At 39.9% G+C, this 576716-nt stretch overlaps 2 protein-coding genes and 2 non-coding genes across 9 annotated transcripts; 1 reads left to right on the top strand and 3 right to left on the bottom strand.

The window, feature by feature from the left end:
- Window positions 1-108583: 108583 nt before the first annotated feature.
- Window positions 108584-412539, top strand: KCNMB2 (potassium calcium-activated channel subfamily M regulatory beta subunit 2). 2 transcript variants are annotated; one of them, XM_006054311.3, is made up of 5 exons: window positions 108584-108972; window positions 376026-376148; window positions 393388-393558; window positions 396498-396693; window positions 412019-412539. In XM_006054311.3, exons 2-5 carry the CDS (start codon window positions 376093-376095, stop codon window positions 412301-412303), a joined length of 708 nt encoding a protein of 235 aa, XP_006054373.1. In that variant the 5' UTR covers window positions 108584-108972; window positions 376026-376092; the 3' UTR covers window positions 412304-412539. The 2 variants fall into 2 exon arrangements, with proteins under 2 accessions (XP_006054373.1, XP_006054372.1); XM_006054310.3 differs by lacking the exon at window positions 108584-108972 and adding an exon at window positions 140095-140211.
- Window positions 412540-481938: 69399 nt separating this feature from the next.
- On the bottom strand, window positions 481939-482011 carry TRNAG-UCC. Its single transcript has one exon. It is a non-coding gene; the product is annotated as a tRNA-Gly (tRNA).
- Window positions 482012-523818: 41807 nt separating this feature from the next.
- Window positions 523819-559930, bottom strand: ZMAT3 (zinc finger matrin-type 3). 5 transcript variants are annotated; one of them, XM_025288078.3, is made up of 7 exons: window positions 559679-559930; window positions 556434-556535; window positions 555459-555785; window positions 535278-535397; window positions 531995-532161; window positions 531773-531873; window positions 523819-529469 (listed from the first exon to the last, which is right to left on the bottom strand). In XM_025288078.3, the coding sequence occupies exons 3-7, from the start codon at window positions 555726-555728 to the stop codon at window positions 529258-529260; spliced, it is 870 nt and encodes a 289-aa protein (XP_025143863.1). In that variant the 5' UTR covers window positions 555729-555785; window positions 556434-556535; window positions 559679-559930; the 3' UTR covers window positions 523819-529257. The 5 variants fall into 5 exon arrangements, with proteins under 5 accessions (XP_025143863.1, XP_025143869.1, XP_006054368.1 ...); XM_025288084.3 differs by lacking the exon at window positions 559679-559930 and adding an exon at window positions 558138-558569; XM_006054306.4 differs by lacking the exon at window positions 556434-556535.
- Window positions 537714-537786, bottom strand: TRNAW-CCA. Its single transcript has one exon. It is a non-coding gene; the product is annotated as a tRNA-Trp (tRNA).
- Window positions 559931-576716: the final 16786 nt, after the last annotated feature.

Genomic DNA, 576716 nt, shown 5'->3' with positions numbered 1-576716 from the left:
CTGTGGCCAAAACTTCCAAAGCTATGTTGAATAGTAATGGTGAAAGTGGGCACCCTTGTCTTGTTCCTGACTTTAGAGGAAATGTTTTCAATTTTTCACCATTGAGGATAATGTTTGCTGTGGGTTTGTCATATATAGCTTTTATTATGTTGAGGTATGTTCCTTCTATTCCTGCTTTCTGGAGAGTTTTTATCATAAATGGATGTTGAATTTTGTCAAAGGCTTTCTCTGCATCTATTGAGATAATCATATGGTTTTTATTTTTCAATTTGTTAATGTGGTGTATTACATTGATTGATTTGCGGATATTGAAGAATCCTTGCATCCCTGGGATAAAGCCCACTTGGTCATGGTGTATGATCTTTTTAATGTGTTGCTGGATTCTGATTGCTAGAATTTTGTTAAGGATTTTTGCATCTATGTTCATCAGTGATATTGGCCTGTAGTTTTCTTTTTTTGTGGCATCTTTGTCAGGTTTTGGTATTAGGGTGATGGTGGCCTCATAGAATGAGTTTGGAAGTTTCCCTTCCTCTGCAATTTTCTGGAAGAGTTTGAGCAGGATAGGTGTTAGCTCTTCTCTAAATTTTTGGTAGAATTCAGCTGTGAAGCCGTCTGGACCTGGGCTTTTGTTTGCTGGAAGATTTTTTATTACAGTTTGAATTTCCGTGCTTGTGATGGGTCTGTTAAGATTTTCTATTTCTTCCTGGTCCAGTTTTGGAAAGCTGTACTTTTCTAAGAATTTGTCCATTTCTTCCACGTTGTCCATCTTATTGGCATATAATTGTTGATAGTAGTCTCTTATGATCCTTTATATTTCTGTGTTGTCTGTTGTGATCTCTCCATTTTCATTTCTAATTTTATTGATTTGATTTTTCTCCCTTTGTTTCTTGATGAGTCTGGCTAATGGTTTGTCAATTTTATTTATCCTTTCAAAGAACCAGCTTTTGGCTTTGTTGATTTTTGCTATGGTCTCTTTTGTTTCTTTTGCATTTATTTCTGCTCTAATTTTTAAGATTTCTTTCCTTCTACTAACCCTGGGGTTCTTCATTTCTTCCTTTTCTAGTTGCTTTAGGTGTAGAGTTAGGTTATTTATTTGACTTTTTTCTTTTTTCTTGAGGTATGCCTGTATTGCTATGAACTTTCCCCTTAGGACTGCTTTTACAGTGTCCGACAGGTTTTGGGTTGTTGTGTTATCAATTTTGTACCTATATTTTCTTTATAATTTTCGCGACCTTGTTTGTTTTTGTTTGTTCGTTTTTTTCTCTCTTTCTTTTCCTTCTTTTCTTTAACATCGTAGTTTTGAAATTCCAAACTCTACTCTAGATTTTTAATTTTTGCTTTTATGTATTTGTTACCAATTTTGTACCTTTAAGAATCCAATCTTCAGTACCCATTTTTCACTAGGGAGTGAGATTACTGGCTTGACTGCTCTCTCTCCCTTTGGACTCTCCTTTTTCTCCACCAGGTCGCCTGTGTCTCCTCCCTAACCCCTCTCTACTCTACCCAACTCTGTGAATTTCTGTGTGTTCCCGATGGTGGAGAACACTTAGGGAACTGATTACTGGCTGGATCTGTCTCCCTCCTTTTCATTCCCCTCTTTTATCCTTCTGGCCAGCTCTGTCTCCTTCCTCCTTCTTCTCTTCTCTGTATAACTCCGTGAACATCTCTGAGCGGTCCAGTTGTGGAGTGCACATAAGGAAGTGACTACTGGCTAGCCCACTCTCTCCAGTATTGATTCCACCTCATCTCATTTGGGTCACCTCTAACTCCCTCCTCCCTCTTCTCTTCTCCATGTAACGCTGTGAACTTCTCTGAGTGACCCTCACGGTAGAGAAACTTTTCATCTTTAACGTAGATGTTTTATTAATGGTGCTGTATAGAAGGAGAAGTTTTGAAACTACTATAAAAATAAGACCGATAACTGGAAGCAGGAGGCTTAAGTCCAAACCCTGACTCCAGGGAACTCCTGACTCCAAGGAACATTAATTGACAGGAACTCATCAAACGCCTCCATACCTACACTGAAACCAAGCACCACACAAGGGCCAACAAGTTCCAGGGCAAGACATACCAAGCAAATTCTCCAGCAACAAAGGAACACAGCCCTGAGCTCCAAGATACAGGCTGCCCAAAGTCACCCCAAAACCATAGACATCTCATAACTCATTACTGGACACTTCATTGCACTCCAGAGAGAAGAAATACAGCTCCACCCACCAGAACACCAACACAAGCTTCCCTAACCAGGAAACCTTGACAAGCCACCTGTACAAACCCACACACAGTGAGGAAACACCACAATAAAGAGAACTCCACAAACTGCCAGAATACAGAAAGGACACCCCAAACTCAGCAATTTAAACAAGATGAAGAGACAGAGGAATACCCAGCAGATAAAGGAACAGGATAAATGCCCACCAAACCAAACAAAAGAGGAAGAGATAGGGAATCTACCTGATAAAGAATTCCGAATAATGATAGTGAAATTGATCCAAAATCTTGAAATTAAAATGGAATCACAGATAAATAGCCTGGAGACAAGGATTGAGAAGATGCAAGAAAGGTTTAACAAGGACCTAGAAGAAATAAAAAAGAGTCAATATATAATGAATAATGTAATAAATGAAATTAAAAACACTCTGGAGGCAACAAATAGTAGAATAACAGAGGCAGAAGATAGGATTAGTGAATTAGAAGATAGAATGGTAGAAATAAATGAATCAGAGAGGATAAAAGAAAAATGAATTAAAAGAAATGAGGACAATCTCAGAGACCTCCAGGACAATATTAAACGCTACAACATTCGAATCATAGGGGTCCCAGAAGAAGAAGACAAAAAGAAAGACCATGAGAAAATACTTGAGGAGATAATAGTTGAAAACTTCCCTAAAATGGGGAAGGAAATAATCACCCAAGTCCAAGAAACCCAGAGAGTCCCAAACAGGATAAACCCAAGGCGAAACACCCCAAGACACATAGTAATCAAATTAACAAAGATCAAACACAAAGAACAGATATTAAAAGCAGCAAGGGAAAAACAACAAATAACACAGCACTGTTTATAATAGCCAGGACATGGAAGCAACCTAGATGTCCATCAGCAGATGAATGGATAAGAAAGCTGTGGTACATATACACAATGGAGTATTACTCAGCCATTAAAAAGAATACATTTGAATCAGTTCTAATGAGGTGGATGAAACTGGAGCCTATCATACAGAGTGAAGTAAGCCAGAAAGAAAAACACCAATACAGTATACTAACGCATATATATGGAATTTAGAAAGATGGTAACAATAACCCTGTGTATGAGACAGCAAAAGAGACACTGATGTATAGAACAGTCTTATGGACTCTGTTGGAGAGGGAGAGGGTGGGAAGATTTGGGAGAATGGCATTGAAACATGTAAAATATCATGTATGAAACGAGTTGCCAGTCCAGGTTCGATGCACGATACTGGATGCTTGGGGCTGGTGCACTGGGACGACCCAGAGGGATGGAATGGGGAGGGAGGAGGGAGGAGGGTTCAGGATGGGGAACACATGTATACCTGTGGTGGATTCATTTTGATATTTGGCAAAACTAATACAGTTATGTAAAGTTTAAAAATAAAATAAAATAAAACACACACACACACACACACACACACAAGGGAATTCCCATAAGGATAACAGCTGATCTTTCAATAGAAACTCTTCAAGCCAGGAGGGAATGGCAAGACATACTTAAAATGATGAAAGAAAATAACCTACAGCCCAGATTATTGTACCCAGCAAGGATCTCATTCAAGTATGAAGGAGAAATCAAAAGCTTTTCAGACAAGCAAAAGCTGAGAGAATTCTGCACCACCAAACCAGCTCTCCAACAATACTAAAGGATATTCTCCAGACAGGAAACACAAAAATTGTGTATAAATTCGAACCCAAAACAATAAAGTAAATGGCAACGGGATCATACTTATCAATAATTACCTTAAACGTAAATGGGTTGAATGCCCCAACCAAAAAACAAAGACTGGCTGAACGGATACAAAAACAAGACCCCTACATATGTTGTCTACAAGAGACCCACCTCAAAACAGGGGACACATACAGACTGAAAGTGAAGGGCTGGAAAAAGATTTTCCATGCAAATAGGGACCAAAAGAAAGCAGGAGTAGCAATACTCATATCAGGTAAAATAAACTTTAAAACAAAGGCTGTGAAAAGAGACAAAGATGGTCACTACATAATGATCAAAGGATCAATCCAAGAAGAAGATATAACAATTATAAATATATATGCACCCAACACGGGAGCACCGCAGTATGTAAGACAAATGCTAACAAGTATGAAAGGAGAAATTAACAATAACACAATAATAGTGGGAGACTTTAATACCCCACTCACACCTATGGATAGATCAACTAAACAGAAAATTAACAAGGAAACACAAACTTTAAACGATACAATAGACCAGTTAGACCTAATTGATATCTATAGGACATTTCATCCCAAAACAATGAATTTCACCTTTTCTCAAGCACACATGGAACCTTCTCCAGGATAGATCACATCCTGGGCCATAAAGCTAGCCTTGGTAAATTCAAAAAAATAGAAATCATTCCAAGCATCTTTTCTGACCACAATGCAGTAAGATTAGATCTCAATTACAGGAGAAAAACTATTAAAAATTCCAACATATGGAGGCTGAACAACACGCTGCTGAATAACCAACAAATCACAGAAGAAATCAAAAAAGAAATCAAAATTTGCATAGAAACGAATGAAAATGAAAACACAACAACCCAAAACCTGTGGGACACTGATGTCCTTTTAAAAAGGGGAAATTTGGACACAAAGATAGAAGGACAGTCACGTGAAGACACAGAGAGAAGCAGCCACCGTAAAGTCAAGGAAAGAGGCTACAGAGAAATCAACCTGCCAACAGGTTGATCTCAGACTCCTAGCCTTCAGAACTGTGAGGAAACACATTTCTGTTGTTTAAACCACCCAATATGTGGTATGTTGTTACAGAAGCCTTAGCAAGCCAGCGCAACTATTTCTACTTTTCTTATGCCCTTAAAATAATTTGATAAGGAAAATTGATATTATTGTTATTTTTAATGATATACAAAACATGGCCTGAAAAGAAAAAACAGAGGCACTTGGGAGTTCCAAAAACATTTAAGTTATTTTTATAAAACAAGAGGATTGCATGATGTCAGAGAACAAACCTTCATTCTAAATTCAATTCTTTCTTCTCTCTGAGGCTATGCTAAGCAAAATATCTTTAAAGCAGAATCACAGAATATTAGAGAATGCTGTTTGAGATTATCCTCTCATTTTATAGATGAATAAATAAAAGCCTGAGGAGATATTTTTATGTCTATTGTACCAGGATTTATTCCTTCCTGCAATGCAATTGAAGGGACTATAAATCAGCAAGTATTGGCAGCTATATAGCTAATTAGCTAATTAGTTGTAGTACAACTCTTACATACTTAGCAGTGAACAGAATGGTCTTATTGTTTTCTATACTGAAAAAAATAAACATTAAAATAAAAATGCTATTATTGTGTTATAATAAAAACTATTGGTCCATTACCCTCCAATTCCCAAAGAAGCACAAGGGTTTATAAGATCTTTGCAGAATCCTCAGGATCGTCTTTAAAAATACTTAAATCTTCTATTGTGAGTTTTTTCTATTATGTCCAGTAGGTGGCACCACTTTAACCACACAAAATGAGAGCTTTGAAAAAGCCAGAGTACTTGTGATCAGCGATTCTCAAATCTTGGTCTCTAGACCTGCAGCATCAACATTGCCAGGGAACTTGACAGAAATGCAGAGTCCTGTTCCCACCCAATTGATTATATAATCTCTAGGGGTGGGGCCTGGAAATCTGTGTTTTTAACAAGCCATCCACTGATTCTGTTGATACTATATCGTGAATGAAAAGAAAAGTCAAAGTGTTAGTCACTCAGTGATATCTGACTCTCTGTGACCACATTAACTGTGGCCCGTCAGGCTCCTCTCTCTGTCCATGGAATTTCCCAAGCAAGAATACTATAGTGGGTTGCATTCCCACCTCCAGGGGATCTTCCCGACCGAGGGATCAAATCTGCATTTCTTACATCTCCTGTCTTGGAAGGTGGATTCTTTACCACTAGCGCCACCTGGGAAGCCCTATCTATCCTCAGTTAAGCAAAAGTAATATATTTTCATCTGTTTGGTTTTAAGTAACAAACTTTTTCTGCTTTAATAAATATTTATCTGCTGTATTATTTTGCTCTTTGACATTAATTTACACCTGGCTTAGCTTCACCGGTGGCTCAGATGGCAAAGAATCTGCCTGCAATGCAGGAGACCTGGGTTCAATCCCTAGGTCAGGAAGACTTCCTGGAGAAGGAAATGGCTACTCACTTGATTATTCTTGCTTGGAGAATTCCATGGACAGAGGAGCCTGGCAGGGTACAGAGTATGGAGTTGTGAAGAGTCAGACACTACTGAGTGACTAGCACTTTCACTTTTCGCTTTAGAAAGAAGTACTTCATTAAATATTAACTGTGACTCTTAAGAAATTGGGATTTCCAAATTACTAGTACTATCAAACAAATGTATACCACCATGGCTTCATATTCGGGGGGCTTCCCTGGTGGCTCAGTGGTAAAGAAGCTGCCTGACAGTGCAGGAAACCCAAGAGATGCCAATTCAACCCCTTGGTTCGGAAGATCCCCTGGAGGAGGGCAGGGGAACCCACTCCAGTATTCTTGCCTGGAGATTCCATGGACTGAGGAGCCTGGCGGGCTACAGTCTATGCGGTTGTAAACAGTCAGACACCACTGAAGCAGCTGAGTACACAGCACTTTGTATTTGGCTCACAGAGGTTCCCATTATGAAAAGAGTTTAGTGATTTCTTTATTCTCAGATCCCCAGGTGCTGTTTTTCATAAATTCTTACAAGCAGTCTACAAATGAAATACTGAACAAATGTATGTTGCACTATTTCACTGAATATACAAAGTTATTAAAATGCATATTTATTCCCCAAACAATAATCCAGGCTCCAGTACTTGAATAAGCATCCCTCGGGGACCTCTCTCTCCTTTGTGCAGTGGGAAACACCTACAGCGGGGGTGAGTCAGCATGAGTGCTTATCTGGAAGGAATAGACTGCCGCTTATGCTAAGTCTTGGGGGATTTTCAGTCATTTTGTGCTATGCTCCCAGGACTCTACAACACCAGTGGAGTTTTCAATGTCTTAGCAACTCTCTGGAGGAGTTCAAGACTATTTTAAGAGACATGGTGGGTAAGGGAGCTAGGGACAAACCATGCCATTCGACTCACTCCTCTACCAGGTTATTAACCATAATAGTCCCCACTCTGGGCTAAGACCTGGACTAGATACTTAATATTTTGTCATTTTTTCCCCTTACAAATCTACCTAAAAATATGTGTGATAATCTCCACTTGACAGAGGAAAATAAAACCCAAGGTCAGTGGATGGTAAGGGGTATGTAAGCCAGATATGTCTAAGCTGAAATCAGTTCTGTGTTCACCAAGATGCACTACTTCCCTACTCCATGTAAAAATATGTGTGTGTGTGTTTGTGTGTGTGTTTTAATCAATAGCAAAAGTACATGTGGAAGGAAGACAAGAGGACTCTAGTGTGTGGACAACTTTGGGCCTGAGTGTGGAGCAGGGTGGAGCTCAGAGTAAAGTCAGGCCCACTGGCAGGTTACAGAAATGAAAAATGTATTCCCACCTGTGCAGGTTAGTCTCCATTTGCACTGGGTGGGAGGCAGGGCCATTCTCTACCCGTCCTGTGACAGCTTTTGTACAAGGTGATCTTCTCAAGGACGTGTGCACAGCAAATAGCCTTGGAAGGCAGAAACAGTGTCCCCTTCCAGGGCAGAGAGAAGGCTTGTTTTCTGACCAGAACAATGTCAATCATGTCTTCCTTGAGCATACTGTTGGCATCCTCCGAGGGGTTTCCTGAGCTTGTTGTTCCTCGGAGTGGCATAGCTCCGGTATCCACCAGGACCTGCTCCCACATGGCCCTCGTGGAACTTGGGACAAGGGGATTGGGCAGACAAAGCTCATACTGTCTGTAATGCTCTGAGTAATCAACTGTCCATCTGCATTTCTTGCTTCCTTACCAAGCAAATCTGCACAACTGCGCTACCCACTGCTGCTGCTCTCACCATCTGCTCCTGCACCCGGTCCATTCTGCACACTCCTCTGTCCTGGACTAATAACTGTATCCCCAACCCCACCTCCCAGGCCTCTGGCTTCCTGGTGAGGACTGGCCAATGGGAGGTGCCAGGGGAGGATCGATACAGGTCAGAGTATTAATTTCCTTGCTCCTTCTCTGCCGCTCTGGCTATGGCTTCTGTTGGCAGTCTTTCTATCATAGCCACATAGGGCTCTCCCTTCACCCTCAGACCGAGGGAGGTAAAGAGTGTGCCACTCTTGCTAGACCTTGAGCATGTCACCATCCCTTATTGGATCCTTAGACACTAAACCTATGGCTCAGATGGTAAAGAATCTGCCTACAATGGGGGAGACCTGGGATCGATCCCTTGGTTGAGAAGATCCCTAGCTGCCTACTCCAGTATTCTTGCCTGGAGAATTCCATGAACAGAGGAGCCTGGAGGGCTATAGTCCATGGGGTCACAAAGAGTCGGACATGACTGAGCAACTTTCACACACACACACACACACACACACACACAGAGCCTGCCCAAGTCTCTGTAAACAGACTTCAGGAAAGTTATCTGCAGTTAAACTCTTTTGAATGTGCCATTTTGCTTTCAAAAGTAATTGAAGGCAGTTTTTTAAAAATGTGTATGGAACACAGGTTATATATATTTACACACAAGACTACATTTTAACCTGAACTTACCTCTTCTTCCTCATCTTACCAAGTCATTGAGCCACTTTGAACTTAGAACAGCCAGAGACCTCTACAAAGACAAAAATATTTGCCTTGATTTCTAGCATTCTAAGAATGGTTCCAACTGAACGGTGTTACAAATGCATTTTTTCCTATTCCTAGCTATTTTTGACATAGAAGTGCTGTGGATGGGCATATTGGTAGACACAATAGAGATGTTCTCTTTACCAGTATGTTCTCTTTGCCACTGCCCATCTTCTGGCAATAGTTATCATTCCCAGTGTGTATTTAATATACTCTAAGCTTTGGTTTAGTTAAATAAAACCACAGCATTAAACCAGATCACTTGGGGAACTTAGGATCACAGTTTCTAGTTAGAAGAGATTGTTAAAGATTTTAACAAAATTCCTTTATTTGATAGTCCATTTAATTCTGGAAAAAAATATTGTTTAAATTCATTTTAATTTCTTTCAAAATTCATTTTTTCTTTTTAAGTATTATTTCTACAACTCATCGAGAGGCAGGGGGGGGGAGGGGGGAGGGGCTACAAGAACAGTTCTAAAATTCCAAACCAGTGGAAGAGCATATTATCCCAGTACCACATATAAAGAGAAACTTAGTAAATAAACTGTTTCCTTCTGGTAATAATAATGATGACCTTGACTGAACTGGGAAACTATGTTTGCTCTTTGTCTTCAAGTATGGGCAGGTATTAGGCTGGAGGATGGACTGTGCAAGGACAACTCAAGCAGAGGAGACAACCCCGGCCAAGGCCTGGAGCTGAGAGAGAAGTTAATGTAGCTCCTGGGAGCTGTATCCTGGCAGTTCAGAGTTAAAGGAGCATAAAGGGTAAGCTAGAATGAGGAACGACAGAGGAGAGAATGAAATTATCTGCTTCTAGCTGTACTCCTCGGCTCTTCTCTCTATAAATGTCAACCAGCTCAGGGCTGGAGAACAGCCATAATCAATGAAATTTAGGTTCCAATTGACCAAACAATCATGATCAATCATTTGGGGATCCTTATCTCCATTGAGTCAAGAGTAATTTAGCATCTGTTATACACTAAGCACAATGATAAGTGATCCTATCAAAATCCTAAGTAATTTTAAGTCTAATTAAATGGTCATTATGAACCAAGGTCAATGCATCTATTGAACCATCTCCACCACTGCTGTCCCTTCCAAGAACTGGTTTTTGATTCTCTTCCAGGAAGTCTAAATCCACAAAGCATCTAGAGCAATACAGTTCAAGGTAAAACTGGGTCCACATTGATGAATGTGAATCTAAACAAGGGATAACTGGCAGACAATTTAGCCCCTCCATTATCTACATCCAGTCCTATCACTTCATGGCAAATAGATAGGGAAATGGTGGAAACAGTGACAGACTTTATTTTCTTGGGCTCCAAAATCACTGCAGATGGTGACTGCAGCCATGAAATTAAAAGACACTTGCTCCTTGGAAGTAAAGCTTTACCAATCTAGAGAGCATATTAAAAATCAGAGACATTACTTTGCCAATGAAGGTCCATCTAGTCAAAGCTATGGTTTTTCCAGTAGTCATGTATGGATGCGAGAGTTGAACTATAAAGAAAGCTGAGCACCGAAGAATTGATCCTTTTGAACTGTGGTGTTGGATAAGACTTTTGAGAGTCCCTTGGACAGCAAGGACATCCAACCAGTCAATCCTAAAGGAAATCAATCCTGAATACTCACTGGAAGGACTGATGCTGAAACTTAAGCTCCAATACTTTGGCTGCCTGATGTGAAGAAGTGACTCACTGGAAAAGACCCTGATGCTTGGAAAGATTGAAGGCAGGAGGAAAAGAGGAAGACAGAGGATGAGACGGTTGGATGGCATCACCAATTCTATGGACATGAGTTTGAGCAAGCTCCGGGAGTTAGTGCTGGACGGGGAAGCCTGGCGTGCTGCAGTCCATGGGGTCGCAAAGAGTTGGACACGACTGAGCAACTGAACTGAACTGACCTACATCAGAGTCTGCCCCTACCACTCCTCCAAATAACCAACGACACATGGAAGTAGAAACAGAATGCTTTTTATGCTATCACAATTTCAAGATCATCACCTATCACTTAACACAGTCAGACTGTCTTCTCTAAGCTTCATCTATGTGGAAATGTTACCTAAGTATAATTTCTGCCTAAAATGTTGTTTTATTTCTAATGTGGAAGCCTTGAGGATGGGGAAATGGTCTCAGAAATTGGAATAAAGGTAAGAAAGAAAAAAAAAAAAAAGAAGTGTCTGCTAGCCAAGAATTTGTATTGCAACTAGATACATTATTTTTAACAGTACTTAATAAGAGATGGTCATACAGGGCCCAGAGAAGGGCCACTTTTGGTTTAATGCACTACTCTCACCATTTTGAAACAGTTAGTGATTTTTGAACAAAGGGTTCAATTCCTCTTCAACTGTGCTCCATGAATTATGTAGCTGCTCTTAACTATATGTGACATAAGAATCCTTAGAGAAGTGGTCACTGAGTGTACAACTGATCAGGGAAAGCAAATGGAATAAGACTTATACCAGGGTTAGAGTAATATTTCGGATTCAAATAATTCAGATAATATTCTTTCTGGGAAAACACTAAATAAATAAATAATACAGATAAACTAAAATTAAATTCTGAAATAATCTCCCAAGATGGTTCCAAAAAATTAAATTAACCTGCTTTTGCTCTGCCCATTCTTCATTGACTTAAGTAGCTGGTAAATTACCCTCAACCTGTGTTACTGGTTCAGCCTCTAGAAATATTTAGTACCATAGAGAAACCAAGAAATAAGTGCCTAGTTGTCTGAGAATTCCACAAGGTGTCATCCTTGAGCTAAAATGATAAGTCCAATACTGGAAGACAGTTTTCATTTGAAAATTGAAGATTCCAAGCCTCCATTTTGAACTCTGTGGGTTTGGCTCTACAGTCTTACAGCAAGTCCCCCTTATTGAGTACTTAGTATGAGCTAGGCTCTTAACATACATTATTTCTAATCTTTTAAATAACCTTGTATTGATCTAAGCTGGCATTTTACAATGGAAAAAGCCAAGATTCATAGACGTTAAGTCAGTTTCCCAAGGCACACATCTAATAAGTGCCAGAGTCAATATTCAAAGACAGAACTAGCTGAGCCCAAATTCTGTGCAATTTCTGCTTAACTATACGGTCTCAAAGTATCAAACAAAGAAAATAGGCAAAGGAGTTCAAAGAATGAACAAACAAATTCAGGGATCTCCCTCCTGTCCAGGCTGTCTATTCTACACCAGCTCAGTGGCAGCCGGAGCGCTGCATGGGCATTGACCAAGCAGCTGCCCTCTCCTGAGTTTGTGGGCATAACAGGAGCCCTCACCAGACCAAACCTAGGGATATAAAGCCCTGAAAATGGGTGTTCCAGTACACCCCACCTGTTTTGACCATCATCTATTATTGTTACTTAATGTCAGAGGTGATGTTCAGAATAAGCTATGGACATGAAAACTACTATTGCCTCCAGATGTTCCTAAGTGGAAAATCATCGGCACGGCTTCCTACTGTCAGGAGCCTCTCTACATGTACAAACTCCCCCCACCCTCAAAGCTCTGGGGCCATTCTCCATTACTAACAAGGTAATATGGCATTCAGTTCCCTCTAATGGCTATTCTGGTCAGCACTGTAGCTGAGCCTTATCCCCAAGACAAAAACCCCTCTTTGTATCAGGTTCTTGTCATTTAGATCCAGTGCCTTGTTGTCCTGAACCTGAATCTCTTTCCTTGGGAAGGCAGTAAAAACTACAAGAAAAAATATCTCAGGCTCTGAGTTTGCATCCTTGTACCATCACTTTTGGAGAAGGCAATGGCACTCCACTCCAGTACTCTTGTCTGGAAAATCCCATGGACGGAAGAGCCTGGTAGGCTGCAATCCATGGTGTTGCTAAGAGTCGGACACGACTGAGCAACTTCACTTTCATGCATTGGAGAAGGAAATGGCAACCCACTCCAGTGTTCTTGCCTGAAGAGTCCCAGGGACCGGGGAGCCTGGTGGGCTGCCATCTATGGGATCACACAGAGTCAGACACGACTGAATTAACTTAGCAGTAGCAGTAGCAGTACCATCACTTTTAGGGTGACCAACTATTCTGTTCTGCTTGTAACTGTCCTGGTTTTAGCATCAAAAATCCAGTGTCTCAGGAAATCATCAGTCAAGGGTGAACTCATATGGCTAGTCACCTTAAATCCCTTCCTAACTTAGCCACCTTGAACAGGTTACCTAACCACACACCTGACAAGGAGAATGGGCAAATTACTAACACTTACCCCATCCGGTCATTGTGAAAATCAAATGAGGTGTGTGTGCAGTACTTAGCACAAAATAAGCATGTCAGATACCTTAGCTGATATTATTACTCTTGACCTACTCAGCCCATAATTCTTCTAGAGTATCCAAGACTGGAAGGCTGCTCTGATCTTACAAATCTCCTCCCGAAGAGATAATTCCTGCTCCAGAGCCTGAGACCTGGGGCCCTTCCAGATCTCACCATCTCTTGCTTTTTCCATATTGCTTGTCACTGCCCCATCAGCCATCCTACTTAAAAAGCCTCTGGGATCTTCTAGTTTTTAAGCATCAGTAACCACTCTGACAGCTCACACTTCCAAAGTCTCAGTGACCATGAGAATGTCCCTCTCAAGGAGGTACAGCCAGTGATCAAGGGGACAGTAAGGAAGGGTAGACCCCTGCTGGTGCCTAAACCTTGAAAGGGTGTACTGAAAGTACACCCTTGCTTCCATTCACTCGTATAACATGGATCTATCCTTGAGAATAATTTTTGTTGATTTGGCCAATAATTCTTTGCAATCCAACTGTATCTAATGTCCTGTGTAATTAAAGATCTTTCTCCAACCAAGCATTTAATGGCTGTCATGTTTGACTACACTTTGACACATATATCTTCATCATCCTTGCAAAGATTGCTTTTCACTACTTTATAGAAGCACTGTGCATAATTAGATTCTGTTTCACATTATAAAATACATTTTTCTTTGCAACAAGATAAAAGAAAATATGATTAAATGTGTTGCCTGCTATATTTTCTTTTTCCATCTTGTGTACACTCATGTTTATGTTCAAACCCATTAAAAAACATGTACCTATTGCCTCACTTTAGGATAGCCTGCCAAGACATTCTGGCCATGTTACCTACCACTCATGAAATCATAACCAAGAATCTACAACTGAAAATGATATGCTTAATTTCTATCTTCTAAAGAGATACTAAGAGGTTATATATCATTTTCATAGGATACCATCTTCTAAATTTTTAGACTTTGCCATTTTAAGTAAAATCAATACCTTGAGAAAATAATATCTGTATTTGTCCTTTGTCTCCTCATCCAAAATGTCTTAGTCATCAGCTGAATGCCTGATTTTCACAGGAGAGCTAGTCTGGATGATTTTCAATGCAGATTTCTGTGGAACTCAAGTATACCCTCTTCACAGGATTTGACTGGTGTTCTCACAAGACTACACAGTAGACTTCACTCTCCCACTCCAGCCCAATCTCTAATCCCTCTCTGGAAGAGGAATACAAAACAGCACCTCTGAGAGCTGCAGTCCCCACTGACTTTGGGGGAGGGACATCCCCTGTCTACACAGCAGCTAGGCCTGTTCTCCCAGCTAGCTGTGTAGACCCAGTTGGAAGGAGCACCTGGAGGGTGGGGTATTAATTAGTTCAGTTGTTGAGGCTTCAACTGAAGTGTGTGCCTCTGGTGAAGCATCTGAATCTGGATTTCCAGTCCACATGTCACACAATTTAACAGAAACTCTTAGAAAATTAAGGTATTGCAATATATCTCCTTATTAACTTCCAGCCTTCAGATTTTATGACACAGTAGTTTAAATAGAGTGAGTGGACTAAACTAGGTAAATAACAATAGGCATGGTGAAGAATAGATTTGTAACACTGCAATTATTTTACAATTAGGCTCTGGTTTTTGGAAGAGTCAATCAGGAAATTACATAGTAAAGATAATGATGACATGAGCTTGAAAGTAAGGTGAGAGAAGAGGACTTCCAGGTACTTCCCTTTGACATGTTCCAAGCTGACTCCCTCAGTTTAAATCAGCAGTTAAGATCACCAATACACTGTCAGGAACACCAGAGGCAACAGAAAGTACCCACCCAGTGGAATACAGGCTTATAGTCTGCTTCTAAGTCAGCCAATCAGTCAATCCATTAATTAAAGAATCCTGTAAAAGTGATTTATCAACATCATACCAAGGTATATTTTCCGTGTTGTGAACATGTATTCTTTAGATATCTATGGAAATGAAGCTTCCTAGGATACAGAATTCTAGACCTTTAGAATATCAGAGCTAAGGACATCAGGTAAATCACTTGTGCAGCCCTCTCATTTTAAAGATAAGAAAACAGTACAAATTGTGAAACGCAGGTTTACCAGATAGGCCTTAACCTCTCCAGCAGGTTTCAGAAATAGAAGTCTTCATTATTAGAAAGAAGAGAGGAAGGACTTCAAAGGCTTTAAATGTGATCGACATCGAAAAAAATAAATATCCATTGATCTTGATCTCTGAATTATTGGACCAGTTCCAATTAATTGAGGTCATCACTAAGTTTGAACTTAAACCCAAAAGGGACAAAGAAAGCTACATGATCTCTAAAGAGAAATACATGAAAAATTTTCTAGCTCATCCTGCATGACTTTTTGTGCCTTTACACGTTCATAAATCCTAATTTCACTCCTGTGACCTGTATCAGCACACTCCATTTGAAGTAACTCTCTTTACTAGCTTAGATCCAGCAGAGAGTTCCTAACATACCTCTATTTCTAGAGGACATGGAAACTTTCTGAATGGCATAAAGTTTTGTGCAATCTCACATTTGTCCATTAACATCATTGTTTCAGTATCAGGGAGCCAGATTCAGGAAATTTAAGATGTTTATATGTACAAATAGCTCCCTAATAGTCTCTTTGACCAGATAGCATGAAAAAAACAAAACACTGATTTATTGCCTAGCACCATCTTGCATGTGTGTCTGCTAAGTCACTTTAGTCGAGTCCAGCTCTTCAGGACTCTCTGGATCATAGCCTGCCAGGTTCCTCTCTCCATGGGATTCTCCAGGCAAGAATACCGGATTGGGTTGCCATGCTCTCCTCCAAGGGATCTTCCCAACCCAGGGATCGAACCCACATGTCCTATGTCTCTTAATTTGACAGGGGGGGTTCTTTACTACTAGTGTCCCTTGGGAAGCCCCGGCATCATCTTATCAATACTCAGAGGAGTTTCAACTTCTTTAAACTATTGCTCACAAGTGTTGTTATCCTGCCTATAGTTTCTTTCCTGAAAAAATTCCATTCCATTTATTCAGAAATTCTAACACTTTCATATACTCAATCTTAAACTCACCTCTGCTGGGAATAATTATTTAATAAGAAATGAGTTGATGACCCTGAAGAATAGCTTAAGAGTCTGGCAACACCAGTTGTAACCAATATCCCAAACTCTAACTCTATGGATTAATCACTATCAGAAAGAAACACTATCCCACACTGAATAACATGTAACTAACAATGATATAATGATGGTGTAGATCTTTGTATAACCTTATTTCATTTTCAGATTTGTTATATGACTTATTGTCAAACCTCTGCCCACAAAATCAAAGTTGATAGCTTGCCCTCCAAAATAAGAACATCAAAAAAGCCTTGGATCCTTCAAGTGTAGTTATGAAATGAGTTCATGCTCAGTAGAACTCCCTGATGCCTCAGTGGTAAAGAATCTACCTGCAATGCAGGAGGCACAGGAGATGCAGTTTCGATCCTTGGGTCAGGAAAAGCCTCTGGAGGAGAAAATGGCAACCCTCTCCAGTATTCTTGCCTGAAAAATCCCATGGACAGGGGAGTCTACCAGGCTACAGTCCAAAGGGTAGCATAGAGTCAGACATGACTGAGCGACTGAACACAAGCATAGAGCAAAAAAAAAAAACAAAAAAACTTACCCCTATCTGACTTAGAAGAAATTTTTCCTTCCAGGCACCCATTTATTCATTATTTAATTCATTTAACAAACTTTTAGTGATCACCTACTCTATTCCAGGCACGGGTCAATATTGGGAATTCAAAGACAAATGAGGTACATTCCTTCTCTCAAGAAGTTCATCATCAAACAGGTTAGCAAATAATCACATTGCTTTACTCACATCTATCAGTTCAGTTCAGTTCAGTCACTCAGTCGTGTCCGACTCTTTGCGACCCCATGAATCGCAGCACACCAGGCCTCCCTGTCCATCACCAACTCCCGGAGTTCACTCAGACTCACATCCATCAAGTCAGTGATGCCATCCAGCCATCTCATCCTCTGTTGTCCCCTTCTCCTCCTGCCCCCAATCCCTCCCAGCATCAGAGTCTTTTCCAATGAGTCAACTCTTCGCATGAGGTAGCCAAAGTACTGGAGTTTCAGCTTTAGCATCATTCCTTCCAAAGAAATCCCAGGGCTGATCTCCTTCAGAATGGACTGGTTGGATCTCCTTGCAGTCCAAGGGACTCTCAAGAGTCTTCTACAACACCAGAGTTCAAAGGCATCAATTCTTCGGTGCTCAGCCTTCTTCACAGTCCAACTCTCACATCCATACATGACCACTGGAAAAACCATAGCCTTGACTAGATGGACCTTTGTTGGCAAAGTAACGTCTCTGCTTTTCAATATGCTATCTGGTTGGTCATAACTTTCCTTCCAAGGAGTAAGCGTCTTTTAATTTCATGGCTGCAATCAGCATCTACAGTGATTTTGGAGCCTAAAAAAATAAAGTCTGACACTGTTTCCACTGTTTCCCCATCTATTTCCCATGAAGTGATGAGACCAGATGCCATGATCTTAGTTTTCTGAATGTTGAGCTTTAAGCCAGCTTTTTCACTCTCCTCTTTCACCCTCATCAAGAGGCTTTTTAGTTCCTCTTCACTTTCTGCCGTAGCCTACAGTAAATGCACTGATGACTTCAACCTAGATCAACCTTCAACCCTTTTCAGTAATAAGTGGATTGGTATTATAATCTTTGCATATCTTCTCAAAGTCTAACAACTTCACACTTTAGATGACTCAATAGCATCTAGCCTTTTATTAAAATAATCACCCCCTTACCACAAAGGTGCCCCAAGTTATTGATTATCCAACTTCACAGCTTACAGGAATTTATAACCCACCTCCCTAAACACACATCCATCTATACACACACACAGCCTTTGTCTCATAGCCTGTCTAGTGAGTGACTCTCTTGAGTGCTCAGATTCCTCCAGTCTTCAGTAACCACACTAACAAGAGTAACAGGCAATGAGTTCACTTGTCACTCTACACCCCCAGTATACTTTAGAAATGTCAGCTAAGCCCGATGACCTCAGGAAAACTGATAATAGTTAAACCAAACCCCAGCCATAGGACTGGGGTTTAGAGGCACGAATCTTTTACTTGTAGAGACATTATAAGATCTAGAAAATAGTTACTGAGATCTTATCATGTGTCACACACTGTGTGCTGAGTATTTAGTCGGCATTATTTAAACCTCACAAAAATGCTACTGTCACCATTTTAGAGATAACTGAGCCCAAGTGACTTGCCCAAGGCTGCTGCTGCTGCTTCTAAGTCGCTTCAGTCGTGTCCGACTCTGTGTGACCCCATAGACGGCAGCCCACCAGGCTCCCCTGTCCCTGGGATTATCCAAGCAACAATACTGGAGTGGGTTGCCATTTCCTTCTCCAATGCATGTTAAGTTGCTTCAGTCATGTCCGACTCTGTGCGACCCTATGGACAGCAGTCCACCAGGCTCCTCTGTCCATGGGATTCTCCAGGCAAGAATACTGGAGTGGGTTGCTATTTCCTTCTCCTGCCCAAGGCTACACAGTAGCAAGTGGTGAGGCCTTGACCAAAATTCTAACAAGCTGACTTCAAAGCCACTCTGTAAGAGGAGAGAGAAACTGCCATCCAAGATCTTAGGATGTCATTGACTTAAGATACCTGAATACTGAACTTAATACATTTCCTTTGAGGACAAGATTGTCCATAGACTGTGGTGAAAGCCAAGTATTATGGGAAATATCCATTAGCCACACTCTTTTGTCTTTGCCTTAGTAGAGCCTGATGTGCACAGACAGTCTGCTTCCAAATTCTGCTCTTTCTGCTGTACCATGATGTCTGTTTATAAAATGTATCTGCATCACAGGTATAGAAGAGAGTAAAGAGTTATGAAAGATTGGACTATGAAAATGAACTATAAAAAAAATAGATGTTCAACTTTCATCATCACCGGCTTATTAAAGTTAACCAATTGCTTTCAACTAAATGTAGAATGTCTGTCTGATTGCATTGGAAGAACATTTTTATTCAACTTCTGAATCTTGTAATACCTTGTCTGTTAATGAGGATATCATTCTGAGTGCCTCATGTTCAGGCTGGTACAGACCCCATTTATTACCCTGAATTTCCACTAAAGTGAAGCCAAAGCTCACCATCTTTAACATCCAGAAATGAGCCTCAGAGACACATAGAACTGTGTCTAGTTGAAAGCTGTGTGTCAGACAGCCATGGGGCCCCACTATGATTAATGACACCAATATGAAGTCTCCTGTCTGCCATTTGGGGGAAATGTTTGTGATGATGGCACATTCCTCCTTTCAATCCTCGCTTTCCTCTTAAGGAAGACTGCTCATTTATGTCCTCTGAGGACGCTCCTAACAAGATGGATGTACCATCATATGTTTAAGGAGAGAGGAAAAAAGGCAATCGCAGGAGTTCAAGAAAAAAATGAAAGCTGAATCATTCTCAGTAATCTCCCACATTTATATCCCTCAGTATCACAAACTGAATTACCCCTATAAACATTAGGTTAAAAAGCCAACTTTTCTCTTACAGCTGCATGGTGAAGTGCCACATCACATCCATATAGTAAGGATTTTATTTTCAATCTAATGTGCCAATGGCAGTTTCCAATGAGAAAAAGCAATTTGCTAGTCTAGCCAATTACGATTTGTCCTTGGATGAAGATGACAGCAAAGTCTGTGCCTCTGGTTCGTTGAAAACATCAGAAAGATATCCCCAGTTCTCAGTTTGGTTCTCTGTGAAGTTAAGCATTAAGGAGGTGATTAAAATTCAGTTTAACTTTGGTAGCAAATCAAAGGAAAGGCATTGCTATCTGATGGTAGGAGCAGGTTTTCAGAACAATCCGAAACAGCAGTGGCCTGCATTTTAATTATGAGGACAATATTGAAGCTCTGTGCCTCCAGTTATGCCCTCACTAGGAAACCTTTATTCTGTACCCTGAGGGTATTAGGACTACTTGACGTATTCACACTACCACATATGGGTGTATTTAAACAGACAACCATTGCTTTACTTGATACTTCTGTTATCAAAAGATGACCCATGACTATGAATGAGAAGTTTGAAAAAAAAAAAAAAAAAAAAAAAAACTCCTGACTATGCCATTGATTTCCTATGTCATGATCAGAAAATCATTTTCCTTCTTTTTGCCCAAGCCATAATGTTAGAACACATCAGAGAGCTGATTTGTAAGGTTGTTATGCTGATAGAATCAGATTTTAAAAAGCAGATCTGGGATATTTGCCATTAATATGCTTTTAAAGATGAGAAAACTGAACAACTCTTGAATAATTAATTATCCAAGTCAACACTTTTGAAGTTCATCTACCACTATTATATCAATGCAATACCAGGTCATTAGTGTGAGGATATGGGAAATTTTGCTTGATAATTAAAGACCTTTCCTATATCCTGGCCCTGGATTGATGAACAGAATGTTAAGCCTGAATTATCTGCTCTAGTTCAAGCAGCAGACGAAAGTCCTGGGGAGAAGCATGATCTGCTCATTCATTTACTAATGTAGCAAATCTCCACTGGATGTTTACTCTGTCTGGCTCAGTTGCACTAGAGGAACAAAGATGAGTAAGACTTGGTTCCTGCCTCAAAGGATTTACAGAGGAGTGAAGTGGATTTACCTGCTCTCAATGCCCTAAATGCCTGTGCCCTCACTTGGACACTCACTCTCCATATGCCTGTCTACCAGCTTTCTGTACTGGTCTCTCTGGCAGACCCACTCTATTTCATTCTTTACCTAAGTCACTTCTATTCATCATTTTATCTTTATGTCTGGCACATGGCATTTGCTCAGTAAGGATTACTGAATTCATTATCATACAATATGAGAAATTCTTAAATAGAGAAGGAAGCAAAACATCTTTGGGGCACAGAGACCATGGTAAGGGTGCCAAGGAATGCTTCACAGAAGGCTCTTGGGTTGGTGATATTTGAGATGGACTTGCAGCATGAATACAGGTTAATGGTGAATAGGGACAACATGAGAAAAGAACTGTAAAGTGGTGAATCAGCATTAAGGAAAATCGAACCAGACAAAGGGAACATCATCTGTACATACATGAAGATACTAATGAGGATGCGATGTTTGCAGTTTGCAAACTCAACATAGATAACATTGAGTACAGTACAGAATGGAAGGTACATTTGAGCTTACATGTCATGTTTAGAAGTATAGATTTTTTTTCCTAAGGTGATAAGCAGTCACTGAAGGTTTATCGGCAGGTGTGTCAAATGAGATTTAGAGGCAAGGTAAACACACACAGAAATTGTAAACACTCTAGCTTAAGGTGATAAAAAAATAATTTATTATACAATGTTGAGTAGGGCAGAGACATTCTGGAAGGCACAGAGAGTCCAGACTTGCAGGCTTTGCCCAAGACCACTCACCTCCACTGAGTACATACTCCAGCAGCCACACCAATGAACCTGGGCACTAGTTGAACAAACCTCCACCAATCCTTTCAAGAAAGCCTATGACCTTGGACAGAACTGAATTCCACACAACACTTCCCTTCTCACATTGTTGTCTTTAAAACCAAAGTCTCACACATATTCTTCTGAATGATGGAGCCCAAGTCACATGCCAGCACCATATATGGAAGGGAGACTGAAAAAATGAATTTCTAGCTTCCATCTAGGCGGGAAGGACCCATAATGTGAGAAATGCCCAAACCTACAAAAGATGTTCTAAAACAGCTTCAGTTCAGTTCAATTCAGTTGCTCAGTCATGTCTGACTCTTTGCGACCCCATGAACCGCAGCACGCCAGGCCTCCCTGTCCATCACCAACTCCCAGAGTTCACCCAGACTCACGTCCATCGAGTCAGTGATGCCATCCAGCCATCTCATCCTCTGGCATCCCCTTCTCCTCCGGCCCCCAATCCCTCCCAGCATCAGAGTCTTTTCCAATGAGTCAACTCTTCGCGTGAGGTAGCCAAAGTACTGGAGTTTCAGCTTTAGCATCATTCCTTCCAAAGAACACCCAGGCTGATCTCCTTCAGAATGGACTGGTTGGATCTCCTTGCAGTCCAAGGGACTCTCAAGAGTCTTCTCCAATACCACAGTTCAAAAGCATCAATTCTTCGGCGCTCAGCCTTCTTCACAGTCCAACTCTCACATCCATACATGACCACTGGAAAAACCATAGCCTTGACTAGACGGACCTTTGTTGGCAAAGTAATGTCTTTGCTTTTCAATATGTTATCTAGGTTGGTCATAACTTTCCTTCCAAGGAGTAATTGTCTTTTAATTTCATGGCTGCAATCACCATCTGCAGTGATTTTGGAGCCCAAAAAAATAAAGTCTGACACTGTTTCCACTGTTTCCCCATCTATTTAGAGACCACAAATCATGAAACTGTCCCTACCATAGGGAAGAGCATAATTAGACTTACATCATAAAAAAATTTCTCAGTGTTGGCAGTGGACAGAACAGAGCAAACAGAATACAATATTCTAGACAGCAAGGATTTGGTCTACCTTTTTAATTGCAGAAATAATAACGATTCCTTCCACATAGAAGGTACTCAACAAATTATTTTTCTCTTTGTAAAATTAAGAAAAATTTACATACAGTAAATTTCACCTTGTTTGCAAATTTTGACAAGTACATCCTATAGTATAACCACTACCACAATCAAGATATAGACTGGTTCCATCACTCCCAAAATTTTCTCATGCTGCTCCTCTATAGTCAGTCTCTCCACCCCAACTCCTGGCAACCATATACATGCAGTATGTAGCCTTCTGTGTCTGGCTTCTTTCACTTAGTGTAATACACTTGCGATTCATCCATGTTGTGTATATCAGTAGTCCTTTTTATTGCTGAGTGGTATTCCATGGTATGGGTGTACTAAAGTTTATCGATGCCCCAGGTTAAAAAAAAAAATATTAGAATTGTTTCCAGTTTGAGGGATTACAAATCATTCACACTTTTTCCATGAAGATAATTTTTCAATTCGTTTGGGTGAATACCTAGGAGTGGGAGTGCTGAGTCACATGATAAGTACATGCTTAACAATAAAAAATTGAAAAACTCTTTTCCTAGTTTTACATCTACATTCTACGTTCCCATCAGCAATGTATGAGAGTTGCAGGTGCTCCACACCCTCATAAGCCCTTGGCATTGTCATTTCTTAAAGCCATTCTAATAGGTGTCTACTATTAATAGTACCTTATTGTGGTTTTCATTTAATTTTCCTAAATATTAGTGACATAGAATATCTTTTCGTATTCTTATTTACCTCTGCTACTGCTGCTGCTAAGTCGCTTCAGTCGTGTCCAACTCTGTGCGACCCCATAGACTGCAGCCCACCAGGCTCCCCCATCCCTGGGATTCTCCAGGCAAGAACACTGGAGTGGGTTGCCATTTCCTTCTCCAATGCATGAAAGCGAAAAGTGAAAGTGAAGTCGCTCAGTCGTGTCCGACTCTAGCACACGGACTGCAGCCTACCAGACTCCTCCGTCCATGGGATTTTCCAGGCAAGAGTACTGGAGTGGGGTGCCATCGCCTTCTCAATATTTACCTCTAAGATATCTTTTTTGTTAAAATGTTCAAATATCTTGCCTATTATTTTTCAATAAATATTTAATTAATTTATAATAAACTGATTTAGAGATATTTAGAAAAATACATATATAAAGAGCTTCCCCAGTGGCTCAGTGGTAAAGAATCCACCTGCAATGCAGGAGGTGCTGGAGATGTGGATTCAATCTGTGGGTGGGGAAAATGCCCTGGAGGAGGGCATGGCAACCCACTCCAGTATGCTTGCCTGAAGAATCCCATGGACAGAGGATTCTGTCAGGCTACAGTCCATAGATGTGCAAAGAGTTCATCGGGTCGCGAAGAGTTGGACACGACTGAAATGATTAAGCACAGAAAAATAAAATAACCTCCACCTGGTATAACGTGACATTGCTAATGAGATAGAAAGACTTCTCAGGTGTCACTGAGGTTAATGAAACCACCTGCCAATGCAAGAGACTTAAGAGATGTGGGCTCAATCCTTGGGCCAAGAAGATCCCCTGGAGGAGGAAATGGCAACCCACTCCAGTATTCTTGCCTGGAGAATCCCATGGACAGAAGAGCCTGGCAGGCTACAATCCATATAGTCTCAAAGAGGCAGACACAACTGAAGTGACAGCACATGGTGAGACAGAAAGGAGGCATTGAGGATGATTCCAAACTTTTAAGGTGAATATTGGTTAAGAAAGTTTAACTGACTGACTTAGCAAGCATAATCAAAGGTGGCTACTTCAATGCCCTCCAATTTGGGAGGGCATTGAAATACACAGTAAAGAATCTGCCTGCAGATGGAGGCTTAGACAGTAAAGAATCTGCCTGCAATGCAGGAGACTTGGGTTTGATCCCTGGGTCTGGAAGATCCCCTGGAGAAGGAAATGGCAACCCACTCCAGTATTCTTGCCTGGAAAATCCCACGGACAGCCTGGTGGGCTGTAGTCCATGGGGTTGCGGAGAGTCAGACAACTTAGCGACTAACACTTTATAGGCTTCCCTGGTAGCTCAGCTGGTAAAGAATCTGCCTACAATGTAGGAGACCCTGGTTTGATCCCTGGGTGGGTAAGATCCCCTGGAGAAGGAAATGGCTACCCACTTCAGTATCCTAGCCTGGAGAACTCTATGGACTGTATAGTCCATGGGGTCCCAAAGAGTTGGGCATGACTGAGTGACTTTCAATTTCTTCAATTGATTTTTGTCTTTCAATAATTTGCAGTCAAATCTAAAATACACAGAATAATGTTCTTAAGTTTTGGGCATCTGCAAAAACAAGTAAACCTCAATTGTTTTTTATCTTTTGCTTGTAAGAGAAATAAATAAATCTCAAAACCCAATCCCATATCATCCCCCAGGAAATCCTGGAAGTGGCTCATTATTTACCCCCTCTGAAAGAGTTCTAACTTAATACCAAACCAGGAGAAAGAGGAATGTGAAACAGAAAGCTGTGGGCCCTGGAAGTTAATTAAATGGCTGATCCTTTGTAATCACCTTCTCTACAGTGAAGAATGCTGAAAAGCAAGGTTGGGAGATGGTACTATTTTGCCTCCTGAATCACAGAAGGACCAAAGGCTCTTAGACAGTAGCAGGTAGCTGGTAGCTGATAGAGGAAGAGTTCCTTTCTTTCCATGGAACTGCCAGATTGTGAAACTAAAACTGTGAGTTGCATCTGAGCCAAGACAAATCAACACTCCATGGGGTCAACTGCTGCTGCAGGAGTGAAGCTTACCCAATGGCCAGAAGCACGTGACCGTCGAGGGAAGCTGGAGCCATAGGGTGCACATAGATCTGCCAGGACTGGGGGACTTCCTCAAGGATCAACTAACCGTGGTCTCCAGTTCACATGGTTCTGATAGAACTTTAGACACCAGGGCCAACCAAGAGAAGAAAAGAAGTTATTGAATAAGCAACAGAACATTACTTTAGAGAAAAACATTGGCTGAAAGAAATACACTGTGCCTTGAATAAGCCCAAGAAATACTCTGAAAAGGCTGGTGATTATAGATTCTCTCCATTCTCAAGTGATTCTTCCACTGGGGAAACAATACGGACAGGACCTCATTAATTCCAGCCTCCACCCCTTCAAAAATACAAATGACAGGTCATAGACGGGATTTCTGACTCCCCGATACATGGGAAGTTGCTTAGTGGCATCACCTGAATTATAACTTAGATCTGGTGATTCTACTCAGCCACTCTGTCAGCAATGTCAACTGGGAAGAATGAAGCCTCAGCAGAGATTCCATGTCTGGCACTTTCCAAAATTTTGTTCAGGGCTTTTGATGAAGCTTTTGCATTACCCCAACTTCATCTCTGCTACCAAAAAATAAATGTTATCAAAGAAGTTATTTAATAATTTTTAAAATTTTATTTATTTAATTGAAGGATAATTGCTTGATAGAATTTTGTTGTTTTCTGTCAAGCCTCAACATGAATCAGCCATAGGTATAAAATGCATTTTATACTTAGTATGATGAAAGTCCTATCAATATTTAGTACTAAGGGAAGAGAAAAGAAAGAGAAGAAACAAAATTAATGGAAAAGAATCTCTGTAGCTCTGTCAGGTGCTACACTGTACACTAGAATGTACAGAATCTCTGCACACTGTAGCACAAATGACTGCTGTGTCCTAGATTTGCCATATGTCAGCTCATGAACCTTGGAAAATTATTTACTCTTCCTGAGGTTCAACTGGTTTGCTTCTAAAATTGATATAATAGTGGGAGTGATGGAACCAGTCTATATCTTGATTGTGGTAGTGGTTATACTATAGGATGTACTTGTCAAATTTGCAAACAAGGTGAAATTTTCTCATGCTGCTCCTCTATAGTCAGTCTCTCCACCCCAACTCCTGGCAACCATATACATGCAGTATGTAGCTTTCTGTGTCCGGCTTCTTTCACTTAGTGTAATACACTTGCGATTCATCCATGTTGTGTATATCAGTAGTCCTTTTTATTGCTGAGTGGTATTCCATGGTATGGGTGTACTAAAGTTTATCGATGCCCAGGTGGCTCAGTAGTAAAGAATCTGCCTGCCAATGCAAGAGATGCAAGAGATGCGGGTTTGATCCCTGAGTCAGGAAGATCCCCTAGAGTAGGAAATGGCAACCCACTCCAGTATTCTTGCCTGTAGAATCCCAAGGACAGAGAGCCTGGCAGGCTACAGTGCAAAGAATCACAAAGAGTCAGACACGACTGACAAAGCACACATACACACATTAGGGCTGTTTGATGGCTTCTCTGAATCGCCAGGATTCAGAGGGCCATACCATCGGAGCATAGACTCAGAAGCACCTGCAAGAGAGAAAGTCCCCTCTACTTGGAGCATCTGTTTTATTCTTTATTAACTTTAATTATTATGATATATCAAAGTAAATACACAGATAATAGATAAAAATGCAAAATTCAGAAGAATTTTATAAAGTATAGGATTTTCAAAAATTTGGAGGTCACAGCAAGTCACTTGGACATGCCCTCAGTCATAATCACTCTCCAACAATAGCAAAAAAGAAATCACACTCCAGTGGAGTGCTGGTGGCCGTTTAGTGAAAGGTTTTGGGAAAGGAAACGCTCTGCTTAGCATGTGGCATCCATATGGTTTCTTTCCATCCTCTTGCAAGTTGTTCTAATGTGGGGGACTAGATGTCATGCATGAATTTGACACTGCTTGGAAATTATACAACTAATCAAAATTTCAAAGTGACAGCATGAATGGAATGACAGGCCATCAGAGAGCCACAGAGGTGAGTGGGTGTCGTGGGGCCGGGACCAACTGAAAGAGAGTTGTGGTGAGCTTTCCAGCTGCTTTCGGACTGCAGTGGGGACAGAATTCACAGACAGAAGCCCATACTTGGTGCAGAAATGACAGTTTTAAGATCTACAGCAGTCCCCTGTTACTGAGAGGGCTTAGTTTCATATTCACAAGGGCTTGTCCCTGAACTAGGTAACTGTCCACATTATTCTTCTTTGGTAAATCAAAGCCATCAATTATCACCTCCTACTGCAGCTGCTCCAGGTGCTGTAGGACAGACGGGCTGAAAAGGAAAATCATTGACCGTGCATGGCTCCTTTTGGAAATGTTTGCTGCCAGTGATGGTGTCAGACAACTGCTGAAGGCACTGTTTAATCCCTGCCCCATCCTGAGCTGGGACCCCAACCGAGCACTTACCGGGGCCTGCTATTCATCACTCGGCCGCAGGCGTCTGGACCTGGAAGACCTCTACAAAGCCTTCGTGGAGGTGCAGAAGCAGGATTCCCTTGACCTCCTGCTGGTTTTGCAATAATTAAAGCTTCATTCACTACTTCCCCCATTAGTCTCTTGGTTTTAATGATACTACAAACACAGGTAGGTATAATGACCAAACTCAGAGTATATGGGCTCCTACAAGCCCCAAAGGACCCAGATTAAGCTAGAAATTTCTAGATGATAATTATGCAATGAAAGATTAAAAAGATATAGTTTTATAAGTAGAGGTTTGAATTGTTTACAAATAGTTGTTAGTAACTATTAGAAATCATTTATTCAGACAATAAGTATTGGTATTACTACTTTAAGTCAGGCTTCCTGGCTTTCCTGGTGGCTCTGACAGTAAAGACTCTGAACGCACGAGACTGGGGTTCGATCCCTGGGTGGGGAAGATCCCCTGAAGAAGGAAATGGCTACCCACTCCAGTACTCTTGCCTGAGGAATCCCATGGACAGAGGAGCCTGGCGGCCTGCAGTCCATGGGGTGGCAAAGAGTGGTACACGACTGAGCAACTAACACTTTCACTTTCACTTGAGTCAGGCATGTTTCTAACCTACAGCCCAACACTCTTTGAAGATTGTGTGTGGGCACTGAGCCTGAAAGAATAATAGTTTTATAAGTAAGCAATTTGTACATGCATGTAAAGAATAGGTACAAAATACTTGAGAATATGAAAAGTATATCTTTCCCATGACCATCACTCTCATCCCACCTATCAGTTTAGTCAGTTCAGTTGCTCAGTCATGTCCGACTCTTTGCCACCCCATGAATCGCAGCACGCCAGGCCTCCCTGTCCATCACCAACTCCCGGAGTTCACTCAGACTCACGTCCATCAAGTCGGTGATGCCATCCAGCCATCTCATCCTCTGTCGTCCCCTTCTCCTCCTGCCCCCAATCCCTCCCAGCATCAGAGTCTTTTCCAATGAGTCAACTCTTCGCATGAGGTGGCCAAAGTACTGGAGTTTCAGCTTCAGCATCATTCTCTCCAAAGAAATCCCAGGGCTGATCTTCTTCAGAATGGACTGGTTGGATCTCCTTGCAGTCCAAGGGACTCTCAAGAGTCTTCTCCAACACCACAGTTCAAAAGCATCAATTCTTCAGCACTCAGCCTTCTTCACAGTCCAACTCTCGCATCCATACATGACCATCCCACCATTAGTAATCTATTAATTCTCCAGTAAATTTTCTCTGTGTGTGAAATGTGTGTTTAAATATAAACTAAATGATATTTTTTTTCTTTTGACAAAATGTTGGTACACATTTACTTAAGTTTTTCATTTAATACTATATTGTGGACATTTGTCCATAAATCATACATATATTTTTAATACTTTTATAGCTATATGATGTTCAGATCAGATCAGATCAATCACTCAGTCGTGTCCAACTCTTTGCGACCCCATGAATCGCAGCACGCCAGGCCTCCCTGTCTATCACCAACTCCCAGAGTTCACTCAGACTCACGTCCATCGAGTCAGTGATGCCATCCGGCCATCTCATTCTCTGTTATCCCCTTCTCCTCTGGCCCCCAATCCCTCCCAGCATCAGAGTCTTTTCCAATGAGTCAACTCTTCACATGAGGTGGCCAAAGTACTGGAGTTCAGCTTCAGCATTATTCCTTCCAAAGAAATCCCAGGGCTGATCTCCTTCAGAATGGACTGGTTGGATCTCCTTACAGTCCAAGGGACTCTCAAGAGTCTTCTCCAACACCACGGTTCAAAAGCATCAATTCTTCAGTGCTCAGCCTTCTTCACAGTCCAACTCTCACATCCATACATGACCACAGGAAAAACCATAGCCTTGACAAGACAAACCTTTGTTGGCAAAGTAATATCTCTGCTTTTGAATATGCTATCTAGGTTGGTCATAACTTTCCTTCCAAGGAGTAAGCGTCTTTTAATTTCATGGCTGCAGTCACCATCTGCAGTGATTTTGGAGCCCAGAAAAATAAAGTCTGACACTGTTTCCACTGTTTCCCCATCTATTTGCCATGAAGTGATGGGACCGGATGCCATGATCTTCGTTTTCTGAATGTTGAGCTTTAAGCCAACTTATTCACTCTCCACTTTCACTTTGATCAAGAGGCTTTTTAGTTCCCCTTCACTTTCTGCCATAAGAGTGGTGTCATCTGCATATCTGAGGTTATTGATATTTCTCCCGGCAATCTTGATTCCAGCTTGTGTTTCTTCCAGTCCAGTGTTTCTCATGATGTACTCTGCATATAAGTTAAATAAGCAGGGTGACAATATACAGCCTTGATGTACTCCTTTTCCTATTTGGAACCAGTCTGTTGTTCCATGTCCCGTTCTAACTGTTGCTTCCTGACCTGCATATAAATTTCTCAAGAGGCAGGTCAGGTGGTCTGGTATTCCCATCTCTTTCAGAATTTTCCACAGTTTATTGTGATCCACACAGTCAAAGGCTTTGGCATAGTCAATAAAGCAGAAATAGATGTTTTTCTGGAACTCTCTTGCTTTTTCGATGATCCAGCGGATGTTCACTATTTGATTTCTGGTTCCTCTGCCTTTTCTAAAACCAGCTTGAACATCAGGAAGTTCACGGTTCACATATGGCTGAAGCCTGGCTTGGAGAATTTTGAGCATTACTTTACTAGTATGTGAGATGAGTGCAATTGTGTGGTAGTTTGAGCATTCTTTGGCATTGCCTTTCTTTGGGATTGGAATGAAAATTGACCTTTTCCAGTGTGGCCACTGCTGAGTTTTCCAAATTTGCTGACGTATCGAGTGCAGCACTTTCATAGCATTATCTTCCAGGATTTGAAATAGCTGAATTGGAATTATGTCACCTCCACTAGCTTTGTTTGTAGTGATGCTTCCTAAGGCCCACTTGACTTCACATTCCAGGATGTTTGGCCCTAGGTCAGTGAGCACACCATCGTGATTATCTGGGTCCTGAAGATCTTTTTTGTACAGTTCTTCTGTGTATTCTTGCTATCTCTTCTTAATATCTTCTGCTTCTGTTATATATGATGTTACAGTAAATTAATTTAGCATATTCAATTTCAGTTTCCTCTATCAATGCAAATTTTAGCTGCTTCCAACTTTTCCCTATTACAAATAAGCCATCCATGAGCACCCTGTATTTATAACTTGTGCACTTGTGTGACTATCTCTCCTTGATGGTTTCTAGAAGTGAAGTTGTTGAGACCATGAGTATACATAATTTAAAATTATTTTGAAAGGTTATACAAAGAGTTCTAAATTGTCCCACCAAATATCATACCAATTTATACTCTGACTAATATTATATGGAACAGTTCAACTCCTCCCACCCATTTTAACATTGGACATTATTCATTTTGTGAAATTTTTGTCAGTCGAAAATTATTTTAAAATACACGTCTTAATAAGCATTTTTGTTGTCCTAAAATAATATTTCCTAATCACTATTGGAGGCTGATCATTCTTGCATTTTGTAGGCCATTGTTATGTTTGTTCTATAAATTGTCAATCCATATGATTTACTTAGTGCTTCCATTGGGCCCAGCTCCAAAGAACAAAACTTTATCTTTTCACATTGATTTGCAGGAGCTTTTTGTAGAAATATTTACCCTTAGTCTTCCAAACATCTTTCACAAGTTAGTTTTTCTTTTTTCCCCTATTAATTGATTTTCTTCTTATTCTCTCTTTCATGTTGTGTACTTTCAATAATGTTTGCTGACCATTAACTGTTCTTATTTCAAAACAAGTCACTTAAAACCAACTAGACGCTCCGGTGGCTTCCCTGGTGGCTCTGTTGGTAAAGAATCAGCCTGTAATGCGGGAGACCTGGGTTTGATCCCTGTGTGAGGAAGGTCCCCTGGAGAAGGAATTGAGTACCCACTCCAGTATTCTGGCTTGGAGAATTCAACGGACTATTCCATGGGGTCACACAGAGTCAATGGATACAGAGGAGTGGAGTTCACTGTGAGATCCTAAGGAAAGCTGCTTCGGAGAATCCCAAACTGTCAATGCCTTCAGACCTTTTACTCTGAAGCTGCCCAGTTTTTCCAGAAAACAGTGTGTCTCTGCCTGAAAGAATTGGTGAGGTCAAAGACTTTCACAAGGATCCTGGAAGCCCATCTAGAGAAGTGGGCTTGAGATTTTACTTTTCAGTATTCAGATTTTCATCTAATTCCCCTGTTTTCAGCCTGGGATCTCACCACTTACTGATCTCCCTAAATCAAGGGGCTGTCTGGTCTGTTCCTCCAGAGTATAAGGCCACCATCTCCTACTGAACTGGGGAGGTGTATTCATCTGACTTCAACGATGAGGGGTGGGAAGCTGGGGATCTGACTATCCTGTTGGGGCCCTTCAATAAAATCCCTAGAATTCAGCCCACACTTCCTCTAACCAATATGGTCCCTGATGCCTTATTCCAGAATGGCTATAACGTTTTTCAAGATGAATTCCCGTGGGTGTTGTTGCAACCTATTCTGAAAACACCTCCATTTTTACCCCTCTCCCAGCTGTCTTTCCATCTTCTAAATACTTACTAAAATGTCATGTCCACGGTTGTTTCCTCTTATGATTCTTTTTGTTTTCATGAGTTTATGCCTTTTAAAATCCTCTACTGTTGTCTTAGTAAAATGAGGCAGGAAAAAAATGTTACAGCTCTGTGTCCAACCTTACCTGTCAACCGGAATTTTTCTGGAATGACTTGTCTTAAAAGCAGGAGTCTCTGAGAGTCTTTACTCAACAGAAGTCAAAAACAATTTTCTTTAGTTCATTTAACTCATTAATTAATGTGATGATTTTTCTCTTTGCTTTTTATTGAAGTATAACTGACTTCAATATTATATTAGTTTGGGGCATATAACATAACAATTTTATATTTTCAGACATTACAAAATATTTACCATGATAAGTCTTGCTACCATCTTTTACTATACAGAGTTATTAGAATATCATTGATTATATTCCCTATCCTCTATGTTATATTTCCATGACTTATTTATTTTATAACTGGGAAGTTTGTACCCCTTAATCTCCCTCACCTATTATACTCATTCCCTTTCTCTGTCAACCACTAGTTTGTTCTATGGCTCTGTTTCAGTTTCTTTACGTTTGTTCATTCTTTTTTACTTTTTAGATTCAACATATGAGTGAAATGGTTTCTGTCTTCATCTGACATTTCATTCAGCGTAATACCCAAGTCCACCCATGTTGTGTGACAACTTTTCTTAAGGAATATTTAATAAATGAACAGAAACATTGGGACCAACAGAAAAAAAACTCTAACCTGGATTCAATATACAGGCTTTGGTTTTGATTCTGCCAATTATTAGCCTGTATTTTTAAAGATACCTCTTAGAGTGCTTCTGCTTCAGCAAAAATGGAGTTTAACTCCACAAGCACTTCTGTGATGGATATTTGAATAAAAGATGTTGAGACTGGCTGCAGGATGTTTCTGGAACACAGGGAAGTTTCCACAGAAGGCAGGAACTCACAGGGCCCTGCCATTTAGGACGCCGCTTCATAAGAAGGCAAAACGATGCAGTAGAATTTGGGAATTTGGAATCACCGAGGCCTGTATTCAAGTCCTTGATTCATAAAACAGCTGTGCGATAGTTATGCAACTCCTGACAATCTCATTTTCCTCACCTTAAAATATAATTATAATATTTTACAGGAATGTTAAGTAGATTAAGAATCAAAATATCTGACACATAGTATATAATTGGTAACAGTGTTTGTTTATGTTTAATGTATCCTTGCTGATTGCCGCTTGGAATTCTCCCTGTAGCTACTTCTGAACAACTTTTCTGATACACCTCTGCTTTCTGAAGCCTGAGATTCTCTTTCTGTGGCCTGATGCACAGGAATCCAACCTAACTCAAGTTGGGAGCTTGGTTACAAGGTATGCTGGAATCACTAAAATATTTGTGCTGCTAGATAACATGGAGTAGGGGGCTGGGAAACAGCAAGTCTGTTGGCCTGGAGGTAAAGAAATGGATCTGGTGATAGGGCTGCCCACTGGAGGTCAGCATCCAAAGGCCTTGACCAATCTGATTGTTCTTCTGTCAGCATTGAAAGGTCCAATTCACTAGGTGAGGCACAGCTGCAGAGGTACAGATGATGCATGAGCCGTAGGATCAAGGGTGCAGAGACTTGGAGTAGGCAAGACTATTTGGAGCAGTATCAGTCTTTCTCCTAATGCGGTGACTAGGGATTAAAAAATCAATGCCTAAAGAGAGAGCAAGCAAGAAGAAGGCAGAAGGCCAGGTCCCAGCCAAGTATGCTGAGGCTATGAGGACAGGGTTGTGGTTGTGACAGGAACTTAGAAGTTCAATAAAATAAACTGAGGCAGAAAGCCAGCCAATCAGGGTGGGCATACAAGACTGGGTTAAAAGACGATGATGCACATTATGCTTCCATGTGTCCAGGGCACCCAGCAGATCCATTTTGTAGGGAACACGCAGCCAGGATTAAATGCACTTCCTTTGGGTTCAGTGCACCGCCTGCCTGGCCCTGGATGTTTCATTCGCAGTGCAGGGCTATATGTAACACCTGGATGGCTGGGCTCAGATGTGTCAGGCAAAGGACAGGCAGAACCATTACACCTGTATTGATGTTCCTGCTCAAAGAGAGCTCTGTGCTGTGCTTAGTCACTTAGTTGTGTCCAACTCTTTGCAACCCTATGGACCACAGCCCGCCAGGCTCCTGTGTCCATGGGGATTCTCCGGGCAAGAATAATGGAGTGAGTTACCATGCCTTCCTCCAGGGGATCTTCCTAACCCAGGGATGGAACCCAGGTCTCCCGCATTGCAGGTGGATTCTTTACCAACTGAGTCACCAGAGAAGCCCAAGGATACTGGAGTGGATAGCCTCTCCCTGCTCCAGGGGATCTTCCTGATCCAGGAATCAAACTGGCATCTCCTCATTGCAGGTGGATTCTTTACCTGCTGAGCTACCAGGGAAGACCCAAAGAGAGCACAGCAATAGGTGATTGTATTTTACCAGAAACCGAGGGAGGATCCTGAGAAAGGACTGTGACTCTTTCAGGTGTTGCACAACATACTTGAAAGAAAATTGTTACAGGAGACTTCTTCATGATTATCTCTTGCCTAGTAATTCTCTTCCCGGAAACAGAAGTAGCTAAATGAAGAAAATAGCTAGCTCGGTGTACTGCATAAGAAAATCTCAGAATTTGAAATTAGGAGAATTTCTTGGAAGGCCGTGATCCCTGGATCTTTGAGTTCACTGAGTCTAAGCTCAGAAGCAGCCTGTCTGTCTGGGACCTTATCACAGGCTCCAAACGTTTAGTTTTGTGGACATCAGGCTTTCAGTGGAAACAGAAAAGGGCACCTTTTTAAAAAAAAAAAAAAAAGAAAGTTTCTTTTAATGTTGGTAATCAAGTTTATTAACATTCTCAAAGTTCATTTAACAATGAAATTTCAAAGAGCTGCTTCTTTTTCAATTACTCAAGCTGACAGGCCCATTTTTGACGTGTCATTTATGATGGATTAGGTCAGTCAAATTGCGTTAGATTTTGAGTAAGGCTCAGCGCAGCATTAGTCATATAATTGAACAGGACATACATATCGGTGACGAGTATACCAGAAATGCTGTTTTTCTGGAAGACTTATGTATCTAGATATCTATTTCTCATCTCTGATTGCTTTTCTCAAACTTCATTTTCTCTGAGGTTTGCTTTTTCTCATATTTATCTTAGTTTCTTGGGAGCATTTTCCTGCATACTTGGCTTCCTCTAGTTTGTCCACCCTGCAGAGAGAACTGATTAGGGAAAAAGCTTCTTTTCTTAGCTTACCTTGCTCAGGCTCCATGTGAACACTACAGGAGAAGAGGGCATACATGTGTAGCTTGATTTACCTTGTCAAAACTTAAATAGCATGATTGGAGATTCCAGAATTTCTACTGCTAATCAACTTCACTTCAGGTTATTTCCCTTTAAACAACAAAAACCTATTCTGGCATCTCTTTAAAAAAAAAAAAACAACCTAATGATACAATATGGGCTAATTCACAGCATAGAAAGGACAACTAAAGAATCAGTCTTCAAAAAGAACCAAAGACCTCTTGTGGGGAGATTGACTCGCATTGTGGGGATGTGACTCTCATAAGAACTCCAGCATTTTCAGGTGTTGTGTTTTCTGCTCTATGTATTAATTCTAAGGGAGGTCTGATGGTCCTAGTGAGTCTTTTCCCATTATTTGGCTAAGGGTGAAAAAAGCTTGATTCATCATCCTACCAAGTCTGTACTTATTGGAGGACAGGTGGCTCCCAAAGTGGTTGAGACAAGATGCTTGATCTGCAAACTTCCAAATATCCACTGCAGCCCCAAAGGAGCTGATTCCCATGAAGCCAGATCTGGTAAACAAAATGTGCTAGAATCACAGTAGTTTTGTCCCACATGAAGCCAGTGAAGCCATTATTAAAAGTACTAAGTGATAAGAGAAGCTGAGGATGAGAATCAAGTCACAAACACCAAATGAAGGCGATAACAATACCTACTCTAGAGGACATGTGAGGAATACATGAGATAATGCCAGCATGGCACACACTGTAACACCCGATACTTAGTAAGCAGTCATGTGTGCTATCCTCCTTGATACAGTCCCCAGATTGTCAAGTGAACATTATTTCCCTGCAGCTTATTCCTTTCTGATGTTTTTATGTTCTTACTCCATCTCTCCTAGCATGGAAGTTTTTCTGCATAAGAGAAGCTGTACACAGAAGACACTGTTAGACATCTGCATAGTTAGGTTTGGAATATAAAAGCAACAAAACCATTCATTTTGCCCCCTCTACAGAAAACCTGACCATCGCCATGCTAAATACACTTCCCTCCTGTCTGTCTTCACTCTGGACTTCAGGGCACCATATAGCGTAAAAATGTGGAATAAACATTTGACTGAAGTGGGAAGAGGGGAAGGAGAAGAGGAGAAGAAAAGTGGATGAGATCAGGAGTGACATGCATGATGAAGCTTTTTGAGAGTCTGCAGATTCTTAGAAGCCAAGAGGGAAAATAAACCTACTCAAGAGCACCCCTCACCCACAATCCTTTAGAGTCTAGCATCCTATGGTCAGGAATTTTTAATGAGCAATTGTCTTTGAAGGCACCAGACTTATAGGACCAAGACATATGGAGCTTCCTTGCTGCCCAGTTTCAGCCTAAAAACTCTGGAGAAACACTTGGTTCCTCAGCCCCAATTAGCTTCAGGCTGTTAAAATTCTCTCTCTGCTGATTGGAGAACTGCTAGCAACTTTCTCTTCTCCAAAGGCCATTTAAGCTTTTAGGAGGTTGTTTTTCTACTAGGTCAATATTAATTGGAGCTGGTGCTGACATCTGTAGATATCAGAGTGACAGGCATTGAAATGACTGCTGGTCTTCCTTCTGATCTTATCCAGAAACATCTTTCCCTTGTGACTAACAGTTCTTACCTTCTCTTTCTCTATGACTGATTATAAAATTTAGCTCATTAATTGTGTTATATGGTGCTGTAAAATATCTGGGAAGAAAGTTCATATTATAGCTTGTCTGAAACCCAAAGAATATAAAGCACTGTTACTGGCAGAGGAGAGATACAATTATAGTGACTGAATTCAGGAGACAGCATGTTTTTCATAGCCTAGGGAGAGAGTACAATCTTAGGCTTTATGAAATTTTAATTAAATGAATATATAGGAGCAAATAATATATAGCAGACACAAAGCATGCAGACTTACAATTGATCCCCACTGAATTTTCTGTTCTTGAGATGCCATAAAGGGAAATATTTGACAGATGGGCCATCTATGCAACACATGAGGCTGATACCCTCAATTTGTTTTACATACTACAGAAAAGTTGAATCTGAAACTATAGTTATATGTATCTAACTGACTATGCATAAATTTATTTAAACAATATGTTTACATAATCAAGAGAACCCTAAATACAAGGCAGTTTTTAGACCTAAATTCCTTAAATGTCCAGGATTTAATGTGCAGCTTAATTCATAATAACATTGCTATTTGAACACTTTTGGTAACCTGTTTCATAGGCTGCATCTTATAACTGGATTATAGATATCAAAACTTGGAAACTGTTATATCTAAACAAAATCTCTAAATGAGGATCAATTCCATTACCAATAAGAAAATTGGGTTTTTCCCAAATTTGTATAGTCTACCTGAAATCTTTCAGAAGACTGACTTTAATAATTAATTAGACATCATGAAGGCAATCTAGTCTACAGAGAAACAAACATTAAACTCTAGAAATACTAAAGACACTGCTTATTAATCACTATCATTAATCCTCCTGCTTAAAAATGAAAGACATAGCCATATGTTCTGGAAGCCCTATTGCTTCCAAATAGGGGTTTATCAAAAAAGTATCTGGACTACTGAAAATGTCACCTTTTGTCCTAATATTTTGGCACCAGAAAGATAACCTCACATGATATACTCTGCAACTGCATCAACCCTGCCTCATTTCAGAAAGAGTATTTGATCAGAAGTTTGAGCCTCACTCAGTCATGGCTCTGGCTTCCACTCCCAGTCACTATGGATAAATTAATACTCCTCATCTAGGCCCTGCTTCCTTCAGCTCTGAAGGGAGATAAGAGTACCTCCTCTGCTAAACCGATTTATGGTGTAAGAGCCAAAAGTGATCATAGATGGAAAATACCTAACAGTGATTACAGATGGTAAAACAAATGAATCTATTATACATTTGCAACCACAGTTCCTAGCTGTTGCAAATCTCTCTAAATCGTCTGGCTACCCTATTACCATCCAATAGTGAGTGTAAAGCCTTTTGGTTTGAAAATCTCTTATTGTTTTTCATTTTCTCAAGAGATAATCTCTCCAGTCTTCTTGATATGGCTAACCAATGGAATTATGACATTTCCTGGTGTGAAGACAGAGTACCAAGTTTTATGAGGTTGTCTCCCAAACAACATTGACTTCTTTGCATCTTGCTCCTCCAGGCCCTGTCCCTCCTTCCTCTCAAATATCAATAGAACCTCACAGTTCTCAGAGAGGGAAAGCTGTCAGTGCTTTGCAATAGCTCAGGAGTCACAGTCACTTTATGTGTCAATGTGACATGTCTAGACATAACTGGCTTTATTGTTTGGATCTGCCTTGGAGATGGGGCATTGAGTGCCTTCCGGACAGGTGGTAGGTATTAATGAATGAGATGGTTGCCATGCAGATAAACTAGGTTGGCAGGGAGAACAATTAAAATGATCTTGCTGCAATGCCAATGTTATTTTAAAATTTAATCATGCTGTAGGGTGGCTTAATGGGAATTTCTTTTCCATAATAAAGAAACCAAGCCAGATGCCAGTGCTGTGAATGAGCGTCTATCCACACGACACAAAGCAAAATGTTGTTTTGGTGATGAATCACAATAATTCATAAATGTAGACAGTAAAGCAGCATAATTCAGAACCCAAGGTTGGGTTTTCTCACTCGGATTTAAGTTTGTACTTTAGCGAAGCCAACCCAGTAATTACAAAATATCTTCACTTTTACTGTACAGACTCAGCCTAAAGAGGATTATACAAGGGAGAAAGAGATACAAACACATGGGAGAACTCTAAGAAAGCAATTGATCAACTTTTAACTTCAAAAAAAAAAAGAAAATAGTCCTAATAAGCAGTAACTTCTGATCATAGTAATTAGCGTGGTCCTAAGTGGAATACGTGGAGAAGGCAATGGCACCCCACTCCAGTACTCTTGCCTGGAAAATCCCATGGATGGAGGAGCCTGGTAGGCTGCAGTCCATGGGGTCGCTAGGAGTCGGACACGACTGAGCGACTTCACTTTCACTTTTCACTTTCATGCATTGGAGAAGGAAATGGTAACCCACTCCAGTGTTCTTGCCTGGAGAATCCCAGGGACGGGAAGCCTGGTGGGCTGCCGTCTGTGGGGTCGCACAGAGTCAGACACGACTGAAGTGACACAGCAGCAGCAGCAGCAAGTGGAATACGGGGTTCCCAGCTGGCTCAGTGGTAAAGAATTCGCCTGCAATGTGGGAGATGCAGGTTCAATCCATGGGTCAGGAAGATCCTTGGAGAAGGAAATGGCAACCCACTCCAGTAGTCTTACCTGAAAAATCCCATGGGCAGAGGAGTCTGGCCGGCTACAGTCCATGGGTCCGCAAAAGAGCCGGACACAGCTTAGTGACTAAACAACAACAAAGTAGAATTAAAATTACTTATCTTTATTAGGTAACACCGTTAGTATAAGACTAACTGATTTTTCACTTTTCAGTCTGGGCAAGTGAGTAGGAGCACAGAGGCTAGGATCTTTCCCTATAGAACAGGAGTCCACAATCTGTGCACGTCCTGAGGGCAAAGTGTGGCCTGCTGATTGTTTTTATACGGTCCATATGTTTAAATAATTACTACATTTTTAAATGATTTTTAAAAATCAAAAGAAAATAATATCTTATGACAGGTAAAAATTACATAAAATTCAAATTTGTGTCTGTACATTACAGTTTATTGTAAAACAGCCACAGCCAGTCATTTATGTCCTTATTGTCTGGGGCTGCTTTTGCACTACAGCCGTTGAGTTGAGTAGCTGCAACAGAGACCACACAGCCGGCAAAGCCTAAATTATTTACCATCTGAAGATTTGTAGAGAATGGTTGCTAAACCAATGTCCTAAAACCATCCTGCATATTGGCGTGCGTTCTCAGTCATATCTGACTCTTTGCGACCCCATGGACTGTAGCCCACCAGGCTTCTCTGTCCATGGGATTCCTCCAGGCAAGAATACTGGAGTGGATTGCCATGGATTCTTTACCACTGTGCCACCTGGGAAGCCCTAAAACTATCCTGCTGAGATTCAAATCCTGCTCTCCACTGATTGGGTGGGTATTCTTGAGCAAGTTAGACTTCTTGTTCCTTAACTTCTTCATCTGTAAAATGAGAATTACATTAATGCTGCATAAGTTATTTGTGAGAACTAAGTAATTTAAATGTGTAAAATGTGCTTAACATAGTAAGAATTCTATAATCATTATTTGTCATTGCTATTACATTTTGTCTTCTACAAAGTTCAATGATTACATATTAGCAGGTCTGGAAATTGTTAGGAGAGTCTTTATTAAGTGAGAAAATAATTGAAAATGCAAACTTGATTATAAACATACTGTTTTACGTAAGTTCCGCAAATAACAATGCATAGGAAAAAATAGTATATGTGTGTTTATTATTCATGCCATCACTCAGAAATGTTCTTAGCCAAAAATCCTAGTATAATTTTGAAGACCATTGATCAAGATTGAAAATATAGTTAGGCAAAAACAGTTGCTTTGGTGCATTGGCTATATTCCTTGGAGATTGGATTAAGGCTCCTGGAATTATTTCCCTAATAAAATACATAATTAGGTATTGATTACTTGGCTAAAACACCAGCTGCAATTTTAACAGTTATGATCAATTGTATCCGCTCACTGTGTTACCTTAAATATTATAAAATATAGAACAAGTGCCTTGAAAACTAAATATATTTTAATTTCAAAATTTTGCACTAGAGGGCTTTAAACAAACACTGTTCTATCTCAAAGCAAATTTAATATAGGTTATAGCAAAGTAAAGGTGATGATAGAATATAATGGTCCACATAAATAAGTCCTTTGAAATTATTAATGAATGGAAAGTTAAAACTGGAAAGAGAATATGAATACAAATGTGAAGAAAGAATTCAAATGATAAATCAATAAAGAACATAAGTGGTAAATAAATGAAAAATCACTGTTTTTCATGATTAAATTAATTCTGATTAGCATAAGAGATATTTGCTTATGGACTGGAAAATATCTTTCCTAAGTGATGTTAGTGCTGGGTACAATAATCATACAAAAGATTGATGCAATGTTTCCTGGGGACCATATTGTCTTCTATATGTTTTATACATATCAACTCAAGTCAACCTCAGAACAACCATCTAAATTCTGTATTATTATTAAAGATATTCTAACACTAATTTACTAAAATAGAAATGAGCACCCCAAATCACATATCTAGTTGGAGACAGAGCTGGCATTTGAGCCCAAGCTGTCTGGCTCCACAGTTGCTGCTTCAAACCACTATGCTACTGGTAAAATGATATGGATACACTCATACTTTTTCAGAGGAAAAAATATATACATTGTGAGTTAAGGACAGGCAAAGAGGGGAAAAGATGGTCTCCATTGATTTCCTCTTCAACTTAACCCCTTCTAAGAGAATATGTGCTCTTAATTTACAGTTTGTCCTGGGTCAATGGTAAATATGTTTTCAATGATATTTTTAAGACAATACAGCAAAAGTCTTGCCAAGACATATAGTAGTAGTTTCTGTCAAGTCAGACATGCTACACAAATATGCTCAGATTTAGGGTCAGAAGAGCAATCATGAATTAAGGTTACAAAAGAGTTTTTTGTGTGTTGATATGCACAAGATTGGAGGGACAAATATTTTTGGAGGATTTGCCAAGTTCTGAGAGCTTAATGTGTGTGGACTTATGGTAACCTCATAACTCCATGAATTGAGTTATTAACTCCACTTAAAAAAAAGACAGCTCAGATTAGCTGAGTTATTTGAACTTAACTAAGTGGCAACCCACTCCAGTACTCTTGCCTGGAAAATCCCATGGGCGGAGGAGCCTGGTAGGCTGCAGTCCATGGGGTCACACAGAGTCGGACAGGACTGAGTGTTGTCACTTTCACTTTCATGCATTGGAGAAGGAAATGGCAACCCACTCCAGTGTTCTTGTCTGGAGAACCCCAGGGACAGGGGAGCCTGGTGGGCTGCCGTCTGTGGGGTTGCACAGAGTCGGACATGACTGAAGTGACTTAGCAGTAGCAGCAAGCTCACACAGCTAGAAAATGTCATAACCTGGTTTATCTGAACCCAAGATCTCTATTCTTTCTGGACACAGCATTGCCTGCTCTCTAACGATTATTATTTCACTTTAATCTCTATACCAAGAGGAAGTGGAATTCTGATGTGTGTTGTTGGGAGCTAGGGTATAAAACCAGGAGCGTGTGAAAGGAGGAACAAATGCAAGAGCTGGAAAGAGCATAGGAACAGAAAAGGGAGACGAGAGCCTGGATAAAAACTGGGGTCAGGAAATAAGAGCTCACAGTTGGCGTTACATGTTCCTTTAACATGACATGTGAACAGACAAGATCAAAAGGTTGAAGACAAGAAACATTGCCTAAAATTTGTATTAATATGTTGGGAAGCAGCATAGAATGATTCCTGTCATTTGAACCACTTTATAGCTAAAACCTGATGAAAATATACAAAGAGAATGAAAATAAACACCCAGCCACTAGACAGAGCCACAAATAGGAGGAGGATGCAGATTTTCAAGAAGGGGTAAGACTCCAGCATGTGGTCAGAGATGGCTCATTAGTAAGTCAGGCTAATGGTGGGAATCCTGCCTAGTCAGTACAACTGGGAGGCAGGCCCAACCAGCAATCAGTGCCAGAGAACCTGCCATGAGTAGCCAGGATCCCATGATGGCAAGAATTTGGGTCCAGATAACAGAACAAGAAGAACCAACTCATTGAAAAAGAACTTGATGCTGAGAAAGATTGAAGGCAGAAGGAGAAGGGGGCAACAGAGGATGAGATGGTTGGATGGCATCACTGACTCAATGGATATGAGTTTGAGCGAGCTCTGGGAGATGGTGAAGGACGGGGAAGCCTGGTGTGCTGTAGTCCATGGGCTCTCAAAGAGTCAGACACAGCTTAGTGATTGAACAACAATAAGAGGTAAATTAAACTGCAGGTTGATTGTTACAGCTCTCTTAAGACATTTTAATAAGCTCTGTCCATATACAGTGATGTGTCTGGACATATCTCTCCCACTAGACTAGGAACTCTTAGAAAGTGGATGCTATGATTTATCCATCTTTAAGAACCCAGACCCTGACACTGTAGATTTAATATAAATATTTTATGGAGAATGGGGAAATGAATGAAAAGAATTAATTAAATGAATTTGATGGAAAACCATTTACTATGATTGAGTCACAGAATCCAGAATAGTCTTAGCAGTCAGGCTGGCTCATTGCTGAATCATAAGAGCTACCAAACCAGACCTCCTGTGGGTCTGTTGACTAGGGTCAGAGCTGTTGTAATGGCCTTGCAGGGCTGGGTCCTCAAGTGGGGCAAGTGGGGCTACTGGGCCACAGTAGCAGGATAGGAGGGCCCTGCAGGTGGGGAATCAACCTGTGGAATGTTGCCAGTTAAAGTCATTGCTTAACTGTAGATGAACAAACTGGAGCAAGTTCAGAGAAGTGAGGGCACAGTGGTGCGGGCATAGGAACCCATACTGGGAGTAGGATAATGAAAAAGCTAGGGCCATATATCTAGAAGACAGAATAATTTGTGGAGATGGTATAGCTCACTTCAAGAAGATTCTTTTCTGCCTAATATTTCAGGGCATACCTGAGACCAGTAAGTGGAGAACAAACAGGTTGACTTCACTTGCTATTAGCATGCATAAGCCCATAGCAGGGAAATTACAGGTGTCATTCCTAAATGGATGAGAATTGGTGACATTGACATGTGGAACCGCATGATCTCTGAGGTCTTTTCTTATCCAGGGTTCTGTACCTCTGATTTCTCATGTTTTGAGGATGCTCATCAAAATCTCAGAAAGACAAAAATCATGTTTCGGAACAACTGGAGAGAGAGAGAGAGGGAGAGTGGGAGGCAAAGAGAGACAAGAAAAAGAAGGAGAGGTATATGGCATCCAGAGCTGGAGTGTCTTTCTGCAGTTTTTAATCTGGATTCAATGAATATTAATAAGGCTCTCATTCTAAACAATGTAAGCTTTCCAGAGCTTTGTGCCACTTCACTGAAGTAACATGTCCCTTATGTTGCTCTTTAACTAAAAAATTCTGAATCTCAAATTTCATCCATCCATGTAGTAGTCATACTTTCGCTTTTGAAATACTAATTTGCTTTAATGATCCTACTCATTACCCCCTTATATCTATGGAATAGTAGGTCATACAAACTAATTAGCTGATGCCCCCATGACAAATATCATCCCTCCCTCTCAATCTCAAAGCTAATTTTAATTGTCCAGAGTCACACTGAGTCAGCGGCAGACCCAGTACGTGAACTTGGAACTCTGACATCCAAAATGGGTGCCCTGCCCTTTAAGTGTAAGGATGATGCCTGACAGCAGGATGTGACTTGGTGACTTTTGTTTTCTTTAGATGATGAAGCTGTATATAATCACCAGCACTCTATGACCCAATCATTCATTCATTCATTTATGCACTATGCTCTGCAAGTACAAGAGGAAAACACTATTCAGTTCAGTCCAGTCTCTCAGTCATGTCCCACTCTTCACACACCCATGGACCACAGCACCAGGCATCCCTGTCCATCACCAGCTCTCAGAGTTTACTCAAACTCGTGTCCACTGAGTTGGTGATGCCATCCAACCGACTCATCCTCTGTTGTCACCTTCTCCTCCTGCCTTCAATCTTTCCCAGCTCAGGGTCTTTTCAAATGAGTCAGTTCTTTGCATCAGGTGGCCAAAGTATTGGGGTTTCAGCTTCAACATCAGTCCTTCTAATGAACACCCAGGACAGATTTCCTTTAGGATGGACTGGTTGGATCTCCTTGCAGTCCAAGGGACTCTCAAGAGTCTTCTGCAACACCACAGTTCAAAAGCATCAATTCTTTGGCGCTCAGCTTTCTTTATAGTCCAACTCTCACATCCATACATGACTACTGGAAAAACCATAGCCCTGACTAGATGGACCTTTGTTGACAAAGTAATGCTTTTTAATATGCTGTCTAGGTTGGTCATAACTTTTCTTCCAAGGAGTAAGTGTCTTTTAATTTCATGGCTGCAGTCAACACTGCAGTGATTTTGGAACCCCCCAAAATAAAGTCAGCCACTGTTTCCACTGTTTCCCAATCTATTTCCCATGAAGTGATGGGACCAGATGCCATGATCTTAGTTTTCTGAATGTTGAGCTTTAGGCCAACTTTTTCACTCTCCTCTTTCACTTTCATCAAGAGGCTCTTTAGTTCTTCACTTTCTGCCATAAGGGTGGTGTCATCTGCATATCTGAGGTTATTGATATTGATTCCAGCTTGTGCTTCATCCAGCCCAGCATTTCTCATGATGTACTCTGCATAGAAGTTAAAGAAGCAGGGTGACAATATACTGCCTTGATGTACTCCTTTTCCTATTTGGAACCAGTCTGTTGTTCCATGTCCAGTTCTAACTGTTACTTTCTGACCTGCATATCGGTTTCTCAAGAGGCAGATCAGGTGGTCTGGTATTCCCATCTCTTTCAGAATTTTCCACAGTTGATTGTGATCCACACAGTCAAAGGCTTTGGCATAGTCAATAAAGCAGAAATAGATGTTTTTCTGGAACTCTCTTGCTTTTTCCATGATCCAGCGGATGTTGGAAATTGGATCTCTGGTTCCTCTGCCTTTTCTATATCCAGCTTGAACATCTGGAAGTTCACAGTTCATGTATTCCTGAAGCCTGGCTTGGAGAATTTTGAGCATTACTTTACTAGTGTGTGAGATGAGTGCAATTGTGTGATAGTTTGAGCATTCTTTGGCATTGCCTTTCTTTGGGATTGGAATTAAAACTGACCTTTTTCATTCCTGTGGCCACTGCTGAGTTTTCCAAATTTGCTGGCATATTGAGTGCAACACTTTCACAACATCATTTTTTAGGATTTGAAATAGCTCAACTGGAATTCTATCACTTCCACTAGCTTTGTTCGTAATGATGCTTCCTAAGGCCCACTTGACTTCACATTCCAGGATGTCTGGCTCAAGGTGAATAATCACACCATAATGGTTATCTGGGTTATGATGATCTTTTTTGTACAGTTCTTCTGTGTATTCTTGCCACCTCTTCTTAATATCTTCTGCTTCTGTTAGGTCCACACCATTTCTGTCCTTTATTGAGCCCATCTTTACATGAAATATTCCCTTGCTATCTCTAATTTTCTTGAAGAGATCTCTAGTCTTTCCCATTGTACTGTTTTCCTCTTTCTTTGCACTGATCACTAACGAAGGCTTTCTTATCTCTCCTTGCTATTCTTTGGAACTCTGCATTCAAATGGGTATATCTTTCCATTTCTCCTTTGCTTTTTGCTTCTCTTCTTTTCATAGCTATTTGTAAGGCCTCCTCAGACAGTCTTAGCCCCTACTTTCCCTGAGCCCAAAAACGTTTCCCAAAATTTAGAAAAGATGTCCAAGATCATAAGTTGAAACATGAGTAAAAATAATTTTCTAGGTGGGGGAAGATTTAGCACATAACTAGACACATTTGACAAAATGTCTAGCTTTTGTGGCAAGGCATTTATGTTATTGCTCAGTCCCTTATAATAAGACACAACTATTTGTGACCCCATGGACTGCAGCTCATCAGGCTTCCCTGTCCTTCAACATTTCCCTGAGTTTGCTTAAACTCATGTCCACTGAGTCGGTGATGTCATCCAACCATTTCATCTTCTGTTGCCCCTCTCTCCTCCTGCCCTCAGTATTTCCCAGCATCAGGATCTTTACCAATGAGTTGGTTCTTCAAAACAGGTGGGCAAAGTATTGGAGCTTCAGCTTTGGCATCAGTCCTCGCAACGAGTATTCACGGTTGATTTCCTTTAGGGCTGACTGGTTTGATCTTCTTGCTGTGCAAGGGACTCTCAAGAGCCTTCTCTAGAATCATAGTTTGAAAGCCTCCATTCTTTAGCACTCAGCCAAGGCATTGTGATGATGCTAAATGGAGCTCAGGTTGAAGAATTGCCCCAGCACATTCTGAATCACTAAAAATTTAAAGGCCTTTAAACTGCATGGGAGCTCAAATTCTTAAGCCTTCATGACACAACTTTTTTTTTAAATTATGTATTTATTTATTTTTGGCTGTGCTGGGTCTTCATTGCTATGCCAGCTTTTTCTCTAGTTGTGGCAAGAGGTAGCAAGTAGTTCTCTATTCTTTGTTGCACTGTGTGGCCTTCTCGTTGTGGTGGCTTTTTTTGTTGTGGAGCATGGGCTCCAGGCTCTTGGGCTTCAATAGTTGTGTGACATGGGCTCAGTAGTTGCAGTTCCCAGGCTCTAGAGCACAGACTCAGTAGCTGTGGGGCATGGGCTTAGTTGCTCCTCAGCATGTGGGATCTTCCCAGACCAAGGACTGAACTCACATACCCTGCATTGGCAGGGGAATTCTTTACCTCTGAGACACCAGGGCAGCCCCATGGCACAACTTTTCAGTTCAAACGACTTTTGAGTTTTTATCATATGACAGGAAAATTTGCATGAGTGCCACTATATCCCCAAATAACCCACAAGGAATATACATACAGTCAAGAATCTCTCAGACCCCAAAAGGTAGGAACAAACTGACAGAGGTAGGATGGAACCCAGAGCTCTCGGGCTTCAAAATCCATGGTTTCTTCACTCCTCCCAGCTATTCCCCTTATAGCAGGTTAATTACAACTGAAGTGGGGAAAGTGCGTCTCCTGAAGTACTCGGGTTTAATGCTGTCTGATTGTAGTGGTTAATGTGGTCAACTCTGGAGGCCCACTGGGAGTGTGCTCAGAGCTTTGGGGCCACTCCAGGGGAATGGATCTGTGTGCTGAGCAGCCAGGTTCTACTAATAGCTGGAGGAGACGGAGACTAAGAGGTTGTTTGCTTTGTATTGGTACATAGGAGACAGAGGCATCCAACACCTTTACAGTAATCTACATTCAAAGGGGACATGTTTGAAGGGGATGTGATCTAATTAATACCTTTGAGTTTTGTAAGACAGCTCGACCCTGTGGAAAGGGTGAGAGTGGGTCCAGGGGAGCAGGCTAAGCCAGCAGTCGATGACCTGGGTTTAAGTCAAGCTCTGCTGGGATGCCAGCCAGCTATAGGCTGGTTCTTTATCTATCCCTGTGCTGCTGTTCAGGGAAGCCACTCGACTGCATTAGGCTTCAGGTTACACAATAGACTTAAATGCATGGGAATAATCTGATGGCACCTTGAAATAAATGCAAACAATGCAAAAGCATTACACAAACCCTGGAGCATTATTTTTCCTTTAATATTTTAAGATTGTCTGTCAGATAGGCTTGTCAGATAGGAGCTCGGGAGGGTCTATTATCCATCCCAGATCCAAGCACGTGCTGTAGTCTGCACTGCAGCCCACCTGTGCAGGCATGCTAAGTTGCTTCAGTCGTGCCTGACTCTTTGTGACCCCATGGACTGTAGCCTGCCAGGCTCCTCTGTCCATGGGATTCTCCAGGCAAGAATACTGGAGTGGGTTGCCATGCCCTCCTCCATGGGATCTTCCCAACAGAAATCGAACCCTCATCTCTTATGTCCCCTGTATTAGCAGGCAGTTTCTTTACCACTAGCACCACCTGGGAAGCCCATCTACCTCCATATATGCATAGCTCATAACTAAGAATAAGACTTAGTTATCAGTATTTTCCATCTGACTGCATAATTATAAGAATTGATTAGAAAGTCTCTTTTTAGTTCATTCATATCTCCAGGGTAGACAGAGACTGAGGCAACTCTAATTGCAGAGGCTAGAGAAAGTGTGAGGCTTTGAATTGGTGTATATAAAATGAAAAGAAAAAAAAAAAAAAAACAAAGTTGTCCAGTTAAATTAGTGTGAGTTTTTATTCACTTGTTTGTGATTCTCTATTATAGCCTTGGAGACTCATAAACAAATTTTCATGTAATCTACTTTTTCTCTTTCTCTCCACATGTGCATAAGGATGAAATTGTTGTAAGGATGAAATTTCACAAACCAAAATTAATCTCCTAATATGTATTTATTCCTAATGCAATAACTGGCTAGAACATTGGAAGATTATTTGAGCCATACAGTGTGATCAAATAAATATGCAGGGACCTAAATTGCAGAAATGAAATCTTGACGTCTAGAAACTTCCCTCAAGATGTGGCTTAAAGAATGAATCATGGCCCAAGAAGCATAGAGAGTCCTAAGTATATGGCAGAATTTGACCCTATTTTATTCTTACTCATACTTTGTAGATTAAAATAGTATTTTAACTTGAAATAAACAAATACATGTATCTTGCTTATTTCTCCCTACCCCCCAAAAGATAAGAGCAAAATAAAGTTATCTTTAGTGTGCAGCTGCTCCCGGAACCATCAAAAGATAGCACCAGTAAATAATGCAGCCCATAAAAAGCTTTGAAGTCCACAAAGATGTTCTTCCTTTGCAAGAGGTGGGGCAGCAGCATTAAGTGAACAGAATGAGAAACAGTAAAGCCCATCATCTCTAATGACGGTCTATGCATCTATCCACAACACAACGTTCTTAGAAATATGAGTCCCATTATTTTAGTTGCTCTGCTCACCATAAATCATTAATTTAGCAAATACAAATGGGGTTTTACCCTGAACTAGGCAGGTGGGTTTTAATAGCAATATGAGCACAGGGGAAGCAAGTTCGTCTATCCAGGTAAGTCAGGGGTTTCTTAAAGGAAGTGATGCTTTATGTGAGCCTGATGATCAAGTAAACAAATGTGGACACATGTTCCAAGGAGAGGGGGAACATGAGTAAAGTCTTTTTCAGAAATATTTGTTTATTTATTTGGCTGTGCTGGGTCTTTTTTCCAGCACACAGGATCTTTAGTTGTGGCATGTGGGATCTGGTTCCCTGACCAGAGATCGAACCCGGGGCCCCCTGCATTGAGAATGTGGAGTCTCAGACACCAGGGGAGTCCCAACATGAGTAAAGTCTTAAAGATATACAAGTGCATGGGAGACTAAAGTAATGGGTAAAAAAACTCCAGTGTAGCTAGAGCGTAAGATACTTAGCAGGGAAGGGTAGAAGATGGTGCTGGAGAAATACATGGGGATAGAAAAGTTCATATTGGAAGCTAAGGAATTTAAGCTCTAACTTGAAAGCTGTGCACAACCATTGGAGGTTTCTATACATGAGGGTGACATGATCAAAACAGTGAGAGTTTTGTTTATTTTATAAATTTTGTTGAAGTACAGTATAGATAAACTATAGGTTATAGAATAAGTGTACACTTGTAGAATTGCACAAAGTGAATGCAGCCATGCGACACAGTACCAGTAACCAGTAACTATCTAACCAGTAACCAAGTAACCAGTAATCCGGTCAAGACACAGAATACTGTCAGCTCCACAGAAGACTTCCCACATTCTCTTCCTATCATTGATAGCCCCTCCCCCTCCAAAGGTCACCACCATTCTCCTAACTTCTAATACTATTGATTAATTTTGTTGGTTTTTGAACTCCATATCAGTGGAACACCATGGTACATGCGTTTGATTCCTTTTCCTCACTATTTGTAACATTTATACATATTGTGGCAGAATTGAAGTTTATTCATTTACATCGTTGTATTGTATCTCATGGTACTAATATGCCACAAATTAACACTTGTAATATTGAGAGAACCATTTGGGCTATTTCCAAATTGAAACTATTAACAACGCTGTTATTAGCATCTCACACATCTTTTGGTATATGCTTTCATTTCTCTTGAGTACATACGGAGTGCATTTACTGGGTCAAATGGTATGCCATTAATCAGCTCTAGTAGATACTGCTGAACATTTGCCCAAGACCTGTTCCAATTCACACTCCCCCCAGCAGTCTATGTAAACGCCCAGTTGCTCCACCACCTCACCAATCTTGGTGTTGTCCTTTTCATTTCAGCTTTCATCCATGTGTATCGTAGTATCCTGCAGTGTATTTTGAACAGTGGGGTAGTGGAGAGAGACTAGAGGTGACCAGTTAGAGAACTGTGGAAGAAAATCAGGAATGAAGCATTGCAAGCATGGATCCAGGACAGTGCCAGTAAGAAAGTAACACCCTCTTTTGTCACCTGTCATGCACACCCAGATGAAAGAGTATGTGTAGGAACTCCACAATTCTGTGTGAAATGCTTCTCACCGTCTCATACATACCTGCACTTTCTACCTTCAATAAGATAATTTCCGTTTATATGAAATCCTTAATCCCAAAGCCCTTTCAAATGAAGTAAAAGAAATGCAGCCCAGTCCATGTCAGTTAGCAGAAGAGAGAAAACAAAAGGCCCAAGAGTGCTTTTCCCACCAGCCTGGTCAGGGCCAAGAGGCAAGGCTTGCCAGGTTGGGGAGCGCCTTCCTGCACCCTCCCTTTGCCTGCCTGCACCCCAGGCAGACTTGTGCCCAAGTGCCAGCTCTTCATCAGACATTCAGGAGGGTGACAAGGAGCTTGTGGGGAGACCTAGGAGAGAAACTGCACCCAGCTAAGCCCCTTCACCAGGGCAACTGGGTGAGGACAAGGTGAGTTCAGCCCAGGCACCTGACTTGAGAGAGGGGATGTCACTGTCCTCTGAGTAGCTTGACTAGTGATGATCACTTGCTACGGCAACAGAAAGGGTTTTGTTTGTGAATTTTAACCTTCAGTCCTCGGTGCTTTAAGACAGTTTTCAGGAAGTTGGCAGGCCATAGAATTTAGGAAACCACTTCAGAGGCCAGGGTCTGAGAGGTGTCAGAGAGGCAGTCTGCTCTTGGACCACACCCTGGGCTCCTGGGCCAGACCAAGGCAGCAGCCCCTCCCATTGGTTCACTGTTCAATAATTTCCCTACCATCAACTTCAGAAACCAGTTCTGCTGGGGCACAGCTCTTTACCACCCACACAGAGGGGCATTTCCCGAGCTGATCCCTGACACTTGGTGTCCTGCAGGGGGTCTCCTTGGGAAGGTCTCAAAGGCAGCCCAGTCCATGTCAGTTAGCAGAAAAGAGAAAACAAAAGGCCCAGGAGTGCTTTTCCCACTAGCCTGGTCAGGGCCAGGAGGCAAGGCTTGCCTTTATATTTATTTTATAAAATAAATAAAATAAAAATTACACTATTTGGAATTGGAACAGTGAAGGAAGTTCATAAATGTCTTTCCTACTGGACCATCTTACAGAACTGGAGGGTATTCTTTTTTTAGATGCATGTAAAAGTAAGCTTCTTCTTTCTTTCTTTCTTTTTTTTTTTTTTTTGTTAACTTCTTTCAAAATGTATCTCTCAGTCCATTGATGTGTTTTTAGCTTTCCTTGTGATCCCTAAGTAATTTGAACTCTCAAGTCTGTACCTTATATTCTCTCAGCAAATCATCTCCTTTCTCAAATCTGCTGCTTTTCCTTCTGGGTTGCATTTCCCATCTCTACTAATAGCATCATTTTGCCCCCAGTCACTGACTCAGAGCCTTGGGGCATCTTTAATCCCTGCTTCTACCTCCACCCCTGCCCACATGCTCCATCCAAGTTCTCTCACATCACATCTCACCTTCCTGCTTCTACCCTTCTGGCTCAAGTCCTCCTGCCTGGGAACCTTGCTAGTCCCCAGGCTGGAGTGCTCACTTCCAATGTCACCATTCTGATTGTCTCACTGCAAGTTCAACCTTCCATATACATGCATAATTTATTTTCAAATTCTTATATTTATAAATGTCAAAGGTTCTCCAATGCTTCCAGAATAAAATGCAAACTCTGTTACATTACCTTCAAAGCCTTCTGAGTAAATGCTCTAACTCACCCTTCCAACATTTTCCACTTCTCCTCATAGGTACTTTAGAGTCTGGTCCAATAGGCTTCAAATTATATACATTTTTGGAACCCTAGTGTTTATGGAAATGCTATAGAATCCATGTCAGGAACTAACAGTGGGAAAGGAGATGCTGAACAGCTAAACTTCTGTCTCTAATTTTATTATATTTATTAAATTTAATATTTATATGATACTTACTGCATATAACTATTATACTTAACTCTTACATACAAAAGTTCCACTGTTTTAAGAAAATAGTAATGAGTTGTAAACCACCACTCTCCTATAACTGCAAACTTCAGAGAGAGCTCTGAACATCTGACCCCAGGTAACCATCTTTTGCCACTGTACTCTCCAGAACTGCCTGAATTGCCCTTCATTCTCCCCACTCTGTTCCATATCTCCACATCAGCATCTCTTCTAACCCCATCTTAAATGCCTGTCTTCCATCACTAATGCCAGAGAGGCCCTTTCGGTTTCAACTCTGGAGCCCTGAAGGAGAGGCTGCAGAAAAGCTCTGTATGTTGGCAGGTTTCTATTATGGTGCACACAGGGATCACAGGCAGGCAAGCTGGAGAATCCCCCCAAAAACTCAAAAAAGGGAAAACCTCTTTGAAGCACTCTGCCTCTCCACTGAGGCCTCTCTACTTCTTTCAAATGAAATTCTTATGTTATCAACAGAGAGGCAAACTCTGTGGTCAGAAGGCTCACTCATGTGGCCATTTCCAGCCAATCACCTTAGTTTCTATCTATGACTCTACTTTAACTCCTCATACCCATCACCCTTTTGGGGGAACATCCTTTGAAAAGAGATTCTTACCCTTATTATAAACTTCCCCCCCCGTATGTGCTCTCAGCTATGCCCCCCCACCCATTTATCCAGCCATCTTTCCCGCCTATCTTCCATAAATTCACCCAGAACCCTCCGTCTCAGTGTTTTGAACTAGAAATCTTCACACTTGGTTGAATTCATGTTTTTGATGGAATAATTTCAAAGACTCAAATATCAAGTTGAATTAGGGAAGATATCTGAGGTGCAAACTGGTCAAGAGTTAAGGAAATTCAACAGATAAAAAGGACTGAGTAAGAAACTAAATGAAGAGCCAAAAGGAAATGAATCAAACCTGTGTTGGACAAAATTGAAGACAAAGCAAGCAAAAACCCTAGGTATTCTGGAAGCCAAGACAGTAGCATGAGACAGGAAAGACGAATATCTGAGCCTGATGCTAAAATGGGGGCAGCCCAGTCTCAGTCTTTTCCATGGTTCTTCTGGGAATGAGAAGTTCTTACCAACAGATGTTAAAAGGAATGGCAAGGACTTAACCTGGTATAACACCAAGTGTGGTAGCAGCAGGAAGTTCTATAATTCTTACACTACTTAAGTGAAAAAAAATGTTTCCCATAGAGGCAGCATATGATGTCATTAACTTACTTCATTCAGAAAGATTGTGTTCAGATGTTATTAGACTCCTCATACAACCATGAAAATAATGAGAAAGGCAAAGATATTAACATGCAGCTAAAGCCTTGTCTGTATACCCAAACCAATGTGATGACTTTTATTGATAATCAGTTGAAGTCCAGGGAGGAAAAATGGTTACTTCATTCAACAAGCATGCACTGATCAATTAAGTGATGCATTAAGAAACAGTTCCATAAAAAATGGTTGACATTGTGTCTGTCTCACTGTATGTTTGTCTATGTATTCAATCAAAACTAGGAAATGTCAATAAAATAACAAACCTTTGGCTATCAGGCCAGCCAGAATGCACTTAGATGCTCTTGATCTATGACTTCTAAGGGCCTTTGGTCTTAAAAACAAGGGACCAGAGCAAAGATTTGTTTCTAAATCCACTCTTAGGAAAAATAATGAAAATAACACAGTCTGGAAAAGATGATGCTCTATGTGTGCATACGTGTGTGTGCACTTGTCCCACTAGGGGTGAAAGGACACCAGAGCTCAGAAATGAATCACCACCTCTAGAACCGAAGCACCTGCAGCCACTGAGTCTAACTTCATTTCCGTGGAAATGAGGTGGTTCAGCCATGCACAGAAATTAAAGTGTACAGGGGAGGAAAGTGCTAAACACAATATGAATTGCAATAGAATCTAAAATGCCAGTGGTTCTATTATTGTGTGCTTTATGCCATCATGAGGCAAAACAGTCTGGGTAATGAGAGGTCATGACAGCTAAAAATCAGACCACTGAAAATCGAGTGGAAACAGTCCATCTGGAAAAGGCTGGCATCTGTATTCCAGGAAAATGGAGAGAAATAGAGAAATCTTCTCAGAAATCTATTGTTTCAACAAAGAATGCCCTTTTAAATCAGTAGGGAAATTTCTGCTACAAGAACTTGTGTCTAAATCTCCTTCTACATAGACTCTGATCGTCTGACTTTCCGTTGAGTGAATCAGCCAGCTGTGTCTGTGCCATTCTTGGGAACATTCTTGGGTATGGCAAATGTGATCAGCATGGCCACGAAATAAGAGGCTGTGGTTAAATAGTGTGCAGGAAGCCTGCTGAGGAAGAAAAGATGACCCGTTAGGGCCAACAATTACCTAAGGCTTTAAAAATATTAAATATTACCTAAGGAGCCCTGGTCCTCCCCCAATAGCCTGCATATACTCAGGGTGAGGCTAAAAAAGATTAGAGGGACTTTCCTGAAGACAACTTATTATTCTGAGGACCCTGAGGGGAACTGGGTTTAAGTAGGAGACGCCATGACTCCATGCAGACTTGGGAAGATCACTCAGGTGGGTTGGATGGCTTGCAATAGGAAAAGAAAAGACAGACAGTTCAGGTAGTTAGTGTATGTGTCCCTGCTCCCAGACAACAAAACCCTCCTGTTGCTCTCTGGCTACTCAGACCCAGTTCCGTGGTCCTCTGCCTCCTCTGAACTAAGTGTCAGGCTTTGGTTCAGAACTGGGGATCATAAATTGGAATTCTACAACAGTGATTTGAAACCAAGTGTGATCAGGCATGGGGGTTATGTCTGCAAGGGAGCACAGGAATTTCTTAGCAAAGAGATTTCAAATTACATCAGCAACTGACTGGGCCCCCCAACACCTCTGCACATCCCCTATACACACCTGGAATTCTGGAACCTCCTCTTGGAGAAGCCTGTATCTTTTTTGCCACCCTCACAAGGAGGATTCAAGCCATGACCAGCTGTGAGGATGATGGGAGTGTCATTTGCTCAGATGTGACCAGAGGCAGGAGAAGACTGAAAATCAGTCAGCTGAATGTGGGGTGGTGTTGCTCTGCTCCCTGTTTTGAAGCCCAGAGAATAACTTATTCCATGTGGGCTATTGTCTTTCCCCCATTCTAAACAGCATTTTAGGATTTGAGGAAGAGGAGTCAAAGGATGGTTATCACTGGTTAACCAGTGAATTCTATTAAGAGAGGTATATGATCCTGATTGTGTTGCCTTTCAATAGCTTGTGAAAACAACAGGGGAGCTATGAAAGTAATTCACAAAACTAATTTACCCGCTTTGACTAACACTCTGTCTGTAAACCCATCTGACTCCTATTTCTGTGTCTTCTCCCGCATCCCCTATTTCTTCTTTTCAGGTATTCCTTCCATCTCTTAATCTCATCTTTCTCTTCATCTCTACCTATTCTTCACAATGACTTGCCTCTTCATCCAACTAATAACCATTTGAATAGTAAAAACAATAACTAAAATTTCTCTTTATATGAAATTATCAGGTGAAAATATTCCAATTTAGACTCCAGAACATTCTATCTGCCGATATGGAGATGAACTGCTTATGTGTACAAATTCTCACTGTCAACCAAAAGAAAATAGAAAAAGAAGACTTTATCCAGGGTCTTAAGAGCTGCAATTCAGGGATTCCCCTGGTGGTCCAGTGGTTAAGACTTCACCTTCCAAAACAGATGATGGAGGTTTGATCCCTGGTTGGGGAGCGAAGATCCCATATGCTCTTGGCCAAAAAAACAAAAACCACGGAAGCAATATTGCAACAAATTCAATAAAGACTTAAAAAAAAAAAAAAAAAGACTTAAACAAAAAAGAATTGCAATCCAAGATACACAGATTTGGGTAAAACCAAAAAGAGTGTCCCAGGGAAGAGACAGGGTCAGGGGTTTATAAAGGCAAAAGCCAGGAAGTTGTGCTCTGACACAGGAAAGAAAATATTTGTCCTTAAGGGATGGCTGTCAGGAGTTTTTTTTAAGGTAAGTTCCGATAGGTATCTTGAGTTCCTGGCAGATGTCCTGGATGCCTTTCTTAGGAAAATATGAGGTCAAAAGGACAGATTCCATCCAGGCTGAGACTGCAGAAATCACACTTTCTCAAGGGCCTCCTGGCTCCATTTTAGAGAGCTCCCTTAGCAATACCTAGTTCATTTGTATTTTATTTTCACATCACAAAGAACAGATGACTGAGTAAGAAATGAGTATACTGTCCATTCCCAATATGATTCCACAAATGGAGATGGAAGGATCCATTCTCTTTTTACTTCCTAAATACATGTTCTTCTCTCTTCTCTGTGTGCCTCTGTGTATAGTTCACCATATTTAAAAAATTCTTATTTCCCACTCCCCTTTCAATTTACCATCATATGTATTTCAGCAATTTTGATATATGATAACATTTTACTGTTTAATTCACCATCTTTCTCCTGTGTGGAGATCATCATACTGAGTTACAGGGCATAATTTTTTACAAGTTTAGACTCTTATAAAAGTCTTCTCTGTCCTCTGCAAGATATAGCTTCCCTTCCCTCCCTCATTCTGTCCTGTCAACGTCCTTGCCATTATTCAAGACCTAGCTCAAATCACACATTCTCTAAGAAATGTCCCTAAATCTTCGAGTCAAAATTAATCTTTTCTTTCCATTTATTTTTATAGCACTATGGACTTATATTTTTTACTCCCCCTTCCATCCAGTCATGCATTCACTCACTGTTATGAACTGAATCATGTCTCCTTCAAATTCATACATTGAAGCTCCCATTTTGACTACATTTGAAGACAGAACCTTTAAAGGAGGTAATGAAGGTGAAATAAGGTCATAAGGGCAGGGCTCTAATTCTATAGGACGGTGTCCTCCTAAGCAGAGGAAGAAACATGTGGTGGGCGGGGCATGCACACAGAGAATGTGGTCATCTGCTAGCCTAGGAGCGAAGCCTCAGGAGAAACCAAATCTACCAACACCCTGATCTTGAACTTGCAGCCTCCAGACTGTGAGAAAATAAATTTCTGTTGTTTTAGCCACCCAGGATGTGGTGTTTTGTTATGGCAGACCTAGCAAACTAATAGGATTATCCAGTGTTCACTGTGAGCTTACTGTACCTGAGGCTTCTTCATCATGGCCCCTATAGGACACAGACTGCTCAGCAGGAGTTATACCTATGCATGAGACTTCTCTCCCCTGCCCAAAAGCAAGTTCTTTGTGGACAGGTCTGACTCAGAGCTGAGCACAGCCCTGTGGTAGACTAGAGCCTTACTCATCTGCTGAACTCAGATGAAACCTGGCTCAAGATACACATGGACTCTGGGGAAGAGACAGGCGTTCAGTTTGACAGCCGACATTCCCTTTCCTTGGGGCATGTCTCAGCCCCTTCTCTGAGTAGTCACATTGCACACTTCTATCTGACATTTTCTGCCTCAGCCCTCCTGACACCTGAACTAAGAAGTTTCTGGGCTCAGGGAGTACATTATGATGAGGTTTTTGGCCATGGCCACAGTTACTAGCTTTGCCTCCCACCCAGTTCACTGTCAGCCTAAGAAAGTCAACAATGTTTTATGTCCACTACTTTTCCTCTCATGCACACCTTGCTTTCCTTTGTACTAATTCAGTTTGTTTTCTCATTTGAAAACAAAGAAACAAGATGTATAAAAACCCTCTCTCTTCACCCCTTTTAGCTTTTTACAGTTGACTGTGAAAGACTGTCCAAGTTCAGGAAAATTTATTTTTGCCATTTAAATAATCTAATCTTCACAAACCTTTTAACACTCAAACAAAAACCATTTAAGGCACAGCAAGGTAATTAATATTGAAAATAGTCTCCACAGGGGATCTGCATACCTACCCGCCCACACTTTGCATTTGGAGGAAGTATCCAGTTGTAGTTTTAAGTTGAAAGGTTTGTCTCACCAACATGAATTCTATTTTAATAAACCTTTCTTTCCACGAACTTTACAAATTGATTAACTGGCCAAATACTAATTAAAAATGCATTAGGAAATGGTTTGTATTCAACAGCTTTGCTAATATTCTTGTTAATGTTTTCAAAACCCATTGAGTCAGAAAATCAACACCATGGAGTCTCTTTCTCTGCCGCAGTCTCCCTCGTACTGTACAAACTCAATGGTGTTGATGGGAACTGCCCTGGGAGACGAGAGCCGAGCCAGGAGGAGGAGAGAAGTCATTATCTAAAGGCCAAATGCCACTGGAAGCATTACAAGCAAATTCAAGATGCACACAAGCATGAAAATATCCCTTCCCCTAGTATTCACCTTGACTTCCACAAACTGAGAGCTTTCAGTGGAACTGGAGCAAGACTGATAAAAACCCTGCCTAGTAGGAACCCCCTGCCTCCCCCTTCCTACAAACACTGTTCCTCCCTGACTTCTCTCTGTGCCAAAACCTTTTTTTCTGCCAGAGAGACAGTTCCAATTCGTCTGTCCCTAAGGCAGAAGTTCTTACTCTGAAGTTCATGAGCAGGCTTGTGCAAATCTATGAACTTCCAAAACTGGGAATGTATGAACATATTTCTGGAAAGAGGATGCATAACTCTTAACAGATCTTTAAAGATATCTATGACCTTAGAAACATCAGAAATAAGAAAAATCTCTTCACCCCACAGGATGCTCTTTTCTCCCTTACTACACTCCAGTTAAACTGACTTATTGCCTTTCACAGACAAGGTAGGCAGTGCCTTCTCCCCATCAAGTCTCTGTGCACGTGTGTCTTCAGTTCAGTTCAGTTTAGTCGCTCAGTCTTGTCCGACTGTTTGCGACCCCATGAATCGCAGCACACCAGGCCTCCCTGTCCATCACCAACTCCCAGAGTTCACCCAAACTCACGTCCATCGAGTCAGTGATGCCATCCAGCCATCTCATCCTCTGTCGTCCCCTTCTCCTCCTGCCCCCAATCCCTACCAGCATCCGAGTCTTTTCCAATGAGTCAGCTCTTCGCATGAGGTGACCAAAGTACTGGAGTTTCAGCTTTAGCATCATTCCTTCCAAAGAAATCCCAGGGCTGATCTCCTTCAGAATGGACTGGTTGGATCTCCCTGCAGTCCAAGGGACTCTCAAGAGTCTTCTCCAACACCACAGTTCAAAAGCATCAATTCTTCTGCGCTCAGCTTTCTTCACAGTCCAACTCTCACATCCATACATGACCACTGGAAAAACCATAGCCTTGACTAGACAGACCTTTGTTGGCAAAGTAATGTCTCTGCTTTTGAATATGCTATCTAGGTTGGTCATAACTTTTCTTCCAAGGAGTAAGCGTCTTTTAATTTCATGGCTGCAGTCATGCACTCCAAAATCTGCAGTGATTTTGGAGCCCCCAAAAATAAAGTCTGACACTGTTTCCACTGTTTCCCCATCTATTTCCCATGAAGTGGTGTGTCCTACACCCAGAATATTCTCCACGAAAAGTGAAAGTGTAGTCACTCAGTTGTGTCCAACTCTTTGCGACCCCATGGACTGTAGCCTAACAGGCTCCTCCATCCACGGGATTTTCCAGGCAAGAATACTGGAGTGGGTTGCCATTTCCTTCTCCAGGAGATCTTCCCAACCCAGGGATTGAACCCAGGTCTCCCATGTGGTAGGCAGACGCTTTACCCTTTGAGTCACTAGGGAAGTGGAATATTCTCTACATCCGCAGTCTAATTCTCTTACTCATCCTTTGGATATTTGCATAACTATCAGTCTCACTGCCTCCTCCTCCACATTACTCCCCCTCTTTTCTTTCAAGACACTTATCACAGTCTATAACTTAATATCTGTGTAATTATATGACTACCATTTTGTCTCACATTAGACTGTAAGCTCCATAAGGATAGGAATCATGCCTGTCTCCTTCAACATTTTATCAGAACTTAGAACATTATATACAACTCATATTTTCTGTGTAGATGGAAAATGCATGAATAATAAATGAATTAATGAGTATCCCAAACCCTACTTTTCACAAAGCCTCCTATATCTAAACTGACTTATGCAATCTTCTTAATTTTATGAAATTCTAAGTTCTCAAACACATAGAGAGTGACACCATTTATTTGAACACCGTTTCTTATCACCTGCTATTTCATCTAAGTAAGTGTACTCAGCTGACCTAAGAGTTCTTTGGGATGGAGATGGGCCTTACTCTCCTTTCATAGCTCCCATCTAACTTGGCTCATTGTTGCGAACATATTAGCAAATAATCAGATGCTGTCTGATACCCCAAAGTAAGTCAGCCAAATATAGCTCAGTCTGTTCCACACTAATTTACAGTAATGATAAAGAAAACATGAGACTTGCCTCCTCCATGATCATCAGCTTCCTGAAAGCCTGGCTTTTCCTTCTCCCCTAGAACATATAGGGTGGTACAGGATCCTCAGCACATTCAGCCAGCTCTACAGAGGCCGTAACATGTAGCACAGGACTAAGCAGTCAGTAGACATATTTTCCAGAGACCTTAAAAAAAGTTTAAATAGGAAAAATATTAAGACCAGTCTGAGTTTTCTTACCTCCTTTGCTTTTCCTGAGTTGCAACTTCGCCACTTGACTTCCCTGGTGGCTCGGTGGTAAAAAATCTGCCTGCAGTGCAGGAAACCCAGGTTTGATCCCTGGGTCAGGAAGATCTCCTGGAGAAGGAAATGGCACTCCAGTTCTCTTGCCTGGAAAATCCCATGGAGAGAGGAGCCTGGCAGGCTACAGTCTACGGGGTTGCAAAAGAGTTGGGTGTAACTTAGCAGCTGAAAAACAAACTTTCCCACTCAGAAGACTGAAGAACATCACAATATCCCCCACTGGGGCACCTGACTGGGCATCCTTTGGGGCACCTGGCCCCGTGTCTTACAGCTATATTTGACTCAGTTAATTTGTATCACTCAGTCTTCGTGCTCCAACAATGTGTTCTTCTCAGTTAGAAGCCTGCGATATGAACTACAGGAATAGTCCATATCTTTCTCACTTACTTCCCAGCTTTTGTTCATGTTCAAGACAAACCTATATACTTAACCTGGCAGTAGACTGACTGATGGGTAAATTCTGGACAGGTTAGGAAGAGAAGGATCAAAATGGATTACTGTGCCTGGATGCCCAGAAACTCAGGCAATGGGCATATTTCATAACTCAATCACAAGGACCTGAAGGCAGCATTTGTCCTGTATCATTATTTGTGATCAATAAAGCAGGGGCAAAATGCACAGAGTTTGTGAACCAGAAGAGATCCTGTTTAATACCCTGAAAAGATATTAAGATATTATAGCAACTATAAAGTCGGTATTGTACTTGCGCCTTGGGATGTACCATGCACTCAGAACTAGAACAGGCAATGGTACACCTCCTTTGGGAGGTCATGATATTAAACTGTGTGTCTTTTTATTAAGGTTGGCCATATTTCTATCTAGGAGAGCAAATAACAGCACCAATTTCCAGGTAGAACATCAAACATAAAAATTCTGCAGGTAGCGTACTGTTTTGTCACAAAATTGCCCTAGTATAAACCCCGTGTATTAATTTGCTTGCGCTGCCAGAACAAGATGCCACAGATGAGAAGACTTGAACAACAGAAATCAATTTTCTCACAAGTCTAGAAAAACTATGACTTGAACTATGAGTTCAAGATCAAGGTGTCAACAAGTTGGCTTCTGAGGCCCCTCTTCTTGGGTTGCAGATGGCCACCATCTCACTGCGTTCTCACACGGTCTCCCCTTGGTCTATGTGCTGTCTGTGTCCTAATCTCTTCTTCTTATAAGGACATCAGTCATGTTGGATTAGGCCCCACCCATAAGACCTCCTTTTACCTTAATTACATCTTTAAAAGCCCTGCCTTGAAATACTCACATTCTGAGGCATTGAGGCTAGAAATTCAACACATGAATTTGGGAGAGACACAGTTCAGCCCATAACACCCTTCTTCCTTGGACTCACATTATCTTCTCCTAACCAGTCTCTCCACACCTTCAATCCCTTCCCCATCAAAATCATACTCTGGTCAGAAATCCTTCTTAAACACAGTTCTGACCTCCTCATGCCCCTGCTTGAAAAGAAATTAAAAACATATTGCCTGAAGACAATGGAATGAAGTCCACCCTCTAGCTAACTACACAGTGTTGTTTCAGGTTCCAGTCTCATGTGTGTCTCTTCCATTTCCCAACTAACTGAAAACCCCGCCTTCTCTGTACAGGTCTCTCACTTTACAGCTTGTGGGCAGGTCCTTTGATCCAGACTTCTTTCTGTAATACCCTGCCCTCCTCCACCTCCATCCCAGACACATCTACCCCAAACATCCTCCACCACCACCACCCTCCAGCATCACTATCATCCATGCCATCTTTCTAAGTCCAAGTTCAATTCATTTTTAGAAGAATTCTCAAATTCTTCTTTCTGAAGGTATTCTCAAATACCTTCTTCCAGGTAAATAATGTATATCTTGATACCTCCAATAGAAAGCAATAGAAGCAATGTCTCCTTCCAAACTCCTACTCTAATCAAATTAAGGCAACAATAGAATATAGAAAAAAAATATGTTCTCTTCCTTGAAGACAGGATCTGTATTAATTTCCTGAGGCTTCTATAACAAATTACTACAAATTTGATAGTGTAAACAACATAAATTTATGCTGTTCTGGAGGCAAGAATTTTGAAACAAAAGTAATGGCAGGGCAGTGCTCTCTCTTGAGAAATTAGGTAAAATTAGTTTCCTTCCTTTTCCAACATCTGGGGCTGTTAGCACGCCCCGACCTGTGTCCACATCATTCCAATCCCAGCCTCCTCTGCTGTCTCCCTCTGTCTGTAAAATCTCCTTCTGACTTTCTCTCATAAAGACACTTCGGTGGGTTTAGGGTCCACCCACATAAATAACCCAGGATTCTCTCCTCTTTACAGAATTCTTAACTGTATCTGCAAAAATAATGTCATAGATTTAGGGAGTTAGGATATGGGCATTTCTTTTGAGGGTCATCATTCAAACTACTATGGAATTCTCAAGTCTGATCCCAACTGTATATCTAAACTGTATCTAACAGTGTCTTATATAACAGGAGTGCAACAAATATTTATGGTGTGGATGAATAACCAGTAAAGTAACCTGTTAGTTCAATCCTAACCATCGACAAATTGTTCATTGAATGAACAAACCGTTAGTCTGAAATAACACAATCAGTGGATTGATTTAGTGTTGCCAAGATAAAGCTTTTAAGCATCCCTGATGCAGCACTGAAGAATTGATGCTTTTGAACCATGGTGCTGGAGAAGACTCTTGAGAGTCCCTTGGACTACAAGGAGATCCAACCAGTCAATCCTAAAGGAAATCAGTCCTGAATATTCATTGGAACGACTGATGCTGAAGCTGAAACTCCAATGCTTTGGCCACCTGATGCAAAGAACTGACTCATTGGAAAAGACCTGAAAATGGGAAAGATTGAAGGCAGGAGGAGAAGTGGACAACAGAGGATGAGATGGTTGGATGGCATCACCGACTCGATGGACATGAGTTTGAGTAAGCTCCAGGAGTTGGTGACGTACAGGGAAGCCTGGCATGCTGGCCCGTAGGGTCACAAAGAGTCAGACACGACTGAGCAACTGAACTGAACTGAACTGATGCAAAAATCAAATGAAAATAATTGGTGGATTCTTGGTATAAATCTCTAAGTCAGATAAATTACTTATTGATAATTTTTACAGCCTTTTAAATTTTTCGTCTAGACACTTTTCACTCTTTAATCAAAGAGAATTTTTTGTATGTTTTCATTACTGTTTCAGTATATTCTAAACACTTTAGTGCCAAGAATCTTGAAATGTCTGATGACATTATTCTTATACAAAACAAAATAAAATTGACTCATACTGTTTTAATTCCACATGTTTATGAACATTTCTTACAGAGCACCAGATTTGTATATTCCAATAGTAAGGTACAGATCATTAAGAATTTAAAATATAGCATCATTTTGCATGAAATCATCATTTATTTTGTAGGCAGATATTATAAATAGCATATATTACAGCTTACAGTGAATATTTTAAAAAATAAATAAACTTTTATTTTTATTTTAGCATATCTACATTTTTACAATATAGAAAAAACCTTTTTAAAATAATACCTTATGAGTGGGCAACAATTTATACCCTTCAACTATATTCTTGTGTTAATTTATCCCATTAAATCACTTAACAATCCTGAAAGGAAATTAAAACCCACTTTATTCAAATACCTAATCACTGACAAGGTTCCTTTCAGAATGTAGTCTTGTAATGATAAAATCCCTTTCACAGAGAAGAAATATTCATCAGAACAAGTAAAGATAAAGAAAAATTTTTCTAGAGTTTCTTAAAATCCAAGATCTCTCCATTCTGTCCCAAGATAAAAAGACATGTGACCCAGAAAAAAATCAGTGGAAAAGTTACATCTTTGCATCACTGAATAATGACTTCTAGAGTTTCTGACAGAGTCTTGGGAAACCCAAGGGCTCAGACTTAGTTGTATCTCTAAGGGGCTAAGTGACTTTTCCAAAGTCACAGGGTTCTTGGAGAATCAGAACCACAATTGGAATCACCTGATTTCCAGTCCCACGAGCACACAAGGACAGTCAGAATCTGCCATAGACTTCAAGGTACATCATCAGTATATTACAGGGAGCAAGCAGAAGATGAGATTGTATAGTTCTTGTGTGTTATTTGGGTTCAGGAAGAGAAGAAATGAAGGTGTGCTGAAGGTGGCTCCTATCAGCTGCAATAGTCACTTGTTAGTATCTCTTCAGCTCTGTGTTCACTGGTGTCAGATTGGTAGACTGAGTGGTCAGAGTGGGAGAATTTATACCATGAGATTAAGCCTTTATTGGGGGAGGGGAAGAAGCTAAGCACTTGTTAAGTTTTATCAACTCACCACTGCTAAACCCTCTCTTTCCCACCTCTGTAAGAGCAGTATGTACCTTTGTTTCCCTGGCACCACACGCATCCAGCCTGGGATGCTATTGTGTTGCTTTTTCTACTGTTAGCATGGTAAATTGCTATTCATCTCCCAAGTTTCAGCTCAAAACAGTCCTCTCCGTGTCTCTCTCACACACATATACATGCCCTCTGGTGTAGTCTTCTTATCGTCCCTACACTCCATAAATACTTCCACAAGGTCAAGAAAGATTGGATTGCAAACATGTTATGTGTCTATCCCCTCTTACACACACACACACCAGACTGTGAACCTTTGAGGTCATAGACACAGGAGTTTCTTCCCTATGATCTTGGCACTTGATAGAGGTAAACATCTCTTGTCTTAGTGGGTAGGTCTAGAGTCAGGCCATACCTGTTTCCTCCTGTCCACCTGCTCTGGGTTGATAACTGAAACTGGTCAGATGATAGAACAGCTTGGAGGGAACTTGTGAAGGAACAAAGGAAAATAGATATCCAGGGCGGCAGAGGATCACATTTTACACATTGCACTCTACTCCACCAGGCATCAAGGAGGCAAGAAATTGCACAAGAAAGTATCTACTTGCTCCTATGTTAACAGTTATCATGCTGTTTTGTAATTTAATTATCTCTTTATTAAATCATAGTCTTTATGGGGTTTAGGATTGTGTGCTATTTTGTTTTGTGTTCCCAGATCCATCTCAACTTCTATCCTTAGAATGAGTCCTGAGCCATTGATGGCTCCAGCTAAGGGCCACTGTCCACTCTGTCACCATGCTGCAGTTACCCCACCTCCCCCAAGGAATTAGAGGGAGATGTATCAGGGGGCTTTGGGGAAGAGGTTATATGGAGTGACTGAAGTGTGCCCAAAGTGGGCCCTGTGCACCCCCTGAGACTTAAACTCCAAGAATAGCTGACCTTTTATCTCTAGTCAGCATCTGGAAATGTATCTTTGATTTTAAGGAGGGCACTGCATCTTGGAAAAGAGACCTGCCACCTCCAGAAATCTCAGGTTTCTACTGGGACAGGAGGGCAACACAAGGGGTGGGACAATTAAGACATCACCTAAAAAGGAAAGAATATTCGGCTCATCTCCCAACTTCAAAAAAACACAAAACCCATCAGCCTAAAGAAACTTTAGAAGTTTATGATGCAGAAATAAGTAGCTTGTGTGTGACGCATTTCCAATTTATGGCAAGGCAGCTATTAGAGTGGAATGCTCTCCAATGGATGGGACCAGATTAGACTCCATTGCTACCAGCCAAACATGGTTTAGGAAGATTGGCAATTGCATGCAAATGTGAAGTGATTAGCATTACCTCCGCTGTTAGACTCTTCCCAATGGGAAGGTGACAGAGCATTCGTTTGCAATAGACTATGAGAAAAAGCAGACATGTGTCTGGGCTTTCTTTTAAAGATGTCACTTTTTCTCTGCATCTTTTCCTGGATAGGGTTAGATTATTGTTTCATCATTTATTCAGCAACATTAACTGACCATCCCCCAGTGTCAAGCAAAGTGCTTTAACCTGTAACTCAAAAATAAATAAGATACTTACCCTAAAGGAGTTTATAGACTAGTGGGAAATAAGAGTAAATAAGCAATAAAAAATTACAGTAATGGAGGCATGCTCAGATGCTAGAAAGCAAAAAAGGCCAGCTAAATCAGACTTTGCTTTTAGCAGGGAATGTAGAGGAGAAGTGTCCAGAGGGGTGGATAAGGTGTATGGTTTTCTGGTGGAATCTGTTATTATAGTGAATCCTGAAGTATATGCAAGAATTAGACAGGCAAAGGGAGGTTGGTACACCAAGGTGTGAAGGTGAGAGAGGGTCAGGCTACAGGCACCATAGCTCTTCAGATAGCATGGGGGAAGAAAAAAGGCATGGGCAGGAGAGAGGCAAGGATAAGGTGGCTCCATAATTCAATCCTCGGAAAATCTGAAGAGATTCTGCCCAGCTGAGGGTTTATTTTAACTTAAAGACAAAGGTAGTATTTGAAGTAGATATTAACAATCCATTATCAATCTGAATGTGGAATTTGTATGTGGGATGTAGTCTATTTTTCTTTGCTTGCTTTGTTTTTGTTGGGGAGAAGGAAAATGGCTAGATACTATTTATAATCCCCTCCGGTATCAGTGCTTCTCATCTCATGGGTATCAGAACTGCAAGGGACCTTAAAGATTGTTTAACTCAGTCTTTCTCCTTATTTTACAGATGAGGAAACTGATCTCTACAAAGGTTAAAAGATTTACTCAAGGTCATATAAATAATGATAGCAATAGAATCCATTTCTCTTTCATCCCAAATCCTTTGAGTCTATGAGAAAAATTTAGAAACCAGCCTGATTCTTGGAGTGAGCCTCACTTCTCAGGAAGTTAACCTCTTCTGTTTACTCTCCATTTATCAGCTTTCACTTCAGGTGCTGCCCTTGACCTACATGCTTCTCCATATTCCATACTCCATGTTCCTTTAGTAGGTTATGAAACATCTCCTTCCTGCCCCCACTCTGTCAGATCCACGTGGCATACAAAAAGCACAGAAATAAATCCTTATCCACCAGGCATGGCTCAAAGAGACAGGTTGCCAAGATGTGGGGGTGATATGGCCTAATATGGGGGTGATATGGGTGATATGGCGCTTCAGCCCTCATTAAATCATTTGGCTGGGTTTTTTAATAAAATTTAAGTAATCGTCTCTGTTTAAACATTCTCTGGAAATAGGAGACTCCCAGACCCAGATCTTTGAACTCTTTCCAGCACCACTCAGAGATCTTATCCTTTTCTTTGGCCCTCATGTCTTCCAAACAAAGGGTTCAGTCTAGTAAAATGCAAATATTTCTTGATCTAGTTTCTTCATTTCACAACTTTGAGGACATTCTTATAGTCTTTGTAAAGTTTGGTTCTCTACCATGCTTATCATTAAAAGTGAGTCAAAATAGTTTTTTCTTTTTTTAATTGTAGGCTAGGTGGAGCAGTGGTAAAGAATCTGCCTGCCAATGCAGGAGATGCAGGAGATGTGGGTTTGATCCCTGGCTCAGGAAGATGCCCTGGAGGAGGGCATGGCAACCTACTCCAGTATTCTTGCCTAATAAATCCCATGGACAGAGGAGCCTGGCAGGCTACAGTCCATGGGGTCACAAAGAGTCAGACATGACTGAGCTACTGAGCATGGCAAGCTATATTTTAAGGAAGTGATTCAGATAATGGAAAATTTCAGCTAGGTTGGCTTCCTTTGACAAATCTCATATCAGAACAGTGTTCAAGAATAAAATCTAAAAGAAACCCCCCTGGAATGATGTGGAAGTGTCCTTGTTTCTTTCAAGATAAATGGCCAGAACTCTGGTATATGCATCACTTTTAAGATGGCAGCTGTGAACTTGACCATCAAAATCAGACTATAGCCTGCCCCACTTCATCCCAGCTAGTGAAGGCTGAAGAAAGTGGAATACTTATCTATGCTTATATAGCAAGTTCAGTTATTTCTTCAAAGGTTATCTAATACATAGTAAGACTGTAAAATAAGGGAAATGAAGAATAAGAAGGAAACTTGCCAGGCTTGAATCATCCTGACACAGAGGTAAACTAATAAGCCTAGCATTACAAATGTGTCCCTTGGAGAACATATTTATGTAAAACATGTCTCTTGAGATCTGCGAGTAAAATTGTTGCCATGAACTTCTCATCATGAACTTCAGATTCAAGAGTCAAACATTTGTGGTGGAAACTACGTAGATGTTTTTAGGCCTGTTGCCCACAGTGTCCCATAAGAGAAAATGTTATGCTGAGAGTGTGTGTGCTCATGCTCTTTACCACTGAGATTTGAATCCCTGCTTTTAGAAAATTCTCCAGGGAAAGCATTTGCCAGCTCCTTGGATTGGTTAATAAAATGGAGTTCTTTAGGATTTTCCCTTGGGCACCGTGTTCAAGAAACCAGGTACTGATTTGACGGTTATTTTAGACATGTGATTTCCAAAATTCTCAATGGGGAAGTAATATCTTGCCTCAGTTCAGTTCAGTTCAGTCGCTCAGTCGTGTCCGACTCTTTGCGACCCCATGAATTGCAGCAGCCAGGCCTCCCTGTCCATCACCAACTCTCGGAGTTCACTCAAACTCAATAGGAGATGTTAATTTTTTCCACTGATACCTGGATCTAAATCTCATCTAAGATCCAGGCTTCCTACCAAGGTAGAGACACTCTCAGGTCATTCTAAAATTAAAATAATATAATTGTGCATGTTGACACAGAAAGATACAATTTAACATAGGATAGCAATGAATGCAGTTCCACATATTATGGAGTACTTATGGGTACTTGTAGGGAGTATGGGTGGGGTTGGAAAGATGGTGAATGATACTACTGAAGCATTAGACGGACAAGAGCACAAAGGGCCTTGAAACCCATAAAGAATCTGGGATCAACTACTCCTGCCCTCATACTCAGCCTGTTCTGTAGTCAGTGTTATCAGTGTATTTGGAGACTTTATTGCTCTCATTTATTTATGTTTGTATTTTCCTGCTAGACAGTAAGCAACATGAAGACAGAGCCTGTATCCAAGTTGTCTTTTTTTCTCCAGTGCTAGCAAAGTGATCAAGGTAACCATCCATAAACATTACCTAGTATCAATATTTCTGTTATAGAGATGCAAAGTAAGGTTGTTTTAAGAACATATTTATTAGATAAATTAAGGTGTGCTTTATCATTAAAAATGAATGCAAATAGATGCATGGGGAGAGAAAAAACTGGGGAAAAAAAAACCCAGATATATCCATTTTGAACTGGAGATGTAGTTAATAATGTATCCAAAAGTTTTTTAAGTTTTGAACTATTATTTCCCCAAAATCAAATATTTAATTTTCAAAAGTAAAAAGTTGCCTACAAGAAATTTTAAAAGAACTTAAATAGGGAAACTTTGAGAGGGTGGAGGTATTATTCCAGTGCCCTTGTGTTGGAAATATGAATAAAATTTAAGTTAATAAGCAAAAAATGAGAGGGAGAGAGTGAATGCAGAGTCTGAGTATCTGCTGTGTGTGTGTGCGGGGGGAGCAAATATCTGACAGGGTGGGACAAGTTTAAGTGTTTCTCACAACAACACAGCAGTATACATTACTCTACAAAAGTGGATCAGAAAGGAAACTTTCACTGAACTCAGGCTACCTTGGTCACCACAGTAGTTCACTTCAGTCATGTGGGATGTACAGCAAAATTCCACGCAGTAAAAGCTCTTTGCTCATTGACTTTTACATTAAAAGTAGATTAAGAGGGGAGTTAATGGATTCTGCAGTGCTGCTTGTACTAACCAGCTCCTGGAGAGTGTCATTTAGGCAGATTAATCCTATGGGTCAGTGTAAAGTAAATCCATCTGACATTCTAAACTGAATTTTACTATACTGGTATGAGATTCTCCGCAACCTTATGAAGTAAAAGCAGAACTTATAGACTCTCTCCCTTACAGGAAATGTTTCATTCTTAACTCAGCCAAAACAGAAAGAGCTAAGTTCTTTGACTTTTTCATATTTGGGATCTTTGCTAACAACAAACAAATAATAATAAAATAACAAAAACAACAATGATGATGTTTTTGTTTGGTCGCTAAGTCGTGTCTGACTCTTTGCGACTCCATGCACTGTGGTATGTCAGGTTCCTCGTCCTTCACTATCTCCTGGAGCTTGCTCAAATTCAAGTCCACTGAATTTGATGATGCTATCTAATCATTTCATCCTCCACCACCCCCTCTCCTCCTGCCTTCAATCTTTCCCAGCATCAGGGCCTTTTCCAATGAGTCAGCTTTTTGAAGCAGGTGGCCAAAATACTGGAGCTTCAGCAGCAGCATCAATCCTTCCAATGAATATTCAGGACTGATTTCCTTTAGGATTGATCTGTTTAATCTCCTTGCAGTCCAAGGGACTCTCAAGAGTCTTCCCCAGCACCACAATTTGAAAGCTTCAGTTCTTCAGAACTCAGGGTTCTTTATGGTCCAACTCTCACATCCATACATGACTACTGGAAAAACCATAGTTTTGACTATATGGGCATTTGTTGGTAAAGTTAATACAGTCTAGGTTTGTCATAGCTTTCCTTCCAAAGAGCAAGCATCTTTTACTTTCATGGCTGCAGTCACAATTCAAAGTGATTTTGGAGCCCAAGAAAATAAAATCTGTCATTGTTTCCATTTTTCCCCCTTCTATTTGCCATGAAGTTATAGGACTGATGCCATGATCTTGGCTTTTTTAATATTGAATTTTAAGCCAGTTTAGTCACAATCACAACCACTTTTGAGCACCTGTTACGCATCAGGAACTTTGCTAGGTGCTACTCAATAAGAATATTATTCCTGTTTTCCAGATAGGGAAAATGAGTCTCAAAACAAGTTAAAAGTATTTGCATAAGATCAGCTAGTAAATGACAGTACCAGGAGTAAATCCCTTGGTCAGTCTGGTTCTAAGCTTGAACTCTTTCCATTATGGCACTTCCATTGTTGCACCCTTTCATGTCCTTTCTAACAAAGGGTTCTATTCAAGTCAACAGATATGGCCAGTATTTAATATGGGTTCAATTCCAATGAGGATACAGGAAAATTCACAAGCCACTGGCAGCAAGGATCTTGGTATGAGGAGTGAGCATGTTTGGGGTGATATTATGATAATCTTAGTTGAGTCATTTGGCTTTATTGAATTTATAGGGTCACAAAGAGTCAGACACGACTGAGCGACTGAACTGAACTGAACTGAACTGAGGGGAGCAGCAGTTCAAGAGAAACAAAGCAGCACAGGGGGAAAGCACAGGTGATTTCTTTGGCCTTGCCTATAATTTCAAAGACCACAATACCATCAAAAGGAAAAATAAAACTACCAATACATATAAGATAAATGGCAACCTGAGAATATGTACATCCTATGATAAGCTCTAATATATTTGCCCCAACATATGGAGAATAGGGATTGGAACTGGGGGGAAACAGAGAAGTGTGTGAGTGTGTGTGACAGAGTGTGTGTGTGTGAGAATGGGGAGCAGGTGGGCTTTTGTTTGTGTGTCTCCAGCATGTTTACATGCTTTACAGTAAATACAAAGAGCATGTCATCTCTTTACATCAAGTCATATCAGCTGAGGGTTTGAGGCTCAGTCTTGTCCGACTCTTCACGACCACATGGACTGTAGCCTACCAGGCTCCTCTCTTCGTGGAATGTTCCAGGAAAGAATAATGGAGTGGGTTGTCATTTCCTACTCCAAGGGGTCTTCCCAACCCAGGGATCAAACCATGCCTTGAGAGCCCACATCTCTTGCGTCTCCTGCATGGGCAATCAGATTCTTTACCACTGCACCTCCTAGGAAGTCCATTGAGACCAGTATCAGCTCTTCTTAAACTAAGAAACCCAACCACATTAATAAACATTTCTTATATATGTCCCAAATTTGCATTTAAAAAATATTTATTCAATTTTTTCTATATTAGAACCCATTGCTTCTTATTCATACTTAAATATGTACGGAGTAATTTAACTTAAAATATATATATATATATTTAGAAAGAAGCAGAATGTAGGCAAAAGTTCTCAAACAGAGAGTCAAGAAACTTAGATTCAAGTTCTTGCTCCAGGACATTCTAGAGACATATGTGACCTTGGGCAGTTAGTTTAGCCACTCCACTCATAATTTTCCTCCATTCCAAAATGCGGTTATTATAAAGTGTGATAGGCTCCTGACTGATTAAATAAATGAAATGGCAATGAAACAAAACAAACATTAGACAGCATTTGTCTATCATAAAGTAATATACAACATAAGGGACTGTTTTGTTATTTATTGTTTACTATGGGAGAGATTAAGAGAAGGCAATGATATGCCACTCCAGTACTCGTGCCTGGAAAATCGCAAGGATGGAGGAGCCTGGTGGGCTGCAGTCCATGGGGTCGCTGAGAGTTGGACATGACTGAGTGACTTCCCTTTCACTTTTCACTTTCATGCATTGGAGAAGGAAATGGCAACCCACTCCAATGTTCTTGCCTGGAGAATCCCAGGGACGGGGGAGCCTGGTGGGCCGCCGTCTATGGGGTCTCACAGAGTCAGACTCGATTGAAGTGACTTAGCAGCAGCAGCAGCAGCATGGGAGAGATTAATCATGCCCAGCTTAGAAATATCTGTCTCTCATTCAATAAAATGATTTAAGTGACACTATAAATCATTCATGAGGATTCCAATATCATCAAAACATTATCTGAAAGTCAAAATTAAAATATAAAAGCGTGTCTACTTTTGGTGCATGCACCAAATTCTTCTACTATCCACTAGATATAATTATTTTTAATGAGACTCTCAAGATATTTATCAAACAGTGATCAGAAATTAGATTCATTGTCTTTAAAGTAAAAGGAAAACATTTAACTGTAAGCTAAAAACTCAACTTCTTCAGTTTTTAACTGTCTTAATAAAATGAAATTTGAAAGGGAGATAGTACAGGATGATATTTAAAGCATATAATTTAAAGGATATCAAAGAAGCCTCAACCCATCCATTTGTCCTCACCCAATGGCATCACTGACTCAATGGACATGAGTCTGAGCAAACTCAGAGAGATAGTGAAGGACAGGGAAGCCTAACATGCTGTAGTCCATGGGTTCACAAAGAGTCAGACATGACTTAATGACCGAACAAATTTTCTCTCCTACTCTGATAACTTTTTGCTGTCAGCAAGTTCTTGTTTTTCATTAAATATTGTTCTCCACCATAGTTTTCTTGCATTTGTAAAAATTACTGGGGGACTCACATTACAACTTATGAAAACAAGCTGGAAAGAGACAACCAGCCAATTGACAAGAGGTGACAACTTGTTTGTAACTACCACTTAATTGATCATTTGGAAATACTCTTTGGATTGAAAAAGACAATAAAGCCAGACACTGTTCTGTGGGACCTAGATCCATGCCTGATCCATACCATCCAGCATGGAAGCAGGACAAAAGAGAGGGGTGCACTTGTCAAGAGTCACTCTCCCCATTCCAATACACTCAGGTGAGAACACCTCAGCCCAGACTAACAATGGTTTGCTTCATGCCCCTCAGCCAACCCGGAGACTCGACAAGGACATTAAAAGCAAAAAAACATGGAGCTTTTTAAGCAGCAAGCACAATGCTCTTTTACCTCTAATATATTTTATTTCATCTTGTTATACCACTTTTTATTTTGACCATATGAACAGAGACACTACGTAGTAGAAAGAAGTGAGGGGAAAATTGTAAAACCTCTGAAGTTTTGGGCAAATGGTTCTGTCTAGAGTTGGTTGGTCCAAACTCAGTATAACAGACTTTATTTCAAAAAGAAGACAATGAGACCCCAAAACACTGTGAACCCTAAGACAAACATATAAACTATAGGTGCCCATGGAACATCATATTCTGAAATGATGGGGCAGTTTGTACAAGCAATCTAAGTAAATATAAAAAAATATTCTTATGGCATTTCCCAGACAACTGACCTATGGGATAAGCAGAAAATAAGTGGGAAATATTGCATGCCTCTGCTGTGTTGTCAAAGATGAAACATATGAAAGGAAAGTGTTATGAGGAAAAAGAGAGGGGAAAAGAGGGGGGAACCTATCTCTGAGTTTCATAAAAATAGCTTATTATTGATGTACACATAAAGGTCTCATATCCAACTTCTGTGCATGATTAGGTACATTAGCTGATTTTGCAAGATAGACTCCCATATCCCACTGATGAGAATCAATTGACTCGTTTAATTTATTTAACAGTAGCAATACACTTAATCATCTACAGGACTGACTCAGAGCTTTTCTAAGAGGTACACATTTATTCTGACTTAGAAAATCACAAGTCCTCAATTTTCAAATAGTGCTTTGTTTGCCTCCCAAAACTATTCCTAAGACTATCTAAAAATAAAAGCTGTACCCCGTGAAGATGTTTGATTCATACATCCATGCACCAATCCTGAGTAATAAGTGACACAGAAAGAGGGGCCTTTCAAACGCCCTTCTACAGGACATGCCCCAGGCTTGGCATGTTCAAACTGGTCACCTGGAGAGGACAAATGCTGATGGGATACCCCAGGGCCAGTGCTTTGTTTACCTTCCAGAGGGGAGCCTTTAGAAGAACAAAGACTGTATTGACAAGAAGGAAAAAAACTCTAAATTCTCATATGTAATAGCTGCGCACAGTCTTTTAGAATGTAAGTATAAGCATTGCAAACATAGCAACATGCCTAATACAAGTATTTAATTTGAAGTATTCAGTGAAGAACAAATTACAACCATATCATAGCTTGATAGAGGAGAAAGTACATGGCTTTTATAGTAAATTGATCTTCATGACCCAGGTAATCATGATGGTGTGATCACTCACCTAGAGCCAGACATCCTGGAATGTGAAGTCAAGTGGGCCTTAGGAAGCATCACTACAAACAAAGCTAGTGGAGGTGACGTAATTCCAATTCAGCTATTTCAAATCCTGGAAGATAATGCTATGAAAGTGCTGCACTCGATACGTCAGCAAATTTGGAAAACTCAGCAGTGGCCACACTGGAAAAGGTCAATTTTCATTCAAACTCCCAAAAAAAGCAATGCCAAAGAATGCTCAAACTACCGCACAATTGCACTCATCTCACACGCTAGTAAAGTAATGCTCAAAATTCTCCAAGCCAGGCTTCAGCAATACGTGAACCATGAACTTCCTGATGTTCAAGCTGGTTTTAGAAAAGGCAGAGGAACCAGAGATCAAATAGTGAACATCCACTGGATCATGGAAAAAGCAAGAGAGTCCCAGAAAAACATCTATTTCTGCTTTATTGACTACGCCAAAGACTTTGACTGTGTGGATCACAATCAACTGTGGAAAATTCTGAAAGAGATGGGAATACCAGACCACCTGACCTGCCTCTTGAGAAACCTGTATGCAGGTCAGGAAGCAACAGTTAGAACTGGACATGGAACAACAGACTGGTTCCAAATAGGAAAAGGAGTACGTCAAGGCTGTATCTTGTCACCCTGCTTCTTTAACTTCTATGCAGAGTACATCATGAGAAACATTGGGCTGGAAGAAGCACAAGCTGGAATCAAGATGCCGGGAGAAATATCAATAACCTCACATATGCAGATGACACCACCCTTATGGCAGAAAGTGAAGAGGAATTCAAAAGCCTGTTGATGAAAGTGAGAGAGGAGAGTGAAAAATTTGGCTTAAAGCTCAACATTCAGAAAATGAAGATCATGGCATCCGGTCTCATCACTTCATGGGAAATAGATGGGGAAACAGTGTCAGACTTTATTCTTTGGGCTCCAAAATCACTGTAGGTGGTGATTGCAGCCATGAAATTAAAAGACGCTGACTCCTTGGAAGGAAAGCTATGACCAACCTAGATAGCATATTCAAAAGCAGAGACATTACTTTGCCAACAAAGGTCCGTCTAGTCAAGGCTATGGCTTTTCCAGTGGTCATGTATGGATGTAAGAGTTGGACTGTGAAGAAAGCTGAGCACCGAAGAATTGATGCTTTTGAACTGTGGTGTTGGAGAAGACTCTTGAGAGTCCCTTGGACAGCAAGGAGATCCAACCAGTCCATTCTAAAGGAGATCAGTCCTGGGTGTTCTTTGGAAGGACTGATGCTAAAGATGAAACTCCAATACTTTGACCACCTCATGCGAAGAGTTGACTCATTGGAAAAGTCTCTGATGCTGGGAGGGATTGGGGGCAGGAGGAGAAGGGGATGACAGAGGATGAGATGGTTGGATGGTATCACTGACTCAATGGACATGAGTTTGAGTAAACTCCAGGAATTGGTGCTGGACAGGGAGGCCTGGTGTGCTGCAGTCCATGGGGTCGCAAAGAGTCAGACATGACTGAGCGACTGAACTGAACTAATGGATTTAAATCCAGGTTCAGTTACTCACTGTGTGAATGCAGGTTTATTGCTCAAATTCGAAAGACTATTTCGCCTCTATAATACCTACCAAGCTAGGTGTAGAAATAATATATGTACAATACATGGATCACGGTCAATGCTAAATGAATGGACAATATTATTTTCATTATGATTGCAGAGACTATGCTAAAGCCTTGACTATGTGGATCACAATAAACTTCTTCAAGTGATGGGAAAATTCTTCAAGAGATGGGAAACTAGACCATCTTACTTGCCTCCTGAGAAATCTGTATGCACATCAAGAAGCAACAGTTAGAACCAGGCATGGAACAACAGACTGGTTCCAAACTGGGAAAGGAGTACGTCAAGCCTGTATATTGTCACCTTGCTTATTTAACTTATATGCAGAGTTCAGTCCAGTTCAGTTCAGTCACTCAGTTGTGTCCAACTCTTTGTGATCCCATGGACTGCAGCACACCAGGCCTCCCTGTCCATCACCAACTCCCAGAGTTTACTCAAACTCATGTCCATTGAGTCAGTGATGCCATCCAACCATCTTATCCTCTGTTGTCCCTTTCTCCTCCCACCTTCAATCGTTTCCAGCATCAGGGTCTTTACAAATGAGTCAGTTCTTTGTATCACGTGGCCAAAGTATTGGAGTTTCCGTTTCAACATCAATCCTTCCAATGAATATCCAGGACTGATCTCCTTTAGGATTGACTGGTTGGATCTCATTGCAGTCCAAGAGACTCTCAAGAGTCCTCCAACACCACAGTTCAAAAGCATCAATTCTTCATCACTCAGCTTTCTTTATAGTCCAACTCTCACATCCATACATGACTACTGGAAAAACCATAGCCTTGACTGCTGCTGCTGCTAAGTCGCTTCAGTCATGTCTGACTCTGTTTGACCCTAGAGACAGCAGCCCACCAGGCTCCCCCGTCCCTGGGATTCTCCAGACAAGAACACTGGAGTGGGTTGCCATTTCCTTCTCCAATGCATGAAAGTGGAATATGAAAGTTAAGTCACTCAGTCGTGTCTGACTCCTAGCGACCCCATGGACTGCAGCCTACCAGGCTCCTCCAACCATGGGATTTGCCAGGCAAGAGTACTGGAGTGGGTTGCCATTGCCTTCTCCAATAACCTTGACTAGACAGACCTTTTTTGGTAAAATAATGTCTCTGCTTTTTAATATGCTGTCTAGGTTGGTCAGAACTTTCCTTCCAAGGAGTAAGCGTCTTTTAATTTCATGGTTGCAATCACCATCTGCAGTGATGTCGGAGCCCAGAAAAACAACGTCAGCCACTGTTTCCACTGTTTCCCCATCTATTTGCCATGAAGTGATGGGACCAGATGCCATCATCTTAGTTTTTGAATGTTGAGCTTTAAGTCAACTTTTTCACTCTCCTCTTTCACTTTTATCAAGAGGCTCTTCAGTTCTTCTTCACTTTCTGCCATAAGGGTGGTGTCATCTGCATATCTGAGGTTATTGACATTTCTCCTGGCAATCTTGATTCCAGCTTGTGCTTCATCTAGCCCAGCACTTCTCATGATGTACTCTGCATATAAGTTAAATAAGCAGAGTGACAATATACAGCCTTGATGTACTCCTTTTCCTATTTGGAATCAGTCTGTTGTTCCATGTTCAGTTCTAACTGTTGCTTCCTGACCTGCATATAGATTTCTCAAAAGGCAGGTCAGGTGGTCTGGTATTACCATCTCTTTCAGGATTTTCTACAGTTTATTGTGATCCACACAGTCAAAGGCTTTGGCATAGTCAATAAAGCAGAAGTAGATGTTTTTCTGGAACATATGCAGAGTACATCATGTGAAATGCTGAACTGGATAAAGCACAAGCTGGAATCAAGACTGCAGGGAGAAATATCAATAACCTCAGATGCGCAGATGACACCACCTTTATAGTAGAAAGCAAAGAGGAACTGAAGAGTCTCTTGATGAAAGTCGAAGAGGAGAGTGAAAAAGCTGGCTTAAAACTTAACATTCAAAAAACTAAGATCATGGCTTCTGGTCCCATCATTTCATGGCAAATAGATGGGGAAACAATGGAAACAGTGAAAGACTTTGGGGGGGCTCCAAAATCACTGCAGATGGTGACTGCAGCCATGAATTAAAAGACACTTGCTCCTTGAAAGAAAAGCTATGACCAATCTAGACAACATATTAAAAAACAGAGACATTACTTTACCGACAAGGGTTCATCTAGTCAAAGCTATAGTCTTTCCAGTAGTCATGTATGGATGAAAAAGTTGGACTATAAAGAAAGCTGATCGCCAAAGAACTGATGCTTTTGAACTGTGGTGTTGGAGAAAACTCTTGAGAGTCCCTTGAACAGCAAGGAGATCCAACCAGTCCATTCTAAAGTAAATCAGTCCCAAACATTCATTGGAAGGACTGATGCTGAAGCTGAAACTCCAATACATTGGCCACCTGATGCGAAAAACTGACTCATTTGAAAAGACCCTGATGCTGGGAAAGACCAAAGGTGGGAGGAGAAGGGAACAATAGAGGATGAGATGGTTGGATGGCATCACCAATTCTATGAACATGAGTTTGAGCAAGCTCCGGGAGTTGGTGATGGACAGGGAGGCCTGGCAGGCTACAGTCCATGGGATTACAAAGAGTTGGACATGACTGAGTGACTGAACTGAGCTGACTGATTATTGCAGTGGGATGCCATTGCTCATATCCACTTCTAGAGGATTGAGGAGGGTCTGCATTCATCTTGAAGCAGTAGAACCCTTTCATTCTTTTCTTGAATGGACCCCTTTCTCAGCCTTGATCTGACATAGTTTGGAATTCAGTCTTTGCAGTTAAGCAATGCTTGAGTTCAACTGTACAACTGCATTTCTATTTTCAAAAAAAAAAAAAAAACCTCAGTAATATAAAACAAAGTAGTGCTGTTGTTGTGCAGGAAGTCTCCTCCACCCTATCTTGCTCTATTCAGTGTTCTTTAAGACAAAGGCAGAACCCCCAGTACTTTTTGAATTATGTCCAGTGGTTTTCAGCAAAGGAGGTAGTGACCCGCAGAGCCATTTGGAAATGTACACAGGCCCTGATGGCTGAAACAGTGGTGGGCGGGGACAGGATTGTCAGCCGGGCAGGGAATGAGGAAGGCAAACATCTTGCAAAGTGAGGGCTGTTCCCTCCCCACAGGGAGCTATCACTTCCCATCTGCCATTAATACCCGCACTGAGAGAGCTCCTCACACTTGCCATTCTTCTCATTCTTGCCAGAACCCCACAAAGTAGATGAATCATTCTTGCAACACTTTCCACATGGTGCCCTCTACTCAGCTCTGCTTTAGGATGAGGGCTGCTGTGTATTTCCTTGGCTTTAACCTGGAACAAAAGACTGTCTTCTAGGGCAAGTACCACCTACCTATAAAGTCTTGTAGTCTCAAAATTGTGATAGCAAAGCAGGGCCAAGCAGAAGTCTGAGAGAAATGATTTAGCTTTTTCCCAAGGTGACACACATAAGATGGAGGACCTAGATCTATTGGACTCCAAAGACCATTTTTCTACTCTCCAACAAACTGCCTCTCAAGCAAATGATATTAATCTCCATGTAACAACAGATGCTCCATTCTAAGCACTATGGAAAATTCAAAATAAAATGAAAGCACAGTTTCTGCTCATAGGAAGCTTACATTCTGCTTGGGCCTACGAGACTACAAATCTGACACAAGTTCCAATGTGTGTTTTCTCCCCCACACTAAGTGATCCTTGGACACCAGCTGAGTGTCCTATAATTCAACTCTCTTCTGACAATATCTAGCCAGAGACAGTATTGCCTAGCAATACACAATGAGCACTTGTTGTAGCCTATGCTTCTGGACCATTGGCTTTAGGTTGGAGGTTTTATAGCCTCCCCTGGGAAGCAAACAAGACCCTCCTTTGTCCTCCTCTCTGCACTTGATTAGTTTACTAGAGCAGTTCATAGAACTCAAAGAAACATTTTACTTACTAACTTAATGGTTTATTATAAATGTATATAACTCCAAAATAGCCAAATGCTAGGTATGTGGAAAGGAGAGAAAGTTTCCATGTTCTCTGGGCTCAACATTCCCCACATCCCCACGTGCTCTACAAACAGGAAGCATTCTGAATCCCAAATTTACATATTGACACCCTTACCACTAGTACTTAAGAATGTGACCTTATTTGGAAATAGAATCATTGCAGATATAACTAGTTAATACGGGGTCACCCTGAAGCAGGGCAGGCTTTAATCCAACATGACTGGTGGACTTATAAAAGGGGAAACTTGGGCACAGACACACACACAGGGAGCAGGCTCTACGAAGATGAAGGCAGAAATTGGGGTGATACTGTCACAAGCCAAGGAAAGGCCAAAGATTACCCACAAATGAGCAGAGCTAGGGGAGAGACCTAGAACAGATCTTCCCCTTCAGCCTTGAGAAGGAAACAACCCTGCCTTACCTTGATCTTGGACTTCCCATCTCCAGAAGGCAATACGTTTCTGTCCTTTAAGCCATCCAGTCTGTGGCACTTTGCTAGGGCCATGCTAGGAAACTAATACATACCCCAAACTTCATCTCAGTGTTTACTGCCAGAGGAACAAAATCTGTGACAATATTATTTTAATAAAAAATTAAACTGAAAATATTAAATAATAACGTGGCATCCCCTAAAGAGTAAGACACAATCTTAAACAAGGTTTAATGTGGGCTTTTACATTAATACATAAGATTGCTGGGAGAAATATCAATAACCTCAGATATGCAGATGACACCACCCTTAAGGCAGAAAGGGAAGAGGAACTAAAGACCCTCTTGACGAAAGTGAAAGAGGAGAGTGAAAAGTTGGCCTAAAGCTCAACATTCAGGAAACTAAGATCATGGCATCTGGTCCCATCACTTCATGGCAAATAGATGGGGAAACAATGGAAACAGTGCCAGACTTCATTTTTCTGGGCTCCAAAATCACTGCAGATGGGATTGCAGGCATGAAATCCTTGGAAGGGAAGTTATGACCAACCTAGACAGCATGCTAAAAAGCAGAGACATTACTTTGCCAACAAGAGTCCATCTAGTCAAGGCTATGGTTTTTCCAGTGGTCATGTATGGATGTGAGAGTTGGACTATAAAGAAAGCTGAGCACTGAAGAACTGATGCTTTTGAACTGTGGTGTTGGAGAAGTCTTTTGAGAGTCCCTTGGACTTCAAGGAGATCCAACCAGTCAATCCTAAAGGAGATCAGTCCTGGATATTCATCGGAAGGACTGATGTTGAAGCTGAAACTCGAATACTTCGGCCACCTGATGCAAAGAACTGACTAATTTGAAAAGACCCTGATGCTGGGAATGATTGAAGGTGGGAGGAGAAGGGGACAACAGAGGATAAGATGGTTGGATGGCATCACCGACTCAATGGACATGAGTTTGAGTAAACTCCAGGAGTTGGTGATGGACAGGGAGGCCTGGTGTGCTGCGATTCATGGGGTCGCAAAGAGTCGGACATGACTGAGCGACTGAACTGAACTGAAAACACCTTCAGATTATTTTTAATTTACATAATGAAAGATATTGGTAGGTATGTTTTTTAAAAGAAAGCAAGTAAAACATAAACAGAGGCCAAAACAAAAGTAGAGGAGCAGAGGCAAGAATGTGGGAGGATAACCAAAAGCATAATAGCAATATTTTCCTAAAATATCAAAAGCATGGGTTAATTAGGTAACATGAAATTGCTGATTGTGCTGAGTATTCATAATGTAGAGAGAAAATAAACGTTCTGGGTAAGAAATTATGCTTTGGTCTATCTTTATATAGAAACCACTGAGTTCCAAATTATTTAATATATTCACATTATGAACTTCCTACTAAGCTTTTTCTGCTAGAGGCAGTAGTGAAGATGCTTTCTTTGTTCTAAAATGCTTAGATAAAACATAATGCAACTGATTTTTCCATACATATATAGATAATTTCTTCAAAAGTTTTATTTGTGACACACATTTGTGGTTCTGTTACCTGGTGGTGATAAAATTAGGTGTTACCAAACTGCTTCAAAGGTCTGAGTCTACCTTACTGTCACCCAAGCAGATCAAGGGTTAAAGTGGATGAAAGAAGTAAGAAAGAGAATATGGCATTTAAATATGACCGTCTGGATTCTCGGAGAAGGCAATGGCACCCCACTCCAGTACTCTTGCCTGGAAAATCCCATGGACGGAGGAGCCTGGTGGGCTGCTGTCTGTGGGGTCGCACAGAGTCGGACATGACTGAGTGACTTGACTTTCACTTTTCACTTTCATGCATTGGAGAAGGAAATGGCAACCCACTCCAGTGTTCTTGCCTGGAGAATCCCAGGGATGGGGGCTGCCATCTATGGGGTCTCACAGAGTCAGACATGACTGAAGCGACTTAGCAGCAGCAGCAGTCTGGATTCTATCTCAAGTCAACCTCAGATGAACATGTGACCTTAAGTAAGTTACTTCTTCTCCTTGAGTGTTCATCGTCTCATTTGTAAACTTGAGGATTGAACCAGATAACCTCTAAATGTTGGTGGTTGTAGGATTTAGTAACAGTGGACAATGAGCAAAAGAAAATAGAAAATACATGTACAGAATTTAAGGGAAATGCTTGCAGAGCACCAGTGTACAGCTGGAAGCCATGTCCCTCCACAGCCCATCACAAATTCTCATGCTCCAAAAGGAAAAAACCCACCCTCTGCATGCTCAGAGTAAACTAGATCACTGATCTCACATTCCTTCTCATCCTCCAGTGGTCAAGTTATCTCCCTCAAAGGGAACCTAACGGACAACACACAATCCTTTAGGTAAATAGATCTGGGCTTGTGTAGTGCTTTTACCATAAACAAGAGGTTCCTTTGAGCATATGACATAAATTGTGTAAGAGTTTTAATCCTTGTTGCTAAAAGATGACAGTGTGAATAATATCTCAATAAAGCTAATTTTCTTTTTAAAAAGATGGCAATGCCTACCTTAAAAGGTCACTGTGAAGAGGGATCATGATATGTATAGAGAATCTGAACCTAGAAGGTAGTCAACAAATCAGCAGCTACCAAGAGTCTCCTCATGATAACATATGTTAACACTGGCATTTTAGAGTTTTTAATTCTTTCACTAGCATTTGCTTACTTAATTTTCTCAACAGAATTAATCAGTCTAGAAAGCAAATAATAAAACTAGGGAGAATTCCAAAAATATACCCACAGAGCACATAAAATCAGGAAAGTAGCTTCTCTTTCTCGCTCATGCCTCAGCTGATTGGGGAAATAAATAAATCTTCAGTAAATATTTCTGGCATCAGATGATATTTCCAAGCATTGTATTATGCCTCCAAATGCCTAAGTTAATTATGTTCATGAATTTTGGTAATTATTTGGAAAGTGTGACCCTGAATCTACTTGTAGCAATGTTGAGGACTCAATTAGGAGGGAAGTCTATTTGTACTCAAAATGGATCTGAAATAAGTGTCTGCTCTATATGCACTCTAATTTCACATGAAAATAGGGTGATTGGTAAAGGGTACAGGTTTATGTTAGTGAAGGGTTTTGAGGTCTTTTTAAAACCATTGAGTATTAGACCTGGGAGAAAATATAGACATATAGTAATTTTGTTGACTCATTTTTATTTGAAGTCATTGGGGCACATGGGGTGGGGATGGAGGGTTAAATGATTTATCCAAGGCCACATCTTTGTGGTGGTGCAACCTGGACTAAAATCTTCATGGCCTAACCTCCCAATTAGTCTCCTTTCCACATACTACCCGGCTTCACCATGACAAAATAAGAGAAAAAAAATAACACATTCTTCATGTTTTAGGGCCACATTAACATCTGGAAGTATAATCTTATTATTGTTGTTGTTCAGTCACTAAGTCATGTCTGATTCTTTGAGACTGTAGCCTGCCAAGCCCCTCTGCCCGTAGGGTTCTCCAGACAAGAATACTGGAGTGGGTTACCATTTCCTTCTCCAGAGTATCTTCCCAGACCGGGGATCAAACCTGCATCTCCTGCATTAGCAAGCAGATTCTTTACCACTGAGTCACCAGGGAAGTGCATAATCTTATCACATAACTATGTCTATTTCCTCTCATCTTCACTTTGATGCTAAGGAAAATGAAAACAAGCCAGAAGATATAGGCATGCCCTAAAGAACTATGCCGTATCATGGGAAGAGCCTGGGCTTTGGCTCCAGAAATAATTGAGTTTAAATGATAGCTCAGTGCAACTCCGAGCTAGTTACTCAACCACTATGATCCTCAGTTCCCTGTGGTTCCAATGGAATGGAGACAAAATCTATCTCGAGGACTTTACAAGAGAGCAGAGATTGCGCATGTCAGGATTATGACATGTAGTAAGCATTCAATAAATATCAGCTATTGTTATCTCTGAGGCCTTTTCATGGTTCCGCCGTTTGGTTCCCCAGTGCCCCCACAAGGCAATGTGGCAAGGATTTAAGAATATCAAATTGAGAAAAACCTCAGGCTCAGGTCCAACTGCCACCAGCTGTCACAGTTAAGAGATGGTGGCCTTGCTCTAGTCTTGACTCCTATCTGTCAATGGGAGCTAAATTCCACCATCTCCAACAGGTTCTAAGCTATCTGGGAGATGTTATTGTTTCCCTAGTGCCTTTTCTGAATGATACAAGAAGAATACAGTGGAGCCCACAGCAGAGGAGAACTGCTGTCCCGTACCTCCCTCCTGTTTCTGGAAGGCTCCTCAAGGAGGCGTTCTCATAAGCACCTTGAAAACCCCTACTCTGAGATATGAGGAATGTTACTGTCTTTGCATTGTCCATTTCAAACTCATACACCTGACACAGAATCCCGCCACACTCATGTGTCCAATTTCATGTGAAAAAGTCAGGTTTTTCTCAAGAAAACCAAGTTCATGTGCTTATGCAATTAAAAATAACTTCCTTGTTTACTCATTTCCTCCTCCATTTCCGAGCCCCATATTGCATGCCCTGGTTTGATTTGCAAAAGCTGCTCTCAACAACTCCTCCCCCTGACATCTCTTCATTCAAAATATAGCATGACATTAGTAACCAAAAACACATCTGCCATCTGGTGAAGTCCTATTTTTACTGCCAAGGAACCTAAAATATTAATTACCTTAAAATAGCAACACCTTTTTTTAATTTTTACTGATCCTATTTATCCTTTTTTGTAAATTTCTTTTTTTTTTTTTTATTTTATTTTTAAACTTTACATAATTGTATTAGTTTTGCCAAATATCAAATGAATCCGCCACAGGTATACATGTGTTCCCCATCCTGAACCCTCCTCCCTCCTCCCTCTTCTCTCAAATATAATTATTTGTCAGAAAATGTGTTGGCATGGTATTCAAGACTAAGAGAAGGTCACCCAAACACAAATGGCTGTGGATATTCCTGCAATTTAATTATTACCCAAGTGTTTACATAAAATAAAGGCCCAAGACACATATTTAGACATTCAGAAAATAAATGATAAATACACTGTCTAGATTTACATAGAATGGGCTTTCTATCCTCAATGCTGTTACTAGAAAGCCTAAACAGTGAGGCTTTCAGCTGTTTTTTGCTTTTTGAGAAATTTGAAAATTAACACTGTGAAAGACTGCAATTGTTCCCATCTTAAGAGGTGGAATTTGTTTTTATGAATAAGGATTTGAGTTCACCAATCAAGGAATGTGCCTGTCAGGATCAACCTACCAGTTAAAAATTTTTATCCTCAATTCCTTCATCATCATCATTTACCAAGAATTTACCATGACTCTAAAATTGTACTGACTCTTATTTGTAGTGACATTTAATTTTGACAATAACTCTACAAAGGAGATAACGTCAACCTTATTTCATAAATGGGGAAGCTGAGGCACAGAGCAGTTTTTTCCCCAGTCATGAGGCTAGAACACTGTAGTTATTGCTGTTCAGTCCCTAAGTCGTGTCCAGCTCTTTGCAACCCCATGGCCTGCAGCACACCAAGCTTCCCTGTCCTTCACTGTCTCCTTAAGTTTGCTCAAACTCATGTCCATCGAGTCAATGATGCCATCCAACTATCTCATCCTCTGACGCCCCCTTCTCCTCTTGCCCTCAATCTTTCCCAGCATCAGGGTTTTTTCCAATGAGTTGGCTCTTCACATCAGGTGGCCAAAGTGCTGGAACTTCAGCATGAATCCTTCCAAAGAATATTCAGGGTTGATTTCCTGAATTTCCAGGAAATTTCCAGGTTTGACTAGTTTGATCTCCTTGCAATCCAAGGGACTCGCAAGAGTCTATCTTCTTCAGCACTACGATTCATGTCAATGTATGGCAAAAACCACTATAATACTGTAAAGTAATTAGCCTCCAATTAAAATAAATTAATTAATTAAAATGGAGGGGAAAAAGCATCAATTCTTTGGTGCTCAGCCTTCTTTATGTCTCAGTTCTCACATCCATGCATGACTACTGAAAAAACCATAGCTTTGACTATACGGACCTTTATCAGCAAAGTGAACATGGGAGAACCCAATTTAAATATAGGTAAGTCTGGCTCCCAAGCTCACGCTCTCACCACTACCAGATCCCTCACTGGGAGCTTGATATCTGTGACTGATATCTTCTAGACTGTTAAGAATTCAGCTATAAATTGAAATATCCATAATTTATTTGTTAACCAAAGGACTAATAAAATGATGAGGCACTGTAAAAATCATGACATTTTTAGATACACAATTAAATCATAACACTAATAAACTTGTTGAGAGTCTAAGGCTTTTTTAAAAAATTAACTAATATGTGCTTTTTAAACTCACTGCTTGGAGGGGAGTCTTCTCTAACTGTCAGGGACTAGAGATTTCCTGCTGCTGATGTTTGCTAACACCCCAGTCAGCCTGTTAGGAACATGTTGACAACATTAAAGACAGCTGAATGTACTCATGGAAAGATTAATATTAAAAACAAGCTGGAGGGAAAGAAGGAGACTTTCTGCTGTTGTTTTTAACACAAGCCATTAGGCAAACAATGCAGTTTTCTGTTGCTGTATTTGCTTCTGAAACAAAAATGGTGGTGGATGGAGGGCGTCACGTCCCAGAGATCAGCAGCTTCAGTGTTGGGAACAGATCATTAAAATCCCCAACAGGCATCACATGCTTCATTCAAAGGACAGAAACAGAACATGGGGAGACAATGATATGGTAAAGATTTTTTCTGTTTCCCTCTGGTCAAATTTGCCTTGAGGAAAGAGACTTACAGAATAGAAAGGACACATTTGTGCATTGTAGCCTTCAAAAATACAAGTGCTGGCTTCCCAATCATCTCCATTGTAAATATGTGACAATACGAAAATTTCATCACTTGTCCAACTTTTGGACCGTTTCAACAGAGGAAGCCTCTTGCAGGTTGCTCAGAGTGAAATTGTGCCCTTCAGGCTGATTCTGTCTCCATCATGCATCCTCAGCACACTGATCCAAGCAAAAGTAAAGAAAGTGCTGGGGTTTAGCATGAGATAACAAAGGATCTTAAGGTTGAGAGGGACTGTCTAGCTCCTCCCCTGTAGGTGAAGGGAGGAAAGGATATGCCTAGTTGTTACTAGCAAAGACTGGAAACTCTTAAAATTCAGCTGAAAATATAATACCCTATGTACCTGTGTGGTACACACTAGGGAATGCACAAATTTGGAGGTTCATTTTTGAGTTAAATGCCAGGCTTTTTTTTTTTAATCTATCCACAATAAATCTTGTTATTATATACTTACCTTCATTCACTCCTTCATTTAATCATTTAATAAGTATTTATTGAGCACACACCATGTGCCAGGTACCTTTCTGGGTGATTACAATACAAAGATAAATAAGATTTTATCCATATCTTCAAGAAGCTCACATTCTAAGTCTATCCACTGTGATTAATGAACCTCTAACAAAGGAACGTACAAGATGCGGCAGAGGCAAGCACAAAGGATGTAACTCTTCCCAGGAAGGTCAAAAAGGGCTTCACCCAGAAGCAGGGCTTGAGCTGAGACCTGAAGGATGAGGAGCAGCTCGGCAGGAAGACAAAAGGCAGTGGGCCTGTCTGGGAAGGAAGTGAGTTTAGACAAAACAGCCGGTCTCTTATACACAGTACCCTAATGAATGTAAACTTAGGGAATTCTTTATACAAGAGATGATAGGGACTTAAAATTAGGGTACCCTAAAATATTTTGCAAATTTCTAGATAAATCACAAATAACTTTTTAATAAAAGGGTAAGATGGTTGGGAGAAGTGGTGGTGTAGCATTCACCTTTCAGATAACTGCACTCTCCCATGTGTAATTCATCCCTCTAGCACCCATCTTAACCCTCTGCAGAAGTAATCAGGGGAGGTATCCTAAACAAATATTTTCAGGTATTTAATCAGAGGCAGAATTCTGAGTTGAGAAGACCAGAAGGCTCCCCAAATGAACCATGCAGTGTGGCCTGCCCAGTTCTCCCTCTAAGAAGAGCTGCACCCTCGGCGTTTGCTCCATGCCGCCTTCCTGCCTTGCCCTGCAGCACTCGGCTCTCTTTCTCACTGCAGTGCCGCGTTGCTGACTCACAGCAATCTGTAACAACCCAGAACCTCACTCTCTCTTTCTGCTTCCTCACACATAGCCTGGTCTTTTCCCCATAAATATGGGCACATCTGGGCCTTGTTCCCATCCTGTGTCTACCTCTGCTCCTAGTTGGACAAAACCTTATTGAGTCTTTTTCCGATCTCTTTTCTAAACCACCAAGGTCACTCTGAATTCTCAATTTATCTTTAATCAAAGTAGCAGAACCCAGTTCATACAGTCTTGTCACTGGAATACTTAAATAACTTAGTCTCACTGAACTGTTTGTGTGTCATTGATTGAAACTTACCTTGGTGAGTCACCCTGGTTCTAAGACTTCTTCCCATTGAACATCACTTGTTACTTACCTCTCTGGACCACCATTTATTTTTAAGGACCATTCTCCGATTGTGTTTCTAACCAGGTGTTACAAACACACTAAGGAACTGTATGTGCTCTCAGTCATATTCCCATAAGGGTTGATATTGTGCAACAAAGCTCCATTTAGAAACATTGCCAAGATCAAGGGAAATGACATCTACAGGAAGCAAAATTGTCCTCCTGCTCTAAATGAGATTAGATTTTTTTGACAGGATTTGCTCTTGATAAGCAATAACCATAATGCTAACTAACTAACATTTGTATGATGCTTTAGAGTGTTAAAAAATAAAACTTTCAAATAACCTAATGACATCCCTGTGAGGTAGGTGTTATAAGTCCCATTTAATTGATGAAGCTGAAGTTCCAATATTTTGGTTATATGATGCAAACAGCTGACTCATTGGAGAAGACCCTGATGCTGGGAAAGACTGAAGGTAAAAGGAGAAGAGGGCAGCAGAGAATGAGATGGTTAGATAGCATCACTGACTCAATGGATATGAATTTGAGCAAACTCCAGGAGATAGTGGAGGACTGAGGAGCCTGGCAAGCTGCAGTACATGGGGTCACAAAGAGTCAGACACAACTTTATGACTGAATAGCAACAATTGATGAGAAAACTGAAACATGTGAAAATTAAAGAGTTTTCCCTGATTTACATAAGAGCAAATGGCAAAACTCAGATTCAAAGGCAAGTATTATTAGGCCAAATTCTATATCAACTCTAGGGATCTGGAAATGTAAATTGTATGATGGTTTTCTCCATCAAACATGAGGATCACAGGCCTATAATTTACCATTTAATCTCAAGCATGTTTCCAGACTTCTATTAGTTTCGTTAATTGAGCTAACATCCCATCAACCGCAGCAGGCAACTATTTTATTGTCCTGGAATGCAATCCAGCACAGCTTTTCAGACAAGAAACAAGACCAGAAAATGATCCTTAAAAATAAATGCTAGCCTAGGTTCATAGCAAGGGATATTCAGTAGAATGAATTCTTGTGACCTAGATAAGTAATGTTTGAATCAATGACATCTCAAAGAATTTAGTAAAGAAATCTGCAACATTTTTACAAATCTTTCTTTGAACTCATCTTTACTGAATTTTTGTCTCTGCCCTCCAGTCTCTTCTGTCTGCCCATTTTCAAAGAACTGGTCTGTGCTGTTTTATCATATTCAGTTTTTAGTATGTTGGTTTTAAAACACCAAGTAACAGTGATTTTAAAATGGCAATAAGGAGATGAGATCAAAGGAAATGAAACAGATCTTGAATCTTTTTTTTAAGATAAAAGAAATAAATTAGTCCCTCATACTTTGATAAGTACGGCTAGTTGGCATGCATGTGCGTGCTAAGTCACTTCAGTCATGTCTGACTCTGTGTGACCCTGTGGACTGCAGCCTGCCAGGCTCCTCTGTCCATGCGATTCTTCAGGCAAGAATACTGGAACGGATTGCCATGCACATCTCCATGGGGATCTTCCTAACTTAGGGATCAAACCTGCATCTCTTAAGGGTCCTACATTGGCAGGTGGGTTCTTTACCACCTGGGAATCCCACCAGTTGGCATAAAACTAATTTAAGGTCATAGACAAAAATGTCTGTTCTAGGCGATGAAGAAAGAAGTTCAGAGACCAGATATAGATCCTGTGTACCATATTTTCCAGAGTAGAGATGGGTACAGTCTCTAAGTAGTTTTTGATTATCACCACAAAAGAACAGTGGTAATAGCAATTGTATGGTTTTGAATTAGCAAAGAGAGGGTAGTGATTGTGAGACTTCCAAATGAAAGTAAAATTTGAAGTTTTCTAAGTCATTCTAGGCCCTCTCAGAGAAACAGGGCTTGATTGGTAAGCCATCACTTAACAAATGAAAGGCCAGCAGGCATCCATCAAACTGGGCAGAATATACAGATGGAGGAGACACTGAAGCAATCTCTCAGTAGCCACATGGGTCTGTTTGAAGCCAAGTGAATTTTGTGACCTCATATCAAGAAGGGCAAGAGTGTGAAATTCCCTTGGAATTACTCAATAAATGTCTTATACAGGTAGCCTGATTTGGTCAGATGCCTCCTATGTATGTGAATATAAGGAATTCCGTTTAGTCTCAGATAAAAGATAGATAGTCAGCAACAAGTTTTGCAGAAGGATGCTGCAACTCTTTATTTGTGTTTCACTTTTTATAGCCTGCCATATTTTCATCTTTGGGCATTTCTAAGGCCTTGGTTAGGCCCAAAAGGCAAAATCACTCTCATCATCTCCTTTGAAGTCTGAATACTCCTTGTGTGATATATCATTTTTTAAAATAGTATTTAAGTGTAAAAAATTAAAATATCATATGACCTATGTAAGTGCATTAAATATGTCAAAATGAGCAGAAGCACCTTCAACAGCTTTCTTCTGCATATTGCTTGAAGTTTTATCAAATATCCTTTTACTCGGTTCTCACAAAACCTGTATGAGGTGGCCATGACATATTAGTATTTCCATGTTACAGATGGGAAAGTTGAATGTACATGACTTTCCCAAAGGAGACATAGGTCAAAAATGGTAGCCATGAAACCCAGATTTTCCAACTACAAATCCAGTGTCTTTGCCTCTAAACCAAGCTTCTAAAGGATTACTGGAAGTTTCTTATCAGGATATTCCCTCCCACTGGTTTTCTGTATTTTTTAAGGACACACAAGGATAGTTATGAAGAGTTCAACTATTGTAGCTGGTTGGTCAGGCTACATGCCTTTACTTAACATGTGCTAATTTCTAAGCTCTTGCTAATTGTACTAATAAATGAGGTTACAAAGTAAAAAGACATATCCAACCCAGCTTCACTGCTTAGTAAATGAGATACAAATAACTATAATAAAATATGTCACATTTAAAATACTGACATAAGTAGAAGAGGAAATTCTGACTTATGCTAGATGGAGTCAGGCAAGACTTCCCAGAAAACATGATACTTGAAATGAGTTTTATAGTTAGAGGAGTATGATGTAGATTTCCATATGGTACATTTTACACACCCAAATAAACTGGACAATTGAGTAAATTAAATAAATTATTAAAATGTGTGCACATTGAATTAGGAGAAAGCAATTAAACCCAAGTTAATGACTACAAAGCACATTAGCTATTTCTCATTCCCCTTGGAGAAGTAGCATCTGGAGCAGATGTTTTGAGGAATGGTCAAACCATCAACAATTTGATAACTAATGACCAGATAAATAAAGGGGATGGCAAAGCCATGTTTACAGGAGAACAAGAAAATCTTGCGCACCTGTGCTACGTTACAATGGCAGATGGCAGAAGCTAGAATGGGAGACCAAAGAAATTACAAGAAGTGGCAAATTCCAGCAGCTGAAAAATCAGGCTCACCGACTGAACTCTTCTGAATCCATTCAGGGTCAATTTCCCCCTACACAGCCTTAGGGATGTAGTTAAAGCACTAAGGTGTCTACTCTACAAGCAACGGTTGTCAAAATGTCCAATGAGTTGTTAGCCAAGAAAAGCACCCCAGCAGGACACTAGAGAATTTATATGAAGCACCATCTGCAAGGTAAAGAGTTATTCTGGGTCATTTAGCAGAGCTTCTGAAACATCTCTTCTGCCCTAACCCTCACCCCCTCAAACTGTCAGCACCCAGTGGTGAAAACAAAGAAGCAGGCAAAAAAACTTAGCAGATATGGACACAATTGGCACTTCATGAAGCAGAAGGCAAGTAAAATGCATTAACGACATCATTTGCCAAGTATGCATATGGGTCATAAAACAAAAGAGAATTCATCTATACACAAAGAGATGTTTAGTCATCAACCTGAGCGAGCCTCTCAGCAGGAAGTCACACCATCACTGTTACTAGGAAGAATAAACCCAAAGGAAGCAAGGCAGCAGCAGTCATAGTATTTATGGATTTGTTCATCTCTTCATACATTAATTCAGTTAACATTTATTACATGTATTCTATGTGTCAGGCACAGTGGTAGACAACGGCCAAACAGAAGAAAACAGGACCCCATTTTTGTGCTCAAGCAGCATTACTCCAGAGCAACACTGGAAAAATACAAGGGCATATGTGGGAGAGTGGGAGCTGAGTCTAACGATGAGGACTTGCTCAGATGAAGATGAGAGGATAGGGATAAGCAGGCACCAAGGCAAAAAGAAGGCAGTCTGAGAAAAAGCAAAGAAGTATGAAACAACATCCTTTCGGGAGGGACTAGATGCAGATGTGGATGGTGATGACCTATCTGTAAATTAAGGATAGGAAATGAGACTAAAAGAAGTAGGCAGACGTCACACAGGAACGACTTCATATATCAAGAATTTTAAATTGAGAATCCCTAATTCCTTATTTTATTTGAAATGACTTGAGTTTCACATTTAGTATATCTACTGTTAGATTTTGATAAATAGTCTTTTTATATTTAAGTAGTTTTCTATGACTACAGATATGCAAATAACACCACTCTTATGGCAGAAAGTGAAGAGGAACTAAAAAACCTCTTGATGAAAGTGAAAGAGGAGAGCGAAAAAGTTGGCTTAAAGCTCAACATTCAGAGAATGAAGATCATGGCATCCGGTCCCATCACTTCATGGGAAATAGATGGGGAAACAGTGGAAACAGTGTCAGACTTTATTTTGGGGGGCTCCAAAATCACTGCAGATGGTGACTGCAGCAAAGACACTTACTCCTTGGAAGGAAAGTTATGACCAACCTAGATAGCATATTCAAAAGCAGAGACATTACTTTGCCAACAAAGGTCCATCTAGTCAAGGCTATGGTTTTTCCTGTGGTCATGTATGGATTTTAGAGTTGGACTGTGAAGAAAGCTGAGCATCGAAGAATTGATGCTTTTGAATTGTGGTGTTGGAGAAGACTCTTGAGAGTCCCTTGGACTGCAAGGAGATCCAACCAGTCCATTCTGAAGGAGATCAGCCCTGGGATTTCTTTGGAGGGAATGATGCTGAAGCTGAAACTCCAGTACTTTGGCCACCTCATGCGGAGAGTTGACTCATTGGAAAAGACTCTGATGCTGGGAGGGATTGGGGGCAGGAAGAGAAGGGGACGACAGAGGATGAGATGGCTGGATGGCATCACTGACTCGATGGACATGAGTCTGAGTGAACTCCGGGAGTTGGTGATGGACAGGGAGGCCTGTTATGCTGCGATTCATTGGGTTGCAAAGAGTCGGACACGACTGAGTGACTGAACTGAACTGAGTTTTCTTCTTTTCCCATTTTACTTAGAATTTTACTGACTGGCTGATTACTTTTATCAAATGTCTTTCAACATCGTTCAATAAGATCATATGGCTTGTTTTCCTTGAATTTGTCTTAGGCTTGTGTTAATAGATTGATGGTATGTTGCATTTCTTGAATAAAGCCGACTTTGTCACGATATATTTTGATACCTTGCTGTATTTTATTTTCTAATATTTTATTTAGAATCTTGAATCATGTTCATTAATGATTCCTGATCATTCATTCCCTCTGCATAGTTTTCGTTTCCTTTTTTTTTTTCCTAGAAATAGCTTTATTCTGGTTTGGTATTAAATTATATTAACCTTATAAAATCAAATCAAATGATTTACTCATTCTCCTATGATCTGGATTAGAAACAGCTTTATAATGACCTGTTCTTTCAGGTTGAGATAAAATTTCAGCAATGAACATGTGTTTCTGGGCTTTCTACATACCTAGATATCTAATCTCTGGTCTGATTCTTTCTATGATGATTGCTTTATCAAATTTTTTGTTTTATTTTTGAGTCAGCTTGTATTTGAGCCAACTTATATTTGATAGCAAATCATCCATTTCATTGGGCTTCCCTCATAACTCAGTTTAAATCATCTGCCTGCAACGCAGAAGACCTGGGTTTGATCCCTGGGTCGGGAAGATCCCCTGGAGAAGGAAATGGCAACCCACTCCAATATTTTTGCCTGGAGAATTCCATGGACAGAGGATCCTGACAGGCTACAGTCCACAGGATCGCAAGAGGTGGACACAACTTAACGACGAAGCCACCATCGCCACATCCATTTCGTTTTCAAATGTTTTATTTCCTTTAATTATTTTAATCTTATATATTTATAGTTATATCTTTCTCCTCACTTATATCTTACACATATTCATTTACTTTGTTCTCCTTAATCATCTCATAACAGGAAAATCTATCCCATTAGATATTTAAGGTTTTGAATTTAGCCTTCCTCCATTTCTTATTTTCCATCTTAGTAACTTCCGCTTTTATCTTTAATTTCTGCTTCTTGCTTTTTAAAATTGCCTTTCTAGTCTCTTCAGATGCATACAATTTGCTTTACTGTTTCATCGTTCTTCTTTAATAGTAAAGAAGTTTAAAGCTGTGCATCTTTAGAGTAACAGGGTATGACATCTAGAGTCCTTGGTATTCTCTACATAGTAACTATTTCCATTTCACTCTCCCTTGATCCAGTGATAATTCAAGACTGCTGTTGGTTGGTTTGTTGTTTTTTCATTTTATCATCAGTGTATTATTTATTTCTAATTTCATTTGTAAGTGATATAAAAATGTGGCTCATAAAAAATCTAATTTTAAAACATGTATAAGGTTTTCTGTGTAGCTAAGTGCCTTGTTATTATTGCTATCATTGTTGTTATTATTTTTCTGTTATTATTTTAAATTTTAATTCTCTATTTCAAAGACGGAAGCCTTTTAAAAATACTGATGTGTGATGCTGCTTATCTATGATTTTGCTTATTTTTTGTATGTTTATTCTGTCAAATTCTTAGCAATGTCACTGGCTTAAAATAATGTCACCTATTATACTATTTAAAAGTTCTTTTCTGATTTCTAGTAGTTTTTGCTTTGTGTATTTACTGATTTATTTTTTAATTGATGGGAGAGTGAATATAGGCTTATGACTATTATAGCTATTTCAGAAATTATCAATTTGACCATTACATAATGCTTATTTTTATCCTCTATGGTACTTTTAAGTTTAAATATATTGACTTTTATTAATATTGCAACCTTTGCTTTTCGTTATCCTATATTTTATTGGTATCTTTTTTTCTACTTCTTCATTTTCAATCTTTATCACTTTGACTTTATTTTTCTATCAATAGTATAATATATACAAGAGTTAAATTTGTTCTCAACCCAATTTGATAGACTCATTCTTTTAAAGGGAAAATTCTATTTGCAAATTATAAGTGTTTGTAATTTATTTCTTCCTTTCCACTTTATCGGAGAAGGCAATGGCACCCCACTCCAGTACTTTTGCCTGGAAAATCCCATGGATGGAGGAGCCTGGTAGGCTGCAGTCCATGGGGTCACTAAGAGTCGGACACGACTGAGCGACTTCGCTTTCACTTTTCACTTTCATGCATTGGAGAAGGAAATGGCAACCCTCTCCAGTGTTCTTGCCTGAAGAATCCCAGGGATGGGGGAGCCTGGTGGGCTGCCGTCTATGGAGTCACACAGAGTCGGACACAACTGAAGTGAGTTAGCATAGCATACCATTCCACTTTATCTTATTTATTTTATATTATTTTTCCTTCTTTTTTATTTTTCCTGGTTTTGATAGTTTAATCATGGTGTCCAGTGTGGTGGGGTTTTTGTTTGTTTGTTTGTTAGCTTGGAAATTCTCTTGCACTATTTCATTACATCAGAATATGTTTCCTTTCCCCATACCCACTACTCTTAAACACTGTTCTGCCACTGGAACACTGTTCCCACAACCAAGACGCTATATTTCTCATTCACTTATCCCCTTCCTTGTCCTCTATAATATGAGATTTAAAATACTTGTTCTTCTCTTCTTTTCCCTGAGAAGGGGTCCTCTGGAATGCTTGTACTCGTTCTGTCCCCCTCTGTCTCAGGCTTTTATCAGCATCCCTCTTTCAGCGTGACCATTCTGCTTCTGGTGACCTCACAGGGCATTTTCACAGCCTGGCGCCAGTCAGCCTGTCCCTATCCAGTGTGTGTGTGTGACTGTGCGAGGGGAATGTGGATGAAATGTCACGGCTTCGAAGTCTTCTCTTCTTCTGCCTGCATTGCTTGTTTGTTTCATTCAGTAAATACTCACATAGCAAACAAAGATCTATTGGGTACTGCTATTTTAAGACAATGATGAGAAAATAATGTGAGTTCTCCCTGAAACCAAAGGATTTCAGGTCTTTCTTCTGATCACAAAAAGCAATTTCTTGGTATCTTTTAAAACATATTGCCTCTTTATCAAATTTTCCTTCTTCTGCCTCTGTAACACCTGTTTTTACCTGTTTGATTTTCTGCATTAAAGGCCCATGTCTCTTATGTTTTCAGCCTCTTTATTAATATATTTTCATCCTGTACCTTGACATATATCTTGTACTTCACTCTCCATGTTAACGGTGACCAGCCCAGACACTTCAATACCCAATAAGTTTAGTTGAAATACCATGTGTTTAGTGGGCTTTCTCTCTGTCTCTCTCTCTATATATAAATATATGTATGTATGTATGTATATATAGGTATGTATGTATATAATGTGACTATGTAATCATGAATTATCAAATGTGTCAAAATTATTAACATCCAAGCTATCATGAAAATATGAAGAAAAGAGTAGGGTTAATTTCAGCCTTCTTAAATTCGGCAGCATGATTTTTGCCTATGCTACCTCTTCTTGGTTAAGACATGCAAAACCACTGTGTATAGTCATGCAGATCTTCTACTCTGTAATTCTGGGGCCATAATTTATTTCCTAGATATCAGAATTTTTTCCTACCTATTGGGACAATTTCTTAGGAGGTGGTTCATAAATGTTCTGATGAAGAGGTAGTTTTTTTCTAATTTTCACAAAGTCCCCATCTGACCATGTTCATTGTTAAGATTTCACCAAATTATCTTCTATTCCTTGAGCTTTGTTCTCTAAGTGAAAGTGAAGTCACTCAGTCGTATCCAACTCTTTGCGATCCCATGGACTATAGTCTACCAGGCTTCTCTGTCCATATGGATTTTCCAGGCAAAAGTACTGGAGTGGGTTGCCATTTCCTTCTCCAGGGGATTTTCCTGACCCAGGGATCGAACCCAGGTCTCCTGCATTGCAGGCAGATGCTTTACCTTCTGAGCCACTAGGGAAGCAAGAAATGGAAAAGATAATATTTTGAACTTAAAGATAATGTCAAGTTGTTTTGACTGACTTGCTTGACTTTTATAATGCAATGCATTATTGTAAATCTACCTAAGACTTTCTCTTTTTTGTTGATAAAATTCTGGGGACTTTTTTCTTCAAAACCTGTATGATTAGTTTTCAAATTTCCCTGCAGAAGTGATGACTTTGTGGAATCCTTATCCAGTATTTTCCATTTTATAATGTTAATTTTCCATCTCCATAAAACAAACCCATAATTTAAAAAATATTGGGGGACATTTAACAGGTTTTTGATTGACTGCTTCTCATTACTTTGTTGCTACCAAGTGCTTTGTGGCAAGTTTTGGGAATGTCAGTTCTGACACGTCCCCATGATTTCAGGTTATTCTGCATTTCCTTCCTTCCTTGCACATTTTCTGATATTTCAAGCTCACTTCAAAAGAGGATATTGTTTTAACTACCAGTCAGTGATCCCAGTTGAAAACATAATTTTAGAATTAGGATAGTTTAAAAAGACAAACTAAAAATGCAACTGAACTCTCTCTGTCTGTCTCTCTGTCTCCCTCTCTCTCTCTCTCTCACACACACACAATTGGAGTTACTTCACTAACAGGAATTAAAACAAAACATGGACTCCTGTGCAAATTAAAATTTGAGTGCAATTCTGACGGATGTTGATCTGACTCGTGTGTGGGCGATTTCTGAGTGTGTGACATAAAAAAATCACCAAATCTTAGAAAGATTACAAACTTCTTTATAAACCAAGTGACACAGGTCTCTTCTAACTTGTCAGGAAAATTTTCCCACCCTTTGTATTAGCATCACTAGGTCTCACTGAAGACATGTTATTCATTTTGATGAAAGAATTCCTTGAAGAGAAAAAATGTTCCAAACTTCCTATGATTTCCAGTTCATAAAAATGTTCTGTTTGTTGAGCTTATCTGGACAAGTCTCAGGTTTAATGATGTTAAGAAAGCAATTCTATTGGTTTATGTATGCGATAAAAACACTGCAAAACACAAAAATGCAAAACTCCTGCTCCCAAAATCATTAAGTAAACTGGTTTTCCAGAAAGACACACCATATTTAACTTGTGGATTTATGAATCCTTGGCATACAACAGAATCCTCCTAGAGAAGGCATATCCCAGGTTTCAAAGGACATGGTTGGGAAGAGAGACTGCTCTGAGCCATAGGAACACTGTGAATGGTGAACGCAACAGGCTCTGTAGCCAGTCTTTACTTCCCTCCTTCCACAAGGGAAATAAAGACATTTCCACTTCAAGAAACCAAAACAAAAATTCCAACATTAGTAACCATCTTCGTTTGCCTTTCTCTCCTCTCTTGTTCTATGACTCTTGGCTTCCCGTCAGTCCCCAAAGCAAAAAGAAAGTGAAATAAACCTCTATGTGTGAAAGAGAGGAACAAGGCATTCTTTTCCCACCACAACGAATACCCTGCCCTGGGCTGGTCAGGCAACACCGGTGGGATTTGGAAATGATACAGCCCTTCAAGAGAGAAGCTTCGAAATACATACCAAAAGCCTTTGGAATAGTCACATGTTTCAGGCCAGTGATCCAGATATGAAACTCTACCTTAAATAAATATAATCAGAGATGTAGACAGAGATTTATGTAAAAAGACCTTCACCAGAGCACTGTGCTAATGGAAAATAAAAATCACCTGGGTGTTCAAAAATGGATTTCTTAAATAATTTTGGGAAGGTTCATATGATAAAATATTATGCAACCATTAAAAATATTGAAGATTTTTAAAAATAAAATAACATGAAAAACACATTATAACATTAAGGATGAAATTAACATATAAAACCACATATGCAATATAATTCCAGTTGTTTAAATTTTGATAATACATATTAATATAAGTTAATGAGACTTCCCTGGTGGCTCAGACGGTAAAGCGTCTGTCTACAATGTGGGAGACCCGGGTTCGATCCCTGGGTTGGGAAGATCCCCTGGAGAAGGAAATGGCAATCCACTCCAGTACTATTGCCTGGAAAATCCCATGGACAGAGGAGCCTGGTAGGCTACAGTCCATGGGGTCGCAAAGAGTCAGACACAACTTAGCAACAGGGCTAATATAAGTTACCTGTGGACTGTAGCATCTCAGGAGACTTTTGTTTATATTTTCTACATACTCCAATTTTTTAATCATGAGCAAGTGTCACTTTTATAATCAGAATTAAACAGTGTTTTGTTTTGGGGGGTTAAACAAGGCATGTACCACCGTGTCTAACTTATACCCTTGGCAAAAGTAACTTTACAGATACTTTTCACTATACAAAACATATTTGTTTATATCCATTTTGCTGATTCTGTCCCTAAGTAAATTATGAAATGTAGAAATATTTATTAACATGTTCCTAGATGTCTAGCATTCTGTAAACATTTAGAAATTCTCCAACTAACAAAGAAGTAAGAGATTTTGCTGTCGTTTACAAAACAGGACCTTTTACCATGAATATTCATACACCTGCTACAAAGCATTTTGTTTGTTAAATGATTCTTCTTCCACCCTAAGAATCTAGCAACGGTTAGTGAGTTATTAAAATATACACATGAACATAAACGACAACAAATAAGTCTTTATCCTCTTACCCAACCTTCGAGACTTCTGCATACCAGGGATTTTTGTTTTGAAGACAGAAGTGTTTTAATTAACTGATATTGAAAGCACAGATATCATACCTAACGCTATAGTGTGCAGCAAGTACGTATTACTGCAGCACCATAAGTCATAACGGTAATAATAGCGACCAGAAATCATCTTCTCCTTGATTGCTCGTAGATACCCCGAGCCCGGAGTGTCACATCGGTATAGTAAGTGCATGTTTCCAGGAGGCAGAAAGATTGCACTTAGGCCACAGAAAGTAAGAGAAACCAAATGAAATAAAACTCCAACAACTTTCATGGCTCTATTTTAAGTTTTATTTTAAAGCTGATTTATGTCCAATCCCCTGACAGGCTTCAGAAGAATGGAAATGCAGTCCCAATAAGCTGTCTGCCGAAGACAGTGGCTCAGCCAAAGAATGATGGCTTTGGAAAGTTGGTTAAACTGTCTGTGCCAGTGCTCTCTCATGGGCAGCCAGGCAAGGGCTCAGGCATCTTTATCTGTGCTTGGTGGTGGGAGTGGGGATGTTGAAGAGGATGTTTCTCCTCTTCCAAAAATTCACCTAAGTCAATTAACATGAATAGTATATTATTATCTACCTCCTATTCTCATTTCAACCACAGGCATACAGAATGATAACTCTCTGAAACTGCTGATAGGGCTAACTACTGACAAAAGGGGTGGTTTCCTGCAGAATTTCTCTCCTAATTTTTATGAAGACAGACAGAAATTCAATCAAAGAATCCAAGAAAGTGATCCAAGTTATGACCTCACTAGATAGGTTTCTGCTTGGAGCCTATAGATTGGAGAGCCCCAGGCAGCTGCCATAATTAGTATAGAATTACATCGTGTTGACACTGTAATCAGAAGAATTCTGAAAACCTATAGTTTATCTTTTAAAAAGGTTTACCAATTCCACCTTAAAAACATGAAGAGCTGCAAAACCAAAGATTTAACAACAACAACAAAAGAACAGGCATGAATATTTGACAGATAGGAAGAGAAAAAAAAAAAAATGCTGGTAAGCTCCATACAGTTTTTTTAAAAATTCACCTGGTGTTCAAATTTCTAGATATTTCTAGGAGGAATATTAGGAGCCAATCTCAAAGTTTCATGAAACAAATATAATGCTGAATTATGAGTTACAAAACATAGGCTATGTGATCTTGGGGAAATCCTATAACTTCTCTCATCCTCAATTTTTCCAGATGGAATGGAACTACTAATACTTGCCCTGCCTCTCAGTCACTTTGTTCTGAGACTCAAATATGATGTGTGTGAATATATTCTATAAATACAAAGTCTTAGAAATTCTCATTCCATTAGTAAACTTTTAAAACTGTCCAATGAGAAGGAAAATCTTTATGAAAAGTGTGATAGACAAACGAAAGGCACTTCATTCTGTCTTGGAAATCAGACACTATTTTAAATATTAGATTTTCATCAATTGTTTTCTTTTAACTACTTTCTAAGCCTAAAACTTCACATTTATACTAGAGAATGCCTCTTTTGTAGATCTAAACTGGGACTTCAGAGTGGGTCATCTTTCACAGGAATATAACAGGAAGGAAGCAGTTTCTAAGCTAACTTTCCTATTGTTCCTAGAAAAATAGTCACAACAGGGCAAAAGCAGTTACTCTCTGTATTATTCAGAGCATAAATTATATACTCCAAAATACAATTAGCACTTGTATCTCTAACATATAACTACACTTTCTGGTATGTATCTATCAAATTTTCATCTTAATAGTGATGACTCATAATAAAATTATGCATTCATCATTCCATTCATTAAATCGTTTAACTTGAAGGCTGTGCATGTAAACTGCAAATTCTCTGCGGGTGTGATGGCATCACTCTCACCCAGGCTCCAGTTCTCAACCTAGTATTTGTTAACATACTCACATTCTTTCCAGAACAAGTTTTTTTTTAATGTGCATTCAGAGAGCAGATGCCGTCAGAACTGTTATCAAGTCACGGATGCAGAGAGTACTCCCGCTGAATGTTTTGGTAATGTAGTTCTGAAATATCACTTTAGTTCCTGCCTTCTGCTGCCCCAAACTTCATTCTCCAGGGAACCATCCAAAAAAGCAATGCTACGAATAACCAGATTCAGTCCTCAGATCAGCTGTTTGTGAAATGGTAGAACACGCTTTAAACAAATCCAACATAGGTTCTCTCTTGTTGAAGGAGGTGTAAGCGCCAAAGATACTTTATTATCTGAAACTTCATTATAGGGAGGAACTAAGGGGACAGTTATTGGAATGTGATCCAGAAAGCAAAACAAAAACAAGAAATTCTACCTTTTATGACCCAACAAGAGAGATTCTTCTCGTTCCACACTCCCTCTCTTTTCTCTAGCCAGGCCACCTTTTCTGCCCACTTTCTTTTCGCCTCTTTCCTATCATACCTCCTACCTCCTTCAGTGATAGGACCAGATCGTGACAACCAGTCCCATCCCTTCATGGCAAATAGATGGGGAAACAATGGGAACAGTGACAGACTTTATTTTCCAGGGCTCCAAAAATCACTGAATATGGTGACTGCAGCCATGAAATTAAAAGACGCTTGCTCCTTGGAAGAAAAGCCGTGACCAACCTAGACAGAGTATTAAAAAGCAGAGACATTACTTTGCCTACAAAGGTCCGTCTAGTCCAAGCTATGGTTTTTCCAGTAGTCACGTACAGATGTAAGAGCTGTACAATAAAAAAAAAGCTGGAAGTCAGCCCTGAATATTAGTTGGAAAGACTGATGCTGAAGCTGAAGCTCCAATACTTTGACCACCTGATGCGGAGAACTGACTCATTGGAAAAGACCCTGATGCTGGGAAAGATTGAAGACAGGATGAGAAGGGGACGACAGAGCATAAGATGGTTGGATGGCATCACCAACTTGATGGACATGAGTTTAAGCAAGCTCCAGGAGATGGCGATGGACAGGAAAGCCTGGTGTGCTGCAGTCCATGGGGTCACAAAGAGTTAGACACGACTGAGCAACTGAACAATGATGACCTCCTCTCTAATCATTTATCTTCATCAATAAAAACCAGCACTTATTTTAGTATTTCTGTTCACAAGAACTACTCTTCCCTTTCTGTGTACCCTGTCTCATTATTGCTGAGTCTTACAATAGTCATTCTTGATCACCCCATTTTACAGGGGATGCTAACAGAGCCAAGTTTCAAAACCAGGCATCCTATTTCATAGCCTATATCCTCTTCCAATACCATGCTACTTCCAGAAATTCTTTCCTTCCTTCTTAAAGATCTCCTTCTCTCTTTCCCTCCCTTTAGCTTCCCTTCCTCATTTCCTGCTCTTTCTCCATTACCTCAACGAGCCATCTTTCACCCCATCCCACTCCCATCTGAACTGCCTCTTCTGGAAACCTGCTTCATCCTCAGAGAGGTCAAGTGATTTTTGCTCCTCCAGAGACAAAGCCTCTCTAAAGCATCACCAACTATCTCTGCCCCAGTCCCATCTTCTTCATCAATGTCCTATCCATATCTCTTACATTATAAACAGCTATTTCCTAAAATGATCACACTTAAGACTGGAGGGAAGTATCCAGCTGAGGAGGGGAGTTTCTCTTTCTATCTCTCCCCACAAATCAGATATGGCGCTGTTAAACGTTTTTAAATTGTCATTTAAATACTTCCTTACATTAAAAAAAATTATTTGAGATATGCAATTTATAATATTACTCTTGTCATTTTTTAAAGAGAATATCATAAATTCATTTTCCATGAAATAATATTTTTCCATTACAAAACTTCTAAATGATATGCTTGCCTATTTAAAAATAAATCCACTGAATTTTTATTAAATGCTGAAAAATAATCTCCCAACAATTTCATTTTGGAATTTCAGGCTCTTCCTTCAGTGGTGTGAGTTACTCCAATTACAAACTGAAAATGAGTTACTAAAGACAATAATTTTGTATTCCCCAGACTCCTTAAAACTGTGAAATTTAATTACTTGGCTAAGAAACAGTTTATCTTGCATGATCATGAGGCTAGTGAAAGGTTTTGGACAAAATACAAAAAAATTACTTTTTTTCTACTTTAAGAACTGAAAATTTGAAAAAGCCTTTTTGTCCTACCAACATAATGGGAGCAGAATTATTTTTTGAAATTTAAATTATAATATTTTCTAATTTTGGCCCGGGGAAATCACTGTAAGAATACTTAATCAGAATGAAATGTGTTTACAGTTTGTGATACAAGGAGATTTTCTCACTAAGTCACACTTTATTCTTGAAAAGAAATTGTGACCAAATAGCAGCTAAAATTCACATACAATTAGGGCAGAATAAAACCAACAACCAGAAGTTTAGGAAAGGAAAAAACAGAGAGAAAGGGAAAAATATGTCTTTAAAAAAAATCAGATATCTGAGCAATTCAGATATTCAGTTCTTGCATATAATAAATAATGGATGCTATAATCATAACAATATTTCCAGATAACAAAAATACCAGTAATTAAATAGTGTTGATCTGCAATCATCTCCTTTGAGATTTTGTTTTGCAGTAGTTTTTGTTTGTTAATCCCACCTCATTTTCACTTCTATAGGCCAGAATAGTAGAGTTTCTTCGTATTCCATCTGCTGCTTTCTCTAAGCCCCTCCCCTGGAGCAGACCACTTGGTTTCCATAGTAACCAGTATAAAACTTACTGCTCCTGGGGTAGCAGGAAGGGAGAAAGAGCAGAAGGAAAAGACTAAACCTGAGTAGTGGAAGCAGATCACATCCTCTGCGATACTGTGAGCCACCAAGAACTTTCTTCTGCTTCCCTACTTGGAGAACTACATAGAACTTTTCAGAGTAGCACTTCTAGCAAGTAATTACCGTCTTCTCTGACCAATGGTAAGAAATCCCTCTTCCACCTTCCATGATCACAACGGTCCAAAGTGGATCAAGGTAGTGTACACTTCCCCATCCCTTGCACCCATCATTCATTCTTTCCATTTGGACAGTAGAGCCGGGCACATGACTGCTTCAAACTGGGACATAGAGCTTTGTAAATTAGTATGAAATAATGTGCTCATCGATACTTTCAATCCCTTTTATAACTCATTTGAAATTTTATGTAAATGTATGCCCTGAATCCTACCTCCTCCGTAATGATGAGAACGTTTCCTATGGGGACTGATTCTTTTACCTAACTCCAGAGAATTCTTATTTTTGTAACTGAGAAGGGAAGGATTCCCTTGCTGGGAGTGAGAATTGTTTGGGGAATCCTAGAATGTTTATTCTCAACTTCACTTTCCATGTAAAAACACCAATTTGCAAAAGGAATTCTCTCTCCTTTAGTTAAAAAGAATTTGGCAATGTGATCCAGTAGGCAGGGTGGTGTCGACCTCAGTCTCGGTAAGGAAGTCTGAGCCCTCTCTCTCTTTTTAATATGAGAATTTGAAAGCAGTGGGGAACTGATGTTGGACCTATCACAGCATTGCTAACAGACAGCCTATTACAGTATTTAATAAAAACAGAAACAGCGTGCCCATCATAGGCTAATAAATCCTACCTCCTGCACGCTTTAAAAACAGTAAGAAGCAGCTTTAACGGAGCTTCAGATAACTAATTTCAAGCATGGCTGTCTAGCGTGCCTGTCACTCCTATTGTCCTTCCAAACTCTTTCAGACATTTTGAGCAGGGAGTATTAAAGCTATGAGTTAGCAAGGGTTGTGACATTAATGGTCCAGGAAGGCTTTAGGCACAAGAGGTAATGATGATAACCGGTGGCTATTTGGAGGACTGCACTGGATCGCTGTCATTAAAAATTAAGCGTGGCTTTTGAGGAAGATGTGACAACTACCGGAGGTAGGATTTGCATGTAAAACAAAGGAATCTGTTGCTGTTTCGTGCTTTTTTGTTTGCTCTGTGCTGTGTGGGTCGTGTATTGCAGGCAGGTGCAGAGTGAGAAGCAGGAAGGGGAGAGAGGGAGTGGGAGACCGATCTGCTTAAAGCAAAACACAGTGGATACTATTATGTTTTATGGCAGCAATGCCTCGAGGACAAACTGGCTCCAGACTCTTAGCCTGCTGAGTGTGCATTCCACGTTGCTTTTCCCATGGAGTAGAATGCTTAGAGGTCATGGAGAAAACAGTTTGCTTCTTATCTGTGGTGCCAGCTGGGCTGTTGGTAGGGTTGAGCGAGGACTTTGGTGGGTGGGAGGCATAAAGGTCCGAGAAAAAAAAAGAGGAAGCTGTCCTTAAGACTTGAAACCTGTTAGATAAATATTTTATTCCTATGGTTAGTGTGTTTTGATAGCCAGAGACTAATTTTTTTAAAGGGAAATTAGAAGATTACAGTGGATTTCCCTGATAAAACTACTTTGAATTTAATCTATTATAAAAGAAAATTGGGTACCTTCGTCCATTTTGCATATTGAAAGGCTGATCCACACTGTATAAATGGTTTGGTTAAAGCAGATCAAGAGTTCTGCACTAAAGAAGGGGCTTTCTCTCTGTTCCTGCTCTTGCTTTTAAACAACTGCCAGGGCTGCAGATGGAAATGGTGATTTGTTAGAGGTTATGGACTTGGTTCAGTTTTTTTTTCCTTTTTTTTTTTTTAAAAGAACAGCATAAAAGCACAGTCCTCCTTGTGAGATGAGAGGGGCAGTTGGGTTCCAAAGTCCAGCGGATAATGAGTGGATTTGCAGGGGGAACTTACACTGCTTTGTACTTTATTATGGGATCAGTATAGTTCAATCAGAAAAGGAAATGTCAGGAAATCATAAGCTTTTTTTTTTTTAAGCAAAAAATGCAATGATCAAAAGCCAGTGTTTCTCCAACTTGATGTATGGTGCAAGTTTCAGTATTTGTCATTGCATGTGACCCTCAATGTGAAGTGGCAGAAACGTAGTGACTGAATTGCTCCGTGCTATTGTGTTATTTCTCTATTAGACTTCACAAACTCCAAGATGTAAAGATGTTACTTTAGATTTTGAAAAACTATATTCTGATGCATTGTTTTGGTTATAATGAATGGTGAAGATACATAGAATAATTGTATATTCATAAAAGAATGTAATATTTTTCAGTATATCTCAAACTTCTATAGTAATGTAGTATTAAGTAGAAATAAAAGTGACAGACAATTATGTTTTCAGCTAAATACTAGAATCAAGGCTAAGTGGGGCTTTTTCTCTTCTATGATGCAGTTGAGTTTGCAAATTTGTGACTTCTGTGTATTCAGAAACGTACAAAGTTGAAATCATTGCCCTGTAGTGTGTGGCATCTATGCTTAAAGTTGTGTGTTCCTTTATCCTAATAGTGTGATGATTGTTACTGAACCAAACTCCCTTGGCTAGTCTTTATGTGACCAAGAGCACATGTCCAAAAAACAATCATCAGAATATGTAGTGCAATTGAGGGGTATGACATTGTTTTCTGCTTCTATGGGGCTAGTGGAATGTGTGACCTTGACCTTGTAAAGTCTCATTCTCTAGCCAACTGTGTTCACCAATCAAGAGCTCATATACAGAAAAAGAGAGCTCATAATACATAAACAGAAACACACACATTTAGTCACTACTGTCAGATTACAACTGAATATTGTTTCTGTTGTTTTCATTAATTTCATTCATTTGAAAAGCACTTTCATTGGTTCTGGTTTTACTAATATCTTCTGAATCTAATCTAATTAGGCATTTATTTTAGAGGCAATGTAAGACATCAAAGTTGTCAACAGAAGAAATTATTTTGCAGTGGTCATACCCATAACATTTTACTGATCAACTAAAATCGCTTTTCATAATTTTTACAGATTTGTGGAAAAAGATATTATAAATATCTATATAATATTTTGGTGGTGTATTTGTTTATACTGAAATCCCTACAACATGAAAATTACAGGGGAAATAAGATGATTTTTTTTCTTTCTCTGGTAGGGAAAGCCAAACCAAGTAATTTAGTCAAAATAACCTACTTTGTGTCACAAGTTAATTTTGTTACCTGTTTACATAAATAGATATCAACCAAAACATTTCCAAATATCCTTTCCTTTTAGTTTCTGCTACATCTAGTAATGAAGAAGCAACAATGCTCCAGTTACACAGAAAGCAAGTGTGAAATCTACCCTGACATGAAAAAATAAGCAAAGCTTTGGTCAGTCTTTTTTTTCTCAGTCCCCATGGGTAACCCAGCCCTTGTATCAGTCACCAAGACACAAGTTACTAAGGCCAGTCTCATCATCTTTGTTCTCTGTTCCTCTCATATACACACCCAGTCATCATTCTACTTTATCAGTAGATATCAGACCAGACATTTCTCAAACTAGCACAATCTTCTCTTTGATCATCTCTCTCCTTGTACCAAAATATGAAAATTAAATCTAAAAATATTCCTGCTATTATATAAAATAAAACAGAAGACCACAATAATGTACATATAATCCTGATTTTAATATATATGTGTGTGTGATAAAAAACTAGAAAAAAGCTGCACCAAAATGTTGGCAGTAGTTATCTCAGTGTGGTATTATTGATGTATTTTATTCTTTTTATTTATTTGTTGCGAAGATTTTTAGAGTTCTTAATATTTTTTCAAAAAGAAAATATTATATTAATTGTCACAAGATTAACATCAAAATTTATCCATGTTTCTTTTCCAACCATGCTGCCATCTTTTCTCATTATCATACATTATATCACACACTATGTCTTCACCCTAAATTCCAAAGTAATTTTTTGATCCAAGCAAGACTGAGGAGAAGTTCTATTTCCTATTAGACACCTTCCTCCTTGGGTTTCTTGTTGCATCATGAAAAATTCAGCATCACCCTTTCTCAGAGACTGATTCCTACCTCAACTTAGATTTCTTAGAAAAGGAGAATGTGTGTGTGTGTGTGTGTGTGTGTTTAATTCTATAGACAGAGTAATTTTTTTAATATCCATCATTTACTGGTTCCTCATTATCTCCTAAATGTTTAAATGTTGGACTGATTTGTGACTCAGTTATAAATCCCTTTTTTATCTATACTGTTGTTCAGTTGCTAAATTGTGTCCGACACCTTGCAGCGCCACAGACTGCAGTGCATCAGGCTTCCCTGACTCTTGTCTATATACTTACTCCCTAAATGAGTCTCAGGTCCTTAGAAATTATAAACATCTCACAAATTCTAATTCCTAACCTAGACTTTTCCCCTAACCTCCAAACTTACATATTCAATTTCTTACAAAACTTAAATGCCTTATAAGCACCTTATACTTAACATGCTGAAAGTCAAATTTCTGAATGTTTCCTCCCATATTTCCCCCATGTATGTAAGTAGAAACTCTATTCTTCTACTTACTTGAATCCTCTCTTCCCTTGACACACCACAAAAATCCCATTGCCTCCACCTTTAAACTGTACCTAGAATTCAACTACTTCAATATTCCCACTATAACCACTCTGGGCAAGTTATCACCAACTCTTAGATTACTACAGTGTTTTCACCATTGATCTTTTGCTTCGTCCTCCCTGTGCTCCCATGTACCTATTCTATTCTGTACCCAACATTAGTGGACATTTCAAAATTGGTTATATCATAACATCTTTTGCTCAGAAGTCTCCAATATCTTCCCATCTTATTTTACGGATAAAAGCCAAATCCTTCCAATGGCACACAGGCCATGCATGATCAGCAGCTGGGTTCCTCTCTGGACCCTTCTGCTATGACTGTACTTCATTTGAGCCATACTGACCTCCCAGCTATTCCTCAAACATGCCACACACTCAAACCCCAGAGCCTTTAACATTTCTGTGCTTGCAAAATTCTTCCCTCCATAGCTACTTGATTAAGTTTCTCACTTTCTTCTGGTCTCAGCCAAATGCCACTTTGTCAGAGAAGACTTCCCTGAAAACCTTGATTCAAATCACACCCCTTGCACAGTTCTGATTCCTAGTCCCTGATTTTTCTCTATAGTATACCAAATAACCCCTCCACATATTGTACGTTGAGTTTTTATTGCCTGTCTCTCTCCTATTAGAATGTAAATGCTATGAGAGTAAGGACTTTGTTTTGTTCCCTGATGTATCCTATAGCACCAATAGTCAAGTGAATGAATAAACTGTTGAATGTAGGAACTGAACGTTTTCCCCCATCAAAATCCATTGTGTTAGGCTCCACGCAGAAGTTTTTCAACCTCAGGGTCTAATCTTTATGTCATAACATCTTTTATTTTTTTCAAAAAAAGATACTGAACACCTTGAAGAAAGTCAAGGAGATTTATCAAGATGATTTTCTTTCTCCTCCCTACATAGGAAGGAAAATAATCACATCACTGATCCCAATCTATGTCAAACCAAATAAAAATTCAATTTGCCTCAATTTGATCTTATCCAAAAGTTGACTTCTATTTCAAAAAGGCATCTTCACAGATCTGTATAAATGACTGAGGACACAGACGCATCCTGCGTTTCCTGTGCTCTTCTGGTGATGGGGAAGGGGTGGCAAAGCTAGGCTGAAAGGTACAGTTGGAGTCAGTATGCCTCTCGGAGCCTACAAGGCCCAGTGTCCTGTGTGGCACTAGGAATCAATCAATAACAATCAACAACTGTACTATTCACTTACATGCATTTCTTTCTCTCAAAATCAGCATGATCAGTCTCCTGGTCTGGTTAACAGTGATCTCTTTACCACTCATAAAGTACACATTTTCAAATAAGCTGTAACAAAAGAATCTTATTTTCCCAATTGAGTACAAATAATAATTCCCAGTATTTCTTGAATGCTCTATAGTGAAGAGAAGTGTAATCTGAAAAGTATATAAAATCGGAGACAAACGCAGGCTTTAGGAATAGACGGGTTTGGTCTGAAACTTACCTTTTTCACTTCATAGCTGTGTGACCAGATTTTAATTTTAACAAGTCTCAGTTTCCTCACTGGTAAATGGTGATAATAATATCTACTTCTTTGGGTTAAAGATTAAATGTGATAAAGTATGCCAGTGCCCCCATTAGAGTATGGGGCACGGAGGAGATGCTTAAAAAGTAATAGTGTTTTCATTGTCATTTGATCTTTACAGTGTGTCAAAGTAGTAAATATACTTTTCATTGAACAGGTAAGAAAACCAAGGTGTAGAGAATTTAATCATTAAAACTGCTCAAGGTCAAAAAACTAGTAAGCTATTGAAATTTACTCGCCCTTTAGCCATAGAGACTCCTAATAAATAGGATGTCAGATTAACTATCTTTAATATATTTAGTGAGTAAAGGCTGCCAGTGATTAGGGAAATTTTTTTAAAAGGGAGAACCTGAAGAAAAGATTTTTCTCTCCTCTATGACCATGTGTATGCCTCAGGGATTCCTCCCTTAAACAAAAAGTTGACTCAAACCACAGTGAAACTACTTAAATGAACGCTAACTTGCTTCTTAAGAAAAACCTCAGTCTCTAGAATGCAGTATAATGCAGCATGGAAACACCAGTTTCACAGCCATGAAGACCTTAGTTTGGATCCCAGATCTGCTCATTCCTGTTGTTTAAACTTAGTTTGAGTCTCCTTTTCCTCAGCAGAAATGCAGATAGTCATAGTACACACTGGGGTCATGAGGATTAAATGAGATAATCTATGCATAGCTGTTAGCCCTGTGCTTGGCACAAATTAAGTACATAATACATATTACCTATCACCACTTTAACTATCATTACCTAAAATGAACTTTAAACATTATATGTATTATGACATGGTCTTTCCAGGTGGTGCAGTGGTAAAGAATCTGCCTGCCAATGCAGGAGATACGGGAGACTCTGGTTCAATACATGGATCAGGAAGATCTCCTAGAGGAAGAAATGGCAACTGACTCCTATAATCTTGCCTGAAAAATTCCATGGGCAGAAGAGCCTGGTGGCCTACAGTCCATGGAGTCACAAAGAGTCGGACACAACTGAGAGTCTGAGCATGCACATATTATGACACTGAGAGTTTTGATTTCAAGTATCTCTTTAGTTCTTACTTCTTCTACATGCCTCTAAGCTCGTTCAGTAGATATCATTTAAGAGTCATTTAAGCATTTAGACATCATATAAGAATTCAAAGTGTTTGAGCATCTGGTCAGCACTAGAAAAAGAATTTCCTGAAATGTATGACATTTGCTCATTTCTTATTAGAAATAAAATGAGAGATGCAAATTTGGAAAAATTAAGAAAATATCTGCTTTTTGAGCTTGATTTGTTTTTAAAGGACTTTAACCAAGTGTCTTTCTTCAGCCTTGTTGAGCTCTAGTTTCAACATTTCCTGTCTTCACTCTCCTTAAGGCTGTATGGGCTGAATTACTGGTAAACTGAATGCATCATCATCCAGTATGACTTTTGTGCAGGGCGTGCATGAAATTGGCAATTAGCATTATCAATTATTCTAGATTTATATTACTAAATTCTTAATGCAAAGCAATTTAACTTCATTTAATTGCTCAATAGAAATGAGCACCACCAATTAAACTATTGGGAAACTCAAATACTAATCTACTGCATAGGCTAAACTTGAATCAGTTCTGAACTTCATCCTGCACCAAACAACTTCTCAGATTTCATCTTCTTGAAGGTTGGTTTGGGCCAGTAACTCTTGTATTGTATGGATGTTTCCTTTAATATTTTGTCATTTCTCAAATCCACATGCTTAAGTGCAACTGGTCCCCACGTGATAGATCTCTCCAAAAATGGAGACGTGCCATTGCCATAAAAATGTCACAGATTTTCAAGGTTTGATTTTTTAAAAAATCTTCACAAGAAATTGCTCCTTTTTGCTCTAAAATACTCTGTACATATTTCTACCGTGGCCCTTAGCATACTGTGCTATAATCTTTGGTTCACTTATCTGCTTGCCTCCTCCCCAGTGAAATTCTAAGTCCCTAGAGGTTAAGGACTGGGTCATAGTCATGACAATATTTCCAGCACCTAGTAGAGCTCCTGGCAGTGGTTAATGCTCAATAAGTATTTCTTGAATAAATGAATCAATTATGTCTGTATTAGATTTCTTTCTTGAATAAATGAATCAGTGATGTCTATACATACAGCAGAAAGCGAAGAAGAGCTAAAGAGCCTCTTGATGAAAGTGAAAGAGGAGAGTGAAAAAGTTGGCTTAAAACTCAGCATTCAGAATACTAAGGTCATGGCATCTGGTCCCATCACTTTATGGCAAATAGATGGGAAACAATGGAAACAGTGACAGACTTTATTTTGGGGGGCTCCAAAGTCACTGCAGATGGTGACTGCAGCCATGAAATTAAAAGACACTTGTTCCTTGGAAGAAAAGTTATGACCAACCTAGACAGCTTACTAAAAAGCAGAGACATTACTTTGCCAACAAAGATCCATCTAGTCACAGCTATGGTTTTTCCAGTAGTCATGTATGGATGTGAAAGTTGGACTATAAAGAAAGCTGAGCACCAAAGAATTGATGCTTTTAACTGTGGTGTTGGAGAAGACTCTTGAGAATCCTTTGGACTGCAAGGAGATACAACCAGTCCATCCTAAAGGAAATCAGTCCTAGATATTCATTGGAAGGACTGATGCTGAAGCTGGAACTCTGATACTTTGGCCCCCTGATGTGAAGAACTGACTCATTTGAAAAGACCCTGATGGTGGGAAAGATTGAAAGTGGGTGGAGAAGTGGCAACAGAAGATGAGATAGCTGGATGGCTGACTCAATGGACATGAGTCTGAGTAAACTCTGGGAGTTGGTGATGGACAGAGAGGCCTGGCGTGCTATAGTCCACGGGGCCACAAAGAGTCGAACACAACTGAGCAACTGAACTGAACTGAACTGAACTGATGTCTACCCCAGGTTTCTTAGTATCCGCTTTGACCCAACGAGGGTAAATGACCAAGTGGACAACTCAGTCAGGAACCTCAGAAACAGTGCCGCATGGAAGGAATTGTATTTTTAATAGTGAAGCCTGGATCTTCCATGGGCTTACTCACTTCTTGTTCACCTGTTGTCTCACCTCTTTTTACACTTAGGTCCTTTCAGGTGCATTAGTGACTGTTCCTCCATCTTTCCTTGCTACTGTCTATCCACAGTCACTACCCGATCTTGTGAAGAGTATGATGGGACGTTCCACTCAAAGCCAACTTGGAGTCTGACAGCCTCAGACGGCAAATTCCTAAACTCCTCCTCATCAAAGCCAGGGTGACAGACGAGCCTGGGTGAGGATTTCAGCTCACAGGGAGGGGAGGGAATAAGTCAGTTGTCAAAATGCCAAGCCTGTCGACTTCTTAGGAAAGAAAGAAGATGCTTATATTACTAGACAGGAAGGCTTTGGTTTGCATTTGCCAGCGTTTGTACTAAATGAGGAAAATGTCAGATGAATCCCACATGCAGGTTCCTTGTCACCTTGGTGTTTTCCTGTGTGAAATTAAAACCCCAGAACACTCTGGACATAAGAGCTCATTTTCAGCATTCAATAATTCCACTTAATGAGTAAAAAAAAATAGTTAGGCAAGTAGTAAAATATATAACTACATTTTAAAGTATAATTTTAGACTAGATAATTAGGTTGCAAACTCTTTGAGAGCAGGCACTATGTTTTTTTACAATTCTCAGATGAATAGAACTATATTAAGTATATATCATGCTTTTAAAGTAACTTTTTGACTGATACACACTCCCGTCTTAACACTATGCTGTTGTTCAGTTGCTCAGTCATATTTGACTCTTTGTGACCCCATGGACTGCAGCATGCTAGGCTTCCCTATTCCCCGAGGTAAAGCCACATTACAGAAGTTATATTACCATGATAAGAATTTAACATCTTATCATTATTTACCAGGCTGCTGGACTGGACATTTAGGGTTCTAGAAACTACACTAGTCTTAATTCCACTGGACCCTCTTCGTGCACTATGGTGTAGACAAGGCTGTTATGGAAGAGGAAGGAAAGAAGGGCTTGTGAATCCTGAGGTTGCCCGTTATTCATAGAATTGTATTAACTCACAGGCATTTGCAATTGGAAATGATTTACAAAACCAACCCATGTAGGCTTCTACTGAAGGAGGATTCAATTTGGAACTTGGTCAAAACAAAGCCTTTACAACACTATGCAGGTCTGGGGGATTCCACTGTATTTTGTGACATAGTTCAGGACTTTAAAAATAATTAGTTTGGTTTTGTCAGACTAATTTTTTTATTATTATTATTGTTTAATTTTTTTAACTGGGAAGCTGGTAAAAGTCATGTGCCTGACTCCATAATTCTTATCTACAAAAGTAAAGTATCTTTCAAAGTGAAACTCAGAAAGTTGAAAAATAGGCAGCAATTCAAATGCAAATCTAGAACTTTTCTTGCTCTGCATCAGATGCAGAGGATCACTGTGGCCATGCTGCATAAAGCACTTTATGAGAAGGAGAAAGAAACCCTTGGTAAATCTTTCCCATGACATAATTTTTGAGTTTGGTTGTGTATGAGCACCCAAAAATGTCTGACCATAGGAAGAATTTGTAGCTCTATGAAGCTGAACTATAATTTTCTCAAAGGGATTATATTTCTGAGTATATCTGGGACCACTGATTTTCTTTGGATATTTTTAAATTTTCCATTTATTCCAAATGAAGAAACTGGAGGCAGGATGGGGAGGGGACAACAAGCTGAAATCCAGAAGAAAATAATACCTAACTTTAGACAAAATTGCAACAGGACTGGTCCAGTTTCTTCCTCTCTGTGAGGATGATCAATGACCGGTTTAACTTCACTTCCTGGTGGTTTTTTTGATCCTGCGTGGTGCTTGGGAACAGCCATGTGGGGCTCTCTGTGTAGACAACTCAAGGTAAGTATTTGCCTTAAAAACATAAAAATAGAACAGCACAGGACTCAACTCTCTGCTGGAATGAATCAAAAGAAAAGAGAGGGAAATAAAGTTCATATCAAAAGGAAAAGGAAGGCCTAGATAATATGTTACCAAATTTGAGAAAATCTTTCCAGGTGTATGAAAGACAACAATAGCCCTGATGTGGAGAAAAGCGGCTAGAGAATATCTATTATGACCTGCTTCTCAATCTTCCAGGCCTATTTCCTCATTGACAAGTGGATTTATTATTGCTAAACTGAAACTGAAAAAAGAAAAAAACTTGGTACAAAGAAAATAGAAGATGATTCATGTCTATATGAAAAGTTACCTGTGTGCAATTTTGATTTCAAATAGTTTAGTAGAAGATTCTTCCCATTGGCCTATGAATGTGTTCAGGTGTCCATGTCCGTGCTTAAAAAAAAAAAAAAAAATCTATTCTCCATCTTCCCACTCTTTATCAATCCTCATTTTATATCTGCATTCCTTCAAGTATTCATTCATTTATTTATTTAACAAAACTGAGTTGAACTTTCACTGTGGGCTAAACACTGTGATGAGTTTGGGGGTTACAATGTTGAGCCAAATCAAAACAAAGCCCTCCCCCTCAACCATGGAGGTGACAGTCCTGAATGAGAAAGATAGTATTCATGTGGTCCCACAAATAAATATACAATCTCAAAGGTAATAAACACTAAGATTATTTAACTGGAGACATTAGGGTAGGGTAGTCAAGGATGTCAGGGAAAGCTCTGAAAAGGTGACGACTGAGTTGTTTAATGAAGAAGCATAAAAGTGAAAGCAAAAGAGCAAGTGTAAAAGCAGCAGGATGAGAAGAGAAGCTTTCTAGGCAGAGAGAAAGCATGAGCAAAGGCTAACCCATGGCTGTTCACTTATTTAACATCGACCAAGTGCCAAGTGTATGTGTGTGTATGTGTGTGTGAGGATGGGGAGCAGGGATGGAGAGGGGGAATTTCTGGCCCTCATGGAGCTTGTTGTTGTTCAGTTGCTAAGTCATGTCTGACTCTTGGATACCTCATGGACTGCAGCACACCAGGCTTCCCTGTCCTTCACTCTCTACCAGAGTTTGCTCAAACTCGTGTCCATTGAATTGGTGATGCCATCCAACCACCTCATCCTCTGTTGCCCACTTCTCCTCCTGCCCTCAATCTTTCCCAGCATCAGAGTCTTTTCCAATGAGTCGGCTGTTCACATCAGGTAGTTACATTCTAATGAAAATTAGTAAATTAAAAAATTAGTAAATAGATAAAAAGGAAGCCTGTTAGAGTAGATGAGGACTGTGCCTCTAATAGATGGCCAGTACGGCTGGAGGGCAGGAATCAAGCAACATGTGGTTAAAGATAAGGCTGGAAAGGCAGGAAGAGCTTGGATAGTTAGGACCTTGCTGGCCATGTTAAGTGTTTGCTGCTCTTTATTCTAAGAGCAATGGAAAAGTATCCACAATGTTAAACAGGGGGCTGACTAGATATTTGTGCTTTGCAAAGGTATCTCTGCTGCAATGTGATGATCAAAAGGGAGAAGATCAGGAGTGGACACAGAGAAGCCAGTTGAAAGGCTGTAGTGTAATCCATATGATGGTATCCTGGATCAGGAGGCAGCATGATGGTGAAAAGTGGACAGAAGGGGACGTGTGTAGGCAGCCACATCAGAGAGTTGGTGAGGGGCTAATTCTGAGAGTAGATGGGTGAAGAAGGAGGTGTCAAGGATAATGTTAGATTTCTGGCTTGAATAACTGGATAGATGGTGAGGTTATGGAACACTGGAAAGTTACTAGAGTTTTCTTTCATCAAAAAACATTTTGAAATTGTGGTTTGTACTTACTATCTCCACTTTATTGCTCCTCATTTATTTTTAAGGCACCGGTGCATCATTTCTGACCACACTGCATTCCTGTGACTGCCCTCTTCACCCTTTCTAAGAATCCTTTATCATCCAATTTGTTGACCTTTTCACAACCCCCAGGATTCTTGATCACTCTACAGCATTCAAAACTGTGGACTATCCTCTCTCTTTCTCTCTTTCTGGCTCTCTCTCTAATTTTTTTTTCTCCTTTAAAATCCTTTCTTCCTTTGACTTTAATCATGTTTAACTTCCCAGGTCCCCTCCTGCCTTATGATTTTTTTCCTATCTTTCCTCTTTACTGGGTCTTCTTTTTCCTTTTCTATCTTTTTACATTCTTTCAGTAATTGAAAGTATTACCTGTCTACACCTATAGCTTAAACCATCTCTCTAAGTGTGACCTGGCCCCTAAGTCAAGTCCTATGTTGCCTGCTACCTGGTAGACATTTCCCTGTGGCTGCCATTTTACACTGTGAAATTCATTTGGCAAAACTAAGTTCACATTAAGACCTAATAAATCCACTGTTTCATGTTTCTATCCATTGGGCCACTTGTTACCCAGGTTTTGACACCAACCATGGTCTTTGAATCCTTTTCTAACTGTAGACCTAACCAACCTGAGTCCTATTGATTCTTCCTACAAAATATTTTTTACATCTGTGCCTTTTATGCCTCCCTATGCAAATGAGAACCTTCAGTCTCACACCTTGGTTATGAGGATAGTTTGCTAGCCAACCTCCTTGCTCCTGGTCTGATTTTTCAAAATGCTGTCCTTAAATCACCTACACAAGAATGACCAGGGAAGTTTTTAAAAAATATCAGTTTGTGTGGCTTACGTTTAATCAGAATTTTTTGGGGTGAGACCAGAAAGTTTATCGAACACCCAAAGTAGATCTATTACACATAAATTTTGAGAAAAACTGCTCAACCCTTTCCCAGCCTATTTTCTTCTACATAGATCTTCCTGTACTTTAGCATAGTTACCAAGTGTGACCTTGGAGCTCCCCTAATCACAGCCCTTCCACGACTCTTGTTTAATCAAGCAAATAAAGTCTTCTCCCAGGACTGGAAATCAAGATTCTCCAATTTCTGGTATCCTGATAAGTTTCCAGCCTAATCTTTACTTTTCTCCTCTCACTCTGTGTTACAAGTTTGCTCCTTGGCCTAATGCATTTCTGACATCCAAAGATGGTCTCTCACCCACTTCAATGTCATCTGTCAAACTCCTACCAGCTCTCCAATGGCCCCTTCTGGATATAAACTTCTTCCATCCCTTTTCCATCTCCTTTACCCTTTGCATTCCTTGCCCTCCAATCTAGAAGGGACTTCTCTCCAGTCTTTGAATTCTTTCAGCAGATTTTGCCTTTGGCTAGTTCCTATCACACATTAAAACATCATTTTTATTGTTTATATTATTCAATTTATACATTTTATAAAGAGGGGAACTGTATTTTATAAAAAGACAGACTTAAGGAATAAAAAGGTGACTTGAGTTTGAATATCATCTAGTATGTGTCCTTTGGCAAATCATTTAATTTCTCTGAACTTTGTCTCTATTAGTTATATGGGATAGTATCACATACATTACAAGATTTTGTTCAATATAACAAGGTGTCTTTAAAACATTGAGCCATGTGAAATTTCCTATATTCAGTTATTTTCACCTACAGAAAAATGGTCATTTTATTAGTAGTAGTCATCTATATTTTAGAATGTGCTGTGCTGTGCTTAGTCACTCAGTTGTGTCTGCCTCTTTGTGACCCCATGGACTGTAGCCTGCCAGGCTTCTCTGTCCATGGGGATTCTCCAGGTAAGAATACTGGAATGGGTTGCCATGCCCTCCTCCAAGGGATCTTCCTAACCTAGGGATCGAACCCAGGTCTCCCACATTGCAGGTGGATTCTTTACCATCTGAGTCACCAGGGAAGCCCAAGAATATTGAAGTGGGTAGCCTATATCCCTTCTCCAGGGGATCTTCTGCATTGCAACCAGATTCTTTACCAGCTGAGGTTCCAGAGAAGCCTATATTTTAGTATACTTTTCTTTAAAATATTGTTGTGTCCCATTTTATGCTTTGCATTCACTTCATACATCATCCCCTTGCCCACTGAATATGTATATATAACCCCTTGCCCACTGAAAGTATCTAACTATTGTTGTTTACTTGCTCAGTCATGTCTGACTCTTTTGAGACCCTATGGACTGTAGCCTGCCAGGCTTCTCTGACCATGAGATTTCCCCAGGCAAGAATATTGGAGTGGGTTGCCATTTCCTTCTCCAGGGGATCTTACAGACCCAGGGATCAAACCTGCATCTCCTGCTTGGCAGGCAGATTCTTTACCCCTGAGCCATCAGGGAAGCCCTATCTATCTGTATATCTTTGTTATTGGCCTGAAGAGAGAGAGAGAAAAGAACATTGCACAACATGAAGCAGGCAAACTATTAATCTCCCTCAGTGGTTGCCCTTGCCTGTTCCTTTTTCAAAGCAGGTGAACAAATAGCAATGTTAACAATAAGCTAAAGCAGGCTCTTTTCTAATGAGAGAATTCTGTTAAATAAAGGTCAGCAGGAAAAGTAACAACACTCATTGTCTCTTGTTTACGGTCTACCTGGGCATCACACAAACTTGCTCAAATTTCTCTCCTGAGCATTACCTAACCTAGAGTTTATCTAAATCAAAATACACTCCACCCTGGCTGGGATTCTTTACCATTAATCCACTAATCAGAACAGCAATGATGTTTTCAGATGCAACCTCTAAGGAAAATATGCACATTTTATCTCTTAAGATATCTTTCTCTACCCCTGCAATACTATGAAAAAGTCTCTGGACCAGTTAACCCAAAGGAAACTCTTAGTTTGAGAAAATCACGGTTATGTTGTTATAAAGGTAAATGAACAAGGAAGGAAGGAGTTTATGTTGTTTGTATGTTCTTACTTGGTGGTGACTCTTTAGACTTAGCAGCCCAAAGAGAATTTTCTGTCTAATGTTCCCTTTGTAGAAAAATAATTTATTTCAGCAAGGCATTATGCTAAAGGAGGTCCTCCAGGAGATTACAAATTTATCAGAAATTATTTCAAGTTGCAGGAGTTAAGAATGAGACAAATGCCTTAAGAAATGTACAGAGTACTTTGAGTGTTTTAATAGAGAAATACTACAAATAGAAGCTAGTGTAAGTGAAAGAAAATGAAAGTCTCTCAGTCGTGTCTGACTCTTTGTGACCCCATGGACTATAGTGCATGGAATTCTCCAGGCCAGAATACTGGAGTGGGCAGCCTTTCCCTTCTCCAGGGGATCCTGCATTGCATGGGGATTCTGTATCAACTGAGCTATGAGGGAAGCCCCAAATGGAAGCTAGGAAGAGGACAAAACCCCAAGAAGAAACTGCAGGGTTAACAGGGTTTCAATCTCTCTACAGCAATTATGTGACAGTTAAGTTACACTAAGCAAGTTAGTTCACAACTATGTGCCTCAGCTCAGTTTCCTCTTCCATAAAACAGGGCCATAATACACCTAGAGAATTTGTGTAAGTTACACAGCATCACAATGCAAGGGAGCTAGCATAGTACCACACTCAGTGGCCTCTCAAAAAATGGCCCCTCTTGCTTTTATTAATGTGGGAGTAAGTCATCATGTCAAATACTACAGAGTTCAAAGAGGTAGAAGGGCTTTGGATTCTGTGATTTGGGATTGTGAAGTAGGAGATCATTTTCCAAAACAAAGGTAAAGCATTAAAATCAGTTTTAATGGCATAAAAAGACTGAGCAGATGGTGAGGAAGCAGACCATTCTTTAAAGGAAATTTTCCCCCAAAGGAAAGCAAGACTGAGAGCAGTTGACAAAGAGCCAATAGGGACAAAGGTTCTTTCTTTTGATAGGCTGGCCACGAGGGCCTCTTGGTAGTTGATGAACGAGCATCTTATCTTAATTTTCCGGTAACATGTTGAATTCACACTGAATTCATCTCCTAGAAGTCCTATAACTCTGGGCAGTGGGCATTATCACTCTCGTTTTAAGACAGGGAAACTGAAGTCCAAAGACATTGAAAGTCCTGCCCCAAGTCCCAGAGAAAATAATTGCAGAATCATCAGTCCAGCCAGTTCCTCTGACTCTAACCCCTGGACCACATTGCCTGCCTAAATATGGACCCATCACCTCCGCCTCTGGAGCCTGTTTCAACAATCACAGACATTTCCAGAGAAGATTTGGAGACAATAACCATGGAGAAATATTAGCTCGTTTTTGATATGGTCACTGCTAACAAGACCTTAAAAATGTCCACAATGATACACACCATTTATTGAGCACTTTGTAGATGGCAGGCCCTTTATACAATATCGACTGTAGCTTGTGAGCCCATAGTAAGTTCAAAGCATAGTGCTAAGCATTTGACACACATTCTCTCATGCATACATCAGAACAGCTCCAGGAAATGAGTGCTCATAATATTCCATTTTATGCTTGAGAAAACTGAGGCTCAGAGAGCGTGGGCTTACCCAAGGCAATACAGCTTATAAGTAGCGAAGCTGAGGTTCAAGACGAATCAGGCTGTTTCCCAAATTTTCAGGCATTTTATTTAACATCCACTGGCCATTTGACACATATGCTACCCTGGTGCCAACCTGCACAAGCTCCCCTGTGCAGGATGGACAGTGAGGTCCCAAGAAGACCATGCCCAGGGTTCAAGAAAAAACAGAGGGAAGCAGAGGACTCGTGCACAAAGGTCTTGCTAGCAGCTGACCCAGGCAATCTGCTTTTCTGTGGATTAACATCTATCTCTGCTCTCTCCTTACCCACTAAGTAAACCCCTAATGCATGGTGCTGGCCCTCAGCCAGATGCTGACCAAGGTTTACAGATATGACTCTAAATGATAACTGTCGAGGAAGGATTTAACAGCACTTGCACCACCAGCTTCTACACTGAGAAGTAGTAAAAGACAAAGGAAAGTTAAGTAAAGGAGCAAAATGATTCATAACAGATTTTACATTTTTTTAACATCTCATCACATGATTTTTCTATTTTTTCCTTAATCTTATCTTTTGAATAACAAAACAAAAAAAAAATAATTCTATTCTTCTGCCAACCAACCTCCAAGCTAATTCAGGTTGACAATCCATTTCAGATAAAATATAAATTATGTCCTAATTCTCTTTACCTAATACTTTCCATAACCTAATACATATCAGTGTCATCATAAGCTTTATTTCCTTCCCATCCCATTTTCCCAAAATTGACCTTGACCTTATCAGTGTAGTGCATGAGCTGCTTCCCTGTAAAATTACCTTTCCTCAGTCTAAGTAGAATTTGGATCACAGGTCCTTCCACTTCTATTGTTGTTTTTGCAACTGTTTTACTCAAGCAAATATAATAATTATCCTTGCTTTTCCTTAAATTATAGAAATTTAAACACTCTTACCCTGAAATTATTATAATTTGTATTCAAAAGTAATGACCTAATAAACTATACATTTTAAGCCTCAGTGGTCTGCTGGATTTGTGAATAAATGCCACAGTCAATTCTAACAGCACCCTTAATAGTGTTTAGATTTCTTCCTTCTTACCTAGGTAGTACAGTTTGATGTTATCTGTATTTCAAAGGCATATTAAGAGCTAAGGGTTTCTTACTGGTATCTCCTCAATAAAGATTAACAAGAGAAAAAAAAACAAAACCATCTTATGCCAAAGTGTTATCTTAGCTGAATTTTTATCACTGCTTGTCAACAAATTTCCTCTAAAATGATATCATATTAATTCATATTCACCAAAGCAAATCAATTTTAATAAAACATTAAAATGAAATTCAAACTGAACCTTCACCTGAAACATGAATTTCTAAATTGTTGTTCAACAAAAGTCAGTTATGATTTATGACAGATATATAAAATGTGAGGAAGAAAACAGATTTTCTTTATTATCCTACCTAAGTACCATCTGGCATCATGCTAAAAAAAATAAAAACCAAAGAATTTGATTTGGGGCTAGCCTTGGTCTGGATGTGTTTACAAGATTAGATGAAAAATTTTTGAAAGATGTACTAGATATTGGCCAACATAAATTTTTAAGGATGCCTGTTGAGAACAAAATTAAAAAGCAGATACATGGGCAAGCCACCTGAGTGCAAGAAATGAGGGGGAGTGTGCCCCAGAGACAGAAAGAGACAGAGTATGGGGCTGAGGACAGGAAGGTCACCTAGCACTGGGCATTTGTTGGCTGGTTAACTTCAGAGATTCTTACACCAGGGATTGTTCATATTGGCTTTCCTGAAAATAAACTCAAGAGAGGTGATGGTAGGCGGAAAAGAGAGAATAGATAACTGAAAGAAAGCATTGCAAAAGAATATCCCAGGACCAAACTATTTTAGCAAAAAATATTAAAATTAATAGCTAACATTTATTGACCAGACAGAATGTAAACCACAATCATAGAAAACTAACCAATCTGATTAGTTTAACTCAATAAAACTTGTCTAACTCAATGAAACTAGGAGCCATGCCATGTAGGGCCACCCAGGATGGATGAGTCATAGTGGAGAGTTCTGACAAAATGTGGTCCACTGGAGAAGGGAATGGCAAACCACTTCAGTATTCTTGCCTTGAAAACCCCATGAACAGTATGAAAAGGCAAAAAGATGACACTGAAAGATGAACTCCCCAGGTCGGTAGGTGCCCAATATGCTACTGGAGACCAGTGGAGAAATAACTCCAGAAAGAATGAAGAGACAAACCCAAAGCAAAAACAACACCCAGATGTGGATGTGACTTGTGATGGAAGTAAAGTCCAATGCTGTAAAGGCAATATTGCATAGGAACCTGGAATGTTAGGTCCATGAATCAAGGCAAATTGGAAGTGATCAAACAGGAGATGGCAAGAGTGAACATTGACATTTTAGGAATCAACAAACTCAAATGGACTGAAATGGGTGAATTTAACCCAGATGACTATTATATCTACTACTGTGGGCAAGAATCCCTTAGAAGAAAGGGAGTAGCCATCATAGTAAACAAAAGAGTCCAAAATGCAGTACTTGGATGCAATCTCAAAAATGACGGAATGATCTCTGTTAGTTTCCAAGGCAAACCATTAAATTACACAGTAATCCAAGTCTATGCCCCAACAAATAATGCTGAAGAAGATGAAGTTGAATGGTTCTATGAAGACCTACAAGACCTTCTAGAACTAATATCCAAAAAAGATGTTCTTTTTTTTATAGGGGACTGTAATGCAAAAGTAGGAAGTCAAGAAATACCTGGATTAACAGGCAAATTTGGCCCTGGAGTACAGAATGAAGCAGGGCAAAGGCTAGTAGAGTTTTGCCAAGAGAATTGCACTGGTTATACCAAACACCTTCTTCTAACAATACAAGAGAAGACTACACATGAACATCACCAGATGGTCAATACCAAAATCAGATTGATTATATTCTTTGCAGCCAAATATGAAGAAGGTCTATGCAGTCAGCAAAACAAGATCACTCACCTAGAACCAGACATCCTGGAATGCGAAGTCAATGGGCCTTAGGAAGCATCACTACGAACAAAGCTAGTGGAGGTGATGGAATTTCAGTTGAGCTATTTTAAATCCTAAAAGATGATGCTGTGAAAGGGCTGCACTCAATATGCCAGCAAGTATAGAAAACGCAGCAGTGGCCACAGGACTGGAAAAGGTCAGTTTTCACTCCAATCTCAAAGATTGAATCAAAGTCTTGATTCACATTAACTCTGTATCTTTGGGTGAGTTGCTGGATTTTTCTGTATCTTTGTTTATCTGAAAAATAGATAAATAGAAAAATACTCTTAATCAATATTTTGAAGAAATTCCAAAAAACTGTATTTAATAATAACTTTAAGATGATATGGTTATAAGTAAATTTGAATGAATTTCTAATAAAGATTCAAAACAAATTCTTATTAGATTTAAATCTTGAAACTTCAATTGGTAGCAAAGCACTATGCCTATTCCTCATATGTCATTAGAGAAAGTAACTTAAAATCACAGTGAGATTTAGAGAGTACATAACAATTTATATTTAAAGAAAAAAATGTTTGTTCTCTCATCAGAATCACCTAAAATCATATTAGAAAAGATATCAAAAAAAAAAAAAAAAAAAAAAAGACAATTACCTCCTTTTTCTCTGATATAGAAAAAGTCACCCAATGGTAAATCAATTTAATTGCATCCTTTTTAACAATTATTGGACCGCTTTCAAGACAAAGCACTTATGCTTTTGCTTCTTTTTTAAAAAACTCAAATTAACACTACTTCTATTAAATTAGTATAATTTAAATTCAGAATCAGTAGCCTAGTAAGATACTTAAAATGGGTAAAAAGATTAGAATGTGCCTCTCTGGCCTCAAGTTGTAAGCAAATAGTGATTACTACTCAGAAAAAGTACTATCTGTGTTATCAAAAGCATATGGGTGTTATGTAAGGACATAGGTCCCTGCACATGACTTTATCATGGGTAGGAAGGTCAAGGGAGGACTTCACAAGGCTGTCAAACAAATTCTTCCTCAATTGTTAGCTGATAAGAAAATATGACCAAGCCCAAAGTCCATGTTACTTTAACCTGGATTTCTCAAAGACAATGCTTTAGGATGAAAAGAGAGATGATATAAAGGGTGGACCTACAGACTATAGGAGCTGGCAAGTCCATGTTACTTTAACCTGGATTCCTCAAAGACAATGCTTTAGGATGAAAAGAGAGATGATATAAAGGGTGGACCTACAGACTATAGGAGCTGGCGTATTAGAGCGTCCTCGCTGCAACTGAAAGCCCCCATGCTACCTCCTGCTCAGGTTGACTCTTTGGAGTCAATTGGAAAGCTGCAAGAACAATGAGAGTCCAGAGGAAGAATGCATAAAATATTTTTACTGTTTTTCAGCAATAAAACATCTCTTCACCATCCACAAAACTTTCCCTACCAAAGGGTCTGCTTCCCTGTCTATCAACTCCCTGTGCACAAGAGCAAATGATATGATTTAATCTAATGGAATCAAACAGGGTTATGAACTTAAGATTTTTTTAAATCTTTTTTTAAATCTCTTGACCACACTGTATGGCATGTGGGATCTTAGCTTCCCCCTGACATCAACCTGTGGCCCCTGCATTTGCAGCTCAGAATCCTGGCCAATGGACCACCAGCAGAGTCCCACAAGCATGAGCTTTTTCATCTGAATTTGATCTCTGCTCTTCCATTACTAGCTGTGTCACCTTGGGGAAGTCACTTCATGTTTTCAGTACCAGTTTCTGAATCTGTGGATTCTCATAATATTGACCTTGGAGGGTCTGGGGAAGTTTGCACAAAATAACACATAAAATATGTGCTGGTATGATGGGTGATCAATCCAAACTTGTCAGGATTATAAATGTATCACTTATTTTCATGAAGACCTGTTTCACCGTTACACTTACTGGGCATAACTATCTCCAATGTATTATAATTGTGGGGTGTGCATGTTTGTGTGTTATAAAGTATAGTTAACTTACAATGTTGTGTTAATATCTGCTGTACAGCAAAGTGATTCAGTTGTGTATATATATATATATATATATATATATGCTGTACTTAGTTGCTCAGATATGTCCAACTTTTTGTGACCCCATGGACTGTAGCCAGTCTGGTTACTCTATCCATGGGAATTCTCCAGGTAAGAATACTGGAATGGGTTGCCATGTCCACCAGGGGATCTTCTCAACCCAGGGATCAGACCCAGTTCTCCTGCATTGCAGGCAGATTCTTTACCATCTGAGTCACCAGGGAAGCCCAAGAATACTGGAGTGGGTAGCCTATATCCTTTCTCCAGGGGATCTTTCTGATCCAGGAATCAAACAGGGGTCCCCTGCATTGCAGGTGGATATATATATATTTCCATTCTTTTTTATATTCTTTTCCATTATGGTTTATCACAGGATATTGAATATAGTTCACTGTACTATACAGCAGGACCTTGCTGTTTACCCATTCTACATTTAATAGTTTGCATCTGCTAATCCCCAACTCCTACTCAATCCCTCTCCCAACCTCTCTCCCCTTTGTCAACCAGAAGTCTGCTCTCTATATCTGTGAGTCTGCTTCTGTTTCTTATACACTTTCATTGGTGTCATATTTTAGATTCCATATATAAGTAATATCATATGATATTTTTCTCTTTCTGACTTACTTCACTTAGTGTGATAACATCTAGTACCATCCATGTTACTGCAAATGACATTATTTCATTCTTTTTTATAGCTGAGTAGCCACATTTTCAGAGAAGGCAATGGCACCCCACTCCAGTACTCTTGCCTGGAGAATCCCATGGGCGGAGGAGCCCGGTAGGCTGCAGTCCACGGGATCACTAAGAGTCGGACACGACTGAGTGACTTCACTTTCACTTTTCACTTTCATGCATTGGAGAAGGAAATGGCAACCCACTCCAGTGTTCTTGCCTGGAGAATCCCAGGGACGGGGGAGCCTGGTGGGCTGCCGTCTCTGGGGTCGCACAGAGTCGGACACGAGTGAAGCTACTTAGCAGCAGCAGCAGCAGTAGTTTTTTGAATTATAGTTTTGTCTGGATATATGCCTAGGAGTGGGGCTTCTGAATTGTATGGTAATTCTAGTTTTAGTTTTTTGAGGAACCTCCATACTGTTTTCTATGGTGGCTGTGCCAGCTTTATGTGTGTGTATTTTTGTTTACTCAGACACATTTTCTCTTATTCTTAATACTAACTCTATCCAAGAAAAAAAAAAAAAAAGAATATGGTTTCTGAGATCAAGGGGTTTGCAATTAAGTAATGAAAGTGTACGAAAAGTGTGCAAGTGGTAATACATTGAAAAATAGAATTGCCAAATCTCGTACAAGACCCGTGGCTTTGGGACCACTAAGAAGAATGCGAATTCTGACTGTTTGGAATGACTATGATATGCTATACCATAGAAGGTTGAATATTTTATTTTCGGCCTAAAATAAGGGTTTGAATAAAAATTAGCAGTGAAAAGTAAAAAATAGATGCCCTAAAAATTAAAAAGTTGAAAATAGATACAACTGGGAGGTTCAAGGGATGTAGGGAATAAATAGAAAAAAACTGACAGATGAGCAGAATTTTAAAGCCCAGGAAATGGGGGAAACAGTGCTGGGCAGAGTTCCTTGGGGGATCAGAGAAGGAGTGGAACTGGTAGAAGATGGACCTGCTTTGGAACATTTTGCGTTGAGACAGAGAAAGGATGTCCAGATGAGACTGGCTCCCTGTGAGGGCAACTTGCTCCTCAGGAGTCGGATGTAGATTTCAGAGCCATTTTTCATGGATGTGATCACTTAAACTTAAGCAATCACTTTGCTAGAGAGAAAAAAATCAAGAATTTAAGAACAATTAGAATAAATCTGTGAGAAGTGGCTACCCCTTTGGGACTCACAGAGATCCAGTATTAAAGTTTTGGGGGGAATGTGTAATTTCCTTGGTTCTGTCTCGTCGCAGCAAAAATTTGAAGTGATGGACAGACCAGTGTTATAGCTCAGTTTTATTAGGAAAAACAAAGGATAGTACACCCTCGAGGAGTGAGCGCAGACCAACCCAAAACACGCGAAGAGAAGAGAATCCCGCGGCTCAATTTTGGCTCCTCTTTTTATATGTTTTTTCTCCTCCCCCTATGCCTGCCCTATGCAAATTGGGCTAGCCAGGAGGGCTGCTTGTTTTACCTGAGGTCCTCACTCCAGTCCTTGGACCTTCCTTTGTTCTATTTTTGTGGACTTTTCTTTTCTTTGTCTTTTAGCCACCGCCAGTTTCGACTTCTTTTTCCTATTCTACCTACCTAACATTCCCCACTCAAGGGATGGGAGGCCCAACAGAATTGGCTACTTCCTGCTGAACTGGGACAGCAAGGGGCATTTGGCCTCCCCCTCTTGCTAGTCTCAAGCCTCAGAGTCCTTAGAGTGGTGTCCATCTAAGGGTGAGTGATATTTTCTGTGGTCAGCTGTAGCTTTATATATCCTTGTTGAACTGGCACTGCATGTTGTAGCTTGTTGACCTGGGCAGAGACAAAGTAGGTTAGACAATTGATAATACATGGAGCAATCATAAGCAGCATCAATATGGTGATAACAGGGATTAGTAGGGGCCTTAGCCAACTCCAAATTGCCCATAGCCAGGAGAAGGATCTCCCCAAAGACAGACTGTAGCTATCCTGAGAACTCTCCAGCCCATTCTTTGAGATCCAGTAGGATCTGAGTGTTTTTCTTGAGGGCTGTGAGGGCCTTCTCCCCTAAATGAGTGGTGGCATGTAAGGAATTAACCAACTTCCATTGGAGATTCCCAGGCAGAAAAAGGAGTTCCTCCTTTTGGAACCATCCCTTATTATCTTCTTGAGAGCCCTCACTCTTAGCTTTAAAAGTCAGTAAATGAAGGAGTTTCTGGCACATTAGTCTGTGGAACTAAGGTGGCAACCTCTATTAGGTGATTATTCTGTAATACTGCTCTCTTAGCTGCCGCTGCTTGGTTCCCTCATGCCATTTTCGTGTTCCCTTTTTGGTGTTCTTTACAATGGGAGATGGAAACCTCAGTGGCAGATGAATTGCCTCCAAGAGCCTAAGGATTTGATCACCATATTTGACTGGGGGCCCTTGGGTGGTCAATGGCCTCTTTCTTTCTAAATAGCAGCATGTGCATGTAGCACCAGAAAGGCATACTTGGAGTCTGTGTAAATGGCTACTCTTTTTCCTTTTCCCAGGTCTAGAGCTTGAGTCAGGACTATGAGTTCAGCCAATTTCAGCCAACTGGGCTGAAGTACCTGGTGGCAAAGGTTTAGCCTCTATGGTCTCAGAATTGGAGACTACTGTGTACCCATGTCTTCTTTTTCCACCCAAGACAAAGCTGCTTCCATCCGTGTACCAGATTCCTTCAGGACTGGTCAAAAGATCTTCTGACAATCCTTCTCAGGTTTTGTCCAATGGTCCAAAGTTTCTAGCCAAGAGTGACAGGGGAGAGAGCCCTCAGGTGTAGGCAAGTGGGTAGCTGGGTTAAGAACCTCACAAGGAGATGTAGTCAGGCCTGGATTATCCATCAGCACTACTTGATATCTGAGGATCCTTTGATCAGACGTCCATAAATGGCCTCTCCGATTCAGGAGTTGTTTCACTTGGTGGCTGATAAAAATAGTTTGCCCCCAAGAGAGAGTTTTAAAGCATCTTCTATCATGTCTGCAATAGCTGCAAGATTTCAAAGGCAGGGAAAGATCTCATCCCAATACGGGAGTTGGATACTATGGGACCACCAAAAACTGATGGGAAAACATTTGTCTATCCTAGAAATGAAGAAGTGCTTGGGTGAATCTTTTCTAATTATTTTTCCTGTAGCACCCAAAATGGTACAAATTTGGGAGTAGAAGGCTCTGGAGTAGGAGGTCAGGACAGAGTAGGAAGCCCCTGTGTCAACCAAGAAATTCTCGGACCTACCTGCCACACTCAGTTGCACCCTTGGCTCCAGGCCCATGATGGTTATCTGTGACAGGTGGGCTGGCTGGAGTGGGTGACTTCAGTCGGTCCTATTGAACCATAGTAAGGGAAGGCTTGGTGCTTGACTTTGAGGCTCTTGGGTTCCGAGGGAGAGTGCCACCCAGTGTTCCAATTGATGATATTCATAGACTTTTCATGGTTTGAACACTCTCTGGCCCAATGTCCCACCTATCTACAGATTAGGCATTTGCCTCCAGCATTATCCTTTAAAGACTCGGGGTTTACCATAGGACTTCCTTGGATGGCGGCCAGCATCTGGGCATGGCTTGTCTCTTTCCTTTTCTCCCTTTCCTAGGCCTTGGCATTCCTCTCCTGTTCTCTGTTATAAAAGATATTGGTGGCTGTCTGGACCATCTCATCTAAAGAGGCAGCAGGGTCTTGCTGCTGGACCTGTTGTAACTTTATCCTGATGTCTGATGCACATTGGGACAGGAATTTGTTCTTTAAAATCACCTGTCCCTCATAGGAGTCTAAATCCAGATTGGTAAACTTTTAGAGGGCCTCTTTTAGCCTTTCCAGAAAGGCAATGGGGTTCTCATTGGGCTCCTGAGTTATTGCTGAGACCAGGCACAGTCCCACAACTAATAGGCTTCCTTTTATTTTTTATGGGTGGACTTCATTAGGGGTGAGTCTTTCTGAAGCTTATCCTACCCAGTACTGTTGCAACCTGAGAACCAGGCGTCCTCAGTTCAGTGTGCAGATGCCCAGGCATATTGAGTCATGACAACCTCCTGGATATCGAATCCCTGGGCAGGTCGAGGCATGTCGGCCTCCTGAGAATTGGGTCCTTCAGCACGTCGCATGTTGACCTCCTAGGACCCTTGGACTGGCAGATCCCCAAGCAGGTTGAGGCATGACAACCTTTTGAGAACCATATCTCTAGGCATGTCGAGGCAGGTCGACCTCCTGGGACCCCTAGACTGAAGTTGGGAATGCCCAAGGTCTCCAGTGTGACCAATGCTTGATGGGATTAAGGGGTTATAATTTTAACTAATTACTGGTTTGTCCACCAGGATGGGAATAGATATCATGATGTAAAGCAATCCAGACTTCCCTGGTGGCTCAGACGGTAAAGCATCTGCCTACAATGCGGGATACCTGGGTTCAATCCCTGGGCTGGGAAGATCTCCTGGAGAAGGAAATGGCAACCCACTCCTGTAATCTTGCCTGGAAAATCCCATGGACAGTAGAACCTGGTAGGCTACAGTCCATGGGGTTACAAAGAGTCTGACACAACTGAGCGACTTCACTTTCTTTCACTTTCAAAGCAATCCAAGCCTGTGCCCTGAGACTGGGAACCTGGTGAACAGCCATAAGCCTTATCCTCTTGTTGCTCTGAGGGAATATAAGTCACTGATTTCCTCCCCTAGTCCTCCATAAGAGCAGTTTAGGGTATTTCCAATGGTAAACGTTTCATTGTCATAGACCCACTTTAGGTAATAACAGAAGTAATGACAAAGGAGTGGGTTATCTGGTCCTGTTAGGGACATTAAGAGTATTTTAATAAGTGGGGTGGAGCAATATTGTCTACAAGGGGCAGGGTCCTGGTAGTAAGAGTTAGTAAGTAGCTTAAAAACAAGGCAACAGACCAGATGTTCCATAAAAGCAGAGTGGAGATTTGATCTGGGGGTATGTTTGTAACTTTAGGAGAAGGGTGGTAACAGTTTGGGCCCAAACGGCCTGCAGGGCAAACTCCCAAAGTGGTAAACATTATCCCTGGAAGCCCAATTTCCCTTGAAGGGATGCCACCCACAAATGGACTTCTAGCAGGCATTGTGTGCCTGTCACCTGCCCTAGCGGGTTCACTTCTGCTGTTGTGGCACTTGTTGTAGGAAACATGGAAGATGAGGCCTAAATATTGAGAAGGATTGGATATTATATAGTATTTCTCTTCCAAGGGCCAGCTATTTTCTGGTTGTCCCTCCAGAATATTATAGAGGCAACACTGTGGGCCTGGACAGGGCTCAGGAGAAGAGCATGAAACAGGAAGGAAGGGGGCAGGGCACAACTTTTGAAAGAATGACATAGCCCAAGGGCATAACATAAACCTATTACTATCAAATGGGGTCCAAGATGACAAGTCAAATTCAACTAAACCTTGTTCCTCAATCTGCAAGATAAACGACACACCCAGAGGCACCAGAACAGTTCCAAGTCACTGTCCAAAGACTGAGGAGTGGGTGGTCCCCCAGTTGTTGGAATGATCCTCCGGCTCTTTAGCATATGAAATCACCCAGCCCCTAAATAATCACATCACACTCCATGGCCACTCCCCTCCGTGATGGCCCACACTCTTGGAGTGTGCTTCTCTCTGAATCCAAACAAATCCACCTCTTACCTATCGCTGCGTCTCTCACTGAATTTTTTTCAATGAGACATAAAGAACCTGAGCTCCATTACATCCTGAAACCAGGCATCATGGGTTTTGGCTGGGCTCAAGCCTCGGGAGAGAGGAGCTGAAGGACAGAAGGAGAAAGCAGTAAGAAAAACATGCCAAGGAATCCCCATTATAACCTGCCAGAAAACCTGCTAAATACCTGACCTGTGCTCACAGTTTTCCTTGGCCTGATCCTTGGCACAAAGAAGATTAAGGTCAGAAGAACCCCCACCTGCTTGGGCAACAGCTACTAAGTAGCTCCTGCCAAAGTCCCTCAATTGCACCCACTGCCACTCGCCTGTTCATGGGGGGTTAGAGGAAACAAGAAATAAGAGACTGTAAAGGAATTAATATTTTGTTAGCCATATGTCCTTTCAGCCATAGGGGTGAGGACTTCCTACCCCAACCGGAGGTCTTCTGGAATCTGAGAATGAGCCGCGTGAGCTTTCTCCCAAGTTAGTTTTGCTGTCCTGATTTCCAGCACGCTGGGCTTCTTGTCACTGCCACTGTGCTGGGTTTTCTTCACACTCAGCTTCTATCATGGGAGCTTTCACCAAGTTGGGCTTCTGCTGTGTTTGGCCTCGCCTCACGGGGGCTGAGCTGAGGTTGTTTGAACCAGGTTAAATCTGAGTCACAGCACCATATATGTCAGGGGAATGTGTAATTTCCTCAGTTCTGTCTTGCTGTAGCAAAAATTTGAAGTGACAGACGGACCAGTGTTATAGCTCAGTTTTAGTAGGAAAAATAAAGGATAATACACCCTTGAGGAGTGAGGGTGGGCTGACCCAAAACACACGAAGAGAAGCCTGTGGCTCAATTTTGGTTCCTCTTTTTATATGTTTTTTCTCCTCCCCCTATGCCTGCCCTATGTAAATAGGGCTAGCCAAGAGGGCTGCTTGTTTTACCTGAGGTGCTTACTCCAGTCCTTGGACCTTCCTTGTTCTATTTTCGCGGGCTTTCCCCTTCTTTGTCTTTTAGCCACCGCCATTTTGGACTCCTTTTTCCCATTCTAACTACCTAACAATAGGAAGCTTTGGGGGCCTGGGGAAAGAAGCCAAGAGTATGTGGATTTCCAGAAGCTGACAGGAGAGAGAATTTCACAGAGGCTGTGATGATGGGGAATGTGATCCTGCAGAGAGCCTGGGGAGGATGAAGACATGTGGTAACCCCAGAGAAAGTCACATCAGGGCTGGCCTGGAGCGGAACTGTAGAGAGGGAAAACTAGGAGGGAAGACAATGCAGGGAATAGTAAGCTTGAGGGACAAGGGAAGGTGTTTTATTAAGATAACAGAAGGCTGAACACATTTGTGGATTGATGAGAAGGAGCCAGTAAAATGGATTAAAGTTGAAGAATAAACAAAGATTAATTAATATTCCAAGGCCTCAGAGCCTTGGTTATCAACACTTTCTGAATACTAGGCTCAACTAGGACCCTTAAAATAATGCTAATGTCTAGTCCTGATCTGCAGAGATTCTGATTAAATTGTTTTTGGATAGGACAGGCTCATCTATTATTAATTAGTTCTCCCGGGTAATTTTAATATATTTTCAGGTGAGGGACCCAATGACTTATAAGAATTGGGCACTGGATTAAGGCCACAATAGAGGGTCACTTTGGATGACAAAGGCACTCTTCTTCCTCTAATATTGGGATGGGGAATAAAGAAAAGATGAATTAAGAGCAGAAGAAAAAATACTGAAAGAACTCAAGATGCATGATTTCAGTCTACGAAAGGAGGTGAGATGCTTCAAATAAGGGGGAAGGAGTGACATTAAGTCATAAAAGAAATTAAAATGTCCTGAACAACTACCAGGATTCCACCAGGAATAAATAAGGTAATTATCCATTTCCTGCTTCATTCTCTCCACCTTTATTTGTGAGCCAACATAGAAACATGTCTATCCTGACATAGAAAGGCATTACTGTCTTTCTGGTTCCTCTTCAGAAAAAGAGAAGGAAAAGAAAATTTATAAAGAGGAAAGATCTAGAAAAATTAAATTATAGAACCTCAGTGAATGATGTCTCAGCAGTGAAGAATCCAACTGCCAGTTCAGGAGACTTGGGTTCCATCCCTGGGTCAGGAAGATCCCCTGGAGAAGGAAATGGCAACCTACTCCAGTAATCTTACCTGGGAAATCCCATGGACAGAGGAGCCTGGCAGCCTACAGTCCATGGGGTCACAAAAGTGTTGGGCCCAACTTAGCAACTAAGCAATAACATTAATTAAGAGGGAGAACATATAAGTTGCAGACTCGGATCTCTGTGAAATCACTTTGATTTCGTCCATGGAGGGATCTTGAGATCAATTCATTCAGCTCTTCCAGTGTCAATGATGAGTAAACTGAGATGCAGAGAGATTCTGTGGTTCAACCAGAACAAATAGCAAGGAAGTGCCACCAAGACCCCTTGAAATAAAATCTTCTGATTCTCAGCCTGGTGCACACCATTCCTGTATACACTCAGCCTCATGAGCTCTGTGGTTGAGTTCCAGTAAGCAAAATGGCAGTAGCTCCTCAGGGAGGATTAATAAGAAATCTGTAAATTGCTTTTAGCTCACTGTGAGGGAAAAAAAAATGTTCATTTTCTTCTTTATTACTATTATTATGTGAAACAGATTGAACTGCTGCCGCTCTTAAGAGTTTCTTACGATAGTGTGAAGTTTCCCATTTTAACCCAAGCCAATGCTTTACCATCTGAGCCACCAGGGAAGCTCTATAAAGTACACAGATAACTGTAATAATTCAGTTGCCACATTCAGTACATCATATGAAATACAGTCAAAGAGAAAGAGGAAAACTTGCAAGCATAGAGAAGCAGCAAGACGGAGCCTGGAAAATTATAAAAACCAAACAAATAAAATAAACACATTCCAGGTAATTAAGAAAGAGCAGTGTGTAGTGACAAGATCAGTGTGCCTCCTGAACTGCCTAGCTGCAGTTCATGGGCAGAGGCTTTCACCCCCTGAGCCTGAGTTTTATCTGGAAAGCAAGATGAATGAGCTATCTATCTGTCAGATCCTTTCTATTTTTGACTGTCTGTATTCTAATTTTTGCCATAATCCTCCACAAAAGTGTTCTGAAATAGCTTAAAACAAACTACATAGACTATCTCATGGATCATGTTTCCAGTTCTTTTTAAATTATAAATAAATTTATGTCTCAACTGCAGGTTTCTTATCTGTAAAGTAAAGGAGTCCTGGGTCGATAGTCTCCCCTCGCAGCTCTGTGCTTCCATGGCCTTTTCCCTGCTGTCGGTTAGTTGCACCAGGCGCAAGGTTAGCTGCACCAGGCGCAAGGTTAGCTGCACCAGGCGCAAGGTTAGTTGCTGTTTACCTTACATGGTTGAATGGTCTGTTCCCTCCTCCCACACAGCCAGAGAGGGCACTGACCAATGAGTACTGTATTTTGGTACAAAGGTCCCCGGGCACCTTGCTCCTTCCTGTTTTTCTTATCCTATTCGAGTGTTCAGCACACTCTTGGGTCTTCTGAGGAGCCCTGTGGGCACGGTGAAAAGAACTGAGAGAAAGAAGCAAAGCACAGAGTGATATGACAGGGTGCCATGCACTGTAGGTAAGCTGACTCTCCTGGAGAACTGTGTTATTTTTATATTCATCCACTTGAATTAGACAAGGAATCCGTGGTGGTTGCTATTCTGCAAGAAGCTACAATTAAAGAGAAAGGGACTGGTTTCAATGTTTCAGAAAATGGCTAGAAGATGGAAAACTAGAGAATGCCATGTTTCCTGCCTCTGGAATTAACTGTGTGACAGCTGACTTACAGCTGAGGGAGATGATAACTCATGGGAATGCCTCTTTCTTAGGGAAGGGATTTGCCTTCTCTCAGTTGGATTTAGGGTTGTTTCTTGATTCTTGTGTGTACGAGAAATATTTTCAAAAATGGAGTGATGTTAATTCATAAGTTGCAGGTTTCAACTGTAATAAACTCTCAGTCTTTCACATTCTCAATTATTTTACTGTCAGAATTTTATTCTGTTAGATCAAATTTTTGAAAGAATGTCTGTCTAGACATGCAAATTGACTTGGAGAAAGAATACAAACATCTAGATGACTAGAAAAATATTTTAATGGGTGGTTGTAGGCAACAAGTCTTTGATCTTTACTAATATCAATTATTCAGTTATGTGTTTAGATCTCTAATTGGTATTGCACACTCAGAAATTTTCTTACACAAACATATGTAACAACAGTGTTATTTTATAGGAGACTTTCTTGCTCTGAAAACTAGAGCACAGTCATTTTATTGATGAGAAAATATTAATATATACAAATTCAAACCGACAGCAATTCACAGATCCCTAATATTCCAATATGCTCTGCTATATCTCACCCATTTTGCAAAATGATTATTAATAGCCTGACTGCAAAGTTGCTTAAGATATATTTCATTTCAGATTAGGCATAATTTTTTTTCTTTTAGATATTACAGATGCATTGTTAAGGTCATTTTCATTCCCTGTATTTGGTTTATTTTCCTTGTTTTAAAAAAAAAAGTGTATATATATATATATATATATATACATACACACACACACACACACACCCCCAAAAAAAAAAAAACCAAACTTGAAAGAAAGGGGGAATGAAGGAAAGGGAGAAAAGAGGGGGGGAGGAAGAAATGAAAGTAAAAAAGATTTGGCAAGTAATTAGTTCTTTTGATTATTTCACATCACCAAATGGAATACTTCAGGTCTTTCTAAAACCTGTGCACCATTTATTTCAAATGCTTCACTCTGAGGGGCAGATTTATTAGCAACAACTGAGAGTACTAGCGATAAGGCAGGTGGAAACCCAAGTAACTGACAACCCATCAGGAGGCCTTTGTCTGAGAACCCAAGATGAACAGGCAACACTGACAGGCAAAGGGACAGAGACTTCTATCTGGAGGACATTTCTCACAAGGCCAAATAATTCAAAATTAAACTGAAGATAACTCCCCAGCAAAGCAACTGCTATCCCAAATTTACCCTTAGGATTCTTCTTTGAAGCTTGAGATCACCGTGGTGGGCAAACAAGCTACTCTGAGCCCTACAACAGAACTCAATCAAACAGTGGTCAGTCAATCAATAAAATGTAGATATTTCAGATCCAAAGCCAAAGTTTTCTTCCCCTAAATGTACTGAAATAATTGGCTTTTCTCTTCTTCAAAGCACATTAGACTTAACTGACATACAATCATAAGGGTTTTAAACATTAGGTAACATTTTTGAACACTACAAGTCAGACATATGCTAAGTGATTGCTGTCTTGTCTTTTAACAGAATCTTTGAAATTACTCTATGAAGTGCTGTTTTTTAATCCTCAGATAAGGACACTGCAACTTGACTAAAGTTGCCCAAGATACCATAGCTAGTAAATAGAGGAACCAGGGTGCAACCCTAACACTGCCTGACTTCAAAGTCCATACTGTCACCCATTACACCTTTCCACTCCTTAGAGACACACTTCCTTATTTTCCAGATGTTCCTGGACACACAGAAGCCCACAGTAGAATATTTTCTGAGGCTAAAAGTGCTGCCACATATTTAATGTCAAGGATAATAAATACTAGGCATACAGTTCAGTTCAGTTCAGTTCAATCACTCAGTCGTGTCCAACTCTTTGCAACCCCATGAATTGCAGCACGCCAGGCCTCCCTGTCCATCACCAACTCCCGGAGTTCACTCAGACTCACATCCATCAAGTCAGTGATGCCATCCAGCCATCTCATCCTCTTTGTCCCCTTCTCCTCCTGCTCTCAATCCCTCCCAGCTTCAGAGTCTTTTCCATTGAGTCAACTCTTCACATGAGGTGGCCAAAGTACTGGAGTTTCAGCTTTAGCATCATTCCTTCCAAAGAAATCCCAGGGCTGATCTCCTTCAGAATGGACTGGTTGGATCTCCTTGCAGTCCCAGCGACTCTCAAGAGTCTTCTCCAACACCACAGTTCAAAAGCATCAATTCTTCGGTGCTCAGCTTAGGCACTTGAAAAATGATTCTTGAATTGAATTCACAAATGAAAACTCTATTCTCATGTGTTATCCTCTCACTGTGCTATGAAACAGTATGAATTCATAAAATTTAGTCATAAAGATAATGTTATTTGAAGAGGAACAAGATGGCATTATGAATAATAGATTTCAATCTATTAAGCACAGAGCTACAGCCACAGTTTAACAGGATAATGCAAGGATTATTATAAAATCTTAAGAGATTACTGTAAGTGGCACATGATCTCCTTTGCTATCAATAATCACAAAGCAATGCTGAGAACTAGGCTTTCTTGTTTATTTGTTTTTATATAAAAGCTCTATGGAGTGTGCAACTACACTAGAATTGGAACAGCCAGCTTCCAGTTTCAGTTCCAAAACTCAGTGGCTGTTTGACACAAAGCACAAAACTGATCCCTTTGAGCCTAAGTCTCCTCATGGTTAAAAGTAGAGGTGGATCAAAAAAAAAAAAAAAAAAAAAGTAGAGGTGGATCAGACTAGATGATTTATAAAGTTCTTCCTACTCTAACATGCCATCATTCTGTAATATTGCTGCATTAGATTCCAGTATTAGCACACGTGGAAATGCCCACTTTGTAATTTTTTACCTTTTGCAAAAGGTTCTGTGTCAGGAGATCCAAAAGACACTTAATGGCGCAACTCAGTAGGAAAAGAAATACAGCAGCCTTTTAGCCACAAAGCTGTGATGCAGCAGCGATAGCGTGTAGGTAAGGGGGCAGGAAATTCAGTTGTCTGATTTGGTATGTGTGTGCGTGTATGTGTGAGTCAGTTAGTCATGTCTGACTCTTTGTGACTTCATGGACTGTAGCCCACCAGGCTCCTCTGTGCACTAAATTCTCCAGGCAAGAATACTGGAATGGGTTGCCTTTCCCTTTCCCAGGGCATCTTTCCAACCCAGGTATCGAATCTGCATCTCATTATGTCTCCTGCATTGGCAAGCGAGTTCTTTACCACTAGCGCTACCTGGAAAGCCCTCTGCTTTGGTTAAGTCAAGGTCAAATCTCAAATAATATCACTAAGACTTAGCATACTTGGAATTAGTATAAATACAGTTTCTAGTTTTATAGGGAGACACCTGGGAAGTACCAGTGATGCCTTCTATGGCTACCTCTCTGATCATTATCTTAAGTAACTAATGTAACCTTTCTGAATCTGGATTTCTCCATGAGAAAGAAGAAAGAGCTGGCATGGATAAGTTGTCTAGCTCTAGAACAAGGAGCATTACTGTGTTAGGAAAAAAATGTTTGGATTTTGGTGATCACTTACTGCCTTCTATGTGTAGGGGTTCCTGATAAATGAGACTCTGCTGTTGACTGAGCAAATGGCAGCTATGACCACTAGCATAACTAGACCAGGACTAAACTGCTCTACATAATTAGGGGGGAGACTGAGAAGCCCCACAGAGAGGATTCTGGGAAAGGAATCAGTAAAGCTACATGTTGGCACCAAAGAGGGGGTAAAGGGATAGAAAAACCCAAGAAATAAAAGGCTATGAAAAGAGACCTGGGGGAAAATGCTAGGCTTTATAAACTCTCTTTTTTGCCTCTAATTTTAAGATGTCAGTAAAGTGTACACTCTTCAGTAATGCTTTGGTGCAAATGAGTTCTTTATTTTGAAGGTAAAAATTATTAATAAAAATTATTAAGTCCAACTTCAGAGGCTATATGGAGGAATGGCTGGTATGTGACTTATAAAGCACACCAAGGACATGCACCGTTATCTATTGATGAATTCGCAATATTGATAGCAACATAGAACAAAAGTTCTCCTCAACTGAGTTGTAACCACACTGTGTCTAGGTTCAGGTCTAGATAAGACATTTCAGCAGGGCTCTCAACCCTTTAGAGGCCGTTAGAGGCCAAGTCCAGTGAAGCTGGGATTCAGACAATAGGTACTGATGGGAGCTTGGAGCTAGAGACGCATGCCTGTGGAAAGGCATTCACATTCCTTTTGCTTTTTATTTTTTGTTTAAAAACAAAACAAATAAAAAAAGACATTGTGCCAAGCAAAACACATCTGTGGACCAGAACCAGACAGCTTGCAGTCTCTGAAAGGGTCATTATCAAATCAAAGGACATTCAGAGGAGAATGGTCAGGATAGGAAATAACACACAGTCATGCAGTATACGAAACAACTGAGTAAACGGAATGCTTTAATTTGAAAACAAGCAGCCCCTGGGGAACCTAGCGATTGTCTTCAGAGTATTCAAAGACTGTACACAAAGCAAGTGTTTAAGTGTTTTATATTCCCTTAAGGTGCAGAACCAAAAAAATAGGGGGCAACCATTAAGGCTTAAATGAGCTAATATTTGTAAAGCACTCAGAGCAGTGTCTGCACAGAGTTAGCACTGTACAGATATCTAAATGCACTTGGAAGTCAGAGTTGTTCAAGGTTTAAATGGGCTCTCTGATGGGTGATTGGAAGGTACCTCATGGGATGGTTGGAGGGCAATATTCTGAAGAATAGAAAGGCCACTCACTCTTGGATATAGTGTCCAGACCTGGCTAGTTCTCTAAGGTAACCTGTAAATTTGAGTTCCATTGAATGGGCATAAAGTAAACAAAGTGAAAGACATCCCTCCTACTGAATGGTCTTGCATCACATTTCCCTTCTCAGGTAAGACTCATCCCAGCTTTTAGATGGTAACCAATTGAAGTTCTACATCAAGTCCCCATAAAAAATAAAGTATGGGGGTGGTATATACAACCATAGAAAGTAAAAGTAGTCTCAATGGACATGTGGGGACTGTGGAAAGGAACTGTCAGGGTGCCCCCAGAGTCCTCCAGCTAAGATCTGGCGGGTACAGGCACAGTGATGAAAAACATCAGCATTTAGCTTCTCTAAATCTCTCAGAGATTTTTTTGTCAGACCTTATAACTTTTTGTCAGACCAAGTTGATATTGGATCATTCAAAATACAAATCCATGTCTCAAAACTCCAAAACTATGGAAACTAAGAGTCACAACAAAAAGACTAAGATGTCTACAAAGTACTATACTTGTAAAATATTGAAATTCTGATTATGATGGGTACCATATATCACAGAAGGATAATGATCAATATAAGGACTGCTGCTGCTGCTAAGTCACTTCAGTCATGTCCGACTCTATGCAACCCCATAGACGGCAGCCCACCAGGCTCCTCTGTCCATGGGATTCTCCAGGCAAGAATACTGGAGTGGGTTGCCATTTCCTCCTCCAATGCATGAAAATGAAAAGTCAAAGTGAAGTCACTCAGTCGTGTCCGACTCTTAGTGACCCCATGGACTGCAGCCTACCAGGCTCCTCCATCCATGGGATTTTCCAGGCAAGAGTACTGGAGTGGGGTGCCATTGCCTTCTCCATTATAAGGACAATAGTGTCCAAAACTAACTTAAGAAACTCAGTACTGATGTAGGTGTAGATAATAAACTGCTGAGACCATGGTATGTAATCTGGGGGGAGGGGTCAGGAACTGGATCCAAATAATAACTGCTGCATTGTTGCTTTGTGTAAAGTGGAAGAGTTGGAGAAGTAAAATGCTGGGAATAAGGATTTATCAAGTACCTGCTTTTGATCAGGTACCATGCTGAATGCTTCACAAGCATTACTTTATCTAATCTTCACATTAACCTTGAGAAAAAGATAATTTGCCCCATGCTATTCACAAGAAAATTAGAGCTCAACTTAATAAACTTGCCCAGCTCTTACACACTTTTGATGGGTTATGAATCGATAAAAACTCTTTGGAGAGTAATTCAGCAGAACTTATCAAAAATTTTAAGGAGCAAAACTATCACCTCAGCAATTCCATTTGTAGTTGTGTACTCCTTGGAAAGACTTGCACAAGTGTGTAAGGGTATTATGTGCAGTTATTTCCACTGCAGCATTATTTGTAATATTGAAAATCTGGAGACAACCTAAAGGTTCTTCAGTAAAATAACCAGTATATGTCTATATTCCAGCATATTTGGAATCCAATAAAAAAAAACTGAAACAGATGAAGTCAAAAGTAAAAATATTACATGTAGCAAATCAACTTTTATTGATAGTATATATACTTCTGTATGTACATAATAAAAGACCTGGACTAGAACCTGCCAAGTGATTGATAGTAGTTATATCTAGAGAATAAAAGTGAGAAGCTGGAGTGAAAGAGATCACTTACTACCTTCTACTCTTCTGTATTATTTAAACTGTTAAACAAACAGGCTCTGTGCTGTCCCATTTAAAAAAAAAAAGATGGAAAGGCATACTGAACGCAAGATCACACAGTCACTAGCAGTCACAACTCTGCACGGTTCTTCCTCCAGGATCTACTTCTATGTTTACAGGTTGGGAATTCTACCCCCAAGAATTGTGTATACGCTATCTAGGACAGCAAATGGTGTAAAGTAAAACTACCTGAGAGAGCAGGCAAAAACTTTCCAAGGAAAATCAATTAAAGCATGGACAGAGGCCATGGAAGCCACCATAAACACATTTTCCTGCCAAAAAAATGAATACACATTTCTAGACGTGAAGCTTTATACAAAACAGTGCTGTGTCATATGAGTTTGTTTTCCCAAGAATGCAGCTCTTTACAGCATTTCCAACTGTTAAATTACCCTGGCAGGCATGACCAGGTCCACGCAGTTGTCACTGTTACCCCACTTTCACGTACTCTATTTATCAAGTCTTTATATCTCCAAATTTAAACCTTTAGCCTCTCCTCTGGCTTTTCTCAGATAGTATCGTGCTGAAATTCAGTATTCTAATAAATCACATTGTCACAGTGTAAATCTCATGGCTGGCAGAAGAGTTGCTGCTGCTGCTGCTGCTAAGTCACTTCAGTTGTGTCCGACTCTGTGTGACCCCATAGACAGCAGCCCACCAGGCTCCGCCATCCCTGGGATTCTCCAGGCAAGAACACTGGAGTGGGTTGCCATTTCCTTCTCCAATGCGTGAAAGTGAAAAGTGAAAGTGAACTCGCTCAGTCGTGTCCGACTCCTAGCAATCCCATGGACTGCAGCCTACCAGGCTCCTCCATCCATGGGATTTTCCAGGCAAGAGTACTGGAGTGGGGTGCCATTGCCTTCTCCAAAGGAGAGTTGAGGTGCTTCCAAAAAAAACTTTGGTAGAGAAAACAGGAATGCTAAAACCCAGGAAGCCTGTAACAATCTACAATTGGTCCAAGTTAAAGACAAAACTGTCCAAACAATTTTGAAGTCTAAAGGAAGTTGAAAACTAGTTTGTGAATTTTTGCTCTTGTAAAAAGTTACAAAATGTGGGTTTGGTCTCTTTTGCAATGTTCTTATTATATTCATTTTTAATAAGAAGAAATAGTTGGGTTTTTCTCTCCTACCATGTTCTTCTAGCACAACTGATCAGCAATTTTCTATTTCAGCTATTTTTATATGTACCTGTTAATCAGCACAGTAAACTCAGGGCTGAACCATATACACACATCTCATAAATGGAACATTTTAGGATGTGTGTATACAAGACAATATGTAAGCAACTGTCCCTCTACTTGAAAACTTGTTTCCAAATAAAAATTTTAAAAACATCCCTTTCAGTGTAACAGAACATTACTTAGTAAAATATCAAGAGCTATGACAACATGTTTTTCTCTTCAAGGGAAATCATAAAACAGGTGAACAATCAAGTCCAGGGTGGTTTTTCTATTTGATAAATACATCCAGAACTCTGTACAGCAAATAAAGTTTGCATGCAGTTTCAGTTCAGTCTCTCAGTCGTGTCCAACTCTTTGCGACCCCATGAATTGCAGCACGCCAGGCCTCCCTGTCCATCATCAACTCCCGGAGTTCACTCAGACTCATGTGTATCGAGTTGGTGATGCCATCCAGCCATCTCATCCTCTGTCGTCCCCTTCTCCTCCTGCCCCCAATCCCTCCCAGCATCAGAGTCTTTTCCAATGAGTCAACTCTTCGCATGAGGTGGCCAAAGTACTGGAGTTTCAGCTTTAGCATCATTCCTTCCAAAGAAATCCCAGGGCTGATCTCCTTCAGAATGGCCTGGTTGGATCTCCTTGCAGTCCAAGGGACTCTCAAGAGTCTTCTCCAATACCACAGTTCAAAAGCATCAATTCTTCGGTGCTCAGCTTTCTTCACAGTCCAACTTTCACATCCATACATGACCACTGGAAAAACTATAGCATTTACTAGACAGACCTTTGTTGGCAAAGTAATGTCTCTGCTTTTGAATATGCTATCTAGGTTGGTCATAACTTTCCTTCCAAGGAGTAAGCGTCTTTTAATTTCATGGCTTAAAGCACCATCTATGGTGATTTTGGAACCCCCCAAAATAAAGTGTGACACTGTTTCCACTGTTTCCCCATCTATTTCCCATGAAGTGATGAGACCAGATGCCATGATCTTAGTTTTCTGAATGTTGAGCTTTAAGCCAACTTTTTCACTCTCCTCTTTCACTTTCATCAAGAGTCTTTTTAGTTCCTCTTCACTTTCTTAAGTATCTTTAAATGACATTTTAAGCAAATAAACCTTTTGCTTCATAATTAAATGGAGTATAAGAACCCCCTCCTCCTTCTTTAATAGCCATAAGGACCTCTTCCCCAGTTCCAAATAGGAATCATGAAAACGGGGTACTTTCTTAAAGAGTTTTCTTCACTTCGTACTAAATAACATGCAAAGAGTTCAACAACATTCTTCTAAAGGTAAGTATTACTCTTTAATACTTCCCTAGTGGCTCAGATGGTAAAGCGTCTGTCTACAATGCGGGAGACCCAGGTTTGATCCCTGGGTTGGGAAGATCCTGTGGAGAAGGAAATGGCAATCCATTCCAGGACTATTGCCTGGAAAATCCCATGGACAGAGGAGCCTGGTAGGCTACAGTCCATGGGGTCACAAAGAGTGACCCCTATGTTACTCTTTAAATGGGCATGTTAACCACTGAAAAGTCATTCAACTATTCCCATTACACTGCTTCATTTGGTCATTGGTAGTATATGGCAACCCACTCCAGTACTCTTGCCTGGAAAATCCCATTGATGGAGGAGCCTGGTGGGCTGCAGTCCATGGGGTCACGAAGAGTCGGACACGACTGAGCGAGTTCACTTTCACTTTTCACTTTCATGCATTGGAGAAGGAAATGGCAACCCACTTCAGTGTTCTTGCTTGGAGAATCCCAAGGATGGAGGAGCCTGGTGTGCTGCCGTCTATGGGGTCGCACAGAGTCGGACACGACTGAAGCGACTTAGCAGCAGCAGCAGCAGTATAAAAGAATTCAAACAACAACAGTTTAGTTTATCCACTGGCTGAAGAGTTAGCTTTCTAGAAATACTACAATATTTAACCACACTGATGATTATAATCATTAATGAGGTACAGAACCCTACAAGAAGGCAAACCAGACAGAGTAGAACATGAGTATAAGAAGCTAATAGATATTCCCAAAGTTCCAAGAATAGTGACTGGATTAATATAATAATGAAGTATCACTTCAAAGCAGGGTGGACACTTACTGGCAGGGAATATCATGATGCTAAATTGAAGCATCAAAAGATTGTCCAACTAGATGCCCTTTAAGGGTCTCCCTTCCCTTATGTGCATTTCCCCTAAAACATCCAAATAATAACATTGAGTCTTGGCATGTTGCGTGGGTGAAGATATTTCAGCAAAAAATAATTTATTAAAGATACATTTACAATTCAAACTTTTCAGAAAGTTGTCAAGCAGCTTTGAGCTTTAAAATGTGTATTCATATTCTACAGATTAACCACCTAATGGCTCCAAAGGAACAATTACAGCAAAACACATTGGTGTTAGGATAACTGAGAAGCATTCAGTTAAAGATAAACTTTCTACCTTTTGTAGCTCTAGGTACTGAGGATACATAATAATGTATAATCATATGAATTAATGAGATGCTTTCATGTTTCAGCAGTTAACAAAGTAGTTAAAATCATTTCCCAAGCAGGACATGGTGACTCTATTGAAGGTGTCCTTGGCATATCATTTTGTTCTGGGTTTTCTCAGTTCCATGTTTACCCTTGCCAATATTTGATCCAAGGCAAAAAGGCTTGTGTGAGTAATTAGAGTTCCTGAGTGTCCATATATGTGAATATAAATACATACAATATATATGTAATATGTCTAAGTACCTCACTTATCATCTGTTTGAAATTTATGTGAAATCTAGAAAATAAGGGGCCAGAGTCCTGAGTAACCAACAGAAATGTCTAAAATGAGGATTAAATAGAGCACATGTGTAAGACATCTGGTGGTTTATAGAAGATATTCAAGAAATAATCCCCACATTACTGTCATCATTATTGCCTCCACATGGCTTCAAAAAGGACCTGAAAGAACATCCTAGAAAACCTACTTAGATTTAAAGCAGCTAAAAAGCAATCTACTGAAATGGAGGATACATTTTGCTACAGCTAGGCCTACTTAAAACAGCAAAGTTACAGTTAACATTCTGACAACAAGGGGGAAAATATTGAAGAAACTATAAACGGCAGACATAATTCACAAGAAAGAGCAATATAAAGTCATTTGCAGCAAGACAAATATTCTGGAGTAATTGAAGCCAAGGAGAGCATCATTTGATCTTTGTAAAGCACATGCTTTGTGTTCTTAATGATGATACTATGGAATAGCAGCCATGGAGTCAGATAGGTCTGAGCTTAAGTCCCAGCTCCACCTCCAAGTCTGTGATCTTGGCTAAGTTACTTAACTATCCTGATCCTCAATTTACTCCTCTCTTAAATGAGGATCATAGTATATCTCTTCCCTCACAGGAGTAGCTCTAAATGAAAGGTTTTATATAAATGGCTAACATAGAGACCACTACATGGAATCCACTTGATGGCTAAATAGCAGCTTTATTATTATAATAATGCTTTGCTTAAGAAAACAGCTAATGCATTTTAAAGGAACTTTCCTACACTGTTGATGGGAATGTAAATTGGTACAGTTACTATGGAAAACAGTATGGAGGTTCCTTAAAAAAAAAAACTAAAAATAGAGTTACCAAATGATCCTGCATGCCTACTCCTGGATGTATATCCTGATAAAACTCTAATTCAAAAAGATACATGGACCCCAGTGTTCATAGTAGCATTATTTACAATAGCCAAGACATATATATACAATAGAATATTACTTAGCCATAAAAAGGAATGAAATAATTCCATTTGCAAAAACATGGATAGACCTAGAGATTTTCACGTTAAGTGAAATAAGTCAGACAAATACAAATTATCACATGATATCACTTAAATGTGGAATCTTAAAAAAAAAATGATACAAATGAACTTGTTTACAGAACAGAACTACACTCACAGACAGAAGACAAACTTATGGCTACCAAAGGGGATAGATGGAGTGGGAAGGAGAGATCAATTAAGAGTTTGGGCAATGGAACCCACTCCAGTACTCTTGGCTGGAAAATTCCATGGACGGAGGAGCCTGGTAGGCTGTAGTCCATGGGGTCGCTAAGAGTTGGACACGACTGAACGACTTCACTTTCACTTTTCATTTTCATGCATTGGAGAAGGAAATAGCAACCCACTCCAGTGTTCTTGCCTGGAGAATCCCAGAACGGGGGAGCCTGGTGGGCTGCTATCTATGGGGTCGCACAGTCGGACACGACTGACGCGACTTAGCAGCAGCATATGTAAAATAGGTAAACAACAAGGATCTACTGTATGGCAGCGAGAACTCTACTCAGTATCCTATAATAACCTATAATGGAAAAGAATCTGAAAATATATATTTGTGTGTACATAACTGGATCATAGTGCTGTACATTTGAAACTAACACAACATTGAAAATTAACTATACTTAAATAAAAATAAATTTTAAAGAAATAAAAATAATAGATTTCTTTAAATAGTTTAATGATATAAAGCAACTTGTCACTTAACAGAGTAATTTTCAGTTATCTAGAAAATTAACATATAGATAGCCTAATTCCCATATGATCCCACCATGAATATGAAGATTTAGTTTATAATACAATATATAATGACACAGGTAGATGAAAAAATGTATCATCAAAATGCAAAAAAGAAAGAATACTGTCTTTTTCTCCCCCTTTATCTGAGTCAAAGCAAGTTCACAAATGTCTCAGCCATAAAAGACTGTTGAATTATTGAAACTAGAACAGTCACTACACTTATATAAGTGTAACTACACTTGCTTGGAAGTATCTTTCTGTTGCTCCTTTCATGACACTTCTATGTTTATCCATTTAAAATCACAGACAAAATGTGAATGCCTCCAAATATACACATACAAATGCCACTGATATTTTGTATATCCAATGTGAGAAGAAGGAATTCCTTTATGAAACAACACAAAATCTTCTGATGACATTCATGCTATGATCATGGGGATATTCAATCAGTTTAATATTCTTTCACAGCTTTTAAGTGGCGTAGGAGAAGGCAGTGGCACCCCACTCTAGTACTCTTGCCTGGAAAATCCCATTGATGGAGGAGCCTGGTGGGCTGCAGTCCATGGGGTCGCTGGGAGTCGGATACGACTGAGCGAGTTCACTTTCACTTTTCACTTTCATGCATTGGAGAAGGAAATGGCAACCCACTGCAGTGTTCTTGCCTGGAGAATCCCAGGGACGGGGGAGCCTGGTGGGCTGCCGTCTATGAGGTCTCACAGAGTCGGACACGACGGAAGCAACTTAGCAGCAGCAGCAGCAGTAAAAGGAAAGGAGAGAACAGAATAGCCAGTGCCTCTCCAGTGCTTGAAAAGCACTATGGAACTAATAAATGTATTTATCCTACCTGGAATGGTCAGTGAAATCTTTCATGATAGATAGATAAAATTACGACTTGGTTCTAAAGAATTGAGTCTTTCTATTACTCAGAACTCTGCATTTAAATGGCAGAAAACAACTCAAACACATCCAAGCAAATATGAATTGTATGGGCTTATGAAGTAAAAATGTCAGGAGTGGCCTAGCTTTGGCATACCTTTGGCACGGCTAGATACAACTGCTCAAAAATGTCCTCTCCTCATTTCTTGGCTGTTTTTCTTATGGTTTGGGTATGTCTTTCAGAAGTGACTCTCCATGTCTTAAAGAGTAGATAGACATCAGCAGCTTCAGACTTATATAAATTTTGTCTTCAGACAGACTTTGCCCTCTTTTTAAACACCCAAATATTACCTCAAAGAATGAAAGGAGAGATAAGAAAGCCTTCCTCAGTGATCAATGCAAAGAAATAGAGGAAAACAACAGAATGGGAAAGACTAGAGATCTCTTGAAGAAAATTAGAGATACCGAGGGAACATTTCATACAAAAATGGGCACAATAAAGGACAGAAATCGTATGGACCTAACAGAAACAGAAGATTTTAAGAAGGGGTGGCAAGAATACACAGAAGAACTATACTAAAAAGATCTTCATGACCCAGATAATCATGATGGTGTGATCACCAACCTAGAGCCAGACATTCTGGAATGTGAAGTCAAGTGGGCCTTAGAAAGCATCACTACGAACAAAGCTAGTGGAGGTGATGGAATTCCAGTTGAGCTATTTCAAATCCTGAAAGATAATGCTGTGAAAGTGTTGCACTCAATATGCCAGCAAATTTAGAAAACTCAGCAGTGGCCACAGGACTGGAAAGGTCAGTTTTCATTCCAATCCCAAAGAAAGGCAATGCCAAAGTATGCTCAAACTACCACACAATTGCCCTCATATCACATGCTAGCAAAGTAATGCTCAAGAGTCTCCAAGCCAAGCTTCAACAGTACATGAACTTCCATATGTTCAAACTGGATTTAGGAAAGGCAGAGGCACCAGAGATCAAATTGCCAACATCCATTGGATCATCGAAAAAGCAAGAGTTCCAGAAAAACATCTACTTCTGCTTTATTGACTATGCCAAAGCCAAACGGTAGAAAATTCTTCGATAGATGGGAATACCAGACCACCTAACCTGCCTCTTTAGAAACCTGTATGCAGGTCAAGAAGCAACAGTTAGAACTGGACTTGGAACAACAGACTGGTTCCAAATCAGGAATGGAGTATGTCAAGGCTGAATATTGTCACCATGCTTATTTAACTTATATGCAGTGTACATCATGAGAAACACTGGTCTGGATGAAGCACAAGCTGGAATCAAGATTGCCAGGAGATATATCAATAACCTCAGATATGCAGATGACACCACCCATATGAGAGAAAGCAAAGAAGAACTAAAGAGCCTCTTGATGAAAGTGAAAGACGAGAGTGAAAAAGTTGGCTTAAAACTCAACATTCAAAAAACTAAGATCATGATATCCGGTCCTATCACTTCATGGCAAATAGATGGGAAAACAATGGAAATAGTGCCAGACTGTATTTTGGGGGGGGGCTCCAAAGTCACTGCAGATGGTGACTGCAGCCATGAAATGAAAAGACACTTGCTCCTTGGAAGAAAAATTATCACCAACCTAGACAGCATATTAAAAAGCAAAGACATTACTTTGCCAACAAAGGTCAGTCTAGTCAAAGCTCTGGTTTTTCCAGTAGTTATGTATGGATGTGAGAGTTAGACTATAAAGAAAGCTGAGTACTAAAGAATTGATGCTTTTGAACTGTGGTGTTGGCAAAGACTTTTGAGAGTCCCTTGGACAACAAGGAGATCCAACCAGTCCATCCTAAAGGAAGTCAGTCCTGAATATTCATTGGAAGGACTGATGCTAAAGCTGAAACTCCAATACTTTGGCCACCTGATGCGAAGAACAGACTCATTTGAAAAGACCCTGATGCTGGGAAAGATTGAGGGCAGGAGGAAAAGGGGACGACAGAGGATGAGATGTTTAGATGGCATCACCGACTCAATGGACAGGAGTTTGAGTAAACTCTAGGAGTTGGGGATGGACAGGGAAGCCTGGCATGCTGCGGTTCATGGGGTCACAAAGAGTCGGACATGACAGAGTGACTGAACTGAACTGAATTACCTCAAAAGAACTCCAGTAAACCTCACGTGAGTTAACTGGTCCTGCACTGATCACAGTGGATAGAAGGAAAGGTTATTGTGATTTGCGACTATGTGACTACGTCTGTAGGGTAAGGGAGAGGAGTGCCCTTTAATTGATATTCTTACCAGAATTCCATGATTAGAGAAAGAAGCAGTTTCTAAAAGAGAAGGATGTAAGAAAAACAAAATAATAAATGTCAACCACAGTTCCCTACCATGATTATTTTCATTCTCTCTTGGTTCCCTCCATGAGTCTCCAAAAATTATAGTCAGTTATTTACATACCCCAGACCTCTGAATTTACACTTTCTTGGGGTAGCGAATGTGTTTTCCTCACAATGTGGATCATTGAACATTGTAGGCACTCTCTAATTTAAAGGAATAACTTACACAAAAATACTTTGTAAATTGTAAAGGATGATACAAATGTAAACATTCAGGGGAAAACATTTAACTGTCTTTAACCTTCTGAGAGAGTTGAAAGCATTGGAACTTCTGTCTCAAAATTCAGTGATCCTAGGAGATCAAGCAGGACTGTTTCTGCCAATGGCTTTTGTAACTATGCTTCCTTCAACTCATATCTTTTTATTGCTTGCCTTTTTCCTGATTTATATCATAAAGGAGCTGAAAATAAAATAACTATGTTACTACCTGGAAGTATAACTCTTAGAGCACCCATTGTAATATTGTTCCTATTCCTGGCAGTGAGCAAAATACCTGGACTGCAGCCACATCTACTTTCCTTTTTGTTAGTTATAACACCTAATCCGGTCTGCACAGGCTTTCTCCTATAGATGATGTTTCTCTTAATGCTCAGGACGAATTTGTTTGTGACTAATAGTCTCAAAATATTTTCGGTACCTATAAGTCATTGCCACCTTGAAAGTTTCATCTATCACCTATTTTCCTAGAATTTTATTTCTAAGCTTCTCTCTTAAGGCTTTCTGATTATCATGCATGTACAATTACATTAGGGAGACAATTCCAGGACACAGTGGAGGACAGAGGAGCCTGGTGTGCTGCAGTCCATGGGTTGAAGAGTTGGACAGGACTTAGTGACTGAACAACAACAACAGGGAAACAAATTGTTACTCTCTAAAGGAGGGCCATGCTTTACACATTGTTTTGAAACCATTCACCATGCCCCGCCACACACACACACACACAAAATTGCCCTAAAACTGAATTTTTATTTAACCTGAGAAAGGAAAAAGTAAGCAGAGAAAATGTGAGAATATTTCAGTAAAGATAAGACTATAAAGTCAAGTCTCATTAAAATTAACATTACAGCAATAGTTCAGTTCAGTTCAGTCGCTCAGTCGTGTCCGACTCTTTGCCACCCCATGAATTGAAGCACTCCAGGCCTCCCTGTCCATCACCAACTCCCAGAGTTCACTCAGACTCACGTCCATTGAGTCAATGATGCCATCCAGCCATCTCATCCTCTGTCGTCCCTTCTCCTCGTGCCCCCAATCCCTCCCTGCATCAGAGTCTTTTCCAATGAGTCAACTCTTCGCATGAGGTGACCAAAGTACTGGAGTTTCAGCTTTAGCATCATTCCTTCCAAAGAAATCCCAGGGCTGATCTCCTTCAGAATGGACTGGTTGAATCTCCTTGCAGTCCAAGGGACTCTCAAGAGTCTTCTCCAATACCACAGTTCAAAAGCATCAATTCTTCGGTGCTCAGCTTTCTTCACAGCCCAACTTTCACATCATACATGACCACAGGAAAAACCATAGCCTTGACTAGATGGACCTTTGTTGGCAAAGTAATGTCTCTGCTTTTGAATATGCTATCTAGGTTGGTCATAGGTTTCCTTCCAAGGAGTAAATGTCTTTTAATTTCATGGCTGCAGTCACCATCTGCAGTGATTTTGGAGCCCCCCAAAAACAAAGTCTGACACTGTTTCCATTGTTTCCCCATCTATTTCCCATGAAGTGATGGGATCAGATGCCATGATCTTCATATTCTGAATGTTGAGCTTTAAGCCAACTTTTTCACTCTCCTCTTTCACTTTCATCAGAGGCTTTTTAGTTCCTCTTCACTTTCTGCCATAAGGGTGGTGTCATCTGCATATCTGAGGTTATTGATATTTCTCCCGGCAATCTTGATTCCAGCTTGTGCTTCTTCCAGCCCAGCATTTCTCATGATGTACTCTGCATATAAGTTAAATAAATAGGGTGACAATATACAGCCTTGACGTACTCCTTTTCCTATTTGGAACCATTCTGTTGTTCCATGTCCAGTTCTAACTGTTGCTTCCTGATCTGCATATAGGTTTCTCAAGAGGCAGGTCAGGTGGTCTGGTATTCCCATCTCTTTCAGAATTTTCCACAGTTGATTGTGATCCACACAGTCAAAGGCTTTGGCATAGTCAATAAAGCAGAAATAGATGTTTTTCTGGAACTCTCTTGCTTTTTCGATGATCCAGCAGATGTTGGCAATTTGATCTCTGTTTCCTCTGCCTTTTCTAAAACCAGCTTGAACATCTGGAAGTTCACAGTTCACGTATTGCTGAAGCCTGGCTTGGATAATTTTGAGCATTACTTTACTAGCATGTGCTGCTGCTGCTGCTAAGTCACTTCAGTCGTGTCCGACTCTGTGCAACCCCGTAGACAGCAGCCCATCAGGCTCCCCTGTCCCTGGGGTTCTCTAGGCAAGAACATTGGAGTGGGTTGCCATTTCCTTCTCCAATGCATGAAAGTGAAAAGTGAAAGTGAAGTCGCTCAGTCATGTCCAACTCTTAGTGACCCCATGGACTGCAGCCTACCAGGCTCCTCCGTCCATGGAATTTTCCAGGCAAGCGTACTGGAGTAGGGTGCCATTGCATTAGAGATGAGTGCAATTGTGCAGTAGTTTGAACATTCTTTGGCATTGCCTTTCTTTGGGATTGGAATGAAAACTGACTTTTTCCAGTCCTGTGGCCACTGCTGAGTTTTCCAGATTTGCTGGCATATTGAGTGCAGCACTTTCACAGCTTTATCTTTCAGGATTTGAAATAGCTCAACTGGAATTCCATCACCTCCACTAGCTTTGTTCATAGTGATGCTTTCTAAGGCCCACTTGACTTCACATTCCAGGATGTCTGGCTCTAGGTCAGTGATCACACCATTGTGATTATCTTGGTTGGAAGTACTTTTTTGTACAGTTTTTCTGTGTATTCCTGCCAGCTCTTCTTAATATCTTCTGCTTCTGTTAGGTCCATACCATTTCTGTCCTTTATCGAGCTCATCTTTGCATTAAATGTTCCCTTGGTATCTCTAATTTTCTTGCAGAGATCTCTAGTCTTTCCCATTCTGTTGTTTTCCTCTATTTCTTCGCATTGGTCGCTGAGGAAGGCTTTCTTATCTCTTCTTGCTATTCTTTGGAACTCTGCATTCAGATGCTTATATCTTTCCTTTTCTCCTTTGCCTTTCACTTTTCTTCTTTTCACAGCTATTTGTAAGGGCTCCTCAGACAGCCATTTTGCTTTTTTACATTTCTTTTCCATAGGGATGGTCTTGATCCCTGTCTCCTGTACAATGTCACAAACCTCAGTCCATAGTTCATCAGGCACTCTATCTATCAGATCTAGTCCCTTAAATCTACTTCTCACTTCCACTGTATAATCATAAGGGATTTGATTTAGGTCATACCTGAATGGTCTAGTGGTTTTCCCTACTTTCTGAACAACAACAACGGGGAGAGAAATTGTAACTCTCTAAAGGAGGGCCATGCTTTACACATTGTTTTGAAACCATTCACCATGCCCTGCCACACACACACACACACACAATTGCCCTAAAACTGAATTTTTATTTAACCTGAGAAAGGAAAAAGTAAGCAGAGAAAATGTGAAAATATTTCAGTAAAGATAAGACTATAAAGTCAAGTCTCATTAAAATGAGCATTACAGCAATAGTAGCGCCACTGTAATTAAAATATTTCCTAGCTGCCTCTGGTCAGTGATCAATAGTAATGATGCCTTTCACTCTTGCTAAAATAAGTCTCCTTTATTCAAATCTTAGCATAGCAAAGGCTTTATCTCTCAGTTCTTGTCCACTTAATTGTCAAGAGCCATTGTGGAGGGAAAGAGCCTGAACACTTGATTCTAAGGTGAAAAGTAAGTGGAAAGAGAGCAGAAAGCACTACTTACTACAGCAAAAACCTCCTCAAAAAGAAATGCTGTCAAGAGAAATATGAAACATGGTAGTTTCATTCTTTAGCAAAGGAGGAGGAAATCAGTAATAGAACCCATGGACTCTGCCAAGAAAAAAAAGGACTTTGACCAAAAAGATATTCTATCTTACATAACAGGTTACACAAAAGTTTTACCTGTATCATCTGACAAGGTGTAACTGTTCAACATATTTATAAAGTAGATATTATATTATACTTTTATCACTTTGCAGATTGAGAAACTGAAATTCAGACTTCAAGTGATTTTTCTAAGAGAGAAAGCTAGCCATCTTCTGATTTGAACATTTTGTGCTGTTTCCATAACACCACATCTCTTCTGTTGCCCTCCACAAATTAACCACATATATTTAAAACACTGAGGCCCTGTGTGCCTTTTGAGTATAATCTCAAATGTATTACAATTTCATTCTTTCTACTTTTTTTAGTTGTCCCACATATATATGTATATGCTATGGCTTTACTCCTCAAGTATTTTTTTCTGTAGCTCTCCTTTCAACTAGCATCATCTTAGATGTAGAGGACATCTAATAATTTAGATCACGTGTTGGAATAAGATATAAATTATGGTTATAAAATAGCCACAGCTTTTTTCTTATGGTAGATGCTTAATAGTATTATATAAGAAGAATTGGAAAGCATGTTATGCAGTGAAACAAGTCAGCATTGCCTACAATCAAATAATTTAGATCTAACACTGGCTTTATCATCAATTTGCAGCATTGATGAGGAAATAAGGGCAGAAGGAAAAGTCTATGTAATGTGTAGGCATGTAAAGAGGCCTCAACGTGGTTGTATCCTAATTATGAAGACAAGGAAGATCCACTTACAACATTCATTTTGTCTCTCCATTCAAGTTTAAATAACTGAGGAGGAAATGGCCTCAAGAACTCAAGTTCCATTACTTCTATCATCTTTATGATATGGGCTACTCAACCTCTCAATTCAGTACATTGGACAGCATCTTGACTTGAGTAAAAAAAAAAAAAAGAGAGAGAGAGAGAGAGAGCCATCTACTGGCCAGGAACCTGAGTGGTCTTGGTACAGAATTGGTTGAAGTAGCTCAGCTGGTAAAGAATCTGGCCACAATGTGGGAAACCTGGGTTTGATCCCTGGGTTGGGAAGATCCCCTGAGGAAGGGAAAGGCTACCCACTCCAGTATTCTGGCCTGGAGAATTCCATGGACTACACAGTCCATGGGGTTGCAAAGAGTTGAACACAACTGAGCAGCTTTCACTTTCACTTTTTTCCCCCCAAAATCTTTAGATTCTAAAATGAAGGAGAAAAATAAAATTCATTTTTCATCGCATGTTTTTCATCATAGCAAGATCTACAGATATCCATTTCCATTCCTCAAACAGGAGAAGCCAGTTCATACAGCCCTGGACAAAGGTAACTGACTGGGGCACAACAGTTCTACTGGGCTCTAGTCAGTTCTAAGGGCTTCCCAGATGGCTCAGGTAAAGAATCTGCCTGCCATTGCAGGAGAGGCCAGAGACATGGGTTCGATCCCTGGGTTGGGAAGATCCCCTGGAGAAGGGAGTGGCAACCTACTCTAGTATTCTTGCCTTGGAGAGCCCATGGACAGAGGAGCCCAGCAGGCTGTGGTCCAGGGGGTCGCAAAGAGTCGGACACAACTGAGCATGAATACATGCAAAACTAGTGAGTTCTGTATGATCTTGCCATACTAATTACTTTGCAGATAAAAAGAGCATTAAAAAATGGCTAAGCTTTTGACTTTGCTCACTTTTCAAATGCTTTGAAGTTTTACCAGAAATGCTTTGAAGTTCCAATTCTGATGTTGCTAATATATCTTCCCAAGCAACCTCTGATAACGTGTTACTTGGTGACTGAATGTTGAAGGAATATTTGTAAGTGGGGTAAACTGTGTGGATATGTGAATCTACATTTTCCCTGTGGATATAATTTCATATCCTAATTAAGCCAGTTAAATGAACAAGAGATATGATTCCACCCGAAATTCTCTTTCCTCAGCACAAAAGTATTTCACTTTTTAAAAAGTAATTAAACTTTGTGTCTTGACCCAGCCACCCTTCCTTAGTATATATTCCATGCAGCTAGTCCTAGAAAATGTCCCAGTGCTTGAAGAAATAATCATGATAACATTCATAATGGTAAAATTTTTACCACTATTCATAAAAATTCTTACATTTGTACATCAATTTATAGAGGGAAAACAGATCAGAGAGGGGGTAAACCCAAGTTTCTAGAGCAGATACTTATACGAAAGCATTTTGAACAAAGATTCTCCTGTAATATTTATGATCTCTAGCTATTGATATTCTTCAAGAATACCTTGTTTTGAAAGCATGCATAAATTCAGCACTTCTAATACTGAAGACATTGTTTCCATGGATTATTATAGTGACCATCTAAAATAGTTGAAGCAGGAATCAGTTACCCCATTTTAAGGATGAACAAACTGAAACTGAAACTCAGAGAAATCAATTTCTGTAAGTCACGTAACTAGTGTGAACAAGGGCTGGGTCTCAAACCCAGCTCCACCAATTCAAGCACTAATCTACACCACTGTTTCTCATGTACCTATGGACATACATATCGGACCCCTCCTCCACCAAGGTAGACAATAATCTACTTGCCTCTCTTTTCACGTGTTCATATATCCTTCAGTGCATCTTCACTTTATTTTCCAGTGCTGAAGTGAAAATAAGGATAATAAGTAGGTGGACAAGTAGACATAATATGCTTTTTGGAATGGTATTTAACCATGTGCGCAAACTTGTTTTAGCCAATAATGCTTAATGTTTGAACTTTAAAATTGCTATATATGTGAACAACAATAATAGCAATTTATAGTGAAGTACTAGTTTATTTGCAATCTTGTCTCTAAAATGTTCTGACAGCACATATCAACTTGAGGAATCATCTCTCCCTATCCCAGTTTTGCCCCCACCAAGTTAAATTTCACATTGTGAAGCTCTGGCCTTGTTTTCCATTTTTAAAACCTCCCGATGGCTCTCTATTGTCCTCAAGATAAGGAATAAACTCCTTAGGATGATGTTCCATCTATCCATGAACTAATCATCATTTCCTCTCCAAACTCCTCCAACACTTTCCTTTCTCTTTCCAACTAGAACAAACAACTTTGCAGTTATCCAAAATAGCCCAAGTCATTTTATATCACCATGCCTTTGCCTATAGTCAACCTTCTTTCTGAAAGGTCTCTTCATGCCTTTTGGGTACCCCAAAACTCTACTCTTTCTTCAAAGCCAGTTCAAGCATCTGCCTGTAAAACTCCTTGAGCATCTTCCTGCTCCTCCACAAAGCAGGGTTGACGATTCTCTTCTTTGTGCATAACTAGACTCGAGTGAACTATTAGGTTCTATGTTGGCACCTATCACAGGATTTTGTAATCAGTTGTTTGTATGTATCCTTCCATGTTTAATCTTATTGCCCCTGTTCCTGGCACAATATACAGAGATATAGTAGGTGCTCCATAAATGTTTGGGCTTCCCTGTTGGCTCAGACAGTAAAGAATCCACCTCCAATGCAGGAGACCCAGCCTTGATCCCTGGGTTGGGAAGATCCCCTAGAGGAGGGCATAGCAACCCACTCCAGTATTCTTGCCTGGAGAATCCCCATGGACAAGAGGAGCCTGGCAGGCTACAGTCCATGGGGTCACAAAGAGTCAGACATGACAGAATGACTAAGCACACACGCCATAAATGTTTACCATATGATTAATGAATGCATGAATACCCATTTGACAGATGGGGGTTATAAGCAAACATGTTCTTAGTCACTCAGTTGTGTCCAACTCTTTGTGACCCCATGGACTGCAGCATGCCAGGCTCCTCTGTCCATGGGATTCTCCAGGCAAGAATACTGGAGTGGGTTGCCATTTCCTTCTCCATATAAGCAAACATATGGGTAACTAATAAAACAGAAATTCATTGATTTTTCTCAAGGTCACAACCATCTGAAGATAAAATATTATCTTGTCTGGTACTTCTTATACCCTATTCTAACTAATGTTAATGTAAGATTATCAAGGATCTCAAACATATGATCTTGGTATTTAATAACATAGTTGTTTAGGACCTTATGCCTAATGAGAATAAAAAGGAGATTTATTCATGTTAGCAAAATTCTAGTGCCATCTCTTCTGCACCTTGGCAAGACTTGTGATCTCGCACATTCTAGTTGTTGATACACTTTGCATCCCCCCTCTTCAGTCCTGCATCTTTAAAAATAAAATAGCAAGATGAAACAAAGGGAAATTCCAGTGTTTTTGAGGCAAATATGGATCCTTTGGATAATGAATGACCTTAATCACTCCAGACTCTGTCCTCTGAATACCACTTACATAGTAAGAAATGCAATCACCAAATCTAAAGAACTTCGTTGAGACATGGAATGAAAGGTTATGATTTTGAAGAATAAAATCTAAACAAAGCCTTGAAAAAAGAAATAAAAAATGGATCTGGCACCTAGTTCACTAATTTTATAATTGAACACCTATCTTAAGTTATTTTTGATCATTTTTTCACAAATTCATACAACAATATGGGAGGTTCTTCAAAAACTGCTGTGGACATTGTGTGGGTTATAATGCAAATATATCTACAGATAGAAATATTTTTTAAACAAATATATTTGAAGAAAGAAATATTTTAGTAACAACTCCCAAGTTTATAATTTAAGGTCTCTTATTAGCATAGATAAGTGCAATCAGAGTTCATGGAATTGCCTTGCATTCAGTCTTAAAATCAGTTTAATATTGAAACAAAGATTTTATTTTGTAACAATGTTGTGATGGACCATAAACACTGTGAGCAATGCAATAACAGGATTTAGCCTCTGCCTTCTAGACGCTTAGTGTCTAATGGCAACGGTAAAACATTTATACAAATAAAGCCTATGATTCATGCTAAAAGAGAGATCAACATGATAAAGTACATAGAGAAATTCCCCACCTAGAGGAAATCAAGGGCTTTCCTGATCTCTCAGTTGGTAAAGAATCCATCTGCAATGCAGGAGACCCCGGTTTAATTCCTGGGTCGGAAAGAGCCTCTGGAGAAGGAATAGGCTACCCACTCCATTATTCTTGGGCTTCCCTCATGGCTCAGCTGGTAAAGAATTCACCTGCAATGTGGGAGACCAGGGTCTGATCCCTGGGTTGGGAAGATCCCCTAGAAAAGGGAAAGGCTACTCACTCCAGTACCCTGACCTAGAGAATTCCATGGACTGTGTAGTCCATGGGGTCGCAAAGAGTCAGACACAACTGAGTGACTTTCACTTTCACTTCAGAGGAAATCAAGAACCATTTTATGGAGAGGAGTTACTTTCAGGAACAAATAGCATAATATATATATTACAGCACTTTGAAACTACAAAATCCTGCCCCAATATTAGATGATTTTTTTTCCCCAAGAGCTGAATGGAACAGGTTACACTCTAGAGCACACATCAAGAAGGATAGCTGGATTAGGCACTTTTGGAGGTAAAAACGTAGGTCCACTGCTGCTGCTGCTGCTGCTAAGTCGCTTCAGTCGTGTCCAACTCTGTGCGACCCCATAGACGGCAGCCCACCAGGCTTCCCTGTCCCTGGGATTCTCCAGGCAAGAACACTGGAGTGGGTTGCCATTTCCTTCTCCAAAGCATGAAAGTGAAAAGTGAAAGTAAACTTGCTCAGTCATGTCCGACTCTAGCGACCGACCAGGCTCCTCCGTCCATGGGATTTTCCAGGCAAAAGTACTGGAGTCGGGTGCCATTGCCTTCTCCGGCTGCTGCTGCTAAGGGCACACAAATCAAGAAAATACACTACACTCCAGACAAAGAGATGCCAGGCAGAGCAGGTCCTCCTGGAGGAAGAGCTGCAAGCAGAAATTAGTTTGGAGACCCAAGTTGCCCTGAGGCCCTAAGCAGCAAGACTTGTACTTCTTCACTCTTTGTCTCCACCCCTTTAACTTGACTCTTCACAGGGCCCCTCTTCCTCTCACTACAGAACCTCATGAGCTTTCTTTTTACCCGGCATGTTTTCTCTCTCTGCTCTGTGAGCATTTCTCCTCCATATTCTACTTGCCCTTACCCAGCTTGGTCTCAGACTCTACATTAGGGCTCCCCTCTCTACATATATCTTTTTCATGCCAGGTCATGTCAAATATCCCTGTGGAGCTTAAGGATGGGCTGCCCTAGAATGGGGTGCCCAACCATTGTCTAATCAGCTTTGATCAAAGGGAAAGGGTCAAGTGGCTAAAAATGTGACTGTTTGGTCTTTCTTTTCCATTCACACATTTATTTATTCATTCTTCACCTATTGTTTCATGTATTAGATGATACAATGTGAACAAGACTTCTTGTTAAAAAAGTCCCTGTCTTTATCACGCTTTCATTCTTATTTGGAGAGACAATAATAAAAATAAGAAAACAAGCAAGATAAATTCAGCTGGTGATAAATGCTACAGAAATACTACTAATAATATAATACTAAACAAGAATAACTGGAAGTGCGGAAGAAGAGATGCTAATTTTGGCTGGGTGGTTACATAAGGAAATGGTATTCAGTAAGTAAAGGAATAGAATGAGTAGTGTGGTTCAGTAATGGGTTATTTTATAACCACCAGTAACATGTATCTGCTAAGTCATCATACCAGTTCTCCTCCCAACCAAGATTCAAATGAATATATCAAGCTTAAAATGTACATACAAGTTATTATAAGTAATGAAGAATCAACTTACAAACATGTAGAAGCACAAATCCAATACAATACAGATATTCTTGTGATAGTAAGAAATAATGGCAATCAGCTAAGATTCCTATTCCACAGGATTGTTAACAGGTTAAAAGCCAGTATGATATCAAGCATGTAAAAGCAATTTTAGATATGGGGGATCACAAGCTTTACTATTAATAAAGTAAAATGAAGTAGAATGAATCCCAAGCCAAGTAAATACCACCAATTCCACTTTTTAGAAATTCTGAGTAACCTAAAAATGCTTATAATATTTCCCTGGTGGCTCAGACAGTAAAGAATCCATCTGCAATGTGGGAGACCTGGGTTAAATCCCTGGGTTGGGAAGATCCCCTGGAGAAGAGATTGCCCACCCACTCCAGTATTCTGGCCTGGAGAATTCCATGGATGAGGGCAGGCTACAGTCCATGGGATTGCAAAGAGTCAGACATGACTGAGTGATTAAGCACAGCACATCAGTAAGTTATTTAACTTTTCTAAAACTCAGTTTTTTTTTTCATTGGTAAAATTTATGATTGAAAGAGATGGTGTATATAAAATTGGGGGCACAAAATAAGAACTCAATGATCTTAGTCCTCTTTCAAGATAGAATAATTTTCTATATGTACAATTGATTATAGTAGAAACAGAAATAATGTGCTTTGAGTTCAGTATAATTTATGGTTTAGAACTTTAAGTGAACAGACTAAGTGCACGTTATTTACTTGATGTATGAAATGGCTGCCTTAGAGTTATTAATATATTTTAAAATACATGTTTCAGAAATAAAAAAGCTATTATAAAAATTGCTATTATACTGACAGGATAATTGACTGTTTAAAATATGATCCATTTGCTATTTGCATTTCACAAAGTAATGTAAGCAATTACATTATATTCATTGGCTAATCCTATTCTAATCATTGGCTAAATCTCATTTTCTCATCTAAACCAGAATTAAGTTATACAAACACAAAAAGGAAACTCAATAATGTCAAGTTTCAGTCTCTTTTTGGCTGAGAACTTATGATAAATATTATTTAATTCAGTAGCTGGAGATGGTATTCTGTGACCATGAAGATGCAGTTCAAAAAATTGAATGATATTATTTTCAAATATGACTGAGTCACAAAATGTTGGAACCATAATGACTTGCCTTTGATTAGAACTTACACCATGATGGCCTCAAGAAGATAAAATTTGGAAGCAGAAGATAAAATTCCTTCCCAAGATTAAAATTTAAAGTCTTCCCTTGGGACTCAGATGGTAAAGAATTTGCCTGGAATGTGGGAGACCTGGGTTTGATTCCTGAGTTGGGAAGATCCCCTGGAGAAGGAAATGGCAACCCACTCCAGTATTCTAACCTGGAGAATTCCATGAACAAAGAGCCTGGCGGACTATAGTCCATGGGGTTGCAAAGAGTCAGACACGACTGAGCGACTAACAACAAATCTAAAATTTACTATCTGTGTAATCCTGGGAAGCTACTTAAACTTTCTGAGCCTCAGAACTCTCATTTATAAAAAATGTCTACCCTACTCTCTTCACAGGGCTATTCTGAGGAACAAATGAGATAATGCAGATAGAAGCACTCAGAAAACTCTGAAACACTAAAATAGAAAGGAAGAAACAGGCAGAGATAGTGGCTCCTTTATTTGAGCTCCCATGGAAGGCTATTCACTGCAGTCCATAGTATTATAATCACCTGTGCTCATAGTCTGAAAGGGATACTATAGCAGGAGGAGAGTAGAAACCCGGAGTCTGTGCAGCTCTGGACTAAACCATCTGCTCTCAGCAGCCAGGAAAACCTGGGCTGAAATCAATTATTTAACCAGAAACGGTGTTATTTGGTGATGTTCTGTCTTGTCCAACTTCTACAAGAAAACTCACAAAGGAGATATACAGAAAGAAAAGAGCAGCTAACAAAGAGGTTCTCCTGGCTGAGGGGGTTAACATCTCTGCTTCAGTAAGGTGATGAAAGGGGTAAGCTTATAGTTTTTCCATCCCAGACAACAGACAAGTTTAGTGGCTTCAGAGTAGTCCATTGTTCACTATAAAAATCCTGAACAAGAATGAGAAATTGGTCCAAGGTTCCAGTAGTAAAGAACTCTTACATTTATAGGCTAAGATAAATTGGTCAGGCTTAGTGGGAGATGTTGCCCCCAAGCAATATGTGTTCTGATGTTACAAAAGAGTCTGTTCAACCTCATATAAGTCCTCTCTCCCCACTTCCTTCTCCAAGAACCAAAGTTTGTATTGAAAACTCAGAAATCTCTATTTCTTGATTTGAGACCGAATAGTCAGATTTCTATGATATTAATATCAAGTAAGCAGGACCTACTCAAATGCACTCTCTTGATGAAAGGGTAAGCTAATTATTACACCTGTTGTTTTGCACTGGCAAAAGATTTCAAATATCTTCCTCCATTCAACTCAAAAAACAAACAGAAACCATCTGAGGCAGAGCCACTGTTTACATACTGCAGTTGTGTGCACCCATCACTGTTCGTACTTCTAACAAGGAGTGTTTGCCAACATTTTCAGATTCAGCAGCAAGGCTCTTCTTGACAGACTGTGAGAAGGGTCCACAGAGGAAATCCATCATCTGATCAAGGCTAACGGGCAAATGAAAACTCTCTGGGCAGGATCCTCTTTCTTTCACTTAGATTTCAGAACAGAAACACACTTAAAACAGAAAGCAGATTATCTCCCCCATGCAATTAGCAATTCTAAAAGTGTTTGTGGTTTTAAGACTTTGGCAGAACTTGATGAAAACATCATCATCATCATCATCATCATACACTTGTACAAGCTCTAATTTCAGTGGCTCTTTTGTCCCACATGATGCATGATGAAATTTATGGTCTGTTTTCCCCCCTCAGGCTCATTTCTTTTTTTTTTTTTTTTTCCACAGAGCCAATCTGCATCATTTAAAATCAAACTATTATATTAGCCATCCTTTTCACTAGACTAGAGAACTTCTTTTTAATTGTCCATATCATGGCCACCATGCATCAAAGGTAGGATCATTATTTTCCACTTACTTTCTCTTCTAGAGACCCAAATTCGTATAGGAAGAGTTTTTAGGATTAGGAAGAGGAGACAGTCAGAGACTGGGAGCAGATTTCATCAACAGCAATTTGATCTGGGTTTTTTACTAAACCAAGCCTGGGACACTTCATATAATACCATATTCAGGGTTCAGTCTGACTTGTTTTCCTTACTTACATAGGCTGGACTAAACAGGACCTGACCTAGAGACTTGGGCATCCAAGAAAAGTTGCCTGAATAATTTTGCGTTTTTATTATTAAAGCAATATAACGTTAGTTTCCTGGGGCATTTGTAGTCTCACTTAAAACATGTGTAAAGTGCTTTATTGGAGATTATAGCACTATTGGGAGAGCGAGCAAAAGTGATCATTTATATGATAATTTGAGACGATAATTTAGGAATGACTCATTCTCATAAATGTTCCACACTGTGTGTAAGTTTATTACTTACAGAGGTCCCATCCAGAAAGTAACCCCTTTTAGAAAGCAATCTTTAATTTCCTTTTGTGTTTTCTATATTGGTAGAGTGGCATATAAAACAGTGCGTTTTTAAGGGGTGAGGTCTGCCACAGCTCCCTGTCCTGCTGCGTCTCTGCGCCATGCTCTCTGCCTCATTCACACAGACTGGGGTAACTGGCATGAGCACATTACTGGAGCAAGAAGGGATTCTGTGGGGGGATTCAAGTGTGGAATGGAGGTCTGACTAGGTGAATTCTAACTTTCCTTCCCATTCTGACTTTCCCCTGCCCTAAACAGGAGTTGTAAATAATTTCTGGCTGCAAAGATGTACAGAGATCCAAATCAAAACAGAATTTTGTGGTATGTCATTGGCCAGAAAAAAAAGATAATAACTGTGGCTATAGGTCAAACAGGAAGGCTAAGGATGTACTATTTTAGTCAACATTTTATTTCAGCTTAAAATAAATCCTGGGTCTTTAGCAGTTAGTTTTAAAGGCAATCTCTTATGTTATGGTCTTTCTCAGAAGAAGAGGGGAAGGCAGGAAGTTTCTAGAATCACGTAAGATGAAAATAATAATCTCTACTAGTAAAATAAGTAGAGGGTTGATAAAAGGTAAAATTGATACAAGTTAAAGGTGGCTAAAGATCTTATCCTTTTTTTTTTTCAGGTAGGTAGATAAAAATATATTTTCTCTAAACTTTTTTCTTCTCAATGTTTTTCTGGTAGCCTGAGTTATATGTGATTGCATGCCCTTTACCTAAGATGTTATTGAATATTATTTTCTGTTTGTATGTATATTTTGTGTTAGGGTTTTAAATTTTGTAGTCAAAATGCCAGTCTTTTCCCTTATCATTTTCCTTATGGTTTCAGGGTTAGATGTCAAGATTATAAAATTATTATCCTAAACTATTTCTAAGACAATATTTTTTTTGGATTTAGAATTTCAATCTACCTAAAATTTGTTTTAAATTAATTAAAAGGAATATTCTTTTTTTTCCAAATGGTTATAATAAAATAGTCACTTCTTCCTTACTGATTTTAAATGCCATGATTATTATATAAACATAATATTGGGATGAAGGATATTTGTATTTGTATATACAGGATATACAGAATTTGTATCCTATTCTACTCCATTGGTCTATTTATCTTTTCTTCTACTGATCCTGTATGGGTGTTAATTTCTGGGGATATTGTAGTATTTTTTCTGTCTACTAGGGAAAATTTTTAACCATTCTTGACAGATAAGTCCTAGTAAATTTTCCAGCAGAGATGAACTATCCCAGGTTGAGCCAAAGCCTGGGAAGTGTTAGGAAATAGAGGGTAGAAAAAGGAGCCCTGGGGTCCAAGGCTCTTTCTCCTTTAATAAACAGAATTTGGTGGGTTGACCATATTTGCCAGTGATCTTTCTGTGGGAGGTGTCAGGGGAGTTTACCTGACCCGCTAGGAGATAGCAGGTGGCAGAGTATTCCTGACCAGATTCAGTCCCTGCCTCTAAGAGCACACAGCAGGGCAGGGGTAGACACCAGGAGAGAAAGGGGTCTCATTCCAACTGGAAGCTGAATGTGAGGTTAAAAGCCCGGCCCCTACCACCGGAGGTTAAAAACAGAAGAGCTTTATCAACAAATAAATCATTTAACTAATGGGCTGAATGATTTTCAGGAAACTGTGAGCAGGGAGATGGCAGAAAGTAACTAGAACTCTGTCAGTGGAGTGTGTTACAAACCACAAATGAAGCCTCTTCATTTACTTCTCACCACATATGAGTTTATAGAAGTAAAATTTTGGTCTTTGTAGGAAGGGTTCTTTGTTAAAAATAATGTTATTTATTAAATGTTTATTATGTATAAGAAACACACAAACATAAGTGTGTGAGTACAAATATTTAATTTTAGAATTTATAATTTTAATTTACATATCTATATATCGTGTGTGTGTGTGTGTGTGTGTGTGTGTGTGTGTGTATACACCTTCATTTATTCATGATAAGCACCCTGGGAGGTAGCTACAATTGAAGATGCTGAGGCTCAGCAACCCAGCATCATCACACTACTTAGAGGACCTTAGGTCATTATTGCACTCCTCCAAACCTCAGGCTCCTCACAGAGAAAACACAAGCATCTATGCAAAGCACTGTCATGAGTAATTTATGAGATAATGGATACAAAACATGTGGCACAGAGCCTGGCACACAAAAAAAGAGCTCAACAGCTAATATCTGTTCAGGTCATACAACTATTAGATGACCACATAGAGTCTATGTGAGTAAAATGATTCCCTCTTGGGCTCACATCAAACACTAAATACTTATTAGGTTGGGATTTTTAACCATCTCCTGCAGAATAAAAAGGTACTTTAGTAGAAAGAAAGGTAAATATTTACATAAAAAGAAAATTATTTAAAATATAAGCTCACTATGAAACACATGTAATAGGTTTTTACTCCAACATTTCAACAGCTCAGCTTTCATCTTCCAAGCCCTCCAGTCAGGTGAGCAGATTTCCAGACCCCAGATTTCTGACAGAAGCACTAAAAATTACTCAATTTTGCCCATACACTTGGTTCCACCCAAGGCTACATTCACACTCGGAAGGCTGTGCTGATCCAAAGGGATACTGTCTCTGCAGCCTACAGAGCAACCCCGTCTCTTTCCAGATGGACCATAGTGATGGCTTAGAGGTGGCCTGTACATTCCAGAGCTCAGACACAGCTCTTTCAGCTAACCCAGCCAGGGCCCATTTGCATCTGTAAAGGGTCTGTGTGAGGCCATCTGGAAGGGTCTGAGCTGGTCATCTCAGAACATTCTAGCAGGCATTCAATAAGCACTTGCTGGTTAACTGATTGAAATGGCAGGGCAAGGCAAAAGCTTGGGCTCAGAACTTCATTCTGCCATTCTCTAAAGCAAGAGGCCTAAAGAAATTCGAAACACTTTGAATTGTTTGTTTTGAGCTGTGAATCTTTCTAATGACCTTCTTAGCTAAAGCCACAAAGAGATGGGATCAAGTCAGATTTGTTTGCATATCAGCACACTAAAAATGACTGGCCCCAAAGAGTGACAGTGAGAGGAAACACTTGGCATGAGATTAAAATGATTGCGATTTAGGAAGTTTTCACAGAGAAATTGCATCTACCTGTTTTCTTTCTTCCTCTTCTCTCCCTCTTGTTTAGTGCTACGTCATAATACAGACGGGAGGAAAGAAGGGAGAATGGATTTTTCGAGAAGAGTTGATGTGACAATTTTTTCTGTCCTTTTGTGCCCCCCTCTTTTCTCCCCCTCATAGTAAACACATTATGCTACTCAAGTGGAACATGAATTTGGTTGACATTGGGTTTAAGAAAAGGAGGAATTCTCAAATTTTCAATTTTCAAAAAGGGATACTTTTCTATGTTTTATATCTACAACTTTAGTTTCTGTCATAACAAAACAGATAACATAATCATATGAAAATTTGTTTTGGAAAATTAAAAGAATTGCCCACTGTCCCACTACTTAGACATAAGAGCTGACATTTATTGAGAACTTTCTACATTCCAGGCACTTCAGCAAGAGCTTGTTTACTTCTTACAACAACACCATGAAGTAAGCACTGTTATCTCCCATCTACAGTTGAAATTAAGGCACAGAGTAGTTGAGTAACTTGCCCAGAGTCACACAGCTTGTATTGGTAAAAACAATACTCCAGCCCAGAACTCTGATTCTGATGCCCATACTCTCAGCCACCCTACTTTCATCTAATACTTTAATTATGCTTTAAAATAAAGTTAAACCCATACTACAATTAAAAGTTTGGAGCAGGATTCATACACTTTTTTCCCCAAAACAAGAGAGAGTTCCTAGACCCTATTTGAATGAAAGAAAAGGCATATCTATTAACTTAATTGCCAAATTTCTATGATGTTTCATGAGTCACTATAAAACAAAGACCATAAGATTAGTAACTGAAAGTAAATTACTTCAAAATTTTGCCTAGGAAACATTAAAAAGTGGTATGGTCTAGAATGGAGAAGAGGCTGATGTCTCATAAATCCCTTTTTGATGGAACTTTTTAATTTTAATTTTATTCTATGAATTGCATGATTACCAGGATTTCACTGCTTTCCCTTCTTCAGAGCTCACTTCTTTTCTAGAACCTTCAGCTCTACCCAGGGAGCTCTAAGGTATGCAATTGGAGCTTATGGATTCTGCTTCCTCCAAAAATGTTTCCTGTGCTCAGCCCTGGACCCCCTTTGGGGGAGGAAGCATTCCCTATCCTCCTTGCTTTAGACCAATTTTCCCATGGAAACTCACTATGAAGAAAGCAGCCCTCAGCCAGAGCTTCCCATGAGTAGTACAAAGAAATCACCCAGCATGCATTTATATAGTAGATCCTTGGATCCACATGTAACTTATAGTCAGCCTTCCTTATCTGAGGTTGCTCCACACTCCCAGGTTCAATCAACCACGGACCAAGTATTAATAGTAGCATATTTACTATTGAAAAATACCCGCAGATAAGTGGATCCACCACAGTTCCAACCCCTGCTTTCAACAATCAACTATAATCCAATGTCTGTATCAAGGGCTGAAGGGCAGCTTGGCCTCGGGAGGAGAATGCTGGTATCTGGGTTCTAAGTTTGACTTTAAGGCACCACCCATTCCTGCTATAGGCAAACCCTTTAACTTCTTTGGTCATAATCAGTACTCTCAAAAATGAAGGCATGGACTCAAACAGTGCCTTCCTGTGACACCTGGGGCTCTGATGTACGGGATCAGGTGCCAGTCGACAGGCTGACAAAACCAGAACTAGCCTTTCCCAATGTCCTAGCTTCATTCAGAGCAATTATGCCTTTATCTTTTTATATTTGGGAATTCTATATAAACTTTGCTTGAAAAAAGATTCTGCAGCTAAATTTTTTTTTTAATTACTGGATTACATTATTCCTAAAGTCTGTTTCAGCCCTATGTGATTTTTTGAAATAATAACCCAATTGAAGTTTGTATATTTCTGTGCAAGACCAAGAGAGTGCGTCACCGTCACGTCTGTAGCATATACTGTATTCTAGAAGCCTTTATTTTTTTGGCCTTTTGCTTTCATTGGCCATATTTACGAAGGGTCTGAATTATCTTAATCATACCAGCAGCTTTAGATCTGGTTCAGGCTACATAATGTGTGATCTCTTACTCCTAGCCCTCAAGTAAAGCATTTCCAAAGGCATAGTTTGACAGCATTATTTCAGACTCTGGAAAACCAGGAATTCTAAGTGGAATACAAAGGTAATACTGATGAGCCTTTTCCTCCCCCAAAGGACTGATCACATCTGGTTTCCTAGACAGACGTTCACTGAGGACACAGACATCATTTAATGTTTATGTTTATCTCAGGCTCTCCTAAGAAATGATACAGATGTAAAATGCATCAAAATTAGGAGAACTTGATACTCAAATTGCTGGAAAGGGATGGTTGGATTTATAATTATCATGTTATGCTGGCATCAGCCATGAAATATTCCATGATGGTCTGTATTTTTCATAAAAACAGATATTTAGTAGGGAAGAACTTTTTTAAAAGTATAATGTTTGTCAGCCTAAGATCTGGGAAATACTATAGTCTATTTGTAATCTATATGCTTTTTTTCTTTTTTTTTTTTTTGGTAAATTCATTGTTCATGCCTACATATTTTGTTTCATTTAAGTCACTCCCAAATTGTGGTACATAGACCATCTATATTAGTATCATGGTGGAGAGGTACTTTATAAAAGTGGAAGTTTATGGTGAATCAGAACCTCTGCAAGAAGAAACTGTATTGTTAGCATGCTTTCTGGGGCTCCTAAAGCACAGTAAAGTTCTTTTACTTTGTGCGTGATTCTTTTGCTGTAATATGGCCTCAGAATACATCATTTGTATATTCCAAATGTTTTGGCCACCAAAGGTATGAGGTTGGCAAGTCCCCTGGCCATTTAATTTAATTTTTTTAATGAATTAGGGACAGTGGAGTAGGGTTGAGGTGGAGGTGCTGCAGATTATCTCTAAGGTCCCTGCCAATTCAAACATGCTACTCTTGATGCTGTTAATATTTGGGATCTCTTCAATAAAATTAGAGATACCAAAGGAACATTTCATGCAAAGATGGACACAATAAAGGACAGAAATGGTATGGACTTAACAGAAGCAGAAGATAAAAAGAGGTAGTAAGAATATACTGAAGAACTATACAAAAAAGATCTTCATGATGCAGATAATCATGATGGTGTGATCACTCACCTAGAACCAGACATCCTGGAATGGGAAGTCAAGTGAACCTTAGGAAGCATCACTATGAACAAAGCTAGTGGAGGTGATGGAATTCCAGTTGAGCTATTTCAAATCCTAAAAGATGATGCTGTGAAAGGGCCACACTCAATATGCCAGCAAATTTGGAAAACTCAGCAGTGGCCGCAGAACTGGAAAAGGTCAGTTTTCATCCCAATCCTAAAGAAAGACAATGCCAAAGAATGCCCAAACTACTGCACAATTACACTCATCTCACACACTAGCAAAGTAATGCTCAAAATTCTCTAAACCAAGCTTCAACAGTATGTGAACCTCGAACTTCTTGATATTCAAGCTCGATATAGAAAAGGCAGAGGAACCAGAGATCAAATTGCCAACATCTGTTGGGTCATCAAAAAAGCGAGAGAGTTCCAGAAAAACATCTACTTCTACTTTATTGACTATGCCAAAGCCTTTGACTTTGTGGATCACAACAAACTGTGGAAAATTCTTAACAGATGGGAATGCCAGACCACTTGACCTGCCTCCTGAGAAATCTGTATGCAGGTCAGGAAGCAACAGTTAGAACTGGACATGGAACAGACTGGTTCCTAATTGGGCAACTAGTACATCAAGGCTATATATTGTCACCCTCCTTATTTAACTTTTATGCAGAGTACATCATGAGAAATGCTGGACTGGATGAAGCACAAGCTGGAATCAAGATTGCAGGGAGAAATATCAATAACCTCAGATATGCAGATGACACCACCCTTATGGCAGCAAAGAAGAACTAAAGAGCCTCTTGATGAAAGTGAAAGAGGAGAGTGAAAAATTTGGCTTAAAATTCAGCATTCAGAAAACTAAGATCATGGCATCTGGTCCCATCACTGCATGGCAAATAGGTGGGGAAGCAGTGGCTGACTTTATTTTTCTGGGCTCCAAAGTCACTGCAGATGGTGACTGCAGCCATGAAATTAAAAGACACTTGCTCCTTGGAAGAAAAGTTATGACCAACCTAGAGAGCATATCAAAAAGCAGAGACATTACTTTGCCAACAAAGGTCCATCTAGTCAAAGCTCTGGTTTTTCCAGTAGTTATATATGGATGCAAGAGTTGGAAAGTTAGAAAAAAAGTTAGAAAGTTAGAAAGAAATCTGAATGCCAAAGGATTGATGCTTTTGAACTGTGGTGTTGGAAAAGGCTCTTGAGAGTCCCTTGGACAGCACAGAGATCCAACAAATCCATCCTAAAGGAAATCAGTCCTGAATATTCATTGGAAGGACTGATGCTGAATCTGAAACTCCAATAGTTTGGCCAGCTGATGCGAAGAACTGACTCATTGAAAAAGACTCCGATGCTGGGAATTTTTGAAGGTGGGATAAGGGGACGACAGAGGATGAGATGGTTGGATGGCATCACCAACTCAATGGACATGAGTTTGAGTAAACTCTGGGAGTTGGTGATGGACAGGGAAGCCTGGTGTGCTGTCGTCCAAGGGGTCACACAAGTGAAAGACTGAACTGAACTTAGGTTTAGAGGCCAGAGCAGCTTACTACTTTAGGTACTTTTCAGTTAGAGCTAATAGCCATTTTGCTGTTGCTGTTGCTAAGTTGCTTCAGACATGTCCCCCTCTATATGCGACCCCATAGACGGCAGCCCACCAGGCTCCTCCGTCCTTGGGATTCTCCAGGCAAGAACACTGGAGTGGGTTGCCATTTCCTTTTCCTAATAGCCATTAAATTGCACATATTCAACCTGGATAAACAGAAACTTTTAAAATATTTATGCACATATTTATGATGTGTGAAATAGAAAATGATACATCTGGGAACAAGTTCCGGAAATGAGAAAGTATCTAATAAAGTAAGTGAAACTGCTTCCCTTGTGGATCAGCTGGTAAAGAATCCACCTGCAGTGCAGGAGACCTGGGTTTGATCCCTGGGTTGGGAAGATCCCCTGGAGAAGGGCAAGGCTACCCACTCCAGCATTCTGACCTAGAGAATTCCATGAACTGTATAGTCCACGGGGTTGCAAAGAGTCGGACACAACTGAACGACTTTCATATAAGAATTCATATATCACTCGACTCCTAGAGAGACAATCAAACGAGATGTCTTGAAATTCACATTTAAGAGATACTGTGGAGTCTAGCCAGAGAATACCCCGTCAAAAGACATGATTTGTTCCTTTATAAGTCTGCATTATTATTGGATCAGTTAAGGTTTCTGAACTTGTTTCTAAGTAGTTTTTTTTTGTGGGTTTTTTTTGTTTGTTTTTTGTTTTTGAGTCACTGATCTGAATCTCCCCCCGATATTTTCTCTAAAACTAGATGGTGACAAACTTTTATTGATTTTGACCAGTAGTTATTCCATGTCTATAGTGTGTCATGTTGTACTTCCTGAAATCCTTTAATCGTCTTCTTTTTCCTGTGTCCCAGCCATAGACCCGTTGCACCAATGCCTGTGCCATTGCCATGTCCTCCCAAGGGCATACCCAGTTTCAATACATCTTCCTCTCTAAACCTCTAAAATTTAAATCTGACTGTCACTCTTCTGCCTAAAACTCTTTATGGGCTACTCATGCCCTGTTGGGATAAAGTCTAAAGTCTTGAACATGACATGATGGACCATTCATTACCTGGCTAAGCCTATATCTTTTGTACAGGCTTATCCCTAGATATGAAATTCCAGTCATGCTAAGTTCTTATATAACTATGAATTTGAAGATGCTGTTCCCTTCTTCTGGGATGCTCTCCTCCTTATGTACCCAATATGCCTGGTATGTTTGATCAATAGTAGGAAGACCACTGAGGCAAGAGCAAAGTATGCAAGGGGAAGACTATTAGGAGATAAGTTGGGAGATAGGAAATAAAGAAGATCATACAGCATCTAATACTCAGAGTGAGATGGAATGTCATTGGGAGGATTATAGCAAAAAAGTAGCATCATCTGTTTTGTATTTTATTTTATTTTTTATTTTTTTTAAAGTTTTAATGTGGCCCTCTTTATTTGTGTTGAATTCTATTCATCTTTAAGGATCTATATAATTATAGTTCCAATAGCTTCCCAACTGGAAACAAATCTTTTTTTTTTTTTTTTCCATTTTATTTTATTTTTTTTTCTTAATTTTTTTTAATTTTATTTTATTTTTAAACTTTACATAACTGTATTAGTTTTGCCAAATATCAAAATGAATCCACCACAGGTATACATGTGTTCCCCATCCTGAACCCTCCTCCCTCCTCCCTCCCCATTCCATCCCTCTGGGTCGTCCCAGTGCACCAGCCCCAAGCATCCAGTATCATGCATCGAACCTGGACTGGCAACTCATTTCATACCTGATATTTTACATGTTTCAATGCCATTCTCCCAAATCTTCCCACCCTCTCCCTCTCCCACAGAGTCCATAAGACTGTTCTATACATCAGTGTCTCTTTTGCTGTCTCGTACACAGGGTTATTGTTACCATCTTTCTAAATTCCATATATATGCATTAGTATACTGTATTGGTGTTTTTCTTTCTGGCTTACTTCACTCTGTATAATAGGCTCCAGTTTCATCCACCTCATTAGAACTGATTCAAATGTATTCTTTTTAATGGCTGAATAATACTCCATTGTGTATATGTACCACAGCTTTCTTATCCATTCATCTGCTGATGGACATCTAGGTTGCTTCCATGTCCTGGCTATTATAAACAGTGCTGCGATGAACATTGGGGTACACGTGTCTCTTTCCCTTCTGGTTTCCTCAGTGTGTATGCCCAGCAGTGGGATTGCTGGATCATAAGGCAGGTCTATTTCCAGTTTTTTAAGGAATCTCCACACTGTTCTCCATAGTGGCTGTACTAGTTTACATTCCCACCAACAGTGTAAGAGGGTTCCCTTTTCTCCACACCCTCTCCAGCATTTATTACTTGTAGACTTTTGGATCGCAGCCATTCTGACTGGTGTGAAATGGTACCTCATAGTGGTTTTGATTTGCATTTCTCTGATAATGAGTGATGTGGAGCATCTTTTCATGTGTTTGTTAGCCATCTGTATGTCTTCTTTGGAGAAATGTCTATTTAGTTCTTTGGCCCATTTTTTGATTGGGTCATTTATTTTTCTGGAGTTGAGCTGTAGGAGTTGCTTGTATATTCTCGAGATTAGTTGTTTGTCAGTTGCTTCATTTGCTATTATCTTCTCCCATTCTGAAGGCTGTCTTTTCACCTTGCTAATTGTTTTGTATTTTAACACTGAGTTCACTATGGCTGCTGTGGTGAGAATGGTCAGCGGGAGTGGGGAAATGTGATAATTGCAGAAGCGGAGAGATCACTTAGGAAGACTTACACTAATTGGAGCAAAAAATTAGTGTAGAAACAGTGGAGATAGTGGGAAGTTATCAGACTGGATATATTGTGAGTCTAGAGCCTAGTATTTGCTGATGAATTCATGTAGAGTGTGGCAAAAGGAAGAAATCAAGGATGATCCCCAAATTTCAGGTCAGAGCAGTTGGAAAATGGAGTATTCATTTTTTTGAAACACAACAAGTGAAACACATTTGCAGGGAATGGTAGCAAAATCAGAAGTTCAGTCTTGAGGGTGTTGAATTTAAGGTGGCTATAAGACAGCCAAGTGGGAATGCACTATAGGCAGTTGCATGTACGAGTCTGGAAATTAAGGGGGGGTGGTAACGATGATCATGGCATCCGGTCCCATCACGTCATGGGAAATAGATGGGGAAACAGTGGAAACAGTGTTAGACTTTATTTTTCCGGGCTCCAAAATCACTACAGATGGTGACTGCAGCCATGAAATTAAAAGACACTTACTCCTTGGAAGGAAAGTTATGACCAACCTAGATAGCATATTCAAAAGCAGAGACATTACTTTGCCAACAAAGGTCCATCTAGTCAAGGCTATGGTTTTTCCTGTGGTCATGTATGGATGTGAGAGTTGGACTGTGAAGAAGGCTGAGCACCGAAGAATTGATGCTTTTGAACTGTGGTGTTGGAGAAGACTCTTGAAAGTCCCTTGGACTGTAAGGAGATTCAGCCAGTCCATTCTGAAGGAGATCAGCCCTGGGATTTCTTTGGAAGGAATGATGCTAAAGCTGAAACTCCAGTACTTTGGCCACCTCATGCGAAGAGTTGACTCATTGGAAAAGACTCTGATGCTGGGAGGGATTGGGGGCAAGAGGAGAAGGGGACGACAGAGGATGAGATGGCTGGATGGTATCACTGACTCGATGGATGTGAGTCTGAGTGAACTCCGGGAGTTGGTGATAGACAGGGAGGCCTGGCGTGCTGCGATTCATGGGGTCGCAAAGAGTTGGACACGACTGAGCGACTGATCTGATCTGATCTGGTGGTGGTGGTGTATCTAAAGAAATTAATTTGGAAGTTGTCAACATACATTATTTATTAGTGAGTATAGATATAAGAAAGAAATGCCAGCACATAAAAACACTGAAAAAGTGAGGTGAATGAATAAGTGAATGAATGAGTTATACTGATTGAGATGCCAACTTGCAGAGAGAAGTAAATAGTATAAAAGTCTCATATCAGTAACATTCACAGGATTTCATTCTTTACCTTCTTCTCTAATGGAAAACTTGTTGGCAACTCTCATTTTCTAGAATATACCACTAATGCATATAGACATAGTGAATACAAATATCTTTTTTAATATATCAAATTACTGATGCCTTCTTATTCTGTAGTGGCCATATATTTGCAAAAAGAAAAAAATCAATACATCGATATGATGAGGCTGTAGAGTTTTACATGTGGATATAACAGCTTCCTGGTGTAAAGAATCTGCCTGCAACGCAGGAGAGCTGGGTTCAATCCCTGGGTCAGGAAGATATCCTGGAGGAGGAAATGGCAACCTATTCCAGTATTCTTGCCTGGAGAATCCCATGGACAGAGAAGCTTGGAGGGTTACAGTCCATGGGTCACAAAGAGTAGGACACGGCTGAGGGACTATCACTTTCACTTCACTTTCATCACAGCTACAAGAGATATTTGAACACATTAAAAATTCCTCACATCCTCACATGATGGTTTCCAGTTTACAATGTGCTTTAACTTCATCCCCTCTGACTTTGAGTCTTATGACATCCATACGTTTGGCATATGGGCAATATTGTCCCCTACTTAAATATGAACAAACTCAAGCTCAGGAGGCAAAGTTATTTGTGTGCTTAGATGAGTGAGTCCTCCTGGCTTGAATCCTGGTGATCCAATGAGTGCCCCACTCCATTTCTGCATGTCACCTTCATGAGGATCTCAAGGTCTGCCCCATCCTTAGCTGCAGCCCAATAAAATTTTCACAGAGTGGGAAGAGGCATGATCCCACTTCCATTTCATAGAAAATACAGAAAATAACTGGTCTTCAGTGGATACCATTAAGCAGCTCAGTTGTTCTGCATATGTCTTGGAACTGGGTTGAATCACCTGAAACACCCTCAGGCATAGGATCCCAGGCTTTCCAAAACAGTGCTGGGAAGGAGAATAGTGACCCTGAAACGTGTCTGGACTCACCAACCACTTAACCACCTCACTCCTGTCAGCTTTTGCCTCCTTCATGCTTAGATTTGAACCCTCAGACGCCGAAACATACATCTGTCCCCCCCTCAGATCTGATGTCTCTCCAGCATTAGCCTCCCATCTTGGACACTTTCCCTTTAGGAACTAAGTTTCTAAGTCCTACCTACACATTCCCCCACATCCAGATACAGATGACCTATTTTAACAACTCCTCAATGACAATGCAGAATAAGAGCATAAACCACTGCTTTTACACTTGCTACACCCTTATCCCTTACCTATGTTATCTATGCTGCATGACAGTCATAAGCAGAAAGACATTATTTTACAAATGAAGAAACAAACTCAGAATGACATGAACAAACTCCTATGGTCAGATATCTGCTATTAATTGGAAGAATTAAGATGTGAGTCTAAGTCCTCATTACTCCAAAATCCAAACTCTTTCCTTAATCCTTAACTCTGCACTACTTCCTCCTCTCATTAGAACCGTTTCATTCTCTGTAAGACAACATCAACCCAGTCTAAATTATATCTATTTTTGCCCTCTAGATGAGGTTAATTGTTTCTTGATTCTGCCTTAAACAATCCAACAAAATTTTCCATGGTCTTCTCCCTTCTTTATCTCCACATCCCCACTACCACCACCTTGGGGGGTGTTGAAACTTTGTTAGAATTGGTGAAGTCCAGGAATGAACCAAGGATCTTTACAACTGCCAGACTGAAAGGAACTTCCATACGTCTAAAAGACAGAAAATTCAATTTTGTATCAGTCTCCAATCTGTTTCTCAAACAGCTCCCATAAATCTGTACTAAAATCAAAGGAAATGATTTAAAACAGAAGCTTTTTCAGTTAACACCTCCATCCCATTGTTTGCTTTAAACCAAGGTTTCTGTGTGGCATATGGCTGGAAAGGAGAGAAGAGGGTCAGTGGGATTTCTATCCTGAGGCTCAGTCTTCCCAGGTGTGCCTGCTGTTACTCTCTACGCAGACGCCAGACATCATGGGGGCACATATAAAGAAACAGGATTAGTCACACAGTCTCAAGCTACCTGCCTTAAATGGGCATCATGGGCAGGAGTTTAAGTCACTAGCTGACATTCTCATGCTTTTTGCCCATAATGCACTTTTATCACATCATAAAGGAGCTCCTCAGCCAGGTGGAAATCATTGCCTGCTGAATCAATTATGATTACAGGGCACTCTGGAATGTTCTGTTGATTGTGATGTTAATAGGTACAAAGGTACACAATGTGCAGCTCAATAACCATTCCATTAACGTCTAGTTTAAAGTTTATTTCCAATATCATCATTACGAAGGAGAAAATGACCCTTAGGACACATTACTGGGAAAAGCATGCAGGCATCTAAAAGCCACTTGCCTCTCCCCAGCTTCATTCCTCACGAAATGAGCACGACACTGAGTTTGCACAGTCAGGCGCACTGAATAATCAAAGGGAAAGTTTTGACTGAAATGAAATTGACATGCAAAGCATGAAAGTGGGGACAAAGTCACATTGTCATTTCTATTACCGACACAGTGATAAAACAAACACACCATTCACCATGAATCGCATTAGGACTTCGGAAGCAGAAATACTGGAGGTGCTGGAATACTACCGTGTCAGGAATTTCATGTAAATTTATTTGAATAAATTCATTTTCTGGACTGCCATGATTCTGTTTTACATGATTATAGCTAAGGTATTTCAACACTGGTTTTCATCTTTCCCTCTCTGCCTGAGCTATACTAACTGACCCTGTATATAATCTCCCTGGCTGCAATCCCCTCTTTTGTGTTGGCTCTGAAATTTTCCAAAGTTAAAATCCGGGGGGAAAGGGAATGACAGGAAAATCAAATGATGAAGCCTTAACAAAAACTCAGATGCTTAAATTCTAAAGGGACGGTAGTTTGATGACAAGAAATCTGTAGAAATATAAAAGCAAGGTATAAAGACCTCAAGTTTTTAATTAGAGTCTGACACCAGCATCAAAATCTCTGCAGAGTACACAGTTATGAGCTCAGATTATCTGACCTTTTAGCTACGCTCTCTTCATCTGAACCAAGAGAACAGTTCTGGGTAAAAAAGGGTTTGGTGAGCTGAGATTGGGATTTATGGAGGACTCTGCATTAGAGTACAGTCAAGTGGTAACTATTTATGGGCACTTTTCTGAGATGCAAATTATAGATAATTAACATCCATAAAGCATTACAGAATATAAATTGTTAAACAGAGGTAGAGTGATCAGTCTTCTCAGGGATCTGATAGATGTTCTCTTTATTCATTCATTTGTTCATTCATTCATTCAAGTAAGGAAACTTATCCAGGGAATACACATCAATAATAAGCCAAACAGCTGGTGAGGCAGAGACGAAAAGAAAAAGCTATGATTACAGTAGTTTGTTCATCGATCAGAAGAGAGAAGAGGGGAAGGGGTAAAGGAAGAGACCAAAATGAAACTGGTGATATGTGAACTGTGTTTTCAACATGTATTGTCAATCTGTCAGGGGATAGGATGGAAAAGGCTAGAGTCAGAGGGAGCATCCTGAACAGAGAGATGGGGTAGAGTGAGCATGTGCCCAGGGAATCTCATTTGATCTGAGATATTCAGGGCTATGCTGAAGTTGAGCACTGAGGAAAGACACCATCCTGAGGGTCTTGTGAGGTGTGTTAAGGAGGGTGTACACTTTCCTCTAAGTCAGTTCTTTTCAATTCTGGCTGTACCTCACACTAGAGAAGCTTCTGAAATATACTCAGATCCCATTCTAAGAGATTTGAATTGTTGGATTTGGGGAAGGTCTTGAAGAAGTCATTTTAAATGCTAACCAAGTGTAGCTAGAGCTGAGCACCACTCTACAGGGATAAAGTTATGCTGAGAATCTTTGAGCAGAGAAATGTCAAGGTCAATTCTATGGTTTAGAAAGGTGAGTCTAGCAGATGTGGGGAGAAGTGATGGAGAGAGGTAGAAATCAAGCAGGAATCTAATCTGTCTCTTAGAGCAGTGGTGTTCAAACCACGGTTCATCAAGACTTTAAAATTTTACAGAGTTTCTGCAAGAGGTAAAAAACACTTGCTTCAACTTTTTAAACAAGCATTTAATTACTGTCAAAAAGAATAAAAAACCTCAGAGTAAAACTACCAAAGGAGGCAAAAGACCTGTACTACAAAAACTGTAAGACACAGATGAAAGAAATCAAAGATGACACAAACATGGAAAGATAAACCATGTTCTTGGATTGGAAGGATCAATGTCCTACCCAAGGCAGTCTACAATTCTATATAATTTCTGAGATCTTTAATAGGTGAACAGCCTGGGATTATATGGCAAGCTGTTTTTTTTTGTTTGTTTGTTTTTTTGTTTTAAAAAGGTGAGGGGGTGAAGGAAAGCATCATCAGGCTACAGGACTTTTTTAATACTATACAACCAAACCATAACACACATTGAATGTTAAAAATGAATGGCCACCCATGACCCCAAATTTCCTTTTTTTTTTCTTTTTGGCTGTCATGTGGCTTGTGGGATCTCAGTTCTCCAACCAGGGATTGAACCCAGGCCATGGCAGTGAAAGCCAGAGTCCTAACCACTAGGCCATCAGGAAACTCCCCCAAATTTCAAATATTTGTGTTCTTCAAACTCTTTATCATACGTTGACTTTTTTTCTTGTACACTTACTTTCAAGTTGTGCCAAAATACATATAAATAAAATTTACCATTTTAACCATTTTTCACTGTACAATTTAGTGACGTTAGTATATTCTCATTGTTGTGTAACCAGTCTCTGGAGCTTTATCATTTTGCAACTGACACTCTATTCCCATTAAACAACAACTCCATCCCCTGGCAACCACCACGCTTTCTGTTTCTATGAGCTTGGCTACTCTGGATATCTCATTAAAGTGGTATCATACAAAATTCACCTTCTTGCATCTAGACTATTTCACTTAACATAATGTCCTTGAGGTTTACTCATGTTTCAGCATATCTCAGAATTACCTTTCTTGTTAAGGCTGAATAATAATACACACATACATAAACATTTCATCATCTATTTGTCTGTCGATGGGCATCTGGGTTGCTTTCACCTCTTGTATATTGTAAACAGCGCTGCTTCGAACATGAAGCTATCCACTTTAAGTTCTTTGGGATATATATCCTGAAGTGGGATTGCAGGATTATATGGAATTCTATTTTCACTCTTTTGAGGAATACATTGACTTTTAATAAGTTAAAGCTGCACATTGGGAAATAAATGTATCCTTATAAAAAGCAGCTTTATCTATAATAAAGTTCTACCTAAGAATTTATTGAAAATTGAAGAGGGGGTAACTTGCTGCCTTGGACAGAGAGAGGGAGCAAGAGGGAGAGGAGGAATCATAGGACAGCAGCTCCGGTAAATTTGGCCTTTGCCTAAAAGTTATACATCAATAGAGAAGGTTCCTATCAGAAGCGGAGAACTGACAGCGTCACTAGCAAGCAATTAGTTGGGACCAGAAAAGAACAAAGGCAACAAAAGGAAGCCATTATGCAAATATCTGGCCAGTAATTGCCTGCCCACCTTGAGTAGCCCTGGCAAAGAATAGAGGTGAGTAACTGACTTGTAGCTACTTGAATTCTACCGGACTGAATTGTTAGGCCTCTGTATAATTGACAACAGACTTCTGCATAACTTTTCCTCACCAGGCCTATTGTGCGTCTTGATCTGGTTGGAGAAGGAGGGTGTGAAAAGGAAGGATCAAGGATAATACCCTAGTCACCAGCTTAGATGCATTAGCTGATATGGCAGAGGCCTGGGAGTGGAAGTGTTAGCCATTCAGTTGTGTCTGATTCTTTGTGACCCCAATGGACTATAGCCTGCCAGGCTCCTCTGTGCTTGGGATTCTCCAGGCAAGAATACTGGAGTGAGTAACCATTTCCTTCTCCAGGGGATCTTCCTGACCCAGGGATCAAATCCAGTTCTCCTGCATTGAAGGCAGATTCTTTACTCTCTGAACCACCATGGAAGCCCAGCAGAGGCCTGGCGTACATTCAGTGTGTAGCCACAGGGCAACATGAAGCTGGAATGAAACATGCTTCAAGCTAGAATCATTTGTCCAAACCTTGTTTTGTGTGGATCACCTGCTATGTGCCTGAAATAGGTCTAGTTGATGAGAAAGCTTTAGTGAATAGAACAAACATGATCCAAATCCTTAGGGAGTTACTAGAGGATGTGACAGGAAAGTAACCAGCAATTATGACAATGCAGGGTCAACAAAAAGTCTATGTTGGAACCTTGTGGGACACTGAGGACAAGCCCCTGCTTGAGCTCTGGGTACTGGGGGAGGCCCTCCAGGGGACACAGCACCTCACTAGAACCTAGGGGATGAAGAGTCAGCCAGGGGAAGAGGAGGAGGAAGTAGCGTGTACAAAGGCCCTGTGGCTGTAGAGAGGCTGGTGTGGTGGGTAAATGACAGTAGTTCAGTAGGATGAACGTGAAGTGACTTGGACAATGAAGCTGGTGAGGCTCACACCAGTGAGCGCCAAAGCCACCTGGAGGGCTTATTAAATCTTGGAGAGCTCGGCCCATCCCCAGAGTTTATGATGTTTAAGCTCTAGAGGATTTGCATTTCAAACAAGCTCCCATGTGATGCTGATGAAGCTGGCCTGGGAACTTACTGACAACCAGCAACACGGTGGAGTTGGGGACTGGAGCACACCCCCAAAGTGGCCATTATAGTAAGAGATGTCATCAGCCTGAACTAGAGGGGTATGAGTGGTGAAGGAGCGGTGTGGAGACTGCAGAACTGACAACTCTCAACGACCCAGTGCGATGGAAGACGATGATGTGTTCTGAGGGTGGAGTCAGAAGTGTGCTAGTCCCTGAGATGGGAAAAAGAGGAAATGACTGGTGCAGAAAATGACATTGTGTCTTGTGGATAGTGCTAATGGGTCACAGAAGTAGGAAGTAATAATTAAATGGATGTTACTTCGAATGCATATATCAAATGTATGTTGTATTTAGGAGCTAAAGGAAATTTTTCAATAGATTGGAGATGCCGGCTAAGGTCCCAGGAAGGTATAACCTAAGGATCAGAGACAGAGATTGAAGCTGTAGAAATGGCTCAGAGAGAACATGTAGATAAGAATAAGCTGAGAACAAAATCCTAAAAGGAAAACAAAATAAAACAAAGCAAATAAAAAATAAACAATCAAATGATAATTTGAGGAACGGGCAAAGAGAAAAGCGAAAAAGGGAGATCAAAATGGTCAGAGAAGTAGTACCCAAGAAATGCACAGAATAGAAGAGAGAGTTTAGAGAAGGAGGAAGTAAAGTGAAAGTCACTCAGTCATGTCCAACTCTTTGCAACCCCATGGACTATACAGTCCATGAATTTCTCCAGGCCAGAATACTGGAGTGGGTAGCCCTTCCGTTCTCCAGGGAATCTTCCCAACCCAGGGATCAAACCCAGGTCTCCTACATTGCAGGTGGATTCTTTACCAGCTGAGCCACAAGGGAAGCCCAAAGAAGGAGAAAGTGCCTCTGTAAATAGGACAGAGCAGAGAGGGGCATAGACAGTCGCCAGCCTTAGAAACAAGAAGTGCTATGAGTTTATGGGGGAGTAATGTGAGTTTCTGCTTTAGTTGCATGACAAGAGGGATAACTGGATGTAGTACCAGGCTGATGAGACCATATTCTATGCAGTGAAAATTCTGTTGTGAATTGGAAATTCTACTGCTGATTATCTAGTTTAAGCACCTTAGTTCTAGGTTCAGGGACATTTGAAAATGTCATGTCTATGGGAAAGTAAATTCAAGTGCTGATAAGTGAAACTGATGTTGTACATATATTGGTCTGAAAAGAAGAGAGTGCCTGTAACATAGTTCAGAGCCCCAGAACAAGAGTCCTCGCATGGAGGAGTCCCAGAGTCATTTCAAGGCAGCTGTAGTAGCCTTTTTCTAGACAAGCTCAGCTGGCTGGCTTGATGGCTAGGACTCTACTCACTTCCTCCCTGAGGAGCATCTTGTTTCTGCTCTTTTTCTCTCACCTTCTCATCCTCAACACACCCTTATCTCTGACAACCTCTCCCTAATAGTCTCACCCTTCTGGGGCAAAGCAAACAGGAGTGCTATTCCCTACTAAGTGTAATAACTATCTAGGGGCGAAAGAACTAGACCACAGGAGAGTCATGAAGGTGGAGCAGAGTGTGCAAGTAGTGTGGAAAAGAGACAAGACTATGTCAGTCGTGACCCAGAGAAATTACAAAATTAATTACAAAACACAAAAGACAATGCCACAAACAAAGTTTAGCTGAATTCTCATTCAATACAGAAGCATGCTGAAAGAAGAGATTAAACCTGGGGAAAAACACAATATAACACAGAACCATGAATATTTTGTAGCATATATCCAACAGCACTTTGAAATGTCTGAAATCTACATTATTCTTGCCTCATAACCTAAGTTTACCCTATGGTCTTAGTTCAGAAATTCAAGTATAAGTTTAAAAGTTTTATGGATATTTTAAAATGAACTAAAAAGTATAAATGAAATTCACAAGTTTGGGCTGACAATATTTGATTTTCCAGAAAATCTCATTTTAACTAATACCTGCTAGCATTCTCCTTACTAAATCATTCATCTGATGATGATATTCATTTTGAAGTTATTTGCCTTAATAGAAAGTTCAGAATCTGGTCCTGTTGTTGGATGACTTATGTAATGCCAATTAACCAATTAATCCATCAGTCTCCTAGTTAGTAAAATTACTCAGTTTGTTTAAATGATCTCTAAGGTCCTGGCTAGCCTAAGAACTCAGTTACGGCACATTACTGATAACTCTCATACAATAGGTGACCAGCAGAATTATAAGGTTGACGAACATTCAGACATTATCAGACTCAACCCACTGTTTTTACTGATCAACAATAAAAGTGGGCCTAAAAGATTTAATGCCTTGACTACTGTCAAGAAGCTTTCTAAGACAAGATCCAGAACCAGATTTAGGACCAGTACTATTTCCGCTGCAGCATATGGTTCTTACAGGGAGGTGAAGATGACACCAAGGATTTAACATGAAAACTCAGTGGTGAGTCAGGTGTAAGAAAAGGCAGTGTATGGTGACAAATGGGCTGGATTTTCCTGAAGAAAGACCTTTTGACTAAGTTCTAAATAATTTGAAATGTATGGAATGGCTGAGGAGAAATAGATAATAAATTAAGAAAACCAAAAGACAAGAAGAATTGTGGGTGGGATACAGTATTGCATGCTTAAAATTAATGTTTGTGTGTTTCAAATACCTTCGAACTCCTTTAAGACCTCTAGTTACAACATTTTGTTCACTTGTTTTTAAAGGGTTCACGTTTCAGGGCTATAATTAGTGCTGTTTGTTTCTCACTTTCAGCAATGGAAACATATTATTTTAGTTGAGAATTTGTATATAGGATCACCAAGGTGGAGACGAAAGTAAACGCCATTGTCACTTCAGTTAGCATTAGTCCTTCAAAGTTTGTGCAGAAGATGTGTGTGCATCTTCATATGTGTCAGCTTTGCAAGTTGACTTATCAACAAATACTGAAAACAAAGAAACTATTCATAATTGCTGAGGTTAAACCAGGGAAAATCTAACATGAATGATTTCCTTCTGTGCTCTGGTATCTTGTAAATACAATCCTTTAAAACCATACTTTCTTTTCAAGTTTTAATAAAAAGAGTGGGTCAGCAGTCATGGGATTCCTGTTGCTACTCAGCTTGCAGGAATGCCATTTCTGTGGCGGTTCCCAGGTTTGCCTTTAAATGAAATTTAAATATGGAGGTGGTAGGAGACTCAGAGAACACAAAGGGAGTAGGAGAACTTAAAAATATGGGTTCATGTTATAAAAATTCTAAACAAATGTGTTGAAAATATATTTTGAGGAGAAATAAAATTATAGATAGTCACAGGATATGGAGGCTCAAAGAGAAGTCAGAGTGAAAGAGACAAGATAAGAAAATTAAATTCAAACTTCTAAAGGAAAACAACAAACAGCATAAATGCTCTGGGACAAATAGGACTTCCAAGAGATTTTTAGCCCAAGAAAGATTTTACAGTTTCACCCACAGGCTGGTAAAAAATCATTTTGTCTTTCAAGACATAGTGTTAAAATTGAAATGCTCGAATTTTTCTTATTCCCTTTTTAAAACAACCCTAAACTTTATTCAGGGTTGGTTTCATAATCCCCATTTCAGAGATGGAAAAGTGGAAGAAGAGAGTAAGCTCTCATGATATGCCTATAGATTTATATCAAATCATTTGTGAAAACAATTTGATATAATCATTCCTTCAATCCATTCCTTTCTCACTAGACCAGGCTGGAATGAATAACCAGAGGAATAATTCTGTTTTCTTTCCTAGAGGGATTTTAGAACTAGACAGACATCTATCTCTCCCACTAGGGAAATGTGGAATGGGGCAGGGCTGATGGTCATGTTTTATTTTTTTGTTTGTTTGCTTAGATATCAGCACTCTTTAATTTGACTCTTAGTGTGATATTATATCCTAAAAGGAATATAAAAACAAATCAGAATTATCCAAATTCTTATGATGCTTCTAATAGTGCTTGTTTTTAAAAATCACCATGTTATTCTAAAGAAATGTTGTTACCAGTTTTTAATTGTATGTTTTAAAAAATTCAAGAGTGAAAGTTTTAAAGTAACTTGAAAGGAAATCCATTGTCAAGAAGAAAGTATCCTTGACCTTAAGAAAACATCATTCATGATACATTTCAAATGCATATATACCTGTAGAAAATTCAGATAGATATTTCAATAAAATTACTATCATTTTATAGATAGTATTTGTAAGTAAAAATAATAAACTTCATTTTATTTCCTATAGGTAATAAGTAAGGAAACATAGGAAAAATTTTTTAATCAATATCAAATTATGTTTCTATAAGTTTAAATTCTTTTCCACATTAAAAAGTCACCTTAAACTTGAGTTATATACATTAAATATATATAGCTCTTTGTATGTCAATCACATCTCAATAAAATGGTTTCAAAAAATCAACACAAGTAATACAATCCTTTTACTAGTTTTAGCGGGCTTTTGCATCTAACCACCTCCACCACACCATCATCATCATCACCAGTCATTATCATAACTGTTGCTATTATGTGGGGCACACTGTGTTTCAGATCCTACACTAAGATTTTCTTTATATGCATTATTTAATTCTATCCTCAGAACCCATCTGACCACATATGCATGCTGAACCATATTCCCTAATGCTATTCTTCATGCATGTGTACTAACTCGCTTCAGTCGTGTCCAACTCTATGACCCCATGGACTGTAACCTCCCAGGCCCCTCCATCCATGTGATTCTCTAGGCAATAATACTGGAGTGAGTTGCCATGCCCTCCTCCAGGGGATCTTCCTGAACTAGGGATCGAACTCATGTCTCACATCTCCTGCATTGGCAAATGGGTGGTGGTTTAGTTCCTAAGTCATGTCCAACTCTTGGAACCCCATGGACTGTAGCCCGCCAGGTTCTTCCATCCATAGGATTCTCCAGGCAAGAAAACTGGAGTGGGTTGCCATTTCCTTCCCCAGGAGATCTTCCCTACCCAGGAATCTAACCTGGATATCCTGCGTTGCAGATGGATTCTTTACCAACTGAGCTATTAGGGAAGCCCTGGAAAATTGGCTCTTTACCACTAGTGCCATCTGGGAAGCCCCAATGCTATTCTAACCTCACCCTATTTCTAGAGACAGACTGACCAAAAACACAGCTAACAAGACTCGTCTTGCAATGCAAGCCTCATTCTTGCATTCAGAAAACAAGCATGGAGAGTTCTGACATTTTCCCTCACTCTCTTCATGCCTCTTTCTCACTTGAAAATCCCAACTGAGAAATAGGAAAGTTAAGATAAGGTAATCTGTCTGACTGACAAATAGAAACCTCTTTTTGTAAAATTAAAGTTACTGAAAGAAAATAAAAAAGAGGTTTGGATGCCCCTGACACTTTATCATCTTTCTAATGTTTTATAGCCTTCCCTTTACATATTTTTGTTCTCTTATGAATTTTTAGTTTCAGACAGAGAAAAGGCAAAGAGAATAAAAAGTGTAATTTGAATTGAGAAGTCTCCAAAAGAAAAAAAAAAGATGTCTCTTTTTATTGTATGTGTGCTATGTGGCAAACATACTATTTCCTTTAGATTTTTGGTGAGGTAAGAGTTATTTTCCCCAGAGTTTGGGTAAGAAATTGGGGCTAGGAAGGATAAATGATTTGTCTAGGAATACACAGCCAATGATGAGCTAAACTGGGATTAAAACCTAACTCTGTTTGATTCTAAAGCCTATGTCCTAAAAAGATTCTATAACTAATAGGGTGAAAATGCAATAGTCATTGTTAATTAATTCTGTCATCTAATACTTTAATTCTGTCACTAATACTTCTGCAAAGTTACCATGTATCAGACTCAGGTTAGGTGTGAGGATACAGAGTAAAGCATTACATGGCCTCTAGCTTCAAAGAGTTTGAAGTCTTGTGAAGGAAGGAACCAAGGTTAGACGGCTTCATATACTACCCTCCATCCATTGCAGGTATTACAGATATATTTAAAATATGGAACCATTCATATCTTTTAGAAATAAAAGCAGAAGTCACATGGATATCAAAATGCAGAGAACATAAGTATCTTCAAACAGCCTCCTCAATTGCGGCCAAGAGGACAGAAGCCTAAAGAAACACCCAAAGGACTAAACATGTCATCTTGGCTAAAGATCTCTGCCAGGTGGAATTATCAAAGATTTATAGGCTCTGAATACCAAGAGGGATGCAAAAGCACTTGAACTTGCAATCAAGTTGGGAGTAATGCAATAAATAAGACCACCTCCAAGACATTTCATTATGAAGATTTATTAGCGTATGAAAAAAATAGGCCCAAAGGTAACTCCATTTGCAAAAATCAAGCAAGGAAAGTCTAAAGTCAGTTCACAACTGTATATGGAAATAAGTTAATTTAATCACTGTCATCAAACCACATCTTTGTGTGTGTGTGTGTGTGTTCCAAGAGTCATTTTCTTATTTTTTAATTAATTTATTTATTTTAATTGGAGGCTAATTACTTTATAATATTGTGGTGGTTTTTGCCACACATTCACATGAATGAGCCATGGGTGTACATGTGTTCCCCATTCTGAACCCCGCTTCCACCTTCCTCCCCATCCCATCCCTCAGGGTCATCCCAGTGCACCAGCCCTGAGCACCCTGTCTCATGCATTGAACCTGGGCTGGCGATCTATTTCACATATGGTAATATACATGTTTCAGTGCTATTCTCTCAAATCATCCCACCCTCACCTTCTCCCACAGAGTCCAAAAGACTGTTCTTTACATCTGTGTCTCTTTTGATGTCTCACATATAGGGTCATTGTTACCATCTTTCTAAACTCCACATATATGCATTCGTATACTGTATTGGTATTTTTCTTTCTGACTTACTTCACTCTGTATAATAGGCTGCAGTTTCATCCACCTCATTAGAACTGATTCAAATGCATTCTTTTTAATGGCTGAGTAATACTCCATTGTGTATATTTACCACAGCTTTCTTATCCATTTGTCTGCTGATGGACATCTAAGTTGCTTCCATGTCCTGGCTATTGTAAACAATGCTGCGATGAACATTGGGGTACACGTGTCTCTCTCAGTTCTGTCCAAACCACATGTTTACTAGAGCTTCCAACCTCTTTCCTTGACCCAACAAACTGCTAAGAATACAAATTTGCATTTCTTGGATAATTTCACTGAGTCCAAGAGTCATTTTCTTGTGGGAGAAGTGGATGCCTTCTGTTTTTCATAGGCAGAACCATTTTTATTTGAGGGGCACATGGAAGCCCGTTATATAAGAGAGTCCTCTTTCTCCTAACTGCATGTTCTATCTCTCAGCTGAGAGCAGATGAACCCTGGGGAAATTTTCTGACAAAATAAAAGGAACTATGGTCATCATTCACTGAGTATGAGCACATTCTAGGTACTATGGTAAGGGCTGTAATATATATATCATTCAGTCTTCACAGTAACCCTAGGATAAAGGTATTCTCATTGACTCTTTTTGTAGATAAAGACTCTGAACCTCTCATAGGGGAATGGTTACATAGGCTATGGTATAGTCCTACATTTGAATATTATGCAGCCCTTAAAATGAGATTTTTTAAAATTTTATGGACATGAGATTTTTTTAATATAATTTTTATTTATTTATTTATTTATGGCTGCACTGGGTCTTCATTGTTGCACACAGGTTTTCTACCCATTTTTCTTAAAGTTTTTCCCTTTAAAAAAAATTATTTATTTATTTTAATTGGAGGCTAATTACTTTGCAATATTGTGGTGGTTTTTGCCATACATTGACATGAATCAGCCACAGTGTACATGTGTCCCCCATCCTGAACCCGCCTCCCACCTCCCTCCCCATCCCATCCCTCTGGGTTGTCCCAGTGCATCAGCTTTGAGTGTCCTGTTTCATGCATCAGACTTGGACTGGTCATCTATTTCACATTTGGTAATATACATGTTTCAATGCTATTCTCTCAAATCATCCCACCATCGCCTTCTCCCACAGAGTCCAAAAATCTGTTCTTTACATCTATGTCTCTTTTGCTGTCTCACATATAAGGTCGTCATTACCATCTTTCTAAATTCCATATATATGCATTAAAATACTGTATTGGTGTTTTTCTTTCTGACTTACTTCACTCTGTATAATAGGCTCCAGTTTCCTCCACCTCATTAGAACTAATTCAAAGGCATTCTTTTTAATAGCTAAGCAATATTCCATCGTGTATATGTACCACAGCTTTCTTATCCATTCATCTGCCGATGGACATCTAGGTTGCTTCCATGTCCTAGCTATTGTAAACAGTGCTTCAGTAAACATTGGAGGACACATGTCTCTTTCAATTCTGCTTTCCTCAGTGTATATGCCCAGCAGTGGGATTGGTGGGTGGTATGGCAGTTCTATTTCCAGGTTTTTTAAGGAATTTCCACACTGTTCTCCATAGTGGCTGTACTAGTTTGCATTCCCACCAACAGTGTAAGGGGATGCCCTTTTCTCCACACACTCTCCAGCATTATTGTTTGTAGACTTTTTGATAGCAGCCATTCTGACCAGTGTTAGATGGTACCTCATTGTGGTTTTGATTTGCATTTCTCTGATAATGAGTGATGTTGAGCATCTTTCCAGGTGTTTGTTAGCCATCTATATGTCTTCTCGGGAGAAATGTCTGTTAAGTTATTTGGCCCATTTTTTGATTGGGTCATTTATTTTTCTGGAATTGAGCTGCAGGAGCTACTTGTATATTTTTGAGATTAATTCTTTGTCAGTTGCTTCATTTGCTATTATTTTCTCGCATTCTTAAGTCTGTCTTTTCACCTTGCTTATAGTTTCCTTCATTGTGCAAAAGCTTTTAAGTTTAATTAGGTCCCATTTGTTCATTTTTGCTTTTATTTCCATTATTCTAGGAGGTGGGTCATAGAGGATCTTGCTGTGATTTATGTCAGAGTGTTTTGCCTATGTTTTCCTCCAGCAGTTTTATAGTTTCTGAGCTTACATTTATATCTTTAATCCATTTTGAGTCTATTTTTGTGTATGGTGTTAGAAAATGTTCTAGTTTCATTCTTTTACAGGTGGTTGACCAGTTTTCCTAGCACCACTTGTTAAAGAGATTGTCTTTTCTCCATTATATGTTTTTGCCTCCTTTGTCAAAGATAAGGAGTCCATAGGTGGGTGGATTTATCTCTGGGCTTTCTATGTTGTTCCGTTGATCTGTATTTCTGTCTTTGTGCCAGTACCATACTGTCTTGATGACTGTAGCTTTGTAGTATAGTCTGAACTCAGGATCGCTGATTCCTCCAGTTCCATTCTTCTTCTCAAGATTGCTTGGGTTACTCAAGGTTTTTTGTATGTCCATACAACTTGTGAAATTATTTGCTCTAGTTCTGTAAAAAATACCGTTTGTAGCTTGACAAGGATTGCACTGAATCTATAGATAGCTTTGGGTAGTATTCTCATTTTCACAATATTTATTCTTCCAATCCATGAACATGGTATATTTCTCCATCTATTTGTGTCATCTTTTATTTCTCTCATCAGTGTTTTATAGTTTTCTATTTATAGGTCTTTTGTTTCTTTACATAGATTTATTCCTAAGTACTTATTCTTTTTTGTCTCAATGGTGAATGGGATTGTTTCCTTAATTTCTCTTTCTGTTTTCTCATTGTTAATGTATAGAAATGCAAGGGATTTCTGTGTATTAATTTTATATCTTGCAACTTTACTATATTCATTGATTACCTCTAGTAATTTTTTGGTGGTGTCTTTAGGGTTTCCTATGTAGAGGATCATGTCATCTGCAAACAGTGAGAGTTTTTCATTTTCTTTTTCAATCTGGATTCCTTTTATTTCTTTTTCTTCTCTGATTGCTGTGGCTAAAACTTCCAAAGCTATGTTGAATAGTAGTGGTAAGAGTGGGTACCCTTGTCTTGTTCCTATTTTAGGAGAAATACTTTCAATTTTTCACCATTGAGGATAATGTTTGCTGTGGGTTTGTCATATATGGCTTTCATTATGTTGAGGTATGTTCCTTCTATGCCTGCTTTCTGGAGAGTTTTTATCATAAATGGATATTGAATTTTGTCAAAGGCTTTCTCTGCATCTATTGAGATAATCATATAATTTTTATCTTTCAATTTGTTAATGTGATGTATCACATTGATTGATTTGCAAACATTGAAGAATCCTTGCATCCCTGGGATAAAGCCCACCTGGTCATGATGTATGATCTTTTTAATAAGTTGTTAGATTCTGTTTGCTAGAATTTTATTGAGGATTTTGCATTTATGTTCATCAGTGATAATGGCCTGTAGTTTTCTTCTTTTGAGGCATCTTTGTCTGGTTTTGGTATTAGGGTGATGGTGGCCTCATAGAATGAGTTTGTGAGTTTACTTTCCTCTTCAACTTTCTGGAAGAGTTTGAGTAGGATAAGTGTTAGCTCTTCTCTAAATTTTTGGTAGAATTTACCTGTGAAGCCATCTGGTCTTGGGCTTTTCTTTGTTGGAAGATTTTTGATTACAGGTTTGATTTCATGCTTCTGATGGGCCTGTTAAGATTTTCTATTTCTTCCTGTTACAGTTTTGGAAGGTTATACTTTTCTAAGAATTCATCCATTTCTTCCAAGTTGTTCATTTTATTGGCATATAGTTGCTGATACTAGTCTCTTATGATCCTTTGTGTTTCTGTGTTGTCTGTTGTGATTTCTCCATTTTCATTTCTAATTTTGTTGGTTTGATTCTTATCAAGATGAAGAAGTAGTCTGGCTTTTTTTCTTGATGAGTCTGGCTAATGGTTTGTCTATTTCATTTATCTTCTCAAAGAAGCAGCTTTTAGTTTTGTTGATTTTTGCTATAGTCTCCTTTGTTTCTTTTTCACTTATTTCTGCTCTAAATTGTATGATTTCTTTCCTTCTACTAACCCTGGCATTCTTCATTTCTTCTTTTTCTAGTTGCTTTAAGTGTAAAGTTAGTTTATTTATTTGATTTGTTTCTTGAGGTAAGCTTGTATTGCTATGAACCTTCCCCTTAGCATTGCTTTTACTGAATCCCATAGGTTTTGGGTTGTCATGTTTTCATTTTCATTTGTTTTTATGCATATTTTGACTTCCTTTTTGATATCTTCTGTGATTTGTTGGTTATTTAGAAGCGTGTTCTTTAGCCTCCATATGTTTGTATTTTTAGTAGTTTTTCTTTCCTTTAGTTGACATGTAATCTTTCTGCACTGTGATCAGAAAAGATGCTTGAAATGTCCTACAGATATCAATTAGGTCTAATTGGTCTATTGTATCATTTAAAGTTTGTGTTTCCTTGTTAATTTTCTGTTTAGTTGATCTATCCATAGTGTGTGAGTGGGGTATTAAAGTCTCCCACTATTATTGTGTTACTGTTAATTTCCCCTTTCATACTTGTTAGCATTTACCTTACATGTTGAGGTTCTCCTATGTTGGGTGTGTATATGTGTGTATATATATATATAATTATTATATCTTTTTCTTGGATTGATCCTTTGATTATTATGTAGTGTCCTTCTTTGTCTCTATGTACAGCCTTTATTTCAAAGTCTATTTTATCTGATATGAGTATTGCTACTCCTACTTTCTTTTGGTCTCCATTTTCATGAAATATCTTTTTCCAGCCCTCACTTTCAGTCTGTATGTATCCCTTGGTTTGAGGTGGGTCTCTTGTAGACAGCATATATAGGGGTTGTGTTTTTCTATCCATTCAGCCAGTCTTTGTCTTTTGGTTGGGACATTCAACCCATTTACATGTAAGGTAATTATTGATAAGTATGATCCCATTGCCGTTTACTTTGTTGTTTTGGGTTCAAGTTTATAAACCTTTTCTGTGTTTCCTGTCTAGAGAAGATCCTTTAGCATTTGTTGAAGAGCTGGTTTGGTAGTGCTGAATTCTGTCAGCTTTGCTTGTCTGTAAAGCTTTTGATTTCTCCTTCATATTTGAATGAGACCCTTGCTGGGTATAGTAATCTGGGTCATAGGTTTTTCTCTTTCATCACTTTATGTCCTGCCATTCCCTTCTGGCCTGAAGAGTTTCTATTAAAAGATCAGCTGTTATCCTTATGGGGATCCCCTTGTGTGTTATTTGTTGCTTTTCCCTTGCTGCTTTTAATATTTGCTCTTTGTGTTTGATCTTTGTTAGTCTAATTAATATGTGTCTTGTGGTGTTTCACCTTGGGTTTATTCTGTTTGGGACTCGCTGGGTTTCTTGGACTTTGGTGGCTATTTCTTTCCCCATTTTAGGGAAGTTTTCAACTATTATCTCCTCAAGTATTTTTTCATGCCCTTTCTTTTTGTCTTCTTCTGGGACTCCTATGATTCTAATATTGAGGTGTTTAACATTGTCCCAGAGGTCTCTGAGGTTGTCCTCATTTCATTTAATTCTTTTTTCTTTTTTCCCCTCTGCTTCATTTATTTCCACCATTCTTTCTTCCACCACACTTAGCCTATCTTCTGCCTCACTTATTCTACTGTTGGTTCCCTCCAGAGTGCTTTTGATCTCAGTTATTACATTATTCATTATTGATTGACTTTTCTTTATTTATTCTAGGTCCTTGTTTAACATTTCTTGCATCCTCTCAATCCTCTCTAGTCTATTTATCTGTAGCTCCATTTTGTTTTCAAGATTTTGGATCATCTTTACTATCATTATTCTGAATTCTTTTTCAGGTAGACTCCTTATCCCCTCCTCTTTTGTTTGGTTTGGTGGGCATTTATCATATTCCTTTACCTGCTGAATATTTCTCTGCCTTTTCATTTTGTTTAGATTGCTGTGTTTGGGGTGCCCTTTCTGTAGGCTGGAAGTTCATGGTTCCACTTTATTGTGGAGCCTGCTCACTGTGGGTGCGGTTGGACTAGTGGCTTGTCAAGGTTTCCTGTTTCCTAGCTAGGGGAGCCTGTGTCTGTGTTCTGGTGTGTGGAGCTGGATCTCTTCTCTGAAATATAATCAAGTGTCCAGTAGTGAGTTTTCTAGTGTCTATGGGCTTGGCATGGCTTTGGGCAGCCTGTCTTTTAATGCTCAGGGCTGTATTCCTGCTTTTCTGGAGAATTAGCATGGTATGTCTTGCTGTGGAACTTGTTGGCTCTTGGGTGGAGCTTGGTTTCAGTGTAGATATGAAGGCTTTTGGGTGAGCTCTTGTCTATTAATGTTCCCTGGAATCAGGAGTTCTCTGATGTTCTCAAGTTTTGGAGTTAAGCTTCCTGCCTCTTGCTTTCAGTCTTATTCTTATAGTAGTCTCAAGACTTCTGCAGCCACACAGTACAGATGGTAAAACATCTAGGTTAATGGTGAAACAATTCTCCACAGTGAGGGACACCCAGAGAGGTTCACAGAATTAAATGGAGAAGAGAAGAGAGAGGAGGGATACAGAGGTGACCAGGAGGAGAAGAGGGGGAGTCAAAAGAGGAGAGAGCAATCTAGCCAGTAATCAATTCCCTAAGTGCTCTCCACAGTCTGGAACACCCAGAGAGATTCACAGAGTTAAGCAGAGAAGAGAAGCAGGAGGGAGGAGATAGAGGTGACCTGGTGGAGAAAAGGGAGAGTCAAAAGGGGAGAGAGAAATCAAACCAGTAATCACACCTCCAAGTAAAAATGGATACAGAAGATTAGATTCTTAAAGGTACAAAATTGATAACAAATACCAAAAAGCAAAGTTAAAAATCTAGAGTATAGGTTAGACTCTCAGAAATACAATATTAAAAATAAAAACAAAATCAATCAGAACAACATATATATATATATATGAAATTTGCTTTTAAAATAGGGTCTTTTTTTGCAATGTAATAGTAGGTTATAAAAATGCAAAGTAAAGGAGTAATAAAGGACTTAAACTAAAAAAAAAATAAAAAGTGATAATAGTAAACATATATCTAGGAATTTCTCTGGAGCTGTTGTGGGAAGTGTGGGGTCAGTTCCATTTCGGAGAGTTCCTTGTTCCAGCTTGTACTTGTTCTCAAGGTCTATGCTGCTGCTGCTAAGTTGCTTCACTCGTGTCTGACTCTGTGCAACCCCATAGACGCCTCCACCAGGCTCCCCCGTCCCTGGGATTCTCCAGGCAAGGACACTGGAGTGGGTTGCCATTTCCTTCTCCAATGCATGAAAGTGAAAAGTGAAAGTGAAGCCACTCAGTCGTGTCCGACTCTTAGCGATCCCATGGACTACAGCCTACCAGGCTCCTCCGTCCATGGGATTTGCCAGGCAAGAGTACTGGAGTGGGGTGCCATTGCCTTCTCCGAGGTCTATGGACTCCCTCCAATGCTTAGTCAATGTTAACTACAGGGTTTTAATCTGTTGCACCTGTCACTTCCAGAACGGTTCCCTTGTTTATTTTGGCTTCCTCTGTTTGCAAGTCTCTTCATTATCTAATTTCTGCCCTGACAGAAGGGGGCAAAGGTGGCCCCTTATTTAGGCTCACTTATTCACTTGTGTTCTGGGGAGGGAGGGACACTGCAAACATATATCACTGGTGTGTGTGGGGAGTGCTCACAGTGTATGGACCACACTTGGTTTGCCCCAACTCAAGGTGGTGTGTGCTTCCCAGGTCTACACTGCTCAGGCTCCAAGGTGCCCTGCAGGGGCACTGTCCAAAGCAGGCCCTGCATTTCCTGTACTTCCCAGGTCTAAGCCACTCAGGTTCTCAGGAACTCTGCAAGGGCACAGACTCGGTTGGGCGTGTGTTTTGTGCCCTCCCCAGGTCCAAGCAGCTTGGGTGACCAGGTGACTGGCGAGCACACTGTCCCAGGTGAGCCGTGCATCTTAATCACCTCCCTGGTTCCAGCCACTCAGTTTCCCAGGTGCGCTGCGAGAGTACTGTCTCAGGTGTGCCATGTTTCTCTTCGGGGGAGCCGACTCAGACTGCGACCCTCCTAGCGGATGTCAACTGTCCAGGATCCCAGGAAGATGTGGTTAGCAACTGGGACCCTGCTCACAGTTTGGTGGAGGATGCCAGTCTCTAAGGCCGAGATTGCAGCAGCCCCTTGCCTTCTGGCTCTGGTTGTCACATGCCTGCCTCTCTGCTTCCTGGTGGGGGAAGGGTGAGGCAGGGCTGTATACAGCCGCCTAGCTCTCTTTTGGTACTGGCTCAATCCTTTATTCTGTGAGCAGGCCAGGCTACACGTTAGAACCTTTTGCGGGAAAGTTCTCGTTTTCTCTCTCTCTCTCTCTGGCGATCACACAGTTTGGGCTGCTATCTCAGGTTAGCTCCCTCAGATTGTCCTCAGGGCATTCAGGCCTGGTCCGTATCCTAAGCACTGATTATGCAGCTTGCACCTCCCTGTCCATCCCCTGCTCGCTGGTGGCAGAAGTGAGCCTCTGGGCTACCTCTCCACTGGCAGTTGCGGTTAGGTGCATATTCTGTGTGTGTTTTTTTTTCTCCCAGTTATTATGTCCTCTGAAATTCCAAAACTCCCCACAGACCCACCTGTGAGAGGGTTCCCTACTGTTTGGAAACTTCTCCCTCTTCATGATTCCCTCCCCAGGTCGGATCTCTGTCCCTAACCCTTTTGTCTCTCTTTTTGTCTTTTATATTTTGTCCTACCTCCTTTCAAAGAGAATGGGTTGCCTTTCTGGGTGTCTGGTGTCCTCCACCAGCCTTCAGAAGTTGTTTTGTGGAAGTTGCTCAGCATTCAAATAAACTTTTGATGAATTTGTGGGGGATAAAGTGGTCTCCCCATCCTATTCCTCCACCATCTTGGGACCACCCCACTGGACATGAGATTATAATGAAAGTTTTTTAAGAATTAAGTTCATACTCTCCAATGTGCCACTAGAAAAAAAAAATCTAAAAATGCTAACTATTGTTTAGCAATTTAGACCTAGATTGGGTAAGAAAATTTTGGATGATTTTTCACACTTTTCTATATGTAGTTTTTTAAAAGTAAAAAAAAAAAAAAGTTAATTTATTTTTTATTGAAGGATAATTGCTTTACAGAATTTTGTTGTTTCCTGTCAAACCTCAACATGAATTAGCCATAGGTATACATATATCCCCTCCCTTTTGAATCTCCCTCCCATCTCCCACCTCATCCCACCCCTCTAGATTGATACAGAGCCCCTGTTTGAGTTTCCTGAGCCATACAGCAAATTCCTGTTAGCTATCTATTTTACATATGGTAATGGAATTTTCCATGTTACTCTTTCCATACATCTCACTCTCTCCTCCTCTCTCCTCATGTCTATAAGTCTATTCTCTATGTCTGTTTCTCCACTGCTATCCTGTATATAAATTCTTCAGTACCATTTTTCTAGATTCTGTATATATGCATTAGAATATGATACATCCTATTGTTCATTGCAGCACTATTTACAATAGCTAGAACATGGAAGCAACCTAGATGTCCATCGACAGATTAATGGATAAAGAAGTTGTGATACATATACACAATGGAATATTACTCAGCCATAAAAAGGAATGAGTCAGTTCTGATGAAGTGAATGAACCTAGAACCTATTATACAGAGTGAAGTGAGTCAGAAAGAGAAAGATAAAAATTTTTATTTTTTAGAGGAAAAAGTTATACCTAGGAAATAGAACAAAAAAGATTTAACATTATAAATACAAGAATATAACTTCTGGCTGACATAATCTCAGTTGTTTTCATGGAAGAGATGATATTTGATAGACATTGAAAGATAGATAGGACTTACATGAGTCCATACTCCAAACAAAGGGAAGAAGGGTATATTCCAGGCAGAGAAATGTGGAGCAAAATTGAGAAAAGTTTTGCACAACTTGTGGGGGAAAAAGACCCAAAACAGGTAAAAGCCAGTTTGAAAATGCCATTGCATGTTTGGTTAATGAGTTTGGAGTTTGATAGACAATAACAAATTTTTGAAGGTCTTTGGTAGGGCAGTGCCATGATCAAAGTAATGCTCTAGGCCCTTCATCTGCCCGGTACATGCACAATGAGTGGAAGATATAAGAGAGTACAGACAGGAAGAATACTTGCAAAGTAACAGAACTAATTTAGACCTGAGATAATAGGGCTTGAATTCACATGATGGCAGTGGAAATGACAAGGGAAGAACTAATGGAGGAGAAGTTCCCCTCTTCACCTCTCCAGCCTAACTCCCCATTTCTTCCTTCCTTCCTTCATCCATTTCAGCCACTCTGGCTTCCTCTCTGTTCCTAGAAGGCGCTAAAGGCTTTCTTGTCCAGTGTACTCTCACACCCAGCTCCTTGGCCTTTCTCCTTCTGACACCTTTGTTCTTATTTCATCCTTTGGGTCTCAGCTTAAATATTTCTTCCAGGATTATTATCTTGCTCCTTTCACCCAATCTAGACTAGGTCTTCCTGTTTTACTTCCTGGTAGGAACCTGCACTTTTTTGCCATTGCTTTTACTATAATCAGTAGCTTAAGTGATTGTTTATTGTAGGTTTATGATGTCAGTTACTGTGTTAAGTCCTTTACAAGTATTATCTTGTAAAGGAAATAAGTACTTATCTAAAAGTAAGTATTAATATTATCCCCTATTTCCAGAGAAGTAGTTAAATACAGAATCCCAATGGTTGCTCTCGCCCACCAGATGTACTCGGTTCAAACCAGTTTAATAGGCTTTAGTAAAAGAAAATTTAATTTTTCAGTTCAGTAGAAAGTAAAAACAATAGTGTTTTTATGTGCTTTCAGTTCAATTCAGTCGATCAGTAGAGTCCGAGTCTTTGCGACCCTATGAACTGCAGCACACTAGGCCTCCCTGTCCATCACCAACTCCTAGAGTTTACTCAAACTCATGTCCATTGAGTCAGTGATACCGTCCAACCATCTCATCCTCTGTCGTCCCCTTCTCCTCCCGCCTTCAATCTTTCCCAGCATCAGGGTCTTTTCAAATGAGTCAGTTCCTCATATCAGGTGGCCAAACTATTGGAGTTTCGGCTACAGCATTAGTCCTTCCAATGAATATTCAGGATTGATTTCCTTCAGGATGGACTGGTTTGATCTCCTTGCAGTCCAAGGAACTCTTAAGAGTATTCTCCAGCACCATAGCTCAAAAGCATCAATTCTTCGGCATTCACTTTTTTATAGTCGAACTCTCACATCCATATATGATTACTGGAAAAACCAGAGCTTTGACTAGATGGACCTTTGTTGGCAAAGTAATGTCTCAGCTTTTTAATATGCTATCTAGGTTGGTCATAACTTTTCTTTCAAGGAATAAGCGTCTTTTAATTTCATGGCTGCAGTCACCATCTGCAGTGATTTTGGAGCCCAAAAAAATAAAGTCTGACACTGTTCCCATTGTTTTCTCATCTATTTGTCATGAACTGATGAGGCCAGAGGCCATGATCTCAGTTTTCTGAATGTTGAGTCTTAAGTCAACTTTTTCACTCTCCTCTTTCACTTTCATCAAGAGGTTCTTTAGTTCTTCTTTGCTTTCTGCCATAAGTGTGGTATCATCTGCATATCTGAGGTTATTGATATTTCTCCAAGCAATCTTGATTTCAGCTTGTGCTTAATCCAGCCCATCATGATGTACTCTGCATAAAAGTTAAATAAGCAGGGTGACAATATACAGCCTTAATGCACTCCTTTCCCAGTTTGGAACCAGTCTGTTGTTCCATGTCCAGTTCTAACTGTTGCTTCTTGACCTACATACAAATTTTTCAGGAGGCAGGTCAGGTAGTCTGGTATTCCCATCTCTTTAAGAATTTTCTACAGTTTGTTCTGATCCACACAGTCAAATGCTTTGGCATAGTCAATAAAACAGAAGTAGATATTTTTCTGGAACTTTCTCGCTTTTTCTATGATCCAACAGATGTTGGCAATTTGATGTCTGGTTCCTCTGCCTTTTCTAAATCCAGCTTAAACATCTGGAAGTTCACGGTTTACATACTGTTGAAGCCTGGCTTGGAGAATTTTAAGCATTGCTTTGTTAGTGTGTAAGATGAGTGCAATTGTGCAGTAGTTTGAGCATTCTTTGGCATTGCCTTTCTTTGGGATTGGAATGAAAACTGAGCATTTCCAGTCGTGTGGCCACTGCCGAGTTTTCTATATTTTCTGGCATATTAAGCAAAGCCTTTTCACAGCATCATCTTTTAGAATTTGAAATTAGCTCAACTGGAATTCCACCACCTCCATTAGTTTTGCTCATAGCGATGCTTCCTAAGGCCCACTTGACTTAGCATTCCAGGATGTCTGGCTCTAGGTGAGTGATCACACTATCATGATTATCTGCATCATCCAGATCTTTTTTATATAGTTCTTCTGTGTATTCTTCCCACCTCTTCTTAATATCTTCTGCTTCAGTTAAGTCCATATAATTTCTGTCCTTTATTGTGCCCATCTTTGCATGAAAATTTCCCTTGGTACCTCTAATTTTCTTGAAGAGATCTCTAGTCTTTCCCATTCTATTATTTTCCTCTATTTCTTTGCATTCATCACTGAGGAAAGCTTTCTTATCTCTCCTTGCTATTCTTTGGAACTCTGCATTCAAATGGGTATACCTTTCCTTTTCTCCTTTGCCTTTAACTTTTCTTCTTTTCACAGCTATTTGTAAGGCCTCCTTAGACAACCATTTTGCCCTTTTGCATTTCTATTTCTTGGGGATGGTCTTAATCACTGCCTCCTGTACAGTGTCATGAACCTCTGTCTATAGTTCTTCAGGCACTCTGTCTGTCAGATCTAATCCCTTGAATCTATTTGCCACTTCCACTGTATAATGGTAAGGGATTTGATTTAGGTCATACCTGAATGGTCTATGGTCATACCTGAGTGGTTTTCCCTACTTTCTTCAATTTAAGTCTGAATTTGGCAATAAGGAGTTCATGATCGGAGCCACAGACAGCTCCCAGTCTTGTTTTTGCTGACTGCATAGAGCTTCTCCATCTTTGGCTGCAAAGAATATAATCAATCTGATTTTGGTATTGACCGTCTGGTGATATCCATGTGTAGGGTCTTCTCTTGTGTTGTTGGAAAAGGGTGTTTGCTATGACCAGTGCATTCTCTTGACAAAACCCTATTAGCCTTTGCCCTGCTTCATTCTGTACTCCACAGAATGAAGGCCAAATTTGCCTGTTGCTCCAGGTATTTCTTAACTTCCTGCTTTTGTATTCCAGTCTCCTATAATGAAAAGGATATCTTTTTTGGGTATTAGTTCTAGAAGGTCTTGTAGGATTTCATAGAACTGTTCAACTTCAGCTTCTTCAGCATTACTGGTCAGGGCATAGACTTGGATTACTGTGATAGTGAATGGTTTGCCTTGGCAACAGAGATCATTCTGTCATTTTTAAGATTGTATCCAAGTACTGCATTTGGACTCTTTTGTTGACTATTATGGCTACTCCCTTTTTTCTAAGGGTTTCTTCTGCTTAGTATTAGATATAATGGTCATCTGAGTTTAATTCACCCATTCCACTCCATTTTAGTTCGCTGATTCCTAGAATATTGACGTTCACTCTTGCCATCTCCTGTTTGACCACCTCCAATCTGCCTTGATTCATGGGCCTGACATTCCAGGTTCCTATGCAATATTGCTCTTTACAGCATTAGACTTTACTTTCATCACCAGTCACATCCTCAACTGGGTGTTGTTTTTGCTTCAGCTTCATTTCCTCATTCTTTCTGGAGTTATTTCTCCACTGATCTCCAGTAGCATATTGTGCACCTGTCAACCTGGGGAGTTCATCTTTCAGTGTCCTATCTTTTTGCCTTTTCATACTGTTCATGGGGTTCTCAAGGCAAGAATGCTGAAGTGGTTTGCCATTCCCTTCTCCAGTAGACCATGTTTTGGCAAAACTCTCCACTATGACCCATCCATCTTGGGTGGCCTGACATGGCACGGCTCATAGTTCATTGAGTTAGACTAATCAGATTGGTTAGTTTTCTGTGATTGTGGTTTTCAGTCTGTCTGCCCTCTGATGGAAGGGGATAACAGGCTTATGGAAGCTTCCTGATGGGAGAGACTGACTGAAGGGGACACTGGGTCTTGTTCTGAAGGGCTGGGCCATACTCAGTAAATCTTCAATGCAATTTTCTGTTTATGTGATTTAAGGTTTAGCAAATTTACGTAATTCATTCCAAGTTTTCCCTCATGGTTTGCCTATGCATTGACTACAGGGGAAAATGCCCTGTAAATATCTACAAATCAATACTGGTGGACTGTATTCAAGGTCTCGACTTAAAATGACATCTCTGAGCCATCCATGATGTCATGGGTAAACCCCAACTAGCCCTTTCCTTCAGTTCTGGGCAGGACTTTGGTCTAATTTCATAGGGAAAGCACCTGCCCAGCTCTCCTGAGAGAAGGTCACAGATCACAGGATACCCAAAGGACAGTTGCACTACAGGGATGAGAAATTACATCAGACACACCTGCCCACTTCAGAGCCTTGAGTTCCACATGGATTAGCACCTACTTGTTATTTCTGTCTGGGCCCAATTCCCAGATCTCTTAGTTCACCCAAGTCCCCTCATCCATATGAGACTTGAATCATGCCAGGGAAAATTTAAACTGCCACAAGCATTCAAGTAAGGGCAGATCCTCACTTCCCTTTAATCAAGCCTCAGAGAATTAAAAACAAACCAAAACCTGCTTCCAGTGTATCTATTTCTTTTTATCCCTTGATTCATTGGTACCCAGCCCACGAACAGCTCAGTTTTTAAAAAATGTTTCTCATTATTGCCTTGGCTTTTTGAAAACACACAAATTCATTTTTGCAGCTGCAGAATGTCTCCTAACTAAAGAAACTAAAGAAAATGGCTTAATTCCACTGCAGAAAATGTATAATGTTGCCTAGAGTCAATTTCTCCCTTTTACACACACTCATTGAGAAGATACATCATTTATTCAGTATGATCCATCTTACCTCTATGTTACTAATTTTTGTAATACCTCAAACTGGGCAGTGGGGAGGGCCTCTCAGAAGAAGTCAAATAATGGTAATGATAACCCTGTATGCAAGACAGCAAAAGAGACACAGATGTATAGAACAGTCTTTTGGACTCTGTGGGAGAGGGAGAGGGTGGGATGATTTGGGAGAATGGCATTGAAACATGTATAATATCATATAAGAAACGAATCGCCAGTCCAGGTTCAATGCAGGATACAGGATGCTTAGGGCTGGTGCACTGGGATGACCCAGAGGGATGGTATGGGGAGGGAGGTGGGAAGGGAGTTCAGGATGGGGAACACATGTACACCCGTGGCGGATTCATGTTGATGTATGGCAAAACCAATACAATATTGTAAAGTAATTAGCCTCCAATTAAATAGATTTAAATTAAAAAAATAAAAAATAAAAACAGTAAAAAAAAAAGAAGTCAAAATAGTTTTCCATTTTCTAACCTATACCAATTGCTCTTTCAGAACATAGAGAACAGGTTGCTACAAAGAAGGCTGTGCTCTATTACGATGCCTAGAACAGTGTGAAATAGGGGAAGGGAGGTAGGGCCAGGAGTCAGACACCCTTGGGTTCAGATCCCAGCTCATCACCTACTTGATATGCAAACTTAGGCAAGTCACTCAATTTTTTTGATCCTGCCTCCTCTGCAAAATGGACTATCATATGGATTAAAAGAAATACTGTGCCTACCAACTTAGCACATAGAATATGCTCAGTGCACCTCTGTTCACTTACCTACCCTGCTCAGATAAATTAGGGGTCATCTGTTCATGTCTGTCCAGGTGCATTAGCTGCCAAAGGTAAAGCCTTGACAGGAAGCCTACAAAGTGAGACTTGAATTTATCCTAGGATACCACAGTGGAAAATGGAAAATAGCAGGAAATGTTTCTGTAAACTTTTATTGCTTGCAGTGTTCACTCAGGCAATATAAAAGACCTTGCAAAAAAGCAAAAGGGACCTGGAATCAGAGACTTGAATCTGAACATCAGTTCTGCCACTGATTAAATGTCAGACTTGAGCAAATTATTTAATATTTCTGAGCATTTATTCTTTATCTGTAAAGTTAAAATTATAATAAACTCTTCCATACAACTCCAAGATGAGAAGATTAAATAAAACAAAGTGCTAGTCACATGGTAAGCATTCAACAAGTGATCATTATTACTAAAACTATGTTACCTCACACTAGCTAATGGTGCAGTCCAAGATTATAAAAGCAATTTATAAATGCTTATGTCTCCTTTGTAAAATAATAAAGTACTATTAATACCATCTTGTTGATTGCCTCATTGAGGTTTAAGGGCTTGAGTCAGCTAGATTACTGACAAACTTAGAGATTTATTTTATTCTCTCTTTATTAAAAGCCTAAGCTTCTGAAGTGACTAGAAAGGAAAGTTGAAATTCTTTATGTTCATTCATTATTGCCCCAAATTGTTTTGTTATCTGGTAAGGCTTTTTCTTAAACGTACAACTTTGAAGAAAACACCAGATCAATTTATACCATGTCATTTCATTAACTTTGCCTCTGAAACTAGTTTGAAGTCTGAGTGCATGACTTTGAATAATCATCTAGGAATTATAATGGAATGTCCCGGGAGGACATTTTTATGTTCCAGTCCAGATCTTTATCTTCAAACTGATGTTAAAATCCAAAGCCGCTGGTCTTTTAAAAGGAACTTTCAGATTTGTTCTAAGTGCATCAGAAAAATATCTCACTTTGACTTATTTGACTTTTATAATAACACTCTCCAGGAAATAATTTTTCCCAAAAATGTTGAGATAGCTCCTCAACTTTGTCCCTGAAAACCTTTTGTTAACTTGCTCTCATCAGGGTGACCATGTGATTTACAGTCACAGGTGGAAAAGAACAGACCACAGCTGCTGATTATGCTGCTCTATTTCCACCTATATTTTATGAGCCGTTTCAACCATGATTACGCTAATCAGATAACATTGTTGTTTGAATAAGTTGTTGCTTCTCAAAGACTAAGAACCACGTTACAGAGATAGTACCCAAAGCAATCAAATCCAGATCTTGTATTTCAGTCACTGGTTTTCATAAGGAAAGCCAAGAATATAAATTTTGATAGAGGAACAAAAGCAAAACTTGAAATCCAGAAAATGCTAGAGGCCAGCTGTAATTGTGTGGAAACAGCCAGTGTGAATCTTCTGGCCAGTGTCTACAAGTGCAAAATAACAATTTTAATTGTTTTAATCAAGTTTTAATCTAGTTTTAATCAAGTAAACAGTTTAGCCCTGATTTAACTATATATAAGATCTTGATCCATATTTTTACATTTTTGAAATACATTCATACCCACACTTTCAATGTGAATGATTTTAGAGACAGGTTACTATGTGACTCATACAGCAACCATCCCCCTTGCCCTGCCCCCATTCTGCTAACACCCTCCTCCTTAAACACCCCTTTGTTGGATTCTGCACCAATATTTAATGCTGAAAGGAAGATAAAACACAAGCGAATTGGGCTTTCCTCTGTGAATACCAAACTCTATTCCCACTTGATCTCATAAATAAATATTTCTTGCCAAGTTTCCTGCAAAAGGAAAAATAGTGATCCTGGTTTCCACCAATTAAACTGCCTTTAACTTCCTATAACACAGGATATAAAGAATAAATGTTGTCAAATATGGGTGTGTCAATCATCATTTCTGAGGTTAGAGAATGAGGTTTGATGATTGGTGACCTAGCAATATACTCAGTGAATTACAGTCTGAAACTATAGAAAAAATTGATGAGTTTTTGTAAGTGCCCAGCTTAGGTTATAATTCAGATGAATTGAAGAACCATTATTGAGAGATGCAATTGCAAAAAAGACCCTCAAGGAACAAATATAATTGACTCTGCTGTGAGAGGCCATTTTCTGACTTTTGTATTAAGGAACACTGTATGGTCTCCTGGGATTTGGGAAAGGGAAAAGCAAATGAGAAAGGCAGATGCTCAAATGCCTATATCTTTTATAGAATTCTAGTTGGGTTGCCCTGAATAAAATATTTCCAACTGCGTGTGCTTTTTCACTATTACATTTATATCTAAGAAAACATACTCAGTTTCAAATTGCTCTTACACCAAAAATATGGACTACTTTCACTATAAGATCTCTTCTACTTAAATACCTTCTACTGACATGATCTCAGAAATACAATATTCACTTGTCTAACTGACATAAATTTAATTGAGCTTAATGTATGTAATGAACATTTTTATTCAGAACACTTCTTTTTGCAAATATTGTTTAAATCGCCTCATTATCTATATCACAACCCAAACTCCTTCTTCCATGTCCTAGTTAACTTTAAAAACTTCAATTCTTTGACTTCCTGCATTTTCAACACTAGCCATATTGAATTACTCACTGTTCACTATAGAATGTCCTTAATTTTCCTACATTTGTACATATATTCACACCACCTTCTTGCCCTAGATTTGTTTCTTTCTCATAAATAGTGGGTTCTGCAGTATAGAGCAAGCAAGGATGAACTGAAAGCAATTCTGTAGGAAAAATTAACAAGGGTAGAAGAAATAATCTCTCTTAGGGTAAAGGGCAAATTCTCTATCAAAAGGCCAAGGGGCTGATCAAGTTCAAGGTCAAGACCTGATCTGTAGTGTCTGCTTTGGTTGGGGTGAGGATGTGAGGTTTGAGGAGGACAAGAGACATTGGAATCATATTAGGAATGTCTGCCATGAATCAGAGACGTCCATAAAAACATAAATAGGATCCTGCTCTGAGGAATATGGCACTAATATTCTATGATTATCATCATCTTTGTACTTCATTATGAAACATTTATTGAGTGCCTGTTATGTGAAAAGTGTTGACAAAAAATTAATTAGTCTGAGCTAAGCAAGAGATGGAAAAGTTTATTTTCCATCCTCAAGCCAAATTTGAGGATTATAACCCAGGAAGAGCATCTCAGAAAGCTCTGCTAACAGGTCTGCCCATGAGAAGTCAAGGCACAGTTATATAAGTTTTTTGAGACAGAGGGCTGTACATTAAATGATGTATTAATATCATTTGACAATTTACATAACCCATATCTATGCCCCCTTAAAAGATCAAGAAAGAAAATTGTCTTTTAAGGAGTTGTCTTGTTGATGCTAGGAAAATATTGCTGTCTACAGTTGAGCAGGTATTTCTGCCAATGGGGACATTTTGGCTGATGCATAACACAGATACACAATACACAGTGAGGGGAGAGGGGAGGCCAAAGGACAGAGGAAATTTTTTATGTTTAAATTTTTCTCATTTTGACATAAAATATGAATTTTTACTTCATAAAAGCTTTGCGCCAGCCACTGATAGATACAAAGATTAGTAAGAGAAACTCTCCAACCTCAAAGAAATATCCAAAGAACACAAATAATTCAAGAAGTGAGTAAAAGCCTAAGGAGAAGAAGTGGTGAGGTTCCAAACTGAACCTCCTCAGGAAGTTTGGACCCATGTAGAGTAGTAAAATGTTCTTCTGAACTTCTGTACCCTTCAAGGGCAGTTCTGTATTACAAATCAGTACACAGTAACCTGGATAGACAGGTAAAATTTTAAACACTGAGATAATGTTTAATATATTTCCAATGCTAACAGGCATTACCAACAGATTCACATTTATGGTTATACTCAAATACAGTTCTGAATCTCCACGCTAAAGAAAGACCTCACTCTATCCCAGTGTCCACCACACTGCTTCTCTCTGACCTTACTTCCATGCATGAATGACCACAAAGTCCACTTCCCTGAAGTTGCTTTAAAATACCCTCTGCTACAGTTAATCTATTTCTGTTCATGTGAGAACCATAGCAAACAAGTTGGTCTCAAGGGATAACCTGAATAGGCTGCTGTTGCCTCCTTCCCTGACAATTTCCATCAGTGCTCTCCTAGAATCTGCTCCCAACTAAATCTACAATCTAAGTTAAAATGTGTGTTTCAAGACAAAATCAATATCAAAATATGTGTTTTAGCACCCTCTTCCGATAAGATTGCCACCCCTGTAGAGCTCCCCTGGAAAGTCACCATTAAAGCCAAGATTATGGACTGTTGAGCTCTTTTGATTACAGTCACAGACAAAATGACACCTTCCAAACTCGTTGCTACGCTTTTTCAGCTGGACGCTAACCAGACTCAGGTTGGGTCTGGAATATCACAAATAATCACAAAAAACAGTTGTGCTGGCCTCTGGTCCTTATAGCTATACTATGGGCTTCCGATGCCAGTTCACAGTAAGTACAAGGGAGTAACAGGGTAACAGACAGGACAGCACTTCCTCCATCCTTCTCCTTCCCTTCTCTTTCTTATCTTTCCTTCTCCAAAGAACATATTATAGGTATCAGTAGATACAAACCAATGTGGAAGATAGGGGCCTGAGCTTAAGATCTGCCAAGAAATACGTTCCTTAACACTAGTGAACTCAGCTCTTAAGGCCAAAATGCTGGAATAGTTTTTAAGAATATTTCCATGAAAGACTAACCAGCTTTAGTATCTTAAGAAGCAAATCACAAGTACCTGGAACACCTTATTCTTTGGTAGTGCTCAAAATGTGAGGCATGACTTATAAGCAAAAAACCAAAAGAAAAAAAAAAAGCAAACAAAACAAAAACACTTAGTAAAACTGCACAGCAAACTGCACAGCATCTCTAAGACAGTGGAAACTGTCTCCTAATGGAAACTTAGCTCTCAAAAGAATCTAGATAACTGAACCTCAAGAAAGACTGAGACCCCTTCTACTCTTCCTGACATGGTCTTTGGAGGAGAAAATTACTTCTCACTACCCAACCCTCTTGGCTGTCTTCCCATTGGAGTTTTGTTCCTCTGTGTGACTGATAAACCTCTCAGTGCTTTCTGAGACTGCTGTTAAGACATCATTCACAGGACTGCTTCCCACCTAAAAAGGGCCAAAGAGGGGCTGACAAGTTATTAGTGTCATCAATCATGGTTACACTGGGGAAACAGGCCAGGGCACCCAAGCTTCTTAGCCAGAGGAACCTACATCCATTCACCCCACAATGCCCAACAAACCAACAAAACTTCTCAGCTTCTGCCTGTCCTGTTGGTATCCCCTTTCGCTGCTATGTTTAGGCACAAATAGCACATGGTAGTTTGCTAACCAAGAATTCCAAGGGCAGAGACCCCTGGTTGAGGCAGAGAAAAAAAAAAAAAGGCGTTTATTTAGGGTTTGTTAGGACTGCAGCACAGGAAACACAGTTCCAAGAAGCACTTGAATTGTGTTCCGCTGGACTACAAAATGCAGCAAGATTATAAAGGCAAAAGAACACAAGGTTACATAAATTATTAATTGTTCATCAGGAAGTAAGATTGGAACTGACTAGAAGTAAGTGTATTTGTTAAGCAGAGATTGGTTGGGGTTCAAAATGTTTAGAGTTGTGAAGCTGGGAGGTGAGGACTTTGAAATGACAAGGTTGCAGCTAGCAGCAGCTAGGAGATACTTTTTGAAAACAGCTGGTGGTGTCATTGAGTTGGATGCAGTTCAGAAAACTCAAGTTCTCAGTGATGTGGGAACGTGTCTGAAAGCTCATCCACAATGGCCCCCCGGCTCCATATTGGATGCCTGAACCGTGTGTACTCAGTCACTCATTTGTGTCCAACTCTTTGAGACCTCATGGACTAAAGCCCACCAGGCTCCTCTGTCCATTGAATTCTCCAGACTGGAGTGGGTTGTAATTTACTTCTCCAGGGGATCTTCCCAACCCAGGGATCAAACTTGCATCTCCTGTGGCTCCAGCATTGCAGGTTGACTCTTTACCACTGAGCCACCAGGGAAGCCCCCACATAAAACATAGTTATTCCATTTCTTTTAATGTTTGCAGAATATTTTTTTATTTTTTAAATTTATTTTTAATTGGAGGATAATTGCTTTACAATATTGTATTGGTTTCTGCCATATAGCAACATGAATCTGCCATTGATCTGAAGTATACCATCAGTGGAAGATGCATGGATGGATGGATGGATAATGACTCCTGACTAGAGCCAGGGTATTTAAAGAATGAGAAAGGGAAACTCACATTCATATGTTCTGTTTCTTGCAATTCTAATTAAAAGGTTTTATGATAGAAGGTGAGACTAGAACTACTGACTAAAATTCAGCTTACAGATTTCAGCTTCTCTTGCCACTCCTTTAGCTAATTTGAGTTAAAGCTGAAACTCCAGTACTTTGGCCACCTCATGCGAAGAGTTGACTCATTGGAAAAGACTCTGACGCTGGGAGGGATTGGGGGCAGGAGGAGAAGGGGACGACAGAGGATGAGATGGTTGGATGGCATCACTGACTCAATGGACGTGAGTCTGAGTGAACTCTGGGAGTTGGCGATGGACAGGGAGGCCTGGCATGCTGCGATTCATGGGGTCGAGAAGAGTTGGACACGACTGAGCGACTGAACTGAACTAAATTGAAAACTTAATCACTTTAATATTATTTTCAATCCATACAAGCGTATCTAGCCTACTGGATCTAATTGTTAGTTCTCCTATGGAAAACATAGTGATTCTAGCCACAGCTTCATGTCACTCATGGTTTCCAGCTTTGCCTGGAAAATGTTTTCCTTTAAAATAAAAATATGGCCTACTTAGTTGGCATTCACTGCAACAGGTTGACAGTGCAACAGGTTTGGGAGCAGTTTAATTGAAATCATGAATTATTCTGTATTATCTGGGAGGCAAGACCATTTATTCTGATGTTTTTATTTCCTTTGGAAACAAAATAACGTGATGCCTCAGGCCATGTACACATCTCAAAACAGAGGTTCAAAACACAGGTGTCTGATGGTGGGTGTGTCCTTCTGCCTTTATCCCCATAACAAACAACAACACTATGGCACAGAGTGCCTAGATCAAGGGAGAAAGGCAGCGCACAGAGTATGTTCTTAAACCCCTCAGATCAAACTAAGACCCAGAATTTAGTTCACTGTTGTAAAGCCCAGTGCTAGACTCGAAGGCCAAATTGCATAGCTGCCATCTTTCTGATACAGGATCTTAGGGAGAGATGTTTAAGATGACAGGATGGGGATAACTGAGATTGAATTCATAGGGCATCTATGAGTTCATTGGCCTCTGTTTATTTGAATCAGTGAAGTCTAATGAAGAGGCCTCTGAGGTGGGAGGCCTTGGTTTTGCCAGGCCTGGGGTGAAACAAGGAGATGGAGGCAACAGAGGACACAGTGGTGCACGTCCAGGCCCAGAGAAGAGGGAAAGCCCGTGTGCAATCAGCTGAGGCTCCTGGACTGTGGAGATGAAGGGGAATTGTTCTCTTCTGGTGTGTGATTCTTCAACTTTGGAACATAGCTGGAGATAGCACCTTAGACAAGGCAGCGCTCTTCTTCAGGAGGAAGCCTGGAGGAAGGCCAACAGTGCCTGTGGACAAAGACGCTTCTGAACAAATGCTCAACAGTCTGGGAGGCAGCCAAAATGCCTGCCGGGGGAGGATCCTTTACCAGCGTGCTCAGCCTGGGGAGAGCTAACAGCCAGCACAATTTGGAGACAAACACTGACTTTTTTCTGCTCCCTACAAATAGGCTAGTGAGGCCTGGGGACATACAGGTTGCTAAGACAAGTCTCCAACAGAGGATTCCACTTTTCAATTGTTATGATATCCTTTACACAAGCAAATAAATAAAAGCATATACACACATATAAAAACATAAGTCTTCCACAATGAGCTCAGTTTTCGCACAAGACAGAAGTAAAAGATGCGGCAGCAGTGAAACGGTTCTGAGGCTCCATTTCATAGATTTCTATGAATTAACAGATATATCGTTTGGCATCCTGCAATCCTCTCCACACCAGGTTCTCATCCCTCACAATGTAGCTCTGCCTGGTCTCCTTCTTCACAATTCCTTTCTCAGTCAGGCTATGTGGTCAGTTCAGACAGATGGTAAATTTTACATTCAGATACACATTCTGTTTCTTTCACACACGTATCATTCATCCTTGAGTTCATAAGGCCACATTTAAACATTTATATTTTGGTGTAAAATTATTTTTTAGTTCATTATCATTATAAAAATCACTGTTTGGTAAATGTTCTATTATTAAAAAAACTTTGGTTTTAGCTCATTACCTACTCATTCATAGTAATTAGTATCAGAAACAATTATTATTGCTAGGGGTTCATAATTATGTTCAGAGAAGGCAATGGCACCCCACTCCAGTACTCATGCCTGGAAAATCCCATGGACAGAGGAGCCTGGCCATGGGGTCGCTAAGAGTCGGACACGACTGAGCGACTTCACTTTAACTTTTCACTTTCCACTTTCATGCATTGGAGAAGGAAATGGCAACCCACTCCAGTGTTCTTGCCTGGAGAATCCCAGGGACAGGGGAGCCTGGTGGGCTGCCGTCTATAGGGTTGCACAGAGTCGGACACTACTAAAGCGACTTAGCATAGCATAATTTTGTTGATATTGTTTTTTTTAATTTTTTTTATATTGGAGTATAGCTGATTAGCAATGTTGTGATAATTTCAACTGAACAGTGAAGAGACTCGGCCATACGTATACATGGATCCATTCTTCCCCAAACTCCCCTCCCATCCTGGCTGCTATTTATCACTGAGCAGACTTCCCTGTGCTCTACAGTAGGACCTTGCTGGTTATCCATTTTCAATATTGCAGAGTGTACATATAGATCCCGAACTCCCTATCTCTTCCCCTCATTCCTCCCCTTTGGCAACCATAAGTTTTACCTTTAAGGCCTGTGAGTCTGTTTTGTAAATAAGTTTATTTGTTTGGTTTCTTTTTAGATTCTTCATATAAGGGAGTTGACTTCACTGTTTTTGAGATACAAAAAGGATATTCCATTTGTACACCTCATGTAGTTTGTAGTTTGTTCATTTTTACTGAACTACAGTAATACTGGACTTCAGGCTTAAATTAGATATAATAATTCATTGTTTGAGTATTTTATGTGATTTATAATCTGTGACTCAGATATGACAGTAAATCTGTCTCATTTCTTCCCAATTCTCCAACCCCAAGCTAGAGTCACAGCAAATTACTTCTCACACAATATGTTCCTTCAATTTAAATGAAATATGTTTTTCAGAGGTATCATTTAAAATGCAAATAGAGGGACCCATTAATTAATTGCTGTATGAGATCACTGTCAGGGACCTAAAAATATACATGATCAGAAAGAAAAACTCCACTCCCTCAGCCTCTTGGTACCTGACGCTTCCAGTGTTGTATTCAATTTCAGGTGGAACAATTATGCAAAACTTGCCTAGTTCAGTTCAGTCACTCAGTCATGTCTGACTCTTTGTGACCCCATGGACTGCAGCACGCCAGGCTTCCCTGTCCATCACCAACTCCCAGAGTTTACTCAAACTCATGTCCATTGAGTCGGTGATGCCATCCAACCATCTCATCCTCTGTTATCCCCTTCTCCTCCCACCTTCAATCTTTCCCAGCATCAGGGTCTTTTCAAATGAGTCAGTTCTTCACATCAGGTGGCAAAACTATTGGAGCTTCAGCTTCAGCATCAGTCCTTCCAATGAATATTCAGGATTGATTTCCTTCAGGATGGACTGGTTTGATCTCCTTGCTGTCCAAGGGACTCTCAAGAGTCTTTTCCAACACCACAGTTCAAAAGCATCAATTCTTCAGCACTCAGCTTTCTTTATAGTCCAACTCTCACATCCATACATGACTACTGGAAAAACCATAGCTTTGACTAGACAGACCTTTGTCAGCAAAGTAATGTCTCTGCTTTTGAATATGCTGTCTAGGTTGGTCATAGCTTTTCTTCCAAGGAGCAAGTTTTAATTTCATGACTGCAGTCACCATCAGCAGTGATTTTGGAGCCCAAGAAAATAAAGTCACTATTCCCATTGTTTCCCTATCTGTTTGCCATGAAGCAATGGGACCAGATGCTATGATCTTAGTTTTCTGAATATTGAGTTTTAAGCCAACTTTTTCACTTTTCTCTTTCACTTTCATCAAGAGGCTCTTTAATTCTTCTTTGCTTTCTGCCATTAGGGTGGTGTCATCTGCATATCTGAGGTTATTGATATTTCTCCCCACAATCTTGATTCCAGCTAGTGCTTCATCCAGTCCAGCGTTTCTCATGATGTTCTCTGCATATACATTAAATAAGCATGGTGACAATAAACAGACTTGATGTACTCCTTTCCCGATTTGGAACCAGTCTGTTGTTCCATGTCCAGTTCTAACTGTTGCTTCCTGACCTGCATACAGGTTTCTCAGGAGGCAGGTAAGGTGGTCTGGTATTCCCATCTCTTTAAGCACCTGAGGAAATCATCTGGGGCCTCTTTCCAAGCACCATCTTTCTCTATCATTAGGGTCTCTTCTGAATATTGTTTTTTATTTTCCTCAGGACAGAATTTTCTTGTGACATGCCAGTTGTTGTTTTTCAGTTGCTAAGTCATGTCCAATTCTTTGTGACCTCATGGACTGCAGCATGCCAGCCTTCCCTGTCCTTCACCGTCTCCTGAGTTTGCTCATATGGGTGAGCAGAAGTATATTATGATACAAGGATGGTATGGTGAGAGGTATCTCATGACACAGCAGAACTGTCACTGGAAGAGGACAGGGGAATATGTTCTTCATCAATATCTAATAACATTTAAAGGTTACTCAGTGACATTGTGGAGAAGGCAATAGCAACCCACTCCAGTACTCTTGCCTGGAAAATCCCATGGACAGAGGAGCCTAGTAGGCTGCAGTCCATGGAGTCACGAAGAGTCCGATACTTACTTGGCGACTTCACTTTCACTTTTCACTTTCATGCATTGGAGAAGGAAATGACAACTCACTCCAGTGTTCTTGCCTGGAGAATCCCAGGGACAGGGGAGCCTGGTGGGCTGCCGTCTATGGGGTCGCACAGAGTCAGACACAACTGAAGCGACTTAGCAGCAGCAGCAGTGACATAGATCTTTAGTTTCCTCATCTCAATGATGAAATTAGAGAAGTTGAAAATGTCTGAGGTTCCACACCATCTGATTCTAATAGTCTTTGGGCTGGTGAATGTGAATAATCTAACATAAGTAAAATGAAGATCATACAGGGAGTGTTTATAAAGAAACCATTAAAAAATTCATAGCCGGAAACTGGGGACACTATTCAGTCACAATGATGATAGAAGAACCCCAAGGCTCATATGAACCCTGCAGGTGGTGATTATTTTCCATCTCTGATAAACCATTATTCCCCCTTTCTAACATCTTATGGGATCTTCTACTTGGAGGTTCTATAAGATGGACTTTAAATTTGTGATGTCCTACAGTGCTTTCAGCATTTCTGTTGGTTCTGCTCCTTCTACAGTCTCTGTTTCTAATGAGGGTTCCCAGCACTCTCTTAGCGACACAGCTTTGAAATGTGTTAGACTCCTCTCTGTACCTGAAAATTCATCCAAACATGGCATGATCCTGTTGGTTTTACTCCACAGGTCCTTACAGGGGTGCCATTTGCATCATCAGCAGCTTGTTACAGCCCTCATTGTGGATTTCCACAATACCTTACTTAACTCTTTATCACTTTCCTTTCTCTTGCAGCCCAGTCTGTAAATGGCCACCAGAATTGTTTTCCAAAGGGCAGGTCAGAGTCTATTATTCTTAAACACACTCAACTGTACCCCTTAGCCTCTACATAAAATTCAAACTCCCTAGACTGGTTTTGATCCCCACAAACTGATTTCAACAAAACTTTTTTTGTTTGTTTTTCATTGTCGTCACTCTATATTTGTCCTGTTCTTATTCCCCTCTAGATAGCCTTCACCATTATCTCTATACGCCTAAATCTACTCTTAGGTCAAGGCACAAATCAAGTGCCACCTCTCTTCTAAAGCTTTTTCATAGCCTCCTGCTGGAAGCAATCTTTTCTACCTCCTAACACCTACAGTGTTTAATCTATACCTCTCTTATAGCACTTCTCACTTTTATGTTAAAATATTAAAAAAAAAAAAAAAAAACTTCTGAGAAGAATGTAAACTCCTTGAGCAACTAATGTAGTTAGTTATATGTAGTTATATATGTTGTGGCCCCAATTCACATGTAGATTTAAGTTAAGTGTTTTATTGGAGGAGACAGATACCAAAAAAGTTACATTTCATCTTGGAAGTATATTGGAAAGAACATATGAATTAGACAGTTTAGATGGGCTATTCTCTTACAGACTAACAATTGTTGTAGAACACCTCCCATACAAGCCTTCTAAAATGAGACTGCTTGGTCATTTATTTATGGCCCTTTCCAAGATTGGAGCTCTTGTTGAGATTTTTTTTTTTAATGTCTGTGAATCCAAGTAGCATCTTACAATATTCTTTTCTCATTATGACAAAGCAAGGTCATGTTAGAATAATTCTGGCTGATGTGTATTGATCTTTTATTGTGTACCATACAATATACTAAAGTCTTATTATGTTTATTTAATTCTCACAGCAATCTGATGAGATCAGATGATTTTCACTATTTTTCATATGGGAATTTTGAGGCACAGATTTGGTGAATGAATTGTACAGGGTTAAATAGCTAATGGGGGTTTCCCCAGTGGCTCAGCAGGTAAAGAACCTGCCTACAGTGCAGGAAACAGGAGACATTGGTCAACTCCTGGGTCAGGAAAATCCCCTGGAGGAGGAAATGGCAAGCCACTCCAATGTTTCTTGCCTGAAAAACCCAAGGACAGAGGAATTTGTAAGGCTACAGTCCAAAGGGTCTCAAAGAGTCAGGCATAACTGTGTAGACACGACTGGCTGACTGACTGAAACAGCTAATAAATGGAAATCCCAGAAAGTAATCCAAAGTAACTTGACACTGGAGTCTATTCATTAAATCATTATACTACGCTGCCTCTGGTAGAGAAGAAAGAATACTGGGGTGGAGTTAGACAGCTATTTAATTCTGCTGTTACCACTGGTTCTGTGATTTTGAAAAACAAGCACTTATCCTGTCTGAGACTCACTTCATTGTCTATAAAATGGTTAAAATAACACCTAGTTGGCAGACTTCTTCATAGAAATAAAGAAGAAAACATCTCTGTAACCCAACTCCAGGTTCCTCACCCTCAAAAGTAGCATTGCCCTTTGGGAAAAAGAGCCTCTTCTCAACCTAATCCTAAATTGTCCATTTTCCTGCTGCATGTTCCTTCCTAACTCCCACTGTCATGAGTCATCACTAACATCTAAGGCCTCCTGGAACATTAAAAAAAATGGGACTCACTATAGCACCTTCATAGCTATATCTACCACTTAGTTCTATAAAGTATCAGAAGAACCTTTGAAACTAAAGTTTTTCACTGTTTTCTGGTCAAATTTTTTGTGTATCCTACAGAATGTTCTCCTGTTATTTCTGTATGAAATGAGGGATGGAATCAGTGAACGGTATGAAGATATATTAACCTCATGGCTAAGATTTCCTCTTGCAATTTTATATTGCAGTGTCTAGTATGATGCCAACATAGAACAGATGTTCAATAAATATCAATTGCCTTGCCTTGCCCTAGAAGGAAAATGTACCATGTAATACTGAAATATTAAAAAGGAAAAAAATCACCACATACTCGTTCACTTTGTATATTGCAATTTATTACAATCCAATGAAACGGGCACAAGATGCAACTGTTGTTGATAACCCTCAAATGGCTTGAAAGTTTTTTCCTTTCCTTGTTAATATATATTTGAAAATTCATTTGGATTAAGATTTTAATATTACTTACAACCAAAAATTAATTCCCAACTCACAAAGCCGAAGTGCTCGTTCTTCAGAACAATACAACATATCAATTTGTCCTTTATGGATGGCTCTTTGGGGGCTGTAACTAAAAACTTCTCACTAAATACAAGGTCACCTAGGTTTTCTCCTATGTTTTCTTCTGGAAATTTTTTAGCTTTGAGTTTTACATTTAATCTATGATTCACTTTGAGTTAATTTTTGTGAAAGATATAAATTCTGGGTCTGGGTTTATTTCTTTGCATGTAAATGTTCAGTTTGTCCAGTAGTATTTATTGAAAAGACTACCTTTTCTCCACTGAATTGTCTTTGCTCTTTTGTCAAATATCAGTTGACTATATTTGTTTAAGTTTATTTTTGGGCTCTCAGTGTATTTATAGATATCTAGATATACCTTTATTTCACCAATATCACACTGTCTTGATTACTTTAACTTTACAGTGAGTCTTGAAATCAAGTAGTGAAAGCCCTGTTCTTCAGTACTGTGTTAGTGATTCTAGGTTTTTTGTCTTCTCGTATAAACTCTCATTAGTTTGTCAATATCTACAAAATAGCTTGCTGGAATTTTGACTGGTATTTTATTAAAGCTATAGATGAAATTGGGAAGAACTGATATCAATCCTGAGTCTTCTAATCCTTGAACATGGAACATCTATTTATTCAGATTTTCTTTATTCATCAGAGTTTTGTAGTTTTCCACATAACAGTTTCTGCATATATTTTGTTACTGTTATACCTAAGCATTTCTTTTTTTTTTTTGGTTGTATATTAACTAGTATGAGTTTTCTATATTTTTAAATTAATTTGTTTATTGCTGGCATATAAGAGATAATTGGTTTTTGTGCATTAACCTTCTATCTGCAACTTGGCTACGATCACTTATTAGCTTCAGGAGGTTTTTGGACAATTCTTTGGGATGTTCTGCATAGACAAGCATATCATCTGCAAAGAAAGTTTTATTTTTTCCTTCCTGCTGCTGCTAAGTTGCCTCAGTCGTGTCCGACTCTGTGCGACCCCACAGACGGCAGCCCACCAGGCTCCGCCATCCCTGGGATTCTCCAGGCAAGAACACTGGAGTGGGTTGCCATTTCCTTCTCCAATGCATGAAAGTGAAAAGTGAAAGGGAAGTAGCTCAGTCGTATCCAACTCTTAGTGACCCCATGGACTGCAGCCCACCAGGCTCCTCCGTCCATGGGATTTTCCAGGCAAGAGTACTGGAGTGGGGTGCCATTGTCTTCTCCGTTTTCCTTCCTAGACCTTCCTATTTTCCCTGCCATCCTAAACTCTAGACCTTTAATTCTTTTTCAGGTCTTATTTCAGTAGCTAGGACTTTTCAGTAAAATGTTGAATAAGAGTGGTAAAAGAAAATTCTACCCTTGCTCCTGATCCTAGAGGGAAAGCAACTGATTTCTCATCATTAAGTATGATATTGTATATTTTCTGTATATATTCCTTAGCAAGTTGAGGATATTCTCTATTCCTAGTTTACTGAAAGTTTTTTTCATGAGTGAAAAGATATTTTTAAACACTCAAACTTCTCTCTTAACTCTTATTTTTTCATCTCTGTATGTTTCCAAATTGTGCTTACTTATCCATTTTTATTTTTATACACTTGGTTTCTAAAATGGTATAATCAAGCCATCTGGAGATTTTTTTTATAAAACTTAATAGCTGGGATTTTGCCCCCAGGTAAAATAAATTACTGAAATCATGTATAATAATATACAGTAGTTTATTCTAAGTATCTCTAAGATTTGTTTGAGGAAAATCAATCAAGACGGAGCTTCTGGTTTTTACAAACATATGATTTTCAGCAAGTCAATGCTGTAGAAATACATACATGGGATAACTTTGACGTTGAGATTGTGAGACTCAAATGATGAAAATAGTCTCCAAGTAAAAAAGAAGAGATTTCTCCTTTTTAAAAAGAGTTTACTTACACATGAAAAATAGCAGTCTAACAGGTTGAATGTAGAATTAAAATCAGAGTTGGGACTTTCCTGGCGGTCCAGAGGTTAAGACTGTGCACTTCTACTGAAGGAGGCATGGGTTGCATCTCTAGTCGGAGAACTAGTGTTCCATATGCCACATGGCCACAAGAAAATATATTAAAAAAATAAAGTAAAATCAGAGTTCTAGCCAGATTCATTCATTAGGCAGTTATAAAAGCTTGGACAAATCATCTGACATCTCTCGGGTTCTGTGGTCTCATTTGCCAAGTGCAACGACAATAACACGTACCACCAACCACCACTGTGTGCTTCCGCCTCATAGCATCACTTCAGGGCTGACGGAGATGGTGGCTGTGAAACCGCCTCTTTGTAATGTTGAAGCACAGCAGAAGGGAAAGCATTATTATTATTAGAAGTGTAAATTAGGAAGAAGGAGTTCTGACATTCTCTTATCAAATTTTTACACTTAAATTCCATCATTAATACAGTTACACTTTCTAGGATTTCAAGTTTTTAGGTGAACTTCACTGCCAGGGTAAAAATTATTCAGGGTGATCAAGACACTAAAGGTTGACGTTTTCAAAATGAAAGTGAAAGTCACTCACTTTCTTTGTGATGACTTTCCTTGCATCGTCGACTCTGCAACGCTATGGACTATACAATCCATGGAACTCTCCAGGCCACAATACTGAAATGGGTAGCCTTTCCCTTCTCCAGGGGATCTTATCAACCCGGGGATCGAACCCAGGTCTTCCACATTGCAGGCAGATTCTTTACCAGCTGAGCCACAGGGCAAGTTTTCAAATGTATTATCAATTATAAGCCTGGGCAGATCACATTGGCATGCAAATTTCAATTTGTGTCAGTTTGTCTTATTTGATCTACTTTTTCTCCAGTCAAATGAGGTGACTGTTCATTTAGAAGAACTCGCAGTGGTAGGTTTAAGTCAGAAGATCAGAAATTTGGCTCTGCTAAACGATGTGGAAATAAACTGCTTTAGCTTTTCCCACTCATGCAAGGCATTTGACACAGCAAGTTATTTGCAGAGTCAGTTATCCCTTCACATAGTTGACACTGAGCTCCAACCACATGCCAGGTACCATGCAGGACATACAGAAATAAAAAGACAAGGTCTCCCTGTACATATAGATCATGAAATATAACTCAGCAATAAAAAGGTAAAAACTACTGCAGGCAACAACCTGGATGAACCTCAAGGAAATCATGCTCAGTGAAAAAATGCCAATCTCCAAAGGGTATCTACTACATGATTTCATGGAATAATGTTCATGAAAAAATGTAATCATAGAGTTGGAGAACGTATTAGTGATTGCTAGGGGATGGGGATGGGAATAGAAGGGATGGAGTGACTATAAAAAGGTCACATGAGAGGGTCTTGTGATGGTGGTACATTTAAGTATCTTGATTGGGATGGTAGTTACACAAACGTGTGATAAAGTTATGTAGGCTATATAAACACATCCATGGGTACATACATACACAAGTGCATGTATAACTGATGGAAACTGAATCAACTCTAGGGATTGTACCAATGTCAATTTCTTGGTTTTTATATTGAACTATATATAAAATGTATAAAATGCTAACATTAGGGGAGACTGGGGGAAGGGTTCATAGGACTTTCCTGGACCTTTCTTTGCATTTTTTTGTGAATTTATAATCATTTCAAAGTATTAAGTTCAAAAAAGAGAAGATCCCTTTAGAATATACAATACCAAGAGTGAATGATAATGTAAACTATGGATTTGGGGTATTTATGATGTGTTTATGTAGATTTATCATTTGTAACAAATGTACCACTTTAGTGAGTGATGTTTATAATGAGGGAGGTTGTGTAATGTGTAGGGGTAGGGGATGGTCAGGAAATCTCTGGTACTTTCCTCTCAATTTTACTGTGACTCTAAAACTGCTCTCTGTTGTTCAGTAGCTCAATCGTGTCCAGCTCTGTGATCCCATGGACTGCAGTGCTCCAGGCTTCCCTGTCCTTCACTATCTCTCAGAGTTTGCTCAGACTCACATCCATTGAGTCAGTGATGCCATTCAACCATCTCATTCTCTGTAGCCCCCTTCCCCTCCTGCCCTCAATCTTTCCCAGCATCAGGGTTATTTCCAATGAGTCAACTCTTAAAAAGGCTCAATTTTTAAAAACATCAAAAGGAGAATAGAATTTTGTGATGTAAGAATTACAGGAAATTTAAATGTTAGCAATCATAATAAAGTTTTATTGGAACACACATACACATTCAAAGAGACAAAGGTTGCTCCCCTCCAGGGGTTAAAAGTCAGCTCTTATCAGTCTCCTTGGCTTGTAGGAACCAAAAATTTCCAGTAACAGAAAAGGCTCAAATGTTCAATCCCTCCAGCCTCACCCTCCCTGGGTCATACCATGCTATTTCTGAGAGCCCTTCAGGGACTCCTCACACGTGCTCCCTTCTCCCTTAGCAATCTCCATTGCTTATCGAGTCACCACTGTCTACTTCTCAGATCTAAGTGCCATCATCCCTGAAGAGCTCAGACTTTGTCCATGGACCTACTAGCAGGATAGGCTACTGTCTTCACATCCCACACCTCTACACATCCAAGCAATAGCCTTCTCACAGACCACTTCCCCCAGTCCACACCACCGTGTAACATACACCCGCAAGTGTGTCTACCAATTCCACCACTTTGCTGACCGAATCTGATTGTCAGTTCTTTAGGGTCTGATAGGAATGATAATACCCAAAGTGAAAACAAGTACTTAACTAGAGTACCCAATCAGGGAAGCCATCCAAGAAGACAGGGCTTGACTGAGACATTCAGGTAAGGGAGAAACTCTTCAGGGAGAAAGGAGGCAAGAGAGAATTTCAGGCAAAGGAAACCTGTGTGATAAGACACTGAGAAAGCACACCGTGGCCATGAAAGGGACACGGTGCATCATTGGAGTATTGATACTGGGGGAGCCCAGGTAGAGATGAGGACTAAAACTCAGCCCTAGTGATTTCCAAGGCCCATGTCCCCTGTGTTGCCATGTGACTGAGGAGCATGCTCAGACACAACTTCACGAGTACCACTGTACTCTGTCACATCTAGGACTTACATCCAAATTGAGATGTCACATCCATCTAGATCCATTCGAACCAGCCTAATATGGCAGCCCATCCTCAGCACGAGAGCAGCAGTGAGAGTACTGAGACTGAGAAAAGACTGCTTTCACTCCAGTGCACTCACAAGCTGGCCTTAAACTAAATGCACGTGTACGTGTGCCTCACCAGCTTTACCTCTTGACTTTCTGTTGGTTTCTGCTGTGGACCCACCCTTCTTTCTACACTCTATTCAAAGCAAAGCAGCAGACAAACATGGTGTTATATAGGCCTTGGAACCAGATGATCTCAGTATGAGCCATACTGAGTATGATCTCAGTATAAACTACGTCCTTTACAAGCTATGTGCATTTAGTAAGTTCATTTTACTGGGCTTTATTTTACCCATCTGTAAGATGGGGATAAGAATCTTTCACACAGGACTCTCCTTAAATTAAATGAAGTACTATAAGTGAAAATGCCTTTCATGGGGCTTTGCCCCCTAAGAGAGATGGTCTCGTTTTTTTTTAGAATTTGGCTTTTCTTTTTCTTTTTTGTTCCTGTTTTGAATGTAGCATTATTTACTCACTGTCCAAAGAAATTCCTCTTGAATTGCTATGTAAAACAGAATATGTACATAATTAGGTTCACAAGCAAAGTGAAAGAAAGTGAAAGTGAAGTTGCTCAGTCGTGTCCGACTCTTTGCGACCCCATGGTCTGTAGCCCACGAGACTCCTCCGTGTATGGGATTTTCCAGGCAAGAATACTGAAGTGGGTTGCCATTTCCTTCTCCAGGGCAAAGGATGAGCTAAAATAAATGTTTACTGAGCACTTTCTCTGTGCCTGTATGTGGCCTCGTCAACCAGCACCACCCTTTGAAATCACTGTCATTGTTAACCTCACAGGAGAGGATTGAGAGCTCAGAGGACCATAGAGATACTGTGGATGTTGCTTAGCTTGCCCTGTGGGCAGATTGCTTTTCTTTTTCTAATGACAGTTCCTCTCCCTCCAAAGGCAAGCTAAGCTCTCAGAGGTACCGTACCTCTGAGCTCTCATTCCTCTCCTATGAGGGTGACAAGGACAATGATCTCAGAGGGTGGTGCTGAGACTTCCCTAGTAGCTCAGGTGGTAAAGAATCTGCCTGCAATGCAAGAGATCTGGGTTTGATTCCTGGGTTGGGAAGATCCCCTGGAGAAGGGAATGGCAACCCACTTCAATATTCTCGCCTGGAGAATTCCAGACTGAGGAGACCAGCGGGCTACAGTCCATGGAGTCACAAAGAGTCAAACACAACTGAGTGACTAGCACTTTCTCTTTTACTCCCTTGCTCAAGATCCAAGGTTCTCACATGTTATCTTACTACAGCTCATATTTGAAAATCTCCCAAAGCAAACCTCTGAGAAGTGGTTTTAGTGCCTCTTTTAGTGCCAGTTGTCTCTTTGGGGGGAAAAGAACATCTGCAGGGTGGGGGGACGCTAATTAAGACTGGTAAGGAAGAGCAGCCAATGAAGGGGCAACATCAGCCTAGCTACCTCTTTAGATCACTGGTGTAGAGTCACACCAGGAAAACCCTAGAAGCCAGTAAAGAAGGACACTTCAGAGAAAGAAGGAATTTTTTTATCCAGTCACTGGTTAAGGGTGCACCTAGTAGAGTAAAATGTCACTTCTTAATGGAACTTCTGTCCTGCTGAGCAAGCCCATAGGGAATACACAGTTGCTCACAGCAAGCAGTTGGAAGTTGTGCCCTGAAATGGTAAGAGAGGGGATTAGGGTGAAACACTAAGCATGAAAGGGTCTGAAAAACACATGTGTGTCATGGTAATAAGTCTTAGTGTGTACGTTTACCTTCCATAAGAAGAAAACTCAGTATATATTTGACAACTCTAAGAGCAGCTTTTCTGGCACATTTGGGGTGGGGAGAACACCAGGTGTTTTATGGGGTCCTCCTGGAACCACATCATGAGGACACATATTTTTTCCAGTAGAAGTAAGGCAGGCCTCCATCTGTGGCATCCATCTGCATGCATTAACCTGCATCCAAAGTTATCATCACTTTCAAAAGAGACTTTCTGATAGGAGCACAAGAAAATGTGGTTTGTATCACAAAAGGTGACAATGTCCAGAGAAGTGGGTCTGGGAACATTTGTTTCCTGAGGGCATCTGTCTCCCTGCCTAGATGATAGTCCTGGAGAGACAGTTTCAAGATCACAGGGAAATCAAACAGCTGTAGGGCAGAGCCCAAGGCACATTACCACCTGCACTGGGCTGTAGTCTCTATTAAGAATCTGAAAACAGAAATGGATCTGGCAGTAGCTCTCTATATGTGACACAAGTTGTAATGAATAATCATGCAGGTTAATTTTTTCCTCCGAATTATAAAGCTTGGTTTAACTCCTGGCTTCATTTTGGCCCAGATGTAGCATAATTTAGCTGCACAGGTCAGAGAAGAGTAGACTGAGTCTCTGAGGGGCAGATGGCATCTGATCTTCTGACTTAAAGGAGAATGGGAAGGAAGTAGTTTGGGGATGGTGGGGTGTAGTTCAAGGAGATAGTAACATTCGCCTTAAAGTCAGGATCTTCTATTGTGCTTCAGCAGCTCCTGCAGGCCAGAAGATTGGAGCATTAGTCAGATAGGCCTGCAGAAGAGAGTGGAGGGAGCACTCTCTGGAATCCATCTTCCAAGCCACAACTCTGGATAGCAAGCTAACCGCGAGTCAGGCTGTTAATGAACTTGGTCTGGCCATGGTGACAAGAGTTCATTAGAGAACATTTATCCTCCACTCAAGAAGGAGAAAAATGACTTCAATAAAAACTATGCCAGGGCCACAGATACATGATCTTTATTAAAAAGGCATTTTCAGTAGTAAAATTCATTACACAGTCATATAAGTAATCTGGATCCACCTCTCCCTTCACTATGTTATTGTTGGAAAATGCTATTAAGTTTTAAGGAAAACAAATAAGATCCTACAGCCATACTGTAATTGAAAATAGAAGTAATAAAAAATACAGCTATAAAGTATGTTTATATTTTGATTCTTCTGGGTCAATTTATAATCTATCCAGATCAAAGTCAAGGCCCATCCTGTCTTCTGATGAATTGTTCTGCACTGCATGTATACTGATATCCATGGAAGAATAAACTAAAAGGAGAATATTCTTCTCAGGCAACTAAAGTTTGTAACTTATATGCTTTTTCTATCTTTCCCTTTTTATATTCTAGAAATAGACTCAAGGCAAAATTTGGAAACCAAAATGAATGAGAAAATAAGAGTACACCAGGATCTGGCAATGTCTTGTAGAATCAAAACAATCTGAGTTAAAATCTTAGTCCTACCACTTTAAAGTGTAGAAAAATTGTTTAAACTCTCTGAACCCAAGTTTAATCCATTTATGAGACACAAATGAGAAAGCTCACATCAGAGTGCTTTGAGGATTAATTGAGAATATATATTATTCACCTATAGTATGTTTGAGGCTTCCCTGGTGGCTCAGATGGTAAAGAGTCCACCTGCAATGTGGGAGACCTGGGTTTGATCCCTGAGTTGGGAAGATCCCCTGGAGGAGCACATGGCAACCCACTCCAGTATTCTTGCCTGAAGAATCTCCATGGACAGAGGATCCTGGCAGGCTATAATCCATGGGGTAGCAAAGAGTCAGACACGACTAAGTGACTAAGCACAGCACAGCATAGTATGTTCAGTGCCAATACTTTGGCCACCTGATGCAAAGAACTGACTCATTGGAAAAGACCCTGATGCTGGGAAAGATTGAAAGCGGGAGGAGAAGGGGACGACAGAGGATGAGATGGTTGGATGGCATCACCAACTCGATGGACATGAGTTTGAATAAGCTTTGGGAGTTGGTGATGGACAGGGAAGCCTGACATGCTGCAGTCCATGGGGTCGCAAAGAGTCAGACATGACTGAGCAACTGAACTGAACTGGGCTTCCCAGGTGGTGCTAGTGGTAAAGAATCCACCTACCAATTCAGGAGATGCAAGAGATGCAGGTTCAATCCCTGGGTCAGAAAGATCCCCTGGAGTGGTGGTGGTTTAGTCACTAAGTCGTGTCCAACTCTTGCAATCCCATGGACTGTAGCCTGTCAGGCTCCTCTGTCCATGGGATTCTCCAGGCAAGAATACTGGAGTGGGTTGCCATTTCCTTCTCCAGGGGATCTTGCTGACCCAGGAATCAGAGCTGGGTCTCCTGCATTGCAGGCAGATAATTTACCAACTGACCTATGAGTAGGAAATGGCAACCCATGCCAGTATATTTGCCTGGAAAATTCCTTGGATGGAGGAGCCTGGTGGGCTACAGTCCACGGGGTCACAGAGTCAGACATGACTGAGCACACTGTGTTTAGTGCTTAAAGACAGTTAAGTAGGCTTAACTTCATGTTGTTTTGGATGACCTAGTCAGTTTATTTATTCAAATAAGTTTTACTGGACATCTAGCATGTAAAGTTTTAGGTTCTGGGGATATAGAATTGAACAGTATGCACATGATCCTGACTGCCTTAAAGTAGAGAAGATAGTCATTGAGAAAATACTTACTAACAATTCATGAAGAAAAAGCATCTTGTTTTAAACTGAATGATTAAAGATATAGTGACCTATTATTATTATTATTTTCAGACATAGAAGTATCAATAATGCTTTAATATAATAATATATTAAAATAACTAATTCCATTTATACAGTATACATTATTTTTTCTTGTCTTTGTTTTTCTTTTTGACTTCAAATGTACAAAACTGAATTAATCATATTTCTCAGTTCATGACACATTCTAAGTACATACAAGAATCTGTTTTTTCACTTAACCTCTATCAATACTCCCATTCCTCTCTTCATCATAGGCACTCACTCTAAATTATTTAATATGTGTCCATTCACGCCATTTCTACACATTCAATTAGAAATAGATGTATTCTTAAAATATATTGGGTTGGCCTAAGAGTTCATTAACAGTTTCCATAACATCTTATGGAAAAACTTGAACAAAATTTTAGGCCAACTCAATACATAGGGTTTTTCATATGTGATATACATAAAAAGTATTGTTAAACATAAGTTGTTTCTTTGTCCACTTAACACTCTTCTAGAGAGAAGTATTCCTGTTTTCACATTAACCTAACTTACTACCAAGTGCTGCTTAGTATTCCATAGTATGCACAGATCACATTTTATTGATCTGTTTCCCTAGCAGTGGGCATCTGAGTTGCTTTCCCTCCTTGCTGCTATAAGCAATGTGACAAATAAACACCATCACATCATATATCCTTATGAATCTGTTAAAGAGCTTCTTGGTACAGACACATTTCCAGGCATCAGATTTTGCACACTCAGTGTCACAGATGGATTGCTGTATCATTTTCCAATTCTCCATATCCTTGCCAAAGCATTGCATTATTTGATGTGCTAATATTTATGTTATCTGATGGATAGAAAGTAGTATTTCATTGCTTTTTAAATGTGCATTTCTCTAAATAGTTGTGATATTACTCACATCTTATCAGGTAAATTATATCCCTCATTTCATGGCACATAGTTATCCCACCTTCTTAACAACATTGCTCATGCTTCTAAGAGATTTCCTACCATTTCTGACTAAACTGTAATTGCCTATGTGGTTTAGATGTTAGTATTCCTTGTCTATTTTACACTTTGAAAAACATTGCTCTTGGCATGTCATCTGATAATTTTGCCTATGGATTATATTCATTAAAAATAATCCATGTTATGATATAAGTAAACCTCTCACCTTTGCCCTTTATGTTTTAAGCTCTGGTCTCGTTTGAGACATTCTTCCCCCCTAAAAATAAATAGACAATAACTGCATATTCTCAAACACTGTCATATAAAATACTTTTATGTTTTTACTGCTTGCATTCAGAACTTATTTCAAATAGAGCTGTTTTTACATATGATGTAGGTAGGGACCTAACTTTTTTTCCATTATAATGAGCTAATTCTCCTAACATCAGCTATAAAATCTGAGATAATCTATGAGATTAGTTGGAATATTTTCCCTTTTATTCTATTTTCTAAAAATATTTCCATAAGTTAGAAACTACCTCTTTCTTGTAAGTTTTGTCTCATTTGTAAAATAAGCTGAACCTACAGCCTGTAGGTTATAGGTCCAGACAAATCTCTTTTTTTCTTAGGTCAATTTTAGAATTACATACTTTTCCAGAAATGCATCCATTTCCTTTCATTTGACTTTATTGGCATGCAATGATTCATTATATACTTTTTATTTATTTTTAATATATCTTTTGTCCTGATCTTTGAACTTCAAGTATTTTTATCTTCTTTAAAAATTAGTCTTACCATAGGTTGATGTGTCTCTTGTTTGTCTTTTCAGTGGTCTTTTTTAAGCATGCTTATAAAGTACTTTAAACTGAAGGATAGTAAAAGTATCTCATGTCAACATATGAAGGACATAGCTAAAACAGTATTTACAGGAAATTTTATCATTTTTAATATATTTATCATAAAAAAGAAGGACTGAAAATTTAAACTGAACATTTCAACTCAAGGGAATAATATAGAAGACCCAAAGAAATAGGAGGAAAGAAACAGTAAAACTAACAACAAAAATCAATGGATATAGAAAGACAACAAGAAATAGTGAAAATCAACAATTTATTCTTTTTAAAATGCTTTTACATATGTGATATTTCTTGAGACATGACTTTAAACTGTAGACCTGCAGTTGGACTTAAAAAACTCAGATTTTTGTTATTTGCCTTCACTGTTTTTTTTTTTTTAATATTGAGCATTTAGTTGAGGAAAACCATAGGGGCAAAGATACTTCAATCAGCAAAAAGTAAAGCTTTATTTCTATTCTTATTGAAAGATGGTATGAAAGTGAAAGTGTTAGTCGTTCACTCATGTCCAAATCTTTGCAACCCCATGGACAGTAGCCCACCAGGCTCTTCTGTCCATAGAATTCTCCAAGCAAGAATACTGGAGTGGGCCACCATTCGCTTTTTCAGGGGATCTTCCCAACTCATGGATCGAACCTGGGTCTCCTGCACTGCAGACAGATTCTTTACAGTCTGAGCCACTAGGGACACCCCTAGAAGATGAATACTTATTTAAAAGACTTGGCTGTCTGTTCAATCCTATGCTTGGTTCTGTCACTTCTTCGCTGTGTAATCTCAGGCTCTTTAAGTCTCAGATTTCTCATTTGCAACATGAAGAGGATAATAGTTTCTACCTCAGAAAGTACTTAAAAGAATTAAGTAAAATTTTAAAAGTAGTATACAAAGTGCTTAGCATAATGTTCAATAAATGTTAGCTCTCTGTGGGTCTTACCAAACTGTATTATATTTAAATACCCTCTTCCATGAAAAAGAAAACCTTGGACAAACTAAGAATGTATACTTGAGTATTAATTTTAATTCTCTCATAAATGTGATCACACTGTGTAAATAAGAATATACCCATATCCAGTCTTCAAGTGGTGTAAAGCAGCCTCAAACCGTTGGTGAGAAATTCAATGACAAAGAGCTGATGCAGCGTAAGTTTCAACCACAGGTAGAGAGCTGAATGAGAAATTACACATCCCAGCTTCAGTCCACATGAAGTGCTGAGAAATTGAAAGGGACTGCTTTTTAGAGCAATTGGAAAAGAACCACATACCTACAAAGGCAAGTAGAAACCTTCCCTTGATTGATTTTCCTTTAAGTTTCTGCAATGTTTTCTAGAGTATTCTCAGGAAAAGACAGAACAAGAAGAGAGAAATGGGGAAATGAGACAGCCCCACAAAAGAGGTGACAGTGTTGTTGTTTACTGGTCCAAGGACAGGGGTTTCCAGAGAGGCAGGGAGGTTCAGTCCCTGGGATCCCGACAGTACCAGCTAAGAACGCCCTGCTGGGTGATCCTCAGCCCCAGAAAGCATGTTTAGAAGCAGATGCTTCAGTCCTCTGAGACTCTCCTGCAGAGCCCCATGCTGGAGAGTTATTTCTGTAAAGCATGAGGAGCTTAGACTCCTCGAATTTCACAACCTGCCATCAGATTCACTTTCTTTACAGGGAAACAAGGTCTGCATCCCAACAGCTGTCAGTCCCCTTTAACAGGAGATGGAACAGTCACGAAACCTAGCGGGACTGGCACATTCTCCACAAAGGAGCCCGCAAAAGGCATACTCTTACCTTTTTGAACATGGCAAGAAGCGTCCCATACCCAGACATGTAAATATACTACAAAAACGATAAAAGGTTTGCATGTAAACATGACCTAGAAAGTGCCAACTAAGACCTCTATTATATTACGTTAATATAAACGGGAATCTCTGTATAATTTCTTCTGAGATATCTTCGTGGTCAACTAAATGTGAATGAAACTCTATTTCTGACAACTACACTCCAGCAGGAATGAAAGTTAAGAGTTTCAGAACTGGTTCTCCAGGAACAGGCAAGTTCTTTTTTTTAGTAGGTTAATGAGCATTAATGCTAATAAATGTGGAATTAAAATGATATTCCTATAAAGTGAAATTACCTGAGAATTCATCTGAATAATGGCATTATATAATAGCATATGTCAAAAATGTGTTCATCAGTCTAATAGAAAAGGTGACAGGGTGTTCTCACAACTATCTCAAGCAATGCTGTAGTCAGCCAATATTCTAAGTCTCATGTGTGAAGCTAAAATAGCATATATCAAAATGATTAAAACATGCCTTCCTTGAAGTAAGAGAGACAAGAAGCAGGCACAGCTGGGAAAAAATTAAAAAGTACTCGGTGAAACCCAAATGCACACTTTATCTAGTTTACACTGAGCATCTACTGTGCACTGGCCCTCTGCTTGTCTGCAACATGCTCTCTGTCTCTCGGTCCCTCACCCGTCACTCCAACCCCACAAAATGCAAAAAATAAGGCTCCTAGTGGGGAAGCAACTTGCCCAAGGCCACACAGCCAGGATGTGGCAAGGCACTTACTGATTCCAAGGCCTATCTACCTTCCCTCTGCTATGCTGCCCCCAAAAGGGCCCACAGCACACATGACAGGCCTGTGAATTCATTTGTCCAGACTCCCAGGTTTCACAGCTCAGTGCTCTGCATCCTTTGTAAGATGACATAAGAGTTGTTTTAGATGCTAGTCCTCAATCCCTCCAGCTTGGATTCACGGTCTCTTGCTCTCAGCCTAGGGCTTAACCTTTGGAGTTGGACTGTTGTTGTCCAGTCACCTAGTTGTGTCTCTTTGTGATCCCATGAACTGCAGCACGCCAGGCCTCCCTGTCCCTCACCATCTCCTGGAGTTTGCCCAAGTTCATGTCCATTGCATCAGTGATGCCATCCAGCTATCTCATCCTCTGATGCCTTCTTCTCCTTCTGCCCTCGATCTTTCCCAACATCAAGGATTTCCAGTGAGTCATCTGTTCGCATCAGATGACCAAAATACTGGAGTTTCAGCTTCAGCATCAGTCCTTCCAGTGACTAGTCAGGGTTGATCTCCCTTAAGATGGACTGGTTTGATCTCCTGCTATCCACGGGACTTTCAGGAATCTTCTCCAGCACCATAGTTCAAAGGCATCAATTCTTTGGTGCTCTGCCTTCCTTCCTTTCAGAGCTCTCACAACTGTACATGACCACTGGGAAGACCATAGCCTTGACTATTTGGACCTCTGTTGGTAGAGTGATGTCTCAGCTTTTCAACACACTGTCTCGGTTTGTCATAGGTGTCCTGCCAAGAAGCAATCGTATTCTGATTTCATGGCTGCGGTCACCATCCACAGTGATTTTGGAGCCCAAGAAGAGGAAATCTGTCATTACTTCCACCTTTTCCCCTTCTATTTGCTATGCAGTAATGGGATGCCATGATCTTAGTTTCTTTAATGTTTAGTCTTAAACTAGCTCTTTCACTCTTCACCTTCACCCTCATCAAGAGGCTCTTTAGTTTCTCTTTGCTTTCTGCCATTATAGTGGTATCATCCACATATCTGAAGTTGTTGATGTTTCTCCCGCCTATCTTGGTGGACTGACCTGGGAACAAACCCCACCTCTCACCCATGTGATATTGTTTAAGCTATATCATCTCTCTAAGATTCGAGCTTTCTCCATTTTATAATGGAGACAGCAACACCCACCTCATAGGGGTCCATTTTAAAATGAGGTAACTTGGCACACAGCAAGCTTTCCACCAATGCATGAAGGAGCCCATTATGATGGTAGCTCTCATCAGCTATGCTTTTGCTCATAATTAACATTTTGCTCCATACTTTCCCAAGTTGCTGACCTTGGCCTGCCCCCATTTCACCATTACTTCCATCTTGGAACTAGTACTTTTAGAACCCAGTTCTAAAAGTCCAGGAAAGAGAAATAAGTAAAGCAAGAGAAGAAAAATAAGAGGATGGGAAGAGAAACAGCCATTATTGGCTTCAAAACCTAAGATCTTTCCCAAAATGCCACTTTTCTGGCCCATTTCTCAAACTTCCAAAGTATACACTCTAAGAAACAGGTTTTCCTCCTAATATCATCAGTAAGTTCCTAGCCTTTTCATCACTGAGGAAGTTAGTCAAAGCCATCTGTTCACGAGTGAGAAGTAGACCTTTCTTATTGAATCAAGATAAAGTTACCCCTTCTTTATAGCCTGCTCTCCTTTTCTCAGGCATCCACCTGGAAGGTCCACCTTACCAATTACTCCAGGGGACTTTTCTAGGGCTTGTGCTGATCCCTTTCTTCTGTTGTTTTCCCTTTTCCCTGAACATTTGTGTCACATTCTCCAGTAATGGTTTAAAAGCTGAGTTACTTCACTGATTAAGTGGTGTATGGTTGGTTGCAAGCCAATCTAGATGGAATGCATGCCAGCCAATGAAAGGCAAGCCCAGGGGCCATGCTTTCTGCTTTCATTACTTCACCCCAAGCCTCCTATAGCTGGTACATAGCGTGAACATAGTATATTACTCAGTTGATGATGCTCAAAACAATAATAAACCTAAAGGACTGTTCAGACAACTATACCAAAGGCTTATGATATGCCCAGAGGTTATCCTCTTGAATTAGGATAACCTCACTAAGTCAGGTGCGCACAGTGCTGAGTGAATAGGAATCATGCTTGGCAGACAGCTTCCACCCCATCAGACCACTGCAAACACCATGTTACTTCTTCAGATGCATGAGTTTGGGCCTCAATGGAAATCTAATAGTGAAATGAAGGACCCTCAAAAGTCATATATTTCCCTCTAGTCCCTATTCCTGCTAAAGGAGCTTTGCAAAGCAATGAGCTAAACCTTAACATTTCAAATAGCAAAGTCCGTTCATCCGTGAAGCACTCACTCTGGAATTCTGTGCATGTTTCCAGCATGGAAGCCAGATCCAATGTGACAACTGCCAGGTGAAAATCACAGAAGCATAATATTATACAATTTGATTTCAAGGCAGAATGTTCTGAATCCTCAGGTTGCCAGCCAGACAAAACATCTATGAGGAATAAATCCACATTGAGACATGGAGGTTTCTCACCTTTAAATATTTGGATGAATGTTATGAACTCTGAAAGTTAAAGCTTTCAACATGTTCCTAAAAACTATCATTCTTTAAAGTTTAAATTTCTCCAAATAGCAATATTAGTTGTTTGGCATAAATTTCATAGAATCTTACAACATTAGATCTAGTATATTCATGAGATACTATTTGATGAAACTACCTTTGTTTACAATAAAGATATTAAAACTTCAGTTCAGTTCAGTCGTTCAGTCGTGTCCAACTCTTTGCCACCCCATGAATCACAGCACGCCAGGCCTCCCTGTCCATCACCAGCTCCCGGAGTTCACTCAGACTCATGTACATCGAGTCAGTGATGCCATCCAGCCATCTCATCCTCTGTCGTCCCCTTTTCCTCCTGCCCCCAATCCCTCCCAGCATCAGAGTCTTTTCCAATGAGTCAACTCTTCCCATGAGGTGGCCAAAGTATTGGAGTTTAGCTTCAGCATCATTCCCTCCAAAGAAATCTCAGGGCTGATCTCCTTCAGAATGGACTGGTTGGATCTCCTTGCAGTCCAAGGGACTCTCAAGAGTCTTCTCCAACACCACAGTTCAAAAGCATCAATTCTTTGGCGCTCAGCCTTCTTCACAGTCCAACTCTCACATCCATACATGACCACTGGAAAAACCATAGCCTTGACTAGACGGACCTTTGTTGGCAAAGTAATGTCTCTGCTTTTGAATATGCTATCTAGGTTGGTCATAACTTTCCTTCCAAGGAGGAAGCGTCTTTTAATTTCATGGCTGCAGTCACCATCTGCAGTAATTTTTGGAGCCCAAAAAAATAAAGTCTGACACTGTTTCCATTGTTTCCCCATCTATTTGCCATGAAGTGATGGGACCGGATGCCATGATCTTTGTTTTCTGAATGTTGATCTTTAAGCCAACTTTTTCACTCTCCACTTTCACTTTCATCAAAACGCTTTTGAGTTCCTCTTCACTTTCTGCCATAAGGGTGGTGTCATCTGCATATCTGAGGTTATTGGTATTTCTCCTGGCAATCTTGATTCCAGCTTGTGCTTCTTCCAGTCCAGCGTTTCTCATAATGTACTCTGCATATAAGTTAAATTAGCAGGGTGTTAATATACAGCCTTGACGTACTCCTTTTCCTATTTGGAACCAGTCTGTTGTTCCATGTCCAGTTCTAACTGTTGCTTCCTGACCTGCATACAGATTTCTCAAGAGGCAGGTCGGGTGGTCTGGTATTCCCATCTCTTTCAGAATTTTCCACAATTTATTGTGATCTGCACAGTCAAAGGCTTTGGCATAGTCAATAAAGCAGAAATAGATGTTTTTCTGGAACTCTCTTGCTTTTTCCATGATCCAGTGGATATTGGCAATTTGATCTCTGGTTCCTCCACCTTTTCTAAAACCAGCTTGAACATCAGGAAGTTCACGGTCCACGTATGCCTGAAGCCTGGCTTGGAGAATTTTGAGCATTACTTTACTAGCATGTGAGATGAGTGCAATTGTGCGGTAGTTTGAGCATTCTTTGGCATTGCCTTTCTTTGGGATTGGAATGAAAACTGACCTTTTCCAGTCCTGTGGCCACTGCTGAGTTTTCCAGATTTGCTGGCATATTGAGTGCAGCACTTTCACAGCACCATCTTTCCGGATTTGAAATAGCTCCACTTGAATTCCATCACCTCCACTAGCTTTGTTCATAGTGATGCTTTCTAAGGCCCATTTGACTTCACATTCCAGGATGTCTGGCTCTAGGTCAGTGATCACACCATCTTGATTATCTTGGTTGTGAAGATCTTTTTTGTACAGTTCTTCTGTGTATTCTTGCCACCTCTTCTTAATATCTTCTGCTTCTGTTAGGTCCATACCATTTCTGTCCTTTATCGAGCCCATCTTTGCATGAAATGTCCCCTTGGTATCTCTAATTTTCTTGAAGAGATCTCTAGTCTTTCCCATTCTGTTGTTTTCTTCTATTTCTTTGCATTGATCATCAACTGAGGAAGGCTTTCTTATCTCTTCTTGCTGTTCTTTGAAACTCTGCATTCAGATGCTTGTATCTTTCCTTTTCTCCTTTGCTTTTCGATTCTCTTCTTTTCACTGCTATTTGTAAGGCCTCCCCCAGACAGCCATTTTGCTTTTTTGCATTTCTTTTCCATGGGGGTGGTCTTAATCCCCATCTCCTGTACAATGTCACGAACCTCAGTCCATAGTTCATCAGGCACTCTATCTATCAGATCTAGGCCCTTAAATCTATTTCTCACTTCCACTGTATAATCATAAGGGATTTGATTTAGGTCATACTTGAATGGTCTAGTGGTTTTCCCTATTTTCTTCAATTTCAGTCTGAATTTGGCAATAAGGAGTTCATGATCTGAGCCACAGTCAGCTCCCAGTCTTGTTTTTGTTGACTGTATAGAGCTTCTCCATCTTTGGCTGCAAAGAATATAATCAATCTGATTTCAGTGTTGACCATCTGGTGATGTCCATGTGTAGAGTCTTCTCTTGTGTTGTTGGAAGAGGGTGTTTGCTATGACCAGTGCATTTTCTTGGCAAAACTCTATTAGTCTTTGCCCTGCTTCATTCTGTATTCCAAGGCCAAATTTGCCTGTTACTTCAGGTGTTTCTTGACTTCCTACTTTTGCATTCCAGTCCCCTATAATGAAAAGGACATGTTTTTTGGGTGTTAGTTCTAAAAGGTCTTGTATTTCTTCATAAAACCGTTCAGCTTCTTCAGCGTTACTGGCTGGAGCATAGACTTGGATTACTGTGATATTGAATGGTTTGCCTTGGAAATGAACAGAGATCATTCTGTCGTTTTTGAGATTGCATCCAAGTACTGCATTTTGGACTCTTTTGTTGACCATGATGGCTACTCCATTTCTTCCGAGGGATTCCTGCCCGCGGTAGTAGATATAATGGTCATCTGAGTTAAATTCATCCATTCCAGTCCATTTTAGTTCGCTGATTCCTAGAATGTCTACATTCTCTCTTGTCATCTCTTGTTTGACCACATCCAATTTGCCTTGATTCATGGACCTGACATTCCAGGTTCCTATGCAATATTGCTCTTTACAGCACTGGACCTTGGTTCTATCACTAGTCACATCCACAGCTGGGTTTGTTTTTGCTTTGGCTCCATCCCTTCACTCTTTCTGGAGTTATTTCTCCACTGATCTCCAGTAGCATATTGGACCCCTACTGACCTGGGGAGTTCCTCTTTCAGTATCCTATCATTTTGCCTTTTCATACTGTTCACAGGATTCTCAAGGCAAGAATACTGAAGTGGTTTGCCGTTCCCTTCTCAGTGGACCACATTCTGTCAGATCTCTCCACCATGACCCGCCCGTCTTGGGTTGCCCCACGGGCATGGCTTAGTTTGATTGAGTTAGACAAGGCTGTGGTCCTAGTGTGATTAGATTGACTAGTTTTCTGTGAGTATGGTTTCAGTGTGTCTGCCCTCTGATGCCCTCTTGCAACACCTACCATCTTACTTGGGTTTCTCTTACCCTGGGCGTGGGGTATCTCTTCACGACTGCTCCAGCAAAGCGCAGCTGCTGCTCCTTACCTTGGACGAGGGGTATCTCCTCACCGCTGCCCTTCCTGACCTTCAACGTGGGATAGCTCCTCTAGGCCCTCCTGCGCGCTTGTGCAGCCCTGGTTCCTTGGATGTGGGGTTGGTCCTCCGGGCCGCCGCCCCTGGCCTCCAGCGTAGGGTAGCTCCTCCCACTGCCGCCCCTGGTCTCAGGCTTGGGGGCGTCCGGTAGCTCCTCCTGGCCGCCACCTCTGACCTCTTTCGCAGGGTATCTCCTCTCAGCCGCCGTCCCTGACCTCGTTCGCGGGGTATCTCCTCTCAGCCGCCGCCCCTGACCTCGCACTTAGGTAGCTCTTCTCAGCTGTTCCTGCGCCGTCGCAGCCTGGCACTCTTAGCCGCTGCCCCTGACCTCCGACATGGGGTAACTCCTCTTGGCTGCTGCCCTTCGGGCATGGGGTCCTTCCGGCTTCTGCCCCTGACCTCGGACGTGGGGTAGCTTAGAGAAACATAATTTATCCAAGCTCATCCAGTTAGCCAATATCAGAGCGAAGATGTGCTTCCAAGTTTGTCAGTCCCTGTGTTCCATAGCTCAGCAGATCTGCACATAATGTAAACCACATGGGCTTTGTGAACAAGCTACTCAACTTCTATGGGAATGTGTAATTCCTATTTCATAGGGAAATTATGTTAATTAAGTGAGACCGTGGAAGTAGCACATGGCCCATCACAGTACTTTATAAATGGTAGTTATTGTTAACTTCATTATCATTACAGTTATTATCCAACCTACAATTTAAGTCTCACACAATTTCCTGTCATGAGCAAGCCTGGTTGTATTTTTAGGAGACCCCCTTTGAGCAGTGAATGGAGCCTGCAATTTATGTTCCCACAATTATCTAGAGTTCCAACAGGTCTGGCACTAGTCTCTTACCAAGCTGCAGCCCTCCTCCTAGCCTACAAGAGAGCCTCATGGACTCAAGAAAGACCATAAGGTCTTTCTTGAATCAGAGAGCTCTGAGTCTTAAATCCAATTCTGTCACTTATTACATGGTAGACCTTGGATTAATTACTTAATTTTATGAGCCTCAGTTTTTTCCTTTCTTAAGTTAAGAAATTTGCATTACAGAGTGTGTAAAGAAGACTAAATAAAGTAATATAATGAAATCACCAATAGGGCAAAGTAGATCATTCCTAACTTTATTCTCCCTCACAAGAAGAACAACTAACAATTATTCAAGTACAAGACAATCCTAAACACAGCGGGGAAGGTGAAGCACCCCCGGCCACACAGAGACCAGCAGAGACTACACCAGAAGGGTAAGACAAGCAGCCACACGGTGACCAGATTGCCCCTCCCCCAGGCCACCGCAGCACCCCATGGAGAGATCGCCCCTGAGCCTCTGGTTCCTCTAGTGGGAAAAGAGAACCCAGGGGGAACAACCATCCTTGGGGTCAGTTGGCAGGAGCCCCTGTTCTGATTTCATGTCACAGGGATTGCAAAGAATCTTCAGGCTCAATCTCCAGGAATCCGACTGTGAGTGAGAAGGGTAGAGGGGCTTGCAGCAACCAACATGTGGGTCATGGCTGACTGAGTTCACACCTGCAATGCACAAGTAGTAATCCCAGTCAGTGACTTTGCTCATCTGCAGAACCAAATCAAGGACACACTCTGACCAGGAAATTTGGCAGGATGCGATCTACCTTATTCAGATCCTCAAAGGGAGAGTTTATCCAGCCCTAGAGCCTGGCTTGCCTTTTCTTATTGTTATGGAGTTCTCAAAACAAGAGACAATTCATTGGAAAAGATACTGATGCTGGGAAAGATTGAGGGCAGGAGGAGAAGGGATTAACAGAGGATGAGATGGTTGGATGGCATCCCCAACTCAATGGACTTGAGTTTGAGCAAACTCCAGGAGACAGTGGAAGACAGGGAAGCCTGGCATGCTGCAGTCCATGTAGTCACAAATAGTTGGACACAACTTAGTGACTGAACAACACAAGAGCCTGGTTTGCCCACATCCAGACAAAGAAGCTGAGACAGAACCTCACCCACTGTGGAAAATGTTTTCTAGCCCCTTATGACCAGAAGGGCTGGTGGCAACTCCTGGAAGCTATGTGGCCCAGTGGTGTTCCAGCCAAAGGTGGGCAGGCGGAGCTGATAGCCCCCCAAGCAAAGCCAGTACCGAGGTGGAGGGTTCACATGCTATGCACAGGACTAATTTATAGCTAAGGCTAGCCAAGGCTGAATGTAGCTCCTGGAAGCTTTCCCAACCAAAGAGCCTATTGGAAATTGAGAGCAACCTGGCACAGCCTCTCCCCTTTGTGCCCTGGCTGAGATACAGTCCCATTGCTATGAAGAATGTCTTCAGGGCCCATCAGATCAAAAGAGCAGCAACTCCTGGAAGCTGTGCAGCCAAGTTGTTCTCAAGACTAGAGAAAGTCGGGAAAGCTGATAATTTGCAAAGAAAAGCCAGTGGCTCTGTTCAACCAGGGAACCTGAGATGTAGGTCAGCTTGAGTTAAGATAACAACGAGATTTACAGGCTTTAGAGCTGCCTCCCTCACTGTGCCCAGGCAGGGAATTTGTGGCCCCACTGGTTGCTAAATACAGCTTTCAGCCTGTCCGACCTAGAACTTAACCAGAACACACAGGAAACTGTGTAGCATATTCAACAGCCCTACATACAGTGGTATTTGAACAGAGAGCACAGTCTGTGGCCTCCCTCACCTGCAGAGCAAAATCAGTGGCCTCACCTGACTAGTGAATTCAGTACACACTCAGGTCCAATTTGGTTCCCCAAACAATGAGCTGTACAGGACCTGGGTCCTGTCCTGCTGCCCTGACAAGGAAGGGAAGCTAATTCACATCCTATCTGCTACTAAGCATAGTACTCCAGCCCCAACCATCTAGTACACCTGACCAGAGAATCCAGACTACTAAAAAGCACATCGTCCAGCCTGACTTGGGTAGGGAACAAACCAGCAATTCTGTCCAGCTTCTCTTAGCCAGAGGCACACCCACCATACCTGTCCTTAGAGCTCAAACAGTGGCCTATTCTCAAAATGGACAATAATAGCAGGTCCCACCTGCCCAAGGTTATTACCAGCAGATACACCCAGGACCGCAAACTGAATTGACTGGTAAAGAACAGTCTCTGCCAAAGCAAATGTGCCAAGTCTGGAAGAGGAGACTGATATATCAGATGTACAGGTAACAACATGAGGAATTAAGGATGCGCACAAAAAAATAGGTAAATATGACACTGCCAAAGGAAACTAATAAAGCTCCACCAGCTGCCTCCAAAAAAATAAAGGCCTATGAACTGTTTGACAAAGAATTTAGAGCTTCCTCTTAAGGAAGTTTAGTAAACTATAATAAAACACAGACAATTAAATGAAATTTGGAAAACAATGCATGAACAAAATGAAAGTTTGACAAGAAAATAGCAGCCATCAAAAAATAAATAAATAAAACAAACAAACTTTCAAAAGTAGACTTGACAATGCAAAAGGAGGAGTCAGCAGTTTGGAGAATAGGAATTAGAAATTGCCCAGGCAGAAGAGCTAAAAGAAAAAAAGAGTGAAAAAGAGTAAAGAAAGTCTATAAGAATTATAGGACACAATGAAAAGGAATAATGTTTACACTATGTGAATTCCAGAAGGAGAAGACAAAGAGAATGGAACAGAAAGTATATTTAAAACAATTATGCGTGAAAACTCCCCAAACCTGGGGAGAGAAATGGACATCCAGATCCATAAGACCCAAAAGATCCCAAATAGGCTGAACCCAAATAAGGCTACACCTAAATATGGCTACATTGAGACAGATTATAACTAAATAGTTAAAAGTCAAAGACAAAGAATTTTAAGAGCAACCAGAGGAAGAGAGAAGTTATATAAAAGGGAACCCCATATAATTATCAGAAAATTCTCAACAGAAACTTCCCAGTTCAGTAAAGAATTAAATGGTATAATCAAAATATTGAAAGAAAATAACTGTCATCCAAGAATTTCACACACACAGAATCTATCTTTCAGAAACACGAATTAAAATCTTTCTGAACAAACAAAAGCTGAGGGAGTTCATTATCACCACACCCACCTTACAAGGAGTGTTAAAAGGAGTTCTTTGAAAGGAAAATAGGAAAAAATTGAGCCCAAAATTAGCAGTAGAAAGTAAATAATAATGATTAGAGCAGAAATAAATGAAACAAAGGATAGAAAAACAATAGAAAAGACAGTCTGTTCAATAAATAATTCTGGAATAATTGGATATTCATATATAAAAGAATGAAAAGAGTATCTATATCTTACCACTCACAAAAATTAATTCAAAGTGGATTCAAGACTTAGATGTAATATCTGAAACCATGAAACTTCTAGAAGAAAGCATAGGAATAAAGTGTCTTGGCTTGAGTCTTGGTAATGATTTTTTGGATATGACCCTAAAGCATAAGCAACAAAATAAAAAATAAGCAAATGGGACTACATCAAACTAAAAAGCTTCTGCCCAGATGAAACCAAATACAAAATGAAAAAAACTCCAGAATGGGAAAAAATATTTGCAAACCATATACCTGATAAGGAGTTAATATTCAAAATATATAATAAACATACAATTCAAAAGCTAATAGTGATAATAATAATAACCAAATTAAAAATGGGCAAAGGATCTGAATAGACAAGTCTCCAAAGAAGATATACAAAAGGCCAACAGGTACATAAAAAAGATGCTCAGCATCAATAGCCATTCAGATCAGATCAGTCGCTCAGTCGTGTCCGACTCTTTGCGACCCCATGAATTGCAGCACGCCAGGCCTCCCTGTCCTTCACCAACTCCCAGAGTTCACTCAGACTCACGTCCATCGAGTCAGTGATGCCATCCAGCCATCTCATCCTCTGCCGTCCCCTTCTCCTCCTGCCCCCAATCCCTCCCAGCATCAGTCTTTTCCAATGAGTCAACTCTTCACATGAGGTGGCCAAAGTACTGGAGTTTCCATTAGGGGAAATACAAATTAAAACCACAATAAGATATCACCTCCTAGACTGTCCATTGTCAAAAAGATGAGAATTAACAAATGTTGCTATGGATCTGGAGGAAAGAGAATGCTTGTGCGCTGCTAGTAGGGTTGTAACTTGGTATAGCCACTATGGAATACATTCTGGAGGCTCCTTAAAAAATTAAAAATATAACTACCATATGATTCAGCAATTCCACTTCTGGGAATACATCCAAAGGAAACAAAAACACTAGCTTGAAGAGATATCTGCACCCCCATGTTCATAGCAGCATTATTTACACTAGCCAAAACAGAAAAACCTAAATACCCACTGAAATTGTGGTATCTAGACACAGTGAATTATTTTTAATTGAAAAATAATTGCTTTACAATATTGTGTGGTTTCTGCCATACATCAGCATGAATCAGACATAGGTTATACATACGTCCTCTCCCTCTTAAACCTCCCTCCCACCTCCGATCCCATCCTATCCCTCTAGATTGTCACAGAGCCCCGGCTTTTCCCTGAGTCATACAGCAAATTCCCAATGGTTATCTCTTTTACATATGGTAGTGTATATGTTTCCATGCTACTCTCCGCATTCATCCCACCTTCTCCTTCTTCCCACCCCAGGTCCATAAATCTGTTCTCGATGTCTGTGTCTCCACTGCTGCCCTGCAGATAGGTTCATCAGTACCATCTTACTAAATTCCCTACATATATATATATATATATATATATATATATATATATATATACACACACACACACATTAATATACAATATTTGTTTTTCTCTTTCTGACTTACTTCACTCTGTATAATACACTGTAGGTTCAGCCACCTCAGTAGCAGTGACTCAAATGTGTTCATTTTCATGGCTTAGTAATATTCTAACTAGATACAATGGATTATTATTAAGCCATAAAAGACAAGGAAATACTATCATTTACAACATAAATGGACCCTGAAGCCATTATATTAAGAAAAGCAAATACTGTAAGATCTCACTTACGTGTGAGATTTACAAAAAGAAAAAAAGAACCAAACTCATACAGAAAGGGATCAGACTTGTGGTTACCAGCAGCAGACAGTAGAGGGAAGGAGAACTGGAAGGAGATGGTCAAAAGATATGAACTGCCAGTTACAGATGAACAAGTACTAGAGATATAATGTACAACAAGATGAATATAGCTAACACTGATGCATAAGAGATAGGAAGGCTGTTGCATGTAAATTCTAAGTGTTCTCATCACAAGGAGAATTTTTTTCCTTTTTTCTTTTTTTTAAATTATATCTAAATGGGAAGATGGATGTTTGCTAAAAACCTACTGTGGTTATCATTCTACTATATATATATATCAGTTCAGTTCAGTTGCTCAGTTCAGTTCAGTTGCTCAGTGGGTCCGACTCTGCAACCCCATGAATCGCAGCATGCCAGGCCTCCCTGTTCATCACAAACTCCTGGAGTTCACCCAAACTCATGTGCATTGAGTCGGTGATGCCATCCAGCCATCTCATCCTCTGTCATCCCCTTCTCCTCCTGCCCCCAATCCCTCCCAGTATCAGAGTCTTTTCCAATGAGTCAACTCTTCGCATGAGGTGGCCAAAGTATTGGAGTTCCAGCCTCAGCATCAGTCCTTCCAAAGAACACCCAGGACTGGTCTCCTTTAGGATAGACTGGTTGTATCTCCTTGCAGTCCAAGGCACTCTCAAGAGTCTTCTCCAGAACTACAGTTCAAAAGCATCAATTCTTCAGCACTTAGCTTTCTTCACAGTCCCACTCTCACATCCATACATGACTACTGAAAAAACCATAGCCTTGACTGGACGGACCTTTGTTGGCAAAGTAATGTCTCTGCTTTTTAATATACTATCTGGGTTGGTCATAACTTTCCTTCCAAGGAGTAAGCATCTTTTAATTTCATGGCTGCAATCACCATCTGCAATGATTTTGGAGCCCCCAAAAATAAAGTCTGACACTGTTTCCACTGTTTCCCCATTTATTTCCCATGAAGTGGTGGGACCAGATGCCATGATCTTAGTTTTCTGAATGTTCAGTTGTGTCCAACTCTTTGCAACCCCATGGACTGCAGCACATGGATGTTTCCCTGTCCATCACCAACTCCCGGAGTTTACTCAAACTCACATCCATTGAGTCGGTGATGCCATAGAACCATCCATCCTCTGTCATTCCCTTCTCCTCCTGCCTTCAATCTTTCCCAGCATCAGGGTCTTTTCCAATGAGTCAGCTCTTCGCATCAGGTGGTCAAACTATTGGGAATTTCAGCTTCAACATCAGTCCTTCCAATGAATATCCAGGACTGATATCCTTCAGGATGGACTGGTTGGATATTCTTGCAGTCCAAGGGACTCTCAAGAGTCTTCTCCAACACCATAGTTCAAAAGCATCAATTCTTTGGCACTCAGCTTTCTTTATAGTCCAACTCTCATATCTATACATGACTACTGAAAAAACCATAGCTTTGACTAGATGGACCTTTGTTGGCAAACTAATGTCTCTGCTTTTTAATATGCTGTCTAGGTTGAGAATACAGCTTTTCTTCCAAGGAGCAAGCGTCTTTTAATTTCATGGCTGAACCATCTGCAGTGATTTTGGAGCCCCCCAAAAATAAAGTCTGCCACTGTTTTCACTGTTTCCCCATCTATTTGCCATGAAGTGATGGGACCGGCTGCCATGATCTTCATTTTCTGAATGTTGAGCTTTAAGCCAACTTTCTCATTCTCCTCTTTCACTTTCATCAAGAGGCTCCTTAGTTCCTCTTCACTTTCTGCCATAAGAGTGGTGTCGTCTGCATATCTGAGGTTATTGATATTTCTCCTGGCAATCTTGATTCCAGCTTGTGCTTCATCCAGCTCAACATTTCTCATGATGTGCTCTGCATATAAGTTAAATAAGCATGGTGACAATATATAGCTTTGATGTACTCCTTTTCCTATTTGGAACCAGTCTGTTGTTCCATGTATATATATATATCAAACTATATATATATATATATATATATATATATATATATATATCAAATCAACATGCTAAGATGGGAACGTGGGAAAATGGATGTTTGCTAAACATATTATGGTCATCCTTCTACTATATATATTATATTATATATATAGATATATATATCAAACCAACACATTTAAACATATACAGTGATGTATGTTCATTATTTCTCAATAAAACTGAGGGGAAAAAAAGAAAATAATAATGCATGCAAAATGCTTAATAAAATAGTTCACAATGGTGGGCACTCAATTAAATCACCATGATTTTTATTATCATGGACCTTCTATCACTGTAATAAGACTTCTGTCTTGGGTTCTGAATTTTACCGTCATGACTGGAGCTCTGACGTGAAGTCTCATCCACGTGGCTAAGTCTAAGCTCTCATCGGGGCTCGCTCTTTCTCAAGAAGGACAATGTAGAACCAGGAAACAGTTACCCACATGACTCAGAATAATAAAAGCTGTGAATTCCAGCAGCCATGTCTCTCACAGCTGACAAAACTCTCTCCTCGGCCAATGCAGTAGTAATAGTTTCTTAGCCCATTCAGGCTGCTGTAACAAAATACCATAGACTAGGTGGCTTATAAACAACAAAATGTTGTTTCCCCCAGTTCTAGAGGCTGGAAGGCCCTCTTCTGGGCTACAGACTTCTCGTTGTGTCCTCACATGGCAGAACAGTCTAAGGAACTCTTCACAGGCTCTTTTATGGGGCACTAATCCCAATCTTAAGGATAGAGCCCTCATGATCTAAACACCTCCCCATCCCACTGTTATTTTCTACTCTGTAGCAGGTTAAGTGTTAAATATCTTTGTTACATAATCACATTCTCTAAAGGAACCTGTGAGCTGGTTTGATGAATCCCATTTTATTGATGAGCAAACTGAGGCTCAGAGAGGTTAAAATGACCAGCTCAAGGTCACAGCAGTAGTAACTAGTAACTGGCAGGGTCAATACTCTAATGCCTGCTCACTTGTCATCAGGCCTGTTGCCTTCTATATATATAGTGCCTGACACTCATGGGTCAAGTCACACCCACTCCCAACATCTTGCACTCCCTATACTGAGGCCCCGTGAGATCCATAGTAACCTGATTCCTCAGACAGATCATTCCGTCATCCTCTAATAGCATTACATCATCCTCACAAGGTATTATGAACTTACAGAGCTCTATGTCAGGGGTCAGTGATCTTTTACTGTAAAGAGCCAGACATTAAATATTTTAAGCTATGTGGGCTACACAGGGTCTGTTGCAACCACTCTACTCTGCCACAGAGACAATATATACACAGATGAGCATGGCTGTGGTCCAGTAAAACTTGACTTACAGAAACAGGCAGCTGGCTGGATTTGGCCTGTAGGCTGTAATTTACTGACCTCTGCTCTCTATGCTTAGTGTCTCTGGACCATAAGCACCAGCATCTTGTGGGAGCTTATTGAAAAGGCAGAATCTCGGATATCACCCTAAACCTATGGAGTCAGAATCTGACTTTTCAGAAGATCCCCAGGTGAATCACGTGCACGTTAAAGTTTGAGAAGTTCTGCTCTATTTGTCATCAGCTCACTGACTGCCGCCTGTAGTCCAAGCACTGTTCCAGTTGCAATCCACACTTGCTCTAAAACGCTCACAGCATGGCAAGGTGGCTGCTACTGTCCTACTTTACAGATGAGGAAACAAAAGTTCAGAGAAATTACATAAATCAAGAAGACAACAGATGGCACTGAGATTTATCTAGAAATTAATTTATTTATAGTCATCTCAAAAATTGTCACACAGAAAATTTCAGAGACACAAACTCTGAATCTGAATAAATATTGCTTTCATGAATATGGTCACAGGTGTATTTATTCTAAGGGATGGAAAATAACACACACTCACAGAAATAATTTTCCACTCTTATAGATAATCCTTAAAATAGCATACACTTGAGCAAACTATTCCCTTCACCTACTGCCCTTTACTCAACTTTATCTAACACCCTAAACTCTTCAAAGGGCCATGTCAACTTAGGTAGTATTTTATGTATTTTTATATTGATTCTTTTTTCTAATGTCTCAAATTTTATAAAGAATTTGAGCTAACTTAGAGACACAGATAAAATACAAGATAAAAAATGAAATAAATGATGATGCAGATTATTGAGGGCTGTAAAATATGCCCAAGGATGAAGATTGTGTACAAAATGCATACCATAAGGCCCTGTGTATTTTCCATGGTATTTTACTAAAAGAAAAGAGTAGCCAAGCTTTATCATCTGTTTCATAATACAAAGAGGCTACACTTGGAAACACTAGCCTATCAAGCTATCATTTAACTTCTATTTGCTCACATATTAAAAGCAGATAATAATATCAGAGAAAAGATATCAAATAAGAAATATAAAAACATTGTATTATTTCACTCCAAATTTTAGTGACTTTTTAATCCTTATAATAGTTACTGATATAAAATACAATATCAAAATAACTAAGATTTATTGATTTACTTATTGTGTTAAGATCTCTGAATGATCTCTTTGAATCATCACAACAATCCTAAATTTCTAAAATTAGCTTTATTTAAAAATGATAAAATGGGCCTAAGAAAAGTAACTTGGTCTTCCAGTGTATCAGGAAGGTATTGCTGTGTATACCACCACCCCAAAACATAGTGGTTAAAATCAATAATTATTTGTTCCCAGTTCTTTGGGTCAGTGGCTTGGGCTGGGCTCAACTGGGATGGTTCACCTCTGCCCCATGTGGTCTGGCTGAAAATAAAAGTGAAAGTGTTAGTCGCTCAGTCTTGTCCAACTCTTTGCGACCCTGTGGACTGTAATCTGGCTGGGCTCTCTGGTATATATCTAGGCGAAGCGGGACAACAGAGCCTCTCTCCAGGTGGTCCACGTGGTCTCTCATCTTCAAGGAGGCTAGTCCAGATGTCTCCACTTGGCAGAAAAAGGGATCGCAGTGAGCAGCCCCAAAGTTTCAATGACTAAGCAGTCTTCCAACCTCGTTTATATCACTGATGTCCCAAGCCTACAGTGAATATGGGATAGAACTCACAAGGGTATGCACACAAGAGGCATGATTCCTTGAGAGTCATTACTGTAATAGGCTACCTTTGTTGTTATTCAGTCACCCAGCTGTGTCTGACTCTGCAACCCCAGGGACTGCAGCACACCAGGTCTCCCTGTCCCTCACCATCTCCCAGAGTTTGCCCAAGTTCACATCAATTGAATCAGTGATGCCATCCAGCCGTCTCATCCTCTGCCACCCTCTTCTCCTCCTGTCCTCAATCTTTCCCAGGATCAGGGTCTTTTCCAATGAGTCAGTCAGCTGTTCACATCATGTGGCCAAAGTACTGGAGCTTTAGCTCCAGCATCAATCCTTCCAATGAATATTCAACATTGATTTCTCTAAGGATTGACTGGTTTGATCTCCTTGCTGTCCAAGGGACTCTCAAGAATGAAAAAGGCTACCTTAAGCAGCAAATAAATGAATGTTCTCTGTGTGGCCCTGAGACACTATAAATTCACATACCCTGTTCTTAATCACCCCACCATGCTTGCCTTCAAGAAAATTCCCCCTCATATTCTCTAGATGATGTCAATGTCTTTATTAATTCCTAAGCTGCCACCTCCTGCAACATGAAAACCTAGCTGATCTCACCTCTAAGTGATTTCTTTCTGACAGAGCTTCCATGAATCTCACTGTAAGTTTCACAAAGTACAAATTAAAGACAGATTATTTTTCACTCCTTAAGTCATTAATATTATTAGAAAGTGAATTCAACATAATTGCTCTCTAGGGACCTAGCTCATGCCAAAAGTGGCATCAGTGCATTAAAAGACAACAGTGTTACCTCACTTTGTGGAACACTTTAACTGTCAACACAGGACTTTCAGAGAGAAAGTGCTTTTGGGCTTTCCATGGGCATCTGGAATGCTGGCCACATGAGAGGAGGTCGGGTTTGGAAAGTCACTCAGGAAACAGGGTATGGAGAGCTTGATACGCCACACTAAGGACTTGGGGAACTTTAATGAGAGTAAAGAATGAATGACACCATCAAAGTGGTATTTTAGGAAGATCACTCAGGCAACAGAGGGAAAGGTGGATTCCAGTGATCAGAGACAAGCAGGGAGAACGATTAAGAGGTTTTACAGTTATCTGGGTGAACCCCTGTAAAAACTCGAGACCAAGTAACAGAGAGGATGGCTCTGATGTCAGACAACCTGGCCATACACTCCCTGTTTGCTGCAGATGTGGTTTTTTAAATCAGGAATGGCTGGATAACAGAATCATGGTAGTGAGGTGGAGAGGAAGAATACAAAGATTGATCTGTTTGCTCCATAACTATTAGGAATCCTTTGTACACAGAGGATTGAGAAAGGACTCCCCATACCCTGAAATTTATGTCCTCTACTGCCCTTAATATAAATCTTCCACAGTTAAAATTAAAAAAAAAAAATTGCATTGTCATGTAAACAACATGTGGCATCCTTCTTGGAGAAAAATAATGGAAGAAAATTAATGTAGCATTAGATTAAGCTCTGTTAGAGTAATTATACAACGGCTGTCCTAAAAAGATATGTCACGCAGACAATCTTTACTGTCACAGAGGACAATCTACACAAAAAGAACAAAGGAAATAATTTTAATAAAACATTTTGCCCTGAGCAAGAAATGTGCTTCATGTATCATACATGAGAAGGCATAGTTTGCTATAAAATGGAACTGTGACCTTGCCTAAAAGGGTGTTCATTACTTAATGCTACAGAAAGTAAATTAATGGACTTCCAAAAGATGTAAAATTCATTCTGCTTTGTGGATTTGTTTGCTGACAGGGGAGTTTAGGAGCAATCTTTTCATGTGATTATTTAAACAAAGAGCTTCAAGGAATTCTTAGCAACCTTTCGAGTTTCACCAAATGGCATTTCTTACAAAAGGATTCATCTGAGAGGAAAGACCCACCTTTGAAAGAGTTTATTAACAAGGAAATATGGGTTCATGTGCCACTTACAAATTCAACAATTTATGCTATAGCTATCTTCTTTTAGGTTTTTCTAATCAAATTCAACATTTGTTTGTTTGTTTTAAAAAAAAAAAAAAAAAATAAAGGAAGCTGAGTTGTGAGCTGGCAACCCAGGAAGTGAATTGATTCTTTTGAAGCATTGATTTGTACTTCACCAAGTCCGAACACTTTGTGTGACATTAAAGCTCTTCTTTATATATGTCTCCTTATCTTGTTTTCCTATCAGTCAAAACCACATCATCTTATAGTTGCTTACCTTATTCTCACAGGCCATTTTACCACTTATAATTGCGCTTACGTCTCATTAGATGTTCTCAATGACCTTGAGGTTAGGAAGAACAAATATTGGTATTTTCATTTGACATATGAGCAATTTTAGCTTCAAAGTATCTAAGTGGCTTGCTTAGTATCAGGAACTTATCTGATTGCTAAGCAATAGAGCAGCAAACAAGACAGGCAAAGTTCTTGCCCTCAGGGAGTTTGCCTTCTACAGTGAGAGTACACATAAATACACGAATAAATAAATATGTAATATAATGTCAGGAGAATTACAACTGGCAAGAATGCGACCACACGCGTCATCTGTCTCAGGCCTGAGCTTTTCTTAGCATCCATCTCTGTGTGCATGCATAGTCACTCAGTTGTGTCCAACTCTTTGCAACCTGGCTTTCTTTGAAAATTCCATGGAATTTTCCAAGCAAAAATACTTGAGTGAGTTGCCATTTCCTACCCCAGGGGATCTTTCCAATCCGAGGATCAAATGCATATTTCCTGTGTCCCCTGCATTGGCAGAAGGATTCTTTACCTGGGAAGCCCAGCATCCATCTCTCATTAGAAAAATTATACAGTGACTGTCCTAGTACAACATTCACTATTAAGCATTTCTAAAATGGCAACCCACTCCAGTGTTCTTGCCTGGAGAATCCCAGGGGCGGGGGCACCTGGTGGGCTGCCGTCTATGGGGTCGCACAGAGTCGGACACGACTGAAGCGACTTAACAGTATGACTCCAGCTAATCCCACTGCCCAGGGGGCAGCTATGTAGCCCTCTACATTTTAGCCCTACTTGTCTATTCAATGTGGATGTTTAGGTGTCATCAGGGAGCTGCAGACCAGGGAAGTAGATGTCAGTGTTCCAGAAAGGTTACTTAAAATGTGGTTTGTGGACACTAGAGAATGGCAATTACGAGGCATCAGTATGGTTCACTGAGAACACGTCAGACAACCCACAGCCACACTACTTGCATTTGCAGTAAGGTCTTGAAATAAAAGTAAAGATGAAACGAGAGACATGCTGTGTCTACATTAAAAGACCCACCCCAAAGTCCTTTTTTAGGAATCAGTTTGACGATAAACATATAAATGAAAATTTCATGAAGACCCTTGGTGAAATAAATGTGTAAATGAAACATTTTTGTGGAGAAATGTGCCTTGCATGGCAATAAAGTTAAGTGGGTTTAAAATTAGCTAAATAAACCTACCTAAAAATCATGGTCCAATGCTCAGCTCACAGGGCGGCTGCACAAGGGAAGGTGGCAATCCTTGATCATAGTGTTTTCAGTAATTATTTAAATAAGAATGTCAACATAAATCACATTTTAAAAGATTGAGAGGGAAAGCTTATGTTCACATTGAAAGGAAATAATCAGAATCTTATTCCAGTGCTAAGTGGAGATTGTCACTCCATTCCAAAACATGTTTTAAATGCCATCAGGACTTACTTAGTGTGAAGGACGGCAGAGGCGAGGCATGACCCCTCCCCTTGGGGGCTCCTGCGAGCAGCCTCTGCGGTCCCACTGCTTCCCCACTACCACCCTTCATGGGCTGCTTGTGTCCTCCCCAAAATTCATATGCTGAGGTTCTAACCCCCAGCACCTCAGGACTGACTGTATTGAAAACAGGACCTTTAAAGAGATAATTACATTAAAATGAGGTCATTAGGGTGGGCCCTAATCCAATCTGACTGGCATCCTTGTAAGAGGAAATTAGGACAGAGATACGCACAGAGGGAAGATGGGAAGACACTTAGAAGATGACTGTCTACAAGCCAAGGAGAGAGACCTCAAAAGAGGTCTCTTTCAAAAGAAAATACCCTGCCAACACCTTGATTTCAGACACCCAGCTTCCAGAATTGTAAATTTCTTACAATTGTTCAAGCAACCATCTGTGGTTGTTATACCAACGCTAGAAAACTAGATACCAAAGCTCCATCAGAACCTCCACCATCCCAGGCCTCTGCCCTCAGAGCCTCACTCCTATAATATTGACTTTCCTGCCCAAACTTCCATTCCTCTCCCTGCTCCAGTGTTTCTGTTTCCCTGGCAGACAGAGCAGCTGCCTTCTGGGAAATAATTACTGTAAGGATTATCAATGAAGAAAGGTCCTCCTTTGCTCCTGGGATCTTTTAAGGAAATAAACAATATATCTGTTTTCATATAAAAGCAATACGATACACAGATTAGTCATGCTGAGGTCAACTAACTTATAAACATCCATAACATAACACAACCCATTTAGAAAATTTGCAAACTCAGTTGTCTGTTCATTTCTTCAACATGCGTTTATGGAGCCCTTACTCTGCACCAAGCCATTTGCTAGTCCTTTTCACATTTATCACGTCATAGAAGGAAGTGTGAGGGCATGTCAAGAGGAAATGGGGACAGGCCAAGCCTTCCAGAAACAGGAAGCTGGCTCAAAGTCACAGAAGGGTCCCAGCATCTTCAAAGAGGAGAAAGAAGTTTGCCGCAGCTGGAGTAAAACGTGTACTGAATACGGGAGCAGGACATGAGGCCCAGAGATATATTGGTGTGGTGTACAAGAGCTTTTTCTGCCACACTACGTGGTTTTGGATCCCATTCTATACATAATGAAGAATCAATAGATAGTCTTAAAGGAACACAGGACGTGATTACTTTTGAAATTATAACCCTAGCAGAAGTGAGGTGAAATGGAGGTAGAGAAGTGTCAGGGGGCTAAGTTCTCAAGTTCTTTAGAAACTGAAATAATGAATCTCATTACTACGAGGTCCTAAAGTTATGAATCTGTGCATCGATCTAATAGAATTGCTTCAGTGTATGCATCTGAACCGCAACTTCTACATATATATGTGTGGTCATTTTGTGTATTTATGAGCTGACCTGAGCTTAATTCAATTCATCAGCACCAAAAATAAAGCTATTATTGCTTTTAGCAACTTACTGCAATTGTCCCTGTCTGCTGTTCCTCAATAGCAAGCGATTATAACATTAAATGGTTTATATGTTACTATGATTTTAAAAATACTTAAGACTTTATAAAACAGCACATGTCCATTACCAAATCACAGGGGCAGAAGGTTCATTTTTCCTTCATAATGAAGCTCTCATCTCTAGAGGCCCAATTCATGAAAAGATATTTACATAGTTTAGTGAGGCTTTTTTCTCTTTCTTCTGTTTTTTTATGAGAAGAAAAGAGAAATAGGGAAGGAATCGAAATCACATGGAAAATTAAAGCCAAGGCAAAAATGAAATGAAAATCCTTAATGATTGGTAGAGTGAATTGGCTGAGTGGCGCGGTAGGAAAGAAGGAAATCACAGGGTCTTGCAGGAAAAACCTCTTTCAAACATAAATGAAGATGGATGGGCACGTGACCACAGGGGAATTCAGTCCCGCTTCTTATTTTATAAATAGTAACTGTCACCTTTTGTTGCATTCCCAAAATAGCTTGCATGTCGCTAACAGAAGAGAACAGACAAGCAAAGTGTATCCTGGCAGATTTTGTCAATGAAAATAATTAACCTTCAACAACAAAAAAAAAAGAGAGAGAGAGAGAGGAGAGGCGGGAAAGTGGGGGAAGAGTGTGGAGGTTGTGAAGGTGGTAACTAAGAATATTCAAACAGCAATCCTAGCGCCACTGCAGTGGCCATGTGGGGTTACAGCTTAGTCATGGGGACACCCCTGTAACTCAGCAAACGTGACTGGGCCCTCCCTGTGTGCAAAATTCTACACTTGATTCAGATATGAATAAGAGGCACTTCCTGCCTTCCAGGGACTCATCATTGACCATAAGTGATTATACAAGAATATTGACACCTATAATACAACAGGATATGGGATGCATCATAAGACATAAAAGCATAGGGTTCTAGGAGTCAGAGGTAAAAAGGAAACACTCAGATGATTTGGAAAAGTATCAGGGAAGGAGTCATGCACGAGTCCTTTCCCACTTAGAGGATGAGTAGGACTTTAATACAGAAGCTGAAGGGGATGAGCCATAGAGGGAAGCAACATCCCAGGCAGAGGATCAGGTTCGAAGAGGAGCAAACCCAGAGATAAGAAAACCAAAGCAGATACAGCCAAGGAAAGTCTTCTTTGTAGGCAGCCAGAGTAGATCTTGCTGATTTTTTTAGATTAGAAAAAAAAAAAGAGTATTTCTTTGGAAGAGAAGAATGAAGTTAAGCTTTCCCACAGAAAAGCTAAGTACAAAATGGGCAACCACCCTCCTCCATCCACACACACTGAGCCAGCAGCAACACCACTGCCAGTACACACTAATTTGGCAAAGGAAAAGAAAACAAATCTCCAACAGATTCTCAAAACAGTGTTTAAAATCCTTCTCCCTCCCTTTGAAGCAGAGTAATTCTTCATTGGTGGAAAGAAGCACTATCCTGTTCCCTGTAGGATGTTAGCAACACCTCTGGGCTCTACCCACTGGACACTGACACCAGGGGCAACAAAGAACTTCCAGAAGGGAGGGGGACTGAAGAAGTCAGGGATAATAAATAAAGTAAACAAAGGGAAAATCTTAAACTAAAAGATTCCTTGGAGGTATAATGATAACAACAACAACTAACAGTTTTAGTGATACATGCCAATGTTTTAGGAGAAGGAAATGGCAACCCACTTCAGTGTTCTTGCCTGGAGAATCCCAGGGACGGGGAAATCTGGTGGGCTGCCATCTATGGGGTCGTACAGAGTCGGACACGACTGAAGCGACTTAGCAGCAGCAGCCAATGTTTTAAATTCTTCTATATTAATACGACGTGTTGGTTGCTCAGTCATGTCTGACTTTTTGCAGCCCTATGGACTGTAGCCCACCAGGCTCCTCTGTCCATGGGATTCTACAGGCAAGAATATTGGAGTGGGTTACCATTCCCTTCTCCAGAGGATCTTCCTGACCCAGGGATCAAACCTCAGTCTCCTACATTGTGGGAAGTTTCTTTACCTCCTGAGCCACCAGGGAAGCCCAGGTGAATTTAAAATTAGTTGAATAAACCTACTAAGCTTGTGGCCCAGGGTTCAACTCATGGGAGGGATGTACAACAGAAGGCCTCAATTGTTATAAAGTAGATACAATTAATATCCCCATTTTACAGGGGATAAAATTAAGGCCATATACTTTGTAAGTTCTGAACCCAAGATTTGAACCAGATCATCTGATTTCTAGCCCAAAAGTTTAATCTCTCTGATGCATTGCTTCCACTGTAAAGCAGTGGATTGAGGAGGTGATGAGGTTTGCCCAAAGTCACCCATGTGGTAATAACTGTTGTGTGGCTAAAAGCTAGGTCTTCTGACTCACTCTTCCATGTTTTTCTACTGAAAAAGTGCTCCAGGGATGTGCTCACAGGAGATTGCTTCCTCCTCCTGGGAGACCTGAGTGTAGGGGAGGATAACAAAGGTATGGTCTCCAGGTAACAAAGGAAAGGTCTCTGGAACAGAAAGCAGTTTCAGGTTAAATCTGAACCCATATTAAAAGAATTGACTCCTAGAAGTGCCTACCCCCCCCCCCCCCGCCCACCACACACACATGCAAATACACAGGCTACAAGGAAATAGAGCACATGGTTGATACTGGTTTGAACTTGTAGAAATCTAAAGAGCTCTAGCAAGAGTCAAAATGCCCATATTATTTCTCAAAAACATTTAAACCCATTGAAAGAAAAACATTTTCATGATTACAGTTTCCAATTCAGGGTAATTTCACTAAAATTCCAATCTAAAATATAAAAAGACGCATTTTCAGTTGCTTTGAAGGATGACATAGATGTTTTGACTCTCCCTTAATTGTGCAACCTTGTGACATTTAGAAAGAGAAAGAGGGCCGAAACCACAACCACTGCCCAACCTCTGGAGAGGCAGGCTGCCTGCACCTGACGGGTGCTCCCGTCTGCGAGGCAGAGAAGATGAGCAGCCCGGACTCATTATCTCAGCCCGCAGTGTCTCAGGGCGGCAAGCTGAGTGTAGGGAGAAAACACAGAATACAGACAGAAGGTGAAATTGATGATCCACAGCACAGTTTTCTGGTCAATCAAAAGGGGCTTAATGAGGAGCAGAAAAGGGCTGCATTGCATGAGGAACTGTACATTTTAGTTCACCTCCCCCTGTTCTGTGTATATCCTGGTTGCCCTAAAAACCTAGAGCCCTGGAACAGTTATGTGCACCTTTATGAAACAGTTGTTTCTTGTTTATGAGCATTTATCATATCTGTGTGCTCTGGTTTAATCAATGTGTGATGTAATAGTGTAATCACTGACAACAGCAGCAGGAATTGGCAACATAACTTCAGCTCATTGGGTAACTAGGGAGACAGAGACATTGCATCTCATGAGCCACAAGTACAGAGGGGCAAACACTTTTGGCCAAGAGACCTCAAGAAGTCTGTTCTACAAACAGAAAACAGAATTGTTCGTTTATCATCTCTCACTGGGCATGTTACCACATCACTGGAGACCAGAATCAGCTTGCTCCTGATACCCTTTTTCTCTGAAGGACTGTCACACAGTACTGGGTGAGGTAGAATCGTGTCACTCAGGAGATAACCCAGTCAAACATAAAGTTTTATTGCTTTCATGCAAGTAGTTAAATTTTACTAAGCATTATCCATGCACCAGGACTATACTGACCACTCTATCTGTGCAGCTTTACCTTATTAACTCTTTACCATATCCCGGTTCAATCCCTGGGTGAGGAGGTTCCCCTGGAGAAGGAAATGGCAACCCACTCCAGTATTCTTGCCTAGGAAATCCCATGGACAGAGGAGTCTGGCGGGCTGCAGTCCACGGGGTCACAAAAGAGTCCATCACGACTTAGCAACTTAACAACATAAAGAAGTGTTACTGCTGTCCCATTTCATAGATGAGGAAATGGGCTCAAGTGTCTCTTCCAGGGATGCATGGCTAATAAGAGTCAACTGGGATTAGAACCCAGGTATGTCAGACTTCAGAATCAGTGTTCTGAGCATCTGTATAGCTGTGGTGCCACCCTCTGAGACTACTGTGAGTAGTGATAATGTCTTTGTCCTTAAAGAGGTAGCTGGGTTAGGAAGACAGATTTTACTTAAAAGAATGACTGCAATCTACTGCTAACTTCATAGAGCACAGAGATCTTACAGAAGTATAGAGAAGAGGTACCTGATCCGCACAAAGGTCTGTTCTAACGTTCTTGTTGTTCAGTTGCTCGGTTGTGTCTGACTCTTTGCAACCCCATGGACTGCAGCACACCAGGCTTCCCTATCCTTCACTATCTCCCAGAGCTTGCTCAAATCCATGTCCATTGAGTCAGTGATGCCGTCCAACCATCTCATTGGTCACATGATTTCATGTACCCATAGTAACCTACCACAGTGAACATTTGCCTTCTGCATGCTGAGGAAGCTGAGACTGCATTCTAATCTAATGTTTTCCATATCTTCACTTAAGTTTGGAGAATTCTTTAAATTCTTAGCAATATTCAGTTTCTGAAACTCCTCTCCTCCAATGATGTCCACCTTCCTGTCTCAGCCACTAGCTCCCAGGTCACACCTCCAGTCATATCCTTAGCAAAAAATGAAACCCATAATCTAAATTTGAAGTATCTGACTGTGTGACCGCTGACTCCAGTCTCTCTACCTCATTTCCTCTTGCACTTTGCTAAAAACCATTGGTGGTACCAATATCTACAGTCCATTGTTCATACTGTCCTTTCCTTGTCTCTTGCCTCCTTCCTGTCCTTATTTTACCTTCTATCTTGCCAGCTTAAAGTCCACAACACATTATTTTTCATCCTTCCCTTGCATGCATACTCAGTCCCCTGCCCTCACATACTTCACCAGTCTTGGCAAAACCTCAAGCCTGATTAAATTCAGCTCTCCACTTATTTTGCACTTGTACTGTGCCCTTGAAAATAGCTGGATACAAACATACAACCATGGAAAATAGTCTCACTTTGTATTCACAACCATGAACCTCACCTGTGTCTAAGGGTGAGCATATCTGGTTTCCCTAACCTATTACCAAGTATAATATTCTTTTGATTCATATTTTATAATTTCTCATATCTCCAGCCACTACTCTTGCATTTACACTCTCAGTTCATGATTTTAACTCCTACTTCAATAGAAAACAGAAGCAACCAGGGACTTTCCTGGTGGTCTAGTGGCTAAGACTCCATACTCCCAATGCAGGGGGCCCAGGTTTGATCCCTGGTCAGGGAACTAGATCCCTCATGCCACAAATAAGACCTGGCATAGCCAAATATATAAATTAAATGTTTAAAATTAAACAAAAACAAAAACAGAACCAACCATGAGAGAACTCCTTCAAGTTCATACTTAGCATCTGTGGTCCTGAGTCCAGCTTTCTATCTTCTTACTATAGATTAACTGTCTGAACTCCTAAGAGAGGCCAAACCCTCACTTGGGCACTAGATTCCATGCCCACCCAAGATAGTGCTGCAACACTGCATCAGTAAGTTTTTCTTCTCCACAGAACCTTTACTATCAGCATAAAGGCGAGCTACTCGTCTTCAATCCTTCACGAGTTCTTCCCTGATTCCACCTCCCTAAAGCAACTGCCTTATTTTTCTGTCTTTCTTTACTATACAGCTTCTTTTAAAGTCTGTCTGTTCACTCTCTCCAATTCTTCTCGTCCCTGTCTTTCTTAAATTCACTTCAATGAGACTTTTGCCCATTTAACTCCACCAACCGTTTTCATCAAGTTTACCCAGACCTCTATTTGTTAGATCAAAATACCCATTCTCAGGCCTCATTTTATTTCCATCTCAGAAGCATGTGACACAGTTGATTTCATCCCTCCCTCCTCTTTTCTTCACTTGCTTCAGAACACCATGCTCTTCTGATTTTCTTTTTACTCCATTAAGCACTCAATCTCATTTATTTATTCCTCATCTCTCCAACCTCTTCTTTTCTCTTTCTACACTCACTCCCTGGATGTCTTAACCCTATGTCATGGCTTTAAATATCTTTTATATACTCCCAGCTCCTTATATTTCTACCCCAGACTCCAGATTCATAGATCCAGTATGACGCCTCCACTTGGGTACCTAATGTATATCTTAAACTAAACATTTTGAGTTGAAGACCTGATTTTCCTCCAAACCTATTTCACCTACACTTATTGCTTCTTAATTAATGGTAACTTCTCAATTGCCCAAGTCAAAAGTTTAGAAGAGCTCCTTGCTTCCTCTTTCTCATTTCCTTCACCTAATCCATCATGAAGTCTGATTGACTTTACCTTCAAAATAGAACCAGAATCCAACACCACGGTTTCCACCACACTAATCCAAGCTGCCTTATCTCCCACCTCAATTACTGCAGGTCTTTTTGCTTCTAACTTTTCCCGCTATAATCTCTTACCAACAGGGCATTTGGAATGACCCTGCTAAAGGGCAAGGCAGGCTCCACTGTTCATGGGATTCTCCAGGCAAGAACTCTGGAGTGGGTTGCCATGCCCTTCTCTAGGAGATCTTCCTGACTTGGGGATAGAACCTTTATCTTTTACATCTCCTGCATTGGCAGGGGGGTTCTTTACCACTAGCACCACCTGAGAAGCCCCAGCTCATGACACTACTCCTCAAAATGCACCTCTCCCAAAATAGAAGCCCAAGTCTTTATGATGGCCTTCCAGACCCTTCACAATCTGGCCACCACAACCTTACCTCATCTACTGCTCTCTCCTTGCTCGTTCCAGTTCAGCCACCAGGACCTCCTTGCTGTTCCTAGAACAGGGTGGACATGTTCCTGCCTTGGGGCCTCTTTTGCCTGCTGCTTTCCTTGCCTAGAAAGCTCTTCTCCCAGAATTCCACATGGTTCACTCCCACATTCTCAGCGAAGCTTTCTGACCACTGTAATTATACTTGCAACTCCTGCACTTCCTATCCTCATTTCCTACCTAATGTCTCCTTAGAACACTTATTACCTTCAACTCTAACATATAACGTGTATTTTCTTTAATAATCATTAAGACAGAAGGGAAGCTCCAGGAGAGCAGAGATGTATATTGTTTTGAGTCCTTGGCATAACAGGTCTGGCACACATATTCAGCAGATATATTTTAAATATGTTGAATGAAGGATAATATAACTTGAAATAAGATTTTGATTAATTTTTAATGCACTCATCAGCACGTCCTGTTATAAACGTCATTGGTATTTAAAAGCCTAATGAGCCTTTTAATAAGCAGTGGTGAAAAGTCTAGTGAATTTAAATTACAGAGAAGTAAACACCACCTAAAACTTGTAGAAACTCATGAGAATTAAAATAATAGAGTTATTCCTCTAGGTTCAATTGAGCTAATTACCAGCAACCATGTCGCTGAGGGCACTCTAAGAAGAACAAGGTGAAGTCAAGTTTAGAAGGCTGTACTGCCAGTTTCCCACCAGGGTTTTCTATAGATGTCAGGATTTCTGACACACCTCCTTGGAGTAGAGTCAGGGAAAAACCCAAGTAAAGGTGAATTCAGTAAATCAAGACTGAAGGTTAGCACTGAAGCACCTTTTCCTTAGGTATTAAAAAAAAAAGTCTGCTTTGAAAAATACAGGAAAGCCTTGATCAGAGTTCACACGTTTTCTTGGAAAAACATATCTAAAAGTGAGACTATTTACTCTGCTCTAGACCATTACCTGATCTTTCTATGTGATACTGCATGGCCAAAGTATCCACTAGAGGATGCCCAACGGTGGCCGGTTGGAGGGTCTCTTAATTATAATACTGTTTACAATTAGACCGGTTCTGTAGAAAACAAGGGAAATGGGTAGAAGTAGCATATGTGTTATTGGAGAAAGAAATGGCAACCCACTCTAATGTTCTTGCCTGGAGAATCTGAGGGATGGGGGAGCCTGGTGGGCTGCCGTCTATGGGGTCGCACAGAGTCGGACACGACTGAAGCGACTTAGCAGTAGCAGTAGCAGCAGACCATTTCTGGGGATAAGAGAATAGTCTCAGTTTTAGGCATCCCATTAATAGCAGAGACAAGAGTATAAATCAGAGCATCCACAGCATAATTAGGAAACAAGGACTGATACTGAAACTTTCATACCAAGTGGCTGGAGGAGTCTCTGACCTCCTGTCAGACACGTAGCAGCATGCTGGTTCTCAGGACCCTCTCATGTGGAATAACCACAATAATCATAATATCAACCATTTATTAACTACACATTATGGGTCAGGTCCATTAAGTACTTATATTTTCTCATAAACGTTCAAATCATATTATTTCCATTATAAAGATAACAAAATTTCAGTTCATTTCAGTCACTCAGTTGTGTCTGACTCTTTGTGACCCCATGAATCCCAGCATGCCAGGCCTCCCTGTCCATCACCAGCTCCCAGAGTTCACTCAACCTCATGTCCATCGAGTCGGTGATGCCATCCAGCCATCTTATCCTCTGCCGTCCTCTTCTCCTCCTGCCCCCAATCCCTCCCAGCATCAGAGTCTTTTCCAATGAGTCAACTCTTCACATAAGGTGGCCAAAGTATTGGAGTTTGAGCTTCAACATCAGTCCTTCCAAAGAACACCCAGGACTGATCTCCTTTAGGATGGACTGGTTGGATCTCCTTGCAGTCCAAGGGAATCTCAAGAGTCTTCTCCAACACCACAGTTCAAAAGCATCAATTCTTTGGCACTCAGCTTTCTTCACAGTCCAACTCTCACATCCATACATGACCGCTGGAAAAACCATAGCCTTGACTAGACAGACCTTTGTTGGCAAAGTAATGTCTCTGCTTTTCAATATGCTATCTAGGTTGGTCATAACTTTTCTTCCAAGGAGTAAGCGTCTTTTAATTTCATGGCTGCAGTCACCATCTGCAGTGATTTTGGAGCCCCAAAAAATAAAGTCTGACACTGCTCCTACTGTTTCCCCATCTATTTGCCATGAAGTGATGGGACCAGATGCCATGATCTTCGTTTTCTGAATGTTGAGCTTTAAGCCAACTTTTTCACTCTCCTCTTTCACTTTCATCAAGAGGCTTTTTAGTTCCTCTTCACTTTCTGCCATAAGGGTGGTGTCATCTGCGTATATGAGGTTATTGGTATTTATCCCGGCAATCTTGATTTCAGCTTGTGCTTCTTCCAGCCCAGCGTTTCATTCTGCATAAAAGTTAAATAAGCAGGGTGACAATATACAGCCTTGACGTACTCCTTTTCCTATTTGGAACCAGTCTGTTGTTCCATGTCCAGTTCTAACTGTTGCTTCCTGACCTGCATATAGGTTTCTCAAGAGGCAGGTCAGGTGGTCTGGTATTCCCATCTCTTTCAGAATTTTCCACAGTTTATTGTGATCCAAACAGTCAAAGGCTTTGGTATAGTCAATAAAACAGAAATAGATGTTTTTCTGGAACTCTCTTGCTTTTTCGATGATCCAGCGGATGTTGGCAATTTGATTTCTGGTTCCTCTGCCTTTTCTAAAACCAGCTTGAACATCTGAAAGTTCACGGTTCACATATTGCTGAAGCTTGGCTTGGAGAATTTTGAGCATTACTTTACTAGCGTGTGAGATGAGTGCAATTGTGCAGACTCTGAGCATTCTTTGGCATTTCCTTTCTTTGGGATTGGAATGAAAACTGACCTTTTCCAGTCCTGTGGCCACTGCTGAGTTTTCCAGATTTACTGGCATATTGAGTGCAGCACTTTCACAGCATCATCTTTTAGGATTTGAAAGAGCGCAACTGGAATTTTATCACCTCCACTAGCTTTGTTCGTAGTGATACTTTCTAAGGCCCACTTGACTTCACATTCCAGGATGTCTGGCTCTAGGTCAGTGATCACACCATCGTGATTATCTGGGTCGTGAAGATCTTTTTTGTACAGTTCTTCTGTGTATTCTTGCCGCCTCTTCTTAAATATCTTCTGCTTCTGTTAGGTCCCTACCATTTCTGTCCTTTATCGAGCCCATCTTTGCATGAAATGTTCCCTTGGTATCTCTAATTTTCTTGAAGAGATCTCTAGTCTTTCCCATTCTGTTGTTTTCCTCTATTTCTTTGCATTGATCACTGAGGAAGGCTTTCTTATCTCTTCCTGATATTCTTTGAAACTCTGCATTCAGATGCTTATATCTTTCCTTTTCTCCTTTGCTTTTCGCTTCTCTTCTTTTCACAGCTGTTTGTAAGGCCTCCTCAGACAGCCATTTTGCCTTTTTGCATTTCTTTTCCATGGGGATGGTCTTGATCCCTGTCTCCTGTACAATGTCACGAACCTCATTCCATAGTTCATCAGGCACTCTATCTATCAGATCTAGTCCTTTAAATCTATTTCTCACTTCCACTGTATAATCATAAGGGATTTGACTTAGGTCATACCTGAATAGTCTAGTAGTTTTCCCTACTTTCTTCAATTTCAGTCTGAATTTGGCAATAAGGAGTTCATGATCTGAGCCACAGTCAGCTCCCAGTCTTGTTTTTGCTGACTGCATAGAGCTTCTCCATCTTTGGCTTCAAAGAATATAATCAATCTGATTTTGGTATTGACCATCTGGTGATGTTCATGTGTAGAGTCTTCTCTTGTGTTGTTGGAAGAGGGTGTTTGCTATGACCAGTGAGTTCTTTTGGCAAAATTCTATTAGCCTTTGCCCTGCTTCATTCTGTATTCCAAGGCCAAATTTGCCTGTTACTTCAGGTGTTTCTTGACTTCCTACTTTTGCATTCCAGTCCCCTATAATGAAAAGGACATCTTTTTGGGGTGTTAGTTCTAAAAGGTCCTGTAGGTCTTCATAGAACCGTTCGACTTCAGCTTCTTCAGTGTTACTGGTTGGGGCATAGACTTGGGTTACTGTGATACTGAATGGTTTCCCTTGGAAACGAACAGAGATCATTCTGTCATTTTTGAGATTGCATCCAAGTACTGCATTTCGGACTCTTCTGTTGACCATGATGGCTACTCCATTTCTTCTGAGGGATTCCTGCCCACGGTAGTAGATATAATGGTCATCCGAGTTAAATTCACCCATTCCAGTCCATTTGAGTTCACTGATTCCTAGAATGTTACATTTACTCTTGCCATCTCCTGTTTGACCACTTCCAATTTGCCTTGATTCATGGACCTGACATTCCAGGTTCCTATGCAATATTGCTCTTTACAGCATCGGACCTTGCTTCCATCACCAGTCACATCCACAGCTAGGTATTATTTTTGCTTTGGCTCCATCCCTTCACTCTTTCTGGAGTTATTTCTCCACTGATCTCCAGTAGCATATTGGGCACCTACTGACCTGAGGAGTTCCTCTTTCAGTATCTTATCATTTTGGCTTTTCATACTGTTCATGGTGTTCTCAAGGCAAGAATACTGAAGTGGTTTGCCATTCCCTTCTCCAGTGGACCACATTCTGTCAGACCTCTCTACCACGACCTGCCCATCTTGGGTGGCCCCATATGGCATGGCTATAGTTTCATTGAGTTAGACAAGGCTGTGGTCTATTACCAAGGCTCAAAAAGGATAATCAGCAGCCTAAACTCACCCAGCTAATCTGAGAGGAGATGAAGATCCAAACTCAAGTCTCCAACTGCAGGTCTATGTGAATGCTCCTATACTAGGCTGGAACAGGGGTTTTGAGAAAGCACTCCATTCAATGGAGAGGAGCAGGTTAGAGAAGCAGGCTGGCACTGTGACAGGACTCCGATCCCAGTAAGGAACAGGAGGCCACCTAGAGTGCAAATCTGGTCTGAGAGCCTGAACACACTTAGTGGTTCTAGTGACAAAACTAGTTGGGTGAGAACAAATGACCAAGCCTGCAGGCCAGTTTTTGGCAGACAGAGAGGGGGCCAGGCCATGGAGACACAGATACACAGAGATGGATAGAGTAGGCAGGGACCAACAGGAAGGCTCCTTGATTGCTCTCCTCTCTCCTTAACCTTCAAATTCTGCCTTCACATCCTCCTCACCATTCATTTTTCTCCTCCAGCTTCAGCCACTCCCTCCAGGCTCACCCCATTGCTTCTGCAAAAAGAGGGTCTTGGGCTATTTGGTTTGATTGTACCATCTCCCTCCTCCTTAGGAGACCCCTAGGCCTCCCCTGGCTTCATCAAATATTCTACCCTAAGCTCCAAATTTTCCACTGGCGCCCAGGTAACAATAACCCACAAACAGAACATACCCACTTGAGGGAAAAGTAACCCCTCGCAGCAGATGTCTTGAAGGCAGTCCCTGAGGCCTGGCACACAGATCTGAGGTAGCAGAGTCCATATGTTTATACCCTAAGCAATCTCCTCATGGTTTGCCTGGCACTCACTTATTCCTCACCTTTCCACACCAGGGATAGGTAATACCTCTCATTTGTTTAGCATTTTACAGGTTACAAAACACTTTCAGCTGCATCACCTCACTGAATCCTTCCAAGAGTGTTGGAGACATTATCCCCCAGGTCAGATGAAGAAATGGAGATTCAGAAAGGGCAAGAGGCCTGCCCTGGTCAGCCTCAGGCAGCAGTCAGACAGAGCCCAGAGCCAACTGCCCCCTTCACCACAGCCAAGAGACTGGCTCAACCCATCAGAGAAGAGAAGGCTTCTTCAGTCCAATGTCCATTTCCTCATGACATAACCTTTTTTCCCATCAGTATAAGCAAAACCAAGTTAAACAAAAACAGTTGCTAGAACTCTGGGAGTGGGAAATCAAACTCTCCTTGGCTGACATTAATTCACGATCCATGGCTCAGGGATTTTTCTCTATCCTCCGTTTATTTGTAGTAGTTTTATAAATGATATTGATTTGTTGTGTGAAAACACTGGGAGCCATAAGAAGAAAATTTACTTGAAGGACAACTTAAGACTCTGGACAACAAAAGAAATCGCAAGAGTGAGGACAATGAGAAGGACAAGACATAAGAAGACAGAGGAAGGGGCTCACACACAGAAAGCCCAGAACCTGCAGGAAGCTGGGGCAGGACGTGGCCCTCTCTCTTCCTGGGAAGCAACCTGTGTTGGCTCAAACGAAGCACCACAGTCCCCCTTCCCCACCCCTGGCTTCATGTGCTTTGTCTTCCAACCAGTAGCTCTGAACTTCATTTCCCAGCCTTCTCCTGAAACTCCTGGCCTGTGGTCTATACACCACATAGAGAAAACAAGAGTTTATCAGAAATTAGCCAGAAAAGGCATAGAAAGAAGAAGAAGGTGGGGGAAAAAAAAGATTAATATGTATATTCTTAAAAGAACTTAAAACCTAAAACTGAAATGGAGCTTCTTTTTGTCTGTCTTCACGGAATAGGAATGGCTGATCAAAATAGGGGTGCCTTGGGAAATGTTTAGAGCAGGCTGATCATCTCATCCCTGACGTAAGTCTACAACACATGGTCACCAGCACATGAAGACACAGAAGACCTTCCCCACTGGGATTCTTCTGACTGTATCAGAAAGACAAAGGGCAGAAATATATGCAAACATTTTTTGTGTTTTATGTGCAGGCACTTGAGTGGGGGAGGTGGGAGGAAGAGGAGACCCACATGTCCTAGAATAATGTAGGGACGTGTAGCATTCTGTTACCCTAGGCTTCCCTCAGTCACTGGCATGACTGTGACTTTCCCATCACCTTACAAGGCTCAATTTAAATAAGACCTATTGACCTTTCCTGACCCCCTTTCTAAAATAGATCCTTCCATCATTCTCTGCACAGCACCATGTCTACACCTTTCTTAACACTTAACAATAAGCTGTAATGGTTTTGCTCATGTATCAATGTGTCTGTCGGCTTGCTCCCCCAAAAGATGTAAGCTACATTAGCGTGTCTACTTTCATTACTAATGTGATGTATTATTAAGTAAGGGCTCATTTTATACCAGTGGAATGAATGAATATTAAAATCTCTAGCACAGTGCCTGATTTTCACTAGATATTCCATAAACCCAAGTTTTCCTCTTAGAGCCTACAGTCTATTTGGGTGTATGGACACAAGGAAATACAATTCTACACAAGACAGACTGAATATCATGCTGGTTTAGAGCTAACCTAGGTGGCCCAGTGGTAAAGAATCTACCTGCAGGAGACACAAGAGATGAGGGTTAGATGCCTGGGTCAGGAAGATCTTTGGGGTAGGAAATGGCAACCTACTCCACCATTCTTACCTGGAAACTTCCATGGACAGAGGAGCCTGGAGGGATACAGTCCATGAGTTGCAAAGAGTCAGACATGACTGAGCACACACAAACACTTTGATACTGAAAAGAAAAGAACAGGTGGTGTGGATTACATTCCAGGTCAAGGAGTGGCAGGAGAGGCAATAGGCACATTTCAGGATCTCTAGAAACAGAGGGAAGCCATACCCAAGTTCATGCTCACCTGCTCTGCCCCATTTGACCTCTGTAGTTGACAGGTAAAACAGTAATGGCCAGAAATTAAAACAAAGGGGCCAAGAAATACCTACAAAAATGTTAAGATCTGAAAACTCCTTGGTGCAGTAAATCCTGGGCTGTGCCCTCACTATTTCAGGGCTCCCACCGTTCTATTTTGGTGTATATTTCCTTCATTTGTTTCTGACAAGGAATTGAGGCAAGGTGGCTTCAAATGCCCCGATTCATAGATGCTCTACCCTTAGAAACATCATCTAAAGATACAGCCTCCCCAAGTATCTGGAGGAGGGCATAGAGTCTGCCCTGGCCATGTATCAGTGAGGAAGGAAGGATAGGACCCACTCCAGGCTGCAGGAGACCCTGAGGAGCCCTGAAGCATCGCCCTGCACACAACTTAGCAGCTGACTGTTGCTACCCCCCACTTGCTCTCTTTCTGGAGTGAGACTGTGCATCTTCCCCATTCCCAATAAAGTTGAGGCAAAGCCTGTGGGAGGGAGATAAGGTCAGAGGGACCTAGAGATGACAGAAGGGTTGTGCCTTTCTTATTAATCCGACTCTGCCCGCGACTGCCTAGGGAGGCCCCAGAGGTCTCTTTAAGGCCTGTCTGGCTGAAGCACATTTACTCCAGAGCAGCCCATGTCTTCCAGCTTGTGTTGACAGCTTCTCCACATCCCAGCTAGGCTGTCTGGAGGCAGGCTGTCGCTCACTTGGGCTGTTCTTTATCCAAATCTTTTTTTTTTGGTAAGAGTTTTGTTTTGTTTTTTATGATTTTGGGAGTTGAAAAGGCAAGAAAACAGAAATAACTAAAATATTTTATATTTTACTGAAAAAAGAAATATTAGAACCCAGTTCCAATACCAGTAATTTTTTATTTCTTTTGACTCCTAAAGCTACTGAGGTTGTTTCTCTGACACCTCTCCCCTCTGTGCTGGCATTTATACATATCCAATCTAGGCATCCAAAATTCTCCCAGTTTTGCTCACTCCTCATTTAGCTATTTTATCAGGGATTCATTCCGTAATTCTCACCTTTCCATTCTCTTGGCAAAAAAAAAAAAAGTGATTCAAGGAAGAAAGCAATAACAGAGTGGGAGTCTAAAAACTGTGTTAGACTATCTCTTGGGAAGGGGGCCCAGATGCCTTCTACAGGTGATCTAGGAACCCTTGAAGAGTCTGAACGACTGTCACTGAAAAATTTTTAGGCTGCCTAGTATTCCTGGGGATAGGATTGAGCCAAATCAGTAGAAGGTCCTCAAAGTAGATTTGGGCTATTCTAACAGTTAGAGCTCCCAGTTGCCTCATAAGACAACACGTCCCATAGATGTTCAAGAGCTTGCTAGAGCAGTGGTTCCTGAACTTTCATCCCTATTGCAATCTCTAGGAACTTTAAAAAAATATATAGACACTACTGTGATACCCTACTTCAGACACAGGACAAAATTCTTGGAGTTAGAGGCAAGAGCAAAGAACTTTGTATGAGAGAAAACATACATTTAAGGCCTCTTACTTAATAAGAGAGTTACTTAATAAGAGGCCCTCTTACTTAAAAGAGCTACCAAAACTCAGAGCTTTGGTTTTTTTAATTAGGAAAATGTAACTAATAATGCCAACTTTACAGAGTTGTTTTAAGAAGTAATAATGAGCTATATGTGGCTCAATAGATGTTACTTTTAAAAATAGCTAATTCAGTTGATGGAATTCACATATAGACGCTACTATGGAAAAGACTCTGATGCTGGGAGGGATTGGGGGCAGGAGGAGAAGGAGACGACAGAAGATGAGTTGGCTGATGGCATCACTGACTCAATGGATGTGCGTCTGAGTGAAGTCTGGGAGTTGGTGATGGACAGGGAAGCCTGGCGTGCTGCGATTCATGGGGTCGCAGAGAGTCGGACATGACTGAGCGACTGAACTGAACTGAACTGAGGGATGATTCAAAAGCCTGACCACGTCTGTAGATTTAATAAAGGTCTCCAAGAAACAATGGTCCTTTACTTGTCTAACCCAGTAACAGCTGATAAATGTGTTTTCAAGTCAAGTACAGCACTTTACAATTCATAAGGCATACACATGGTTTCATTTCGATTTTGGTCCTTACAATAGCCATGAAAGGTAGGAAAGATAATGTTATGCTAACTTTACACAGATAAAAAAACTGAATATTAGAAAAACTAAGCAATTTTTACAAGGCCACACCACTAGTCATCCAGAGATCCTAGGTGAGAAGGAATTTATACCACCCAATGCCTGCTGCTGCTACTGCTGCTAAGTCGCTTCAGTCGTGTCCGACTCTGTGCGACCCCATAGACGGCAGCCCACCAGGCCCTGCCGTCCATGGGATTCTCCAGGCAAGAACACTGGAGTGGGTTGCCATTTCCTCCTCCAATGCATGAAAGTGAAAAGTGAAAGTGAAGTCGCTCAGTTGTGTCCGACTCTTAGCGACCCCATGGACTGCAGCCCACCAGGCTCCTCCGTCCGTGGGATTTTCCAGGCAAGAGTGCTGGAGTAGAGGGGCTTTTGTCTCCATTACCCTAGGCTTTGTTGCCAGGCAGTGGTTTCAGAGGCTTATTTCTTGCCTTCCTCAGTAGACAAGAGACTAGAAACTATATTTTATGATTCATTATGCCTCCCATGTTGCTTGTTTTACATACAGCAGAAGCACAATTAATATATGTTATTGGAATTAATTCACAGATTGGGTTTGAAGAAAATAGTGCTTTTTCATCGGGATAACCCCCAATGTGGGACTTGAGACTCTATCTCACCTCCCTCTATGTCTCCAGGGCTTTTGATTCTAAGGTTGGTTTAAGTCTCTTTTTTCCTTAACCATTTACACTGGGCTCATCACAAGGCCTGCTCATTCTTCCGCTGTAGCACTTACTCGGTGTCTCCCATCTCCAGAGTCGTGTCCCTAGAAGCTCCTACCATTCTTCTCCATTGCTCTGGTCAAATAAAAGGACAGGGAACAGATCTGTGTTTGAATTCCTAATCTTCCCTCATTAAGTTAATTTGGGGTAAATTACTTAGCAGCTTTAAACCTCAATTCTCCCATCTGTGAAATAATATTTATATACCAAGGTGGTTGTGAGGATTAAGAAAGATAATGGACCAGTGTGCCTGGCAAAAATCAAGGCACAATAATGATTATCAGGTATCTCTTCCTCTCTTCTGGTGGTTTCTGCCTGAAAATTTTTCTAGGCTGCGAAAGCCACAAAAACACAATCCTCAAGTACAATTTTCATTTTATCACTTACCTATTTAGATCTTTCTTTCAGCATCTCCTAAGTAATATTCCCCTCAAGTTCAATCTTTAAAGCAACACTGTCAAATAGAAGTATAACTAATGCAGGCCATAAATGTAATATATATGTAATTTTATATTTAAATATTTGTAAGTAAATTTTCTAATAGCAACATTAAAGAAAAATAGAAATAGCTGTGACTAATTTTTATTATTTTATTTAATGTAATATATCAAAAATATTATCATTTTAACTTATAATCATATAAAGTTCTTAATGAAATAATTTAAATTATTTTATACTAAGTATTCAAATGCAGGTATGTGTTTTATGCATACAGAATATCTCCATATAAATTAGCCACATTTCAAGTGATTAATAGCCATAGGTGACTACTGGCTATCATATCAGACAGAGCACCCTAAACTTCAGTTTAACCTTTGTGCACTAACTGCTTTCTCTTTGCTAATGACCCTGATTTCACACTCTTATTTATTTATCTGCCTGATATTATATTTATTTATTTATCTGCCTGACATGATGTATAAAATAGAAAGTCCTAATGATGCTGCCAGAAAACTACTAGAGCTCATCAATGGACTCAGTAAAGTTGATGGATACAAAATTAATACACAGAAATCTGTTGCATTTCTAAACACTAACAAAAATATCAGAAAGAGAAATTAATGAAACAATTACATTTACCATCATGTCAAAAAGAATAAAATACACAGGACTAAACCTACAAAAGATCTGATCTGATCTTATAGTTTTTGGAGTACAGGTCTTTCACCTCCTTTTGTAGGTTTAGTCCTGTGTATTTTATTCTTTTTGACGTGATGGTAAATGTAATTGTTTCATTAATTTCTCTTTCTGATATTTTTTTGATGAAAAAAAATTTTTAAACTATAAATAGATGGAAAGGCAATTGTGTTCTTGAATTAGAAGAATCAGTATTGTTAAAATGACCATACTATCCAAAGAAACCTATCAATTTCATGCAATCCCTATTAAACTACCAATGGCATTTTTCACAGAACTAGAACACAATGTTGTTGTTTTTTTTTAATTTGTATGAAAACACGAAAAGTTACAAATAGCCAAAGCAATCTTGAGAGAGAAGAATGGAGCTCGAGGAATCATGCTTCCTGAATTCAGACTCTGCTACAAAGCCACAGTAATCAAAACAGTATGGTACAAGCACAAAAACAGACATATAGATCAACGGAACAGCCCAGAAATAAGCCCACGCACTTATGGTCAATTAATGCATGACAAAGGATAAAAGGATAAACAATGGAGAAAAGATAGTCTCTTCAGTAAGTGGTGCTGGGAAAATTGGACAGCTACATGTAAAAGAATTAAATTAAAACATTCTCTAACACCATATGCAAAAAAAAAACAACCTCAAAATGGATTAAAGAACTAAGTGGAAGACCAAATATTATAAAGCTCATAGAGGAAATCATAGGCAGAACACTCTTTGGCATAAATTGCGGCAATATCTTTTTGGATCCACTTCCCAGAGTAATGAAAATTAAAATAAGAACTAACAAATGGCACCTAATTAAACTTAAAAGCTTTTGCACAGCAAAGGAAACCATAAAGAAGATTAAGAGACAACCCACAGGATGGGAGAAAATATTTGGAAGCAACGTGACTAACAAGAGATTAATTTCCAAAATATATAAATAACTCATGCAGCTTAATATCAAAAAAACAAACAACCCAATAAAAAATGGGCAGAAGACCTAATTAGACATTTATCCAAAGAAGATAAATAAATGGCCAGCAGGCACAAAAAAAGATGCTCAATGTCACTAGTTATTCAGTTCAATTCAGATCAGTTCAGTTGCTCAACTGAACTGTCCAACTGTGTCCAGCTCTTTGCAACCCCATGGACTGCAGCACACCAGGCTTCCCTGTCCATCACCAACTCCCAGAGCTTGCTCAAACTCATGTCCATCCAGTCAGTGATGCCATCCAACCATCTTATCCTCTGACGTCCCCTTCTCCTTCCGCCTTCAATCTTTCCCAGCATCAGAGTCTTTTCAAATGAGTCAGTTCTTTGCATCAGATGGCCAGTGTATTAGAGTTTCAGCTTCAATATCAGTCCTTCCAATGAACACTCAGGACTGATTTCCTTTAGGATGGACTGGTTGGATCTCCTTGCAATCCAAGGGACTCTCAAGAGTCTTCTCCAACACCACAGTTCAAAAGCATCAATTCTTCAGTGCTCAGCTTTCTTTATAGTCCAACTTTCACATCCATATGTGACTACTGGAAAAACCATAGCTTTAACTAGATTGACCTTTGTTGGAAAAGTAATATCTCTGCCTTTTAATATGCTGTCTAGGTTGGTCATAACTTTTCTTCCAAGGAGCAAACGTCTTTTAATTTCATGGCTGCAGTCACCATCTGCACTGATTTTAGAACCCAAGAAAATAAAGTTTCTTACTGTTTCCCCATCTATTTCCCATGAAGTAATGGGACCAGATGCCATGATCTTAGTTTTATGAACGTTGAGTTTTAAGCCCACTTTTTCACTCTCCTCTTTCACTTTCATCAAGAGGCTCTTTAAGTCTCCTTTACTTTCTATCATAAAGGTGGTGTCATCTGTATATATGAGGTTATTTATATTTCTCCTGAAAATCTTGATTCCAGCTTGTGCTTCATCCAGCCCAGCATTTCTCATGATGTACTCTGCATGAAAGTTAAATAAGCATAGTGACAATATACAGCCTTGACGTACTCCCTTTTCCTATTTGGAACCAGTCTGTTGTTCCACGTCCAGTTCTAACTGTTGCTTCCTGAACTGCATACAGATTTATCAAGAAACAGGTCAGGTGGTCTAGTTTTCCCATCTCTTTCAGAATTTTCCACAGTTTATTGTGATCCACACTGTCAAAGGCTTTGGCATAGTCAGTAAAATAGAAGTAGATGTTTTTCTGGAACTCTCTTGCTTTTCAATGATCCAAAGGATGTTGGCAATTTGATTTCTGGTTCCTCTGCCTTTTCTAAATCCAGCTTGAACATCTGGAAGTTCTTGATTCATATACTGTTGAAGCCTGGCTTAGAGAATTTTGAGAATTCCTTTGCTAGTGTGTGAGATGAGTGCAATTGTGCGGTAGTTTGAACTTTCTTTGGCATTGCCTTTCTTTGGGACTGGAATGAAAACTGACATTTATCCAAAGAAAATAAATAGATGACCAGCAGGCACATGAAAAGATGCTCAATGTCACTAATTATTAGAGAAATGCAAATCAAAACTACTACAATGAGGTATCACCTCACACTGGTCAGCAAGATCATCATTAAAAAATCTATATATAATAAATGCTGGAGAGGATGTAAAGAAAAGTAAACCCTCTTACACTTTTTGTGGGAATGTAGATTAGTGAAGCCATGATGGAAAACAATTGGAGGTTTCTTAAAAAACTAAAAATAGAGCTATCATATGATCTTGCAATTGCATTCCTGAGCATATATCTGGAATAATTCTAATACAAAAAGACACAAGCATGCCACTATTTATAGCAGCACTATTTATAGTAGCCAAGACATGGAAGCAACCCAAATGTCCACCAACAGACAAATGGATAAAGAAGATGTGGTGTGTGTACACACACACACACACACACACGAATATTGCTCAGCCATAAAAAGAATGAAATTTTGCCATTTGCAGTAACATGGATGGACCTAGAGATTATCATATTAAGTCAAGTAAATCAGACAGAGAAGGACAAGCATTGTATGATGCCACTTACATGTGGAATCTTAAAAAATGATACAGATGAACTTATTTACAGAACAGAGACAGACTCATAGTTGTGAAGAGCAAAGCTGTGGTTGCCAGTGGGGGAGGAGGGGTGAAGGAAATAGACAAATTAGGAGTTTTGGATTAACATGTACACACTGCTATGGGCCTCCCTGATGGCTCGGCAGTAAAGAATCTGCCTGCCAGGAGATGTGAGTTCAACCCTTGGGTCAAGAAGATCCACTGGAGAAGGAAATGGCAAATTACTTCAGTATTCTTGCCTGGGAAATCCCATGGACAGAGAAGCCTGGTGGGTACAGTCTACAGGAGGGAAGAGTCAGACATGACTTAGTGACTAAAAAACAATTAATAGGATAGATAAGCAACAAGAATCTGTTGTATAGCACAGGGAACTATATTCTATGTCTTGTAGTAAACTATAAAGGAAAAGGATCTGAAAAATAGGTACACATATATATTTATAACTGAATCACTTTGCTGTACACTTGATATGAGCATAACATTGTAGATTATCTATACTTCAAATTAAAAAACACATTCTCCCTTTCCTACCTAAATAAATATATAAATCCTTCACCCATCTGGATGGAGCTTTCTCCTTCCACTTATACTTTTTCAGTACCTTGAATGATACTCTAGTTTAGCCCAATAAACTCACACTTGAGAATGCTTCTTCCATCAACTCTATGGAGTAACTATTGTCTTGTGACATTGAGGCATAGGGCTGCTGCCGCTGCCAAGTCGCTTCAGTCATGTCCGACTCTGTGCAACCCCATAGACAGCAGCCCACTAGGCTCCTCTGTCCCTGGGATTCTCCAGGCAAGAACACTGGAGTGGGTTGCCATTTCCTTCTCCAATGTATGAAAGTGAAAAGTGAAAGTGAAGTCGCTGAGTCGTGCCCGACTCTTAGTGACCCCATGGACTGGAGCCTGCTACGTTCCTCCGTCCATGGGATTTTCCAGGCAAGAGTACTGGAGTGGGGTGCCATTGCCTTAGCTTTTGAGTGGTAGTACCATGAAAAAGCAGCTGGAGATCAAAGCAGCTATTGCTCATCCTCACAGAACCAGCCAGTCACATTAACACTGGTTCCTTTTTTAAATTAAAAAATTAATACGTAATACTTCAGTCACCTTGCTTTTGCTAAACATCATCACATTGCCTCACAGGGCTGTTGGCATGCAGGTGGGAAGATTTCTGACCCAAAGTTATTAACGCCAAATCTAAATAGTCTTTCATTTCCTCAGTGTGAAGTTTATCAATAATGTCCCCGTAATCTGGCAAGTCCTGTCACTTTTAAATAGCATCAGTTTGAAGAAATAAGCCATGATACATAGAAAGCAAGAGAAGAAAACCTAGTTAAGCATTTAATAGCTCAGTCAATATTTTCTACATAATCTATTCCTTACCTTTTTAAATCAGAGATAAGTGCCACACAAGTTGCAAATTCTGGTTAAAGCAGAAACTTCCCTAGGCTTCTTGGAAAAGTACTGACCTTCATGACTCTATGTTCTTTTGAGCTTATTATTATGATATATAATTTAGAAACATAATTTTAAAAACACACTACCTTACCTTTAACTAATGTTCTCCCATAATCCATTCCTAAGCATTTAATCATGTTAGAGACAGAGAGACCTTGATATTCCCATGCTTCTGCAAATAGGAAACAATCACTTTTTAGTAATACCTCTTTAGGTAAGTCCCAGTTTCATATTTGTATAGGGTGTACAACTTTTAATTTGTTCATCTTTAATCAAAGAACTTTCTTAAAGTACAAATTATCAAAGAGATAAAGCTAGGGACCAGGGAGATTCCCTCATGAATCAGTGATATCTAGAAATACTGTATCTGTTTAGTCCAGGAAACCTTATATTTAAAAGAGGAGTAAAGTATATCCCAACCAACTGCGGATCATGAATTTCTACTGGAAAGAAGTACAGACAACTTTTTATTTAAATGGCAACTGACTCCAGTACTCTTGCCTGGAAAATCCCATGGATGGGGAAGCCTGGTAGGCTACAGTCTGTAGGGTCACAAAGAGTTGGACACAACTGAGCAATTTCACTTCACTTCACTTTAACCATGGAAGCAAATTAGCAAGTGCTCCTTATATGGAGTCTGTGAATAGATTTGGATGCATGGGAATATCTCTTGAGCATGTTTGATTTAGGAAAACAAATACCATCCAAGGACAAAGTGGCCCAGTGGAGGTGGCTAAGGATGCCAAATGCCAAAAAGCTTGGCACCCAGGAATCTGCACAAGGACGCTCTTAGAAATGGAAACTAAGAGACCTTTACATCTTTGGCTGCAATTGTGGCATTTTCCAAAATTAAGGCAGTGACACTAAAAAAGGGTTGACTCCTGATTTTCCTCTGGATGATGAGATTTAACTGCATGGCTAATTTGGAAAGTCAGATCAGATTTTCTGGTTTATGGCCTGATAAAGGAAGATTAATGTTCCTATCCAAAAGTTTCTTCATTGATTCTCATCATACTTCTGTAATAAGCTTTGGTGTGTTTGTGAGTCTGGAATTTCTACATGGCTGCACAGTGGGAATCAAGTAGCTATTACAAAAGAAAGACTTTTGCAAAGATAACATGAAAGGTAAGACAGTATCCAGTGGCATGCTGAAGCTCCCGCTGTTTGTGGAAATTAGAATAATGCTTAGGAGTCATAAGCATAAAATAATTAGAGGAGGAGGAACAAATAACACTGAATAATAGGGAAGAAGCTTCAAAAGCTGTGGAAGTAACCATGTGTTTGTAAAATAAAGTTTGACTGCAGAACCTCAATATTTATTATTTACTTTGATGACTGCTGTTTTTATTCCTGAGCAACCAACACAGAATATTAGGAAAACATGATTTTGGAATTTTTAGTATTCTTATTAAATTACTTTTGTCTTATCTGAAAATACCCTTAAAAGGAAAACCCCACAAATACTTGGAAATAGAAGATTTCTATAAGCTACTTATTTTTAAATAAACCTTCTTCCTAAAGTGGAAACTATTGATACAGATGAATATAATTGGAAGGAAAAATATCTTTGCCTGACACAAATGAAATCTTACTGAGACATTTGTGTCTACTATTGACACAGTAGCTAAGGTAACTCAATCAATTAAAGTTTGGGTGATATTCCTGAACTTATTAATAAAATATGAAAGAGGGAAAGGGATTAAGTTTAGGGTGAGAAAGATTGGGAATTAAGAACTAAGTGGGTTACAGCAACTCTCTCCTTTGCTTTTCACATTACAGATAAGAATTCTCAAAGCCCAGCAGTTTTGAATGATGAAGAACTAATGAGATTCTAAGTACTCAGGTGAAAGATATTTTATAGGACAACAATTTGAGAGTTAAAGTTATGACATAAATTTTGCTACTTCATTTCTAGAATAAATAAAATTTATGGCAGCTGCTAAACTCTGAATTTTTAAAATTCTAGTATAGAATCATATCTTTCTGACAACTTTATGGAATTTGTCATCAAATCTTATTGATCTATATGACCTCAGGCTTCAAATTAAGTGAGAACACAGTAAATAACATTATTTTAATGAAAAAATATGATGATGCTTTATAGAGGGAAGAACACATAGAACTAGAAATTGCACAACTTGTATAGCATAAAAACAGGTAAATGTGTTAACTGTGAGGCTTAGAACTCCCTAACAATGCTTTTGCATTTATAACTTGTTCTATTATATCTCAAGAGTACATATCTCAGAGATCTGTAATTATATTGTCCTAATTACAGGGACAATGAAAAGAAACCAAAAAAGTTACCTAAAGATAGAATTTGGAATGTTTAATTTTGTTTTTTACTATTGAACTTGTAGCTCAAATTTTGCCTTTATAAGATTTATTTATATTTGCGTAGTCTTTGATTCTTGTGGAAGGGACAAAAATTGTTGAATATGAGAAAAATAGAGTAAGACAAGTACATCTGGTGAACTCCCCTCATGTTTTTTTCAAAAAAATGTGAATATTATGTATATTATCTTTGCTTTCAGTGTGTATCCTTATTTGAACAGTGAATGTTTCAGTCTTCCACATGTAAAAAAAAATACTCTGTAAGATTTTAAAAATATAAGAAACAGAAAAAAGGAACCTTTAGCTCATCATCAGTTTTGGCTTAAGTCAAACAAAAGTATTCAGAACATTATATTATTGTCTATTACAAGGCTTTAAATGAAGTAACATTCAGAAAATCCTAAGAATATAAAGAAAAATATATGAGTGTAAAGAAAAGAGTATATAAAATAATATAAAGTGTATAAAAGAGTATAAAGAAAATACTTTGCAGCATATTACAGAGTACAGGATGGGTTGGATGAAGCACAAGCTGGAATCAAGATTACCAGAAGAAATACAATAACCTCAGATATGCAGACACCACCCTTATGGCAGAAAGTGAAGAGGAACTAAAGAGTCTCTTGATGAAGGTGAAAGAGGAGAGTGAAAAAGCTGGCTTAAAATTCAACATACAAAAACGAAGATCATGGCATCCAGCCCCATCACTTCATGGTGAATAGATGGGGAAACAATGGAAACAGTGACAGACTTTATTTTCTTGGGCTCCAAAATCACTGCAGATGGTGACCGCAGCCATGAAATTAAAAGATGCTTGCTTCTTGGTAGAAAATCTATGACAAACCTAGACAGCATATTAAAAAGTAGAGACATTACTTTGCCAACAAAGGTCCGTCTAGTCAAAGCTATTGTTTTTCCAATAGTCATGTGAGAGTTGGACCATAAAGAAGGCTGAGCATCAAAAATTGATGCTTTTGAACTGTGGTATTGTAGAAGACTGTTGGAGAGTCCCTAGGACTGCAAGGCGATCCAACCAGTTAATCCTAAAGGAAATCAACCCTAAATATTTATTGGAAGGATTCATGATGAAGCTGAAGCTCCAATACTTTGGCCACCTGATGCAAAGAGCTGACTCACTGGAAAAGACCCTGATGCTGGGAAAGATTGAAGGCAGGAGGAAAAGGCGATGATAGAGGATGAGATGGTTGGATGGCATCACTGACTCAATGGACTTGAATTTGAGCAAGCTCTGGGAGATGGTGAGGGACAGGCAAGCCTGGCATGCTGCAATCCATGGGGTCACAAAGATTTGGACACAACTGACCAACTGATCAGCAACAATAGGGTTCATGTGGGGTTCCCAGGTGGCACTAGTGATAAAGAACCCACCTGGCAATGCAAGAAACATAAGAGACTTAGGCTGGATCCCTGAGTAGGAAAGATGCCCTGGAGGAGGGCATGGCACCCACTCCAGTATTCTTGCCTGGAGAATCCCATGGACAGAGGAGTCCCGTGGGCTACAGTCCATAGGGTCGCAAAGAGCTGGACACGACTGAAGCAACTTAGCATGCACTCATAGTGTACACATATATTCTTATAGTGAATTTGTGACATTTTCTCCTCCAAAATGGTAGTAAAAAATATAGATTGACCTGATAATGGTAAGCATCTTGGTAATCACAGATTTTTAAGAAATATCATTTTTTCTCATTTATTGTGCTTTGAGTAGTATCCAAAGAAGATATGCTTTACTAGTAACAACACATTGGCATTTGTATTGCATACCACTTTAAAAGTTAAAGAATGTAGTCATCCAAATGATCTTATTTGACGCCCAATGCCTTGGGAAATGCCCTGGGCTCCTATCAGTAGTCTACAGTGAAATATTACCGTGGAAACAAAAGGAAGAAAAGATGCATTAGGGGCTCCAGTAGAGGTTGAACCATTAGCTAAACTGTAGCTGGACCTTATAAAGAAAACTCATATGTTGAAAAAAGTTGAAAATATCTATTTATTCAAGTCTTTTCATTCTTTATTGCTTTCTTCTAGGCTGCTGCACTGTCATTATTAAAGTCTTAAGCTTAGCTACCCAGGTTTCCATGAATAAATTTTGATAGGCATTAGGGAAAGCCCCTGTTGTAAGAGTGGTAAGCACATGCTACTTAAAATGTAGTGTTATTGTCATTCTGTGCATGTTTAGATTATACAAATTTGAAATAATGTGACACAGAGAATATTAGTGGTTACTTTATTTACAAAATTGCATATAATGAAAATCTATATTTTTAAAAATCTGGAACCACACAATTTCAAATTTAGCAAGCCAAGTGAATTATAGGCTTATTAAGCTTTCACCAAATGGCATTAATAATTGATACTCTTTGCCAAAATCATGTGAACCATGTTCCTGTATGCATTAAAACTTAGCTAGATAATTCTGGTGACTATTTGGCTGTTATCTTAACAAAATTGCATATAATGAAAATCTATATTTTAAAAAATCTAGAACCACACAATTTCAAATTTAGCAAGCCAAGTGAATTATAGGCTTATTAAGCTTTCACCAAATGGCATTAATAATTGATATTCTATACCAGAATCATGTGAACCATGTTTCTGTATGCATTAAAACTTAGCTAGATAATTCTGGTGACTATTTGTCTGTTATTTTAACATTCACTGTTATGATTATATGATTCTTTTTTATATACTATAACAATGTTTCTAATCATTCATCAAATCACAGTGTTAGTGCGAAAAAACAAAAACATAATAAATCACTTTGAAAGAAAGGTCAGGTATGCTAAAGCTCTTTAAAGAAGGACAAGCAAAGAGCCAACAAACAATAAGCTGCTGATTTAGGAGAGAGAGATCAAATAATAGATGATTATATATCTAGATATATAAAAGCAATTCTGAAGGGGGAGGAGGAGTGGCAGAGAAAGAAGAGCAAGAGGAGGAAAATGCAGAGGACAAAGGAAAACAGTAAACCAGGAAGAGGAAAACAAGGGAGAAGGAGGAGGGAAAGAGGAAGTAAGGGAGGAAATGCCATAACAGTTGTAGATTTCTGTGCTTTGACAATTCACTCTCCTTCTTTACACTTAATAATTTGGAAAATTAGCCTTGTATTATTCAAAGCATGTATTATGCAAAGTCTTTAAGAACATGCCACTCATAAAATATGATTTCCCTTTGTAAAAGAATTCTATCATATTCAGCCCTATGGATAGTTCACCCACAGAAAGATTTAATGCTCACATGGTAGACTCAAGGACAGAACGAAACTTAGAGGTCATCTGCTCCAACCAATTTGGGGCAGTATATGGAATCTCCTCTAAAACATACCCCCAAAGTGATCAAAACAATCCAGAATCTACAGGGTCTATTAAAAGCCTTTGAATTTGCAAAGTATTTTCATGTGCATAAACTCATTTAATTGTCACAATTATTCTGTATAGTCATAATTACATTAATTTTACAATTAAAAAAACTCACTCAAAGTCCCAAAGAGTTTGTATTGGCTGCTTGTGGATACAAAATCAGCTAGAAAAAGACCAGGTTTTCTGACACCCAATTCAATACTTAGCTCCTGTCAATTAAATAATTCCACTTCACTGTCTAAAACATTTATCAAATTTCTTTTAAATTCCATTTTATGCCTCAACCTTAACCGGTAAACAATTTTTTTTTAAGTATACGGATAATCTCTCTTCCAGTTTATCATCCTCTCATCCAGGTGGTTAATTGTATCACCTGACTCCTGGAATTTAAACGTTCACTGAGAACAGTTATATAGCCATGCAGTGCTAGCCCAATGCCCTCCTTTCTCAAAAAGGAAACATAGCTTCAGGGAGGTGAAGAACATTTTTTTCATGTCATCACATGATGTTTCCTCACAGAACCTAAGAGTTCACAATATTCTTCCATATCCAATGGGACAGGTTTAGGAAGAGACATAGATACCTCCAGCTAATGGTACTCCCGATACAGAAACGAGAGCTCCCTTATTTTTCCACCTCATTCTCAACCACAGCATCCTCTTAATGAGTAGAGTTTCAAAAAAAAGAAAAGAAACCTAGGAAATTGTTCAAGTTTTTAAAATACTCAAAGTCTTAAAGCTGTAGAGAGTTTGCTTGGTTGAGTGTGACATTGAGTCCCACTGAGCTGTATTATAAGGGCCAAAGATTCTCCCTATAGGGTTTTACTGTGACAGCCAATCTAAGCTCACTCAATTAACACTGCTTACATTCTAGGTGGATTTTTTCAAAGCAAAAATAGATTTAGTCTGATGATTTTTCTTTTAAATTCTAATAGCATTGATTTCTAAATAAGTACCAAAAAGTACTGAGAAGTGTTAATCAAGGACTATGAACCTAGCCAGAGTGCATCGTTGTCTAATCTCTGTGCACAGAAGCAGCTGGATGTAGGGTACACCGAGCACATAGTCCTTCCTTGCTGAATGGATCTAATTCCAGTGCCTAATACAAAGTGGGTGCTTGGTCATTTTTTACTTGCTTTCAGTTTTACCCTACAACTTTATCTATTTTAAAAATATAGATAGATATAGATTGGTAGGGATAACCAAAGATTTGTAGACTAAACAAAAGAAGGTAGACAAAGAAGAAAGAATGAAGAGAAGGTAGACAAAGGTAGTTACTTATACATACAGCCTTATCCCATTAAAGTTTTAAGGTTGCCAAGAAGAATATGAAAAAGGATGACTCAACAGAAAAGGAAGAAGGAAAATGAGGAAAACAAAAGGGATAGAGGATCAGAAAATAAATAAAAGAGACAAAGACAATGAAGTCTGGCCAATAATAACCATTTATTAAAGGGTTCTTGTTTGCTAGGTACTGAATACTCTACATTCTTACCTCTACAGATATTTGTATTCTCATTTTGTGCAAGAGGACAGCGGAGTTGGGCACAAGGTCACAGAGCTCTAATGTTTTTGGAGTTGGGAGTTGCCTATGTGCTTTCCACCATTCCACTATTCCCAAAGCTTTTAGGAAAACAAAGAAGTGGTTGGAAGAAAAGAAATAATGGAAGAATAGGAAAATATCTAGTTCTCTATTTGTGCCCCTTTTGCTTCAAGATGATCATTTCAGTTGAATGATTATGTAGGGACCCCAGTAAGTCCCCCTCAGGTGCCCTGAAAAAAACAACAGCCGTTCAAGCCCATTGTTTATGTTGAAATTTACAAAGAAAACAAGGATTTAATCCCAGAGGGAAAACCTGTTTTTTTTTTTTTAACTAATGGCAATCAGTTAACATTGGGCCAAAATTTAACATTGGGCCAAAATTGTGGGAAAAAAAATAAACAAAAGCTTTGAGTCACATGAATATATAAACATTCTCCATAGGTCTTGTTCATAAAAACATGTATCTACTCACATGAGGGTATATATCTTGTCTCTTCCACATAGACCATTGCTAGCTGCAGACCCAAGCTCTTTCTAAATAATAAATACTTCAAAAGTAATTAATCTATGAGTAATTCCAAGCTTTTATTATAAGATGTTAAAGTGAAGAATAGAATGGTTTGAATGTGACATAAATTAACACAAATTTCCAGAGTTTTAAGCCCGAAAAACATTATTTGGTAGGTCTCTGGTATATTGCTAAGCAATAAAGAAAATGCTTTCCTTTATAGACTATGGACATTATGCTCTGAAGAAGAGAGTCTTCTCAATTTATAATGTTGGAATTTGAAAAATGTTTCTTTAGTCACTCATGAAGTGCTTTTATATTTAATTTTATTTAAAATCTCCATCTTTCATAGAAAACAACTGAGTTTCAAGTGCCATGATAAAAAGTGACATGCCCTATGCTTAATTTGCTATGTAAATTACACTGTCAAGTAAATATTCTCTCACAGTTCAAAACAGGGAGTCCCCAGGGAGAGAAGGCAACTAATAAGAGAGAGTCTCTTTCCTGTTTTATGCCATTTATAAAATATTTTGGGCATCACCCCATGCAAACATTCCAAACTGAGAAGCATACTCTGTTCCAAAGCTATCTAGGCCAGAACTGTCCAATATGATGGTCATTAGCCACCTAAGGCTGAAGTAATTAAATTAATTTTATTTCACTTAAGATTCTGTAGCCTAGTCTCATTAGCCACGGCTTAAGTGCTCAGTCTGAGCCAAATGTGGCCACTGTCTACTATATCAGTCAGTGCAGGGTCATAGAACACTTTCATCATTGCAGAAAATGTATCCTGGACAGTGCCACTCTAAATAAATATCCTCCCTTCACAAAGGTGAAAACTTTTTTTAATGGTACCTTTTCAGAAAGGAGAACAAAAAAATCTATCACTTTTCCTCCTTTCCAAGAATTTAAGAATATGAGACTCAAATGTTTAACAGGCTTTCTCAAGGTCACAATACCAGTTCATGAGAGAACCAAGACTCAAGTCCTCCTCTCTTTATCATGTTCAGTCCCAATCCATTCACAAGACCTTTTCATTTAACGTGAACATGAACGTGAAGTCGCTCAGTCGTGTCCGACTCTTTGCGACCCCATGGACTGTAGCCTACCAGGATCCTCTGTCCATGGGATATTCCAGGCAATAGTACTGGAGTGGATTGCCATTTCCTTCTCCAAGGGATCTTCCCAACCCAGGGATCGAACCTGGGTCTCCCGTGTTGTAAACAGACGCTTTACCATCTGAGCCACCAGGGAAGTCATAGGCTAGGAATAAATGGCTTTCATTTAAGGCTAGGAGTAAATGGCTCTTTTGAGTGGCTACAAAAATTTCCAACCCGCATCAGTTCCTGACTTCTATGAAACAAAACTTCCACAGGTCTCCAGCCTCCTTCATTACTATTCTCACCTCCCTGGGCACCTACCACCACCATCCTTCTCCCCTCTTCAAACTCAAATCCAAGTTGGCACAAAGTCTCCTTTGATCTCCTCTCAGGCTTCCCCGGTGGCTTAGACAGTAAAGAATCCACCTGCAATGTGGGAGACCTGGGTTCAATCCCTGGGTTGTAAAGATCCCCTGGAGGAGGGCATGGCAACCCACTCCAGTGTTCTTGACTGGAGAATTCCATGGGCAGAGAAGCCTGGCAGGCTGCAATCTATGGGGTCACAAAAAGTCAGACATGACTGAATGACTAAGCACAGCCCCAATGTTCTCTAAGTCAAAAAGCTATGCCCTTTTCCATAAATCCATGGTCCCAGGTCTCAGAAGAGATCCAAACTTCCAACCCCAGCCCTCAAGCTGAGGTGCTCATCCAATCTTTTCTGGGGAACCCATCCACAGAGCCTATACAGCCCCTCTGCTGCTGCTGCTTCTGCTAAGTCGCTTCAGTCGTGTCCGACTCTGTGCGACCCCATAGACGGAAGCCCACCAGGCTCCCCTGTCCCTGGGATTCTCTAGGCAAGAACACTGGAGTGGGCCGCCATTTCCTTCTCCAATGCGTGAAAGGGAAAAGTGAAAGTGAAGTCACTTAGTCGTGTCCAACTCTTAGCGACCCCATGGACTGCGGCCTACCAGGCTCCGCCGTCCATGGGATTTTCCAGGCAAGAGTACTGGAGTGGGGTGCCATTGCCTTCTCCATACAGCCCCTCTAGTACCAACCAACTCTAAAGCAGAGACATGCCCTGAGTCCTTGGCCCTTCCCCTAGCAGTATCCATATAGAGCAGTTTCCTTGGACATATTCCTAGGTGATCAATTTTGAGCCCTAGCCCCGTGACAGCCATGCTGTCACTGTGCAGAAGCTTCTTGGGAGTGGGAGATATTGTCCTGCCGTGGGCAGAAACCTGTCAATAATCAAGCTGGACTCATCTTCAGGCTATCCTATAGGCTAGGAGTGGCCTAACTAAGAGTCCATATCAGGATGGTGAATTCTTGATGGTATGTCATTGTCTACTTTCAAGTAATATAAATAAGACAGTGGATTTTATTTTTATGAAATTTATGACTTCAGAAATGTTCAAATTAATCACACAAGGAAGAAGGTCTGAAAGTAAGCCCCAGATGCATATACCTGCAAAAATACACATATACTACAGAAGAGTTACAATGTTTATATTGGGGGAAAGACCAAAAAAGAATGCTTTTTATAATTGTCTATAATTTTTTTGCTAACAAAACCTTTTAATTCATATTATTCATTCCTATGTTCTTTGAATTATTATTTAGATTTAGCACACCTAAAATAATTATAGCTAAAAAGAAACACAAAAATCCGAGTCAAAGCCATGTCCTCTTCTAGAAAATAGAATGCCAAGTACCTTGGAAGCAATGTTAAGAGGAAAAGAACCCCACCTCCCTTCTTCCAAAAAGAGTTTACATAAACACAGAAACAGAGGGGCAGAAGTACAAATGTGGAAGACATGCTTTGACCTTGGTTCTACCAAGTCCCTTCCTCCACCACCCACGTGTCAGGCCACAGGAGACACATTTAAGTATTTGGGGGGAGAGGGGAATGTTGGCTCACTCGTCAGATCTCTCAATCAGTTGTCTGTGGTTGAATACGAATATCCACTCCAAGATACCCACTAGTCAGCGGCCTCCTTGCCTTTGATGTTGACGGCCACAGTCAGGAGGCATTTGCTTAGTTCTCAAATCACCAGCTGCTTGATCTGCAGCAAAATACTTATAGTCCTGGAGATTCAGCGCTTTTATTTGTAGCAAGATCATGATAATTCCAACCTCATAGGATTTTTTTAGTAATTAAGTGAAATAATATATGCAAAGTGCCTGGCACACAGTGGGGCCTCCACAACAACAGCTGCTGTTCCTTTTGTGATTCCATGCTGCCCTTTATATGGCGACATTAGCAAACCTCGCTGACATGGTTTTTTTAAGTGCTCGGAAACGACCATATTTAGAAGGTCTACACCATTTCCAAATGGGTCCAGATGAAAATTGCCTAGACACAAGTTCTGGCCTTGTCTCCCTTGTCTTTCTAACCTCAAACCTTCTACTCCCAACCCAGAACAGCACTACTGTGCCCAAGGGAACTTCATAAAGGATGAGGTTGTTCTTTTCTGGCTTGTGGTCCCTATGCCAGGCCCAGACTTCTTCCCTTAATGAACAAGAACAAATCTCTACTGCTAAGTCGCTTCAGTCGTGTCCGACTCTGTGCGACCTCATAGACGGCAGCCCATCAGGCTCCCCCGTCCCTGGGATTTTCCAGGCAAGAACACTGGAGTGGGTTGCCATTTCTTCTCCAATGCATGAAAGTGAAAAGTGAAAGTGAAGTCGCTCAGTCATGTCCGACTCTTAGCAACCCCATGGAGTGCAGCCTACCAGGCTCCTCTGTCCATGGGATTTTCCAGGCAAGAGTACTGGAGTGGGGTGCCATTGCCTTCTCCGGAACAAATCTCTAAAGAACCCCAAATCCTACCCAGCTCTAATGGCTAACTTGCTTTCCCTACCTCGCAACCCCCCAGTACTCTGCATGTTCACACTTTGGTCCACATAAATGCTGCTGTATCCGCAGGGAGACTCCAGGCTTCTCTCCACCCAAGAGGCCTCACTGTTCACAGTCATTCAGGATTACAGAGCGAGCACACCTAGTTTTTTCTATTTGAAAGCGGAGATACAAGGAGAAAGATCTGAGCGAGAAGGTTACTGGCAAGTAGTCTGGATTTCCAGTGACCAATCTCAGGGTCTCTGGTATGAAATGATAGCTTAGAGCTGAGTTGAGGATTGCTGAGATGATAAATTAGAAGCACTTGGTACAGCGCCTGGCACATAGTAAGTTCCAACTAAGCGACTGCAGTTGCTCTCAGTATTAATTATTACTGCTGTACTACCACCTGGAAAAATCAGAGGAATTGCTACTATTGCAGGTACTACACTGGAATGCTCATGGCCAAGTAGAGATGGCAAAGATAAGAACCTCATGGCTCCTCCCAAACACTTGTGCCAATTCTGCAGTAAATATGATCAGCATCAACACTCAGCTGCATATTAAAATCATCCAAGAGCTTTAGAAAATCTTGGTGCCCAGGTTATATGCCCCATACCAATTGTCAGAAACTCTAGAAAGGGAACCCAGACATCAATGACTTTTAAAGGTGATTCTAATGTGTAGCCAAGTTGAAAACCATAGTTCTAATGGCTGCCTTAGGAGGGTAATACCCTTATTGGAATTTCTACAAACTTGTGTTTATAACTCTATTATCATACTAGTCCCCTTCTAGGTAAATACTTTTAGGTGCTCCAGTGAATATGTGTACCCCCACAAGACTACTCCAAACCAGGGACTATGATTTATTCATCTTTGTAACTCCATAGGCAATGATGCATAATCATAATAATGATGGTATTCAGCTTTTGTGGCACACTAAATAACCCTGCATGCCTCACATTAGGCTATAGTCTTCACAAACATCTCTCATTTAATTCTCACAAAACCTATGGGGTAAAATGCTATTGTTAGCCTCAGTTTACACCTAAGAAAATCGAGCCACTCATGGGTTAAGCAACTTGTTTGAATGGGTAGTCGGACTTCAGAGGCTATGCTCTTTCCCATTAAGTTACAGAAACCTCAGTGTCACAAAGTGGGCATTTACCAACAAAATAACAACATTGGTAACAGTATCACCCACACTTATCGAGAGCTCCCTCTGTACCATGAACTACTTTGATCCCTTTAACTACTTTATTTCATTTAAGTCTCACACACACACACACACACACTATAAGACAGATCCTACTATTATTCCCTTTCATGAGGAGGAAATGGAAACTTGGTAAGAAGTTATATAATTTCAAATGAGTTCATTCAGGATAAGATAGGGATTTGAACTCAAGTGTGTCTGATTTCTGGCTCTTAATGGCTAAACAATACTGCATTTATTTGTTAATTCACCAACAGATGAATGAAAGGACAAGTGAATAAGTGAATGAATGAATGATCTTCTTAAGTCTCTCTCTATCCTTGCCTTCTTTATCAACATTCTCAGCAAGCCTGCCTGATTTATGAGAAGCTTAACTCCTCTTGTAGGTTAAAGGAGGAAAAAATAGCAGTGAACTAGTTCTATCTGAGGGAGGAGGAAAGGGAAATCAACACGGAGGAAATGAGTCTCTGCAAATTCCCAAAGATTTGGAGCAGAAGCCAATTTGTTAGTTTGCAAATGAAAGTGCCGTCTCCGCTTTTCACTACTCTGTTTCATGCCTTTAAAATTTAAACAGGAGGCTGAACATCTGCTATGTGTATTGGAAAATCAGAAGGGCTGTGAACACTAAACAGAAGATGCACTGGATATTTTCAAATGTTTCCAGTTGCTAAGCAACACACTTCCTGCTTTCCAGGCACCTTAGTTAAGTCACCTGCACTTCAGCTCTGAGGATGTCTTGAATTAAACTTCCAGCCATAGGCTGTGATACACGAAGTATTGAAACAGAACCACAATAGAGGGCATTTGATTTTATACCATTTTTCTGAGACTTGTTGCTAGCAGCTATCACTGTCAGTGCTGAATCAATAGCAAAAGACAGGTTAACACAGTATTTTTTTTTTTTTTAGAAACTCAGTTTTTTATACAGTAAAACTCCTTAACGCAATGAAATACCAGGAAGGGCATTTCTGAAGTAGTTTAAATATAAATTACGGAATATTTTTAAATAATAGAACTGTGTTCCTTTGGTCAAGTTCATTCATTTCAAATGAAATGACAGAACTGTGAAGTAAAAATTGAATTTTGGTGAGAGTTCAGAATTGTTTTTAATTAACACATTAACAACCAGTCTAAGCAATTCTAGTACTTGTTTATCAGTCGCCTCAGGATTTTATTTGTACTGCTCATTCAAGCAATACATGTAGATCTTATTCCATCTTCACTACAATTCTGGGAGAAAATATTTCAACATTTTTACAGATAAGATAGCTAAGACTATGTGGATAAGATCCCTGTCCAGAATTCATAGTTGGGTCCCAAAGACTTTTAAAGGAGCTGAGAATAAAAAGCAATTTCTGCCCTGTGCTTGATCCCAGCCTACACCCTGAAAACACAATTACCTTTTCTGGTGCCTGAAGCCTGCCCAGAGCCACAAGACCCCAATCAGTCCAAACCAGTCACCTGGGCCTTGTCAATGCTTTGTCTGTTCAGTTTCCTAGCCCTAGTATATGCCCCCAGGGATCTGAAGTAATATAGTTAAACGAAAAATACCATTGGCATGAATTATATGAACTCGATGACAACTTCAGGCCATAGGAATAAAGTTGGGGCCAGCTCCACCTCATTCACGGAGGTAGATTTTCACAGATCCCCGGATTCCAAATTATAATCACTTCTGAACTTCTCATTTCTTCCTTTCCCCATCACAGTCCCTTAGGCACTGAAATCCAGATTAGGGAAGGAGACAGAGCCTAGTCAGGGACTTAGGGGAGAACCTTATCAGATGGACATGATTCTCAGGTTCCTCATTGCAAACCTCAATACTCTACATTCTAGATTTGCATGCCACCAAGAGGAAATCTACCCTGTGTTTCTCCCTTGTTTATGTAAAGTGTTATAACTGGGCCCAAGACCAGGAGACAGATTGTTTTCACGGAGTTTCTAATGCAATTAAGTGTGTGTGTGTGTGTGTGTGTGTGTGTGTGTGTGTGATTAAGGCAACAAAGAAAAGCCATTTTGCATACGAAAGCTATTCAAAACATTCAAATTTTTCCTGGTACTAAATGCAGTAGGGAGCAAAGTTTGAAAGTTTTCAATCTTTTCTGAAGATCTTGCTTATTTTATTTTAATATTTAGACCTCCTTTTAGGTATTATAATTCAGTCTCTTTTGTCTCTGCTGAGGCCCTGGCCTTCAGCTGCTTCCTCTGTTATATCCATTATGCATTCACTTATTTAACCCATATTTCATATTTGTTGAGTACCTACATTGCACATGGAGAAGGAAATGGCAACCCACTCTAGTACTCTTGCCTGGAAAACCCCATGGATGGAGGAGCCTGGTGGGCTACAGTCCATGGGGTCCCAAAGAGTCGGACACGACTGAGTGACTTCTCTACATTGCACAAGGAGCTGGGGCCCAGTGATGAACTAAATGGACCTGGGTTCTGCCCTCTCAGAGATTGCCATCGAGGGGACATTAATTGAGCACCACTTACTGAATACCAAGAATGATGCTAATTGCATTATTTCATTAGCTTATTAAGTTTTCATTGCATTCAGTCCTCACAATAACCACATGAAGTGGATATTATGATTAATCTCTTCTTACAGAGCAGAAAACTGAATCTCTGAGAGGTGAGGAAAGGGCGCTTGTCAATAGTAAGTCAAAATTCAAACCTAGGTCTTTCAGAGCACAGACACTTAACCACCAAGCCATTATGCCTCTATGTGTATGGCAATTTGTACATATTTTAATTGTGAAAGTTAAAAACCATAGTACAAAAAAAAAAAAAGAAACCCTCTTAACATCATGCCTGGCATATAGTCTGCAGCAGTTATTTTTATTCTCTCATCTTGCACAGAGAGAATGTAACTAATCCTGAGATCTCCCAAACTTATATCACAGCCATGTCATGTCCCCTTGCTAAGTCCCAGACAGTCTTCCTTTTGGCCTGGCCCTGTTTCTCCTCTCAAAACAGATTCCCTACTTCAGACCTGCTGCTGCTGCTGCTAAGTCACTTCAGTCGTGTCTGACTCTGAGCAACCCCATAGATGGCAGCCCACCAGGCTCCCCTGTCCCTGGGATTCTCCAGGCAAGAATACTGGAGTGGGCTGCCATTTCCCTCTCCAATGCCTGAAAGTGAAAAGTGAAAGTGAAGTCGCTCAGTCGAGTCCAACTCTTAGCGACCCCATGGACTGTTGCCCACCAGGCTCCTCAGTCCATGGGATTCTCCAAGCAAGAATACTGGAGTGAGTTGCTATTTCCTTCTCCATCAGGCTTGCTAGTATTCTAGTATTTGGTCTACACTGGACATAAGCTGCAGTCCTTGCCTGGAGGGGTTCACTAGGGATGTAGACCCTCAAACAGGTATATCATAAGTGCTCCTCTAGACTCGAGACTCGACCCTTGTGCTCACAGGGTAGCGGGGCAGTGGAGAGAGCAGCTATTTCTTTCTAAGACAACTGGGGAAGGCTTCAGAGAAGAAGCAACTTTGAACTAGGTCTTAGAGGACCAGTGGGAATTTGCCAAGTGAAGACAGAGGAGGCCACTTGGGACATAAGGAAAAGTATGTGTAAGGATGCAGACAAGGGAGAAGGCATGATGTGGTTATGAAGGAGGACCAGTGAGCAGGAGTGAGTAAACCAAATTTGAAAAGGTAGGTTGTTGCAATGCTATCAAGAAGGGTCTTTGGGGTTAGACGAAAGAGTTTGTACTCATTATCCTGCAGGTGGGCAGTGTCGCTCCAGTGGAGGCTTCTCAGCAGCAGTGACCAGACAAGATCCAGTTTACTAACATCTAACGTCTGTCAGCATGTGGCAAGGCTTTCGCACTAGAGGCAGGGCACCTCTCTTTTTGAGAGATTGAGAAGAGATTGGCCATGGACATCACAGCCAAACCAGAGTCTTCTGTCTAGAAATAACTGCTGCTTTCTGAAACTCTTCATCTCTGATTCTGAAATTCTGTATGTCTGCCCTGACATTTCTATAACACTGAAGATAAAAAAGTATTTGACCACTTTATTTATTTTGGACATAAATTACAGAGATTTTTGAAGGTTCCAACCTATTTTTTCAGTTTGAGAATTTAAAAAAGAGAGAGTCTGGGGCTGATCTGAATAACGACTTGTGTTCCCAAGAGCGTTGTGCTTTGGTAAGCAATGTTGGCTGATTATTGCCTCATGCGTTTCTGGAACAGCTGCCTGTCTCCTTTTAGAGCTCTATTCTAGGGGGATTGCAAGAGCCACAGAAGAGAATTTAACTCCTGAATACTCAGTTCATTTGGGTAGAAAAGAGATGAAAGAGCAGTGGTACAGTTGTGATTATTCATTTCAGAAAGTTGGTGGTTTTTTGAGGCAAACAGTAAAAGCTCCTTCTGTGGACTCAAATGAAAGTTTTGTGTGAGCAATTCCTCTGAAGTCCACCTGCTCAATATTTTGATGTATGTCTGCCAGTGTCTTTGAACCAATTTGATTTTCAGCGAGGATTCAGAATTTATTTCAAGGAAGGACAAGTTAAGGCCTGCATCACTGAGCTGTCTTTCTGTTTTCTGAGTCCTACTATAAATCTAGTTTATTTGGAAAACCACACCACGCTCCTGTGGTTGGATTTATTGCCACATCCAGCAAGAAACCAGCTTTCACTCATTTAGAGATTATTAAACACTACATACTTGGCTTTCTTTAGATGCTCTGTGTATTTAATCAATGGAATTTAGTTTCCTACCCACTTCTAATTTTAATCACATGATATAATAAAGGGCTCTAGACTTAGTAAACTTCCCTTTCATGGTCAGATGACAACTAAACAGGACTGACCAGGACTCTGCATGAATAGAAGCTAAGATTTTGCAGGAAGCAAGACAGAGGTTGACAGCAGTCCTATGGCCCTGATTGAGGTCTGGAAGGGATGTTGGAATTATCTACCCCTCTCCCATGCTATGGGCTTCCCAGGCGGTGCTAGTGGTAAAGAACCCACCTGCCAATGCAGGAGACATGAGAGATGTGGGTTTGATCCCTGGGTTGGGAAGATCCCCTGGAGGAGGGCATGGCAACCCCCTCCAGTATTCTTGTCTGGAGAATCCCATGGACAGAGGAGACTGATGGGCTACAGCCCATAGTGTCCCAAAGAGTCAGGCACAACTGAAGAGACTTAGCAGGCACACTCCCACTCCTTATAACCATTCTCTACAGCCCTCCTCTCCCTGCTTAGGTGTCTGTTCTTAGTGCCAGTTGTTCTCCACTGAATGCACACATCCCTCCTCCCCAAATTTACAATTCAACCAGCTCCCAGTGGTTCTTCCGAATTAACCATGGACTACTCATTCCCAAAGAATGGAGCAGATCATTCTTCAGCTTTCACTCACATACTTTAGCAATGATCTTGCATTTCTTCTACATTTAATATTTCTGGCATTGCTGAATGCTTAGATAACAAGCAAAATAACAATAGTATCAAATATTTATGGAGTACTTATTATATGGGCTTCCTTGGTGGCTCAGGTAGTAAAGAATCTGCTTGCCATGCAGGAAACCTGGGTTCTATCCTTGGGTTGGGAAGATCCCCTGGAGAAGGGAATGGCTATCCACTCCAGTATTCTTGCCTGGAGAATTCCATGGACAGAGGAGCCTGGCAGGTTACACCATGGGGTCGCAAAGAGTTGGACGTGACTGAGTGAACAACACTATTACATGTAAAGGGCATGCTAAATATTCACATGCTATATCATTTTATTTCCCTCACAACAAACTTACAAGCTAAATACTGTTAATCTCCCCCATTTTGTTGGTGAGAAAACTTAGAGAAGTGATTCATTGATGGTCACAGAACAGGTAAGTCAGAACCAAAATTAGAACTTATATTTCTTAATACCACAGCACGTGGGATCATCTCAGAGGTGAGAGGTTTTCCCAACACTTGCATTTTAGTTACTACAGGGAGTTCAGCTCTCTCTGGACCAGGTTGCATTTGACCGAGTCAGAGGCTAAAGAGTTTGCTCCCAGGCACATGCCCTCTCCCTTCAGGACTGGCTCATAGAAAGAGAAGAGCTCATACTCACAGATAGTAGTAGAGTCAGTCTTTTTCTGTAGGCATTGCTTTTAAAAACACAAAACACTACTTTTTTGGAAGTTAAATGAGTAGCTTGTCAGACTCACGTTGGTGTTTTGGGGCAAATTTCAGTAACTTAAAAAAGATGAACTATTCAAGTTCCAACATGTCTAACCTAATACACACACACACACACACACACACACACACAGACTTGTGTGTGAGAGGCAGAACCAAAATTAGGACTTATATTTCCTAATATAAGGGTTCACACTCCCTGGGGTTTGCTTCAACTAACTCCCCCAGCCAAAATTGGACAACTGAGATTAAGATTCCCTTCTCTTCACATTAGGCAAGATAACTGGCTTCCATGCTTGGGAGATAAGACAGCTTCAGGGAGGTAACCTCTCAACAAACACAGTAAACCCTCATACTGATGTGTCCCTTTAGGTCTTACAAAGACAGCATTATCAACTTATTCAGCAAGAATTTATTGAGTGTTTGCTGTATGTCAGGCATTCTCCACTAAGGGGTGCAAAGATGAATAAGAAAGCCTTTGTCAAGGGACAAAGGTTAGTGATGGGAACTTACCAGGAACCGAAAGGAGAGTGAGAAGTTCTGTCGGCTCTGGCATCTTTGGTTACAAAAGAGGCAACTTGATCTTCAATGACTCCTGAGGATCAGAGGTGAGAGCATTACTCCCCAAGCCCTCCATCTTCCAGTGACTTGTTCCACTTCCACCACTTATTTATCACCAATAAGTGAATATGTCCCATCCTTTATTTAAGTAAAGTTTGCCTATACATTTTTCCTTCAGGATTACCTTTATTGTTTCTAATTGTCTGCCTTTCTAACTGCAGTCTGTATTGTGAGCTCCTCTATGAAAGCCACTCTCCTCCTCTTTTCTGGATGTGCTAGATCAGAGCAACAACCTCTGGCCAGTTACCACTCATGTACCTGGGATATAATAGTGTCTTATTGGGCTGTGCCTGGAAAGGGGTGTTTTCCTATTACTTCCTCTCTTGCTTGTAGGTGTAGTTTTATTGCACTGTGTTATATTAAGGTAAAGAAAAATAGCCTTGCCAAGTACCTGAGATTTTGTCTGTCTGTTTATCTGTCTATCTAACCTACCTAATTTTCCCCCATGAGAAAGAAAAGTTTTCCCTCATAAGTTAGATAGGCCTATAAGATTAGGAACATTTTTTTTTAATCTGTTGCCTCACTCTGGAGTTAAAAGATCAGCTTTAAAGCCAGTGTGAGCATTAATGACTGTGCTACCTAAGGCAACGCATTCAGTCTTTCCTGGCCTCAGTTCTGGGTCTGAGACACAGGATTGAGTGAGTTCTAAATTGGAATACAGTGGACAATTGTTTCAGGCCACAGGTCAAGTTGGGACAACACCAGGGCTTAAAAAAGGCCCTAGGGTTTATCCTCTGCCCCACACCACCAGAGAAAGCTCACCAGAAAATAGCCAGTATACTTTAGTCTGATATGCTTCTCCGTATCACTTGGGCATTTTGCTGACCTAACCAAATAAATGGTCCTACAGACATCATGGGCTTCCCCAGTGGCTCAGAGGTTAAAAGAATTCACCTGCAATGTAGGAGATGCAGGAGAAGTGAGATCAATTCTTGGGTCGGGAAGATCCCCTGGAGGATGAAATGGCTACCCACTCCAGTATTCTTGCCTGGAGAATCCCTTGGACAGAGGAGCCTGGCAGGCTACAGTAAATGGGGTCACACAGAGTTAGGTAGATACGACAGAAGGGACGGAGCATACATGCACACACAGACATCATAGGGACACAAATTTCTTCCTGCCTCGTGCTAAACTCATAGACACGGATGTGGGATCCTGAGTGTTATGAGACCGATCCCTTCACAGAGGCAGCCAGGCCTCCAAATGGCAGTTCAACTTGAGCTAGGGACCTCCAGCAGCAGGGGAGGGTCCCTGAGCTGAGGGGCTCTCACAGCTTCCCGTCCCGCCCATGACTGTTTCAGAAGCATCACTGCAGTAGGCTGGGCCTAACCAGTTCTTTCCAGATCAGGGCTGCTTATGGAGTACAGAGTGTTACAGCTTAACCCAGTTTCTCACATGTTCAACGCTCGCTTTATTCTTTCCCGTGAGTCACAATTCTTGAGTGTCAACACACTCTTCTTTCAGCATACCAAATCCTGCATGAGGGAGGGCTGGCGTTGTTCCAAGCAGGCCAAAGTCATGGGTTCTCTCTCGTTGATGTCTTTTAACCACAAGGGAGTTGCAAGATCTTTGAACATTTCTGTGGATGTATTTCAAGATTCTTCTCTTCAGGCTCCGGCAGTTCCACAGTTTACCTTGATCCCAGGTGAACAGGTTGGGAGAGCCTGTCATTATGACTCTTACGTGGTGCTCTGGGCTTCTGAGCCCCTTCACGAGTGATTAATGCTGCTCTCCAAGGGCAGGTGGTGGCATTTGTCTTCACTGTGTTCTTTCTCCAAATTTGACTTCTTTTTCTTTTTGACTCCTTTTTTGCTTCCAAAACATGTTTTCCTCCAGTGACTTGGGAATGTGTATGATTTTCAAACAGAACAAGTTCACAGTTTTTATTTTCTTCTGTTCAACATCAAAACACCATTGTAAACTGGAGACATAAAGCAGATTGATCAGCTTCTACAGCCTTTATGTCCAAATATTTCTCTTTTTTCCTTATGTTTTAAAGGCATCAGATAGTAAAATTGACTCTTTTTTTTTTTTTTTTTTGGTGTTTCATTCTATGAATTTTATCATGTCTATTGATTCATGTGGGCTTCCCAGGTGGCACTATTAGTAAAGAACCCACCTGCCAATGCAGGAGACATAAGAGATGCAGGTTTTATCCCTGGGTCAGGAATCCCACTAGCAGGCTACAGTTCATAGAGTCACAAAGAATCGGACATAACTGAAGCATGCACACACATGCATTGATTCATGCCACTACCATCATAATCAGGACAGAGTTTCCTTAACCTGTTACACTTTTATTCTCAAATCTTTCCCGCACCTCCTATATGACAACCACCATCATATAGGATCAGCTTTCCCAGAAGACATGCAAATGGAATTATACAGCATGTAATCTCCTGAGTCTGACATTTCCATTAGCCCAATGCATTTGAGATCCATTCACTTTGTAGTATGTTTAAAGAGTTTATTCCGTTTTACGGCTGTGTAGTATTCCATTGTATAAGTGTACAATAGATGTTTATCCATTACCTTCTGAAGGATATTTGGGTAGCTTCCAGTTTGTGGCAATTATAAATAATTTGCTATACTAATTTGCATATAAATCTTTGTGTGGACGTGCGTTCATTTTTTCTGGGATAAATGCCTTAGAACACAATTAATCAGATCACATGGTAAATGTATATTTAACTTTATAAGGAATTGCCATTCTAAAGAAAAGAGTGACTATACCATTTAGCACTCATACTAACAGTTTACAAGAGTTCCAATTTTCCCTCATCCTTTCAAGCACTGAGTGTTACTGTCAGTAGGTTTCAATTTTAGGCATTTTAATAGATGTGTAGTGCTTCCTCACCTTGGTTTTAATTCACATTTCCCAAATGGCTAATGATGCTGAATATCTTTTCATGTGTTAGCTTTCCATCTTTATATCTACTTTGGTCAAATATCTGTTAAAGCCTTTTGCTCATTTTAAAAATTGTTTATTTTCTTACTGTTGAACTTTGAAAGTTCTTCATAAATTCTGAATGCAAGTCCTTTGTCAGATATGTGATGTGCAAATATTTTCTCACAGTTCATAGCTTTTATTTTCATTCTCTTAAAAGAGTCTTTGCAAAGCAAAAACACTGAATTTTGATGAAGTGCAACTTATCAATTGTGGTGTCACATCTAATAACTCTGTTTACTTCTAGGTTACAAAGATTTTCTTCTGGTTTCATTTTTTTTCTGAAACTTTATAGTTTAATGCCATGAGTTTAGATTTATCATTCATTTAAAGTTAACTTTTGTATAGAGGAATGAGGTTTAAATTTAGTTTCCTTTTTCTGCATGTATATGTCTAATTGTTTTAATGCATTGGTTGAAAAGACTATCCTTTCTTCATTTAATTGTCTTTGCATTTTTGTTAAAAAAAAAAATCAGTTGGCCATGTGGATTGATTTCTGAATTCTCTACTCAGTTAGTTCCACCTGTCTATGTGTCTATCCTTTCACTAATACCACACTGTCTTATTACTATAGCTTTATGGTAAGTCTTAAGATCCTCTAATTTTGTTTTTCACCTTTATAATTGTTTTGGCTACTCTAATTCCTTTGCCTATTTACATAACATTTAGAATCAGATTGTTTATATAGTTAAGATATTCTGCTAGGATTTTGACTGGAATTACACTGTATCAATTTGGGGACAATTAGCATCTTTACTATATTGAGTATTCATTAACACAATATGTCACTCCATTTATTTTTGTCTTCTTTGAATTCTTTCACCAATTTTTTGTATTTTGCAGCATACAGAACAGGTATGTGTTATTTAGAAGAATGTTTCTAGTTTCCAAGAGTTTGGAGATTTTTCTGATATCTTTGTGGTATTGATTTCTAGTTTAATTCTGTTTTGGTCAGAGAACATACTTTGTATTATTTCAATTCCTTTCAGCTTGTTAAGGTTTGTTTTGACCAAGAATATGGTCTATATTGGTGAATTTCCCATGGATACTTAAGAAAGAATATTTCATATGCAATCACCAGGTTGGAATATCCTATACATGTCGATTAAATGTAGTTGGTGGATAACACTGTTTAGGTGTTTTATGTCCTTGCTGATTTTTTGTCTACTATGTCTATAGATTACTGAGAGAGAAATTTGGAAATCTCAAATAAGAATTATGGATTTGTCTGCTTCTCCTTTAAGTTATATCATTTTTTGTTTCATGTGTTTTGGACCTTCTAAATAAGTACGTCATCACATTTAGAACCACTAGTTCCTCTTAGTAAATTGGCCCTTTAATCATGATGTCATTACTCTTTACCCCTGGTAATTTACTCTGCTCAAAGGTTTACACTGTCAGATATTCAAATAGCCACCCCCATTTTTTTTATTAGTGTTTAAATGGTAAATCATTTCCCACTGTTTTATTTTTAACCTCCCTATATCATTTTGTTTAAAGTAAGTTTCATATAAACAGCGTGTAGTTTGTTCATTATTTTTTAACCCATCCAGACAATCTGTGTCTTTTAGTTGGTGTATTTACAACTTTTGCATTTAATATAATCATGGTGAAATTTATCATTTGTTTTTTGTTCATTTCCTCTATTACTCATTTCTTTTTTCCACTCCCTGACTTCTTTTGAGTTATTTAAACATTTCTAGTGTTTAATTCATCTAATGTGTTTTTATTATATCTCAGTATAATATTTTAGTCATTATTCTAGGGATTATAAATACATACTTCTTGTAGTCTATATAGAATCAACTTTACTACTTCAAGTGGGATGTAAAAATCTTACTACCATAGAAGTCTCTTTATCCTTCCCCTTTCTAACTGCTTTATCTATTATATCTACACTCACTAAAAACTTCAATGACGATATTCTAATTTCTACTTTCAAGCATCAAGCATATTTAAAGAACTCGGGAAGAGAAGAATAGCCTTATATATTTACTATTTTTGTTACACTTTCCTCATTCCTTATGTTCCACGTTTCCTTCTGGTATCATTTCTCTTCTGCATCTATAGAATTTCTTTTCATTCTTTCAGAGTAGATCTGCCACCAATAAGTTCTTTCTTTTTCCTGAAAATGTTTTTATTTCACCTGATTCATTCCTGAAGGATATTTTCAGTAGTTATAGAATTCTAGGTTCACAGGCTTTTTCCCTCAAATATTTCCTCAGATAGTCTCTGTGAATGTGTGTGCATGCATGTGCATGCCCAGCCACTTCAGTCGTGTCTGACTCTTTGCGACCATATGGACTGTAGCCCACCAGCTCCAGGAGAATCCCATAGCATTCTCCAGGCAAGAATGCTAGAGTGGGTTGCCATTTCCTCCTCAAGGGGATTTTCCAGACCCAGGGATAGAACCCACGTCTCCTGTGTCTCCTGCATTGCAGGCATATTCTTTACCACTGAGCCACCAGGAAAGCCCAGAGAGTCTCTAATATACACTAAATCTTAAGAATGTTGAAATTGCTTTTAGGGACCCAGAACCTGTTCCATTTTGACTTCTTATCAAAAGAAGATATATATTGAATAGATATTCAAATATAGTATGTCTTTGTACTTCTACATTTGCCCTCAAGAACTTAGAGTAGAAAAGCTGCCATAGCATATATAAAATGTTCACTTATGATGAGCTATTGAGCCAACATAGCTCAAAATCACAACCTGTCACTGCTTTCATTAATTTGGTCTTTCACAATTAACTAAAAAGACATACTGACTCTCTTATTACAGTTTCAGTTCTCATTTCACTTGATTTCCCCATCCTGTTATAATCACACTGGCATCATTACCCTGGCTAGAGACCACTAGTTTACAAGTTAAAATAATCTTCATTAATAATATCTACCATCTCCTCCCACATTGGGCTTTGAATTAAATAAAAATTCATAAGCTAATCATAGCAAAACTTTTGACTTTAGATATTTATTGAAATAACAGGTAATAGTCATATACTTTTTTTGAAAGACCAAGAAAATATCAGTTCTAGCTTACATTATATCTTTAACTCCATATACTGTCCTCAAGATATATTTCTCCCTTGTAAGTTGAGATTCTTACCTGGCCTCAAACACCTTCCTCAAATCCCTCCTGCCCCATTCACCTCAAGAGTTTCAGTTTGGTCTTTAGGACTCAAGTCAAAATGTCACCTCCTTAAGAAGGTTTTCCTTCACTTCCTCTTTACCCACTGTGGTAAGACAGAATAGTAGCTCCCACAAAGATGCCCATGCCCTATTCCTGGGAACCTGAAAATATGTTACTTTTCGGATGACATCACCCTTATGGCAGAAAGTGAAAAAGAACTAAAGGGCTTTTTGATGAAAGTGAAAGAGGAAGGTGAAAAAGTTGGCTTAAAGCTCAACATTCAGAAAACTAAGATCATGGCATCTGGTCCCATCACTTCATGGCAAATAAATGGGGAAACAGTGGAAACAGTGGCTGACTTTATTTTTCTTGGCTCCAAAATCACTACAGATGGTCATTGCAGCCATGAAATTAAAAGACGCTTACTCCTTGGAAGGAAAGTTATGACCAACCTAGACAGCATATTAAAAAGCAGAGACATTACTTTGCCAACAAAGGTCCGTCTAGTCAAGGCTATGGTTTTTCCAGTGGGTCATGTATGGATGTGAGGGTTGGACTATAAAGAAAGCTGAGCACCGAAGAATTGATGCTTTTGAACTGTGGTGTTGGAGAAGACTCTTGAGAACTCCTTGGACTGCAAGGAGATCCAACCAGTCCATCCTAAACAAGATCAGTCCTGGGTGTTCATTGGAAGGACTGATGTTGAAGCTGAAACTCCAATACTTTGGCCACCTGATGCGAAGAGCTGACTCCTTTGAAAAGACCATGATGCTGGGAAAGATTGAGGGCAGGAGAAGAAGGGGACAACTGAGGATGAGATGGTTGGATGGCATCACCAACTCAATGGACGTGAATTTGGGTAAACTCTGGGAGTTGGTGATGGACAGGGAGGCCTGGAGTGCTGCGGTTCATGGGGTTGCAAAGAGTCAGACACGACTGAGCGACTAAACTGAACTGAACTGAACTTCATGTCAAAAGGAACTTCTCAGTTGTGATTAGGTTAATGACCTTGAGATGGGAGATTATCCTGAATTATTCAGGTGGACTTAGTCTAACTACATGAGTCTTTAAAATTAGAGAAACTTTCCTGGGTCAGAGAGGTACAACATTGCCAGTTTTGAAGATGGAAGAAGGGATCCATGAACCAACACATCTGGGCAACCTTTAAAAGTTGGGAAAGACAAGGAAAGGGTTCTCTTCTAGATAGGAATGCAGTCCCGCTGACATCTCAAATATGGCTCAATGATATCTGTATCGGACTTCCAACTTACAGACTATAAGGTTTATATTGTATAAATTTGCACTGTGTTATGCCACTAAGTTTGTGATAATTTGTTACAGCAGCAGTAGAAATCTGATACTAGGTTGGGTTAAATGTCCCTTCTATAACCTTTTTTACTCTCCACACATACTGCTAATAATATGTACATGCACCTATCATGCAGTATTGATAGCACCTGCTTGCTTGTCCTCTTGTAACAGACTGTGAATGCCTTGAAAGCAAGTATAGGTCTTATGTGGAATGTGGTTAAATGTGAATTCATTCATTCATCACACAAAACAGCTACTGAGTCATTCCTTCACACCTGGGACAGATTCTGATAATGACAATGAATATTAACACCACTTTTTCATTCCAATCCTTCTCCTGCCTATGATTTTTCATTAAAGAAATGGAACAGGAATCAGGCATAATAAAGATGGGTGACTTCACCCAGACGTGGACCCGAATGACATTCATAGCTTTAGATCCAGCAGCCAAAGGACGTTAAAGACATACTTGTAACCACAAAATATTTCCAGCGAATCAGTGAGGTTATTTTGGGAATAGTCCAAGGAGAAGGGGGAGAAACTGAAGAAAGAAAATGCAACTGCTTATTTTCCCACAAAGATTGTCAGGCAGGAGGCATCAAGCAGTGTTACCCATGACACCATCAGACAGATGACTATTTCTAAGCCAAGTTATGAATCATGTTATTGCTGTCCGTCCAAGAAGCAGAAGCGATGAGACCGACTTTGGAATGAATTTGTGTGCTTGTTGGCTTTTTGCAAGAGGCACCGACCAGTCGCCTCTGTCATCACCAGGTCTAGGAGTGCTCAGCTCTCTTTCATCCACTTTTTCCCTCTTCACCTGCTATACTTTTAAAGCAGGAGAATGCCTGCCTCCACCCCTAGTTGCAATTAAAATCCTTGAAGTGACATTTTTAATAGGGATATGAAAATGAATGTGAAAGTGCTAGTCACTCAGTTGTATCCAACTTTTTGCAACCCCAAGGACTGTAGCCTGCCAGGCTACTCTATCCCTGGAATTCTCCAGGCAAGAATTCCAAGAAAAAGAATTGCCATGCCCTTCTCCAGGGAATCTTCCTGATCCAGGGCTCAAACCCAGGTCTTTCACATTGTGGGCAGATTCTTTACCATCTGAGCCACCAAGGAAGTCCTATAGGGATATACTCTACCTTTAAAAAATAATATATACACTTCAGACTTTGCATCTCACCCTTTATTAAACTGAGAACACTCCTGGAAAGTTACCCAGGAATGTAATTCCTATTTCATCATTTGCACCTATCTCATTCTCCTGCAAGCTTACCTAATCTCCTATTTTCAGCCCTGAGAATCAAGGAATCAAATATATAGGCCTGGTTAACTCTTTTGAAGAGGGGTTTGTGTGTTACTCTGGCTTATCACATAATTTTCCAGAAATAAAACATAGGTATCTGTTTGGTGCTAGGTTATAAAACCTTTCACAAACACTGCAAAAGGAAATAAATTCTGGTCAGATTTGTTAACCAAGGGGACACTAAGACATAAGGGCGGGGGGAAAATCCCTTGGTACTGTATTTTTATTGAAACTGACCCCAATGTGGCACAAAGGGAGGGAGTGAGTCAGGCCAAATATATCATGGTGTCTAGGTCTCATCAACTCCTCCCAGACTGTGTTTCGTGTACTGTAAAATCAATTTGGTCCTGGTTTGCAGTATTGATTAGGAAGGTGGCTGAAATGATTGTGTCTTCCAGACTCAGTCTCAGCAACTACAAGCAGACCAAAATCCAGTCAGGTATTTCATTAATTCTCTACCTTTTTCTTCTACTTTTTTTTTTTTGTTTGTTTGTTTAATCTCCAGCACCACCCATGATCTTGAAGTCCCTTATCTCTTTCTCTTTCTGGGTTCCTGCTGTCTTGACTTATATTTTACGTGGTAAGATTTTCAATTAGCCCAGTGCTGGACCGAAGTCAGCCAGGTCAAAGATTCTTTCAGAAATTCCTTTCCCTAATAAATAGGCTGATAAAAATACCACTCTTGGAATATTACATTTTTAATCTCATGTCCAGGCATATTTTATGCTTTTTTTATCCCAACTTGTTAATGTATTTGTCTCAAAGGCTGTGGAGACCATCTCTAAATGGTGGTCATTCCCAGACACTTCCTGGGAGATGTCTTGGTTTTCCCATCTTAAAGATTTTGCCCTTTGTGCCATGTAGCAATCATAATGAAGTAGATTATGCTGCGATTTTTTAAAAACCTAAAATCAGAGTGTTTTATTACTCATGCTACATGCCCCTTGCTGGTCGACGGTGAAGGGTTCTCACTATAGTCACGGGGGTGAAACCCAGGCTGACAGAGCAGCCGCCATGTCATCATTACAGTGGAAAGGAGACCTTTAGAGTCTCCCACGGACACATATCAAGTGCTCCAGGCCTGTGTGACACATATCACTTCCATTCACAACTTACTGGCTTCAACCAACCATAAAGAAATGAGGGAGCGCATTCTACCCTTTCCAGTAAGGTAGAGACTGAAAATATTTGACAATGATAATGACAATCATGTGCTGCTGTAAGAATTTATGCTTTGATGTAGCCTCTTCCTTGATCCATAAATTATCAAATGCATACCTTGCCCATTGTACAAGTACTTATCATAATAACTTTTGAGACATCTTAGGTAATTGCATATGTTGTCAGAATATATTATATGTTTCTGTTTTTTCTTTCTGTTTCTCTTTCTCCATTGTCACTTTTCCCAACACACACACACACCCCACCCCATCTAACTTTCAACTAACTGCAAAAGATTCCTAACTAATCTCCTTGTTTTCATCCTTGTCCTCCAAAGGCCACTTCCTCACATAGCACTTGAGTGTTTCTTTTCACAATATAAATCAGATCAAGTCTTCTACCTAAGACCTTCTAATTTCTTCCCATCAAACAACAGAATACAAACTCTTTACCATGGCCTATGAGAGCTCCACCCTGTCGACGTCTTCAGCTTCACATTTCACCATTTGTTCTTGCCAACCTGCTCCAGCCACACTAGTCTTCTTTTTGATCCTCAAATAAGCCAAACAACTTTATGCATCCAAATGTTTGCATTAAGACTTCTGTTTAGAATACTCTCTCCCCAGTTCTTCGCGTGGCTGACACCTCTTGCCACTCAGGTCTTATATCAGTGTATCACCTACAGAGACTATCCCTGATCACACAATCTAAAATAGTACTCCCTCCAATCAGTAACTATTATTCATTCAGTTAATAAATATTTAAGCGTCAACTATGTGCTAGATAATATTTTAGATATTTAGATTATATTCATGAAGAGAAAACAAACAAGCATGCTTTCTCCAGTGGCGGGGGAGCGATATACAATATATAGTAAATATATTAAATAAGTATGTCATACATTTTTTTAAAAGATCGGAGAAAAGGTGGAAAGGGAGGAAAGAAGGGGAGAGAGAGAGACAGAAGGAGGAAAGGTGGGAAGGAAGGAAGGAAGGAAAACAGACCAAGGCAGGAACATACTTGAATAGGCTCCTGCTGGCCAAAGATAGAAAAATATTGAACACCACTGTGTTTAAATTCTGCCACTTCAATATGATTTGTACCTCAGGGTAATCCAAGTTTATAATTAAACTGCGAGAAGAAGTTTCTCCCTATAAAAATACTTCAGCTAATCAATAAAGCAGGAATGATAGAATTTGAGTGTCACCCTGCTCCAGCGTTTCTGTCTGAATCTTTGTTGTGGGAGCCGTCTTGGGCCTTATGCAATATTTAGCAGCTTTTCTGGCTCTACTCACCAGATGCTGATAATTGTCTCCAGACATTGCCAAATGATCCCTGCAAGGAAAAATCACCCTGCCTGAGAACCACTGGTCTAGGAAACGAGTATCAGAGGCAGTTTACATGAAAAAGTGAGAGTTGGACAGACATTATGTGCTTTCTGATGGAAGTACAAAATAAAACCTATAACATAATCTTTGTTGTTAGACACTAAAACACAACCTCATTATTTATAGATTCCATGTTTATAATTTTGCCTACTCACAAAAATGTGTTTGTAACCCCAAATCAAATTAATGCTTTTGCAGTTATTCATGGACATTCACAGGGTAGCAAAGTATTTGAGTCACCTGACACAGAAGATCCGGCCGAGGTTAGACAAGGCTGTGGTCTGCTTTCTTGTTTCAGTTTTCATGACTGTGAACAAGAGGCCTTTCCACGGTCAATTTAGTGTCACATTTTCATACTTTTTGTGGGTGATTTTCCTATTCAAAACAGCCCACAAGTGTAGTGCTGATGTGACTTATTGAGAAAATACATTTGTTAGATATGCTTCATTCAGGCCTGACATAGTATTAATAGCTGTGGGCCTTGAGTTCAATGCTAATGAATCAACAACATTTATTAAATAAGATGCCTTTAAATAGAAACACACATAAACAAGGTTATGTATTGACCAGTTGATGAAAATCTTGTGACCCGAGGCTCACAGAATCCTAACTCAATCTGGCATTTCCCTGAGGAGCAATGGTTCAGTGGTTATTAATTCAGTGTTCACAGCAACTTTATAGAACAAAACTACCCAAATAATGAGAACCGACTGTATAACAAATGTAATTATATGATTTTGTATTTCCACACTTTGATCTTGTAGAAACTAATTTTCCAGTAGGCACTTAATGTTGTCCTTAAATAGCTATCTAATCCATGTATATAAAATACATCATACATGCACTTATAAATCGGAGAAGGCAATGGCACCCCACTCCAGTACTCTTGCCTGGAAAATCCCATGGACAGAGGAGTCTGGTAGGCTGCAGTCCATGGGTTTGCTAAGAGTCGGACACGACTGAGCGACTTCACTTTCACTTTTCACTTTCATGCATTGGAGAAGGAAATGGCAACCCACTCCAGTGTTCTTGCCTGGAGAATCCCAGGGACATGGGAGCCTGGTGGGCTGCCGTCTATGGGGTCACACAGAGTCGGACATGACTGAAGCGACTTAGCAGCAGCAGCACTTATAAATGTATATGTAATGCTTACAAAACAAGTTATTCTAAATCATAAAAAAACAACAATTTACTGAATAACAAAGTTATATGACTCTGGACTTGCTTCAGAATAATCTGGGGAGTTGAGCAGTGGATAAGGGTAGATGAAATAAGACTGGTTATAGTTGAAAACCATTGAAATTGGGTGATGATATATGGAGCTTCATTATACTCTACTCCTGTAAATGTTTAAAATTTTTCCATAATAAAAAAGTTATTAAAAATAGAGCAAAAATAAAATAGGGATTTCAGGAAGCAGTCATCAGAAGTTAACAATTTTGATTAAGATGGTAGGATAGGTCTTGTAGAAAAGATGATGTGTTTTTAAAAAATGAGAAAGTTGGCCATATAGAGAGTTGGAACAAAAGCAATTTCAGCAGAAGGAACAGTCAGTGCAAAGGCTGTGAGGCAAAGTATATCCTATATATTCAAGGCGTTGCAAAGAAACCAATGATCAGTGAGTGGAATAGAGTGAGCAGAAGGAGATGACACTGGAGAGGTGATGAGAAGTCAAACCAGTCCTTGTAAGGGCTTTGACTTTTATTCTAGATTGGCTGGGCAGTCACTGGAGGATCTTATGCTCATCTGGCCTCTGTTCATTCTAAACTCTAGACTGTGAGGAATCTGAAATAAAAGCAAAGAGACCCAGAACATTGCAGTAATCCAAGTTAAGAAATGACAGTAACTAGGGCCATGGGTGGTAGCAGTGGAAGTAGTAATAAGTGGTTGATTCTAGGTATATTTTGAAAGTAGAGTTAACAAGAGGACCAAACAATTGAGTGTGGGAGATGAGAAAAAGAAAGGATCAAGATTTTAGACTTCAGGACCTACACTTGGGGGCCATTTTAAACAGCAAAATCACCCAAGAAAAGTACAAAAATGTGACACTCATAAACTCATGTGGAGAGGAAAATATTTGCAAAATACAGATGTAGCCACTGTTAGAGATGATTTAGTTATGTCCAATAAAATATTTACATGAGTACAAATAAAATGTGCTGTTTGTTCCATGTATGCTGCACACTTAACACATGTGACACATTCTTTCAATACTCGCAGCGTATCTGAGGCTCAGGGGGTCAAGAGGCTTCTCCTGAGACACAAGGCAACTCAAGACAGAGCTCAGCTGCAAAACCAACCTTTCTCTGGGCACCAAGAAAATGCCTTTTCCAGAATAACTCATTTGTTTGAAAATTAGTATTTTAAGTATGGCAAAGAAGAGAACTTTCAATTAATAAAAACAATTAAATAGGAATACCCATCTCATGCCAGATAAGAGGACTCAGTACTACTTAAAAGATAGCTTATTTAAAAGAGTTAACCACTTATATGCCACAGGGCCACACTGAATATTGACTTTGGACATTAAAAGGTCCTGCTTCCAATTCTGCCCTTGTTTTGCTAGTCTAATACTCACACACTCACGCCCACTCAGGCTTGCTTGTCTTTCTCATCAGAGAACAGCCTGTACTCTCCTTTCTGGATCTTGCCACTCTGCAACTAAAGACAAATGTCTAAGACCAAGCCCAGAGAGCTGCAAAAGCACCTGATACAATACCAGCGGCTCATCCACCTCTGCCCATGGGAGGGCTTGATGGATGGCTCTGTGTGACATTCAGAATGGGCACCAACTCTCAGGAAAAGGGTTTTGAACAGAGCCTCTTGGATACACAGACTAGGCAAGTTCCTGGTGAACTTACATCAGTTGTCAAGAATAAGTTGGAAGTTCCGGGAAAGGAATAACATTAACAAAGTATTAAAAAAAAAAAAAAAAAACTAACCAAGAAAATGTAATATTTTAAATTAATTGATGTATTGGTACCAGACAATAAACTGTGATGCTTGAATGTCCCTGACCAGGTAATTATAAAAAAGTTTGTAAAATGATGACAGAAAGGCTGTCAGCTATTACCAAAGGATGGTAGGAGCTGAGGTAAGACCCGGCCCCAGTTTATTCCCCTCTCCAAATCTGTTACCAAATATTGTTACAGTAATAGCATTATGGCAAAATTTAGCTCCAACTCTGCTCCCAAATCAGGTGCCCAATGGTTCTAAGCATTTTGCATTTCAGAATGCAGGACACTAAAAGAGCTTTTCTTTACACTGTAATGAACTACTCTCTAAAGACTTCAATTTAGTTCTCAAACTTCAATTTAAGTCTCAAACTTCTTTATCACAACTTTCTAGGAATTGTTTCTACAGTCATTACAGTACATTGTTAGGGGGACAAAAATGAGACTAACAAATGACAATTTTAAAACTTGTCTGTGACATAAAACATTCACTCAACAATCATTTGCTGCCTAAACCCCATGTACTGGGCATAGTCTGGACACCTAAACAACAAATGTGACTGTGATGTGGTCCTTGCTCTCAAGGAGTTTCCAAAGTTGTGGTGGAAACAAAAAATTACAATTTTATATGAAAAGAACTATAATCGATTTAGGCATAGTGTGCCTCACAGAAAGTGTGAGTTGAGAGTGATGCTGATGTTGGAGATGATAGGATTATTCAGGATTAAATTATAATTCTTCTACTGGGTACATCTCCAGTCCCATGACTTTTGCCAATGAAACCCAAGATGTTCATATTGAGGAGGGCTGTATAGTATGAAATATCCACATTTGCTGATAAAACTGATAGTAAAAACTCAAGTAAATGCTTACTGATTGAGTTGCTACAAACTGGCAATAACATCTTCCCACCAAGAAATCAGAGTACACTGGTGATTCTATTGATCAATAAAAGTCAAACCACTGGCATTAATTCCTTAGTATTTAATCTCTCCTTCCCAACAAACGCTCCCCTCCATCATTCCTTATCTTGATAAATGACACCACCACCACCCAAGACAAAAACCTAGGAGTAATACTGACAGTCTCACTCTCAGTCTTTGTCTCTAATGCAATACCAAGTCTGCCCTCCAATTTCACTCCCCACCTCTTGATCCCAGCCACCGGGACCACTGGCCTTATAACCTGTCTACATCCACTATTGGGCCTCCTCCATCAGTCTATTCTACTTTTTAAAATCTGTAAAACTGATGTTTTCAAAATTCAAATCTGATCTAACTGCTCACTTGCTTAAAACGATGACTAACTCCCCATTGCTTTCAGAATACTGTCCAAGACCTTCAACATAGCCCCAAAGTTCTATGTGATCTGGCAGCTTCAAGCTGTACCACCTCTTCATTGTTTGCACTATAACCCACTGGTATTCTCCAGCTTCTCCAATAATCCAAACTTAACCCTGCTGCAGGGGCTTTTCACAACCTCTTTCCTCTGCCTAGAACTGCTGCTGCTAAGTCATTTTAGTCGTGTCCGACTCTATGAGACCCCATAGACAGCAGCCCACCAGGCTCCTCTGTCCCTGGGATTCTCCAGGCAAGAATACCAGAGTGGGTTGGCATTTCCTTCTCCAATGCATGCATGCATGCTAAGTCGCTTCAGCGTGTCCGACTCTGTGCAATGCTAAGGACAGCAGCCCACCAGGCTCCTTTGTTTACAGGATTCTCCAGGCAAGAGTACTGGAGTGGGTTGCCATTTCCTTCTCCTATCTAAACCCAGCCCTACTTTAGACCTCAAGTCCCATTTCATTTCCTAGGAAATTTTCTCTGGCTCTTCCTTGTAGAGCTGCCCTTCCTACTCCCTAACGCTTTCCCTTTCACAACCCTCAGTGCGTCCCTTCACTGGAATATAATGTCTGTATCAATTACAGCTTCTAATTTTACACTTGTGATTATTTGAATAATATCTGTCCCCCGTCCTCCCCAGACTGTAAGCATCATGAAGTCAGGGACCATATCTAACCCATGGTATGCCTACAATGAATATTTACTGAACCACTCTGTCTCTCAACATATGGAAGGTGATGAAAGCTCATGGCAAGTTTAAATACACAATTTCCAGTGATCAATTGATATGCAATAAGTAAAAAGTCATAAGGTATATGGTGTGTGCATGAGGGGGCCTCTTGATTAGAAAAGTGTCCTTAGATAATAGAAAAAAAAGTTATACATGCATGCATGTTGGGGAAGAGGAGTGCAAAAGAACTGAGGGCCAGCTACTTCTATAGCCTATGAGCTGGGTGACTTTAGGATATGTCACTTAACCTCTCAATCAGCTTTCTCATCTATAAAACTAGAAGTAAAAGCACTTCCCTGCCCACCTCACATGACATGTTGAAGGAGAAGCTTCTATGTCAAAGTAAAAGATCTCTACAAAAGTAAGAGGCCATTATCCTATAGCAATGGAAATATTATCTTATTTTCACTCTTTGAATGTTTCAAACCATTTGCCTCTGGGGATAACTCCAGATATTTTTTCCTTGCAGAGCTAATGACTTGTCCTGCTGGACAGTCTAGGTCTGACCAAATTTTCCGGTGAATCACCGTGGCTGGTGGGAGCTCTCCATAGGGCAGGTGCCACTTCACAGGACATTCCCCTTTCCAAGCATTCAAGAGTGACTGGTGAATACAGTTTCTGAAGGTGGAGAAGCTAAATCTTTCTGACCTCCAAACTCAGGCATTCTTTGGAAAACAGAGTGGTATTGAAACAAAGTCAAGAGGAATGAAATGTTCTTAAAAAGAAATCAAATTCAAATGCTTACAGAGACAGGCAGATAGGGTGAAAGGCAACCTGGGTTAGGGGCTAAAGACACCACAGCACACTGGATAAGAGGGGACTACATAAAATATTGTCCAAACCAAAGAGAAGAGGGATGTTATCCATAATTATGCTAAGAAAATTGGCATCAACCAGGCTGTGCCAGGCAAACCAGGACATGCAGTCACCCTGACTAGGCAACAGGACTGCTCGGCTCCAGTTAACCTCAAAACTCCAAACTACTATTGACAACTATTCCCATTTTTCAAAAGAATCTGTTTCTTTCTTTTGGAAGTCCAACTTTTAGAATTTGAATTTTTGTGTAAATTTTTCTTATTTGAAATGTTGATTGATAACAATTTTTTTTAACACTAAGTATACCACACAAAACATCTATTTAGGCAGCCAGCTGATGACCTCTGTCTGTATTTGCTTCATCATTATTCACCATCATCACCACTCTATTGTTCTACAAAGAGAACCATGTCTGTATCACCTTCTGCTGCAGAGAGAATCTTTGGTGAACACATTAATGAGCAGGAATCTGAAAAGAACCTCCCAGCCACCCAACAGATGCTCTCATAAGTACTACCTCTTTTAAACTATCCAATATTGTGGGGTAGGAATTCTTAATATCCTCCACTTAACAGGAGACAAATCAGAGGCTTGATGTAACAAAATGATTTATATTTCTCAAAGAGCAGACCTGGGATATAAAGTCATCAATTTTTCATAACTAACAAATTTAGAAGAACTTAAAAGGATAAGAAGCAGAAGGCTAGAGAAAAGAGTAGTTTTAAAACAGGAGTGAGAGAGAAGTAATTTTAACTGTCAGGCAAATAACTGGGTCTTAGCATTTGCTGAATGAATGAATGAACATATTTGTAAATTTTCAGTTTCAGTGCTGGCATCTGTCAAGTGAAAGAAAATACATTTGAAGTTAGATCACTTATATTTGCACATCATCTTCACTGTGTACTAGTGAATTTTGGTAGATATTTAACATTTCCAACCTCCATCCTTCACCTATGAAATGAACATAGCATCTCCTTAGAGGATTGTTTTAAGACATAATTGGAACAGTATTTATTAGAGGACTTGAATAGTGTATGGCACATAGGAAAAAAGTCAATGGATGTTTCCTTTCTCCTAGTCCTCTTGGAAGGAAAGAAGATATCCCTTGTTTTTCTTTTCCTATTGATTTTATTAGTTTTGTACAAGCACTACTTACCTCCATCAAGTGTGCATGCATGCATGCTAAGTCACTTCATCATGTCCAATTCTTTGTGACCCTATGGGCTGCAGTTCTCTCCAGGCTCCTCTGTCCAGGGGATTTTCCAGGCAAGAATACTGGAGTGGGTTGCCAAGCCCTCCTCCAGGAGATCTTCCAACCCAGGGATCGAACCTACGTCTCATGTCTCCTGCACTGGCAGGCGGGTTCTTTTACCACTAGTGCCACCTGGTGAGTCTCTATCAAGTGTCAGGTCAGGTCAGTCACTCAGTCGTGTCCAACTCTTTGGGGTCGGACCCCATGAATCACAGAACGCCAGGCCTCCCTATCCATCACCAACTCCCGGAGTTCACTCAAACTCATGTCCGTCGAGTCAGTGATGCCATCCAGCCATCTCATCCTCTGTCGTCCCCTTCTCCTCCTGCCCCCAATCCTTCCCAGCATCAGAGTCTTTTCCAATGACTCTTCAACTCTTCAGCTCTTCGCATGAGGTGGCCATCAAGCGTATCTCTATCCAAATCTTTTTTATTTACTTTCTTCCCTTTAACTGAATCTGGTTTGCCCCTAACAGAGCTTCCCTCTCTGCCTTCTTCCTTGAAGGCTTTTTGCCTCTGGGCTGGAAGTGACGGGGTAGGAGGTTAATATTCTCCAGGCTCCCCATTGCTGATTTCAGGTGAAGAGTACACACTCTTCATTCATCTATGAGACTGAAAGCCCTTCAAGAGCTAGACTGTATCCTACTGATGGTCCAACACTCCACTCTGGGGTGTGGCAGGGGAGGGTTTCACCATCAGTATACAATCAGTAGATGTGTGCTGAGTGACTGAACTTGTCTTACAAACTATTTAAATCCTTCTCTTATAAATCCCAAGGATAGGCTAGATTTAGAGTTGTCCGTTAATTATAGAGAAGTTCAATATTAGTGGGTAATTAATAAGGACCGTCCAGTTCTTAAGCTTATTATGTGGAAGAATAAACGTATGTTTTAAGAAATTCATCTTTCTTAATTATTGTAGATGCACTGATTTATGGATATGATGGATATAAAGAGTCTAACCAACTGTTAATATCCATCATAAAAATACATTTTACTAAGGAATAATAGCGTTGAAAGTCATAGAACACCTTATAATGGCAATTTCACTGTCAGTACGTATTTCAGAGAGTATAGCCATTAAAACTATTCTGCAGTGAATGATAAGGGAGATCAGTTACATTAATTTTGGAAGACTCAAATGCTACTCACATTCATAAAACCTCTAAAGGAAGAGCACATTCTTCCAACAAGGTGGGGTCATTATCAGAATGGTTTAGCACCTGCATACCCAGGTCTCACAGTGGAACTGCTCTCATCTGATGCTCATTCCACGCTTGTAGAGTCAAGATGGTGGCAAAGCAAATAACTCTCATGACAGTGGATGCTCCTCAAAATGTACACGCATTTGGCCCCTGACACATCACTACCCTACACATGGGCATAATGATCATTTTCTGTTCAAGGTGAAAATGAAAGCAAAATTTTATAAGGCTGCTTTGTTTAGATTTTCTGAGATTGGAGCGAGGATGCTACTAAAGCCCCATTCAGGCAGATCTGTCACCAGAATAATTAACATCTTCCCGTTGATAACAGAGGCTCATTCTCAGAGCCTCCCTGCACAGCAACAAGGCAGTCAATGAAACGCCCTTGTCAATGGAGCAAATGGGAGTGTAATGGAGACTGCCAAAAATACCCCTGAAGTGATACAGGAAGACAAACATAGCTGAGGTACTCAGCAGATGGCTGGGGAAGAGAGAATCCATGAAAAGGTTTTGAGCTGATGGCCTCACACACCTTGCGATACTTTTTTTAATATGGCTGTGGGGCACCATCTCCCATCAGTGTGCTCTGGGATATGATGGCCAAGAAGTATCCAACCCCGACCTGACACAGGGGACTGGGCAGTTGGGAGGAAGGCCCTGGGCCTTGTGTAGGTGTGTCTCACCTATGTTGAACCTGTGTGGCATTCAGGGCAGGGTACACTTTTGGAACCTGGGGTTCTTACAAGAAACAGCATTTCAAGGGACTACTAGGACCAAGCCTGGTCTGCAGATTGAGTGGTATTCCTTGAGGGAAAATAAAGGGAAGATAAAACTTTAGATGTGACTACTGTGTGCTCCACAGAGGTGCAGCAGAGAGTGCAGAAAGGCAGTCCAGGGGGCTGTGGCCATATAAGGCACAGTGTTCTTCCTCTCAGCACATGCCCTATCCCCAAATTTCCAGCCCCAACTAAGGAGTTACAAGTGTCTAAATACATTAGCATAAAAAACCAACTTCAGAATTATAAACATAAATGCGTACAGTTATTATCAAGATAAAAACAAACAAAAATTATAACAGCAAACTATCAAAGCCACATCAGCTTATTGGATGATATTCACACCCCCACATCTCTACTCCAACACTCCTTCCCCATCCTCTCTTTATAGCTCCATCCTCCAAGGTTACAGAGGCTCAGAAACTCAGAGCAGCAGAGCTTTCTCATCTTCTGAAATTTCCCCAAGAAAAAACAAACATAGACTCTCAAGTGCCACTACAAGTGACAGGAATCCCTAGGCTCCTGCTGTGTTGACAAAATTCTGCAGGCACAAATGGACTTGGTCAGAGAGGGCCCTGGTTACTGTAATTCTTTAATGGTGATATTTTCCAATCACAGCATCGCAGAGATCACCAAATTCCTCTGACAGGAGACCATTCTGACAGCAAACTGTTTAAGTCACCCCCAGAGTGAGGAGGGGGAAACAAACACAAAACACAAAAGCCTGCACAACAATACAGCCTGAAAGGCTGGCTTTTCATATACTTCTCTCTCTGGAGCTCATGGTGCTATAAGCTTCAGCATTAAATTTTAAGCGTTTAATGCCTGAGGATCAAGGGAAAGCCAGAGAAGTGTTCAGAGTCATCGACCGCTGGTCTTGCTGTGAATTTTCAGCAAGGAAAAGAGGGGCATTGCTTGAAGAGAATGCAACATTGGTCAGAATGCAAAGCATCTATTTCTGGAAATTTGTGAAATGATATCAACTGATTTTAGTTTGGAGTGTACAGACATGTGACTCTTGAGAAGGTCAATATTCACCAGAATATGATTTGCTGTAGTGATAGAAGTTAAATCTTATTTTAACTACCAGGAGGGATGGAAAGAGACTATGATTTCTTTGAAATTACTATGGTTAGAATGAAATACACTTAATATAGCAAGCTAATAACACAGTATTTCACATGAAATGAAGCTATAATGGGCCTTTTATGGTTAGGCATTATGCCTGATAAGTTGTTGACATGATAAATATAAAATAATAACCTTAAATGTCTTTTTGCTCTCTTAGTCCTTCAAGTGAAAGCAATCTAAATGACTTAGTTTTGTGCCTATGATACACATTTTTGGTTTTCTAGCAGGAGGTCCTTTTCTGTAACTGTATAGACTGGTACACAAAGAACTAGTCTTTAAAGAAAGAGAATAGTTACATCAATCAGAAGAAAGCAATGATACTTTATATTTCTCCAATGTTTCACAGTTTTTCACTCATTCATTCACTGAGTATTTTAACTCTTTATTATGTGCTATGCTAAATGTTTGGAGAAGGCAATGGCCCCCCACTCCAGTACTCTTGCCTGGAAAATCCCATGGATGGAGGAGCCTGGTAGGCTGCAGTCCATGGGGTCGCTAAGAGTCAGGAACGACTGAGTGACTTCACTTTCACTTTTCACTTTCATGCATTGGAGAAGGAAATGGCAACCCACTTCAGTATTCTTGCCTGGAGAATCCCAGGGACAGAGGAGCCTAGTGGGCTGCCGTCTATGGGGTCACACAGAGTCGGACACGACTGAAGCGACTTAGCAGCAGCAGCAGCATGCTAAATGTTAGATGGGTGGTGGTGATTGAAATAAACTCATCTTTATTTCCATGTAACAAAAACCTTTCACATGTCCCAGAGGAAAAAATAGAACAAAAGTTGACACCCCTTGGCTCAGTCTCATCGACTCCTGTTTTTTGGTGTTGTGCTTAGAAGAGAAGCTCCTTGGAGTCCTCTTATGAAAGGGACTGATTCCTAGAAGGACACAGGGATTTTGTGGGATCCCAAGAACAGGGGTCACAAAGAGTCAGACACGACTAAGCCACACATGCACATTCATACACACACACACACACACACACACACACACACACATACACACACACAGGAGCATGTACAGTCAGGCTTCCTAGGACCTATAATTGGACCCAGGGCAACCATGAATCTCCACGAGCTTATTTTGCTCTTTCTTTGTAACATGTGTCAGCCACCTCGAGGGCTCAGCCACTCTGCTCCTCTGCTGTGCTCTCCTTTTGTTGGGACACATCAATCATGGGAGGCAGTAGAAGGCAGTGATCCACAAGTCCAACAGCCCGGGTGACAATGCCAACTCTGCTACTTACTAGCTGTGTGATAGTGAAGGTATCAGTTAACCTCTCTGTGCCTTAGTTTCCTCACCTGTAAACTGGAGCTATTGATAGAACCTATATAAAGTTGTTGATTGTTCACTGACATATATCTCATAAAGCACTTAGTATAGTGCTTCTCATTAAATAAAAGTTGTGGCAATAAACACTGACTTAGGATTTAGTCAGACATGACTGAGCAATTAAGCACAGCACACAGGATTTAGTGAAGTGCCAAGCTCTGTTTTTAGGATTTTCCATATGTTAATTTATGTAATCCTCACAGCAACCTTATGGTGAGAATACTATGATTATCTTCATTTTACTGACAAGAAACCAGAGCTTTAGAGCTGACAAGAGTCCGCATCTATTTCATTCCAAAACCTGGGGTCTTAATGACTGTGCTAACATAGTAGCAAGACTAAGAGTCTTGTCCTTGAATCTATAAAACATTTTCTTCATCTCAATGTTCCTTGATTGAGGAGCTCATAACTTCCACTCACCTTGACTTCTCTTGGCCCTGATTCTATTTAAGGGCTCTACTCCATGTTACCTATTTCAGCTCATCTTTTCATGACAAATCCCCTCAAGATTTGTTAAACCACCTTCTGTCAGTGTCTATTCTGGTCCCGTTGGCTCTGACTGTAGGCAGTGAGGTTATTTGGTTCAAAAAGGACCAGATAGAAGGGGTTGTGGGCATGGTATGGCTGATATTTCTAAAGTACCCATTCTATGGATACAATAAAAAAGGTTTTTAAAAGTCTGGAGACTGACTCGAATTAGTCTGTTAATTATCACTGAAGTAGGACTCCAATCTGGTATGTCTTGACTCTAAGACCAGTGAACCTTCCATAATTCCTCTGGGATATGTCTCTCTGTGTATATGGAGGCCTAATTCTGCCTAGCTAGGAGCCATCATTTTACTCAAACGCGACTTCAGCCAAAATGATGTTCAATAACAGCAAGTAAAAAGAGAAAAAACAACAAATACTTCAGTTATTTTCATACACTGGAGCTTAAACCACTGTAAAAGTACATTGCTCACCTAATACAATAAATTTTCTCTGGTAAATATTTGTTCTTTCTCCCTTATGATTCCTATATCAAGATTTCCTGCTTAGGTACTAAAGAGAGAGAAACTTTTTATAGCTCTATCAACACACAATTCTTGCCAGCTTAAACATTGCCAGATGCCATTTTGGGGAGGGTAGGGAAGCTACAGGGATACTAAGAATCCCAGAATAATTCGCACAAATTCAAAGTTTAGAAAATAAAAATGATGGCTTATGAGTGGGAGTAGGGAGTTGGGCAGTGTGGAGTACAATCTGTTTTCCTAGTCCTCAGTAGAAAATTTGTTTATAGTTTGTTTATACTGACTTTCCATAAAGAAATTGGACTTTAGTGTATATACACTTTCTACCAGATCTCAAATGTTTTGACCTTTATGCTTTTAAGAGTTTTGGATTAATGTTCACAAACAGAAGCTACCTATTAAAACTGAGAATGAAGTATCAAACTTGAAATTACCTTGGAACACAAAACTATTTCTTAGCTATCCTGAGGCCTTCTGTCTTGGTGACACCATGTCCATTATACTGAAATATTGACTGAGACTCGTCCTCTGCTGGGAGAGGTGAGACAAGTACGTATTTTTAAGAAACTCAACAACCTAATTGTTGCTGACAAGAAATAATGATTGCAACAAACCAAGAAGACCTTAGTTTAACCAACGGATGGTTCCCTGTGACCTCAAGGATAATAAGAACTTTATTAATGACTTTCTTAGTGGTGGAATCCTGTTTATCAAATTACCACAGGGTGTGAGTGCATGCATGCATGCTCAGTCACTCAGTCATGTCCGACTCTGTGACCCCATGGACTCTAGCCCACCAGGCTCCTCTGTCAATAGGATTTCCAGGGAAGAATACTAGAGTGATTTGCCATTTCCTTCTCTCAGGGCTCTTTCCAACCTAAGGATCGAACCTGTGTCTCCTGTTTGGCAGGTGGATTCTTCACCACTAAGCCACCTGGGAAGCCCCACCACAGAGGCAGTATGGTCTAATGAAAAAAGCAAGGCCCCAGAGTCTGATAAGCCTGAGTTCAAATCCTCCATTTGGCATGGTTCTTCCTCTGACTTAGTTTACCTTTCTGAGTTTTAGCTTCTTTATCTGTAACAATTGGGATGTTAATACCTATCACACTTGTCCTGGAAAATACATATATTAGAATGCCTCGAGAGAAAAAGAAAGTAAATAAAGGTTATTTCTTTCCTTCCTTCCTTCATGAGAAATTCCTTATAAAACAAATTTCCACTACGACAGGGCAATTTAGCATCATTATATCTAATCTCAATTTGTAATACCTAGCACAGAGCTGTAAGAAATTTGTCCTAAGAGGATTTCTACAATGACAGTTCTAATCCAACTTACTCAAAAGCTGGTTGCAACTTGTCCTCCAACCTTTCTATATTTTCAACAAGGTAAGTGAGGATGTTTCTAAACACCTGTCTGCTGGTTGAGAGTGAAAACATCATCTAGATACTTTCTGTACCATCTGGTCATTCTCAGAACAGTCCTGTGGAGGGGGGAGACTGAAGTCTTTGAAGATCTGATGCTGGCACTCACTAAAAATGTTCATAATTTGCATCTAGGAAATGCTTAAAGCCATAAACTTGGGTAATTAACTAACTTGGCATTGCTCAAAGTTCTGAGTGCAGAGAATTAATTAAAAGCAGCATTTCAAGTGTTTGCAAGGGGTAAATTGGGATGAAATTGTGACAGCCGATTTGAACAGATTATAGATGTGTCAGAGCAGAGGTGTCTGAGAATTATTTCTAACCTCTGGAAAGCTGATTAAATTTACCATCTCAGCATTTTCTTCTGCCTTTAATTTGGTGATGACACCCAGAGTGACTATGTAAGCCTACAGAGTGGGGCTTTGTCCCATGAGCATAGGTGTGAAAATCACAGTGGACTATAGCAGAGCTTTCTCTGAATTCAACACATGTCTTCAAGAGGCAATGACTCTTAGCCCCAGGACATGTGTTTTAAGAAGCATTCAAATAATATTAACTGTTAAACTTTTAAATGCCAACCAATCAGCAAACATGAATCAAAGAACTAGTATTGTTGGGCACGGAGGCAGAGACACAAAGAGAAGATTAGACATATCTTTATGAAAGAATAAGTAGGCAGACATTGTTATTGTTCAGTTGCTAAGTCCACCCTAAGTTTTTGTGACCCCATGGACTGCAGTATTCCAGGCTCCTCTGTCCTCCACTATCTCCTGGAGTTTGCTCAGATTCATGTCCATTGAATCAGTGATGCTATCAACCATCTTAATCTGTACTAAATTGGTACTGAGAGATGCATCCATTATATACTTTTAGAACACAGAGGTGGGTACACTTACTCACAGCTGAGGAAGTCACCTGGAAAAGAGGTCAAATGGGAATTAAAATACTTCATTCACTTTGCTATTAAGATCCCATGGTCTTATTAGTATATAACCTTGACCAAAAAAATTTTGGAAAAATAGGGCATGTAGGCAATGTAGAGAACTTAAGAAGGGAAGGAAAAGGAGATAGCTTTGGTATTATTTTTTCCAAAAAAAGAAGATGAAGTAGGTGATTATGTTATAACCTCATGGCATTATGAGATTATTATTTTGTTATAATCATAAAGCATTATGTCAGCCATAATGTGGCATATAGTGGCAGCCATCAGCAAAACACCCACTGCTCAGTTAACTCAGCTTCTAAACACTTTCCACTGATGGGGGCAATAGAATGACCCATTAGCCATTACAGTCTGAAGGGGAAATCCAACAGCACCTTATTCCAGGGTCTGGTACAGGAAAGAGTTTACTCACAAATTTAGCTCCCCACTGGCTCAATGAGTGTTTCAGGAGTCACTGTGGAGGCTCTCCTTGTCGTTTGACATGCACTGCCCAGAAGGACCCAGAAAGACCTTAGAGTCCAGTTTTCTGGTAAGAATCCTGACTTCACACTGCTTTTCAGATGGTGGGAGTTTATGGGTTTTCTGTTTGACAGAGCCTCATTAGGTAACGAGAGAGGGAGCCCTCCTAAAGAGATTAATAGTCAGTGATTCCCCAGTGTAACTTCCTCATCAACTCCAGCAGACGAATTAATTTCCTGCCTCATGTAATGCTCATGTTCTTTTAAACTCTGGATGCATCCACCATGGCACTGCTGTCTCAATGGATCTATTTGTTATTTTAGGGAGGAGTAGACACATCTGCCCCAGGACAGAAAAGCATTACCACCTACACTGCCTAGAAGCCCTATGTAGTTGCGCATGACTGGTTTGGACAACTTGTGTAATAAATAGCTTGTACTTTTTTGCCTACTAGGAGTATGGAAGCCATTCACTTATTCCCCAGTCATTGTGTCAAGAAATATTTGTTCATTTTCTACTATACTTCAGGGCTTCCCAGGTGGCACTAGTGGTAAAATGCCAGGGATGTAAGAGATACAGTTTCCATCGTAGGTTGGGATTCCCTGGAGGAGAGGATGGCAACCCACTCCAGTACTCTTGCCTGGAAAATCCCCACAGACAGAGGAACCTGGTGGGCTACAGTCCATGGGGCCACAAAGAGTCAGACATGACTGAGCTTCTAAGTACCCCCGCCACACACACACACACAAGACATCATCATCATCATAACTCTTCAAAATGAAAAGCACTTAGAAGATACTGTTAAATAGATTATTTGCTCTAGAGTAACTGGAAACATAGTGAAGCTACCTGAAGGTACTACAGGAAAGAGAGGAAGAGGGATGTTCTTTTGGGGAGTATTCTAGAATTAAACTGCACGTGTGTTTTATTGTGGGAGACTGGATGACTCAGGCCAAGTCTCAGTCAAGTAAAATGATGTGCCAAAGAGTTCAAGCATAAAGCTAACCAATCAGTTGTTACCTCTATTGAACCTGAACTGTGCATCCAGTGCTTTGCAGATATTACTTCTCTTAGCCCTCATAGGGATCATTGGAAGTAGGAATTACAGTTAATAGCTTTCTTTTGATCCGCTACACAAGCATATGAAATGGTAGAAGCAACTTTGACTGAAGTAGCTCAGTCGTGTCCAACTCTTTGCGACCCCATGGACTGTAGCCTACAAGACTCCTCTGTCCATGGAATTTTCTAGGCAAGAGTACTGGAGTGGGGGGCCATTGCCTTCTCCAGGGGATCTTCCCAACCCAGGGATCGAACCCAAGTCTCCTGCATTGAAGGCAGACGCTTTACCATCTGAGCCACCAGGGAAGTCCCTAGAAGCAACTTTAGAGTCAACTAAAGCTCCACACATAGCTAGCTCATATTGTAAGCTTACCAAAAGTCTATAGTCTTTATGGGGAAATCAGTCCTACACATTCAGAAAACAAAAAAAATACAGAACAACTGTGCTAAGGTACGTAGCTACGAAGATGAATTTTTTCTGAAGTTTAAGAATCTTCCAATGTATTATGGAAAAGGCATATTTACCACCCTTAAACATAAAATAAGTGACAGAGGAAAATCATAAACACAGAGTATTAGAAATAGCAATGATTTCTAGTTTGGAATAAACAGGAAATAACATTTGAGCTCACTTTGGCTGGGAAATAGATGGGGAAACAGTGGAAACAGTGTCAGAGTTTATTTTGGGGGGCTCCAAAATCACTGCAGATGGTGATTACAGCCATGAAATTAAAAGACGCTTACTCCTTGGAAGGAAAGTTATGACCAACCTGCTGCTTCTGCTGCTGCTGCTAAGTCGCTTCAGTCGTGTCCGACTCTGTGCGACCCCAGAGACAGCAGCCCACCTGTCCCTGTGATTCTCCAGGCAAGAACACTGGAGTGGGTTGCCATTTCCTTCTCCAATGCATGAAAGTGAAAAGTGAAAGTGAAGTTGCTCAGTCGTGTCCGACTCTTAGCGACCCCATGGACTGCAGCCTACCAGGCTCCTCCGTCCATGGGATTTTCCAGGCAAGAGTACTGGAGTGGGGTGCCATCGCCTTCTCCGTGACCAACCTAGACAGCATATTAAAAAGCAGAGACATTAGTTTGCCAAAAAAGGTCTGTCTAGTCAAGGCTATGGTTTTTCCAGTGGTCATGTATGGATGTGAGAGTTGGACTGTGAAGAAAACTGAGTGCCGAAGAATTGATGCTTTTGAACTGTGGTGTTGGAGAAGACTCTTGAGAGTCCCTTGGACTGCAAGGAGATCCAACCAGTCCATTCTAAAGGAGATCAGTCCTGAGTGTTCATTGGAAGGACTGACACTAAAGCTGAAACGCCAGTACTTTGGCCACCTCATGTGAAGAGTTGACTCATCGGAAAAGACTCTGATGCTAGGAGGGATTGGGGGCAGGAGCAGAAGGGGATGACAGGATGAGATGGCTGGATGGCATCACCGACTCGATGGACGTGAGTTTGAGTGAACTCCGGGAGTTGGTGATGGACAGGGAGGCCTGGCGTGCTGCGATTCATGGGGTCACAGAGAGTCGGACATGACTGAGTGACTGAACTGAACTGAACTGAAGAAAATTAAATATTTTAACAGATGGAGAAGGGAAGGATTTTTTTCCAAGAAGGCAGGGTATGTGTCCTGGGGACATGGGGGCATATGATCCATTTCAGGAATGACCAGTGGCCTAGTGTGGCTACAGCATACAGGGTTAATAAGGACGTACGATGGGAGATGAAATCCAAAGAGCAGATTGGGGCTCTATTGTGGAATGCATGAACCACCATGCTAAGAAGTTTATGGTCTATCTTGGAGGCAATCTAGTGCCATTAATGGCTTTCTACGGGAAGGGATATTATCAGATGTGCATTTTATAAACATAAGTTACAGAAGGGAAAACTGGAGGAAAGACTAGGGTAAATACAGGTCATAGACTGGGATGCCAGTTAGGAACCTATTACAGTGATGTTATCTGAGTTACTAAAGTTAATGACAGTCAGAGTAGAAGGGAGAGGATATCATTGAGAAGCACTTAATGGGCAAGATTTAACCACAAATTGAAGGACAAACTGAAGATGAGCCTATGCTATTTAGCCTAGGTACTAGATAGAGTTTAATGAGAGTGAAGATAAAGTCCATGAAGAATCAGCTTGGGGCACAAAAGGTAACAGATACATAGTCTTTTAGGGAGGAGATCACAGTGGGCTGAACCAGCAGTCAGAAGACATCCAGAACTGGCCTAAATGCTGTGACCCTATGAATGAGAGCAAGAAATCAGGGACGTTTTGTTCTAGTTCTCCTACAGCTGAACTTACATTTTATATTAAGTCTGATCAACTCTGGTCAGGTGCTTGCTCCCTGTCTGTTACTGAACTCCAAGATCAAAAGTAGAATCCGTAGATTTCTTTCCCCCAATATACTGTAGAGTGTCCATTGTAACCCTATAGTAATAGTTATGTCTGTAGCAAATGCAGTAATGACTTAAACTTATGAAGTACTTAACACATTTAAAACATTTGAATGTTCATCACTTGTTCATTCAACAGTCTACCATGGGAGGTGACCATGGGGATTAAAAGTGTGTGCTCTGGAGTCAGGCTGCCTGTGTCAGGCTCTGCCACACACTCACTGTGTGACCTTAGGCAGGTTATGTAACTCCTGTGTGCCATTCTCTCTTCTCATCTGTGAAATGTGTATGATAGTAATGTGATGATGACTGAATGCGTTAATTCATATAAAGCATTTAGAAGAATGCGTGGCACTAGTAAATGTTCACTGTCATCACTTTCCATAGGGCATGCTGCTGAATGCTTTGAATAGCCAAGGAGTTTTTCAAGGCAGAGACTCCATCATGAAGAATCTATAAATCCTCAAGAACTTACTTATCTTTGTATCTGATTCTAATACACCTCTGCATTCACCTTCACTGAAATACTTAGAATATTTACGTTGAATAAAATACTTTGAACAAAATGGACACATCTAATAAATACTCGCTAATGAATTTATTATATGTTCAAAGACAGAAATGCTCATAAAATGCCAGTGGAATTTAAAAATAATGATTACTCTTTTGAGGACCACAAAGCAGGCTGCATTGGTGCTGTGCTCTGATGAGTGAGATTTGATATTATGTCACATGTCCCCAAAACAGTCAGGGGATATAGATAGAGTACATTCTATAATCTGAAGTTGACAGATGACATTTTGCTGTGACAAAGCATGAAGGTGAAGTGACTGGCCCAAGGTCATACCACCACGAAGATGGAACCTGGTTGGTTCCATCTATTCAGGCCTGCCTAAAAAGCCGCAGCAGCCTGATGAGCAGGTCTGGCCCTCATTCTGCATTATGGGCTACAATCAGACTAACCAAAGTTCCTCTCCCATGGCCTCTGCCTAGATGGCCATTGCATACCCTGTGTTCAAGCAACTGCTTTGCAGCCATCTCTGGTGATGAAATTAAAGCCCAGCACAGAGCAGATGGGCCATTTTTCCATTCTGGCTGGCACACATTAGGCTCCCTCTGCATCCCAGAGATGCTAATGCCAACAGCAAGGAAAGGAAGCATGACCAATGGCTCAAAGAACACCACTGCTGCACGCTCAGAGGCAACGTCAGCAGCTCCTCCACCAGCGAGGCAGCAACAGGAGATGTGCCTGAGTGATGCAAAGCGGGGCACCCAGTAAATGCTCCATGACAGAGCCTGACATTTAGAAAAGAAAAGGATTCAAAATAGTCATGATAAATACCATATAGTGAATTTCTTCACACTTGTTTTTCAGGTTAGCATCATTTTTCTTCTCTATTACATAATTGGGGTGGGAAGCACAATCACCTTTCAGGTTTGGACGCTCTAAAAGTCATAATGTTTGAATTTTTGTTTAGAGTTTAATGTGGAATTGGAAAATGCATATTAGTATCTTAGAAATATTTTGTCTTTTGTTTGTGGCCATTTTAATAATAAAACATCAAAAATCTTTACCCTCAGTTAGATTACGACCACCTTTATGTATCAAGAAAGTACAACAAAATGTCAGTGCTGTTGCTGTGCTATTTTTGGTTTTGTCCAAAGTACTTCAAAAATTGATTAATTTACAACTACAACACAACCTCCTTCCAAGTGTCATGCCACACTGTTGTTAAAACTAGAGAAAGTCCTCAAAATTAGCCTCATGCCTAAAGTATCCTATTTCAAAATTTTAACTGCAGTTCATTCTGAGTAGTAGCTTGTCTTTCTTCCTCTATTTTTCTTTGTACATACCAGTATTTGCTAAAGTTTCTTCTGTAAGAAGAAAATAAATTTAAGGAAAAGAGAGAAACAAAGACACTGGACGGAAGAGTATAGAAACTAAGCAAGGATGGGTGAAACTGGCTATTGTGCTATGCTGCTTTAAATAGCAAATCTAATTTCTAAATAAAACTATTTTTAATGCAAACACTTCCTTAGAGATATGTAACAAGTAGGAAAAATATGCAAATATTGGCCATCAAATAAAAAGATGCTCATAAAAAAGATATTTAGGGTTTACTTTTTTATTGCTCATACCACTTTCTGATCAACGTATCATCTAATAACCTGACCCACTAATTAGGATGTACATCATTTGAAATTCTGGGATTTAGAGCCTTGGCCTTAAGACATTGGCTGATTTCTTCAATCTTCTGAATTTAATGAAAAAGGGAAGATATGAGACCTTCAAGGTAGTACGAAGTGAAGTGAAGTCGCTCAGTCGTGTCCGACTCTTTGCGACCCCATGGACTGCGACCAGAGAAGTCTGGTGACTCAGATGGTAAAGCATCTGCCCACAATGCAAGAGACTCGGGCTCGATCCCTGGGTCTGGAAGATCCCCTGGAGAAGGAAATAGCAACCCACTCCAGTACTCTTGCCTAGAAAATTCCATGGACAGAGGAGCGTGGTGGGCTACAGTCCATGGGGTCTCAAAGAGTCGCACACGACTGAGTGACTTCACTTTCACTTTCAAGGTAGTATACCTTCAGATAATTAAACTGAGATGTAGGCATTTTTCTGGATCTGTATTAACCCTGAGTCTGAATGCCCTTTGACTTACTTTTAAAGAAAATTTTCAAGTTTGGACAGAGACTCTAGAACCAAATCAAGGTGAGTGAGACTCTCGAGTGATGCTCTTTGATTCTCCTTCCTCGCCCCTATGACATTAGAGTTTCAAGGTCACTTCTTGTGGTGCTAGAGCACTAGCGTGTATGCTGCTCAAGCCGGCATCTAGGATACATAATAGAAGTCCAAGATTATGTTTTTAAAATCTCAGAAGAAATAAAAGTATATTCATCCTATGCAATGCCATTTCCCCATAAGTCTTTCTTAATGGTATTATTTACCTGAGTCAACATTTCCAAACAGTCTAGCCACATCACATGTGTTCTAGTTTTGATTATGCAAAGCAAGATAGCTCTTCCTGTGGGCAAGAAAGCCATTGCAGGGCAAATACAGTCAATATGGCTTATCATTATAACTTTTTTTTAACCCAATACACACCACTTGTGTCGTTGATCTGTTAAAGTAATTCTGCTCATCTGTGAGGAGTAAAATGTGTTAACCAGCAGAGCACAATGGACAGTTTCACTTCGTTATGTTTATGCATTCATTCAACAAGCATTTTTACTGAGAGCCTACTAGACATGGGGAAAAAAACAAACACTGAAGAAAAGCTATAAAAAAAAATACATTGACTCTCTGGTTGAAAAAGTTTTAGTCACTTAGTCATGTCCAATTCTTTGTGACCCCTTGAACTGTAACCTGCCAGGCTCCTCTGTCCATGGATTTTTCCAGGCAAGAATACTGGAATGGGTTGCCATTCCCTTCTGCAGGGGATTTTCCTGACTCAGGGATCAGACCCAAGTCTCCCACATTGCAGGTAAATTCTTTACCATCAGAGCCACCAGGGAAGCCCAGTTTATGTTTTGAGAAGGATGATCAAGAAAAAAATTTAATAGTAGAAAGCAATTTGAGTAAAAAAGGAAAAGCAAGTGGCCTCTTAGAGGTGTGGTGACTCAAAGCTTCCCCAGAGTACATGATATTGATCTGAATACAAAAAGACAAGAAGGATTAAACCAAAGTAAGAGCCAGGGATGGAGCAATCCAGGCAGAGAGGACAACATGTGTAAAGGCTCTGGGGAGGCTTGGCATGTCCAGCAGACTGGGTAGAGAAGAGTGGGACATGATAATGGTAGAGAGAGCACACGGGGCCTATAGAGAGTTCAAATTCAAGACCAATGGAAAACTATTCGCAGATTTAAAACAAGAAAAGGCCTATTCTAATTTCCCCTTGTAAAATATCTTTCTAACTGCTGTAAGGTGTAGATGGTAAGAGGAACATCAAGAAAGCAGAGATACCAGCAATGAAGTTATTACTGCAGTCCAGTTGAGATAAATGTTGATAGCTTAAACCATGATTATAGTAGTAGTAACAGAAGAAAACTGGTTAGAAAGATACTGATGATAGAAACAGTGGAATGTGGAGATAATCTGGATATGGGAAAGCATGGTAGAGTAGAGAAAGGAATCAAATGTTAGTCTTAAATTTTGACTTGAGAAACTAGAGTCTGGAGCTCAGGAGATAAATTTAGAGATATAAATTTAGGAGTTGCTTAGCTATAGATGGCATTTAAAGCTGTAGAACTGGATAAGGTCATCTAGGAAGCAAAGACTGAGAAGCCATTTCAACATTTGGAGAACAAATGGAGACTGAAGAGCCACCTAAGAAAACTGAGAAGAAACTATCAGACAGAAGAAAAACCAAGAGTGTGGTGTTATGGGATCCTAAAGAAGAGAATTGCTCCAGAAATAAATACAGTACTCAACTGTGTTGAGTGCTGCTAAGAGCTCAGGTGAATTTAGAATAAAACCTGTACACTGGATCTGACATGCTTATTATTATTATTTATTTATTATTCTTTATTATTAATTATTATTACTTCTAATAATAATTAGAAATCATTATTGACATTGACAAGTTTCAGTGAGAGATGGGAATTAACATCCAAATGGAGTATATGAAGACTGAATGGGAAATGAAGAAGAGAAAACCCTAGGTCTACCCAATTCATTTGAAAAGTTTTACTGTGAAGATGAACAAAAATAAGGAGTTAATTAATGGGAATTAGAGAACCAAGAAATAATTTTTTAATATGGAGGATTCCAAAATCCTGCTGATTGGAGTGATCAAGTAAGAGGAAGGGAGGTGGAGAATAACTTAAGGAGAGAACTCTGTCAAAAATAGGAGAGAAGAGGATCTTCAGTGAGAATAAAGGGGAAAATCTTGAATGGTAGCAGGGCAAATGTTCCATGAAGAAACACAGAAAAGGTGAGAACAGATGCCAGCAGATGTGTAGATAAGGGGGGAAAGGCAAGATCATCAGTTAGGGAACCGGAAACTGGGAAGTCTGACAAGAGAGGTGAAGATCTGAATTGTTTCTAAGAGAGAGAAATGGAACTCACTAGGGAACTGTAGGTGGTGGTTGATGCTGTTTGAAATTTAGTCATTATTTAATGTGAAACCAGTACATCAGCCTTTGTGATTGTCTTTAGTAAAGTTTGCTGTCACTGCACAGAAACAGGAAAAAAAAAAAAAAGGATGCTGCTTTCACTTAACACTGGAGTTTAGTCTGACAAATACAATGAAGGAAAAGTGAGGCAACGTAGTTAAGGAGTTCTGCGGGGAAGGAGTATGGCCTCCTAGGTGGCGCTAGTGGTAAAGAACCTGCATGCCAATGCAGGAAACGTAAGAAACGTGGGTTCGATCCCTGGGTCGAGAAGACACCCTGGAGAAGGAAATGGCAACCCACTCCAGTATTCTTGCCTACGGAATCCCCATGGGCAGAGGAGACTGGCGGGCTACAGTACATAGGGTCAAAGAGTTAGACAGGAGTGGAGACTGAGCATGCATGCATGGGGAGAGGACATAGTAAAGACCAGGAAATCGATTCAGGTAACCACAGAGGTAAAGGGAAGAGATGGAGGTTGACAGCTAATGGACTAAGGCAGTGTCACTGGATGAGGGACTCAATAAGATTAAAAGAATTCATTGCAGAGAGACTCTTAGAATAAATAAGCTTCAAAACTGTACTTATTGACCAGGGAGTAGGATTCTCAAAGTCAAGATTTCTAAGATGGTGCAATTACTGGTGATGATAAAAATTTAAGGGTGTGACCATGAAAGTCAGTGGCTGAGGTGAAGAAGAAGACTAGATTATACCTTTTGATTCTCAGCAATTTCTTATAAGGGAATCAAAGCAAAAACCCACTGGGGAATGGTGGAGAATATCTTCTATTTGGAAGTAGGAATCTAGCGATCATGTTATACTTCTATATTCTAGCAGCATGACTTGGAAATCCCCTTAGTGCCTCAGTTTTATCATCTGAAAAATGGAACTAATCATGACTAAGTTGACATTCACAAGGTTATTGTCACTTTTAAATAGAGTAACAGATATCAAACTCATTTTAAACTATGGGATCACTGTAAAATGCAAGTCATCATTTGGATTATTTTATAGGTAAGGAAACCAGGCCTCAAGAAAACTAAATGATCCAGGTTAGACAGTAAATGAAGAATTAAATTCCCACTATTTGACTCATAGTCTACTGCTCTTTTCATCAAACCATTTTGCCAATCAAACTCAAAATCTAACTCCCATTTGCTAAAAACAAATGATTTTTATATACTTGAATCTTTGTGTAAATAAATTCACTGAATTACAAACTGATTTTTCATGAACTGTGAGCCAAAGCATAGACATCCTTAATACCCTACCATCACAACATATTACCTCTTAGGGTCAAGGAATGAGGATCAAAGCACTATCTTGAGCATTAATGTGCAATGTAGATCATCATAAGGCTGATGTGCATGCAAGAGCAATCCACCTTATCAATGCTGGGAGTCTTCCTGGGTTTGCATTACCCAGAATGACATCCATATATTGAAGCTAAACTTTAACAAAAAACAATGAATAAAATCTCGTCTTGGCCCAGAGCATTGTATTAGCCATAGGATAAAATGGATATAGAAGCAAAGCATGTATAAATAACTATTTAACTCAGATAACTGAACCTGTCTAAGTTAACCATAATACTCCATGTGACTCCATGAAAATTAATCAATGGGAACAATAAACTAAATTTAGAACAGCAAGAAAAAGAAAGAGTGTATTTATTGTTCTCCTTTCACATCTGGAATGAATAATGTAGTACGGGAATCCTGACTAAATTACAGTGTGTGTACATCCGACTAAAATTGCACTCTACTACTTACAAATAACCCTTTGCTAATCAGGTAACGGTGGTCGTGCCCTCTTATAAAGTAAGCACCAAAGAAAAATAATCATCCCAGAGTGTGAGACCAGGGATTTACCTCTGGAGTCCATTCTTTGTTTCCTAAAGTGCACTGCTGTGGCTATAAGACCCTCACAAGTGTTATCAAATATACACTGAAAAGAGATGCCTGCCATCTACTAACTACTGTAGCCACATCCTTAAGAGATGGGCTGAGTGGAGACTTGTCACAACCTTGCTCATTTTCTCTTTTATAAAAGAAACCCGCCTCCCACTTCTTGTTGACTTTTTACATTCTACCTTTTTTTATTTTTCTAAAGGGAGCATGAGAGGTGATAAGAAAAGGACACTCACTTTAGTAAACAAGATTCAACTTGCCTCCTACACAACCTGTCAGCAATTTTCCACCCACAACTCCACCCACTTCCTCTTCAGCAAAAGGAGCCTGAGTCAGGCTTCTAGACCTGCTCTGCTAGAATCTGGGTGGGTGTGTGCACACATGTGGTGGTACAAGGCTGAAGTTGTAATCTTTCTGGATTTATACAAGGAAATGCTTTCATTAATCACTTGTCTGTTCCCTATTCCCCAGAGAGAGCCCCTCAAAACTTCCTATTCTCTACCTTCTCCCTGTTCATCAAGCCTTCAATCCTGCCTCTGCTCCTCTCATGTCTAAATGCCCTTTCCCCTATTTCTACTGAGAAGATGGCAGTTCTAAGACACAAAGTACCCTTATCTTTCCTATCCAAATATTCTTTACCTTCTTCTGTCCCCTTCTCCTTCCCTCCTTCCTTCCCCAACACAACCTCCCTACAATACACCTAGGCTTTTCTTCCTTTCCACATCTACCTCAGTATATCTTCGCTCCTCTCTTCCTCTCCAAATGTTATTGAAACATAAAGTTTCATCTCAAATCCCACCTCCTGTATAAAATCTCCCCTCACCTTCCCTGACATCTCCCTCTTCCAGATTCCAATTAAAAGTATGTTTTATAATAGTGATTTGGCAATTAATTTAACTGCTTTGTGACAATTGCATTGTTATCTTTCATTGTTATATTTCTTTATTTATTATTTTATTTCTGCCATGTCTATCCATATATTGCAAAAAGAAGCACACACCAAGTCTTAAAAGTAATTATTTGTGTAAAACTCAAAGAAATGTCAAAGGTAGGAACTTACTGTACAAGGAGCCAGTGCCTGAAATATCCTCTTCATCTATCTACAACCCTTGTAAGTAGGACTAGAGATTAGGTCTTATTTTTAGATTCAGGATCAGGGGCCACAGCTAGGACCACTGTTCCCCATGCACCTTATCTTCCTTCTCACCCACAAAATCTCAGTCAAGACAAAACTGATTATCTATTACCCAATGCCTGTGGTTGTATGCAGGTCTGTGTCTCTTTAGCCCTGAGAAGATGCATACACACACACTCCACATTGGGCCAATCCATCAGACAAGACTTTTTTGTCCAGACACTTTCTCCTTTGATCTGGTCATTTGCTTCACCTCAGGCTGCAGTGTCTGCGTTCACTTTGGCTGATGCTCAGTCTGGCTCCTGCCAAGGATAATCCTCTATTATCCACTGCACGCAGATAGGAATCTAAGTACAGACAGATCCCTAGAACAGTTTATTCAAAGATTTTTCAGCAACCCTTTATTAAGCACCTGCTCTGTCCTGGACCTCCAACCTTGATGCCTGAGTCATCTGCTTCCCCACAACAGTGGTAGTCCCTCTCCTAAGGTAAGTTTTTCCCAGTCGCTGTTAAAGTGCTGCACTCAATATGACATCAAATTTGGAAAACTCAGCTGTGGCCACAGGACTGGAAAAGGTCAGTTTTCATTCCAACCCCATAGAAAGGCAATGCCAAAGAATGTTCAAACTACTGCACAACTGCACTCATCCCACACTCTAGCAAAGTAATGCTCAAAATTCTCCAAGCAAGGCTTCAACAGTACATGAACCGAGAACTTCCAGATGTCCAAGATGGATTTAGAAAAGGCAGAGGAACAAGAGATCAAATTGCCAACATCTGTTGGATCACCAAAAAAGCAAAAGAGTTCCAGAAAAACTACTTCTGCTTTATTGACTACACCAAAGCCTTTAACTGTGTGCATCACAACAAAGTGGAAAATTCTTAAAGAGATAGGAATACCAGATCACCTTACCTGCTTCCTGAGAAATCTGTATGCAGGTCAAGAAGCAATAGTTAGAACCAGACATGGAGCAACAAACTGGTTCCAAACTGGGAAAGGAGTACATCAAGGCTGTATATTGTCACCCTGTTTATTTGACCATCATGCGAAATGCCAGGCTGGATGAAGCACAAGCTGGAATCAGGATTTTCAAGAGAAATATCAATAACCTCAGATATACAAATGATACCACCCTTATGGTAGAAAGCAAAGAGGAACTGAAGAGCCTCTTGATCAAAGTGAAAGAGGAGAGTGAAAGAGTTGGCTTAAAACCAGAATTTATTTTCTTGGGCTCCAAAATCACTGCAGATGCTTACTGGAGCCATGAAATTAAAAGATGCTTGCCTCTTGGAAGAAAAGCTGTGACAAACCTAGACAGCATATTAAAAAGCAGAGACAATATTTTGCCGACAAAGGTCCATCTAATCAAAGCTATTGTTTTTCCAGTAGTCATGTATGTATGTGAGAGTTGGACCATAAAGAAAGCTGAACACCAAAGAATTGATCCTTTGAACTGTGGTATTGGAGAAGCCTGTTCAGAGTCCCTTGGACAGTGAGAAGATCAAAAGGAAATCAGTCCTGAATATTCATTGTAAAGACTGATGTTGAAGCTGAAGCTCCAGTACTTTGGCCAACTGATGCGAATAACTGACTTACTGGAGAAGACCCTGATTCTGGGAAAGATTGAAGGCAGGAGGAGAAGGGGATGACAGAGGATGAGATGGTTGGATGGCATCACTGCCTCAATGGACATGAGTTTGAGTAAACTCTGGGAATTGGTGATGGACAGGGAGGCCTGGCGTACTGCAGCCCATGGGGTCGCAAAGAGTCAGACATGACTGAGCGGACATGAACTGAACTGAGCTGCCTTAGTTCGTGAGTTTCTGCCTGACCCTACTTCCTGTCCTTCCCCAACTCCATAGATTGAGACCATCACAGACATCCCAGACTAGTTTGCTCCCCACTATGTTTTCCATCATGAAAACTGCAGCACCCTTAAGAATTTTGAAGTCATAAAATCTTCCAAGCAGTTGGAAGACTACATACTGCACTCTAAACACCGACCTCCAATCAAAGAAAGAATGTACAAATGGTTTGAAAAAAAAGGTATATTCAGTATTTTTTTGTTTTCTGTAATATGCATCATCAAAAATAAACCTTGACAGAATTTTCTAGGTTGACAAGGTGTTTTGGGTTCCTGGACTCAATTTCCAAACAAGGAGTGTGTGTATGGTCGGGGTCGGGGGTGGTGTTGGGGCGGTCCCCACACAATGCTAAGCAATTTTGGACATCAGCAAGGTGTCCTACAATTCAACTCAATTATGACATTATCTACCTGGAGATTGCATCAGATTCCACAGGTTCAGAGTTAGTCCTACAAGAGTGTCTCCCACATTCAGATGCCACTCAGAAGCCTGTGCTTCTGACAGACCAGCTACAGAATGGAGGTTCCAGCAACCTCCTCTTTGGCAACTCAGTACAGATGCCAGTTGCAAACTCAGGCTGTCACCTGTATTTCTGACCAATTCATTATAAATCAGGGGTCCCCAAGATCCCTTCTGTGGATTCATCAAGAAACATTTTGCTTACTAGGTCACTGGTTTATTGTAAAAGGACATCAGGAACAGCCAGATGGAAGAGATGAATAGGATAAGGTATATGGAAAGGGGACAGAGCTCCTATGGCCTCTCTGGGCACCACTGTCCCCAGTCTCCATGTTCACCAATCCAGAAGTTCTCCAAACACCATACTTTTGGGTTTTTTATGGCAACTTCATTACGTCAGCATGATTGATTAAACCATTAGTAGCAGTATTAGTCACCCAGTTGTATCTGACTTTTTTCCACCCCATGGACTATGTAGCCTGCCAGGCTCCTCTCTGAATTAAAATGGACTGGAATGGGTTAATTTAACTCAGATGACCATTATATCTACTACTGTGGGCAAGAATCCCTTAGAAGAAAGGGAGTAGCCATCATAGTCAACAAGAGAGTCTGAAATCCAGTACTTGAATGCAGTCTCAAAAATGACAGAGTGATCTCTGTTCATTTCCAAGGCAAACTATTCACTATCACAGTAATCCAAGTCTATGTCCCGACCAGTAATGCTAAAGAAGCTGAAGTTGAATGGTTCTATGAAGATCTACAAGACCTTCTAGAACTAACACCCAAAAAAAAAGATGTCCTTTTCATTATAGGGGACTGGAATGCAAAAATAGGAAGTCACGAAATACCTGGAGTAACAGGCAAATTTGGCCTTGGAGTACAGAATGAAGCAGGGCAAAGACTAACAGTTTTTCCGAGAGAACGCACTGGTCATAGCAACCTCTTTCAACAACGCAAGAGAAGACTGTACACATGGACATCACAAGAAGGTCAATAGCGAAATCAGATTAATTATATTCCTTGCACCAAAGATGGAGAAGCTCTATATATTCAGCAAAAACAAGACTGGGAGCTGTCTGTGGCTCAGATCATTACTCCTTTTTGCCAAACTCAGACTTCAATTGAAGAAAGTGGGGAAAACCACTAGACCATTCACGTATGACCTAAATCAAATCCCTTATGATTATACAGTGGAAGTGACAAATATATTCAAGGGATTAGGTCTTATAGACAGAGTGCCTAAAGAACTATGGACAGAGGTTCATGACACTATACAGGGGGCAGTGATCAAAACCATCCCCAAGAAAAAAAAATGCAAAAAGGCAAAATGGCTGTCTGAGGAGGCCTTACTAATTGCTGAGAAAAGAAGAGAAGCTGAAGGCAAAGGAGAAAAGGAAAGATATACCCATTTGAATGCAGAGTTCCAAAGAATAGTAAGGAGAGATAAGAAAGCCTTCCTCAGTGATCAGTGCAAAGAAATAGAGGAAAACAATAGAATGGGAAAGACTAGAGATCTCTTCTAGAAAATTAGAGATTCCAAGGCAACATTTCATGCGAAGATGGGCACAATAAAAGACAGAAATGGTATGGACCTAACAGAAGCAGAAGATATTAAGAAGAGGTGGCAAGAATACACAGAAAAACTATACAAAAAGATCTGAGTGACCCAGATAACCACTATTGTGTGATCACTCACCTAGAGCCAGACATCCTGGAATGCAAAGTCAAGTGGGCCTTAGGAAGCATCACTACAAACAAAGCTAGTGGAGGTGATGGAATTCCAGTTGAGCTGTTTCATATCCTAAAAGATGATGCTGTGAAAGAGCTGCACTCAATACGCCAGCAAATTTGGAAAACTCAGCAGTGGCCACAGGAATGGAAAAGGTCAGTTTTCATTCCAGTCCCAAAGAAAGGCAATGCCAAAGAATGCTCAAACTACTGCACAAATGCACTCATCTTGCATGCTAGTAAACTAATGCTCAAAATTCTCCAAGCCAGGCTTCAGCAATATGTGAACCGTGATCTTCCAGATGTTCAAGCTGGATTTAGAAAAGGCAGAGGAACCAGAGATCAAATTGCCAACATCTGCTGGATCATCAAAAAAAGCAAGAGAATTCCAGAAAAACAACTACTTCTGCTTTATTGACTATGCCAAAGACTTTGACTGTGTGGATCACAACAAACTGTGGAAAATTCTGAAAGAGATGGAAATACCAGACCACCTGATCTGCCTCTCGAGAAACCTGTATGCAGGTCAGGAAGCAACAGTTAGAACTGGACATGGAACAACAGACTGGTTCCAAATCAGGAAAGGAGTACATCAAGGCTATATATTGTCACCCTGCTTATTTAACTTCTATGCAGAATACATCATGAGAAATGTTGGGCTGGATAAAGCACAAGCTGGAATCAATATTGCCAGGAGAAATATCAATAACCTCAGATATGCAGATGACACCACTCTTATGGCAGAAAGCGAAGAAGAACTAAAGAGCCTCTTGATGAAAGTGAAAGATGAGAGTGAAAAAGTTGGCTTAAAACAACATTCATAAAACTAAGATCATGGCATCAGGTCCCATCACTTCCTGGCAAATAGATGGGGAAACAATGGAAACAGTGACAGACTTTATTTCTTTGGGCTCCAAAATCACTGCAGATGGTGACTGTAGCCATGAAATTAAAAGACGCTTGCCCTTGGAAGAAAAGCTATGACCAACCTAGACAGCATATTGAAAAGCAGAGACATTACTTTGCCAACAAAGGTCTGTCTAGTCAAGGCTATGGTTTTTCCAGTAGTCATGTGTGGATGTGAGAGGTGGACTATAAAGAAAGCTGAGCACTGAAGAATTGATGCTTTTGAACTGAGGTGTTGAAGATTCTTGAGAGTGCCTTGGACTGCAAGGAGATCCAACCAGTCCATCCTAAAGAAAAGCAGTCCTGAATATTCTTTAGAACGAATGAAGCCAAAGCTGCCAATATTTTGGCCACCTAATGGGAAGAACTAACTCATTTGAAATGACCCTGATGCTGAGAAAGATTGAAGGCAAGAGGAGAAGGGGATGACAGAGGATAAGATGGCTGGATGGCATCACTGACTCAATGGACATGAGTTTGAGTAAGCTCTGGGAGTTGGTGATGGACAGGGAAGTCTGGCATGCTGCAGTCCATGGTGTCGCAAAGAGTCAGACATGACTGAGCAACTGAACTGAGCTGAACTGAGGCTCCTCTGACCATGCGATTCTCTAAGCAAGAATACTGGAGTGGATTGCCATTCCCTTTTCCAGAGGATTTTCTCGACCCAGGCAGATTCTTTAGCATCTGAGCCACCATTGAATCCCAATTGGTCATTGGCAATTGATCCAACTTTTAATCTCCTCTTCTTGGAGGTAAGGGGGTGGGGGGTAGGTCTGAAATTTCCAAACCTCTAATGGAAGTGTTGGCAACCAGTCCCTATCCTTAAGTGAAAGTGAAGTCGCTCAGTCGTGTCCGACTGTTTGCCACACCATGGACTGTAGCCTATCAGGCTCCTCTGTGAATGGGATTATCCAGGCAAGAGTACCGGAGTGGGTTGCCATTTCCTTCTCCACGGGATCTTCCCAACCCAGGAATCGAACCCAGGTCTCCCACAGTGTAGGCAGACGCTTTACCATCTGAGCCACCAGGGAAGTTTTGGCACACAGCCTATGCTTAGGTGTGTGCCAAAAGTCACCTCTTTAACATAACAAAAGACACCTTTACTACTCTGTCACTTAGGAAATGCCAAGGGTTCAGGAGTTCAGTGCCAGTGGGGAAGAAGATCAAATATCTACTTTATATTACAAATCACAATATCACACAAGACTAGTCAGAAACAGAATGAAAAGCACTGCAGGAGGCATGGATTTTAAAAGGTCAAGAAGCTTTACCCTCAGGATACCTGCTTTGCCATTTTATTTCTCTAAAGGGAGCTCTACCTTTACTAGGGAGAGACAATGAGCATGTATTAATATTTCTGAGGCAGTAGTTCTGCATTTTTTCCTCATTTATCCCACTGACCTGTGTCTTGGTGGTGGTTTAGTTGCTAAGTCATGTTCAACTCTGCAACCCCATGGTCTGTAGCCTGCCAGTCTCCTCTGTCCATGGAAATTCTCAGGCAAGAATACTGGAATCCCTCTCATATAAACAAGGAGAATAATAAAAGGATCCCATCTCTAGTTCACAGAGCAAATAAAAAGCTAAGCCAGACTCATCAAATTCAATGCTTCTAATTTTCACACATTTATTTTCACACAAGTGAAGCCTGAAAGGGAAGAACGCCCAATGATGTACTAACATTGAACAGCAAGGGGACAGCGGTATCCAAAGTTTCCCAGAGGGACTCTCTAACGTTCAAAGGGAAACAAACCCAACAGCACCACCGATCCCTCCCCTAAGGAAGCCGCGGTTACGTTTACACGATCTGTGAACACTGAACATACCTGCAGGAAAATGTTGAAATGTAGCCTGCCACTTGCGGTGCAAAGTCTCCTTCAGTTTTCCAAATTCACCTTCCTTAATTGACCTTATCAGTTTAGCTTTTCACCCCTGGCATGTGTGGCCTCTAATGTATTTTGAATGCCTTGGAATCATTTGATTTTTTGACCATTATTTTCCTATTACAGAATATATCATGTAAATGGATTTTCAGGTTTACTACAAGTAGAGAAGGCTTGCATGGCTTAATGAAAGTATATTTTTATCACGTCTTGAATTTGTCCTTGAATATCTGCTTCTTTTATCAGCTCACGGAGAAATGGAAAAGACCAGGACCTCCTTGCTGCAAGTGGTGGTAGGGGAGAGTAGAAGCAGGGTCTGACCCAGCGGAAGGCCTGCAGGATGATGCCATTTATGCAAGGCATGAGACCCAGTATGCAGTGAAAATAATAACTATGGGCAGAGGCAACAAGTACAACAACTGCTGCTGCTGCTGCTAAGTTGCTTCAGTCGTGTCCGACTCTGTGCGACCCCATAGATGGCAGCCCACCAGGCTTCCCTGTCCTTGGGATTCTCCAGGCAAGAACACCGGAGTGGGTTGCCATTTCCTTCTCCAATGCATGAAAGTGAAAAGTGAAAGTGAAGTCGCTTAGTCACGACCCCATGGACTGCAGCCCACCAGGCTCCTCCGTCCATGGGATTTTCTAGGCAAGAGTACTGGAATGGGGTGCCATTGCCTTCTCCGAGTACAACAACTAGGGTATCCCAAAAGGTGAACAGAGTATGTGAATTACAAATCCACAGTTAGTGATGATACTTTGAAGTCCAGCAGGAAGGCACAAATTATAGAAACATTTGATTTGGTAAAAAAGGTGATTCTCCCCAAATTAATCCCCAAATTCAGAGAAATTGCCAACAAAACACTGATTTTTAAAACATAAATTTAGCAAGCTGCTTCTAAGCTTCATCTGGAAAGATAAATACCAAAGAATAAATAGCCAAGACATTTTTGGTGGGGAAAAAATTGATGCACTAGTTCTCCCACATATAAAAATATACCATAAAGGTACTTATCAAAACTTTATTGATGCCAGAATAAGAAAATTACATAAATGGACTATTGTATGGTTTAGAAACAGATCCATGTATTATATAACATTAGTCTCTGGTAAATTAGCATTTAACAGAAAAACATCTGTCTGTAACTCACTGGGTAGGTTATACAATTTATTGTCCAAATCAGGACAATTTGAGAGTGAAGGGAAGTTACCAATGAGATGCTGGGACAACCACCAAACATTGGACTAAACCACCAAACATTGAGTGAAAGTCACTCAGTCATGTCTGACTCTTTGTGACCCCATGGATTGTCCATGGAATTCTCCAGGACAGAATACTGGAGTGGATAGCCTTTCCCTTCTCCAAGGGATCGTCCCAACCCAGGGATTGAACCCAGGTCTCCTGCATCACAGGCGATTCTTTACCAGCTAAGCCACAAGGGAAGGCCATCATGGACTGGACTGCCCTATGCCAATCCAGACACATGGTTATGGAGCTAAAGATAAGGTTGTCCCTGCATAATTATTAATAGCTCCACAATTCATTCTCAAAGGTGTTCCAATCTGGGCAGTAAATCTTACGGTTGCTCTAGTAATAGGGTCCTGGTCACTAGGCAGGTATTTAAGAACCAAGCCCCAGGCTCTCAAGGAAGCTATGACAAGAAGAAAGCAAGTCCCCAGTTCACACACTGGAACAAATGGTAATATTTAGTTTACATCTATGGGAACTGAGAGAGAGCAATCAAGGCAGAATCCTAGTTTTGATGACTTAGCAATACAGAAGACAGAGCATCAAGGATACTTGACATTGAATACCAAAGTTCTGGTCAGGAGAGGCTGCCTCAAGTCAGAAGAAACTAGAAGGTAAAGACCAAGATTGGCACTGTGCAGGGGCAAGGAACCAGACAGGGCCTAGCACAGCTTTTGCTTTATTACTTTTATTTACCTTATAAGTATTACAAAATTTTAGTGAAATTTTTGAGACAGACTGGCCAAGATTTTTCATCAACGTTTTTAAAAACCACCATAAAATGGTTCTCAGTATAAAAGTGAAAGAGGTTAAAATAAGGTAAAATATGTGAATGTGTTGCAGAGGACTGCTAAGACTGCCAATACTGACCGTATATGTGTTATTATCACTGAAATCTACATGCAATATTTATTGCTAGACAATTCTACATACATTATGGTATTTAACCATAATCACCACTCCAGGTTAGTTTTGTTAGCTTCATCAAGCAGAGTAAGCTAAGGCTTCCAGAAAAGATACCTTATACCATTGGTCAGTGGCAGAGCCAGAACTGAGGTCTGACTCTTAGCCTTCATGTCTTGTTGGTATCAATGTTACTCTTTGTGTAGATGAATAGAGATGCATAAAAACACAGGGTATGTTCAACAGACACACTTGGGAAAAACAAATTACACAAAATCTAGTCAGAGATTTTAAGAGCATACATACTCATTAAATTATAATTATCTGTTTGCTTGATAATTTATGTGTTTACCTGACATGAGCAAAACTGCATTAATCAGCCTCATCCGTGCCTCCTCTTGTTTTTACACACTCCACAATCCACTCTCAGCAAATCCTGTCAGCTCTACCTTCACAGTGTTCTCAGCACCTCCACACTACCAATACTGCTCCATGAGTCTGTCATCTGTTGTCTTGACTATTTCTACAGCATCCATACAGGACTCCCTGCTTCAATCCTTGCCCTCCACAGTCTGTTCTCAGCACACCAGGCAGAGTGACTCCAGCAACATCTACATGAACCATGTCTCTCCGACACTCAAAGTGCTGTAACAACTCCCCATTTCACTCAGAGTGAAAGCCAAGGCCTGACCACTGCCCACTAGCCCCGCAGTGATCTGTTGCCTCTTAACATTCTAACTCACCTCCAACCACATCCTCCAAACTCACTTTGCTGCCGTGCTGTTCCTCAAAAATAACAGTACATGATCATCTCAGCATGTTTACACTTGCCATTCTTCTGCCTTGAATGTGACATCTCTTTATTTTTTGTGTGCTTGCATTGCTAAGTCGCTTCAGTCCTGTCTGACTCTGTGCAATCCTATGGACTGTAGCCTGCCAGACTCCTCTATCCATGGGATTCTCCAGGCAAGAATTGGAGTGGGTTGCCATGCCCTCCTCCAGGGGATCTTCCTGACCCAGGGATCGAACCCGCATCTCTTATGTTTCCTGCATTGGAAGGAGGGTTCTTTACCACTGGTGTCACCTGGGAAGCCTCTCTTTATCTCTTAAACCACTGGCTAAATCATGTATCACCTCAAGTCTGTACCAGCACACCAGCTTATCATCGAGGTTTCCCTGACTGCTGTAAATAAGTTATCAACCCCCTCCTCCCATAGCATCACACACCTCACTCTGCGGAACATTCTTCCAGGCGCTTACCACCAATTGACATAATATATATACAGTCTTCTTTATCTTACCTCTTAATCTGCACTTGGATGTGTTAGGTTGAGCCACATGAAATTACCATTTGCACAGGTCAAAAATGACTATCTACAATTTCATTTGGTTTAATAATATCTTTGTATGTGTGCGTATGTGTGTGCATGCACTCAGTCATATCCAACTCTTTGCAGCCCCATGGACTGAAGGCCACCAGGCTCCTCTGTCCATAGAATTTTCCAGGCAAGAGTACTAGAGTGGGTTGCCATTTTCTCCTCTAGGGGATCTTCCCAACCCAGGGATCAAACCCATGTCTCTTGTATTATCTTCATTGGCAGGTGGATTCTTTACCACTAGCTCCACCTGGGAAGCCCAGTCTGTTTTATTCTCTGCTAAATTCCCTTACACAGATTATAATGTCTTACATACACATAACATTTGCTCAAAAAATACTTATCAAAAAGTTATGTGATTGAGGCAAATTGTAAAGAACTATAGCATACAGGAGTAGTCAAGTGTCTTATCTAACTGGTAGGAATCACTTTCCATCTTAGCTCAGTTTGGTCCTTGGTCACCATCTCCTGTGCCCACCCAAATCAGGGTGCCGGTCTGCCCTGAACCCTCTTGTGGTTTCTTGGGAACTCAAAGCCAGAGGCAGCCATACCATATGTCTCTGTTACTTTGTAGACTTCAAAGCTCTGGGTCCTGTTGACATTTTCAGAAAAAGAAACTCTGTTACTTTTGCTGCTGGTTCTCCTTGCATGTTCCATACATGCAAAAGGGAAACCTGGCACCAGCAAGGGCATCTTCAGGCCCCGGGCAGGCTCCCAGCTCCACCAGTCATGCCTCTCTTCTGAGGGAGGCATAGGAGCAAGAGAAAAGGCCTAGGGTCTTCCCTTTCTGCTCCCTTCACTCAGGCTTAGAGAGTCCTGGTTTCCAGTCTTAATACTTATGAAACACATTTTATTTTCTTATTTTCTTTTATTTATTCTTAGCTATTTACTCCTCTCTTTGCTTTCTTATAATCACTATGACCTTTCCATATTTGCATGAGTGATCACATCTGTATAGTAGTAAAAGCTCAATAATCTCAGGCTACTATTCTCCCCTTTTTGAATTTGAGTTCAGAATAATTAAATAGGCTTCAGCCCTTTGTTCAGCCAAGTGTTTTTTTGGTTGTTGTTTTTTTTGTTTTGTTTTGTTTTTTGTCAGAACAGAACACTCTTACCTTCAGAAAAGTGTACGTGATTATTACTGGATGCAGGGAGGAGAATGTACATGTTGTGGAAATGACTACAATGCATGTTCACTGCCTCTTCCTCTTCACTCTTCTCACTAATCCATTCTCCAGATCAATTTCCCCACTGGGGACTCTAAATATGCACTGGGCACATTCACCTGGAAGTTTATACCTCATTTTCCTTTACTGAAATAATTGCTGAGTTGCATGAGGTAAAGAGTTCCCCATTTGCTGGGTCTCACTTACAGAGGGAAAGTCATTAAATCTTCATTTCCACTACAAAGCAAATGTTCAGAGTGCCTCTATTCAAAAATATTAACTCAACTTTTTTTTAGGATAGGATTTTCTGCTTCAATTAGTCCAAGCCTTCACTGCCACACCTTTCTTCACACTAAGCCTTGGGAAGAGAGAAAGTAAAAGAAGTAAGGGTGAGCAGGATAGGAAACAGACCTCCAGAGCTCTTATTATGTCTGTCTTAGTCCATTCAGGCTGGTATAATAGAATACCACAGACTGGGTGGCTCATACATAAAGAACAGGAATGTATTTATCACAGTTTTAGAGCCTGGGAAGCCCAATATCAAGGTGCCAACAGACTGGGTGTCTTGTGAAGATCCACTTCCTGAGTCACGGATGGGCCGTCTTCTCACTATATCCCCCCATGGCAGAAGACCTGAGGGAGTTCTCTAGGGTTTCTTTTGCAAGGGCACTAATCCCATTCCTGAGGTTCCCAGCCTATGACCTAATCATCTCCCAAAGGTCCCATCTCCTAATATCATCACCTTTGGGGTTAGGATTTCAAGGTAAATTATAGGGGGACACAAACAGTCAATCCACAAAAATGTCTTGGGTCCCTGTTCCTAGATCCCCTTGTTTCCATCTTGAGACATTGGTTAGATCTGGAGAGTCTGAGGAGGAAAAGACCTGAGGTTCAGGGAATAAGGTGATCCAAAATGGCGGCTCTATGAGAAGTTACACAGAAAGGAGCTCTGATCCACTGTTGAAACCCTCTGCTCTCATTTGTAGTCCAGGAGAGGTGTAGGCAAGAAGTGATTCTAGACGTGCAGGACCTTCCTTTTCTCCATTCAAACTTGGAGCAGCTTTACCATCATTTTCTCCCTCATTGTCATTAGAATGTTACTTGTGCAGTCACGTCCCACTCTTTGCAATCTCATGGTCTGACATGGAATTTTCCAGGCAAGAATACTGGAGTGGTTTGCCATTCCCTTCTCCAGGGGATCTTCCTGACCCAGGGATCAAACTCAGGTCTCCTGCATCACAGGCAGATTCTTTACCATCTGAGCCACCAGGGAAGCCCCATTGTCTTTAAGGGTATATCCAAAATTAGCACAAAGTAGGGATAATAGCTCAAAACTATACACATTTTATTGTCATTTTAAAACTTAGGACAATTTTAAAGGTCAAAAGTATATTCCTTCTGTCTGCCATCTCAGTATTTTCCTTGTCTCTTTGGCCTTAATTTTGTCTAGAAGCCCTTCACTAAGGTAGCAAGATTTCAACTTCCAGGAGCTAACAGGTCTTCCAGAACCATCCTCAAACAAATGCAGGTAATAGAACTGCTTTCTGAACCAGGCTCACTTTTGTCTCTAACATATAATGCCTGCAGCCTGATTCCAGAAATGCATCCAAAGTTCAGAGACATAGCATCTTTGACTTTTTGGAGCAAGAACTAATATTCAATTCACACAAGAACAAGAAGGTTATTAAAGATGGTCAGAAGTTCACCAATTACTATTTCTTGCCAATTCACCAAGTTCATTGTTATGCCTATGCACTCGATTTTTTTTTAAGATTTCCCATGTTCCTGATACTGGCCAAAAACAGGAAATTAAGCCTTCACCTATAGTGTAGTATCTGATACCTTGCACATTCCTAACAAATATTATATAAATGAAGGTTTCAATAAAAGAAAACCCTACAAAACCTGTTTAAAAGATAAAGAGAATACATTTTTTAGAAAGGGTTTCGAAGAGGAATGATCTAAGACTCACATACTAAATAAAATAGAATTTTAACTCCTACTTTTCTGAAACCTAAATTTCCTGTATTTCATACCAAAAATATTGGATTCTTAAAACAGACATTCTTTTTCTTGAGAGGTAATCACTTACCATCATCAGACATATCATTTATATCAAATGGTCACCCTGCTAGAGTATGTGGGGAACATTTTGAAACGATGAATAAGGCTCTTGTCAAACATGTTGCTCCTTATGTAAATACAAATTCATTTACAACTGACAAGGCAATGAAGAAAATTAGAATCATTTGCTTGAGTTTTGACACAAGCAGACATCAAGGGCAGCTCAGGGACTTCTCCTCTTGTCTGCACCTGCCCCACCTCCTGAATTTCTGCATACATCCAGCGCCTGCTTCCCTTTCTCCTGGGTGTTGTGCTTGGGGTTTTCTTTACCATTCTCAGTCCTTCCTCACTTTCCCCCTAAATCCATTCATGCACCCCTGTCCCAGAGCACCACTCCTTTCACTATATTCCCCATTGCAGTTAACGATGCTACCATCCACACACTCCCCAATGAGAAACCTCGATATTGTTTTTTTTTTTTTTATTTTTTATTTTTTAACCCTCTTACCATCACTTTTTCTCCATTTCATCCAATCAGCCACCAAATCCTGACCTTACATCTTCCAAACACTGCCTGGATTTCCTAATTCTCTGTTGTCCCAACTTCCTTCAGCTCTGGCTTGGTTGATTGCCATCACCATTTAATGTCATGTTTATTATTTAATTCTGCTTCATTTAACCTCAACACTACCTTCAGAATGATGCTTCCTAAGGCCCACTTGACTTCATATTCCATGATGTCTGGCTCTAGGGGAGTGATCAAACCATCACGATTATCTGGGTCATGAACAAAACTAGTGGAGGTGATGGAATTCCAGTTGAGCTATTTCAAATCCTGAAAGATGACACTGTGAAAGTGCTGCACTCAATATGCCAGCAAATTTGGAAAACTTAGCAGTGGCCACAGGACTGGAAAAGGTCACTTACATTCCAGTCCCAAAGAAACGCAATGTCAAAGAATGATCAAACTACCACACAATTGCACTCATCTCACACATTAGTAAAGTAATGCTTAAAATTCTCCAAGTCAGGCTTCAGCAATACATGAACTGTGAACTTCCACATGTTCAAACTGGGTTTAGAAAAGGCAGAGGAACCAGAGATCAAATTGCCAACATCCACTGGATCATTGAAAAAAAGCAAGAGAGTTCCAGAAAAAACATCTATTTCTGCTTTATTGACTATGCCAAAGCCTTTGACTGTGTGGATCACAATAAACTGTGGAAAATTCTGAAAGAGATGGGAATACCAGACCACCTGACCTGCCTCTTGAGAAACCTGTGTGAAGGTCAGGAAGCAACAGTTAGAACTGGACATGGAACAACAGACTGGTTCCAGATAGGAAAAGGAGTACGTCAAGTATATTGTCACCCTGATTATTTAACATATATGCAGAGTACATCATGAGAAAAGGCTGGGCTGGAGGAAGCACAGCTGGAATCAAGATTTCCGGGAGAAATATCAATAACCTCAGATCTGCAGATGACACCACCCTTATGGCAGAAAGTGAAGAAGAACTAAAGAGCCTCTTGATGAAGGTGAAAGTGGAGAGTGAAAAAGTTGGCTTAAAGCTCAACATTCAGAAAATGAAGATCATGGCATCCAGTCCCATCACTTCATGGGAAATAGATGGGGAAACCGTGGAAACAGTGGCTGACTTTATTTTTCTGGGCTCCAAGATTGCTGCAGATGGTGATTGCAGCCATGAAGTAAAAGACGCTTACTCCTTGGAAGGAAAGTTATGACCAGCCTAGACAGTATATTAAAAAGTAGAGACATTACTTTGCCAACAAAGGTCCATCTAGTCAAGGCTATGGTTTTTCCAGTGGTCATGTATGGATGTGAGAGTTGGACTATAAAGAAAGCTGAGTGCCAAAGAATTGATGCTTTTGAACTGTGTTATTGGAGAAGACTCTTGAGAGTCCCTTGGACTGCAAGGAGTTCCAAACAGTCCATTCTGAAGGAGATCAGTCCTGGTTGTTCATTGGAAGAAGTGATGCTGAAGCTGAAACTCCAATATTTTGGCCACCTCATGTGAAGAGCTGACTCATTTGAAAAGACCGTGATGCTGGGAAATATTGAGGGCAGGAGGAGAGGGGGATGACAGAGGATGAGATGGTTGGATAGCATCACTGACTCAATGGACATGGGTTTGGGTAGACTCCGGGAATTAGTGATGGACAGGGAGGCCTGGTGTGCTGCAGTTCATGGGGTCACAAAGAGTCAGACCCAACTGAGCAACTGAACTGAACTGAAGATCTTTTTTGTACAGTTCTTCCATGTATTCTTGCCACCTTTTCTTAATATCTTCTGCTTCTGTTAGGTCCATACCATTTCTGTCCTTTATCGAGCCCATCTTTGCATGAAATGTCCCCTGGTATCTCTAATTTTCTTGAAGAGATCTCTAGTCTTTCCCATTCTGTTGTTTTCCTCTATTTCTTTGCACTGATCACTGAGGAAGTCTTCCTTATCTCTCCTTGCTATTCTTTGGAACTCTGCATTCAAATGGGTATATCTTTCCTTTTCTTCTCTGCCTTCAGCTTCTATTCTTTTCTCAGCAATTTGTACCGCCTCCTCAGACAGCCATTTTGCCTTTTTGCATTTTTTTTCTTGGGGATAGTTTTGATCACTGCCCCCTGTATAGTGTCACAAACCTCCGTCCATAATTCTTCAGGCACTCTGTCTATAAGATCTAATCCCCTGAGTCTATTTGTCACTTCCACTGTATAATCATAAGGGATTTGATTTAAGTCATACCTGAATGGTCTAGTGGTTTTCCCCACTTTCTTCAATTTAAGTCTGAATTTGGCAAAAAGGAGTTAATGATCTGAGCCACAGTCAGCTCCTGTCTTGTTTTTGCTGACTGTATAGAGTTTCTTCATCTTTGGCTGCAAAGAATATAATCAATCTGATTTTGGTGTTGGCCATCTGGTGATGTCCATGTGTAGAGTCCTCTCTTGTGTTGTTGGAAGAGGGTGTTTGCTAGACATCCTAGAATATGAAGTCAAGTGGGCCTTAGGAAGCAAACTACGAACAAAGCTAATGGAGGTGATGGAATTCCAGTTGAGCTATTTCAAAGCCTGAAAGATGATTCTGTGAAAGTGCTGCTCTCAATATGCCAGCAAATTTAGAAAACTCAGCAGTGGCCACAGGACTGGGAAAGGTCAGTTTTCATTCCAATCTCAAAGAAAAGCAATGCCAAACAATGTTCAAACTACTGCACAAATTCACTCATCTCACACGCTAGTAAACTAATGCTCAAAATTCTCCAAGCCAGGCTTCAGCAATACGTGAACTGTGAACTTCCAGATGTTCAAGCTGGGTTTAGAAAAGGCAGAGGAACCAGAGATCAAATTGCCAACATCTTCTGGATCACTGAAAAAGCTAGAGAGTTCCAGAAAAACATCTACTTCTGCTTTACTGACTATGCCAAAGCCTTTGGCTGTGTGGTTCACAATAAACTGTGGAAAATTCTGAAAGAGATGGGAATACCAGACCATGTGACATGCCTCTTAAGAAATCTGTGTGCAGGTCAGGAAGCAACAGTTAGAACTGGACTTGGAACAGCAGACTGGTTCCAAATTGGGAAAAGAGATACGTCAAGGCTGTATATTGTCACCCTGCTTACTTAACATATATGCAGAATACATCATGAGAAAACGCTGGGCTGGATGAAGCACTAGCTGGAGTCAAGATTGCTGGGAGAAATATCAATAACCTCAGATATGCAGATGACACCACCCTTATGGCAGAAAGTGAAGAACTAAAGAGGCTCTTGATGAAAGTGAAAGAGGAGAGTGAAAAGGTTGGCTTAAAGCTCTACATTCAGAAAACTAAGATCATGGCATCCACTCCCATCAGTTCATGGCAAATAGCAGGGGAAACAGTGGAAATAGCGGCTGACTTTATTTGGGGGGGCTCCAAAATCACTGCAGTTGGTGACTGCAGCCATGAAATTAAAAGATGCTTACTCCTTGGCGGGAAAGTTATGACCAACCTAGACAGCATATTAAAAAGCAGAGACATTACTTTACCAACAAAGGTCCATCTAGTGTAGGCTCTGGTTTTTCCAGTAGTCGTGTATGGATGTGAAAGTTGGACTCTAAAGAAAGCTGAGTGCCAAAGAATTGATGCTTTTGAACTGTGATGTTGGAGGAGACTCTTGAGAGTCCCTTGGACTGCAAGGAGATCCAACCAGTCCCTCCTAAAGGAGATCAGTCCCCAGTGTTCATTGGAAGGACTGATGTTGAAGCTGAAACTCCAATACTTTGGCCACCTGATGTGAAGAGCTGACTCATTTGAAAAGACTCTGATGCTGGGAAAGATTGAGGGCAGGAGGAGAAGGGGATGACAGAGGATGAGATGGTTGGATGACATCACCGACTCCAAAGACATGAGTTTTTGTAAACTCCAGGAGTTGGTGATGGACAGGGAGGCCTGGGGTGCTGTGGTCCATGGGGTCACAAAGAGTTGAACCTGACTGAGTGACTGAACTGAACTGAACTGTACCTTCAGAGTAATATTTCAAGTATATAAATATGATCATGTTGCTTGTTCTCATTTAAAAAATGTGTCATGAATTTCAAAATAAAAAGTTTTTTGAAATGCATTGTAGGACTCCATCATCTTCAAGATGAAGCCCAGGACCTCTTCATGGCCTTTACAAAGAAGGATCTGACTCTTGACTTTAAATTTCCTACATGGGAGATCAGCCCTGGGTGTTCTTTGGAAGGAATGATGCTAAAGCTGAAACTCCAGTCCTTTGGCCACCTCATGCGAAGAGTTGACTCATTGGAAAAGGCTCTGATGCTGGGAGGGATTGGGGGCAGGAGGAGAAGGGGACGACAGAGGATGAGATGGCTGGATGGCATCACCGACTCGATGGACGTGAGTTTGAGTGAACTCCGGGAGATGGTGATGGACAGGGAGGCCTGGTGTGCTGCGATTCATGGGGCTGCAAGGAGTTGGACACAACTGAGCGACTGAACTGAACTGAACTGAACTGAACCAAGAAACAACCATCCCAGACAAAAATTTAATGTGATCTCAGGATATATAAATAGAAGGAGGTAATAGGTTTGCCATCCTCAACACTAACCAAATGACACTATATGCAGAAAAACAGAATTTTACATTGTTTAAGAGGGAAGCCTCTGAATGTAGGCTGCTGGAATTCATGTCCTGTCTCCTCTACTTTCAGCTCTGTGACTTTGAGCAAGTTATTTAATGTCCTTATGTTTTAGTTTCCTCATCAATAGATAGGAATAAGATTATCTGTCTTATAGAGATTTTGTAGGAACTAAATTAGGTAGAGTGCTATTAAATAATAAATTTTAGTATTCTGATGTATGTGGTACTTTAGGAGAAACATTAACTAATGGAGCATAGCCTGGGAAGGTGACTAAAATAAAAAAGACATTGAGTCATGTCATGTGAAGAACAGTTAAATAAAATGCAGTACATAGTGAAGAAGTGTTGGCAGGATAATAAACTGTACTAAAACATCTGGAAAACAATCCAGAGTGTAGACTCAGGAACAATAGTGGAACTCTATGAAAATAGACTCCAATTCAAATTCTGGAAACACTTTCCATTAGATACAAATGTCCATTGATGGGAGGGGTTTTCTCCAGAGAAAATGGGTTCCCCAGCAATAGAATTGTTTTGGTTAATCAATAATTAGATAACTCCTTGTTTAGAATATTCTAATGGGATTGAAGCACTAGATAGAAGGGAGAAGAATAATTTCTAAAGGTCTTATGAGTCTCAGATCACAAGAGCTTAACCTATCAGTTGATAGTAAGTAGGTGTTTCTAGAAATTAATTATTTTTGGTAAATTGTATAAAGCATAAATATCACTAACATCAGCTTAAACATTGCTCTTTGGGGTCGAAAAGAGTCAGACACAACTGAGCAACTGAACTGACCGTCAGCTTAGGTTGATTTATCATCCAGTTTCCCTCATTAAGGGCTTCCCAGGGGACTCAGTGGTAAAGAATCTGCCTGCTAATGCAGGAGGTGTGGGTTCCATCCCTGGGTCAGGAAGATCCCCTGGAGGAGGAAATAACAACCCACACCAGCATTCTCACTGGGAAAACCCCTTAACAAAGGAGTCTGGAGGGCCAGTCCATAGGGTCATAAAGAGTTGTACACAACTGAGTGACTGAGTAGGTTAGCATGTTACCTCAATAAACAGTGCTGTGTAAACTCAAGGTCTAGCATATTCCCCAGTATCTGAGACAACCTTCCTGGCCCAAGATTCATAATGGGCAATTCTAGCCAGATGTCCTCAAGTGGCAGCTATCACAGCTGCATTTCCCTTTATTTCTTACAAAGTTCCTTAAACAATGACAATTTTCCTTTGCTACCACTGGCTTGCCATGCTTATTTTCATTCACTGACATGTTCTGAAAGCAATATAGCAAAAGTAAGTTTGAGAAGAACTTTACTTTGACATTACATATCAGTTTAAATAGAATAAGAAACTTCAGAAACAAAGAAGTGAGTCTTCTCTTGACTCTGACACAACTTGAAGCTTTGCGATAAGTCCATTAAAAAGAGCTATTTGAGTTCCTTCCACGTGCTCAGTCACTTCAGTCATGTCTGACTGCGACCCCATGGACTAGCCCAGGCTCCTCTGTCCATGGGATTTCCCAGGCAAGAATACTGGACTGGGTTGCCATTTCCCTTCTCCAGGGGATCTTTCTGACCCAGAAATCAAACCCAGGTCTTCTGTATTGCAGGCAGACTCTTTAACATCTGAGCCACCAAGGAACCCCAATAATTTCATTTTAAAAATAAAGAAGCAGGCTAAGTTATGCTTAATTGCCAACTCAGAGCCACATGGTCAGTAAGGAAGAAGGCAGAGAGTCACACAGTGACCAATAAAAATGGAATACGCTTGCCTCCTGGTCTGTGTTAGTTGTGCCACAAACATCTCCTTACTGTTCTATGCTCTCTCTCTGTATCATTTACCCAAACAAGCCTCAAATCATCTCAAATGTTTAGAGTAGGGGAGGCCTGCTTGTTGTTCTCCATGGTCCCAATCTCAGAAACACACCAAGACCAGTCTTTAAATCTGAGTATAAACCTAGATGTTAGAGTTTGTACTTGTACTTCATTCTTTGACCTGGATTTGCCTTGACTAGCAAGTTAGGACGTCTCCCCCATGTAGCTAGCACTCAAACTCAAACTCCTGGTCCCTGACACTGGACTCTTCCTTACCAATGCCAGCACAAGAGAGATGTTATAATTTAATCCTTAGTTTTCAGCCAGCATGACAAGGCACACTGAGCTGTAACTGATTGTGAATGGCACAGCATCAAAGTTAGTACATAACTGAGAGTCTATGCTGCAACTTGACCTTCAGAACTTGGTACTGCCCATGCAGTGGAGTCCAAGAAAATTAATGTCATGAAGGGAATAGGACCAAGAATCACTACTTTAAAAGAAAGGCTCATCTTATATTGATACTTAAGAAGCAAAAGGCAAGGGCAATGATGAACCCCAGTGCACCAATTATCAACTCCTCCCAGACTTGGTTTTCACAGCTCTTCACACTACAGTTATATAACATGGAGTCTCCACTTCAAGAACTTCTGACCTCTCACCCAGCCACCACATACTATCCTCACATCAATGAGCCTATTCAATTGCCCTTTTCAGAAAGTCTTCCTCTTCTTTGGCTTTCAACTCCCCCTGCCTCCAATTGTTGGAGGTAGGTATTACAATCTTCATTTTTGCAGATAGGGAAGTTGAGGTTCAGAGATATTGATTAACTCATTCCATGTCACAGAGCAAGGAAGGAAGGAATGAAAATGAGAGGTAAAAGCAATTCCATCTGCCTCCCTGTTCTTGCTGCCTCTTTCCAATTTAGGGATAGGCAGGTGGGTTGAAGAAAAAAACAGGATTCCAAATTCTGTCAGTCACTCATTTTCTTAGGTGGTTTATCTTAGGCCCATAGGTTCTTAGTGCATAATGTAGAACCCAAGATCTTATATGCTACAAAACATAGGCAATGGGAGGCTTTAATCAAACTTCTTCAAGGTATTTATATTATTTATGGGGCTTTCTCGGTAACTATATTATCATTACATCAGGCATTTTCCAGACAATGGCGAAAACTTAGGTTTAAAAGAGGACTAAATATTTAGTTTAATATCTGTAAGAGTCTTTCGCCACAGAATCCAAGCAGTAAGAATAGGCTTTTCTTCAACCTGTATCCAATAAGAAAGAGTCACTATTCCTATTGCTGAAAGTTTTTTTTTTCCTTTTATCTTTAAATACAGGCCTTTCCACTAGGTCAAAGAAGGATTTAGAATTTAAAATATATTTTCCTTTGCCTGCTTAGTGCTTTCTGAATTGTAAAACTTTCTTTTACAATTAGATCCATTTACCTTTTACCTGCAGCTTAAAAAACTATCCAAGAAAACTAAAATAATCAAGTCTCAATATTGACATGTGGCCTAGAATATCTCTGATAGCTCTTTCAACTTTAAAAGGCCAGTATTCAGACTTCTCTGGATTTTGTTTCAAATCCCTTCAGTGAAAATAATGGTCTTAATTTGGCATATTAGATTTATTAGAATATTTAAGTAAATAAACATTTATATACATATAAACAGATGGCTGCCAATAGTGCCAGATTACTTATTTTAATTAATCCTCACACAACAAATTTTGAAGCTTGCATTAGTATTCCCACTTTATAGATAAGGAGATTGAGACTCAAAGAAGGTAATTAGCTTGCATCCTTTAATATTAATAGGAAAAGAGCAGAGATAGAGTTTGAATTCAGTTTCTTCTGCTTCCATAGTTAATGATTTCTTTTTTTAAGTTTGCTTTACATTTTTATTTTTTTTAATTTTTATTGGATTTCAGTTGATTTATAATCTTGTGTTGCTTTCAAGAATACAGCAAAGTGAATCAGTTATGCATATACATATATCCACCCCTCTTTTCTTCTGAATTTTTAATTATTTTTAATGGATAAACACTTTTTACCCAAAATTTTGAAAAGTATCAGTACAGAACAGTACACAATGAGAAGTAACCCCAGCCCACAATTCTCATCCCAGCCACTCAGTTCTCCTCAGAATCAGTGATCAATTTCCAGTATATTCTTCTACACATATTTTTATACAAATGCAAGCAAATGTTTTATATTTTCCTTCTTTTAATTCAAATTAAAATTAGTATTCTAGTATTAGAATTATATTAATCTAGTATTTAAATTATTAATATTAAGCACATAAAATAAAGCTTGGAAGCAAATCTTAAACACATATTTTTTGAAAAGCAATGAAATAACTCTATCTCAGATTGCTATCATATCAGTGCAGAGAAAGAAGAAAGAATTTCACTAACTTATGAACCCAGTGTATTCTGACCCTATACCCTTAAGGGAGAAATGTTTTAAGGATAAAAAGAACTGTAAAGAAATCTGAATTTTACTTATTTGTTTCCTGTTGGTAGTGGAGCAGGGTAGTTATTCTAAAACTATTTTGAGTATATTGTAGAATAGAGAAAAATAAACAAACTAATGTAATTGGAAATCATAGGTTATCATGTGAGAGAAGGAGACATAGACATGAGAAAAGTGGGAAAGAAAAGCCTGTTCTGCTGGATTAGAATATTATGGACTGAACATTTGTATCCCCCCATTTATATGTTAAAGCCCTAACATTCAAAGTGATGGTATTTGGAAGATTTCCCTGGTGGCTCACATGGTAAAGCGTCTGCCTACAATGTGGGAGACCCAGGTTCAATCCCTGGGTTGGGAAGATCTCCTGGAGAAGGAAATGGCAATCCACTCCAGTATTCTTGCCTGGAAAATCCCACGGACAGAGGAGCCCAGTAGGCTACAGTCCATGGGGTTGCAAAGAGTCGGACACAACTGAGTGACTTCACTTTCACTCTTTTTTTAGATTCTTTTCTCACATAGGTCATTACAGAGTATTGAGTTCCTTGTGCTATACAGTGGGTTCTTATTAGTTATCTATTTTATATGTAGTAGTGTGTATATGTCAATCTCAATCTCCCAATTTATCCCTCCCACCACTTACACCCTGGTAACCATACTTTGTCTCCAACATCTGTGACTCTATTTCTATTTTGTAAATAGGTTCATTTGTACCATGTTTTCAGATGAGAGCATGAGTTTTGGAGTTGGACAGACTTGGGTTGAAATTCTGACTCCACCACTTAACAGCTATGTGACCTCAGAAATTTACTCCCTTTTCTGAATATCAGTTTCCTCTCCTGGTAAATAGAAAGAGCTCTCATAAGGGTTACTGTCAGAATTATATAAAGCAATGCATATAAATGCATTATTTATATGGATCTAAAGAAATACTTCTTACCTTTATGTTTATTATTATCATTTCTAGTTTTTCTCTATTAAAAGCTCCTATTATAGTTTATCCTCCTTGATTTTTGCCTGAAACAGAGCAAGAATTGACCCACATTCACCAAGAGGAGATGGATGGTTTCAGCATAAATATGTCATTTGTACCAATCTAGCAGACACGTGTGAGTTGTGAGCAGGTTTTCTCACCCCAACTGTGTATGTGTGATGCCTGATAGAATATTTAACAATTAAAACTGGTTTTAAATATGTAGCATGAAGAAAATCAAACTGAACATCAGATGTGGTTATCCACTTGAAAAGTTCATTAAGAAATGAATTATTGTACAGTGGAATAATTAAGACCACGAAGAAATGTATTTTCCATTTCTGCATAGAACTTTTCGAAAAATGAATTAAACAGAAGAGCCATTGATTAATATGGCCAATTTGGAAAAAAAAATTTTTTTCTCCAATTTCCTCCAAATTGAAAACACTATTTGCTGAGTGTCTACTCAATGCCATTCAGTATTTTAAATCAGCTGTATGGCAATTCTTTATGATATTCATTCAGTTCAGTTAAGTTCAGTTGCTCAGTCATGTCCGACTCTTTGCGACCCCATGAATCGCAGCACGCCAGGCCTCCCTGTCCATCACCAACTCCCGGAATTCACTCAGACTCACATCCATCGAGTCGGTGATGCCATCCAGCCATCTCATCCTCTGTCGTCCCCTTCTCCTCCTGCCCCCAATCCCTCCCAGCATCAGAGTCTTTTCCAATGAGTCAACTCTTCGCATGAGGTGGCCAAAGAACTGGAGTTTCAGCTTTAGGATCATTCCTTCCAAAGAACACCCAGGACTGATCTCCTTTAGAATGGACTGGTTGGATCTCCTTGCAGTCCATGGGACTCTCAAGAGTCTTCTCCAACACCACAGTTCAAAAGCATCAATTCTTCGGCACTCAGCTTTCTTCACAGTCTAACTCTCACATCCATACATGACTACTGGAAAAACCATAGCCTTGACTAGACAGACCTTTGTTGGCAAAGCAATGTCTCTGCTTTTTAATATGCTATCTAGGTTGGTCATAAGGAGAAGGCAATGGCACCCCACTCCAGTACTTTTGCCTAGAAAATCCCATGGACAGAGGAGCCTGGCAGGCTGCACTCCATGGGGTTGCTAGAGTCGGACACGACTGAGCGACTTCACTTTCACTTTTCACTTTCATGCATTGGAGAAGGAAATGGCAACCCACTCCAGTGTTCTTGCCTGGAGAATCCCAGGGACGGGAAGCCTGGTGGGCTGCCGTCTATGGGTCGCACAGAGTCAGACACGACTGAAGCGACTTAGCAGCAGCAGCAGAAGCAAGTTGGTCATAACTTTCCTTCCGAGGAGTTAAGCGTTTTTTAATTTCATGGCTGCAGTCACCATCTGCAGTGATTTTGGAGCCCAAAAAAATAAAGTCTGACACTGTTTCCACTGTTTCCCCATCTATTTCCCATGAAGTGATGGGACCAGATGCCATGATCTTCATCTTCTGAATGTTAAGCTTTAAGCCAACTTTTTCACTCTCCACTTTCACTTTCATCAAGAGGCTTTTGAGTTCCTCTTCACTTTCTGCCATAAGGGTGGTGTCATCTGCATATCTGAGGTTATTGATATTTCTCCCAGCAATCTTGATTCCAGCTTGTGCTTCTTCCAGCCCAGCGTTTCTCATGATGTACTCTGCATAGAAGTTAAATAAGCAGGGTGACAATATACAGCCTTGACATACTCCTTTTCCTATTGGAACCAGTCTGTTGTTCCATGTCCAGTTCTAACTGTTGCTTCCTGACCTGCATATAGGTTTCTCAAGCGGCAGGTCAGGTGGTCTGTTATTCCCATCTTCTGAAGAATTTTCCACAGTTTATTGTGATCCACACAGTCAAAGGCTTTGGCATAGTCAATAAAGCAGAAATAGATGTTTTTATGGAACTCTCTTGCTTTTTCCATGATCCAGCAGATGTTGGCAATTTGATCTCTGGTTCCTCTGCCTTTTCTAAAACCAGCTTGAACATCTGGAACTTCACGGTTCACGTAGTGCTGAAGCCTGGCTTGTAGAACTTTGAGCATTACTTTACTAGCGTGTGAGATGAGTGCAATTGTGCAGTAGTTTGAGCATTCTTTGGCATTGCCTTTCTTTGGGACAGAATGTGGTCCACTGGAGAAGGGAATGGCAAACCACTTCAGAATTCTTGCCTTGAGAACCCCATGAACAGTATGATATTCATTACTACTTCGATTTCCTTGATGAGAAAAAAAATGAGGCTCAGGGAAGTTTAACAATGTATTTAGATTATATAATTAGTACATTGTGGAGCTGTAGTAATTAGGGAGGGATTTCAACCTGAAACTAATTTCAAATTTCTTTCAGTTACGCCCTGAGATCATCATTTCTGATAGCTGTTATGACTGTAAATGTGATGCAAAACTTATTTCATCACATGACATGCATAACAATCTTATACTAAACCCCATACCCACACTTGTCTGACTAGTCTGTCTAGATACACCATAAGCATCATAGAGAATGGTCATGCAGTTGTGCTCATCACTATATCTCCAACACCCAGGCTCAATGCCTGCCACAGGATTACATCTTCAATAAATATTTGTTGAATGAAGAAATGAATGCTGATTTAACTGAAAGAATAGAGTGCAGCTCCACAGTCATCCTTTCACTGGTGGCACCCTAAAGGTTGGGGAGTGCAAGGACAGAGTGTTTTGTCTGCACTTAGTGTTTTGTCTTAAATTAGTGATAGAATGGAATGGTAGAAGCCCAGATCCTCCAGATGGCTGAGCTCAATGAGCCAAGTTACTAGCAGGTTAAAAAACAGGTACGTTATTTAACTTGAGCTGTGTCCTCCTGAAACAGAAATCAAGCACATCACAATTACATGAAAAAAAGTTGGTCCACGTGCATGACAAAAGTTATAAGTGACTCCCACACCCATCTCCAGGCAGAGGAGTCCACACGTGGTCAACCAGCTATTAAGAAACAGCCTGCACTAACAATTCAGAGAATCATTCCTACCTGATCCTTTTCAAAGAGGCTACAATGTTCAGTGATAAACTTCTTTACCTCTACAGATGAAGAGCAAGTGGAACTATTCACTCAGTCTTCCAGGCATCAAATAGGGGAGAAAGGTCTTTAGATTCCTGTTGTGAGACATTGTCAAGAGGCTATTCAGTAGCACTTGCTAGTCCTTCAGATGGTAACATTTAAGGTGTGAACAGAGAAATAGGAACCCAACAAAGAAATGGAATAAGGAACTCGGGAGTAAGAAAGAGAACCAAGTGAGCATTGCTCTTTAAGTCAAGGTGGTAACACATTTTTACCACATTTTTAGAAGGAAACAACCAAAAATATCAAATTTGGCAAACTGAGAGAAATAACAAATTCAGCAACCTTATTTAAGGCGTGGAAAGACAAGAAGCTATTGGACAAACCCACTGGGAAGTTGTAGCACCCTTAGAAAGAGCATCTTGGGTATAGTGCAAATGTCGATGTATTATTCTGACTCCTCCATGAACTATCCTTAGAAGCAGAAATGGGTGGCTTGGTGCCTGCACATGGAACACACTTACAAATGCTGTCTAACAGATACTCAAATGACTTAATTAAAACAAGGTATAGTAGTTCACTTTGGAAGAAAACATTCCAAAGCTATTTAAAACTGCTCTTAATAAGAAATACCAATGTTTTCTAAATTAAATCACTAGGTCTAAAATTATCACCCTGCATTTGGCTTCTCCCTCCAAAGGTGCTGGAGCCGAAATAACTCAATTCCCGGGGAGAACATATAATTTGCCGTCTGCAAGAGATAAAGTCCCATGTTAGAAGCATTCCTAAATTTCTGTGCTTCAAGTGACCTTTTAAGTTGCTGCTGTGATGTCATTAGTGTTACAATTTTACACAAGATTAGACATGTAATTAGGTGTTAAATAGGTCCGCTGACTCCTGCTTGCTATTTAATAAAGCAGAATGCATTAAGAGCACCCCATATGCATAGCTCAAGGCCACTGACACTAAAAAACTGCATCCACTTGGCTCTTTCCCTGCCTTGCATGCCGCTTGTCCTTGCAGCTGTTACCTCGAGGCTTCGGTGCTGACAGGAAATGAGAAGCCACGGCACAGTATCACTCATAGAACTGTGACTCTCCAGCTGAAGCTTCTAGAAGCAAGGGGAGTCTCCATAAAGAACTCAGGTGAAACCAGAACCTGAGAATTTTTAGCAGAGTTTCCCACCTTGGCTGCACATCAGAGTCACCCAGAAAGCTTTTTAAAAAATTCTGACCCCAGGGACCCACCCCTAGAGATTCTCACTGGTCTGGTTTGAGATCTAGGCACCAGGATTTTTTTAATTCTTCCCAATGATTATATTGTTCAGCCAGTGTTCAGAGTCACTGCATTTATGCTCCTTTGGCTCAAGATGGGTATCAAGGTGACTGAGGAAGTATAATACTTCAGATTTCATTATCTCAATACCTCAGAAAATTGTTTTCTCTCTGCCTCTGACCAGTAAGAAAAAGAAAATCAATAGTCTCAATGTACAAGTACAAGGCTCCTTAATTAGATTTTTTTTACAAAAAGATAAATCTAATTCACTACTCATGAACAGGGGGGAAAAGAAGTAAACTAATGTTTAGCATGCACCTTGATTTACTCAAGGTACTTTTGCATCGTTAACTTACTAATCTTCCAAGCACCCCAGAAAGATAAGTATTATCATTCCCCATTTTTACAACTGGGGAAACCAAGACACCGAAATGTTACACTGACTTGTTCAAAGTCGCACGGTCGGTAGGTGGTGATGCCAAGAAGCAAACAAACATCTGACTCTCCTGCTCACATTTTCATTACAATATGCTGTCATTTCTAAAGAAAACCTTCCTGAGTGGTAGTTCAGCAAGTAATAGAAACTTTCTGTCCAAGTCAACAAAAGAGACAGAGGGAGGGGCTTCCCTGGTGGCTCGAGGTAAAGAATCCACCTGCCCATGCGGAAAATATGGGTTCCATCCCTGGTCCAGGAAGATTCCCTATGCCTCAGAGCAACTAAACCCACGTGCCACAAATCTAAGCCTGAGCTCTAGAGCCCAGGAGCTGCAACTACTAACGCCTGAGCACTCCGAGTCTGTGCTCTGCAACAAAAAAAGCCACCGCCATGAGAAACCCACACACTGCAACTAGTATAGCCCCTGCTCACTGCAACCAGAGAAAGCCCACGCACAGCAACGAAGACCTAGCCGAACCAAAAATAAATCTATTTTTTTAAAAATAAGAGGAGAGAGAGAGAGGCAGAAGGAGCAGTACAATTAGGAGAAGGAAAGTGAGGAGGTAGGGAATGGGAAAAAGGAACCCCATCCTGAGCTCAGGAAATGACCTGGAATGAGGCAGCAGCTCGTGCAGCAGTAGGGAGCCACAACACAGGAGGCCAATGTCAGAACCTATGGTCTTGTTACCAAGCAAGGGCCCATACAATGGCACCAGCTTTTGAGAAAAGAAAGCGCTTTGTTGTGAGGTTGACCAGCAAGAAGACAGGAGGCAAGTCTCTCAAATCTGTCTCTGAGATCCAGGGATCAGGGTGGATTTTAAAGGGTTAGGAGAATTGCAAACTTGGAAGCTGATTGGCTATTTTCCAGTCTATAGAAGCTCCTAGTACTGCTGGAAGCCAAGTTTTCCTTACTGAAGGACTTCTTGCTTCATAAAGGGCTCTGGTGGCAACATTTTTATTCTTTGAGTTCCAGAGACTGAAGATTCTTGGCTCAGGGTCATCTTGAAGACCACAGTTTCCATCCTGCACATGAACAATGCCGTCTCTATAAAATAACTGCAGGTTTGATTAATCACCAACCTGCTTTAAGGAAGCAAAACCAGTTTAAGCTGGTCAGTATTTCATGTGCCATTTTGGTCGTACTTTCCAACAACAGATACTTAGATGTCAAGGCAGGCAGTGAACATGACCAGTGCATCACTGTGGGTCCTGCATTGTGCCAAAAGAGGGCATAAGACACAGCCCTGCCTGGAAGGCCCACAGCATTGCTCTACCAGAGGTGGGTACCAAGAACTGGGAGCCGGGCTGAGGAAGCTGTTTGTGGGGGGTGAGAAAAAGCTTCACAGAAGAGATGACACCTGAGATGGCCTTGGAAACAGAGGAACTCATTTCCTCTCCTTCCTCCCGGCAGGAAAGGGAGGCAGAGGGGAAATGTGAGCTGAGTCAGAGAGGTAGAAACCCACCAAGGTGTATGCCTGAGAAATGGAAAGAGGCCCTCTATAAATTCCTGAGGCAAAGAAATTCTTACATTCTCCCTGATTCCTGCTTTCATTCAAAGCTGAGATTATGTCTTTTAGGGCATCTGGTTTTCAGACCATACTCACCTGCAATCATATAGTCGAGGCTCAGCCAGGTTCACCCCAGTTCCTGGTCTTTGGATGACAGAATTCGTTCCAGGTTTCCTCCCCCTGACCTCAGCCCCAAACATCCACCATTACAGACCTCTTTTCCATACTAGGATTCCAAATTACAAAATTTTATAAAGTGGTTTATTTGTCTCCATATCAGTTTTCTAATTACAATTCAAATGAGGTGTTCCTTGTCTTATAAAGTGAACAGAGTTAATTACTTGAGACGTTCAGGAGAGCTGCCTTTGAGCTGAGGGACCCACCAAACCAACTCCTGTTAACATATTCTGGGTGTTTCTTTGAAGCCTGGAACTTTTTTCAACCTCCACAGGACCTTTATACTGTTGTCCTTAAAGCTACTCATTTAATTTTAATTAACAACAAACTTAGCAGGTTTTAAATAACAGTTTGTAAAAGGAAACTGGGGTGGAGAAACTCCAAATCCACTTCTTAGGATAAGCTGAGGAGTCATTAAGTCCTTTCCAACAATCGTTAGACAGTTAATTAGAATAAGTATACCTTTCATCTCTTGCCTTCTGTATCATCTTCAAACAGCAGCGCAAGAGTGCAATGCTGAAATGGCACATAGTCTGAAAAGCATTGTTAAGTATATTAAAATCACCACAGCCCCTTTCACTTGGAATAATTTCAAATCATTTATAATATGGATGGTGTGTCTATTAAAGCCTGGCTTATAACTAGTAACAGGATGGTGGGAGCTCAGCAATTAATTGCTTTACCTGAATTCAAAATATGCCCCTTTTTTTTGTCAGCTCCAACCCAACCCTTGAGGAATGACTAAAAAGATCAGAAGATTCCACCAGAGTCAGTGTTGAAATACCTTCCTGAAGGTTTAAGCCAATCTTCATTCTTATAAAGTAGGTCATTTAGCTTACACGGTGGCTCAGGTGATAAGAATCTGCCTGCAATGCAAGTAGACCCGGGTTCAATCCCTGGGTCAGGAATATCTCCTAGAGAAGCGAATGGCAACTCATTGCAGTATTCTTGCCTGGAGAACTCTATGGACAGAGGAACCTGGTAGGCTATAGCCCATGAGGTCGCAAAGAGTCAGACGCGACTGAGCGACTAACACACACACACACACACACAAATCATTCTTATTTCTTAAAGACTGTCTGGGCTTTCCTAATGGCTCAAAGGTTAAAAAATCTGCCTGCAATGCGGAGACCCATGTTCAATCTCTGGGTTGGGAAGATCCCCTGGAGAAGGAAATGGCAACCCACTCCAGTACTCTTGCCTGGAAAATGCCATGGACAGAGGAGCCTGATGGGCTACAGTCCATGGGGCAAAGAGTCAGATATGACAGAGCAACTAACACTTTTACTTTCAAAGACTGTCTAGTTCTAATAACAAATTTAATTCCTATTCTACCTTATGTGTTTTAAAGATGTTCAAAAGGAAATTTAAATAACTTTAAATGTCCCAGATCCCAGAGCTAAGCAGATTCAACTTCTAAATCTTTTTGAAACTGTCCAGGGTATCCATTCAGGTGTATCTTTTCATTCCTATCATTCATCCTGAGAAACCAAGGGTAGAAGTATTATATCTTGCATCTATACTGCTTGTCAAACCCCAAGCACTTCCCATGGCCTCTGTTCCTTCTATCTTGACCCAAGGGTTACAGAAGGAGATCTATTCCCAGACCTATTTCCGGAAAGTCAGAACACAATGATTTAAATACACTTTAATTCATCCTTCAATGTACTGAGTCACAAAATTTTGAAGCTGAAAAGGATCTCAGAGGTTATCAGTTTCAAACTTTTCATGTTACAGATTAAAAACAACTAAGCCCCTGCAAAGATAAGTGCCCTTCTCAAGGCCACACAGCTAATTAAAAAAAAAAAAAAAAAAAACTAGGCCAATAACAACCACTGATTCTGAGTATATGCTCTGGGTCCTAGGTGCTTCGTGTTTCCTCCAGCAATATCAGCATCATCAAGAGCCTACTAGAAATGCAAAATCTTGGGCTCCCTCCCTAGACTCACATGAATCAGAATCTGCATGGTCACAATACCTCCAGATAAATCCTGTGTACATTGAGAATCTCTGGGCTAGACTATAATGTATCTTTCTCCAGAAAGCACAAGGATTGGAGACAAGCAGACATGGCTCCACCTTTTCTAAATGTGAGCAAATAGCTCAGTCCCCTAAAAACATCATTTGTAGCCTGGAAATAATAGCATTATCTACGTTGAATGGTTTTCAAAATATAAACATCACATAGATATTGGTATACACATTTCATGACACATACATAGATAATATATGCAAATTGCCTGGCATGTAGTAGCTAATATAGTGTGCATGCTCAGTCACTTCAGTCATGTCTGACTCTGCAACGCTATGAACTGTAGCCTTCCAGGCTCCTCTATCCATAAGATTCCTCCAGGCAAGAATATTGGATGGATTGCCATGCCCTCCTCCAAGGGATCTGCCCAACCCAGGGGTGGAACCCAAGCCTCCTGTGTCTCCTGCATTGCAGATGCATTCTTTACCCGCTGAGCCACTGGGGAAGCCCAGATATAGTATATAGTACTTAATATCATTTCCAGTCTCATGCTTACCAATAATATTACGCTCAACCTAAAGGAAATCCATGAGTGACCACGCATTCATGAAGGAATCACCTTTCTTCCTTTTCTATATTTATTAAATATCATTTTAACTTTTATATATGTGACTAAGAGTGTTATGATATTTCATATTTCTAAATTCAAGATGAAAGAACTAATCCCCAAACCATGTCATAACCAAAAGAACACAACAATCTTCTAACATCTTGACTCAGGATCCTATAAACCTGGCCCTTAGGAGCAGTGACTATCTGCTGCCACTGATGCCATGATTTTCTCAGAGGCTCAACTGCAAGGGATGAACTTTCAGCTTTGGCAACAGCAGAACACATTTAAAAGATGATCTGTCATCACTAACACGTCACATCTGTCAGCATCAAGGAAAACAGCTTGAAGAGGAACAGAGGAATAGAGCCAACCCTGAACCAAAACTTTGGAAAAATATAGAATGCTAAACTGGACCAAATATAGAGAGTTCCCTGCTGGTCCAGTGGTTAGGATTTGGCACTTCCACCACAGGGGACACAGGTTCAATCCCTGGTTGGGGAACTAAGATCCCACATGCTGCACAGAGTGGCTAATAAATAAGTAAAACTCTACCAAATTATATTTTTGGAGGAGACATCTTGGAGGGAATATGATAATAACATCAATTAGAAAACATGTTTCCCTAAAGGAGTGTCTCTTCATCCTAGCAATGCATTAGAAACAACTAGGAAGTTTAAAAAAAAAAAATCTGAATGCACATTTTTGAGGGAGAGATCCAGCCTTCAGTATTTTTTAAGATTCCCCTTTGACTTAAATGCACAGCCAGAGTTGAAAACTGCTGCCCTACAGCAAGAGAAACCTGGTCTTATTTCAGATGGTCAATCCACCGAGATTTATTGGTGCTATTGATACAGAGGGGTTACCTAGGGGACACTAGTGGTAAAGAATCTGCCTGTCAACGCAGAAGACACAAGAGACATGGGTTCAATCCCTGAGTTGGGAAGATCCCTTGGAGGAAGGCACGGCAACCCACTCCAGTATTCTTGCCTGGAGAATGCCATGGACAGAGGAACCTGGTAGGCTACAGTTCAGGGTGTTGCAAAAAGTCAGACAGGACTGAAATGACTGAACAGGCATTGATACAAAGTTCCCCAAACTTTAAGTAATGGCTTTAACTTCAGTGTGTATCTCTTCTAGGTCTTTTCGCCACTCCTCCAGGACTTCCACCGTAAGGAAAGAAGCCCCTGGACCAACATCCTCTAAGATGTTTATATGGACCAGTGGTCGGACTTCTTCATCTTACAGACATGATGAGAAGAGGTAAATCACTGGGACTCAGGAGGCTTTTTGGAATCATTTAACCAGAATACACAGAAAGCCCACCAAAGAGAAAGCATTAGGCAACTGAGCCTTCTATTTTGTGAGTGTTAAGGTAGAATGGGCTCTGGGTTGAAGGAACAAGGTTTCAGACACTTTGGCCTTCTCCTCCTTGTACTCTCCATGCTCACTCCTACTACATAGCTTTGCAAAAGCTGTTGCCTGTCAGAAATGCCCTTTGGTGGTGGTGGTTTGTGGTGGTTTAGTCGCTAAGTCATGTCTGACTCTTGCGACTTCATGGACTGTAGCCCGTCAAACTCCTCTGTCCATGAGATTTTCCAGGCAAGAATACTGGAGTGGGCTGCCATTTCTTTCTCCAGGGGATCTTCCTGACCCAGGAATTGAACCCAGATTTCCTACATTGCAGGCAGATGAAGGAAGCCCAAAATGCCCTTTACCCCTGCACTTATACACACACTGGTCTCTTGGTTACTTCTATCTCTGTCTTTGGATACCCATTCAATCAAACCTCCCAATATCCTCTTGACCAGCACAAAATTTGTGTTTTAGTCTCCCTTGAATTTTCACCTCCTACCGTCATACCTGGCACATAGTAGATGCTCAATAAATACTGAGCTTAAATGATGAAAATTCTTCAAGGGACTGGACATACGGCAGGGAAGGAAAGCAAAAACTAATAGAGAATGAAAAAAGGATGGACACGTCCAGGGAGCCTTCAAACTCCTTGGAAAAGTAGCCTGGCATTGGGGAGAAATGGGGAGGGGGGTAAGCAAAAAGATTAAAGGGCAAAGGCAGTGTTAATGAAAGACAAAATGACAATTATTCAGTCCAACCCAGTCTTCTGCCTTGGAAATAAATGCATTCACAAACTTCTCTGGCCATTTTGAATATTTGATTTCTCTTTTTTCTTCTGTGTCTTTTTCTTATTGACCTGGTGCTGTTTCTTGGGTTTAGTGAAGCTAAATTTTAAACACAATTGACTATACAAATATACTGCAACTTAAGCAAGCCTCATTTGCCTGCAGAATCTGATAAAAATTGATAAATGGCATTGGGCACAAGAAAAAGGACCTGCAGGAGGTTTACTTGAGTGTAAATTCTAATAACTGGTACTTCTATTTTTCCTTTTAAAAATATATATTTCCCTACAGATAAAATCCTTTTAAAATTCTAAAAGCAATATTCCTCACAATAATTTTGTATTATAGCAAAAGTTTGGAAGCAACTTTAATATTCACCATAGAAAATCTCTTAAATAAATCATAGAATGTAATATGTCACTTAGCAGCTCAAATTGTTTAAGCATAATATTAACTGACAATTCAAGTTGAAAATTGCATACAAACTATAATTGCAGCCACAAAAAATATATATATACGTGGGAAAAAGCATGGAAGTAAAAGTATGTTTTCTACTCCTCCATTTTCCAAATGCTTTTTAATGTTATATTATCTTAATTATAGAAAAAATAATGATATGATGTTTAAGTAAAATTACAGCTCAGAAGGCAACTAGTGTTTGATCAAAGTCTTGGTACTCATCATGAGAGAAGCAGATCAACTGAAAATTTACTGTCTTTGTTCATCACTAGGTTTTCACATGGTTTTTCTCAATGCTTAATCAAGTTATTTTTCATTTGCTTTCAGGTAGCTTAGCTGAATCATCTTTCAGCAAGACTTTTACAATAAGACTAAAATTTGATGTATTATTTTTAAATTCCACATTTTGTATAAAATTTCCTCATTTCTTAAAAAAAAAAAAAAAATGTCACTACCAGTGATGGTGTGGAAGGCCGAGTTTTCGGCGCCCTATAGGAATGCTGTGACTTTCACAGCCAGTCCTCAGATTTTGAAGGTTTTATCAGAGCAGGTGGAAGCATGGTGCATTTGTTTCACCTTTCATTTATTCTCATTGAGTAACTTAATTAAATATATATTGCTGTCTATATAAATTTTACAAGCAAAAGGATTAATATTTAAGAAGCAATTACTCTGCACTACATGTTTTCATAAACTGTCTCTTCTAATTTATAAGATAAGGATTATTATGCCCATTTTACAATTGAGGAAGCTGAAGATAAGAGAGTTTAAGTAAACTTCCAAGAGTCCAACAACTAGCCAGTGATTGAATCACGATTTAAACCCAAGGGTGCACTCTGTCCCCTTCACCCTATGGCTTAGCTAGGCCCTTATCAAACATGAGACAGCCAGAGCAGCAGTGAACAGCTAAGCCCATAGGGGAAAACACTGTCAGAGTAGAGTTGAAAACTGTGTATCAAAGGAGATAATAAATATGCTAACATGATATATTGGCTATATTTGTGGAATTAAAAGGAGCAAATAATTAGCTTCATTTTCTGCACAAATTAGATTCTATAAAATTCTTAAATCACTACTTTCATGGTTTTATTTCCAGAGCATGATTTCAATAATCATGGGATTTAAAATAATTAAAATATTGACTATAAGTAAATCATTTTCATCAAGCTTTATTTATGGGATGAGGATGTCAAGGTTTATGAAATCAATCTGAATGACTTTGGCCTACAAAGTCAAAGACAAATGGAACAACAGCCAAAGAATACAGCAATAGAATCTGGCACTATGCCAGTATCCTTAGTTTGATGTTGGTTCATTTGTCTATACCTCTTTCTTGACCACATCTCCATTTTCACTGCCTAATTCACAGACTCTTGTAGGACAAGACTCAAACAGCATGACTTTAAATGGCAGCTATTGCTCTGCTTAATTATCTTGGTGGCAGTAGTCATGGTGATAAGGAAGCCAATGATGGCTGATCATAAATCTAGATAATCAAGGTCCTCAAGTTAATTACTTGGAAATAAATTAACTAGGTTATCTGGAACTACTGCCCATAACTGCTTGTAATAATTCCACCCTCAGTTTCTTATCCTGCAAACCTGGCCTCTATACATCCAGCTTCTCCAGCTACGTTCCCCCCAACAATCCCAGGGGCCAGGCTCTCCACACTGCCTGTTCTGAGACCAGAGCCAAGCCTGTCAGGATATCGGCTTCCCTAGGATTCCTCAAGAGATAGAACATCAGGAAACAAGCTTATAGGCAGGCAGAGCAACTAAGTGGAAGGAAAAGTCCACTGAAAATTTTGAAGCCTAATTTTTATGGTTCAAAGGAATCTGAAGTCAACTTTACATGTTTTTCAAAAATGTAAATTTTTTGAATTATTTTAATTCAAAGCCAGTCCTGTTTTTGTGATCATCTGCTATATGCAAAATACTGGTTTCTATCCTTGTGCTTCATTTCACATGCCCAGCAATGTGAAGGAATACTTTTCCTTCTTTGATCAAATTTCTTTGTTGGGTGAGCCAATGTTATTCTCTAAATTGCAGGAAGCAAAATAAAGTTTTGCTTTAAATAAATAGAGCTACAGCAAAATAAAGTTACAGCAGTAATAACTATTCGAGAGAGGTTATTGACTAAGGATATTACCACTGAGTTCATAAAATATTCTTTGGATTGCTTCTATTAAATGTTGAATTAATATAAAGTAACATTTATCACATGCTAACATACAGAGAGGGCTTTCCAGGTATCGCTAGTGGTAAAGAACCTGTCGGCTAATGCAGGAGACATAAGAGACTCAGGTTCAATCCCTGAAGATCCCCTGGACGAGGGTATGGCAATCCACTCCAGTATTCTTGCCTGGAGAGTCCCATGAACAGAGGAGCCTGGCAGGGTACAGTCCATAGAGTTGCAAAGAGTCAGACACAATTAAAGCAACTTAGCACGCACACAAAACATACAGAGAATGATGACAAAATAAACATCTGAATACCCTTCACTAAGATTAAAAAATAAAACAACTGGAATTTTTGAAGCCCCTGAGGATGCTTCCTAAACTGCATCCCCCTCCCTGCTCCAGCCCCCACCCAGAGATAACCACCCTCCTGTTTATTATTCCCTTGCTCTTCTTCATGAGTTAATCACATCTGAATGCTTAAACAATACATTGTTTACTTCTGAATGTTTGAAGACTTTATACAAATGGAAACATACCATATGAATTGTTCTGCAGCAGGCTTTTTTCACTAAACATGATCCCATGATTTATCAAGTTATCAGTGCTGATGTGAGTAGCTGTAGCTCATTCTGTCTGCTGTGTAGTATGCCATTATATGAAGATACCACCATTTATTCATCCAGTCTACTGCCCATAGATATTAGTGTTATTTCCAGTTTTGTACTGACAATGCTGCTGTAATACTTCTTGTGCATCTGCCTTTGTACATATATACAAATATTTCTTAGGCTGTACACCTAATGGAAATAGTTGGTTCAAAAGTATGCACAGCTTCTACTTCACCACACAATGCCATTGTTTTCCAAAGCAGTTGTAGATGTGATTCCGTTGTTCTCGAGTTTGGGTGTGTTCAGTTCAGTTCACTCGCTCAGTTATGTCCAACTCTTTGCGACCCCATGGACAGCAGCATGCCAGGATTTCCTGTCCATCACCAACTCCCAGAGTTTACTCAAACTCATGTCCATTGAATCAGTGATGCCATCCAACCATCTCATCCTCTGTCGCCCCCTTCTCCTCCTGCCTTCAATCTTTCCCAGCATCAGGGTCTTTCCAAATGAGTCAGTTCTTCACATCAGGTGGCCAAAATATTGGAGTTTCAGCTTCAGCATCAGTCCTTCCAATGAATATTCAGGACTGATTTCCTTTAGGATGGACTGGTTGGATCTCCTTGCTGTTCAAGGGACTCTCAAGAGTCTTCTCCAACACCACAGTTCAAAAGCATCAATTCTTCAGTGCTCAGCTTTCTTTATAGTCCAACTCTCACAACCATACATGACTACTGGAAAAACCATAGCTTTGACTAGACAGACCTCTGTTGGCAAAGTAATGTTTCTGCTTTTTAATATGCTGTCTAGGTTGGTCATAACTTTTCTTCCAAGGAGCAAACAACTTTTAATTTCATGGCTGCAGTCATTCATACATCTGCAGTGATTTTGGAGCCCCAAAAAATAAAGTCTGTCACTGTTTCCATTGTTTCCCCATCTATTTGGGATGGGACCAGACGCCATGATCTTAGTTTTCTGAATGTTGAATTTCAAGCCAACTTTTTCACTCTCCTCTTTCACTTTCATCAAGAGGCTCTTTAGTTCTTCTTCACTTTCTTCCATAAGTGTGGTGTCATCTGCATATCGGAGAAGGCAATGGCACCCCACTCCAGTACTCTTGCCTGGAAAATCCCATAGACGGAGGAGCCTGGAAGGCTGCAATCCATGGGGTCGCTGAGGGTCAGAAACAACTGAGTGACTTCACTTTCACTTTTCACTTTCATGCATTGGAGAAGGAAATGGCAACGCACTCCAGTGTTCTTGCCTGGAGACTCCCAGGGACGGGGGAGCCTGGTGGGCTGCCATCTATGGGGTTGCACAGAGTCGGACACAACTGAAGTGACTTAACAGCAGTATCTGCATATTTGAGGTTATTGATATTTCCCCTGGCAATCTTGATTCCAGCTTGTGCTTCATCCAGCCCAGAGTTTCTCATTATGTACTCTGCATAGAAGTTAAATAAGCAGGGTGACAATATATAGCCTTGACATACTCTTTTCCTGATTTGGAACCAGTCTGTTGTTCCATGTCCAGTTCTAACTGTTGTTTCCTGACCTGCATACAGATTTCTCAGGAGGCAGGTCAGGTGGTCTGGTATTCCCATCTCTTTAAGAATTTTCCACAGTTTATTGGAAAATTTTTAATTTTTATTTATCCAGAGGATATTGTGCTTTCAATTCCCATTTTTCAGATTAATAAGATCATGTGTACTTCCCTAGTTCTTTTCTGTGAAGTGCCTGTTCAATAATGTGGCCCACTTTTCTACTGAATTTTTGTCTTTTTCTTATTGACGTAGAAATTCTTTATAAAAGCCTCTATTTTCTTTAATTTAAAAACTTAATAGAAGATAGAATGATAACCATAGAGAATGGCTGAAAGCAAAATGAGAGAACTGGAAGATAAAGTGAAAGAAATATCTCAAAATCCAGAGAGAGCGTATAAAGATATGGAAATCATAAGAAAAAGGATCAGAGTTACATGTGAATAATAAGAATTCCAGGAGAAGCAAAAGAGATGGAGGAGAGAAATAGCAATATGACTTCCTTTCCTGACAGTATAGTAAACCAAATACTGAGACCAATGCTCCTGCAGCAATAATTTAAAATGCTTATTAATTATAAAAAGGGGCTTCCTTGGCTCAGTAGTAAAAGAATCTGCCTGCAATGCAGGAGCCACAGGAAATGCGGGTTCAATCCCTGGGTCAAGGAGGATCCCCTGGAGGAGGGCCTGGCAACCCACTCCAGTGTTCTTGCCTAGAAAATCCCATGGACAGAGAAGCCTGGTGGGCTACAGTCCACGGGTTCGCAGTCAGATACAACTGAAGTGACTGAGCACGCATGTACATACATAAACTATTAAAAACTTTTGTTAAGTCCCTGTTAACATTTTGTCTGTTTATTGTCTACAAATAGCTTCTTCCGTTTACTTATATTTTCACTTTATGATATCTTTTCATACACAAAAGTTCTTAATTTTAGTATGATCTCAGTCAGCAAATTTTCTGAGCATTCTGAAATCCCTTCCTATCCCAAGTTCAAAAGGGTAGGCTCTGGTACAGGTAATTTACATACAGCCATAGGTTTGCCTCTCACAACTAAATCTTTAATCACCTGAAGTTGATTTTTCTTTGTGGTGTGAACTAGGCACCTCTTTTTTTCTGTATGGAAAACCAATTGCTCAGCACCTTTCATTGAATAGTTTTTCCTTTCCACAATGATCTAAAAGTACACATGTATCATGTATTAGGTTTCCACACACGCATGGATATGTTCCTGAATCTCTATTCTGTCCCTCCAGTCATTCTGTCTACCTCAGACAAACACCACACCGGAGCTTACCAACTTTAGCACAATAATGCATCTTGATTTCTGGAACAAAAGTCACCCACCTTGTTCTTTTGTAATCAGGATTGTATTTGCTATCCTTAGATGTTTGCACTCCCATATAAATTTTTAGAATTAGCTTGTCCAATCATTCCTACCCTACTTCCCAAAAAACTCTTATGATTTCTTATTGAAATTTTATGAAAGCTATTAATTTGTGGTAAATTTCTGTCTTTATGTCACCATGTCTTTCTCTGAATATGATTCTTCAAACAATTTGTACAATATAGGTAGAACTTACCTATAAATCATCAGAGCCTGGTATTTCTGTTTTGAGGATATTTTGTATTGATTCAATTTCTTAATGATTTAGAACTATTCAGATTTTCCAGCTATTTCAAAGCAGTGTCAATAAGCCATAAGTTTGTTAGAATTTCTTTATATATTTGAGTAAAAATTTCCTATATATTTGAGTAAATTATATATCAAAGTTTTAAAATATCCTGCTTTAAAGTTGTTTTTAATATCCTCTATCATCTTTCTAATTCATTCTGTATCTATATCTTTGGTTTTTAAATGCCTGATATTTGAGTCTTTTTGAGTTTTTTATTCTCATCAGAGGTTTGTCCATTTCATTAGTCTTTTCAAAAATTAACCTTTGATTTCATTGATTCTTTAATATAATGCATCTTTTATTCCATTTATTTTTACTCGTGTTTATTGTCTTCCTTAAACTTTCTTTTAATATATTCTATTAATCTTTTAATAACTCCTTACGTTGGATGCCTAGCACATTAATTTGCAAGCTCTCTTCTTATCTAATATAAACATCTATGTAGTTCTAGATTATGTAGTTCTATCTGTTTTGCTTTAGCTGTAGCCCACATAGTTGATCTATATAGGTTTTCTTCTCATTCAATTCTAAACAAATCCTAATTTCTATCATGTTCTATTCTATGACCCCTAAGTTCTTTGGAACTATATTTTTATAATATTTTTAATTTTAATTTTAAAATTTAATATTAAAAAATTTTTAATATTTTTATTTCCATATGTAGAGTCATTCTAGCTATTTTTAAAATTATTTCTACCACTGTTGCACTGCTGCTGCTACTGCTGCTAAGTCGCTTCAGTCGTGTCCGACTCTGTGCGACCCCATAGACGGCAGCCACCAGGCTCCCCTGTTCCTGGGATTCTCCAGGCAAGAACACTGGAGTGGGTTGCCATTTCCTTCTCCAATGCAGGAAAGTAAAAAGTGAAAGTGAAGTCTCCCAGTCATGTCCGACTCAGCGACCCCATGGACTGCAGCCCACCAGGCTCCTCCCTCCATGGGATTTTCCAGGCAAGAGTACTGGAGTGGGGTGCCATTGCCTTCTCCAACTGTTGCACTAGAGCCAAATAATGTGGTCAACACAAAGTCTCTTCTCAAAGGCTCTTTAGGTTACAAGGATATCCTATCTTATGCGAATGATTCACATAATCTTCTATTCCTTCTATATTTTTCACTAAAGAATTGTATCAAATGTAATATGTTAATGGATCAGGTAAAAAGAAATGAGGATTAGATATTAAAGTATCATTGGGAAATTGATCTGGTAATTTAAAGGCAGGAGTAAAAACAAAGAACTTCTACTTTTGTTTCCATAATTTTACTCTTATCATTATTCTCTTATCCATAAAGTACTAAGACTTCCTGTGAATTAATAAGCTGACAATAATAACATTAGGTTCATAGACAAAACCCCTTATGTTAATTTTTATGACTCTATTAAGCATGACTGTCATTTGTTCCCATGAGCACATTTCTCCCAAAGGAACATATACTTTAAAAGAATGAAAACAGAATAATAATTAATCAAATTGGACCATATAAATATATACCTACTAGTTCAAAGGGAAAAAAAAAAAAACCATGAGATCTGGAACTAGTAGAAGATGAGGTTATACACACATCTCAAAAACACAGAAGACTTTGGCGGGCAGAAGGCAGAACAATAGCTGTTTGAACCCATGCCACTCCCAGCTCGACCGTATGAGATGACAGACTCAGTGCTCCTGGGGCAGAGATACATAGCAACTCTGCCTCTTTCAGCTCAGCTGGCATTCAGCAATCCATTTCCCCCCAGATTCACTTCCTAGTGCCTAACAGAAGGCACTTTTCCTTGAAGTCTGGTAACTAAAGCTCTCAGTGCCATTGAAGTTTGACATTTTTCTAGAAGGAATACTAAATACATTAGCAGTAAAATGCAGTGGGCGCTGATAGGAAGAAAAAAGCCAGGAGTCTCTTCTAGCCATGGTTCTCTGATTTATTTGGTTTCACTTGGCCATGGAGCCTCCCTGTGCTGGCTGCCTCACAACCTAAGCATATTGAAGCCATTTCTAGCCCACACAAAAGGGAAATACTTTGTGAGTATAATAAATGCAAGAGACTGAGCTTACAAAGGTGAATGCATTCTGGCTCTCACTTCTTGAGCAGCTCAATATTCACTGGGCCAGAGAGGCATAAATATAAATAGTGTGCTAAGTATTATGGTTATTACGGTTATGTTTCTGAAGGGCCTCCCTCAAATACACATAATTCTTTATTCACACCTTCCTTTCTTCTCTTTCCTACACCTTCCAGTGCCCCTCACCTCTCTGACTGCTTTGTGACCCTTGGCAGACCTGTCTTCTTGTCCTTTCCTAGTTCTAATATGCTAGCTAGGTTTTGTTTCTCTGACAACCTATAGAGTCTCATTAAAATCCACAGTTCATGGTTATACAAATGATGTCTGGATCTAAACTTTCGTCTCCTCTACCACCCCTTTTTTTTTCAACTCCTCTTTATCTAACATCAGAAATGCTGGGAGAGCTTCGGAACGAGTCTCTTAGCCTCCAGATATAAACCAACCGAAACGGTCAACCACACTAACATGAGGCATCTTTCTAAAGAAGCAGATCCCAACCTCTTTGGCACCAGGGACTGGTTTCTTGGAAGACAATTTCCCCAAGGACTGGGAAGGTGGGGATAGTTTGGGGATGATTCAAGTGCATTATATTTACTGTACACTTTATTTCTAATCTAACGTCACTGCTGATCTGACAGGAGGGTTAGGTCTGCAGCCTAGAGGTTGGGGACCCATGTTCTAAAGTGCAACCTAATTATATCACTCTCTTACTAAATTCTTCTAGTGGCTCCTCTAACTTCAGAAGACATATAAGACCCTTTATCTCTGAACCCTGCTTATCTAATGAGTTCACTACCTGTCATCCTCCACCCACTGAATGCTGGAATCCAACCACATTCAGCTACCCTATTCTCTCACATTCTGTCTGGATACTATTCACCTTATCAATTGTTTGCTCATTGGAGACTTAATCCAGTCTCTTACTGGACCCTTTAACCATCACCACTTAAACCAAGTCATGGCCACATTGGTTTTATTAAACATAAATTAAAACCATTTATGCTCATAAATCACAGTCCTGAGTCAATAAATCCATCACCAATCCACCAGTTGCCCAGTTCAAGGAATGCCCAATACAATGATAGCCATTTTGCCAAATATTAATCCATTTGCAAATTGACCTTTTTGGTGAATTTATCAAATTTAGTTATGTACCAAAAACACATTTCTATGGATTAGCAGGGACCAAAAAGGCTTCAGGGAACCCAGATTTGGGGCCTTCAGACCCTCTGTCTCTCAGTCTCTGCAATCATTGTCTCTCGGTCTCTCTGCCTCTCTGCCCTTCTGTCTGTGTTCCAGACACCCTCTGCCTCCAGGCTCCCCTGTTCTCTGGTCTTCCTCCCCTTTCCCCACCCAGCCATGCCCTACTGCTCTCTGTGTTCTTTGTTTCCTTTCCTCTCTGCCCCTGGGTTTCCCTCTCTCTAGGATCAGCAAGTTCGACTGCATTATGCTGATTCTGCTCTTCATTTTACCCCCAGGAGAGGGTCGCACCTGCTTTATCCAGATCCCTCCTGTTTCAATAACAGGACAAGAGCAGAGACAGATAAACATTTTGTTATAAGGACAAAACTGTTGTTGTTCAGTTGCTACGTCATGTCCAACCCTTTGCAACCCCATGAACTGCAGCACACCAGGCTTCCCAGTCCTTCACTGTCTCCTGGAGTTTGCTCAAACTCATGTCCATTGAGTCAGTGATACCATCCAATCATCTCATCCTCTGTCTCCCCCTTCTCCGCTTGCCCTCAATCTTTCCCAGCATCAGGTTCTTTTCCAAAGGACAAAATAAAACTGTACAAATAAAACAATAGAAACTTCAAAAAGATATTAAAAATTCCCACCAAAAATCAATGACTGTATTCTTATGAATAGTTAAAAGAAACACATTTTTGTTAATTGATAAAGTTGCCAAATCTGTCAAAGTAGTCAACGTGAAACTTGCCACAAGAATTTCAGTGATGCTAAAATGTTAGCAAAACAGCAAATGACTCTAAAAAGGACTTGAAAAAAAAAAATCATTATACATGGAAAGGTTCCCAAGTGAAATGCTACATTTTTGCTATATCTATTAGAAGAATATATTCATACAGAGATTCAAAAAGATACATCTATGAATATATTCATAAGAATATGTTTATAAAGAGAATAAACCTCCCTAGGAAACTTACTTAGCTTTAAAAAAAATCAAACAGATCTTAAAATACTGTTGAAAAGAACATATTTATAAGAAGAATATAATTGAATGTACTTTTAAAATATCATTTAAAAATATTCATAAGAAAATATATTCATATTAATTTACTATACTTAAAACAATGCTCGTTAAAATAAGTCTTTTTCAAATCTGTGATTAAGTGGGCAAATTATTCATTTAGCAAAGTAATCCTTCAATAAACTGGCAAATGGGTTAATCTTGTACATCAGCCATTCAGTAACCAAAACTTCATCAAACTGGCCCCTAGCATATTGACTTGCTTCCCTTCTGTACTCACTATAAGTCTCCTTATGATGCATTGTAATGACTGTGTCTCACCCAACTCCCTCAGGACATCTTATTCACTTAGTATTCCCAGAACTTGGCAGAGAATGTTTCATCTTATGAAGACTAAAATGTTGACAAATGAGTAAACAAATGAATTAATGAATGACCTTTACCCCGCCTTAACCTGAAGTTTTCTTCCTGCAGGCTAAATACCAAGGTAATCTGAATTTAAATGGGTAAGCCCAATGAGAAAAAAAATTTTTGCACATTTCACATTTTATGTCCATGTTTGTAGATGTACAGCCTCATAAATAATTTGCTTATGAATCATAGGAATAATATGAATCATAGGAATAATATCAGACTTTAAGCTTCTAGTCAAATATGGAACTTGAAATAAAATCGTATTGTGTTGACTATTGCTTGGGGTAAAAATACAGCTTTATTGGACAATCAAAACTTATATGCAAAATATTTTGTTATACTTGAATTTGCCTTGTAGTTTTACGAATAACTCACATTCTCCAAAAGGATTTGGGCAGGATGCTCCATATACATGTAGAAAAGACTGCACATACGTGCTATTCATTGTTGCAAACATGTTTAAGTGTTGCTTTGTATTCACCATATTTATTCATGGTTCAGGATGAACCATGAAACCACAACTGCTCCAACAGAGCTTAAATATACTGCTTTTCCAGGACATACCAAGGCTAGATTTCCTTCAGACTAACAAATTCAAATTCCTGCTCTGTACCTGCTGTTGCATATCCTTCATATTTGAAACTGATTTTGTAGTTGTGCCCCATACTCATCATTCCTCCTTAGAGGTCTACTTCAGTAAACTCTACTAACCTTCTCTTATTTCTCCCCCAACCCCCTCGTAAGTAGATTCACAGAGAATAGACACAAAGGGTCAAAGAGAGATGAATCATCCACTCTGTTAGTAGTGGCAGTGTGTGCGAGTATGCTAAGTCACTTCAGTTGTGTCCAACTCTGTGCAACCCTGTGGACTGTAGCCCACCAGGCTCCTCTGTCCATGGCATTCTCCAGGCAAGAGTAGTGGAGCGGGTTGCTATTCCCTTCTCCAGGGGATCTTCCCAACCCAGGGATCAAACCCATGTCTCCTGCAGCTCCTGCATTGCAGGCGGATTCTTTACTGCTGAGCCTCCTGGGAAGCCCCTGTAGTGGCAGAGTAACAACCAGTATAAAAGGCTTCCTTGTATGAAGCATGATGTTAGGCATGATACCCAAAATATAACATCATGTTCCTTCCCCCAGCTCTGAAGACAACTCGACATGGGAGGGGCACCTCACTAACCCACTTAGTCTCAGACAGTGGACACTCCCTCCCAACCTGGGGCTTATAGAAGGCCGCTTATACCAGGCCTGAACAAAGGCAAGTGCAAGAGGATAGGGAAAGGATTGTGCCACAAGATCAATAAACAGTGATCTTCAAACCAACAAAAGGTAGACAGGGCCTCTGACAGTCAGGATCTCATCTATCTCACCAATCAGATCAGTCACTCCTCACCTGAACTCAGGACACTATGTCTGTCAGGGAGAAAATCTATAAATGAACAATCAGCCTCTCCCTTCTTAGCCAAGGCAACAAAAGTCCCCTCTTTGGTATCCTGAAGAACAGGGAAATAAGGACCCCTACTGTAACACCCTCTACCATTTCCCCAGTCATTCAAGCCAAGTTCTTGAGCATAAATCTAAACTATACCCTTTTTTTCACTTCCTCGTCATCCCCTATATTTTATCAGTCACCAAGTCCGAAAGTTTTGTCTCGTAGATACTTCTCCATACATCCTTTTCTCTCCATCTGTCCCACCTGATTCCTACATCGTGGCCTCATCATCCTTTGCCAGCACTGCAGCAACAATGCCCTAATTCTTCTTTCTGATTTAAGTCTGGTTCTGTCTTTAATCTAATCTCCACTCTTCAGCCAGAGTGATCATTCTGAAACTCAGTTCTGTCATGTCACCCTCTACCAGCTTCCCATTAACTAAAGGGTAAAAGCCAAGCTCCTTAAATGGGCTACAAAAGCTCTTCATAACCTACTACCTTTCCAAAATTACTTGCCCCATTTTCGCTGTCCCACACTCATCCTACTAATGGTAAAACTGGTATGGTTTCTGGCAGTCAGCAAGTAGTTGTAAATCTCCATTCTTTGTTCATGTGACTTCTGTCTGAAATGCCTTTGGCTTCATGTCTCATTGGGTTAACTCTGATTCAATCTTGAATATTCTGTTTAAGGCATTTCTCCTCCAGCAAGGCTTCCCTGACCTCAATCCTTGCTCCCTGTCCTCATCCCTCAGGCTGGGAAAATTATTCCTCTTCTACACTCACTCTGTGAATGGCTCTGGCACTGAGTTTACTACCCTGTGTCGATTTTTTTTTTTCATGTCGGTCTTCCTATTGGGTAAGGGCCACATGCCCAGTAACTAGAGATTACTAGCACTCAAAATAAGTTTGTGGACTATGTATTTTCTATTGCTTCAAATCATTCATTCATCCTTTAACTTATCCATTAATTCAATTATCACTTACTGATGAATTTCATGAGTATGTCCCATCTCACTCACCCAGGTTCATTTTGCTGAATAATATCCTGATTTCCCAGATGTGTTTAGCCTGCGTGGAAACCAATCATTTTCCCTCTTCTCTACACATTCCAAAGCATGTGAAGAACATTTGTTAACTATTTCCAAATTGTGATTTGTTTTTAAATTACCCATTTGAATCATTTTTATATGCTTCTTGTTCTAGTGACAGAACTGACTGATTACTCTGCGTCTTTTTATGGGTATAGACTGGCATAAGTGATGCAGTGTAACAGCCTACTATTCTGTATCTGAGACTGTGCTCCCTCCTTTCTGGCTTCACCTGCAAGAAATTCAAATCTCAGTATAGTCATTAGAATTAAATACATGTTGATAAATAACAACAGGGAAGTAACATCAGTTTATTATTTTACAGTAGGTCTTTGAAGCCATTCAGACTGCCTTTTCTTGTTTCGAAGTCTGGCTTTAGATGAATGGGCACGGATTTTTTTTTTTATTCAGGTTCATAGAGAATAAAGTTTAAGAGCTTTCATATAAATCTTATATTTTCCAAATAAAATCTCAGAAAAGAATGGGGAAGCTTAGGGAATGTGTGGTGGCCAGTCTGTGGAAGTCAGAGGCAGGGCAAACCAGCTTGTCCAGAAGCACTGGGCTTGGGAGCTGGAGAGTAATGAAAATGATAGGCTCTCAGAGCTTCTTCCTCACCCTCTCGATGAGGAGAAAGAATGGCCAAGAGTGACTGAGAGTAGGGAGGAGCTGGGAAGACATGGCCATGAAAAGACGAGGAACAAAGGCCTCTATTCAGCTATGATCCTCCTACTACAAAGGACCCACTCCTCGAGGAAAAAATTTGTATAAACTATATCATGAAGAAAACTTTTAAATAATAATGACAATAAGCTAATTGGTTAATTTTTTACTCCAGTAACCAGATTGATATGTGTGTGTGTTAGTCACTCAATCGTGTCTGACTCTTTGCCACCCCATGCACTGTAGCAAACCAGGCTCCTCTGGCCATGGGATTCTCCAGGCAAGAATACTTGGGTGGGTTGCCATTTCCTTCTCCAGGGGGTCTTCCTGACCCAGAGATCAAACCCAGGTCTCCTGCATTGCAGGCAGATTGTTTACTATCTAAGCCACCAAAGAAAATTAATATATACTCTTCCTTAAACACTTTTGGAGACATGCTATGTGGGTGCTCTTACCCTTCTGTAGGGAATCAAAATATCTTAACAACCAGCCCAGAATGAACATGCCACCAGAATGTATGCCTGCTGTTAACTCCAGTAAGGCCATCCTGGAGCATGAAGCTGAATAGAAGCCCCAAATATACATACAATTATACAAATAACAGATATCTCTTTCCTCCTCTGCAAAGTTCCACATTGGATTCTAGTTCTTTTTCAAGCAAGCAGAGTGACTTGTCATGAAAATTTGAAAGGAAAATCTGAAGTCTGTCTCATGCATGTTGACTTTTCATCTGAGGATTAAAATAAAAATGGCATAAGAGTTTTTTCCTTCATTTTCATCATTCTATCTGTCCTCCTCTCTGTTCCCGGGCCCTGAAAACTGGCCACTCCCCCACCAAACTCAGTCCTGCACCCTAAAATCCAAAGCTCCCTTCTCAAAACAGAAACCGGAAAAGATCCCCATGGCTCCTTGGTCTCCTGCCTTCCCAGAATCCCCGCCTTCCTGCCTATACTTTTCCCATCTCTCTCCCACCAGCCAGCACCTCCAGCAATTTTTCACTTCTTTTCTGCCTTCTCCTTCAGACCTACTTTCAAATTCAACCCTCCACTAAGAAGCTTTTTACTTCATTCACTCCTTTGCCATTCTGTCTTTTAGGAATTCTTTGGAGAAGAACAGCAGTTTGGGATGTTCTGATGCCCATGTCATAAAGCTGTAGCTCCCCACACCATTTTTATATGGGAACATTTGTTAAATACTTCAAGTCAGTCATTCTCCACCTACTTATGTCATCTCATTTAGCCATAACAGTGTAGTTACACATTATATCCACTTTTCAAGGAACTAGGAATTAGAAAGAATAAGGAAGTTGTAGAGCTCACACAGCTAGTAAGCCATGAAATCAGGTTTCGAACTAGGAGACAGTGACTCCAATCTGTTTTGTTCTTTTAATCATCGAAAAATTTTACAGATAGTAATAAAACTATCCAAACTTTTTGAGTCTGGCCTTGATCTGACTGACATTTTTGTAAACTTGCTTAAATGTTTACCATACAAGAAAAGAAGGCTGGGTCGCCACTGGACGTCTCCACATTTCTAACAAATCTCAAGTCAACAGAGCTCTAAGCAACCCTATGCTTAAGAATGTTAACCAGAATAAATTCTGTCTATTACTACTGAGGGAAAGTAAAACATTAAGTTGATAGTTTCCTGATATATGTTGCCATTTATTTGAAGTAATGTTCCATTAGGTATTAGGGCTATAGAAAGATCAGTGATGATCAGCTGGGGGTTGGCAAAGGAAACAAACCCAAAGCATTATCTAAACAACTGAGGGCACTGCTTTCTTTCTTTAGACTTAGAAAAAAGAAAAAGTATTGACAGCTAGACATACACCCCAAGTAAAGACGGGAGACTTGTTTCTGCTCAGGGTTGGGCGTGTGTATGTGTTGGGATGCAGTGGTCACGTGCTGGGGTCCAACTGCACTCAGGCAGGTTTGGAGGGCCCCTCTCGATTTCTCTGCCTTGGGAAGGCCTGTGCAGAGACTTATTCTTTAGGGCTGTACTGACTAACTGTGAACTTCATGTAAAACTGTATTATTTTCAACCTCAGAAATATTTACCAAAAAATCAGGGACCACGACCTCCTGGACAAAAGGAAAACTGTCACAGCGCTGAAAGCAGGAGAGGACCGGGCCATTCTCCTGGGACTGGCCATGATGGTGTGCTCCATCATGATGTACTTTCTTCTGGGAATCACACTCCTGCGCTCATACATGCAGAGGTAACACCCCTGGGGGCTTGGGATGCTGTCTTTAGTCTTCCTTCTCCATCCTCCCACACAGCTTACCAATTCCGAGGTCCTCTTTCTTACCTTCTTTGCTATGAACCACTTAGAGCAGTGCCTGGCACATACTACTGTCAGTGAAGTTATCTAATAATAATCATAAAAATAGCTCTATGTGTAAACCACCTACTATGTGCCAGGGACTTGCCGTACATTACTTTTTAAATTTTCACAACTATTCTATAAGGTAAGTGTATATATACTCATAAAATTAGCAAAATTGAGGTTCAAGAAAGATCTAATATGCAGTGTCATTATTGTTGTTCAGTCACTAAGTCATGTCCAATTCTTGCAACCCCATGGACTGGAGCCCGCCAGGTTCCTCTGTCCATGGGACTTCTCAGGCTAGAATACTGAAGTGGATGGTCATTTCCTTCTCCAGGGGATATTCCTGACCCAGGGATCAAACCCAGGTCTCTAGCATTAGCAGGCGGATTCTTTACTAGTGAGCCAGCTTTAGTATTTGGCAGGAAGAGCCAAGGTTCAAACCTACATCCTGTTAATTTCAGAATCCCTGTTCTTGGCTCCTAACACCTCTGTCCATTCTCCACCCGCGTTCCTTTTCCTCCACAGCCCTCTCTTCCATCACCCCACACGCTAGCAGTTCTCAGCTGCACATTTCAACTTCCTGAGAATCTTTTTAAAATATTGACAACCAGGCCCCACCACCATCATTCCATAATGTCAGATTTAATTGGTCTGGAGTGGGACCCAGTCACCAGTAACTTTTAAAGTTCCCCAGGTGATTCTAACAGGCTGAAAAACACTGCTATGCACTTTTTAAAAATTAATGATCTAGTTTTATTGGGAGATAATTGCTTTACAATATTGTGTTGATTTCTGCCATATATCAACATGAATCAGCCATAGGTATACATACATCCCCTCCCTCTAAAATCTCCCTCCCACCTCCTACCTCATCCCACCCCTCTACATTATCGCAAGGAGCTCAAATCTGATATTCTTTGCACTTTCTAAAATAACAGATTTTGAACTTTTCCTATTTAAGTATTTCCCCTGGGTTTACCAAATAGATACAGAGACAAACACTGAGTTGGCACGTGTGTTCCCCCTTAGTAAGCCACGAAACTCCCCAGTGTTTCTAGCTGTTGTCCATATTGGACACTGAGCATGGGAAAGCCCAGCATTGCTTAACTAATCAAGAAAGTCTCATGATGCTTCAGTTTAAAAAAATGAGGCCCTTTCAAATGAAAAACTGAGGTTTCAATCCAAAAGAGAATCAAACCATTTTGTGGCATTCATTTCCCCACTTAAATAAATACTTTCATTTTAGAAGCAAAATCTAGTTGAAACACAGTAATTTGCTAAAATTAAGGCATCATCTTTCCCATTTATGGCTGTTCTACTCTGTTTCTTTGATGCTTTCAGCTCTACTCCTTCTCAGTGAAGGCATGGATGTCTCAGGCCACAGAGTTCACTGATTCGAAAACCGTTTTCCAATACTCACAAATGCTTAGCACCATCTAAGACTTTTTTTTTCTTCCTTGTATAAGCAAAATCTGACCACTCAAGTCCCCAGAAAATTTGCCACACCAGAGGGGGTCAGGGCTTGAATCCTGGCTCTGTACAAAATTGGACATGAAAAGGGGGCCCTATTAACACACATCCAGCAAAAAGAAGAGCTATTAATCTGCAAAGAAACGTGCTATTTTCTAATCACTCTGGTAATCAGTTTATATCCAGAAGTGAAACATCGATTTTGGGTACATTACTTCCTAATCACAAATATTACTCTTGATCATAAAATTATAAATAGTTTAGAATGAAAAGCTGACCAATGGGCAGCTCGAGGGGTTTTCTTCGTTTGTTTGTTTAATCTTTCTACCTGAGAGGTCTCAGGACATGGATAGGAATCCGCTAAGCTCATATAATAGCCTCTTTTCCACTGTGGGGAAGCAGTGCAGTACCACACAATGGGCCTGGGCTTTAGAGAAATACAGGACTGGGTGGAGTCACAATTTCCACCACCTAATAGCTATGTGTCCTTGCATGCATTTGACTTCTCTGACCGTCAATTCACTCTCCTTTAAAAGAATTTCATATCCAACATATAAGACAAAAAAGATAATGTATGTAAAGCGTCAATTAGGATGAAAGGGGTACAATAACTGATGGCTCTTGGTATAATCAAAAGGCGAAGTTATCTTTTCTCCATTTTTAGGAAGACCTTAAAGAAATGCATCATTGTCCTTTCACCTATCACACCAGACCTTAAGCCCCTCCAGTTTTCCTTCATCTCTCCTCCCCTTCTCCCTTACATCTTCTCTGCCTGCAAAGTAGGCAGGCATTGTGAGGCGAGGACCAAGGCATGACAGGAAGCAGGTTACAACGTAGAAATGCAGGGTGGGTACAGGCTCTGATGTAAAAAGATGCTGCCTTACCCTTACTGGTGAATTTTATAAGGAAAAAAATCTAATTTAAATCAAGCATTGGAAAAGATGATACTATATTTGATAGAAATCATTGGAAAAGTTCTCAGATGCCGGCAAAGTTTATCTACGTTTATATTGTAGTTAGCTTGTGGCTTAGCTGGTAAAGAATCCGCCTGCAATGTGGGAGACCTGGGTTCAATCCCTGCGTTGGGAAGATCCTCTGGATAAGGGAAAGGCTACCCACTCCAGATTCTGACCTGGACAATACTATGGACTCTATAGTCCATTGGGTTGCAAAGAGTTGGACATGACTGAGCAACTTTCACTTTGACAAAGCTGCTCTATGCAAAGGCATACACGTTACAAGTAGGTTGTATTATAGATTTGGAAGATTCTTCAGGTCAAGGAACTGACAAATGATCTCCTCTGCTTTCAGTTTCTGTGCCCTTGGCATCTGTTCTTACTCTTCTCCTCTCTGTGTAGTGTATGGACCGAGGAGGCTCAGTGCACCTTGCTGAATGCGTCCATCACAGAAACATTTAACTGCTCCTTCAGTTGTGGTCCGGACTGCTGGAAACTCTCTCAGTATCCCTGCCTACAGGTGTATGTTAACCTGACTTCTTCCGGTGAAAAGCTCCTTCTCTACCACACAGAAGAGACAATAAAAATCAATCAGAAGGTAGGAGCTTGGCACACACTGCATCTCGTTCACCCTCATGTAGCTCCACACCAGTTCATCTCTCTCTGTAGTTCCTCTGTGCCAGCATTTCAAAGCAAACATGCCACTACAAAGTCAACCCTGCCTCATCCAGTCACAGAGTTCATTGCACTACTTGACTCTTGCTTGAGAAACATTTATTTTCTGTGCAAGTCATGGTCAAACCAGTCCCCATTGTGTAGCAGTGAAGATTTAGCCTGTACATCCATTTAGAAGGGTAAACATCACATCCTTATTGATACACAAATAGATTAAATTTTTCAAAGCAAATGTGCAGCTTAATTGGAGTTATATAAGCCAAAAAAAAAAAAAAACCCAACAGGTATTTGTCATATACCTGGGAACCATGGAGTTAAACTGTATTTTGCTTTCCCAAGGTCATTGTCACTTAGTTCTATGGTCTTGGAGATGTAACTTAACCTCTCTGAGCCCATCTTCTTCTCTAAAAACGTAATAACAATGACCATCTTGCAAGGTCATTGTGAGAATGAGAAGAGAGTACAGAGAGTGCCCAGCAAAGCACAGGCAAGACCTTCAACCCATGGTCACAGTACGTGTGCCTGTGCCTAATTCTTCACATATGTTAGGTTCATCGAGGCTGAATTTTCCAGCAATAATATATTCAAGTGCACCTGTTAAATGTTTAGTATCTCTGCATTAAAGCTGCAAATAAAACTTGCATTTAAAAGGTCTGGGATAACCAGTAACGTGTCGGCAGAATCAACCTGCCATTATCAATTTTAAGTTAAATACATTGTGTTTTCGATTTATGGCAGCAGTACTTTCATAAGCCAAGACAACCTGATGCCATTCTCTAATAGGACAATTGGCCCTCGTCACCAGGATCAACTCTCACAACTCTAGTCTTTCTTGTAAAAACTCTACAATTATCAGCAGTTAAATGATACAGATTATATGTATTGATAAAACTCAATAGCTGTGGAGCATGGTACTAGAACATAGTATTTGCTTTCTGATTAACACAAATAAGGAAACCCTTGCCTTTTGGTTACATTAACTTTAAAGAGTTCTTGCAAATATCTCTGAAGACACAAGGTCAGCTCTGATTCCTTTCATTTGTGGAAAAGAACATAAACGATACCAGTCTTAATCCTATTCTACAAATATACATAGCTAGTTCTCCCACAAAATGTGTGTTTTTCGAGATCCCTCAAGTCAAGTTTTTAAATAAAAACTGACCTGTAATTATGGATACTTATAAAATTCTCAAATCTCCAAGAAACTGAAAATTGGCCAAAACTGAATAGACATGAAAAACTGAAACATATTTCCATTTTCTTGTCTTGATGTTTTATTAGTACAGCCCTGTGAATGCAATATGTAAGCTATAAACTGGGAGTGAAACTATCATAGAAAGTTTCTGCTAAAATTTTAGAACCAGTATTTTGTCTGCTGTCAGCATGATATTAGGTCATTGTTTAGTTTATTTACCTTGTTTTTAACTGTGAGACATGCAAGAAATGAAAAAGTGCAGCTTAAGCACCTATAGAGATCCCCTACGTAATTACTATGAAAGCAAAGAAATAAAACATGTCCTGCACTGCAGAAATCAGAACCTTACGGTTCTGATGACTAACGCCATCAGAAAGCACCTTCTCATTCATTTATTGGCATTTTGAATATCTTTTTTTGTATAATGTCTGTTCAAGTCCCTTGTTTTCTATTGAATTGATTCCATTGGATTGTTTCTTCTTAGTACTCATTATAGGAATTCTTTAAATCTAAATGCAAACCTTCCTTGATTGTTGTATTGCAAATATCTTCTCTGGATATGAAATGTCATCTTTTCACTCTCTTAATGATGTATCTGAATGAAAGAAGTTTCTAATTTTAGTGCAACTGAATCTTGTCCTTGTCAATATTTATTTTTTTCTTTTTTCCTTTCTTTCTTCTTTCTCTTCCTCTTTCTTTCTTTCCTTTTCTTTCTTTTTTTCAATCGTTTGACTGTCCTGCTGTCTGTTTAAAAAGTCTTTACCTGGAGAAGGCAATTGTACCCCACTCCAGTACTTTTGCCTAGAAAATCCCATGGACGGAGGAGCCTGGTAGGCTGCAGTCCATGGGGTCGCTAGAGTCGGACACGACTGAGCGACTTCACTTTCCCTTTTCACTTTCATGCATTGGAAAAGGAAATGGCAACCCACTCCAGTGTTCTTGCCTGGAGAATCCCAGGGATGGGAAGCCTGGTGGGCTGCCGTCTATGGGGTCACACAGAATCGGACACGACTGAAGCGACTTAGCAGCAGCAGCAGCATCCAAAAGTCATAAAGCCATTCTCCCAAATTATCTTCTAGAAATGTTATTTTTTTTCTTTCACATTTTGAGTACAATCTGCCTGGAATTGATTTTCATGCAAGAGTCAAGTTTCTAGATTTTCTTTTTATTCATATGGACAATCATTTGCCCAAGTCCTTTTATGAAAAGACCACCCTTTCCTCACTGGATTATTTTTATGATTCCATTTTCCCCTCTATTTTCTTGGAAGTTATCTGTTCTGTTACTGCTCTTTTAGTGTTTAACTAGTCATTACAACTTGAAATCTTGACTAATAAAGGTTATTAAAACATTTTACCTTCATTTATTCTCTTTTCAAGTTACATATCATCATTTTTATTCTATATGTACCTTAAGCCCTTGTAGATATTATATTGCTTTTGTATATGCTACTGCTGCTAAGTCACATCAGTCGTGTCCGACTCCGTGCCACCACATAGACAGCAGCCCACCAGGCTCCCCCATCCCTGGGATTCTCCAGGCAAGAACACTGGAGTGGGTTGCCATTTCCTTCTCCAATGCATAAAGGTGAAAAGTGAAAGTGAAGTCGCTCAGTCGTGTCCAACTCTTCGTGACCCCATGGACTGTAGCCTACCAGGCTCCTCTGTCCATGGGATTTTCCAGGCAAGAGCACTGGCATGGGGTGCCATTGCCTTCTCCGGCGATTGTATATCATAGTTATCTATTTAGTTGCGTCCCCATCATTTTCCATTTCCTTATTCTTCATTCCTTCTTTTATCTTTGGTCTTTTATCTGGATCATTTTTTTCTACTTCCTGAAGAACATCCTTTAATATTTAGTACAATATCTTCTCTAAAGAAATCTCTGAAAGTATTCATTTGTCTGAAAATATTTTCGTTTCATTCTCAAAGTTTCTATTCATTGAGTATATAATTCTAAGTTGGCTGTTTTTTTGTTTCTGTACATTGAAAACATTCCATTGTCTTCTGGTAAGAATTATAACTATTTGGAAATCAGCTCTCAGTCTAATTGCTACTTCTTTGAAGGTAATCTTGGTCTGCTTTAAAGATTATTTTCTTTAATTCTTCACAGTTGAACTACTATTATGTGCCAAAGTGAACATTTATTTCTATCTTGCCTGCTTAGTGTTCCAAGGGCCTCTCCTGCCGTTCCTTGATGTTCTTTGACAATTTTAGGGGGTCTTCAGTCATTATCTCATCATTATTTCCTCTGCTCTCATTCTTTCCTGCTTCTCCTTTTTAGACTCCAATGGACCATGTTAGGCATTCTCATTATATCCCCTGTATAACTTCCTGTCTCTTTAGTATTTTTCCCTCCTTTTGTCTCTCTGTGCTTCTTTCTAGGTATTGACCTATCTTCTGATTTGCAATTCTTTCCTCAGCTCTGACAAATCTATCATTAAACCCATAATCCATTGAGCTCTTAATTTCTCTTACTGTATTTTTCATTTCTAGAATACCTGTTTCAACCTTATTTTATACTTTCTAGTTTTCTGCAATATTCTAATTTTTGTCTTTTAAATTCAACATAAAAAGTAAAATTGTAGTTATTTTAAAGTTTATTTTGTTGACTTCAAGAAATCTGAAGACCCTATGGGCCTCTTCTGTTTTTTGTTTCTTGATTGTTTTCACACTGCATTGTAATGTCTGGCTATTTTTTATTAGAGGTCAGACATCGTATCTGAAAAAATATTTATAAAAACAATTTTAAGCCTAGTTTGATGTCATGATGTCATCTTTTCCAAAACTTATTTCCATTTGCTTTTGCAAGGCCCCTAGCTACAAATCATGATCACCTCATTCTGACTACATAAACTGAAATATTCAAGTTTGAGCTGAAGTCCCTGTGAGGACCTGTCTTCTTCAGGTTGACCATGATTCCTAGGATGCAGCCTTGAACTGTTCCAACCCAAGTGAATATGGGCCCACACTGTGAAGAAGGCTGAGCACCAAAGAATTGATGGTTTTGAACTGTGGTGTTGGAGAAGACTCTTGAGAGTCCCTCGGACTGCAAGGAGATCCAACCAGTCCATTCTGAAGGAGATCAGCCCTGGGATTTCTTTGGAGGGAATGATGCTGAAGCTGAAACTCCAGTACTTTGGCCACCTCATGCGAAGAGTTGACTCATTGGAAAAGACTCTGATGCTGGGAGGGATTGGGGGCAGGAGGAAAAGTGGACAACAGAGGATGAGGTGGCTGGATGGCATCACTGACTCGATGGACGTGAGCCTGAGTGAACTCCAGGAGTTGGTGATGGACAGGGAGGCCTGGCGTGCTGCAATTCATGGGGTCGCAAAGAGTTGGACACAACTGAGCGACTGAACGGAACTGAACTGAACTGAATGATAATTCCTACCCCTAGCTCTACAAGGCTATCAAAAATTCCATCCAGCCTTCTGGGATCTCAGTCCCTTTTAGAATCAACAGACACTCTAAGGGGAAAGGTAACACGGAACAGTAGGCCCACCTTCTTGGCCCAGTGATTCTTCACTCTCTGGTTAGCTGTCCTCTGCCTTTGATTAGAAGCATAATACATACATTGAAAATACAGTTATTACCATGTCAAAAGGTCACTAAACCATGATCTTAAGGTAGCATGAGAAACATACAGAATATTCCTGGGGAGAAAATTAAAATATTCTCCATCTTCACCTCTCCTTCCTATTACTATTCCCCAAGCTCACCAAAAATAGTAACCTTTCCTATAGTTACCAAGGAATGGGCATGGTTTTACTGATACATAAAGCACACTACTGAAAATGTTTGATTTGAGACAACAGGAGGCAAAGAGATATCAGTCAAGCTTTCTGCTTCTTTATAGAATGAGATTCAAAAGGATTTTATTTTTAAATTTTCACACTCTCTCATATATTCTTTTTCTTTAGCTTTTAAGCCCAGTGACCAACCTCTTGTCACTAGTACAACTGAAGCTGCTAAGCTGATAAGCTGGAATGCTCTGGTGGAGCAACTGACTGGCTAACAAGCTCTAGGAGCTGCAAGTAGGTTCAAGGGCCCCTGCCTCTCCTGGCAACAAGGCTGCCACTGGGATCATAAACAGTGGCTGAGTATTGATTCACTGTGGTTGTTAAACTTCTCAATGCTGATCTCCTTTGAGAGGTTAAAACTTTGTTTACCTACCAGGGATCCCCCAAAGTGCCCATCTGGTTTAAGAGAATATTTCAAATGAATTTTTGTGCAAAACCAGAAAATATATCCATTTTTGATATGTAGTATAATACTATATGGGCTTCCCAGGTGGCACTAGTGGTAAAGAATCCACCTGCCAACGCAGGAGACGTAAGAGACGGGGATTCTATCCCTGGGTCAGGAAGATCCCATGGAGAAGGAAGTGGCAACCCACTCCAGTATTCTTGCCTGGGAAAATCCCATGGACAGAGGAGCCTGGAGGGCTACTTTAGGGTCCATAGGGTTGCAAAGAGTCAGACACAACTGAAGCAACTTAGCACACACACAAGCACAATACCATATTATATACATGTATGTATATAATTATAATAAGGAAGACAGCTATTCTGAGTGGAGAATAACTTGTATGAATTAGCCAATTATTTAAAGCTCCAAACTCAACATCATCCTTCATTTTGTCACCCACTCTGAAGCTTTCTGGTTTCCCCACATGCAGAGAGTATACATATTTGGACCAGAATTTTTCAACCTCACGACTACTAACATCTGGGGTGGAATATTACTTTGCTGTCTGTGAGAGAAGGGTGGAGACCTGATTTGTAGGTTGTAGGATGTTTAGCAGCATTCCTGGCTTTTACCCCCTAGAAGACTAGTATCATCCTCCTCCACGTGTGACAACTAAAAGTCTCCAAACAGTGCCAGAACCACTGTTTTCCATTTCGTTTAGCTCTTATCTTGAATGCTGGGAGATTCTAAAATTTTAATCAACGCTTGTAAGCACTGAGTTCCTCTGCACAGCATTTAGTAGGATAAGGATAAAAGGGAAGAAATAAAGTGAGGTTGAGAATCTACATGAGAGAAAAAGAGGGACCCACATTTATTAAGTGTCTATCATATACTATGTGCCAGCACTATGCTGAGAACTTTACAAAGATCATCTCATTTAATCCTGACTAAAACCCTACTCCTAAAGCAATAATAGCCATATTTTATCAAGAGCTCACAATATGCCAGGCACTGTATAAGGCTAAATATTTTATATGAACTCACTTGTTAAATGCAGCAGCAATCCCACATATTAGGTACCACTACCATCACCGCTTCACAAAATGAAGGTGAACTCAGAAAATGAAATAATTTTTGCAAAGTCACACATTCACAACTTAGGTCTGAATTAAAACTAAATCTCTTTACCTCAACATGATATCTCTTAAAAAGCAAAACAGCACATTCTCTTGAGAGAGTAAAGATAAGAGCTTTAAAAATTATAAATTCTATGAAATATTTACCCTTCTGATGGTATATTTTAGTGAATAGGTGAGAATCCACGCCATCCCATCATATGTCAAGAGGTGTTTAGGATCAGGTAAAAGGCCATGAGCAAGGAAGAGAACCATCTGTGTTCCCCAGGGACAAAACTGTATACTCAACACCAGTTTGCACAGAATGGATATTAGACAGATGTGCACCCTGCAAAGAGAGGGGGGAAATGTGCCTGGAAATTTGACATACGACATCCCCATAATTAGGACCTTAAACTTAGGAATATTTATTGGATATTTGCTGAAACTGCCTGTGTACCATAGATTCAGAAATGATTCTGTGATTGACCAAATTTAGTCACTACTCACCAAAAGTGAATTGTTGCACAGCTAAGGGCATCTTTATGCAGAAATGGAGGGAAGACTGTTACCACAAACAGCTTGCACTGAGCATCAAGAAGAAAAACCTGGAAAATGAACCTAATTCTTTCCATTGCTGAGAAAGAGGACCAGGGTGAAGGGCAAGGTCAGACTTGATATCTGACTTTCTCAAGGCCTAATTGGACATATCATGGACCTGAACGCTCCCCAGTTCAATCTACTGTGGTTACTGACTAATCCTGAGGGTACACACAGATCCTATTTCATTAGTGAATTTCCTGGGTCTTTTAAGCTTCCTGTCTACTCCACATCAAGCAGAAATGCCATAACAAATGTAAAAGCTCTGGGAAACACAGAAAAGGAAAACCTCTCTTGAGGGACCTGTGTCTCAATGCTGCAGGAAACCATATCACATAGCAGACTGTGAATACTGTTTTCCTCTCCTCTGCGAAACATTTCAAACAGTCCCACTTGCCAAAATCAAGCAGATACTACAAATGCAAACTTAAACTCTACACTAGATTTTGTGAGATTCACTTTTTTTTTTAAATTTTATTTTATTTTTAAACTTTACATAACTGTATTAGTTTTGCCAAATATCAAAATGAATCTGCCACAGTTTTTAAAAGTCTCAAACGGGAATGAAAATAACATCCCAGTTTACTCTCTCATCTCCTCTGTCCATCACTAGAGTTCAAAGAATTCAAAAGTTCAGAATATCCCTGTGGGCCAGAGTGCTCCAAGACAGACAGTTGGGCATCTCTACATCCTTTTAACGTAGGGATTATGTCCCCTTCTCCAGCACAGAACACAAAGCCTGGCACACCATGTATGCTTAATAAACATGTATACAGCATTCATTGTTTGAGGACACTGAAGAAGTCCTATCTGACTTCAGAACCAAGAATATTTATGTTTCACACAAGCAATGCTTTTGTTTATATCTCATAGGCATTGTGAACCAGCATGCCCTAGATACCACAGAGTTCTGACAGCAAATTTGTGGCCCACCTCAGTGAAGTGTAGAGTCTCCCTTAGTGGCTCAGAGGGTAAAGAATCTGCCTGCAATGCAGGAGACCCAGGTTCAATCCCTGGGCTGTGAAGATCCCTTGGAGAAGGGAATGTCTACCCACTCCAGTATTCTTACCTGGAGAATTTGATGGATGGAGGAGCCTGGTGGCCTACAGTCCATGGGATCCAAAAGAGTCAGATACGACTGAATGACTTTCACTTTCATGTCCCTTTCTGCAAAGTGTAGAGTTTTTACTGAGAGCCTTTTCAGCCTCATTGCTGTCCCATTTCATTCCTCCCAGCTTTGTCCTATTTCTCTCTAATGATCTGTTTCAAATTGCTTATGTTTTTCATGCCTATGCCCAGCATGCAACCTGGTACTTTAGAGGTACTCAAAAAGTATTCATTAGATTTCATTAAACTTAAATCCTCTCTGAAATAAGACACTGCCTTTTTAATAAAAGAACAAATGGAGAACAAACCCTTTCCCTTAGGTGATCTTGAGGATTGACAGCTCCCTTCCTACTGTCATAAGGGAAAGGAGGCTGACCAGTGAGGCTGTCCAGCCAAACATCCCCCTCTTACTGCCCACACTCATCCCCATGGCTTTTATTTTTGGGTTGAAGGCCTGTCACTTTTTGCTTCACACTTGCCTAGTGAAGCATGTCTAAGCAAACACCCAACAGGTACTCTCTCAAAACTTCTGTCCATCATAAGAATAAAAATAACTCTATCCATGTGAAAGATTCTGGTAAGGGAGGCTAAGAAACAAAAACTTTCATTTCTTTTCCAAAGAACGGGAGAGGAGATGCAGTTGCTGGATCTTTGTTGGAAGGGAAAGGACAGTCAGAAGAAGGTGACAGGACCCAGGTTTCCTCAGCTGGAAGATGAAAGGTCATGCTGTGGGGCCATCTCTGTATTTTCAATACTAAAGAGAATTTAAGAGATCGGGGAAAGTACATAAGTTTATTAACAGAATTCAGGATTGAGAAGAAAGATATGAGTCTAAATCTTCCCCGGAATGGCTGCCTCAGAGTTTTGCTAGGTTTCTATAGTCATAGTGTTAGTTGCTCAGTTGTCTCCAACTCTTTGCAATCCCATGGACTGTAGCCCAACAGGCTCCTCTTTCCATCGAATTCTCTAGGCAAGAATACCGGAGTGCGTATCTGTTCCCTTCTCCAGGGGACCTTACCATCCCAGGGATCAAACCCAGGTCTCTTGGCATTGCTTGAAACTTCTTTACCATGTAAGCCACCAGGGAAGCCCCTCTGTAGTCATATGTTAGGCACAAAAGAAGGGCCTATAGCCATGTTAAAGGAAAAAAGAAAAAGAAAGAAATATATATATATATATAAACAAATTTTAAGTGGTATGCAAGTGTCTTCAGTTCAGTTCAGTTGCTCAGTCACGTCCTACTCTTTGCAACCCCATGGACTGCAGCATGCCAGGCCTCTCTGTCCATCACCAACTCCAGAGTTTACTCAACTCATGCCCATTGAGTTGGTGATGCCATCCAACCATCTCACCCTCTGTTGTCCCCTTCTCCTCCTGCCCCCAATCCCTCCCAGCATCAGAGTCTTTTCCAATGAGTCAACTCTTCACATCAGGTGGCCAAAGTACTGGAGTTTCAGCTTTAGCATCAGTCCTTCCAAAGAAATCCCAGGACCTATTTCCTTTAGAATGGAGTGGTTGGATCTCCTTGCAGTCAAAAGGACTCTCAAGAGTCTTCCCCAACAACACAGTTCAAAAGCATCAATTCTTTGGCGTTCAGCTTTCTTCACAGTCCAACTCTCACATCCATACATGACCACTGGAAAAACCATAGCCTTGACTAGATGGACATTTGTTGGCAAAGTAATGTCTCTGCTTTTGAATATGCTGTCTAGGTTGGTCATAACTTTCCTTCCAAGGAGTAAGCGTCTTTTAATTTCATGGCTGCAATCACCATCTGCAGTGATTTTGGAGCCCCCAAAAATAAAGTCTGACACTGTTTCCACTGTTTCCCCATCTATTTCCCATGAAGTGATGGGACCAGCTCAACTGGAATTCCATCACCTCCACTAGCTTTGTTCGTAGTGATGCTTTCTAAGACCCACTTGACTTCACATTCCAGGATGTTTGGCTCTAGGTGAGTGATCACACCATCATGATTATCTGGGTCATGAAGATCTTTTCTGTACAGTTCTTCTGTGTATTCTTGCCACCTCTTCTTAATATCTTCTGCTTCTGCTAGGTCCATACCATTTCTGTCCTTTATCGAGCCCATCTTTGCATGAAATGTTCCCTTGGTATCTCTAATTTTCTTGAAGAGATCTCTAGTCTTTCCCATTCAGTTGTTTTCCTCTATTTCTCTGCATTGATCTCTGAGGAAGGCTTTCTTATCTCTTTTTGCTATTCTTTGGACCTCTGCATTCAGATGCTTATATCTTTCCTTTTCTCCTTTGCTTTTCACTTCTCTTCTTTTCACAGCTATTTGTAAGGCCTCCCCAGACAGCCATTTTGCTTTTTTGCATTTCTTTTCCATGGGGATGGTCTTGATCCCTGTCTCCTGTACAATGTCACAAACCTCCGTCCATAGTTCATCAGGCACTCTATCTATCAGATCTAGTCCCTTAAATCTATTTCTCACTTCCACTGTATAATCATAAGGGATTTGATTTAGGTCATACCTGAATGGTCTAGTGGTTTTCCCTACTTTCTTCAATTTAAGTCTGAATTTGGCAATAAGGAGTTCATGCGGTAGTTTGAGCATTCTTTGGCATTGCCTTTCCTTGGGATGGAATGAAAACTGACTTTTTCCAGTCCTGCGGCCACTGCTGAGTTTTCCAAATTTGCTAGCATATTGAGTGCAGCACTTTCACAGCATCATCTTTCAGGATTTGGAATAGCTCTACTGGGATTCCATCACCTCCACTAGCTTTGTTTATAGTGATGCTTCCTAAGGCCCACTTGACTTCACATTCTAGGATGTCTGGCTCTAGGTGAGTGATCACACCATCGTGATTATGTGGGTCATGAAGATCTTTTTTGTATAGTTCTTCTGTGTATTCTGCAAGTGTCCTATATATAAAATTATTATTCCTATGTTCCTTTATGTTATATATCATGCACTCTAAAATAAAAATTTTCCTAGACCACACTTTCCATCAAAAAAGAATGATTTAAGAACTCCAGGATTTTTATCTTTTCAATCTACATTACATTTTTCCAACTAAGCGTAGATCACTTACTCAAATTTTCATTTGTTGAAATGCATTCTACATACTCCAAACTAATCACATAAATGATGAAATCATAAGATCACTAAATCCTTACCCCAAATTCATACCAGTCTTAGAAACAAATGCATGGCTATACTTTGAAGCAGAAATATAGAATCCTAATGTAGGGTTTAGCATAATGTCAGATCTCTTTGGACACAAAAACAAGGAACATGTGACAAGAGTTACCAAACAAGTCTGTTCCTGTAGTCATTTTACCATCCTTAAAGTTTTTGTTCTTTACTATGGGGCATGTAGTTAAAGACTTTATGGATCATACAAACAAATGGGACATTTCAATAAAAAATTTATTAGTAAAAACTTATTGAGGCTTTATGCATATTCATAATTTAACCCTCACACACCCCTGCCAGGAAGCCTCCTGGCATCAATATATACAATTATTAATTATGTATAACATTAATTAATTATATATAACATTAATAGCTTAATATATATATTATATATATAGTATAACCGTATTATATATATATATAAAGAAGTTGATTCTGAGGAATCAACAAGCCAAGTAACTTGGTTATAGAAAAATAGTAGCACAGTAACCAGATCTCCTGATGACATGTCAGGGGCTTGTTATACTACCTCATACATTCACAAGCACAAAATGTCTCACCAATAATAAAAGCAAATGAATTATTGACATATGGTAGAATTTCCAGGGATAATATTAGTCTAGTGTGAGGCAATTTATGTGTGCTGAAAGATGGAGGGTGGCATGGTTAGAAAAAGCTAAAAGCACAAGAGCAGAGGAATCTTTTCTCCACTAGTAACGTGGAGCTACATTTCTAAGTGCCACTGGCCATGAGGACCCACATCCAACCATATGGGACACGCCTCATCTGGCTAGTCCAAACACTTGCATTTGAGACCTTGATGGCTTCAAACTTTAATAAAGCAACTTCTCTATTACAGCCTTGCTAAATGGTCTCAAAAATAATTTATATCTCATTGTATCTGGAAGAATCTTATGTAGTGACAAAATTATTGTCATTGGCTATAAACATTTATCCAAATAAATTTTAAAATCAAATCAATTCACAAGAGCATAAGAAATGAAAAAAACTATTTTTAATGGAATGCCATTTTTATTGAAATCATTTCAATAACTTAGTACTGTTAGCCACTAAAACTACTACTATAAACTCTCTTGGTGCCAAAATATAAAGAAGCCTGATGCATTTATATTCTAAAGTGGCTCATTTTTAATTCAACCACAAATGTCTTTAAATTTTTTTAATGCTTTCCGAATCAAAGCATTAAAAAAAAATTATAGACATGATCTGGGCAGCTCTAAAGAAGGAAAAATATAAAGGTATCCCCTTATTATTTTAAACCCTTTTGATCCAGAAAGCATCCAACTGGTAGAAAATTTGTTTCACAGCAGTCATAGGCCAATTTTTATACTAAGTTATAACTCGCTGAGAAATTCTGCTTTCCTGGGGACACTTTCAGACCCTTAATGTTGTGCTAGCACCAGGTCTCTGCAGTACTCACATTTATGAGTGTACTCACATTTATTCTTAGCTGATTAAATCTGAAATTATCAACCAGCCCTTGTATGAGAACATTGAGCCTTGTTTACAATGAATATCAGTATGCACATTCTCCTTTCTTAACTAATTGCAGAATCTTCCTGATGTTTATAGAGAAATAATCTAATAATTATTGCACAGTAAAAAAAAATATTGAGGTGCCAGAATACCCACTAAATGGGGGGAAAGTGAAAGTGAAAGTGAAGTTGCTCAGTTGTGTCCGACTCTTTGTGACCCCATGGACTGTAGCCTACCAGGCTTCTCCCTCCATGGGATTCTCCAGGTAAGAGTACTGGAGTGGGTTGCCATTTCCTTCTCCAGGGGATCTTCCCGACCCAGGGATCGAACCCAGGTCTCCCGCATTCCAGGAAGACACTTTAACCTCTGAGCCACCAGGGAATCAGGGAAAAGAGTCATTCAAACATACTCCATTAGCAAAACTCATTCCATTTCTTTTATATTTCCTTTCCATGAAATATACAAGTCTAAATTGGTGTCTGGAATTCCAGAATCCTGCCCCAAAGCTTCCATCAGTGTCCCTCGAAGTTCACCAACAGCTCATCTCATCTGTGTCTATTTATACAGTCCTATGAGTTGTGTACAGTACTGTACAATCCTAGGAGTGCCAGTGACACTGTAAAAGTCATGGTTGTCAATATTTAAATCACATCTTATAAACTGGTAATTTCAGTAAGATATATGGGTTTTTTTTCATGAAGTCAGTGTAGTATGACAATTTTTCAACAGAGAATAACAGTGTTTTAATGATGCAGCATAGTTTTCTAATTCACATTAAAATAACCAGTTCATCAGCAATCTTGTCACTAACCATCTTAATTCAGATAAATCAATTAAATTAACCATTTGATAATGCGTATAACAAGGAATAGGAATTTTTTTCCTATTGGGAGGCAATAAAAACCCTTTTTTACCATAAAGAGGGTAAAGACTTGACTAAGGCCCACGTATGTCCCAGAGAAGTGACTTAAATCACTTTTTCCTAACTTTTTTAAAAAAATAGATTCATTGTTATATCAGTTTTTTCACTGCTCATTTACAGACCAAGGAAGAGGGTCACCAAGATTTCATCTCCTCAAAGACTGCTTTTTTTTTTTTTTAATTGGAGTATAGTTGATTTACACTGTTGTATTACTTTCTGTTGTATGGTAAAGTGAATGAGTTATACATGTATCTACTCTTCTTTAAGGTTCTTTTCCCATATACATCCTTATAGAGTATTGAGTAGAGTTCCCTGTGCTATATAGTAGGTCCTTATAAGTTATCTGTTTTCTACATAGTAGTGTATATATTTCAGTCCCCATGGTTTCCTACATCTGTAACTTTATTTCTGTTTTATAAATCAGTTCATTTATACCATTTTTTAGATTCCACATATAAGCAATATCATACAATATTTATCCTTCTCTGACTTATTTCACTCAGTATGCTTTTTAATTTAGGAAAATATATGCAAAAACATATCTATAAATAATAAGAAGAAAAACTACAAAGTTCCTTAATTCCATCTGTACCCAGAGAAGAGGGAGAGAGAGGAGAAAGAGAAAGAACAGGAAGAGGGAAAAGAGGGGGAAAATATCATCGGGAGGGGACAGGGCAGAAAAGGGAAAGAGAGATACAAAGAAAGAAATCAAAGGATATAAGTACGTAGGAAAAAAAGAGAGGCATATAGAAGAGAGACAGCAAGAATGATAATAGGTGAAAAGATCAAAGAAAAGATATTTTAAATTCTTAGATGAGTGCTAGTTTAAGAGTAAACTGAATTAATTCTGCTTTATTTGTCCGTGCTTTATGGAAAAATTTACTTTGTCAGTGCTAACTAGGCATGAACTATTTATCACAGCTCTTCAACTATTCAATATCCCTACACTTTCCAAGATTCGTTTTTAGCAACTCATCAGGGGTATAGTTGTCTTCTTGGCCAAGGTGATTTGACTGCAAATAATCAAGCCAAGCCAAAAAAGACAAGCATAAACTACTTTCCCTGAGAGAACTGGAAGCTTTTGATATTACGTGGACAGTTGTGGACAGATATGATGAAAAGCTGACTCTATTCTGTGGAAAAGTATATTCAATGGAGAATAACACCATGCTTAGTTGTGACAAAATGAATCCACTTGAGTTATTTGATTTTAATCAATATTTAAACTATATGAATGAGCTATCAAAGTACATCTTGGTCAAATACCTTAAAGCATTGTTTTAATTAGTGTGTGAGTTCTCAGAGTTTCTGGAGGCACTAGTTTGAATACATTTTTTTTTTTTAAATCATGCTTATTTCACAGATCATTAAGTTGGCCTCTACACCCCTCCTCGTACCAGATACACACACACACATACACACAGTATTTTCTGGTGACAGTTTATCTCATTTTCCACAGTGCTCCTATATACCTAAGTGTGGAAAAAATTTTGAAGAATCCATGTCCCTGGTGAATGTTGTCATGGAAAACTTCAGGAAGTACCAACACTTCTCCTGCTACTCTGACCCGGAAGGAAACCAGAAGAGTGTCATCCTAACCAAACTCTACAGTTCCAACGTGCTGTTCCATTCACTCTTTTGGCCAACATGTATGATGGCTGGGGGCGTGGCAATTGTTGCCATGGTGAAACTCACACAGTATCTTTCCCTGCTCTGTGAAAGGATCCAGCGGATCAACAGATAAAATCAAAGTGGATGAGATCATTTTCTTTAAAGCTCAAATACTGTTTTCTTTCATTCTTCACCAAAGAACCTTAAGTTTGTAATGTGTAGTCTGTTATGAGTTCTTTAATATATTCTTATACGTAGAGCAATAATGCAAAAGCTGTTCTATATGCAAACATGATGTCTTTATTATTCAGGAAAAGAAATAACTGTTTTTTGTTGGTTGGGTTTTTTCTTAATCTTGGTTCAATGCTGGAACTAGTACTTCCTTCTCTCCTTCCGCCAAAATCGGGCTCAGTTATTTATTTGCCAAGCTTCATGGAGGAACATAGGCAATATCAATGGGACAAGATCTGTGCTCAGAGTTGTCAGATCTCTTGATATTTCTGCAATATTTTTTGTCATTCATTGTTTACTAAAGCTGCAGCCAAAAATATTTTTTCTTTCCTTACTCTAAACTGAGCCCTGTAGCAAGCGAAGGGACCAGATTTCCTAACTAAAGGATGTTGTGCGTTTTCTTTGTATTTCTACCATATCACTGTAAAAAAGAGGGGATTCCCAGCAGCTATTTTTTTCTTTTATTACTTTATACTCATAACTTTAGATTTTTTAACTGATTTCCAAAAAATAAGCTGTTTTCATTAACCAATTCTATAATCTCTTCCTGTGATTTAATAGAAAATGAACAGAGCCCTTTTCCATGTAAGACCCTGCTACTGTGTGAGAAGCTAACATTTACCAGGAGTTTCATTACCTGTGAACTGACAATGTTGAATACAATCCAGGAAAGTCTATGTTAGTAAGATATTTGTGTGAAAATCTTTATTCCATTTCAATTGAACTGTTAGAATTAAGATCTTACTTGCTGGTCAAGACTGGTGGACTGGTTTCAATGGATAAATCTATCATGGCAAATTAACATGTTAGAATATTGCTTTTGAGAATTCATGTTTAAATTAATGAGTATGTAGTCTCTCTTTCTGACAAGTATACCCCACTGGGATTTTAAAATTATAGCAGAGAATATTTGTCTCATCTACATGCTTTACTTTTCTATTTACAATTCTCTTTTTTTGTTGTTAGGTTTTATACACAATTTTTCCCTAACACACACTTAGACTGAATAACAGATTTAAAGGAAGCTTTTGTTCACACTGCCATTCACATTGTGTTTGGAGTCGGGAGGGGGAAGGAAAATGAGGAAATGGTTTTAGACAAAAACATTCCATCTTTTATTTAACATCAGTATCAGAAGAAGAAGAACAAACATCTGTCTTTCTCATCTATATTTAAGTACCTTTTTATATATAAGTACCTTTTATAATCAAGGTTTTCTAGGTATTGCAGAATTTTACAAATCATATGTGTGGAATGAACAGTGAAACTAACCTGATGAAATAGAAAGGATTCTGAGATATTGTAATTCTTAGTTTGATTTTCAAAAACAAATCCATAGGGTATAATCAGGACTTCAAATGTGTAACCAAAACTTTTTTAAAAAATCCATTACATTGGAAAGATTTCACTACCTCTTGCATTCTAAGTTGATAAGCCCAAGGTAGTCCAAAAACCTATGATTCACTATTTTTAAAGTTATTTTGGCTTCCCTGATGACTCAGCAGTAAAGAATCTACCTGCAATGCAGAAGACCTGGGTTCAAACCCTGAATTCAGAAGATCCCCTGGAGAAGGAATGGCAACCCACTCCAGTATTCTTGCCTGGGAAATCCCATGGTCAGAGAAGCCCCTAGTGGGCTATATGTGACCCATGGGATCACAAAGAGTCAGACATGACTGAGCAATTGAGCAAAGAGATTATAAAGAACATTCCCTTTTTAACTCTCAAACACATACACATGATATTATAAATACTTGGAAAATATGATGGAAAACTCAATTCTGAGTTTATCTTAAAAACTTAATTCTGACGATAATAGAGAAATCTTTGTGACTACAGAGCTAAAAATTTGTAACCTTTAATGCATCTTGGGCTCCCTTCAAGTGATCCAAGAGTGAAATACATGCAAGTAAAATTATTAGGTGAGTTAATTTTTCTTTCCCTCTGAGATTTTTATTAAAAATTCCCAACTGATGTATCAGATAAGATTGTAGAAATCTCAAAATAATGACACCCAGAAGAAGTTAACTAGTGCCTTCTTGAATTCCAATAAAGGAACAACCTCTTGGAGTAACTTAAATATATACAAAACTGAATACTCATTATTAAATGAGAAAGAACTGAGGCTAATAATGTTTTAAATGCTTTGCATGTGTTAAATAACTTAATCTTTATAACAATCCAATTAAGGGAGCACTATTATTATCCCATCCTACAGATGAGAATGTTGAAGCACAGAGATATTTTAAGTAACTTCCCCAACAGATACTAGTATGAGAAGTGAGAAAATACCTAGCTTGTAGCTTTCGAATTGTGGCAATCATTCCCGTGGCTTTGGAGTTTTTCAGGTAACACTCACAAAGTTTGGAAGGGAAGCAGGACTGAGCAGACAATTTTTAAGCTGAACCTGTTCTATCCTTTCACATTTGCAGCATAAGGAATACTACAAAGTATACCATTGACTTCTCTCTTAAGAATTAATTTATAATCAACTGGAAGGGTCAAGATAATAGATACCAAAAAAAAAAAGCAGAGAACAGGTCTTTAATCCGCATCAGTGTGGATAATATTAATATCTACAGAGGGTTGGTATGAAGCTTAACCAAGGAAGGTATAAATTAAATGCTTAGCACTGTATATAATATATAATAGATGCCTGCTGCTGCTGCTAAGTCGCTTCAGTCGTGTCCAGCTCTGTGCGACCCCATAGATGGCAGCCCACCAGGCTCCCCCGTCCCTGGGATTCTCCAGGCAAGAACACTGGAGTGGGTTGCCATTTCCTTCTCTAGTGCATAAAAGTGAAAAGTGAAAGTGAAGTCGCTCAGTCATGTCTGACTCCTAGCGACCCGATGGACTATAGCCCACCATGCTCCTCTGTCCATGGGATTTTCCAGGCAAGAGTACTGGAGTGGGGTGCCATTGCCTTCTCTGATAGTAGAAGCCTACCAAATGGCAATTATTACTATTAATAGTAAAATGAAGAAGTCATTTAACAGTATAACCTTTAGTAGTATATGGTCTCTTGAATTTGTTGTTGTTGTTGTTCAGTCGCTAAGTTGTATCCAACTCTTTGCAACCCCATGAACTGCAGCACACCAGGCTTCCCTGTCCTTCACTATCTCCCTGAGTTTGCTCAAACTCATGTCCATTGAGTCAGTGATACCATTCAACCATCTCATCCTCTGTCGTCCCCTTCTCCTCTTGCCCTCAATCTTTCCCAGCATCAGAGTCTTTTCCAATGAGTCGGCTCTTTGCATCAGATGACCAAAGTATTGGAGCTTTAGCTTCAGCACCAGTCCTTCCAATGAATATTTAGGGTTGATTTCCTTTAGGATTGACTGGCGTTAGACTCACTTAAAATGTCATTATGCCCAAAACTCACACTAACGCATAATCCTTAGCAGGGATTCTAATCCTTAACAGGGATCATCTAGCAATAGGGACAGTTACTACTTGAATCCTATCAGAAATGAGATAGGTTACCAGCTAATAAGACAATGCTAAATGTTCTTCTGATAACTTTTTGAAATCTGCCTCCCTGTATCTACTCACTAAATCCACCCGAAACCAGATCAACACTGCTATAACTAACTTATTCCACTAGTATTCTTTTATTTAAAAATGGAGGGAGGGTAGGAAAGAGCAACTTCTATTTGCTTAGAATATAAGATCATGGAAAATAATTCAGCCAGAATTAGGACATAAATAAAAATTTATAAATGTAGCATAAATGACATCAATTTTAAAAGGTTAATAATATAATCATTAGAACCTAAGCAATCACAAATGACTTAAATTGATAAGCTAGTCAAACCCTTTAATGTCCATGTGAATATTATTCTTACAATGCCTCTCAAGTATGAATAGGCCTTCTGAAAATTAGCACTATTTGAAATTTTACATTATGTCCTTATTCAACTGTGTGACAACCAAACTAAGTTATCTAAGTAACCAGATTACTTAGGAGAATAGATGTTTTCCTAACAAAATATTGCTACAATTGCACCATGGGTTCATCTTGGCTAGGGTGTCATTCTCCAGTGCAATGCCAAGGAATTGAAAGGAAATGTCAATCTCTGCATTTTTGATAATGACTTTATGAGCAAGTGTTTCATTTAGGTAGGAAAAGAAGTTGTTCTCTCAAACAATACAATCATTTACTTAGGGCTTCCAGACCTATTCTTTAGCCAAGTTCTAAAACAAACTTAATCCCCAAACTCTTCCAAGTTGTAATATGACATATTTCCAACATAGTATGAGATCCAACCGTAGAGGAAGTTTCAAGGTCCTCTGCACAATCCCACCAGCTATTAGCACAATTAGTAGTACCAGAAATTTTTGTAGGTAGAAGTCACAATGTCTCTTCATAAAAATCTCTCCCTCACACTACCTCTGTCTCTCACTATTTGGCTCCCTTTCTTTCTCTCTCCCCACTTCCCCTATTCTCTTAGCTCTATTTCTTCTCTTGTTAAATCTCTGTACACAGCAAAGATGACCCCCTGCAATTACATGTTCACAAAATCCCTTGTGGTTATAATCAAAAAAGGAGAACCATACTCAAATTTTACTTCACAATTTTTCTATGAATCTTCCAGTTATGTCATAAATTGTTTTAAATTCTAATGTTCACTCAATGAGAGATACGGGAATATTTTGGCTTCTATCTGAAAGGTTCTCTTAGGGGCAACTGATATCATCCTAAGAGGAAAGAATTAACAGGAAAAAGAAACTAGTTTAAAAGAAAGGATATGGGGAAAGGATATTTGGAATTAGAAAAGCTAATGTAAGCAACTATCACTATTCATCAGTTACTAAAGAATTTCTCTGTGTTTTTCTTAAGGGCCTTATGCTTCGGGGCTGATGAATACCCATTTAGACTAGCACAGATTCTGTTGCCCCATTTATTCCTTGTTTTGGAATAAATTCATTCAAGGAGCATATGAAGAGACACAGAGACAGGTTCTCCCTACCCCTTGGGTTTCTCACACATCATAACATTTAAGCTAACAGTTCCTTTTCAGACCGTGCAGTGAGAGAGCTGGTCACAGAGACAGCAACAGGAAGCTTCACTCACCATCTGCAATACTACTGTGAATTCAACATCTAGACATTCATATGATACCCTCAGCTTAGGCCCACCCCAATTCATCTACCTCCTCCATTAGAGTGTCATCAAAGCTCAGCTGTTTTATTTGCTGTGCTAAAACCCAGCAGTTTGTGAGGCAGCTGCAAGCCCTGACACTTAACTCCTTCCCATGGTGAGCGAACAAACAGACTGTCCTGTTGCCATCCTTGAGCATGACAGAGGCATCATTTCAAAACAATTCACAGTGTCTGTCTTCAACCAAAAGCACTCAGCTGCTGTGGCCGACATCTAACAATGCTGAGAAGAAAGCCACGTTCAGATTAGGGACTCAGACTTACATGTAAAATATAGTCTTTCCTTTCCAACAATTGTGACAGACACAGAATTTGGTGCAATTGCTACACTTAGGTCCATTTCTAGAAAGTCATAATCAGCTGGGAAATTTCAACTTCCTAGAAAAAGAGAGCACCCTAAATACAGCTTGGGCAACTGTTGATGGAAATCTCAGGAGCCAGGTCCAGCTCAGCCAGTCAAGGCCACTCAGAGCAAACCAGTTTTGTGTTGTGTGCATGCTTAGTCACTTCATTCATGTCCAACTATTTGCGACCCTATGGACTGTAGCCCCCCAGGCTCCTTTGTCCATGGGATTTCCCAGGTAAGAATACTGGAGTGTGTTGCCATGCCCTCCTCCAAGGAAGCTTCCCAATCCAAGGGTTAAAACCACATCTCTTACATCTCCTGCACTGGCAGGGGAGTTCTTTACCATTAGCACTACTGGGGAAGCCACCTGGGTTTTGTGTTAACACCAACAAAAAAAAGCCTTCCAATTCTCAATTTCTTTGAAAATGTCATGATATCTGAATGAATAAATAACACTTTGAATACTAACAAACCCTCAAGTTATCCTGGCAAACATCCAAAACTATTTAGAGGATTCCACTTGGTATTTGTGAGAAGTCCCACGTCCAAATCATCCAACAGTGGAAATCAGCAACTCTCTCCACTTTTAAGAATGAAGTATTTTAATAGTTGAGTAGCCTCAGAAACTTCCAGCATTTACCACTAAAATCAATTAAAAAAAAAAAAAAACACCCATGGAAATTGGAACAAAGGGGCCCTTTGAAAGATCAGGTAGAGCCAGCAATTTACTTTACCTCTGATATCAGTGTAGTTTGTGATCCCTGAAGAGCAGCCACTGGGCAAACTACAACCTACCTTCACATGGGCATTCCTCCCATTTCCATTTCCATTTTGCAGAAAGTAGGAAATCAAACCCAGACCAGCCCTGACACTGACAGGCATCAAGGCCTGCTAAAAGGAAGGGGTTCTCATTCAACAATAGCATATAGACCAGCATGATGTTCTGCCTTTACTTAGGAAAACTTACATCCCAAGACATAGGGATGTTACAGCCAAGTTTGCTGCTGTAAATGACTGGGATCATGGAGTGAAATGACCTTTAAGTCTGTTTCTCACGGTCATCCCCACACCTCTTATGCTTCAGCCATCTAATCAATGTTCATCCCTAAGTTCCCAAATTCTTTCACACCTCTGGGCTTTTGCATCTACTGTCTCCTCTGTCTGAGACTCCCCTCTCTGATCTCTCTTCTTTTATCCATCTGGCTAACTAATAATCACTCTTCAAGATTTATCTCAAACTTCGTCTGTACCAGGCGATTCAAGCCCAGGATAGGTGCTTAGCGTCTATGCTTCAATAACATGCCACTGCACCCCTCTATAATAACGATTATCATACTACATGATAGTTGTAGTTTATTTTTCTATTACCCCTAAAAGATTCTTGAAGACATGGATTTATTTTATTCATCTTCATTTTGAGTGTATATTCTCAGCCTCTAGTCTAATATAATTCCTGGCAAAAAGGAGGGTGCAATAAATGTCACTTAAATGAATAAACAATTAATTGAATTATTATTGAATAATAAAAAGTAGGCAAATTAAGCAGATTTCTCTGTATTGTGATTTGAAAATCTTCCCATCAAAAAAAAAAAATAAAACCTGAAGAGCCACTACTAGAAATCAGTATGTTTAACTGCAGATTCTTGTGACCTGGCAATAAAATTGCAGATGGCCCTGAACAACAGTCTTTCTCAAAAATTCCTCATCACACAAAAGTACCCTAGAATCATCCATCACCCCAGAAACCTAAGAGCAGGGCTATGGAAGAACATAAAAGGTAAGTTCTGATAAGAGATAATTAGTCTTACATTTACAGAATGGAATAACACCCAAGAGGGGGAAGGTCTAAATAAATGATGAGTATTCAGGCTTTGGGAACATTCAGACCTGAGTTTGAATCCTGGTTCTATGAGATTTGGGGAAATGTATTTACCTTACTCGTGCATCAGTTTCTTCATCTGGAAAATAGCAATAGTAACATGAGATAGTAGCGTAATCAAATCATAAGATTAAATAAGATATATATAAAATGCTTATCAAAATGTCTAGCACATAATAAACATTCATAAAATGACAGCAATTGTTTTATGATGATTACTAATAAAAGGTACAGACTATTATCATTTTTATGACCGGGCACTGGAAATTTTGAGCCAAAGGATCAAAAAATGGATGCAAGTTAAGTAATGAAGATTAAGACAAGCTTCATCTCTCTTACAATTCTCCCAGGACTACAATTTTTCCTCACCACTCCCAAGTGAAACCTCATAACTAAGGTCAGTTCCTGGGAGATTTGAAAGCTTTCCTGTCAACAGAGGAATGTGGATGGGGAGTCAGAGATTGATTTGAGATGTTATATCACATGCTCCTCATCTTCTTTGGAGGATAAATCTCCATAGAAGATTCCTGTTCACTCTCCCTAAGTGGTAAGAAAAGGAATTCAGTCCTCATATTGAACCTCATCTAGGTAGTGTGTGAAATTCCAGAAAACTTCTTTGAAATACGGGCATAAGTGGCTGAGCAAACAAGCATGAGTTTAAGGGCTCCAGAGAACTACCCGTAAAGAAAACGAGGGGTTCAGGGCAAGATGCAGAGGAGGCGGTGACTTTGAATGTATACACTTAAACCAGAGGCACTGGTAACAAGACCATATTCAAGGAGCTGAATCCCAGTTCCTGTCTCTTCCTAGAAAAGAATGGAAAACTTGGCTCTAATTAACCACACACTTATCCAAGTATATTGATATTTTTGCACAAAAGATTACCAGGCACTTACTTTAACTTGAGGCTAAAGACAAAAACATGAAACATCAACTCAGAAAATGAAAATGTTGTTTATTCCTTACTTTCTGTCTCCAATTTCCAGCAAACTGGAAAGAATGAGAAGAAAATAACATAATATGTGGCTAATAGCATCACACTGGAAACATTTTTATCCCTCCCCCCAACCCCACAAAAAAAAGGATGTTTATAAGTAGAATACTTCCTGCCCTCATAAAAAATAATTTATGGATATCCCTGGTGATCCAGCAATTGAAACTCCATGTTTCCACTGCAGGGGGTATAGGTTTGATCCCTGGTCCGGGAACTAAGATTCTTCATGCATCAGGGCCAAAAAGTAAATAAATTAATTAAATTATTTTCAAATTGTATATTCAGGAGGTCTGGTGTGGCAGGCAAGAACCATAGTGCTTAAGATGTCTATATACAGATACACATTTCACCCTTCTGAAAGAAATAGCTTATTCAAGTATTACCAGTTAGGGCTCATCTGCTTCCTAATAAGTCATTATCATGTAGTGACTCTACTCCAGGCTATTTTATTTATTTATTTATTTATTTATTTATTTATTGGCCACATGGCATGTGGGATCTTAGTTCCTGCCCAGGGATCAAACCCATGCCCCCTGCAGTAGAAGCATAGAGTCTTAACCACTGAACCATCAGGGAAGTCATCTGTTCTAGGCATTTTAAAGGGAGAAAATCAAGGAGAAGGTAGAGGACAGAAGTTCCATAAACTGTTTCTTCTCACAAATAAATCATCATCTGATTCTATCACAATTAAACCAGAATAGCAAACTCTGGTATTCAAAGAAAAGGTGATTGTTTCTCTGCCTAAAATAAAACCACTAATATACTCAGACATCAGCAAAACTGACTGAAAATGTTAAAATAGCAGAAAACTGAAAAAACACAACACAGAGGATGCCCTGCCGTTGTCTGGGATCATTCTCCCCCCATCCCTTACCATATGCTTAAAAAGCTGGGAAAGCAAATTGCCAACCACAGCATAACACGACAAGCCCCCTTATGCTCTCTCTCCATGAGCTGCTCCTTCAGTCTGTTCAGCTAAGTTCTGGCTGCAGCGGCCCCAGGGATTTTATAAGGGCTTGACACATTTATCCATGTGTCACATTGTCTGGGTTTTCCCCCAGATAGGTAAAATATACAACAAATCATGTAATAAAATATGCCACAATCTGTCACATTTGCAACATTTCCAAACGTCAGTGTTATCTCCCTCACAAATAAGAGAGGGAAGTATGTTTTTTCCAAATCTAGCCAAGGATGGTTGTGTTCTCTGGAACTTTCCCGGTGGTCCAGTGGTTAAGACTCCATGCTTCTACTGCAGGGGGTGTGGGTTCAATCCCTGGTCAGGGAACTAAGATCCTACATACTGTGCAGCATGGCCAAAAAAAAAAAAAAAAAAAGGAATGGTTGTGCTCTCTGTATTCAAAGGCTGTTCTGTGGCAGGATCCTTTCCTGGCATGACTTACAGTACTATTTGGGGAGCACTCTCCCCAGAGCATAAAAGCAGGAAGAGAAACCTCAGGAAGATTTGCTGTGGTCATTGAAGATGTCCAGTGAATAAATGTGAATTATGACTGCCTAAAACTTAATTTTACAGAGGTTGGGTGCTTAGCACATGGTCAAAATTAATGAAAAAGGAGACAACCATCATGACAGGTGACGCAGGAATGAATGGACCAAGAAAAATGACCATGCGGTAGCCGAGCCTAAGAATTCACCTGCAAAGCAAGCACTGCTTTGACAAATGAGATTTGATGTCATCTATGCCTGTGTCCAAATCACTATGTTAAATATTTGTCAAATTATCAGTAAAGCAGTATACAAAATACAGAAGGGAACATTATACATCATGATTTGACACATGTCAGATTTCCACAATGTAACTGAGATATATACATAACAGGAAGAAGATACGATGCCCTCTTTTTAAAAAGCCATTTGTGGAGAGGTCCTGTATCACTTGATGTAGACATACAGATACATTTGGGAGGGACAGTGTGGTGTGATAAGAGAAGCACTGGACGTGGAGCCAAAGGACCTGTTCCTTGCCTTAGTTCTTCCCCTTTCCAGCTAAGAGACAAGCCACTGAGCCTCTCTCTGTGTCTTGATTTGCTTCCTCACAAAGGTGTTAATGAAAAAAAAATACCTTTTCTCTTCACCTCAGATGGTTATTATGAAGATCGAATGAGATAATGAGTGTGAAAACATTTCATATACTTGACACGGCCTTTTTTCCCCCTTTCCCAAGGAATTCCATCCATGCCGATGGCTTTACAATCTTCAAACATGAATTAATATTTCAAAATTTACACACTTAGTTGTGGGCTCTTTCCTCAAAGTCTCAAAGCTCTGTCTTTGTTTGGCTCTGGATATCTCCACCTGGGGAGTCTTCAAGCATTTACAATTCAGTATGTCCAGTGGAAATGGCCCTCTTTCTAACCCCCGCCAAACACTCCTGCTCAGTGCGCCCCAGTCCTGCCTGCCATTCACGCTGTACCCCTTGGTCTTTTTGGCACATGACCTCACCACGCAGTTTCCATGTTGTGCTGACCCTATGTGCTAAGCATCTGTCGGGTCAGCCCCTTCTTTTCTGTCCACACTGACACTCCCCTGGTAGTTGCAGCCTCAGAATCAGTCTTCCTACCACCAGTCTCTCCACTGCCCCCACCTCACCTTCTTTACACCAGAAGGAACTTTTACAAGTGAGTATCTGATTATATCCCAGCCTGAGTAGAACCGTGTGATGACTTCCCACCACCTTTGTGATAAAGGTCAAATACCATGACTTGACCGGCAAGTGGTTCATGAATTCATCCCAGGTTGAATTTCATTTCCAGGCCCATCTTCCCCTACCCACATCCCACTCCCCAGGCCATCCTGTTCTAGCCATAGTGAGCTATTTCTTCAAACCCACCAAATTTTCTCAAGCCTCTGTGCCTTTTTTCTTGCTCTCTGCCTAGCCTTCCTCCTAGTGTCAGCAGAGGGATTGGTAAGAGCATGGACTCTGGAAACTGAAGGCCTGAATTCATACCCTATCTCTGCCCTGGGCATGACACTTGTCTTCCTTGGGGTTCAGCCAGAAGCAGACTCAGAGACAAAGAGCCAGCAATTTATTTGAAGGTTCAGAAAATACCAGTAGGGGAGTGAGGAAGTGAGAAAAGGAAAACAGATCTCCTTAATAAAGGGGATGCTATCAAACCAGCTACTTTGGTGCATGGTTTATATCTTATCCTACAGGGACACTCTGAGAAATAGTGAAGAGCTCTTACCAGTCCCATCACCGAATAAATTCCCTCAACTTTCCTCTCTGTACCTTCTCTTTGCCCAGGAGCTTTGCTGGTGTTAGTCTCTGCATGGTTAGGCTGATGTGAGACAGAAGCAGAGATTAGAGTGGCGTGACAAATCACGAACTGCCAGCAGCCACTAGACACAAGAAGAGGCAAAAAAAAAAAAAAAAAAAAACAGATTCTCTCTGAGTCTCCAGAGGAGTACAACCCTGCCAACACTTTGATTTCATTCCAATGATACTGATTTTGAACTTCTGGCCTCTAGAATTGTGAGGGAATACATTTTTGCTGTTTTGAGCCATCAAGTTTTTGGTGATTTGTTATAGCAGCTAAGGACTCTAACATGCATGCACATGTTCATACAGCACTTGTATTTGTTGTTTTTCAGTTGCTAAGCTGTGTCCGACTCTTTGCAACCCCATGGACTACCCCACACCAGGCTTCCCTCTCCTCTGCTGTCTCCCAGAGTTTGCTCAGATTCGTTCCATTGAGTCGGTGATGCTATCTATCCATCTTATCCTCTGCTGCCCCCTCTCCTTTTGCCTTCCATCTTTCCCAGCATCAGAGTCTTTTCTAATGAGTCAGCTCTTCACATCAGGTATATAAAAAAATATAAAACTCAAAGAAATTATTTTAGGACTAGAAAATTGGCCATGGGATCACAGAAAGAGTGGGATCTTTGAATTCAGGCCAACTTGAGCTCTAATTCATGCTCATCACTAGCTACATGACTTCAGAAAAATCACTTAAATGCTGAGTCTCAGTTTCCTCATCTATGAAATGGAGTAATAATTCCTACTGTGGTAGGCAAAGCAATGGCTCCCAAGACGTCTATTTCTTAAACCTGTAACCTGTGAGTATGCTATAGTACATGCAATGGGGACTTTGCAAATGAGATTAAGTAAAGGATTATGAAATGGAAAGATGTTCCTAGATTTTCCTGGTGGGCCCAGGGTAATCACAAGTTTCCTTAAAAGAGAGAGGCAGAAGGGTCGAAGTCAGAGAATTATGACAATGGAAATAGGTCAGAGAGACTGAGATTTGAAGTTGCTGTGTTACCAGCTTTAAAATTCGAGGGACAGGCCCCACACAAGGAATACCGGCAGTCTTTGGAAGCAGGAAAAGGCAAGGAAGTGGGGTTCTGCCCTGGAGTGTCCAGAAGAAATTAAGCTCTGGCAATGCCTTGATTTTTAGCCTGGTGAAACCCTGTTCAGACTTCTGACCACCAAAGCTGTAAGCTATCCATGTTGCTTTAAACTGCAAATGTGTGTGTGGTATTTGTTACAAGAGATATGGGGAAATAATATACCTTTCTATCAGAGTTATGAGGATTAAAAATGTTCTTTTAATTATGGTAATATTTATTAATAGAAGTGACTATTTTAAAAAATAATTTTGGGAAGTAACTTATCTATACATAAACAGTCTCTGTAAACCAAAAATACTTCTATTCAACTGTTCAGATTTTCAAAAAGTCAAAAGCACAGAGTTCATTTTTGTGTATTCAATTCTCCATATGTAGAGTAGATTTCCTTTCCATGTGTCTCCAGAGGGTTAGATATAGTATCAAAAAATATTTTCTTTAATTTCCTGGCTTCCTGACCTTGAAGTCCATATTCAAGGAAGGCCTTTGGCCAAGAAAATTGAATGACCTCTGTGCATATTTTAGTTTTTATCAAAAGGAGACAGACCCAAAGCTTATTTTTTTTTCCTGAAGGTTTGCCAAGTTTTCTTTGAATGTAAAAATTATCTTCATTTTGTTCAAGAAGCCATTATCTCTCAAGTTTCATGCAAATGAATGTACATTCTAGAAAGATGCAGTAAAATATCCATCTGACTTCTACCTACACTTAACCTTCTATTCCCTAGTCTCTTTGGCCATCAGTATATTTCTAACATTCTGTGGCTTATTTTGCACCTATACCCGATGTATCAGTCATCAACTGAGCTCTTATTTCCCCTCCAGAACCCCTCTTCTCTAGACCCTCTGCCAAACTTTATTGCCAGTCCAAACTCTCGATAAATTCCCCTACCTTCTCTCTCTGTTCCTTCTCTTTGCCCAGGAGCTTTGCCAGTGTTATTCTCTGCAGGTTCAGGCCCTTCAGGATGGCTGTCCTCTTGCTCTCTCTTCATCCCCTGCTTGACCAGCCCATGCTTCACTCACATGACTACCCAATCCTCTTAGGTATAAACAGGGGTGTCACTCCAGGACCTTCAGAGTAAGATTCCCCCATCCAATAAACTGCTGATGTCTCTGTCACTGTTTCTAGGCTGTTTTTTTTTAATCTCCAGACTGGGCAACTACAAGGCTTGCAGGACTGAGGGGTGCAACCCAACATTCTCCTAACTGCCATTTCGATGCTTGGTCCACCATAAAATCATCCTGTCATCAGCCTGGTCTGTGGGGCTCAGCTATTTATCTTGTCTTGTGCTCATCTTCCATTGCATGTGCCATGGCAACTGTTCCAAGTCTATTTTCCTCTACTAAGTGGTTGAACACTCAACTTTTCATTCTCTCAGAAGACAAATTCACCTCTGAGTCTTATTCTGCAGATTACAGCAATCTAGTTGCTAGATTTTTCATGCCTGAAAAGGCACGCTTGATCAAGGGCCTTTTCCTTTCATCATTTTGTCTTCACTCTCCTCTAACATCTCCATTAATCATACTTTATTCCAGCACCAATATTTTCCTTTTCAGTTACTGTTTTATTTGGCAAATAAATATTCTCAAGTGTTTCCTATTCTTCAATCACCTTTCCCTTCTTTCTCAAAAATATCTAAATTTACTATTTTTTTCCAGAGTTCAAGTGAACATCTAGTTCTCTTTATAGGGATGCAAGGAGATCCAACCAGTCCATCCTAAAGGAAATCAGTCCTGAATATTCATTGGAAGGACTGATGCTGAAGCTGAAACTCCAATACTTTGGCCACCTGATGCAAAAAAACTGACTCATTGGAAAAGACCCTGATGCTAGGATATATTGAAGGCGGGAGAAGAAGGGGATGACAGGGATGAGATGGTCGGACGGCATCACTGACTCAATGGACATTAATTTGAGTAAGCTCTGGGAGTTGGTGATGGACAGGAGAGCCTGATGTGCTACAGTCCATGGGGTCGCAAAGAATCTGACATGACTGAGCAACTGAACTGAACTGAAATAAATCATGTAGCACTACAAAAATATGTCATCTGAGAGATTTAAAGAGGTCCCCCATACTGTAGGAGGGTATTAAATAAAACAACTTTCAATAATTAAAAATGAATTAGTTCAATCAAGTTACAGTATCATCCTTCAGCTTAAGGTGCTCTGATATTAACTAATATGGCAGCAAACATGATCCTGAAAAGGAATCCTGCCGCCAATCATCTTGCCTCTTCAATACAACGAGAATGAACACAGAAGAGAGTTCCTTTTAACAACAGCTCTCACCTCAAGTCCTATCCACCCCCGTGGCCTGTGACATTCTCCCCTGAGAAGAGATGTTGGGATTCAATGAGATTCTGTCTCAACTGGGACAAAAAATGAGTAATATGGAAAACATCCTAATATCGGGTTATTAACAATGAAAGTACCTGAAGAATCTCAGTTGTTTAGTTTCTCAGTCATGTCTGACTCTTTGCAACCCCATAGACTATAGCCTGCCAGGCTCCTCTGTCCATGGGATTTCCCAAGCAAGAATACTGGAGTGGATTGCCATTTCCTCCTCCAAAAACTTACTATTTTTAACAGTTAATATTTGTGAATGCTTCTTGTAGGCCCAATACTATGCTAAGGATTAATATGCATTTTCACATTTATTCATTCTGAGGTTGGTACTGCTTTTAGTTCATCTGTACAAACAGGAAAACTGTCTTGGAAAGTTTAGCTCATCAGAAACAAAACTAGTAAACAGGGAATGTGGATTTGAACAAGAACTAGCTAACTGAAAATGCCTGGGCTGAACCACGCAAAGCCTCTTCCTCTGACTGCCCTTCCTCTTTTCAACCCACTTCAGCAGCATGTGAGAAGCCCAGAGTATGACCTGTGCATAACAAATATGTAAAACATAAAAGAAACAAATGTTCAAACAGCCAGCACCAAGGATAATGCACCTATTCAAACTAATTAGCCCTTGTTACTTACAAAATTACTTTACAATGTAAATTTCTGTCTGGTTCTTCTCTGAGTTTATATTTATGTTGAATGTGGCAGATATTTTCTTTGCTCTCACCTTAAGCAAGCCTAGTTAAATCTGTTTTCCTGCCTAATGTCTCAGATAACACCCAATAGACTGACCCCAACAAATTGTTGCTTTTGTTCAGTCACTAAGTCATGTCTGACTCTTTGCAGTCCCATGGACTGCAGCACACCAGGCTCCTCTGTCTTCCACTATCTCCTGGAGTTTGCTCAAATTCATGTCCCTTGAGTCAGTGATGTTATCTAATCATCTCACCCTCTGCCTCCCCCTTCTCCTTTTGCCATCAATCTTTCCCAGTATCAGGGCCTTTTCCAATGAGTCGGCTCTTTGCATCTGGTGGCTCAAGTATAGGAGCTTCAGCTTCAACATCAGTCCTTCCAATGAATAGTCAGGGTTGATTTCCTTTAGGATTGACTGGTTTGATCTCCATGCAGTCCAAGGAACTCTCAAGAGTCTTTTCTAGCACCAGAATTAGAAAGCATCAATTCTTCAGCACTCAGCTTTCTATACAGTCTAACTCTCACATCCATATATGACTACTGGAAAAACCATAGCTTTGACTGGCAAAGCATCTTTGTTGGCAAAGTGATGTCTCTGTTTAGATTTGTCATAGCTTTTCTTCCAAGGAGCAAGCATCTTTTAATTTCATGGCTGCAGTCACTGTCCACAGTGATTTTGGAGCCCAAGAAAAGAAAATCCGTCACTGTTTCCACTTTTTCTCTTCCTATTTGTCCTGAAGTGACGGGACTGAATGCCATGATCTTAGTTTTTTGAATGTTGAGTTTCAAGTCAGCTTTTTCACTCTGCTCTTTCACACTCATTAAGAGGCTCTTCAGTTCCTTTTCACTTTCTGCTATTAGAGTGGTATCATCTGCATATCTGAGGTTGCTGATACTTCTCCCGGCGATCTTGATTCCAGCTTGTGATCCATCCAGCCCAGCATTTCTCATGATGTACTCTGCATATAAGTTAAATAAACAAGGTGACAATATACAGCCTTGACATACTCCTTTCCCAATTTTATATTAAGCCAAACTGTAATAATCCAGGAGATAGTGAAGGACAGGGAAGCCTGGCATGCTGCAGTCCATGGGGTTGTAGAGTAGGACACAGCTTAGCAACTGAACAACAACCAAACTGTAATAAAGTGATGTTTATTAAGTTGGTGAGCAGTTTTATCTGCTCATTTTTTATTAAAGGACTTACATTCTCCTGCTCTGGTTCAGGAGAAAAGAAACATACCCTCCTGAGCCATGGACAGAAACACAATCTTCAGTACATTATCCAACAATATTCTCAAAATTATCAGGGCTTTTGTTCCCAAGAGTCTCCCTCAGCTGTCACTGGGATTCTCACAGCTGTGGCGCCAGTGTTGGCCACCAAAAAGAACCCAGTGAAGAAAGTCACAGGAATGCATATTTAATTAAGCTGTATCTGTCCTATCCTTTCCAAACTTTGGCAATGTCCCCTTTGATAACCAGATGAAATTATAATATTTAACTTTACCTTTGTGTATTTGATAATCTTAAGTTGTGGAAAAAGAAATATAGAAACCAACATGGCCACCAATTCTGTTTTGGTTTTTTTTTTCCCTGTAGATGTGGGTACCATGAGTAAATGTGTTCATAGATAATTTTCCCACACACACCATAAACTTGGAAATCAAAAAATTCAGGTCACTTTCTGAAAGTTCATCTAGTTAAATCAACACATAATGGGAGGAGACAGAGTTGCTCTTCTAAAAACAGTTATGTAAAAGTTTTGGTAGTAAGAATGTATCTAAACAAAGAAGACACTAATAGAAGTCAGTGGTGAGCAGAAAAATGCTGGTTCCAGGAGGCAAACCTGGAAGCCTGTGTTTAGTACTAGCCAGGAAAAAGAAAACTGCTCAAGCAGAACATTCTGTACCTTGAAGAACGTTTGCTATCTGTTTAGGATTTGAGAAAATTCAATTCCAATATGACCCAACTGAAATGAACTCCAAGACCACTGATCAGCCTGCTTCCCCATAAAAGTTTTCATTGTTCCTTTTATTTCCCAGGTACCCCAAAATAAAGAATGTGAGTGCCTTGGATTCTTGGATTGAGATATAAGATCACTCCCATTCATACAAAGGGATGAAGCTTCATGGTATATTAATAAGTTTCCATTCTGTTTTATTCATTATGCCCCTGCTAGTGTGATGTTTATCCATCTGTGGGGTATTTGTGAAGCCCAGTTTATATATAACTGTAAGACTGAGGTTCACAACCTAAGAGACCTCCAAGGTGGTCAGCCAGTTAGCTGCCACCCTGCCTGGCTCCCAGGCTACCTGCTTTCCTCTTTAAAACACCAGCAATGGGCTCACATACAAGAAACAACAATCAAGTTTGGTAGGTGGCCATTACCAAATAATGTAAAAAAGCCATGGTTCTTATTTATACCAATATTTAGTGATAAAACATATAGAAAAATATCCCTTTCACAGTGACAAAAAAGATAAGCATATAGCATGTATAAAGAAAATGATAAAATTTAACCAACAGACATAAAATAGTTTATTTAAGAGAGACTATGTTCTTGAATGAAAAGATTTATTAGAAAGAAGTCTCAATAAATTAATCTATAAATTTAATCTAATTCCCATCAAAGTCAAAAGAATTTGGGGGAACTTGACAATATAATTCTGAACTTCTCATAAAAGAATAAACTAAAAAACTATTCAAGAGAAATTTGAAAGGAAAAATAATACCAGAAGGCTGACCCTACCAGATGGCAAATATGCAGCAATTAACCAGCATAGTACCAGAGTAGAAAAAAAATAAGTGAATCAATACAAAGTCCAGGAACACATCAAATATTCAACAGAGATGGGAATACAAATTAATAAAGAATAATGATTTTAATGAATGGCATTGGGATAACTAGCTATTAATTTTAGGAAAGCTTATACAGTTAAATCACCATTTCAAGACTTTAAATAAGTTCTAAATGGATCCATAATTTAAATAAAACTATAAAAGTAGCTGAATAAAATTGCTTTTATAATTTTATTTTATTGCCATGAAACACTTAACATGAAGCCTACCCTTTTTACAAAATTTTAGGCGTATAATTCACTGTGTGTTAACTACAAGTTCAATGTTGTGCAGCTGATCTCTAGAATTAATCCATCTTACTTAACTGAAACCTTATGCCCGCTGATTAGTAACTCTGCATTTCCTCCTCCTCTTAGCCCCTGACAACCACCATTCCACTCTTTGATTCTATGAATTTGTCTGTTTTAGGTGCCTCATGTAAGTGGACTCGGACAGTGTTTGTTTTTCTGTGACTACTCGTTTCACTTAGAAGAATGTCCTCATCATTCATCATGTTGTCACATATTAGTTTCCTTTTTCAAGGTTAAAGAGCATTCTATTGTATATACATACCACATTTTCTTTATCCATTCACCTGCCAATGGACATGTGAGTTGTATCCATTTCTTGGCATTAAAAATTTACACTGCAATGTACACGGGAGTGTTAGCTCTTCAAGATCCTGATTACAATTCTTTTTGGATAAATATCCAGATTTTGATTTGCATTTCCCTCAAGCAGTTAGTGACATTGAGCATTTTGTCATATAGCTGTTAGCCATTTGTATGTCTTCTTTGGAGAAATGCCTATTCAAGTCTACCTCCATTTTCTAATTGGGTTTTTAGGTTTTTTGCTATTGAATTGTAAGGGTTTCTTATATATTTTTAGATCTTAGCCCTTTATCACATATAGTTTGCAAATATTTTCCCTGAACCCACAGGATGTCTTTTCACCCTGTTGATTCTTTTCCTTGCTGTGCAAATATGTTTAGTTTGATATCAAGCTCAGTTGCTCAGTTATGTCTGACTCTTTGTGACCCCATGGACTGCAGCCCACCAGGCTCCTCTGTCCATGGGACTATCCCAGCCAGAATACTGGATCAGGTTGCCATTTCCTCCTCCAAGGGATCTTCCAGACCCAAGGATCAAACCTGCTGACTTAGATCTCCTGCAGCTCCTGCATTGGCAGGCAGATTCTTTATCCCCGAGCCACCTGGGAAGCCCCTTAGTTTGATGTGGTCCCATTTATTTTGTCTTTTTGCCTGTGCTTTTGATGTCATATTGTCACTGACACAACCAATGTCTTTAAGCTTTTCTCCTTTTTTTTCTTCTAGGAGTTCTACAGTTTCACATCTTAAATTTAAGTCTTCAATTTTGAGTTGATTTTGTGTATGGTATAATGTTAGGATCCAATTTCATTTTCACATGCTCTTACTTTATTATTTCCTTTCCTCCACTAACTCTTGCCTTTGTTTTTCTCTTTCTAGCCCTTTGAGGTGTTATTTGAGATCTTTCTCCTTTTTTTGTAGTTGTCTGTTTCTATAAGCTTCCTTTTAGTCCTGTATTTTTTGCATCCCATGGTGTTTTTGTGTCTGACTCTTTGCAACCCCATGGACTGTAACCTACCAGGCTCCTCTGTCCATGGAATTCTCCAGGCAAAAATACTAGAGTGGGTTGCCATTGCCTTCTTCAGGGGATCTTTCTGACCCAGGGATCAAACCAGGGTCTCCTGCATTGCAGGCAGATTGTTTACTCATTTTCATCTTTTCCAATATATTTTCTAATTTACTTTTTGATTTCTTCTTTGGCACAATGGTTGTTCAATAGTATATCATTTAATATCTGCACGTTTGTGAATTTTCCAGTTTTCCCTCTGCTATTGATCTTTAGTTTCATTACATTATTGTTAGAAAAGATATTTAGTATGACTTCAATCTTCTTTAATTTGTAAGACTTTGTTTTTGATCTAATGTGATCTATCCTACAGAAAGATCCATGTGGGTTTAAATAGAATGTGTACTGCACTGCTTCAAAAGACTCTTGAGAGTGCTTTAGACTGCAAGGAGATCCAACCAGTCCATTCTGAAGGAGATCAGCCCTGGGATTTCTTTGGAAGGAACGATGCTAAAGCTGAAACTCCAGTCCTTTGGCCACCTCATGCGAAGAGTTGACTCATTGGAAAAGACTCTGATGCTGGGAGGGATTGGGGTCAGGAGGAGAAGGGGACGACAGAGGATGAGATGGCTGGATGGCATCACTGACTCGATGGACGTGAGTCTGAGTGAACTCCGGGAGTTGGTGATGGACAGGGAGGCCTGGCGTGCTGCGATTCATGGGGTCGCAAAAAGTCAGACACGACTGAGCGACTGAACTGAACTGAACTGAACTGCACTTCTGGTGGATGGAATGTTCAATATATGTCTATTAGATCACTTTAGTCGACAGTGTTGTTCAAGTCCTCTGTTTCCTTATTGATTTTCTGGCTGGATGTTTTATCCATTATTGAAAGAGGGGTATTGAAATACCCTATTATTATTATATTACTATCTGTTTATGCAAATTCAGTTCTATCAATGTTTATTTCATACATTAAGGTACTCTGATTTGGGGTGCATATATATTTATTGTTATATCTTCCTGTTTGTATCTTCCTTGTTGGTTGACCTTTTTATCACTATATAATGATGATCTTCTTTGTCTCTGGTGACAGTTTTTTACTTTAAGTCTATTTTTTTCTGATGAAGTAGTCATCCCTGCTTTCTTTCAGTTACCGTTTGCATGGAATATCTTTTACTACTCTCCTCTGTCAGCCTATGTGTGTCATTAAATCTAAAGTGAGTTTCTTACAGACAGTATATAGTTGGATCTTATTTATTTTATCTGTTCAGCAATTTTGTGTCCTTTCATTGGGGAGTTTAATCCATTTAGTATGATTTTTGGTAGATAAGAATTTACTACTACCATTTTTTGCTTCCTGTGGTACTTTTACATTGTGTTTTGTTGATTGCTTTTATCGATATGCTTTAACTTCTCTCTTTTTCTATTGTGCAACTTCTATAGGCATTTTTTGTGTGCATGTATGTTTACATAAATTATTGGGGCTTACATAAATTATTTCATAGTTATAACTGATGTTAATAAGTAACTATAATTATTTCATAGTTAAGCTGATAATGACTGAAGTTCAGTCACGCACAAAATCTCTATACCTTAACTTCTCCCCCACACTATGTATTACTATTGTCATAATTTACACCTACTCATATTGTATATCTTTTAACACAATTTTATTTCAAGTTATTTTAAATATTTTGCCTTTTAACTTTTATACTAGAATTTTATATGTTATGCCAAATGCCATTATAGAAATACAATATTCTATATTTGCCTATATTTTTACCTTTACCAGCAAGTTTCTTATGCTATAATGTTGCTGTTTAGCATTCTTTTATTTCAACTTGAAGAACCCCCTCTTGGAAGGCAGGTCTAGTGGTAAAGAAATCCTTAGCTTTTGTTTCTCTGGGAGAATCTCTCTTTCCTTCTTAGAGAGTGAATAAGCATCCATAATGAGCAATTATTAATAATTTTGTCTAAGCTTTTGCAAGAATGGATATACGATAAGATCCTCAAGGAGCTTCAGTTCAGTTCAGTTCAGTTGCTCAGTCATGTCTGACTCTTTGCGACCCCATGAATCGCAGCACGCCAGGCCTCCCTGTCCATCACCAACTCCCGGAATTCACTCAGACTCACGTCCATCGAGTCAGTGATGCCATCCAGCCATCTCATCCTCTATCGTCCCCTTCTCCGCCTGCCCCCAATCCCTCCCAGCATCAGAGTCTTTTCCAATGAGTCAACTCTTCGCATGAGGTGGCCAAAGTACTGGAGTTTCAGCTTTAGCATCATTCCTTCCAAAGAACACCCAGGACTGATCTCCTTCAGAATGGATCGGTTGGATCTCCTTGCAGTCCAAGGGACTCTCAAGAGTCTTCTCCAACACCACAGTTCAAAAGCATCAATTCTTCGGCACTCAGCTTTCTTCACAGTCCAACTCTCACATCCATACATGACCACTGGAAAAACCATAGCCTTGACTAGATGGACCTTTGTTGGCAAAGTAATGTCTCTGCTTTTTAATATGCTATCTAGGTTGGTCATAACTTTCCTTCCAAATTTTATCACGCAATCAAGTTATTCACTTTATTTAATTAATATATGTCCTCTTTTCATTTAAGCCCTTCTCCCTCTTTCTGTCTTCTGATGACATTAAGTTCAACTGATCAGCATCTTCATAAACACCCTTATTGAAGCCAAGCACCAATCACCTCCTTGAACCCACTTGATTGTCTCAAAAATAAAGTTTCAAGTTTAAATAAAAAGGGGACAATAGAAGGAGTTCTTCATTAACAATATGTAGAAATTAAATCAGTTTAATATGTACTGCACAACTACAATACATGATTAGGACACTATGCTCCTGGTTTTAGAGGTCCATCCAGAGTTTATGAAATACGTTCATGACTAAAGTGTGTGTCAAAAATAGGCATTAAATGGTACCTATTAATTATTAACATGATTTGAATTAATTCTTTCCCAAGAATATTACCTTGAACAGTGCTTTATGCATACTAAGAATTCATTAAATATTTGAAGATTAAAGTTAGGGAAGGGTGGGAAATAAAAAATAAAACAAAGGCAATTTTTGCCTTAGACATGAGCTTTCCAAAAAACAAGTACAACCAAACACCTCCCATGCTGAAACCTAGTTTTCTATAAAAAAGGGTAATATGATCATCAAATTTGAATTCTCTGCACCACCTCTAAGAATATGTCTCAAGTCACATTTAACTGAGTGACAAGTCAAGCTTTAGGATTATGTACTCAGGAAAAATCATTAAATAGGATATCAGAAATCAAGTTTATGTAATTGAATTATTTGTCTCACTTTATAAGAGAAAGAAAAATTAAGTATTAAAAATGAAAATGATCATACACACAAGCTGACCCTTCTCCTGGTATCATTTTAATGTATTCTTAGTTAAATCTATTCAGTGTGAATTGTAAGGTTCAGCAACCTACAGAAAATGATACACTGGAGAAAATTCAAAAAGAGGTGGGACAAAGGTAATCACTTCAAGCAAATTGTCTATAACTTGCTGAGCTTTGTCCCAGTCATAAAAGCTAGATTTATGTAAAATGGATCTCACTGAGCTCTTTCTTTTGCTGGCATTTTGTGTCCTGCCACCTAATTTGTTAACATATGGTCTGAGTGTTGGACGGTTCGTGCCTAGGAACTCAAAAATATGTTATGTATAAGAAAAACAGAATGGCTGTGATCTTGATGCAGAACATGTTGCCATCTATTGTTTGTCAGAGGGAAAGAGATGAAAAATTCAGAATCTAAATGAATAAGATAAATTAGTATCCTGGTGGCATTTGCCTCATAAACACTCTATTAGAAACGGGGAAACAAGACAACCCATCAAGATTTTTTAAAAAGAAAAAAAATGTAGTTAAAAATTATTTATAACCATAGAAGTTTCTGGATAGGTTTCATTTGAAATGAGAGATTTAAGGATAGAGATGTTTAAAGCTTCTGGCTTTTTTAGTGATTGGTGGAAATTGCTTTTTAGCAAGTGCTGAAAACCAGAGAAATTAAATTATACTTTATAGTTTATGACAAACCCTCCAAAATGCTTCAAGAGAGTCCCCAGCAAAGACAGAGAATATAAGCTCCATGGGGACAGAGGGTCATATACCTTTTTTATCCACTGTATCTGCAGTGCCTAGAATCATGACTAGAAGAGAGGAGGTATTCAACAAATTCTGTTTAATTTTTATAGGATTTAATATTACATAGCAGGGGTAAGGAGAAGGCAATGGCACCCCACTCCAGTACTCTTGCCTGGAAAATCCCATGGACAGAGGAGCCTGGTAGACTGCAGTCCATGAGGTCGCTAAGAGTCAGACATGACTGAGAGACTTCACTTTGACTTTTCACTTTCATGCATTGGAGAAGGAAATGGCAACCCACTCCAGTGTTCTTGCCTGGAGAATCCAGGGACGGGGGAGCCTGGTGGGCTGCCATCTATAGGGTCGCACAGAGTCGGACACGACTGAAGTGACTTAGCAGCAGCAGCAGCAGCGGCAGGGGTAAATGTGAGGTTCCTTAGTCCAAAAGCAAAAAGAAAGGAATGAATGAAGAGGGGAAGAAGGGAAAGAGGAAAAGAAGGAAGAAGAGGGATGGAAAGAAGAACCATTTCTTTCACTGAACAAAAGAAATAAGTTAAATACTGTGCAGTTCATAAAAATATACTATCAACTCAGTCAACTCTTCAGGAATTAATTCTACCTCAGTTATCATGGCTACTACAGTGTCTGACAGCTCTAAAATGTTTTGAATTATGTAATAAACTGCAACACAGTAAGAAAAATAAGACAGTGGCATATAAATCTTTTCCAGTTGTAATACTTTCAAACTGAAATATGTTTTGAAGTATTTATTTCATTATTTCATCTTAACTCTAGTTAATAAGCTAATTTTCCATGAATTCTAAGTTGGTAATATGTATATCTAATACACCATGGAGAGAAGCCAATAAATTACATCTTTTTTTAAAAAATGTAACACTTTCACATATGTTTTCCAAATTTAAAAAGCATCATGGAAAAACATAAAGTAATTTATCTGGTAGACTCAGTTACATTTAGTTCAATTCAAGGAGAAAGTTGAAGATTTTTGTGTTAGTATATGAAGAACTTCTGTTTTCAGCATTATTTGCCTTAGATCTGTAACCCCTGGCTACCATATTCTTCTTGTCAGTGATGGCCATCAAAAAAAAAGGTGACCCTCTCAAAAAAAATTTTTTTTTCTTGTACAAGTAGAATATTCACCTTAAAAGACTTCCTTTAAGTGCTAACATCCTGAAATCAGCTTCTTTATCCTAGAATCAGAAGTCCACATTCAAATCTATCCTCCTTGTAGAGTTGCTCTCTGGCTATTGATAATTACAAGAATCGATTAAAAGCATAATTGAAAAAGTATGCTTGTTTCTAGTACAAATTCTTCATTAGACACTGGTAGTCACTCATCAACAGGCTTCTCAGCTGGGGCTAGAGTTAAAGAACCAGCCTGTCAATGCAAGAGACATAAGAGACGCGGATTCGATCCCAAAGTCGGGAAGATTCCCTGGAGGAGGGCATGGCAACCTGCTCCAGCATTCTTGCCTGGAGAATGCCATGGACAGAGGAACCTGGCAGGCTACAGTCCACTGGGTCGAAAAGAGTCAGACACGACTGAAGTGACTTAGCACACATGCAGTCATTCATTACCTTGTCCTGTTATCCCAAGTCCCCACAGTGTAGGTGGCTTGCCGACATGGAAACAGGGATGACGAGTTGATAGATTTCTCCCAGAGGCAAAGGTGCATATTGCCCCAGAGGATGCAATCTGTAGGTAGACTGAATCCACCTCTTGTTTTCAATTTGGCTACCAAAAATAATGAACTGCCACACTGAGCCTTTCTTCTAAACTTCCAGAAGTCACCTTTTCTTCACAATATGAGGCTTCTCTCCATGATAAAGAGCCTCGGGATATTGCAAGAGGAATTACATCAGAACCGTGCCACCTGTGGAAGGGGAAATCTGAGAGGTCAAACAATGCTTCACCTTTTGAATCTCCTCCCAGGCTTACCCAGATCTACAGGAAAAATAGAGGTCTGTCCCTGGGGATATTTTTAGGGAGCCCTCTGAAGAGCTCTCCCACAATGTACTCCACACCCCAAAAAAGCTTCTTCTCATGAACTGCCAATAACTAAATCTCTTTGATGGAGAAAAAAATAGGAAAGAAAGCTAATATTTAGTATGTGTTCTATGGCAGGTATAGTATACCCTACCACATCAATCCTTATAACAACATGAAGTAGACATTCATTGTCTTCATTTTACAGCACAGAAGACAGACACTCCAAAAGAACTGAATACCTTCCCAGGTTCACATGGCTGGTAGGGGTAGAGTCAGATTTCTTCATCTAGACTTATTGTGTAATTCCACCCTATCCCATAGGGCAAGGTAACATGATATGTCCATGTTAAGAAAGAAATGCCTGGAAAAAAAAAGAAATGACTAATACATCATTTTTCCTTAAAAGCAGGTTTTAATAAGATTAAAAAAAAAAAAAAAAGAAATAATACTTGGTGACCATGAGTCTATAGCTCAGACTCAGATATTAAAGGACTCTTGGAGCCCTAGGACAATCTTCACCTGTTTTTCATAAATATATCTGTAGTCTTGGATACAGATACAAACACAATTGTGTTGAAAAAACATATTCTGTTGCAAGTGGTACTAGAGTATAAGGATAAAGCATGAATCATACTCAAATAAGACAGGTAAATTCTAGGGTCAAGGTTTTATTTGCTTCAGAAAAGACCAAAAATTTGGTCAGTTCAGTGTACCTGGGATTGTCCTAGGCCTAAATTAAAGGGTTAGGGTGAGGCAGAGGAAGTCAACACAGACCATCCTGGCCCTTTGGGTCCTCACAGAGCTGTCCAATGGAACTTTCTGATGGGAATGAACTGTATCTGTGTTATCCAATAAAGTAGCCGCTAGTCACATGTGGCTACTGAGTACTTGAAACATAACTAGCACAGTTGAGAAAATGAATTTTTAATTGTATTTAACTTGAAATTATTGAAATTGGAGTAGCCCTATATGGATAGTGGGCACCATATTGGACATGTTAGCTCTCACAGTGACATGGACCCTTGCCTCCTCACGGCATCCTTCCTGATCTATCTTCAACCCAAGCCAGACTCAGACCCAAAAGACTGGCCTGGGCTGGACCAAGATTGGCAAGTATCACTAAAAAGGAAAGATGTGGAAAAAGAGGAAAAGCAGAGGAAGCATTAACAATCTCTGCTTCATTTTCTTTCTTCAAGTCCCTAAAATTGCCAATTCAGTTTGACATTTTTTGAGCAAAATTTCAGTCAGTGCAGGAATGAGCAGGACAGTGTTGGCCTAGCAGTGGCAAAACCGATACTTGAGTCAAGAGATGCTAGCCAGGCAAGGAATGCTGGAAAAGACCCACGTGTGAAAAAGCAAGAAGTGAAAGCAAGCAAGGCCTAGATGAAGAGTTGAGAGTAGATTAGCAAGACCAGAGCATGAGCATTGTTAGGGGCCGAATTGCGTCCCTCTAAAGTTTAGACATTGACATTTTCACCCCCGTTGCTCAGAACGTGACTGTATTTGGAGACAGCACCTTTAAAGAGGTAATTAGGATGAAATGCAGTCATTAGTAATGGCCCTAATTTGATAGGAAAGGTTTCTTTATAATAAAAGGAATTTGGACACAGAGGGAACACCATGAGAAGACATCTCCAACTACAAGCCAAGGAGAGAGGCCTCAGAAGAAACCATCACAGCTGGACACCTCATTCTTGTGCTCCTGGCCTTCAAACCTGTGAGAAAGTAAGTTTCTGTTGTGGCAGCCCCCCAGTCTGTGGGATTTTGTGATGGAAGCCCTAGCACACTAGCATAGGCATCTGCACAGGGAATAAGCCTAAGAAGTCAGTCTGGGACCACTTCATGACTTTACGTCATGCTGAAGAACTGAAGATTTATCCTGAAGCCACTGAAGGCTTTTTTAAACAGGCAAGTGACCTGATCTTGCTTCCACTTTTTAAGTTTATTGTGTGTGTTGAGCTTAAACCTGCTTTGACCCTAATCATCTGCTGATATTTGGCTTGCTAGCTTCCAGACTCAATTCTGATTTGACTTGAAACATTCTACGACAGCAGGTACAGCTGCAATAAAACAGTTATTCTTTTACTCTCTAATATTTGTCACAGGTCAGGAGACAGCCCTGTCTTAATATGTTTTAAAAGCCTGTACTTGCTGCACCTGGGTCAGACAAGATTATTTCATATCCACTGAATAAAATTCCCTAAGTGCCTAAGTGACTCTGAGGTAGAAGGAGTTCAGCAAAAGGGGAGACACATTAACTCTTTCAGGTCACTAGGCTACCATTTAATGCATTATTGTAAATGTGCTCTCAAATAAATAACAGTTTGTAAGAGGCATTGAGACAATTAGCCTCCTTAAGCTGACTTAAAAAAAAAAAAAAAAGGATGACAGGCAGTGCTGAGCCATATGCTGGATGACTATGATGTAAGGAGGCTTTAAAATAAAAATAGACTGGAAAATTTATATGCAAATGAGTACTGTCATCTTGGGAGTCAATTTGCTTATTCCAAAAACCCTTCTGGTTACTTAAAATACTTTAGAAACCCTCCTTCTGGTCCTGCCTTCAGAGCTGGGTGGTGAGACCTTCAGTTCTCAGGTCTTTCTTGAGATCCAGCTAGAGTCAACATAAGGGAGAATTTGCTCCATCTGGGAAGCAGAAGATTCACCCTGGGCTTCCTGGGGGCAGAGTCATCCTGAGCTAGCACAGCCATGCTTTTAAGGGGATAGCTGCACCTGCATGTGGAAACTGGGCAGAGATCCCTTAAAGAATAATGAGCCCCAGTGTTTACCTGGCATCTTCCACCATGTGTTGCTTTTTTAATTTTCACAATAACCATGCCTTTGGGAAGGCCAGGTGCTGAGAAAGAGATAGGAGGATATAAAGAGGTTTCCTGAACAACAGGATCATGGCTATACTATGGCACAGCTGTGCCTGATGGGAGAGAAAATACTACTCCTGAATCCCTAACTGCCAGCCAATGAACAGAACCCACTGTTCCCAACTCATGCTTTTCCTGTTCCTTGACTCTCCCCCTTACAGGTTCCTCCAAATATGGTTGTCCTCCTTTCTGTGCATGCTTACAACCTGTTTCTTCTCTCAGATCAAGCCAAGTGTTACTTCCTTTATTAAGTCATCTCTGAAGTCCCGATCAAGAAATAACCCAAGCTTTCTCTAAATTCCCCTAGCCTCTCTTTTGTCCTTACAGCATGGTCTTTCATAGCCTTCTACCAAAGAGTGAGCTTCCTAAAGTCAGGATCTCTGTGCCATTAATTTTGGTACCCCCAACTCCTAAAGCAATGCCTAGAACAGAATACAAAAGCTTCTCAATCAATGAAGAAAAAAATTCATAGTAGTGTCAGTGTCTTAGTTCAGTCTATGATTAAAAACAAAAAGATACCATGGATTGGGTGGGTTAAGCAATAGAAATCTATTTCTCACAGCTCTGGAGCCTGGAGAGTTTGAGATCAGGGTGCCAATATTGCCAGATTCTGGTGCAAGCCTCTTCCTCGTCTGCAGGAGGCCATCTTCCTGCTGAGTCCCCGCAGGGCAGAGAGAGATTCTCTTCTTTTGACTGTTGGATTAGTTGCTCAGTCATGTCTGGCTCTTTGCAACCCCATGGACTATATCCCTCCAGGCTCCTCTGTCCATGGAATTCTCCAGGCAAGAATACTGGAGTGGGTAGCCATTCCCTTCTCCAGGCGATCTTTCCAACCCAGGGATCAAAGCCAGGTCTCCTACATTGCAGGCAGATTCTTTACCATCTCACCCACCAGGGAATCTCTTCTTATCAGGGCACTAATCCCATTCTTGAGGGTTCAACCCTCATGACCTAATTACCTGCCAAAGACTCCATATCTTAATATTAACACAATGGGATTATGCTCCATTATACATTTTTTTTGGGGGGGGAGACATAAATATTCAGTCAAGGTAGTACTCTCCAATTATTAGCATGAAGGATACGAACAAACTATGATAACATAAGATCAAGACCCAGAAGGACAGAAGCAAAGGGGCAGATCAAGCAAAAATGCCTTGAAGCCAAAATAGTATGGCACAGATTCTGAATCAAAGAAGCAGGCATACGCCAAGACATGCCCAAACCAGGACTGACCAACAACAGAGTGCAGAACACAGAAATCAAGGAAAGTTTAAGGACAAAGTTAATTTCTACTTCAGGATCCAAGCCCCTCTGTCAGCTGAAAGACATGTTAGGAGTTAGCTGTGCCCCAAATGTCACCTTTAAGTTAAGTCACTTCAGTCGTGTCGGACTCTGTATGACCCCATAGACGGCAGCCCACCAGGCTCCGCCATCCCTGGGATTCTCCAGGCAAGAACACTGGAGTGGGTTGCCATTTCCTTCTCCAATGCATGAAAGTGAAAAGTTAAAGTCGCTCAGTCGTGTCCGACTCTTAGTGACCCCATGGACTGCAGCCCACCAGGCTCCTCCATCCATGGGATTTTCCAGGCAGGAGTACTGGAGTGGGGTGCCATTGCCTTCTCCTTTATATGATGGTTATTTAGAACTTAGAATATTATTTTCCCATAGAAAGAATGCTAACATGGAAAAAATTTACCCAGACAGCCTGAAATTCTATTTAATTCATAACACACCTGAAGGACACAACAAATAGAACTGTTTCAACTACAATTGGTGACCAACTAAAGAATAATAAATGCTTTGAAAACTAAGGGGAAGTTTCCAGTTTGGACTAACATGGAAAAAGTCCATTGTTTCTTTCATGAGTTACAACTAAAAACTCTGGAAACAAATCATAAAGCAATTATCTAAATGCTGAAACATTAATAGAATATTAAATGAGCAGGGAAATCAAATTTGAAGAAAAATTAATATGGTCGGTCATGAGTTTCCTAGAGTTTTCTTTTCCTTTGCTTTATCTCCTTATTTAAACACTAAGACAGCCTGAATCAAAGGACTTCATAGCAAGTTTAAACAGAAAAATCTCCAAGAGAAACCTCTTTCTGGCTAGAGGACAGTGGATGAAGCTGTTATTGTTTAGTCGCTAAGTCATGTCGAAATCTTTGCAACCCCATGGACTGTGGACTGCAGCGTGCCAGGCTTCTCCATCCTTCACTAACTCCTTGGGTTTGCTCAAACTCATATCCATTGAGTCAATGATGCTATCTAACCATCTCATCCTCTGCCACCCCCTTCTCCTCTTGCTCTCTATCTTTCCCAGCATCAGGGTCTTTCCCAATGAGTTGGCTCTTTGCATCAGGTGGCCAAAATATTGGAGCTTCAGCTTCAGCATCAGTTCTTCCAATGAATATTCAGGGTTGATTTCCTTTAGGATTGGAGGTGGGAGCCTATATGACAGCGTGCATGCTAAGTAGCTTTAGTGATATCCAACTCTTTGTGACCCTACAAACTGTAACCCGTTCAGGCTCCTCTGTCCATGGAATTCTCCAGGCTAAAATACTGGAGTGAGTTGTCATGCCCTCCTCCAGGGGATCTTCCTCACCCAGGGATCAAACCCGCATCTCTTGTGTCTCCTTCATTGACAGGCAGGTTCTTCACCACTAGCACCACCTGGGAACCATATGACAGAAGGTGTAGGGAAAATCCCCATTTTTTTCTTTCTCTCAACTCCTGGCCCTTCCATAAAGCAAATCCAGACACAGGCAGCAGCCTCGTGGCAGGCGCAGTGCACAGGCCCCTAAAACTCTAAGAGAAAAGTCTTTTCTTTGACTGGAGAAGCTTGCAAGTAAGGTTGATGTGCTCTGAATAGTATAGGGAGAATCCATGTCATTTTTCTGTCTTTCTTCTCTTGCTATTTCACCTCTCAGGCAGATTTGGTTGAGGGAAATGTATGACAGTGCAGGGAAGAAAAAGTCCCAGCTTTGCAGCCAGGAAATTTTAATAAAGGGTATCTTAGAACTGGAGGATTTGGGAGCTAGAGAAAGGAGAGAGGACTGCCCCCTACCCCACCCCAGCCTATGTGCAACGTTCTGGGCTCATGCATGAACTGTGCATGTGTGGAACTGATCCAAAGCAGAATAGCAAAGGCTTTGAGAATGCACCTAGACGGGCTAGGTCCCACACTGGCCCCTTGATGGAACTCAAGCAGAACTTGCTCAGGGCTCCTCCTCCTATACCTTCCAGGGTTGGAAACACTGGAAAGGCTCTGAAAACTAAGCTGACATCAAATTCACAGCCCACAAAAGATGGATTGCCACATGCTGTCTAAACTAAACTGAACCAGGTTGACGACTTTCTCCAGAGAATTTGAATATAACCCAAAGACCCAGAGTCTCATAATACAATATTCAAAATACCCAGGACACAATACAACATTATTCAAAATCTCAACAACTCTCAAGGCAAAAAACAATCAACAGATGGCAATCCATGATGATGATACTGGAATTACCAAACAGAGGCTTTAAAGCAGCTATTTTATGTTCCATGAAGAAAGGGCTGCTGCTGCTGCTGCTACTAAGTCGCTTCAGTCATATCCGACTCTGTGTGACCCCATAGACAGCAGCCCACCAGGCTCCCGCATCCCTGGGACTCTCCAGGCAAGAACACTGGAGTGGGTTGCCATTTCCTTCTCCAATGCATGAAAGTGAAAAGTGAAAGTGAAGTCGCTCAGTCGTGTCCAACTCTTAGCAACCTCATGGACTGCAGCCCACCAGGCTCCTCTGTCCATGTGATTTTCCAGGCAAGAACACTGAAATGGGGTGCCATTGCCTTCTCCAGAAGAAAGGGCAAGCTCTCTCAAATGAATGGAAAGACAGAAGTATTCACCAAAGAAATAGAAACTATAACAAGAGAAATAAATGCAAATTTTGAATTAAAGAATACATTAACTAAAATCAAATATTAATGAGATGGACTCCATAGCAAAACAGAAAAATAAAGAGTGAGGGAACTTGAATATAAATTGATAGAAATTATCCAATCTAAACAACCGACAGTAAAGAAAAGAGAGAATGTGGGAAAATGAACAGAGCTTCAGAAATTTGTCAAACCATCTCAGATTTCTAGTATTCAGGACATTGGAGTAACAAAAGGAAGAAAAAAAGAATGAAGAAAAATATTTTCAGAAACAATGGCTAAATTTTTCCTAAATTTGGTGAAAGAAACTATATAATCAAGAAGCTCAGTGAACCCCAACAGGATACACTCAAAGAATAACAATCCTTGATACATCATAATCAAATTGTTGAAGACTAATTTTTTTCAAGTTCAAAAACATTTGAAAAAGCCAAAGTAAAAAGGGTTAAATACAGGGAAACAATGAGCCAAATGACTAAAAATTTCTCCTCAGAAACCAAGGAGGACAAAATACAATGGAACATTTTGAAAGTAAACGAACTACCAACCAAAGAAAATATCCTTCACAAATGAAGGGAGGATGAGAGACATTCTCAGATGAAGGAAAACAACGAGAATTCAGCAGCAGCACACCTGCTCTAAAAAGAGGCACTAAAAGAAGATTTTCAGGCAACAGGGAAATCATAATAGAAAGAAACTGGGAATTTAAGAAATAAAGAAAAAATTACAGAAGTAGTAGATATCCAACAATCAACAGAACTAAAAGAAAAACCAGGAAAAAGTATGGAAGAACTGAACACACTACTAGATTGATTTAACTGACATTTATCAAACATTACACTCAACAGAACATGAAACATTCACCAATATAGACCATTTTCTACTTTGTGACATGAAACATAAGAAATGTAAAAGAACTCAAATTATACAAAATATGTTGCCTTACATGATGGAATTAAACTATAAATCACAACATAGAAGTTTGAAAAAAATCCCCAAGTATTTGGAAGTTAAACAGTATACTTTTAAATAATCCATGGTCAAATAAGAAGTCTCAAAAAAAATTAGAATATATTTTGAATTAAATGAAAATACAACTCATCAAAATTTGAGACATACAGCTAAAACAGTACTTGGAAGGGAAATGTATAGTATTAAATAAATTTAATATAGTATTAAATAGAATTAAATATTAATAATAAATTAATATTAGAAAAGGACAAAGATCTCCAATCAATAAAGTATACTTCCACTTAAAAATTAGAAAATAAGAACAGACCAAAACCAAAGCAGGAAGAAGAAAAGATTATAATACCAGAAACCAATGAAAGTGAAAAAATTAATGAAACCAAAAGTTGGTTCTATAAAGAAATCAATACAATTGATAAGCATCTAACTAAATATTAATAGATCAATTTTAAAAAAGAAAAGGTACTAATTATTTATATCATGAATATAAAAGGATGTTTCACCATAAACCTGAGAGACATTAAAAGAAAAATAAAGGAATACTAAAAACAACTCTATAGCTGTAAATTCAATATCAAAAAAATCAATGCAATTCCTTGAAAGATTCAAATGACCCAAAACCTACTCAAAAAGAAATAAATAACCTGAATACCCTTACATCTACTAAAGAAACTGAATTGGTAATTTAAAATCCTCCTTACAAAGAAAACTCCAGATCCAAATACTTTTACTAGTGAATTCTACCAATTGATTTTTTCAAAAGATACAAAGGGAAATTCAATGGAGAAAGAATAATCTTCACCACAAATTGTGCTTTAACAATAGACATATATTTAAAAATAAAAAAACAGAGGAAACTTGACCTATATTTCACATTTTAATCCAAAAATTAACTCAATGTGCATCATAGATCTAAATGTAAAACAGAAAACTGTAACACTTTTGAAGAAAACACAGGAAAAAATATCCTTATGACCTTGGATTACACAAAGAGTTTTTAGATACATCACCAAAATAATGATCCATTTTTTAAAAAGTGATAAATTAGTCTTCATCAGAACCAAAACCTTTGCTTGGTAAAAGACATTATCAGGAGAATGAAAATATAAGATACACACTGGGAGAAAATATTTCCATATCACATACATAACAATGGACTTGTTTTGAGAATACATAAAGAACACCAAAAATTCAACAAGAAATAGGCATAAGATTTGGACATTTCAGAAAAGATGTATAAATGGCAAAAAAAAAAAAAAAAAAAGAGTAAATGAAAAGATGCTCAACATCATTAGACATAAGGGAAATGCAAACTAAAACTACCCAAAGATAACTACACTTCTAAGAGAATGATCTGTTTTTTTTTTTTTTCTTTTTTTTAAGCAACTGGAACTCTCATACACTGCTGATGGGAATGTAAAATGGTGTAGCTACCTGGGAAAACAAATTGGCAGTTTCTCATAAGGTTAAACATACACTTACTACATGACTCAAGTTAGAAATTCTACTCCTAGTATTACACAAGAAAGCTGAAAACTTACTTTCAAAACAGAAAAAAAAAAAACACCTTTAATACATGGTTTTGAATGTTTTTAAAAGTTTTAAGGAGTTTTAATACATGATCCAGCAGGAGGGAATTTGGTAGAACAAGAGAACTTTTCTATATTCTGCTTGTGATGGGGTGTGTGTGTGTGTGTGTGTGTGTGGGCACGCTCAGTCATGTCCAACTCCTTGTGACCCTATGGACTGCAGCCCACCAGATTCCTCTGTCCATGGAATTTCCCAGGTAAGAATACTGGAGTGGGTTGCCATTTCCTATTCCAAGGGATCTTCTCAACCCAGGGATTGAACCCATGTCTCTTGCATCTCCTGCATTGGCAGGCAGATTCTTTACCACTGCGCCATCCAGGAAGCCAAGGTATGTGATTTTTCTAAATTCCTTAATTAAAAAATAAAATATTATGTAATAAAAACAAAGGAAATAAACTTCAAATGAAACAGATCCTCTACTTGTCTCACCCTCACTCACTTCAGCATTAACAATTCCCAGAAACAGATTTGAACATCATTTTAGAAAGAGGGCCAGAATAGGGAAGGACTGATCTGGCCTTTCTGAACTCTACATCTCTATATTGTTATAATAAAAGATCTCTCCAGCTCGTTTACTCTTTTTCTTGCTAAGTCATTTCAGTCGTGTCCGACTCTGTGCGACCCCATAGATGGCAGCCCACCAGGCTCCCCCGTCCCTGGGATTCTCCAGGCAAGAACACTGGAGTGGGTTGCCATTTCCTTCTCCAACGCATGAAAGTGAAAAGTGAAAGTGAAGTCACTCAGTCGTGTCCGACTCTTAGCAACTCCATGGACTGCAGCCCACCAGGCTCTTCGTCCATGGGATTTTCCAGGCAAGAGTACTGGAGTGGGGTGCCATTGCCTTCTCCAACTCTTTTTCCTAATAGTCCTTAAATGAGGACCAGAGGGCCACTGTCTCTAAAAGGGAATGAAGAAAAACTGACCTTGTTTGCATGGGCAAATCCTTCCTAAATTGGCTATTTTTAAATCAAGTCTATATGACAAACTGTATTTCTTTCACTGTACCTGGCAAAGCTTGACACCATCTAAATAAAAATGAAAAAGATCTATTGTTTCCTAAACAACTTCACAAAATTCTCTCCTCTCATGTTGGTCCCAAATTGAATAGAAATGCTTCTGTTTATTTTTCAACCTATTGTATTTTGTTTATTTCTGGAAGTTACCAAATTTTGTCTTTGAATGAGTAGGATAATTTTTTTTTGGCTTTAATTACTTGCTCTTTGTGTTAAAAAGTCACTTGTGTGCCTGCGTGTCCTATTGTATATCTGACTACCTCAATTTTACTTGCTTATAACCACAACTGTCTATTATACAGAAAAAGAAATTGTTTTCTTTTTATTGTCTTAAATAGATTTTGTAGTAAAATCAGATTTCCTTGGCCTAAAATATTTTACTGTATTGTCATACCACTGAATATTTACTGGGTACAACCTTTTAGAATGGATTAAAAAACACTGCCACAATAGTTGTTTCAGCTAGCCTGAGTGCTCTAAAAATTGACATTCTTAACATCTCTCCAATATGAAACTTCAATCTACAAATCAATCAGAAGCAGCTTGGGTCAGATTATATCATCTTTCCCTTAGATCTTGCAAAAGCACAGAGCTGATACACTGTGAAACAGACCTTAAAAAAATACAATAGAAGTTATTTCACTTGACATTAACTAAGCAGCAAAACCTAGAGGGAAAAATAAAATCTCTCTCTAAACCTCACACACATATGAAAGATAATACTTCAAATTTATAAGACATGAAGACATTGGCTCAAATATAAATATTGAGTTAGAATGTAGAAAGCCATTACTAGCACTGAAAAACAATGGGATATACTGGGAAATAGTTGCAGAAAAAAGTATATAACTGAAATTGCCACTAAATCTTTCTTTTTTTATTAACATACTAAGCTTAGTTCAGTTCAGTTCAGTTCAGTCACTCAGTCCTGTCCGACTCTTTGAAACCCCGTGAACTGCAGTATGCAGGCCTCCCTGTCCATCACCAGCTCCTGGAGCCTACCCAAACCCATATCCATTGAGTCAGTGATGCCATCCAACTATCTCATCCTCTGTCATCCCCTTTTCTTCCTACCCTCAATCTTTCCCAGCATCATGGTGTTTTCAAATGAGTCAACTCTTCACATCAGGTGGCCAAAGTATTGGAGTTTCAGCTTCAACATCAGTCCTTCCAATGAACACGCAGGACTGATCTCCTTTAGGATGGACTGGTTGGATCTCCTTGCAGTCCAAGGGACTCTCAAGAATCTTCTCCAACATCACAGTTCAAAAGCATCAATTGTTCTGCACTCAGCTTTCTTTATAGCCCAACTCTCACATCCATACATGACTACTGGAAAAACCATAGCCTTGACTAGACTGACCTTTGTTGGAAAAGTAATGTCTCTACTTTTTAATATGTTGTTTAGGTTGGTCATAACTTTCCTTCCAAGGAGCAGGTATATTTTAATTTCATAGCTGCAGTCACCATCTGCAGTGATTTTGGAGCCCCCCAAAAATAAAGTCAGCCACTGTTTCCACTGTTTCTTCATCTATTTGCCATGAAGTGTTGGGATCGGATGCCATGAAGTGTTGGGATCGGATGCCATGATCTTAGTTTTCTGAATGTTGAGCGTTAAGCCAACTTTTTCACTCTCCTCTTTCACTTTCATCAAGAGGCTCTTTAGTTCTTCTTCACTTTCTGCCATAAGGGTGTTGTCATCTGCATATCAGAGTTATTGATATTTCTCCCGGCAATCTTGATTCCAGCTTGTGCTTCATTCAGCCCAGCATTTCTCATGATATACTCTGCATGTAAGTTAAATAAGCAGGGTGACAATATACAGCCTTGACGTACTCCTTTTCCTATTTGGAACCAGTCTGTTGTTCCATGTCCAGTTCTAACTGTTGCTTCCTGACCTGCACACAGATTTCTCAAGAGGCAGGTCAGGTGGTCTGCTATTCCCATCTCCTGAAGAATTTTCCATAGTTTATTGTGATCCACACAGTCAAAGGTTTGGCATAGTCAATAAAGCAGAAATAGATGTTTTTCTGGAACTCTCTTGCTTTTTCCATGATCCAGCGGATGTTGGCAATTTGATCTCTGGTTCCTCTGCCTTTTCTAAAACTAGCTTGAATATCTGGAAGTTCACAGTTCATGTATTACTGAAGCCTGGCTTGGAGAATTTTGAGCATTACTTTACTAGCGTGTGAGATGAGTGCAATTGTGCAGTAGTTTGGAGAAGGAAATAGCAACCCACTCCAGTGTTCTTGCCTGCAGAACCCCAGGGATAGAGGAACCTGGTGGGCTGCCGTCTATGGGGTCCCACAGAGTCAGACACGACTGAAGCAACTTAGCAGCAGCAGCAGCAGCAGTGCAGTAGTTTGAGCATTCTTTGGCATTGCCTTTCTTTGGGATTGGAATGAAAACTGACCTTTCCAGTCCTGTGGCCACTGCTGAGTTTTCCAAATTTGCTGCCATATTGAGTGCAGCACTTTCACAGCATCATCTTTTAGGATTTGAAATAGCTCAACTGGGATTCCATCACCTCCACTAGCTTTGTTTATAGTGATGCTTCCTAAGGCCCACCTGACCTAACATTCCAGGATGTCTGGCTCTAGGTGAGTGATCACACCATCATGATTATCTGGGTCATGAAGCTTTTTTTTGTACAGTTCTTCTGTGTATTCTTGCCACCTCTTCTCAATATCTTCTGCTTCGGTTAGGTCCCTACCATTTCTGTCCTTTATCGAGCCCATCTTTGCATGAAATGTTCCCTTAGCGTATCTAATTTTCTTGAAGAGATCTCTAGTCTTTCCCATTCTATTGTTTTCCTCTATTTATTTGCACTGATCGCTGAGGAAGACATTCTTATCTCTCCTTGCTATTTTTTGGAACTCTGCATTATCTTTCCTTTTCTCCTTTGCTTTTCACTTCTCTTCTTTCACAGCTATTTGTAAGGCCTCCTCAGACAGCCATTTTGCTTTTTGCATGTCTTTTTCTTGAGGATGGTCTTGATCCCTTTCTCCTGTACAATGTCACGAACCTCTGTACTAAGCTTAGAGATGAACTGAATCAATTCTTTCCCTAAATCAAAGCAATAGTTTGAAAGGCTATTCTTGGTCTTTGAAAACTGACAGGCAGGAAGGTCAAAGGCAAAGCACTTGCTAACTCTCTGTCCCCTCATCTGCCTCCTGATTCCACTTTGGACATGTCACCCTTCTTTGTGTCATCACCTCAACCTCAGGATGTGCTCAGAAATCAGTTCTTTCGTTGCCCTGTTACTCTGACAGGTTCTTCAGTTACCTCACTGCATATCCATATACAGCATGATGTTCAATTATCAAAAATAATATAACACAATTACCACTCAGAAACAGCTATTTATTCATTCACTAATTTAAAAAACAAGTTTTGAACTGGTTTTATGTATGTCCCCTCTGCCAAGAGCTAGAGATGTGAGGATGAAGAAGACAGAGGTAATTCATGTTCTCAGAGACTGTAAAGTCTGGTATGTAAAAGGCACTTTTATTCATTTTGATATTTGGCAAAACTAATACAATTATGTAAAATTTTAAAATAAAATAAAATTAAAAAAATTAAAACTGCACAAATAATTGTTCATTGTGATATACATTCCGAAATAAAAGTGCAGGGTGAACTGAGTCTATAACAGAGGGACTCCTCTGTCCAGGAAAGCTAAGAATTCCCCAAAGAAATAACATTCAACAAAGTGTTAACTATACTGTGACCTGAAGAAGGAGGCAGGTGGAAGGAGAAGCTGAGCACAGATCAGGGGAGGAGGAAGCAGAGGGAACTAAGTATCAAAAAGTTGACCTCTGTTATCTTACCGAATATGCAAAATGAGAGCTTGACCCTATAGTCATAAGAAATACGTTTCTGACCCAGCTGTGCCACTTAGCTGACATATGACCCTGGGTAATTCACTTAATCTTTCTTATCTTCAGTATATTCATCTATAAAATGTGGATAATAGCTGTCCTAAAAATTTCACAACGTTGAAAATACCTTCACTTAGCATATCAACTAGCACAGAAAATAAATTCCACAATTTTTTAATGAGTTCAGTTATAATTCCTGCCAACTTTTGTATAGGCAGGAAGGCATAGAGCATAAAAAAGCCAGGCATATAGCTTTTACTTATTGCATTCAATTGGTTCCAGGCTTCCAAAAAGGGCAGGAGTTCCCAATCTTTTTGGCACCAGGGACTGGTTTCATGGAAGACAATTTTTTTCACAGACCAGGGGTTGGGGGGTGGGTAATTTCAGGATGATTCAAGAGCATTATTTTTATTGTGAATTTTATTTCTGTTATTATTGCATCAGATCCACCTCATATCATCAGGCACTAGATCCCAGAGGTGGGGGATCCCTGATATAGGGTATCCTTCAGTTGGGAGATAATTCACCTTCAAACCTTTATCCTTTCTTCTTAAGTGGTGATTATTAGTTTTTAAATGAAGACAGGACCAAAGAACTGTCATAAAAGAGAGGTATTTAAAGAAAGTAGACTTCTTTCTAAAAAATATGTATAGTATAATTTTAGATTGTCCCATGGCCAGGACACTATAATTTTAGATTGTTCCAGGGCTTCCCAGGTGTCGCTAGTGGTAAAGAACCCACTTGCCAATGCGAGGACATAAGAGATGTGGGTCAAGCCCTGGGTCGGGGAGATCCCCTGGAGGAGGGCATGGCAACCCACTCCAGTATTCTTGCCTGGAGAATCCCATGGACGGAGGAGCCTGGAGGACTATGGTCCACAGGGCCACAAAGAGTCAGACATGACTGCAGTGACTTAGGACATACACCTGCGAGGCCAGGAAGCCTTATGTGTCCAGGCTATTCTGAATCTCGAGTATGAGAGACTATCTGCAAAGAAAAGATAGTAGAAGTCACGCACTCTATAATTCACATGTTTTCTAGATTTAGATTGATGATGCAAATCAAGGAACGCTAGTTAAGTACCAAACAGCAGATCTATGGTAGTGATAAACTTAAGAAACTTCAGCTGTGGCCTTGACACAAGATACACTTAATGGATTGATGTTCCTCCATCCAAATATTGATTGAAAAAGCTCACAATAATTATGACAGGACTAAAGAACACATTTACCTGTCCACGGGCCAAGCTTCCAAAAGACCAGAGGACACAGCCAACAACTCAGAGTAACGGCCACTACAAGAATGAGACAATGAAAAAGCTACTAGTTTTGTAAGGCAGATGTATACTTTTTACCTCACCTCAGTAACAACATTAAGCTTTTTGCTTTGAATAAAAGATTCAAAATTTCTTTCTGAGTGACTGGCTATTCACAAAAATTCAAGAGAGATAAGCCTTTCATCTCTAGGTGCCCAGCCTGAATCAGTATGTCTGAAATTTACTACCATTTAAAAGCCAAGTGTTGACCTGTGTGAAATGAAAGGTTACAGAATATAATGCCACACAGGCAGGTTTCAACATCTCAGGGTGACATTTGAATCAACAATGTAATAGAAGAACTGGAAGGAATGCAGAGGGTTAAATTGCTCTGAGTGGGTATTTATTTTTAAAACAAATACCAGAAAGAAATTTAACAGGCCATAATTGCACACTAGATGAATGGAGAAGGATTATTTGATGTTTCAGAGACCACATGACTCACTGTCCGGGCACCAGCTGTGCCGAGCTTTGTAAAATGTTTAATGCATGAGACCCCCTATGGACACACATGCTCATGTGTGCTCACTCTTATACACACACACCAACTCAGAGAACCCAGTTGTTCTTTTCTCCTCCGTCCATGGGATTTTCCAGGCAAGAGTACTGGAGTGAGTTGCCATTGCCTTTTCCATCTTTTCTTCCTAGTGACTCATTATTTTTTTTAAGATCTTCTCTCACTTGTAACATTCTGACTCTTCTGAACTATAAGAGTGACATTTCAGCTATTATATTACAAAGAAGAATGAATCAGGAAAAACAAGAAAACCTAAGACCCATCTTGATCATTTCATTATCCTCTTAAAAGGGGGCTTCTACCTCCACATTGTTCCTCTGCATCAAAGGACCCTGATGCTTATCTCAATAGGTGGGAGCCACTAGAAAGAAAGGCTGGTAGAATCTTGTCACGGAAAAGCCCATTAACAATTCCCAGGAAATAAAAAGAGAATCTGGGTAATAAAGTCTAACCTTTTCCCTTTCTTCTGTGCTTCCTCTATTTCCACTTGCTCAGAGGGAAGTGCCTGCAGAAGCCTCACCTAGGGCACTTCAGACCAGAGTTCCTGGTCAGAGAGCTCTGAGCCCAACTTCTCAGCTGGAAGCCATGTGCAGAAGTGCTGCACACGACACCATGAAGACCACAGCTGCAAGCAGGCAGAGAGGCTGTGCGGGACACCTCAGCCCCGAGCTGGTGGGCCACATGCAGGAGCGCTGAGCACAGCACTGGGGTTCAAGATGGGGGCCGTATGCGCTGACGCTGCGCCCAGCACTGCAACCAGAGCCCTGAGCAGCACACCTACGCTCACCCTCTCAGCCTCTATAAAGCAACCCCATCCCACCACCGGTCGGGGAGAGCCTGTGATCTACAGCAGGAGCCTCCACCTCTCCATTCTCTGATCAAAGGCTTTCCTTTGCCTCAGAACCAAACTCAGGCTTGTTCTACTGGCGTGAGTGACACCAGGCAGGAGGATACTTATTGGCACGGGACTCAAGAATGTCAGTAACTCCTTAGCCGATGGGAAAGCATTGAACTAACAATACGTTCAGGCTCACCCCTGTTTCACTGAAACCACTTTTTGAATGAAATACTCCACTAGATGATATCCTTGGGCCTGATTCTGTCACTGCTTTAACTGGCTGAGGAGAGTGAGTTCCCCCCAGCCCCTACCCCGACCTCGTCCCCATCCTATATTGTAAGACCTCTGAAATCTCCACCTTCCTCAGAGTTTATCCAGCTCCAGGATGCTGGCCTTGGGTACCCAGCCCTCTGCATTACAATTCAAGCTTTCCACTTTTCCTTCATTGCATCACTCCCATGCTCAAAGAAGTCTGATAGTCCCTATCGATTTTTACTAGATCAAGCTTAATTTTACTGACTTTCAAGGTCTTTCATAAATGATGTCATCCCACCTGGTCAGCCTGCTTTATCACAATTTGAACAGCTCTAGTCCAGCCCATCCAGAGAAGGCAATGGCACCCACTCCAGTACTCTTGCCCGGAAAATCCCATGGATAGAGGAGCCTGGTGGGCTGCAGTCCAAGGGGTCACTAAGAATTGGACATGACTGAAGTGACTTAGCAGCAGCAGCAGTCCAGCCCATCACTTCATAGTCGAGATAGCTACATTGGTTCCTAAGATTTTTCAAATCTGTATCCAGAGAAATGTTGAAAATGTTTCTCATGGACTAGTATATTCCAGTTGGAAAACTTTGTAGTGATGTTTCAGTGATGGAGATAATAATTATAAGTCATTTTAAAGTTATTGTTTGACATGTGGATCAAGGAGAATAATTTGACTATTTAAAAGTAATTAATTAGTTGTAAGAGGATGTTTCTTTTTAGATAATGTAATAACCACCAGAATGAGTTTATTATTTGAAATATATGCTGATGGGAATTAAATAACCACAAGTAATCTTTAACAAAACAGCTTTCAAACTTTAGTCAATATCAGAATCTCTTGGATGGCTTGTTAAAAACACAAATTCCCAGGGCCCCATCCCCACAGAGTTTGTGAATCAGCAGCTCTATAGTGGGAACAGAGAATTTCCACATTTAACAAGCCCCCAGGTGACACTGAGGCTTCTAGTCAAGGGCCCACACTTTGAGAACCACTATGTGTGTGTGCGTATTAAGTCACTTCAGTCGTGTCCGACTCCCTGCGACCCCATGGACTACAGCCTGCCAGGCTCCTCTGTCCATGAGGATGCTCCAGGCAAGAACACTGGAGTGGGTTGCCATGCCTTCCTCCAGGGGATCTTCCCAACCCAAGGATCAGACTCAGGTCTCCCAAATTGCGGGTGGATTCTTTACTATCTGAGCCACCAGGCAATCACAAGTAAACATCTTCTATATTGTTTACTCATATGATTTCATAGTTACAGTGAAAACCTAAGAGGTTGCCATTACTAATGTATGTATTCTACGGATTAAAAGGGTGAGTAACTTTGCCAGCGGAGAAGGCAATGGCACCCCACTCCAGTACTCTTGCCTGAAAAATCCTATGGATGGAGGAGCCTGGTAGGCTGCAGTCCATGGGGTCGCTAAGAGTCGGACACGACTGAGCAACTTCACTTTCACTTTTCACTTTCATGCATTGGAGAAGGAAATGGCAGCCCACTCCAGTGTTCTTGCCTGGAGAATCCCAGGGATGGCGGAGCCTGGTGGGCTGCCGTCTATGGGGTCACACAGAGTCGGACACGACTGAAGCAACTTAGCAGCAGCAGCAGCAACTTTCCCAGAGACATGGCTAGTAAGCAGTGGAGAAAGCATTCTAAACTAGGCAATCAATTTCAGTCCTGCATGTTTCATCACAAGCATTTTATATGTATTGATTCTGAAAGTGTCATTTCAAATAAGTAAACAGATGGGTTCCTTCTATGGACACAGTATCTGTCTCTGGGATAAATCAGGAACAACTTTGAAGCCAGCATTAAAGGGGACACATTATTCAAACAAAAATAGAACAGTTACCTAAGCAGATACATGAGGATTAGTCACCAGCATCTTTCTTTAAAGTAAAAAAAAAAAAAAAAAAAGCCCAGCTTCCCTCCACTCTGAAGCTCTTTGGAAGGCAACCCTACATCCTCAGAGACTAGGGATGACTTAGACATTTTTGCTACAAAGAAATAAACCCTCTCCACACACCCATTCCCCCCACCCCCTCAAAAAAAACTGACCTCTGCACACTTTTCCAGGCTTCAGTAGTTTTTAAAGCTTCCCAGGTGATTCCAATGCACAGTGAAGTTCGATATCAGCACTACAAAGCACCTGCTGGATCTCTCCAGCCCAACTTGTTGATCTCTCTGGAAATACAGCTTTGATCCGTTCATTCCATCAGTGCTCTCTGGACCACTGACTCTGCTGAACCCTCTGAGCCAGCCTCTGTCTAGTTGACACAGACATGAGTTCTCTCTCATAATCCATATGCCCCTCTCCAACATTTCCAGCCTTCTATAGGATGTAGTGGGTCTCTGATTTTGAGGACCGATGTCAGTTCAGTTCAGTTCAGTCACTCACTCATATCTAACTCTTTGTCACCCAATGGACTGCAGCAAGCCAGGCCTCCTTGCCCATCACCAACTCCCAGAGTTTACCCAAACTCAAGTACATTGAGTCCATGATGCCATTCAGTCATCTCATCTTCTGCTGTCCCCTTCTCCTCCTGCCTTCAATCTTTCCCAGCATCAGGGTCTTTTTCAAGGAGTCATTTCTTCACATCCAGTGGCCAAAATATTGGAGTTTCAGCTTCGATATCAGTCCTTCCAATGAACACTCAGGACTGATCTCCTTTAGGATGGACTGGTTGGATCTCCTTGCAGTCCAAGGGACTCTCAAAAGTCTTCTCCAATACCACAGTTCAAAAGCATCAATTCTTCGGCACTCCGCTTTCTTTATAGTACAACTCTCACATCCATACATGACCACTGGAAAAACCATAGCCTTGACTAGATGGACCTCTGTTGACAAAGTAATGTCTCTACTTTTTAAAATGCTGTCTAGGTTGGTCATAGCTTTTCTTCCAAGGAGCAAGCATCTTTTAATTTCATGGCTGCAATCACCATCTGCAGTGATTTTGGAGCCCCCCAAAAATAAAGTCTGACACTGTTTCCACTGTTTCCCCATCTATTTCCCATGAAGTGATGGGACCAGATGCCATAATCTTAGTTTTCTGAATGTTGAGCTTTAAGCCAACTTTTTCACTCACCTCTTTCACTTTCATCAACAGGCTCTTTTGTTCTTCTTCACTTTCTGCCATAAGGGTTGTGTCATCTGCATATCTGAGGTTATTGGTATTTCTCCCAGCAATCTTGATTCCAGCTTGTGCTTCATCCAGCCCAGCATTTCTCATAATGTACTTTGCATGTAACTTAAATAAGCAGGGTGACAATATACAGCCTTGACGTACTCCTTTTCCTATTTGGAACCAGTCTGTTGTTCCATGTCCAGTTCTAACTGTTGCTTCCTGACCTGCACACAGATTTCTCAAGAGGCAGGTCAGGTGGTCTGCTATTCCTATCTCCTGAAGAATTTTCCATAGTTTATTGTGATCCACACAGTCAAAGGCTTTGGCATAGTCAATAAAGCAGAAATAGATGATTTTCTGGAACTCTCTTGCTTTTTTAATGATCCAGTGGATGTTGGCAATTTGATCTCTGGTTCCTCTGTCTTTTCTAAATCCAGCTTAAATATCTGGAATTTCACAGTTCATGTATTGTTGAAGCCTGGCTTGGAGAATTTTGAGCATTACTTTACTAGTGTGTGAGATGAATACAATTGTGCAGTAGTTTTAGCATTCTTTGGCATTGCCTTTCTTTGGGATTGGAATGAAAACTGACCCTTTCCAGTCCTGTGGCCACTGCTGAGTTTTTCCAAATTTGCTGGCATATCGAGTGTAACACTTTCACAGCATTATCTTTTAGGATTTGAAATAGCTCAACTGGAATTCCTTCACCTCCACTAGCTTTGTTTGTAGTGATGCTTCCTAAGGCCCACTTGACTTCACATTCCAGGATGTCTGGCTCTAGGTGAGTGATCACACCATCATTGTTATCTGGGTCATGAAGATCTTTTTTGTATAGTTCTTCTGTGTATTCTTGCCACCTCTTCTTAATATCTTATGCTTCTGTTAGGTTCCTACCATTTCTGTCCTTTATTGAGCCCGTCTTTGCATGAAATGTTCCCTTGGTATCTCTAATTTTTCTTGAAGAGATCTCTAGTCTTTCCCATTCTATTGTTTTCTTCTATTTCTTTGCACTGATCGCTGAGGAAGACTTTCTTATTTCTCCTTGCTATTCTTTGGAACTCTGCATTCAAATGGGTGTATCTATCCTTTTCTCCTTTGTTTTTTGCTTCTCTTCTTTTCACAGCTATTTGTAAGGCCTCCTCAGACAGCCATTCTGCTTATTTGCATTTCTTTTTCTTGGGGGAAAAGACAGGTCTTGATCCCTGTCTCCTGTCCAATGTCACAAACTTCCATCCATAGTTCATTAGGCACTCTCTATCAGACCTTGTCCCTTAAATCTATTACCCACTTCCACTATATAATTGTAAGGGATTTGATTTAGGTCATACCTGAATGGTCTAATGTTTTTCCCTACTTTCTTCAATTAAGTCTGAATTTGGCAATAAGGAGTTCATGATCTGAACCACAGTTAGCTCCTGGTCTTGTTTTTGCTGACTGTATAGAGCTTCTCCATCTTTGTACGATTATACAATTATTTCTATTTATCATGGTAACTGGGAAGACTGGCAAAGGGAATCAGAGTATTTATTCCAAAAAACATATCCCAGTAGAGGAGAACTCTACTTAATATGAAAACGCTAAGTTTATGGCACCCAGCCTTGTTTTAAGCCACATTTAATAAATGTCTCTTTATGATAGATCCTGATTCTCTAGAGTGGAGCTTAAAACATTTAAAAATATGCATGAAATGCTTAGAGTTTCATCTATTAATGGCACCTACCCTTCATTTTTATATACCAAGTATATAACATGTAGACTCTGCCCTTTTCTAAAAATAAATTGAAGAAATATGTATATGAAGCCAAATGGCTGAAATTGACATAAAGTAATGATCATTAATCATGTTAAAAAGATGAGAGAAAAGTCAGCTAGGAATTATGAATAAGTGACTTAATTTCTGTAACTGAGTATTAGATTTAGTTCTGAGCTTTATGGCAAACAATAAAAAAACAGAGAAATATTTGCTAATACTAATTTCACTATACAGAAGAAGAGAGGGAGGAAGGGAAAGAAGAAGGGAGAAAGCACATTTGAAAAGACAATATCTTGTAATTAAATTCAGGATAAATTAATAAATTAAATTTATCATCTGTCTGTGATCCTCACTCAGGAGACAGTTTGTCCCGTAACAATCGACATGTTTTTCAACTTTAGCTCCAACCTCTTTGGACTGTCACTCATGGCCTGTGATGAATATGCAAACCATCCTTATCTAAAGCATAGAGAATGATTAATTAGCTAATCATCCTTCCACACTGCCAAACATCAGCTAATATTATGGTTTTCAGTACATTAATATTTATTGTATATGACTATAAATTAATGCAGCCAATTCAATAAAAATTAGTCATATCTCAATGTTCCCAACTAAGAACTAGAAGTATGTTTTCCTGATCTCTTTCTCTCACAATTGCTTACAAAAGAGACATATTTAAAGTACATCAGGGCTCTATGGAATTCCTCAGTTGAAGGAAAAAAATCCTTAGTTCTAGAATAGTCAGTGAATGAAAAGCTTTGACATACTGAATTGAAAGTCAGTTCCAAAGAAATAACGAGTAAAAATTGTTCTCTGTAACAATATGAAACATGATCACGTCAATGTAATGTCTACCTGGCACATAACAGATACTTAATATGTCAGTTCATTTCAGTCACTCAGTCGTGTCTGACTCTTTGTGACCCCAAGGACTGCAGCACGCCAGGCCTCCCTGTCCATCACCAACTCCCAGAGTTTACCCAACCTCGTGTCCATTGAGTCCATGATGCCATCCAACCATCTCATCCTCTGTCATCCCCTTCTCCTCCCACTTTCAACCTTTCCCAGCATCAGGGTCTTTTCAAATGAGTCAGTTCTTCACATCAGGTGGCCAAAATATTGAAGTTTCAGCTTCAACATCAGACCTTCCAATGAATATTCGGGACTGATTTCCTTCAGGATGGACTGGTTGGATATCCTTGTAGTCCAAGGGACTCTCAAGAGTCTTCTCCAACACCACAGTTCAAAAGCATCAATTCTTCACCACTCAGCTTTCTTTATAGTCTAACCATCACATCCATACATGACTACTGGAAAAACCATAGCCTTGACTAGATGGACCTTTGTTGTACTCACTTTAAAAATGTTTTAAAGTCTGATTAAGTTATTCCAGGCTAACCCTAACCCTAATATCTTATGCAGAAGACACCAGGTTGCCAATACTTGTGGCTGGACAGCAGAGCAGCAGCATCACCACAATAGCCAAATTCTAACAAAATAGTATATGTATTATGTATTTGAACCAATCTTTTATCACTTAGTAAATAGAGTAAGCCCCAAACACCTAGCAGTGAAATCAGTATGATTATTAACTTCATTGTGCAGTTAATGTAATAGTAATATTGGCAATGCCTCATATGAAAGATAACGTTTTGGTAAAGCTCGGAAGGAGTATGCTGTTTAAAACCAGCATGAATGCCCTGTGCTAGGACTCACAGCCAAGGCTTCTAGCTTATAATAGTAAAATGTATTCTCATGTTAGGCAGCAGGTGCTTCCATCCTTTAACCTGCTCTGTGAAAAACGTTCCATGGTCAATAGGCATATACTTAAATGCTCCTCGTAGATATTTATGATACTCATTAGCTTTGATGTTTAATATCATTAACACAGCATTTTCTAATTTCATTTACCCTGAAACCTTCCACACACCAACACCAACCCATCAGCATTCCACAGACCTGCAGAACCTACACTGGGGAAAATGTTTGTCTCCTGATATTGTTTTTAACCTACTTATCCTGGCACTATCACTCAGAGCTGCTTACGAAATACGTGAAACCCTCCTCCACTTGATGGACTTTCAAGAAACTGAAGATGGCTCCCACAGTCCTCCAGAACCCTCCAGAGGCTGGCTGCACGTAAGCTGAGCATTCTTTTCTGAAGGAAGGTGGCAATGTGGGTGTAAAGGAAGGAAGAATTAAGTGGAACCCCTAGTGATTTTAGAGGCACAAGTGATGTTTAAATCTTGGATCTCTCTGGCACACCCAGAGAGATTCACAAAAGATGACACCACAAAGAGAAGTCTTCAGAGTCAGTTGGAGGTCCTGTAAGAAGCCCACTGAAAAATCCAACAATCCTCTGAAAGAAGGAGGGGTGAGGATACTCCTAACAGTGGTTTTGCAGATTAATTTATTGCTTCTGGAAAAACCAGTTTGGGAGGCAGCACCTGTTATCTTCTATACTCTGAAGACCCAAGCCAAAAGAGAAAGGAAAGGAGATCCTGACTGATATTCAAGTTGGGTTGAACATTTCCAATGGCTGTTTAATGAAGAGGAATGTTTCAAAGAAGGGTGAACCGGTCAACTCTAAAAACTTTTATTCAGTATTAATGAAAAGGAATGTTGAATTGCATGGCATGAGCTAAACAGAAATGTGTTTGGGGGGAAAAAAAATCTGCTAGTGTTTTCTTCTTTGTAGATTTTTGCCCTAGCTGCTCTGAGAAATTTCTAAAACCATGTGTAGCTTTGCTACTTTTCAAGGAGGTGCAAAGCAAGGAGGAAAAAAAATAAAAATGAGTTTTATAAATGAAGGGAAGGTTTAGATAGGAAATATAGCTTAGAATTCTAATTGGAGACTCTCCAGACCTGTGCAAGGCTTTTACAAAGCTCTTGATGGATTAGTTCTATAGGTCACGTAATTTAAAACACGTAAGGTAGGGTATATGACAGTAAAATTTCTTGAAAAAACTTTGTGTCTGAAGGCAGGATTCTTTCATTTGAGAATAACAAGAAGTGCAGGTGAACTGTAAAAATAAAAGACCATTTGGAGTTCTTTTAGACTTTACCCTGCAGCAAACCAAATAAAATTAAATATTTAATGAAATCTCAGTCTAAGCCCAACCAAAGCAAGCAGAAAAATGCCAAGATGGCTTTTAAACTTAATCCTTAACCCTAGGTCACTTACCCAGGGAGATTGCTGATGGTGTGACAAGTGAGGCAGAGGAAAAACTAAATTCTGGGGCCATCCGGCTCATGCATACTTAAGGCTACAATACTGCATCAAATACATTTTAACCCATCACAGACTACATTGTCCAGGAAAGGCTGACTGATGCAGTGGATGGGTAGAGACAAAGCAGTGTATGAGAAATTCTGACTTATTTTCGTGTTGTGCTTTTAAGGCAAATATTAAAGTTAAAATAACAGAAAAGAAAAACAACTTTAAAGAAAAAAAAAAAACCTCATACCCATTCAAAACCCAATTGACAAAAGGGAGAGGGAGGGAGAGAAGTCATTATTAATGGCCCCCTATAGAAAGCTCTCACGTGATTTTTCCCTTTGGAGTAATGAAAGAGCCTTGTTCACCAGACTCCTTACCAACACTCCAGTCCGAGGTAACCCATTTTTCACATCACAGTTGGTGTGCTCTTATAAACCTCAACATAATCATTTCCTTGTCTAAAGATCCTTGTTGATTTCACTGCCTAGGAGTCAAGTACCAACTTGTTATTTGGGCATTAAAATCCTTCTCAGTGTTCCCTTGTCCCAATTCTCCAGCCTGGACACTTGCCACGTTGCCCTCTCCCACATCTTCACCATTCATCCAATGAATACTCTATGCGTATGAACTTCTTACCTCATGTCTCATACCCGAGCTTTTGTATCCATCTTTCTCTCTTCTTAGATTGCCCTCCCTCCAAGCCCTCCCCTGGAAATTCATTCATTGATCCAAATTCTGTTCAAGTGTCATCATTTCTTTGGAGCTTTACCTGGCTCTCTTGAGCCAAATTAATTGCTTCCTTCCTGTGCCCCAGGGCACCCTTGTCCTAAATAGGAATAGATGAAAATCATGAAGTACTTACTAGAGGCAAGGCACTGTTCTAATCACTTTTACTCAGTTTAACCCTTGTTTAATCTTCACAGTCCTAGGAAGCCAATATTATTATTACTGTCTGCATTTTCCAAATGAAAAAAAACTGAGGCACAAGAGGCTGAGGGCTTTGACTAAGATCATGCAGACGTGGAGTAGCACAGGATTCTGACACAGGCAGCCAAGGCATTCACTCTTGAAAGAACCACCATGTCACCAGCAAGACGAAAGATCCTGGGATCAAGCTGGGAGCAAGTAGAGGTCTCAGGCAAACCAAAGGGGTTCCCTAAGGCAGGAGCAAATTAAGATTGTTTCTCATCAAACCTGAGAAAATAAGCAGGACCAAGAATTGAGGAGGAAAGGAAGCCAAAGGAGAGATGTACAAGTTCTCCAAACAAAGGGCTAAGTGCAAAGGGCAGAAACTGAGCTCTAAAATCGCAGCCAGGAAGCAGGCTGATTCAGAAGCAGGAAAATGTTTATTCACCCTCTGTCCCCACAGCTAAGCCCTGTGAACTTCTTTTGTTGGAAAAGGTGAAAATAAATCTAGTTCCTAGTGTGCTTCAAACTTTCTGTGGGAGAACCAGGCTCCTCCTTAGAGTATTGCTTCATCCCCCAACTCATATTTTGGAGGTCAAATCTTGAGGTGGTCTTAACTCAGAGGAGCGTGGATCACCCAGCCTCTTAGCAAGACCCCCAAAATAGTGTAACCAGGACTGAAGTCTTTTTGCTTTAGAAAGTACAGAGTACTGACGTGTAACTAACACTAGCTTACTCATCATTTGCTCATAATCTATTTTCATTTCAGGTCAGAACATAGTGAAATATCCTCAGCACTAATTTTTCTTCCCTCTATTGCCCCAGTCTCTGCAAGACTGCTTTTTTCCTCTGGAGGGCTTAAAACAAACGGAAAAAATTTTTCAGAACCCACCCCAAATACTGTTTTCACATTGAAATCTTCCTTATTCCTTCCCTAGAAATGAGTTTTCTCTCCTCTTATCTCCTAGTATGCATTCTTTGTACAAATTCAAGTCCTGACTGGTTGTAATTACATTCATTTCCCAGGGTAGCTACCACTAATATTAGCAGCTATCATTTTTTTTCTAAATAACTTGCTAAATGTCTTTATACATATTATCTCATTTAACACGGTATGAAAGAGGTAGCCTGATGCCCATCATACAAATGAAGAAACTGAGGCATAGAAATGTTTATACACGAGTACGAAACAGAGGGTTTCCCTGGTAGCTCGGCTGGTGAAGAATTTGCTTGCAATGTAGGAGATGCCAATTTGATTCCTGGGTTGGGAAGATCCCCTGGAGGGGCGCATAGCAACCCACTCCAGTATTCTTGGCTGAAGAAGCCCCATGGACAGAGGAGCCTGGTGAGATACAGTCCATGGTGTCGCAAAGAGTTGGACATGACTGAGCGACTAAGCACAGCACAGCACAGCAAAAACCAGAACTATTTAATACTCGAGCTGGCTGTCTACTAAGTAGTAGTACTACCCTACAATTCCCAGCCTCTATGCAGTTAGCCAGTGAGTTATGAGCAGAAAGTGCTTACCAGGTTGTACTGGTAAGAATCTGCCTGCCAAGCAAGAGATGCAGGTTCAATCCCTGGGTCAGGAAGATCCCCTGGAGAAGGGAATAGCAACCCACTCCAGTATTCCTACCTGGAGAATCCCATGGACAGAGGAGCCTGGCGGGCTACAGTCCATAGGGTCACAAAGAGTCGGACACGACTGAAGTGACTTAGCACTTATGCACACATGAGCGGAAAAGATTATGAGCAGATGACAATGATGTGTGTCACTTCTGAGCTGAGTGAGGCATATAAGAGTGGCAACCCTGGCAGCCATGAGTTGAGGGGAGATGACAGAATCTCAAAAGAGAGAAATCCTGGATTCAGATGACATAAAAGAGAGTTACTGTGAGGTGTCCTGAGACAAGCACTAAACTTTCTGAATGCAAAAAACAAACTTTAGTGTGTTAATCCCCCTAAGACTCCAGAGATTTTGTGGGTTTGTTGTTGTTACCATAACCTTGATTATACAGAGTCCAAATCCTACATTCACAACCCTAAAACTCTATCCCTAACTTCTAAGCCCTAATTACTTCCACCTTACCTTTTCAGAGCACTTATCAATGTGAAGCAGAGGAGAGAGATGAGAAAATAAACACATCTAAAGGCACCCTTTCCTCAGTAGAGGCATGGGAATAAAATGCTTGTGAAGCAGCTAAAAGGAAACCATGAGGAACTTGAGGACAACTTCACAACACATCAACAAAACCAGTGTTATGAAGGATTTCACAGACTGATGTGGAGCAAGAGAAGAAATGGATTGCAAAAGAGTTGTGACATTATTCTGCTCCAATAAAATCTTCCCCCTTCTTGCCACTCACTCTAAATTTACATCTTGGATGCAACTTTAATAAATGTCATGATACATCAAAGATTGCCATACACTGGAATACCAGCCTCCCTAACAAAGATTTTATAGGGCCACAAAACAGCCTTTAGAGGAAGCATGTGTTCGCTCATCTATTTCAGGTAGTTTTGACTTGTTCTTGGTAGACTAGAAAAGTGAATTTCCTTCTCTCAGTCCTTTTGAAATTAGTCATCTTCCTCCCCACATCTTTCCAACGTATTAGCCAAAATGATCAGTATTCTCTCCTTCTAGCAATATTAAAGTTGGAAATAGCAAATGTGCTTACCTTCCTCCCAGCAATTTCAACCTAGCAATTTACACTGTGGCACTAGTGGTAAGGAACCCACCTGCCAATGCAAGAGACATGAAAGATGCAGGTTCGATCCTTGGGTATGGAAGAACCCCTGCAGGAGAACATGGCAACCCACTCCAGTATTCTTGCCTGGAAAATCCCATGGACAGAGGAGCCTGGTGAGCTACAGTCCATGGGGTCGCAAAGAGTTGGACACAACTGAAGCAACTTAGCACATACACACAATTTACACTACTCACGCACATCCAAATATATATACATATATGCCCATGGCAGTATTCTTTATAATAGCGAAAAACTGAAAACAACCTGAATGTCTATCAACAGCAGACTGGTTATTTTAGAATATTTTCCTGCAAAGGAATTTATAGTCTTTAAAGTGATATTGTAGCTCTAGATTTATTGACAAGCAGATATCTATGTCAGCTTTGTGAGTGAAAATTTAGATTATAAAAATACTTGTATTGTGATTCTGTTTATGCAGAACTGTCTGCCTCTCTCTGTGTGTATATATATTTATTTTGTTTGTGAATAGAGAAGGCTTAAGGGCTTCCCTGATGATTCAGCAGTAAAGAATCTACCTACAATACAGGAGACAAGGAGACCTCTATGTTCAGTCCCTGGGTTGGGAAGATTCCCTGGAGGAGGGCACGGCAACCCACTCCAGTGTTCTTGCCTGTAGAATCACATGGATTGAGGAGCCTGGCAGTCTACGGTCCCTTGGGTCGCAAAGAGTCAGAAACAACTGAAATGACTGAGCATGCATGCACAGAGAAGGCTTAAAGGATATACTCCAAAATGTCAATAAGTTCTCTCTTCTTAGTAGGTTTTGGAGTATTCTTTTACTCTTTTATGCTTTTCTGCACTGCTTGAATTGTTAAATGTTCACCTAGTATATTTATAACATTAAAAATGATAAAAACTGCTTTTATTTGGAGGAAAATGTCAAGACTATTTATAAGCTATCACCTTCCACCTAACCTTAAAGCACAAAGTGATACTAATTCAGAGCAACAGTTTGCTTTCCAGATATCAGGTCTGCCTACAGTTTCCATACTAAGAATGGTACCCTATCATTACTCTGACACTGTTATGATTTAAATGTGCATTGGAAGTTAATTTATTCTTTGACAAGTGTTCACATCAGAATCTCACATTCAAATGTGAAAGTGGATTTGACAGAGAAAAGACATATAAATTCATTTCAATAAAAACTTTAGCTTTTTAACTTCTTGTGGCAGATCTGAAATTCCAAAAGTGATAAAGGTATTCAGGCTCTGCACAGATCTCCAGTACATATGGGTAGATGTCTTGGCATCATTAAGTCACTGGCTGTCAGATAAAAAATAAAAACCCTAAACTGTATCTGTCAATACCCCCAAAACTATTTCAGGCAAGATACTGTGAGTTATGATTTTCTTATTTTAAGCCTCTCTGACCTGGTTAGTAGAAGTTTTGTCAAAAAGGAATTTCACAAAAGGCAGTCAAAATATACTGTCAACCCTCCTGTTTACAAAACTGATACAAGGACCAGAATTTAATAATAAGATTCAAAGAGTGAGAAGGTGACAGTAAATGGTGTAGGGCTTCAAAATTTTAATAAAAATTTTTAGTAAAAATTATTTCTAGATAATAAAGATCTGTTGGATCAATGCTGTCATGGGGATATTCCACCAGGAGATGCTCTTAAGAAAATTTAATGTTCAAGCCCACCTCTTGAACATATTATATTCTCAATGAAAGTGTGCTGAATGACTGAATAAGTGTTCTGTGTAGGTCAGCTATGCTGCTATAATAAGGGCATCCTAAAATTTCAATTGTTAATACAACACAGATTCATTTCTCTCTCAAGTCATGGTTCCGTGTGGTTGAGGGACAATTCTGAAAAGTTCTTATCCCAATAATGACTCAGTGATCCAGGATTCTTCCATAATGTGGCTCCTCCTAGGGGATACACAGCTTCCAAGATTGCCACAGAAGGAGAGACGGTGGGAAATCAAAGTCAGGGTTTATGGATAGACGAGAAGTGGTATATACCATTTATATTCATGCTTGTTAGACTAGAACTCAGTGGCTTGTTTTCCCTTTGCTGCAAGGAAGGCTGGGAAATGTAGTCTTTCTGTTTGCCCAGGAAGATAAAGCAAATTTGTGAGCAGGCCATATGCTGACTTTTTTACATTAATTATTTAGATGATAGTCTTTTTAGAATATATTTTGCTAGCTTGTTATCTTAAAGACAATAAACATTACACTTTCATTTTATGCCAAGTTTATAATTGCAAGCATTACTGTTATAAGCTAACATACACACCTGGAAGTTGCAGTCTTTCTTTTCCCTTCTCAGTGCTCCCACAGTTAGTCACATGTGAACTTGATAATGCCTCACTCATTCAGCCTTTGCTTGGATTCCCTACATCATCAATCACCCAGTCTGAGTCCTCACCCACAGTCTCCTAGGAGATCTCTCTGATTGCACCCAGATCTGACCTAACCAACAACTAAACCATTCCATACACTGCCACCAAATGAATGGTCCTAGAACACGCTTCAACCTCCACTGAAGCAACAAGCCTTCCTTATCCTAAGGCATAACACTTTCTCCCTTTACCTTTCCAATTGCCCCTCGGCAATAAAGTCAGGTCCAAACTCTTAACTTCCATAAGCAGAGGTGGCTATCTAACGCTCTGATCACCTTCTTTAACATTCTATTTCAGCCAATTGTTTTACATTTACTTCCTCATGACATTGCTCATTCCATCCTTCCCATCTGAGGTACACTCAGCATCTTATATAATTACCTATGTTTAACACATCCATTAACATTCTGTTTTAGTCTCACATTCTGTATTCATTAGGTAACATAAGCAGCCGTGACAGAAAAACACCAAAGTCTCAATGGTTTAACACAACGAATGTTTATTTCTTGCTCTCATTAAGTCCAAATTGGGTGTTGTCAGGTGGCTCCCCTCCAAGTAAGGATTCAGAAACCTAGGAACTCAGGCTCCTTACAGCTGATTTCTCTGCCATCTTTGACACTTGGCTTCCAGTGTTTAGTGCTACAGAAAGAGAAAGCACATGGAGTATCATATTTAGAGGTTCTATGGACTAGTTTTGCAGCCATGAAATTAAAAGACACTTACTCCTTGGAAGGAAAGTTATGACCAACCTAGATAGCATATTGAAAAGCAGAGATATTACTTTGCCAACAATGGTCTGTCTAGTCAAGGCTATGGTTTTTCCAGTGGTCATGTATGGACGTGAGAGTTGGACTGTGAAGAAAGCTGAGCGCCAAAGAAATGATGCTTTTGAACTGTGGTGTTGGAGAAGACTCATGAGAACCCCTTGGACTGCAAGGAGATCCAACCAGTCCATCCTAAAGGAGATCAGTCCTGGGTGTTCATTGGAAGGACTGATACTGAAGCTGAAGCTCCAATACTTTGGCCACCTGATGTGAAGAGTTGACTCATTGGAAAAGACCCTGATGCTGGGAGGGATTGGGGACAGGAGGAGAAGGGGATGACAGAGGATGAGATGGTTGGATGGCATCACCAACTCAATGGACGTGAGTTTGAGTGAACTCTGGGAGCTGGTGATGGACAGGGAGGCCTGGCATGCTGCAATTCATGGGGTTGCAAAGAGTCGGACACGACTGAGCGACTGAACTGAACTGAATGGACTAGTACCGACAATGGCACCCTTCATGGCTGTTAATTTCCCACTGGCTAAAACTTAAGGGGCTTCCCAGGTGGCTCAGGGGTAAAGAATCCACTTGCCAGTGCAGGAGGTGCAGGTTCCATCCTGAGTCAGGAAGAGCCCCTGGAGAAGGAAATGGTAACCTATTCCCGGATTTTTGCCTGGAAAAATCGTATGGACAGAGGAGCCTGGCAGGCTGCAGTCCAAGGGGTCACAAAGAGTAGGACACAACTGAGCAACTGAGCACACATGCAAAAGCTCATTTACACGGCCACATCTAAAACTGCAAGAGTGTGCGGGCCCAGGAATGAGAGAAGAGGGATTTGATAAATAGCCATTAGTATCTGTTTTATTTGCTTAAACTTCTCTCCTGGAAAATCCAATTCTCTTCATAATTCCTCTTTCCTCTGAACTTTTCTATTACTTTCTGGTACCATATGCTGCTGCTGCATAGACTGTGGTAAATTGGGCAGGTTTTTTTTCACTTTTGACATATTTCCTTTCCACATCAACTAAACTTTAGGGGAGAATCTCTGCTAAGTATTTTTTAGTATCCCGACTATTAGAACAGTGCCCAACTCACTATCTTAAGACTTCAACAGTGTTGAATGATGACAATGACAACAGTGCCCTTAGGAGCTTCTAAGATAAGCAAGTCATATCCCTGTACACCGAATGGCCCAGACTGCTATGCACAGGAAGTCCTGGCCCACTCTTTTGTTTTTTCTTTCCTTTTCTCTATAGAATCTGTCTGCCAATGCAGGAGACTTAAGAGACACAGATGTGATCCCTGTGTGGGGAAGATCCCCTGGAGGAGGGCTTGACAACACACACCAGTATTCTTGCCTGGCGAATCCCTTGGACAGGGGAGCCTGGTGGGCTATAGTCCATAAGGTTACAAAGAGTCAGACACAACTGAAGTGACTTAGCATGCACACACAGTCAATTTTCAGACCCTGGTTTTCATGGCCTCCAGCATATTTGCTTCTCCTTACTCTACTTCTAACTTACTGTCTCCAATCTGCTATTCAGCGTGTTTTAAATCTTAGCAGTGGGAAACTTTCTACAAATAAAATTATCCATGAAACCACACAAAGGGAAAAATAATAGCTTAATGGTTCAGGTTGTGACAGGAGGGGCACTGGCTCACTTAGCAGCTGCCTGGTTCCAAGGAGATGCTCAGTAAACATAAGCTCCCCCTTCTTCTCCTCTCTTTGTCTTAACATGACTATTTGCTCACTGAAAAGCACTCCAATGGACAAACTTCACTGAGATTTCTTATTAATGGCACAAAAACTATTAATTTTCTCAGCAATTCACCTTTACCGCATCCCAACCCCATCCCCCCAAAAAAAGTGAAGACGACGAATAGGAAAAGAATTTTGAAAGCTCTGTGAATAATAAAACTCATAGTTGTCATAGACATAGCAGACTTTTCAATAACATCCCTGTTTTCCCCATGGAAATTCTCCATCCACAAGTAGCTCACAAAGCCTCTTCTGTATTAAATGCCACATGAAAACAAAGGCACAAAACTTTCTCAAAGTATCATCTTAGAGAAATATGACTAGTCCTAAATGCTCATTCAAACAGCCTTCAATGTAACTGCAAATATCTCACTCTAAAAGGAATTTAAAATAGTTGAGTCATATATTTTTAAGCAAAAATGATACTATTTTATATGTTAAAAAAAAAAAGTACAGTGTATGTGTGTTAGTCGCTCAGTCGTGTCTGACTCTTTGCAACCCTATGGACTGTAGACCACCAAGCTTCTCAGTTCATGGGATTCTCCAGGCAAGAATACTGGAATGGGTTGCCATGCCCTCCTCCAGGGTCTCTTCCCAACCCAGGGATCAAACTCATGTCTCCTGTGTCTCCTGCATTACAAGTGAATTCTTTACTGATGAGCCAACTGGGGAAGCCCACTAAGGTCTATAGGTTTACTGATAAGTTTCATGTGTCAAAATTGATATGACTATATACATTAATGTTTATAGTATATGTAATTCTGAGTTTACTTCTGTTCCCCTGGGCCATCATTTTGCTGTCATCTTTGATTAAAATGCCTTGAATTAAATGTTAACTGAATATAGTTTAAAACAAAGTTTCTTTAAGCCACACTGACCTCTAGAGATATAAAGGGATTTCAAAGATGCTCAAGTGAAACCAAAATCCACCTTCACAAGATCAGTGTGAATATAATAAAAGGATTTATTTTGGGACATAAGGATGGACTATCCTCTGAGCTCTGTGCTACACTCCATTGACTAAGCATACTGCATTGCCTGTTATTAAATTTTACTGCAAAGAGGAAAAGAAAGAGACAAAGAGAAAGACTAGAGCTAAAAGGAACTTGAAAATAATTGAAATTGTTCAAATGTATGTAACGGAAAAGGCAGTGAACTGTGTATCCTGAGCTCTGGTTCTGTTTCATTTTCATAATACCTATGTGACCTTGGGCAAACCACTTTTCTTCTGAGGCTTCATTTTCCCGCCAGTTAAATGAGGGTTTGAGCCAAATTCTGTGATACTCTGTGCTAAATGCAAGCTAAGAAATGCTACCAGTTTATTTTCTCATCTTTAAAAAATTACCGATCCACCTTAAAAAAAAACACTTTCTATTAATGACTCAATAATTAGATTATCAGGGTAGTATATTACTGGTGAAGATTAGTTTCCAAGGACTGCTGTAACAAAGTACCACAAACTGGGCGGCTTAAAAAACAACAGACATTTTTTTTCTCTCACAGTTCTAGAGGCTAAAAAGTCCAAAATCAGGGTCTCAGCTGGGCTCTGAAACTCTGCTCAGCTCCCTCTGAAACTCTGAGTAGAATCCTCTCTTCCGTCTTCCTAACTTCTGGTTGTGGCCACCACTGTTGGCATTCCTTGGCTTGTAGCTGCCTCGCTGTTATCTCTTCCCCTCTGGTCATAAGGCATTATCTCTTCATCTCTCTTCACATCATCTTACCTTATCTCAATAAGATGCCAGTTGTACTGGATTAAGGGTTAATCCACACTAATCTGGTACGACCTCATTTAATTTAACTAATTACACCTATAATGATTCTAGTTCCAAATAAGATCATGTTCTTATTTGGTATTGAGGTCAGTCCTTCAACATATCTTTTGAGGCACATAATTCTTTAACAGTAGTGATAGGGAAAATATATAGTCAGAGAAATGACAGCTTTAAAAAAGAAGCAATGTCACTTGCAATTCGAGTCACTTAAAGGACAGGATATGTGTAATGAATTGCTTCCTCCCGAATGATGGTACCTTTACAGAAAAATCCCATGGCAAGAAAATATGTATTCAGTGGAGAAACGACACAACCTAAGTCTAGCAGAATGGCTCAGACAAGATCCTGACACGGTATCAGTGAATGTAAGAGTAACACAAGGTGGCTATGCTTCTGTGTAACAGCTCAAACTATAACCAAGGCATCTGAAGAGTTGTCCTGCAAAGGTTAATACCATGAAGAACCACTGAAATCAAACCTTGCAATTCTGAGTCAAGAACATTTTTAAGAAAAGTCTGTACTTTCCTCTTAAATTTTGATAAACGAACAGGAAATATAGAAGATAATCCTAGGAAACCTTGTCATGCCAGATAGCAAGCTCATTATCAAATACTAACTGAGGTCATGTCAACAGAACTCAAGAGCCAACATGAAGGAATTTGCCCTGGCCAAAAATGGAAATTGGTGCATCAGTAAGAAAATAGTACAATGGGTTAAAACACATCAAATTCATTTAAATCCTATAAGTCCCAATAATTCTTAAGGGAAAAAAACCTTTATTGGTCCCCTTGGTCAATGATAGAAAGCCAACTCATTATTTTTAAAACTTGTAAATAAAGAGAAAGAATCAAATATTGAGTCTGCCTTTATTACTCACTGTTTTAACCAGAGTACACAAGAGGGTATTTCTCTTTAGAGAAGTATTCTAGCCAGTAAATGAAAAGAAATGATATAATATCACCACTATGTAACTCCTGATGAACTAAAGAATACTGAGAAGTACAATAAGGACACTGCTTAGAAGTATTTCTAAATATCAATAAATTGTATATATTCAACATGCCCCACTACCAAAAGTAAGAAAACACCACAATATTAAGAATGTGAACAGGATGTAAACACTTCAATGCAGCTAAGTGATTGAACATGTTATTTATCTCAGCAGATTGTTCTGAATGAGTTAAAAAAAAAACAAGAACAACCTGTGAGCCACATACTAGCTACACAATATAATTGTGAAAACTGGTTCCTTATACCCAAATGAAAATAAAAATTCACCAGTACTAGCAATTTAAGACAGAGAAGGCAATGGCACCCCACTCCAGTACTCTTGCCTGGAAAATCCCATGGACGGAAGAGCCTGGTAGGCTGCAGTCCATGGTCGGACACGACTAGAGTCAGAGACGACTGAGCGACTTCACTTTCACTTTTCACTTTCATGCATTGGAGAAGGAAATGGCAGCCCACTCCAGTGTTCTTGCCTGGAGAATCCCAGGGACGGCGGAGCGGGGTGGGCTGCCGTCTATGGGGTTGCACAGAGTCAGACATGACTGAAGCGACTTAGCAGCAGCAGCAATTTAAGAAGGGATTCACACACACATACACACACAATTTTTTCACTCACAGTTCTGGAGGCTAAAACTCCACTAAAGAAAATACTGCAAAAGTAGCCTCAAAATGGGTAGGATGAAGAGGGAAATTAAACAACAGGAAACTATACAAATTACACAAACCTCTGGGAGACATTAAGCAGAGGAAAAAAGGGAATTTGAAGGATATAGTCAGAGCCAAGGATATACCAGAACCCAGCGGGTACAATCATCAAACCAGCAAGAAATATTGATGAGGAACAGACAGCCACCACTCCATGCATTCCCCTGAAGTGAAGCCTGTCAAAGCCAGTCTCCTACCTGTTCTCACACAGATGCCAGTCAGGATCCCCACTCCAGGATGACTCATGCCCCAGCAGAGAAGCCTGCTGTAGCTGCATGGTCGTCAGTCACTGGTGGAACAAGAAATCTAAGTTTAAGAATATTATTTACAGAGACAAAGGTAGCCAATAAAGAACTAAGCAGTATAACTGAGGGAGAAGAGAGAAGTGGTAACAGAGAAGAAAAGAGAATATACTAAGCAGAGGGACAAGTGGAAAACAAGAGCGAAGATGGTTCATATTTAGGAACTGCAAGGTGTTCAGCAATGTTAGGGTTTATAGTGTAAAGAAGAGATTGATGAGCGATGATGAGTCTAGAGAAGAAAGTAGAGGCCAGAGCATTACCTCATACTAAGGAAAGTTTCAGCTTTATTCTGAAAGTTCCAGCTTTCCTGTTGGCTGTGGTAAACAACAACAACAACAACAAAAAAACAACCCTGCCTACCAATGTAGGAGATATGAGACACAGGTTCGACCCTGGGTTGGGAAGATCCCCTGAAGGAGGAAATGGCAACCTACTCGAGTACTCGAGTATTCTTGCCTGGAGATTTCCATGGTCAGAGGACCCTGGCAGGCTACAGTCCATAGGATCACAAAGAGTCATACATGATTTAGGGACTAAACAACAAGTGAAAGCTCTAAGCACTTTTAAACACAACATAACATGGTTCAATTTGCATTTCAGAAGCATGATTCTGGCTTCTGTAGATTTCTGGGGAACAAACCTGGAGAGAGGGAAACCACTAGGCAGCTGCTGAAATCATTCAGGAACTAAAGATAATCAATTGCTAAACTGAGACAGTGGCAGTGGGCCTGGAGGAATATTTTTCAACTTCAGAATGCATCCAAGTCACCAGGAGGGCTTGCTAAAACAGTGGGTCCCTTGGGGCCTCGGAGTTTCTCACTCGGTGTGTATGAGGTCTGTCTCAAGAATTTGCATTTTTAATTAGTTACCAGGTGATGCCGATGCTGCTGGTCCAGGGACCACACTGAAAACAGTATTTGAGAGTAAGCAGGAATCCCAGACCAGACACCAACGCTGTGTGTATATGGATGCTTCCCCACATCAACAAGCAACTCTCAGGTGCCAGCAGAGTGTCTGAGAATTCAACTCAGTTCTGACACTCTCTACCCAGAGATAGAATCAGATTGCACAGGTAAAGGGCTCAGTCCCACAAGACTGCTGTCCCCTTCAGATGCCAGTCACAAGTCTATGCTGATACCTATACTTCTGACTGACAGGCTATCAATCAGAGGTTCCCATAACTTCAGGTTCAATTAACTTGCTAGAATAACTCACAGAACTCAGGAAATGTTTGCTTACTAGATTACCTATTTCGTCTTAAAAGGATAGTAAAGAGCAGGAATCAATAGCCAGATGAAGAGATCAATAGGGCAAGGTCTCAAGCAAAGGAGCATCTGTCCTCGTGGAGCCTGGGACCGGGCAGAGTGGCATGCAGAGGCATCCTGGTCCCCTGATGTGGAAGCTCTCCTAAAAAGGGACCAAGACACTTTCCTCTGCAGTTTTTATGGCAGTTTCATTACATAGTCATGATTGACTAAATCCTTGGCCAATGGTGATTGATTCAACCTCCAGCCCCTCTTTCTTGCCTGTAAAGTAAGGGTAGGGCTGAAAATCACAACCCTCTCATTTCTGCTGGTTCTTGCAGCAACCAACCTCACTCCTTAAGTGCTTCTAAAAGTCATGGCATTCACATAACAAAAGACATCTTGTCACTGTTAACACTTAGGAAATCCCAGGGTTTGGGGAGCTGTGAGCCAGAAACTGTGAACAAAGACCAAACATATATGAGAAATAAACTTTGGTCATCTAAAATGACCAAACAAATATTTCTTACAAATCACAGCATTACAGAGAGCATGTAAGAAGTAGAATCAACAATACTTGGTGACTGACTGGATGAAGACATTGAAGAGAGTAGTCAGGATTTTTCCCAACTTTCTAACTTGGGTAAATGGGAGATTGTGGTGTCAGTCATCAAGGCAAGAGGAATACTAATGAAGAATATATATTTGGTGAGATCATGGGGTTATAAATACAAAGAGATCCATTTGAACACATAACAAACTTCACGTTCACACTGGACACCCCAATGAATTTTAGGACAGGTAATTTATATACAAAAGGACATGAAAAGGAAGATATGAGTTAGAAATACAGATGTAAGAAGCATCAGCATATAAATGATAATTAAAGCCATGAGGATGAATATGATTTGCCATGGTCAATAAATACTGTGAGAAAAGAAGAGGATAAAATCTTGAGGAACCTAAAATTTAAGAAAAAGAGAACTGGCACTACTAAGCCAACTGAGACAAAGAGGTAGAAGATCTGCCATGGCTACATTGTTTGTGATATCAAAAGACTAAAATAATCAAATGCTCATCAATATGGGGTTGGTTAAATAAATCATGGCCCTCTCTACAGTAGAATTCTTTGCATCTATAAAAAACGGAATGAGTAAGTGCTTTTGCTAACAATAGAAAATATGTCTTAAATACACATATGTTTTGGTTTTGTGAAAAAAGCAAATTGTAGAATAGTGCATGTAATGTTGCTATCATTTAGCTGAAATGGGGGGAAATGCATGCACATGATTATATAGTTGCTGGCATATTCACAGAGTACCTCTGGAAAGATGTGCAAGAAATTTGTAACCTAGAGGAAATGTAGTGGGGAACCTAGTAAGTAGGAGATTGAAGATCCAGGGCAGAATTTCAACCCAAAGGCCCAAATACCCTATAAGCTACCAACTATTGGCCAATTGTAAAGATGGAAGCATCAGAACCTGAGGTTATTAAATATTTAAACTATTAATACAAAAATAATTCTTATTTAGATCTCATGATCATCTAACAACATTCTGAAACTTTTCCCACAGAAAGAGAATTCATTCTATATATTGCTGAAATTGACTTGACAATCATATATTTTTATACAAGTTAATCATTGGCATTCTACTATGGCTTTCCACACCTGTCTCTTGTGCGTTTTGTGAACTTGAGGCAATACCCATGGGTTCAGTCAGTTGATGACAGAGAGATTCTGAGTCTACAGAGCTAAGAACTAAATCCTAGACTCGGTTAAATTAACCAAGGTGTATTCTACCTTATTAAGTTTCTTGACAGTGATTTGTCTCTCCTGCCCACACTCCAATAGCCCTATGATGTAAAATTCAAATTTTCAGAGGAAAAAAATTTGTTTGCAATACTTCTCATCTTATCTTTATGGTATATATTCCATTGACTGATACCAAATTTACCAATCTACCCATGAATTCCATATGACTGTGGCCTTCAACCTCTTCCAGCAGCATCCATGCCCCTCCCCAATTAAAGTTCACCGGTATCATTCATCAAAATGTTTCTTCCTACCATAAACAAAAATCACATCATTTAAGTAGATTACACTTGGCAGAATCCACTACCAAACCATAAACTTCTGAGGGAAAGATGCTTTATTCCTCTTTGTATTCCTAAAAGATAATACAATACCCTGTACATCATAGACATTCAACACATTCACACTGAATTAGATTGAATTCCCTGCTAATGTATTACCTGCCCAGATAAGGTAATTACTTAACCACTTAAATCAAAGGTCCTTACAGAATTCTCTTTCAAGTGTGACCTCTAATTTGTAAGGGAGATATTTTTGCCTGGGGGCCTTTTGACACCCTTCAAATGTAATCATAGGTGAAGCTATTTAACCTATTTATGAAATCTGTTCAGATAATATACTGCTATCTAGCAAGGTCAGAAAGTGGGTTTTCTCTTCCAGTTAATAGAGAATCTCAACATACATGAAATATAGAATGATATTTTCTAAATTAAAATTTGATTTTTAAAATATGCTACTGTAAGATGATGCCAAGTAAGATGTAAATTTTCTCTGAAACTGTAAGAAGGTGTTTGCAAACACTACATAGAGAAACCAGGCATGGGGAAAGCAGACCCAGGTAGCTGAGTAAGCCAGGTTCAGCCCCTCAACCACAGCAATCCACACAAGTAGCAAAGAGCTCTACATTTTTTTGCCTAAAATGGTGGTTTCAAATATGTATTCATTTTTAAAAGGCTTTCACAAATTATTTTTTAGTTTGAAAACTCATTTGTTTAAAATAAGACAGTAATTTCATGCTTCCTCAGATCATGATTGTCAGTTTCTCCACTATATCTGCCCCAAAGTAATGGAGCAATGAAGTGACTAGCATGTTTGCTGAAAACTCATTACATACATGGAGAAGGCAATGGCACCCTTCTCCAGTACTCATGCCTGGAAAATCCCATGGATGGAGGAGCCTGGTAGGCTGCAGTCCATGGGGTCGCTAAGAGTCAGACGTGACTGAGCGACCTCACTTTCACTTTTCACGTTCATGCATTGGAGAAGGAAATGGCAACCCACTCCAGTGTTCTTGCCTGGAGAATCCCAGGGGCAGGGGAGCCTGGTGGGCTGCCGTCTATGGGGTCGCACAGAGTCCGACATGACTGAAGCGACTTAGCAGCAGCAGCATTATATACAATGTGATTTTTTTATGGTAGTTAGTAATCCCACTTTCTTTTACCTCCTTTCATAGTGGTGACTATGATGGAGAAAAAATGGAAACACTGAACAGGCTTTATTTTCTTGAGCTCCCATGTCACTGCAGATGGTGACCGTAGCCATGAAATTAAAAGATGCCTGCTGCTTGGAAGAAAGGTTATGATAAACCTAGACAGCATATTAAAAAGCAAAGTCATCACTCTGCCTACAAAGGTCCATCTAGTCAAAGCTACGGTTTTTCCAGTAGTTATGTATGGACATGAGTACTGGACCGTGAAGAAGGCTGAACACTGAAGAATTCATACTTTTGAACCATGGTATTGGAGAAGACTCTTGAGAGTCCCTTGGACTGCAAGGAGATCAAACCAGTCAATTCTAAAGGAAATCAACCCTGAATATTCATTGAAAGGACTGATGCTGAAGTTGAAGTTTCAATACTTTGGCCACCTGATGGGAAGAGCCAACTTATTGGAAAAGATCCTAATGCTGGGGAAGATTGAGGGCAAAAAGAGAAGGGGGTAATGGAGGATGAGATAGCTGGATGGCATCATTGACTCAATGGACATGAGTTTGAGTAAACTCTGGAAGATAGTGAAGGACAGAGAAGTCTGGCGTGCTGTAGTCCATGGGGTCGCAGAGAGCAGGACATGACTGAGCAACTGAACAACAGCAGCAATAGCAACAGCAGTTACTATGTATTCTGGATCATTTATGTTACTCTTCTGTCTTCTGGCATCAAAATATAAATAACATTCACAGTATTCTGTAGAACACAGAACCTGGAAAGATCCTCTCCATAGTCTAAACTTATGAAAGGGTAATCCTCCAGCAAAAAATCTCAGAGCAATTTCTAAGTATTCAAAGTCACTTCTCTTTTGCCAGAAAAATGGAAACTCCAGGTCTATAAGTATTGAATAATATACATTTTTTTATCTTACTCAAATAGATCTAACTCTAGAGAACTAACTGCAAACCTTAGTTCTTTTACAAAGAACTAACTGCAAACCTTAGTTCTTTTACAAAGATGTAAAAGGTTACCTTTTTTTTTATTGTGCCCTGCACCATGTGGGATCCTTGTTCCCTGACCAGGGATCAAACCTGGGCTCCCTGCATTGGAAGTGCAGAATCTTACCCACTGGACCACCAGGGAAGTCCAAAGTCTACATTTTATGTATGAAAAGAAATCCAATCACTTCTCACTGGAGATGAATAAAATACCAGCATACTAAAGCAGAGAATGAAAGAAGAGCCATCACTTGGGAAAAGATGACAGTGACCTGTGGAAGGAGGCAGAGGAGATTTAACAAATCAGATCAGTTCTATCTTAACTACCAAGATTCCAAAATTAATCTAGACATATATTTCTGAACTTATCCTCAGTGGGATTTCATCTCTGCTCCCCTATATTTTCACTTGATTGGGACATTATTGTCAGAACATAATAGTCTCATCTGATAAACTATGTTTTAATTATGTCATCATAGACTGTTGGAAAAGATTTGCTACTCTGCTTTAGTCACATTCAAATAACTGCCAGTAGTATTTAATACACTGTAAATATTGCAGATCATAACCTTACCAAAATAATCCTTATGCAGCCAGGGAGAGAGGACCATCACCGAACCATGCTGTGCATATATCAAATGCCTTGATAGAGTAATAATGGCCTATTAATCAGAGCACAGGTTAAATGGGCCCACCACCTGCTCTACATCAACATTAGTATTCTGATAAACTCTTTAAAGAAAGAGAAATGTCACTACCATCCCACACAAACTCAAGCTTCCAGAATGAAAGACACTAGGTCAGTTTTCATCTATTTCCATATAGTAATAACAGTCACAGATTTAAACAACTTGAATCTAAACCTAAGTACCAAAATAAATCATGGGCTCCCAGCATTAAAATACTGAGTCCTGTTTTTTAAAAACTAAATCTTTGAATGTTTACATCAGCTAGACAGTGTACAGTTTACTGACTTGTGCCTTACTGTGAACACACAGTCAACTATGACCAGTTTTAATCTTTACAATTTCTCCTGAGAGAAGATTTTTGGGTCCTTAAATGCTAATGGGAAAGACATTATACTTAACACACACAGTATTAACAACATTTAAGAACTTTCTTTATCGCTATAATAAAGAAACTAATATTTTATTGTTGTAAAAGACTAATTCATGTCTTCAGCTGTGAACATGACCACACAGCGTCCCTCCATCCATACAAATGATTCTATCTGGATATCCGTGCGGCAACTAATTCATCAAAAAGTTAAATGGGTTTAAACTTTCAAAAGAAGGATATAGATTTACTCCCTGCATACCTCCTTGATGTTTTAATTATTATTTATACTTATTGAGCAGTATATATTTAATGGGACTGAGAAATCAGAATTAGGAGCTATGATCTGAAATCTAAAGTTTCTGGATCTGCTTAAAAGTCATAGAATTCCAAATTTGGAGGAAATTCAAGTCTAACTACCTCACTTTAAAGGCACACACACACACACACACACACACACACGTGTGTGTGTGTGTGTGTGCATGCTCACTTAGTCATGTCTGAATCTTCACAACCCCATAGGCTATAGCCCTCCAGGCTCCTCTATCCTTGGCATTTCCCAAGCAAGAATACTGGAGTGGGTTGTCATTTCCTTCTCCAGGGGATCTTCCCAATCCAGGTATTGAACTCACATCTCTTGCATCTCCTGAATTGCCACCTGGGATGCCTAAATCAGGGAATTAACTGATTTTCCCAATATCCTACAGCTAGCAAGTTCAGTGAGGAACTGAACCCAGGCCTTCTAGCTTTTTCCACTAAGGGAAATAAATTCCTCAATATATGCAGATAACAAAACTATCTCCAAAATTCTTTCTAGTCTAACTTCCTAGGCTCTCTGGATAGGTTAAAATCTAGATGGTTCACCACCCTACTAAACACAATTAGGCCTTCCACTTTCTGAGTGGAACTGAGAGCAACACTCTAGCAATCTGAGTTCATGGTTGAAAACAACAAAAGACTTTAGCTGATTTAAGAAGGAAAACAATTTTTTAAGGATTTCTGGGTAGTTTCTAGAATCACCAGTAAAACATGGAGAAACAGGTTAGGAAAACAGACAGAAACAAGGGAAGTCTGATAGCAGCCAAGACCAAAACAAAAATGAAGTCTTAGACCAGACTGGTGGGGAGACCACCACAGCAATGCCAACACTCTGGACCTGTGTGTTTCTGCCCCTGCTGCCATCACCCTAGACTGGATTACCTACTGGCTTTGGTTATTTGCTTCAAGAACCCAAAAATAGTGAAAGTGAGGCCCTAGCTATGTGACTAGTTGAAGAACACACGTCTGGTCTTTTCAGTTTCTACCACGGAGTTTTGCCACAGGAATTCCCTATATATTGGAAGGGGTCAGGCTTCCCAGGTGGGGCTAGTGGTAAAGAATCTGCCTGCCCATGCAGGAGACCTAAGACATGCAGGTTCGATTCCTGGGTTGGGAAGATCCCCTGGAGGAGGGCATGGCAACCCACTCCATTATTCTTGCCTGGAGAATCCCATGTTCAGAGAAACCTGACGGGCAACAGTCCCTAGGGTCACATAGAGTCAGACACGACTGAAGCGACTTAGCACACACAGCACACACAGGGAGGGGTCAGGGAAGCTAACCAGCTAGCTAGACGACAGACTGATAGACACAAATAAACTCTTGTTTACAACAAGTGATGTATTTGAGAAACTTAGAGAAACACATCCAAGTCTACAAAAATTAAGGCACTCTAAAAGTGACTGAAAATGATCACTACACAATATTCCAACTAATCTCAAGAATTTAATAATAGTGTAGAGCCAACTTTAGCATTGCTTTCATATCCTTCTCTTTGTGACCCCATGGACTGCAGCACACTTCACTGTCTCCTGGAGTCTGCTCAAACTCATGTCCATTGAGTCAGTGATGCTATCCAACCATCTCGTCCTCTGTCATCCCCTTCTTCTCTTGTCCTCAATCTTTCCCAGCATCAGGGTCTTCCCCAAGAGTCAGCTCTTCCCATCAGGCAGACAAAGTATTGGAGCTTCAGCTTCAACATCAGTCCTTCCAATGAATATTCAGGGGTGATTTCCTATAGAATTGACTGGTTTGATCTCCTTGTAGTCCAAGGGACTCTCAAGAATCATCTCCAGCACCACTTTAGCATGGTACATATAATATATCTAGGAGGATCCACATTATAACATTATCTTTGGTAAGAAATGAGTAATTTTTACAAATTTACTCTTAACTAGAGCTTTTAAATTTTTCTGCCACTTGTATGCACTTATGTACATTATGTGTATAACAATTTCTTATCAAAATAATAATTCTAATTCTACTGGTAATTTTAAATGATTCCAGAGACTTAAACAACATATGACACTTTCTAAGAAAACACATATAGCTTTTTATGACATAAACAAACAAACAAAAAACACTTTTAAATGCTAATTTTATTTTTGCAGCTGATTTATAAACAAAGATTCACATTTTTCCACAAATAATTTCTTTAAAGAGTGGAATCTTTTAAATTACTTTTAAAGGAAGGGGACATGGTTCTGGTTAAGAGGGGATTTTGCCTGTCAAAACACCCTATATTCTTCTCTTTACTTCATACATTTCCTTTCCTGGCAAGCTTTATGGCCCTCAATTGCAGTTGTTTATAACTTTCTACTGCTCTTACTCTTGGAGGGTTAATATATAACATTTGGATTTTTTGGCACTCTTTCTTTCCCTTCCTCAAATACCCAACCCTCTACCCTTTAATTTTGGTAGTCAATTTTGTGCCCAGTCACTGTTTATAGCTGGAAACAATCCCAGATTTGGGCAGCTGGTCTGGTTTGGAGATCTATAATCTCATTTAGTTTTACTACTTATGACTCTAGGCCATAAACACTAAGGGAATGTATGTGAACTAAGATGTTTAATGAGCATGAAGTATATACGTACAAGGGGCTTTCCTGCAGCTCAGACAGTAAAGAATCTGCCCACCATGCAGAAGACCCAGGTTTGATCCCTGGGTTGGGAAGATCCCCTGGAAAAGGGAATGGCAACCCACTCCAGTATTCTTGCCTGGAGAATCCCATGGACAGAGAAGCCTGGCAGGCTACAGTCCATGGGGTTGCAAAGAGTTGGACTGAGCGACTGACACCTTTACTTTCACTTTTCATACATGGACAAACAGGGGTCCTCTACTGTAAAGTTTGTACATCATACTTCAAGGAAGAAAGGACTTATAGTACAGCTAAGGATATCTCCGGCATTTTTTTCTGCAGAGGCAAAGCTTCCATTCCAGGCAGGTAGGCTCCTAGCATCCAATGAGCAGTCCACGCTGTTTCCTACTGTTTCTTTCACTTGGATCATCCTCTTTCTAAACCTCTCCACCAGCCGAAGGCTAACACATTGTTCAACAATCAGTTCAAATTCTGCCTTTTCCCTGAGGGATATACAGATGTGTAGCTAAAAATGAAAAGGGGCAATACAAACCTTAAAGACAGAAATAAATAATAATCATAGGTACCACTGTTATCAAGTACCAGATTTACTCTTCACATCACACCAGTCTTATAAGCATGGATTAATTACAGCTGCTATGTTAACAGACACTGTGACCATTTTCTGCCCTTAGAGAATTTTTAGCCTGATGAAATCAACTTTGTGCAAAATATAATTCAACACAAGGGGCTAAGAAAGAATTTGCCTAGAGAATAAGAGTTTATTATTGACTGCGTTTATTATAGTTTATTATAGACTTAGAAGCAAGATGGTGGAGTAGAAGGACATGTGCTCATCTTCTCCTGCAAGAACTCCAAAATTACAACTCACTGCTGAACAACCATCAACAGGAGAATGTTGGATCCCACCAAAAAAAAATATATCCCACATCCAAGGGCAAAGGAGAAGCAAGATGGTAGGAGGGGAAAAATCATGTTTAGAATCAAACCCCATACCCGCCAGAGATGCTCAGAGGACACAAACAAAACCTTGTGTGCACCAGGAGACTCCACAGAGACTGAGCAAGACCTGCCTTTGAGTGTATGAACGTCTCCTATAGAGGTACAAGTCAACAGTGGCCAGCCACAGGGGCCCTGGGTGCAGCAGACCTGGGTATGGCATAAGCCCTCTTGGAGGAGGTCACCATTAACCCCACTATAGAGCCACCAGAACTTACAGGACTGGGAAAACAGACTCTTGCAGGGCACAAACAAAACCTTGTGTGCACTGACCCCACAAGAGACTGACCCAGACTTGCCCGTGAGTGTCCAGGAGTCTCCAGCGGAGTCATGGGTCAGCAGTGGCCTGGTGCAGGGTCAGGGGCACTGAGTGGGGCAGTGCATGCATGGGACCTTTTGAAGGAGGTCACCATTATCTTAATTACCTCCATCATAGTTTGGCCTCAGGTCAAACAACAGGGAGGGAACACAGCCCTGCCCATCAACAGAAAATTGGACTAAAGATTTACTGAGCATGGCCCTGCCCATCAGAACAAGACCCTTTCCCCCTCAGAAAGTCTTCTCATCAGGAAGCTCCCATAAGCCTCATAACCTTGTCCATCAGAGGGCAAATAGAATGAAAACCACAATCACAGAAAACTAGCCAAACTGATCATATGGACCACAGCCTTGTCTAACTCAAAGAAACCATGAGCCATGCCGTGTAGGGCCACGCAAGATGGACGGGTCATGGTGGAGAGTTCTGACAAAACGTGGCCCACTGGAGAAGAGAATGGCAAACCACTTCAGTATTCTTGCCTTGAGAACCCCATGAACAGTATGAAAAGGCAAAAAGATAGGACACTGAAAGATGAACTCCCTAGGTCAGTAGGTGCCCAATGTGCTACTGGAGAAGAGTGGAGAAATAACTCCAGAAAAAATGAAGAGACGGAGCCAAAGCAAAAACAACACACAGTTGTGGATGTGACTGGTGATAGAAGTAAAGTCCAATGCTGTAAAGAACAATATTGCATAGGAACCTGGAATGTTAGGTCCATGAATCAAAGTAAATTGGAAGCAGTCAAACAGGAGATGGCAAGAGTGAACATCGACATTTTAGGAATCAGTGAACTAAAATGGACTGGAATGAGTGAATTTAACTCAGATGACCATTATATCTACTACTGTGGGCAAGAATCCCTTAGAAGAAAGGGAGTAGCCCTCAGAGTTAACAAAAGAGTCCAAAATGCAGGAGTTGGATGCAATCTCAAAAACGACAGAATGATCTCTGTTAGTTTCCAAGGCAAACCATTCAATATCACAGTAATCCAAGGTGATGCCCCAACCAGTAATGCTGAAGAAGTTGAAGTTGAATGGTTCTATGATGACCTACAAGGCCTTCTAGAACTAACACCAAAAAAAGATGTCCTATTCATTATAGGGGACTGGAATGCAAAAGTAGGAAGTCAAGAGATACCTGAAGTAAAAGGCAAACTTAGCCATTGAAGCAGGGCAAACTTAGCCTTTGAAGCAGGGCAAAGGCTAATAGAGTTTTGCAAAGAGAATGCACTGGTCATAGCAAACATCCTCTTCCAACAACACAAGAGAAGACTCTACACATGGACATCACCAGATGGTCAATACTAAAATCAGATTGATTATATTCTTTGCAGCCAAAGATGGAGAAGCTCTATACAGTCAGCAAAAAGACGAGGAGCTGACTGTGGCTCAGATCATAAACTCCTTATTGCCAAATTCAGACTTAAATTGAAGAAAGTAGGGAAAACCACTAGACCATTCAGGTATGACCTAAATCAAATCCCTTATGACTATACAGTGGAAGTGACAAATAGATTCAAGGGATTAGATCTGATTGACAAAGTGCCTGAAGAACTATGGATGGAGGTTCGTAACATTGTACAGGAGGCAATGATCAAGATCATCCCCAAGAAAAAGAAATGCAAAAAGGCCAAATGGTTTTCTGAGGAGTCCTTACAAATAGCTGTGAAAAGAAGAGAAGCAAAAGGCAAAGGAGAAAAGGAAAGATATACCCATTTGAACGCAGAGTTCCAAACAATAGCAAGGAGAGATAAGAAAGCCTTCCTCAGTGATCAATGCAAGGAAATAGAAGAAAACAACAGAATGGGAAAGACTAGAGATCTCTTCAAGAAAATTAGAGATACCAAGGGAACATTTCATGCAAAGACGGGCTCAATAAAGGACAGAAATGGTATAGACCTAAAAGAAGCAGAAGATATTAAGAAGAGGTGGCAAGAATACACAGGAGAACTGTACAAAAAAGATCTTCATGACCAAGATAATCATGATGGTGTGATCACTCACCTAGGGCCAGACATCCTGGAATGTGAAGTCAAGTGGGCCTTAGAAAGCAACACTACGAACAAAGCTAGTGGAGGTGATAGAATTCCAGTTGAGCTATTTCAAATCCTGAAAGATGGTGCTGTGAAAATGCTGCACTCAATATGCCAGCAAATTTGGAAAACTCAGCAGTTGCCACAGGACTGGAAAAGGTCAGTTTTCATTCCAATCCCAAAGAAAGGCAATAGCAAAGAATCCTCCAACTACCGCACAACTGCACTCATTTCACACACTAGCAAAGTAGCTCAAAATTATCCAAGCCAGGCTTCAACAGTATGTGAACCGAGAACTTCCAGATGTTCAAGGTGGATTTACAAAAGACAGAGGAGCCAGAGATCAAATTGCCAACATCCGTTGGATCATCGAAAAGGCAAGAAAGTTCCAGAAAAATATCTATTTCTGCTTTATTGACCATGCCAAAGTCTTTAACTGTGTGGATCACCACAAACTGTGGAAAATTCTTCAAGAGATGGGAATACCAGACCACCTTACCTGCCTCCTGAGAAATCTGTATGCAGGTCAAGAACCAACAACTACAACTGGACATGGAACAAATCAGGTTGGAACAAAGACTGGTTCCAAAATCGAGAAAGCAGTATGTCAAGGCTGTATATTGTCACCCTGCTAATTTAACTTTTATGCAGAGTACATCACGAGAAATGCCAGGCTGGGTGAAGCACAAGTTGGAATCAAGATTTCCGGGAGAAATATCAATAACCTCAGATAAGCAGATGACACCACCCTTATGGCAGAAAGTGAAGAAGAACTAAAGAACCTCTTGATAAAAGTGAAAGAAGAGAGTGACAAAGTTGGTTTAAAGCTCAACATTCAGAAAACTAAGATCATGGCATCTGGTCCCATCACTTCATGGAAAATAGATGAGGAAACAATGAAAACAGTGAAAGACTTTATTTTCTTGGACTCCAAAATCACTGCAGATGGTGACTGCAGCCATGAAATTAAAAAACCCTTGCTCCTTGGAAGACAAGCTATGACCAACCTAGACAGCATATTAAAAAGCAGAGACATTACTTTGCCAATAAAGGTCTGTCTAGTCAAAGCTATGGTTTTTCCAGTAGTCATGTATGGATGTGCGAGCTGGACTATAAAGAAAGCTGAGTGCTGAAAAATTGATGCTTTTGAATTGTGGTATTGGAGAAGACTTTTGAGAGTCCCTTGAACTGCAAGGAGATCCAACGAGTCCATCCTAAAGGAAATCAGTCCTGAATATTCATTGGAATGACTGATGCTGAAGCTGAAGCTCCAATACTTTGGCCACCTGTTGGGAAGAACTGACTCATTGGAAAAGACCCTGATGCTGGGAAAGACTGATGGTAGGAGGAGAAGGGGATGACAGAGGATGAGATGGTTGTATGGCATCACTGACTCGATGGACATGATTTTGAGTAACCTCCGGGAGTTGCTGATGGACTGGGAAGCCTTGTGTGCTACAGTCCATGGGGTCACAAAGAGTCGGAAACAACTGAGTGACTGAACTAACGGATAAACTGGATTGGGGGGAAAACTCCTGCAAGGAAGCCCATTTTACAAATAAGAAAACTGAGGTCCTCAGAGGTCAAATATCACAACCACAAATTAATAATTGGTGGAGCCAGAAATCAGACACAACAGGTCTCTCTGCACCCAACATTTCCCCTCTTTCCATGGTTGGAAGTTAACATATATTCATTGTACAGTTCCAACACGAAGTGTGTTAGTTACCTAGGGTTGCTATAACAAATTACCACAAACTGGTGGCCTTATAACCTGGAAATTTATTCTCTCATGGTTCTGAAAACCAGGTATCTAAAATCAAGATGTCAGAAGGATTGATTCCTTAGAGGAAGAATTTATTTCATGCTTCTCTCCTAGGTAGTGGGAGCTACAGGCAATTCTTGGTGCTCCTTGACTTGTAGGGGCATCATTCCTATATCTGCTTCCATCTTCACATGGCCTTCATGTTTCTCCTTTGTGTCTGTGTATCTTAAATCTCCCCCTTCCCTTCTCTTATAAGAAAACTAGTCATTGATTTAGGACCCACTCTATCTATCCAAGGCTTCCCTGATAACTCAGTTAGCAAAGAACCCGCCTGCTATGCAGGGGACCCCAGTTCAATTCCTGGGTCGGGAAGATCAGCTGGAGAAGGGAAAGGCTACCCACTCCAGTATTCTTGGGCTTCCCTTGTGGCTCAATTGGTAAAGAATCCGCCTGCAATGCAGGAGACGTGGGTTCGATCCCTGGGTTGGGAAGATCCCCTGGAGAAGGGAAAGGATACCCATTCCAGTATTTTGGCCTAGAGAATTCCATGGACTATATATAGTCCATGGGGTCACAAAGAGTGGGACACAACTCATCGACTTTCACTTCACTTCTATCAATCCAGGATTATCTCATCTCAAGAACCTTAACTTGGACTTCCCTGGTGGTCCAGTGGTTAAGAATCTGCCTACCAATGCAGAGGACACGGGTTCAACTGGCCTGAGAGGATTCCACATGCCACAGAGTAACTAAACCCGTTTGCCACAACTACTAAGCCTGTGCTGTAAAGCCTGTGAGCTGCAAGGACTAGAGCCTGTGCTGTGCAACAAGAGAAGCCACCATGGTAAGAAGACCACACAACACAAATAGAGAGTAGCCCCACCTCACCACAACTAGAGAAAATCCATGCGCAGCACATAAGACCCCATGCAGCCAAAAATAAACAAATAAATTTTAAAAGAACGTTTTAAATAAGATCCTTAATTATATCAGAAGAGATCCTATTTGAAATAAGGTTACATTGACAGGTAGGGTTTCCCTGGTGGCTCAGAGGTTAAAGCCTCTGCCTCCAATGTGGGAGACCTGGGTTCAATCCCTGGGTCAGGAAGATTCCCTGGAGAAGGAAATGGCAACCCACTCCAGTATTCTTGCCTGGAGAATCCCATGGACAGAGGAGCCTGGTGGGCTACAGTCCACGGGGTCACAAAGAGTCAGACATGACTGAGCGACTTCACTTTCACTTTTCACTTTGACAGGTATCTGAGGTTACAACTTGGACTTATCCTTTGTGGGGACATTATTCAGCTCATTATACAAAGCACATTGTTTACAAGCCTGTTCTAGCTTTTGTTTGTCGGCTGGAGATCTCAAGTTATTCCAGGGGTTTGTGAAGAATTTTTGAGCATATGCACAGCCTTTGGCACGCAGGCCATCTTCCAGACTACCAGGCATAAGTAGAAGTTTACCAAGACCCATTGTGACTGTCTCATTCCCTTTATCTCCCTGGTAAATTTCTCACCAGCCTGTTGGTTTCTTGTTTATTCCAGCTAGGAGTACGACATCAGGCTAGCTGCATTGTTGGCCTTTCCTGTTTGTTTGCCATTTCTAACAATAATTGAGGGCATGCGGTTTCCCACTCTCCTCTCCAAATCAATCTGGCCTCCTGTAGTAGCTAAGCTTCTCTTTTTCTTGGCTTGTTCACCCTGGCCAAACTATCACATGATAGAACTGAAGGAGATAGAATGGAAGTGCATGCACATGCCTACTAAGTCACTTCAGTTCCCTGTGTTACAAGTCAGCCAGGCTCCTCTGTCCATGGGAGTCTCCAGGTAAGAATACTAGAATGGGTTGGCATGCTCTCCTCCAAGGGATCTTCCTGATGTAGGGCAGTTTCCTGGATTGGCAGGTGGGTTCTTTACCATTAGCATCACCTGGGAGGCCCAGAATGCAAGTTCAGTTCAGTTTAGTTCAGGTCAGTAGCTCAGTCGTGTCCGACTCTTTGTAATCCCATGAACTGCAGCACGCCAGGCTTCCCTGTCCATCACCAACTCCTGGAGTTCACTCAAACTCACATCCACCGAGTCGGTGATGCCATCCAGCCATCTGACCCTCCATCGTCCCCTTCTCCTCCTGCCCCCAATCCCTCCCAGCATCAGAATCTTTTCCAATGAGTCAACTCTTCGCATGAGGTGGCCAAAGTACTGGAGTTTCAGCTTTAGCATCATTCCTTCCAAAGAATACCCAGGACTGATCTCCTTTAGAATGGACTGGTTGGATCTCCTTGCAGTCCAAGGGACTCTCAAGAGTCTTCTCCAACACTCACAGTTCAAAAGCATCAATTCTTCAGTGCTCAGCTTTCTTCACAGTCCAACTCTCACATCCATACATGACTACTGGAAAAACCATAGCCTTGACTAGAATGGAAGTAGCCCAGGTTAATACAGCATGGACTCATTGCTTGTACCTGAGGTTCATAGTTCTCGTAAAATAAACACTTTTCAATTTCTTGTATGCCCTAAGTCAATTTCCAGACCTCTGAAATGGTTGTTTTGGGTACTGTTATCCAGTTTATCATTGCTTTCTTGGAAGAAGATTTGCTATGCTCCTCACTGTCATTCAAATCTCTCTCTTTCTTCACTCCAATCTCTTGCTATTAACTACAAAAAAAGAACCATTGCCACATTGCTACTGTACCCTCAGTAGTAAAAGGAGAGAAGCAGAGAAGTCTTCAGAAATACACTTTCTGCAGGGTAGGGATGGGCTTGAATGGAGTGGAAATTGACAACGATTTAGTTTCTTTTACCCTGCAAGCATATTTATTGTTTACATTTCTCAATATCTCAATAGTAAAAGAAAGGGTATTATTGCCTAAGCTTACATTTTACAGAATATAAATATGAAAGGAAGAGTTCAAGATCTAGATAAAATAATCCATCCATCAAGATGCAAATTGCTACAGCAATTACAGATTACTCTGTATACACACTCAAAATATTCTCATCTATTATCATTGTCCAGGGAACATATCAAGTCATTTTAAGTATTTATGAAGGTTTTTTTACTTTATAAATCTATAAACCTATTATTATGAAGTTTCCATAGCTCTTCTTTCTCTGACTAGGAAGCCAAATCATTGAAAACCACTCCTTTTTATAATACAGTTCAGTTAAACGGTGGTATCTGTAATCATTCATTATTGACTTTGGAGCTATCAAGATACAAAGTAATTCTATTGTTCCAAAGTAACTATCTATTCTATTCTTTCACCTGTGCATGCCCATAAACACAACTGCAAGATAGAGTTTATTTCAGAGGCTACAAACTGGTAATTTCTGGCTGAGGTTTTATTTAGCTCTTATTATATGTTTTTAAATATTGAGCTGATCATTTAAAACATCATATTTAACATAAAAATATGAGTACCTGCTTTAAAAAAAAGGTCTAGTTACCAAACCTAATAATGTCTGCCCTTTTTATAAAGAGCAAGAAATCTCCAATATGTTGCTGTCCCACTGGTCCCAGTAGTTTTCTAACACTGAGAACCAGTCAGCTCCAATCAGTCATTTCACTTGCATTATTTTTCTTGTTGTGGTACAGAAATATTTTTGTAAATGTCTTTATTTAAAATGGGAAGAAAAAATAGAAACTAAGAAGGCTAAAAGATATTTTACCCAGTTCTCATCTCTTAATGCCTTCTGTCTAGCCCCATAAGCATTTGAGTTTGTGATCTTCCCTTTTTGTTCCTAGATTAAAACCAAATAATCTCTTATTAAAAAAATAATTCAAAATTGTGGGGTTCTTGATTATCAGGTTGGCCTATGCCAGAAGGTAGTACAGAAGCTATCCAAAAATCAAAATTGATTGCATAATATAGTGGTTACACACCTAGATCCTAGAATCAGATTACTTGAGTTCAAATCCTGGCTTTGCCACTACAGATTTTGCCATCTCAGGCAAATTATTTAATGTCTCTGAGATTCAGTTGCCTATAAAATGGAGATAATAAAAGCATCTACCTTGTAAGGTCATCTGAGAGTGAAATTAAGTGCTGAGAACTGCCTGGTAAGTAGTAAATGCTACATACATGTTTGCTATTATTATTATAGAAAAACCACCACCCCTATAAACACTCCCACCCTGTTCAGTGTCAATGTGAACAATCATGTTCTATAAAACTAAACTATCTCTAGGATACGTGTAAACATTTTTATGAAATTATATCTACACAATTAAAATTAAATAGAGAACAAAGCAATTATCTAATAAATTGAACTAATGGAGACAGTTAATTTGCCTCGATAATTAAGGTCCTAATTTTTTTTAACCTTCCAAAGCAGCTAGTAGAGCTTGGGTCCTGAAGTGTCTAAATAGCTATATAAAATCTCCAAATTACTCACTTTTCCTATGTATTCATAGCTTTTTTTAAGTAGCTTGTTTAAAAACAAGAATTATGTCTTCAACAAAAAGTTCCCCTTATAGTTCTATGAATATTGATGCCCCATCTAACTACAAGTTCCCTGAGCTCTCTACTCTACCTCTGACTTCTTCCTTTCTGAAAGGAGATGTTTACACCTCAACTTCCTTCCCATTGTCTCCAAAAATCTCTGCTTGGATGACTGGAAATGAATTGTAATCCAAGACAAGGAAAGGAAAGAAAATGAAAATGTACCTAATTCAAAGGAATATATAAAGCATCATTAAAATTTTTACAAAAATAGACCAAAGACAGCTATTAGATTCAATGCATAATGAAATACACATTCCATTAAGGTGGTAAAGAGGAAATATATGGTATGAATACCATTGATCAACACTCAGTGAGTCTTAATTATCTATCCTGGAAGCAACCTATTCACTGAAACACTGCCCAGCAAGACAGGGAGATCCCTGCACTTCAGCCCTACCTGGAATGTGAAAACTGTAGCCCCAGGGAGGACTCATCCTAGGCCATTCTGGTTTCCAAAGGCTCTACTTTCAACGCCAGGGTAGTTTATGACGTCTGCTGGAGACTCCCAGGGCAAAATTAGACATTATGTTGGAGGATTTGATCAACCCAGTCAAAATAGTTATATCAAAATGTCAAGTTTTGGGTTTTTTTTAATTACCAAGTAATGTATGCTACAAAGATTCCTCATCTTTACTTCAATCCTGGAGCTCAGGGATAGAGGGTCAGCCTCAAGAATGATACATCTCACATGACAAGGAATTTTTTTTCCTTGAAAGGATAATAGTTCTTAGAAAATGCCCAGTTTGAATATCAAGGTTCCATAGAAATAAAGAGGATGCTACAAAAAGCCAGTTTCAAATGGGACCACTGAAGAAGACATTAATAAAACAGTGAACATCAGGTTCTGGCTACACAGTAAGTATTTTAAAAGTCCAGGGGTCAAATCTGGAGCTAACTTTTCCTACCCCATCTGGTCTAGCAGCTCCTTCCTGCTTTCAAACTCACTTAGTCTTCATTAAATTTATTATTTCATAAAACTGAATTAAAGCACTGACAAGTGAAGCAATTTGGATACCTGGAAAAGAGACAAAATATATTTGTTTGCAAAGTGTTCACTTAGAGAATCAAACTACTCAAAACACTATAAACACAAACTATATATATATATACACATGAGCAGAGCAACTTAAGAGCCCTTTGTATTTGGGGACTAATGTAAGCTTTGGACCAAGCAAGACTGAGGGCAAAGAATAGTGGACGACAAACTTGAAGACTGGGTTCTAGTCCAGAACATTTACACAACATATACTGCCTGTGTAACACTGCACAGAACTCTGCTCCTCTCTAGCATCAGTAAGTGAAGTGACCAGGTTAGACTGACAAGTTCTCTTACAGCTTTGACTAGAACTTAATACAAAAAATACCAAAGACTTTCAAAACGCTTATTGCCTTGTATTCCATAATGGTATGATTTAAATTATTAGGAAATTCCTGAGCTTTTCAGTTCAGTAGAGTTTGTTAAAACAGGCTTTGTCCAGGGTATCATAAACTGAGCCTTTTAATATACACAGAATGTTCAATAAAGAATCAGTTAGTATAAAGTAAAATTAAACATGGAAACTTTCTGGGGTGTAATCTGAGAAAGAAAGTAGATGATATGTTTAAAACTATAAATCTTCCCCAGAAAATAATACACAAATCTGCATTTTGCATACAATTTTAGAAGACTCACTGACCCTTAGAAAGTTCTGGGGAAAACTGGAATCTGAACATGAGAACTTTGGTGGGGTGTGGAGGAAGGTGACCTACCTGCCATCCCTGGGTTGGGAAGATGCCCTGAATCAGAAGGGAAAGGCTACCCACTACAGTATTCTGGCCTGGAGAATTCCATGGACTGTATAGTCCTTGGGGTTGCAAAGAGTTAGACATGACTGAGTGACTTTCACTTTCACAAACCAATGTGGGAGAAGGGTATTTATGTGATACTTTGCTTAAAATCTAAATGTAATGTAATTGGAGCTACTTCAGTGGCTCAGACAGTAAAGAATTTGCCTGCAATGAGGGAGACCCTGGTTCAATCCAGTTTCAATCCTGGGTCAGGAAGATCCCTCGAGAAGGGAATGGCTACCCACTCCAGTATTCTTGCCTGGAGAACCTCATGGACAGAGGAGCCTAGCGGGCTATATAGTCCGGGGGGTCACAAAGAGATACAATTGAGCGACTAACACTTTCACATTTTCACTATAATATAAAAAGCTTATTATTACTAGTCTTCAGCTAGAAGCCAAATGCAGCATTTTTAGTCACATTAAAGCTTTTGAAAACATTAACAGAATATTTTCAATCATCCATTCTGAAGAGGAAATGCTGTTCATTTTCAAAGACAGGTTTTCTTTTCATTCTGAAGAAAAAATAAATTCAACAAAAGGCATGATAAGATGCCCTCTTCTGTTTCTAAGCAGTTAGTGCAGGGTTATTGAATCCTAGTAACGTGGAGGATTTCATATTAAACTGTGAACACAGCAGGATTTTAAAATCCTAAAGTACTCTATTGACCTCCAGCCATTGGAATATCTCCTTATGCGGCAGAAGTTCCTCTTCGCCAATTAAAAAGTCCTCATTCCTCTCTGTGTGTCATAGCACACCCTGTTCCTGGCTGAGAAGAAAATAAAATTAACCTTGGGCGGGCGGACTTGTGCCTGATTTCCCTGGGTGAGTGAATGAGCTCACCAAATGTATAAATAATGTGCCCAGGTCCCCTGGTTGCTCAGTTTTTTGATATTTATTGCCTAGAGCCTTGAGCACAATTCTAAACTGTTAATGTGTTAAATATTTTCACCAGGGCTTGATTCCGGTTGCTGAAAAACCAATAAGATAACAGTAAACCCAGGAGGACAGCCCAAACTTCCTGTTCTTTCTTGGCAGAGCTTTGCTGTGCAACTTGCAAAGTTTGACAAATCATGCAAAGAACCAAATGTAAAAGGACAGTTCCGAGATCCACACTGCGGCGCTTGGAGCATGGTTGTTGTAGTGCAGCTACTTCTGGGCCGCTGCCAGTAGCATCTGGGCAGGAAGGAAATGCAAATTAAAAGGAAACATGAGGGCATTTTAGAGCAAAGCCATTTTTCAGCAAAAGCTCAGTGCTAACACTAAAGAATAAAGACGGTATTATGTAGTTTTAAATTGAAGTGGTTGATTCTTTTCCTGGGTTCTTCTAAACTGCTCCCTTCCCTCTTCGCTGGAGGCCCTGAGGGGTTTTGGGGAGCGTGGTGGCTGTTCTCATCCTTGGTACTTCACGCAACTTCTTTTCATCTCCTTCAACTACAGACAGGGAGTCTGTCCTTATAAAAGAGGTGTAACCTTTGCTGAAATCAAAGTTATCTGCCTTTTTTGTTGTTTTTTAATCATTTTCAAAACTGAACAAATAACTCTAATCTAGAAAATTAGACTTTGGAATCAGAAGTGAATTTTTAGACCCATCTTTACTACTTACCAGCCCTTTGAACTTGAGATTTTTCCACCATAAGATTCAGAAATAGATCTGTTTCCTGTTACACTATCAAGTGTCTGTTAAGATAAAATGAGATTATATATGGAAATGCACTTAACACTATTCTTTGCCCTTTATATTTATTACCTCATTTAGCCCTCACAGCAGCTTTACAAGGTAAAGACTATTTTATCCCTATATTACAGATAAGAAAACTAACAAAGAGAAATTAAGTGATTTGTCTTAAGACCTCCCAGCTACTAATATCAGAATTTCAGACCCTCGGACCCAGGTAGTCTGATTCCAGAGCTCAGACTTCTTACAACCACGCATACTACCCTCCAGGATGGATATCAAGTGTTGTCATTCATTCATTTGTTCATCAGGTATTTACTGATTGTCTACTATGTGCCACACACACTCTTTGTTTATAACTGAAAAAAAATTATCAAATCAATGAAGTTTTTTTGTTTTGTTTTGTTTTTAGGGCTTCCCTGATGAATCAGATGGTAAAGAGTCTATAGGAGACCCAAGTTTGATCCCTGAATCAGGAATATTCCTGGAGAAGGAAATGGCAACCCATTCCAGTGTTCTTGCCTGGAGAATCCCATGGACAGAGGAGCCTGGCGGGCTATGTCCATGGGGTCGCAAAGAGTTGGACACAACTGAACAACTAACACACATTCACACACACTTGTACACACAATGAGATTTTTATTACTTTTCATTTTTACTTTCTTCATCCTACAGGAAATGAATAAAACAGTGCAAGAAGAAGAAATGACCTCCTCACTGAGACCTTTATTCAAAATAGCCTCATAGAACTTTAAGATGCTACACTTCAGAGGCAAGGACCCCTCCGTGATGCAGACTCAGTGACTGTGATAAGAGGAGCTGGGGTCTGGGAGGCGACGATGCATGGCAGACGTTGTCCCACCCACGGCAGGTGCAGGGGGGGAAGGGCCACAAAAGAACAGGCAAGCTAAATCAGAATCAGGATTTTCTGCTCACTGAACAGCAGAATCACTAAACAGCAAACCCCAAAGCTTGAAACATCTGATCTTGAGCCTACTTCACCTGGCTGCTGTAAGATCCGGGGAGAAAATTCAAGCTGTGAACACACTAGCTGGATGCAAAGTGCTCTACAGTGTTAGATGTAATGACCAGGCAATTTGTAATGAGTGACTTCCACCTCAGCAAGAACTCCAAAATTTGTAGCTCTATAGAGGAGACATATAGTATTTAATTTTTAAAATTATGAAAAGGAGATTAAAATCCCAGAATTCATTGATACTTACAATCATCTAGAAAAAAATTATCATTAGGAAAAGAATAACTAATAGTTTCAACACCAATAAGTCTTTCTCTTCCAACATAATTGAGAACTTCAAATAAGTTTAACTTCATTAGTCAATCACCTGCCCCTGTAGCAAGTTATTCCTATTATTTACTCTGCTTTTAAGAAAGTGAAAATTTTAATGAAACAAGATTATATAGGATTTTGATATTCTGTGAGTGCTAAGTAGTGTCAGTCGTGTCAGTCTCTTTGCAACCCTATGGACTGTAGCAGCCCACCAGGTTCCTCTGTCCAAGGGATTCTCCAGGCAAGAATACTGGAGTGGGTTGCCATTTTCTTCTCCAGGGGATCTTCATGACCCAGGGATCGAACCCACATCTCTTTATGTCTTCTGCATTGGCAGGAGATAAGAAATATATGTATCTGGATTTCGTCTCTGATACTAGACTAGCACAGAGCTCCTAAAACCCTTGTATTATAATTTCCTAAGTGGTTGGGGTGAGAGGAGTCTTTTGCTATACATTGTAAGTCACTTTCAACCCCACCTGAATTTATGAGGTGACTCTCAGTGGACTATTAGATAGTTTCAGGATGGGGTGGTTGCCAGAGTAACCAGTCTGGTTACTGGTTAGAAGGTTGGAACTTTCAGCTCCACCCTGACCTCCAAGACAAAGAGAGGGGTTGGAAATTGAGTTACTCACCAAATGGCCAATGATTTAATCAATCATGCCCACATAATGGAACCTCCATAGAAACCCTAAATGACTGCATTTAGAGAGCTTTTGGTTTGGTGCATGCATTCCTGTGCCAGAAAGGTGGCATACCCTAATTCCATGGGGACAGAAGCTCCTGCATCCTTTCCAGACTCAAGCTATGGTACCTCTTCATCCAGCTGTTCATTTGCACCCTTTATAATATCCTTTACAAAAAAACCAGTAATAGTAGTAAGGTGTTTTCCTTAGTCCTGTGTTATTATAGCAAATGATCAAACCTGAAGAGGAGTTCAGGGGAGCCTCAGATTTGTAGCCAAGTCATAGAGAAGAGTGGTTTACCTGGGGACCCACTACCTGCTTTTCAAGTGAAGGGCTGTTTTATGGGACTGAGTCCTTAACCTCAGGAGTCTCTAACTCTGGGTGAAGTGAAGTCTCTCAGTCGTGTCCGACTCTTTGCAACCCCATGGACTGTAGCCCACCAGGCTCCTCCATCCATGAGATTCTCCAGGCAAGAATACTGGAGTGGGTTGCCATTTCCTTCTCCAGGGGATCTTCCCGACCCAGGGATAGAACCCAGGTCTCTTGCATTGTAGGCAGACGCTTTACCATCTGAGCTACCAGGGAAGCCCCAAACTCTGGGTAGATATTGTCAAATTGAATTAAACTGTAGAACAGCCCCCATTGGAGTCCACAGAGAATTGGAGAATTGCTTGATGTAGAAAACCTAAATATTTGGTATCAGAACCGTTGGCAGTAAAAACAATAGCCAAGACATTTAGGCATTTCTATAGGAAGCCACAAGTCACCTGCCAGGAAAAAGATTTCTCTACCAAGGTACATGTACACTTTCTTCACTTAGAAATGCCAATTCCTTTTTGAAAATGCTGGCTAAGTACAGGCTCTGTTCTCTCCCATAATCGGCCCTTCTGATAAATATTAAAAGTATTCACTTTTACAGTGCAACTTCCCTCTCTCACTATACTCTTCGCCCCATCTTCTAGGACACCTGGAAAGAGGAGGATCCTAGAGCCCATTGTTGTCAGTCAGTTCTCTATCACACCACACACACACATACACACGAGTGTGGGTGCACATACATCATCCTGAAAGAGTTGGTAATCTTCATAGACACAGTGGAATGGATAAGTGAAATGTGAAGTGAAGTGAGTCGCTCAGTCGTGTCCAGCTCTTTGCAACCCCATGGATTATATAGTTCGTGGAGTTCTCCAGGCCAGAATACTGGAATGGGTAACCTTTCCCTTCTCTGAGGATCTTCCCAACCCAGGGATTGAACCCAGGTCTCCTGCATTGCGGGTGGATTCTTTACCAGCTGAGCCACAAGGGAAGCCCATAGAATGAATGGATAAGAGGTTCACTAAGTTCACAGAAGCCAGTCAAGTAGCATAAGGGTAATCCTGAGCCACCGAGTTCAGACATTTACTCAAAACAACACATTCAAAATCACCTCAGAAAAGTGAAGGAGTAGGCAGAAATAACTACAGCTACTTTTCAAAAGTATGACGAGAAATAAAAGGTGAGGGTGATTATAAAATGGAGAAGAGCGAGGCTTCGTGTCAGTGGCGCTCTTCTGCCGAGTGGGGCTGTCATTTAAGAAGCAGAAGAATTCCAAAAAAACATCCATGACACTGTGATGCCTGGAAACTTTTCAAATTCAGCTTTGGATATATCTTAGGGGTCCAGGAGGATCAGCATATCAAGAGGGATTTAGGTCTCATCTGAAAAAGCACCTCAAAAGAGAAAGCAGAGACTCCCCTGGTGGTCCCATGGTTGAGACTCCATGCTTCCAATGAATGCGAGTTGCATCTCTGGTCAGGGAACTAGGATCGTGCATGCCACACAGCATGGGCAACAGATTTTTTTAAAAAGAGAGTGAGAAAGCAGTTAACGCACTGGTGACCAAGGGCTAACAAGGGAAGATGTGAATTCTGTAGATTTTTGGAACATACATTCTTCTGAAGGCAGAAGAACCAATTAAATGACATAGGATCACAGATTCTTGGGAAATGTTTTAGAGACGTAGACCTTTGGTCCATTCCCCATGATTTTGTAGCCTTCGACTGAATTTTTTTCTTTGTCCACTGGGATGAAAAGTGAAAGTCACTCAGTTGTATTTGACTCTTTGCAACCCCATGGACTATACAGTCCATGGAATTCTCCAGGACAGAATACTGGAGTGGGTAACCTTTCCCTTCTCCAGGGGATCCTCCCAAGCCAGGGATCAAACCCAGGTCTCCCATATTGCAAGCGGATTCTTTACCAGCTGAACCAGAAGGGAAGCCCTTGAGATGAAACTTGTCTCCATATAACTCACATTTACTGGGTTTTCCATGTGGCGCTAGTGGTGGAAAAAAACAACAACAACAAACCTGCCTGCCAATGCAGGAGACATAAGAGAGACAGGTTCAATTCCTGGGTCGAGAAGATCCCTTGAAGGAGGGCATGGCAACTCACTCCAGTTTTCTTGCCTGGAGAATCCCATGGACAGTCTATACTGTTGCAAAGAGTCAGAAATGACTGAAGCAACTGAGCATGCATGCAACTCACGTTTACTGGTCCTTGGAGTGGTGAGAATGTCTCTGTGACAGTTCTTGAAAAATGAAGGCAGTTACCAATCCCTCCCCAAGCCTACTCCGGTCCAAACTAAATAGCTACAGTTCCCTTTGAAATTCTGATTACATGGTTTCTAGGGTATCTTAAAACCCTAAGAGCTGTGCTTTGACATCAAACTTCAGCTATGCCTCAGAGTCACCTGGAATGCTTGTTAAGATGAGAAGCCTGCCAGGCCCACTCTGATCCTATGTTCTGATGTAGCCAGAATATCTAGGATGGGACCTGAATCAGAATCTTTATGGCTCCCTTCCTGATGCAGGTGGCCTGAGACCCAAACTAGAGAAACTATGCTATTATATTCTTGCCACATTAAACTGTGATGTCACAAACTGGACGTGGCATTCCAAATTCCCACCTACTAATTCAAGGTCCAACGAAACCATTACCTTCTCTGATCTGTTAACACAAGCCTATTGCTAAAGCCCGATGTCTTCTGGATAAAATATTTTGTCAATTCTCTCCTTTGGGAATATAACTACAAGGCACATTAACTTTGATGTCTAAGTGAGTATGTTTTATATGACCCAAATCATAACTGTGAAAGTTGTATTTGGATTTTTATTATGATGGTAGCAGATATAATTCAAAAACAATCTTTTAAATCCTGACCCTGGTCCCGCTTAACAGGGAAAATCCTGACAGCCTAGGAATACTCTTACACACTGATCTCTTTTTAGCAGAAACTCCTTTTACCATTATTATAGTCTTTGGAGAATTATTTACTATTTTAAAACATTCATCTTATGTACCTATTCTTACTTTTGATTGGAGACCACCCTGTTAATACGCTTCATAAGTCCCCAAAGTCATAGGGTCTGTGGATAATTAGAAGATCCCCTTCTGGGAAAAACAAAGGACAGAACAGACTTCATTTTCAGCTAGAGTGAAATGACTGGAGACACAATGTCCTACCCAGTAGAAAAGTGAAGTGGAAACTAGCAACTCCTGGTTTCATGCAGCAATGCCCTCACCAGACATCTGATATGCCCAATAGAAATGAGGCCTCCTCCTGACCAAGGACAAGTCTCCAAATTAGATTCAGGTGTGACAAGAATAGAGGCTTCTTTTGTCCGTGATCTAAACAGAGAAACTTTGAAAGAAACTAGTTTAAGAGACAGACTGATTTAGACACTCCAAAAGAATGTTTAGGAAAATAAAACACAAGATACTGATTATCAATACTTAAAAATAGTTCAGAGAGGTCCCAAGTACCCATCAACCAGTTTTCTCCAGTGGTAACAATTTATAGAACCACAGTACAGTATCAAAATCAAGAAATTAACATTGGTACAAACCACAGACCTTATTCAGATTTTACCTATTTTATACATGCTCATTTGTATACGTTTCTATGTGAGTATACAGTTCTATGTAATTTTATCACATATGTAGATTCATGTAATATCTTATTATGATACATTAGCATGATATTAAGAAAAGGAAATGGCAACTCACTCCAATGTTCTTGCCTGGAGAATCCCAGGGACAGAGGAGCCTGGTGGGCTGCCGTCTATGGGGTCGCACAGAGTCAGACACAACTGAGGCGACTTAGCAGCTGCAGCAGCAGCAGCAATAATGTGCTGCTAAGTCGCTTCAGTCGTGTCCGACTCTGTGCGACTCCATAGACGGCAGCCCACCAGGCTCCCCCGTCCCTGGGATTCTCCAGGCAAGAACACTGGAGTGGGTTGCCATTTCCTTCTCCAATGCATGAAAGGGAAAAGTGAAAGTGAAGTCACTCAGTCATGTCCGACCCTCAGTGACCCCATGGACTGCAGTCTTCCAGGCTCCTCCATCCATGCGATTTTCCAGGCAAGAATACTGGAGTGGGGTGGCACTTAGCAGCAGCAACATCATATTATGATATTATATAATACCATAATATATTATCAAGCTTTAAATCTTCTGAATATGGTGATTTTTTTAATTTTTTACTTATTTTTGGAAACACTGGATCTTCATTGCTGCATGCAGAACAGCAGCTGTTGAGGCAAGCAGGGGCTACTCTCTAATTGCAGTGCACGGGTTTCTCATTTCAGTAGCTTCTCTTGTTGCAAAGCACGGGCTCTAGGGCACTTGGGTTTCAGTAGTTGAAGTGCATGGGCTCAGTCACTGTGTTGCATGGGCTTAGTTGCCCTGTGGCATGTGGGGTCTTCCAGCAAGTCTATTGGCAGGTGGACTCTTAACCACTGAACCACCAGGGAAGTCCCCATGATGATTTATTTATTTTTTAAGCTTCCTTGTTAGTGGTGAAGTTATTGAATTAGTATTGTAATCAAGTTCAACCTCACTATTAATCAAAGAAATCTTGTTTAAAATTTCTAAATACTTTTTTTCCTTTTAAATCAGCACATTTTCTAACCAATAAAATTCAACCTTACAGTACAGTAAGTCTAGCATTCTCATTGGAGAAGGCAATGGCACCCCACTCCAGTACTCTTGCCTGGAAAATCCCATGGATGGAGGAGCCTGATAGGCTGCAGACCATGGGGTCTCGAAGAGTCAGACACGACTGAGCGACTTCACTTTCACTTTTCCCTTTCATGCATTGGAGAAGGAAATGGCAACCCACTCCAGTGTTCTTGCCTGGAGAATCCCAGGGACGGGGGAGCCTGGTGGGCTGCCGTCTATGAGGTCGCACAGAGTTGGACACGACTGAAGCGACTTAGCAGCAGCAGCATTCTCATACTCTGCTTCTAGGAGTTAAAATTAGTACAACTGTTCTGGCAACAAATGTGTATCAAGGGCCTTTTAATTTTTTTTTTTCTTCTGATCTAGCAAATTCCTTTCTAGAAATAATATACTAAGAAAATAATCAAATAATTGGACAATTATCATGAGAAAGTATATTTACTCCGTGTTATCTACACTGATTAAAATTGAAAAGAGTCCAAATGTCCAAAAAAGGGATTAGTTGAACAAATTAAAGCCCACTGAAGCAATGCTATATAATACGACAATTAAAAGTGGTGGTTTTCAGGGGCTTATAGCCTAAAGAGAATCCTTATAATAAAATATGAAAGAAAGTGAAAGTGAAGTCACTCAGTCGTCTCTTTGTGACCCCATGGACTGTAGCCTACCAGGCTCCTCCGTCCATGGGATTTTCCAGGCAAGAGTACTGGAGTGGGTTGCCATTTCCTTCTCCAGGGGATCGTCCCAACCCAGGGATCGAACCTGGGTCTCTGTCATTGTAGGCGGATGCTTTTACCATCTGACCACCAGCGAAGCCCATAATAAAATATAATAGAAAGAGTATCTAGTTTACATTAGTTTTGTGGAGATGTATTTTTAAAGTCCTGGACTTCTGCTCCTAAGAAGAGGAGGGAGATATACTTTGCTCTATTCCTCTTGCTAAGTAATACGTTATATGTAAAACATATGAATAATCAGAAAGGTGAAGAAAAGAAGAATGGCTAGGGGCCTCCAGATCCAAGGAATGATATGGTCAAGAGTACCCTGAGCTTTCTGTTTGCCTCATATATCCCAGACTTACAGCTAAGTAAGCCAGCTATTCAGTAAACAAGAGAAGATTTTTTAAAAGCCCTAACAAAAGTCTGCTGTGTCTAGCCAAAGGTCTACAAGAAGGGGAGCCAAGCAAGATAGTCAACTTTTAGACAAAAACAGCTAGACCCTAGCCAAACACCACAGAAAAACCTGTGGTTCCCAACCCTACCCATGCTAGCAAACGCTGAGTGGAAGCTAGACTTCCACCCTCACCAGCTGTCCCAACACCCCTGCCAGGGCTGTATCTGAGAAGGCTGAGTAGAGAGCCTGGTCTTGAATTCCCATCAGCCAGTAATGTGGACCCCACTCCAGCAGTGTCAGTGGAGATCACATAGGAGCCTAGACTTCCAACCCCACCTAGTGCACCCTGACATTCCCCTGGTGTGAATCAGAGGAAGCCTGCTGATGAGTCAGGATTCCCACCACTGCCCAGCAGTGATGGGGCCACTCTCCCCTCAGGGTGTCAGTTGAAGCTAACTGGAGAGCAGCAGCAAGGCACTCCAAATCCTCCTAGCCAGGTGTCACTGGAGGCCACATGGGAGTCAGAATTCCCATCCCTGAATAGCAGTAATAAAGAGCCCCCTCCTGAATGTCAGTTGATGCCAAGTGAGAAACCGGAACTTCCAGTGTCAGCAGTCACGAGGCTCTGCCCCTCCTTTTCCTTCAGGAAGTCAGTTAATACAGAAGGTTTAATTAAGATCCAAGGTCTCATACCAGAATACAATCTAAATAATCAGATTTCAATAGAATATCTCCTGTCATACTAAAACAGAAAAATCTCAAATGAAATAAAGACAATAAATAGATGCCATCATTGAGATGACAGAATTATCTGACAAATAGTTTAAATTATCTATCACAAAATAGCTCAATAGGCAATAATTTGTTGTTGTTGTTCAGCTGCTTAGTCATGTCTGACTCTCTGCAACCCCATGGATTGCAGCACACCAGGTTCTCCTGTCCTTCAGCATCTCCCAGAGTTTCCTCAAACTCATATCCAATGAGTCAGTGATGCCATCCAACCATCTCATCCTCTGTGGTCCCCTTTTTTTCCTGTCTTCAATCTTTCGCAGCATCAGGGTCTTTTCCAATGAGTCAACTCTTTGCATCAGGTGGCCAAAGTATTAGAGTTTCGGCTTCAGCATCAGTCCTTCCAATGAATATTCAGGACTGATTTCCTTTAGGATTGACTGGTTTGATCTTCTTGAACTCCAAGGGACTCTCAAGAGTCTTCAACACTACAGTTCAAAAGCATCAATTCCTTTGGCATTCAGACTTCTTTATGGTCCAACTTTCACATCCACACATCACTACTAGAAAAACTATAGCTTTAACTATACAGATCTTTGTCAGCCAAGTAATGTCTCTGCTTTTTAATATGCTGTCTAGGTTTGTCGTAACTTTCTTCCAGGGAGCAAGCGTCTTTTAATTTCATGGCTGCAGGCACCATCTGCAGTGACTTTGGAGCCCAAGAAAATAAATTCTGTCACTGTTTCCATTGTTTCCCCATCTATTTTCCATGAATTGATGGGACCAGATGCCATGATCTTAGCTTTTTGAATGTTGACTTCTAAGTCAGCTTTTTCACTCTCTTTCACTTTCATCAAGAGCCTCTTTAGTTCCTCCTCACTTTCTGCCACAAGGATGATATCATCTGCATATCTGAGGTTATTGATATTCCTCCCTGTAATCTTGATTCCAACTTGTGATTCATCCAGCCTGGGCTTTCACATGATGTACTCTGCATAGAAGTTAAATAAGCCGGGTGACAATATACAGCCTTGACGTACTCCTTTCCCAATTTGGAACCAGTCCATTGTTCCATGTTCTGGTTCTAACTATTGCTTCATGACCTGCATACAGATTTCTCAGGAGGCAGGTAAGGTGGTCTGGTATTCCCATCTCTTGAAGAATTTTCCACAGTTTGTTGTGATCCACACAGTCAAAAACTTTAGCATAGTCAATGAAGCAGAAGTAGATGCTTATCTGGAATTCTCTTGCTTTTCTATAAACCAATGGATGTTGGCAATAATTAACAGACTTGAAACAAATGAAAAAAATTGAGAACCTCAACAAAGAAATAGAAGATATAAAGAGGAGTGAAATGAAAATTTTAGAAATGAAAAATACAATAACCAAAATAAAAAACTCAATGAATGGGCTCGAGCAGAATGAAAGGAACAGGGAAAAAAATCAGCGAAATAGAAGCTAGAACAATAGAAACTATGCAACCTGAACAACCAGAAAGAAAGAAATATTTTTTAAGAAATGAACATAGCCTCAGGGATATTGTGGGATGATAACAGTAGAAAACAATAGATTGAACATTTATGTCATCAGAATTCTAAAACGAGAGGAGAGACAGGGAGGGACTGAAAAATGACTCAAAGAATTAATGGTGAAAACTTTTCAAATTTGGCAGAAAACATAAACCCACAGATTTAGTTTGGGAGAAAATTCCAAATAAGATTATCCAAAGAAATCCATGTCAAAACATATTAAACTTCTGAAAATGAAAGCAGTAAGAGAGAAATGACATCATATCTATAGGAACAAGCTATTCAAAGGAAAGTGTATTGCTCATTAGAAACCATAGATGCCAGAAGGAAGTGGCACTTAATTTTTCAAGTGCTGAAAGAAAGAACTGTCAACTCAGAATCCTACATCAAGCAAAAATAACCTTTAGGAAGGAAGAGAAAACCAACATATCCCCAGATGAAAAAAAACTATGAGAATCTGTCACCAACATACCTACTCTAAAAGAATAGCCAAAGAAACTTCTCTAACAAAAAGGAAATGATAAAAGTAAGAACCTTGGAAATACAAGAACCAAAATATGCATAAATATAATAGACTTTTCTTCTGCTCTTCAGTATTCTAAATTATGTTAGTGAGTTGAAGCAAAAACTATTAGACTGTCTGACGTGATTCTAAATGTATGTGAAGGAAACAGTTAAGACAGAGTTCATGCTAAGTTGCCTCAGTTGTATCCAATTCTTTGCCTCTCCATGGACTGTGGCCCACCAGGCTCCTCTGTCCATGGGGTTCTCCAGCATGAACACTGGAGTGGGCTGCCAGGCTCTCCTCCAGGTGATCTTCCTGACTCTGGGATTGAACTCAAGTCTCCTGTGTCTCCTGCATTGCAGGTGGATCCTTTACCACTGAGCCACTGGGGAAGCCCCTGGAGCAGTAAAAACAACATTAGTAAACTGCAGCTAGATATGCATAACATTTAAAATGTTAAACAAAGAGATACCACCAAAACTATAATTATATCAAAATGAAGTCTAAATAATGTTCAAGTAACCCACAGGAGGGCAGGAAAAAGAAAACAGAAACAAAAAGCAGAGAGAAAAGAAAATAAAAGATAAAATAAAATGGCAGATTTAAATCCTAACATTTCAATAATTAAATGGAAATCGTTTAAATACAATGATTAAAAGGCACAGGTTGGCAGAGTGGATTAAAAATCATGACCTAACTAATGTGCTGTCTATAAGAAACTCATATAGCAAAATGTAAACATGTTGAAAGTAAAAGGTCAGAAAAAAATGTGCTATGAAAACATAATAGTGCCTATGAGTATCAGATAAAGGAGTTTTTAGAGCAAAGAAAATAACTAGACAGAAAGACACATTATATAATAATAAAAGGGTCAATCCACCAAGCAGATATAGCAGTCCTAAATACAGAAACTCAAAATATGTGATGCAAAAACTGATGAAACTGAAAGGAGAAATAGACAAATTGACAATTACAGTTGGAGAATTCAACACTCTTTTCTCAACAATTACTAGAAGAGCTAGACAGAAAATCAGCAAGGATATAGAACTCAAAAACTTATCAACTGAATTTCCTTGGTAGTCCAGTCATTGAGAGTCCGCCTGCCATAGCGGGGGGCACTGGTTTGATCCCTGGTCTAGAAAGATTCCACTTGCCACTGGGCAACTAAGCCTGTGTGCCTCAACTATTAAGACCCTGCTCCACACAAGGACACAAGAGAAGCCAAAGCGATGAGAAGCCTGCACACTGCAATGAAGAGTAACCACGGCTCGCTACAACTAAAGAAAATCCTGCGCACAGCAACAAGGACTCAGCACAGCCAAAAATAAACAAACAAAAAAAAATCTGCCTAACAAAAATAAAACTTATTGATTAACATGATCTACTCATTCATAGAATTTTCCATGCAACAGTAGAATACATATTTTTTTTCAAGTTCTTCCAAAATAGACCATTTTCTGGACTATAAAACAAACCTCACCAAGTTTAAAAGAATTTAAATCAGGCAGCATTCTTTAACCACAGTGGAATCAACTAGAAATCAAAAAATAGAAGTATAGGAAAATTTCCAAATACTTGGAAGCTAAGCAACACACTCCTCTTAAATAATCCATGAGTCAAAAAGGAAGTCTCAGGTGAAATTTTTAAAAATATATTAAACTGAACAAAAGTGAAAACACAACATCTTAGCACTAGAGCTGTGCTGAGAGTGAAGTTTATAGCACTAAATGCATACATTAGATACAAGAAAAAAAATCTCAAATTGATATTCCAAGCTCTGGCCTCAGCCATCTAGGAAAAGAAAAACCAAAGTTTACTTTGGGTTCAGGAAGGAAATAATAAAGAGAAGAGAAGAAATCAATGAAGCTGAAAACAGAGAAACGATAGAGAAAAATCAAACACAGAACTAGTTTTCTGAAAAGATCAATAAGATCATTGAGCCTCTAGCAAGACTGACAAAGATTAAAAAGAGAGAAGACACAATTACAGGTAAAATGGACCTAGAACTACAGATTCTGCAGCCAACAAAAGGATAATAAAGGGACACTATCTATTAGGAATGATGCTGGGAAAGATTGAAGGCGAAAGGAGAAGAGGGAGATAGAGAATGAGATGGTTGGATGGCATCACCGATTCAATGGAACTTAACTTGGACAAACTCCAGGAGAGAGTGAGGGACAGGGAGGCCTGATATGCTTGCAGTCCGTGGTGTCACAAAGAGTCAGGCAGGACTTAGCGACGGAACAACACCTTGATAACTTAGACAAACTCATCCAAAGTATAGAGATTTTGCCAGGTTACTCATCTTAATAATCCCAGCAATAAGTTAACTAAAGCTTTAAAATGATATCTTCTGTTCATTTTCTTATGTTTTAAAACAAAAACCTTCCCTCTAAAACACTGTGGGCATCATGAACATCCCCGTCAGCTTCATCTTAGGTACATGTTTAAAAATGCAGATATCTGGACTCAAGCCCAGGTTAACCTACTCCAGACCCCTGAAAGGAGTCCACTGGACACTACTCATCTCAAGAAGCTTTAAGGCTAAAAGAGCCTGACTGTTTTCAGAATGTTATTCTTCATTCTTGTTCTAACTTTCACTGCCATCCCATGAGTGAAAGGTAATTGCCACAACTAAAGGGCTTTTAGCCTTGGTCCATAAGACAAAGAGGATGATGCAAACATGATTTTCACAAAACTAAACATGGGAAAAACCAGCCTCAGTGGAAAAAATGCAAATTCCCTTTCTGACACTTTTTCCCATTATCTTCCCCATATGTGCATCCATACTTTTGGTTGTTTTGTTTGTTTACTTCGATTTAGGCTCCTGACTAAATGTGTTAATGTAGTAAGTTGAGTGCTACATTCCTGAATCAGGCACACTCCATCACTCCATTCAGCTATATTCCTTCTCATGTTGTGATGAATTGGTTGTGTATGTCCCCATGGGGTGGTTTATGAGATAAAAGACTCCCATAGACATCAAGCATATAACATTTCTTTAATGTCAAGGATGTGAAAACTTTGAAGATAGCTATATAAAGCAGACAATAGCACAAATAGAGGCAAAACTTCCCAGGTCCCCCCACATTCCACAGAGAGATGCACAGCTGTGGATAAACCCTCCTGGGCATGAGTATTTGCTGAGCTGGAGACATCTTTTCCATTCTTATGGAAACCGGTGCCCCTCTGTTCTGGAAACCACCCAGACTATGCCAAACCACAAAGTACTCCCAAATCCTTCCTAGCTGTTTATAGCAATGCTGTGGAAAACAAAGATCCTTTTTCCAGAAGCATAATCTCCATGTTCTGGACAGTCCGAGGTCCATTCCTATTTCACTTTCAAAATATCTCAGCGTCTCAAGTGCTGTGTTTTTTGGAAGTGCCACAAGGAACACCAACCATTTGGCAAAAGTAGAAGCTTAGTTGCCAAGTCTAGACAATGTGTAACAGGCAGGCATAGTGTTATTGATATTTTAGGAGCTTTTGAAAAACAAGACCAAGACCAATTCGCTCTTCTTTCTTTTTCTCACTTTCTGGTCCAAATCAAACAGGGTCACCACCTCTGATAATAACACTGGCTGTCTTTGTGTCCTGCTCCATTGAGAAGATTAAGGTCTTCTCAATTAACATCACCCATCTCAGCTTCCTTTTCCATAAGTATGCTTTTCCTACATTACCTTCCCTTAAGAAGCAATAGAGCTTCCCAGGTGGTGCTAGTGGTAAGAGACCTGAGTTCGATCCCTGCATTGGGATCCCCTGGAGAAGGGCATGGCAATCCACTCTAGTATTCTTGCCTGGAGAATCCCATGGACAAAGGAACCTAGTGGGCTACAGTCCATAGGGTTGCAAAGTCAGACACAACTGAGGCAACTTAGCAAGGCAAACAGCAATAAGACATAATGGTCAAGGGCATGAACTCTGAAACTAGACTACCTGGCGACCTGACTACATACCAGCTGAGTGATCTTGGGCAGTTACATAACCTTTCTGTGCCTCAATTTTCTAATCTGTAAAATGGGGGTCATAACAACACATACTTCACAGGATACAAGGATCCCTGTGAGGAAGAAAGGCTTATGCTTATTAAATATTTTGGAAACACTTAGAACGTGCCTGGCACGTTTGCTCACATGACTCCTATCTCCAAGAATGAAGAATCCTCCTTTTGGCAGTAAGCACCTGCATCTGCACCCCAATGCCCTTCCCATCATCTCCAAGAGTAGGCTCCATCAGTATCTTCTTCCTCTGTCTGCAATTTCTCCCTCTCTCCTAGCTCTCTCCTCAGGCTTTAAAGATTCTCGAGTATGGAGGAGTTAAGGGTCCACAGAGACATCTAAACTGAAGCTGGCCTTGCAGGCCAAGTAGGAATTTGCTGATGGAAGGAAGAGAGCAAGGAATCAGCATAGGGCTGCACGAGTGAGGTTTCAAGCAAAGGAAACAGCACTACAGAGGGCTTTACTGCTGCATGGGGTATCTGAGGACTTGCTCAGGGTGGTCATCATGTAGAATACCTGGAAAGCGTTAGTCACTCAGTTGAACCCACCCCTTATGCGACCTCATGGACTGTGGCCCGCCAGGTGCCTCTATCCATGGGATTTCCCAGGCAAGAATATTGGAGCAGGTTGCCATTTCCTTCTCCAAGAGATCTTCCTAACCCAGGGATCAAACCAGGTCTCCTGCATTGCAGGAAGATTCTTTACCATCTGAGCCACCAGGGAAGCCCAGAATACATGGAGTGAGTCCCTAAAGGTGAGTCTCTAAGGCAGCATCACAGTTGCAAAGGCCTGAAGAACCAGGAAGGGAAGCTGAATGAATCAAGAGGGCTGGCTGGTTAAAAAAATCAGGAATGGCAGGAGGTCTTAGCCTTGGTGCCCACCTAAAAAGCAGAGCCTGTGACAGGGGTTTAAGCACAAGCAGTTTATTTTAAGGAGATGTTCCCAAGGAATGAGAGTGAGGAACTGGAAAAAAAGTAAAAACGAGAGTGGGGAAAGCCAATCCAAGGTGCAGGAGGATCTGGTCCCTGTGGTGGAAAACTGCAGTTCTGTTCCACTGGGGCCTCTCCAGGAGCTGTAGAGAATTACTATAGAATATAGAATTTAACTTGGAATTATCCCCTCCAAGACATAAAAACAGGGAGTATTTATCAACTGGCTCTTGATCCTCATTAATGGACTGCTGCATAGAGTATTAACACCTTGACACTCACAAGTTTGCACCTGTAACAGAAAGGTTAGAGAATTCCTTCCTGCACCAGCAGAGGAGCTGGGAGTTAGAGAACAGGCTTATAGAACCAGAACCCCAGAGGAGTGCAATACGGTGGGGTTGGGGGTGGGGATAGGTGGTTGTTGCAAAGTGGAGAGCTCATGCTCCATCCAGTGGCTCAGCTGGTAAAGAATCCACCTGCAATGTTGGAGACCTGGGTTTGACCCCTGGGTTGGGAAGATCCCCTGGAGACAGGAAAGGCTACCTGCTCCAGTACTCTGGCATGGAGAATTCCAAGGACTGTCCATGGGGTCGCAAAGAGTCAGACACGATTGAGTGACTTTCAGATCACATGCTCCATCCAAAAAGGATAGCCACAATTCACAAAACATCATCTGATTTCTACAGAAATGCTGACCAATATAGCCAGAAATCCAGCTTCCTGGTCGCTCAGACAGTAAAGAATCCATCTGCAATGTAGGAGACGTGGGTTCAATCCCTGGGTTGGGAAGATCCTCTGGAGAAGGTAATGGCAACCCACTCCAGTACTCTTGCCTGGAGAATTAGATGGAGAGAAGAGCCTGGTGGGGTACAGTCCATGGGGTCACAAAAGTTAGACACGACTAAGAGACTAAACAACAACAACAACAACAAAATGTCCAGAAATCCAAATTTTATGTTAAATCTCTTGATCTTGGTCTCTTGAGAACTAATTCTAATTTTTCTAAAATACTGTGGGGCCAGACAAAACATATCTGCAAGACAAATTCAGTCATAGGCTGCTGGTTTGTGAGCTCTGCTTTAAGGCTTTGATTTAATTCTATGATAGTAGAACTTAAATTTTAGGCACTGGGGAACCAGTGGAAGTTTTAAAGGAAAAGAATATCATGGCCAGGTTTTACTTAGGCCCCATCCTCAGATGTTTTGCTTTTACTCTTCAGCACATCAATCGCTTCTCGGCCTTTTGGCTAAGATCAAGTGTAGTACTCTTCAGCGCATCAATCCATGATTCCAAAAGTGGCAACCATTTGTGATAGGGCAATTATAAAGTAACATATAAATCTCTCTTGAAATCCAGCATAGACCACAGTTTTTCCTAACGAGCAGTGACTTTGCAGAATCCTTGAGCCCAAAGATGAATTCCTGTTTTCCTCACCAGCTACCAAGTGATAAAATGATGATCATGTGCAAAGAAACATGAAGCTGCTCATTCTCTTTTCTCGGTCCACTAAGATGGACTTGGCAGAGGAACATGTGGATGAAATATGGAACGGCATCAGGCAACAGCCATTCTGAGAGCTCCCACCTTCAGGACACAATGAGCATTTCGTAAGGCCCCTGACAATGAACCCACTGGCTAGATACTGTCCTGCTAGCAATCAAAGAGAATTCCTACAAAACAAAATTCATCATCCTCCTGCACAAGTGGACGAAGGGCACAGAAAAGTAGGGCATCACAATCAGCAAATGAAAATCTCCCAAGCTATTGACTGTGACCCACTGCGCTGCTGCTGCTGCTGCTAAGTCGCTTCAGTCGTGTCCAACTCTGTGCGACCCCATAGACGGCAGCCCACCAGGCTCCCCCGTCCCTGGGATTCTCCAGGCAAGAACACTGGAGTGGGTTGCCATTTCCTTCTCCAAGTCATGAAAGTGAAAAGTCAAAGTGAAGTCGCTCAGTCGTGTCCGACTCTTCGCGACCCCATGGATTACAGCCCACCAGGCTCTTCCATCCATGGGATTTTCCAGGCAAGAGTACTGGAGTGGGGTGCCATTGCCTTCTCCGACCCACTGCACTAGACAAAAGGAAAAGGGAGACCTAGTGAGAAAGTAGAGGCGCGTTTCTCATCCCCAGGAAAGGCTTTGCCTCATAGTTTTATCATCCTAAACAAGACACATATAACTAAAGTATCACTGCTTGCCTTTTAAAATACAGTTCTGCTACACCAGTGAACTCTTCAACTTTGGTACTTTGTTTTCATTCTCTAAAATATATTGTTAAGCTGGAGTGAATTCATATCTAGTGAAACACCTGAGAGAATTGAGCAAATCTGGAATAGAGATGAGAATACATAGTTAAATAAGAAGCACTATAATAGATACTGAAAGTAAAGGACTTAAAAATTTTCTCCAGCAACACATAAAAGCTACATATTTAGAGACACAGAGAAATTGGTTTGGAAGAATGCACAGTATGTTAATAGTACCAGGTACCTCTGGGAATGAAAAAGTGGGGTGCGGAAATGGGGATTTTAAGGCGCATTTTCCCTTTCCAAAAGTGTTGGAATATTTGACAGTGAAAATGTATGTTATGTCTACTTGTGCGATGTCAGGTGAAAAACCACCTAACCATCCATCGACAGAAGGATGAATTCAGACAGTGGGACACTATATACTATTTAACATGAATAAATTATAGCTACATGTATTATCATTCCCTGGTACCTCAGCTGGTAAAGAATCCGTCTGCAATGCAGGAGACCTAGGTTTGATCCCTGGGTTGAGAAGATCCCCTGGAGAACGGGACAGCTACCCACTCCAATATTCTGGCCTGGAGAATTCCATGGACTGTAGTCCATAGGGTCACAAAGAATCGGACACAACTGAGCAACTTTCTCATGTATCATCATAGATAAATCTCAAAAACAATGATGAGAAAAAAAGAAAACGACAGAGATATCTGTCTATTATGATGCCATTTACATTAATTTTGAAATCATAAATAATACTATATATTATTTATGAATACATATGGTATTAATATAATTATGTACAAGAAATAGTAAATTCAAGGTGTGGATTTATCTGGGGAGGCATGAAACTAAAATTGGGAAAAGGTACACTGGGTTTCAGCTGAATCTGTACTTTAAAATATCAGAATAAAATGTGGCAAAATGCTAGGATTTGATAGTGCTGGTGAACTGGTTGATGAGTATATGTATGTCTGTTTAGTAATCTGCTATACTTTGTATATGTGAAATAATTTTTAAAGTTTTTAATTTTTGTACAGTCATGTTCATAGCAGCATTATTCACAATAGCCAAGAGGTAGAAACAGCCCAATGTCCATCAACAGATAAATGACAAACAAAATGTAGTATATACATACAATGAATACTATTTAGCCTATACAGGAAAGAAATTCTGACATACACTACCACATGGATAAACATCGAGGACGTTATGCTAAATGAAATAAGACAGTCACTAGAAGACAAAGACTGTATGACTTCGCCTACACGTGGAACCTAGTCAAATTCATAAAGACAAAGTAGAATGATGGTTGTCATGCTCAGAGGGAAGAGCATATTTTTAACGAGCTAAGGAGTTTCAGTTTGGGAAGATGAAAACAGTTCTGGAGTTGGGGGATGATGATAATTGCACAACAGTATGAATGTACTTAATGATGCCACTGAATTGTAGACTTTGAAATGGTTAAAATGATACACTTTGTTATGTATATTTTACTACAATTTTAAAGTTCTTTTAATTTAAACAAATCACAACTATATATATATATCTCTCTCTCCATCAACAAGTGAAAAGTGTTAGTCGCTCAGTCATGTCCAACTCTTTGCAACCCCATGGACAATAGCCTCCAGGCTCCACTGTCAATGGGATTCTCCAGGCCAGAATACTTGAGTGGGTTGCCATTCCCTCCTCCAGGGGATCTTCCCAACCCAGGAATTGAACCCAGGTCTTCTGCACTGTAGAAGTATTCTTTACCATCTGAGCTACCAGGAATGTCCACCAGTGGAAGACCAAAACAAAAAGAAACTTTGGAAATTATACAAGGGAATACCACATAGTCAAAAGGAATGAGATCCACACGTGCTGGTCCAGATGACTGCCAAGGCAAATGGGTCACTGGAAAAAGTGTATGGAATGCCACCATTCATACTACATTGCATATCTCTAGGAAAAAATATCTAAGAAATTGGTAACTGCGATCACCTCTGGGGAAGAAACAGGGGAGCATGAGTTTAGGGGTGAGATTAGGACTTACCTATTCAAAAACTCAACTGATTTTCCTTTTTTTTAAACCGGTTTTTCAATGATCAATTCTGTAAATTATCCATATGACCAAGAGGGATGAAATTAAATAACTGGAATTCACACCTAATACCCCAACTCTGAGTAGATGAATTTTAGAGAAGTTAGGTGGCATGCCCAAGAGCACACAGGTGACAGAACTGGCTAGTTATCTTAGCATGCACTTATTCTAAGGATGCGAAATATTTAATAAAAGACTTTAAAGTATGTCTCTGTACTGCTAGTTTATTGAGGCAGAAAACAATATGTTCTCCAAAGCAAATTATGTTTGCTTAGTACCATGTAGTTTAGTTTGTATACTGTCAGCATGATTTACACATCTGGTAACATTTGCCCCTGTACCTAATTTTTTAAATTTTTCAACAATCTTCTTTAATGAGAGGTTTTTTTAGTCCTTTCCTTCTAGACTTTTGTTGATTATCATTTTAACAGTTTCCATGCTTGTTTTTCACAAACCCAAAAATGTGTGAATGATGGATTCTTTAAAGCAAAAGACATTTTTAAAAACATCATAAATTCATACACATATATGCATACAGAAGCTTCCCTGGTGGCTCAGACGGTAAAGAATCTGCCTGCAATGCAGGAGACCCAGTTTCAGTCCCTGGGTTGGGAAGATTCCCTGGAGGAGGTATGGCAACTCACTCCAGCATTCTTGCCTGGAGAATTCCATGGACAGAGGAGCCTGACAGGCTCCATGGAGTCACAAAGAGTCGGACACAACTAAGAGACTAACACTTTCACTTTTCACATATGCAAATATATACAAACATATACATCCTGAATGCAGATCTGCTACCTTCCTCACTCTGCACACTTTGGCAGCTAAAGCTGTAAAACAGTACACTCAGTATCTCCCAAAGACATACCTGCCTTTGCTTTGTGTACGGATAAAAACTCCTTCCCACCACTAGGTGGTTTTTAAGCCAAAGATCCTTCTTCAAAGATAGTGTACCAACCACATTCAAACGGCTAACTGTAAGATTTAGAGAGTCCACAGGGTGGCACTAGATACCTTTGGTCAAAGTCCATAACCTAGTAAGCTACTTCTAGAAAACAGGGATAGAAAAGAGCCTCCGGCATCAGCAAAGATTAAAAACTGAAGCTAATATGAAAGACATCTTGTTCCTGTCTGGAGGGATGGCTGCCAGCCAAAACATATTTGAAACTCTAATTATGTACTTAAATACTTATCCAAAATGCCAAGAGAAGTTACAGACTGCCCGTGGAGGAGCATATTTCTTCCAGTGGCAAATTTCCATCTGTTCCTTTGGACATACTTCATTATAAGTATTTGATCATCTTAAAACATATTTCCATCTACTCCTCCCTAATACACATCTCTCTCTCTCTCTCTCTCTCTCTCACACACACACACACACAATAGAGTATACTTTTAGGTAAATTTTTTTCCTTGTAGAGGGTAAGAACTCATAATCATATCTCTATTAAATAATATTTATACTTCAAAATAGTTACTTGCCTTTATCTTGTTTGCAGTTCCCAATTTTCAACAGTTTATGAATATCTCACAAGAAGAACAAAACTCAGTGGGTTCATCCTCATCTCAGATGATAAAAATCTTAAAATTTATCACAAAAAGATCTATTTCTGATCTTAACACTCTTATATCAATTCATAAGAGACTGGGAACATTTAGTGTCAGTCTTCTCCATACAGGCAAGTTGAAAAGATAACACTCAGTGCTTGACCTTGAATAGATTTTCAGCAAACAAATAAGCCTTAGAAATGCCTGAAGAAAGAAAATCTGACAAGCTCAAGTGTTTTATGTTCATTATCATGACTTTAAGTTAAAAATCTCTTGGACATGATTTCATAAAATGTGCTGATGCCTTGAGTATTTTACAGCACAGATAGATTCAATGAGATCTGTTCTCTTCATTCAGAAACATTTTTTTGTGCAGACACAAGAATTTTTCCCACGACAGTAAGTGTATGTGTCTTGCATCCCGATTAAACAAAGCACAACAGCATCTTCCAGGGCTCTAACCTTTTTAAAATGAGCATTTAAGCTGAAAAGCACATTGCATCCTGTCAACCAGAGTGCTTCAAAGACCATTCCTCAATAATACATTGTTTATGTAAGCTGATTATATTTGCAAAAGTATCTTATATATGAACACCCAAAAGATTATTGGGCATATTTGCCTCTTAATATGTGTTTACTTCCAGAAGCAACAGTTACAGTCCTGCTAAGCAACTTTTTTCAGAATTTGAAGGAAAGATTAAACCCTAACCCTAAAAATTAAATCTATCAATAAAATTGAGAACTTGCTCCAATTGAGTGAGAACTCCAGCAATGGGAGAATGGGGTAGTGGTCAACTCTACCATTGTAGCAGGGTCAACTCTACTGCACGCCCAAGTAGGTGACAATATACTCTGAGTTCAAGAAAAAAGCTGTGAACTGTGGCTCAGTCTTGTCTGCTGACTTTTTGCGACCCCATAGACCGTAGCCCACCAGACTCCTGTCCATGGGATTTCTCAGGCAAGAATACTGGAGTGGACTGACACTTCCTTCTCCAGGGAATCTTCCCAACCCAGGGATCAAACAGGAAAAATTCTTGTGTCTGCACAAAAAAATGTTTCTGAATGAAGAGAACAGATCTCATTGAATCTATCTGTGTTGTAAAATACTCAAGGCATCAGCACATTTTATGAAATCATGTCCAAGAGATTTTTAGCTTAAAGTCATGATAATGAACATAAAAATAGTTTTTAACCACTTGAGCTCCTGCATGTCTCTTGCATTGGAGGCATACCCTTTACCACAGAGCCACTGCGGAAGCCCCATGAGTTCTAGAAGCAGGTGGCAAATTACATGCAGACGGATAAAAGGTGAATCCTCAGCCATCAACCATCTGCATCAAAAATAACACCTCAGCACCTCAGTGCTGACAATGCACCTTCTTTCTTTGATCCCCAACTCACAACCAAACGATTTGCAGACAAGACTCAGAAACTCTTTTATTAAGTTGAACACAAAATGACTGCTATAATAACGTCAAGCCTTTATCAGAAATCAGTACATAAATGAGGATACACAGCCAAAATGAGCCATCAACAGAAGCAGTGTAAATTTTAAATAACTTTCAGGATTCTCTATGCAATATGCTTAAGAAAATAAAACCAAAAGAGCAATTTCAATTTCACAGTTCACAGTTGATTGGCTTCAATCCCAAGACATTTTTGTCATTTATGTAGCCTCAGAACACAGATTTCCAAAGTGATGACTGGCACAAAGCCCCAACAGCATACACAGATGTTAAATCCCTGTATGACATTTAGGGGAAATTGTAGGAAACAAACCCAACTTCATACAGTTTTGGCAGGCATTTTTCAGCTATATCCTTTATCAGAAACATCATTCTAGGGAAACAGTAAAAGCAATTTTAAAAGTTTGCCATGCCATTAAATGAAGGGTTATAAAGTTTCCCTTGGCTCCACGATTTTATTCTCTAATTTAAAACAATGAGCTAAAATGCAACATTAACAGTGAAAGCAAAATTAGTTTTGCTTCTGGATCTAGAGCATACAGCAGAGAGAGGCAACTTATTGTCTTAGCAGACACACGGAATGCTTTAGAGCAGAGTCTGCCACACTCTAGTAAGGCATTTCAAAGCAGACACCCCATACCCAGACTAAATTACTATGGTCAGCTGAGGATATCACAAGGTGGACACCAATTAACACAGAATCAACAAGAAATTCTTACAAAATGACACACATTTACAAAACCACAGAAAGATGCTCAAGTACCAAAAGAAGGTAAAACAATGACCAGCCACTCTAAAAGTTTTGTTCCTGTAAATGCCAGATTTTCAGAATAGAACAAACCACTTTATATGTGCTTTGCACTAGGATAATATTGTTCATCCGGACACATGGGGTTTCTTTTCCTTAAAAAAATATATCATGTAGAGAATATACATATAATCAGTGATATAGAACATTTATTTTCACTAGTGAGGGGGTCACTTAAGCACTTACACAGAAAGAGTTATGAGTGAATCATGAAGGTTATGTAAATGTGAAAGGAAATCTGATAAAACCTGTATTATTAGTATTTAACAGCAAAGTGCAATTTTTAGCAGTTGCATTGACTTAATGAGAAACTATGACCATGGAAAAATCTTTTAAGTTCAAAGAATTGTAAAATGTCCAAAAAAATGAAAGTCTAATTAGTAAAAATACATAGTTTCATTTTAAGCGCCCTAAAGGGAGTTTATTTTGAAAGCCATGAATTTTATCAAAGAGCACAAGAATATGAATCCAGGATATCAAAATTTCAGTTCTGACTTACCCACTGAATCTTCATAATCTGCAACAAGTCATTTAAATTCTTCTGATTTTGTCCACAAAATAATTGGCATAAAAATAAAGGCATATGTCAATAATTTTTTCCTAAACAGTACTAGAGTAAAGCTAAAGATGGTTACTAAGGCTTACAATTTCAACAACTCATTGTACAGTACAATCATTTTTAATCCTGCTAATTATGGCTGAGAGAAAGCATGGGCAGTTACAATTCTCAGGGAATTCAAAGGCTTTAGATAAACTAATGGTTTCAACTTTCTAAACTACTCCATCTGTTCTTCTAGAGTTGTTTTAAACAGCTAATCGTCTGTGGGGTTGACCCTTTATGCCGCTCTATTCTCTGGTAGAACAGGTGAAAGTAGTAAAGGGAGAGATGATACCATGGAGAAAAACGCAGCAGCAGATTGAAATGAGGTATAAGCTGATTTAATAAACCCCAACCAGTAATTTACAGTTTTCTAAAGAAGCTGCATAGTTGAGCAAACATACATCAAAAAAGAGGGATAAAGAAAAAATTCTTGTCATGAAGCTTTAAAATGTATGACAATTATGCATTAAAATGACCAACACCAAAAAACTTCAGTTTGAAAAGGAGTTGTCTTCCCTCACTCTAAGCATATACAAAAACAGAAACAAGAAGGCTCAAGTCCACAGGAGAAAAAGACATATGTTAACTGGCTCAGGTTATCAACTTCATACACTGCTTGTTAAAAGATGTTAATATGTAAATAGATATTAAACTATAATTAATTATGCCTATGCTGAATTGTTTAGGCAAGTATCTGAAATTTACACTAAAATGCATATATTTTTAAAACTCCATTGTTCAACGGATAAACAGAGGGACAGACAAATATACGGTAATATAAGTACTGGAAAACGTTAATAGTAGAATCTAGTGCTAATATACTGTAAAATTCATTAACTTTAAGGTACATTTAAAATTTCTCATAATAAACTGTCAAGAAAAATGTTAGTATTTCTGCAGTAAAATTAATTTAGCAGTGCATTTTAGAGACTCAAAGAGTACAGGCAATTTAGAATTTTAAATTCATTGAAGTAAGGAAAATTTTACTTTAAAACATCTTGAACCTGATTTGTGAAGGTACCTGTTTTAAATGTAGAGATGAACCATAACAGCACAATGAGTAAGTATTATGCATGACAGTCTTCACACACTTCATGTGCAAATACATAATTCTATCCTCTCTACAGTATTAGATAAGACAGTATTTGAAAATGACACTGAAATAAAGTTTTTCCAAACATCAATATCAAGCTCTTCCCAATCCATCACACTATCGATCACTACATATAAATACAATGCAGATCAAAGTGGAAAAAAAAAATCAATGACCGTTGCCAGCCTTGGACAACTGGATTCATTTTCAGGATATGTGGTTCCTGATTAATTATCACATAGTTTTACTCAATATCAAATTGAGATTGCATGAATTAAAAAAAAAAGATGTAAAACATAGAATTCACACAAAGCTTTGTTATTCCAAGCTCCTATTTTATGCATTGTGACTAATGGCAATAATTCTATCATCTCTTCTTTCTGTGAAATGCTAAAACTTGCTAAAGGCACTCATAATCTGGGCTTAACAAAGACAGGGTCACATGGGACCATAAGCCAGTATTTTTTTTGGTAGCTACCCAGAAGGGGAGTTGATAAATGATCCTCCCATTCATAGCGGGAAGACAAAGTCAAACAGCTATCAGTAGAAATGTCGTATGAGAAGCTATTTACACAGCTATTTGTTCATTTAGTAAGATTGACAGTGATAGCTCACAATGACAGGGGTCCACCACCAAAAAAAATTAAAGCAACAAGACATCCTTTATGATGCATGAAACTTCTAAATGGTGATTTGGCTGGTTGAAAAAAGAAAAGCCAGCAAGATGGAATCTTTTTAAAGTATCTGTTCAAAAGCCTGCATTAAACTTTTACCTATACTGACAAAACATTTCTCTACTTCTAAAGTAGCTCTGTTGTCTTTCGTATATGCCCCACCAAGTTTTTAAAAGGTCCTTCCAGCCTGTGTTCTGACACTGAGGAAACAAAACAGATTAGGTTCCAAATCCATCACTCTTAGGCCTCTCTGTACAGGGCATTATGCAGAACAGTTACATGTCTCCCCTGACACAAGTGAGACTCGTTTTACATGGGTCACTGAACAGTCCTCCAACTGTCGTTGTTCATAGTCCCCGCTGATTCAGGAGTGAGGGAATCATTAAAACCACCATTAATCCTTCGAGTCTATCTACATACGAAGATTTAATCAGATACATAATATATATGTATATACACATACATGTGTATATATATATCTTTAATCCTAGTTCAAAGTATAGATACAAGCAAGCACACCAGTATTGTAGAACAGCTCTATAAAATAAGGTGGAAGATCTCATGCTTTCCTTTCAGCTGTTTAAGTTAGAGGGACATGGAGATGATCTCAGACAGCCATGATTGATTTTTCATTCAATCTCAGGGTTTCAAAAAATTCTAAATGGTTTTCTAAGTTTATCAACTAAGGAAAAGGGGCAACAGTGAGGAAGAGTTGGAGGAAGTTTTTGCAAATGGTATAGGACAACTATTCACCTTGCAGATTTCAGTGCAATAAGAGACAAATAGACACACGTCATAAACAACATGCACATATTTACAAGTTGTAATACAGGACATACAAAGACAAAACCAACAAAACATTTTCTGTTCAATGTGGAGTTGAAAGGATCACATGGCACACTCAGCTCTGTAACTGAGTATTTTTGAAAAAACACTTCGAAGACATAAGCAATCTAATCTTTTAATCAGAACACCAAAATTTTTCCTTTACATCTTCTGGCCCTCGATATTTTAGAAGAGTTTCTAATTGTTATTTTCAACATTGATTTCTGAATGACAACTTACATGAAGATATTCACAGAGAAGAGACTTTGATGCTCTGCGTTGTTCTTGTAGATCTAGAACTAGAATCCACTTATTTGACTAAAGGTTTTCCATCGGTTAGGCCTCCTTGTATACAGTACATAAAAAGATATTAATGTGATTCCTGGGGAGCACAGGGTGCAAATTCTAAAGGATATTACAGAGCAGGACCTGATTTTACTAAACGAAACTGACAGAGATCACATACCACTGAGTGCAGTACTAACAGCCTTCTTTGACAGGAAAGAAACAACACTATCTGTAAGGAATGCATGAGTATGAGAAACTGTAGCATGCAGAGGTGTATTTACCTAGGCATTTCCTTTCTGACACCTCTGTCACCATCTGTTTCACCTACGGAACACAGGAGAATGTTGCAAGGTAACAAGCCCAAAACACAACCCACTGTCCTAGGGATTTGTGATTCTTTTTTTGGATGTGTATGTAACCTTTGTAATCATGGAAGTTATTTATCAACTGCCTAGAGTTTGGAAAGTTAGGAGCAAACCCAGCTATTGTAGGCAATATGGTTTCTAAGGTGTCATATAAAGCAAACATCAGTCTGTTTTAGTGCAAAGAAATAGAACAAGTAAGAAATAACACTATAAATCTAACTGTTTTCTTTAAAAGAAAATGCGTTTATGCATTCATAACATCCATTAAGGGCACTGAGAGACTAGAAACCTGAATATGCGAGGCCAGGAAAAACACCAAGGCCTTAAGTCCACTGCTATTACGTATATAAAATGAAACTGTTACGTGGGGAGAGTAGAGAAGATCCTTCCATTAATTTTATCTGCAAAGAAAAAACTGAAAGTGGATGAATGCCACTTGTATAAAATGTAAATTCTTATCCACAATCTTTTACTGTTATCTAAGGATTCAATGAAATCTTCTCTATGGTATCACATAAAACTATATATACATAGATTTATATATGTGTGTGTACAACTACACACATATATATACACACATACATATACATGTGTATACATATATGTAGTCACACACAGAGAGGGGAAAAAAGAATTTTTAAATAATCGTAGAACCATGTGGCCAGCACTGTCATATTAAAATCTACCAAAAAATTACACTTAGCAGCAAAATGAGTAACCTACTAATCAATAAGAGAAGCTCTAAACTGCCCTAAAATAATCAATTATACTTCATAGCTTACTGCAAAAAGTGTTATTATACTGATTCACAGGTCTCGATAGAACTTCAACAGAACATTATTTCATTCTTCTGCTTCTGGGAGAAAATAAAACTACTAAGTAATTCTACTTTTAGAATTAAAAAACCATGACTTCAACAGAAGGGTAACTTGAGAGTGTACCAGAGAGTGTACCAGTGTACCAGTATCACAAAACTTAATTTTAAATATGGGTCTAGATAATTCAAAAATTGTTCAGAAGTACTAAAGGAATGGAATGATGATTATAATTTTCCTTCTCCTTATCTTTTTGCCTATAGAATTTTTAAGGAAAAATAGTTTTATTTTTAATTAGTAATATAAGCAATCAAAAGTGAATTCACCATAGTGCAAAGATATTGCTCAATATAAACTTCTATGAACATGGCCTTTCAAAAGGAGTATGGATGAGCACCCATCTTATCCATGTAAATATAGTAAATAAGTAAAATACAGTTAGTGAAAATTCATAGAATCCTCCATTGGTTAATCTAGACAAAATACTAGAGCTTCTCATTTTAAAAACAAAAAGCAAAAATAATAATACTGTTCTAATTACCAGATATGAAAGTAATCTATATTTTTATTAATCTATATCTTCAAAGAAGCTGAATTATAAAGAATAATGCCAAAGTTCAGGTATTTTTCTATTGGAAATGCTACTAAAATTTGATTAACTGTTTTAAAAAAATTATTTTCTTTCTTGGAAATAGTAAAGTAGTGATATTTTTCAGGACAGTCTACAAATTAGCAAGACAAAGACGAATGTAAGTAAAATGTAAGGATCTGTCTATCTAAAAAGTCTATCAAAACAAATATCAAGGGTTCTGAACTTACAGTTGAGACCATCACATAAGTGCATGTTATTATCATGAAGTAACTCTAAGTTGAAAAATCAAATACATTTCATTTCCCAACACCAGCTGAAAAAAATATATTAAAAAATATCACATCTATCCTAAACTTATTGGATATTCAAATATGGGGCTTGGAAAACCTACAACACCGTTCTGGGGCATGAAAATGAGCTAATTGGATAAGCTAATTCAACTGGAGGAGAAAAAAAGAGGAGAAAAGAAGGTGAATTTAAATGTGCGAAATTCACAACTGAAAATCAAGTTTCGCTATCTGGAAGTACACAAACACATTAGAAGTGTCTGAATCCAAGAGAACCTGCATTTCAATAAGGAAGGGACATGATAAACAGAAAACACTGTTCTGGGCAAGACTCTAATGCAGTTCACATAGTATATCCTACTGACAATTCACTGAGTTGAGATGGTAGTTCCAAAGAAACCTTGGGAAACTAAAATCTTTGCTTACCTGCTTTTACTGTGATCTGAAGCAAAAACTCGATAAAATTATTTAACAATACATAACACTAACACTGTAAAAGAATATGAAGTTTTTAAATAGTTAAAGCTCTATGTGGTCAGGCTACTAGTTGACCAGAACTTGGTCAAGATAAAAAGGTATGTCTCATGGGGTAGGTAGGTCACAGGCTTAAAGCAGCTCAACACAACTGACCTGAAAAAGCATCATGACTTAAGCACATTCTCTTCCTTCCCCAATTCTGACACCTTATGGTACCACTGCAGGTTATGTGTATTAACATTAAGCAGAGGAATGTACTCATATCGAAAGAACCACAAAGCAGGGCATGTTGACAGAAGGCGAGCAACAGGCAGGACAAGCTGCTCTATCTGAATATGACAATCACTATACGTAGCCCAGATTCTCCATCTCATTCCTGTACCGCTGTTCAGACACCTTGCTTTTATGTTGCTTGCTCTCTAAATGCTGCCGGAATTCCACCTCTTCGCCAGCCCCGACATTACACATGGAGCAGTAAAACTGGCCGCTTGGAGTAACACACATGGCCAGGTCACGTGGAATTCTCTGCCGAGAGCGGGGATTGAAATAAGGACCTGCTGAAACAAAGAGACAAAAGTAATATATTCACTTCAAAATACTCACTAAGTGAATGATGGTCTGACCAATTACCACTGTAATTTGTAATTCTAACCTCAAAGTATAAAATTCACAGACTCCTAGTTTGAAAAAAATGGGAAGTTAACAGGTTTTTTTAAATTACAATTTTATACAGGTTCAGTCTAAAAAGCTAAAATGACTCCTCCAACTATTGGCAGAAATGTTACTGTGAAGCCAAACCCAAACTCTAAATGGCAATGTCTTTAAAAAGTGAATATAATTTTAGAAATACTTTCATTTCTAAGCATTATATCAAAAGTTATATCATTATGCTAATACTTTAATCCAAAAATTCTACTTCTAAGAATTTCATTAAGAAAATGTTGATAATTTTTGCATAGAGATTTATCAATGAGGACATTTATTTAACTAGAGTTTATAAAAGTTTTTTGGGGGAGGGTAAGGATAAAGGAAAGATCCAAACATACAACTCATGTATAATATGTATAATATCATATAAGAAACAAATTGCCAGTCCAGGTTCGATGCATGATACTGGATGCTTGGGGCTGGTGCACTGGGATGACCCAGAGGGATGGTATGGGGAGGGAGGTGGAAGGGGGTTCAGGATGGGGAACACGTGTACACCCGTAGAGGATTCATGTTGATGTATGGCAAAACCAATACAATATTGTAAAGTAATTAGCCTCCAATTAAAATAAATAAATTTAAATTAAAAAAAATCATAGTAATGAATGTAAGGAAAAGCTAAACAGTCACTAAAAACAATGCTATAGAAAACTCTGTAATTACAATATTTGATTATAATATGCCATTACACTGAACAAGAATATCACAAAATATGATCACATTTCCATTTTAACAGAAGTAATATACACAAAAATGTTGATGGAATTATTGATAATTTTATTTTCTTTTTTTATATAACTGACTTAAGTTGGACCATTAGCTCAATACTTTTCTGCTTTCCTACTATAATAATAAACATTTAAGGCTTTTCTCAAAATGTTACTTTGACTACATGCTACAAATTTTGATACATTTTTATTACAATTTGATTCTAAGAATGTTCAATCACCAGTATGATTTTTTCTTTGGTGAGAGAGTTATTTAGAAATGTTTAAAAACTTCCAAACACATAAAAATGTTGTGTTTTTAATATTATTGACATCTCATTTACTTGTACTCTGATCCAAGAACATAAGTCTAAACGGCCTTCTGTCCTAAAGGTTTTTGTTTTGGTTTTTTTTTAATCTAATGCTAAGACAGCTATTTTAGCTTCCTTCATTTCAACTGAATATTTTCTATCTAATCTTACAATTTTCTTTTCACTGGGACTTTAAGTTTACATTTATTGCAACAATGATAAATGTTTCAGACTTTCATGAGACTTATTACATTGTGTTCTATATGTCCCCTTTTTCTGTGCTTCTTTTGCCTTTCCAGTCAATTTGTTGTTTGTTTTACTGTTTACATGATTGACCTCTGCTCATATGTGTGTGCACTGGAGGCTGGGGTAGGGAAAGGATGAAGGACTACTATCCCTACTGAAGATGATCAGAAAATGCAGAAAATATTCCTATCAACTAGTAATTCTGAACTAAAAGTATGTATCAATCACCGAGGAAGCATTTGCAAAACACACACATGTCTGAGTCCCACTCTAAATTTACTGATTGAAAATCTCTAAGTCATGGTTCAACTATGTGTATTTTATAAAAAATTCCCCAGATAATCTGAGTCACTCCCCTGGTTAAACACCACTGCTACCATTTTTATTTTCCCTAATAACTGAGGATTTAATGTGGTGCAGCTTGAAACCAAATATTTCATTTTTATACTACATTTAAATATCTCAGCTGGCAAATACCATAAGTAACATAAAGGCACTAAGATAAGACACTTTAAAACACAGACTCGGTTATGTGAAATTCTTGTAAATCAAGTATACTTCAACTTTTTTAAAAGTTGCATTTTGGGTCTTAGAACCCAAGGATGTATCACCTTTCCATTTAACTCATTTCTTATTCTTGGTTCTTTGAAATAAAGTCATATTCTTGATGTAAAAAAAATTAAATAAAATCAAAATAAATAATACACTAAATAGGAAATAAATAAATAAGACCTGAAATAAACACTGGCTTGAAAAGCCACTAGACCAATTCCACAAAACGAAAGCTAATCCCAAATTTTCAGGGCTATCTATTACCATTAAAGGAAATAAAAATAGTGGACACCATTTGCAAAACATAGCCAAGGCATGTGAAAAGCCACAGAATACCTGAATTATTCTGTACTGCATACATATTTCTCCTATTAGGCATCATCTTATATTCATTCCCTTCTTTTCGGGTCCGCCGTTGACCAACCTCTGAGGAGTCTCTGGAGAAGAGACATTTTAAAAGAGTGAGACTTCTAAACAAGGCTCCCTTTCAACTGTTTTTCTCTAGAGACAGTGAGTCTCACATAACACTCTGGCCTAAGAGAAAACGGCAATACCTACGAGAATGAGTTACTCTGAGCTTCCGCCAGCCGCAGCCTCTTGGCATGATTCTTGCCTTGATAGTGAGCCTGGGCCACAGCCGGAGAGCTGAAGGAGGCATCACAGAGCTTACAGTAATCGTTTTCTGTGGCCAGGATCACTCTGCCTCCCGGCTTAAAGGAGCCCATCTGACAGCAAAGACACAACAAACAAGGTTTTAAAGTGTGGACTCTGTTCTCTTCTCAAAGTTCCTTCCTTCTAAGAGCTGAAAAATAACCCGTTATGGCATGACCATAAGCACTCAGCTTTATAAGGACAGGAAATTGTTCGTTTCAGAAAGAAAGAGGAAAAGAAGACTGGGAGACACTTAATTGTGGTTTTGCATTACAATCACCTGTGTACCAAGCTGATGAATACCTCATTGCTATTTTCATTGAAGAAATTTCAGAAAAGAAGTTTAAAAACCCAGCAAGGAAGATCTAGGGCAGCACAGGTAAGGTCTAAACTCACATTACCAGAGAGAAAAAGTCTCCCCAGAATCCATTAACAAGCATGTACTAAATGCCTACTATTTATAGGGCTTGCAACCTAATGCAAAAGTGACACACAGATATGCATAAAAACTAAACCTCTATCCTCAGAATCTATAAATTAGCTACAGATATAGTATGTGTAGGAGCAGGAACTGGCAACCCACTCCAGTATTCTTGCCTGGAGAATTTCATGGACAGAGGAGCCTGGCAGGCCACAGTCCATGGGGTTGCAAAGAGTCAGACCCGACTGAGCAGCTAACACATACAGAGAGAGAGAGAGAGAGAGAGAGAGTGTGTGTTGCTCAGTTGTGCCCAATTCTTTGGGACTCCACAGACTGTAGTTTGCCAGGCTCCTCTGTTGATGGAATTCTCCAGGCAAGAATACTGGAGTGGGTACCATTCCCTTTTCCAGGGGATCTTCCTGACCCAGGGATCAAACCCTGGTCTCCTGCATTGCAGGCAGATTCTTTACCATCTGAGTCATCAGAGAAACCCACAGATACAGTATAATTTGGGGGAAATAACCAGCAGGTCCAGACAACTGTATTCAGGCTGGGAAACAGTTAAGGGAAACCTAACACAGTCCCTGGAAAATAGTATGCACTCAGTTAACTACTGCTGGGTTAGCAAAACACGCCAAACTAGATTTTGGCTAAAGAATCAAATATGCAATAAAGAATCTGGAAAGTGTATCATATCAGGACCAGCTGAAGCAAACAGCATTGTTTCACCTGGAAGAGAAGATTTTCTGGGGACAAGATAACTGTGCTCAAAAATCATAAAGATTTGTGCTATGAAAGAAGCCCATGGTTGTTTGCCCAGGGGGGTGGAACCAGCTGAAAACAGTCTCTAACAGGAAGGAGCCATCCAATTCTCGAGCAGCCTTCAAGAACTGGCAATGGGAAAACTCCTCAGCCTGAAGATCTCTCTGCATATTCTGCTGTCCTCTGATTCTGTTTTTAACGTATCTCATTTACCACACAAATTCGGGAGGATAGAACAGTTGATACTGCTATCCACATCATAAGGACTGACAATCAGAAAAGTAAAATTATACCATGGTGTTTAGGAGTAGAGGTGTAAGGTCAAGAAAAATCATTGCCCCACTTTACAAAATTTGTACCACCACAAACAAGTTATCTGGCTTACCTGGGCTTATAATAAACCTCCAAGTGAGACTGATGCTGCTGGCCCATGGAGCACACATTGAGAAATAAGTCAATACCTCTGAGTTGTTGCAAGCATTAAATGAAGTTAGGACCCAAGCCAAGAAGGAGGCAAGGAAGGAGCCATGGGCACCCAATATAAGGAAGCATCAGAAAACTTAGCAATCAGGATGAAAAAATACTTAGTGGAATATTCTCACAAATCAAAAAACTGCCATATAGCCAAAAAAATCAATGAGAAACAAAATATAAAAATTTTAAATAAAGACAGGATCAGCAACAGTGTCATGCCAAACCATATTGCAGCCTAAGGCAAAAGGAAAATCAATAACACTTATCCTATCTTTAAGTTTTTGCCATTTTGTTCACTACTGACTTTTTCATATTAATTTTGCATTTTAAAAATATCATATTATTTATCTTGATCACTGAGTATTTTAGCTCCCTCTTAAATTCTGTGTCTAAGTCAAGTACATCCCTCATCTCACCCTCGTCCCAGGGCTGAATGAAGTACTGTCTGAAAAGTGCTTAGCAGAGTACCTGGCATCAAAGTGATTATTAATTATTATTATTATATATGACCTAAGGGGCTTTCCTGATGGCTCAGTGGTAAAGAACCTGCCTGCCAATCCAGGGCTCAATGGGTTCAATCCCTGGGTTGGGAAGATCTCCTGGAGAAGGAAATGGCAACCCATTCCAGTACTCTTGCCTGGAAAATGCCATAGACAGAGGGGCCTGGCGGGCTATAATCCATGAGGTCTCAAAGACTCAGACACAATTGAAAGACTGAGCACTGAGCACACACATTTATAACCTATAAAAAAAATAATACTTCAAAGATAGGTTAGAATCCATATTGCAGAAAGTACTAAAACACAGGAATATCTTGCCTCAAACACCTATCTCCCAAAGAGTAAATCAACTTGAGAGCCATGATCATGATACCAAAGTCCAGGAAGAGTGCATACAGGCTTTCTGTACAGAAGAAAGGGACAGCTTCAAGAAACTGATCTTGCTGGAAGGCAATATATAAAGTCAATGGGGGAACTTTTCTGGTGGCCCAGTGGTTAAGACTTTGCCTTCCAATATAGGAAGCACAAGCTTGATCCCTGGTTGGGAAGCTTAAGATTCGACATGCATCATAGCCAAAAAAATTCATAAAACAGAAGCAATATTGCAACAAGTTCAATAAAAACTTTAAAAAATGGTCCACATCAAAAAAAAAATCTTAAAAAAAATAAAGTCAGTAGGATTGATCACAATCAAGATAAATGTTTAAAAATCTTTCTTTTCATTCAGGGCTTTATGTAGACATTCAGAACCATTTAACCCAGAATTTTCAAATATGCATACAGAAAGCCTCATGAAATAATTTTGTTTCATCACTTCATGAACCATAACCATGAACCATAACTCAAAATCTAATGAGAAATCTTTGGATTCATGAATTTTTGCATTAAATCCAGTTATCAATGAGCTAAAAGCACCAAGAAGGGCGTTTTAGGAGTACTGGCTCAGCTGTACCTTGATGGACACACAGATGACAAACTTCATCCATGACCACCTGTGCACGGGACAGCTCCCACCCCGATACTCCAGTCTTACCTGCGGAGGGACTGAAACAGCTGGAGCAGCCACAGGTTCCACTGCATTGCTCATTCTGGCAGGAGGAGGACAGCTATTGGCTGCATAGTAATTTCGAAGTTTCTTACCATGATTTTTACCCTAGTAAAATGAAATGAGTAATTACTGTGAGGAAGATGTATCAAATTGATTTAACATATTTACTAAAAAAGAAAAAAATACATGTTACTCTTTCAGAGATATGCAACAGTGGGGTAAATAGTAGGTAGACTTGCTTATTACATCTTAAAGTAGAAGACTCTACTCTTTGACTCTAACAGAGTGATTAAATTTATCTGGGAGAGATAAGTGAACAAAGTCAAAAGACATTAATTTCCTATATATTTCGGGAAAACAACCATTTTCTAGTGATCTGTGTCCTCTCCCAACTTGTTGCCATTCATACGCCACTGCCTAAATATGAATTTTATGACACTCTGATCTAATCTACTTTAGAAGTCAGTAATGAAATGGATAATCCAATTACTTTTACAAAAATAGCATTTACAGAGTATCTTTTTACTTACAAAGAACTCTCCTGGGCATTAGCTCATTTGCCACTCACAAAAATCCTGAAAGAGGAATTTGTTAATGTTATTCATATATGACAGTTGAGACACTGCAATCCAGGCAGCATAGAGAACTTGCCTCCAACACCTTCACGAGGCCTAGCGGTGGGGTCGCAGTGTGAGGCAAGCCTTCTATATCCAAAGCAAGGCCCTTTTTCATACAGCATGATGGCTTCAGGATACACTGTGAACCTCTATTTAAATGGATTTGCCTCTCTCATCACATTTCCTTTAATTTATCATTCTCAAGCTTATGGCTGAGCTGATAAAAACTGGTGGGAAGGGGCAGTCCAAAAGCATCCTAAATAAGGGTTAAACTGTATATTATTCTTTAAACTGCACTGTAAAAACCAAACATGTAGGCAAATATTTATATACCATCTACTATATATGCTGAACCCTAGAAATAAAAAGGACTAGCTTAGCATATGGTCTAGAGGAGGAGACAAATATGTAAGTAGTTAAAGGAATGAGTGAAATTCCACCTTACGGCCCCTGAAATGCCATAAAGGTGCTCTTACCATTATCACAGTGACTTCCAGGGAGTCAAATCCAGTGATCACATCTGTGCCTTTATTATACTGTAACTCTATGAAGCATGATAGTATTGATACTCCTTCCTTCTATCATCTTCTATGACTCCCTCTTACATCCCAGCCTCTCATTCTCCGAAGGCTGCAGTGTCCAATGCACTACCCTCAGCCCTCTTTTCTCTCCATCCAAACACAAACCCTAGGTTATTTTACTCAGTCTCATGGCTTTAAAATACAATCAGTAAGTTCACGATTCCTGAAATTACCTATCACTATCGGAGAAGGCAATGGCACCCCACTCCAGTACTCTTGCCTGGAAAATCCCATGGACGGAGGAGCCTGGTAGGCTACAGTCCATGGGGTCGCGAAGAGTCAGACACGACTGAGCGACTTCACTTTCACGCATTGGAGAAGAAAATGGCAACCCACTCCAGTGTTCTTGCCTGGAGAATCCCAGGGACGGGGGAGCCTTGTGGGCTGCCATCTATGGGGTCGCACAGAGTCGGACACGACTGAAGCGACTTAGCAGCAGCAGCAGCATTCCTGTTATAGACTGATTGCTTATGTCCCTCCAAAATTCCTATTTTGAAATCAACTCCCAATGGGATGATAGTTGGAGGTGGGACCTTTGGGAGGTAATGAGCTCACAAGGGTAGCGTCTAATTACTGCCTTTAAAAGAAGATATCAGAGAGCTCCCTTGCTCGCTGTCCACCATGTAAGGATTTAGGAGAAATTGGCTGTCTGCAATCTGGAAGAGCACCTCAGAACCCACCCATGCTAGATCCCTGATCTCAGACTTCCAGCCTCTGCAACTGTGAGAAATAGATGTTTGTTGTTTGAGCCTAAGACAGACTAAGACAATCCCTGACCTTCAGAGCCATATAGCCAACTGCCTCCTTGCTGTCCATACATTGCAGCCTTAAGAGGCATGTGTGTGTGTGCTGTGCTGACCTGTGTCTGACTCTGTGACCCCATGGACTGTAGCCCGCCAGGCTCTTCTGTCCATGGGATTTTCCAGGCAATAATACTGAACTGGGTTGCCGTTTCCTCCTCCAGGGGATCTTCCTGACCCATGGATTGAACCCACATCTCTTGTATCTCCTGCACTGGCAGGCAGATTCTTTACCACTGTGCCACATGGGAAAGCTGCCTAAGAGGCATATCCAACTTAAGTACGTAAGTAAGTAAGTGAAGTAGCTCAGTCGTGTCCAACTCTTTGCGACCCGGTGGACTGTAGCCTACCAGGCTTCTCCATCCATGGGATTCTCCAGACAAGAATACTGGAGTGGGTTACCATTTCCTTCTCCAGGGGATCTTCCCGACCCAGGGATTGAACCTGGGGCCTCCTGCACTGGAGGCAGACACTTTAACCTCTGAGCCACCAGGGAAGATATATCCAACTTAAAACATCTAAAACATAAATTTTAATTCCCTCCCCACCACAAAATGATCTCATCACTGCCGCCGCCACCATTCATCCACATGTCAGTAAATGACATTACTCTCCACCTAGTTACTCAAGAAAAGCCAAGGAGTCCTTTCCTTGATTCCATCCCCCCTTAAAGCCAACACATTCAATCCATCAGCAAGTCCTGTCAGCCTACCTCTAAAATATATTCTAAGTCACTCCATTTCTTTCCATGGACACTGAAATACCACAGTATTCCAAGCCACCAACTCTTTTTGCTTGCGGTAGGCAACAACCCCTAATGGTCTCTGGTATCCCTCTCATCCTCCTAGTATTCTCATATCAACCAAACTGATAGGTCACTGTCTCACTTAAAATTTTCCAATGGCCTCCTACTACCCTTAAACTATAATCAGCGAATCTTTCCTGCAAGCCCTGTTTGATCTTGCCCTGTCTACTTCTCAGATTTGATTTCACACAGCTCCCTGCCCCCCTCCTCATTATGTTCCTGCCTGACAACCAAACACATACAACTAAAACATGCCAAACACATCGACTCTAAGGCCACTGTACTTGCTATTCTTTCTGCTTAAAATGTTCTTTCCAATCTCTACATGGCTGGCTCCTTCTTACCTTTCAAGTCTCAATTCAAACAACATCAAACAGCATCTTACTCAATCTGATGTGTCACCCCCATCGACCGACACTTCCCCCACCCAACACACACATGCTGAATCAAATTACCACACTGTCTGGTTTTATTTCATCATAGTACCATTTATAACTGAAATAATGTTTGTTTGCTTATTTTTTTCTCTTTCCTACCCTCTGGAATGTAGACTCCTTGAAAATAAGGACCTTATCCATCTTGTGTACTGTTCTAGCCCCAATTTCTAGAACAATTTCTAACACATAGCAGGCAATCACTATATATTTGTTGGCTGAACAAATCACTATTAGAGTGGAAATAAGGAACAAACTGCTAAGAGAACAAAGAGAAGGGAAGGCTTACTTCTGCCTGAGAGTACCAAGGAAAGCTTCCCTGAAAGGGGGACATTCGGAGTTATCTTTTAAAATGAGCAAGTTTACTAGGCAGGTAAGGAATGAGGGGAAAGACAACTGTTAACAGAGGAACAGTGTAAAGAATCGGCAGTCTGCTTGAGATGCTCTCCAGGATCCTTTGGAAAAGAGGTAGGAGCTGATACACACAGGGATCTAATTGTGTATGGTTTTGTCGATGATATAGACCTTGGACTTTAGAGGCAGCATGGGGCTCTGAAGGGCTTTAAACACAGCAGTTACATGACTGAATTGCATTTGAAAAAGATCATAAGAAATGGGAAGACAGAAAAAAGAGCCTAGGGAATGAGGGTCCAGAAAAAAGAGATTGAGAATGTCTGGTTAATGAAGTAAAATGGAAACCAGACAACTGTGGCATTATGGAAGTCTAGAACAAGGTGTTTCAAAAAAAGAGTCTAATTAGATACATTACAACCTAGGATATTTACTTTCAGGTATTCCAAACAAAAGCATACATATGAGGAGCTACCTATAAGAACAAAAGAATGGGGAAGACTAGAGATCTCTTCAAGAAAACATACATATAAGGATCTACCTATGACAACAACAGAATGGGAAAGAGTAGAGATCTCTTCAAGAAAATTAGAGATACCAAGGGAACATTTCATGCAAAGATGGGCACAGTAAAGGACAGAAATTGTATGGAGCTAACAAAAGCAGAAGATACTAAGAAGAAGTGGCAAGAATATGCAGAAGATCTATACTAAAAAAATATCTGAATGACCCAGATAACCACGATGGTGTGATTGCTCACCTAGAGCTAGACATCCTGGAATGTGAAATCAAGTGGGCCTTAGGAAGCATTGCTATGAACAAAGCTAGTGGAGGTTATGGAATCTCAGTTGAGCTATTTCAAATCCTAAAAGATGATTCTGTGAAAATGCTGCACTCAATATGCCAGCAAATTTGGAAAACTAAGCAGTGACCACAGGACTGGAAAAGGTCAGTTTTCATTCCAATCCCAAAGAAAGGCAATGCCAAAGAATGTTCAAACTACCACACAGTTGCACTCATCTCACATGCTAGCAAAGTAATGCTCAAAATTCTCCAAGCTAGGTTTCAACAGTATGTGAATCGAGAACTTCCACATGTTCTAGCTGGATTTAGAAAAGGCAGAGGAACTAGGGATCAAATTGCCAACATCTGCTAGATCACAGAAAAACCAAGAGAATTCCAGAAAAACATCTACTTCTGCTTCATTGACTACAGTAAAGCCTTTGACTGTGTGGATCACAACAAACTGTGGAAAATTCTTCAAGAGGTGGGAATACCAGACCACCTTTACCTACCTCCTGGGAAATCTGTATGCAGGTCAAGAAGCAATAGTTAGAACTGGACATGGAACAACGGACTGATTCCAAATTGAGAAAGGAGTACGTCGAGGTTGTATATGGCCACTTTGCTTATTTAACTTATATGAGAAGTACATATGCAAAATGCCAGGCTGGATGAAGCACAAGCTGGAATCAAGACTGCAAGGAGAAATATCAATAACCTGTCATCAGTGGCACCATATGACACTAGTCATATGGCAAAAAGCAATGAGGAACTAAAGAGCCCCTTGATGAAAATGAAAGAGGAGAGTGAAAAAGTTGGCTTAAAACTCAACATTCAAAAAACAAAGGTCATGGCATCCAGTCCCATCATGTCATGGCAAATAGATGGGGAAACAATGGAAACAGTGACAGAATTTATTTTCTTCGGCTCCAAAATCACTGCAGATGGTGCCTGCAGCCATGAAATTAAAAGATGCTTGCTCCTTAGAAGAAAACCTATGACCAATCTAGACAGCATATTAAAAAGTAGAGACATTACTTTACCGACAAAGGTCCATCTAGTCAAAGCTATGGTTTTTCCAGTAGTTATGTATGGATGTGAAAGTTGAACCATAAAATAAGTTGAGTGCTGAAGAATTGATGCTTTTGAACTGTGGTGTTGGAGAAGACTCTTGAGAGTCCATTGGACTGCAAGGAGATCAAACCAGTCAATCCTAAAGGAAATCAGTCCTGAAAATGCATAGGAAGGACTGATGCTGAAGCTGAAGCTCCAGTACTTTGGCCACCTGATGGGAAGACTGACTCATTGGAAAAGACCCTGATACTGGGCAAGACTGACAGCAGGAGGAGAAAGAGGATGAGACAGAGGATGAAATGATTCAGTGGCATCACAGACTCGATGGACATGAGTTTGAGCAAGCTCCTGTAGTTGGTGATGAACAGGGAAGCCTGGTGTGCTGCAGTCCATGGGGTTGCCAAAAGTCAGACAGGACACTTCGACATGACTGTCTGACCAAACTGACTAACTGACCTATGAGAACTGTTCACAGAAGGACTGTTTGTAACCACTGAAGAAACAACTTAGGAGTCCAACTACAGGATAATGGATAAACTGTAGTCTGTTTATACAATGTAACACTATACCATGATTAAAATACAAATACTAGGCCCTGTGTGACAACAAAAAAGATTCTTATAACAAAATCCTGAATAAAAAGAAGATATTGGAAAAGAAGATATGTAGGCATAATCACTTTAATATGAGCCTTAAAAAATGAAACCACTACATTTTATGTAGGAAGATATATATGTAGCAAAAATACAAAAAAGTGGTGGGAGGGGAGGTGGGAGACAAAAATACCAATTTAGTATAGTGGCTACATCTGGGAGCATAAAAGCAGCTCAGTTCAGTTCAGTCAGTCAGTCGTGTCCAACTCTGCAACCCCATGGACTGCAGCATGCCAGGCTTCTCTCTCCATCACCAACTTCCAGACTCATATCCAAACTCATGTCCATCAAGCAGGTGATGCCATCCAACCAAGAGCCAGTAATGCCATCCAACCATCTCATCCTCTGTCATCCCCTTCTCCTCCTACCCTCAATCTTTCCCAGTATCAGGGTCTTTTCCAATAAGTTAGTTCTTCCCATCAGGTGGCCAAAGTACTGGAGCTTCAGCTTCAGCATCAGTCCTTCCAATGAATATTCAGGACTGATTTCCTTTAGGATTGACTAGTTTGATCTCCTTGCTATCCATCCAAGGGACTCTCAAGAGTCTTCTCCAGCACCACAGTTCAAAAGCATTAATTCTTTGGCACTCAGCTTTCTTTATGGTCCAACCTTCACATCCATACATGACTACTAGAAAAACCATATCTTTTGAGTAGTCAGACCTTTGTCAGCAAAGTCATGTCTCTGCTTTTTAATATGCTATCTAGGCTTTCCACAGCTTTTCTTCCAAGGAGCAAGTGTCTTTTAATTTCACAGCTGCAGTTACCATCTGCAGTGATTTTGGAGCCCAAGAAAAGAAACTTTGTCACTGTTTCCATTGTTTCCCCATCTATTTCCCATGAAGTGATGAGACCGGATGCCACGATTTTTGCTTTTTGAATGTTGAGTTTTAAGCCAGCTTTTTCACTCTCTTATTTCACTTTCATCAAGAGTCTCTTTAGTTCCTCTTCTCTTTCTGTCATTAGAGTGGTATCATTTGTGTATCTGAAACTGTTGATATTTCTCCCTGCAATCTTGATTCCAGCTTGTGATTCATCCAGCCCAGGTTTTTGCATGATGTACTCCTCATATAAGTTAAATAAACAGGGTAACAATATACAGCCTTGACGTACTCCTTTCTCAATTTGGAACCAGTCCATTGTTCCATGTCCAGTTCTAACTGTTGCTTCTTGACCTGCATACAGATTTCCCAGGAGGTAGGTAAGGTGTCTGGTATTCCCATCTCTTGAAGAATTTTCCACAGTTTGTTGTGATCCACACAGTCAAAGGCTTTAGTATAGTCAATGAAGCAGAAGTAGATGTTTTTCTGGAATTCTCTTGGTTTTTCTGTGATCTAGCAGATATTGGCAATTTGATCTCTGGTTCCTCTGCCTTTTCTAAATCCAGCTAGAACATCTGGAAGTTCTCTATTTACATACTGTTGAAGCCTAGCTTGGAGAATTTTGAGCATTACTTTGCTAGCATGTGAGATGAGTGCAACTGTGTGGTAGTTTGAACATTCTTTGGCATTGCCTTTCTTTGGGATTGGAATGAAAACTGACCTTTTCCAGTCCTATGGCCACTGCTGAGTTTTCCAAATTTGCTGGCATCTTGAGTGCAGCACTAAAACATTCAACTATCTAAAGACCTAAAAACATCCAACTATCTAAAGAGCTCCAAAATAACAGTAAGTAAAAAAGAAAAGACATCAAATCCCAATGAGTAATCACTCATGCTCCTGCCACAAGCCTTCACAGTAAGCGAGAGCAGTCCAACAACAACTGAAGGACACAGAGAAGGAGCTTGCAGTTAGATTATAAAGCTAAGATTGCTTTATAACCACCACCAGAAAAAGTAAATCCCCCAATTTTATAAATATTAAAGCATGATCCAGTCACCGACTGCTGGACAGGGACTTAAATGTACACATGATCTGAAGTGGCTATCTTCAAAGTGGCTTTTAGAGGAGAAAAAGGCAAAAAGGAGGGGAGAGGCACCCTTTGGCAACAAGCAGATGAAGAGGAAGAGAAGCAATGGGAAAAGTCAGCATCCTCAGGACAAGAAAGAACAAAGCAAAATTCAGAAGACAGGACTTTCCAGGTGGTCCAGTGGCAAAGAATCTGCCTGCCATTGTAGGAGACACAGGTTCAATCCTTGGTCCAGGAAGATTCCACATGCCTCAGAGCAGCTAAGCCCATCTGCAACAACTACTGAGCCTGTACTCTGGAGCCCACAAGCCACAACTACCGAAGCCTGCACATTCTGGGTCTTGCATGCCACAGCTAGAGAGTAGTCCCTGCTCACCACAACTAGAGAAAGCCCTTGCACAGCAACAGTGACCCAGTGCAGTCAAAAGTGAATTTTTTTTAAAAATCAGAGGACATATAAACACTCTCCTGACCACCATAAAAAAAAAAATTATTACAGAACTGGACTTTGCTACAGTGATAGAAGAGGTTGCCACTGAATTATGAATCTCATAAACTACCCAAAACCCACATAATAAATACACAAAAAGAAATCAATTCTACACAAAGTTACCAAAAAAATACATCTCAGCAAATGAAGTACACCTCCAAAACAAAGAAAAAGAAACAAAAGAAAACAACACTCCAAACAGAATTAAATATATATTCAAACAAAACTTGGGGATATAAAAAAAAATCACCTTGAAATAGGAATTCAAAATGTACAAAGAAAAATTAGGCAAAATATAATGAGAGGGAGAGGGTGGGAAGATTTGGGAGAATGGCATTGAAGCATGTATACTATCATGTATGAAATGAGTCGCCAGTCCAGGTTCAATGCACGATACTGGATGCTTGGGGCTGGTGCACTGGGACGACCCAGAGGGATGGTATGGGGAGGGAGGAGGGAGGAGGGTTCAGGATGGGGAGCACATGTATACCTGTGGCGGATTCATTTCAATATTTGGCAAAACTAACACAATACTGTAAAGTTTAAAAATAAAATAAAATTTAAAAAAAAGAGAGAAATGAAAAGAAGGATAATTAAATTATAGAAAGTAAAAGGTACTTATATCCAAAATGAGGAGTAAACCCAACTGTCAAAGAAGAATAGACTCAAATGAAATGTAGTAAGAGGCATTGAAGAAAGACGGAAAAGCAGTCAAGAAAATAAAAATGATAAAAATAAAACAATTTAAAGGGTCAAGAGAGGAAGCAATAGAAGAGAAAGACAAGTAGAGAAAGAATGACTTATATAAAACTGGAGTCCCCAGAGAAGAAAAGCAAAATCAAACAATCAAACAGAACTAACATTTGAAACTATAATTGTTCAAAAGTGTCTAAAATTGTCCAAAAGTAAATGAAGATCTGAATCTACATATTGAAAAGGCATGCCAGCTATCTGGGAAAATTAACCCAGAACAATCAAATCTGCAGTCGATCTTTTAAACTGTATGAGACTTCAAAGAAAAGGGAAAAAAAAAGTCCTCTTAAACTCTCCAGACAAAAAGATCAAATAACTTGCAAAGGCAAAGGAATTAGAATGGTGTCCACAATACACAAAGCAAGGCAATAATGGAACAGCCTTTTTTAAAAAATAAAGGTGTGAACCAAGGATTTTATGCCCAGCCAACTATTCCTGTATCAAATGTGAAGACTATAAAAAATATTTCTAAATACACAAGACCTTAGGAATTTAGTACTTAAAAGTCACTCTTGAAAAATCTATTAACACTTCATTCACCCAAGAAATGACTGGGGAAACCACCAAAAGGACTGATGTTATTTTCAGGTGTCTAAATTATCAATGCTGGGAAAGACTGAAAGCAAAGGCAGGAAGAGAAAGGGACGACAGAGGATGAGATGGTGGGATGGCATCACCAACTCAATGGACATGAGTTTGAGTAAGCTCTGTGAGTTGGTGATGGACAGGAAAGCCTGGCATGTTGCAGTCTATGGGGTCATAAAGAGCTGGACACAACTGAGAGACTGAACTGAACTGAACTGTATCAAACACTAAAAAGGTGAAGATGACAGTGAAAGATTAATGTTTAAATATTATACATTATGACACAATGGAAATAATGCAACAAAAATGGGAAAAGGAAAGTAGAATAAGCTCATTGATTCTGTAATAGGCAACAGTTGGGATACCATTAAAAACTGACAAATCAGGTAGTAAAACAGTAAATAACTGAACACGTTGGTAAAATCATATAAAATAGTGTAAATAAGAAGAAAATGAAAAAGGAGTACAAGGGATGATATAGTGTGACACCTTTCTAAATATACCTTTTGCACAGGTGTAGAGAACAAACATATGGAGACCAGGTGGGGAGCGGGTGTGTGGGATGAATTGAGAGATTAGAATTGAAATCCATACTCTATTGATACTAAGTATAAAAGAGATAACTGCTGCTAAGTCGCTTCAGTCATGTCCGACTCTGTGCGACCCCATAGATGGCAGCCCACCAGGCTCCCCGGTCCCTGGGATTCTCCAGGCAAGAACACTGGAGTGGGTTGCCATTTCCTTCTCCAATGCATGAAAGTGAAAAGTCAAAGTGAAGTCGCTCAGTCGTGCCAGACTCTTCGCGACCCCATGGACTGCAGCCTACCAGGCTCCTCCGTCCATGGGATTTTCCAGGCAAGAGTTCTGGAGTGGGGTGCCATTGCCTTCTCCAAAAGAGATAACTAATCAGAACCTATTGTATAGCTCAGGAAACTCTGTTAGTGCTCTGTGGTGACCTGAAAGGGAAGGAAATCCAAAAAAGAGGGATATACGTATACATATAGCTGATTAACCTTGCTGTACAGTGGAAACTAATACAACATTGTAAAGCAACTCTACTCCAATAAAAATGAATTAAAACTCTAAATAAATATACCTTTTTGTATGATTCTGACTTTTAGAACTATATTAACATTCTACAGGCTTAGAAAAAGAATCAAAGTCAACAAGAATTGGGGAAGACCCAAAGTGAAATAAGTACAAACAGAAATAAGCCTAACTGTATGAAAAAATAACATGACCACACCAAAGGAGGAGGGAAGGAAAAAACTATTCATATAGTCAGTCTGAAAGTATCTCTCCCATAATACTTACTAAGCACAAAAAGAAAAACAATAACTTTACAAAGGACAACACTAGCAGAGCAGCATCTTTGTAACCTAAGTAACTTTGTAAAACAGTATTTTGACTACACACTATAATGCTAGACACCAAAAGAACAAGACATAAATATTATCCTCTCATTAGTATGCTTATTTTCCAAAAGGACATAGATTATCAATCCCAGAACTATTTTTATGTGTACTGTGAGTGTGTACGTGTTTGTGTGTGTGAATGTGTGTTCTGTGTATAATGATACATATATAACTAGCTCTATCATAAGAAGATCTAGAAGCAATGACACTCGAGTACCAAAAGGCCCACCCAACACTCAGATTTTGGTCTCTAATACCATTCTCCAATTTAAAAAAAAAAAAAAAAAAAACTGGCTCCTTGAAGAAATGGTTGACGTGGGGAAGGTACCAAAAAATCCTGGAATACTTTGTATTGTCAGAAAGTAAGGAACTACACCAAAAATAATGGGGACATGTCAAATGAACATAAGCACCAGCCTGAAGGGAAACACACTGGTCAAATGTGAGACAGTGAATACATCAAAATAAATTATAGTAAGTGTTTATATCCCTGAATTAATATAAGAATCTACAATCCATACTGATAATTTATGGATACTGATATATTATGGATAATAATCCATACTAATTATTTGGGAAAGTTCTTCATTAAAGTAAAATTCTAACTATAAATATAGAAAGAATAATTGAAGCAGAAAAATCACCATTTGGCAAACACCATGGTAATAATTACTGCAGGGAAAAATCATTACTAGATGCTATTATCACTATTATGTACATCACTATGTAAAAATAGAATGAGAAATATCCACACAGTCCCAAGGTGTCTCCCCATATGATACTTATTAAACATGAGAAGAAAAACAGTAATTTTACAAAGGAGAGTCCCAGCAGGCACCACCATAATCAGTGATCAAAAGTTAACAGCAGCAGTGATGGAAGTATTCACATCAAGTCCTTTCCAATATGAAAAAATGGGAAAGACACATCAGTTCTGTGGTATTCCTGTCCAAAAAAAACCACATAACCTGAATTCAATCATGAGAAAACAACAAACAAACCCAAATTGGGTCATTCTACAAAACAACTTCTCAAAAATTGCAAGATAGTAAAAAGCATAGAAAAATTTAACCCATCTACATTAAAGAATACATAACACTACATGCAAAAATTTATCTAGGATTGAATCCCTGAACCAGAGAAAGGACATCAGTAAACAATTGATGAAATGTAAAAGGTCTATATAGCCAAAACTATGGTTTTTCCAGTAGTCGTGTACGTATGTGAGAGTTGGACCATAAAGAAGGTTGAGCACCGAAAAATTGATGCTTTTGAATTATGGTGCTGGCGAAGACTCTTGATAGTCCCCTGGAACGGAAGGAGATCAAACCAGTCAATCCTAAAGGAAATCAACCCTGAATATTTATTGGAAGGACCGATGCTGAAGCTGAAGCTCTAATGCTCTGGGCCCCCCTGATGCGAAGAGCTAGCTCACTAGAAAAGACCCTGATGCTGGGAAAGATTGAAGGCAGGAGGAGAAGGGGATGACAGACGATGAGGTGGTTGGATGGCATCACCAACTCAATGGACATGAGTTTGAGCAAACTCTGTGAGATGGTGAAGGACAGGGAAGCCTGGTGTGCTACAGTCCATGGGGTCGCAAAGGGTCAAACATGACTTAGCAACTGAACAACAACAAAACAGTCTGTAGAGCAGATAATATTGTTGTTAGCAGTATTGAGTTCCTGATTTTGATAACTATACTATGCTGCTGCTGCTGCTGCTAGTCGTGTCCGACTCTGTGCGACCCCATAGACGGCAGCCCACCAGGCTCCCCCGTCCCTGGGATTCTCCAGGCAAGAACACTGGAGTGGGTTGCCATTTCCTTCTCCAATGCATGAAAGTGAAAAGTCAAAGTGAAGTCGCTCAGTCGTGTCCGACTCTTAGCGACCCCATGGACTGCAGCCTACCAGGCTCCTCCGTCCATGGGATTTTCCAGGCAAGAGTACTGGAGTGGGGTGCCATTGCCTTCTCCAACTATAGGTATATAAAATATTAATATTGGGGGAATCTGATGAGGTGCATGCAGAAATTTTTAAGAAGCATTTTATACAATAAAACTATTCACATTTAAAAGTTAATAAAATAAAAGTTGCCCAAAGCCACAAGTAAATGCCAGAAATGAGAACACTCTTGTTCCAGAGTCCATACCACCCTGATCCACTGCACCTTAAGACAACTAAACACAATTAAGGACTCACTCAAGTACTAGGAGCTGTCCTAAATATTTTATACCTACTAACTTGCAGGTATGATAAGTATCATCATTATCATCATCATCTTCATGAGGCATAGAGAAATTAGGGTATATTTCCAATACCATACATCTAGTGAGTATTTCGTACTAGAACTTGAACACTAGCCTGACCCCATGATATGTTAACTAATATCCTATAAAACAGATGCTAGAAAAGAAAATAATAAGAAATCAATATACCCCTAAAAATTAAAGATATGATTATCAAAATTTAAAAAATTCAACACAGCATTAGAATTCAAGAATATCTCTCAGAAATTCAATAAAAGGGAGAAATAAGAAATATGAAGAATCAATCCAGCTAATCCAAGATAGCGCTAGTAGAATTATCAGGGGGAAAAAAGAGAAATATAGAGGAGAATATTATCAAGGAAATCATATCAAAGAAAATTCCCCAGAGCTCAAGAGAAATGAGAGTATGCAAACTGAAAGGATCCTCTAGGGCTGACAGGGACAGATGAATGAAGACCCAGACCGAAACACACTCATCACTGTGAAATTTCAGATACCAAGGATAAAAAAGAAAGCCGAAAAACTTCCAGGGAAAAAAAGCCCAAAATTAAAGTGGGTCACCCACGTGAGAATAAGAATCTGAATAAGATTTCTCTCCAGCAACACTAGGAAGACAAAAACAAAACAAAACACACAGGTATACATGCACACACAATGCAGTATAGCTTTTAACATTTTTAGGAAAATAATAGTCAACCTGGAACTAAACTGTCAAGTATGAAGTTATAATACAGACATTTTTAGACACATAAAAGTATCTCAGAAAAATATTATTTTCCATTCATTACTACTTCACTTTAAAGAGAGAGAAATGTGCTGTAATATACATTTATATTTATCCTTTCTTCCTTCAAGTAATGTGAAGATGTACTCCAACAAAACAGGATAAGAAAAAGAAAACATGCATATTTAGAAAATGGCAACCTAAGCCATAGAGCAATGAAGAAAAATTCAAAACTAACAGCTGTGCAGCAAACTCAGAGGGCAACCAGTTGAGAATGGAGCAAGAAGACAGAAGGATCTGGGGGCAAAAAGGGGATTCCACACAATATATAGAGTGATCAAGAGTTTGGAGGGGAAAATGAGGATATGATAAAGATATATCATGTAAGAAAAAGAAGGGGGAAAATGAAAGCAATGAAAAAGTACTGGAAACAAAAAAAGATACACAATGAAGTCATGATACAAATGTAAAGTATCTGGTTCAAATTAGAACAAGCAATCAGTGGGTTTCATGAAGATGAGTGAAATGGATTATAAACAATAAAAAGAAAGATTAAGAAGCTAGTAGATTTTTTTTTATGAAGAAGGCAATGGCACCCCACTCCAGTACTCTTGCCTGGAAAACCCCATGGAAGGACTGAGCGACTTCACTTTCACTTTTCACTTTCATGCACTGGAGGAGGAAATGGCAACCCACTCCAGTGTTCGTGCCTGGAGAATCCAGGGACAGAGGAGCCTGGTAGGAGGCCGTCTATGGGGTCGCACAGAGTCAGACACGACTAAAGCAACTTAGCAGCAGCAGCAGCAGATTTTTTTAAGGCATAAGAATCGTCTATTTTTTTTAAGAAAGTGTGAGAAACTCAGGGAAAAACAAAAAGCTATTTCAAAGTTATAATACACATCTGAAGGAAACTAAAAGGGAATGATTTTGAGGAACTGGTGACTTTCAAGAAAGAGCTATCCATTTGAACATCTCTTTTAAGTGGTATGGAACCATGACATTGGAAACAGAAAGAAATAAATAGCTTTGCACTGAACATTTCCCTACTAATAATACAAAAGCTAAATATCAATTTTTAACAATTCAAGTCAACTTGCAAATATCAAGCATAGGAAACTTAATCTGATTATAGAATAAACAAAAATGTTATAAAACTTGATGTTGTCAAAATAAAACTAGAGCCAATCCAAGATGGGAGGCAGAAAGAAGAATAGAGAAGAAAAGGTAGGGCATAGCTGTGGAAGTGAGAACAGGTGATTACTGCTTTTCATTATAAATCTTTTATTCTATAGGCATTATTTTGAGAAAAATATCTTTGAATGTTTTAAGGAGTAAGCTGTTACCAGTGCAAATGCTACAAAGAGGCTAAGTGAGAAGGAGCTAGATTTCACCTCTAATGTCACAGATAGCCTTGAAAAGGACCATTTCACTAGAATACCGGAATGGAAACCAGAGTATGGTGGTAGGGAAATGAAAACTTGAAGAGGACAAGTATATCCGGCAGAACTCTTAAGGACAGAAGAAAAGAAAGATTGCTAACAAGAGGAATTAAAAGGAAAGGGAAGGTTGTTGTCGCTATTTTTATTGACATGGGGGAAAAAACCTGAGCATGTTTTTAATCTGATTGAGGTAAAGAAGGGATGACAGGTAATGAAATCCCGAGTACAGGGTGAAGAATCAGCCTTGTAAAGAAGAAAGGATATCTATTGTGAAATGCAAAGAAACCAGGTAGGGAGGGGGCTTCCCTGGTGGCTCAGCAGTCAAGAATCCGCCTGCCCTGTGTCACAAAGAGTCAGACATGACTGAGTGACTAAGCGTGCAAGATGTAGGCAGGATGCGACAGGGAAGCAGAAAGGTGGTGAGATTCAGCTAAGAGGGTCACAGAGAGCTTCTATCCACCAGCAAAGTTTATTTTGACCACTCTCAGTACACTGCAAGTTCAACTGGAAAACAATCAAATGGGAAATTTGGGGGGGGGGGGGTGCGAAAAACATAAAAATTAGCTGACATTAGAGATTATGCCATCCAAAGCTAGCATCATCCAAAGCTGGGTGATCAACGTAAAAATGTATGTGCCAAAATCAGTACTTTAAATTTGGGGATAACATCAGCTGTATCCTCTGAATTATGAATTAAGGTCACTACCTTATGTATTTCAATTCTAGAACTACTTTTTTCCCCTGTGTTCTGTGTTTTTCAAATTAATCTACTTACTATGGTAGGTTGTTGTTTGGCTACTAAATATTACGAATAGAAATCTATGTTGATGACAGATTTTTAAAATGTACCTTGAATAACTAGTTCTTTTTCAAATGAGTTACATGAATTAACAGGAAAAAATGGTTGACGTTATTTCAAAATGTAGAGGCCTTAGCAAAATTTATCCAATGCTTTTTGCTTTTAAAATTTCTATTACTGACCTTCTATCCTAAAGTGATTCTTCCTCTGGGCAGTTATGCTGCTGAAACAGTATTATGTTGCTCCATGTCTGGCTTACCCTAAGTCACCTGAAGCCTACAGACAGATTTTAATACATATTTTTCCTCCAAAGGTTTTACTTTAAATTATAACTAAAGTCATCATTTTGAGACCACAAAAATATGTACCGTCATTAAAAATCAAACAATAGCAAAGGGTATTTTGAAGCAAGCTGACTGGGTTAAAAAGTCCTGGGAATAAAACTAAATCTGTGATGACCACTGATATGCATGGGTCATCACTAAGGCAGCCCCAGCTTAGGAACACAAGGATGGCAGGGGAAAATCTCAGTGAGCTTAAAGGGAAGTATTTGTTGAGCAGTTTCCATTGTGTGTCCTGGATTACTGGAGCATGATATGGTCAGTCTCTACCGTAACACCACGCAAACCAGACTGAAGGCTGTTTACAATACCCTGGGCAATTTGAAACTTTGACATTTCAACAATGGCATCAACTGACCATAACATTTTGAGTAATGTAATCAACTGTGATTTATTACCTCACATGAATGTGTTTCTAGCTTATAAATAGGCTACCACTGATCCATTTTATCTCACACATAATGAATCTGTGGTCTTGGTATCAGTCAGTATTAAAAAATTACAAAGCATGTTTTAGAGTTGAAATAAAACTTTATTTCCATCATCTCATCAGCCACCTTGCTGTATCAGTCCACAATAATTGCTATTCTGCCTATTTCTGGTCCTCAGTAAGCCTCACTCATTAGTTTTACCCTTGTCTCTAGAAGACTTCCTAAATCACAGCTTATTCGTGTACCCTTGGTATAGTCTTCGATGTATCTTTCAGGATAACATTTCTATGCTTTTTTTCTATGTTGGTGCACCCATATATGTTGTGTTCACACTCAAATTATTTATTATTCTGATCTACTCTTTGATCTACACTCTCGCATGCTGACATTTCTCTCAGGTTGAAATCCAGATTTCACTTCTGGATTAGCTTTCTTCTATGCTATCCTATGGAGAAGGCAATGGCACCCCACTCCAGTACTCTTGCCTGGAAAATCCCATGGATGGAGGAGCCTGGAAGGCTGCAGTCCATGGGGTCATTGAGGGTCGGACACGACTGAGCGACTTCACTTTCACTTTTCACTTTCATGCATTGGAGAAGGAAATGGCAACCACTCCAGTGTTCTTGCCTGGAGAATCCCAAGGACGGCGGAGCCTGGTAGGCTACCTCTATGGGGTCGCATAGAAGCGACTTAGCAGTATGCTATCCTAATGAAACTGCTCTGTACTTTTATACATGAACAGCTTGCTTTGTTTCTTAGAGGAAGAAAACTTCTTCCCCTAAGAATTACCAGTAACACTGGTTTCATTCAAATCTTTGCTTCTGAGCTCTGAAGAACTGGCTTTTATTACACTCACACTTGTTGTTTTCTATTAGGTTCCACTCTCTAGGTACCAGTTTGCTTCTTCTCTACTCTCTTTTTCCTCAGTTCTTGGCTGCTTAAATTGTTTCTAGAACAGGCTGTCCTTCTCCAACTTTTCCACTTAAAAATTCTGATTATCTAAAATTTAATTCCATTTTCTTATATTTTCTAATTCATATATTCACTGTATCACTGAGGAAGCTGAAATTAAGTATATATTACTCATCAGCTAAAAAGTTCAGAGCACACATACACACAAGTGTAGAAGAAAAGAAAAAACCTACATAAACTCTGGTTCTCTTTCTTATCTAGTTTAAGCTTTATAATCCAATGACTCTGATCAAATTGAACTCTCTCTATGCATAACCAGAAGCATCCATCACTGTCACAAAGAGATATTAGGAAGGAAAAGGCAGGAGGTGTATGTACAATCCATGTACATATATTTAAATTACATATTGCCCAAGAGTTTTCCCTCATAAAAGTAAACAACTTTTCTGTAAATGGTACTTACATGTGTATATGACACACAATTAACTTGCTCCCAAGTTAATGGTTTAAACAGCTAAAAATCAAAACTTTAGAAACCAGGCTTGATTTTCATGAGTCGTAGGCCATAAAACCAAACATTCCACAGAAACAAATGAAGACAAAAGCTATTAATAGCACTGTGTGTTGAATTTGACATGGATCATCCTAACAGGCCACAACCGAAAAGTAAAACTGGCAAAAGAAGAACCCGTGTCAAACCATTGTCATGGGAAGTGATACACAGAGGGAATGAGAGTAGGGGGTGGGGAAAAAGAAAGAAACGTAAAATAAATCCAGAAGAGGCTTTTATGAACCAATAATGATCAGAGTCGGACACGACAGAGCGACGAACACACTGGTCAACGAGCAACAGCGACACTTGCCAAGATCGGATGATATAATTAACTCTTTGCGTTGGAGGGCAAAATAAGGCCAACAACAGCAACTCCATACAAGTAACATGTCTTCCCCTAAATCCCAAAGAAAACAATTCACCATTAAAATGTCTCTGATGTACAGTCACAAAGTGACGCAATTAGCCACCTTGAAGATCAGCCCTAAACAAAACAGCAAAGACTTACACCCAGAGTAAATAAAAACTTGACAGAAGTTACAGAGGCACAACAGGAGAAACGTCTTCCTAACAGTCATCCTTCTACCATACTGTCCTATTATTTCAGATATTCATGCAGAGAATAAATAGTCAAATCAATATGACCCAGAAAACATATTTTCATTCAATGGCATTTGGCCTCAATTGCTTCTTGGATCTCTTTTCTCAAAAAAAAAGAGGATATAATTTTATATACAGAAAACAATCAAGAAACATACCTGTGTTTTCCTTAGCAGTGACAGAGGTCAAAAGGAAAAGCTTAAGATTCATAGACAAAGAATATTCTGAACTGATACAAACTGCATTAGCTGGAAGAGAATATTTATAAAACTAATTCTTTCAGGCAATTTTAACACTGAATTGAGTATGGTACACAATACTTCAAACACCTGACCTCCTTAGGACCACAGGTTCAAACATGCATAGGTGATTTTATTTGCCTAAAACAACAGATGGCTTCCCAGGTGGCACCAGTGGTAAAGAACCTGTCTGCCAATGCAGGAAATGTGAAGGAAGTGGGTTCCATCCCTGGGTTAGGAAGATCCCCTAGAAAAAGGAATGGCTACTAACTCTCGTATTCTTGCCTGGAAAATCCCCTGGACAGAGGAGCCCGGAGGGCTACAGTCCATAGGGTCACAAAGAGTCAGATGTGACTGAAGTAACTGAGCACACACGCACACAAAACCCCAGGTAAACTGATGCCACACAGCTAAGTGTAGGAAGTTGAAAGAAATCCCATTCCTCGAAAAGTGATGTTTTCTTTTAAAGTAGCAACACTGTGCTTTTAGCCAAATGCTTAGCCATTGTATTATTCCAGGCACAAATGGTCAATTAAGAGACAACTGTGAATTGAGGCAGAGCCCTGAAATGTTCTCCCACTAGATGTTTGATTTTTCTTTTCTTCCCTTACCTGATAATGAGCCTGGGCTTGCTGCGCTGAGTTCAAGGTGACATTGCAGAGCTTGCAGTACAGGGGCTTACATAGCTCCTCCAGGGCAGTGTCTTGTTCCCCTCCCTTAGGTGGCTCTTCTTCTCCAGCCAAAGGCAAGGAAGCCTCCTGCCCAAAAGGCTTCTGCGGTGGAAGCTGCAAGGCTCCTGTAGACCTGGCGGCCACTGACATAGGAGGAGAGGATGAGGGCCGCTTAGGCGGAGGAAGCCCGGCGTGTTGCAAGAGGATCATTGGGTAGAAAAGCCTTGGGCATCATCCAAAGGATGAGGAGAAGTCATGTCTTCAAATCTGAATCAACAGCAAATATTGAAAAAAAAAACTTAAAAATGTGTCATCAGCAATATGACATGTAAATGACCACATCATAGGTTCCTTCCTCTACTTCTCCAAACCATCTTTGGGACTCCCTTTCTTTTCCCTCATCCGGCACACTTCCCCCATCTGTTAATCCACATTGACACAACACTCTTCCACTGAGAAGAGCGTTATGGATTTGGCTTGATTTTGCCTGGCACAGTTCCAACTGCAGTCCCTCTGGCCCATGAACATTAATAGCATTGTATCCATGGCTAATTACATCTAAAAGTCACATGACCGAAATGAACATCAAAGGTCACCCAGTCCAGACCCCTTCCCTCAGGCACACTTAAAACACTCTTGATGATAATCATACATAGACAAAAAAAAAAAAAAAAAACCCACCAGCAGAGAACCTTAGCAAATATCTCCTTTTCATGCAAACTAGTCTTTCCGTCCAAATAATATCAAAAACAGTGAAATCAAGAGTGTCACTGCTCAAACTACTGCAAACACTTCTAGAACTAGCTTAACTATCCAGGAACTCTATATATGTAATAGCTAATATTAGACATATACTCTAATATCTTGGAAAAACTCTTGAGTCACTAAATGTGACAAAAATAAATAAACATGTACCTTCTGATCAACTAGTGATACCGAAATAATTGATCCAATGAATCTTCAAAGTGGAGGTTGCAAACAAACAACCTGAAGACCACACGCAGCCACAGATGTGCTCTGTTTGGAATATACAGTGTTTCATTTTGCTTTCATTTTTCAATTGAATTGGTTGTCAACATTTCAAAATCAAAAGATTTGTGGCTCCTCTAGATAAAAGGGGGATCTGACAACACTTGGACCATAGTCCTACATGGGCAACAACAGCTAGTTAGTATTGAGAGGCACTGTCCTGGGTACCCAAGCTTGTCTTCTCTAGGCCACCTCAAGTGCCCACTCAGCCTGCTGCTTCTATTCATATTACGTGCCTGCACCCTACAGGCTCAAGTTGAAGACCCCACCTCCTGTAGCCTTAGATTGTATTCATTAGTCTCCTATAAAATCAGAGTATTTTCTTTCTCTTTCTAGAGGTAAATTTTGAGATAAGGATTTTAATTTGGGTTAATTGGAATCGTGGAAACTCAAAGTGCATAGTGTGGTTCATTTTGAGATACTCAAGATTAGAAGTTGCCATCTGGGTCAGAAGCAGGAGAAATGGGTAAAACTGAACTGGGATTGGAACATATTGGGTCTTTTCTGAGGGAAACAATGGAGACTATAAGAGAACGCAAATAGTTGAAATGACTGAGGAACTAGAATTATACTGGGGCCCTGGCAGTATGATCCAGTACTCCACTGGACGCTTACTTCATGCACTATTTGATTCTCCAGGCCAGAATACTGGAGTCGGTAGCCTTTCCCTTCTTCAGGGAATCTTCCCAATCCAGGGATCAAACCCAGGTCTCTTGCACTGCAGGCGGATTCTTTACCAGCTGAGCCACAAGCAAAGCCCAAGAATACTGGAGTGTGTACCTATCCCTTCTCCAGCGGATCTTCCTTATCCAGGAATCAAAATGGGGTCTCCTGCATTGAAGGTGATTTCTTTACCAACTGAGCTATGAGGGAAGCCCCTAACCCTGAGTATCTCAAAATGAACCACACTATGCACTTTGAGTTCCCACGATTCTAACTGACCCAAATTAAAATCCTTATCTCAAAATCCTCTATTCCTTCCACTTTCAATACTATTAAAACCTCTTTTTGGTCAATAGAACATAGCTATTTTAAGTGCCAAAATTTTCCATCTGCAATAGAAAAGTATAGGTTTTATGATAATAGATTTACTAAAATCAACCAAGAACAATTTTGAAAAGTTAAGTCTCTTTTACCACATTTAATAAGTATCTACACCTGTAAATTGCAACCAAATAACAGTTTTTGTACTAAATTCAGGCTCTTAGAGCAGGAGAGGTTATCAGTGCAATGGGAAAATAATGTACTAAATGGCAAAGTACATACATCATTAGTCATAGTATTCAACAATATTTCTCATTAAGCATAATATTTAGAAAAACAATAATGTTATTTTATTCTCAAGCAGAAATATGCTGTCCATACCTCTGAGAATATTTTTTAAAAAGCAATACAGATTTAGAACATTTAAAAAGTCAGGTTCTCTATAATCACATTATTCCTCTCAATTAAACCAAGTAAAGACATTCAGAAAGCAAAGGCAAATACGGATATTTTAAAAAAGAAAACTATGGGGACAAAGACCCCTTTTTAAAAAGTTTAACTACCTAATCATGACAATTAGTAATATTAAAAGACTACATATACCACCTGTACAGAAACAAAAGGATACCAAAGTGCCAATGACAAGCTGCCAGCTCAGAGATAAATGGTGGAGGAGCATGTTAAAACATCTGGATAAAGGAAATACGCAATATAAAGAGAAAATCAAATGTTACCAATGGCCTAGACATGTCTGGACTTGTTTTATAAAAGTTCACTCCCACTTGAGGAAATACCAGCATGTGTCTCCCCCAGCGTTGTCTACAGGCTTCCATCATAATAAAGGCCTGATAAAATCTCCTGAATTGAAGAAAAAATTCTCATACAGTACAAACTTACCCATTATCACATTTTACCTTTTAATGTTTAAAGAGTACCTAGATAGTCCAAAATTCTTTCTTGTAATATTTAACAATCAAAATGATGTTAACTCCCCCAAAAGTATCCATGCAAGACAATTACATCAGGTATTACTATACTTGCAAAAAAAAAAAACTAGCATAAAATAAAAATCTAAAAACGAAGCCTTCGGTGAAAGCAGATATGGTGGAATATAAAGAGATTCAAAGCATATAGGACTCAGGTCTGTTCAACTACTGCATTAAATTAAAAGAAACTAACTTGGTGCCTGATGTAAATAAAATATTCCTCAGATCATAAAAGCCATTCAATTTGATGCTTGAAGTAGCATAAATGAAGGATTTATGGTGGTTAATGTCCTGGTATGGAAGGGGTTGAGGCGACAATAAAGAAAATCAAAGCTTCTCAGTCTACCCTGTTTAAAGAAAAGGAATGATCATATAGCATAGTTTTCATGATCGAATTGGGGCCTACTCTTCACATACTGCATTAAAGACAACCACTTTCTCATTTGGAGAAATCTTCGGAGGAAAGGAAACACAATAAGAGAACAGGTTACTAGGGAAGTCTGTAACTGGGAATTCCGAAAATGAGGGAAAGACGGTGAGCATTATTCAGAGGTCATCAGAACACAGCGAGAAGGAATGAGAGAGGAAAATAAAACAATAATCAGTTGTAAGGTATATCACAGAAGGAAGACCCAAAAGAACGCAAGAACCTGGGGAAGAAGAGGCCTTGGTGAACTGGTGAATGTTCTCCAGTCTCAGTTATGACTGGCCCGAATCCTAGGAAACATTTCACATATTTGAATCAGAGCTACATATACTTCAGCATCGCCCACATATATCTTACATTTCTAAAACGTGCATGCATACACAAGAGAGCGCACTCACATATACATACATACACGCACACACACACACGCGCACACACACACACACATACACGCACACGCACTCACGCACCCGTGAGGATGCCATCACGAAAGATGGAATCCCGGATCTCCCACGGGGCGGGGGCAAGCGCTAGGGCCAAGGCAGCCGCACAGCTAGAGGATCCAAACAGTACACGTGAAATGCTTTAAAAACAAACAGATAAATAAAAGCACCGCAAGCCGGTCACGTGGAGGGCAGGTGGAAAGACCGCACCAGAAAGGAACTGCTAGCCTGGTCGCTCCGGTGCTCCTAAATGTCCTAAATGCCCCGAGACTTGCGATCGCCTGCACTTACCGGAACCCCCGGGACGCGCCGGGAGTCTGGGCGCCGCGCCTGCCCCGGACGCCCGCCGCCGTCCGTCCTCCACGCCCGGCTCGGCCCGATTCTACTCCGCCTCCCTCCGCGCAACTTTCTCGGCTGGCCCGGCAGAGCCCCCTCCACAGCTGAAGGCTGACTGTCAAAAGTCAGTCCAAACGGACCCACAGGGAAACAGCTGCAGGAAGTGACTGCGGAATCGGGAGGCGGCGGAGGAGGAGACTGAAGGCGCCGGCCCGGCGTCGCCAGTGCGCATGTGCCTGGTGGAGCAGGGCCCGCGGCGGCGGCGGCTGAGAAGGCTCCAGCACGCCGGGAGGGTGGGGTGCGCACCCGGCAGGTGCGGGGACTGTGAGCGCAGCGGCTCTAAGCCGGCGTGGGGAACAAAGGCACGAGTCACAGGGAGGACGCACCACCGCCAGTCTTAAGAGTTTTTTCATCCTATAACCTGGAAAGTTGATCCAGAGCAGAAACCTGGGCAGAGTTTTGGCAACTTTCATCTCCTGTCTCTGAGATCCAAACCCCTTTTTCATTCCAGCCCTGCTCTCCGTCCGCTGATTGCCTGCTAAGAGTGGCAGAGGGGAGCTGCCAGAATATCCAGGATCGTCCCACCTGCTGCGACAGAACCTTTAAACCGCTCCTTTCTCCAGGATGAAGGAAGAATAGCGCGCCGCTGCCAACTCAGAGGTCTCCAATCACACAAGAAAACATACACGCAGACTTGCCCTCTACGCAACAGCAGAATTGGCAAGAGATGTGGTGTTGGAGAAGACTCTTGAGAGTCCCTTGGACTTCAAAGAGATCCAACCAGTCCATTCTGAAGGAGATCAGCCCTGGGATTTCTTTGGTAGGAATGATGCTAAAGCTGAAACTCCAGTACTTTGGCCACCTCATGCGAAGAGTTGACTCATTGGAAAAGACTCTGATGCTGGGAGGGATTGGAGGCAGGAGGAGAAGGGGACGACAGAGGATGAGATGGCTGGATGGCATCACTGACTCGATGGACGTGAGTCTGAGTGAACTCCGGGAGTTGGTAATGAACAGGGAGGCCTGGCGTGCTGCGATTCATGGGGTCGCAAAGAGTCGGACACGACTGAGCGACTGAACTGAACTGAGAGACCTTCTCTGGCACACCACCACTCCCCACCCCACGCCTCAACCTCACCTGCATGACAAGAAAGACTAGGAAGAGATTGGCTAAGGCTATAATGTCACATCCTTTCGTAGTCAACCTCAGCACATTCAGGGTTGACAATGAGAGATGAGCTGAGCCAAGTATTAATATTTAAATTCTGTTAACTTGTAAATTTTTCCATAGGACTATTTGGGGGTAAAATATTCATAACATAAATTTTGACCATTTTTAACTGTTTAGTTCAGTGCCATTAACTACATTCACAACATTGTGTGCTTATTTTTTAAGCATTACAGTAAGTCCTCTATATATGAGCCTTCAAGTTGAGAGCTTTCCAAAGATGCCAACACGGGTTCCGTCAACCTCAGGTTTGAGTGAAATTGTAGCTTGTGCTCCATCTCCTACTGCTGAGGATCTTTCAGGTCTTCCATCTCCCACTCCTCTCCCTCCTCTAGTCAGTAACTCTTTTTGTCTGTTCACTGGATGCCAGGCCCTGTATGGCTGCTATTATAGTGTACTACCTTACTTTTCAAGGTAGTGTACTGTAAGATTTAAAATGTTTTCCTTATTCTTTGTGTTTATTTTTATATATTATTAGAAAAGTATTATAAACCTATTACAGTACACTACTATATAGCTGACCGTGTTCTTTGGGTACCTAAGGCTAACTTTCTTGGACTTACAAACTTGCTGTCAGAATGGAACTTGTTCATATGTAGGGGACTTACTGTAATTAAAATGTCAAGGAGACCTATTTATAGCAAGATGTACCCTGCTGCTGCTGCTGCTAAGTCACTTCAGTTGTGTCCGACTCTGTGCGACCCCATCGACGGCAGTCCATCAGGCTCCACCGTCCCTGGGATTCTCCAGGCAAGCACACTGGAGCGTGTTGCCATTTCCTTCTCCAATGCATGAAACTGAAAAGTGAAAGTGAAGTCGCTCAGTCGTGTCTGACTCTTTGAGACCCCATGGACTGCAGCCTACCAGGCTCCTCCGATCATGGGATTCTCCAGGCAAGAGTACTGGAGTGGGGTGCCACTGCCTTCTCTGAAGATGTACCCTAGTAGTAGGCAAATACTGCAGGAAATTAAGGCAGTTTCTTTGGCTGAAACACACCATCCAACACTACCAAGGACAAACCAAATTGACTCTTTTCTAGAAATGATTTAATTAATACAATGGTTGCTTAGCCATCACCCAAAGCTAGTGTATGCAGGCCCTTTAAGGAGAATAACTCATCATGCCTAGGTAGACAACTAACAGTTTTTCTGAATTAATTTTCTGTTTATGCATACATATTTTGAGCTTCTCCAGTGGCTCAGCAGAGAAGAATCTGCCTGCAATGCAGGAGACGTGGGTTTGATCCCTGAGTGGGGAAGATTCCCTGGGCATGGCAACACACTCCAGTATTCTCGCCTGGTGAATTCCATGATAAAGATTGCATTAAATCTGTAGATTGCATGGGGTAGTGTTGTCATTTTAACAATATTAATTCTTCCAATCCATGGACACAGTATATCTTTCCATCTGTTTGTGTTGTCTTCAATTTCTTTCATCAGCATCATAGTTTTCTGAGTACAAACAAGTCTTTTACTTCATTAGGTAGGTTTATGCCTAAGCATTTTATAGTATTTTTTTCAGTAAAAACATTCACAAGTGATCATTTTTACCATCCTGTTAAACATACTAAGCAAAAAGGCAGTTTTTTTTTTTCATGTAGAATGCTTTTAATAAATGCTGCAGTATTAACTAATAAATTCAGAAAATAAGCACCTTCCAACTTTATATCTGATAGATTTCACCACATTTATTAATCTTTTCGGTTGCTATTCTGTTCACTAAAAACTCATCATCTTGTTGAAAATATTTTTGTTTGTACTTTTCAGATAAACATGAATTCACAAACATTGTAAACAAAAATCAGTGAGAGGTTAGATCAATGTTTGTCTTCAACATGTTTGAGTACAAGTTTTGAGCATATAAAAAGAGGTCCTTCAACAGTTTATTTTTAAAAGTTCAATTGTTTCAGCTTGGATACCAATTTTTGAAGCAAAATATATTTTAGCAGAATCTACAGTACCAAATCATCATCAAACTTTCTCCTATTCCATAGCATCATTGTCCACAAGAATTCTGAAATTAATTCCAAGGCAGCTTTAATTATTTCATCTTTGTTTACAATTTTTAGTGATTTTTCTTTACAATTTGTGTGGGGTTTTTTGGTAAAAACCACCAAAAGATGGATTGTTTTGTGTAGTTACTCTGACTTTATCCCCCTAAGTCACACTAAGGTTCAAGCTATTTTGAAGTCAAGTGAAGTCACTCAGTCATGTCTGACTCTTGCGACCCCATGGACTGTAACCTACCAGGCTCCTTAGTCCATGGAATTTTCCAGGCAAGAGTACTGGAGTGGGTTGCCATTTCCTTCTCCAGGGGATCTTCCAGACCCAGGGATCGAACCTGGGTATCCCGCATTGTAGGCAGATGCTTCACCATCTGAGCTACCAGGGAAAAACAGTTAAAATGAAAAAGACTGACAGTAACAAATGTTGGCTAGGATATGGAACAACTGACACTCTCATAAACCACAGGTAGGAGAGTAAAATGATACAACCAACAAAAACAGTTCTCCCATTTCTTATAAATTTAATAATATACTGCCCATAGACTCTGGCATTTCACTCCTAGATATTTATACAAGTCAATAAAACCAATGTCCATGAAAAGATATATCCATAATTGCTCATATCTTGATTTGTAATATTCCAAAATGGAGAAAAGGCAACATTCAACATTGAGTGAGCCAATAAAATAAAAAGTAAATGTTATTGAAAGGTTGTTGCTATTTTGCACCTTCCTAAAAATAAGACTTATACTTGAAGAAGAAGCAGTGCAAGGTCCTATACTGCTCACCAAATAAGCATGTGCTACTCCACATTTCCTTAGACACTTGCAGTTAAATGAGCCCTTGTGATTGACTTTGGGCTGGGAAAGAAAATAATGTGTGTCAGTTCAGTTCAGTTCAGTTGCTCAGTCGTGTCCGACTCTTTGTGACCCCATGAATCGCAGCACGCCAGGCCTCCCTGTCCATCACCAACTCCCGGAGTTCACTCAGACTCACATCCATAGAGTCAGTGATGCCATCCAGCCATCTCATCCTCTGTCGTCCCCTTCTCCTCCTGCCCCCAATCCCTCCCAGCATCAGAGTCTTTTCCAATGAGTCAACCCTTCGCATAAGGTGGCCAAAGTACTGGAGTTTCAGCTTTAGCATCATTCCTACCAAAGAAATCCCAGGGCTGATCTCCTTCAGAATGGACTGGTTGGATCTCCTTGCAGTCCAAGGGACTCTCAAGAGTCTTCTCCAACACCACAGTTCAAAAGCATCAATTCTTCGTCGCTCAGCCTTCTTCACAGTCCAACTCTCACATTCATACATGACCACTGGAAAAACCATAGCCTTGACTAGACGGACCTTTGTTGGCAAAGTAATGTCTCTGCTTTTCAATATGCTATCTAGGTTGGTCATAACTTTCCTTCCAAGGAGTAAGCGTCCTTTAATTTCATGGCTGCAGTCATTTCTAACTCAAAGTTTTTAAGATCCAGTATGTGATCCTCCAATTTGGATGCCAGGTTTTGAGAGAACAGTCACAGTACAGAAGCAAACTAGATTCTTGAGTCCCTGTTTGGGTCAGAGCCACCCTGGAAAGTCAGTGGACCCACAATTGACTGATCAAGTGAAAAATAGCCACAGTACTGTTAAGCCACTAAGATTTTGAGGTTAATTTGCTCCCATGCATAACTTAGCATCCGAGTACATTCTACGATTTTTGATTACTGCTGACTCTCTCTACTATGATTACAGTAATGTTCTTATTTTCTGCCAATGAGGTGATCTTCAGGGACAATGCCACTTACTCATAACCTTTGATCAGTTCAGTTATTTTCTTTATTTGAGTGAGAATAATTTACATATTCATAAGTTTTGAGCTTATACATCAAATTTTCTTTTGCCAGTTCCAATGGGTGGCCCTAATTAAAAATACTATTTTAAAGGTATAATATTTCATTTTTATCAAGAAAAAGAGAGGCACTAGAGTAATTTTTAAAGCAGAATTTCAAGTATATTTATATTACAAGGGAACTCACTGGCATGGAAGGTAAAACTAAAGTTTCATATTTATAAACAAAAGATTTAATTATAGGAAATTACATTAGAAAGTTGAGCTTATTTGTGAGAAAATTTTTTTCTATAATTAAATGTACATTAATAAACAAGTACACAAACAAATGCATGCAGGGGTTTGAAAAGAGGCCACCTTTTCAAAATAGTATCTGTATGAACATCTACAGGCTGACTGAGAAATCACATGGTCTATATCTAGGGGGCAGGGTATGGATGATAGAGAGGAATTGGGTTTTTACAGCAAAAATGTACACAATTAGAAGGGGGCAAATAGACAAGGTTTCCTTAATGATACAAAAGTCCAAATTTCCCAGTAATTACCAGTATATAAAAATATTAAAACATAAAAAATTAAACCTATGTAAAGCATAAAACTGGTAAAAGACATTAAACACAACACAAAATAACTATTGGTTTTTCTGTGGACTTCTGTGATAAAACGTTTCAATAAAAAATATTCACAATTTCCCTCCAAAATCTTCACATAAATTTAATGCTTCAGAAAGATGAGACATGTTAATTCTTTGGTATTAAGTATACATAGTTTATATATATATATATATATATAAACTCAGAAATAGAATTACCTCAATTTGAGAAGCATTACTCCAATTTCCCTGAGATTATCCTTGTACTATGCTGGTACATCTGAACGGTTTCAATTTTGATGGATTCTGTAGATTTCTCATGTCAATGCTTTCACTTACTGATATTTTGGGTTTTAGTCATCAGTTTACATTAAGGGGTACCAAACAGTCCAGGTTGCTATAATAAAATATCATAGCCTGGATAGATTAAACAACAGTCCTCTCTCACCTCCCCTCTTAAATCACTCACTCGGAGAAATCCAGCTGCCATATTATAAGGACACCCAGGCAGCCCCGTGCAGAGACATGATGAAAAGTTAATACCATCTGCCAACATTCAGGAACCAAGACCATCAGCCTTAGCCAACAGCCACGTGATAAGCTATCTTGGAAATGGATCTTGCAGCCCCCATCAAGCCCCCCTTCAAACTGCAGCCCCAGCTGATATCTTAATTTAGCCTTATGAGAGACCCTGAGCCAAAACCACCCAGCTACACTCCTCCTAGTTTCCTGACCCTCAGAGATAATAAATTCCTGGTATTTTAAGCAACTAAGTTTTGAGGTAATTTGTTAATACAGAATAGATCGTTTATTTATCTGCCTCCCTCTTTCTTTTGACTGTAGGAATCCTAGATTCAAATATGAAATTCACCTCCAAAACTTATACAGGACTTTCAGCACTTTTGTGTTCTAACATTATTTTCTTATTTTTATTTTTCTCTTTTCTCAATTTCCTCTTCTTTTTATTTAATTTTATTACAAAAGCCACCTCAAGTAGCTTTTATGAGAATGAGGTAAAGTATTTTTTATGACAAAATGAAGAAAAATAACCAAAAGAAGATAACAAAATATGAGCAAAAAAGTTAACATTCCATGTTACACCTCAGTTTGAAGCTTTCTTCAACATGGAAGAAGCAAAGTTATTATGTAGGCTTTCTTAAAGGATTTGAATATAAGTTCTAAGTAGGAAAAAATAAAAATATGGAACAGAAGTATAAGCTATATGAAATGAACTTTATATTTTATCCTCTGAGTAGTGATTACAAATCACTAGTCCATAAAGATAATTTCAACAATCTGCAAGAAAATAAGAAAAATGAGAGCAATGCAGTCAATTTTCCATTAAATTAATTTAACTTAAATTTGACTGTATTGAGATTATGTTCCTTCTGTGCTGTGCTGTACTTAGTCTCTCAGTCATGTCCAACTCGTTGCAACTCACGGATTGTAGCCTGCCAGGCTCCTCTGACCGTGGGATTCTCCAGGCAAGAATACCAGAGTGGGTTGCCACACCCTCAGCCAGGATGTTCCTTCTAACCTTGATGTATTTTCTTTTAGGATACAATAATGATAGTGTATTGTGGTTTTTTAAATGTTCTTAATCACACGATTTCCCCATTTCTCCCAACATGTATGTGTTTTTGTTTGGTTATGTCTTATTAAATGTTCCCTGTGCATGAAACAACTACATGCAGAAACCACTGCTCCTAGAGAAGTACTGAGGGATGGTGGGAGAGATGGCAGGGCAATGTATGAGAGAGAAAAGCATTCATATTTTCATATTTTTATAACATGAACTCCAGAAGATAAAGATCAACCAACATGTATCTCAGGCCCTCTCTCAACCCCAATCTGGTTGAGTTTCAATGTTCCAAAGCAGTAGACAGTTTCCTACCTTTGCCTGTCTGGCCTGTGAAGACAGTATAAACAATTATGTAACCCTTTTTTCCACTTAATTTTATCTTTAGTTGAAAGAATGTCTTCAGAAAATATATGTACTGTTTCAATTACCTAGAACTGCTAGGCATAATGAACAAATTCTATTTAAAATAGAATTTCAAGCTTGGAGAATCCCACGGTCAGAGGAGCCTGGCAGGCTACAATCTGTGAGTTGCAAATAGAAAATTGACTGTGTTGGCTTCCTGGTGGCTCAGTGGTAAAGAATCTGCCTGTCGATGCAGGAGACATGGGTTTGTCTCCTGATCCAGGAAGGTCCCACATGCTGTGGAACAACTAAGCCCATTGCCACAACGGTTGAGCCTGCGTACTCTAGAGCCCACGAGCCACAATAAAGCCCGTGGCCTAGAGCTGGCACTCTGCAACAAGAGAACCACAACAAAGAGAAGACTGCACATCACAACTAGGGAGTGGCCCCTTTCGCTGCAACTAAAGAAAAGCCTGTGCAGCAATGAAGACCCAGCAGGGCTAAAGATAAATAAATACTTTAAGGATTCCATTATAAATTGTCTGAATTCATGGCAGGATTTTATACATGTGTCATCTTCCAATTACTAGATACAAAAATATCATTTCTATGAGATGGGCATCCTACATTTTTTATGTTTTTAACAAGGGTCCCTTGCAATACTGGGGAACTGGTGCAAGATGATTGTTTTTGGATAGGTTAGAGTGGCTTGAAAGCAGAAAATAGAAAAGAAAGAATGAAGTGCTTGGATCTTCTTTCCCATAATTCAAGCTTCTGGGAAAGATTCTTAACGGTAATAGACTCTCATTCTGACACATAGTAGTTTATTTTCTTCATGAGGTTAAGCGGTTCCTTGCTGCTATCCCCAAATGAAATAAAATTGCCACACTTTTGAAGGTGAAATTCTTCCTTTTTTTTAGATTATCTGAAGAATGTGTTTATTAAATCTTATATCTTATTTATGAAATAACATAAATTTGTTGATTTTTAAATTATTAATTTAATTTATTAAATTAATAAATTTATGAGATAATTTCCGACTAATAATACTAATTTCTGTAAACCACTCTAGAAAATCGGCTCTTTTTTCATAAAAAACGAGCTCCAGTGTGCACAAATAATATAAGTAGATATAAGTAGATGCAACTACAGCCTGCAGTTTGTCATACAGGAGTCAAGCTATTCTGTATCTCCTGTGCGTTTTGAATATTTAAACATGCCTCCAGTACTTAGTGTACTATCCATCTCATTTTTACCTCCCCCAGCTTTAGGTTTCTTTATGACAAACTGTATATTGTGAACATATATCCTTCCTAATACCAGATATTGAATCCTTTTAATAATCGAAACATATGTTGGGACTTAATCTAGCAGGTCTCTTTTTTTTAATTGCTAGAGGATGAGGTTATGTCTGAAACAATTCTGCTACCTTTTAGCAGATAGACTTAAAAGAAGAATGGCAACCAGCTAACTCTATTTCTCCAAAAATTCTTTCACTATAATCTCCCACCCTTCCGGAATTGTTTTCTAGTCAAGGTTTTCATTCCTCTCAAGTCTGGAGACTAAACAAAGCTCAGCAAAGTAAATAGCAAAAAAAAAATTACTGCATCTTAAAGATTGAAAGACCAAAAAAAAAAAAAAATCTAAACTCAAGGCTTGAATTTATAAAAGAAGAAAGTAAGGCCCATGTGTCTTGATTAACGTCACACAACCACTTCCAAAAGAAGCCAGAATTAGAATCCAGGTCTCCTGGCACCAGCTTAGAGTTTCTTCTGTATAGGAATTCATGGTGTTGATGGTACAGTTGCATAGCGAACTGGGGAGAGGGAGAGCGATAATATATTCTAATAAATCATTCCCATTCTAATTTGGTACCTCTCAGAGGAAACTCTAAGGGGCCCTAAGCCTGGAAGGGCAGGAAGTCCTCCTTCCGGAGTCTCTTCCATCACAGCAAGCGCTGGCTTCAAAAACAATTTTACATTTGGCTTGAAAATCTAAAAATGATGTCATGACTGACCTACCCAGCCAACTTTTCCTTCAGGGCCATAAGTTTTCTAAAAGTGAAATAAAAACCAAAGCACTATTTTCCTTTGCACAGAAAGAAAAAGAAAGGGGAGGGGGGTGGAGGGAAAGAGAATGACACTGTGATAGGCATATGACAAAGCCAATGAATAAATTAAATGGCATTTTCTTACCTTAATTTACTTAGTCTTATTTTAAATATCAAGGAATAAAGCCTGTATAATTTTAAACCTTAAAAATCATCATTAGGAAAGCATTAATGAATTTTAAGCAACTAGAGTACCTGAACCCAGGACAGAGCAACATGGGACAGAGAGTATTCCAATTTGTACCACATTCTATTGCACTACCTTATAGTGTTCTGAAGTTTTAAAGTTATGTAACTTTTTATACCCACAATTCCTTGAATTTTGTATCAGGTTCTTTCACTGACTTAGCTTTAATCCCACTATTGGTGGGATTGTGCACTGGGACAGCCACTACTATGACCAAACAGTATGGAGGACCTTCAAAAAATTAAAAATAGAACCACTTTATGAGCCAGCAATTCCACTTCTGGGAATACATCCAAAGAAAACAAAAACACTAACTCAGAAAGATATCTGCAACCCCACCTTCATAGCAGCATCATTAACAATAGCCAAGACATGGAAACAACCTCAATGTCCACTGATAGATGAATGGATGTTTTACATATATACACTGTGGAATATTATCCAGCCATAACGGTGGGGGTGGGGGGTAATTGTCCAATTTGTGACAAAATGGATGGACCATGAAGGTGTTATACTAAGTAAAATAAGTCAGACAAAGACAAATACTGTACAATCTTCCTTCTATGTGGTATCTTCAAAAAACAAATAAAAGCCCAAACTCCTAGAAAAAGAGATCAGACTTTAATAACCATAGGTGGAGGTGAATGGGGAAGGGAAATTGGAAGAAGGTGGTCAAAAGGTACAAACTTCCAGTTACAAATAAGTACTAAGTGTGTAATATATTATACAACAGGATGATTTTAGCTAACATTGCTGTTCAATATATGACAGTTGTTTAGATAGTAAATCCTAAGAGTTCTCATCACAAGCAGACTCTTTTTCCTTTTTTATTTTCTTCTTTCTTTCCTTTTTATTGATTCTGTACGAGAAGATGATTCACTGAACCTATTGTGGTAATTATTTTACAATATATGTAGATTAAACCATCATGCTGTACACCTTAAACTTACACACTGATGTATGTCAATTATTTTTTCAATAATTTGGGGGAAAGAAACATTACAACATCAACTTTATTACACTAGATGGCAGCAAATAATTAGAAGGGCCAAATAAAAAACATTTGAGTATCACACAATCACTGAAGCACAGGAATGAGTGTAGACATAATGGTAATATTTGAGAAAGAAAAACAAAACCTGGCTGACTCATAAACATTTTTCAAGATTCATCATTTACTTATTCCTTCATTCAAAAAACATTAACAAATTATTATACAAATACTTATACTACAACAAAATACTGTGGGAGGACTTCCTCTCTGCTGATTTTATAATTCTTAGAAACCAAAGAGAATTTACTTTGTTACTCTTGCACAAAGAGCTATGTTTTTGGTGTTTGAAGACTCCCTGTGTGCTACAACTTTGATACATAGTATGTTCTCAGATTTCACTTCAGTTACTTGCTAGTTTCCAGTCACAACACACTCTCTCTTATGGATGTAGTCTTTCATATGTTGTTCTCTACATCTGGAATTATGCCCAACTCCCCACCACACATACACACACACCCCTTTGAAATGCTTTCTCTTTTCCTAACCTTCAGTGACCATAATACACGTATCAGAGTTCACTCTTCTAAGTCCCCCAGCATTCTGAGAATGTCTATAATAGTGGGGAGTTCTGTGTTATACTTGACTGTCTTCACCACTAGACTGAGCGGTGTGTCATAGTTTTATACAATCTCTCACTGTCCAGCACAAACTTCTCTCAGACTTCTGTAAAATTTTGTTGAGTGATTTAGCTGTGTTACAGGGAATCAAACTTCTATGTTAGAGGTCTGTTTATGACTTACAAATGTAGATGCCAATATCTTATAATTCAGTGTGGTAGCATATGAATGGAGAAGACGATGGCACCCTACTCCAGTACTCTTGCCTGGAAAATCTCTGGTAGGCTGCAGTCCATTGGGTCGCAAAGAGTTGGACACAACTGAGCAACTTCACTTTCACTTTTCACTTTCATACATTGGAGAAGGAAATGGCAACCCACTCCAGTGTTCTTCCCTGGAGAATCCCAGGGACGGGGGAGCCTGGTAGGCTGCCGTCTGTGGGGTCGCACAGTCGGACACGACTGAAGCGAATTAGCAGCAGCAGCAACAGAGTAAATGGCAACCCACTCCAGTGTTCTTGCCTGGAGAATCCCAGGGACGGGGGAGCCTGGTGGGCTGCCGTCTATGGGGTCACACAGACAGCAACATATGGATAAGACTTTGTAAAAGTGGTCTATACACCAGAATTCTCTCCAAAATAGATTCAAGGTTCATGATGATACGTTGTTATATAATCCTAATACAAGCACATGTCTGAGATATTGTGGCTTCAGTTCTAGACCAGTGCAATAAAGCAAGTATCACAATAAAATGAGTCACCTGAAATTTTTAGTTTTCCAGCACATGTGAAATTTAGTTTACACATAATGCAATATTATGAGGGCAATAGCATTATGCCTAAAAAAGCAATATGCATATCTTGGGACTTCCCTGGTGGTCTAGTGGCTAAGACTCCACACTCTCAGTGGAGGGGGCCCGGGTTCAATCCCTGGTCAGGGAACTAGATCCCACATGCTGCAATTAAGAGTTCGCATGTCACAACTAAGGGTTCCACATAAAGATTCCACATGCTGCAATATAAATATCCCTCGTGTTGCAACTAAAGATCTTGCATGCCTCACCATAGATAGAAGATCCCAGAATTAATACCTGATGCAGCCCAATACATAAGAAAATATTTAAGTAATATTCATAACTTAATTTTAAAATTATTTATCCCTAAAAATTGCTAACCATCATCTGATCCTTCAATGAGTAGTAATCTTTTTTGCTGGTGGAGGGGCTTGCCCTGATTTTTTTTTTTAATTTATGGCTGTGCTGCGTCTTCATTGCTGTGCACGGGCTTTCTCTAGTTGCGGCGTGCGGGGCTACTCTCTAGTTACAGTCCACAGCCTTCTTGTGGCAGTGGCTTCTCTTGTTGCAGAGCACAGGCTCTAGGGCACTTGGGCTTCAGTATTTGTGGTCCGTGGGCTCAGTAGTGGCATTTTCCACTACTAGTCTCTAGAGCATAGGCTCAATATTTGTGGTGCAGGGGCTTAGTTGCTCTGTGGCATGTGGGAGCTTCTCAGACAGGGGATCGAACCTATGTCTCTGACACTGGCAGGGGGATTCTTTACCATTGAGCCACCAGAGAAGCCCCTTGTCCTGATGTTTTGATGGCTGCTGACTGATCAGGGTGGTGATAGCTGAAAGTTTCTATGGTTGTGGCAGTTTCTTAAAATAAGACAATAATGAAGTTTGCCACATCTATTGACTCTTCCTTTCACAGATAATTTCTCTGCACCAGACAATGCTATTTGACAGCATTTTTTCCCACGGTAGAATTTCTTTAAAAATTGGACAATCCTTTCAAACCCTGCCAGTGGTTTATCAACTAAAGTTATGCAATACCCTAAATCTCTTGTTGTTATTTCAACAATCTTCATAGCATTTTCACTAGGGAGTAGACTCCATCTCAAGAAGCCACTTTCTTTGCTTATCCATAAAAGGCAGCTCCTCATCCTTTAAGTTTTATCATGACGTTGTAGCGATGCAGTCACATGTTTAGGCTCTACCTCCAATTCAGTTCTCTTGCTATTTTCATCACATCTGTAAATAATTCCTCCTCTGACGTCCAGGGTTCCTCCTTGACCCCTCAAAGTCATCCGTAAGAGTTGGAATCAACTTTTTCCAAACTGCTACTAACGTTGATATTTTGATCTCTTCTGATGAATCACAAATGTTCTTAATGGCATCTAGAATGATGAATCTTTCTCAGAAGATTTTCCATTTATTTTGTTCAGATCCATCAGAGGAATCGCTATCTATGGCAGCTATAGCCTTTAAAAAATATATTTTTTAAATAATAGGATTTGAAAGCTGAAATTACTCCTTGATCCAAGAGCTGCAGAACAGATGTTGTATTAACAGGCATGGAAACACTACTCTGTTGTACATCTCCACTGGAGTGCTTGGGTGATCAGGTGCATTGCCAATGAGCAGCAATATTTTGAAAGAATTTTTTTTTTCTGAACAGGATGTCTAAGAAGTAGGTTTAAAATATTCAGCAAACCACGTCATAAACAGAGCTGCAGTCATGCAGGCTTTCTTGTTCTACTTATAGAGCTCAGGCAAAGTAGATTTAGCATAATTTTTAAGGGCCCGAGGATTTTGGGAATGGTAAATGAGCATTAGCTTCAATTTAAAGTTATTAACTACATAGTCCCTAACAAGAGAGTCACCCTGTCATTTGACGCTTTGAAGCCCGGCACTGACTTCTCCTCTTATGCCTTGAAAGTCCTAGCTGGCATCATCTTTCAATATAAGACTGTGTGATCTATGAACCAACCTCTTTTAGCTTCAGACTTTTCTTCTGCAGCTTCCTCACTTCTCTCAGCCTTCATGGAATTGAAAAGAGTTAGGGCCTTGCTCTGGATTAACCTTTGGCTTAAGGGAATGTTGTGGCTGTTTTGATCTTCTGTCCATACTGCTCAAACTCTCCCCATATCAGCAGTAAGACTGTTTTCCTTTCTAATTATTCATGTGTTCACTGGAGTAACACTTTTAATTTCCTTCAAGAACCTTTTTGCAACTTGGCTAACTGGCCCAGGAGGCCTAGCTTTTGACCTATCTTGGCTGTCAACATGCCTCTCTCACTGAGCTTAATCATTTCTAGCTTTTGACTTAGTATGAGAGACGTGCAACTCTTCCTTTCATTTGAACACTTAGAGACCTTTGTAGGGTTATTAATTGGCTTAATTTCAATATTATTGTGTCTCAGAGAATAGAGATGCCTAAGGAGAGAGAGAGTGGCTGGGAAATGGTCAGTGCATGGAACAGTCAGAATACACACGATATTTATGCATTAAGTTTGCCATCTTATACAGGCATTTTGGTTTGTGGCCCTCCAAAGCAATTACAATAACATCAAAGATCACAGATTACAGATCACTGCAACAAATATAATAATAATAAAAATAAAATTTCAAATATTGTAAGGATTACCAAAATAACACAGAGACACAGAGTGGACCACTGTCGTTGGAAAAACAGTGCTAAGAGACTTGCTCAACACAGAGTGTCACAAACCTTCAATTTGTAAAACAAACAAACAAAAAAACATAATGTCTGAAAAGTGCAATAAAATGAGATATGCCTGTAGTAAAGAGAAATATAAAGTGGAAAAGGAGAAGCAGAGAAGGAAAAAAAAAAGTGAGAATAAAGAGGAGAAGTAGGGGAAGCAGATGGAGAAGAAAAGGATGAAAGACAGGGAGGAACTTCCCTTGGTGGTCCAGTGGTTAAGACTGCACTTCCAATGCAAAGCAGGCAGGTTTAATCCCTGGTCTGGGAGCTAAGATCCCGCATGCCTTGTGGCATGACCCACTCCCCACCCCCTCCAAAAAAAAGGGAACACAGTGCCAGGCATTATTCTAAGAAATTTATCTCATTAAATCTTTATAACAACCCCAAGTGGAAAGTTGTAGTCACACAGTCATGTCCAACTCTTTGTGACCCCATGGACTGAAGCCCACCAGGTTCCTCTGTCCATGGGATTCTCCAAGCAAGAATACTGCAGTGGGTTGCCAGGCTCTTCTCCAATAACCCCAAGGTAGGGTCTATTGCGTGTGTGTGTGCATGCTCAGTCACTCATTCATGCCCAACTCCTTGTGACCCTATGGACTGCTATGATCTTTTGTCCATGGAATTTTCCTGGCAAGAATACTGGAGTGGGTTTCCATTTCCTCTTCCAGGGGATCTTCCTGACCCAGGGATTGAAACTGTGTCTCTTACGTTCCCTGCATTGGCAGGGAGATTCCTTACCACAGGCATCATTTGGAAAGGCCAGAGTCTATTATTATTCTCATTTTACAAAAGAGCTTCTTACCATTTGAAAAGCATACTCAAAATGACAAACAGTAGACAAGGCGATGGGGCCTACAATGATTCCATTGACCTTTAGCTTTGTCTGAAAACTACCATCAGATAGAAGTTACACATATCTACTATTACACAAGCAACATGTAGGTGTCCTTAACACAGCTGTGTAACACCCTGGTTTGTGGAAATGGCAACCCACTCCAGTATTCTTGCCTGGAAAATCCCATGGACGGAGGAGCTTGGTAGGCTACAGTCCACGGGGCCTCAAAGAGTTGGACACAACTGAGCGACTTCACTTTCACTTTGTCTATCGTGCAGCTTTAGGAACAGAAGAATTCAATTCAAGTGAAATAGTATAGAGGCACCATTGAGTACTTCTAACATACTATATTAGAAATCTTTGTGAAAGATGGTGTGGATTAAGGAACTTGAGTACTAATGATAATTGATAATATGATGAGCAAAACAAACTTCTCTAAAATATATTCTTACATCTTGTTCTCTTATAGGCTATTTAGTTTTTTTCCTTTTCCTTTATTTTTGATTCCTACAGCAGACATTGTGATGGTGGTTTAGTCCCTAAGTCATGTCCGACTCTTGTGACCCCATAGACGGTAGCCTGCCAGGCTCCTCTGTCCATGGGATTCTCCAGGCAAGAATACTGAAGTGGGGTGCCATTTCCTTCTCCAGGGGATCCACCCAACCCAGAAATCAAACCCGGATCTCCTGCATTGCACGTAGATTCTTTTACCGGCTGAGATACAAGAACATTAGCCACTTGTTTACCTCTTCTCCCCGACCTCGTGTCCAGAATCTGTATCCTCCTCATTCTTTTTGGCACTTTGTCACCTATGCTGAATCCAGAAAATAAAATTCAAAGGCATTAGAGACAATGAGGGACTTCCCAGGCGGCACTAATGATAAAGAACCTGCCTGCCAATACAAGAGACACAAGACATGCTGGTTCGATCCCTGGGTCCAGAAGACCCCCCTGGAGAAGGGCATGGCAACCCATCCCAGTATTCTCACCTGGAGAATCCCTATGGACTGAGGAGCCTGGCGGGCTACAGTCCATGGGGCCACAAAGAGTTGGACACCACTGAAGCGACTGAGCACTCAGGCAGAGACAATGAAGTGAGGGAAAAAAAAAAGCAAATAAAATTTAATAGTCTCCTGTGAAATTACAGGAGATAAGGCATCTGAAAC

Source organism: Bubalus bubalis, chromosome 1 (genome assembly GCF_019923935.1).
Source record: "Bubalus bubalis isolate 160015118507 breed Murrah chromosome 1, NDDB_SH_1, whole genome shotgun sequence".
NCBI classification, from domain to species: domain Eukaryota; kingdom Metazoa; phylum Chordata; class Mammalia; order Artiodactyla; family Bovidae; genus Bubalus; species Bubalus bubalis.
Note: the sequence above shows the minus strand (reverse complement) of the source record. Positions and strands in the feature narration are given on the sequence as shown.

Bases quoted from the DNA above. Each gene is read 5' to 3' on its own strand.
- KCNMB2 (XM_006054310.3), top strand. The intron at 376,149-393,387 runs GTAAATCACTGG...TTTCAACCTCAG, and splicing joins TACAGACATGATGAGAAGAG to AAATATTTACCAAAAAATCA. The intron at 396,694-412,018 runs GTAGGAGCTTGG...CATTTTCCACAG, and splicing joins CAATAAAAATCAATCAGAAG to TGCTCCTATATACCTAAGTG.
- ZMAT3 (XM_025288078.3), bottom strand. From the start codon at position 555,728: ATGATCCTCTTGCAACACGCCGGGCTTCCTCCGCCTAAGCGGCCCTCA. The intron at 535,398-555,458 runs GTAAGGGAAGAA...TCATTTTACTAG, and splicing joins AAGCCCAGGCTCATTATCAG to GGTAAAAATCATGGTAAGAA. The intron at 532,162-535,277 runs GTAAGACTGGAG...CTTTGCTGTCAG, and splicing joins CTGTTTCAGTCCCTCCGCAG to ATGGGCTCCTTTAAGCCGGG.